Source organism: Coregonus clupeaformis, chromosome 31 (genome assembly GCF_020615455.1).
Source record: "Coregonus clupeaformis isolate EN_2021a chromosome 31, ASM2061545v1, whole genome shotgun sequence".
In the NCBI taxonomy this organism is placed as follows: Eukaryota; Metazoa; Chordata; class Actinopteri; order Salmoniformes; family Salmonidae; genus Coregonus; species Coregonus clupeaformis.
The window spans coordinates 37,548,483-38,108,325 of NC_059222.1; the positions used below are offsets into that span (position 1 = coordinate 37,548,483).

Below are 559,843 nucleotides of genomic sequence, written 5' to 3' on the forward strand. Positions count from 1 at the left end.
TGTTAGTCCAATGAACTAAAGCATAGGCTATTAGACTGTGTTAGTCCACTGAACTAAAGCATAGGCTATTAGACTGTGTTAGTCCACTGAAATAAAGCATAGGCTATTAGACTGTGTTGGTCCACTGAACTAAAGCACAGGCTATTAGACTGTGTTAGTCCACTGATCTAAAGCATAGGCTATTATACTGTGTTACCACACTGAACTAAATCACAGGCTATTAGACCGTGTTAGTCCAATGAACTAAAGCATAGGCTATTAGACTGTGTTAGTGCACTGAACTAAAGCACAGGCTATTAGACTGTGTTAGTGCACTGAACTAAAGCATAGGCTATTAGACTGTGTTAGTCCACTGAACTAAAGCATAGGCTATTAGACTGTGTTAGTCCACTGAACTAAAGCATAGGCTATTAGACTGTGTTAGTCCAATGAACTAAAGCATAGGCTATTAGACTGTGTTAGTCCACTGAACTAAAGCATAGGCTATTAGACTGTGTTAGTCCACTGAACTAAAGCACAGGCTATTAGCCTTTGCTTTATTAGACTGTGTTACCACACTGAACTAAAGGATAGGCTATTAGACTGTGTTAGCACACTGAACTAAAGTACAGGCTATTAGACTGTGTTAGTCCAATGAATTAAAGAACAGGCTATTATACTGTGTTAGTCCACTGAACTAAACCACAGCCTATTAGACTGTGTTACCACACTGAACTAAAGCACAGGCTATTAGACTGTGTTAGTCCACTGAACTAAAGCATAGCCTATTAGACAGTGTTAGTCCACTGAAATAAAGCACAGGCTATTAGACTGTGTTAGTTCACTTAATTAAAGCATAGGCTATTAGACTATGTTAGTCCATTGAACTAAAGCATAGACTATTAGACTGTGTTACTTCCAATGAACTAAAGCATAGGCTATTAGACTGTGTTACCACACTGAACTAAAGGACAGGCAATTATACTGTGTTAGTCCACTGAACTAAAGCAAAGGCTATTAGACTTTGTAACCACACTGAACTAAAGGATATGCTATTATAATGTGTTAGTCCAATGAACTAAAGCATAGGCTATTAGACTGTGTTAGTCCACTGAACTAAAGCATAGGCTATTAGACTGTATTAGTCCACTGAACTAAAGCATAGGCTATTAGACTGTGTTACCACACTGAACTAAAGCACAGGCTATTAGACTGTGTTAGTACAATGAACTAAAGCAAAGGCTATTAGACTGTGTTACCACACTGAACAAAAGGATAGTCTTTTAGACTGTGTTACCACACTGAACTAAAACACAGGCTATTCGACTGTGTTAGTCCACTTAACTAAAGCACAGGCTATTAGACTGTGTTACCACACTGAACTAAAGCACAGGCTATTAGACTGTGTTAGTCCACTGAACTAAGGCATAGGCTACTAGACTGTGTTAGTCCACTGAACTAAATCATAGGCTATTAGACTGTGTTAGTCCACTGAACTAAAGCTTAGGCTATTAGACTGTGTTAGTCCACTGAATTAAAGCATGGGCTATTAGACTGTGTTAGTCCACTGAACTAAAGCATAGGCTATGAGACTGTGTTAGTCCACTGAACTAAAGCATAGGCTATTAGACTGTGTTAGTCCACTGAAATAAAGCACAGGCATTCAGACTGTGTTAGTCCACTGAACTAAGCATAGGCTATTAGAATGTGTTACCACACTGAACTAAAGCACAGGCTATTAGACTGTGTTAGTCCAATTAACAAAAGCATAGGCTATTAGACTGTGTTAGTCCACTGAACTAAAGCATAGGCTATTAGACTGTGTTAGTCCAATGAACTAAATCATAGGCTATTAGACTGTGTTAGTCCACTGGACTAAAGCATAGGCTATTAGACTGTGTTACCACACTGATCTAAAGCACAGGCTATTAGACTGTGTTAGTCCACTGAACTAAAGCACAGGCTATTAGACTGTGTTAGTCCACTGAACTAAAGCATAGGCTATACGACTGTGTTAGTCCAATGAACTAAATCATAGGCTATTAGACTGTGTTAGTCCACTGGACTAAAGCATAGCTATTAGACTGTGTTACCACACTGATCTAAAGCACAGGCTATTAGACTGTGTTAGTCCACTGAACTAAAGCACAGGCTATTAGACTGGTTTAGTCCACTGAACTAAAGCAAAGGCTATTAGACTGTGTTAGTCCAATGAACTAAAGCGTAGGCTATTAGACTGTGTTACCTCACTGAACTAAAGCACAGGTTATTAGACTGTGTTAGTCCACTGAACTAAAGCATAGGCTATTAGACTGTGTTAGTCCACTGAACTAAATCATAGGCTATTAGACTGTGTTAGTCCACTGAAATAAAGCATAGGCTATTAGACTCTTTTAGTCCACTGAACTAAAGCACAGGCTATTAGACTTTGTTAGTCCACTGAACTAAAGCACAGGCTATTAGACTGGTTTAGTCCTCTGAACTAAAGCAAAGGCTATTAGACTGTGTTAGTCCACTGAACTAAAGCATAGGCTATTAGACTGGTTTAGTCCACTGAACTAAAGCAAAGGCTATTAGACTGTGTTAGTCCACTGAACTAAAGCACAGGCTATTAGACTTTGTTAGTCCACTGAACTAAAGCACAGGCTATTAGACTGTGTTATCACACTGAACTAAAGCATAGGCTATTAGACTGTTTTAGTCCACTGAACTAAAGCATAGACTATTAGACTGTGTTACCATAATGAACTAAAGTTTAGGCTATTAGACTGTGTTACCACACTGAACTAAAGCACAGGCTATTAGACCGTGTTAGTCCAATGAACTAAAGCAAAGGCTATTAGACTGTGTTACCACACTGAACTAAAGGATAGGCTATTAGACTGTGTTACCACACTGAACTAAAGCACAGGGTATTAGACTGTGTTAGTCCAATGAACTAAAGCACAGGCTATTAGACTGTGTTAGTCCAATGAACTAAAGCATAGACTATTAGACTGTGTTAGTCCACTGAACTAAAGCATAGGCTATTAGACTGTGTTACCACACTGAACTAAAGGATAGGCTATTAGACTGTGTTACCACACTGAACTAAAGCACAGGCTATTAGACTGTGTTAGTCCAATGAACTAAAGCATAGGCTATTAGACTGTGTTAGTCCACTGAACTAAAGCATAGGCTATTAGACTGTGTTACCACACTGAACTAAAGCACAGGCTATTAGACTGTGTTAGTCCAATGAACTAATGCATAGGCTATTAGACTGTGTTAGTCCACTGAATTAAAGCATAGGCTATTAGACTGTGTTAGTCCACTGAACTAAAGCATAGGCTATTATACTGTGTTACCACACTGAACTAAAGGATAGGCTTTTAGACTGTGTTACATCACTGAACTAAAACATAGGCTATTAGACTGTGTTAGTCCACTGAACTAAAGCATAGGCTATTAGACTGTGTTAGTCCACTGAACTAAAGCATAGGCTATTAGACTGTGTTACCACACTGAACTAACGCATAGGCTATTAGACTGTGTTAGTCCACTGAACTAAAGCACAGGCTATTAGACTGTGTTAGTCCAATGAACTAAAGCATAGGCTATTAGACTGTGTTAGTCCACTGAACTAAAGCATAGGCTATTAGACTGTGTTAGTCCACTGAAATAAAGCATAGGCTATTAGACTGTGTTGGTCCACTGAACTAAAGCACAGGCTATTAGACTGTGTTAGTCCACTGATCTAAAGCATAGGCTATTATACTGTGTTACCACACTGAACTAAATCACAGGCTATTAGACCGTGTTAGTCCAATGAACTAAAGCATAGGCTATTAGACTGTGTTAGTGCACTGAACTAAAGCACAGGCTATTAGACTGTGTTAGTGCACTGAACTAAAGCATAGGCTATTAGACTGTGTTAGTCCACTGAACTAAAGCATAGGCTATTAGACTGTGTTAGTCCACTGAACTAAAGCATAGGCTATTAGACTGTGTTAGTCCAATGAACTAAAGCATAGGCTATTAGACTGTGTTAGTCCACTGAACTAAAGCATAGGCTATTAGACTGTGTTAGTCCACTGAACTAAAGCACAGGCTATTAGCCTATGCTTTATTAGACTGTGTTACCACACTGAACTAAAGGATAGGCTATTAGACTGTGTTACATCACTGAACTAAAGCATAGGCTATTAGACTGTGTTACCACACTGAACTAAAGCACAGGCTATTAGACTGTGTTAGTCCACTGAACTAAAGCATAGGCTATTAGATTGTGTTAGTCCACTGAACTAAAGCACATGCTATTAGACTGTGTTAGTCCAATGAACTAATGCATAGGCTATTAGACTGTGTTAGTCCACTGAACTAAAGCATAGGCTATTAGACTGTGTTAGTCCACTGAACTAAAGCATAGGCTATTAGACTGTGTTAGTCCACTGAACTAAAGCATAGGCTATTAGACTGTGTTAGTGCACTGAACTAAAGCATAGGCTATTAGACTGTGTTACCACACTGAACTAAAGCATGGGCTATTAGACTGTGTTAGTCCACTGAACTAAAGCATAGGCTATTAGACTGTGTTAGTCCACTGAACTAAAGCACAGGCTATTAGACAGTGTTAGTTCACTGACATAAAGCACAGGCTATTAGACTGTGTTATGTCACTGAATTAAAGCATTGGCTATTAGACAGTGTTAATCCACTGAACTAAAGCACAGGCTATTAGACTGTGTTAGTCCACTGAACTAAAGCATAGGCTATTCGACTCCACTCAAGTGTGGTTCACTGAACTGCCAATGCATGAATTCCTCTATGAAATATAAATGATGGCATACTTAGATCTTGCAGACTATACAGAAATATCAATGTCACTGTTAATGAGTTCTAATGTTCAGCTCAGTGAATTTAGTTATTCAAATGAATCTAGAGCAACAGAAAATGACATGTGTATGTCCCCACCCATTTGATCTCTAATTCAGTCCTTTCATTTTAATCGTCTCATCTATGGATAATAATAAATAAATACAAATCTAAAAAATCTATCTCAGCAGAACTCTTGTTTGCATAGGCCCTTTATTAATTGTTTTTAAATATACAACTATGGTGGACTTCGGCTCATTCCGTAGGCTGGTCATGTATTCATTTTCACTAGATGGCAGCAGTCACTCGTTTTAGTTTACTGTGTCGCTGTCCAATGTACGCAGTTAACAGAAAATAGCTGGACATAATACTTTCTATTTTGGCAGTAATCTTTTTTGTGGTAATGACCACGTGAAAAACCAAACACAAATTGTGATCTACCCTATTTGAACATTTGAAATTTGATACGTTTTCTTCCATTAGTTAGTTACCTGTCCAGGAAAATGTCACATTTTTGCTCCCAATACAGCAATCCGGACAGTGTAGGCTAACCTAGTCAAAAAATTGTATAGGATTCTATTGGAAAAATCACTCATCCTATAGGATTTTTTGACTAGGGTACTTTATAGTCGAATAGATCCAAGTACACATCCGCCTTGTAAAGGGAATCCCAGCTTCAGTCATCCACACCTTCTGAAACAAAAGTGCATTAGTGAAATATAACGATGTTTATGTATATCTTTGTAGGCTACCTAACCAAATGGAGGGAACATAACATTGGTGATAGTAAGCGAGTGGTGATATTATACAGTGTTACATTAGCTGACTATAAAGTGTTCCAACTCTGCTCACATACTGGGCTACACCGTCTACACTTAGGCTACGCACAACAATCATTTGCATATGAATTTGATTGGATATGGAACGGGTGTAGCAACCTACACGTGTGATCTAGTGAATTTGGTTTTATTCCTAGGGTTCGTGTATAGCAGAAACTTACAAAATATCAATATATAAACACATGTCATTTTTGTTGGTCACGGTGTCACCAGTTGGTCTAGTGACTAGTCGATATTACGGTGCTAACATGCGTTTCACTGGGTTGTCTGCATTTGTACCTGTGTCGGTGCTTCTTCAGATTGGTAGGCTACCAGTCTCAAAGTTGCAGTGCAGGCACTCAGATTGATTTACAATTCCCCTGCATCATATATGATGGTTGAGTCCAACTCCTTCCGTTGGATACAGGCTCCCTCTATTCAATCCTCTCTTGCAATCTCCTAGTAGCCTACGCATTCTGTCTTTGTACTTGCATCCAGGAAACCTATTTGGGTGTCATCTCTACAATCTCGTATCTCTGCAGTAGCCCTTCTTGATGATATGAGAGCTAATATAGGCGAATCCCTGCACCATAGGCGTCACATATTCTTGCCAAAGCTGGATCTCTATGTATTTTTGTGATCGTTGAACAAAACCCAAGAAACCGGTGGCTGCGTGGAATACCAACGAACATGACCGCGATGGGGAAATTTAAGCATACCCTGCTTATTTTTGCAGGTCTGATAACAGCAGCTAACGGTAAGTTAAAATATTTTCCATATGTGGAGTTTGCTCTCTATAGATGTGACTCTGTCATAAATCTCGTTTGATGTGTTTAACGCAAATATCAGTGATAATCTGACGTTTAATAGTTTGAGAAAACTTGAATGTAGGCAATTTATCCAGAGGCAAAATGTTTCACAATTACAGTGATTTAACGCCTGATTAATAATGGTGGTTTATTGTGTATTTTCATGGTAGTCCATGGTTAGATTATAATTTAGGTTTAATTTCAGCTCATACGTATGTTTACGACTGAAACCTGACGGTCGGTCTCATTCCTGCTTTTCCGAGCGAGACTGGCATGCCGTTGCACAAGTGGCTCTTCAATATGGCCTTGATAGGCTTTGCATTGTATTTCACCAAGGCTGACCGGTGTCTCTGTGCCCCCCAATGGGTTTAAGTGTTTTAAAACGCTACATTTGTGTGAAGGAAACAATGATGGGGGCGTACTCTTGTGTCACCTTCGCCTCCACAGAGGTTTCATAATTAGGCTATCATTACCATTAATATTCCTCTGGCCTAATTATTAATTATTCGTTATCAGCATGTTATTTATTGTGCCTTCACCATGGATTGTAAATCATTGCCATACACTTGTGCAAATAATTTCCCTGTAATATTATTGCAGTGGTTTTCTTATTCTCATGTACGTTTCATTGCCATTATTGGAATAATCATGTAGGCCTATTTGAAATGTGTGTACTTCTTATTTGAGACTACTTTGGTTCCTAGAGATTAGATATTATTAATCATATCTCTAAGTTTTGTGTAATTTAGTTTAAATACTGTATATCTTTAATGGTAAACCACAGAGGGACAGTGATGGGCAATTCATGAATATTTGTAATGGTTAAGAATATATTGCTACTAATGAAAACACATAGGCGACTTGGCAAATAGGCTATCATCATTGACGTTTTCTCTATAATACCTCTTAAAATGACAGTTTCAATCACGTACATGTAATTGAAGGGGGTAACCAGTTCAGGGGCCACTGTTGAATATTGAATATATCAGAAGCATCTGTGGTCATAGCTAGCTGGCTGCTACGCATTTCTGAACCAGATGATGTGCATTCCGATCTTGTTCTGACAATTGGCAGTTATGATTATGACATGCCTCAAATTCAGCTTCATAGGCTATTTGAGATGCTACAATCTATTCTAACATCCAATGTTTATCCATGAAAAAACCTCTGGAACACATTTGTGTTGACAAGGGAGGCTCACTGCATAGTTTGTTGTACAGTAACATCTGAATATTGGATTATTGACATAAGTGATTCAACATTGTTTCACTTGCGTCATCAAAACTAGACTGATACCATAACACCATGTAACAAAGCAACCTCAGCAGCATATGCCTATATGACTGTTTGTATTGCTGTCTGTGAGTGACAATTGTTTTGTAGCAGCCTAACCACAGAGCTTGTATATTCTCTCAATGTAGTCTCTCAATGTTAGTCTTACGTAGTAAGGCCATGGAATCATTCTGGAATTGCACATGCGGGCTACATGTTTCTAAATTGAGGAGTGTCTGAACCTCTAAACACAACACCCTCGGCATGCTTACAGGTCATAGGCCTACCTCCTGACATAGGGTGAACCCCAGACTTGTACCTTCAATTCATATTTTTACCTACAATTGATAGTGAAGTGCAGTGTCATCACAACTCCCAGCCACACCCACCCACTCCTGCAGACATATTAGGCAAGGTTACATGCTTGTTCTGATGCAAATAGTTTCTAGGTCTTTCTATATACCAGGGTACAAGTGAGGATGTGGATTCTAGGTCTTTATATAAACCAGGGTACAAGTGAGGATGTGGATTCTAGGTCTTTCTATAAACCAGGGTACAAGTGAGGATATGGATTCTAGGTCTTTCTATAAACCAGGGTACAAGTGAGGATGTGGATTCTAGGTCTTTCTATAAACCAAGGTACAAGTGAGAATTTCCTACACTTGACAACTTGTTACAGCTGTTGATAAGTCATTGATAGTAATCTGCCAATTTTTTTTCACGTCATTTCATTAAGATATAAGCTATATTCAACACAATTCACGAGTTGATTTAAAACCCTTTATCATGGTTGGTGTCTTGACGGATTTGTCAAAAATCGTGTGACATAAAACATTACTTTTCTGTCCTTGCATTTATGGCAGTGTAAGTTGTCCTTTTATCATACATTAATCATTAATCAGTTAAATTAGACATTGATCTTCAACCCTGTAAGAATCCTGGATCTAGCTGTCGGACAGTTTTTTGTATAGAGATCTCAGAAATGCAGTGTAACTACGTAACATTTTGTGTCTCCTTATGTTATGAAACAGTTTTCATGGACACACAAATCCAAAGTAATATATGCATTGCAAAATCAAATGCTTCTACCCGAAGGAGTCACCTTACCTTGATACTTAAAACATCAATCGATACTGTCATTAACGTGGTTCTTCAATAATTATGCATAATACTTGTTGGATGCACATTTGGTGTCCAGCTGATTAGTTATGCCATGATATTTTCACACATCATCATCTGATCCAGGAAGGAATTTTCCGAATGACAGTCAAGTGATGAACAGCTGTTGTGATAGCGCATGCAATGGAACAACAGCCCAAGTGCTGGAATCCGCGGTTGTGGTTGTGCCTGGATCCACGTTGGAACTAAAAATGGATGTTGATCATCTGTTTTCTGATTGATTTACAGCAGGGTCTCGTTAGATTTAACAGAGAAAGCATCAAGGTAATGAGTTCATGTTTTCATAGTATGTTTTTGTACCTCGGATTGGACAGAGTCTACTGTGTTCAATTGTGTAGGATATACTATTGCGCAACACCCAAAGCTATTACTATTCATTATTCTGGATAGAATGACAACAAATTACATAGCCTAGTGGGCTTATTCACAACATGATCTGGTAATGAAATAACATGACACATACATTTTGTTTTTCATGTTAGACCTGCAATTTGAAACAATACAAGGGCATAGCCGTGGGAAGTAGGGGTGCTGAGGGTGCACCCCCCCCAAATAATTTTTAAATAAAAAAATATATATGTTTTTGGAAAAAATATAAATCCACAAAAGTAGTTAACTGGGCCTTTACTAGTCCTGTATTAGTGGACCGATATAGATGTCTTCAGCACTGGGCCTTTACTAGTCCTGTATTAGCAGACCGATATAGATGTCTTCAGCTCTGGGCCTTTACTAGTCCTGTATTCGTGGACCGATTTAAATCTGCAGACCATTCTCCTGCTCCCTTATAATTATCTGTGGTTTCATTTTTGATCCGTTTTTGTGAGAGATGTGGCCACTTTCGTTTGTTTCCCGTCGCTTCAATTGAATGGTGTTGTGCTACTCTGTTGCGGTAAAACCACATGCGGTTATTATGAGGATGACAACATCTAATGTTGGCTTCAACTTGGCTTTCCATACAAATTCTTCCATTAAAAAAGGAACATGGTTTTTGGTCACTTTCTAAAAACAGCGATGGTGAGATTAATGCTGCCGCTATTCATAGCTTTATTATGTGTGCCTGCGTCTGCCACATAGGCTACAGAAAAATGTCCATGAATGCATCCAAGCTATTTAGTCACAATGTCCGCATTATTCTTACATATTTTTAAATGTAATAATAATTTGAATATCAATGCATTGGCAAGGCCAAACAAACAAAACAATTATTAAAGTGGTAATGGGAATGGGGGTTCTATATTACAATTGTATAACATTGAGGTCCTTGAAAATTACAATTAAGTGCTTGAAAAAGTCCCTGAAAGTCCTGCATTTGACTTGCTAATGTCTGTATGAACCCTGCTTAAAGGATGTATAGTCCTAGTTCTATGTTATTGTATAGGTGGAGTTATGGGCCAGTTTGCCTGTGTACCCTTTTATTCCTCTAACTACACATGTGGAACTGCATGAACAGCCTTTTTATCTTTGTTTCAAAACATTTAGAAATGTTAAATGTAAATGTAAATGTAAATGTAAATGTTGATCCCAATCGGCCCCATTATTTATAGAAAGACCCATATCTGGTCATAATGAGAACTTTCACTGACTCACACAATACTTGATCACATGATCTCATAATCACTCCAATTCTTCTATATATCATGTAATTAATCATTCGTCTGAACTCACCCATCACAGGCTAACTTCCTGATATGTATTTTTTTTGGATGCAGCAATTGTCATAGTAAAGGGAGGATTTGGTAGTTTGAAGTATTCAGCATCTCTCCATGTTGGTCATGTAATGTACTGCAGCTGGCATTTCCATAGAAACAGAGGACTTAGCCCAAATGGTTTGTTTATACTCATCGTAAGAATCTAGTTTGAAATGGCACAGTGACAGAGGTTAAATATTTCAGTTGGCTTCAGTAAGACTTTGTGATGTTCTCCTCTTACATATGCTAGCATCCTTAGCCCTGGGATGCTGTTAAAGGATGAGTTTAAGAGTCGCCGGTAAGGCAGTCGCCATTTTAGATTATTTATTATTTCACCTTCATTACAGCTATGGTACTCATTTATCCAGACTGATACAGTATATGCATATGAAGCTTCTACTTTCTGCACAGAGGACCTAGTGTGCATGAACCATACGTCAAACACTGGTTTTTCGACTCCTATAATATTTTTGGGGGAGTGACATGATTTCCAGGGGAATTAGCGATGCTGCAGGCATTTTCAGTGTTTCCCGGGCTTGTGAAAGAACCATTAGTTTTGTCACAGCTGTGCTATCAGAGATAATGACTGCTGCTATGCCTTGTTGAAAAGGCATGTTGGGACTTTGGACGGACAAGGCCTAATTCATCTTGTTTTATCAGGTATTACAGATTATTAGAAGAAAACGCATCGTACACATTTACAACCTATATCATTGCAATGCCATGAATATGTTTATGGTAAACAAATACATGTTTATTAACTTCTGCGTAGGATAGAAAGTAAGTTCCTTGATTCACTGAAATCTAGACTCAACTGTTTGCCTTATTCTGTAGGCTACAATGCACAGATGGAGACCGTATGATGGGGGTAGAGATGTGTAGGGAACAACTTTAGAGGGCTACAAAAATCAATTTGTTGCAATTATTTGCCAATATATGTGCAACGACCTTGTATTAAAAAGGGGAAATTACTGTAAAAACCTATTTACATTGAGGCTGTAACACAAGCAGGTTGGTAACTTAATTTACCAACAGAACTTGTGCATGTTTGATTGTCCAATGCAGATACATGGTGACAATTAGATGACAATGGTTCGTTACCAAAGACATTGTGAATCCTTCAGACCATAAGCCTTGCATGCAAATGTGACATTCTAGACATTGAGAGAGTGCAGTCATAGCAAGGCACTTGTTGACTGAAACAGGTTGACCTTGTTGATTTGTGAAACAGCCTAATTAAGCAGAAATATTGCCATGATTAGAAATGTAGCGTCAGTCCTTTACCTAATTTTTACTTCTTGAATGTGTCAACTGGATATTTTCCTGTGGCTATAGTCCTTTTGAACATGACTCTTAAAAATAGTCTTGGTTGGGCGTTGTTTGAATAGTTTTGAACAGCTGACCTATACTGAACAAAAAGATAAACGCAGCACGTAAAGTGTTGGTCCCAGAAATGTTCAATACACACAAAAAGCTTATTTCTCTAAAATGTTGTGCACAAATTTGTTTACATCCCTGTTAGTGAGCATTTCTGCTTTGCCAAGATAATCCATCCACCTGACAAGTGTGGCATATCAAGAAGCTGATTAAACAGCATGATCATTACACAGGTGCACCTTGTGCTGGGGACAATAAAAGGCCACTCTAAAATGTACAGTTTTGTCACACAACAAAATGCCACAGATGTCTCAAGTTTTGAGGGAGCATGCAATTGGCACTGCAGGAATGTCCACCAGAGCTATTGGTAGAGAATTGAATGTTCATTTCTCTACCATAAGCCACCTCCAACATCGTTGTAGAGAATTTGGCAGTACGTCCAACTGTCCTCACAACCACAGACCACGTGTAACCACGCCATCCCAGGACCTCCACATCCAGCTTCTTCAACTGCGGGATCGATTGAGATCAACCACCCGGACAGCTGATGAAACTGAGGAGTATTTCTGTCTGTAATAATTGGCTGGGCCTGGCTCCCCAGTGGATGGGCCTGGCACCCAAGTGGGTGGGCCTATGCCCTCCCAAGCCCACCCATTGCTGCGCCCCTGCCCAGTCATGTGAAATCCATAGATTAGGGCCTAATATATTTATTTCAATTAGCTGATTTCCTTATTTGAACTGTAACTCAGTAAAATCATTGAAATTGTTGCACGTTGCGTTGATATTTTATTCAATAGACATTTCAAAGAGATTTACATTTTTGTAAACATTTTAGTAATTTAGCAGATGCTCTTATCCAGCAACTTACAGGAGCAATTAGGGTTAAAGATGCACTATGCAGAAATCGCTCCGTAATTTCCTGGTTTCTAAAATTCTAATAGTTCGCTTCATTTCAGTTTATGTGACAAAACAATTAAGTATCGTGTAGAGAATCATTGTACCATCTAAACCTCTGTGAAATATATTTTTCCATAACTCAAAATATTGTATTTTCAGCTGTTTGAAGCTGGTGTACAAAAGATGCAAAAACAAATAATGGGAAGCATAGAAATAGCGCACATAGAACATATCTACTGCTTCTTAGACTTGCTTTCAATGAGAATTACATATCTATAACACACATTTCTATGTGCATTTGGTCAGGTCGCCCAGAAGTTAAATATTGCAGCTTTAAGTGCCTTGCTCAAGGGCTCGGGAATTCAAACCAGCGACCTTTCGGTTACTGACCCAACGCTCTTATCTGCTTGGCTACATGCTGACATGTCTGCCATGCAGCTAGTGAATCAGTTTTATTGTGCTCGCATCAGCATTAACACTCATGAACCTCCATTGAATCTTTACCCCTTGCTATTTTGTATTATAGTATTTATTCTACTAAGGCACTCTTCAACTTACTATAAAACAAAGAAGGCTATACATGTAGTTTATTGCTGGTGCTTTTTACATGTATACTAAATACTTGTAGTTTTGTCAGTCATTCTGGAAGATACATATAGAATACATACACTGTTTTACAAAGAAAAACATTTGAATGAATAGAAACATTTACAATTCTTAGAAGAGGCAAGAAGCATAGCTGTCCGTGCCATTTTAGACTCTAAAATGTGTAATCACTCAAATAGAATCCTATTTATAGGTATACACTTTCCATTGAAAGACATTGATTAGACAGACGGATGCAAAGTTGAGAGCCAAAAACATACATTATTTAGCAGACAGCTGGCTCTATGTGACAGCAGAATCTTTTATTTGGAGTTTGTGACAGCCACCCCATCTCCCATACAAAGTAATGGAGAGTTTTGTGACTTCAAAAATAGTTCCCTGTCTAGTTATTTCACTTGGTTGGGTACTAGGTTGGAGGCCCACTTAATATAATGCATTTAAAAGATCCCTCTCATACATATATAACCAATTAGACCATTTGCATTTAAACGCGTCCAGAGTCAACAGAAATCGTGTTGCATTTTTCATCTACTAAGGTGAATTTTATGGTTACCTTACAGAAAAACTACATGAATTTCAAGTGATCACGTGAAGTGTTCTAAAAAACACGGTTTCATGTGATCACATGTGAAGTTAATGTGATAACAGGTGACAACATTTTAAAGCAACATGTGATAACATGAAACTAAACATGTGAAAACATATGACCATGTGAAGTGTTACTAAAACACATTTTCACATTGATTTCACATGTGAAATCAATGTGATAGAAGAAAGTCTACATGGTTTGGAATTCAGAAAATATGCATTTTAATTTAGTGTCTGGTTGGTACAGTTTAGGGATGATATTGTCATTTTGAAGTGGTTCCCTACCATCCGGTATGTACTGTATATGATAATTGGAATGGTTCAGAGGAGAAATTTAGGGCATTTAAAATGACTCTGTCAATGATTTCTACAGAGTCCGTTGTGTAGGGTACTTTACATTGACATGTGAGTGCAGTGCTTTGCGGTGGATGTGTGGTGGAGGAACACTCTACTGTTGCATTCATATTTAACAGACTTTAAATGGATTGTGGTTTCTGAAATAACCACTGGGGATTGTGAAATGTCCCATGGTCAAAGTAATCTCATTGGTTGGAATGGAGGTGCTTTAGCGGAAGGCAATATTATAGCTCCTTGACCAAATAGTAAGAGATGGAACATCCTTGCACCAGGTTAGACAGGCGTTTGAGACTTCGCTAATACACTTAAGGCATATAGGTAATATGCATGATGATGCAGTCATCATGCATTCTAAGAATGGTCAGCATTCATAAGTATCAACATTGCCAAATAGAAAAACATTAACATAGGACCAGGGAGAATTTAGTGGTTGTTGTCTTCTGGTGAGTTAAGAACCAGTTTTAGCAATACACTCTTAGAAATTTTTTTTTGGGGGGCTGTCCCCATAGGAGAACCCTTTGAATAATCATTTTTGGTTTCAGGTAGAACCATTTTGGTTCCAGGTAGAACCATATTGGGTTTCATGTAGAACCCTTTCCACAGAGGGTTCTACCTGGAGCCAAAAAGAGTTCTACCTGGAACCAAAAAGGGTTCTCCTAGGGGACAGCTGAAGAACCCTTTTGGAACCCTTTTTTTTAAAGAGAGTAGGTTTACTGTTGATAGATGCAAAACCATTCCTGACAGGGAGATGAAGGCTAGGCCTACTCAATACATGTTATGGCTGTCACTCAGGCTATCTATGGTGAACCATTTATAACTATGGATAACTATGGACATGTTCAAAGGGTTATGACTTGACTTGCGGTAGATGCCATAGTTCTGTAAGAATATTGTGATTATATTTCAGTTGCTTTATTTCTCCTTTGGTCTATTTTGAGATTCAGTGTATGGTTACCCCAGGGGGGTGAAGCTCAGGGTGCATACTAAACACAATAACAATGAATTCTCATGTGACCTTGCTGGTGTGTCCACACAGCTGTTCAGGGAAATACTTCATGTATAAATCAGTTAAAAGTAGGCCTACTCCAAAATTCAGAGAAATGTGAAGTATCAGAATCCCAAGTACATTTACACATATCCAGAATTTGACTCAGTGAACAGGTCCTTCCAGCAATAGACAATGTACAGACAGAATACAGACACAAAGTCAACATAGTCAACATATAGAATACACGTACACTAGAAATACACTATAAATACATTAAACATTAAACTCTGGAGTAAATATAGATGTAGGCCTACAGTATATTTAGGAGTAAGACAAACTGTATTCTGGTTCTTTAGCCTTTAGAGTCCTCCTAACTAGTCAGATATGAAGAGGTTCTCCTGACCTCTCCTTTAGAGTTCTCATAACTAGTCAGATATGAAAAGGTTCTCCTGACCTCTCCTTTAGAGTTCTCATAACTAGTCAGATATGAAAAGGTTCTCCTGACCACTCCTTTAGAGTTCTCTTAACTAGTCAGATATGAAGAGGTTCTCCTGACCTCTCCTTTAGAGTTCTCATAACTAGTCAGATATGAAAAGGTTCTCCTGACCTCTCCTTTAGAGTTCTCCTAACTAGTCAGATATGAAGAGGTTCTCCTGACCACTCCTTTAGAGTTCTCTTAACTAGTCAGATATGAAGAGGTTCTCCTGACCTCTCCTTTATAGTTCTCCTAACTAGTCAGATATAAAGAGGTTCTCCTGACCTCTCCTTTAGAGTTCTCCTAACTAGTCAGATATGAAGAGGTTCTCCTGACCTCTCCTTTAGAGTTCTCCTAACTAGTCAGATATGAAGAGGTTCTCCTGACCTCTCCTTTATAGTTCTCCTAACAAGTCAGATATGAAGAGGTTCTCCTGACCACTCCTTTAGAGTTATCCTAACTAGTCAGATATGAAGAGGTTCTCCTGACCACTCCTTTAGAGTTCTCCTAACTAGTCAGATATGAAGAGGTTCTCCTGATCTCTCCTTTAGAGTTCTCCTAACTAGTCAGATATGAAGAGGTTCTCCTGACCTCTCCTTTAGAGTTCTCCTAACTAGTCAGATATGAAGAGGTTCTCCTGACCACTCCTTCAGAGTTCTCCTAACTAGTCAGATATGAAGAGGTTCTCCTGACCTCTCCTTTAGAGTTATCCTAACTAGTCAGATATGAAGAGGTTCTCCTGACCTCTCCTTTAGAGTTCTCCTAACTAGTCAGATATGAAGAGGTTCTCCTGACCACTCCTTCAGAGTTCCCCTAACTAGTCAGATATGAAGAGGTTCTCCTGACCACTCCTTTAGAGTTCTCTTAACTAGTCAGATATGAAGAGGTTCTCCTGACCACTCCTTCAGAGTTCTCCTAACTAGTCAGATATGAAGAGGTTCTCCTGACCTCTCCTTTAGAGTTCTCCTAACTAGTCAGATATGAAGAGGTTCTCCTGACCTCTCCTTTAGAGTTCTCCTAACTAGTCAGATATGAAGAGGTTCTCCTGACCACTCCTTCAGAGTTCTCCTAACTAGTCAGATATGAAGAGGTTCTCCTGACCACTCCTTCAGAGTTCTCCTAACTAGTCAGATATGAAGAGGTTCTCCTGACCTCTCCTTTAGAGTTCTCCTAACTAGTCAGATATGAAGAGGTTCTCCTGACCTCTCCTTTATAGTTCTCCTAACAAGTCAGATATGAAGAGGTTCTCCTGACCACTCCTTTAGAGTTATCCTAACTAGTCAGATATGAAGAGGTTCTCCTGACCACTCCTTTAGAGTTCTCCTAACTAGTCAGATATGAAGAGGTTCTCCTGACCACTCCTTCAGAGTTCCCCTAACTAGTCAGATATGAAGAGGTTCTCCTGACCACTCCTTTAGAGTTCTCTTAACTAGTCAGATATGAAGAGGTTCTCCTGACCACTCCTTCAGAGTTCTCCTAACTAGTCAGATATGAAGAGGTTCTCCTGACCTCTCCTTTAGAGTTCTCCTAACTAGTCAGATATGAAGAGGTTCTCCTGACCTCTCCTTTAGAGTTCTCCTAACTAGTCAGATATGAAGAGGTTCTCCTGACCACTCCTTCAGAGTTCTCCTAACTAGTCAGATATGAAGAGGTTCTCCTGACCTCTCCTTTAGAGTTCTCCTAACTAGTCAGATATGAAGAGGTTCTCCTGACCACTCCTTCAGAGTTCTCCTAACTAGTCAGATATGAAGAGGTTCTCCTGACCACTCCTTTAGAGTTCTCTTAACTAGTCAGATATGAAGAGGTTCTCCTGACCTCTCCTTTATAGTTCTCCTAACTAGTCAGATATGAAGAGGTTCTCCTGACCAGTCCTTTAGAGTCTTCTTCACTAGTCAGATATGAGGCGTCTGCGTTTCCTATTAAGGCAGTGTGCTAGCACTTCTTGCGTGACGTCAGAATTTGAGAAAGTAAATGAGGTTGAGAATCAAGTGTGATGAATCCAGACTCATTTCTGATAGCTATTAATAGCTATTACACAGTACTAGCTAAGCTCTTGTGCTTTGAACAGTTGATTCAATTTTACAACCTGCCTGGAACAATGTTAGAATCAGATTAGACACATAAGAGTATTATTTTGCGGAATAGCGGTTTTGTCAGTAATGTCATGGATATAAGCAACTGCATTATTGAATAGTCAGCTAAATCAAAGTTGGTTCGTTTCAGTAGCTAATTGGCTAATATCAGCACCCCCCCCAACATATGTAGAGAACCTCCTCCTCACAAGTCGTGGGCCTACATCTTTCCAAAAATGCAGCATAACAACACATATGCAGGAAATTGTCGTTTTTAACAGAAAATGTGATGATCTCACCCATTCTGATTGCACTACTGAAATAATTTATTTGGTAAAATGGGAAGAGAACGCTGCAGACATCTGATTTCAATGGAGGAAGTAATTGAGCTAAATTTAGATAGTCCATTAAAAACTCATGCACTTAACAGCTTTAGCTGTTCTGCAATACGTAGTCAGTGACAGAATCATAATCTGACATCACACCCACACAACATTCTGGTGACAAAATCTTCATCAGTTCTTACTTCAAGACTGAACAAGAAAGATATGTGAGAAGCAACAGATGAGGCCCTGAATGGTGCTCTGCCTACTGTACTTTCACATCAATGTGTTTACTCCTGCTGCATCCCTTAAGTGCAATTACAGCCATCAGCATTATACACCACTCTCTGTGTTGGGCTTACCTGTGTACGCAAATAGCAATGGAGAATTGAATTAGCTGGGAATGGAACTTTAGATCATTGGCTCTATATGAAAGAGCATTGATCTACTGTAACAATTGGTTGTCAACTGTCTCTCTCTCTCTCTCTCCCTAAAGTCTGCTAAGTATCAAAGAGTAAGAGTCATCACACGTGATAAAAATGGTGGTGCTTCTGGACGATTCTTTGACACCTTCAATAGAGAACTGAGGACAACTGCAGTGTTTCACAATAGAATAGCACATGCATTGTTAGTGTTATGTTGTACATGCAGGCAGCACAGATGCATTGACAGTAATTGGAGCCAGAGATCTGAGGGTATGAGAATCGTAAAAAGAAAAGCTTCAGGAGAGGCTTACGTAACACTTCAAGAAAATGCCAGCAACCTAATCAAAATTCTCTAAAGGGCAGAAATATTGCCAAAAATAGGAGTTGCCAGCTGCTTGGTATTTGACATTTACCTTTTGAAGGTGGATTTTACTAGCCTCGCAAGCCGCTGATCCTGCAAGCTTACATGAATGTTCGCCGCAGCGAACATTCATGTAAGCTCGCAGGATCAGCGGCTTGCGAGGCTAGGATTTTACTGGACTATTGCAACTTTCACCTCAAAACTTCGGGGATGCAAACTCAAAATTGAATACATTTCAACTCTATATCTGACATGGTACAGTTGTCTTCTGATCATAACCATGTGTGAGGTGTATACTTTTGTTTCAAAGTGGATTTGTTTAAGACTACCAAGAAACACTATGTGTGACCCTGATTTAGCCCACTGCAGTATGAGGTTAAATAAGGAAAAAGTTGGCCCATTTCCTGGGGCCAGTTCAGAAAGCTTTACTCTTACCCAATGAGAGTACTATCCTGGTCTGGTATGTATCAAAAGAATGATGAATGCCCAGATTTTGTTAGATTTTCTGTTTTTATTTCTCACAGTAATAAACGGCGATCAGGACACCCACCTATTGGCATGTTTGCAGTTAGAAATGAAAAAATGAAAATGCTATGGCCACACTTCAATGACTAAGAACCTGAGCCTGGTTTGAACCACCAGGCTATTGGATACGTCTCAATACTTCTGTTTGATATTTTTGATATGAAAAAAATAAATGCATAAATAACTTTCCTTTAGATCATGTTCTAATGTTCACCAGTGAGCAGAATAGACCTTACGGCAATTTTTGTGTCAGTCACAGTACATTTGGTCATGACATATTCCACACTTTTTGTGACTTTATTTCATGCATAAAATAACCAAACACTTTGTCGGATTACTACTCGTATCGTTTTGTTGTCATTTGTTTCATAAAAGCAACAATTGACATTAACTTTAGCTAAGAAGTCGTGGAGCATAAAAGATACATCAGATGTGGAAAGATTTGCAGACCACCTACTGTGATGCATCTAGATCTATCACAACAGTCAGAACGTGGTTTGTCTCCAGGGTATTCACTTAAAGTGTTTAAATGAACGTTTTCCTCGTGTTTGAGCATCATTATTCCCAGAGTGAGCCCGGATGTCTTGTTTCAAGCCAGCTTGTTAGTAAAAGGTGCAACTGGTATGGATTGGGTTACCGTCAAAGTCACGTTCCTCCTCTGATTTTACAGTTTATTTATGTGACAGATTTATTTTGTAATGAAATGTCATTGATATTTGTTGAGGAAAATTCTATATGCATATGTTGGAAACTTAAGGTGATTTGCACAACACTATTTCTCCGTCTGAGTCTATCAAGTTGTGAATCATCGCAACTTGCATTGCATTCATGGTCATATACTTGAAATGTATATTTTTGTAGCTACAGTATGCCTGTACAATTGTTTAACGTTGAAGGTAGCTTTATTCAGTCAGTCTCAAGCACTAGGAAAGCAGCAATCAGGAGTTGAAACAATAGCAAAGTGAGATCCCTGCCTCTGTTTTGGTAAAAAGCTGAGGGATGGGGCTTGAGAAATGTAACCACTCTCAAATTCATAGACAGAGCTACTGACCGTCCATGATATCAAAATTATAGTTTTGAGGCTATATAGGGTTTGTTTACATTTACTTTGTTTACAAACATTGGAGTACATCAAGCTTATATTTTAATTTCTGATGGGGTGCGACCGTTGAACAAAGCTCATTAGGCATTTATTTATAAGTTATATTCTTCATGAATATATGGGTACATCATTAATTTATAAGTCGAACAATGGATGTAGCGACTGCAGATTGGCCCTTTAATGGACAACATACTTTGATCAGGGAGATGGTCACAAGCTCCTTGTTGGATGCTTTTGTAACCACACATGTAGACGTGCGTCAGAGGTGCTTTGGTGGTGACAGAGACAATGTTGAATGTATTCCTGTATGATATTGAATTGATCCACACAGAATAGATGAGAAAGAGAAGGGCAGAGAATCCCCCACATGTAATAATCCTGAGGGCCAATGAGTGGCATCAAGAGGAGTGACAGGTACAAATCCTAGCTAAGCCTGGTTTATGTGTTTTCTACATGTTGTATCGAGTCTGTCACCAGCACTGCTCCCTTTCAGGCCACAAAATACTACCTGAATTCTTCTATTTTATACATGGGTGCTGTTTAGTTGGCTTTACGGTGTAGAAAAATGTCCATCATTTTCTACCTTGAATGGTTAATATTTATATAGGATAAGCAGCAATAATGCATGTTGCTGCTGCCAAAGCCACCGTTTTAGTTGGTCCTGTACGAATTAATTATCCTATACTGGAAACAGGAGATACCTTCATTGTTGTTCCCAAAAAAGTCCTGCAACATTTTTCTTAGCTACTTTTTTGCAAGTCATCTGGCAGCAGCTAATCATAATGTGACAGCAGGCAGTACTTTTTGTTAATACTTCTTGTTCCTGCTTGGTTTGAAATTCATAAAATGAGGTGGATTGTTAGTTGCACAGTATAGACGGGTTGTTCTTGAATTGTGGTGGCATTTGCGTCCCTTGCCTTTGCAACCATGAAAAACACTTAAAAATGACAAATAGATACACATATTACATATTAAAGAAAATTACGAGTTAATCACACCCTTTTAGTATGACTTACATTTGAGGATTCCATTGATAATTTGGTGTAAATACAAATTATCACTTCGTGTTACTTAATTGAAATGAAGGGAAATAACATTTTGAACAAAATGACTAATCATATCACTTTAGTGGTGGAATTTTAAAGGGTTGATGACCTTAGCTTTTAGCATTTGTGGCCTCCATTTCAGAAAATCCTCCTCATTTACCAGAAATGTCTCATTGGTGTTACCATCATTGGTGTTACCATCATTGGTGTTACCTCTCCTACTGGTAGCACAATGTTATCATAATGGTAAAAAATATGTAAAGTCATTAAGATACCATATTAACTGATTTAGAATGGGAATATTTACGCAGGAGGCACCAATATGGCTGCCAGGACATTATGGGATCTTGTCTAGGCGTATGTTTGATTGATGTCTGACTGACTTTGACACCAAGTCTGTATGACTGAGATTTGCCTGTCCCTGATACAACTTCCATGGATGTACACTGCATGCAGTCCATAGTAATTGGGCAAGAAGTTCAAGAAATCCCCTTTATATGAAGTTTATTATTGACAGATTTCTGCTGTGGTTTTCTGCTCCGTTACTGGAAGTAAAGAATATAATGACAACATAGTCAGAATGAGTAGTATGGAGCCTGTGAACCTTTGGCCCTCTTGTTTCACAGTACACAGCACTCTATTCTGGATCCGCATAAGAGCCCCCCGGCGGCCGACCCAGCCAGGGACTGTGTTCACCACAATCTAATGAGCTGTCAGGGCAGAATTTATGGTTTAACACTGGCAATTTCTAAATTAAACTCACAGCTGCATGTAAATCATCACGGCATAAAATACAAAGCGTGAGCTGGTTTATTACAAATGGCTGGAGAGAGGGTTGGCCAAAAGATTGGCTGTCATTTGTAACAACGTCATTGGATGCCAGGAGTCAGGCCGATGATAAATGTTTTTGGTGTAAAACTGTTGTCAAATATACCTACATTATAATGTTTTTAGGCCTAGTGTATATGTTTTTTATGCATTAAATGGAGACTTTAGAGCAAACTATTTTTTATATAAAATAATTCTATAAGTAGTGCAACTGCATGAGGAAATGATCCTCGATATCTCATTACTTGGTGTGGAAAAAGGGTTGTGATCATGAGAGCAAAAGTCACATTACCAGCAGTTATTTTTAACGTAGATGTACAGTATGGAGTAGTGTGGAAGAACCTTGGAGCCGCTTTACTCAGAGTAGCCGGTGCCAGCCCGTGGGACTATTTGTACATGCAGCGTTTGTGTAGAAAGTAAATAGTGATACCAATATTATACAGCCACGCAGAATCATTCCACCTTGGGAACTGACATGGCAAACTAAGGGCTCCCTCTATTTCCTCTGATAAACATTGGAGTGTTATGAAACACCTTCCCTTATGAATCAAGGCTATTTACATAATCCTGACTGAGACCCTGAAGGGCAATGTGTGTTACAGTATATGAATCAATAAAAATAACACCAAGTATAAATCACTTTGAGGTGAATCCTAATGTATGAATTTGTGTAAATCATTCAGTGGTGTAAATAGGAGATTTACATATAAAGTCTTGTTACACACTCATCTCTCATGTTCCTTTTCACACATTTTTTTCTGTAAGATGATAGATCTCAGGTTGTGTTTTAGCTGAATTGTAGGGGTTACAGGCGTAAAAGCCCAGGGCACTTGAATACAAGCAAAACCATACCTATCCATAAAATATTACTTTGAATCTCAACCATTTTGAATGCAGACAAGGATTGTTTACATTTTGTGCTGTTTGAATTTTTCAAATGTGCAGTGATTGAATTAGAGCCTTAGAACAGTATGTGGTAAAAGGCCTCAAGGCCAAAGGGGGAGATTACCTTAGCGGTTGATTTTCTACCCTTGCAGTGATCTCACTGCCAAAGGTTGTTCATTATTCCCACATTGGAGAGATAGTTGTATATGCAAGCACCATGCCTTTTATTAATGGCAGTAGTCAGTTCCCATCAACTTGTGTAGACTCAGGCAATGCTGCGTTCACTCCTGGGCTGTTGTACACCAAGCAGCTTCTGACAGCCTTGTTTCATACTTAATTGGACTCCTATCACTGCAGATTACAGGAGATGAACTGTTTCCTGTCTATCTGGATGCCACACTACGATGAGGAATAATTCTGCTTGGTGAGTGTTTCCTTTGGCCTTTCAGCTATGATTTTCGAGATGTGTGTGGATAGGTGAATGGCCCTCAAAAGGCAAATATGAAATGTCTCCACAACTCTTCCAGAAGGGAGATGGAGGACGAAAGGGCCCTCTTGCATATAGGAAGAGAGACAATAGGCTACAGTGTGCTGTTCAGCTAATCTCCTTGAACTGATTAATACCATTATGTCGAGTGAGAAGGCTGATATCTATGGGGTTGTGGATTGTGTGTGTGTGTGTGTGTGTGTGTGTGTGTAGTGTGTGTGTAGTGTGTGTGTGTGTGTGTGTTTGTGTGTGTGTGTGTTTGTGTGTGTGTGTAGCGAGGTCCGAATACAGTAGTAGTAGAGGACAGTAGGTGGTGGAGGAGGTGCACCTAATCCAATTCCCCAGAGGCGATCACAATCATTTTAATAACCTGACCTGAATGAGGTTGGAAATTGAAAGCATGTGAATAGTGCCATAAGCCACAGAAGCATACCTGAATGCTTCACATTTCATCATCTACAGTATATTCCTGTAAACAAAGGGATATGTTTTCTATTAACTGTTGATTAGAGGCCACATCAACAGAATGAGGGCTGTGTAGGGAAGGGCAAGTATACAGATGTAGGATTTTTATTTGAGCCAGTTTGCTACAGCAGGAAAATAATCCTGCAGCAACATGAAATGTGGATTATCATTCATGGACATTTTTCGCTAGTGCAAATCAAGTCTGAATTTTGAAGGTGGAAATTACACATTTTAGAAGCCTTTTTAAAACATTGAATACACGAGAAGTTAACATGTTCTGCTGTGCAGGAAATTGCTCAGCAACAAAAGAGTGATAAAATGAAGATCCTACATCTGTACTAATCATGTTGTCTGAGGACACATTCTAACAGGAATGTTAAATTGTTTCCAATGACTATCATGAATATTAACGATTAAGGTAAATGATGTACAAGCCCATCCTCGTGTTTGCAACATTGCAATTACTAGCACATTGTTCCTTAGGGTATCTCCATGTAATAACTGTCTTAGAGGGTAAATCTATCAATTTGAATGCCAGCACTTCCATTTTGTAAAAAAATGGATTAAAAAACAATCAGGTTCAAGTAGGCATGAAGGAGAGGGAAACGCATTACCCCCTCTCAAAGTGTGCTGTTTTCAACAGGGAAGGGAATTTGAAACATTTATTAACACACAGACAACTAAAATTGACTGGTGGTAAAGGCCCTGGAGCTTAATATGGCTATCTTGGACATTTTAATCAATATAAGGCTCTCTATCAAAGGTTGTGAGCTTGAGAGAAAAGGGACAGAATGATTGTGTTGCTTTCTTGTCTTCGCCAAATGCACCATACTCTCTATACAATGGTACCAAGCTGACAGAGTATTTGGAAATAAATTAGCAAGATTCAAGATAGATGCCAAGCAGACAGCCATGTTTTGTTTGACATTTCTATATTGGTTTTGAAGGAGATATTCAGCTTTGGTCAATCTTTCCAACATGGGATTTCTTTGAGGTACTTGTTAAGCTTTTGTTTTGATGTTTCTGATATACTGTCCCACAACAACACATTTAAATATATAATAATAATAATAATAATAATAATAATAATAATAATATTATATGCCATTTAGCAGACACTTTTATCCAAAGCGACTTAGTCATGCAGCCATATATTTTGTATGTGTAGCCCTGGGAATCAAACCCACAATGCCATGCTCTACCAACTAAGCCAAACAGGACCACTTTTCTTTTTTCAAATCTTCGTACTGATGGAAAAGAATAACACAACGTGAACATGATTAATAGAGTAGAGCTTTTCTTTAATAATTTTGCCATGTCCTAAAAATGGGATGAATTAAATATTTCTAAGAATAGATTTGAGGTCAATAACTTGACAATATTGCTTACCGCTGACTGAAATTGGCGATAGTAAAATCGAAATCAGTCTTGTAACCACTTTGAACCCAGACCTGTTTAAGATCCAACCCTTTCATCCAAGAGAGGTAGATTATTCAATGACATTGACAGTTAAAGTTATTTTACATTATAATTGGTCTGTTCTCTTTTCTTATAGATCTGTTTAACTTCTGCCTATGCTTAACATTGAAATCTTAATGAAAGGAGGAGACTATACGTATTGTCATTGTCCTAGGAGTACTCTCCACCCCAAGGCCTTTAGCCGACCTACAGTAAATGAATCCCTCTGGACAGACCACTGCCTTCAAAGCTTATTGCAATTTCATAATTACTTGTCTTACTCTTCAAATAAATCCTCCCCTTTTTTGAATTCCTTTCCTGTGATGAGACGTGTCAGCGAGAGCATTTGCTTTGACTATCAAAAAACACAAGCTGTGAAAGAACTTTGTCTCAGTTCCCATGGAGTAGATTTACTCTGATGATATTCCAAATGGGCTTGTGACTATTTTCAGTGCTGTCATTGCCTCTGGACTGGAAACCAAGTGAGAAAGCACAATCTCCCATGAAGTAAATTTTCTTTTGGGGCTTTCAGTCTACTGAACATTGTAATGGGAAACATCTAAATTCCTCAGTCCTGCTGTTAAGTCAATGGTTAGTAGAAACAAATGCTTTGATTCCCTTGGTAATGGCAACCAAAATACCCACCTGACAGCCCCAAGCAGTGCCATGTTCTTTTATAGGATTCAATTTTTCTTAAGAGTCACTTCCCACTGGGCACAGACGTCAATTCAATGTCTATTCCACATTGAACCATTTCAACGTTGAAATTATGTGGAAACAACGTTGATTCAACCAGTGTGTCACCAGTGGCTTGGTTCTTTGGGTGTCACTTGCAAAAGTAATGTTTAATACATGCTGTTTACATCTAAACAATGGTGGGTTGGTGATACGTAAGTGCTGGAAAATGTATACTTTGATACAGTATTTTTTATTTATTTACACTCAATAAAGGACCACTTCAAGTTTAATATCAAGTCATATTGTCTAGTCTCACTAATACTATGAAATAAACAATATAATGATATTCAGACTTGGTTCCAACTGACTTTCCAGGTGAATTTTCTGAGGTATTAAGTTAATTGGGGGTTAATCCACATTTGACAATAAAGTGTTGAGGCGAGAGTGGAGGAACGTGGTGTTAATTACAGATTTAGTTATTCTATCAAGATCAAAGAGATACTGTAATGTTTAAAAACATCTAACCAAGCTTGCAATAATGAGTAGTTTTTACACTCCTATCTGCCCTTTTGTAGAAGACAGAGAGAGGGCCCTGGTCATTCAAATTTGCACAATACAATACATTCCAATTAAGCTTAACACATTAACAGCTTAACTGTTGGAATAGAGGGGGAAAGCTGCAGAATTAGCCTCCTAAATGAGAGTTTAGTATGGGCAACCTGTCTTCTTCAGGAATCAATGGCAGTATAGAACATTGTGATACACATATAGCTACTTTTGAGGTTGGCCTACGTATACATTTGTTGTAGGACATCTATAGTAGACTTTCACAACATCATGGACACTTCATATCTCCACCCTGAATGTTACAGTAATATGTTTTTAGCATGCCATTTGTGGCACTGCTGTGGAATGTAATTTAAAGCATGTTTTGAATGGAAATGATCAACAATTCAGCAGCTCAGAATAACCCATAATCCCCCTGGCCACCCCGGAGCCAAGTCAATATTACTTTTATTCCATACCGTGAGCAATTATTGAATGATATAAACCAACACACTAATACCATGTTCAATGCGTGTCACTTGCTCTTGTGGAACCTGGTTCTCAGTCAGCGCCACTGATTGACAGGTTGTGCCACAGATCACTCTGGCACCATAGCTCACCGCTGACTACATCCTCTCTCCTGTCACGGCGAGGGATCAGTGTCACTCCGCCACCCATCTCATATTCAGTGGGAGAAAACGCTGGGGTTGCTGCGATTTTCAGCTGAACGCCTGAGTTTCTCCGAACATAAGCCTGACTTAATTGGCTGGACCACCACCTCTCCCACGTCTCCTGCTGCAGTATACAACTCCCCCTTTTCTTCGTTCTGCACTGTGTGTGAGCGCCTGCTGGTACTATAGTAAACGGACCTGCTTTGGTTCCTCTCAGACGGTTGTTTTCCAATAACGCTGCTTGATGAGACTCCTGCCGTTGAGAAGAGTTGGACGGCCCCACTCGTCCCATTGCAGCCTTGTCACCCCACATGAGCTCTTTACTTCACAGTTTCAGGGACTGCTTGTCCCCCCACAACTAATCTGCTCCTCTTGAGTTTCAGAGACTATTTGCTCAAGCCCCAGCTCAGTGTTGATGTGGGATTATTCAGGAGTTAATGTCCAAAGCTATACTTACACAATGGCAAGTTCAGAATCTGCCATTTGACACTCCAGGAAGGCTCAAAGAAAATAAATACCATTTGAACCCAGGTCTGATAAAATCTGATCCGCCACTTTGTTAATCGAATTGAATCACACTAGCTCAGAGAAGTGAGATTGATGTTGTGTGAAATGTTGAGCAATCAGGTGACATACACATTGATACAGAGCATTTCACACTGAAAAGGGACTCTGATGCTTTGTAACCTCTGTAACTAAGTGACTTAATGTGCTTGGGTAGCTACACAAAGAAAGCCACTGTGAAATATGCATTCATGAGGAGATACATGAGGCAATATTAGCAGGGAACCTGCAAATTGAATTGAGTTGCACTGATCAGCTCTGTAATCGAGAAAAATAAATGTCAGAAGGAAATCTGGGAATTGTCCAATGATTAATGATGTTCAGCTTCCTCCTGCTGTTGTGAAATCCCAGATGCTCTTCTGATGGATATCTAAGTTATAGTGTATATATTTACAAGACTTAACTTTTGTAAAACCTATACAATTCCATGCATTATAGACCATTTTCTATACCTTGTGGATGTTAGTAGAACAGTGTATATTCTCTTTCAAAGGAAGTTTCTACATTTGATTTACCGAAGCAATAGCTCCACTGTTTAGCAGAACGAATAGCGCTTTCAGGAGTTAGGCACACCTGTTCGCATAGAGAACAATTATACCTGGTGAGATTATTAGATGCTAGATATAAAAGGGGGCGGTTGCTTTGCCAACCTCACAGAGGAAGGATTTGATTTCAGTTGTTAAAAATGTTAAGGTGAAACATCAAACAGCTACTTTTTGTAAGGATTACTGTGGCTTTTTAGCGACAATATTCAAACTGAAAATGACTTAGCTATTCCTACTAAATATAGTAGAATGTCTACTTGATTATTTTTAGCAGCAGTTTAGACCCAAAACAGACACTTACGTTCGCCGCACACTACCTTCTCAGAATGTTAGCTAACGTTAGTGAACGGTCGCGGCTAACACAAAACAAGCGAACTATTTCCCTTGTTGAACGCACCTCAGGTCTTGGAATCAGAAACTGACAAGGATAGTCACATGAAAGGAGACGCAGAATGAAAGGGAATTTTAAAGTAATGATAAGCAAGCAGTTATACCAACGGGGTGGGGGTAGCTGGGTTAGATGGTTTAGATTTAATTTTCAGTTTGAGGTACAACGAAAAAATCCTACTTTTGCAGAGAGCAAGATCAAGGATTTAGAGCCACACCAGATTGTCATATGTGTTTAGAGCTAATCTGATATGTAAAGGAGATGGGGTTATTTACTTTTGATTGGAGGGTACATGATTCCATTTCTTCTTCCTCCTAATAAAGTCTGCTATTGAAGCTACATTAGTTTAAACCAGGAGATGGATGAGCAGAACTGCACTGTCCTTATTTATGAAACATTACTCCCTTTCACAGAAAAAGTGGAGGCGTACAATGATTGTGCTGGTGGTTTATCCCTAAAAACTAAAATATGTAAAATCATGACTGAGCTTACTCGGTGGTGCTGGAGAATGTGGGGCACAGACAGACAGACTTATGCAGGCCATGTGTGTGTGATTCAGGCATGACTCACTCTACTACCAGCATGCTGTGTTGTGTGGCTCTGTAGAACACTGTACAGATGTAGGACCTTAATTTGACCAGTATTGTCACAGCAAAATAATCCTGCTGCAACAGGATTTTTACGTTAGTCCATAATGTTGCTTGATCGGTGGTTAGGCTATTACAGTGCATTTGGAAAGTTTTCAGAACCTTTCACTTTTTCCACATTTTGTTACGTTACAGCCTTATTCTAAAATGGATTGTTTTTTCTCTCATTAATCTACACACAATACCCCATAATGACAAAGCAAAAACAGGTTTTTGGAAATTTGTGCAAATGTGTTAAAAATTCAAAACTGAAATATCACATTTACATAAGTATTCAGACCCTTTACTCAGTACTTTGTTCAAACACCTTTGGCAGCGATTAAAGCCTGGAGTCTTCTTGGGTATTTCGCTACAAGCCTGACACATCTGTATTTGGGGAGTTTCTCCCATTCTTCTCTGCAGATCTTCTCAAGCTCTGTCCGGGTGGATGGGGAGCGTCACTGCACAGCTATTTTCAGGTCTCTCCAGAGATGTTCAAGTCCGGGCTCTGGCTGGGCCAGTCAAGGACATTCAGAGACTTGTTTCCGAAGCCACTCCTGCGTTGTCTTGGTTGTGTGCTTAGGGTCGTTGTCCTGTTGGAAGGTGAACCTTCGCCCCAGACTGAGGTCCTGAGCGCTCTGGAGCAGGTTTTCATCAAGGATCTCTCTGTACTTTGCTCTGTTCATCTTTCCTTCGATCCTGACTGGTCTCCCAGTCCCTGCCGCTAAAAAACATTCCCACAGCGGGATGTTGCCACCACCATTCTTCACCGTAGGGATGGTATTGGCCAGGTGATGAGCGGTGCCTGATTTCCTCCAGACGTGACGCTTAGCATTCAGGCCAAAGAGTTCAATATTGATTTCATCAGACCAGAGAATCTTGTTTCTCATGGTCTGAGAGTCCTTTAGGTGCCTTTTGGCAAACTCCAAGTGGGCTGTCATGTGCATTTTACTGAGGATTGGCTTCCGTCTGGCCACTCTACCATAAGGCCTGATTTTTGGAGTGCTGCAGAGATGGTTGTCCTTCTGGAAGGTTCTCCCATCTCCACAGAGGAACTCTGGATCTCTGACAGAGTGACCATCGGGTTCTTGGCCACCTCCCTGACCAAGGCCCTTCTCCCCCGATTGCTCAGTTTGGCCGGACGGCCAGCTCTAGGAAGAGTCTTGGTGGTTCCAAACTTCTTCCATTTAAGAATGATGGAGGCCACTGTGTTCTTGGGGACCTTCAATGCTGCAGACATTTTTTGGTACCCTTCCCCAGATCTGTGCCTCGACACAATCCTTTCTCGGAGCTCTACGGACAATTCCTTTGACCTCTTGGCTTGGTTTTTGTTCTGACATGCACTGTCAACTGTGGGACCTTATATTGACAGGTGTGTGCCTTTCCAAATCATTACCAATCAATTGAATTTACTACAATCAAGTTGTACAAACATCTCAAGGATGATCAATGGAAACAGGATGCACCTGAGCTCAATTTCGAGTCTCATAGCAAAGGGTCTGAATACTTGTGTAAATAAGGTATTTCAGTTTTTTATTTGTAATATATTTGCAAACATTTCTAAAAACCTGTTTTCCCTTTGTCATTATGGGGTATTGTGTGTAGACTAATGAGGATTTTTTTTCTTTAATCCATTTTAGAATATGGCTGTAACGTAACAACATGTGGAAAAAGTGAAGGGGTCTGAATACTTTCCGAATGCACTGTAGCTGGCTAAAAGAAGGCTACATGAAAAGTGCAATACTGTTAATATAACCGTGTGTTAGTGTGGGTTTTTCAGTGAATTTATCTAAATCACAAAGCTCATCTGCATATTCTCAGCAACAAAAGAGTGATCAAATTCAGATCCTACATCTGTAGGTGACCCAACCTATTGATGTCTATCTGTATCCAAGAGATAAAGAAGCAGCACAGAAGGGGGCTATGGCCATGGATGGGTTCCCAGTCTGTTGTGAGAGCTACTTCACACACAGAAGAGGATCTTGGACGAGTGGTCTATGTTCCACATGGTTACTATGATACTGCACTCTAGCAGAGAGGACTGAGAGGACGACAGGGATGTGAGATGAAAAAAGCCTGGAGAAAAGGGACATGGAGTTGATGGATGTTCTGGCACAGACTTACAGTAGGTGACAGTCAAATGTCATTTTGAAACCGATAAGAGGGAGTTAAAGCAGGTCACACCTCCCACAGGGATCTGGGAATAATGTCATTTCTCAAACATCATAGGCTTGAAATGCGATGTGTGAATTTTTTAGATTTCTTTCACGTATAGGATACCGTTGCCATGGAAATATCCTTTACGTAGTTTCATTGTAAGGTTTTCATTCTGTAATGTTGAGTGATTCATTTCTTCATCATATGTGATGCCATAAAAATTTTTTACCATTGAATATAGACGTGCGGAGTAGAAGAGCTGAAGTAAAATAGCCACATCAGTCCCTACAGTATACAGAGTAGGTCACAGATGCAGTTTTGAATAGTAGTAAATAGATATGACATTCTACGTTTTGGGGAAAATCGAAATATCAGTGGAATTGAGATAGAGCACTGTGTAACAGTACCTGGTCTGGAAAACATGTGATGTTTAAATGGACCTTGTAGAATTCATTTCATCTTTAGAAGGGTAAATGTAAGCTGAAATAGGCCTACTTCACCAGACCTGGGGTGATTTTCAAGAAGGATTTCAGGCTAAAGTGGCACTTTAGGGCATATACTATTTGGAGAGTATACTATTGTAAAATCTGTTTCTCAAGAGTGTCTCAATTACCAACACACCCTTGAAAAATGTGTAGTCATGTAAATGCAAAACTGTTAAGAGCACATTTGGAGTGTAGATTTGGAATGTAGAGGCTCTGAAAAACAATCAAATATTGGGAATGTACATTTCCATTGATAACCCACTTAGGTTAGCATAATGAGGGACAAGAACAACTGTACATGTAAAGTATGGTGCACGAACTGTTAATCACTTCCGTAGGCAAACATGGAAAGAAACCAATAGTGACTGTCGTACTAACATGTTGTAAACATTTTGTAAATAAGCTTCCCTGTGTATGGATGGACATGCATCTTCTTTTGTTTCAACCAAACTGCAGATATTTTCAAAAATGTGCCATTCAGTCGTCTTTTCCTTTGCATTGTGCAAAGATGATGCTCAAGTCATCCGCAAAACAAAACAAACAAAAGTCCTAAAGCCTATTGGCATCTGGCATGCGTTTTAGAGGCAATGTTCCTAATGTTAATGTGAATAAGTGCAAGACTGTGTGTGTGTGTGTGTGTGTGTGTGTGTGTGTGTGTGTCTATATCAGAGAGGGGGGGGTGACTGTGCACATGAGGGTTTAACCAGCAAGTTCATCAAATTACACACAGTGAAAACTATAATGGTTTGGGGGAAAATTGCTATTTTTAGGAGCTTCTGGTGCTAACTGCCTCTGAATCTGCTGCAGATTACAGATATCTTTTCCCACTCACTGTGTGGCTGTAGATGGTTTTCTGCTGCAGATTACAGACATATGTTCCCACTCACTATGTGGCTGTAGATGGTTTTCTGCTGCAGATTACATACATCTTTTCTCACTCACTGTGTGGCTGTAGATGGTTTTCTGCTGCAGATTACAGACATCTTTTTTCCACTCACAATGTGGCTGTAGATGGTTTTCTGCTGCAGATTACAGACATCTTTTTTCCACTCACAATGTGGCTGTAGATGGTTTTCTGCTGCAGATTACAGACATCTTTTCCCACTCACTGTGTTGGTGTAGATGGTTTTCTGCTGCAGATTACAGACATCTTTTCCCACTCACTGTGTGGCTGTAGATGGTTTTCTGCTGCAGAGGAGGAGACCCATGTAGCTCAGTTGGTAGAGCATGGCACTTGCAACGCCAGGGTTGTGGGTTCGTTTCCCACGGGGGGCCAGTATGAAAATGTATGCACTCACTAACTGTACGTTGCTCTGGATAAGAGTGTCTGCTAAAATGTAAAATGAGACAGAAATTAAGGTACTGGAGATAAATCCGTGTTTATGCATGTTCCCAGATAAAGGACTGTTTTCTTCATCCATCTCTCCTCTCTCTCCACTATTCACTAGCTTCTGTAACAGATAAGAAAATATGCTTGTTCTTTCATGCTCTTTATAACCAACAAGCGTCTGAGTTAATGAGGGTACATTTTGACAAGGCGACCATAGCCTTAATGTCTCTTGCTAAGCACAACTCCTTTTAGCTCCCAGCGCTAGTTAGTTGCGAGGACTAATTTAGCTCTGGTTGTTGTGTTTCTTGGCATTTATGTTAGCTGTCCCTTTCACCCAGGGAAGCATTTGATGAATGTGTTTAGGAAATGCACTCCAAACTCTGACAAACCAGCCATCTTTTGCGTATTACGCACTGTAAATTATATGTCATAAATGGGATTGAGAAAAGCATGACTGGTTGTTTACGGAGCCGGATGTGTCCCCATCCCTCATTGAAACTCTAAGATAATACCCTCCAAAAGAGCAGCCTGGAGGAACCTAATAGTGACATGGGTATACCCTTCAGACTCTTTACATTATTATTTCATATTGATGTGCATATGCTTGTTTCGTGCGGCCATCGTTTTCCTCATCCCCAAAGCTTTCTTGCTTTGACTGAGCAGACTGTCAGGAAACACCCAGCCATAGACTTTTGGGACCATGTCCAACTTACTGGAGTGCACAAAGCATGGCTGTGCATCTCCTACTGTAGCTGGCAGCTATGCACAGACTGTAACTGCAGGGCCCATGTTTTTCTGTCTGGTCTTGTCACCGGAGGTAATTCCCGGTGCTAGTGTAGGCAACATACTGAATAACCATTGCTATAATGAGTAGAACAAGCTGCAGTAGGTGGTAACATCAGCAGCAAGCGCAGTAAAGAGACATATTGGTTAGAGTTATCATACAGCCATGTTTTCAGCTCACCGTCTTCTTCTAGTCGCTATGGATGGAATACAATGGCATCACCATGTACACTCCATCATGGTTATTATTGACCTTTTACATGCCAGAAGTGTCATGGCCTATTCCCCTTTTTGTCAACTTAGTGGTTGCCACTTTAAATAAAATGAAATAGATTTGTCACATGCTTCGTAAACAACAGGTGTAGACTAACAGTGAAATGCTTACTTACGGCTCCTTTTACAACAATGCAGAGTTAAAGATAAAGCCATATGAATTTGAACATGAGGCATCTCTCAGAGCTTCAGAGAGATGATGTCCTTGTCCTCCGCACTGACTCATTCCTCTGGTGACTCTCACTCACACTCACTAACATCGTCTTGACAAGCAGTGTCAGGGAGGAATGACTCACGTTTATCTTAAAGCTAAGCGACACTAAAATCTCATGCTTCGTGTATGAGGGAGAGTGAGTACTGAGCAGCAGTGTGAGTACTGAGCCTTACCTCACATAACGCCTCCAACGATCTGTCCTAACACATTAATCAAACTCACTGCCTGGATGTGACATGCCAACGTCTCCTCCTGGCCATAGGCCTGCTGGTATGAGTTTATGAAGTCCTACTTCTTATTCCGAACTGCACCTCGTTGGTGGAAGTGGTTAAAGTCCAGTCCGTCTTAAAAGTCAAATGGCAACCATTTGTATCTCAATAGCAAATCATTTCTGGGTAACAATTAAGTACATTATAAGTACCTTTTTTTTTTTATACAATTGTGGCTTCCACCAATGTAATTGTCTGCTTCATTTCCAATCCCCCATATATTTTTAAATATATGTTCCTTTATTATTTACCCCTAACCCTACCATCCCTCCCCTAATTGGAGTAAACTAATGCTAGCACTGTGTAAGTGCAGAGCGGAAAACTGAAAACTAGCTGTTATTGGCAGAGAGGTTTGGAACTCTCTTTGTTATTGGTCTATTAACACATGTACAACCTGGTGATGTCACCAGGCAGGCCAAAGCTCTATCCCACCAAAACAGGTGAAAATTCCAGGCGGTCTTTTCAAACAGCTCTTACACTAAAATGGCATTATCATAATTTTAACAATTGTACACCTCATAGTGTGGAAATATATATAAAACACAGGAAAATCACGTTTTTGACTGCACTGGGCCTTTAAGCTTGATTGCGTTTCAATATCAAACGGGCTGTTTTGACTCCCAGATTCTGTGTTGCTAGGACAGCACACTGTGCAGAATAGAAGCAAGCTTCTTATGACGTATGTATGGTATTAGTATGCATGTATTAGTATGCGTATTAATTCAGGCTATCGCACAGATCTTGGGAAGACCTTTGATTAGAGGCACCTTTTTATCTTTGGCGTGTGTTTATACAGACTACAGATGTAGAATACAATTAATTTGACATTTTTGTAGGGGTTGAATAATTTTTCGTAAGGGAAAATCAAGTCTGATATTTCAAAGTGGAAATTACAAACTTCGGAAGCCTTTTTAAACGTCACGTACACTACAAGTTTTAAATGTACTGCATTGCAAGAACGTTCTCCTGCAACAGGGTGATCAAACTAAGATCCTACATCTGTACAGAGTTCTCTTTCACAGACTGCTCTCTCCTGCTCAGTTCAGCACTCACCACTGTCACCAGTGGGAAGGTACTGTAAGTCAGCACTAAAGGGCTTTTCCCAGATCTGTATGGCATTAGGACTTGATTGACTTCCCACTATCTCTTCTCAGTCTTCTCCGCCTGTATTCATGTGCCATCTGTTTTATGAATTAAGCAAACCCTTACAACAATGCCACAGAGTCCCCAAAGAAAAAATTCCATATGAGCTGCGGTTGCCTTTTGAAATAATCATCATAAAGACGGCAGTAAAGACAGACAATATTACAGTCATAAAATGGACAATAACGTTTTCAACACCACTGCCACATACAGTATAAGTAAGCAGACACAGTGGTTCTCTAGCACTATACTGTATGCTAAGTGTATTTTCAACACTCCTCTACACCAGTAAATGATAGTGAAGGCTAATCAACACAAATTCCCCACCTCTTGTGATTTTGTAGCTTATTGACTAAAAACAGTCCCACAAAAGGATGGGTCTCTGTGAACTTCTTTTTGTTTTGGAGGATTCTTTTTCCTGGCACTGAGGGATTACTTGGAAGGGTTATTTTAATTTTATGTGTTGTACTCCCCTGTGTGGAGTATGCATATAGGAAAAAAGTGTCCTTAACTGTCACGTGTTGTAAAAGAGCCATGGTGATGTTAATCGAAATTGACATTCAGAGGACAGGAATGCTGAGAGAAAATACGCATGCAAATTAAGTCTTGCGCTGTAACCCTTTTCATACTGTATCCAAACGAAGAATTATACAAACCTTCACCTGCTTGTGTGTTTACTCATGTATATGGACCGCTGAGTAGCCATGCATCGGGCAAACAGAACCGTCAGAGTGACCAATCGATGCCGGAGAATTTAACATGATTTGTTTGATCAATGCATAATTCAATATTATAATGTGTCAAGCTTTCGTTCACAGTAAACATGGAACTTTAAAATGTTAAAATTTGCATTGATTTAAGTGTAATTAATTGAATGTGTACTTACTTTGAGTGTATTTCCTGTTATCACTGGACTGCACGGTTCTGTACAGATCAGTAAAAATATATATATATAACTTAACTGAAGCGGACTAACAAAACTATATTCATCCTGCCTTTAGGAGAACAATAACAGCTGTGAACTGTCATATTATGTTAGGTGTAGGCACAACAGCATGGTGGTGTAGCCTAGTTCCTAAAAAGATAGCAGACAAACACAACAGGGTGAATTAACCCCTTTTTGTGTAGTGGGCAAGCATTTTTACTGTGTACTTCCATAGTAAATGGTAAAGCTACAACTGTAAAAATATAATGTCACTCTTGATCACGGTGAGGACAGAGAAGTGGGTGAAAAAACTTCAACTTGGTGTCACCGAATCGGCTAGAGGGTAGATGTAAAAGTGTAAAAGAGAACGACAGTAAAGTGTAAAAGAGAACGACAGTAAAGTGTAAAAGAGAATGACAGTAAAGTGTAAAAGAGAATGACAGTAAAGTGTAAAAGAGAATGACAGTAAAGTGTAAAAGAGAATGACAGTAAAATGTAAAAGAGAATGACAGTAAAATGTAAAAGAGAATGACAGTACATTGTAAAAAACAATGACAGTAAAGTGTAAAAGATAATGACAGTAAAATGTAAAAAAGAATGACAGTAAAGTGTAAAAGAGAATGACAGTAAAGTGTAAAAGAGAATGACAGTAATGTGTAAAAGAGAATGACAGTAAAAGTGTAAAAGAGAATGACAGTAAAGTGTAAAAGAGAATGACAGTAAAGTGTAAAAGAGAATGACAGTAAAATGTAAAAGAGAATGACAGTACATTGTAAAAAAGAATGACAGTAAAGTGTAAAAGATAATGACAGTAAAGTGTAAAAGAGAATGACAGTAAAGTGTAAAAGAGAATGACAGTAAAGTGTAAAAGAGAATGACAGTAAAAGTGTAAAAGAGAATGACAGTAAAGTGTAAAAGAGAATGACAGTAAAATGTAAAAGAGAATGACAGTACATTGTAAAAAAGAATGACAGTAAAGTGTAAAAGAGAACGACAGTAAAGTGTAAAAGAGAATGACAGTAAAGTGTAAAAGAGAATGACAGTAAAAGTGTAAAAGAGAATGACAGTAAAGTGTAAAAGAGAATGACAGTAAAATGTAAAAGAGAATGACAGTACATTGTAAAAAAGAATGACAGTAAAGTGTAAAAGATAATGACAGTAAAGTGTAAAAGAGAATGACAGTAAAGTGTAAAAGAGAATGACAGTAAAGTGTAAAAGAGAATGACAGTAAAAGTGTAAAAGAGAATGACAGTAAAGTGTAAAAGAGAATGACAGTAAAATGTAAAAGAGAATGACAGCACATTGTAAAAAAGAATGACAGTAAAGTGTAAAAGAGAACGACAGTAAAGTGTAAAAGAGAATGACAGTAAAGTGTAAAAGAGAATGACAGTAAAATTGTAAAAGAGAATGACAGTAAAGTGTAAAAGAGAATGACAGTAAAATGTAAAAGAGAATGACAGTACATTGTAAAAAAGAATGACAGTAAAGTGTAAAAGAGAACGACAGTAAAGTGTAAAAGAGAATGACAGTAAAGTGTAAAAGAGAACGACAGTAAAGTGTAAAAGAGAACGACAGTAAAGTGTAAAAGAGAACGACAATAAAGTGTAAAAGTGAACAACAGTTGTGTTTTATGTGTTACGTTGTGATGTGTTGTTTTGTGATGAGTTTTGTTACGTTGTTTATGTGATGTGTTACGTTGTGATGTGTTACGTTGTGTTATGCTGTGATGTGTTGTGATGTTATGTGTTGTGTTGTGATGTGCTGTGTTACCTTGTGATGTGATGTGTTGTGTTGTGATGTGTTGTGTTGTATTGTGATATGATGTGTTGTGTGTTGTGATGTGTTGTGTTATGTTGTGATGTGATGTGTTGTGTGATGTGTTGTGATGTGCTGTGTTGTGATGTGATGTGTTGTGTGTTGTGATATGTTGTGTTATGTTGTGATGTGATGTGTTGTGTGATGTGTTGTGATGTGCTGTGTTGTGATGTGATGTGATGTGTTGTGATGTGTTGTGTTGTATTGTGATGTGATGTGTTGTATTGTGATGTGTTGTGTTGTGTTGTGTTGTGATGTGTTGTGTTGTGATGTGTGCTTCCACTGCTCTCTTTCATGAGCGTTATCACCCTCCAGGTACTGTATGTGATTAGCAATTGGCTGCAGCTGCCACCGTTGAGTCATCAGCTCTGTCTGTGGTGCTGAATAGTGAGGGGGAGAGTGGTGGATGCTGTCCATGGTGCTACAGCCCTCTGCTGAGCCTCACAGGCCTATTGGGATGATGAGCGCAAAGTCCCCTGAATTGAAGGCATAGAAGGACTGAGACCATGAAATGCAACATTAATCATTGAAATTACCAGCAAAGTTTGTCTAGTCTGTAGACTAGAGCCAAATGATCATTGAGCTCAGGGGGCTAGAGTGAGAATGGAGAGACTATTCATTGAATATCCAGTTCTCACTCATAATGTCTTAGCCAACATGCTATAGGCATACCCTGTTTGTGTGTTCAAATCTAAATAAATGACAGATTACGATCGCTAAGGTGTTGAGAAACAAATACAGTAATAAAATGGATAAAACTGTAATAAAACAACAACTAAAATTACTGGCCCATTTTGTGGGTGACACCATAAGGTTCCAATACATTTAAGTGTATGGATCTTTATTGGCTGGCAACTTCCTGACCCAAACTACTCTGGTCACAAAGGACTCAATGAATATATGAAATTAAAATTTAGAACCCTTAGAACAATGTTTTTTATTGGTGGACATGTTGTGTGTCACTGTTATATGACTGATCCACAATGAATATTACACCAACGAAGGGCTGGCCTTTACTATCCATTCCTTTCTGCAGCAGATAAACTCTAAGACAGTCATGGGAATTATAGGAATGTTCAAAGGTCTATGTAAACAATAACAAAAACAACAATTTGCCAATGTAGACAAATTAAATAAATAACGATTCGCACAGGCAAGCAATGTTTTAGCCCCTATGGGTAAAATGACCTCGGCTAATGTTTGCTATTTGGTAAGAGTTTATAGACAAACACAGAAATGCGCTGAATCATGCCTACTCCAATGTTCCTCACTGGCCATATCTTTCTGTCTCTTTTACATGCATGTTGAAAAGGCTCTCGACTTTCTTCTTAGATGTATTTTTTTAAATGTTTACTTGGCTACTTTACCCATGACTTCCGTAAATATGGGATTTGTATGGGTTGTTATAGTAAACATGTGTAGCCTATAATTATATCATTCCTGATCACTCTTGTCCCTGTGCAACCACTGTCTATATTATGTCATTGCAGGAATGTCTTGCACCCCCTCTGTTCCTCAAATAGAAAAATGTGCCATGAATTACTAGTGTTCTCTGGAGCTCTTTCTCTCCTGTTAGAGATAAACTGTGACATTTACTGGCTGAGAAACCCACGTACTGTATTAATACAAATACACAGCAAACATAGCACCCAGCATAGTGTAGAAAACAACAACCCCTTTCATATGCATGGTTCTGCCCAACATGAAGCATTTCAACTCTCCCTGTGACAAAATGTGCACTGCTGCTCAGATTAGCATAACTGATTAATATGTTTTCCCTTATTGTAATGACGGGGATCAAAATAGAAGAGAGATGGGGGTTTGTATGGACGAAGATTGAGAAACACATCAACAAACCACTTAGACCATGCTCACTCCATCACATCGGGTAGGGTTGAGAGAAATCCAATCTTGGTACCAGATAATGCAGGTGAACCATTTAGACACATTTTGTGAGGTGCCACATAGGCTATGTGATTTCTTTCATGTAGACTAAGATTGTTTTTTTTCGTGAATGTCGTCTGTGGATGATCTCAAATCATACTAGCAAGATTAAAAAACGGATGAAAATGATTGCCAGTGGAACTGCCCGTGGTAATCAGTGAAACACGAGTGTTTGTGCATTTAGACAATGGTCTTGCATAAGCATGCAGTGTTTGACAGATTTCTAGATATACAGTGAGTCACATTTCAAAAGACCTAGCAAGCCTTCAGACACGGACTGCTAAAGCTAAAGCTGATCCTGTTCATTTTAGGCTTGACTGAAAACCATTACATGTACTTCACATGTACAGTGCCTTGCAAAAGTATTCATCCCCCCTTGGCGTTTTTCCTATTTTGTTGCATTACAACCTGTAATTTAAATGGATTTTTATTTGGATTTCATGTCATGGACATACACAAAATAGTCCAAATTGGTGAAGTGAAATGAAAAAATAACTTGTTTCAACAAATTCGAAAAAATTAATAACGGAAAAGTGGTGCGTGCATATGTATTCACCCCCTTTGCTATAAAGCCCCTAAATAAGATTTGATGCAACCAATTACCTTCAGAAGTCACATAATTAGTTAAATAAAGTCCACCTGTGTGCAATCTAAGTGTCACATGATCTGTCACATGATCTCAGTATATATACACCTGTTGTGAAAGGCCCCAGAGTCTGCAACACCACTAAGCAAGGGGCACCACCAAGCAAGCGGCAACATGAAGACCAAGGAGCTCTCCAAACAGGTCAGGGACAAAGTTGTCGACTTACAAATAGGTGCATTCACCTTATAGCCAGTGGGATAACCACTTTACAATATATATTTTGTATTTTTGGGGGGGGGGTTGGGGTAAGGGGGGGGTAGAAGGAATAACATATCCGAAACTTTCAACATCCCACGGAGCACCATTAAATCCATTATTAAAAAATTGAAAGAATATGGCACCACAACAAACCTGCCAAGAGAGGACTGCCCACCAAAACTCACGGACCAGGCAAGGAGGGCATTAATCAGAGAGGCAACAAAGAGACCAAAGATAACCCTGAAGGAGCTGCAAAGCTCCACAGCGGAGATGGAGTATCTGCCCATAGTATCACTTTAAGCCGTACACTCCACAGAGCTGGGCTTTACGGAAGAGTGGCCAGAAAAAAGCCATTGCTTAAAGAAAGAATTAAGCAAACACGTTTGGTGTTCGCCAAAAGGCATGTGGGAGACTCCCCAAACATATGGAAGAAGGTACTCTGGTCAGATGAGACTAAAATTGAGCTTTTTGGCCATCAAGGAAAATGCTATGTCTGGCGCAAACCCAACACCTCTCATCACCCCGAGAACACCATCCCCACAGTGAAGCATGGTGGTGGCAACATCATGCTGTGGGGATGTTTTTCCATCGGCAGGGACTGGGAAACTGGTCAGAATTGAAGGAATGATGGATGGCGCTAAATACAGGGAAATTCTTGAGGGAAACCTGTTTCAGTCTTCCAGAGATTTGAGACTGGGACGGAGGTTCACCTTCCAGCAGGAAAATGACCCTAAGCATACTGCTAAAGCAACACGTGAGTGGTTTAAGGGGAAACATTTAAATGTCTTGGAATGGCCTAGTCAAAGCCCAGACCTCAATCCAATTGAGAATCTGTGGTATGACTTAAAGATTGCTGTACACCAGCGGAACCCATCCAACTTGAAGGAGCTGGAGCAGTTTTGCCTTGAAGAATGGGCAAAAATACCAGTGGCTAGATGTGCCAAGCTTGTATTGACATACCCCAAGAGACTTGCAGCTGTAATTGCTGCAAAAGGTGGCTCTACAAAGTATTGACTTTGGGGGGGTGAATAGTTATGAACGCTCAAGTTATCAGATTTTTTGGCTAATTTCTTGTTTGTATCACAAGAAAAAATATTTTGCATCTTCAAAGTGGTAGACATGTTGTGTAAATCAAATGATACAAACCCCCAAAAAATCCATTTTAATTCCAGGTTGTAAGGCAACGAAATAGGAAAAATGCCAAGGGGGGTGAATACTTTCGCAAGCCACTGTACGTTCATGTTTCAGTGCTCTTTTCATAGATTAGTTTTCTGGCAAACCCAAATTATTTTTACCTCCACAGCAGCACAGATGCAGTTACTACGGTGAGATCTATAAAGCTACACCATTGTTACCATTAATCACATTTTTTTGTGTGAACCTTTTGTTATTTGTTTTTTCTTAGTCATCTTCTTGAAAGATTACTATGTGCAGTAGGAAGGCCTGTATGGGAAGCAAAAAAATAGTTTGGAACAGATGATTGGAAAGTGTCCATTTGTAAAAAAAAAATATATACATACATATTTTTTTCTCTATATATATCTGGAAACAATCGGTCCCAGTTTAGAGGCAGTGGACACTAATGCAATTAGCCAGCCTGGCAGTTATTACACTTGGGTTCAGTCACTTCAATGACAAGGCATGTCTTTGCTGGGAGGTGAGTGATGGGGTTCTAGTTCATTACATCAGATAGAGGCTGAAGAGAATACATAAATCAGATGGACGTATGGATGGCATGCTGGGATTTATCATTACCTTGTGCAGGTTACTTAGTGTGTACGTGGCAGTACTTCAGTCAAACAGAGGGGTTTACTGCCATTGTTTTGGCAGCAGATAAGATCTCGCCTAGTGTAACATGGAGGAGGGACACACTTTGAAAACAAAAACGTGGGTCAAAATACTGTTGTGATAAGACGGCCATTGACAGCAATATCCAATAGGATTTGGAAGTTTAATTTGGCCTGGAACTTTAAGAATTGGCATGCAGGAGTCAATGTGCAAAATTAATTTTAGAAGGGGCTTGTTTCAATTCACTAATTCATATCCTCAGTAACATTTATTCCAGGGTGTTAGTTATAGGGTATTGTGATGTGGCTGGCTCTATTAGTAGTTTCACCCTTGGTGAATTTGCAGTTTGAATGTTTACAGGTATGCATGCACGCGCGCGCACTGACACACACACACACACACACACACACACACACACACACACACACACACACACACACACACACACACACACACACACACACACACACACACACACACAGTACTTGTTAGCATTGATGTCACTTTTAAGCAAGCAGGCATCTTGTGTCTGATTATGTCCCAGTCCTTGTAATTAACACGGAGCAGCGTGCTGGTCAGAGCACGCTGGTTTTTGGGGTATTAATGGCTAATAGAGTAAATAATTCAATCCGCCTGTGACTGTGGGGCAGACTGCCGTCCCGCTGCGAGATGGCTGAAATGAAAGAAACAAGTGTATGCCTGTGTAGATATTTGCCGAAAGGTTGACATGGGGGACACAAGCTATTCCCGCCCAAGGTAGGATGCTGATGACTGAAACACAATGTTTTTCAATTAAATCTAATGCCTACCTAGGGGAGTGTTGCAGTGGAATTGGAGGGAATTTGACACAATGACAGGGTCTGGTTTTCTCACTCTTATTAGAGGTATTTCATTAGCCTACTGATTAGGTAGGAAAAAGAGCCATTCAGAAGTATAACACCAGGCATACCCCCAGGACGATACTGTGACTCAAGTTACAGAGGCTTGTGAAAGTATTCACCCCCCTTGACATTTTTCCTATTTTGTTGCCTTACAACCTGGAATTTGGGGTTTGTATCACTTAATTTACACAACATGTCTACCACTTTGAAGATGCTAAATATTTTTTCTTGTGAAACAAACAAGAAATAAGACAAAAAAACAGAAAACTTGAGCGTGCATAACTATTCACCCCCCACCAAAGTCAATACTTTGTAGAGCCACCTTTTGCAGCAATTACAGCTGCAAGTCTCTTAGGGTATGTCTCTATAAGCTTGGCACATCTAGCCACTGGGATTTTTTCTCATTCTTCAAGGCAAAACTGCTCCAGCTCTTTCAAGTTGGTTGGGTTCCGCTGGTGTACAGCAATCTTTAAGTCATACCACAGATTCTTAATTGGATTGAGGTCTGGGCTTTAACTGGGCCATTCCAAGACATTTAAATGTTTCCCCTTAAACCACTTGAGTGTTGCTTTAGCAGTATGCTTAGGGTCATTGTCCTGCTGGAAGGTGAACCTCCATTCCAGTCTCAAATCTCTGGAAGACTGAAACAGGTTTCCCTCAAGAATGTCCCTATATTTAGCGCCATCCATCATTCCTTCAATTCTGACCAGTTTCCCAGTCCCTGCCGATGAAAAACATGGTGTTTTCGGGGTGATGAGAGGTGTTGGGTTTGCGCCAGACATAGCGTTTTCCTTGATGGCCAAAAAGCTCAATTTTAGTCTCATCTGACCAGAGTACCTTCTTCCATATGTTTGGGGAGTCTCCCACATGGCTTTTGGCGAACACCAAACGTGTTTGCTTCTTTTTTTCTTTAATCAATGGCTTTCTTCTGGCCACTCTTCCGTAAAGCCCAGCTCTGTGGAGTGTACTGCTTAAAGTCTTCCTATGGACAGAAACTCCAATCTCCGCTGTGGAGCTTTGCAGCTCCTTCAGGGTTATCTTTGGTCTCTTTGTTGCCTCTCTGATTAATGCCCTCCTTGCCTGGTCTGTGAGTTTTGGTGGGCGGCCCTCTCTTGGCAGGTTTGTTGTGGTGCCATATTCTTTCAGTTATTTAGTAATGGATTTAATGGTGCTCTGTGGGATGTTCAAGGTGTCAGATATTTTTTTATAACCCAACCCTGATCTGTACTTCTCCACAACTTTGTCCCTGACCTGTTTGGAGAGCTCCTTGGTCTTCATGGTGCCGCTTGCTTGGTGGTGCCCCTTGCTTAGTGGTGTTGCAGACTCTGGGGCCTTTCAGAACAGGTATATATATACTGAGGGGATTAATACTTTTGGAAGGCCAAATAGAGAACTCTTCTGTTGTGCTTCAAAACAAGTTTGTTCAGATAATTCTATTGTATTTATCGTTTTATGAGTTGGATAGTTATAGGCCTACAGTGCATTCGGAAAGTATTCAGACCCCTTGACTTTTTCCACATTCTGTTACGTTACAGCCTTATTCTAAAATGGATTATTATTTTTTTTACATCCTCATCAATCTACACACAATACCCCATAATGACGAAGCAAAAACAGGTCTTAATTTTTTTGTGCAAAAAAAATAAATGAAATACCTTATTTAAATAAGTATTCAGACTCTTTGCTATGAGACTCAAATTGAGATCAGGTGCATCCTGATCCCATTGATCATCCTTGAGATGATTCTACAACTTGATTGGAGTCCACCTGTGGTAAATTCAATTGATTGGTAATGATTTGGAAAGGCACACACTGTCTATATACAGTGAGGGAAAAAATAATTTTTGATCCCCTGCTGATTTTGTACGTTTGCCCACCGACAAAGAAATGATCAGTCTATAATTTTAATGGTAGGTTTATTTGAACAGTGAGAGAAAGAATAACAACAGAAAAATCAAGAAAAACACATGTCAAAAATGTTATAAATTGATTTGCATTTTAATGAGGGAAATAAGTATTTGACCCTCTCTCAATCAGAAGGATTTCTGGCTCCCAGGTGTCTTTTATACAGGTAACGAGCTGTGATTAGGAGCACACTCTTAAAGGGAGTGCTCCTAATCTCAGCTTGTTACCTGTATAAAAGACACCTGTCCACAGAAGCAATCAAGCAATCAGATTCCAAACTCTCCACCATGGCCAAGAACAAAGAGCTCTCCAAGGATGTCAGGGACAAGATTGTAGACCTACACAAGGCTGGAATGGGCTACAAGACCATCGCCAAGCAGCTTGGTGAGAAGGTGACAACAGTTGGTGCGATTATTCGCAAATGGAAGAAACACAAAAGCACTGTCAATCTCTCTCGGCCTGGGGCTCCATGCAAGATCTCACCTCGTGTAGTTGCAATGATCATGAGAACGGTGAGGAATCAGCCCAGAACTACACAGGAGGATCTTGTCAATGATCTCAAGGCAGCTGGGACCATAGTCACCAAGAAAACAATTGGTAACACACTACGCCGTGAAGGGCTGAAATCCTGTAGCGCCCGCAAGGTCCCCCTGCTCAAGAAAGCACATATACAGGACCGTCTGAAGTTTGCCAATGAACATCTGAATGATTCAGATGAGAACTGGGTGAATATGTTGTGGTCATATGAGACCAAAATCGAGCTCTTTGGCATCAACTCAATTTGCCGTGTTTGGAGGAGGAGGAATGCTGCCTATGACCCCAAGAACACCATCCCCACCGTCAAACATGGAGGTGGAAACATTATGCTTTGGGTGTGTTTTTCTGCTAAGGGGACAGGACAACTTCACCGCATCAAAGGGACGATGGACGGGGCCATGTACCGTCAAATCTTGGGTGAGAACCTCCTTCCCTCAGCCAGGGCATTGAAAATGGGTCGTGGATGGGTATTCCAGCATGACAATGACCCAAAACACACAGCCAAGGCAACAAAGGAGTGGCTCAAGAAGAAGCACATTAAGGTCCTGGAGTGGCCTAGCCAGAGTTGCCAAACGTCAGCCTCGAAACCTTAATGACTTGGAGAAGATCTGCAAAGAGGAGTGGGACAAAATCCCTCCTGAGATGTGTGCAAACCTGGTGGCCAACTACAAGAAACGTCTGACCTCTGTGATTGCCAACAAGGGTTTTGCCACCAAGTACTAAGTCATGTTTTGCAGAGGGGTCAAATACTTATTTCCCTCATTAAAATGCAAATCAATTTATAACATTTTTTACATGCGTTTTTCTGGATTTTTTTGTTGTTATTCTGTCTCTCACTGTTCAAATAAACCTACCATTAAAATTATAGACTGATCATGTCTTTGTCAGTGGGCAAACGTACAAAATCAGCAGGGGATCAAATACTTTTTTCCTTCACTGTAAGGTCCCACAGTTGACAGTGCATGTCAGAGGAAAAACCAAGCCATGAGGTCGAAGGAATTGTCCTTAGAGCTCAGAGACAGGATTTTGTCGAGGCACAGATCTGGGGAAGGGTACCAAAACATTTCTGCAGCATTGAAGGTCCCCAATAACACAGTGGCCTCCATCATTCTTAAATGGAAGAAGTTTGGAACCATCAAGACTCTTCCTAGAGCTGGCCGCCCGGCCAAACTGAGCAATCGGGGAGAAGGGCCTTGGTCAGGGAGGTGGCCAAGAACCCGGTGCCCACTCTGACAGAGCTCCAGAGTTCCTCTGTGGAGATGGGAGAACCTTCCAGAAGAACAACCATCTCTGCAGCACTCCACCAATCAGGCCTTTATGGTAGAGTGGCCAGGCGGAAGCCACTCCTCAGTAAAAGGCACATGACAGCTCGCTTGGAGTTTTCCAAAAGGCACCTAAAGGACTCTCAGACCATGAGAAACAAGATTCTCTGGTCTGATGAAACCAAGATTGAACTCTTTGGCCTGAATGCCAAGCGTCACGTCTGGAGGAAACCTGGCACCATCCCTACGGTGAAGCATGGTGGTGACAGCATCATGCTGTGAATATGTTTTTCAGCGGCAGGGACTGGGAGACTAGTCAGAATCGAGGGAAAGATGAACGGTGCAAAGTACAGAGAGATCCTTGATGAAAACCTGCTCCAGAGATCTCAGAACCTCAGACTGGGGCGAAGGTTCACCTTCCAACAGGACAACGACCCTAAGCACACAGCCAAGACAACGCAGGAGTCCCTGAATGTCCTTGAGTTGCCCAGCCAGAGCCCGGATTTTAACCTGATAGAACATCTCTGGAGAGACCTGAAAATAGCTGTGCAGCGACACTCCCCATCCAACCTGACAGAGCTTGAGAGGATCTGCAAAGAAGAATGGGAGAAACTCCCCAAATACAGGTGTGCCAAGCTTGTAGCATCATACCCAAGTAGACTCAAGGCTGTAATCGCTGCCAAAGGTGCTTCAACAATGGTACTGAGTAAAGGGTCTGAATACTTATGTAAAAAAAATGTATATACATTTGCAAGCAATTCTAAAAACCTATTTTTGTTTTGTCATTATGGGTTATTGTGTTTAGATTGATGAAAAAATCAATAATTTGATCCATTTTAGAATACGGCTGTAACGTAACAAAATGTGGAGAAAGTCAAGGGGTCTGAATACTTTCCGAATGCACTGTATCTATATTCTGTATGTCACAGTCAACGTTGTGTTGGGAAATCGATTTCAACTTACAGATTTGGAATCAAGACGATTTTAGTCAGGAAATGGAAAACCTTCCTACACATTTGCTTTTATGAGCTTTTAATAGTACCAAGAGAGAAAGGGATTGTATTAGCCAAAATGGTACAGGTGTAGGATCTTCATTTGATCATCCTGTTTCTACAGGATTATTTTATTGCTGTGAGAATCTGGTCAAATTAAGGTCCTCCATCTGTATGCTAAATCCTTTGATCTGGCAATTAGTTACCCCACAGCCTGACAAACATACCTGTACCTGAGTCTCAGGGTGCTCTGTAAAGCCCAACATAAGGGTCACCAGATTTCAGTTCAGACACATGGGTACTTGAATGCAACAGATGCTAACACAATTAGCCACCGCTCGCAGTCATGCCACTTTGGCAGTGCAACTCCCACAGTTTTATGAAGACCATGCTCTAAAGCGGACAACAGCTGTGGAGGCTCTGTCAGTAAATGGTGTTAGCTCTTTAATGCGTAGAAAGAGCCCTTCAACCAAACCACATTTCCGAGCCCCCATAGTCTGAGACAATATTGGTGGATGAGAGGGGCCTTCCAGAAGGGGGACATGAGAGGATACCACCAGCCAGGCAGGGAGAGCGTGCCCTTGAACAGCTATCTTCATTTCCCACTACCAGCTGCAGCCAGGGTTGTAATTAATGGTGCACAGAATTAGCTGGATTGAGGATACAATTCCATTGACTCTATTCGACAGGGAGAGAGTTCCTCTAAATCGCACAATGCACAAGATAGGTCTCAGAGAGAGAAAGTGAGAGAGAGAGGGGGTAGAGAGATAGAGAGAGAGAGAGCTGCCAGTGTAATGATGCATACCGAAATTTTGGCTAATCTGCGTATGTTTGGTTTTGTTTACCTAACATTTCATGGGCTATGCTTTCCAACAGTTATCTGACCTTTCAAAAAATCCTAATTCTGTTAACGCTGACTGTATTGATTAGGCCTAATTCGAAATTAAAGAGCTAAATTGTAAAATGGTGTGTTGAGTAATTGAGTATTTCACCCAAAGATCTATATTTAAGAGATGTTACGGAAGGTTGAAAACTACCTCATTGTTTTTTAAACATCCCGTTTTGACTCGACTTGTCAATGTATGGCTCATACATTCATAATAAATGATCTACAGTCCTCTCCCAGCGAAAAAAGGCACAGAATTACATTCTAACCTGCCATCATTTAGTGCAGGGATGGGCAACTCCAGTCCTCGGGGGCAGGAGTGATGTCACACTTCCCCCCCGTCCCTAGCAAACACAGCTGATTAAACTAATTGCATTCTAAACTGAAGATTATGATTAGTTTATTATTTGAGTCTGGTGTGTTAGCGTGAGCTGGGGCAAAAGTGTGACACCAATTAGGCCCCCGAGGACTGGAGTTGCCCATCCCTGATTTAGTGCATGAGATTACGCGCTCATTCCTGTCATGTAGTGAAGTTAGAAAACATCTGAAATTATAAGTTATATCTAGTAGACCTCGGTAGTAGTTTTCATTTATCTCTTTCAATGCATTTCTCTTTGCCAACCAGAAAATGTTGTGCGCTAAAGATGGCATTGTAGCCACACAAATACATTAGAAGATCATTGTCAATCCCATCAGAAACACTGTGCTCAGTGGAATATATTGTGCATAAGGTTTTTACAAGTCGCGCGTCCATCCATGTTGTTTTTGAATTGTGGTACAACACACACAACTTTGATGCGCTCGAAGAAATGTATACTGCAAAGTTTCACCCACTTTTTAGATACAGTACGAAAATATTGACCTTTATGTTGTGTCAACCATCCATCCAAATCAATTAATTCCATGTGTCCACCTTTTGTCTTTATAAACTTTCACACATGTATTCCATGATATGGGTTAATCCAATGTAGGCAATACTGCAGCTGTTGATCGCCAGGGATCATTCATAACGTAGGCATATGATATAATCTATACATGACTTTCAAGGAGCAGGACATCAGTATACATTTTCCGTTGTATAAAATTACATATTATCACATTCGCTTGCACGTTTGCGATACCAGTCAGATGAAGACCATACACTACAACAGGAGCCTGCAACAACCGAACTTGATGGACAATGTTGATTAGCAGGTGGAATGATGTTCAAAAGAGGTTTCAAGGTTAAAATGGGAGGCGAGATCAGGTCAGCATAGCCCAATGAGATTGCGGGGTGAGCCCAACATGCACACCACATGAAAACCACAGTGTTTTTTCTCTTCGGTCACACGCTACAGAGGCTCAAGAACAATGACGTGATGACATTGTACACAATTGTGGACAATTTCTGGGGACCCATTTTGGCTCTTTAGCGCTACTTTCAAAACTACTGGCTGAAATTATACAACACTTTTATAACGCATCTTTGATCAGTGGTTCTCATACCTCACAAGTTTCCTGACGTTGAGCGGTGTGTCCATGTTCCATGGTTATTTTATTTTCATTACTTTTCAACACTATATTCCCAAAGGTTCTCTCGTCCGGGCGCAGAGAGAGAGAGAGAGACACTTTTCACCACTCCTCATTTCCTGTAACTTGACCAGGGTTGTGGCAGACAGGCTGAGGCTCAAAGAAATCATCTCAGTCCAGCTGACGTCAGTTAACCTCCAAAACAACTGATGATTGAATGAAAAGCAGTCCCTCTGGGAGCTGTTGCCCTTTGACCCAGGGGATAATGACTAGACTGATTGGTTCTCCTGTCTTTATTCATACTAACTAGCTAGCGCTACAGAGAGGTGGACTAAGACTGACTGGAACACATTGCTTCACAGACCTTGTCTCTGTCATTCCCCTACCTACACAGATTGAGTCTTCTCTGTCATTCTCCTACCTACACAGATTGACTCTTCTCTGTCATTCTCCTACCCACACAGATTGACTCTTCTCTGTCATTCTCCTACCCACACAGATTGGATGCTTTCAATTTTCATTTTGTGTGGTTGTTTTTTTGCTAACATTTTATTTTCATTAATGTGAATATCAAAGGACTGACCTGGCGTTGTGGCAGGTCAATTGTAGGCCTTGGTTTAATTAAAACATGTCTCTGACACGTTTATTTTGATCGTTTGGCAAAGTGAATAACATTGGGCTCAGTCTTTGGGCTCTTGGTTCTAAGATGTTTTCATCCATGTGGTGGATCTAACCTGGTTGTCGTGGCTGGGGTTTTACAGTAATGGTGCCAGTGTATACTGTAGGGCAGGGGTAGGCAACCCTGGTCCTGGAGTGCCGCAAGCATTTCATGTTTTTGATTTAACCGACCTGGAAGACCAGGTGTGTTGAATTTAGGCAATCACTGAACTGATCAATTAGCTCAGTTGGTCAAGTGTGGTGCCTAGTTGGAGCCTGAGGCACTCCAGGAACAAGGCTGCCTACCCCTGGTATAGCTGATGAGAGTAAAACAAATCAAATCAAATCAAATGTTATTGGTCACATACACATATTTAGCAGATGTTATTGTGGGTGTAGAGAAATGCTTGTGTTCCTAGCTCCAACAGTGCAGTAGTATCTAACAATTCACAACAATACACACAAATCTAAAAGTAAAAGAATGGATTAAGAAATATATGAATATTAGCTGAACACTAGGAGGGACAGGACAAGGCACAACTAGGACTCACTTTGGCAGGAGTACATTTAGCTCTACACTCGTGGTGCTGTACATTTAGCTCTACACTTGTGGTGCTGTACATTTAGCTCTACACTTGTGGTGCTGTACATTTAGCTCTACACTTGTGGTGCTGTACATTTAGCTCTACACTTGTGGTGCTGTACATTTAGCTCTACATTCGTGGTGCTGTACATTTAGCTCTACACTTGTGGTGCTGTACATTTAGCTCTACACTTGTGGTGCTGTACATTTAGCTCTACACTCGTGGTGCTGTACATTTAGCTCTACACTCGTGGTGCTGTACATTTAGCTCTACGCTTGTGGTGCTGTACATTTAGCTCTACACTTGTGGTGCTGTACATTTAGCTCTACACTTGTGGTGCTGTACATTTAGCTCTACACTCGTGGTGCTGTACATTTAGCTCTACACTCGTGGTGCTGTACATTTAGCTCTACACTTGTGGTGCTGTACATTTAGCTCTACACTTGTGGTGCTGTACATTTAGCTCTACACTCATGGTGCTGTACATTTAGCTCTACACTTGTGGTGCTGTACTTTAGAATTAGACTGCTCCTAGTCAAGGACATGTCTACACCAGAGATTATTTTGGTATAGGTCATTAACACTGGGATGAAAATTGGATAGTGCATCCAGTTGTTGTGATTTTAGCAGTAGGGCAACAGGTAGCCTAGCGGTTAAGGGCAGCAGGTAGCCTAGCGGTTTAGGGCGGCAGGTAGCCTAGCGGTTAAGGGTGGCAGGTAGCCTAGCGGTTAAGGGCGGTAGGTAGCCTAGCAGTTTAGGGCGGCAGGTAGCCTAGCGGTTTAGGGTGGCAGGTAGCCTAGCGGTTAAGGGTGGCAGGTAGCCTAGCGGTTTAGGATGGCTGGTAGCCTAGAGGTTAAGGGCGGCAGGTAGCCTAGCGGTTAAGGGCGGCAGGTAGCCTAGCAGTTTAGGGCGGCAGGTAGCCTAGCGGTTAAGGGCGGCAGGTAGCCTAGCGGTTAAGGGCGGCAGGTAGCCTAGCGGTTTAGGGCGGCAGGTAGCCTAGCGGTTAAGGGTGGCAGGTAGCCTAGCGGTTAAGGGCGGTAGGTTGCCTAGCAGTTTAGGGCGGCAGGTAGCCTAGCGGTTTAGGGCGGCAGGTAGCCTAGCGGTTAAGGGTGGCAGGTAGCCTAGCGGTTTAGGACGGCAGGTAGCCTAGAGGTTAAGGGCGGCAGGTAGCCTAGCGGTTAAGGGCGGCAGGTAGCCTAGCAGTTTAGGGCGGCAGGTAGCCTAGCGGTTAAGGGCGGCAGGTAGCCTAGCGGTTAAGGGCGGCAGGTAGCCTAGCGGTTTAGGGCGGCAGGTAGCCTAGCGGTTTAGGGTGGCAGGTAGCCTAGCGGTTAAGGGCGGCAGGTAGCCTAGCGGTTAAGGGCGGCAGGTAGCCAAGCGGTTAAGGGCGGCAGGTAGCCTAGCGGTTAAGGGCGGCAGGTAGCCTAGCGGTTAAGGGCGGCAGGTAGCCTAGCGGTTAAGGGCGGCAGGTAGCCTAGCGGTTTAGGGCGGCAGGTAGCCTAGCGGTTAAGGGCGGCAGGTAGCCTAGTGGTTAAGGGCGGCAGGTAGCCTAGCGGTTAAGGGCGGCAGGTAGCCTAGCGGTTTAGGGCGGCAGGTAGCCTAGCGGTTAAGGGCGGCAGGTAGCCTAGCGGTTAAGGGCGGCAGGTAGCCTAGCGGTTTAGGGCGGCAGGTAGCCTAGCGGTTAAGGGCGGCAGGTAGCCTAGCGGTTAAGGGCGGCAGGTAGCCTAGCGGTTAAGGGCGGCAGGTAGCCTAGCGGTTAAGGGCGGCAGGTAGCCTAGCGGTTTAGGGCGGCAGGTAGCCTAGTGGTTAAGGCCGCTGGTTTGAATCCCAGAGTCAACTAGGTGAAACCCTAATTGCTCCTGTAAGTCACTCTGGATCAGAGAGTATGGTAAATGCAGTATTTTTCAATAGTATTTTGTTGATTTGTCCAAATGATAGAATTGTCTGGAAAATGCCTTGTTTATGTAGAGATGTAGAGGTTTTAACTTAGTCACAAGATGGCACTAATGTCTTTTCAACTCTCTGATGCTTTTACAGTTAATGAGAATCCATCCTGCATGGGGTGGGGGGGAACTGTAATGCCAGTTATGCTAATGAGACAATATGGTGTAAGACTCATCACAGGAAGTAAGGAGGTTGTGACAAATATCCTACTTGTCAAGTTCTACCAGTTTCTGTTCACAGCTTAACGAATTAAGCATGGAACAATCTGATAGATCTGTACTGTGAGTCACTATTTTATCTCCTCTGTCAACAGGGGAAGCTAACAGTGCAATCAAATATTCAAAAAGTAATGAATAGAAGACGCTTACTTAGCCAGGGGAGCAAAGTGCTTTAAGGAATACAGTGCCTTCAGAACGTATTTACACCCCTTGACTTTTTCCACATTTTGTTGTGCTACAAAGTGGGATTAAAATGGATTTAATTGTCATTTTGTTGTCAACGATCTACACAAAATACTCTGTAATGTCAAAGTGGAAGAAACATTCTAACATTATATAAAACAAAAACACTAGTATATCTTGATTAGATAAGTATTCAACCCCCTGAGTGAATTCATGTTAGAATCACCTTTGGCAGTGATTACAGCTGTGAATCTTTCTAATTAAGTCTCTACGAGCTTTCCACACCTGGATTGTGCAACATTTGCATCTTCAAGCTCTGTCAAATTATATGTTGACCATTGCTAGACTACCATTTTCAGGTCTTGTCATAGATTTTCAAGCAGATTTAAGTCCAAATTGTAACTCTGACACTCACTCACTCACTCACTGTATTCTTGGTAAGCAACTCCCTTTTTTTTTCTTCTTTACCTATCTACCAATAGGTGTCCTTCTTTGCGAGGCATTGGAAAACCTCCCTGGGCTTGTGGTTGAATCTGTGTTTGAAATTCACTGCTTGATTGAGGGACCTTACAGATAATTGTGTGTGTGGGGTACAGAGATGAGGTAGTCATTCAAAAATCATGTTAAGAACTATTATTGCACACAGAGTCCATGCAACTTATTATGTGACTTGTTAAACACATTTTTACTCCTGAGTTAAATACTTATTGACTCAAGACATTTCAGCTTTTCCATATTCATTAATTTGTAAACATTTTGAAAAACATAATTCCACTTTGACATTATGGGGCATTGTGTGTAGGCCAGTGACAAAACATCTCAATTTAATCCATTTTAAATTCAGGCTGTAACAACATGTGGAAAAAGTCAAGGGGTATGTATACTTTCTGAAGGCACTGTATGTTTAATCAAACCAGTAATTTTCTCAAAAAGGAATAATCGCTAATTCCAGAATGAATAGGCTTATAGGTCCCTGAGGAGAAAAGTAGTTGGCGAACGGGAGCAACCCAAAGGTTTTAAAACCATTGCCATGGGCAATGTTGTTGTTGTTGTTTCGAAAATAAGTCCCATTTAAATAATGTGGCAAACCACTCTACTGTTTCTCTTTTCATAATCATGCAGCAACTAAGACTTACTACGACTTACTAAGACTCACCTAGCTATCTTAAGATGAATGCACTAACTGTAAGTCGCTCTGGATAAGAGCGTCTGCTAAATGACTTAAATGTAAAATGTCAACTACTGTGGAGGAATCCCATGGGGGTGATGGGTAGATGCCTTCTGTTTAGGTCTTTTGTTGACGGGGTGCATGTGTCCAGACGTTGCTGCCAATGGGCTTGACTTGAACTGACTCCACACCCACTCTCTCACCCGGACAGATATAAATGGGCAATGTAGTGAGAAAAGCCTGTGTTCAGGCACCATCTGGTCAACGATGGATCCAAGTAAAGATCTCCATGCCACATGAACATTTCATGGAAGAGAAACTCTAGGGGATTAATTCACAGCCTTGGCTTCAGCTGAACCCAAATGTCCCTCTTGTATAGCCAAGCTGAAATATCACCAGAGAAGTAATCGTCTCTCAGGCCACTGAATAGCACTCATGTTCCCATTGACCCTTCTTGATCATTCTGTTTTTCCCAGTGATAAAGTTGAGTCTAGGGACCACAAAACCATAAAGGGGTGTTGTTCCATAAAATCGTTGCCGAAATGTAATTCTCTACTTGTGCCTTTGGACACTTCATATTGTTGTTAGCCAAGAGGAGGGTACAGCTAAATCATATTTAATGTTGTTTCCATTCCTCTGAGGTATAGCCTACTTGTATTTTATATGTACCCTATTAAAGACCTGTCTGTCTCACCATGCTTTCAGCTCTTAGCTACCTCAGCCCTGGTTCTCACCATGCTTTCAGCTCTTAGCTACCTCAGCCCTGGTTCTCACCATGCTTTTAGCTCTTAGCTACCTCAGCCCTGGTTCTCACCATGCTTTCAGCTCTTAGCTACCTCAGCCCTGGTTCTCACCATGCTTTCAGCTCTTAGCTACCTCAGCCCTGGTTCTCACCATGCTTTTAGCTCTTAGCTACCTCAGCCCTGGTTCTCACCATGCTTTCAGCTCTTAGCTACCTCAGCCCTGGTTCTCACCATGCTTTCAGCTCTTAGCTACCTCAGCCCTGGTTCTCACCATGCTTTTAGCTCTTAGCTACCTCAGCCCTGGTTCTCACCATGCTTTTAGCTCTTAGCTACCTCAGCCCTGGTTCTCACCATGCTTTCAGCTCTTAGCTACCTCAGCCCTGGTTCTCACCATGCTTTCAGCTCTTAGCTACCTCAGCCCTGGTTCTCACCATGCTTTCAGCTATTAGCTACCTCAGCCCTGGTTCTCACCATGCTTTTAGCTCTTAGCTACCTCAGCCCTGGTTCTCACCATGCTTTCAGCTATTAGCTACCTCAGCCCTGGTTCTCACCATGCTTTCAGCTATTAGCTACCTCAGCCCTGGTTCTTGTAGAATATGTGTATCTTCTGTTACTTAGATGGTGCACCTTGGGAAAACGTCCTGATAAATGGTAGGGCTAGAGGTCTTCCTCTTAAAACATGATTTGCGTAAGTGTTTCCAATAATGTCTTACATTTTCTTAGAAATCTGTGTTTTCTAAAGAGGACGGAGACCCACTCTCACCTTTGTTTGCAAGTGAACATCTACAAGCCTTGAAAATGTAATGTCTCTTGTTGCCATTATTTAAAATTGAGTCAGATTTTTCCATGAAATCTCAAAGAAGAAAAAGGAACCAGTACTGTAATGATGATACTGAAAGGCATTACTAGCTTACCTGTTCAGCACCTGTTCAGTGCCAATAATATCCTCTATTTTCACGGACGGCAAAAATGTGCAAGAAATAGTTGATTATTATCAGAAGTAGTCTACATTTGTGTTCATTGTGGCCTTAAAGTCAATGGGTGTCAAATTACTTCGGTAACTATCATTTGTCCTGCTGTGATATCCAGTCAACATCAATATTTCCACGTCGTCATTAAATCATATTTATTAGATACAATTAATACTGCCACTCATGAAACAATATCTTCTCTATACTGAGAAGTTACATCATTAAATAAAAGCGAGATCAATGCCTTTGATGTACTGTATGTTGACATAAATACTATCTGTTTCATTCAGTGTTTCACTTCAATGCTACAATATGCTGTGCCATTTTTGCCCCAGCGTTTATCACAATTTGGGTGTTAGTGGATATTTTGGTATTTCTGCAGATCATTTCAAATAACCATCTATTGAAACAGAGGTCAGACTAAGAGGGAGAGTTACACATTTTCCATTTTGTGAGCAATGCATACAACTGATTGAATTCTAAAGGATCAACAACAATTTATTTTCGTGCTGACCCCAGATATGAATAACACAAATCGCCACAGACAACGCTGAGGGAAATCACATTTGGACCTGCTGTTCATTCAACTTTACAGTGCTCTCTGCGACCATGGTGTCGTACCTGCCCCCATTTTACACTGCCACGATATGACTGAGTCACAATGAAAGGCGACCCCAGTCCTCTGTGTTATTGGACGACATCGCTGTAATCCTCCAGTTAATTAACCTCTGAACCCTGACACCAGACAGCTCTCATGCTGACGCTGACTGCCCCTTCATACAGCCTCATTTCTGTTTGGAATGATTTTCCCTGGAAGTGGCTCTCTAATAAGTACTCTTAATGCACAGTTTGTTTAATTAGGGGGGTGGTCAGTGAAAGAGATGTTGAGCTGTGAACATGAGTCTGTTTTTTTCTTCTCATATGTAAAGTAAAAACAGGAGTATGCGAAGGATAGCTTCGAACTGTATAGTGGGCGTCAGCATGTGTTTGTATTCCTAATTGATGATGCACACCACACACCTTTAAATGTTCTGTCTCTGTGTTAGTTGGTCTAAAAATACAGATAAAACAGAAGCTTTGCTTTGGTCTCATCATATCTGATTTGATTCTCGAAGTGTGTACTTATACTGTCTGAGTAAAAAAGGGTTTAGAAAAAGGGTTTAGAAGGTACAGTACCTTTTAGAATGATCTGTCTGTCTGGAAGTTCGTTGGCAGTGCTCTGTCATTCAATGCTGGGGCGAGGATTCACAAAATCTTGGAAAGGCCCTGTGTCACTGGCCTTCTCTGTAAGCCAACTACTTCATCTGATCACTTGCGTAAGGTGACACACACACACACACACACACACATTTGTTAAGCATGTATACTTTCTGAAGGCACTGTATGTTTAATTAAACCAGTAATTTTCTCAAAAAGCATGATATTTTTGTGCTTCAATTCCTTAAAAAGGATGTATTCAAAAGTCTCATTCCCTTTAGAATGGAAGGTTAATGAAAGCTGACTCACTGTACTGCAACAACAGACGATTTACTGCTACTTGTCTATCCGTAATGAAGGAATAATTCTAGGTGTACATGTATGTATATATTTTTAGAATGAGGTGACTGGCCTTAGCTCAAGTAAATCATTGGTATATTTGCATTAACAGTGAAAATGTAAGAAAGTGAGCGCACTGAGATCCATGGAATCAGTAGTTGCCAGGTGACAAACAAGATGTATCCTATTCACGACTCAAAAATAGACTTTCTGTACATGGAGGCAGATGTCAGCATAGCAGTATGTCCCCAGATAGTCACCCGAATGGTCCTGTATTCAAAATCCTCTGACCCTCCATGTCTTTCCTGTAGGTGCAGTTAAAACTAGGAGTCCTTACAAAGAGACACTATGTATTGTCAGCTTGTGGAGAAGAGTGAGACTTGACCTGAGACTAAAAGACTGAATATTGATTACAGGGTCTGATTGACACTCTAATCTCCTCCTGTTATCTGTCCTGGAAGTAAAGCCAGGGAGGTGAGGAAGAACTGAACCCCTGAAAATCCTCGGAGGTCTGTGTGTTGACTTATGGTGCCATGCACTCTGGCAGCTGGCCATCTACTTATCCGTCTCGGGTGACAGGTGGGCCCAGCGTGAAAGGTAACTCGAGAGCAGCGTTGGATTTCCCACTGAAACATGTAGAGGAGGGCAGACCTGACAGGGCCTTTAAAAAAAAAAATCCTAGCACATGATGCATACCAGAGGGGGTGAGACTGAATGCTCCTCTCCGCAATGAGCTCAACACACTTGCCAGAGCTGACCTAGTTCCATTTTAGAAAAACAATACGGGGAGAGCTCCAAACAGCATTTCAATTCTGCCAATCCAGGACATGGAGAAGGAGAAGATGAATATTTTAGCACTGCTAAATCCATCTCATTCTAATCCTACTCTTTTGCCTTTAGAAAACTACAGGGCAAAGACACCTGCCCTTGTTGAAATCACACCTCAAGATGTCAAAGGGAAATGTTGTAAGCTAGTGCACCACTCTGGCAGCAATTACATCAAAATGAATGAAGCTGTCAAGACTATATTTAGTAGTATGGCAGTGCCATGATTCCCATTTAATTTAGGCCATAGTCTAATTTGTTCCTTTACCTTCTCCGTCCTCATGAGCTTTCACCGTAGGAGAGCAGTGCAGACCTCCGAAGTCACAGTTAACAGTTTTAGTGACAGTGTCACTTTCCCTCTGTGAATATCTGCTTGATACGCCATGCTGTGTTGTATCAATCAAGCCCATCTGTGCATAGTTCATACCCCCTGATCACCTTCTGACTTAAGGATCAGAACAAGGGGAAAACCATACCATTGGGAGTAATTGATTGGTACTTTTGTACTCTACCATCACAAACTACCGTGGTTTTTGACAGCCAACAGACCCTGGGATCATTATAAGGGGCTCAAGGTGTATTAGAATTCCTTGCTGTCTAATCGTAGAATCAGCAAGGCACATTTAACCATCCCTCTTACGGCACCGCTGTGCATCATGTTTCTCTGTGGTGTTATACACTGTACATTGCAAGAGGGAAAATGATGAGCCCGTGATTTAATTTTCCTTACATAATTCCTTGATTTTCATCTCACGGTCCTTTAGCATTTTGACAAAGCATGACGTAGCATTTTGATGGCACTCAATTCAAGGTATGATATTTGCCTATTGGACACACATCAACAATACTGCTATATTAATGATTTGCTATCATTTTATTTTACAGTGCTGTACCCACTGGTATTTGAAAACATTCTGGTACTTATTTAACATAATTCAACACAATAGTTAACTACCTGGGATCAACCAGTGCCCAGGGGTTTTTGATTTAGTGAATACCAATGAAATAAACAAGTGATTCATAGGTTATTATTGTGTAACTGCCATTTTACCATGCAATTTCCTAATAATAATTACAAAATAATTGTAAGTAAATACAAGGTAATTTCTATACCGTAAAATGAAGTGCTACCAGTTATTTAGTATACTGTGCTATAGTCAATTAATCCAATGGTTTAATGGATGAAAGTAGATTAATTTCTTCCAGGTACAGGACCTCCTGTGTGTACCAAATTTCTTTATTGGCAATAGAGCGGCCCTGTATGTTCTGCCGCCCTAGGCAAGACAAAAAATTGCCGCCCCCCTCCTATCCCCACTAAACTAGAATATTGTGCAGCAGGGGTCGACAATAGGTTTGGCTTGGGCCACTTTTTTTCGGCAGAACAGAACATAATAGCAGCCCAATTAATAGGCCTATGCTACAAATTAAACACAATGTTTAACACATCTGATTAGTAGGCTATATAAATCAGTTCAATGTTAATAACATATCCTAATATCTGATTATATTGATAAAATCACCAATGTCTCTATTAAATTAGTTTTTTTATATTTCTTTGTGCGTTGATTGGGAAAAACAGCTTGCAATAAAGAAAAAATGGCACTGAAAATAATAATGAAAATAGAAGTTTCAGGGAAGAATGGACAGAGAAATCGGCATTCTTACCATATTTCTCCAATTTCATACCAGAGTGTCTTGTTTGCAATGAAACTGTTGCTGTTTGCAAATAATTCAATATTAGACATCCTTATGAATCTAAGCATGGCACTTTCAAAAGTTGCCTTTCCACCCAGATGCTCGAATGGCGCAGAAAATGTTAAGCTTCAACTGCTGGCTACTCGTCCGTTGTTTAACCCAACAACAGAAGTGCTTCCCTAATACACTATATATACAAAAGTATGTGGACACCCCTTCAAATGAGTAGATTCGACTATTTCACCACACCCCTTGCTGACAGGTGTATAAAATCGAGCACACAGCCATGCAATCTCCATAGACAAACATTAGCAGTAGAATTGCCTTACTGAAGAGCTCAGTGACATTCAACGTGGCACTGTCATAGGATGCCACCTTTCCAACAAGTCAGTTCGTCAAATTTCTGCCCTGCTAGAGCTGCCCCGGTCAACTGTAAGTGCTGTTATTGTGAAGTGGAAATGTCTAGGAGCAACAATGGCTCAGCCGCGAAGTGGTAGGCAACACAAGCGTCTAATAATCGTCTGTCCTCGGTTGCAACACTCACTACCGAGTGCCAAGCTGCCTCTGGAAACAAAGTCAGCAGAAGAACAGTTCGTCGGGAGCTTCATGAAATGGCTGTCCATAGCCGAGTAAGCCTAAAATCCCCATGCGCAATGCCATGTATCGTCTGGAGTGGTGTAAAGCTCGCCGCCATTGGACTGGAGCAGGGGACATGCATTCTCTGGAGTGATGAATCACGCTTCAGCATCTGGCAGTCCAACGGGCGAATCTGGGTTTTGGCGGATGCCAGGAGAACGCTACCTGCCCGAATGCATAGTGCCAACTGTAAAGTTTGGTGGAGGAATAGTGAATAATGGTCTGGGGCTGTTTTTCATGGTTCAGGCTCCTTAGTTCCAGTGAAGGGAAATCTTAATGCTACAGCATACTATGACATTCTAGACGATTCTTTGCTTCCAACTTTGTGGCAACAGTTTGGGGATGGCCCTTTCCTGTTTCAGCATAGCAATGCCCCCGTGCACAAAGCGAGGTCCATACAGAAATGGTTTGTCGAGATTGGTGTGGAAGAACTTGACTGGCCTGCACAGAGCCCTGACCTCAACCCCATTGAACACCTTTGGGATGAATTGGAACGCCGACTGCGAGCCAGGCCTAACCAACATCAGTGCCCGACCCCACTAATGCTCTTGTGGCTGAATGGAAGCAAGTCCCCGCAGCAATGTTCCAACATCTATTGGAAAACCTTTCCAGAAGAGTGAAGGCTGTTATAGCAGCAAAGATGGGACCAACTCCATATTACTGCCCATGAATTTGGAATGAGATGTTCGACGAGCAGGTGTCCACATACTTAAGATCATGTAGTGTAGCTGCCTGGGTTTAAAGATCTTCTCTTTTCAGAAAGTGACAAGCTCAATTAATAGGGACAGAATAGCAAAGTACATGTTTTGTGTCCTCGAATATTGAAGGCCGCAGCTCAGCTTCAGAATTTCATAGAGATTAATCAATAAATCCCCTTATGTATCAGAGTCAAGTCTTTTGTGGTCATTTTAAAGCTTGTTTCTAGCATAAGGCATCACAGAGTTAAGCATTGTTATAGAACGCTTTATATTATCTAACAATAGGTATCCTTTTTTTCCCTTTTCTTTAAGAAAGGATATGGCATACCCTGACTCAATTTGAGCCCTGGTTTTAACCAATCACATCAAGCCCCTCTCAGACGAGTGCATGGTGACAATATTGGAGGATTTGAGCCCTGGTTTTAACCAATCACATCAAGCCCCTCTCAGACGAGTGCATGGTGACAATATTGGAGGATTTGGCTATACCGACAAATCTATGGATAGCATAATTGCGTCTGTCAAATAGGTAGGCCTACCTCTTTTTTTTTTTTATAGGAAGAAATAGGCTCCAACAAAGCCCTCTTGTTGTTAGTGAAGTCAAATTAAAATGAAAGCAATTGTTGAAATGAATTACTTTCAGCACCATTTACTGTCCACCTCTGTTTGATTATGCCGCAGCAGCTCCAAAGTTGATGTCTGCCCGTTTGCCTTTTTAGATAACTTTCTCCTGCACTCTCTCTCTATTCTCATGAATATGTTAATGATTTAAAAAGTGTCTGTCTCATGACATTGTAATACATTTGGTCTCCAGTCTTTGGGCTACAGAAAAACCACATAGGCTACTACTCTTTCTACCGTAGGCTACATCATTTATGTTAAATGAATTTGATGGAGCGTTGGTGGAGCGCCGCAACCCTGCGTCTCTCCAACAGCACCCTGGAGAGGCGCGTTGAGTAGTGCTAAGCTAAATATTTTGCACCCCTGCCTTTGGCAAAGTGGGCACTGCTTATCATGGGGCGGCATCAGCGCTCACCTGTATAGCCCTCATGCCACTGGGTGAGAGAAGTTATCATTGTTTTGGGGCAGAATAATGTGACGCGTGTGTTGTTGGAGGTGCATCTTGGTCAGTTTAGCTGGGAAAATGCGGCCCCCTTTAAACTGCTGCTTTAGGCGGCTGCCTAATCCTGCCTAATGGGCGGGCCGGCTGTGGGGCCTAATCATAGAATTATATTTAGAATCCCTACTCATTCAATAGCATCTCTGAGGGCCTAGTCATAAACGTGTCATTTGACTTTTATTGTAGGATAAACGCAACAAGTCATGATGTTTTCATCTGATTGTCAATCCCTTCAAAGGTCTCCTTTACTAGGCGACCTGCGCACGTTCCTCCACACGGAACATATTTCCAGCCTCCAAACAAAGTGGTGAATGGAAAGAGACAACTGTTACACAAAACACCAAAAAGTGGAATGACATTTGGCGATTGAATTAACACCTGCGCTGCTGTCCGTGCGCGTCTCGGGTTCGGCCACTCATCTCTGCCTTGGCAAAATGTCCGTGTTCTCGTCGAACCACATCGCATTTTGGAGCGTAGGATACCACCCATTTTCAAGTCCATTCGCCCATTTTTCACGCCTCTGACATGCAGTAATGATAAATAATGGTGTAATAGCCTACAGCTTTCTTGACATTTTGTTTTCATTATTGTGATAGGCTCATGTTTTACCGGTACGGCGTACTCCCACTATTTATTTTTCTTGGACACCGGACCATACCGCCTTACTTTCACCTCTGGTTTTATGAGATCTTTACTGTATTAGGTTCATAGAGGTTGCATTATGTACTTTTGAACTGATGGGTTGAAAGCCAACACATATTCCACTAGAATAAATTATTTACAGCCATATTATCTTAAAACAACCTCAGTTCAGGATTACACAGGATGTCTCTCTTTTCGTCCTGGCACAAATCCCGCAGATCACCTACCAACCGCGACATCACAGGGTTACCAATTGGGCAATTAATAACCATCAATCAGAATGATCTTCGCTGTCTCCGAGGGGAGACACAGCAAGATACTAAAGCAAACATGTAGCAAATATGGCAATTCTTCTCGGGAAGCATGCCCTTTGTGGCTGTGAGACAGTAGCTATCAGCATGGTAGCAATGTCCATAGTAGATGAACATGTGTTCTCTCAGATTCATAATCAATTAAGAAGGCTCAGGACTTTTTGTCTGCCATTTCGCCATCTCAGGTGTAACGTGATATTTTAGGTCCATGCAAGTGGCACAGAAAGAAGGATCTGCAGGACTGCCGTTCTCCTTCAGTCTCTTGAAAGAAATGCTATTAGTTTCCATGGAGACAATGCTCTTGTACATATTAGCATACTACCACAATATCACAATATCACTTTTATTCTATTTCGTTACTATGGTTAAAGTAGTCTATCCCGTATGTTTCTTTTGTTTTGTTTCTTTTAATGGAAGGTCAACTTTTCCATCTTTCAGTCATGATTGTGCAACTATTTCCTTGGACTTCCCCATCTTGTACACAAACACCACAATCCCCAGTGGACTCACATCTCAAGTAACTGCGCCGCTCAAACAGAAAAAAAGGCCACTCTATTTGGAATTAGGACTGTGTTGTGAGTATGAGGCCGAAGTAGCTCATTGTCTTTTAAAAAAAATACATATCTCTGGATAGGGATGTTGCCGAAAAGAAGATGAATGGCCCAGTTAGCAGAATACAATATCCTCCACCAACTCAAGATGATATTCCTTACAACAGATGGAGGCAATATAATTATCATGATGTGACTCTTTCCAGCTTTCGCTTTTGGCAATAGGTCTGGACAAGACATATGGCCTAAAATGTCCATTGGACGCATTCGACATAACACTGTCCACAGCTGTAAAAAAACAAACACTATCAAATTGTTTTGAAGTGAATCTTGGTGTTAAAGTGAAAGCATACAGGTAACTGACAAAATAAAGGAAACACTTGAGTAAATGAGGAATACAAAGTATATTGAAAGCAGGTGCTTCACACAGATGTGGTTCCTGAGTTAATTAAGCAAAATTAACATCCCATCATGCTTATTGCCATTTATAAAAATGCCCAGTTGCCCAATATTTTGGCTACCATGGATAGAAGAAGAGATCTCAGTGAGGGGTATCAAAGGAGCATAGGGGGTTTAAAGGGTGTGTGTGTGTGTGTGTGTGTGTGTGTGTGTGTGTGTGTGTGTGTGTGTGTGTGTGTGTGTGTGTGTGTGTGTGTGTGTGTGTGTGTGTGTGTGTGTGTGTGTGTGTGTGTGTGTGTGTGTGTGTGTGTGTGTGTGTGTGTGTGTGTGTGTGTGTGTGTGTGTGTGTGTGTGTGTGTGTGTGTGTGTGTGTGTGTGTGTGTGTGTGTGTGTGTGTGTGTGTGTCGTGTGTGCGTGTGTGTGTCGTGCGTGCGTGCGTGTGCGTGCGTGCGTGCGCGTGCGTGCGTGCGTGCGTGCGTGCGTGCGTGCGTGCGTGCGTGCGTGCGTGCGTGCGTGCGTGCGTGCGTGCGTGTGTGCGTGTGTGTGCGTGCGCGTGTGTGTCTCAGTAACCAGATCTCAACCCAATTGAACACTTATGGGAGATTCTGGAGCGGTGCCTGAGACAACGTTTTCCACCGCCATCAACAAAACACCAAATGGTGATTTTTTTGTTGTTGCATTCCTCCAGTAGAGTTCCAGACTCTTGTAGAATCTATACCAAGATGCATTGAAGCTGTTCTGGTGGCTCGGGGTGGCCCAACTCCCTATTAACACACTTTATATTGTTGTTTCCTTTATTTTGGCAGTTACCCGTATATACAGGCCCTCATCGGGTCTTGTTGTTTATCAAGTATATTCTAGGAATCACTTGTGACCCCAGTGCCAGAAAAATGAGGTCAAGTTGTTAACAGCACATTATCTTCCAGACAACCACTTCTCTTAGATGATATTACCTCACCGTGACAACGCAAAGGCCAGAGTGGTTTTGGCTTGGACTCTACTCTCCAAGGACTTCACCCCACTTGATTTATCTGTGCGGCTTTCTAGTTAAGTGAGTGTAGTGTCGCAGCCTGCATTGATAATTTAATTTGAAAGTCTGTTTGTAGGCGATTGTATGACGTCAAAAGATTGGCGTTCTAGGTTGTGATGTTAGGAGATGGCTTTAAAAACGTAAGGTGTTGGAGAATCTTATGCTACTTAACCAATTATTCGTCAGATTGAGATCTGTTGGTTGATGCTTCAAGCGCTAGAGGGATCTTAATTAAGAATTCATTTTCATCTTGATTTAATTATCTTAAGTTCAACCTAATTGAGTTTCCATTTGTTCTGTATTTTTCCTTGCCTCCCCTTGTGTCATTGTCCCTGGAGTTTTGTGTAGAAAATGGATGTTACGACAGGAGCTGAAAAATTTGAAAACCATGGTGTACTGTGTATTTTGAAGATTACCTAATACACACTAGGATTACTTTGATACACAATCCCACTTTCATCATAATAGCTACCTGAGCTCAGCCCTCATTCCTGTAGTAAACAGTATCTGTCTGTATTCAGACACAACCATGGGTTCAGCAAGATCAGCAAGAGGGCCAAGTGCAGCAATTTTCTATTATAATTTCCCCCCAGGGCATTCTGAGGTTTAGCGTTCAGTCGTTGTTGGTCCCTTGAGATGTGTGTTTCATGGGGTGTGTGGCTCCTCAATGTGCAGCTTCTTGGACTAGCTCCAGGTTTATAATTAATGCTGCCTCCGAATCATCTGTGGCGAGACCACCTGAGTCAGACGTATTGAGACGAGGAGGGGGGAGAATAAACAGCCATGGTTCTTTATTAACAGTCAACGGCTTAATGAAATCGTCACAGGTTTGTTCACGGTTTCATACATCAGCGTATTGTCTAAAGCTATTTCCTGAGGAATGTGTCCCGCCGTGGTACAAAAGGCAGGTTTTTAAATACATTAGCTTTGGGAATCCAGACTATTGAAAGAACACATTCGGGTGAAAATGAGTTAAGAGAGCTAGGATGAAAACTACCCTGTGGGAATGATCTTCAAACTTCCACTCTGTGCACTGATCTTTAGAAAGAGCTATACTACACTTACCTTGCTTTAGTAGGCCACACGTCTCTCTCATAATATAGGCTGTGGCCTCTGATTCATTGAATCATGGCCCCCTGACATTTAATGTTTGCTGAAGTGCTATGGAGGTTTGTGCAGGTTGGTAGAGTTAGACTTTCCTTATGGACTTTACTTTACTTCGTAAGATCCATCTGTCTGAGCCTAAGGAGCCTTTAAATAAGGATGACTGGCGCAGAAAGAACTGCCTTGGTTTCACAATTTACTCCATGTCCTTTCAATGAAGATAGTAGTTTTACTCAACTCAGAGCATACATTCCAGATGAATAAGTCAGTATGATTAGATTTGTAGACTGCCTCTGACTGGAATTGAAATGAGGTTGACAACAAGGGCTGGCATGGCTTCACTAACAAGCTTGCTCAGGCAGTGTACACAACAGGAGACTGAGGAGCGAAACACTTTGGCACACCCCATTTTTAGCTAAATATAAGTGTGTGAAGTTTCCGTATACACCCTCTGCAGTGCCAACTAGTTCACAATACAGATCTTAAGATAGCACAGTACAATCAACACTTCATTAGGCAATGCAAATTATCATTGTTTTTAATTTTAATTTTTTGTGTGCAAATGATCATAGGTTTGGCCCTCATCACGTTGTGTATTAGGTTACTCTACATGCGACACACATGAAATACATTTGACAAATATTGACAAGATGCCGTGATTCAAAACGATGATCTCCCTGTACAGTACTGTACCAAGAGAGCGTTAAAGAATCTAAATTAAACAAATAAAAAATAATTTCAGGGGACTCAGAATCAAGCCAGCCAGGAATAATAATGTCTAATAGGCTGTTGTTGGAATAATGAACTCAGCCTGGCTGCAGCTGGGTAGTAGTTTCCAAATGATGGAGGCATAATCATAAGAAAATCCAATTGACTTTAGTGATCACACTGAATTAGACAACACTGTAGACTGAAAATGAGAGAGCGTACCACATCTAATTCCATGTTAAAGTAGAAATATATTGATTCTGTTTATGCATTTGTCAGGAACCATGCATAACATGTGTGTTGCACCACTATTAAACTCATTTGCATCTAAGGTGCTTTCAAATTGGGCCTTGTATACCGTACACGTGATCTTTCTTTAGTTTGCATGCACTCCTACGAAATACCATAAGTACATGAATTTTGAAATGGCAAGGGGATTTCTTAAGCAGGAGATACATCACATCTCCTATTCATACATTTACAGAATCACAAACATGATTTGCCGGACCGAATTTAAATACAGCATTCAGCCACATATTTCCACATTCAAAACACAGAAGTTACGTATTGAATGTGTATCATAAAGGAGGATTTTCATGTGTGTGTTCACAGACCAAGACAGTTCACAGAGACCTTGAGTTCTATTGAAGTGCGCTTCAGTCCAACTACCACTACAATGCAATTGCTAGTGAGTTTCATAAGTCCAAGCAGCCTCTCTTTGATCACTACAGAAGTGAGAAATGAAAGAGCTAGTGTTATGAAACCACATAGCTAGCCTACTGATTTAGCTACACTCGCTAAATCTAGGGGTCCTAGGCCTAGCTAAAGTGTCTGTAACCTGATTTAATCTGTGCATTTATGTAAACAATCAGAGTATGCAGACCATGTTGTATGCATGAGACAGCAAACTTATGGACCATCTCAGTCTGGACTCCTTGGACGGCCAGCCCAAGCAGATTATTATGTGTTCGGTTTCTGGTGACGAAAACAAATGTATACAAAAAAGAAAACTACAAAAAGGCATACTTAAAGAGATAACACAATACAACCACTGGTAGGCCGGGAGGCTCCTGTCTAACTCTCTCTCACTGATTGGCCACACCTGTGTGCTTATCAAGGCTTGTCACAGCACCTGGCCCAGTTGTCTATTTACGTGCTAATGCTAAACTACCCCCTCATATCATAACAACAGCTACTCCCAAAAACAGTATATTTGGTTTATTTTGTAGCATGACACACATGCACTTAAAAAATAATAATAAAACATTTAAGAGAATAAAGCACAGTATCATCATGGGTGGAGAACACTGTCAGTTTACCAGGCATGAATCTAGGGAACTTAGTCATATGATCTTGCTCCCTTGTGACTTACCGAACGTTAAATTGTACACAGCGTTAAGCGAAGAGAAAGATGCTCGTGTGATTCAGCATCAGCATCACAGTGCCGTGAGTGAGATTAATTGGACTCACGCCAGTCAGTAAGTGTGTTGCTGAGTTTGCTGCAGAGTTTGGGGAGGGAATGTGCATCATGGTTCATTGTGTACATAATGAGCCTGTTACAGTGGTGTCAACCCGTGTTAACAGCGTTCAGATCCTCAGCGCCAGGAAGCTGGTCTTCAGGCACAGAGGGTTTGTGGTGATGGATTGGAGGGGGGCTAGCATCTGCAGATGCTGTTGGAATGGCAGTTTGGATGTCTGAATGGCTCATTAGAAAACAATAGAATCCACAATGTGCCATACGTCTCCCAATCAAAGAGTGGAATTGAGAGAGAGCACATTTTCTGCCAAATAACAGAGAAACATGTTGTTGTTGCTGAGAGAATAGTATACACTGAGTGTAGAAAACATTAAGAACACCTGCTCTTTCCATGACACAGACTGACCAGGTGAATCCAGGTGAAAGCTACGACCCCTTATTGATGTCACCTGTTAAATCCACTTCAATCAGTGTAGATAAAGGGGAGGAGACTGGTTAAAGACAGATTTTTAAGCCTTGAGACAATTGAGACATGGATTGTGTATGTGTGCCATTCAGAAGGTGAATGGGCAAGACAAAATATTTAGGTGCCTTTGAACAGGTTACAGTAGTAGCTGCCAGGTGCACCAGTTTGAGTGTGTCAAGAACTGCAACAATGCTGGGTTTTTCACGTTCAATAGTTTCCTGTGTGTATCAAGAATGGTCCACCACCCAAACGACATCCAGACAACTTGACACAATTGTGGAACGCATTGGAGTCAACATGGGCCATTATCCAGCATCCCTGTGGAATGCTTTCGGCACCTTGTTGAGTCCATGCCCCAATGAATTGAGGCTGTTCTGAGAGCAAAAGGGGTGTTATGACATGATGTTATGATAATCAGATAGAAATCTCTACAGGAAGAAGCTACTAGCAAACTTTGTGACAACCGACCCCATACTGTGTGGCATCCAACCCCGCAATGGGGCTGGTTGTCACAAGTGGACAGAGTATGTTTGATGGCTTATAACTCCATGTTGGAATAAGATATGAGGTATAAAAAGAGTCCCTATTTCAACCCAAGACCTTGGTCTTTCTATTAATGTTGACAAGAGTCTTGTAAGTTATACTGGTGCTGAGAAAATACACACGAGGGTAAAAAGTGTGACAACCAACCTGGTCTCCCCTAGTCATTTGGATTTAATGTCATCTGTCCATGTTGATCATTCCACTACTTATTTGTACAAAAGGCCTACTGCTTTCTACTGTATTGCGAAACAAATACACAGATTTCTAGAAATCCATTCCCAGGTTGACGCTCACACAGCGTGCCATAAAACTAAATTATTAAAGAAATCCATGTGCTCGCAGCTCTCCAGCAACGTTGAACTTTTCAGCCATTCCCGTCAGTGAGTGACCCTGCTATGCTTTGAGGCATCAGCCGTGCTGTTCTGCTTGGAATAACTGTCTGAGAGGATCTCCTCACTGGATGAGCAGCCAGAGGCAGACAGTCCAGGTAAGTGTTTGGCAAAAGGCACTTGTCATGTGCAGTCGCACTCTATACCACGCCATTTCTAAAGGTCTTTGACACGTGTTTGCTGTTCTCTGATCGCATTACTGCTGGTGGGTTCCTACATTAAGTCACATCTTAAAGTAAATTGTCAGTGTCTCCCCGTCTGCTTTTTAAGTGAATAAACCGCTTGGCTTTAGGAATGGACTGTATTTAAGTTGCTAGATGTGTTAGATATGACTAGCAATAGGTTAATAAAAAAAAAAAAATGGATAAAGATATTTGCCCAGTTCCATCAGTATGGAAGATTATGTGGTAACACTTTATTTCTGTATCTCTGGTTCTACTTAGTCAATTTTAACATATTGTTGTTTTCAGAGCGGGAAATACAAAGCCTCACATCACTGTTTTACCCATGGCTAAGCAACAATTGCATTTGATATTTTGGCACATCGAGATAAAAAAAGCTAACGTGTAGCTCAGTTGGTAGAGCATGGTGTTTGCAACGCCAGGGTTGTCGGTTTGATTCCCACGGGGGGCCAGTATGAAAATGTATGCTCTCACTAACTGTAAGTCGCTCTGGATAAGAACGTCTGCTAAATTACTAAAACGTAATGCTGTGTCTAGTTTCTGATCACTGATATAGCCGTTTTACAGGAATGTAAATGTCCGCACTCTCTTTAGAGAAAGAAAGGCAGACTTAGGTGAAATAGTGTGGTCTGTTAAGAGTTTGGAAAAGTAACTGGCAGGTAGCTTAGTGGGTAAGAGCATTGTGCCAGTAACCGAAAGGTCGCTGGTTCTAATCCCCGAGCCGAGTAGGTGAAAAATCTGTTGATGTGCCCTGAAGCAAGGCACTTAACCCTAATTGCTCCTGTAAGTCGCTCTGGATAAGAGTGTCTGCTAAATTACTAAAATGTTAAAGGAAGGGTCAAACTGTAGCGTATTACTCCCTCTGTTTAAGCAGAGGTGCTAGAGCCTTTGGTATTAGTTCAGCTATGGAGTTTCTATTCCCTATCAGATAAATGTAAAAGATCCTGCTGCCTTGGCACACACTAGCTTGCATGACAAATCATACTCATAAGTCACTGGCGTTGGATTAATGTTCATGTCCATAAACAAACACTCCTCAATGAATGCAGAAGATCTGATAAAAGTATGTTATGCTTGAAGAAATTCCAAAAATATGGAAAGCAACAAAAAAAATAATTGCACCCTCTCATCTGTCAATGCTTTCTGACCATCAATTCCCATAGGAAAGGGTGGTGATGTGCAGTAGATGCTTAATATCAGTTCAAGTGTCACATGCTCACGCTTTCTGTTGCCAGGCAGCGAGCCGTTAATGTCTGAACAATAGAGTTGGGAGTAATGACATGATACTTTCGGATGGCTCCCAAAGGTAGACTTCACTTCGTAAGAGAAAACAAAGTGACTCAGAAGTCACACCTAAATGTCAGAGGCCGAGTCAGAACTGGTCAGGTCACAATTTAACGTCTCAAAAACAACTCCAGTGCTTAGTGCACTGTGAAGAACGGCACATCAATGGTCAAAAGGTCGCTCTCCACTATTGATTGTTATCATTACCGGTGAAGGATTGCGAACATCGCTATTGGAAAAGGCTAAGACAGTCTTTAGTGACTTCTCAAGCCTTAATAATTAGACTTCTGCTGCTGCTCTGGTCTCCAACCCTGTTATCTCAGACTGACAATGTGGGAACATTGAGCCCAAAGCGTTCAATGACCCCAGATAAGACCCAAATTAATTCTGATTACCAGACGTTAGTATTTGACATTGGCAAGAAGAGGACTCCAAGATTAACCTGTTGATCTCTGAAGAAAATATAATTTTTAACATTAGGAATTCTATGCAAGCAACCTTCAGTGGAAGAAAAAATGATATTATTTAGCCATCAATCTCCACAGATAAAAGAACACATTCAAAAACACTCGTTGTTTTGACCAAGCCGTATCTTAATTTTATGCTTTTCTGTCAGTAGAAACTGCTGAAATACCGATACAGTGCTTCTCAGGAGTACGCTAAAGATGTCTCTTTAACACATAAAGCCCCAGTAAGGATTTTCTGATGCTGGCCATTACATACAGTATAGCGAGCTAAATGTATAACATGCATGAGGTAATGGCAACTCTTAGAGCTCTGTTGAACTGTATGAACACAGAAATAATGTGGTTGAACAGTTGACAGCCCCTTCGTTAATGGTGGACAAATGCATGGCCTGCTGTTCGCAGCTCAAAACATTGTTGATTGGTGTGCGAGATGGACCACACTCTGGGCTTGTAGTTGGAGCAGATGGCTGGAAAGATGTATAGTACCTTCCCACTGGGCACAGATGTCAGTTCAACGTCTAGTTTTGATTTACATTTGGTTGAGTTGCCAACGTATGTGAATTCAACGTGCAATCAACAAAAAATGTCACTGGATTTAGGTTAAAAGTTGGGTGAAAAAAAAGACGTAATGCCCTTACATTGATGACTTTTTTTGCAAGTCCAATTAGTTTCCCACGTTGATTCACGTTGAAATTATGTGGAAACAACGTTGATTCAACATTTTTTTTGTCCAGTGGGTTATTGAAGATGTTCACTTCAAGTTGGTAATGGAGCTCCATGAGAAACTCCCTTGTGTTAAATGTGTACTAAGGCTGCTCTGAGGGTGTACCACTACGTGGCTTGCTACTTGGCTCATCTCTTTAAGATGATGTTTTCTGTCCAGGTTCGCTTTATCGTCCAGAATTCCAATAGCATATTGGTTTCTATCAGTTAGTGACATCCTTTCATTTTTCTCCTTCCTGTTGCCCTGAAAGGACAAGCAGCTTTATATTTCTGATTCACGGAGGACATTGGAATGTCTGCCTCAGCTATCTCTGATAGACCTGTGACGGAACACTTCATTTTCTAGCATTGTCAAGGTGCGGCATTTGAGTGCAATCTGTTCTGGGCTCAAGCAACCTCTCTCATTTCACCACTGAAAGCATCTCCTGAATGTCAACCCCCTTATACATATTTTTCTACCTTGAAAGGCTTAGAATTGCCATTTAATCTTTGCTTTTGTTGTCTGAATGGCACACTCTGAACAATGCCTGTGTTCCATAGCTTTTGAGTCACGACGCTCATTGGACAGTAGGGGCCTCAATTCAATCAAAAGTGCATTGGAGTACTTACATAAACATACATACTTTGGCATAGATTTTGCATGTAGGTCAGGGTTAACACAAGTAAACACTGTTTGTGCAGGTTGTTTATTCAGTGAACAGTTTTCCTGCTAGTTAAATAACAACAGCACTTGTGAATTTAATTTTATTTAACTAGGCAAGTCAGTTAAGAACAAATTCTTATTTACAATGACGGCCTACACCGGCCAAACCCGGACGACGCTGGGCCAATTGTGCGACGCCCTATCACGGCCGGTTGTGATACAGCCTGGAATCGAACCAGGGGGTCTGTAGTGACACCTCAAGCACTGAGATGCAGTGCCTTAGACCGCTGCGCCACTCGGGAGCCTAACAGCTAATGCCATAACATTAGCTGTAAGGCACTGACAATTCTCTGTTTATGGTTCCAGTAGTGGTTGTACAGTTTTCTACAGCAGGAAAATAATCCTGCAGCAACAGGAAATGTGAATATTATGTGGATTATAATTAATGGACATTTTTGTAGGGTTTGCAAAAATATCAAATCAAATCTGAAATTTCAAAGTGGAAATTATAAACTTCAGAAGGCATTTTAAACCTCAAATACACTACACGTTTTACATTTCCTGCATTGCAGGAAAGTTCTCCTGCAACAGGGTCATCAAATTAAGATCCGACACCTGTAGCTGCAAGGTAAAGACAATGATCTGTTTATGGTTCCAGTAGTAGTTGTATGACAGCTCTGCAAATCAAATCGGAACGAGCATTGATGTATGGCTTATTTTGAGCTTAGCTATGTACAATGTGAATGGCCCATATGGCCTTGCCAGATTGTGGATTATGGGAAATCAAAGACATGGAACCATATCTTTGATGTAGCCTCACAGCCCCCCTGTTAAACAGTGAGAGTGCCTTGAGGGCCTATGTGAAAGGAGGGTCCACAGCAGCCGACTGCAACCTCACAGTGGGATGACGGACAAGTAATACCAAGGCAGCGTCAGGAGACTCGAGGGTAAATGGATGCTATTGAGCGATCTTGGAGGGAGGGAGGGGTATTTGCCAAGGTTAGTAGATTTGGTGGTCTGTAAACCAATATTAGACGGGCCAGTGCTGCAGAATGATATCTCTCCAGATGTGACCTATGCAAGATGGAAGGGCAAAGGATCAGAATTGTGTTTGCGGATTGAATCCCACTCGGATTGATTTGCTTTGCCGAGGGTTAAGGGATGATGACAGTCGGTTGGCAGTCTCTTGGTAGACTGGTTTATTTAACAGGGCATCGTGGTGGATTTGACCTAGCAACTCGAGACGAGCAGCATATCACATCAGGGAAACAAAGGTGAATCCCGAAAACGCAAAATCTTAACACAAACCTAAATAGGAAATGTTTTTTTTTAATTATGAGATACTGGAATTCAAAAAATGATAGTCAACAATAAACGTACTGCTCTCTGCTAGACTCTTGCCTTAAAACTATTGTATATCATGCCAGTCTGGCAAGACACAGTGAAGACTGTAGACCAAACAGTGGAGAGCATGGTCATATGGTAGATGCCTGAAAAGGGATGACAACAAGAGATTAATTGCTGACAGAATCAGTAAATCAAGGGGGAGAAGTCCAAAGGGAAGCGGAACGGCAGCTGTACATCTCAATGGTGGGCAACCTGATGCACTTGGCAGGTGGTTAGTCTATTCTCAGTTTTCTACATCACAATGTGTGAACAATATAGCGGTCGAAACAGTACCATCAAATGAAGTGCTACCGATGTAGGATCTTAATTTGAACCAGTTTGCTACAGCAGGAAAATAATCCTGCCGCAACAAAAATATGTGGACACCTGCTCGTTGAACATCTCATTCCAAAATCTTGGGCATTAATATGGAGTTGGTCCCCCCTTTGCTGCTATAACAGCCTACACTCCTCTGGGAAGGCTTTCCACTAGATGTTGGAACGTTGCTGCGGGGACTTGCTTCCATTCAGCCACAAGAGCATTAGTGAGGTCGGGCACTGATGTTGGGCGATTAGGCCTGGCTCGCAGTCGGCGTTCCAATTCATCCCAAAGGTGTTCGATGGGGTTCAGGTCCGGGCTCTGCGCAGGCCTGTCAAGTTCTTCCACATCGATCTCGACAAACCATTTCTGTATGGACCTCGCTTTGTGCATGGGGGCATTGTCATGCTGAAACAGGAAAGGGCCTTCCCCAAACTGTTGCCACAAAGTTGGAAGTACAGAATCGTCTAGAATGTAATTGTATGCTGTAGCATCACGATTTATCTTCACTGGAACTAAGGGGCCTAGCCCGAACCATGAAAAACAACCCCAGATCATTATTCGTCCTCCACCAAACTTTACAGTTGGCACTATGCATTGGGGCAGGTAGCGTTCTCCTGGCATCCGCTAAACCCAGATTCGTCCATCAGACTGCCAGATGGTGAAGGGTGATTAATCACTCTAGAGAACGGCGTTTCCACTGCTCCAGAGTCCAATGGCGGCGAGCTTTACACCACTCCAGCTGACGCTTGGCATTGCGCATGATGATCTTAGGCTTGTGTGCGGCTGCTCTGCCATTTCATGAAGCTCCAGCCGAACAGTTCTTCTGCTGACGTTGCTTGCAGAGGCAGTTTGGAACTCGGTAGTGAGTGTTGCAACCGAGGACAGACGATTTTTACGCGCTACGCGCTTCAGCACTCGGCGGCCCCGTTCTGTGAGCTTGTGTTGCCTACCACTTCGCGGCTGAGCCATTGTTGCTCCTAGACGTTTCCACTTTACAATAACAGCACTTACAGTTGACCGGGGCAGCTCTAGCAGGGCAGATTTTTAACAAACTGACTTGTTGGAAAGGTGGTATCCTATGACGGTGCCACGTTGAAAGTAACTGAGCTCTTCAGTAAGGCCATTCTACTGCCAATGTTTGTCTATGGCGATGGAATGGCTGTGTGCTCGATTTTATACACCTGTCAGCAACGGCTGTGGCTGAAATAGCCAAATCCACTAATTTGAAGGGGTGTCCACATACTTTTGTATAGATAGTGTATTTGTAGGGTTTGACACATTTTTCGTGAGGGCAAATAAAGTCTGAAATGTCAAAGTGGAAATTACAAATTAAGATCCTACATCTGTACTGTGCTACCATAGTTATTATGGTCTGTATGTGGAAGATGCTGGAAGGTGCATTATTGTAGAGAAGGGATTCTCATCTGTTGGAAACTGTACAGTTGGTGGTTCCATGTGGCATAGTTTACAGATGTATATAGAATCATTTGTTGATGAGAATGTTCCTGCATAGCAGGAAATGCAAGCTTGTAGTGTATTCAATGTATAAAAAGGGTTCTAACGTTTGTAATTTCCACTTTAAAATGTCAGTCTTGATTTGCCCTAATGTAAAATGTATTGTATCAACCCCTATCAGTTATATTCCACATAATAATTCACATTTTCTGTTGCTGCAGGATAATTTTCCTACTGTAGCAAACTGTCTCAAATTAAAATCCTACATCTGTACGTCTTTGCTGCCTGTTGGACCTAATTTCAATGAGGCTTCCAGAGGCAACTCCTGTTACAGTATGTACTGAGCTGGTAGACAGACACAATGCTGTGATGGAGGAATAATCCAGACTGATGTTTTCACAGTAGTGATTTATAACTCTTAATTATCTCTATGTCGTCCAGATGAGATGTTCGTGACCTCCCTTAGCGATGTCTGTCGAAATGTTAGTCCCTGTTTGTTTTCCTACAGTATGACATTCAATCACCCAGATGAGAGTGGGGCTGATGGTTTTGCCACAATGGTGATGATGGATATTTACTAATGTCTAACTATTTTAGATATGTAATTGCATGTACTTTGTGCGATTAACGAGACATAATTGCATTCAGCAAAATATATAGTGACTTTTATAATCTTGAGAGTAAAATGTATCTTTTTTTTAAACACAATTTCAAATGTGCAAAAAAGTCCTTTCCACACACAATGGTCTGGAGGTTGGATGTGCTCTCAGTAGTTTCAATAGTCTGAATCAGTGGTACATGCCTTGGCTTATTCTCTGCACACTGGTTCTTATTCGTTATTCTAGCGTTAACCCAAGCATATCCAGGGTGTTATATAACCAACTCCTTCACACAGTTTCAACAGTAGTAGGCCACATGGTTTATGGGTAGAAAAACGCATTAAGATTTAAGTGGTCTCTCTCAACATGCTGTTCACTCTCTTGACGTCATTTTGGGGAGTCATTATTATTATCGTCCATACTTCCTCAAAGCTATCATATTAACATACTTTTATGACTTTATAGTATTTCATCATAACTGTAAAGTAAAACTTGAATGTTTTATTAACCTATGAACATCTTTTCGTTGGCATTGGTTACAGACGTCTCTCCGCCTAAAATTGCTTCAGTGCAAGATGTTGTGACGTCAGTGACAACCCCAACTGTTGTTAAATGTAGTCGTTTTACATCTGGCTTCATTATACCCTGATTGTATGGTCATGAGGCAGTATAATGGGAGAAGTAGAACATTCTCATCAATCTCACCTTGTCACGATACAAATGTAGGATCTTAATTTGATCACCCCTGTTGCAGGAGTAAACTTGTAGTATATTTGAGGTTTAAAAAAGCTTCTGAAGTTTGTAATTTCCACTTGCAAATTTCTGACTTTATCTTCCCTTACGAAAATGGAATCAACCCCTACAAACATTTTCATTAATTATAATCCACATAATAATTCACATTTCCTGTTGCTGTAGGAATTTTTTTTCCTGCTGTAGCAAACTGGCTCAAATTAAGATCATGCATGTGTACTGTACATCTATCTCCATGACAACTGTAAAATACAGCCTAACAGCTGTGGGGAGGAGAGAGACTGCAGGAGTGGGAGGCTTTTATTTAGAAGTTTTGCCTCCTGGCCTAGTCGGTGTCACCTCTAAATACAAGGTCTTTAGTCGCATGGTGGAAGTCCTTTTTTCAGGAAACCCCTTATTGATTTATATTATCAACCCCAGATTCTGCAATTTCGAGATAAGAGTTTATTCCAAGGCTGAATTAGTAATGCTGTTAAAGGAGCATAACGCTGCAGACACCAAAAGGCTTCCATCTCTTTTTGTCTCTGTGTGTGGTGGTCATAAATACAATGTTAAGGCAGGCCAGGGGCCGTCATGTCCAATTAGCTACAAAACAACCTTGCCTACTGATCCTTCCCTGTCTCCTTACCATTCTCAATCTATACAGTGTGTTAAAGGGATACTTTGAGATTCTGGCAGTCAAGCTGTTTTTCTAGCTAGCATATGTTACCATACCTGTAGACTTCCAGTCATTGCGCTAATGCTAGTTAGCATTGGCTCACTAAACTACGTCTAACTTCCTTCATACTGCACACAGAGACATAAAAATGGTATCCATAAGTTCATCTGACTCTGGGTAAGTAGAATAAAAAAATTGCTTAATTGCCAGAATCTCGCAGTATCCCTTTAAGCAAACTAGTGTGGGGGCAGTAGGATATGAATGCTTCCCAAGGGTACGCACCAGTCAGTTACTGGGTACTGGAGTGTGTCCATATAATACAGTTTAATGTTGAAATAATTGGCAATGTATTAGAGCAAAATGTAAGAGTATTAACTTGAGTCACCTTAAATGGCTTTTTGAAGTTCCCCTGATTGACACAATGTGAATCTGAATTACTATTGGGGGCCCACGTTAATTGAGTTGGAATATGTTGATATTCAGAGAACCGTGTCGTGCGTTAATGATTTCTTATCTGCAAAATTCTTTCAGCTGGAAATACTATGTGTCTCTTTTTGCAGTAAAGTTCAGAAAATAACAATTATTGAAGAAAAAATATTGGAGTCAAAAGATTGACATGCATTTGCGATAAAGAAACTGTGATGTGTATTTATTTATTCATTTGAATATAAAAGCTACTAGTTTCTTTTGAATTTCGCAGTGATGACATAGCCAGGATGTGGGAACTCCCACCTATTCATCAGAAAATACATAAATCGGCACAAACATTCCTTCTCCCCCCGTCGATAAATGCTCAGCAAATATACCTAATATATAGTTTATCAGTAGCCTAGGCCTAGGTTGGAACATTGAATTCCCCTCACAACTTTGCTGTTGCATCTTCCAGGTTAGTGCCATTTGAAACTTTGATGACATCTTTTTCCATTCACTGTATTTGTATTACTAGGATTGGAAAGCATATCAAATGGATGAGCAGAGTTTATAGAAATATAATTGAAAAAACACACTGGACCAGACTGCTGGTCTCACGTCATTGATGACTCATTGTAAAAATAAATAAAAAATAAACAAAAATAAACAAAATGAAAACGGACCTGTGCTTAACCTAAAGGAAAAGGATTCTGAAAGCCATGAGTTTAGATGGGTTACCAGAACCCAAGGACACCGTTTTTTTAAAAATTGTTTCCTTTTAACCTTTGTCTACTCCAACCGGGCGGGCATAGCAGAGCTTTATCTTTGAGGTTTTTCTGAGATAGGATTCCTGCATTTGTATGGAAGACGGGTTGTAGCATGACACTAAAAGCTAGACGGACGATCTTGAAAGATTCTATCCTCAGACCACAACAGGAGAGTAACTGTAAATCTAAGGCGAGAGGCTTCATCTGATGTTTTCCCAGGGTAGCTTCAAGGACACTATTTGTCATTATGTTTCCATATGAAGCCTGAGGAGAAAAAAGCGGTTATAAACATGACATTAACTGAACTAAACTCTGAGGGCTTTCAAATGATGTTTCAGACACCTCACCCAGCCTTACCCATAAATATCAGAGGTGCGTCAATAGATACAAGATTTTTAGATGACAAATAGTCATCAACTTTTTCCTGTTGGCATACCTGAAAACATAAATTCAAGTCATTCAATCCATGTTCTTTTTCCTGTTGGTATACCTGAAAACATGAATACAAGTCATTCGATCCATGTCCTTGTGATTTACTATTGACAAACCAAGATTGTACAGCATGTCATGGTTGATTTGATCTGTGAGGTACTCATACTTTGCATTTTGCATCATCATGATGATGTGGCCGGTGACACTTTGCTTCCTGAAAGTCCAATAGGTCATTATCAATAAAACTTCACAATACGGTGCAGTGTTCGGTTTGGCTGCTTGGGGGCAAGGACAACTATCTGCCGTTTTCAAGGGATTGTTAAATAAATGCATTACTAGTACTTTGAAACAAAAGTATACACCTCACACATATGGTTATGGTCTTAAAAAAAGAGGACACCTGTACCATGTCAGATGTAGATTTGAAATGTATTACATTTTGAGTTTGCATCCCAATATTACACTTTATATACATCACAGAAGACTGAAATATAACAAAACCGTTTGACATAGAAACACCGGATTTTGGGCATTTCAAAAATAATAATGTTTATTAATTATGAAATGATGAAAAATGAAAAATATGAATAACATTCCACCCATGAGGCCACTAGAGGGTGATTTGTTCATTTGACTGCAGGAAAGGGCTACAGCTGAGATCTGCATGAGGTGAAACAGCGCCACTGTTCGCCCCAGTGCATCTGTTATTGTTTTTCTGTTGATGGAATGGAGGAGAGGAGCATCCAGCATCGTGCTAAAAACATTTTGCAGTACATACTCTGCTGTTCTATCACGCGTACAATGATGTTCAATGATGTCTAAGAAAGAAAATAACTGTGTTTGTTGTTTGAAGTTGTTGTAATATTGCCAACGGACATGGCAGTTCCACCATCTCTTGATAGATGAAATACAAGGACATCAACATACATTGCACAAGATGTGAATGGGCTATTATTCATTTTTTGACTCATTTACATCACATACTGCATCCAGTCATTGCATTCTCTATGTCAATATCTGGTGTGTATTTCCTTTTAAGGTGGGGTGCAGTGACCCTATGGTATGGTACTGTATGTGAAAACAAACACAAAGTCAATGGCTGTCGGAACACAATATCACACTGTTGAAGTAGACCTTGCCTTTGTCTTTCCATTACTAACAACTGATCAATCAGATGGAGAAGAAAAAAAAAAATAAGGAAGAAAATCCCTCTAGCATCTGACAACCTGTCCCATGTGAGAGGCTAGCTGGCAGTGAATGAGGGACTAGTATGAGGATAAGCGATCACTTGCCACCCTGGGAAGAGCTCAATTGCATAATCCTCGCGTCCCCTCTCCTCGTCTCATTCTCAAAACCCATTGGATGAGAAAGCCGGAGGTCCCTCCCCTCTGACCTTCTCCTCCAATGGGTTTTTGAGAAGGAGACGAGGAGAGGGGATGCGAGGAGTATGCAATTGAGATCTTCCCCATGTGTTGCAACGAAAGGGCCCTAGCATGGTATAAAAAGGGTCCCGCAAACTTCTTTTAACCTTATCCACATTCTTCATCACTGATTTGGAAATATTGTTCATTTCTGTATAGTGAATGCCTATGCTATATGCAGTACTCTAGTTCTGTCTGCCTATAGCTTCCGGTTTGCTTAATTCCAGGAAAATTACTATTGTTTGGTAGCCTTTTGTTGTGTTGAGTTAGTAATTGTGTCTATTTTTCCTGGTTGAGGTGACTTCTGTGGTGCTAGGGTGTATCATTCTCTGTTCTGCTCCGATAACCTTTTAAGACTATACAAAACCCTCCCTTTAACTCATAAGACTTTGCTTGATGCTTTCATAATGAAAACACTGTTGTCCTGTTACACAGGGTGGTTTTTATGGGACAAGTAGCTCTTTATGTCCCTCAAGATATCACATTATGTAAAGGAGATGTCTGCATGACGTATGTCTCTATTATGTACTGGACTCCCCTTTTAACAACACCTTGAAGGGAAGTTTTTTATTTTTACCAAATAAATACCCATTGTCCCTGTACTGCAGGCTACCTGAGACAGTTTCTTAGCAGTATGTTCAGTAAATTGTCAAAAAAACTGTCTGGTGCTGATCCCACCATCAGTACTCAGCTACATAATTAATCACGAACATAGCATAATTACTCAGAGATCTGTAATGATCTGCACTTCATTTAACTAAGTATAATACACCTCCATTGATTAATTACCGCTTGTTATATAATGAATTATGATAGACATTTTGGGAGTCTGCAGTTTCTTAGCAGCAGCATGACTCACTGTGCCTTCCTGGTGTTACTTACTGCATATGACTCTTGCTACAGTATGCAGGGTTTTTTTCTGGATCAAAAAGGGGCGTGGCAGGAGGCATGTCATGGGGCGTGGCAATGGGCGCGGTCGGCCCAAATTTTAGAGGCCCCTATTTACATTTTAGTCATTTAGCAGTCACTCTTATCCAGAGCGACTTAGTGAGTGCATACATTTTTCATACTGGCCCCCTGTGGGAAACGAACCCACAACCCTGGCGTTGCAAGCGTCATGCTCCATTTTTTTTGCATTTTTAAGCCAATTTCCTGCAAATCTACACATTTCTCAATGGAGCTGAGAGACATTTTTCAGTTTTAAAGTAAATGTCCTGCAATTCTACACATTTTGCCACGGAGCTGAGCAAAATGTTTTGCAGTTTTAAAGCAACTTTCTGTAGTTTCTACGCATTTTACCATGGCTAATGCTCAAACATAATAACAAAATCAATACTGCTAAATTCATTGTTTTTGGAATTTTCAATTCTCCCTGATTGTCTAGCTTTTATTTTGGTGATTGTTAGTTGTCAAATATTATTTTTTTACAAAATATAAAGGGCCATTATATTTTCTACATACTTTATATCTGTTATATACTTTATATATTTTAGTCGTTTAAGTTGACACTGAAAGCGTTTTTCCATCCCGAAATTATATCTATATCTATATACTGTACTGTTTGGACTTAGGCGACCCGAAAAAAAGCTTAGGCGGCCCACCCAAGGATTTCAATGGCAGTGGTATTACTGCATGCGACTCTTGTTACAGTATGCAGGGTTTTTTCTGGATCAAAAAGAGGCTTAGGTGGTGATTTCAATAGCAGAAAAATCCCTGGTGTGTGAGTGGGTGTGTATCTCTTACTCAGACTGAAAAATATGTAAAAACATGATCCATCTACCATAACAGTCAAACTCTCACATATATTTCTCGCATACAGTACATGACCATGGATTTAGTCTGCGTGGAATGTTATCAATGGTCAGGGCATGGGTGGATGAATGTGTACTGTAAGAGGAGGTCATGCGAACCGTACCACCATACAACACCATGTGCATGAGAGGGTTTTTCTTTTCACGGTGACATTTCAAAGGATTTCCGATACTTCAGTTTGTGACCACTATTGTGCATTAGGGCTTGACATAGAAACTGCATAGGCTTTTATAGTGATACTGACCTTGGTTTGACTAAACATAAACATGTTATGCTCCACAGCAACCAGCAACCTCTTTTGCAAGATATAACCTTACTTACTCAGACATTAATGCTGTGAGTTTGCCAAAAGGAACAAAGAAAGAATGCATGTTCAAAGAAATCAGTGTTGAATCTCTTTTCCCCCTGTGAGGTGTTCCTTTAATCACTTAACAATTTGTCTCTTTGCCCTTTCACTCACCTCATGAACACTTATTGGTAATTCATCACTGCTTCTGCTTCGTCACACCAGCGGGTCCCCTCTCCCACTCTGTGACATTAAAGCCTTCCACTAAACCCTTTAGATAGACCCACATTCGGTTTCCCGCATCCACCACACGGGTGAAGGTCTATCTCAATCCGATCCAGCTTCTCAGCACTACCCTCATATCTCCGCTCACATTCTGTTGGCATTTATTCCCCACACAAAATCCAATCAGAATCAGTTGGCCTCGAGTCCTGGCACTGGTTCTATCATGCCAGAACTGCAACTCTCTCTCATCTCGCCATGTGTCCCTTTCACAACGGCTGTTGTTGTTGCAACTGTGTCACTTCCAATGTTCTTTGTGGAACCTACTGCCCGTCCCAGACATTTGTCCCCTCTGACCTACTGATCCAAGGCATTTGCCCAGTCTGACCTTCTGTTAACATGTAAATGAGAAATGTAGTTTGATGATACACGATAAAAATGATATTTTATTTATTTTGAAACTTGTCATTATCCCTTATGTTGTACTGTGGAGGCATGTACTGATTATGGTTGACTTCATTTCTGTCAGTGGATTTTTTTGTCAGGTCAACATCTGTGGCTCATCATGATTTTACTTAGTTGTGGTTTATCTCTACTTGGGTGAGTGAGAGTTCATTGAGCTGTGTGCAGTGACCTTTTAGTGGCTGTCTGAGTTTGAAAAGATGGTTTTGGATCTCAATTTGGCCTCTGTAAATACAGTAAACAATCATAGATCCTGAGAATGCTTAAGCAAGCTGTCATTTTCCCAGAGATAAAATTTGAGTCCTGAGAGGACATTACAAAGAAATAATGCAATCCATCTCCCTTTCTCTCTGTCGGTCGCAGAAGCTCTGAGCTCTTTTGTTTACGTCAGTCATGCATTATTGAGCAGCGCTTTAAACATTACCACTCTCCTGTCATGAGAACCAGCATCTTCTCTGTTCCAGGGTTGAAGTACAGGTGTATGATCTTAATTTGACCTATATTGTCAGAGCAAAATAATCCTGCAGCAACAGGATTTGAATGTTTAGTCCATAATGTTGTTTGATCGGTGGTTAGGCTATTAGCCGGCCAAAAGTAGGTTACATGAAAAGTGCAATACCGCTAATATAACTATTAGTGTGGGTTTTCAGTGAATGGCACAGGGAAAAATCATACATTAATGCATTGGTTCATTTCATGCAGTAGATTGATGTGTGTGAGAACTTTCATGAGAGAATGAGAAACATATTATCATTCTCAGTGGAAAGGAATCCTTTCCCTTCCATATTTTCAATTTTAAATGTGGTTTATACTAAGTTTCATAGTTCTGTATGCAATGCAAATATCATTCAATAATAAATAGATATATTATTGTGTGAGTCTTTTTAATAACATGAGAAATTGATTGAAAGGGTAGGCTAATGCCCTTGTATTAAACATTAATTTGAATTCTACCATGTTATTAATAATCCTGGTATTTTAGTCAGTGGCGTCTCACATTGCATAATTTTCAGTGCAGAACTATACAGAACTGTGGCTGATGTAACCATGGAAACATAGGATTAAAGCAGTCTGGGCTGCAACTTTATTATTGTGTGGCAGAAGCTAAGTTTAAATGCAACTCTGGAAGCTAATTCAATACAGCACATGAACACCAAGGGCTCAGTTTTGACAGCTTAAATAAGTGGTGTCAAATGAAACCATAATACACCCAACCCTTTTACTTCGAAACCTCTAATTCTGTGACATGTAGTGTGATTTTCATTTCTGCGGGTTTAGAAGGGTGTGGGTACAAGCCCTCTGATTCAGACGTGTATAACTCACATTCTTAACCGGTTTTGAAATGAATGATGTGCCAAGTGTTTAAAGTGATAAGGTGCATTTTTGTGTACCCTGTCTTTTCATCCACTTAATTAGGGGATAAATAAGCCAATAAATGACATATCACCAAGGACATTTTAGAGCCATACAACAAACGAATTAAAAATAAAAACTTGTCTATGACACTATGTACTTTGTCACTTAAAGACTGGAAGTTTGGCATTGTACTCTTACAAAGCCCAGTGCAGTCCAAAAAGTGATTTTCCTATGTTTTATATCTACACACTACCGGTCAAAAGTTGTAGAACACCTACTCATTCAAGGGTTTTTCTTTATTTTTACTATTTTCTACATTGTAGAATAATAGTGAAGGCATTAAAACTATGAAATAACACATAAGGAATCATGTAATAGCCCAAAAAATATATTTTATATTTGAGATTCTTCAAATAGCCACCCTTTGCCTTGATGACAGCTTTGAACACTCTTGGCATTCTCTCAACCAGCTTCACCTGGAATGCTTTTCCAACAGTCTTGAAGGAGTTCCCACATATGCTGAGCGCTTGTTGGCTGCTTTTCCTTCACTCTGCGGTCCGACTCATCCCAAACCATCTCAATTGGGTTGAGGTCGGGGAATTGTGGAGGCCAGGTCATCTGATGCAGCACTCCTTCACTCTCCTTCTTGGTAAAGTAGCCCTTACACAGCCTGGAAGTGTGTTGTGTCATTGTCCTGTTGAAAAACAAATGATAGTCCCACTAAGCCCAAACCAGATGGGATGGCATATCGCTGCAGAATGCTGTGGTAGCCATGCTGGTTAAGTGTGCCTTGAATTCTAAATAAATCACAGACAGTGTCACCAGCAAAGCACCACCACACCATGACACCTCCTCCTCCATGCTTTACGGTGGGAAATACACATGCGGAGATCATCCGTTCACCCACACTGCGTCTCACAAAGACACAGCAGCTGGAACCAAAAATCTCCAATTTGGACTCCAGACCCAAGGACAAATTTCCACCAGTCTAATTGCTCATGTTTCTTGGCCCAAGCAAGTCTCTTCTTCTTATTGGTGTACTTTAGTAGTGGTTTCTTTGCAGCAATTCGACCATGAAGGCCTGATTCACAAGTCTCCTCTGAACAGTTGATATTGGGATGTGTCTGTTACCTGAACTCTGTGAAGCATTTATTTGTCACAACACAACTGATTGGCTCAAATGCATTAAGAAGGAAAGAAATTCCACAAATTAACTTTTAAGAAGGCACACCTGTTAATTGAAATGCATTCCAGGTTACTACCTCATGAAGCTGGTTGAGAGAATGCCAAGAGTGTGCAAAGCTGTCATCAAGGCAAAGGGTGGCTATTTGAAGAATCTCAAATCTCAAATATATTTTGATTTGTTTAACACTTTGTTGGTTACTACATGATTCCGTATGTGTTATTTCATAGTTTTGATGTCTTCACTATTATTCTACATTCAGAAGCTAATATACAGTGGGGAAAAAAAGTATTTAGTCAGCCACCAATTGTGCAAGTTCTCCCACTTAAAAAGATGAGAGAGGCCTGTAATTTTCATCATAGGTACACGTCAACTATGACAGACAAATTGAGATTTTTTTTCTCCAGAAAATCACATTGTAGGATTATTTATGAATTTATTTGCAAATTATGGTGGAAAATAAGTATTTGGTCACCTACAAACAAGCAAGATTTCTGGCTCTCACAGACCTGTAACTTCTTCTTTAAGAGGCTCCTCTGTCCTCCACTCGTTACCTGTATTAATGGCACCTGTTTGAACTTGTTATCAGTATAAAATACACCTGTCCACAACCTCAAACAGTCACACTCCAAACTCCACTATGGCCAAGACCAAAGAGCTGTCAAAGGACACCAGAAACAAAAATGTAGACCTGCACCAGGCTGGGAAGACTGAATCTGCAATAGGTAAGCAGCTTGGTTTGAAGAAATCAGCTGTGGGAGCAATTATTAGGAAATGGAAGACATACAAGACCACTGATAATCTCCCTCGATCTGGGGCTCCACGCAAGATCTCACCCCGTGGGGTCAAAATGATCACAAGAACGGTGAGCAAAAATCCCAGAACCACACGGGGGGACCTAGTGAATGACCTGCAGAGAGCTGGGACCAAAGTAACAAAGCCTACCATCAGTAACACACTACGCCGCCAGGGACTCAAATCCTGCAGTGCCAGACGTGTCCCCCTGCTTAAGCCAGTACATGTCCAGGCCCGTCTGAAGTTTGCTAGAGTGCATTTGGATGATCCAGAAGAGGATTGGGAGAATGTCATATGGTCAGATGAAACCAAAATAGAACCTTTTGGTAAAAACTCAACTCGTCGTGTTTGGAGGACAAAGAATGCTGAGTTGCATCCAAAGAACACCATACCTACTGTGAAGCATGGGGGTGGAAACATCATGCTTTGGGGCTGTTTTTCTGCAAAGGGACCAGGACGACTGATCCGTGTAAAGGAAAGAATGAATGGGGCCATGTATCGTGAGATTTTGAGTGAAAATCTCCTTCCATCAGCAAGGGCATTGAAGATGAAACGTGGCTGGGTCTTTCAGCATGACAATGATCCCAAACACACCGCCCGGGCAACGAAGGAGCGACTTCGTAAGAAGCATTTCAAGGTCCTGGAGTGGCCTAGCCAGTCTCCAGATCTCAACCCCATAGAAAATCTTGGAGGGAGTTGAAAGTCCGTGTTGCCCAGCGACAACCCCAAAACATCACTGCTCTAGAGGAGATCTGCATGGAGGAATGGGCCAAAATACCAGCAACAGTGTGTGAAAACCTTGTGAAGACTTACAGAAAACGTTTGACCTGTGTCATTGCCAACAAAGGGTATATAACAAAGTATTGAGAAACTTTTGTTATTGACCAAATACTTATTTTCCACCATAATTTGCAAATAAATTCATTAAAAATCCTACATTGTGATTTTTACATACTATGAGGTTTGAATAATACTGTGAAATTGTGAAATGATGATAATGCCCTTTTAGTGTAAGAGCTGTTTGAAAAGACTTCCTGAAATATCTACCTGTTTTTGTGGGATCGAGTTTTGGCCTTCCATGGTGACATCACCATGCGGTTAATTAGTTAATAGATCAATAAGAAAGAGAGTCGCCCCACCCCCCAGGTACTTAATTGTTACCCAGAAATTATTTGATATTGAGATATAAACGGCTGCATTGTACCTTTAAACTTCAAAATCAATGTTGTTACATGCTACCCATATAATTTGTGATTGATCCACTATGATTGTTGTACCACTCTCTTTTTAGAGAATCAGTCAAACTCCCCCCACAACTACCATGATAACTGGTGCTAAATTACATAATACAGAAACTCATTTGCACTAAGAAATACACTTGAGTCAGTCCCATGCATTGGCAGTTCAACCAGACGTGAAAAATGGTTTAGGAACCTGAAAGGTTTAGGAACCTGAAAAATGCAGCGCTAATGTACCAGTGAATTTCTGAAGGACATGGCAATTAACAGGCTTCAAGGGGGATACAGTCGTTTATTGAGGGAGGGAGAGCCACAGTTGATGATACATGATAAAGGGCTAAATTGATTGGCGTGTCTCGCAGTGTATCACCGACAGACATTGTGCTGAAGGCCTCTTTACTCTTGACTAATATACCTTTGTTACCTAATTCAGAAGCTTATATGTCTTCCTTATACACTAGAGGCCTAGTGGGTGAAATTGAACCTATTCTAAAATGTCACAAGCCATACTGTAAAAGGTTGAAAATTCCATCCATGGCATTTTTCACCCCAAATGTCTCAATAAGAACTTTGAACATAGATGAGATGAGATTTTATTTTTAAAAATCTGCACCTTAGATTTTGAACCTCTTCTGCTTTTAACTCAAAATAAAATAGTAAAGGTAAAGGGCTATATCAATCTTGCCACTGATTTATTTCCATTAAGGATTATTATAATTTTTTTGCCTTGGGCATGCATGTTACACCTAAACACTCAGGGCCGGCTCTACTAATAAGCCACATAAGCAGGCGCTAGTGGGCCCCCGACCAAAGGAGGAACTCCGTCTGTTGAGACCCTGACTAATAGTATACTATAATACACAAGGTCTAATTTTGAAATTTGGTAGGGTTAGCAGACTTTTCTCTTATGTCAAAACATTTAGCTTAGGGCTCCCAAAAGGCTAGGGCCTTCTGGTGGCTCAGTGAGAACACAGTGGGCATAAAGAACATGTATGAAGTTGGTTTTCCTTACTGCTATGCTCTGTGGATGGCATTTCCGTTGCCTCAGAGAAAGTGTTTTGCTAGTTCCAATGTAATTCTGTTTTATTTGTATCGTATTTTCTTCAAGTTAGAGTCATAGACAACTTAACAATAGGCCTTTAAGGGCCAATCAACAGTTGTTTTGGTAAAAAGCTGAGGGATGCGGCTGGAGAAATGTAACCACTCTCAAATTCATAGACAGAGCTATGGATGCAAGGACTGACCACCCATGATATCAGTTTGAACCATGTTTTCAGGCTATACAGTGTTTGTTTACATTTACGTTGTTTACAAAACAAGCTTCTATTTTGGGTTCTGATGGGGTACGACAGTTAAACTAAGCTCATGAGACATTTAGAAGTTATATTCTTCATGAACCAATGGGTACATCATTAATTTAGAAGTCCACAAATGGATGTAGCAACTGCTGATTGCTCCTTTAAGGCATATAAAGCAAACCAAGTGTGAGTAGCAAGTGGGCCATGTAAACTGTGTGTTGAGGAAAAAAAGTACCCTCCATGGCACCCTGTGTATGTCAAGGTTTATTTGCAGGGTTTCTGTCTAAACAGGGCCTATCTAATGTTGCAGATGTAATGAGATGCACACTCTCTATGCATACTCTATGGCAAGGGCGCTCCAGTCCTCGTGATCTGCAGCCTATGTTGGTTCCAGATTTCAGAGACCTTATTTGTGACAATATCTGATAAAGTAGGTACTGTACCAAAGAGATACGAATACCAGCAGACATGTCTGCTGACCAAGAGGACTGGAATTGAGCACTGCAGCACAGTGGGCACAACAGGCACCACAACCTTTTGGTTAGACAAAACCCCCCAAATTATTGATAATATCATTCAGGTGGTTTGGCGACATTTTGCTGCTTGACAATTACATTGTGTACAGTTTTTTTTCTCCAATTGCTGGTCCTTAGCCTTGTCCTCAGACATTACTGCTTCAGCAAATTTCAGATGTTATTATCCATTCTACTTTATGCAAATGGGAAAACAGAATACTGTCAAAAAGGTATAGTAGGTTAGATTACAAGGATATTGGGTTTTTACTACACAATTTTAAAATATGACATTTCCACCTAATAAAAGAAATCCAGCAGTTTAGGCTACCTATTCTAAGTGATATCAACCACTGAAATATTTCACATTAGTGTGATCTGGTTCTACTGCAAGAAAAGTATTCAAATGCTTCAATCCAATCTCTTTGGTATTACAGTTGTGATTGAATTTGCCTTTTCATTGATGGGATATTACACAAACTACATATCATAAATGTCAAAGGTTTCCATTAGGGATCCACTGTTGCTTTCCACCTTTGTAAAATAACATGAAAAAAAGAAGCTGTAAACCGAGTGTGATGACGTGGCGAACTATTTTCCCACCAAGCAGTCTGTTCCTGCTTCCTCATTGTTTGAAGTTTTGAAGCTTCACTGTATAGCATGAACACACTCTCTTCTCATCTCTCCCATCTACTCCTTGTTGCCTGGCCACTGCACTCAGCCACTCACTTTTCGACGTACGCTGCAGTCAGCCAACAACACGCTCCCCATTCCAATGCTCCTATTGCACCTGCTTGCGCTCACCTTAGCTGTCCACATCACTCACATGTTAACTTGGTGGGCGCTCTACCTCACAGCAGCACATTGCACACCAATGATCCTATCAAACATCATGCCAGTGAGAGCACTACGGACCCCTGGGACTTTAGTGTGAGGCCTGTTCCTTCTTCTAGCCCACCACATATGGTTGGGAAAAATATATATAAAAAGTATTGTATGATAACTTGGCTCTGACATCATCAGCCTGTTAGAAAAACATTTTACAAATGTACAACTAAATATGTGGCTGGTGGTAGAGATGGCAAAAATAAAAATAGAGAGGCTCAAGTAAGACCCTTGTAAGACATCACAGTAAAATATAGGGATGTATTGCAAAAGGAAATAGGAAATAGGAAATAGTAATAGTAGCCTCCCTACTGTTATTTTACTGCTGCTCTTAAATTATTTTTATTTTTTATTTTTTTACTTAACACTTTTTTTCTTAAAACTACATTGTTGGTTAAGGGCTTGTAAGTAAGCATTTCACTGTAAGGTCTACACCTGTTGTATTCGGCGCATGTGGCAAATACAATTTGATTTGTTGGTCTAAGGCACTGCATCTAAGGCACTGGTTCGAATCCAGGCTCTGTCGTAGCCGGCCGTGACCGGGAGACCCATGGGGCGGCGCACAATTGGCCCAGCGTCGTCCAAGGTAGGGGAGGGAATGGCCGGCAGGGATGTAGCTCAGTTGGTAGAGCATGGCGTTTGCAACGCCAGGGTTGTGGGTTTGATTCCCACGGGGGGCCAGTATGATTTTTTTGTATGCACTCACTCTGGATAAGAGTGTCAGCTAAATGACTAAAATGTAAATGTAAATTTGATTTGATAGTCTGTGGGCAGGTAGCTTAGTGGTTAAGAGCATTGTGCCAGTAACCGAAAGGTCGCTGGTTCTAATCCCCGAGCTGACTAGGTGAAAAATCTGTCGATGTGCCCTTGAGCAAGGCACTTAACCCTAATTGCTCCTGTAAGTCGCTCTGGATAAGAGCGTCGGCTAAATGACAAAAATGTAAAATCTGAGGGTTGGAATTAAGATTAGAGTGTACTGTATAAGTGAGTGAAAATAGCTGTAAGTAGGAGATGTGTTGTTTTCCGTTAGTTTACTCCAACCAGGGGTGGCCTATTTCCAAGTTAGTACTATTTAATTTTTATTGAATAAACCCCCCGGATTATAAAGGGATTCTTTTGAACATTATACCAGTGGGAGAGATTTTCTTTCATGAGAGACGTCTGACAATACTGCTATTTTGTGTTTGTGCCTCTGGACTAAAATTCACCTCATGACAGGATTTTGAACTAATATTTGCGCAGTGCAACAAAGCACGGTGACTTTAAATTTAGTCTAAGATTTTGGCCACAAAGTGCTTATTAGAGGGGAAATTGTTTATTTGTCAGATCAGTGTTGATGTGTAAACGAGGCTTTTAATTAGGCTAGAGAAGGCCAGAGATCTCTCTAACATATAATAATATAATATAATATACCATTTAGCAGACGCTTTTATCCAAAGCGACTTACAGTCATGCGTGCATACATTTTTGTGTATGGGTGGTCCCGGGGATCGAACCCACTACCTTGGCGTTACAAGCGTCGTGCTCTACCAGCTGAGCTACAGAGGACCACATAGACTATACCCTCTGGCAAATACTCATTTTAAATTGCAAGCTACCACCATTTTATGACATTAAGTACCGACATGGCAAAGTATTTTAAAAGTTTTGGATAAAAAATAATATTGTGCCGTTAACTATCTAATAAAGACTATGCCAGTGCAATCCAGGGTGATACAAATAGTGTAGCTGCAAGTACAAAGAGTTCTACGCAGTAGTAACCAGATCCACTTTTTACCACCATCATGATTAAGCCACTGTAAAGGACGTCATGCTGTTTGCTCAGCGAGTTCCGCTTCCTCCTGATTCGGCTCACACAAGGCTCGAACCCAGGACCTCTGCCTTGTTAGCACACGTGACTGTCCTCCTTAAGCGTCTTACCAGTCGGCGCTACGCGAAAAGTTAGTACGTTTCACACATCCCACGTGCTACACCAGCAAAAACCAATGTAACAACGTCCTTGTGACTTCCGCTGGCTTTGTGTACCAGTGCATGGCTGGAAACCATTTTTTAACCAATCAAAATGCAAGGCCGGAACTAACCATTTTATAATGCACATTGAATTCAGGTGGGTCAGCGATCCAAACATTGATTGCAGGGGTCAATGCCTGTAGGGTAGATTTAACAGATTTGAGTACACAGCTCTGCAGAGACCATTACAAAATATGACAGAACATTCATCTCAGTTCTCATCTCAAAGCCACAGTTATAGGCGTTAACAGAATGTTCTATATTTGATTGACAGCTGACTGCTCCCCGCAGAGTGATGAATTACCCTTTACTTAGACATTGGATTAAAATGAAGAATGACAAGGTCAAAGGTGAAGACTCAAAAGAGACTATGAGAAATCATTTAGCAGAGAGAATTCTAAAGTGATCCAACATACAGGTCATTCAGCTGCAGGCAAATCCAAGCCAAATCATCTACACTACCAGTCAAACGTTTGGACACATCTACTCATTCAAGACATCAAAACTATTAAATAACACATATGGAATCATGTAGTAAACAAAAAAAGTGTTAAACAAATCAAAATATATTTGAGATTTGAGATTCTTCAAATAGCCACCCTTTGCCTTGATGACAGCTTTGCACACTCTTGGCATTCTCTCAACCAGTTTCACCTGGAATGCTTTTCCAACAGTCTTGAAGGAGTTCCCACATATGCTGAGCACTTGTTGGCTGCTTTTCCTTCACTCTGCAGTCCGACTCATCCCAAACCATCTCAATTGAGTTGAGGTCAGGGGATTGTGGAGGCCAGGTCATCTGATGCAGCACTCCATCACTCTTCTTCTTGGTAAAATAGCCCTTACACAGCCTGGAGGTGTGTTGGGTCATTGTCCTGTTGAAAGTCCCACTAAGCCCAAACCAGATGGGATGGTGTATCGCTGTAGAATGCTGTGGTAGCCATGCTGGTTAAGTGTGCCTTGAATTCTAAATAAATCCCAGACAGTGTCACCAGCAAAGCACCCCCACACCATAACACCTCCTCCTCCATGCTTTACGGTGGGAAATACACATGCGGCGATCATCCTTTCACCTTTCCACCGGTCTAATGCCCATTGCTTGTGTTTCTTGGCCCAAGCAAGTCTCTTCTTATTATTGGTGTCCTTTAGTAGTGGTTTCTTTGCAGCAATTCAACCATGAAGGCCTGATTCACACAGTCTCCACTGAACAGTTGTTGTTGAGATGTGTGTTACTTGAACTCCATGAAGCATTTATTTGGCTGCAATTTCCTCTTAACCTCTGCAGCAGAGGTAACTATGGCTCTTTCATTCCTGTGGCGGTCCTCATGAGAGCCAGTTTCATCATAACGCTTGATGGTTTTTGCGACTGCACTTGAAGAAACGTTCTTGAAAGTTTCTGTATTGACTGACCTTCATTTTACATTTTAGTAATTTAGCAGGCACTCTTATCCAGAGCGACTTACAGTTAGTGAGTGCATACATTATTTTATTTTACATACTGGCCCCCCGTGGGAATTGAACCCACAACCCTGTCGTTGAAAACGCCATGCTCTACCAACTGAGCTACATCCCTGCCGGCCATTCCCTCCCCTACCCTGGACAACGCTGGGCCAATTATGCGCCGCCCCATGGGTCTTTTACCAAATAGGGTTATCTTCTGTATACCCCCCCTACCTTGTCACAACACAACTGTTTGGCTCAAACGCATTAAGAAGGAAAGAAATTCCACAAATTAACTTTTAAGAAGGCACACCTGTTAATTGAAATGCATTCCAGGTGACTACCTCATGAAACTGGTTGAGAGAATGCCAAGAGTGTGCAAAGGTAAAGGGTGGCTATTTGAAGAATCTCAAATATAAAATATATTTGGATTTGTTTAACACTTTTTTGGTTACTACATGATTCCATATGTGTTATTTAATAGTTTTGATGTCTTCACTATTATTCTACAATGTAGAAAATAGTAAAAATAAATAAAAACCCTGGAATGAGTAGGTGTGTCCAAACTTTTGACTGGTACTGTACTTTAACAGAAACAAGGAGCATCCATGTAACGCAATACATGGGCGGGAGGAGGAGGAAGAAGAATGGAGTTTGAAAAAATGGAATGAGGATGTCATAAAATGGACACCGGACTGAGTATAAAGAGAATGTGATTGCATCACATGCATGGGGCAAGGGAATATGCCATTAATGGGATTGAATTGATATAAATACATTGATATATTAACATTATATTAACAGCCTTTCACAACAATGCTACTCTATTATCAAATGTAATAGATCACAATAGAAATGCGCCAGTTAAATAGCTAACTAGGAAGTTTATCTCAATTAAATGCATTATTAATCCAAATCAAATTTACTGGAGACTATTGTCAAACAATGTTCTTGTAATTATGGTCAGTATAATTTTTATTTATTTATTTATTTCACCTTTATTTAACCAGGTAAACCAGTTGAGAACAAGTTCTCATTTACAACTGCGACCTGGCCAAGATAAAGCAAAGCAGTGCGATAAAAACAACAACACAGAGTTACATATGGGGTAAAACAAAACAAAATAAAAAATACAACAGAAATACATATATATACAGTGTGTGCAAATGTAGCAAGTTATGGAGGTAAGGCAATAATTAGACTATAGTGCAAAATAATTACAATTAGTATTAACACTGGAATGATAGATGTGCAAGAGATGATGTGCAAATAGAGATACTGGGGTACAAATGAGCAAAATAAATAACAATATGGGGATGAGGTAGTTGGGTGGGCTAATTTCAGATGGGCTGTGTACAGGTGCAGTGATCGGTAAGGTGCTCTGACTACTGATGCTTAAAGTTAGTTATATGGAAGTTAAAGTTAGTTATATGGAAGTTAAAGTTAGTTATAATGGAATGACACTGCTCCATATATTTTTTAATGGTGTTATTCATAGCAATAAAGGGAGACATTTGTTATTTGAAGTCCATGTGTTTCTGTCAGTGGATACATCTTCTAAAGATACAGCTTTCTAAAGATCTGTACATCTATTTGTCTCAAGATGTAGACAAGGTTAATAAGTCTCTTAAAGATATAAAACACAAACTTTGAACTTGTCTGATTAAAATGCTCTTTAAATGTTTTATGCCTTTATACTGCATGGATGATTATGTAACTTATGCAAATATCTGATTATTTGTAAGATGGAGGACAACAACACGGCATAGATACAGGCAGAAGTTTGAACAATGGGAACTCACTTCTGACTAAGCAAAAGACAAAATGCACCACCCCTTCCCATAGCATTAACGGTAGCCTTATCAACAAATATTATCTCTGATTTGCTGTTTAGTTGGAAATGAAAATCTTTGTCGCCTCATGCAATAGCACTAGCATGTGGATTATGATCTTGGTGATGAGCTAAGCTATGTCATTGGACCAGCCACATAGTGCACATGATGCATACATGTATAAATGGAATGGAGCCAATTTAAATATGGTACTCATGGTACTCATGGTTTAGTGATGGTCATTTTACAGAGGATGATAGTAATCATACTGCATTGGCTCAAGCTTCGTACCACTGTTATTGTTTTTGTAGGCATCCTCAACCTGAATGTGTGGGTTGATAAATGCATCCTATTATCATACATGCATAGTTGTGGTTCAGCTTATTTAGTCATGAGGTCATGCTGATGGATTTCCCTTAAGACTGGTTGATTGTTTTGTGTCATTCTAATGGTTTGATGTTTCCGATGACCTGAAGTCATCCTAAAAGGAGGCAGCAGCCATGCCAGAATAAGCCTCTTCATTTTGTTCTCCTTTCTGCCTCACCTTTGTGATAATGTGATAATGTCATAATGTCATAATGTGATGTGATCATGTCATAATGTAATAATGTCATAATGTGATAATGTCATAATGTCATAATGTCATGATGTGATCATGTGATAAATCATAATGTCATAATGTGAAAATGCATTTCTTGATGAATTTTTGCCTTATCTAATTCTCTCAATGATAACAGAGCTAGCTATTTACGTTTGGATATTTTGGAAGTTTCAAGTGAAGATCAAAGGGGGAATCAGCAGCTGAAACTATAGCACAGTAGCTCCTGTTCCGCTAGCAAGCTGAGGGATAGGGCTGGAGACATGCAACCTCTCTCAAATTCATAGACAGAGCTATGGATGAAAGGACTGACCATCCATGATATCAGAATGATCGTTTTAACCGTGTTTTGAGGCTTTATAGTGTTTGTCTACATTTACTTTGTTTACAAACATTGGAGTAAAACAAGACAATATTTTGGGTTCTGATTGGTTGTGACAGTTGAACTAAGCTCATGAGGCGTTCATAAGTTGTATTTTTCAAGACTCAATGGGTACATATCATTAATTTATAAGTCCAAAAATGGATGTAGCAATTGCAGATTGCCTCTAATAAAAGTCTGTAGTATTACTATAACGGTTCAATACAATAGCTGATGAATGAGTAGAGCATACAAAAGTATGGACCAAAGGGCCAGGGGTGATAGCATTCTTCCTCCATTTGGTGTAATGTTTACAAAGATCCAGACCTTATAAATGCCTTCCTAGGTGTTATATAGCTGTAAATGATATTATTCTGGCCTGGTTAATGCATGACCTATTTATCTTATATGGTAGCATTACCATATGCTGGGTCCATGTCCAGTGCGACACATATCCTCTAATAAAACAAAGTCAAACGCGTCTCTCTAACAAACTTGGCCAAGAAATTATGTGTTACTCTTCAGGCAGTAGGCATTGCAGGCTTTTAACAATACATAATTATTCATCTTGCCAACAATTTGTTTATCAGCTCTCTTCCAGTTTGTGAGAAATGATGAGGGAGGGCTTGAAGTTGTGGCTGATAAGGCTGAAGACAATGGTACAAAGACAACGTGACTTATATGTCAACTTAGTAAGTGAAAATTCCTCTGTGAAATAGTGATCTAGAGCAGTAGCATTCAGTGTCAAACACAATCACTATTATGTACATTAAACATCAATATATTCACGCTTGAATCTTCTCTCCTAACATTTTGATGAGCAATAAGGCAAAGATGACTTGCTATCTATTAAATTGCATGTAATGTAAAAAGAAAATCTGTGGTTACGCCAGTTCAGTCAACCTTTTCATCTAACCTTTGTGTACAATAGAACAATGTCTTTGGAGGGATATCACTTTGGTAAAAGTGAAAAGACATGTGCCACTGGGTCATATGCCAAGGTGTGACATAATACTGTATAGCTGTCAGTGCCCTGAGCTGAGTCAGTGTGTGTTTAACCTGTTTTCAGGAGGTTCTAGCTTGTAGAACAATTTGTTATCATTGAATCGACATGGGACAGACCTGTGACCTCCGTTGTCAACTTCACATATGACGTTCTGTTCCGCTAGCATGCAACCCAGCGTGAAACAGCATTCACCTACAGCCAGTCTCGCTAGGCCAAACTTACATGCAGACTAATATGAAACTATGGAGTCTGGTGACGTAATACTAACTTCCAGCTAACAATGTGAAACAACGGCTGGTAATGTACAATGTCCCTGGCTGTGTATGTCATAAATCAGGCTCAGATGCCTCTGTACTCCAAATCAGCAAAATCAGGACTGCTTACCCCTGACATCCACATATTCGTGCTGACCAAAAAACATTGCCCCCCAAACCCCCCTCTGCACTGTTTTGAATGTTGTGAAAACAAACCTTATTTATTCATAGTCTCTTTGATTTACCTTAAGCTTGGCACCTTGGAAACCTTGAATTCATCAGTTGGAGAAGGCTGATGGTATCAGTACAAGCAGGGTTTGCAGGTAAAGCAGGGTTTGCCTGCATTTGTCTGGAAGGTGTCATCTCCTGTGATATGTGCTCTTGGTTCCTTTCAAGGTTGCCATGGTGATTATTTAAGTCCAACCTACTATCAACAAACCTTTTAAATATATGGACTGGGAGAATCCTTAATTTTAAATTTTTCCCACTCTGTAACTGAATGTAAACAATGCATCAAAAGAGAAGCTATTTTGTCTGGCTCCTGATATGCATTGTTGATGTGTTCCCTACAGATTGTGATTTTGTGCTACTGTTATTTATAGTATTTGTGTGGGTGTTTAAAAATACGACTGAAAATGCATTGCATGGAGAGAGACAGCAGACATGGTCAATGTTATTTAAATAGGAAGTGCAGTTAAATTATTACTGTGCAGCTATAACTATAACTATAACTCATAAGCTTCTTGTTATATATATATATATATATATATATATATATATATATATATATATATATTGCACTACCGTTCAAAAGTTTGGGGTCACTTAGAAATGTCCATTAAAATAACATCAAAATGATGAGAAATACATTGTACACATTGTTAATGTTGTAAATGGCTATTGTAGCTGGAAACGGCTGATTGTTAATGGAATATCTACATAGGCGTATAGAGGCTCATTATCAGCAACCATCAGTCCTGTGTTCCAATGGCACGTTGTGTTTGCTAATCCAAGTTTATCATTTTAAAAGGCTAATTGATCATTAGAAAACCCTTTTGCAATTATGTTAGCACAGCTGAAAACTGTTGTTATTAAAGAAGCAATAAAACTGGCCTTCTTGAGAATAGTTGAGTATCTGGAGCATCAGCAATTGTGGGTTCGATTACAGGCTCAAAATGGCCAGAAAAAAATAACTTTTTTCTGAAACTCATCAGTCTATTCTTGTTCTGAGAAATTAAGGCTATTCCATGCGAGAAATTGCCAAGAAACTGAAGATCTCGTACAAAGCTGTGTACAACTCCCTTTACAGAAGGGATTTCAATGTTTGTCTATATAGATATTCCATAAAAAATCAGCCGTTTCGAGCTACAATAGCCCTTTACAACATTAACAATGTCTACACTGTATTTCTGATCAATTTTATGTTATTTTAATGGACAAAAAAATTGCTTTTATTTAAAAAACAAGGACATTTCTAAGTGACCCCAAACGTATATATACACTACATTCCCAAAAGTATGTGGACACCTGCTCGTCAAACATCTCATTCCAAAATCATGGGCAATAATATGGAGTTGGTCCCCCCTTTGCTGCTATAACAGCCTCCACACTTCTTGGAAGGCTTTCCACGCAATGTTAGAACATTGCTGCGGGGACTAGCTTTCATTCAGCCACAAGAGCATTAGTGAGCTTGGGCACTGATGTTGGGCGATTAGGCCTGGCTCGCAGTCAGCGTTCCAATTCATCCCAAAGGTGTTCGATGGGGTTGAGGTCAGGGCTCTGTGCAGGCCAGTCAAGTTCTTCCACACCGATCTCTACAAAACAGTTCTGTATGGACCTCGCTTTGTGCACGGGGGCATTGTCATGCTGAAACAGGAAAGGGCCTTCCCCCAAACTGTTGCTACAATGTTGGAAGCACAGAATCGTCTAGAATGTAATTGTATGCTGTAGCGTTAAGATTTCCCTCCACTGGAACTAAGGAGCCTGAACCATGAAAAACTGCCCCAGTTCATTATTCATCCTGCACCAAACTTTACAGTATGCATTCGGGCAGGTAGCGTTCTCCTGGCATCCGCCAAACCCAGATTTGTCCGTCAGACTGCCAGATGGTTTCCACTGCTCCAGAGTCCAATTGCGGCTAGCTTTACACCACTCCAGCCAACGCTTGGCATTGCACATGGAGATCTTAGGCTTGTGTGCGGCTGCTCGGTCATAGAAACCGATTTCATGAAGCTCTCATCTAACAGTTCTTGTGCTGACATTGCTTCCAGAGGCAGTTTGGAACTCGGTAGTAAGTGTTGCAATCGAGGACAGATTATTTTTACGCGCTACGCGCTTCAGCACTCGCCGGTCCCGTTCTGTGAGCTTGTGTGGCCTACCACTTCGCGACTGAGCCGTTGCTGCTCCTAGACGTTTCTACTTCATAATAACAGAACTTACAGTTGACCAAAGCAGCTCTAGCAGGGCATACATTTGCCAAACTGACTTCTTGGAAAGGTGGCATCCTATGACAGTGCCATGTTGAACGCCACTGAGCTCTTCAGTAAGGCCATTCTATTTTCAATGTTTGTCTATGGAGATTGCATGGCTGTGTGCTCGATTTTATACACCTGTCAGCAATGGGTGTGGCTGAAATAGCTGAATCCACTAATTTGAAGGGGTGTCTACATACTTTTGGCCATGTAGTGTATATACAGTATCAGTCAAAATTTGGACACACCTACTCATTCAAGGGTTTTTCTTTATTTTTACTATTTTCTACATTGTAGAATAATAGTGAAGACATCAAAACTATGAAAGAACACATATGGAATCATGTAGTAACAAAAAAGTGTTCAACAAATCAAAATATAGGTTATATTTGAGATTCTTCAAGTAGCCACCCTTTGCCTTGATGACAGCTTTGCACACTCTTGGTATTCTCTCAACCGGCTTCATGAGGTAGTCACCTGGAATGCATTTCAATTAACAGGTGTGCCTTGTTAAAAGTGAATTTGTGGAATTTCTTTCTTAATGCGTTTGAGCCAATCAGTTGTGTTGTGACAAGGTAGGGGTGGTAAACAGAAGATAGCCCTATTTGGTAAAAGACCAAGTCCATATTATGGCACGAACAGCTCAAATAAGCAAAGAGAAACGACAGTCTATCATTACTTTAAGACATGAAGGTCAGTCAATCCGGAAAATGTCAATAACGTTTCTTCAAGTGCAGTCGCAAAAACCATCAAGCGCTATGATGAAACTGACTCTCATGAGGACCGCCACAGGAAAGGAAGACCCAGAGTTACTTCTGCTGCAGAGGATAAGTTCATTAGAGTTAACTGCACCTCAGATTGCAGCCCAAAATAAATGCTTCACAGAGCTCAAGTAACAGACACATCTCAACATCAACTGTTCAGAGGAGACTGCATGAATCAGGCCTTCATGGTCGAATTGCTGCAAAGAAACCACTACTAAATGACACCAATAAGAAGAAGAGACTTGCTTGGGCCAAGAAACATGAGCAATGGACATTAGACCGGTGGAAATCTGTCCTTTGGTCTGATGAGTCCAAATTTGAGATTTTTGGTTCCAACCGCCGTGTGTGTGGTTCCCACCATGAATCATGGAGAAGGAGTTGTGATGGTGTGGGGGTGCTTTGCTGGTGACACTGTCTCTGATTTATTTAGAATTCAAGACACACTTAACCAGCATGGCTACCACAGCATTCTGCAGCGATATGCCATCCCATCTGGTTTGGACTTAGTGGGACTATCATTTGTTTTTCAACAGGACAATGACCCAACACACCTCCAGGCTGTGTAAGGGCTATTTTACCAAGAAGGAGAGTGATGGAGTGCTGCATCAGATGACCTGGACTCCACAATCCCCCGACCTCAACCAAATTGAGATGGTTTAGGATGAGTCGGACCGCAGAGTGAAGGAAAAGCAGCCAACAAGTGCTCAGGATATGTGGGAACTCCTTCAAGACTATTGGAAAAGCATTCCAGGTGAAGCTGGTTGAGAGAATGCCAAGAGTGTGCAAAGCTGTCATCAAGGCAAAGGGTGGCTATTTGAAGAATCTCAAATCTCAAATATATTTTGATTTGTTTAACACTTTTTTGTTTACTACATGATTCCATATGTGTTATTTCATAGATTTGATGACTTCAATATTATACTACAATGTAGAAAATAGTAAAAATAAAGAAAGCCCTTGAATGAGTAGGTGTTCTAAAACTTTTGACCGATAGTGTGTACAGTGGCTTGCGAAAGTATTCACCCCACTTGGCATTTTTCCTATTTTGTTGCCTTACAACCTGGAATTAAAATGGATTTTTTGGGGGTTTGTATCATTTGATTTACACAACATGCCTACCACTTTGAAGATGCAAAATATTTTTTATTGTGAAACAAACAAGAAATAAGACACAAAAACAGAAAACTTGAGCGTGCATAACTATTCATAACTATTCAGTCAATACTTTGTAGAGCCACCTTTTGCAGCAATTACAGCTGCAAGTCTTTTGGGGTATGTCTCTATAAGCTTGGCACATCTAGCCACTGGGATTTTTGCCCATTCTTCAAGGCAAAACTGCTCCAGCTCCTTCAAGTTGGATGGGTTCCGCTGGTGTACAGCAATCTTTAAGTCATACCACAGATTCTCAATTGGATTGAGGTCTGGGCTTTGACTAGGCCATTCCAAGACATTTAAATGTTTCCCCTTAAACCACTCGAGTGTTGCTTTAGCAGTATGCTTAGGATCATTGTCCTGTTGGAAGGTGAACCTCCGTCCCAGTCTCAAATCTCTGGAAGACTGAAACAGGTTTCCCTCAAGAATGTCCCTGTATTTAGCGCCATCCATCATTCCTTCAATTCTGACCAGTTTCCCAGTCCCTGCCGATGAAAAACATACCCACAGCATGATGCTGCCACCACCATGCTTCACTGTGGGGATGGTGTTCTCGGGGCGATGAGAGGTGTTGGGTTGGCGCCAGACATAGTGTTTTCCTTGATGGAAAAAATATATACATTTTAGTCTCATCTGACCAGAGTACCTTCTTCCATATGTTTGGGGAGTCTCCCACATGGCTTTTGGCGAACACATTTACATTACATTTTACTCATTTAGCAGACGCTCTTATCCAGAGCGACTTACAGTTAGTGAATGCATACATGTTTTTTTAAATACTGGCCCCCCGTGAGAAACAAACCCCCATCCCTGCCGGCCAAACCCTCCCCTACCTTGGACGACGCTGGACCAATTGTGTGCCGCCCATGGGTCTCCCGGTCTCGGCCGGCTGCGACAGAGCCTGGACTCGAACCAGGATCTCTAGTGGCACAGCTAGCACTGTGAAGCAGTGCCTTAGACCCCTGCGCCACTCAGGAGTCCAAACGTCTTTGCTTATTTTTTTCTTTAAGCAATGGCTTTTTTCTGGCCACTCTTCCATAAAGCCCAGCTCTGTGGAGTGTACGGCTTAAAGGGGTCCTATGGACAGATACTCCAATCTCCACTGTGGAGCTTTACAGCTCCTTCAGGGTTATCTTTGGTCTCTGTTGCCTCTCTGATTAATGCCCTCCTTGCCTGGTCCGTGAGTTTTGGTGGGCGGCCATCTCTTGGCAGGTTTGTTGTGGTGCCATATTCTTTCCATTTTTTAATAATGGATTGAATGGTGCTCCGTGGGATGTTAAAAGTTTCTGATATTTTTTTATAACCCAACACTGATCTGTACTTCTCCACAACTTTGTCCCTGACCTGTTTGGAGAACTCCTTGGTCTTAATGGTGCTGCTTGCTTGGTGGTGCCCCTTGCTTAGTGGTGTTGCAGACTCTGGGGCCTTTCAGAACAGGTGTATATATACTGAGATCATGTGACACTTAGATTGCACACAGGTGGACTTTATTTAACTAATTATGTGACTTCTGAAGGTAATTGTTTGCACCAGATCTTATTTAGGGGCTTCATAGCAAAGGGGGTGAATACATATGCACGCACCACTTTTCCTTTATTTATTTTCTAGAATTTCTTGAAATAAGTAATTTTTTTCATTTCACTTCACCAATTTTGACTATTTTATGTATCCAAATAAAAATCAATTTAAATTACATGTTGTAATGCAACAAAATAGGAAAAATGCCAAGGGGGGTGAATACTTTTGCAAAGCACTGTAACTCCATGAATAAGGAAAGAGAACTGACATCTATGATGAATACCCAGTTGGTTGCGTCTCCAGGGGTGGGGGCAAATTACCTTTTTATTAATTTACAGTAAACATATATTAATGATACTCTAATGAGTGATCACAGCATGCTGTGTTAGAACAATAACATCCAATGACGTTCAGAAATACACCAATCAGTACAAGAGCACTTCTGCTGAAATAAGTTATCTACTTTACTGGCTTCATGGTCAACACTTGGTGCAGTCCATAACAATTATCAATCTACAGACTTTCAATGAAATATCTACTAACCCTAACTCTAACCTTAACCCTTATCCTAACCCTAAACTCATCTCCAGCAACACCCCCGACCTTCAACATAATATGTGGAAATTGCACGTTTTTATGTTTTGTAGTAAAAACAGAGGAGAATAGGTGTTTCCAATGACATCATCGCTGTGCATCAAGTGATTTTAACCAATTTAGATTAGGCATTGCCTACTAATTGGTTGATGATGTCATTTGAAACACTTTTTTACTACAAAACATAGAAACGCGCCATTTTCACATATGTTGATGATGGGGTGGTGCTGGAGATGATGAATATGAAGTTGATATTTTATTTTATTACCCTTTAACCAAAACCCTAGCCCTAACTCTAACCTTAACCTTAACCCTAACCCTTATTCTAAACCTGACCTTAACCCTAACTGTAACAATGTAATTATGCTAATATTCCAACCTCTCATATAAGGTCAGAACCAACTGTTTGAGGAAAGATATGTAAAAAAAAAATCAAATAAACCCACAAGTAACACGGCAAGCTACTATTATCAGCGAATCTTCTTGAATCCCTTGCCATTTTGACATTAATTCAAGCTTGAGATGAGCCTCTTTTGTAAGCAGGAGTAATTGTTAAGCTCCAAGGAGACATCAACATTTCAGCAAACATGCCTGCAAACATTTCCACACACATTTAAAGAAAATTCCATTATTGCAATTGCCATAGATTATCTGACCAACAAAGCTAACATCAAGCCAACCAAACAGAATCATATAAGGCAGAGGGTGGTTTCACATTGCAGTGTTCCAATCTAAGGTGTTGTGGGGAGAAGTGGCTTTGTGATGTCCTATAATTGCATTGACTATCACACATCAAGATTGTGACACCGTTACGATGCAGCATTGTGAGTCATTGGAAAAGCGGGCAAATTGAAAATCCATGCTTCAATTACAGTGGACTATGATTGACTGACACGAAATCATGTGAATGACATTACTCGAAATCATGTGAATGACATTTGCAAAAGGGAGAACAACAATCTCTTACATACATTTTCATGAGATGATTGTTACCATTGTTTTCCCTAAATTCTTCCGTGAATGTCAAACATGACCTTTGTTTCATTATCAAATGTGAAATGTTTCTACATTATATTTTTATTTAATTTTTAAAGGTAGACCCAGAGAAATGACGTTGCCATGAGCAGCACCACAGATATTGAGATGAGCGAGATGCAACACTTCGCTCTCACACAGTCACACACAGTATCTGCGCATGTGCAAGGGTTCGCTTCACGCTGTTAGTGTGGTAGCGACGGGCCCAAAACAGTGGAGAAGTTGAGCCTCGCGCTTCAACGATCTTAGTTGTTGCGGAAATTGATCCACTATGCTGTTTACTTTCTGCATCTACGTCATATCGCTTAGTCTACCTTTTAGGTTCTCAGCTTCTTGATCATAGGATATATATATATATATATATGTATATACAGTGGGGAGAACAAGTATTTGATACACTGCCGATTTTGCAGGTTTTCCTACTTACAAAGCATGTAGAGGTCTGTAATTTTTATCATAGGTACACGTCAACTGTGAGAGACGAAATCTAAAACAAAAATCCAGAAAATCACATTGTATGATTTTTCAGTAATTAATTTGCATTTTATTGCATGACATAAGTATTTGATACATCAGAAAAGCAGAACTTAATATTTGGTACAGAAACCTTTGTTTGCAATTACAGAGATCATAAGTTTCCTGTAGGTCTTGACCAGGTTTGCACACACTGCAGCAGGGATTTTGGCCCCCTCCTCCATACAGACCTTCTCCAGATCCTTCAGGTTTCGGGGCTGTCGCTGGGCAATATGGACTTTCAGCTCCCTCCAAAGATGTTCTATTGGGTTCAGGTCTGGAGACTGGCTAGGCCACTCCAGGACCTTGAGATGCTTCTTACGGAGTCACTCCTTAGTTGCCCTGGCTGTGTGTTTCGGGTCGTTGTCATGCTTGAAGACCCAGCCACGACCCATCTTCAATGCTCTTACTGAGGAAAGGAAGTTGTTGGCCAAGATCTCGCGATACATGGCCCCATCTATCCTCCCCTCAATACGGTGCAGTCGTCCTGTCCCCTTTGCAGAAATGCATCCCCAAAGAATGATGTTTCCACCAAAAAGCTCTATTTTTGTCTCATCAGACCACATGACCTTCTCCCATTCCTCCTCTGGATCATCCAGATGGTCATTGGCAAACTTCAGACGGGCCTGGACATGCGCTGGCTTGAGCAGGGGGACCTTGCGTGCGCTGCAGGATTTTAATCCATGACGGCGTAGTGTGTTACTAATGGTTTTCTTTGAGACTGTGGTCCCAGCTCTCTTCAGGTCATTGACCAGGTCCTGCCATGTAGTTCTGGGCTGATCCCTCACCTTCCTCATGATCATTGATGGCCCACAAGGTGAGATCTTGCATGGAGCCCCAGACCGAGGGTGATTGACCGTCATCTTGAACTTCTTCCATTTTCTAATAATTGCGCCAACAGTTGTTGCCTTCTCACCAAGCTGCTTGCCTATTGTCCTGTAGCCCATCCCAGCAGGTCTACAATTGTATCCCTGATGTCCTTACACAGCTCTCTGGTCTTGGCCATTGTGGAGAGGTTGGAGTCTGTTTGGTTGAGTATGTGGACAGGTGTCTTTTATACAGGTAACGAGTTCAAACAGGTGCAGTTAATACAGGTAATGAGTGGAGAACAGGAGGGCTTCTTAAAGAAAAACTAACAGGTCTGTGAGAGCCGGAATTATTACTGGTTGGTAGGTGATCAAATACTTATGTCATGCAATTAAATGCAAATTAATTACTTAAAAATCATACAATGTGATTTTCTGGATTTTTGTTTTAGATTCCGTCTCTCACAGTTGAAGTGTACCTATGATAAAAATGACAGACCTCTACATGCTTTGTAAGTAGGAAAACCTGCAAAATCGGCAGTGTATCAAATACTTGTTCTCCCCACTGTATATATCTACAGTGCCTTGCAAAAGTATTCATCCCCCTTGGCGTTTTTCCTATTTTGTTGCATTACAACCTGTAATTTAAATTGATTTTTATTTGGATTTCATGTAATGGACATTCACAAAATAGTCCAAATTGGTGATGTGAAATGAAAAAAATAACTAAAAAAAAAATAACGGAATAGTGGTGCGTGCATATGTATTCACCCCCTTAGCTATGAAGCCCCTAAATAAGATCTGGTGCAACCAATTACCTTCAGAAGTCACATAATTAGTTAAATAAAGTCCACCTGTGTGCAATCTAAGTGTCACATGATCTGTCACATGATCTCAGTATATATACACATGTTCTGAAAGGCCCCAGAGTCTGCAACACCACTAAGCAAAGGGCACCACCAAGCAAGCAGCACCATGAAGACCAAGGAGTTCTCCAAAACAGGTCAGGGACAAAGTTGTGGAGAAGTACAGATCAGTGTTGGGTTATAAAATAATATCAGAAACTTTGAACATCCCACGGAGCACCATTAAATCCATTATTAAAAAATGGAAAGATTATGGCACCACAACAAACCTGCCAAGAGAGGGCCGCCCACCAAAACTCTATTTCTGGCGCAAACCCAACACCTCTCATCACCCCGAGAACACCATCCCCATAGTGAAGCATGGTGGTGGCAGCATCATGCTGTGGGTATGTTTTTCATCGGCATTGGTCAGAATTGAAGGAATGATGGATGGCACTAAATACAGGGACATTCTTGAGGGAAACCTGTTTCAGTCTTCCAGAGATTTGAGACTGGGACGGAGGTTCACCTTCCAAATTGAAGGAGCTGGAGCAGTTTTGCCTTGAAGAATGGGCAAAAATCACAGTGGCTAGATGTGCCAAGCTTATAAAGACATACCGCAAGAGACTTGCAGCTGTAATTGCTGCAAAAGGTGGCTCTACAAAGTATTGACTGAATAGTTATGAATAGTTATGAAAAGTTATGCACGCTCAAGTTTTCTGTTTTTGTGTCTTATTTCTTGTTTGTTTCACAATAAAAAATATTTTGCATCTTCAAAGTGGTAGGCATGTTGTGTAAATCAAATGATACAAACCCCCCAAAAATCCATTTTAATTCCAGGTTGTAAGGCAACAAAATAGGAAAAATGCCAAGGGGGGTGAATACTTTCGCAAGCCACTGTATATGACTGTTTATTCAATGCTATCTATTTCAAAAGCTGACCCCTGCTTGGTTGTTATTGAGGCAAAGTGTGGGAATTTATTGACCATCGACCACAGGTTGGCTACTGCAGTGATAATGTTAATTAATCAATACAGAGTGCTATCAGTGGCACAATTAAGGCTGTATTTCATGTTCCACAAGCAAGTTGGTCCCTTGCAAGGGCAGCTCTACTATCTGTCAGTTCAAACTAGTGCATTAGTCTATATTATCCTGACAAAATTAATCCCTGGTTGTGGATCTCATTAATGTTGCACTGGGGGGGGGACATTTTGTGGTGAAAAACAAGGTAATTTATAGTGCCTTTGGTAATGAACTACAATGCACTTGCTTTTGACCTGCAGGTTATATTTGAGCTTATGATTATCAGTCATGCTAACAAATAAAATATGACAAAACTATGCCAACACATATGGTCCTGAACCCAAATGCCAACCTACAGTATTATAGTACAAACACAATGTGCATTGGACCAGAAAGTCCCCTACTGTTATACTGTTAGAGACAATAACAGTATACAGATGTCTGAGGGTGTCCAACATCAAACAAATCCAGCATCATCTGGTTACAGCCTGAGCATGTTTTAGGCACATTTGGTGTGCTCAATGAGTGTCAACAATTTGGAGAGATGGCATGTCCCATCTGCAGACTGTCTATTTATTTGTGTGAAATATGCTAGGGTAGAGAGACAAAATGGTTACACCATCTAAAGCTTATTGAACTACTGTAGCCCTTTCTGAGTCAAGCATTTTGTCAAGTGCATAGTTTTACAGAGAAATATGGTATACCAAGTCCATCTTCTTCTTAAAAAAAGGTACCTTCTTTAACCTTCCATGTCCTTCACGGATTACTAATGTGCTGAGTAATGGTGTTTCGGCATAAAGTGATACATTTTTTACTAAATGTGAACAGAAAGTAATGTCTTCTACCAGACAACAGTATGATTAGTCTTATTCACCCAATATAATGGCTGTGGTTGGTAGCGTTCATGCAAAATGTCAAATGTTTTGTGTTTCAGTTTTTATTGCTGCTTATGATTTCAGAGATATTTCGATTTTGTAATTTGATGGTAACATAGTTATCAAAATATTTTCTCAGAAACGTTGACAAAGCTTTGATGATTCTGCATTTTTTCATTCTCCATTTGTTTCCAAAAATAGTGTTTTTCTTACATATGAACAGACCCCCCATGCTTGTAGTTTCATCGTTATTTATCAATGTAGAGCTCTAGTCTAGACAATTGTGGACTGTTTATATTTCTGACATAACGGTTCTTAGAACAACAACATGGTTCTTAGAATAACACATTTTCTTAGAATAGCAACATGGTTCTTAGAATACATCAACATATATGAAATTGAGAGTAATGTTTTACAGTGGCAGGTAATAAAAAATACCCCTAACCTTTCAGCTACTCTCCTTGAAAACCATGTCTGTCTTCTTTCTATGAGTGGTTTTGGATTGACACAAATGTCTGCCTGGGAGTATTAGCAACAAGCACATTTAATTGAAATCATTGCTTGACATCTCCATGCAGAAGCACACTCTGTTTATTTACTTTAGCTAATGATTCTTGGCAATGAATGTCAGGATTTAACCTTGTTACTCTTTCATTGCAAAGCTTGAGAGGTTAAAAGGACAATAGCATAATCTCCTTTCATCAAAGATTCTACACCTCTTTGATGAGGTATAATGACTTGGTATAATCATGGTGTGTGCAAGCGTTGTTGTGTGTGCTGTATTTCTCACCTTGGGGAACAGTTCAGAATAGTGATTGCAAGTTGTCTCGCTGTTCCAGGTAAGCTTATGATTAAGGCCAATGGGTTTGGGTATCTTTTTAGTTTGGGTCCATCAGTTAACAATACAAAATGACTCCTCTTTCATGCATACTGCTTTTCAGTCATAAGCCAAGATATTGGAGGGCCCCCTCATGCTGCTCACCATATAAAACAGCGAGAGATGAGACGTGAAATGGAGAACCGAGGAAAATTGACCATACTTTTGCATATGTCAACACTTTAAAACATACCCAAATACATATATATATATATATATATATATATATATATATATATATATATATATATATATATATATATATATATATATTTAATGTTTGTGAAGAGAGGTTCTTGTGTTCAGGCCTGAGGCTTCTAATGGGTAATGGAAGGGAGTGATGTGTTGTGCTACAACAATGCTGTTTCAGTGGCATACTTGAGGACAGTAAATAGCTGTTTCACACCTTTTCTAAAGTATGAGTCATGCATAATATTCCTGAATTTACAGCATGTAAATTCTTACATTGGTCATCTAAAAGATCCATATTATATCTAATGTCTGTCTTTGATTTTGTCCTCAGGTCAAACTTGTGGTGGTGTTGTACAAGGACTAAATGGAACGATAGAGAGTCCTGGCTTTCCCCACGGCTACCCAAACTATGCCAACTGTACCTGGATCATCATCACAGGAGAACGAAACAGGATACAGTTATCATTTCACACCTTTGCTCTTGAAGAGGACTGTGACATCGTCTCTATTTATGACGGACAACCACAGCCAGGAAACCTGAAAATGAGGTAACAGACTTTTACTTGCCCATATGCATTTTTCTATGTAGGTCTACTGGGTGGTGATCTGAGAATATTTCTTAACAATGGCTTGGTTTTGCATTCATTGGATTTTAGTGCTACTGTATTGTTGTAACGTTAGTGGTCCTGTGTGGCGCTAGCAATGTCAAGGTTGTTAATATACAGTTAATATACACCCCTTGACTTTTTCCACATTTTGTGGTGTTACAGCCTGAATTTAAAATTGATTACATTTAGATTTTGTGTCACTGGTTTACACACAATACCCCATAAATGTCAAAGTGGAAGGACATTGTTTTATTTTTATTATTTTTATTAATAAAAAATGAAAAGCTGAAATGTCTTGAGTCAATAAGTATTCAACCACTTTGTTATGGCAAGCCTAAATAGGTTCAGGAGTAAAAATGTGCTTAACAAGTCACATAATAAGTTGCATGGACTCACTCTGTGTGCAATAATAGTGTTTAATATGATTTTTGAATGACTACCTCATCTCTGTACCCCACACATACAATTATCTGTAAGGTCCCTCAGTCGAGCAGTGAATTTCAGACACAGATTCAACCACAAACATCAGGGAGGTTTTCAAATGCTTCGCAAAGAAGGGCCCCTACTGGTAGATGGGTAAATGTAAAAACATTGAATATTCCTTTGAGCATGGTGAAGTTATTAATTAGGGACAGATTGACATTTACAGAATGGTTACCTGGAGGAAAATGGGGGAGGGTCACACTTTTTCAATTTCAGTCAAGGGGATGGTTTTGATTTTTTTTATATCTAGTCCAGAGGAGGGTCATGTAATTTGTAATTGACTAAATTAGTTGGTTTACAATTAGTTGCTTGTTAGGCTATATATGGATGTGTGCCCGATGCCGCCTCTCATCTCTGATTCTCAGCTGGGCGTGCAATGTCAATTGCACCTATAGGCTATTTAGTGTGGTCTCAATCAAACAATCCATAGCCTATAGGCTATAGGCTACGAAGTGCATGCTCAGAGAAGCACAGAGCAAAGTTATATTTCTAAGAAAGCTGCTGGGATGTTGTAAATGAAACTAGGCTACATTACACACTGCAATGGGTATTACAACCCTGAGCCCCGGCCTGCTCTGCACTTGCTGATCAAAAAATGGCTGTGCTGTGTAGGGCTACGGTGGCAGGTCAGGAGGAGAGTGAAATGTTTCTTTCAAAAAAAAAAAAAGGGATTATGCCTAGTCCAAAAAAAATGCACTATCTTGTGTGCGGACTAGCCTATGTTCTGTTCAGTTTGAGAAGGAGAGCGTGAAGATTAGAAGGAGGTCAAGTTTGATAGCTTCCTACTACTATAATTCATCCATTTTGAATTCAGGCTGTAGCACAACAAAAACTAAATGAGGAATAAGTCAAGTGGTGTGAATACTTTCTAAAGGCACTGTACATGCTGACATGACAGCTTATTTCAGCATATCGAATTTTGTGCTATTGCGCTACACATTGTTGTTTTGTTGTGTTGAACATTCCTGTGTACCCACTGAATAGTTATATTGGTGTTATAAAGGCATTCATTCATTCCCAATTGTACTTAAAGTACCACAGTGAGTCTTTATCTTGCTATAAAAGAGACAATCAACTCAAAACTTCTGAAACAAGTGAACATTTGTAACGACATGCAGGCTAAACGGCTTTCCTGTGGTTGCCAAGGTTGCACTTCCCAGGTTTGAAGTATGCCGATAGGTTGGTACGGAGGGCACCCTCTGGGTGTTGAAGTGAGTAATGGGGACCTACAATCAATAAAGGCAATCTCAAAATACCTGTGCTCCAAGTGAAAATGGAATGGCTTTAATTAGATGCAGAATGTTTTAAGTAACAGATGATTGACACAACTATTTGCATAAAGAGGGTGAAGATAAGCTTTTGCCGCTGAAAAGTATTTACCAAGTAAATATGTGAGTGGTAATTGAAAGTGTTGACCAACTTAGTGGCATTGTGGTTTGAGTGTTCACCCTGAGATTGGAATGTTGGGAGTTCGATTCCCCGGTCGAGTCACACCAAAGACTCTAAAAATGGGATCTGGTGCTTCTCTGCTTGGCAATCAGTATTAAGGAGATAGATTGGGGGTAAGGCCTTGTGATTGACTAGTGTCCTGTCCAGGGGGTGTAGTTGTACATCAAGCTGCCTCACACTACAGACACGGGAGATAGACTCCTGCACCTTTGAGCCATTCCAGCTTGTACAAGCCAAGGCTACTTACTTAATTAATTTAAATTGTGAGACAGCGCCCGCTCAATGTGATTACATGCATAGCACCTAGTATAATGACGCAGATGTAACATGCATTCTGCTGTTGCAAGCAGAAGTCTAGGGCGTAAAGAGAAGCCCATTAAGTTTTTATGTAGCATATACAGGGCCTTCAGAAAGTATTCATAGCCCTTGACCTATTCCACATATTATTACAGCCTGAATAAAAAATTGTTTAAATATATTTTTTCCTCACCCATCAACACACAATACCCGATAATGACAACATGAAAACATGTTTTTAGAAATTTTAGCAAATTTATTGAAAATGAAGTACAGAAATATATAATTTACATAAGTATTCACACGTCTGAGTCAATACTTTATAAAAGCACCTTTGGCAGCGATTACAGCTGTGAGTCTTTCTGGGTAAATCTCTAAGAGCTTTCCACACCTGGATTGTGCCCATTATTTTTTTTTAAATTCTTCAAGCTCTGTCAAATTGGTTGTTGACCATTGCGAGACAAACATTTTCAGGTCTTGCCATAGATTTTCAAGTACATTTAAGTCAAAACTGTAACTCGGCCACTCCGGAACATTCACTGTCTTCTTGGTAAGGAACTCCAGTGTAGATTTGGCCATGTGTTTTAGATTATTGTCCTGCTGAAAGGTGAATTCATCTCCCAGTGTCTGGTGGAAATCAGACTGAACCAGGTTTTCCTCTAGGATTTTGCCTGTGCTTAGCTCCATTACGTTTATTTTTTATCCTGAATAACTCCCCAGTCCTTAACGATTACAAACATACCCATAAAATGATGCAGCCACCACTATACTTGAAAATATGGAGAGTGGTACTCATTATTGTGTTGTATTAGATTTGCCCCAAACATACAGTGGGGAAAAAAAGTATTTAGTCAGCCACCAATTGTGCAAGTTCTCCCACTTAAAAAGATGAGAGAGGCCTGTAATTTTCATCATAGGTACACGTCAACTATGACAGACAAAATGAGAGAGAAAAAATCCAGAAAATCACATTGTAGTATTTTTAATGAATTTATTTGCAAATTATGGTGGAAAATAAGTATTAGGTCACCTACAAACAAGCAAGATTTCTGGCTCTCACAGACCTGTAACTTCTTCTTTAAGAGGCTCCTCTGTCCTCCACTCGTTACCTGTATTAATGGCACCTGTTTGAACTTGTTCCACACGGGGGGACCTAGTGAATGACCTGCAGAGAGCTGGGACCAAAGTAACAAAGCATACCATCAGTAACACACTACGCCTCCAGGGACTCAAAATCCTGCAGTGCCAGACGTGTCCCCCTGCTTAAGCCAGTACATGTCCAGGCCCGTCTGAAGTTTGCTAGAGTGCATTTGGATGATCCAGAAGAGGATTGGGAGAATGTCATATGGTCAGATGAAACCAAAATAGAACTTTTTGGTAAAAACTCAACTCGTCGTGTTTGGAGGACAAAGAATGCTGAGTTGCATCCAAATAACACCATACCTACTGTGAAGCATGGGGGTGGAAACATCATGCTTTGGGGCTGTTTTTCTGCAAAGGGACCAGGACGACTGATCCGTGTAAAGGAAAGAATGAATGGGGCCATGTATCGTGAGATTTTGAGTGAAAACCTCCTTCCATCAGCAAGGGCATTGAAGATGAAACGTGGCTGGGTCTTTCAGTATGACAATGATCCCAAACACACCGCCCGGGCAACGAAGGAGTGGCTTCGTAAGAAGCATTTCAAGGTCCTGGAGTGGCCTAGCCAGTCTCCAGATCTCAACCCCATAGAAAATCTTTGGAGGGAGTTGAAAGTCCGTGTTGCCCAGCGACAGCCCCAAAACATCATTGCTCTAGAGGAGATCTGCATGAAGGAATGGGCCAAAATACCAGCAACAGTGTGTGAAAACCTTGTAAAGACTTACAGAAAACATTTGACCTGTGTCATTGCCAACAAAGGGTATATAACAAAGTATTGAGAAACTTTTGTTATTGACCAAATACTTATTTTCCACCATAATTTGCAAATAAATTCATTAAAAATCCTACAATGTGATTTTCTGGATTTTTTTTCCTCATTTTGTCTGTCATAGTTGACGTGTACCTATGATGAAAATTACAGGCCTCTCTCATCTTTTTAAGTGGGAGAACTTGCACAATTGGTGGCTGACTAAATACTTTTTTTCCCCACTGTAACACTTTGTATTCAGGACAAAAGTGAACTTAATTGCTTTGCCAAATTTTTTGTAGTATTGCTTTAGTGCCTTGTTGCAAACAGGATGCATGTTTTGGAATATTTTTTATTCAGTACAGGCTTCCTTCTTTTCACTCTGCCAATTAGGTTAGTATTGTGGAGTAACTACAATGTTATTGATCCATCTTCAGTTTTCTCCTATCACAGCCATTAAACTCTGTAACTGTTAAAGTCACCATTGGCTTCATGGTGAAATCCCTGAGCGGTTTCCTTCCCCTCCAGCAACTGAGTAAAGAAGGATGCCTGTATCTTTGTAGTGACTGGGTGTATTGATACACCATCCAAAGTGTAATTAATAATTTCACCAAACTCAAGGGATATTCAATGTCTGCTTTTGACATTTTTACCCAACTACCAATAGATGCCCTTCTTTGCGAGGCATTGGAAAACCTCCCTGGTCTTTGTGGTTGAATCTGTGTTTGAAATTCACCGCTCGACTGAGGGACCTTACAGATAATTGTATGTGGGATACAGAGATCAGGTAGTCATTCAAAAATCTTGTTAAACACTATTATTGCACACAGAGTGAGTCCATGCAACTTATTATGTGACTTGTTAAGCAACATTTTACTCCTGAGTGTATGGGCTCCCGAGTGGCGCAGCGGTCTAAGACACTGCATCTCAGTGCTTGAGGCGTCACTACAGACCCCCTGGTTTGATTCCAGGCTGTATAACAACCGGCCGTGATTGGGCGGCGCACAATTGGCCCAGCGTCGTCCGGGTTTGGCAGGTTTAGGCCGTCATTGTAAATAAGAATTTGTTCTTAACTGACTTGCCTAGTTAAATAAAAATATTTTACTCCTGAACTTATTTAGGCCTGCCATAACAAAGGGGTTGAATACTTATTGACTCAAGATGTTTTAGCTTTTCATTTTTAATTAACTAGTAAAAAATATAATTGTACTTTGACATTATGGGGTATTGTGTGTAGGCCAGTGACCAAAAAAATCTCAATTTAATACACTTTAAATTCAGGCTGTAACACAACAAAATGTGGAAAATGTCAAGGGGTGTGAATACTGTCTGAATGCACTATAGCCCCTTATTGTAATGTCTATGAAGTCCAATGGACTGCATGGGCTGTACCAGTAGCAGAATGTGGAGTAGCTATAGTAAAACTACTACTACTATTATTATTGATATATGATGATGATGATGATGATGATGATGATTATCATTATTATAATTATTGTGTTTTGCCATTTTGTATGCTGAAAGAAAGTGGCCTAATGCAGATGCAAAAAGAACAACAACATACCAATGGATTTGAGGTCTCATTTATTCTGGTACTGAACTAGCTGCAGACAGACAGACGAAGGGATTCTGTGCAGATGCTTAATGTGGCCTGATCAGAGAGGGAACACATTTAGATAGAAATCCCTGACATATGCATATTGCCTGACAAAGAGTAACTCTTCCTAAATGGAGATGGTGACAATGGACGGGTGCTTACCTCATCACAGTATAGTGCAGTACATGCTTTCAGTTGTGCTTTAAGGATGCGTTCAGTTGTGTTTGAAGTATGCGTTCAGTTGTGCTTTAAGTATGCGTTCAGTTGTGCTTTAAGTATGCTTTCAAATGTCCTTTAAGTATGCCTTCAGTTGTGTTTTAAGTATGCGTTCAGTTGTGCTTTAGGTATGCTTTCAGTTCAGGTAGCTTAGTGGTTAAGAGCGTTGTGCCAGTAACTGAAAGATTGCTGGTTCTAATCCCTGAGCCGACTAGGTGAAAAATCTGTCGATGTGCCCTTGAGCAAGGCACTTAACCCTAATTGCTCCTGTAAGTCACTCTGGATAAGAGCGTCTGCTAAATGACTGAAATGTTTTCCATGGATTTGTGTACTTACCAAGGCTAAAGGTAGAAGCTGTTGTATTTCAGATCCAAAGGTGTAGGCCTTAGTTCTGCAGTTTCACTCCGGGGCTAATATGTAGGGCATGCAGTGTCGCTAAGAGAGACTGGTGTTAATTATAGCTCTGGATCTCTTACTGTTTCTAGAAATACTACATACTTTACTGTGCATCATATCCCTTTCGCTGTTTGTACATAAAATAAGCCATCCTTGGTTGGTTTTATGTGACTTCCATCTCATTCATTTTCTATTCACAGGCTGTTCACATAAGCTTAATGAACTTCTTATTGCCCTTTTTAAGTGCTCTGGGATACCCTGCTCGAGGGTGTTTTAAAAACCATGCTCCTTGATCCTCTTGTAACAAAAAAGAAAAGAAAAAAAGAGTTGATATAGTCATTAGGATTATGATACAAAATATCACAAAATGTAATCAAGTAATGAAGTCATCTTCACTTCGTCTATCAGCTTCCTTCACAGAATCATTATCTTTCATCCAGCCCCTCCCTCAGTTTTATAATTTTATGAACCTTAACGTGTGTGTGTGTGATATACAGTTCATATTAGCCTAATGGATGTCCTGACAAATTGCTTAATATTTGTTTCTTAATGATCTGAGACATTGAAAAGACAAAACCTGAAATGGTGTTAAGCTAATATTGATTGACTAGGTTTAGTTTTAAAATGGAAGTTAACAGATGGGTGTCATGATGTATCCACAAATCTGTAGAAAACCTGTCAATATGAACCTATAGCGGGGAGTCTGTGATACTGAACAGACGTGACTTGGTTGGCAATGCCTTAATGTAAATTCTTAAAGCATCTGTCCAATTCGATGTCTAAGCGCAACATGTCTTTAGAATCTGTGCTTGTTGGACATTTACTAGATTTCCTTGACTCTGGTTGCGCTTGGCTTAGCCATTGCTCAGAGCAAAATACATTCAGTGAAATGTTTCACAACAAATGGCTTGAAATCGCAGGCGAACTCCACCCACCCGAAAAAACCTGCTGGGTTGTAAGTCATGTGTGCTCTCTCTGGATTTGTATCCGTCATCCCTCTGCACAATCTGCCCAATGCAAAATGCAAACCAAGCTTTGTGGAAGTGTCGTACAGGAGGAGAATCAGGAAGTTAAGTTTAAACTTCAAGTGCATACAGTAGCTGTGCCCTGTAGCATTACTTGGGCTTTATTCAATCCGTATTCGCGGAAGTTCAGCTTTACGGTGCGATTGAAATTTAAAGGCAAAGTTCCCACCTTAGTGGAGACTGCATTCACGGTAAACACTGCATTATGTCGGCTCAATCTGAAATTACCTTTCATTTTCTATTGCGCAATCTGTAACGCTTCAGAGCCCTAGATCAATGAAAATGTCAGTCGGTTTCTTGGCCAGTGTTAAAATACCAGGCTAATGATGAATACACATTTAATTATACACTCATTATAATGCCAGTTTATTAGGTACACCCATCTAGTACCAGGTCGGACCCCCCTTTGCCTCCAGAACAGCCTGAATTCTTTGGGGCATGGATTGCTCAATTGATATTAAGGGACCTAACGCGTACCAGGAAAACATTCCCCACACCGTTACACCACCGCCACCAGCCTGTACTGTTGATACCAGGGAACATGGGGCCATGGATGCCATCAGCATGAGACAACAGGAATCGGGATTCGTCGGACCAGACAAAGTTTTTCCACTCACTTTGAGTGGAACCCGGTGTGGTCGTCTGCTGCAATAGCCCATCCGTGACAAGCACCGACAAGTTGTACGTTCCGAGATGCCGTTCTGCATACAACTGTTGTACTGTGCTGTTATTTGCTTGTTTGTGGCCCTCCTGTAAGCTTGCACGATTTTTGCCATTCTCCTTCGACCTCTCTCTTCAACAAGCTGTTTTCGCCCACAGGACTGCCGTTGACTGGATGTTTTTTGATTGTCGCACCATTCTCGGTAAACCGTAGACACTGTTGTGCGTTAAAAGCCAGGAGGCCAGCCGTTTCTGAGATACTTGAACCGGCGCGCCTGGCACCGACGTCAATACATTGCTCAAAGTCGCTTAGGTCACTTGTTTTGCCCATTCTTACGCTCAATCGAACAGTAACTGAATGCCTCGATGCCTTTCTGCCTGTTTTATTTAGCAAGCCACGGCCACGTGAGTCACTGGCAGCAGGTAGCCTAGCGGTTAGAGCATTTGGAGAGTAACTGAAAGATTGCTTTTTTAAATCCCCGAGCCGGCAAGGCAGTTTACCCCCAACAACAACCGCTCCCCGGGCACCGATGACGTCGATTAAGGCAGCCCCCCACACCTCTCTGATTCAGAGGGGTTGGGTTAAATGCGGAAGACATATTTCGGTTGAATGCATTCAGTTGTGCAACCGACTAGGTATCCCCTTCCCTGTCTGTAGGAGCGAACCATTTTCGTGAACAGGGTGGTGTACCTAATAACCTGGTGTACAGCGTTCAAGGTCAAGATAACAACGTTTAAAAGGACATGCAAATACATAAAGTTATGTGGAAAAGCAAGTGTTTAGAGAGAAATTAAAAAGTGTCCTGCAACACACAAGCAAAACCACTAGTGAAGTACATTAAACAGTAAGACATGCAAAAAAGAAATAAATATAGGCCTACTTTTAAGTTTAAAAAGACAAGTTTAACCAAAAGACAAATCTGAGAACGGTGAGCAAGTCTGAGTTACAGACAGAGGCAGAGAGAGCGCTCCCGACTGTTGAGGCCGCTCGAGAGAAAGTTCGATCTCCACTTCTATCAATTCTGTTCCAAAATGGTAAAGGCTCGAAGCACTCCATCTGGTTTTCACAGCTTCCTCATTCCATCTCATTTAAGTGTGTGTGAAGACATGAATAACTTCTCTCTTAATAGTCTGTTAACACACACCTCATGCTGTGTGCTGACGTGTTGATGTCATTAACGTGCTTCTACATCTGCATTGCTTGATCTTTGGGGTTTAAGGCTGGGTTTATATATAAGCACTTTGTGACATCTGCTGATGTAAAAAGGGCTTTATAAATAAATGTGATTGATTGATTGATTGATTACATCAGGGCAATAACTAGCCTAAGCAGGTCATTACACGGGCAAAGATCACTGGTTATCTGGTCTCCTCTCCAAAGATCACTGGCTATCTGGATATCTGGTCACCTCTCCAAAGATCATAGCTCACTCTGTAAAGGGGGCTTTCTTTACCCCGTCCCCCTTTTTCACCAATGGCTCTTTATCATTAAGGATTTAATAGTATGGTAATGGCATTCTGTGTTTATGCTAATTAAACACAAGGCACTACCAGAGGGTTTGGAGCGGTGCTCCAGTGACAAGCAGTATCCGTCTCTGGTGAACCTCTCCTGGGCTGAGACGGGACTCTACCTCTGTGTCTGTGGAGGGTGACAAATAGTATCCGTCTCTGGTGAGCCTCTCCTGGGCTGAGACGGGACTCTACCTCTGTGTCTGTGGAGTGAAAAACATTGCACACCATGACTGCAGTGTCAAACTTTATTACGCTGTGGGGCACGACCAATAAACGCTGCCTGCTACCGTCACAGATGCCCTTTCTGTCTCTCTCCTCAGCTCCTAAAACGTGCTGATTACCTCTAAGATGCTGGCTGTTGACTGTGACTTACTGCCACAAGGTGTCAGTGAAACCTAAATTCATGTGTTCTTATGATAATGGCATGCATCCTACATATTTTTACAGAATACCCTACATTCAGCAAGGAAAATAGAGCAGGCAAAGATAACCAGTTACTTGAACAAATCCAGCACAGGGGGATAGGGACTCAAGCTAGCTGAACTAAGTAAGCATGGGGAGGATGTGGAGGAAGTGGCTTTGCCCGGTTGGTCGTATTGTTGCGCTTAGATAATTCTATAAGCTGCTTTATACATGTCTCAGAATGGTATCAAAAGTTGAAGGCACATTTTTTTAAAATATAAAGATAACAAATAGTGCCACACTAGCAACACACAGCTGTACAGTACTGCAGGCCCACAACAAACCCAGTATGGAGCTGTATTGAGGACTATGAATAAACACAACAGTCTTGGGAAAGTATAGATAAACACCACTTCACTAAAGAAGAAGACTTCTTCACATTCATTGGAAGAGAGAAGTAGCACTTTGCAGTTCTGGGAGTAGCTAAAGGGCACTGAAACGGTCATCCAAAAGAGAACATGCTGACCACAGACTGGCCTTTCCGACTGATAGGAGGCATTATGCTGCACAGATTTCCTTCACATGTAGCACCTGTTATTATGTATATGCTGTCCATTGAGAATGACACTTCCCCTAACCTCTGAATAACATTCTGCTAGCTGAACATTCTGCAGACTGAATATGGATGCAGGTTGAAAGGGAGTTATCCTGTGTATTGTAAAAAGATGGAAGCCTACAGATGTACGATCTTAATTTGATCACCCTGTTGCAGGATAACTTTCTTGCAATGCAGGAAGTGTAAAACTTGTGGTGTATTTGAGGTTTAGAAAAGCTTCTGAAGTTTGTAATTTCCACTTTGAAATTAGACTTCCCTTAAGAAAAATTTATCAACCCCAACAAAAATGTCCATTAATTAGAATCCACATAATAATTCACATTTCCTGTTGCTGCAGGATTATTTTCCTGCTGTAGCAAACTGGTTCAAATTAATATCCAACATCTGTACTGTGTATTGTAGTGAAGAATTACATGTCATAATGTCTCATATGGCAGTCATGCATATCAAAGCAAAAAAAATGAACATGAACAATTGTTATTGCAATACACTTGAATGACCTCTCTAGTTTGTTACAGTTGCACAATAGTTTTCAAACCATGTCATGTTTATTATTTTTGAAAGACAAATGGTTTCTACTTTACAGTAAGTGTACCTAGCTATACACCTATATATTTACATGGTATTTACATAGGCTGTCAAATCCTCAAAAGGTTCTACAGCTGCACCATCGAGAGCATCCTGACTGGTTGCATCACTGCCTGGTATGGCAACTGCTCGGCCTCCGACCGCAAGGCACTACAGAGGGTAGTGCGTACGGCCCAGTACATCACTGGGGCCAAGCTTCCTGCCATCCAGGACCTCTATACCAGGCAGTGTCAGAGGAAGACCCCAAAAATTGTTAAAGACTCCAGCCACCCTAGTCATAGACTGTTCTCTCTGCTACCGCACGGCAAGCGGTACCGGAGCGCCAAGTCTAGGTCCAAGAGGCTTCTAAACAGCTTCTAACCCCAAGCCATAAGACTCCTGAACATCTAATCAAATGGCTACACCCACCCCCCACTCCCCTCTTTTACGCTACTGCTACTCTCTGTTTATTATCTATGCATAGTCACTTTAATAACTCTACCTACATGTACATATTTCCTCAATTACCTTGACTAACCGGTGCCCCTGCACATTGACTCTGTACTGGTACCCCCTGTATATAGCCTCGCTATTGTTATTCTTACTGCTGCTCTTTCATTATTTGTTACTTTTATTTCGTATTATTTTATATTGTATTTTTTTGTGTAATTACAGTGTAACTAATTAATTACTATGTAATAACAGTGTAGGTACCCTCTGTGGTCACTGAAGATCCCATGGCACTTATAGTAAGAGTAGGGGTGTTAACCCCGGTGTCCTGGCTAAATTCCCAATACGGCCCTCATACCATAACGGCCACCTATGACCTTGTGTTTTATGTCTGCCAACTACATGGGAGAGAAAAGTTACAGAGCACTCCTTTCAATCTGAAAGGAATATTAAAGGAATGCGCTAGATCCCTGTCAGTGCACCATCATCTTTTCTATACAAGGAAAGCGACATGATGTTCCATATTTCCCTTCTTCTGTTTTACATCTTGGCGTCTGAGTGAACAGAAACCATGTTTGGCTGAATCTAATAATGCACTGGCACAGGAGTAATTACTACTAAGTGTTAGTGATTTCTAGGGTGAGAAATAGCCTCTTTGGCACCTGAAGACAGGCAATCACCGCAGTACTGGATGGAATGAGAACATCAGAACACAACATGACAGTACTGGATGGAATGAGAACATCAGAACACAACATGACAGTACTGGATGGAATGAGAACATCAGAACACAACATGACAGTCCTGGATGGAATGAGAACATCAGAACACAACATGATGTGGACCTAGAGAACACCATGTTCTGACTTACCTATTTACTTGAAATGTAAATGTATGTTACTCTTGGAAACAAGAAAATCCAGAAAATGGAAGGAGGTAAAGAAAGAGCTTTTCACTTCCCTTTACCCTTTAAGGCTGCAACAGAAGCTGTGGGGGGGAGCAGCACTGTATGTCTACAGTAAAGATTTAAGTAGCTATTTGTACTCTGAGTTGGCCCAATAGCATGTCATCACCTTCGCAGCAGGATGCACAGTTGTTTTATTGCACAGAGGGCTTGTATTGCCCATCGCTTTTCTCTCTCCTTGTAATCTTGATTCAAAAGTGCTCAGAGTTTGCCACTAGGCTAAAGTGTCTCCAAATTGCTTGCCTCGTCACTGCTGACTTTGCGAGTGAATAAATGAATTCTCCAACACTGGATAAAACACTTGTAAGCTTGTGACAGTGTTTTAATTGCTTCTGCCACACTAATGTATACATACAATGGAAGAACAAAAATGCAAATGCCAAATACAGTTACAATGTATGACTACCGCGCATGGCCATACACTATCCTAGCCATTTACTTCACAACATATATTATGTCGATTTTTTAAAAATGTGTAAGCCCTTTTCATCTGCATGTTGTCGGTCAGGAGGTTGAAACCCACGCTGTTGGAATGTCACTGATATCATTACGGTACTCTGTCGGAGACATTCTAAAAACATAATTACATGTTTGCAACACTGTTGACTCACATGAGCAGGCTGTATGGCATGAAGACAGGAATAATGCTTTAACATAATGCTCCCCAGCGGTTCTGTTGTGACATACAATGTTGATTAATTATAAGGACGTTATAAAAGGCAGGTTGGATTAGATTTCCATGGTTCTTTATCCAATGAGAAATCGACTCCTGTGGTTATCACTTTAGGTTACATGGAATGTGTGTATGGCGTATAGTAGATTGATTTAACACTTCTCTGATCCTCTGAGGCAATCAAGTTAAGTTGTTTACATTCTTCTCTAGAATATGCCTCATTACCAAACAAGAAAAGAGCAACTGAAGGGCCAGTGGATTAGGCATTCTGTTTGGAAATGGGAGATCGTGACATGCCTTTTCTCTGTGGGGTCTGCAAAAGGTGTGTTGATGAGGCTTTCATTTCACTGTTGTTTTACACAGTGTTTATATGTACTTAGAGGTAATGAACTCCACTACTGGCAGTGGTTAGAGACAAAAAATCATAATCTTTCGCTCTATAGTGAGGTAATGTTGCTAGTATCACTACTTCATTACAAGAGCAAGCTTGGAAAGCTCTGGGATCTATAAAGAAGATCATCCTTGAAACAAATAAAGCAGCTACTCATAGTTGGATATTAACCCATTTCCAAACCGTGTTGTATTCAGTAGCATGCTTTGTAAGACTAATAAATAATTCCCTTAATGAAGTCTCAAAGATAATAAAAAAGGCTGGGGAAAAGGTATCCACCATCTCAACCTCCTCATCCCACAAAGGAAAGTCAAAATCTCAGTGTTTTCCATTTTTCTTTTTTGCACAGTAGTCTCGGTTCAGTTACATCCCACTGTGCCTTGTCTACTGCAGTTCTCTATCAACTCTGATTCGTCTTCCTTTGTTTGCTCCAACCACACCACCTACAGTAAGGCCTATATAACCCTGTCATTACACCGTCACAACTCACAGGCCCAGAGCAGAGCTTCACTTTCATCCTAGAAACTGGTACCAACGTTGGCTGTTAAGTGAGAAGCAGCCTTCATCACAGATAGCGAGTGACGTGTGAGGTTGCTGTCATGTTTTTGCTAATTTTTTTTTCTCTTCTACAGAATTATTATAATGTGAGGATAGGAGCGCTGCTGCAGGCGCCCTTCCAGAGGAAGAGTAATTGCTCTAGGGTCTGTGATAAAGAACAGAAAGAGGATGAACCCAGTTCTGCTTGTGATAAAGAATGTCAGAGGAGGCCTGAAGGAGTATCATGAAGGCTGCATGATTGTGTTATGAATATGAAAAAAAAAAGGTTTAAAAAAAAGACATTAATGCTGATGCTCAATCGTAAACCGGGAGATGACTTGGTGCCATTGCTTAACATAATATTTGCATAACAATGCTTATCCTACTTCTAAGTATTGGTCTTTCTTTAAGCAACTCTTTGTATGCATGTGTCAGTCAGAAATCACTCCATCGTCTACAGTTAGTTCAAAATGCTGCGGCTCGGCTTTTGACAGGCGCCAGAAAATGTAACCGTATCACACCTATTTTACACTGGCTACCAGTCACTTTTAGAATACATTTTAAAATGGTATTAATGGTGTTTAAGGCTTGGTTTAGCCCCATCCTATATCTCTGATCTATTATCTCCCTATGAGTCAGGACGCAGCCTGAGATCTTCTGGCAGGGCACTGATGACCATTCCAAAGTCTAGGTTGAAAACTGAAGGAGACAGGGTATTTGGCATTAGGGCCCCTAGACTTTGGAACGGTCTGCCAGAGGAGATCAGGCTTGCAGATTCAGTGCCTCTTCTAAAAAAAAAAAAAATGCTGATGACACACTTTTATAAAAATGCTTTTAATGTATGATTTCAATGCATGATTTTGATTGGCTATCTTTTTTCATTCTCCTTCCTCCTGTCTATGTTTCTTTGTTAGTACTTTTATTTTATGATGTGAAACACTTTGTTACTTGTATTGAAAAGTGCTACACAAATAAAGTTTATCATTATTATTATTTCTCCTCTGGGGGTGCTCTAATGTGAGTAATGAAATACAAAGCAACTTAACAGGCTACTGGGCTTGGACCAGACATGTCTGTGTTTTATAGCCATTCCAGCAGCCATTTAGAAAAGTGCCTTCAGAAAGTATTCATACCTCTTGAATTATTTCACATTTTGTTGTGTTACAGCCTGAATTTATTCAGCGATGTACACACAATACCCCATAATGACAAAGTGAGCACATGTTTTTAGAGTTTTTTTCTAATTTTTTGAAAATGGAATACAGAAATATCTCATTTACATAAGTATTCACACCCCTTTGCTATGACACTCCAAATTGAGCTCAGGTGTATCCAATTTTCTTTGATCATCCTTGAGATGTTTCTATAACTTAATTGGAGTCCATATGTGGCCAATTCAATTGTTTGGACATGATTTAGAAAGAAACACACCTGTCTATATAATGTCACACAGTTGACAGTGCATGTCAGAGCAGAAACTATAGCATGAAGTCCAAGGAACTGTCCGTAGATCGCCGAGATAGAATTGTGATGAGGCATATATCTGGGGAAGGGTATAAAACAATTTCTAGAGTTTTTAAAGTTTCCAAGAGCCCAGTGGTCTCCATCATTGAGAAATTGAAAAAATATGGGACTACCCAACTCTGCCTAGAGCTGGCCGTCCGACCAAACTGAGCAACCGGGCAAGAAGGATCTTGGTCAGGGAGGTGACCAAGAACCCAATGACCACTGACAGAACTACAGAGTTCCTTGGCTGAGATGGGAGAACCTGCCAGAAGGACAAGACTCTACAGCACTTCAGCAATCTGGGCTTTATGGGAGAGTGGCCAGATGGAAGCCACTCCTGAGAAAAATGCACATGACAGCACGCCTAGAGCTTGCAAAAAGGCATGTGAAAGACTCTAAGAACATAAGGCAAAAGATTTTGTGTGAGGAGACAAAAAGGTAACTCTTTGGCCTGAATGCAAAGCGCTATATCTGGAGAAAACCAGGCACAGCTCATCACCCGTCTAACACCATCCCTACCGCGAAGCATGGTGGTGGCAGCATCATGCTATGGGGATGCTTTTCAGCGGCAGGTACTGGGAGAGAGAACAATGAATGGAGCCAGATACAGGCAAATCCTTGATGAGACCAGCTTCAGAGTGCAAACGACCTTAGACTGGGGCAAAGATTTACATTCCAACAGGACAATGACCCCAAACATACAGCCAAAGCAATGGTGGAATGGCTTCAGTACAAGAATGTGAAAGTCCTTGAGAGGCCCAGAAAAAGCCCAGACTTGAATCCCATTGACAATCTGTGGAAAGACTTGAAGATTGCTGTTCACCGCCGCTCCCCATCTAACTTAACAGAGCTTAAGAAAATCTGCAAGGAAGAATGGGAGAAAATCCCCAAATCCAGATGTGCAAAGTTGATACAGACATACCCAAGACGACACAAAGCTGTAATCACCGCCAAAGGTGCTTCTACAAAGTACTGACTCAGGTGTGTGAATTCTTATGTAAATTAGATTTCTGTATTTCATTTTCAATACATTTGCTAACATTTCTAAAAACACGTTTTCACTTTGTTATTATCGGGTATTGTGCATACATAGATGGGTTAGAAATTTTTTTTTTTAATCAATTTTAAATTCAGGCTGTAACACAACAAAATGTGGAAAAAGTCAAGTGGTGTGAATACTTTCTGAAGGCACTGTAATCATGCAATGAGAAAGTTAATCATAGTCTTCTTATATTGGTATGGAGCTACAGTTATGAAGATACCACATAAACTAGTGGGCAGTACAGAGGATATAGACATACACTGTGGGTTTTTCATTCTGACTCGAGGCTGAAACAGATAGGCTTCGTTATGCTAACAGAAGTGTTTATGTATGGTGGTCATAGCCATCTATAATAAACACAAGTGTTATATGAACAGTTTGATTTGGGAACTGCAATCGGCATGTCATATTACACTGGCCTCTCATAATGACCTCCTATAATGCATATCTGATTCTACACAGATCATCTCACTTCTAGCAAGTTTTCCTTATGAGTAAAAGTTGTCTCTCCATGAATACAGTTCACCTGGTGTGTCATGTACAATCTCCCAATTAAGTACAATTTATAGCTGAACGCTTGACGTCATAGTGCTGCCATCCTGGACTCTTATGAAAAACAATCCAATTCATTTCCGCCATAAGAGGTGAACATTGAGTAACAATTTCAATATGAATTTTCTTGGCACCATTTCAAGGATCACAATCTATCAGATAAGGTTAATAACAGTGTATGTTAACACTTAAGTCACACATTTTATTCTCTATGGGAAAATGCACTCTATTCTAGAGAACCCATTGACATCTTCCCTGATGACAGACTGGCAATGAATTTCTTCCCCTTAATACAGTGGGGGGAAAAAGTATTTAGTCAGCCACCAATTGTGCAAGTTCTCCCACTTAAAAAGATGAGAGAGGCCTCTAACAGACAAAATGAGAGAAAGAAAATCCAGAAAATCACATTGTAGGATTTTTAATGAATTTATTTGCAAATTATGGTGGAAAATAAGTATTTGGTCACCTACAAACAAGCAAGATTTCTGGCTCTCACAGACCTGTAACTTCTTCTTTAAGAGGCTCCTCTGTCCTCCACTCGTTACCTGTATTAATGGCACCTGTTTTAACTTGTTATCAGTATAAAAGACACCTGTCCACAACCTCAAACAGTCACACTCCAAACTCCACTATGGCCAAGACCAAAGAGCTGTCAAAGGACACCAGAAACAAAATTGTAGACCTGCACCAGGCTGGAAAGACTGAATTTGTAATAGGTAAGCAGCTTGGTTTGAAGAAATCAACTGTGGGAGCAATTATTAGGAAATGGAAGACATACAAGACCACTGATAATCTCCCTCGATCTGGGGCTCCACGCAAGATCTCACCCCGTGGGGTCAAAATGATCACAAGAACGGTGAGCAAAAATCCCAGAACCACACGGGGGGACCTAGTGAATGACCTGCAGAGAGCTGGGACCAAAGTAACAAAGCCTACCATCAGTAACACACTACACCGCCAGAGACTCAAATCCTGCAGTGCCAGACGTGTCCCCCTGCTTAAGCCAGTACATGTCCAGGCCCGTCTGAAGTTTGCTAGAGTGCATTTGAATGATCCAGAAGAGGATTGGGAGAATGTCATATGGTCAGATGAAACCAAAATAGAACCTTTTGGTAAAAACTCAACTCGTCGTGTTTGGAGGACAAAGAATGCTGAGTTGCATCCAAAGAACACCATACCTACTGTGAAGCATGGGGGTGGAAACATCATGCTTTGGGGCTGTTTTTCTGCAAAGGGACCAGGACGACTGATCCGTGTAAAGGAAAGAATGAATGGGGCCATGTATCGTGAGATTTTGAGTGAAAACCTCCTTCCATCAGCAAGGGCATTGAAGATGAAACGTGGCTGGGTCTTTCAGCATGACAATGATCCCAAACACACCGCCCGGGCAATGAAGGAGTGGCTTCGTAAGAAGCATTTCAAGGTCCTGGATTGGCCTAGCCAGTCTCCAGATCTCAACCCCATAGAAAATATTTGGAGGGAGTTGAAAGTCTGTGTTGCCCAGCGACAGCCCCAAAACATCACTGCTCTAAAACATCACTGCTCTAGAGGAGATCTGCATGGAGGAATGTGCCAAAATACCAGCAACAGTGTGTGAAAACCTTGTGAAGACTTACAGAAAACACTTGACCTGTGTCATTGCCAACAAAGGGTATATAACAAAGTATTGAGAAACTTTTGTTATTGACCAAATACTTATTTTCCACCATAATTTGCAAATAAATAAATTAAAAATCCTACAATGTGATTTTCTGGATTTTTTCCCCTAATTTTGTCTGTCATAGTTGACGTGTACCTATGATGAAAATTACAGGCCTCTCTCATCTTTTTAAGTGGGAGAACTTGCACAATTGGTGGCTGACTAAATACTTTTTTCCCCCACTGTATACACAATATTATTGTTCACTGCAAATGGAAATAGTATTCAGATAATTCATGTATATCTATTTTTTATCGAACGTCTGCAATACATCACCCCTCATATATGTTGCTATTCCACTGAGATAGAACATACTGTAGCACAATATGATTAAAAGGATGGTGAGAGACTGAGGGCAGGGAGTAAGAGACCGAAATGGTGGAGAGAGAGGGAGAGGAAGGGTGGGAGGGAGAGAGATAGAGCATCAGGGGAAAGAACAGCAGTCTAACTTCTTTGAAGAGAGAAACGAAACCAATGTTCACTGTTGTATAACTTTTGAAAACCCCAGGGCCAGGCAAGAAATTGAACAGTGTAAAAAATAATTAGAACACCAGGTGTGGGATGAGGTGACCAATGAGATGGAGGCAGAGATTGTTGACAAAGCAGTCCAACCATCTTCTCCTCACACTGTGTTGAAAGTCAATTTAGAGTTTCCTCGGCCACTTCTCTTTGTCTCTCAGGCACAGGCACGTCACCATGCGACAGAAAAGGGTTGAGAGAAGATTCTGATTCCAACCACTGTGTCACGCCCTGGCTCTGGGGACTCTCGTATGTTGAGCCAGGGTGTTTATTTCTAGGTTTTGTATATCTATGTTAGCCAGGGTGGCTCCCAATCAGAGACGGCTGTAGCTTGTTGTCTCTGATTGGGAGCCATACTTAGGTAGCCGTTTGGCATTCATTTGGTGTGGTTTCTTGTTCCGTATTGGTTTGTGTATGTAACCAAGGATGTCACGTTATCGTTTTGTTAGTGTAATCATTAATAAATATAAATATGTTCGCATTCCACGCTGCGCCTTGGTCCTCCTCCTTCAGCGATCGTGACACACTGCTGTATAAGCGTGTCTTGATTCACGCGCCCTTGACATAATACATACTGAAAAATAGTGGTATATTATGTGGAATATACATTTTTATACTCCATTCTGTAGCTCAATAAAGAAGTTCTGGTTCTGTATATTGTAGGATCCGTCTGTGATTTTCTACCATTTTACTGGCCACAATGGCAAGACGGTGGAGGAATATTTCTGGTGGAGCAATCTAATCCTTCACCGTTAATGCTGAAGGTGGCAGTTCCCACAGGATTTTTTGGTTATTTCAGGCAGTTTTCCGAGGCATATTTCCATGGCATTCAGAGACAGAGACAAAAATTCACTCCCCATTTTTCAGTGCTGGGAGGCATCACTGCAGAGATTTTCAGCAGGTGAACAAACAATCATGTTTTAGGATGTTCAATAGAATATTTTAAATAATGGTTCAGCCTAACCCAGTTCTATCCTCAACTGGTTGCATGCAGAGAATCTAGTGTGGCGAATTATTCCGTGCTGATTTAATGCTGACTTATTCAGTTAACATCAGGACACAAGCGCTGTAATTTTATGCAATGTATTACAAGGTTACATACATAACATATAAACCAACTATTAGTTGTGCAGATGCTTGAAAATAATCCACAATTAAATGTGTTGGTACAGTCTAACAACCCTGAGGTGATATAGAATACAGCACTGAAAATAGCAGGCTGTTACCCTTTTGTTCACTTTATAAACACTACTTGATATGGAAGTAAACATGGTAAAGAATGACAAAACTGGTCTGCAGAAATGAAAATGCAAAGTATTTGCTCATCTGCTGTTAATGTGTATGGTTAGGCTATTGTTTAATAAGATATGTAGTCACACACACACCTCTTTGTATATATTTTTGAAGAACCCTTGCATTTGTATTTCTCCCCTCACAGTGATCTCAGCTGGATGCCTTGATTCTTAATTACATTCTCACATTCAAAAAACAATCCATCTGATATGCAAGATGATTCCTTTGGAGTGGAACCCCCATTGCTATAAGCCTCTTCAAATTGTCCCAGTGGATGTCATTTTGTTGCCTGATATCATTATCTGTGTGATGCATTAATTTTGTCAATATTGATGCTCATATTTTGGTCAACATCAGACTATCCAGTCACATTTTTGCATCGTCTGTGTATTGCTTGGTTATGCCTTTTCTGTATGATCACATACTATCTTTTCAGAGACAGTATTGTATGATAAATGACAGATGGATTCATCTTTATACTTTTTGGACCTTCCAGGTTGCAGTCTATGTACGATATCCTCTGAGTGACCTAAGACATCTCCTTGAGAGGAATATTTCTCAGAAACCTCATGTGGACTGCCATGCCTTTCTAATCACTGGGGCAACCATCCGTTTCAGAAGATTTTTCTGTGTCATCATGGCAATGTCCATGAAGGCCCCTCATCCTTTATCATGTGATCAAGCCCATTCAGAATGACAAGACAACAGTACTTTGAAGCAGATAGGACAGAAAACCCAAAGTTTCTGCTCTAAACAATCAGCGGTATTGAAGCAGTATACTGGAGCCCCAGGTTTATCTGGATTGCAGGTGGTGATTAAAGCTGTAAAAAGTGAAGCCTCTAACAATGTTCAGCTTCAGGTTTGCCCGACTATTAGCTAATAACATTAGAAAGGAATAGATAAGCACAGGTTTTAACACTGAATCTTAAACTATAGGTGGGAGGCCAGTGAAATAATATATTTTAAAAGTATTGAAGCTAGGTAATATCACCCACACAACATTTTCTCTGAATTGGTAGACAATCTACTGTAGCTTTTAAATCACAGTCACGTGTAAGTCATCACAACTTTTTAACATACTAATTCTGAGGTGGCTAGCTGGTCAAGGTATTAGTGGGAATAGTGAAGAATATTCTTAACTTTAATAATAGTAACTTTAATTCTCATGTGGCTTTATTCCCACCTTGTTTCCCCAGAATGCAATGTATCACTGGCTTGCAGCTAATATACTGGCTAATGTTGCAATGGCCTGAATATCAACTGTATTATTTTATTTTAAATTCAGTTTGGCATTATACAAAGCTGAATTGGTGATTCAAGATTATTTAAAGCCATATGGGAATTAAAGTTACTATTATTAAAGTACACCATTAAATAGTGGGCCACCAAGAAAAACATACATTAGTGGTAAAAGAGAGAGAGAAAAATAAAATATTGAAATATCTATTTTTATACAACCTTTGGTATGTTTGGTGGTCGTATTGGAGTGGAAGTGACTTACAACGTCAGTGTTGCTTTGACCACCGCCCTTGTCTTCCCATGTCATCTACATTCTAGACCAACACAGTGCTACCCCACACTTTACCACAGGCCAGACAGACACGTGGCAATGACTGGTCAGATCTGAATGACAATGTAAAGACATAAATCATGTCTGTTCAAATCGACCCAATCGTACACGGTGTCAGGGACAGTTTGATAGACAGCATGACTATGCCTTGAGCCAGAGCTTTATCTGTAGTAAATGAAACCTCCACCAAGTACATTTTTATTTCCCCAGGCAAATGACTTTCTTGATTCTTCAACACAAAGAACGCAGGAAGCAATGTCATTTGGTAATGACAATGAACAATGCCAAGACACCTTTTTTGGTTGGCTATTTTCTCCATGCAAGCCTAGTTTTCCCCAAAAGTGGTTTGTTCTGTTGAAACTTGATATAGAAATTGTCAGTCTGGTTGAGTACACTGGATCATTTCTCAGCCAGGTTTGCCATTAACAACAGTCCCACACCAACTCCCTCCACTCGGGACATGCTGCTGTGCAAATCAAATGTACTTATGAAAGCCCTATCTGGAAAACCACTATCTGCAGTTGATTGAATATCAGGTATATTGAACATGGGAATTACCAATGTTGTTGTTAAGGAGCAAGCACTATGTAATGCAGTGGAGGCTGCTGAGGGGAGGACGGCTCATAATAATGGCTGGAATGGAGTAAATGGAATGGCATCACACACGTGGAACCATGTGTTTAATGTATTTGATAACATTCCATCTATTCCGCCCCAGCCATTACCACGAGCCCGTCCTCCCCAATTAAGGTGCCACTAACCTCCTGTGATGTATTGTAGTGCGGCCAATAAATTAACTACGCTAAAGGAGTGATTCCCAACTCCAGTCCTCCAGTAACCCCTACAGCACACATTTTTTTTGTAGCCCCAGACAAAAACACCTGATTCAACTCGTCAAGGAATTGATTAGTTAACAAGTAGAATCAGGTGTGCTTGTCTGGGGCTACAACAAAAAGATGTACTGTCGGTACTACTGGAGGACCAGAGTTGGGAAACACTGCACTATAGGACTTATGCAAATGTATGCTCCAACTAAATACAGTTAAAATTACAGACTAATTAGCTATCCCTTGAAGAAAGGGAGTTTTCAAACGGGACCTTTCAAACGGGAGTTATTGTAATAGGTTTTTATGAGCAAACGACTATTAAACCATGAGCATGATAGATGTTAATGGTCACCATGCAAATGTGATCACGTCTTTAATCTTATATTAAAAGGCAGCTAGAATAACTGTTATGCTTGAATGAGGCTACTCCCTTTTATTTTGGGCAATAATTGCTTTTCTCTAATAATTGAAAGCGAATAGTTGCTATATAGATGCCAAGGCCCTGGGGTAAGTCAAAGACAGAGGCAGAGGACAAACCAGCAATTAATTATGAAGTACAAGACTGTAGCCATTCAATACAACGCCACGTTTCAACTGACTAATGTGCTGATTGTCAACACCTATTTCAATTCAGAAAATGAATGGATTTACTGGCACAGTGAGAACTCTTGACCATACCTTTCCAGTTAGATATCCAACACAATGTATCTGTTGGTAGTACACTGTATACAATATAAAATGGAGGCAGGCTCTGAAAGGCTCTGAAATTTCAGACATGATCTAGTGTAGCTCAATGCGTACACACAGGCTTGTTCATCCAGTATCAATACATGCCACTTGAACTCACTCTAACCTCAGTGATTAAATGGTACCATGGATTGATTTATAGGAGTTTCAGAGGAAGCAAAGTACAGCGCCTTAAATTGTGTAGCAGATGGGGATCTGTGAAACTCACTCCTCAGCTTGAAGTGTCCCCCCCTTGCGCTGCCGAATAGCTAGGTTTTTTGGTGACGCGACTGATAAGACGCTTTAGGAGTGCGGTTACGCGTGTTTGCGAGGCAGTGGTCCTGAGTTCGAGCCTTGGTATGAGCCTAATCAGGGGGAAGCAGAACTCGATACGCAAGCAGTGTGACATTCTTTTCAATGGTGCCAAGTGACTGGGATCTGCAGTTGCGCTCAGCTGTGGGGTGAGTTTGGGGGGTGAATGTAGCTGTGAAACTGTGAATCTCACTCCTCAGCCTGCACCTGTAGGGCCCTAGGAAATCTGCTATGCAGAGAACGCTGACGGAATCACGCAATCCAGACATAAACATGTCATTCAACAATACTCAAAAATGTATTGAACTTAGTAGGGAATTAACTAAATGTATCGAAAATCAATACATTTTTGCAAGTTGATCATAACACATGAACAGAATGTATCAGTGATTCGTATTTCCTGCAACTTTCTGAAGAGGCAATGAGAATTCCCCGTCTGTGTGTGTGCAGTGCGTGCATCCACCCCTTTGTGTAGCGGGTAGCGATTAAGCTAGTGAAGTCTTCTGGTAGATGGAAAGGCTTTCCCAAAAACCTTCTCAATTAAATGTTAACTTCAAAGTAGCCTATGCTTACCTCTCAGAATGATATCATGATTATTTGCATAAATCCAGTGGGTATTGGTTTTGCTCTACCATCACGTGCGCTACAAAAACATCAACACCGCTAAACAATACTTAAATATATATACAGTGAGGGAAAAAAGTATTTGATCCCCTGATGATTTTGTACGTTTGCCCACTGACAAAGAAATGATCAGTCTATAATTTTAATGGTAGGTTTATTTGAACAGTGAGAGACAGAAAACAACAAAAAAAATCCAGAAAAACCCATGTCAAAAATGTTATACATTGATTTGCATTTTACTGAGGGAAATAAGTATTTGTCCCCCTCTCAATCTGAAAGATTTCTGGCTCCCATGTGTCTTTTATACAGGTAATGAGCTGAGATTAGGAGCACACTCTTAAAGGGAGTGCTCCTAACCTCAGCTTGTTACCTGTATAAAATACACCTGTCCACAGAAGCAATCAATCAATCAGATTCCAAACTCTCCACCATGGCCAAGACCAAAGAGCTCTCCAAGGATGTCAGGGACAAGATTGTAGACCTACACAAGTCTGGAATGGGCTACAAGACCATCGCCAAGCAGCTTGGTGAGAAGGTGACAACAGTTGGTGCGATTATTCGCAAATGGAAGAAACACAAAATAAATGTCAATCTCCCTCGGCCTGGGGCTCCATGCAAGATCTCACCTCGTGGAGTTGCAATGATCATGAGAACGGTGAGGAATCAGCCCAGAACTACACGGGAGGATCTTGTCAATGATCTCAAGGCAGCTGGGACCATAGTCACCAAGAAAACAATTGGTAACACACTACGCCATGAAGGACTGAAATCCTGCAGCGCCCACAAGGTCCCCCTGCTCAAGAAAGCACATATACATGCCCGTCTGAAGTTTGCCAATGAACATCTGAATGATTCAGAGGAGAACTGGGTGAAAGTGTTGTGGTCAGATGAGACCAAAATCGAGCTCTTTGGCATCAACTCAACTCGCCGTGTATGGAGGAGGAGGAATGTTGCCTATGACCCCAAGAACACCATCCCCACCGTCAAACATGGAGGTGGAAACATTATGCTTTGGGTGTGTTTTTCTGCTAAGGGGACAGGACAACTTCACTGCATCAAAGGGACAATCAAATCTTGGGTGAGAACCTCCTTCCCTCAGCCAGGGCATTGAAAATGGGTTGTGGATGCGTATTCCAGCATGACAATGACCCAAAACACACAGCCAAGGCCACAAAGGAGTGGCTCAAGAAGAAGAACATTAAGGTCCTGGAGTGGCCTAGCCAGTCTCCAGACCTTAATCCCATAGATAATCTGTGGAGGGAGTTGAAGGTTCGAGTTGCCAAACGTAAGCCTCGAAACCTTAATGACTTGGAGAAGATTGGGACAAAATCCCTCCTGAGATGTGTGCAAACCTGGTGGCCAACTACAAGAAACATCTGACCTCTGTGATTGCCAACAAGGGTTTTGCCACCAAGTACTAAGTCATGTTTTGCAGAGGGGTCAAATACTTATTTCCCTCATTAAAATGCAAATCAATTTATAACATTTTTGACATGCATTTTTCTGGATTTTTTTGTTGTTATTCTGTCTCTCACTGTTCAAATAAACCTACCATTAAAATTATAGACTTATCATGTCTTTGTCAGTGGGCAAACGTACAAAATCAGCAGGGGATGAAATAGTTTTTTCCCTCTCTGTATATTTATATATATATTTATATATATATATATTTATATATATATATATATATATATATATATATATATATATATATATATATATATATATATATATATATTATAATAATAATAAATAAAATAAAACAATATACATTTATAAAAACCTGTTTTCACTTTGTCATTATGGGGTATTGTGTGTAGATTGATGAGGAATTTATTTTATTTTATCAATTTTAGAATAAGGCTGTAACGTAACAAAATGTGGAAAAAGTCAAGGGGTCTGAATACTTCCTGAAGGCACTGTATGTATATATATATATTTACTAAAACATATATGGGGGATTGGAAATGATGCAGACAATTACATTGATGGAAGCTACAATCTATCTGCAATATTAAAGCTGATCTAACCCCTAAATAAAAAATTAAATAAAAAATAATAGCTATGTGAGACAACCACATATCACAGTCATAGCAAGTACATTTTCCCTCAGAGTAGTTATTAGCAGTCAGTGCTAGTGGGGAAAGACAACTACCTTCTTTTCTCTCTGTTTCCCCTTTCTTTCTTTTTTTTTACATCAAATGGAATATGGGATGTTTCTCAGAACTGCTGCTGTATGCATATCAGGATTACTCGGATTAACCACCAGGTTATAACAGGCACATTTGACACATGATTGTTCATTATTGTGCTGGTTGACGTATTCTACGTGATCAAGTGACAGTGGGTCTAAATTCAATGAAAACTGGTAACTGGGTTGCCGAGATAATCCTTTACCTACTTTATTTTTGTAATTCAGACAAAAATGCAAACCACAACAATTCTGATTCATATGCTTGCGCTTAATATTCTGTTAGAATATTGCATAACACTCTATGGGATAAAGGGGGAAGCAGTCTCTCTGTTAAGGCATTTCAAAGATGGATTGGGAATGATATTATCTGTGAGGGTCATGTTGATATCATGGTTTTATGGCATCTGGCACTCAAGTATGATCACTGGAGTGATGTACGCTATATATACAAAAGTATGTGAACATTAAATGGTTATCTTTGTCACTCTGTTGCTGATGGCTGTAAAACTCGCAGTGGGATGACACCATATAATTATACACTGAGTATGTGGACAACCCTTCAAATGAGTGAATTCGGCTAATTCAGCCACACCCGTTGCTGACAGGTGTATAAAATCGAGCACACCGCCATGCAATCTCCTTAGACAAACATTGGCAGTAGAATGGCCCGTACTGAAGAGCTCAGTGACTTTCAACGTGGCACTGTCATAGGATGCCACCTTTCCAGCCAAGTCAGTTCGTCAAATTTCTGCCCTGCTATAGCTGCCGCGGTCAACTGTAAGTGCTGTTATTGTGAAGTGGAAACGTCTAGGAGGAACAACAGCTCAGCCGTGAAGTGGTAGGACACACAAGCTCATTGAACAGGACCGCCGAAGCGCATAGCGCGTAAAAATCGTCTGTCCTCGGTTGCAACACTCACTACCGAGTTCCAAACTGCCTCTGGAAGCAACGTCAGCACAATAACTGTTCGTCCAGAGCTTCATGAAATGGGTTTCCATGGCCGAGCAGCCGCACACAAACCTAAGATCACCATGCACAATTCCAAGCGTCGGCTGGAGTGGTGTAAAGCCCGTCGACATTGGACTCTGGAGCGTGGAAACGCATTCTCTGGAGTGATGAATCACGCTTCACCATCTGGCAGTTTGGTGGATGCCAGGAGAACGCTACCTGCCCCAATGCCTAGTGCCAACTGTAAAGTTTGGTGGAGGAGGAATAATGATCTGGGTCTGTTTTTCATGGTTCAGGCTAGGCCCTTTAGTTCCAATGAAGGGAAATCTTAACACTACAGCGTACAATGACATTCAAGACGATTCTGTGCTTCCAACTTTGTGGCAACAGTTTGGGGAAGTCCCTTTCCTGTTTCAGCATGACAATGCCACCGTGCACAAAGTGAGGTCCATACAGAAATGGTTTGTAGAGATCGGTGTGGAAGAACTTGACTGGCCTGCACAGAGCCCTGACCTCAATGCCATCGAACACCTTTGGGATGAATTGGAACGCCGACTGCGAGCCAGGCCAAATCGCCCAACATCAGTGCCCGTCCTCACTAATGCTGTTGTGGCTGAATGGAAGCAAGTCCCCGCAGCAATGTACCAACATCTAGTGGAAAGCCTTCCCAGAAGAGTGGAGGCTGTTATAGCAGCAAAGGGGGGACCAACTCCATATTAATGCCCATGATTTTGGAATGAGATGTTCGACGAGCAGGTGTCCACATACATTTGGCTATGTAGTGTATCGTAGGAGGACATACTCCAGGGAAATGATTATTTTTTAAAAACTATTTTGTATTTGTGTTGGATAGGGAGAGACAGGTGAAATGTAAAAGCGAGAAAGAGGATTCGAACCCATGCTGGCAGTGGCACATATTACATGTGCTCCAGAGGCAGCTTAGACTGCTAGACCACCATAGACCATGATCAGTTAAGTGTCTTTAAGCCCTGTAAGTGAAGGACATTGCTGCAATAACCACACTAATGAAAGTGTGTGCCCTTGAGAGTACACATTTGTCCCTTTATATGAAAGGAAAAGTCGATTTTGTTGAGGCAACGTGGCGAAGGGAATGCTAGGGTTGTCATAATTACATATATTGATGGTTATTTTCCAAATATTTAATTTTGCAGGCTTATAAATATTGTTACAAACTCTATTTGCATAGTGTTTCTTAACCCTATCCTATCCTTTCTATCACAGGAGGTTGGTGGCACCTTAATTGGGGAGGACGGACTCGTGGAATGGTATCAAATACATCAAACACATGGTTTCCATGTGTTTGTTGCCATTCCATTTACTCTGTTTCAGCCATTATTATGAGCCGTTCTCCCCTCAGCAGCCTCCACTGCTGTCTATCTACGGGGAACAGGGTTAACGTGTTGTGCTCGACCTACTCAGTTTTACATCAGAAAACACCAGAAAATGGCCAAAAAGAGTAGAACAAGCTCACCTGCTTTTACACTATGATTTGACTATTAGATGTTTCTAAAAATTTTAATTAAAAAAGGAATTAGTTTCACCATATTAAAATAAGAGTTCAGTTCACGTAACAGGGTGGACCTTAAAATCAGGGACAGTTCTTGTTATTTGTTTTACCTTCAAATGAATCACTAATCACATGAAATGAAAAAAAAAGTATCTTCAGAAATGACTGTCAAAGCACCAAATTAACTACGGCTTTACAATGATGGTGAGAACTAGGAGAAATGTTGTGGTTAAGTGTGCTAAAATGTTCATAGAAGTCATAGAGGATGCACAGAGGGACAAATGTCAAAATGTTGGCACTTTAGCAAGTCTTTATTCATATACAAAATCTGAGTTATTGAATTTTCCATGTGGTCTATATTAAAGGGCACTTCATTTAATATAACAGGGTTTTAAATTATTATATTTGTGCACAATGTCTAGTTAAAATATCAAAGGGACACAAAAGGCACTCATTTTGTGGAATGACAGTGTGAATGCAAAAAGCACTTACTATGTTATTTTGTTTATTTTACAAGGTCACCCTCACTTTGCACCGAAAGGCCTTTTAGTTGACTGGAGCACCTGGATTATTTGATAGACATTTTTTAGATTTGTAGATATGTATGACTAGGCAGGGCAATGATGCACTAGAAATCGAATCTCCTAGCTGACAAATATTTTATAAGAAATATTTCTCTCTCTCTCTCTTCCTCTCTCTGTCTCTCTCCTTCTCTCTTCCTCTTTCTCTCTATTTCTTTCTCACTCTTTCTATCTCCCTATGAATTAACCTGTCCATTAATCCAACTTCTTAGGGCATTTGATCTCTTTCATATACTAAATGTGTTTTACATGTTAAAATAAGAGTGCCTGTACAGTCACCTTCATAAAACCTTTCCCTGGCGTCCCTACATTAATATTTTTGAGTTTAATGCTTTTGAAAGATGAAAATTACCCCACTTTGTTTTAACAGCTCCTGTGACCAGTGGAGCATCATGCAGAGACAAATGCTGGACTTATTTTGCCTCATGCTTTAATTAATCAACTTGTCATCTTCATTAGTTTATGCAGTTTTAAAGATTTCCGTAATCTTTCCCCGCAAAAAGAGCCACAGAGACCTTGAGTTTGAAGTTGAACATTCAGGAATATCCCTTTCTGTCTTCATGTCTATGCTTTAAGGTTTAGAGTGATTAACCCTAATTTAATGGCACAGTCTAGATAATGGGTTATATTTTGACAGTGCAAGAAATGTGTGTGCGAAATGATGCACTCAGCTTGCATAATACACACCTACTGTAAGTTGCACAGACAGGGAAACCCAGTTCACAGTTGGACATGCTGCTAATCACATTTAAAATGTATTTCCAGTGCTTTACTGCCACAAGAGGTTGCTAAGAGGCTGGACAAAAGCTATTTTTGATTTAGTGTTGGTAATTCTTAAATAACATTTAGGAGATTAAATAATTATTTGTTTTCCTCCTGATCAATAATTAATCTCATGAAATACTTTGATAATTAAAAAAACTACATTTGTTTGATAGGGCAGCCATTTTTATCCTGACAACTCATACTAAATTCTTCCGCTGCTCTGTCATTCGCTACATGCTTAAGTCTGAGACTGCCGTCATTGAAGTCATTTTTGGTGACGAGGGGCACGAGGGGCGTTGTACAAAACAAAGTCATCAGCGATTGGACCGTCTCTAACCAATCAAAGTATTTTCAAACCGCCGCTTTACCCACGTGTGTTCTGGCTCTGGCCCAACCCATCGGTTTCTGGACCAATCAGACAGCCCTGAATGTGTTCGAGGATGTACTCAGATCCAGACTCATTTGCGAAGAAGAAACTAATGTTCGTGGGCGGGCCAGAGTAAGGAGTCTGGGTAACCAGGCAAAGCCATTTTACTTTCAAGGCCTTTTTATTTGCCAGACAGCCCTTAACAGTTACCATGGAGTGATTCTTTCCTGTGTATTTCTTCATCAGGTGTTTTTTTGTCCAGGGATAGTGTGAGCTTTCTACCTTTGTTTTGCATGTACATGTTTTAGGTGTACGATAGCACACTCTTTGCCTGTTCAATAAACTTGACTAGCTCCGAAAACGACTGTATTGGGATCTTTATAAGGTAACACTCGGGCTCCCGAGTGGCGCAGTGGTCGAAGGCACTGCATCTCAGTGTTAGAAGCATCGCTACAGACCCTGGTTTGATTCCAGGCTATATCACAATCCAGCTGTGATTGGGAGTCCCATAGGGCGGCGCACAAATGGCCCAGCGTCGTCCGGGGTAGGCCGTCATTGTAAGTAAGAATTTGTTCTTAACTGACTTGCCTAGTTAAATAAAGGTTAAATAAAAATAAATAAAACATGTAGGACCTGAAAGGAGTGGCCATTTTAGGTTCAGGCCCTATTTAACCCAGTTTCAATCAGGCATTCCAAACGACAGTGTCCTTTCAGTGAACTTCCTGTTCGTGTTTGACATCACAGATTATACATTATATTGACCAGATACTCTAGTGGCCGCTCTAATGATGAAAATAAATGTCTTCAAAAATGAAAGGCAGTCGGGAGGAGGCAAGATCAGGTGGGACCTTTCTAGCCAATGAGAGGGCAGATACACGGTTGAACAACAGGCACAATGGTTTTCTCTAGTTTCCACAGACACAAAGTCAAAATTGGCTATATCGTAGAAATTTATGAAAACAAAAATGTGCTTTTTGGTCTTAATTGAAGGTTAGGGTTAGGCATAAGTTTTGCAGTGTAGTTAAGGTTAGGGTTAAGTTTTGTAGAAATTGTAGAAATAGGAGGGGTTTATGATTTTGTGGCTGTGGTAACTAGTGACGACCAGGCACAACTCCGATATAAAGTGTTTTTTCTCAAAGTTGCCGGGATGTCACGTGTTCTACTTATATCAGTACACTCGTAACAACCTAATCATTACGAAACTTCCATTCGCTCAAATAAGCCACACGTAGCAAATAAGCCATAACATGTTTGTTAACCAAAATTCAACACTCTCTCATTGACCTCCATACAATAACTCCTCGCTTGGTGAGCAAAAAAAAAACAGCACCTGCTGGAGAAGACCCAGTTATCCCGCTCGTTTCGCCTCTTCCTCTCTGTTGACATGTGCCAGAGAGGAAGAAGCTAAGCGAGAGGATTAACTCCACCCAAAATCTGTTTGCGCAAGAATGCAGCGATAAACAGACCAAGTGGGTATTTTTTATATAGAGGTCTTTGAGAGAGTGTCGAATTTGGTCAACAAGAAAAAAAGGCTTATTTGATCAAATAGAAGTTTCGTAATGTTTAGGCTGTTACAAATGTACTGATATAAAGGGACGTGGCATTCCGGCAACTTTGAGAAAAACTATTTTATATCGCAGTTGTGTCTGTTGTTCACACGTGTATCTGCCCTCTCATTCCCACCTGTCTTGCCTCCTCTTGCCTCCCTTCCGACTTTGCGGTCAGTCGACTATCTTGTCAATAAAAGGTAGGCCATGAGACATCATGCCAATTTAAAGTATTTTATGTGCATTTCAGACAAATCACTAATGTGTGCATTTCGTTGTTCATGTTTACCAAGAGGCTCTGGCCAGGCCAAGTGTTTGTGAGCATGAAAAGATAGCTGGAATCCAGCGACTTCATAAAACACATTTAAACTCTTCCTATGGATATTACTATTCACCACATGTCATGGCATTAGTGGCATTTTGGACTGACAGACTACTGAAGAATATTGCTCTATTAGTACAGAATGGTTTGTCAAGTAATCCATTTCATCCCCAAAGAGACTATTTGATTCATTGTATTTTTCAGGTTTGTGCGTGAGGGGGTGAAATAATGTGAATATTCTCCTGCCCTACTTTAGATTTTTGTGAAAATTGCTTGGAGCAGTAGCTTATATAGACAGGTAGACAGGCAGGCATACAGACAGACAGCCAGGAAGGCTGCAGACAGACAGACAGACAGGCAGGCAGGCTGCAGGCAGACAGGCAGACAGACAGACACCTGTTGTGACTTTGTATTTAGTCACCTGTTGTGACTTTGCATTTAGTCACCTGTTGTGACTTTGTATTTAGTCACCTGTTGTGACTTTAATTCAATTCTGTAACAGAGAACAGATTTTGTGTTTGACTCCTATGATTGATGCACTTGTACTGTGAGTCAAGGAGAGCCAAGGCTTGCGAGCCATGTGATGGATATACTAATATATTTCAAATCAAATTGTATGTGTCACATGCGCCGAATACAGCAGGTCTAGACCTTACAGTAAAATGCTTACTTACAAGCCCTTAAACCAAAATGTAGTTTTAAGAAAAATAAGTGGTAAGTAAAAAATTAAAAATAACAAATAATTAAAGAGCAGCAGTAAAATAACAGTAGGGAGGCTATATACAGGGGGTACCGGTACAGAGTCAATGTGCGGGAGCACAGGTTAGTCGAGGTAATTGAGGTAGTATGTACATGTAGGTAGAGTTAAAGTGACGATGCAAATAGTCCGGGTAGCCATTTGATTAGCTGTTCAGGAGTCTTATGGCTTGGGTGTAGAAGCTGTTAAGAAGCCTTTTGGACCTAGACTTGGTGGTCCGGTACCGCTTGCCGTGCGGTAGCAGAGAGAACAGTCTATGACCGCCTGGTATAGAGGTCCTGGATGGCAGGAAGCTTGGCCCCAGTGATGTACTGGGCAATACGCCCTGCGGCCTTGTGAATGTTGACCTGTTTAAAGGTCTTACTCACATCGGCCACGCCCGTCTGAAGTTTGCCAATTAACATCTGAATGATGTGGTCCTCTGTAGCTCAGCTGGTAGAGCACGGCGCTTGTAACGCCAAGGTAGTGGGTTCGATCCCCGGGACCACCCATACTGGTGCTTCCTGCTTTAGGTTTTGCTTGTAAGCAGGAATCAGGAGGATAGAGTTATGGTCAGATTTGCCAAATGGAGGGCGAGGGAGAGCTTTTTACGCGTCTGTGTGTGTGGAGTAAAGGTGGTCTAGAGTTTTTTTCCCTCTGGTTGCACATTTAACATGCTTGTAGAAATTAGGTAAAATTGATTTAAGTTTCCCTGCATTAAAGTCCTCGGCCACTAGGAGCGCCACCTCTGGATGAGCGTTTTCCTCTTTGCTTATGGCCTTATACAGTTCTTTGAGTGCGGTCTTAGTGCCAGCATCGGTTTGTGGTGGTAAATAGACAGCTACGAAAAATATAGATGAAAACTCTCTTGGTAAATAGTGTGGTCTACAGCTTATCATGAGATACTCTACCTCAGGCGAGCAAAACCTTGAGACTTCCTTAATATTAGATTTTGTGCACCAGCTGTTGTTTACAAATATACACAGACCGCCACCCCTTGTCTTACCGGAGACAGCTGTTCTATCTTGCCGATGCAGTGTATATCCCGCCAGCTGTATGTTATCCATGTCGTCGTTCAGCCACGACTTGGGCCTTGTCGGGTGTCCATTTCATGGTTGACTATTCTGTATATTGGGGTGTATTTCTAAGACAGTTGCCTGAGTCCATGGTGTGGCGAAACATATATTAAAGCATTCAAACGTAGTTATTGCTTGTTTTATCTAGTGTTGTTTCCAAGCACCTTGCAGCTGCTGTAATACAGTTTGAGGGTTTCCAAACACAGAAGGAGATTACTTAGACTTCATTGTACTTTTATGTATTACTTTTGCCTGGCTCGTGATTATGTTTGATTATGTAAAAGTTGTTGAATTCCCTGTTAGATTAAGTTCTGAGTCCACAGTAGGTGTCTCTGTCAACTAAGCTTTTCCTACAGTTCATCTCAGAATCTCTGAAATTGTACAAATAATAAGAATACAAATCCTCAAACAAAACACTTGGTTGAAAATATATAATCAGCTACTGTGTCTGTGACTGAGGTGTGAACACATTGTGGACTACTGAGATACCTCTATTCACAAACCAGGCTGCAGAAAGATGAAAAGAACAGTTCTATAATACCAAGTGAATAAGAAAACAGGACTAAGAATTCCGGAAACTTTAAACTTTGCAATAGGAAATCGCAATATACTTATTTCTATGACCGTTATTGTTCATTCTAGAGCTTCACAAAGCCAGGAAACTAAACCTCTTCTAAGAAAGCCAAGGATATTCTTTGCAAGGCGAAGCTGCACTTCTGGAACACTCTTGAAGTGATACCTGGCAATATGAATAGGGCCGAGGGAACTGCACTGCTCTCCTTACCTTAGAACTGAAACAAAAGCCTTGACATTGTAGCTACTTCTCTGTGGCCCCCACAGAGGTATTACACTCGAGACAAATTGACTTTAAAGAATGCTTTGAGGAATTGAAAGAGTCGAACGGCAAAGCCTAAGCGGAACTGATTTCTCAGACACTTGATAATCAGACTATTTTTTTCATTATGTGACTTGTCTTTCTGACGGCATTAGTCTCAGTGAACTTTCTCTCTTTAATTCCCTCATGAAGGTCCTTTATGAATGGATGTGTGGGTGGCAAGAGAATTCCTGATGAATTCAAAAGGTTATTGGTCATTGTTTTTGAAATATTTAATGGTAAGTCTCTTATAAATCTACATATTGGATTCTTCATCAACACATCAATCAGAGTGATTTCATTAAAACCCTATTTTATACAGCATGATAATAACATGGCAGACACTGGAAATGAAAAAGTACATATAGTTAATTTATATCGACGAAGCAATCCTACGTATATGACATGGTAATGCTGCTCACCATTCACTTAAAAGATACCACTGAAGACTTGTAAGGCAGACATTCAGAGGTCAGCTATCCTAATCTTATAATCAGTGTTCACCAGTGCAATTATGCATGCAGCTCTCATTTCTAGGAAGCCCCATCACAGAATATAAAGGTAATTTAAGAGCTGCCTGCCTTTATTCCACACAAAGCGTTGTTATTTTGCTTGGAGTCCATTGAGATACATTGCAATCAAGCTCCAGATCAAGCCACTTTAAAAGGGAGGGAGTTCTAAGAAAGTGTGAAGTAATTGGACACAGTTGTGTATATGACTAACTGATCACTTAGTTACTTTTCCAAGTTTATTTTATTATTCAGCTCAAGAATCTGAGCCTAATGAGACAAGCGAGGATGTATGATCTTTGGACTTCTGTACCATTTTGCCTTTAACAGAAGAATCTATTGCAATACTGACAGAATAATCTATTGCAATACTTCTGAAAATACTTAAGAAATTATAATTAAAAGGGACCGATAGAAGTCTTAAAGGTGGATGAATCTTCTGTCAGTAAAGAGATAGGTCTGCGTAGTCATTCCCTGACCTCAGAGTAATTTCAAATGGAGCCAATTCCCATGTTCTCGCTCAGATAATGCACTGACTCCCTTAGAGTCACAGCTTCACATTTAAGTCATTTAGCAGAAGCGCCATGTTCTACCAACTGAGCTACACGGGACTAGCGCTCTTATAGACTCTAGTTAAAGAGCTTCACAGCACCACCACAGACTAGCTCTGTTGTGGCCTGGGAGCTCAGTGACACTATAACCTTTCAACACCAATCTGGCATTTGTTTGCAAACTGCAAGAATATGTCCACTCGAAAAGTCCTAAATGGATTACTTAGAAGCCCAAGTTCATTTTTAAATCATGAACTGACAAATCAGGCCATAAAGCTGGTTGTAATTAATAACTCAATCTATCCAACTCTAGGTACAATGGTATCGGCCAACAATGGTATACACATCAGTTGGCCATGCTGTACAGTATCCAGGCTCTAAGAACTCCATTCAGACACAAGTTTAGGTTCGTTAACCATTTGTGAATGTTAGCAATGTACAGTAATTGTTGTACTTGGTTCTTTGTACTTGATGAGGAAGTTATTTTCCCCAAGAGCAAAAAGCTGACAACATGAATCTAAGCGCTTAAACCCCATAACTGTCTCTACTTGCAGAAAGGTGCTGTTATGCCGTGATCCAACAGTCTGTTGATTCAGAGAAAACAATGTTTGCAATCTGCCACTGCTCCATTTGAAATGGAGTAATGGTGGACCACTAACCACTAACACAGTCTCTGTGACCAGACCTTGGCATTAGTCTTGCTATTATCATTACTCAGATGTTTTCACTACTCTCCTTCTCCGTTAAGACTGATTGACAAACTAAAGAGAATGTCCTGAATATGTCCTCCTAGTCCTCAGTTCCAGTGAGTTTATTCAAGGATTATCCATATAACAACAATTACCATCTAATTAATTGTGTGCTTCCAAAGTATAGTGATGTGGCCATGGCAGTGTCAATAAGAATTCTCTTTTCAGATCGGTTGTCAGTGCAGCTGTTAATCAGGAGTTTTCATCTGTGAACAAGTGCTGCATTTACTCAAGGGTCTCGCCTTTGAGGTGATGGAGAAACCACTTATTTCATGCATTTTGACTCTTAGACAACTTTTCAAGTGATTCGCCAAGAGGAACTGAAAGTTAACCCAAACAATCATTCAATGTCAAGCAAGGATAAGGAGCCTATTCTAATTGAATGAAGGGTGCATAGATGGTGTTTCAGCGAGTTGAAGCTGTTTAGGGTTTTATCCCTTCATTTGAACCAATAGTGTTGTCAATATTTAAGTAAGGACATGCGCGTATCGTTGACAGAATACACAGCCATTTTCTGTAGAGTATACATAGATCAGTTAACAATGGCCTGAAACCAATGTTATTGCCAGAGGTTTTCACAAGGACTACACAATCATCCTCAGTGTAAACCGTTTAACACCTTGTTGGTCTTCCAACCTCATTTTACAGACGCTCTGATCCAGAGCAATAAGGGTTAAATGCCTTGCTCAATCAAGAGCACATCAACAGATTTTTCACCTAGTTGGCTCTGGGATTTGAACAAGCGACCTTTCAGTTACTGGCCCAATTCTGTTAACTGCTAGGCTACCTGCCTGTCGTCCTCCACAAGCGTAGCTTGAAACATGTTTCTGACGCGGACGCCTGTGTCTGAATTAGTTAGATCGTTTGGATTAGAGACTGGGTCATGAAGACTGGGTGGCTCATGTTGCATATATTAAATAGTGTGGCATTTAAGAGATTGTGTCATATTACCTGCCAATCTATTTTACCCGGTAATACCCGGTGTGTGGACAGCCATTGGTGAGCTAACAGAAGCTAACAGCAATAATACACTGAGGCTATGTCATTTTTAGTAGCTGTGGGAAACATACAGTATGTCTCACAGGTGAGTGACTCAAACCATTAGCGGTAAACATTACAGTGTGTGGGGGGGATTCATACGCTGCTCAAGTTTGAAATGAGATAAACACAAAATGGCAGAACAAGTGTAAGAGGGAACATCACTGGACATAACAATAGGGGAAAATGAATGATTGATCAAAGACCTGCCAGGCATGACAGAGTAGATACTCTACTGGAAACAAGAACTGCATACAACATTCTGTGAACATGCTACACTACTAGTAGAGGGATGCCATTGGTAGCTAGGAAATATCTATGGTAAGTGTTTGATTTCAGTGACTAGTATGATTCATATCAGCCTTGAGAGAGGGTGTCATTGAGAAAGGATTAAAAGCCTCCTTCTGTGAAATGATTATTGGATAGACGTGATGGATTAGTGCTGTACTACCATATTTTTACAGACTTTACAACTCTTAGCTTGATGGGTTGAAAGACGATTATAGGCAAACTAGGGTGGCAGGTAGCCTAGTGGTTAAGCGGGTTGGGCCAGTAACAGATCGCTGGTTCAAATTCCCGGTGAAAAAGATGTTGAGCAAGGCACTTAATCCTAATCACTCCTGTAAGTCGCTCTGGATAAGAGCGTTTGCTAAATGACTCAAATGTAAATGTAGCTTGTTTGACCCCATACTATTGAAGTAGGTTACTAGGTGTTTGTACCTAAACCTTATTGTCACAAATCAACAATAATGTGTTATTATCGAGTAATTATGATGCGTTTGCTTGGTACTCTGTTCAGTAACACATTTTGGATAGTTAGAAGTTAGCTACATTAGCTAAATTAGCATTGTTAGCTACAATGCCTTGCAAAAGTATTCATCCCCTTGGCGTTTTTTCTATTTTGTTGCATTACAACATGTCATTTAAATAGATTTTTATTTGGATTTCATGTAATGGACATACACAAAATAGTCCAAATTGGTGAAGGGAAATGAAAAAAAATTATAACGGAAAAGTGGTGCATGCATATGTATTCACCCCCTTTGCTATGAAGACCAAGGAGCTCTCCAAACAGGTCAGGGACAAAGTTGTGGAGAAGTACAGATCAGGGTTGGGTTATTTAAAAAATATCAGAAACTTTGAACATCCAACAGAGCACCATTAAATCCATTATAAAAAAAATGGAAAGAATATTGCACCACAACAAACCTGCCAAGAGAGGGCCGCCCACCAAAACTCACAGACCAGGCAAGGAGGACATTAATCAGAGAGGCAACAAAGAGACCAAAGATAACCCTGAAGGAGCTGCAAATCTCCACAGCGGAGATTGGAGTATCTGTCCATAGGAAAACTTTAAGCCGTACACTCCACAGAGCTGGGCTTTACGGAAGACTGGCCAGAAAAAAAGCCATTGCTTAAAGAAAAAAATTAACAAACATGTTTGGTGTTCGCCAAAAGGCATGTGGGAGACTCTCCAAACATATGGAAGAAGGTACTCTGGTCAGATGAGACTAAAATTGAGCGTTTTGGCCATCAAGGAAAACACTATGTCTGGCGCAAACCCAACACCTCTCATCACCCCGAGAACACCATCCCCACAGTGAAGCATGGTGGTGGCAGCATCATGCTGTGGGAATGTTTTTCCATCGGCAGGGACTGGGAAACTGGTCAGAATTGAAGGAATAATGAATGGCGCTAAATACAGGGAAATTATTGAGGGTAACCTGTTTCAGTCTTCCAGAGATTTGAGACTGGGATGGAGGTTCACCTTCCAGCAGGACAATGACCCTAAGCATACTGCTAAAGCAACACTGGAGTGGTTTAGGGGAAAAATTTAAATGTCTTGGAATGGCCTAGTCAAAGGCCAGACCTCAATCCAATTGAGAATCTGTGGTATTTTTTTTATTTTTTATTTATTTTTTGGTATGACTTAAAGATTGCTGTACACCAGCGGAACCCATCCAACTTGAAGGAGCTGGAGCAGTTTTGCCTTGAAGAATGGGCAAAAATCCCACTGGCTAGATGTGCCAAGCTTATAGAGACATACCCCAAGAGACTTGCAGCTGTGATTGCTGCAAAAGGTGGCTCTACAAAGTATTGACTTTGGTGGGGTGAACAGGTATGCACGCTCAAGTTTTCTGTTTTTTTGTCTTATTTCTTGTTTGTCTCACAAGAAAAAAATATTTTGCATCTTCAAAGTGGTAGGCATGTTGTGTAAATCAAATGATACAAACCCCCCCAAAATATATTTTAATTCCAGGTTGTAAAGCAACAAAATAGGGAAAATGCCAAGGGGGGTGAATACTTTCACAAGCCACTGTACTTTCACTCTACTTATTTTTGGCAGCCTAATGATCTTGACTTGTGCATTAACGGGTCGGTACAACAAGTACCGGATGGCCATTTTGGAAGTAGAATCTGACCAGTCCGTACTGGGTCTAGGAAATAGAAAGTTGTGAGTGCCCCACATGCAGCTATACACATTTTGGTAAGCTTTATCTATAATTGAATGTGGACACTAGAGATGTAAGCGTCCAGGGAAAATCAGTTGGGTTTATTTCTGCACTGTTTCTGTGACATGATCTCATCAGAATGTGCTAGTGTTTGATCCCAGTGAAGGTCTTTACTCCTGGGTCCTTGAACCGGTCTAGCAATGCTATGGTCCTTCTGTTCTTGTTCCCTGTTATTGTGTGCCTGATGTCATTGCCTTTTCTGCTGAGTGTAAAGCATTTTGTTTCATTTGATGAAAACTGTCTAACTATGAAAACTGTTCACATATGCGACACGACCACAGTACCAATCTGGGACCACTAACAATAATGCAGGGTACTTAATTATTTGATAACAATTACTAAATCTAATGTAACATTTCTCTCTTTGCAGGTTATCTGGCTTCATGTTGCCGTCGCCTATTGTGAGCACAGGGTCAATAATGGCCCTTTGGTTCACAACAGATTTTGCTGTGAGTGCACAAGGATTTAAAGCAATTTATGAAGGTAAGACCTATTGTTATTGATTATTTCTCCAATTAAAAACCTGGCTGAATTGATGTAAGAGAGGGTTAACAAAAAGGGTTAAACAAATATGTGTGTTAACAAAATGGTCATTGTCTAACTATTGACTTTCTATTCTATATTGAGTTATTTCAATGGCTAAGTTGGCGGTGGATTGTGATTGCTGCACCAGAGTAGTTTGTTTGATTCCCCCATGGGCCACAGATTCTGAATATAAAATACATATACGACTATGTTATTATTGTATTATAGGGTAATTCATGAATCGGTGTCTCAAAATCAGCATATTAATATGCTTTCAGAGAGCGGGGTGCATTTCGTATGATGAACACTGCTAAGTAGTGTACACTTAACGTGCACCTCTTCAGGCCATGTCATTTGGTTACTGTTTAAGCCTTATGCAGAGAGGTGTACTGCCATAGATGTCGTCTGCTAAGCACGTTTCAGTTTACAGTTTGCGTTATTAAACCTGTGGTTGGTAGTTGTGGCATTTCATGTGAGTTCCGGTCGACTGTATCAAACTATGGTCATTACAAAGCCTGTATAGTCTTTTTCACACAGGATACAGCACAAACCACAGCATCTCATATATTTTCCATGAAGTCTAATATCACTGGAGTCTCAACTCACCCCCCTTGTAGGAAAACATCTCTCAGGCTGGCATACACTGCAGCAAACTTCATGATCTCTCATGAGACACTGGGACCTAGGCTATGAATGATGCACGAGCATGGCGCTTTGCTCGTAAACCTTTGTAAGGATAAGCTTTTTATTTATTTTTCTCCTCCTTCTGAACATTTTCATCTCTAGGGATTCAGGGTTTTGTTATTGCTACAGGGTTGTGAGTGGATACCAAAACTCAATTCCCTAAATGCAATATCAATCTCGTTTGGTAACATCACTTGTTGCTGGTTGTCTGAGGTACTATTTGGTTTATTGTGTGTAGTGTGAGATTGTTCTTGCTGTGAGTGATAATGAAATAATGAACCATGATAGGCTAATCTAATTGTATCAGAACACTATTTCCTGATAACTTAGCATAATCTACTGTTTTTGGATCCAATTTAAGTACTAGTCTAACCACTGCCTCAGAATTAGCTAGAGCTGCTGTATGTTACAGCATGAATAAGATTAGCAAGACTGCGTTCTCTTTACATTTGCTTTATTTCTCCACATAGAAGAAGAACTGTCTCTGTTGCGTTCTAGGTGAATGTCACATCTTCTTTTTATTATGCATTAGTGGCTGGCCTCACAGAACATTAATAGCCTATCCATCAGGGTGATGGAGTTTTAATATGGGTGTTTCTTCTGGTTGGCTGAATGGATTCCATTTAAGCTGACAAAGATCGATTTTCCATGTAACCATTGGAGTCGAAATCGAAATTGACTGCAGATTTTGTCTTGGATTTTGGAGAATTCTGATACAGGCCATGATTTCATTGATGAAAGTGTCACAACCATTGTTATGATGAAGGGCGTTAATGGACCCCTAGAGTGTTGATAGTATTTATGGTAACTAAAGTTATTTTGTCATTTTCATTTTATTGCAGTTGAAATTGAGATATGATGTCATCCAACTATGCAACCTGCAGGTTTTCCCAGCAGCCCTTAGTTTGTGATTTATGGGCCATTACACTTGAGTAATTGTAATCTATTTGCCTGCAGAGTCTTGATTGGTACAGCAGTGTCTGCGGGATGGATTTATAACCTAGCAGCGTATTTCCCTCCCAGGATGCTCTTAGGAATCAGAAATAGCTATGTTTGCTAATTGGTTTACTATTGTTGAAGCTAATTGAGAACACAAACCTGTTCTGACAAGACAAAAGCTGTGTTTTGGAACCATAGTACGTGTTTTGGAACCATTATTACGTTTTTTGGAACTGTATTAGTGTCCATGTTAAGCAGTTATCTGCCGTCATTGTGCTCTGAAATCATGGCAAATGAGGAGGATGAAAACCAATATTGCATCTTTGTGATCCCGTTGTAATTCAATCATTGCCGCTAATATTCAATAAAGTATATTTCTTTAGACCTTTATTGGAAAGATTCAAATAAATGACAAGGACAAAATTCTGCAGCGGTGAGCAGACTCCATGAGGGTACTGCTCCAAAGATATAAATCAATTAATTTCCCAACATAAAGTGAAAACTTCCAATGTAGTTTTTAACCAAGCTTTGAAAATTCAGAATAGTGCTTTACGCCGGGAATCAGCTTTATATGAAATAATTGGGCTACTATGTTGTTGCAATGAAAAATATATTTTAGAGGTCTACAGTAGCATACAAATATGCTATTTTACTCAGCCTTTTAGTCTTAAGGCTCTACGGGGACACGCACTTAAAGTTAGAATACAATCCAAGTAGAGTAACAACAATAATCTAAGAAGTCGCATCTCTCATATTAGACCAAGGGAAAAATAGTACCTTTCCTCAAATTATCTTTGAAAACATTACTTTGAGAAAATGCACAGGAGCCCCACTGGTTATTTGTCACACCTAGGTATGAATCAATATGTACTAGATAGTACTGAGAAAGTGGCCTCTCATGTTTTTTTTGTTTTTATTTTTTTTTAAATATATTATATAAATATATATCCTGTTTGTTAGAGATATTGTTCCCCATAGTACTAACTGCAACCAACAAGATGCCATCTTAAAATCACTAAAGTTGGCAAACTGGAAGGATTTAAATCCCTGTGCCACTTTTAATCATTCCTTTGAGTCTCTTGTCAAGGGATTTATTTACCTTTCTTGCACAGTGCAACATGAAGATGTTTTAAAATCAACTTAAGAAATATCTGAATATTATTTGCTGGAAATATTCTCTGAGACAAAATACACTGAACAAAAATATAAATGCAACATGTAAAGTGTTGGTCCCATGTTTCATGAGCTGAAATAAAAGATCCCAGAAATTCTCCATATGCACAAAAAGCTTAGGCTATTTCTCTCATATTTTGTGCGCAAATTTGTTTACATACATTTCTCCTTTCCCAAGACAATCCATCCACCTGACAGGTGTGGCATATCAAGAAGAGGATTAAACAGCATGACCATTAAACAGGTGTACCTGGTGCTGGGGACAATAAAAGGCCAATCTAAAATGTGCAGTTTTGTCACACAACACAATGCCACAGATGTCTCAAGTTTTGAGGGAGCGTTCAATTGGCATTCTGACAGTAGGATTGTCCACCAGAGCTGTTGCCAGATAATGTAATGTTCATTTCTCTACGATAAGCCGCCTCCAACGTCATTTTAGTGAATTTGGCAGTATGTCCAACCGGCCTCACAACCACAGACCATGTGTATGGCGTCATGTGGGTGAGCGGTTTGCTGATGTCAACGTTATGAACAGAGTGCCCCATGGTGGCGGTGGGGTTATGGTATTGATATAGATATTAAAATATATATACAAGTTAAAAGTAATGACTAAATGTTCCACCCTTAAATAGAGTTGTGAAATGTTCTTGTTTTAAGTATGATTAGTACTTTCTTGGTAGTGACTAATTATTACACTCCGAAACTGTGTGAGATGTGTTAGAATCTACTACCTGGTAATGTGTGAGCGTAGGGCAAGTTGAGATTACATTGTGTTGCTGTTTGGCTATGTGAGTGAGAGTTGGGCCGGACGGCGAAGAAGAAGAGGAACCGTTAGGCTTGGAAGAGAGTATGAAACATGTTGCAGAATATTGTGAGGACGGCGATAACTGAGGAATGCAGCCTGCCCGAGCAGGGAGTAGACTATGATAAGAACATGTGTGTGTGACCTGATGGTCAGGAGAGCAGAGGAAAACATGAGCTAAACCCATGTACAGTGGAAAAATACAGCCCGCCTAAAGCGGGGTGGGATTTTTGTATGACGTGTGTGTATAAAAGATGGACTCTGAAATTGTGATAACAGAATTCTCTGGGCAGAGTTCTCTGAATAAAGACCACCTGGCTATTGCAGACTGGGATCTCTGTCCGTTTCTTGATCCAAAAGCCTTACAACCTTTTGGGAGACGCACAGAGACACTGAAATAGTTAGTTAATAAATTATCTTAACAGGTATGGGCAGGCATAAGTTACGGGCAACAAACATAATTAGATTTATCGATGGCCATTTGAATGCACAGAGATGCCGTGACGAAATCCTGATGCCCATTGTCGTGCCATTCATCCTCCGCCATGTTTCAGCATGATAATGCACGGCCCCATGTCGCAAGGGATCTGTACACAATTCCTGGAAGCTGAAAATGTCCCAGTTCTTCCATGGCCTGCATACTCACCAGGCATGTCACCCATTGAGCAGGTTTGGGATGCTCTGGATCGACGCGTATGACAGTGTATCCATCAACTTTGCACAGCCATTGAAGAGGAGTGGGACAACATTCCACAGGCCACAATCAAAAGCCTGATCAACTCTATGCGAAGCAGATGTGTCGTGCTGCATGAGGTAAATGGTGGTCACACCAGATACTGACTGGTTTTCTGATCCCCATCCCTACCTATCTGTGACCAAAATATGCATATCTATATTCCCAGTCATGTGACATCCATAGATTAGGGCCTAATTTCAATTGACTGATTTCCTTATATGAACTGTAACTCAGTAAAATCTTTGAAATTGTTGCATGTTGTGTATATATATTTTTGCGTGGTGTATTGGTGCGTGGTGCGTGGTGTATTGGTGCGTGGTGTATTGGAGGTATAAAAAGCGACAAGCTACATCAGTTAAACACATCATTTACATTGGTTTCAGATCCCATAGAACAAGAGTCAAGCACTCAGCATTATTTGCCACATTGTTCAGGATTTACCATTATTTCAGTCCTGCATTTTTATTTATTTTTTACAGGGGATCATTCTCAACAGGATCCTATAAGGGAATTTCCCATGACATTAAAGGGGAATATAGGCCTGTTTACTATTTCCTTGAGGAGGATGTTTATTGCTGCATCTTGCTGATAGGCTTCTTTTTGTAATGAACCTTATAGGGAATTATATACCTCATGGGTATTTATTTTGCAACAGCTTCGTTTAGAGCCATAATGATATTTCATATTGAAAAAAGCCTGAGAGGCAATAATCAAGTGCTGCAGAGCATTCAAAGGATGATAGACTATCGCCTGTGAAATAAAATGATGGCTTGGACATATTGGAAGGCCAATAGTGTGAGGTGAGCTAATCCCATTAAATGGCCAAGCTATGAAACAGAAGTCATTTGAATGATAAAAGCACAGTGCACACAGATACTGTTGAATACCTTGAAGATGCATGTGAATATTTAACGCTCACAAGCCTTGCAGCTTGCCATATCTACAATTTAGAAACACATTAATCCACATTATGTGAATGTATTGGTATTTACAGTATAGGGGAAGATCGACATTGGTATTCAGATCAATCAGCGCTGAGTGTTTGTGGTTTTAATGACAGATCCTTATATCGACGATCAAGGACAAACTCCAAGACGGAGTGCCTTACATATCCAATAAAATTCAAGCTGCCTCTTGGAGTTCATGTTTTAAGTTGTTGCTGAAAATCTGCTCGAACCTTTACACTGATTCTGCTCATCCTTCTATCTGGACCACCAGCCTAAGGGAGCTGCTTTAGTGAACTCCACAAGTCAAAAGGATTTGTAATATCAGAAAAAAACATTTCTGTTCTGTATCAACATTTGTATATTTCTCTAAACTTTTTTGTGGATTTTTCATTTGATACCATAACTGATAATACAGTGGCTATGTTCAGATTGTCTCACTCCAAGCTGCAATAATATATAATAATATTCAAGTATATGTCAGAAAATGCCATGCCGAAATTGCAGAAATGAAAGCACTCTAGTTCTGAACTCATAGACTGACATTCTGCTCATTGTGGAAATAAACTGGGATGTTCAATGTAAATCGTGTCCTACTCCCTGGCTCACTCAACAGTGACCCTCATGGGCTCACCTATCTGTAGAACCCATGACAGATCACTATGGGTCAGAGTAAAAACCTTCAAGGCTCAGTGGCCTGGGACCATGGACTTTTCATAGGTGTAAAGAAAACTTGGCTCCGCTCTGGGAGCACAGCTCTAACACGTTGTCCACATTTTAGACTGAAAAGTTGTACAAAAAATAAAATAAAAAAAAATTGACAAAAAACTAGCTGGTCTAGATGGAAGTAGCACTTGGCATTAAAAAGAGAGGGACGCCTCCTTGAAACTGTAACTGAATGGACCAACTATTTTCTGCTGAGTCATTCAAATGGCTCCAACTTTTAACTTGAGACGTTGATGTGAATTAGAAATCAAATTACCAGATACTAAGGGCCAGAGTCACTGTCGTAGGACAGGGCGGGCCTTTGGCACAATTTGAAAATATATGGGTTTTCCTGTTGAATGTGTGTACATTTTTCTCAGCTAGTCTATACATGTCTACGGTCTCTCGCGCTGTCCAGACCCCAGGGTAGTTGGATTGAGTCCTTGAATTCATGGCCCTTTTATCGAGGTATAACAAGCATGAGCTGGCGTACACCCAGATAAAATTATTTACTGTAGAGTTGCTGACTAACGGTGAATTAACTGTATGCTATAAAAACAAGGAGTCGCACACTCTCTGTATAAACTCCCAGTAATGTATTGGGTAAACCACCAACGTTTCGGCATCACCGTGGCATCTTCAGGGAAATGTAGACAAAACAGTGCAATTAGTGCAACCAATGACAATAGTGAGGGGTGTGTCATAATTATTAGGTTGATTAGAATGAATTGAGTGAAACTGTTAAAAGACAATAGTTTACAGCATATTGAATATATTAGGCTATTGTTATCATTAGCATTAGCATAAGATTAACATCAGCATACATTATTGTTTAATTTAATTTCACATATATATTTAATTGTTTCCAATTTCATAAAATGTTTGTTACATGTAATCTTTTGGTTCAACCATAATGCATAATAAGCATCATCAACAGGGGGAACATATTGGGTGTGCACAGATAAGCTGTAGAAATAATATATTAATTTCTAAGACTTATAATTGTTCATAAGAAGGGCCTGAGATCAAAGTCAATAATCAGACCTCACTAAGCTATCCCCAATATTACGACCACGCTTATAGACCACCGATGGGGGTTCCTTGAAGAGGTGTGCAATTTTTTTGTCCGATTGCAGAATATGCCAGTGCTTTTTCAGGATTGCTTTCATTTTCTCCGAACACTTGGTGACTGTTGCATTGTTTTTCTTCTTTGGTTTAGTTTTGAGCAATTCCTCTCTTGGTTTTTGAGATATTTTCATCATTGCAGCATCAAGAGTTTTGTCCTTGTAGCCTCTCATTTTAAATGTATCTGTCATTTTCTTAGCATTGCTGTCAAAATCTGACTGGTCGCCTCAGATTCGTTTAACCCTGCGTAACTGGCAAATGGTAGACCATTCTTGAGGGGAAGGGGATGCATACTATCCGCACGTAGCAGGGTATTGCGGTCTGTGGGCTTTGTGTATAAGTCTGTATGTAATGTATCATTCTCTTTGAGGATCCATAAGTCCAGGTAGTTTATTTTTCTCTCATCAGTCTGCATGGTGAATCTGAGATATTCAGAGCTCTCGTTTAGCAGAGTTTGGAATTAATTTAGTTCCTGCTGACTTCCTTTATCAGGGAATAACAAACAGATCCCACTGGGCACAGACGTCAATTCAACGTCTATTCCATGTTAGTTCAGTGTAATTTCTTTGAAATGACGTGGAAACAACGTTGATTCAACCAGTGTGTGCCCAGTGGGATGGTACTATTATCTATTATTGAGGCATAACGCACAGATGGTACTACAGTAAATCACTACAGTGCTAACAGAGAAAATGTAGAAACATTGAATGGAATTAATCAATGTTATATGAGTGCAGATTTTTTTTGTTCTTCATGTTCAAACTGTGACCTCTATATTCCCTTTCATAATTAACAGTCCATCCATGTGTTTCCTCACAGGAAAAGCCAACCTGCAATGCCAGTCTAGTTTCCAGGTATCAGGGCTGTTGTTTCCACTCGGAATTGTGTGGAATTATGTACTGCAGTCTTTGTCAAAATAATGTCCACAGCTCATTAACACAGCCCCCCCCATTTTGTCAAGTCACCACCATAATAAGAGTTCAAAATGTCCAGTATTTCTGTGTTCATATTTCAGAACAACATATGGATTCTTTAGACATTCAAAATAGTGAAAAAATGCATGCTGAGGGAAAATAGAGCCACTCTACAAATTATTACTAACCCAAACACAGTGGGGAACAATGGACCTTCTACGCCTTCAGGGAAGGGCTAAGGATTTATAAAATAATGAAATAATAATATAATAATAATGATAATGATATTATTATTTTCAATGATGTTCTGATTTAATCTCTTCAGTTTATGTTGGAAAGGAAAAGGTTAACACTGAAGAGAAAAAAAGATCCAATCAGGATTTTTCTTTGCTGGTCTCTGGGGAGATAAATCTAGCTAGCTAAGTCAGCCATTGGCTAGGCCATCAGAAGCTAGATAAAGGCATTAGCCATTCAACTGTATTAGGGTAACATTTTGGAGTGACAGTGGAATCAACAAATCACATTTTGACTTAACGGGTGGGACCATTTTTACAGAAACGTATGGAAACTTCTGCCTTCTTGAAGGCCAATAGCGAGCAGTAGTTTTCCCACGGTCTAGCTAGCTAGCTTTGGTTGTCGGCTAGTTTGCAGTGGCTGCAGCAGGTGTTATCAAAGAGGATGTTGTTGCTAACTTGTTAGCTTCTCCCTTTTCAAGAATAACTTTCAAAAGTAAGTTAAGTTTCAAACGATCTTCATCTGGTGAGTGGAACTGTGTTTTATATTTCAGCACGCTTGCTGTTGTTAGCCATCTCTTTGAAAATAACTTTAAACATTGTTGCATTTAAAGTGGAACTGAGAGCATTTTAGCAACATTAAATATGACATCTGTTCATATACACCCCCAGCAGCAATATGACAAAAAAAAAAAAAATCTGACAATGGACTACTTAGATATGGTAATTTTCACGTTTTCATAAATTCTTAGAATGTTTGGGAATTATGTAAACTAAGGCATTTTTTAAAATGCTAAAGCGGCCATGCGTTTGGACAATTAATAGACACTGCAGTTAAAAAAACATTTTATTTTTATTTTATTTGTATCATGTGTTTGTCAATGTTGCGTGTTCTGTCATTGTAAGTCATTGATAATGCATGCTGTGATAAAACAATTAAAAATATATATGTAAACACCATGGGAGTCCTTTTACATTTGGGAACTTTACAGTCCTATTGATCAAACAACCATGAAAAGGTAGGCTCTCTTTCCCTCAGTTATGCACATCAACAATAACAAGATCAACAACTAACGCTAGCCAGAGCAAGATGAGCTAAAATCTAATGAAGGAACATTAGATAAACCGTCTCAAACTTTTTCAGCTAGTTGGCCATCAAAATTGCACTAATAAACAATGGGGAATTGTAGCTTCCTCGCCCTTCTGCAGCTTGACTGCCAATGCATGCTTGTCCCAACCAAGCAACCAAGCTAACTGGCTAAAGGTGGCTAGCTTGCTAGCTAGCTACTTCCAGACACAAATGAGAGAACACCTCACTCTAACCATTTTACTCGCCGAGCTGGTTAGGCTGTTTACATGCTATCTAGAGCGTTCTTGACTAACTATTACTTTTTTTGCCTACGTTTACTGACACCGGTCATATTCAGCGGGTGTTGCGCGTTGGTAAATTCATCAGTTGTTCTGTGCTCTGGCACACTTAGACGATGATGCTCTGAAATCGGAGTAGATAGCCAGAGTGAATTTGCGAATGCAAGCGATGTGCTAACTGATTAACAGTCTTTCAATTTCATTCTAGCTAACCAAATGACACCTGCATCTCTAGCTGTGTATAGCCACCGAAAGGCGATATGAGGGGAAAAACTCACCCACTCCTCCAATAGCATGGCATGACATGACATCCTCCTAGCAGCTAGCTATCTAGCTAACGTTAGGCTCCATGTTTTTAGCTTGCTACATAAATAGATACGCTAGCCTATTAGCCACGTTATGACTGACTTGTGATCATTGCCCTTGCTAATTTGATTGTATTGACATTCCCAGCCTTAGTTACATTTGTCTGTTTTTGTCCAGAATATTGAGTAATTGAAACTGAAACAGTGCATCCCGAATGGAGGCAGCAGACAATGTACCAGGCCAGCTGTGATTTATAACCTGATAGCAATATTTTTTGGACAACCAAGAAATGTATTGGTGAATTTTATTAATCAACACTTCGGACTAAACTTTTTCAACACCTGGTTTACAAACTCATTGTTGCCTTAGTTACCATTTACTGGTAGATATCGGAAATTGAAACGTCTTTCCTACCTTACCGGCTAACGATGTCATTCTTCTGTGAGCTGCTTCATGCCAAAAGCAGTTGAGAGCTGCACACTCTTGCTGCCTGCAGATGATATTCCGCTGAAACTAGACTATATGTGTGGCGCACATGTGAATATATTTCATGTGCTTTGCGATTGTGTAGGCAACTTTTGTGCATGATTTCTCTATTGTACTAGATAATTGATAAATCGTATACCGCCACTACACCACTATGATACACATCAATAGGGATTAAGAAGTGAGTTTACGCAATGCCCACTGAAAAAAAAGTGGGTATACGGTATATACCTGCGTATAGCCTACACTACACCACTGTCCCTTTGTGTTTTACAAAAAGTGCACTCTCATACATGAGTACGCTGGTATTACGGTTGCTGTCCTTTCAGAATCACGAAACTGTCACACACTGAAGGCCTATCGGTTCGCCACTGCGCAAACATGTCTATAATAGATATAAAGGCTGTTAACATACTGTATTAATGTTTCAAGAAAGGAGTGTATATATTTGGCCTGGCGAAGCGGTTTTATGCGCTGACTGAATGGAATGGAAGCTGATTATTAGTTTTTTACTCCACTGGTCTTTGGAAGAAATTACGAGTTCTCACTGTCCGAGACCGAGTGAAGACCGTTTACAAATGTATCCGAAACCGAGACAAGACCGAGACACTCAATATGTGGTCTCGAGTCCGGACTCACTACAACACTGCAATGCACAGTTCCTCTCCAATGTCCTATGCCAGTGCTTTCTTACTTCGCAGCCACACGCTGGCATAGGTGAAATGCATTACCTTATGTTTAATTGCAGAACCTTCTCACCCCGTCACCCTCATGAGCTAATGTATGCTAAGCAGTGTGGGATCCGTAGTCTAAACGCGTTCCTTCCTCTGTCTGCTGGGCGGCCTCTCTACATTAATGTAAATAATAATAAATGCTGAATTATTGACTTGTCATAACCTTCAGGATTAATTATGTGTTGATGACTTAATCTATATTCAAAAGACAGACATTTTGGAATGTTTCTGGGAAGGCCTCGCCCACAAAAAGGAACTCAATATTTTTTGCCATTTTATTTTGAAATTAGAATTTGTCCAAGCCTGCAGGCTACTTATCAACATTGATGATGTGGTATTACTTAATAGCCTGCCAAGCATAATCACTTATTACTATTTTCTATAATATTAGCCTAAAAAACATTGACAATTGATGTCTGAAACATATAAGATGTCCCCCATGAGGATAAAGGAATACATCTTGCAGTTGTTTAGATTTTCTTAAGTGCATTTCTGACATAATTATCTCCCAGATTTATCCTTATGGGAGATTATCTTCCATAATTTCCTCCCACAATAACAAACATTGAACTTTCTACTGCGTGATAAAACAGTATAAAATAAATAAATGGATCAGTAATGTCACACACAGTACCTCCTGCACAGTGCAGTATTGGTTAAAACAAGATTGTGCCGATTCATGTGCAGGCTCAGTGTCACTTCTAAAATACTCAAATAGATCAAATTCCTGACATCTGGTAAAACATATTTCTCTGCAATATGGCATGACTGTACAACCTCACAGTCTGAACCACTCTCCACTCTTGTTTATTCTCTCATTTAGATATCATGGGCTTATTAATAATATATTTTTTTAAATGAACAAAAAGTATTCAGCCATAAAAAGTACAGAATATATAACAGATCAATAACAGATCAATCTTGCTGTCTGGTGAGTATTACTGTAAGTTTATTATCCCTTTTAAGGTATTATTAAAGCTTCAAATAAGTCACCCATATTGTAATTCTTACGAAATCAGTTAAATGGTTTGAACACCATTGACCTGCAGCATCTTTAAAACTTGGCGAGAAATTGAATAGAAGCTAATATCTTAGACTTTTAGAATGAGTCATGCTGTTGCATTTAACTGACAGGTATAGTCAATGAGATGCAAGGAAGGTTGACACAAACTCCCTTCAATTTCAGTCTGTATAGTGTTAAGTATTCTGACTCCATATTCATACATATATTCATCACATCTCCCTCTAAACTCACCATATAATGATTACCTACTCTACCTACAGAGGATATATTTTAAATATTTCAGGAACACCTTGGTACTTTAGTGCTGTAATGTAAAAGCACTGGATTTTAAAAAGGTCTAATTACATTTAACATTCAATTAAACATAATTAAACATTAAACTTTTATAATCATTAATGCAATGTCTCATACGTCTCAGAACACTTTGAAATCCTTTACAGGGCACACTAGGTTGTCAAGTGTCAGGTCCAAATGTGGTTAGTTAAGGGTACTGTTGTTGAAAGAACTGGTTGATGGTAATATTGAAGCCAGAGGCAAAAAAGTAGGAGTCACCAATGTTTGAGCAAAGGTGACATTTGGAAAATAAGGAAGTGACCCATTATTAGGAGAGAGTGGTTGACTGGTGTTGACTCAAATCAAATCACATTTTAATTGCAACATGCGCCGAATACAACAGGTGTAGAACTTACAGTGAAATGCTTACTTACAAGCACTTACCAAACAATGCAGTTTTAAGATAAATAAGCATTAAGTAAAGAATAGATAAGTAAAAAATAATTAAAGCGCAGCAGTAAAATTAAATAACAGTAGCGAGGCTATATACAGGGGGTACTGGTACAGAGTCAATGTGCGGGGGCACTGGTTAGTCGAGGTAAGAGAGGTAATATGTACATGTGGGTAGAGTTAAAGTGACTATTATTTATTTTATTTTTCATTTTACCTTTATTTAACTAGGCAAGTCAGTTAAGAACTAATTCTTATTTACAATGACGGCCTACACCGGCCAAATGTGCGCCGCCCTATGGGACTCCCAATCACGGCCGGTTGTGATACAGCCTGGAATCGAACCAGGGGGTCTGTAGTGACGTCTCAAGCACTGAGATGTAGTGGCTTAGACCACTGCGCCACTCGGGAGCCCAAGACAATAAACAGAGAGAAGCAGCAGCGTAAAAGAGGGGGTGGGGTGGGGTGGAGGGACAATGCAAATAGTCCGGGTAGCCATGATTAGCTGTTCAGGAGTCCCTATGGCTTGGGGGTAGAAGCTGTTAAGAAGCCTTTTGTACCTAGACTTGGTGCTCCGGTACCGGTTGCCGTGCGGTAGCAGAGAGAACAGTCTATGACTAGGGTGGCTGGAGTCTTTGACAATTTTTAGGGCCTTCCTCTGACACCGCCTGGTATAGAGGTCCTGGATAGGTCCAAGTTCCTTGGTGATGTGGACACCAAGGAACTTGAAGCTCTCAACCTGTTCCACTACAGCTCTGTCGATGAGAATGGGGGCATGCTCAGTCCTCTTTTTTTTCCCTGTAGTCCACAATCATCTCCTTTGTCTTGATCATGTTGAGGGAGAGGTTGTTATCATAGACTACAGTGGTGTTTTGAAGGGATGATGGCTACACAGAGGTGAATAATGTTTGTATTCAGTAGAAATTAATAACTTAACATTTGTGTATAATTTCTCATCAAAACAGTCTGTTGACACAAAATGATGTCATTTCAGTCATTTCAGTTAATTAAATGAGCCAGTTCCAAAGAACATCATGTAAAAAAATATATATATCTTTTGAAGACACCAACATGTCAAAAGATATACAGTATAATTCAGTAAAGATCACATTCTGCCACGTCTGCGTTAATAATCCATTACTTCCAGCGACAAGTGGACTCTGGGCATTGAAATGAATTCTGAAAGCAACTCATAGAAAGTCTGTTGGTCTGAAAGAGATATCAGATGGGAAGGCCTAATGGACAGAGGTTTTAATGTATTTGTACGTAGTGACCCTTTTGGAAATGGATCAGATACAGATGGAGACCAGGGTGTGTACTCACTTGCGTTGCATTCTGAGTAAACACACAAATCCCCTGTGTAAACCCTCTCTGTAAGCTAACGTCTTCTTATCACTACCTGATTTAGCTTGTGGAGTCGTGGACTTCGTCATGGAAGAGTGGAGGAAATTAACAGTCTTATCAGCTATGCATAGACTGATCTAGATAATTAAAATAAACTTGGGCTATTTGAGCTGGGACACAACATGAAAATAATTAGAAATGAAGCACTTTAGTGGGAAAATAAATGAGATGTTGATATTTTTTTCTTCAGATTATCTGTTGTTGTAATCCTCAGAGCAACTGTGATTAGACGCGTATTGAACTAGATTTTTGTTTAAATTATTATAGTTTTTTAGTAATTTTTACCCCCCTTTTTCTCCCCAATTTCGTGATTAAGATCTTGTCTCATCGCTGCAAATCCCCAACGGGGAGAGAGAGGCAAAGGTCGAGTCATGCGTACTACGAAACATGACCCACCAAACCACGCTTTTTAACACCCGCTCGCTTAACCCGGAAGACAGCTACAACAATGTGTCAGAGGAAACCCCCAAACCTTTCAACTGACGACAGCCTGCAGGCGCCCGGCCCACCACAAGGAGTCGCTAGAGCGCGATGAGCCAAGTAAAGCCTCCCCCCCGGCCAAACCCTCCCCTAACCCGGACGATGCTGGGCCAATTGTGCGCCACACTATGGGACACCCGGTCGAACCCCAGGCTGTAGTGACGCCGCAACACTACGATGCAGTGCCTTAGACCGCTTTGCCACTCAGGAGGCCTGAACTAGATTCTGAACTGAACAAGATAAACGACACTATGGGATTGTTGCTTTACTGTGGCACTAATGTTATGCACCAGTTATACTCTACATTGCTTAACATTTTCCCTGGCAACAAAAACAAGGGCCTGGCATATTTGTCACAGAAATGGGCCCACTGGGTTTTGCAATTGCTTTATGTGGAAGAAGTTAGTTTGTTTCAATAAAAAAATCTATGCTACGAGCTGATTATTTCTGAATCTTGGCTCAGGATGAAAACCCTTTAGAGATATTCACAAACCACGCCAGACAGCAACCCCCCCACCACCCCCCACCCCATCCTATCACTTTAATATCAACTTTATCACATCTAGAGACCACATCACTTCCTTATTTGTATGCTTGCTATTCCAATTATATCAAAAGACTAAACACTTTGACAAAAGTAATAATATCTGTGTATTGCTCTGTATCTTGCTTTCCTTTGGAATAGTAGCACCCAAAGAAGAGATCATTTTGACACTTCCTCTGCAAAATAAATACATGAATAGTGAAGTGGAAGAAACACACGATGCACTCCTTAGATCAGATCAAAGCTTTTGGTGATGTTTTGAAGATTTTGTTTGTAGTAACCCATACATTAGTTAAACCACATTAAAAAAAAGGTAGAACAGCTGAAAATGAAATCAAGTAACGCAAAAGAAAAACATGTAGATATCTATAGTTTGTCTAATTGAATAGAGCCAAAACACCGGGGAAGGGGAAATGTAACCCCTCGACAGAGCGTCATTATGGATGCAAGGACTTGATAGTTAAACATATTTTGAAGATATACATTGTTTATTTCCAATGACTCACATGACAAACAAAGACATCCATAATGGAGTAGTACCATCTTGACATATTTTATCATCCAATACTTTTTAAAAAGATAATTCCCATTCAATCCCTTGACCTACATTTCTGATGATCAAAGTTGTAGCAGCATTTGATTGTAATGAATACTCAGGGAGAAAAAGGTGTAGATTCACAAGCAGAGCGTGGCAGGTGTTTATTCCGCCTTCGCAGAAGGCAGGAATCGTGGTCACAGGCAGGCAATGGTCATACACAGGTAGGCAAACAGGCAGGAGAATCAAAAACTAGGACTGAAGGCTATAACTGGTTCTCATAAACGAGCAAGGAAAAGGCTTAGTAGAGACAACAACAAACAATACCTCACAAGGCACAAACAGAATGAACTGAAATGAACAAAAATGAAAGACAGGGCTACGTTTAAGAACACAAAGAAACAGGGCTACGTTCAAGAACAAGGTGAACTAAGCAAATAAATACAGCACCTTACATTGATATAATATACTCCAGCATATCATGTAGTTGATATACTCCAATGTATCATGCAGTAGTTAATCTGGGAAGCCACCTCCATTTTCCTAAAAAGTGGAAGAGGAGTGTAACTCTGATTATTTAATATAGTGTCAGTGCCCTGCAGCTTCAGCTTTGTGGCAACATTTATGGATAGAAATAGCTTGCCTGTGGCCACATATATGGAGTAATCTGAAGTTTCCTTTCTTCTAAATGTGGAAGCTCAATCTTTTTTTATTAAACAGAAAATACCTTCCCTATTCCCTCCCTGCAGTCAGACAACAAGTGGTATGAGAAGTTAGGTCTACCTTTGACAGGAGGTAGGCCTGAGGAGACCATAGGGAAACGGTTTATTTTTAGTTCGCTTCACAGAGACAATCTTGAGTGCAGAGGGCATTGAGCTGTGGATGATTTCTTCAGTCAGCTCCAATCTGGGGTGGCTTGGTATTCTAAGGACCATCCACCCTGAGGACCTAGACAGCACCTTTGGAGTTTTCTTTGTAGACAGCAAGCTTTTAAAACATTCAAAAGCCAGTGTTATCAATGCCAGGTGATTAGGGATTCTCAGGAAGTTCTTTCACTGAGACATGAAGGGGCTACTTGTATTCTTGTCATCCCGTTCGATCCCAAGCCCTTCGTCATACTGAGTAATATATTCACCCAGAATGCTAATCACTGAACTCCCTTTTCTCTCTGAAATACCTCAATAGCCTTCTTCATCTTCAACAGTTCTACCCAAAAAGTTAATATTTCTATCATTCAGAAATTATGACAAAAAAACAATTTGGAACAACATTGTGGAGTTTATACATCCAAATGTCTGTACTGTAGTTCTCCAAGCGATATGCACCATTAGCTGACCATTCCATTAATGTGACAGGTATTTTGGGAGGTTTTGGGATCTGAATGCCTACCAACCTCTCTGCATGGCTTTTCTCCGGATCTACTAATCGTCCATTCTCGGGGCACTCCCAAACCTAATAAGCAATCAAGTGACTCCTCGTAAATGACAGCTTTCCACTAGGGACACAAGAGACTCAGACCCTACAGCCCTCCCTTGAAACCTCCACACACTAATATCCCATGTCAACACAGTGAATTAAAGCCTTTGCTTAATTAAGAAGGATAAACAGCAGCAATAATTTTCCAGAGAGCTATAACCTCTTGTGACTTTTAAAATGAGCTTTAAAATATGGCCACAGGGACTTGGGGACAGCTGAAAACGATGAGCTGTCTTTCATATATATATTTTTAATTATCCACTCACTGCTGCTAATCAGATGACATGAATGTATGTGGATGACTAAATTGGTCTGTCCATTAACTATTCTTGTCAAGATTATTTGACATGCATATCATTGCATTTTAACTCAAACTATTCAACCACACATTCAATTTAAACAAACTACCCACTGGGCACACCACATAATTTTAATGTGGATAATTGAGTAATATTTGGTTGAAATGTTGATCAATGAGATTACAACCACTAAGCTACTGTACTTCCATTCATGTTTTCAACTGGTACCGGAGGACCTTCAGACGAGTCTTGTGAGGCTTGTGGGCATCCGAGAGCAAAACAACCAACATGTACCTGTTTGTGAGAGTCTCGCCTTTGCACAGAGGGGTCATTAGTGTGTAGCCCAAACTGTTTGGACGCTACAGACAGAAGTTGGCAGATCGGCTGTAGTGACTTCAGACGAGTCCCTAGACACTTGTGGGGGTTGTAGAGCAAAACGGAGAACACCATCTTTCCATAGAGGGGTCATAATAGTTTGTAGGCCAAACTGTTCGGACGTTACAGATGATTTTGTGAGAAGACAGATTTTTAGGGATGTCTCATGGTCTGACAAACACCGCTCTACCTCTTTCACCTTTCACCACAGATGCGGAAGTGCGACATAGGTGGATGCAGTGGATTGAGACGCATCCAATGCAAAAAAACAGATATCTCTAGCTTAAACTGACGAATTCTGAAGGGGATGTTTGTATTATGCTAATTCGATTTCCAAGGGGCGCGGACATCGACCTTAGGGGTACATGCACGCTTTATATGATTACATAAGAGGACATTTATAGTTACAGTAACCACAAAATGTGGCCATGGATGTGTTACTCATTTTAAGGTTGAATATTACATTAGTTTGTAAATTAGCGTTAACTTTAGGCTATTTATTGTATTTCAAAGGGATATTGAATTGTGTTTGGTTGTCAGTGCAACCACATATCACCATTTGAAGGAGATGTATTTTCTGCTTGCATAGTTCCATCTGAGCCACTGACTTAGTCTGGCTTTAATTCCAGTTTGTCTGCAAATTAATAATTGATATATTGGATTCAAATCTCCATCTCAACCAAAAATCTAAGTTAAAGAATAGGACTAAATCAAATCAAATGAAACTTTAAATGCACTTTGAATAAAGTTTGATTTGATTTAGTCCTATTCTTTAACTTAGCTTTTTGTTTGTGAATCCAACATACAGTATAAATAGCATCATTGATGATATATGAGTGATAATGTATGGTCACATTTAATTTGCTCTGTTAAACCTACCCTTTGGAATGACTCCGATAGCATCAGTGAATCTATTTAGTTTGAAGATCTTTCAACAATCATTCTCACAATGACACATTGGTAATAGTCAGTGACAAATATCATAGCTAAGCAGGGCTTGGTCAAAACCCTGCATGGGAGACCAAAGGGTACAGTGCCTTGCAAAAGTATTCATCACCCTTGGCATTTTTCCTATTTTGTTGCATTACAACCTGTAATTTAAATGGATTTTTATTTGGATTTCATGTAATGGACATACACAAAATAGTCCAAATTGGTGAAATGGAATGAAAAAAATAACTTGTTTCAAGAAATTCAAAAAAATAAATAACGGAAAAGTGGTGCGTGCATATGTATTCAAACCCTTTGCTATGAAGCCCCTAAATAAGATCTGGTGTAACCAATTACCTTCAGAAGTCACATAATTAGTTAAATAAAGTCCACCTGTGTGCAATCTAAGTGTCACATGATCTGTCACATGATCTCAGTATATATACACCTGTTCTGAAAGGCCCCAGAGTCTGTAACACCACTAAGCAAGGGGCACCACCAAGCAAGCAGCACCATGAAGACCAAGGAGCTCTCCAAACAGGTCAGGGACAAAGTTGTGGAGAAGGACAGATCAGGGTTGGGTTCTAAAAAATATCAGAAACTTTGAACATCCCACGGAGCACCATTAAATCCATTATTAAAAAATGGAAAGAATATGGCACCACAACAAACCTGCCAAGAGAGGGCAGCCCACCAAAACTCACAGACCAGGCAAGGAGGCCATTAATCAGAGAGGCAACAAAGAGACCAAAGATAACCCTGAAGGAGCTGCAAAGCTCTACAGTGGAGATGGGAGTATCTGTCCATAGGACCACTTTAAGCCGTACACTCATCGACGAGACTCCCCAAACATATGGAAGAAGGTACTCTGGTCAGATGAGACTAAAATTGAGCTTTTTGGCCATCAAGGAAAACGCTATGTCTGGCGCAAACCCAACACCTCTCATCACCCCGAGAACACCATCCCCACAGTGAAGCATGGTGGTGGCAGCATCATGCTGTGGGGATGTTTTTCATCGGCAGGGACCTGGAAACTGGTCAGAATTGAAGGAATGATGGATGGCGCTAAATACAGGGAAATTCTTGAGGGAAACCTGTTTCAGTCTTCCAGAGATTTGAGACTGGGACGGAGGTTCCTCTTCCAGCATCAAAATGACCCTGAGCATACTGCTAAAGCAACACTTGAGTGGTTTAAGGGGAAATATTTAAATGTCTTGGAATGGCCTAGTCAAAGCCCAGACCTCAGCCCAATTGAGAATCTGTGGTATGACTTAAAGATTGCTGTACACCAGCGGAACCCATCCAACTTGAAGGAGCTGGAGCAGTTTTGCCTTGAAGAATGGGCAAAAATCCCAGTGGCTAGATGTGCCAAGCTTATAGAGACATACCCCAAGAGACTTGCAGCTGTAATTGCTGCAAAAGGTGGCTCTACAAAGTATTGACTTTGGGGGGGTGAATAGTTATGCACGCTCAAGTTTTCCGTTTTTTTTGTCCTGTTTCTTGTTTGTTTCACCCCAAAAAATATTTAGCATCTTCAAAGTGGTAGGCATGTTGTGTAAATCAAATGATACAAACCCCCCCAAAATCAATTTTAATTCCAGGTTGGAAATCAAAAAAATAGGAAAAATGCCAAGGCGGGTGAATACTTTCGTAAGCCACTGTATGTCCTCTGTGACAGTCATGAGAATGTCAAGCAAATAAAGATTTTACTTTGGTACATCAGGTGGCAGCCTAGCTATGGCTTGTCATCTGAGTTTGTAGTCAAGCAGCTGAGGATTTTTTTTTTATATCCCTCAGAGATCTCCCATCTCTCTCTGTTTTCCTTCTTTGCTCCATAGAAGGGAATCCACAGCAGCAGGTTGTTTTAATTACACGACACAGAGAGGAATAGTTCTGAGTCATAGAGAACAAACACAAACTCCTTAAAATTACCAAGGAGACACATTTTCTGAAGATGGTTACCATGGTACTGAACTTTAGATGTGTCATGACTATATTGAGAGCACACTTCAGATCTAATAAGATAAGTTAATCTTCCATCTTAAAAGGATATTATTGAGCACGTTGTTGTAATTCGTCGGAATGGTGTGCACTTAAAGTATAAAAGCTTTTAACCTATTAGAGATCAAAATAATAATAATAATATAATATATGCCATTTAGCAGACGATTTTATCCAAAGCGATTTACAGACATGTGTGCATACAATATGGAAAATGCACCAATTAAGCTACCTGTATGTATGGGTGGGCATGAAACACCTAAACTCCTAATATGTGGTTGTGTCAATACATACGGTAAACCACTTAATTAATTAAAACATCATCCAATCCCCATGATGTGTTGTAATTTAAAATGTTACATTACATGTTGGCACCAATCTTAGTTTCATTTTACTTTCTAAATTCAGTGCTTTCCTTGAGGGAATGTTGTGTGGCATTACTAAAGTGAAGGTGAAACATTTGGGGTCTTTTGGGGATTAATAGCTTGAGAAGATTAAAAGTGCAATCTGTAGTTTCATTCTGGTCAAAATATCAACCTCAGCCTCATTTATCAACCGTTCGTACTTTTCTTACAAAATTCTGGCATATGTGGAGATTCTAGGATTCAAATAAAATAAAATAAAATTGTATTGGTTACATACACATATTTAGCTGAAGTTATTGCGGGTGTTCCTAGCTCCAACAGTGCAGTAGAATCTAACAATTCACAACAATACACAAATCTAAAAGTAAAATAATGGAATAAAGAAATATATAAATATTAGGACGAGTAATGTCGGAGTGGCATTGACTAAAATACAGTAGAATAGAATACAGTATATACCTATGAGATTTGCATGCACCACAAATTATTGGGATTTATAAAACTGTCGCACGCAACATATACTGTATGCCTGTTTTCACTGATAAATCAGAGACATATTATATTTGCGCGGTCGTGAACGAGTGCTCCAACCCAACCATTTACCTTTTATGGTAAGAAAAACACCCTCATTTGCTGTATGATTTGGAGACATTGGAACAATGCCATGACCGTTTCTAAAAGAAAGCACAATGGCAAATTGATCACAATTCTGTAGAGGTGTGGGCAGAATGTTGCAGTGACTTTTCCAAACTAAAAATGAATGCCGCACTATAGTGCCAAACACATTCTGCAAGCTTGATTGTCCTTTCAAACAACTTAAAAGTAAATGCTACAGCCCATACTTATATGCGAAAGACGAATTGTTGTTCAATATTTTGTTCATCAATACATGATTGTGTTTCTCCTGCTACAATGGTATAGGCTCTGAAATTAAATAGGATATGACGTCACACTCCTAATCCTATCGCACAGCAATACTGTAGCTTACCCATACTGTCACATACTTTCAAGGCTACCAGTCTATTTACTTTCGAGCATGCTTGGCTATTGAATGAGCGATTGTATTTGTTGTGTAGCGTGAATAATTTAAACCAGTTATGGCAGAAAAGGAGATACATGGCCTGCTATATGATTATGATTCAGGCCTATATAACAAAAGTAAAATAATCATATTAGGCTACATGCTGCTATGCGATCTCCATACTAATGGCAAATGCATCTGCTTTATCATTAGACCGACATTTTAATGTTTTTATTAGCCTACCATTATTTCCTGTGCATCTAACACCTCCCATTACCCCCAAATGAACAATAAGACTGTTTGCTTGCAATACAGTTGATCAACCTTCTAGAAGTTGTGTGCATGCATGGTTGGTGATTTGCGTGGAGATATATGCACACTTTCCCGTTAAGTTCAAAATTGATAAATACCAACCTTTGTGGGAAAACAGGTGCACGCAAGGTTTAAAGTCTTTTTTTGTGCGCACACACCTTTGATGAGGCCCCTGGTGCATGGGCTTCTGTTCAAGCTATGATTGTGAAATTTGTCCTGTGGCCACAGAGAACAAATAAATGACAGAATGTGCCTTTAAAACTAGATTATTTCAGAATTCAGACAGGAATTGGATACCTGCAAACAGTTTACAGTTCCTTCATAAAGTATTCACCCCTTGACTTTTTCCACATTTTGTTGTGTTACAGCATGAATTTAAAATGGATTACATTTAGATTTTGTGTCACTGGCCTACACTCAATACCCCATAATATCAAAGTGGAATTATGTTTATAGAAATGTTTACTACTTAATTAAAAATGAAAAGCTAAAATGTCTTGAGTGAATAAGTATTCAACCCCTTTGTTATGGCAAGCCTAAATAAGTTCAGGAGTAAAAATGTGCTTAACAAGTCACATAATAAGTTGCATGGACTCCGTCTGCATATAATAATAATAATAATAATAATATGCCATTTAGCAGACACTTTTATCCAAAGCGACTTACAGTCATGCGTGCATATTTTTTTTTTTTGTGTATGGGTGGTCCCGGGTATCGAACCCACTACCTTGGCGTTACAAGCGCCATGCTCTACCAGCTGAGCTACAGAGTAGTGTTTAACATGATTTTTGAATGGCTACCTCATCTGTGTACCCCACATATACAATTATCTGTAAGGTCTCTCAGTTGAGCAGTGAATTTCACAGATTCAACCACAAAACCAGGGAGGTTTCTAATGCCTTGCAATGAAGGGCACCTATTGGTATATGGGTAAAAAACAAGCAGGCATTGAATATTCCTTTGAGCATGGTGAAGTTATTAATTAAGAAAGTGTTTATAGTTAAGGCAGGTAATACAGGTCTACTTATAAGTATTATACTCCAATAGAATCTAAACGTCTCAAACAGAATGCATACACTTATGCATTTTCGTCTCTAATATCGGATGTATGTGCAGGAAGTGTTTCTCAGTAACTCAAATCAAATTTAAAATCACATTTACTTAAAGCCCTTTTTACATCAGCAAATTTCACAAAGTGCTTATATAGAAACCCAGCCTAAAACACCAAACAGCAAGCAATGCAGATGTAGAAGGAAAACTCCCTAGAAAGGCAGGAACCTAGGAAGAAAGAGAGGAACCAGGCTCTGAGGGGTGGCCAGTCCTCTTCTGGCTGTGCTGGGTGGAGATTATAAGAGTACATGGCCATTAAGGCCAGATCGTTCTTCAAGATGTTTAAATGTTCATAGATGACCAGCAGGGTCAAATAATAATCACAGTGGTTATAGAGGGTGCAACAGGTCAGCACCTCAGGATTAAATGTCAGTTGGCGTTTCATTGCCGATCATTCAGAGGTTGAGACAGCAGGTGCGATAGAGTGGGAGGGAGAGAGAGAGAGAGAGAGGAAGGGAGATGGAGGGTCATAAACAGCAGGTCCGGGACAAGGTAGCACATCCGGTGAACAGGTCAGTAACTGTATGTTTACCTAATTCACAATGACAACTACTATAGCTCGGGTTTAAAACATGACTAAAACTGATACCTAATGCATGGCATTATCAGAAATATAATCATCAATTTAATCAAAGTTCTCTCATTCATGTCACAGCATCCCCCCTTTTTTTTTTTTGTACAACAATGAGTTATTGAATAGTCGCAGGGGGTCAAGGTACGGCCCCGAGAGCAAATGGTAATTAGCAAAGTAAGGGGTGAAATACTGCAAATAGCCTTAGGCTGCAGTGTTCTATTAGAAAGGGAATGCAATGTTAGATTAACAGCATGTACTATTTGGTGTTTCACGGACATTGGTCATTTTTATTACTTTTCCAGACTTTTAAATCACAATTCAACCAGCCGCAATTCAGAATGACTGAAATAGAGGTCAAATTGTCTACAATGTGAACAGCAAGATCGCATCCAAGTGAAAGGCATTCACCTTTTCAGTTCGATATTTGCTGTTTAGTCATTCCATAAGGTTTGTAGTTTGACTGGCTAGTCAAGCTGAGAACTGGGTCTTAATATGATTCAAAATAGGCCTGTCAGCATCACATTTCATGTAATCATCTGAAATCAATGCAGTTCTTTAACTGAGTTGTGATTATGGTTTATTTTTGGTTTATTCTCTCTGCTCTGAGATTCCCAAGATTTTGTTTATCTTTTCTTCAAAGTGATAGGCCTTTAATATTGTTTTTTAAACATTTGATCGAGCAATTTTATTTCTAGTCAAAAGTGGTTGAAATGGATATACAGTGTATGTCCCTTTTCCCTCAATTGAAATGTCAGAGGACTTTCAGGCTGCATGCATTGTTCCAAGTTACCTTATCCATTTTAGGCTTGAAAATGACTGTAATGCTGCAGGGAATACTATGTTGTGGATGTAAGACATTTTGTACTTATGCAAATAGGCTCTATGGTTTCTGTAAAGTTTGTCTTCAAGGACTGAGAACTTTATCTTCCTTTTTGTCTTGCTCCCTTTCTCTCCATGTATTTTGCAAAATTGTCATGGAAACCAGTCAGTCATACCAAAATCTGTCTCTTTCAAAGTTTTACTTAAGAGAGTATCTCGTTGGAACAGCTTACACAAATGACTTCCTATTTAGGTTGGGTTGCCATAATCTGACTTGCTCTGCTGGAGGCCTTTATGAAAACCTTTCTTGCTTGACAAGAATAGAGAAAATATGTTTTATTTTATAACTATAATTTTTGTAAAAATCCTCATAGCAATATATTTTGAGAAGCTAATGTAACAATTAACATAATTCTCAAAAACATATTTATTTGTGAGGCTTTACATAACAAGGCAGGCAACAAAGCCCACATCAACAGTAAATGCCTAAAATACACTTTTTCACACAATGATATACCTTGACATTACATTTAATCTACAATGTCATTTACTGCATATGCCATCTAGAATGGCATTGAGGCAATGGGTCTTTAGTGCTTTGACGCAGTACAGAGACACTTAGTGCTTCTTAGAAAGACATGCTAAGAGAGGGAGAGGGAACATCCAATGCACAAACAGATGATGAAGCAGTCAAGAGGAAGTGACCAACTGCAAACCAACATGACTGACATTCAGGATGACATGAAAATCCATCCGAAGTTCCCACAAACAGATGGTGAACAAAAACAGCCCTGGGCTCAAAAGACAGACCACATCAGAACCAAGCTGTCAACAGTGCTGTGATGTCAACAGCCAAGAAAGCCAGGTGTGTGATATACCAAGCAGGCATGAGATGGTCATTATTTCAATATTTCACTGCAGAAAGACAAAGCAAGGGGTTCATAGGGAAACCCATGCTTTTTAATGCTGATGTTTCGGCCACACCACTGCAATATATCAGTAAACTCATAAAAAATAAAGGGCCAAATCATTTTCACTTATAAAAAGTCATGCAATACTGTCAATTGGAAATTTGTGCAGAAATGACAGTTATAGGCACACTAATCTCAAGTCAGGACTTTTTGTATTTTAGTTTAAAGATGATTGGTCAGCCAGATACGCATACAGTATTGAAAGAAGTTTGTTGACCAAGTTTTTGTGATGTTGCATGCAACATGAAGGCTTATGAATACGAAAGCAAATAAGTGCCTCTTAAGTTTTATCAATACTGCTACAAGAGAAGACACTTGATGCATTTTGACTTATATGTGCAGGTAATTTACAGTCACGTTAAGTAAAGCAGTGGAGTTTCACCAGTGTGCAGTGACTGAATAATTATACAAAAAGGCTGAAAAGGTCAACATAGAATATCATATTCAATTTATAATTTGGATTAACCCTTTTACCCCTGTCATCACTGAACTATTTAGAATGTTTTGTCAAATTAGACATTTGAAGATGAGATCACTTTGCCTCCGTAATTGGTTTGTTCATTCAGTAAACAAATATATAATTGAAGTGAACCAAGACTGCATTTGAAGTTTGGCATTAGAGTGGAAAACTGTCAGGGTTTTTGTATATAATTAAAATAATTATTGAGGTCAGTATCTTAATTAATTGCAAACAAACCTGAATCATCATGAGGACATTTGAAAAGCAATCTTCCTCGTCTCTTGAAATTACTTCCTTAAAAACTTGTTTGGAGGTGGTTTGCAATGCATTACAAGACCATGGAGGGAGGTATGCATGGAGGTTGGTTGGGGTTCGATTGGCGGGGGTATAATTGGGCAGGACTTGTAATCTGTGAGTGACAGCTGCTCGAATACAGGCATGTTTTGGTTTTCTAACCTTACCCTAACCTTAACCACTAGCTACCATCCTAAACTGGGAGCACTTAACCCTAACCACTCGCTAGCGTGCCTATACCTAACCTGACCCGTTTGTAAATGTCAGTCATTTTGGGATTCAGAGAATGTTTACCTTTATCAAGCTAAGATATATGTCCGCATATTTACAAATTCACAAGGGTACAAGATTAACTTAATCCTGCATTAAGCCTGCGTACTATGATTCACTTAAGAAAGTGCTTAAGTGGCTATGTTGATATCCACAATGAGCCATTTGTGGCCAATATTAGGTGGGTTTGACTTTAGATGAGCCAAATGCTCAAACAATGCCATCGCTAAAGACACATTAAATATACTGGGCCCTCACATCCTCAAAAAGTTCTACACCATCGAGAGCATCTTGACTGGCTGCATCACTGCTTGGTATGGCAAAAGTACCGCCCTCAATCTCAATCCTACAGAGGATGGTGCGGACAGCCCAGTACATCGCTGGGGCCGAGCTCCCTGCCATCCAGGACCTCTATATCAGGTGGTGTGGAAGGAAGGAAATCGTTAAAGACTCCAGCAACCCAAGCCATAGATTGTTCTCTCTGCTTCCGCACGGCAAGAGGTACCGGTGCATAGAGTCTGACACCAACAGGCTCCTGAACTGCTTCTATCCCCAAGCCATAAGACTGCTAAATAGCTAACAGAATGGCTACATGGACTGTCTTGAGTTGACCATTGTATTTCATGTGTATTTTTGCACTGTCTCTATGCACACTCACAGGACTCTACACACTCACGCACACTGACACTCCAACACACACATAATAATAAAAAAATATTACATAACATGCACACACATTTATACTGACTTAACACCCGCACACACACACCCACATACAAGCATAATTTACGCTGCTGCTACTCTGTTTATCATATATCCTGATGCCTAGTCACCTTACCCCTATACATATCTACCTCTATCACTCCAGTATCCCTGCACATTGTAAATATGTTATTGGAACTGAACCTTTATATAGCTTCTTACTTTCTCATGTTCTTCTTATTTTTATTTCTTGTGCGTTTTTGTTCTACCTTATGTTATTTTTAGTACTACATTGATATTTATTGGTTTGGAGCTGGGTTTGAGTTTGGAGTTTGCAAGAATAGCATTTCAGGAGTATTTATTATTTTTGTACTTGTGCCTGTGACATTACAAACTTGAAACTTGGTTGAGGAGAAATGTCAAAAAATATCTAGTTATTTGAAGTACAATGTGTGATTGTGTTGACGGTTTTACCTAAAGAACTCTACTTCTCAATAATTCCTTCTTGACATGTTCTCAGTTGTTGTACAGTGAGGGAAAAAAGTATTCTTCTTCTTCTTCTTCTTCTTCTTCTTCTTCTTCTTCTTCTTCTTCTTCTTTTTCCAGCCTTAAAAACGGTACAACTACTCAGCAACTTTATGTTGGTACATGCACATGACAATATTAAGGATGTAGCCAGCAAACCGTTTTGAAGGGTATCGGAATCCACAAGACATGATTACTTTGTGGTTAAGCAATCCATTTCAACATATAGGCCATATAGACTAGGGGCAAGGCCCCTCTAGAGACATATTTTATTTGTTGCTGCTTATTATATATGCTTCTTATGGCATGCTAGAATCTTACTTGTTATTAGTAATGTTGAGTTTACAGCAGACCCCTTTCCTGCAGAAAGTACCCAGTGGCCTCATGGGTGGAATGTTATTAATATTTTTCATACGCTGAACAAAAATATAAATGCAACATGCAACAATTTCAAAGATTTTACTGAGTTACAGTTCATAAATGGAAGTCAATCAGTCAATTGAAATAAATTCATTAGGCCCTAATCTATGGATTTCACATGACTGGGAATAATCTGTTGGTAACAGATACCTTAAAAAAAAAAAGTAGGGGCGTGGATCAGAATCTGGTGTGACCACCATTTGCCTCATGCAGCACAGCACATCTCCTTCGCATAGAGTTGATCAGGCTGTTGATTGTGGCCTGTGGAATGTTGTTACATTCCTCTTCAATGGCTGTGAAGTTGCTGGATATTGGCGGGAACTGGAACATGCTGTCATACACATCAATCCAGCGCATCCCAAACATGCCTAATGGGTGAGATGTCTGGTGAGTATACAGGCCATGAAATAAATTTGACATTTTCAGCAACCAGGAATTGTGTACAGATCCTTGCGACACGGGGCTGTGCATTAACATGCTGAAACATGAGGTGATGGCGGAGGATGAATGGCACGACAATGGGCATCAGGATCTCATCACGGTATCTTTGTGCATTCAAATTGCCATCGATAAAATGCAATTGTGTTCATTGTCCGTAGCTTATGCCTGCCGATAACATAACCCCACCACCACCATGGGGCACTCTGTTAACAACGTTGACATGAGCAAACCGCTCACCCACATGACACCATACACGCTGTCTGCCATCTGCCCGGTACAGTTAAAACCGGGATTCATCCGTGAAGAGCACACTTCTCCAGCATGCCAGTGGCCATCGAAGGTGAGCATTTGCCCACTGAAGTCGGTTACAACGCCGAACTGCAGTCAGGTCAAGACCCTGGTGAGGATGACGAGCACGCAGATGAGTTTCCCTGAGACGGTTTCTGACAGTTTGTGCAGAAATTATTTCGGTTGTGCAAACCCAAGGTTTTATCAGCTGTCCGGGTGGCTGGTCACAGACAATCCCACAGGTGAAGAAGATGGATGTGGAGGTCCTGGGCTGGCATGGTTACGTGTGGTCTGCGGTTGTGAGACCAGTTGGACGTACTGCCAAATTCTCTATAATGACATTGGCAAAATGGATTATGGTAGAGAAATTAACATTCAATTCTCTGGCAACAGCTCTGGTGGACATTCCTGCAGTCAGCATGCCAATTGCATGCTCCCTCAAAACTTGAGACATCTGTGGCATTGTGTTGTGTGACAAAACTGCACATTTTAGAATGGCGTTTTATTGTCCCCAGCACAAGGTGCACCTGTGTAATGATCATGCTGTTTAATCAGCTTCTTGATATGCTACACCTGTCAGGTGGATGGATTATCTTGGCAAAGGAGAAATACTCACTAACAGGGATGTAAACAAATATGTGCACAACATTTGAGAGAAATAAGCTTTTTGTGCGTATGGAGCATTTCTGGGATCTTTTATTTCAGCTCATGAAACATGGGACCAACACTTTACATGGTATGTTTATATTTTTGTTCAGTGTAATTTCATAATTAATAAACATTATTTCAAAACATCTGCTGAATATCCGGTCTTTCTATGTCAAACTGTTTTGTTATATTTCATTCTTCTGTGATGTATATAAAGTGTAATATTGGGATGCAAACTCAAAATTGAATACATTTCAACTCTATATTTGACATGGTACAGGTGTCTTCTTTTGTTTAACCCCATAACCATGTGTGTGAGGTGTATACTTCTGTTTCAAAGTAGATTTGTTTAAAATTACCAAGAAACAGTTTGTGACCCTGATTTAGCGCATTTCAGTAAAAGGTTAATTAAGATCAGTTTACATCTGGGTCGGCTGTGTGGTCACATTATGGTGGCGCTGTTAGAGGCAGTGGAAATGGAACACAAACATTTCACTACACCCGCAATAACATCTGCTGATTAGAAAATATTTTTTGAAGTTTTGAATTGGCATATGCTATGGTTTGTCAATCATGGGGAATGAGAGTGCTTATAATTTTGTAAATTATAAGCAAATCTTTGTCTTTCTTTTTTCAAAGACACAGTAATTATCTTGCATCACAATGAACTAACCATATAGATTTAACATTTGTGGAAATAAAAAGTTGTACGCTAAAGAAATGTATGAGTCCAGGCTGTCAATAGCTTAGATGAAAACATTTGCTGGCCAAATGTAGTTTATCTATGATTCAGCACTTCACTTCTCTCAGTATGATAGCTAATGTGTTAAAAACACTTTAATGTCTTGCAGATTTTATAATGTATTATCTGATTATTATTTAAAGTTGAATCACTGCATTAGGTTACAAGGGGTTCATATGAGGAATCTTTAGGCTGAATAGATGGGTTAGCTGACAACGTCACGTAAACAATCCACACGCTTCAATGTGGCAGAAGTCCATGAGTTGTTGTGATTCTGGTTGGCCAGATAGCTACCAACAATGACAAGAAACTGCCATGTGGTGAATCGTAAGTGACTCATTTCAGCTAGTTTCATCATGTTCCTGATAATGGTCTTGTTTTGAGGTGTTTGACTGATTTCATGTCAATGCTAATATGGCTAAAATTCACTAACTAGCTAACCAACAACTGTAATGATGTATTTGAGAGACAACAAGTCCTCATTGTGCAAATGTATTTATTTTTTGAATAAACATTGGCGACAAAATATAGTTTACATGTTGTCAACAGTCTAACCAACCCCATCAGTTTTGCCCCATAGTTGGGCACGCGTCGGTTTTGTTGCTAAACAACCAGCCAGTCTAAAGGAGATCCTGAAGGGCTATTTTCCCCCATCATAAAGAAGTTAGAGGGCTTTTTCCCCCATCATAAAGAAGTTAGAGGGCTTTTTCCCCCATCATAAAGATATTAGAGGGCTATTTCCCCCATCATAAAGAAGTTAGAGGGCTGTTTCCCCCATCATAAAGAAGTTAGAGGGCTGTTTCCCCCATCATAAAGAAGTTAGAGGGCTGTTTTCCCCATCATAAAGATATTAGAGGGCTGTTTCCCCCATCATAAAGAAGTTAGAGGGCTATTTCCCCCATCATAAAGAAGTTAGAGGGCTGTTTTCCCCATCATAAAGATATTAGAGGGCTATTTCCCCATCATAAAGATATTAGAGGGCTATTTCCCCATCATAAAGATATTAGAGGGCTATTTCCCCCATCATAAAGAAGTTAGAGGGCTGTTTCCCCATCATAAAGAAGTTAGAGGGCTATTTCCCCCATCATAAAGAAGTTAGAGGGCTATTTCCCCCATCATAAAGAAGTTAGAGGGCTGTTTCCCCATCATAAAGAAGTTAGAGGGCTATTTCCCCCATCATAAAGAAGTTAGAGGGCTATTTCCCTCATCATAAAGAAGTTAGAGGGCTGTTTCCCCATCATAAAGAAGTTAGAGGGCTATTTCCCCCATCATAAAGAAGTTAGAGGGCTGTTTCCCCCATCATAAAGAAGTTAGAGGGCTATTTCCCCCATCATAAAGAAGTTAGAGGGCTATTTCCCCCATCATAAAGAAGTTAGAGGGCTGTTTCCCCATCATAAAGAAGTTAGAGGGCTATTTCCCCCATCATAAAGAAGTTAGAGGGCTGTTTCCCCATCATAAAGAAGTTAGAGGGCTGTTTCCCCCATCATAAAGATATTAGAGGGCTGTTTCTCCCATCATAAAGAAGTTAGAGGGCTGTTTCCCCCATCATAAAGAAGTTAGAGGGCTATTTTCCCCATCATAAAGAAGTTAGAGGGCTGTTTCCCCCATCATAAAGAAGTTAGAGGGCTATTTTCCCCATCATAAAGAAGTTAGAGGGCTGTTTCCCCCATCATAAAGATATTAGAGGGCTGTTTCCCCCATCATAAAGAAGTTAGAGGGCTATTTCCCCCATCATAAAGAAGTTAGAGGGCTGTTTCCCCCATCATAAAGAAGTTAGAGGGCTGTTTCCCCCATCATAAAGATATTAGAGGGCTGTTTCCCCCCATCATAAAGAAGTTAGAGGGCTATTTCCCCCCATCATAAAGAAGTTAGAGGGCTGTTTCCCCCATCATAAAGAAGTTAGAGGGCTGTTTCCCCCATCATAAAGAAGTTAGAGGGCTATTTTCCCCATCATAAAGAAGTTGGAGGGCTGTTTCCCCCATCATAAAGAAGTTAGAGGGCTATTTCCCCCATCATAAAGATATTAGAGGGCTGTTTCCCCCATCATAAAGAAGTTAGAGGGATATTTCCCCCATCATAAAGAAGTTGGAGGGCTATTTCCCCCATCATAAAGAAGTTAGAGGGCTATTTCCCCATCATAAAGAAGTTAGAGGGCTATTTCCCCCATCATAAAGATATTAGAGGGCTATTTTCCCCATCATAAAGAAGTTAGAGGGCTATTTCCCCATCATAAAGAAGTTAGAGGGCTGTTTCCCCCATCATAAAGAAGTTAGAGGGCTGTTTTCCCCATCATAAAGAAGTTAGAGGGCTATTTTCCCCACACATAAAAAAGTTAGAGGGCTGTTTCCCCCATCATAAAGAAGTTAGAGGGCTATTTCCCCCATCATAAAGAAGTTAGAGGGCTATTTCCCCATCATAAAGAAGTTAGAGGGCTGTTTCCCCATCATAAAGAAGTTAGAGGGCTGTTTCCCCATCATAAAGATATTAGAGGGCTGTTTCCCCCATCATAAAGAAGTTAGAGGGCTGTTTCCCCCATCATAAAGAAGTTAGAGGGCTATTTCCCCATCATAAAGAAGTTAGAGGGCTATTTCCCCATCATAAAGAAGTTAGAGGGCTATTTCCCCATCATAAAGAAGTTAGAGGGCTATTTCCCCCATCATAAAGATATTAGAGGGCTATTTCCCCATCATAAAGAAGTTAGAGGGCTGTTTCCCCCATCATAAAGAAGTTAGAGGGCTGTTTCCCCCATCATAAAGAAGTTAGAGGGCTATTTCCCCCATCATAAAGAAGTTAGAGGGCTGTTTCCCCCATCATAAAGAAGTTAGAGGGCTGTTTCCCCCATCATAAAGAAGTTAGAGGGCTATTTCCCCCATCATAAAGAAGTTAGAGGGCTGTTTCCCCCATCATAAAGAAGTTAGAGGGCTGTTTCCCCCATCATAAAGAAGTTAGAGGGCTGTTTCCCCCATCATAAAGATATTAGAGGGCTATTTCCCCCATCATAAAGAAGTTAGAGGGCTGTTCCCCCCATCATAAAGAAGTTAGAGGGCTATTTCCCCCATCATAAAGAAGTTAGAGGGCTGTTTCCCCATCATAAAGAAGTTAGAGGGCTATTTCCCCCATCATAAAGAAGTTAGAGGGCTATTTTCCCCATCATAAAGATATTAGAGGGCTATTTTCCCCATCATAAAGATATTAGATGGCTGTTTCCCCCATCATAAAGAAGTTAGAGGGCTGTTTCCCCATCATAAAGAAGTTGGAGGGCTATTTCCCCCATCATAAAGAAGTTAGAGGGCTATTTCCCCCATCATAAAGATATTAGAGGGCTATTTTCCCCATCATAAAGATATTAGAGGGCTGTTTCCCCCATCATAAAGAAGTTAGAGGGCTATTTCCCCCATCATAAAGATATTAGAGGGCTGTTTCCCCCATCATAAAGAAGTTAGAGGGCTGTTTTCCCCATCATAAAGAAGTTAGAGGGCTGTTTCCCCCATCATAAAGATATTAGAGGGCTGTTTCCCCCATCATAAAGAAGTTAGAGGGCTATTTCCCCCATCATAAAGATATTAGAGGGCTGTTTCCCCCATCATAAAGAAGTTAGAGGGCTATTTTCCCCATCATAAAGAAGTTAGAGGGCTATTTCCCCCATCATAAAGAAGTTAGAGGGCTGTTTTCCCCATCATAAAGATATTAGAGGGCTATTTCCCCCATCATAAAGAAGTTAGAGGGCTATTTTCCCCATCATAAAGATATTAGAGGGCTGTTTCCCCCATCATAAAGATATTAGAGGGCTGTTTCCCCCATCATAAAGAAGTTGGAGGGCTGTTTCCCCCATCATAAAGAAGTTAGAGGGCTATTTCCCCCATCATAAAGAAGTTAGAGGGCTATTTTCCCCATCATAAAGATATTAGAGGGCTGTTTCCCCCATCATAAAGAAGTTGGAGGGCTGTTTCCCCCATCATAAAGATATTAGAGGGCTATTTTCCCCATCATAAAGATATTAGAGGGCTATTTTCCCCATCATAAAGAAGTTGGAGGGCTGTTTCCCCCATCATAAAGATATTAGAGGGCTGTTTCCCCCATCATAAAGATATTAGAGGGCTATTTTCCCCATCATAAAGAAGTTGGAGGGCTGTTTCCCCCATCATAAAGAAGTTAGAGGGCTATTTCCCCCATCATAAAGATATTAGAGGGCTGTTTCCCCCATCATAAAGATATTAGAGGGCTGTTTCCCCCATCATAAAGAAGTTGGAGGGCTGTTTCCCCCATCATAAAGATATTAGAGGGCTATTTTCCCCATCATAAAGATATTAGAGGGCTATTTTCCCCATCATAAAGAAGTTGGAGGGCTGTTTCCCCCATCATAAAGATATTAGAGGGCTGTTTCCCCCATCATAAAGATATTAGAGGGCTGTTTCCCCCATCATAAAGATATTAGAGGGCTATTTCCCCCATCATAAAGATATTAGAGGGCTATTTCCCCCATCATAAAGAAGTTAGAGGGCTATTTCCCCCATCATAAAGATATTAGAGGGCTATTTCCCCCATCATAAAGAAGTTAGAGGGCTATTTTCCCCATCATAAAGAAGTTGGAGGGCTGTTTCCCCCATCATAAAGAAGTTAGAGGGCTATTTCCCCCATCATAAAGATATTAGAGGGCTGTTTCCCCCATCATAAAGATATTAGAGGGCTGTTTCCCCCATCATAAAGAAGTTAGAGGGCTATTTCCCCCATCATAAAGATATTAGAGGGCTATTTCCCCCATCATAAAGAAGTTAGAGGGCTATTTTCCCCATCATAAAGATATTAGAGGGCTATTTTCCCCATCATAAAGATATTAGAGGGCTATTTCCCCCATCATAAAGAAGTTAGAGGGCTGTTTTCCCCATCATAAAGATATTAGAGGGCTATTTCCCCCATCATAAAGAAGTTAGAGGGCTATTTTCCCCACACATAAAAAAGTTAGAGGGCTATTTTCCCCATCATAAAGATATTAGAGGGCTGTTTCCCCCATCATAAAGATATTAGAGGGCTGTTTCCCCCATCATAAAGAAGTTGGAGGGCTGTTTCCCCCATCATAAAGAAGTTAGAGGGCTGTTTTCCCCATCATAAAGAAGTTAGAGGGCTATTTCCCCCATCATAAAGAAGTTAGAGGGCTATTTTCCCCATCATAAAGATATTAGAGGGCTATTTCCCCCATCATAAAGAAGTTGGAGGGCTGTTTCCCCCATCATAAAGATATTAGAGGGCTATTTTCCCCATCATAAAGATATTAGAGGGCTGTTTCCCCCATCATAAAGATATTAGAGGGCTATTTCCCCCCATCATAAAGAAGTTAGAGGGCTGTTTCCCCATCATAAAGAAGTTAGAGGGCTATTTTCCCCATCATAAAGAAGTTAGAGGGCTGTTTCCCCCATCATAAAGATATTAGAGGGCTGTTTCCCCCATCATAAAGAAGTTAGAGGGCTATTTCCCCCATCATAAAGAAGTTAGAGGGCTGTTTCCCCCATCATAAAGAAGTTAGAGGGCTGTTTCCCCCATCATAAAGATATTAGAGGGCTGTTTCCCCCATCATAAAGAAGTTAGAGGGCTATTTCCCCCATCATAAAGAAGTTAGAGGGCTGTTTCCCCCATCATAAAGATATTAGAGGGCTGTTTTCCCCATCATAAAGAAGTTAGAGGGCTGTTTCCCCCATCATAAAGAAGTTAGAGGGCTATTTCCCCCATCATAAAGAAGTTAGAGGGCTGTTTCCCCCATCATAAAGAAGTTAGAGGGCTGTTTCCCCCATCATAAAGAAGTTAGAGGGCTATTTTCCCCATCATAAAGAAGTTAGAGGGCTATTTCCCCCATCATAAAGAAGTTAGAGGGCTGTTTCCCCCATCATAAAGAAGTTAGAGGGCTGTTTCCCCCATCATAAAGAAGTTAGAGGGCTATTTTCCCCATCATAAAGAAGTTGGAGGGCTGTTTCCCCCATCATAAAGAAGTTAGAGGGCTATTTCCCCCATCATAAAGATATTAGAGGGCTGTTTCCCCCATCATAAAGAAGTTAGAGGGCTATTTCCCCCATCATAAAGAAGTTGGAGGGCTATTTCCCCCATCATAAAGAAGTTAGAGGGCTATTTCCCCATCATAAAGAAGTTAGAGGGCTATTTCCCCCATCATAAAGATATTAGAGGGCTATTTTCCCCATCATAAAGAAGTTAGAGGGCTATTTCCCCCATCATAAAGAAGTTAGAGGGCTATTTCCCCATCATAAAGAAGTTAGAGGGCTGTTTCCCCATCATAAAGAAGTTAGAGGGCTGTTTCCCCCATCATAAAGAAGTTAGAGGGCTATTTCCCCATCATAAAGAAGTTAGAGGGCTGTTTCCCCCATCATAAAGAAGTTAGAGGGCTGTTTCCCCATCATAAAGAAGTTAGAGGGCTGTTTCCCCCATCATAAAGAAGTTAGAGGGCTGTTTCCCCCATCATAAAGAAGTTAGAGGGCTGTTTCCCCCATCATAAAGATATTAGAGGGCTGTTTCCCCATCATAAAGAAGTTGGAGGGCTATTTCCCCCATCATAAAGAAGTTAGAGGGCTATTTCCCCCATCATAAAGATATTAGAGGGCTATTTTCCCCATCATAAAGATATTAGAGGGCTGTTTCCCCCATCATAAAGAAGTTAGAGGGCTATTTCCCCCATCATAAAGATATTAGAGTGCTGTTTCCCCCATCATAAAGAAGTTAGAGGGCTGTTTTCCCCATCATAAAGAAGTTAGAGGGCTGTTTCCACCATCATAAAGATATTAGAGGGCTGTTTCCCCCATCATAAAGAAGTTGGAGGGCTGTTTCCCCCATCATAATGAAGTTAGAGGGCTATTTTCCCCATCATAAAGATATTAGAGGGCTATTTCCCCCATCATAAAAAAGTTAGAGGGCTATTTCCCCCATCATAAAGATATTAGAGGGCTTTTTCCCCCATCATAAAGAAGTTAGAGGGCTATTTCCCCCATCATAAAGAAGTTAGAGGGCTGTTTCCCCCATCATAAAGAAGTTAGAGGGCTATTTCCCCCATCATAAAGATATTAGAGGGCTGTTTCCCCCATCATAAAGATATTAGAGGGCTGTTTTCCCCATCATAAAGAAGTTAGAGGGCTCTTTTCCCCATCATAAAGAAGTTAGAGGGCTGTTTCCCCCATCATAAAGAAGTTAGAGGGCTATTTTCCCCATCATAAAGAAGTTAGAGGGCTATTTCCCCCATCATAAAGAAGTTAGAGGGCTGTTTCCCCCATCATAAAGAAGTTAGAGGGCTGTTTCCCCCATCATAAAGAAGTTAGAGGGCTATTTCCCCCATCATAAAGATATTAGAGGGCTGTTTCCCCCATCATAAAGAAGTTAGAGGGCTATTTTCCCCATCATAAAGAAGTTAGAGGGCTATTTCCCCCATCATAAAGAAGTTAGAGGGCTGTTTCCCCCATCATAAAGAAGTTAGAGGGCTATTTCCCCCATCATAAAGAAGTTAGAGGGCTATTTCCCCCATCATAAAGAAGTTAGAGGGCTGTTTCCCCCATCATAAAGATATTAGAGGGCTGTTTCCCCCATCATAAAGAAGTTAGAGGGCTGTTTCCCCCATCATAAAGAAGTTAGAGGGCTGTTTCCCCCATCATAAAGAAGTTAGAGGGCTATTTCCCCCATCATAAAGATATTAGAGGGCTATTTCCCCCATCATAAAGAAGTTAGAGGGCTATTTCCCCCATCATAAAGATATTAGAGGGCTATTTCCCCCATCATAAAGAAGTTAGAGGGCTGTTTTCCCCATCATAAAGATATTAGAGGGCTATTTCCCCCATCATAAAGTAGTTAGAGGGCTATTTTCCCCATCATAAAGATATTAGAGGGCTGTTTCCCCCATCATAAAGATATTAGAGGGCTGTTTCCCCCATCATAAAGAAGTTGGAGGGCTGTTTCCCCCATCATAAAGAAGTTAGAGGGCTATTTCCCCCATCATAAAGAAGTTAGAGGGCTATTTTCCCCATCATAAAGATATTAGAGGGCTGTTTCCCCCATCATAAAGAAGTTGGAGGGCTGTTTCCCCTATCATAAAGATATTAGAGGGCTATTTTCCCCATCATAAAGATATTAGAGGGCTATTTTCCCCATCATAAAGAAGTTGGAGGGCTGTTTCCCCCATCATAAAGAAGTTAGAGGGCTGTTTTCCCCATCATAAAGAAGTTAGAGGGCTGTTTTCCCCATCATAAAGAAGTTAGAGGGCTATTTCCCCCATCATAAAGAAGTTAGAGGGCTATTTTCCCCATCATAAAGATATTAGAGGGCTATTTCCCCCATCATAAAGAAGTTGGAGGGCTGTTTCCCCCATCATAAAGATATTAGAGGGCTATTTTCCCCATCATAAAGATATTAGAGGGCTGTTTCCCCCATCATAAAGATATTAGAGGGCTATTTCCCCCATCATAAAGAAGTTAGAGGGCTGTTTCCCCCATCATAAAGAAGTTAGAGGGCTATTTTCCCCATCATAAAGAAGTTAGAGGGCTGTTTCCCCCATCATAAAGATATTAGAGGGCTGTTTCCCCCATCATAAAGAAGTTAGAGGGCTATTTCCCCCATCATAAAGAAGTTAGAGGGCTGTTTCCCCCATCATAAAGAAGTTAGAGGGCTGTTTCCCCCATCATAAAGATATTAGAGGGCTGTTTCCCCATCATAAAGAAGTTAGAGGGCTATTTCCCCCATCATAAAGAAGTTAGAGGGCTGTTTCCCCCATCATAAAGATATTAGAGGGCTGTTTTCCCCATCATAAAGAAGTTAGAGGGCTGTTTCCCCCATCATAAAGAAGTTAGAGGGCTATTTCCCCCATCATAAAGAAGTTAGAGGGCTGTTTCCCCCATCATAAAGAAGTTAGAGGGCTGTTTCCCCCATCATAAAGAAGTTAGAGGGCTATTTTCCCCATCATAAAGAAGTTAGAGGGCTATTTCCCCCATCATAAAGAAGTTAGAGGGCTGTTTCCCCCATCATAAAGAAGTTAGAGGGCTGTTTCCCCCATCATAAAGAAGTTAGAGGGCTATTTTCCCCATCATAAAGAAGTTGGAGGGCTGTTTCCCCCATCATAAAGAAGTTAGAGGGCTATTTCCCCCATCATAAAGATATTAGAGGGCTGTTTCCCCCATCATAAAGAAGTTAGAGGGCTATTTCCCCCATCATAAAGAAGTTGGAGGGCTATTTCCCCCATCATAAAGAAGTTAGAGGGCTATTTCCCCATCATAAAGAAGTTAGAGGGCTATTTCCCCCATCATAAAGATATTAGAGGGCTATTTTCCCCATCATAAAGAAGTTAGAGGGCTATTTCCCCCATCATAAAGAAGTTAGAGGGCTATTTCCCCATCATAAAGAAGTTAGAGGGCTGTTTCCCCATCATAAAGAAGTTAGAGGGCTGTTTCCCCCATCATAAAGAAGTTAGAGGGCTATTTCCCCATCATAAAGAAGTTAGAGGGCTGTTTCCCCCATCATAAAGAAGTTAGAGGGCTGTTTCCCCATCATAAAGAAGTTAGAGGGCTGTTTCCCCCATCATAAAGAAGTTAGAGGGCTGTTTCCCCCATCATAAAGAAGTTAGAGGGCTGTTTCCCCCATCATAAAGATATTAGAGGGCTGTTTCCCCATCATAAAGAAGTTGGAGGGCTATTTCCCCCATCATAAAGAAGTTAGAGGGCTATTTCCCCCATCATAAAGATATTAGAGGGCTATTTTCCCCATCATAAAGATATTAGAGGGCTGTTTCCCCCATCATAAAGAAGTTAGAGGGCTATTTCCCCCATCATAAAGATATTAGAGTGCTGTTTCCCCCATCATAAAGAAGTTAGAGGGCTGTTTTCCCCATCATAAAGAAGTTAGAGGGCTGTTTCCCCCATCATAAAGATATTAGAGGGCTGTTTCCCCCATCATAAAGAAGTTGGAGGGCTGTTTCCCCCATCATAATGAAGTTAGAGGGCTATTTTCCCCATCATAAAGATATTAGAGGGCTATTTCCCCCATCATAAAAAAGTTAGAGGGCTATTTCCCCCATCATAAAGATATTAGAGGGCTTTTTCCCCCATCATAAAGAAGTTAGAGGGCTATTTCCCCCATCATAAAGAAGTTAGAGGGCTGTTTCCCCCATCATAAAGAAGTTAGAGGGCTATTTCCCCCATCATAAAGATATTAGAGGGCTGTTTCCCCCATCATAAAGATATTAGAGGGCTGTTTTCCCCATCATAAAGAAGTTAGAGGGCTATTTTCCCCATCATAAAGAAGTTAGAGGGCTGTTTCCCCCATCATAAAGAAGTTAGAGGGCTATTTTCCCCATCATAAAGAAGTTAGAGGGCTATTTCCCCCATCATAAAGAAGTTAGAGGGCTGTTTCCCCCATCATAAAGAAGTTAGAGGGCTGTTTCCCCCATCATAAAGAAGTTAGAGGGCTATTTCCCCCATCATAAAGATATTAGAGGGCTGTTTCCCCCATCATAAAGAAGTTAGAGGGCTATTTTCCCCATCATAAAGAAGTTAGAGGGCTATTTCCCCCATCATAAAGAAGTTAGAGGGCTGTTTCCCCATCATAAAGAAGTTAGAGGGCTATTTCCCCCATCATAAAGAAGTTAGAGGGCTATTTCCCCCATCATAAAGAAGTTAGAGGGCTGTTTCCCCCATCATAAAGATATTAGAGGGCTGTTTCCCCCATCATAAAGAAGTTAGAGGGCTGTTTCCCCCATCATAAAGAAGTTAGAGGGCTGTTTCCCCCATCATAAAGAAGTTAGAGGGCTATTTCCCCCATCATAAAGATATTAGAGGGCTATTTCCCCCATCATAAAGAAGTTAGAGGGCTATTTCCCCCATCATAAAGATATTAGAGGGCTATTTCCCCCATCATAAAGAAGTTAGAGGGCTGTTTTCCCCATCATAAAGATATTAGAGGGCTATTTCCCCCATCATAAAGTAGTTAGAGGGCTATTTTCCCCATCATAAAGATATTAGAGGGCTGTTTCCCCCATCATAAAGATATTAGAGGGCTGTTTCCCCCATCATAAAGAAGTTGGAGGGCTGTTTCCCCCATCATAAAGAAGTTAGAGGGCTATTTCCCCCATCATAAAGAAGTTAGAGGGCTATTTTCCCCATCATAAAGATATTAGAGGGCTGTTTCCCCCATCATAAAGAAGTTGGAGGGCTGTTTCCCCTATCATAAAGATATTAGAGGGCTATTTTCCCCATCATAAAGATATTAGAGGGCTATTTTCCCCATCATAAAGAAGTTGGAGGGCTGTTTCCCCCATCATAAAGATATTAGAGGGCTGTTTCCCCCATCATAAAGATATTAGAGGGCTATTTTCCCCATCATAAAGAAGTTGGAGGGCTGTTTCCCCCATCATAAAGATATTAGAGGGCTGTTTCCCCCATCATAAAGATATTAGAGGGCTGTTTCCCCCATCATAAAGAAGTTGGAGGGCTGTTTCCCCCATCATAAAGATATTAGAGGGCTATTTTCCCCATCATAAAGATATTAGAGGGCTATTTTCCCCATCATAAAGAAGTTGGAGGGCTGTTTCCCCCATCATAAAGATATTAGAGGGCTGTTTCCCCCATCATAAAGATATTAGAGGGCTGTTTCCCCCATCATAAAGATATTAGAGGGCTATTTCCCCCATCATAAAGATATTAGAGGGCTATTTCCCCCATCATAAAGAAGTTAGAGGGCTATTTCCCCCATCATAAAGATATTAGAGGGCTATTTCCCCCATCATAAAGATATTAGAGGGCTATTTCCCCCATCATAAAGAAGTTAGAGGGCTATTTTCCCCATCATAAAGAAGTTGGAGGGCTGTTTCCCCCATCATAAAGAAGTTAGAGGGCTATTTCCCCCATCATAAAGATATTAGAGGGCTATTTCCCCCATCATAAAGATATTAGAGGGCTATTTCCCCCATCATAAAGAAGTTAGAGGGCTATTTCCCCCATCATAAAGATATTAGAGGGCTGTTTCCCCCATCATAAAGAAGTTAGAGGGCTGTTTCCCCCATCATAAAGAAGTTAGAGGGCTGTTTCCCCCATCATAAAGAAGTTAGAGGGCTGTTTTCCCCATCATAAAGATATTAGAGGGCTATTTCCCCCATCATAAAGAAGTTAGAGGGCTATTTTCCCCACACATAAAAAAGTTAGAGGGCTATTTTCCCCATCATAAAGAAGTTAGAGGGCTATTTCCCCCATCATAAAGAAGTTAGAGGGCTATTTCCCCCATCATAAAGAAGTTAGAGGGCTGTTTCCCCCATCATAAAGAAGTTAGAGGGCTATTTCCCCCATCATAAAGAAGTTGGAGGGCTATTTTCCCCATCATAAAGATATTAGAGGGCTGTTTCCCCCATCATAAAGAAGTTAGAGGGCTGTTTCCCCCATCATAAAGAAGTTAGAGGGCTGTTTCCCCCATCATAAAGAAGTTAGAGGGCTATTTCCCCCATCATAAAGAAGTTAGAGGGCTATTTCCCCCATCATAAAGAAGTTAGAGGGCTGTTTTCCCCATCATAAAGAAGTTAGAGGGCTGTTTCCCCCATCATAAAGAAGTTAGAGGGCTGTTTTCCCCATCATAAAGAAGTTAGAGGGCTATTTCCCCCATCATAAAGAAGTTAGAGGGCTATTTCCCCCATCATAAAGAAGTTAGAGGGCTGTTTTCCCCATCATAAAGATATTAGAGGGCTATTTCCCCATCATAAAGATATTAGAGGGCTATTTTCCCCATCATAAAGATATTAGAGGGCTATTTCCCCATCATAAAGATATTAGAGGGCTATTTCCCCCATCATAAAGAAGTTAGAGGGCTATTTTCCCCATCATAAAGATATTAGAGGGCTATTTCCCCATCATAAAGATAGTAGAGGGCTATTTTCCCCATCATAAAGATATTAGAGGGCTATTTCCCCATCATAAAGATATTAGAGGGCTATTTCCCCCATCATAAAGAAGTTAGAGGGCTATTTCCCCCATCATAAAGAAGTTAGAGGGCTGTTTTCCCCATCATAAAGATATTAGAGGGCTGTTTCCCCCATCATAAAGAAGTTAGAGGGCTGTTTCCCCCATCATAAAGAAGTTAGAGGGCTGTTTTCCCCATCATAAAGATATTAGAGGGCTGTTTCCCCCATCATAAAGAAGTTAGAGGGCTGTTTTCCCCATCATAAAGAAGTTAGAGGGCTGTTTCCCCCATCATAAAGAAGTTGGAGGGCTGTTTCCCCCATCATAAAGATATTAGAGGGCTATTTTCCCCATCATAAAGATATTAGAGGGCTATTTTCCCCATCATAAAGAAGTTGGAGGGCTGTTTCCCCCATCATAAAGATATTAGAGGGCTGTTTCCCCCATCATAAAGATATTAGAGGGCTATTTTCCCCATCATAATGAAGTTGGAGGGCTGTTTCCCCCATCATAAAGAAGTTAGAGGGCTGTTTCCCCCATCATAAAGAAGTTAGAGGGCTATTTCCCCCATCATAAAGATATTAGAGGGCTGTTTCCCCCATCATAAAGATATTAGAGGGCTGTTTCCCCCATCATAAAGATATTAGAGGGCTGTTTCCCCCATCATAAAGATATTAGAGGGCTATTTCCCCCATCATAAAAAAGTTAGAGGGCTATTTTCCCCACACATAAAATAGTTAGATTGTGTAATTTTCTCAAACTGAAAAGGCTCACCACCATCCATTGGAGACCTGCGATTAATTAGAATTCTAATGATTGCCCAGCCGCCTTACTGTCAGCCAGTAATGTGGGGAGGTTGCTGTGCTAATGGAGTACTTAAATGGATAGGTTATAAAACCTAATAGTTAACCTTAAATAGACCTTTTAAAGAAGATATTGGATGGATTCTTTGTGGATATTAAAAGAGCCCACCCACTGGGCATACATTGATTGAATCAACGTTGTTTCCACGTCATTTCCAACGTGGAATAGATGTTTAATTGACGTCTGTGCCCAGTGGGCACACCATTAATATGCATTGTTAAAAAAGGAAAAATAATACATCCAAGCAAAAACCTACCTCCATTACCTAACTAACCTAAATGGCATGCATCAGTGGAGTTCTCTGTGGTCAAATGGAATTCCTTGCCTGCATTTAGAACAGTTCATAGATAAAAGAAAAAGGAAAATGCCTTTTTAGGAGATTTTTCAGCTTTTCTTGAGCATCCACTTGCCTCCCTTTTTATGATGAAAAGGGAATCCATTTGTGACAGAGGAAAGATTCTGCTGCGGCCCTCAGTGTGTTTCTAATCAATGGAAGCCTTCACACATATCGGGCCTTTCATTCCTATGCAAATGAGGACGCTCAAGCAAAAGCTGGAATGGACTTCCTGACTGCGTTTAGACAGGGAGCCCAATTCTGATATTTGTTTCTACTAATTGGTCTTTTGACCAATCACATCAGATCTTTTCACATCAGATATTTTTCAGAGCTGATCTGATTCATCAAAAGACCAAATAGTGAAACAAATCTATCAGAATTGGGCTGCCCGTCTAAATGTAGAAAATGAGACCTAAAGAATGTGTCTGGGTTTGTCACATGGGCTTGTGATGGAGTACCATCTCTCAGCATCTCAGGGAAACATGCCAGTGCTAATGATACTAAGGAGCAAAAACAGGTGTCTTATTGCTGACAGTGGAATTGTAATTCTTCACTCCCTGGTCTTTACTTTCAATCAGTGAGCAGGTAAATCCCTCCCCCCAAATTCATAAGAACCTCGAATGTACAATGTATTTTATAAAACATATATAACACATAAAAATGTGTACGTTATCTAAACCAGGCATTCTAAATGGTACAATCTGTGAGACATGGGGCCCTCAACAGGTGACTCTATGGAACTGCAACTCCAGCACAGAAATGCAAATGATGGCTGAGGATGCTAAGGCAGAGACTGAAAAGAAAGCGAGACATTTCACAGGCTCCTTTTTTTCTGGTTCATAATATACAGTCAATGAACTAAATAGACCAGACCCAGCTGCTAACGCATTGGTGGCTATGGGAGAGACACCCCTTAAGTAGACCGGAACTGTGACCATTTTCTTCAATGGTAAACGGACATAATGGGATTTCTTCATTTATCCGCCATCTTTGGCTAAGGTTCCATAGCTGGAATGTAGTAGCAAAAGAACATCGCACTCTGCTGAAGCAAAAATGGTCCTGTCTATGTCTCTATGATCAGGTGTCATCTAGAATGGCGCAGAAAACAGCACAGAAACATTTTAGATTTTCACAAGATCTTTTATAATTTTGTGTTGAATACAAATGTCAAGGTAATGAAAAATGAATGCATTGAGGTCTCACTCAGACTTCTCAACTCGCTATAATGCATTAGATGAAAATTATTATGTGTGGTTGTAAAGAAAGAAAAACACAAACAAAAGGCAATATTTGCTTCTGTCATGGATCCCTATTATATTTGGAAATGACAAGGTTTGCAAAAGCATCTGTGAAGGGGAGGTCAGACCAACCTATCAGAATTCATCTGTTGCCTAGGAATGCTCCATGACAATGTTAAAACAAAGGAAATGTTTGCTGATAGGAACATGTAGACACACTTTTATAGGCTTACTTGTACTGTTTGATGATGTCAAAGTTAATATATCGCTCCGACTAAATGGAGAGAACTTGGATTGTCTTTTAGTTGTGTTGAACCTGGATAGTCATTTAGCGGGATTGATCCTGGATCGTCATTTGGTTGTATTGATCCTGGAATATCATTTAGCGGTATTGATAAGGGCTCATCATTTAGCGGTAATGATAAGGGATCATCATTTAGCGGTATTGATAATGGATCATCATTTAGCCGTATTGATCCTGGATCGTCATTTAGCGGTATTGATCCTGGATCGTCATTAAGTTGTGTTAATCCTGGATCGTAATTAAGTTGTGTTGATACTGGATCATCATTTAGTTGTATTGATGCTGGATCGTCATTTAGTTGTGTTGATACTGGATCATCATTTAGCGTTATTGATCCTGGATCGTCATTTAGCGTTATTGATCCTGGATCGTCATTAAGTTGTGTTGATCCTGGATCGTCATTTAGTTGTGTTGATCCTGGATCGTCATTAAGTTGTATTGATCCTGGATCGTCATTTAGTTGTGTTGATCCTGGATCGTCATTTAGTTGTATTGATCCTGGATCGTCATTTAGTTGTATTGATCCTGGATCGTCATTTAGTTGTGTTGACCCAGGATCGTCATTCAGCGAAATGACAAATTGCTATAGATAGCAATTGTAAGCTAGCCAGCTTGGATTTGTGCAGGTAGTGGTGCGTCAGTGCCCTCGTGGCCTGAGAGAGGTATTGGTGCGTCAGTGCCCTCGTGGCCTGAGAGAGGTATTGGTGCGTCAGTGCCCTCGTGGCCTGAGAGAGGTATTGGTGTGTCAGTGCCCTCGTGGCCTGAGAGAGGTATTGGTGCGTCAGTGCCCTCGTGGCCTGAGAGAGGTAGTGGTGCGTCAGTGCCCTCGTGGCCTGAGAGAGGTAGTGGTGCGTCAGTGCCCTCGTGGCCTGAGAGAGGTATTGGTGCGTCAGTGCCCTCGTGGCCTGAGAGAGGTATTGGTGCGTCAGTGCCCTCGTGGCCTGAGAGAGGTAGTGGTGCGTCAGTGCCCTCGTGGCCTGAGAGAGGTAGTGGTGTGTCAGTGCCCTCGTGGCCTGAGAGAGGTATTGGTGCGTCAGTGCCCTCGTGGCCTGAGAGAGGTATTGGTGCGTCAGTGCCCTCGTGGCCTGAGCGAGGTATTGGTGCGTCAGTGCCCTCGTGGCCTGAGAGAGGTATTGGTGCGTCAGTGCCCTCGTGGCCTGAGAGAGGTATTGGTGCGTCAGTGCCCTCGTGGCCTGAGAGAGGTAGTGGTGCGTCAGTGCCCTCGTGGCCTGAGAGAGGTATTGGTGCGTCAGTGCCCTCGTGGCCTGAGAGAGGTATTGGTGCGTCAGTGCCCTCGTGGCATGAGAGAGGTATTGGTGCGTCAGTGCCCTCGTGGCCTGAGAGAGCTCATATAGCTACTACCATAACAGCATATTTCTTTAGATTAAAACAAAGTGCGTCACAAATTGTGTTGCAATCAAGTGCTTTTAGACAATAATAAACAGACATTTGTTAAGTGAGATTTAATTAGTCTGTGTAAATGTTTGTGTGTGTGTGTGTGTGTGTGTGTGTGTGTGTGTGTGTGTGTGTGTGTGTGTGTGTGTGTGTGTGTATGTGTGTGCACTGTCCTGTCCCAGTGATACAGCTGTGTAAAGTTGTCTCGCTCAAAATAAAAGCATATTTTTTTGTTGGTCAGGTTAAGACGCAAATGTATCAAATAAGGCCATCAACCATCCCATAATTTGGCCCCGAGGTAAGGTTGAGCCATGAGGTAGAGGGTTGATGCTTGACCTGGACAGGAGCGAGACTTTACTTGTGTTGGGTTGAGGGTTGACACAGACGTCAGATGATGCCCTAATATGGATGCTATAGGATAGAGACAGATCCCAAAAGGCAGTCTGTGCTGCGACAGAGAGGAAAAGGTGAAGCGAGAGGTTTTACTCCACCCAAAATCTGTCCACGAAAATAAGCCCATGAAGTGAGGAATTTTTATATGGTCAATGAGAGTGTCGAATTTGGTCAACAGAAAGTTGAATTGCTAATTTGCTTAGTGAGGCTTATTTGATCGAATAGAAGTTTTGCAATGGTTAGGTTGTTACGAATGCACTGATATAAGTGGCATTGCATACATTTACCCCATAATTGGAGTTGTGCCTGTTAGATATAACTTGTTTTAGCATGGACATTGCCATTGAGGGCTTCCACCATTTTAAAGTAGTCAACTGGGTGGGGATTCCTATGAGTTGGGAGCAAACCGTGAATGAAGAAGAAGACAATTGACTACTTTAAAATAGAGATACACTCAATGGCGCTGCCCATGCTGTCACAGACACTATAATGGCACAGATACAAAGATGAGTGCCTTATCTAGAGTGCCTTCGAAAAGTATTCAGACCCCTTGACTATTTCCACATTTTGTGAAGTTACAGCCTTATTCTAAAATTGATTAAATTGCTTTTTTCCCTCATCAATCTACACACAATACCCAATAATGACAAAGCAAAAACAGGTTTAAACATTTTTGCTAATTTATTATAAATAAACTGAAATATCACATTTACATAAGTATTCAGACCTTTTACTCAGTACTTTGTTGAAGCATCTTTGGCAGCGATTACAACCTTGAGTCTTCTTGCGTATGATGCTACAAGCTTGGCACACCTGTATTTGGGGAGTTTCTCCCATTCTTCTCTGCAGATCCTCTCAAGCTCTGTCAGGTTGGATGGGGAGCGTTGCTTCACAGCTATTTTCAGGTCTCTCCAAAGATGTTTGATCTGGTTCAAGTCTGGGCTCTCGCTGGGCCAGTCAAGGACATTCAGAGACTTGTCCCAAAGCCACTCATGTGTTGTCTTAGCTGTGTGCTTAGGGTCGTTGTCCTTTTGGAAGGGGAACCTTTGCCCCAGTCTGAGCGCTCTGGAGCAGGTTTTCATCAAGGATCTCTCTGTATTTTGCTCCGTTCGTCTTTGCCTTGATCCCTGTATATATAGCCTCCCTACTGTTATTTTATTTTACTTCTGCTCTTTTTTTCTCAACACTTTTTTGTTGTTTTATTCTACTTTTTTATTAAAAATAAATGCACTGTTTGTTAAGGGCTGTAAGTAAGCATTTCACTGTAATGTCTGCACCTGTTGTATTCGGCGCATGTGGCCAATAAAATTTGATTTGATTTGATTTGACTAGTCTCCCAGTCCCTGCCGCTGAAAAACATCCCCACAGCATGATGCTGCCACCACCATGCTTCACCGTAGGAATGGTGCCAGGTTTCCTCCAGACGTGACACTTGGCATTCAGGCCAAAGAGTTCAATCTTGGTTTCATCAGACCAGATAATCTTGTTTCTCATGGTCTTAGAGTCTTTAGGTGCCTTTTGGCAAACTCCAAGCGGGCTGTCATGTGCCTTTTACTGAGGAGTGGCTTCCGTCTGGTCACTCTACCATAAAGGCCTGATTGGTGGAGTGCTGCAGAGATGGTTGTCCTTCTGGAAGGTTCTCCCATCTCCACAGAGGAACCCTAGAGCGCTGTCAGAGTGACCATCGGTGCCTCGACACAATCCTGTCTCGAAGCTCTACGGACAATTCCTTCGACCTCATGGCTTGGTTTTTAATCTGACATGCACTGTCAACTGTGGGACCTTATATAGACAGGTGTGTGCCTTTCCAAATCATGTCCAATCAATTGAATTTACCACAGGTGGACTCCAATCAAGTTGTAGAAACATCTCAAGGATGATCAATGGAAACAGGATGCACCTGAGCTCAATTTCGAGTCTCATTGCAAAGGGTCTGAATACTTATGTAAATAAGGTATTTCTGTTTTTTTATATTTCATAAATTAGCAAACATTTCTAAAAATCTGTTTTCGATTTGTAATTATGGGGTCTTGTGTGTAGATTGCTGAGGATTTTTTATTTATTTAATCCATTTTAGATTAAAGCTGTAACGTAACAAAATTAGGAAAAAGTCAAGGGGTCTGAGTACTTTCCGAAGGCACTGTATCACTATGTCCTGTTGGTCACACATATATCTGCCCTCTCATTGGCAAGAAGGGTCCCACCTGATCTCACTTCCTCCCGCCTGCCTTCCATCTTTGAGGACATGTATTTCCATCGTTAAAGTGGTCACTCGAATATCTTGTCAATATAATAGACAATCTCTGGCTGCGACGCGCAGGATCTGGTGTGTATCTGTGTTCAATGTCAGATTGAATCCCATCAGGATCAGACAGAGGAGAGAGAGAGAGCTATTTAATTAAGATGGGAATTTCGTCTTCTTTCTACACAATGTTCCCTCTTCTCCTCTCTCTCTCTTTCTTTCACTTACTGTCCTTTTCTGACTTGTATTACTTGTTAATGGCACAGCAGTCATTGTGTTATGTCATTTGAAGAAGTCATTAAGTGTCTGGGGCACGTTGACATTTGGGAGATTTTTTAATGAGAGTTTTTCACTAAAGCACTGTACCTCTTCATGTCTGTGAGATGAATCAGCAAAGAGTGGATTATTTTACTGACTAATCCATTCATCTTTTTTAGTCAATAGCTAGTCCTGTTTCTGAGGGAAAGTTTTTGATGTTGCATCATAGCATCATGATTGTGTAGTAAAAGCTACACAAAAAACAAGATGTTACCTTTCATCAAAAACATTTACGAATCCTACTAAAGCAGTGCTTGGCTGCGGCACAAAAGTTGCCTTATGTGGAATAATGTAGATCAGTAGAAAATATCAAGGATTGTTCTTGAACCATACTTGATCAGTGATTTGAATGAACAATTTCCCAAAACATTTTCTGATCTCAACTTTGATTCCTTTTTATATGTTGTATTACTCCTTTTAGCTATTCTCCTGCGTAAATGAAATCCTGTTCCTTCTCAGGTATTGGAAACACGTTAAATCATGCCATTTGTTGAACCTCTGACAGCCATAGGTTGTTGTGTAGATAACTCTCAGAAGTGGTGAGTGGGGAGAGACTGTATAGACCTACTTATGTACTCATTTAGTGACCTGAATTTTTGTGAATTCATTGGATTTTCGTGTCTTTGGGTAAATAAATCACCCGCTTAATGGACACAACTCTGGTTCTGCTGTCATTGCTATGAGAAAAGGCACTAAACTACATTAGCAACGTGCTTGTAAGCATGCATACTCATATCTGTATGGTTGGCCTAATGGTAAGCAGGCAGGTAAGCCAACCTCTGCAAAGAGCAACAGCGGTATGTGGGTTATAGAGCAAATAACACAATTATCATAACATAGGTTGTAATATGGCTTTTTTCCTGTCTTGGCTTCCCCAGTCAGTGGCAGTGCAAGTAGTCCAGGTAGCCATGATTAGCTGTTCAGGAGTCTTATGGCTTGGGGGTAGAAGCCTTTTGGACCTAGACTTGGCGCTCAGTCTATGACTAGGGTGGCTGGAGTCTTTGACAATTTTGAGGGCCTTCCTCTGACACCGCCTGGTATAGAGCTCCTGGATGGCAGGAAGCTTGGCCCCAGTACTGGGCCGTACGCACTACCCTCTGTAGTGCCTTGCGGTCGGAGGCCGAACAGTTGCCATACCAGGCGGTGATGCAACCAGTCAGGATGCTCTCGATGGTGCAGCTGTATAACTTTTTGAGGATCTGAGGACCCATGCCAAATCTTTTCAGTCTCCTGAGGGGGAATAGGCTTTGTCGTGCCCTCTTCACGACTGTCTTGGTGTGTTTGGACCATGATAGTTCGTTGGTGATGTGGACACCAAGGAACTTGAAGCTCTCAACCTGTTCCACTACAGCCACGTCGATGAGAATGGGGGTGTACTCAGTCCTCTTTTTTTCCTGTAGTCCACAATCATCTCCTTTGTCTTGGTCACGTTGAGGGAGAGGTTGTTGTTGTCTCTGACCTCCTCCCTATAGGCTGTCTCATCGTTGTCGGTGATCAGGCCTACTACTGTTGTGTCGTCAGCAAACGTAATGATGGTGTTGGAGTCGTGCCTGGCCATGCAGTCATGGGTGAACAGGGAGTACAGGAGGGGACTGAGCACGCACCCCTGAGGGGCCCCCGTGTTGAGGATCAGCGTGGCAGATGTGTTGTTACCTACCCTTACCACCTGGGGGGCGGCCCGTCAGGAAGTCCAGGATCCAGTTGCAGAGGGAGGTGTTTAGTCCCAGGATCCTTAGCTTAGTGATGAGCTTTGAGGGCACTATGGTGTTGAACGCTGAGCTGTAGTCAATGAATAGCATTCTCACGTAGGTGTTCCTCTTGTCCAGGTGGGAAAGGGCAGTGTGGAGTGCAATAGAGATTGCATCATCTGTGGATCTGTTGGGGCGGTATGCAAATTGGAGTGGGTCTAGGGTTTCTGGGATAATGGTGTTGATGTGAGCCATGACAAGCCTTTCAAAGCACTTCATGGCTACAGATGTCAGTGCTACGGGTCGGTAGTCATTTAGGCAGGTTATCTTAGTGTCCTTGGGCACGGGGACAATGGTGGTCTGCTTGAAACATGTTGGTATTACAGACTCAGTCAGGGACATGTTGAAAATGTCAGTGAAGACACTTGCCAGTTGGTCAGCACATGCTCGGAGTACACGTCCTGGTAATCCGTCTGGCCCTGCGGCCTTGTGAATGTTGACCTGCTTAAAAGTCTTACTCACATCAGCTACGGAGAGCGTGATCACATAATCATCCAGAACAGCTGGTGCTCTCATGCATGCTTCAGTGTTGCTTGCCTCAAAGCGAGCATAGAAGTGGTTTAGCTCGTCTGGTAGGCTTGTGTCACAGGGCAGCTCGCAGCTGTGCTTCCCTTTGTAGTCTTTAATCGTTTTCAAGCCCTGCCACATCCGACGAGCATCAGAGCCGGTGTAGTACGATTCAATCTTAGTCCTGTATTGACTCTTTGCCTGTTTGATGGTTCGTCGGAGGGCATAGCAGGATTTCTTATAAGCGTCCCGGGTTAGAGTCCCGCTCCTTGAAAGCGGCAGCTCTACCCTTTAGCTCAGTGCGGGTGTTTCCTGTAATCCATGGCTTCTGGTTGGGGTATGTACGTACGGTCACTGTGGGGACGACGTCATCGATGCACTTATTGATGAAGCCAGTGACTGATGTGGTGTACTCCTCTCAGGCAGACTAACAACAGCAGCACTATCAATAACACTAGGCCTCCTGCAGCTGTGACAGCTGTATGTGGTTCTGTGCCATTGACCTCCCATTTATATAATGTACATGCATTTCAATGCACATCTGTTTAGGTTGGAGATAGGCCTTTTACATTTCAAACAGTATGGTGCCTGATACCATTTAGACTTGACAGAACAGGTAAGTGTAATGGAGGTGGTTCGGTGTACACGCTCCAGTGATAAGTAACCTTGCTTTGGCACTTTTCTGGCACTCAAGAAACATTGAGTTCAAACCTTGTTGAGTGTTGTCGATCATATCAGCACCTACATCTTTCATTAGAGAGAAAATATCACAATAGTGACTTGTCACACAATTTATTAATATGGTTAGTGATCTTGACATTTATGCTGGACAATAAGATTGAATAAAAGTAATCATGAGGACATCTGTAATTATATGGGTGGGATATAAATATAATTTGAGACAGTAATTGATGCACTGTTTGAGTCTCAATGGACTGTATTAAGCGTGTTTTCTTCAATAATAAAAAATGAAAAAATATAACAAGTGAATGTGCTTCTGACCTCAGTGCTACAGGTTCAGCCCCAGATTGGATAGTCGTACTGTAGCCTTCAGCAATAATACTTAGCCTAATGTGCTTTTGCATGAATCAGGCATTTCACATTTTGGGTGAAATGGCTGCATTTCAGCAATTCCTATTACATGGTCTAAAAATTAAGCAATAGCATGTCTCTTTCAGTCAGAATGTACATTAAGGGACAGCTTTTCTCTTCTAAGAGAACAGTTGAATTATACATTCTGACAGTTTCATGTCCTTTTTGGTATTTTATTTCTCACAAAATACAAAAGATCCAGCATAATACATCTGGCCTCTACATGTACAATACTGTACATTAAGTACACAAATGATGGTGAATACATTTGAAAAGTACAGAAGGTCCAAAGTCTGTCATAGACTATTTCTCCTCAGTCTTACATAATGTAATATTGTGAGTGATGTGACCTTCCTCATCAGAAAACACAGTCAAACAAAAAGCCTGCAGTAATTGCTTTGTATTAGTTACCATGGAGTGGAAAATTACAGTGGAGCTCCAGAAAATGAAGGTTCCCTGAGAGACTGGGAAAACCAAGGTGTCTGTCAACATCCATAGTTTTATTTAACCCTGCACCAGGTCAGTGGTGATTCACCTTAAGATGGAACTACAGGACCTGACTTTTCAAATACAGTACTATGGTAGCCTTTCACACCTACCAGTAGCAGAACGCAGGTTGACGTTTATTGTCATGAGTCTTGTCCTGGAGGAAGAACTGAGAGATTTCCCCTTAGATAGGCCAGCTGCAAAGTCAAAATGGGCTATATTGTAAAAATTCATTAACATATATTTTTTTGCTTTTTGGTCTTAATTTAAGGTTAGGGTTAGCATTGTGGTTAAAATTAGGGTTAGGTTTGTAAAGTGCTTTTCATTATACAAGAATAATCTCAAAGTGCATAAAATAAAATAGAAAATTGTTTTTTTTAAAACAATTAAATAAAACAGTAATATATATCACTGAACAAAAATATGAACGCAACATGTAAAGTGTTGGTCCAATGTTTCATGAGCTGAAATAAAATATCCCTGAAATGTATTTACATCCCTGTTAGTGAGCATTTCTCCTTTGCCAAGATAATCCAGCCACCTGTCAGGTGTGGCATATCAAGAAGCTGATTTAACAGCATTATCATTACACAGATGCACCTTGTGCTGGGGACAATAAAAGGTCACTCTAAAATGTGTAGTTTTGTCACACAACACAATGCCACAGATGTCTCAAGTTATGAGGGAGCGTGCAATTGGCATGCTGACTGCAGGAATGTCCACCAGAGCTGTTGCCAGAGAATTGAATGTTAATCTCTCTACCATAAGCTGTCTCCAACATCGTTTTAGAGAATTTGGCAGTACTTCCAAACGGCCTCACAACCGCAGACCACGTGTATGGCGTCATGTGGGCGAGTGGTTTGCTGATGTCAGTGTTGTGAGCAGAGTGCCCCATGGTGGTGGTGGGGTTATGGTATGGGCAGGCAGGCATAGGCTATGGACAACAATCACAATTGCATTTTATCGATGGCAATTTGAATCCACAGAAATACCGTGACGAGATCCTGAGGCCCATTGTGACGCCCATTTCTTTTAAGGTATCTGTGACCAACAGATGCATATATGTATTCCCAGTCGTGTGAAATCCATAGATTAGTGCCTAAAGAATTTATTTCAATTGACTGATTTCCTTATATGAACTGTAACTCAGTTAAACATCTTTGCGTTTTAAATTGTTCAGTATATATACATACCATATCGTGAAAGTAATAATCAAAATCTAGGAGGGTAGGCTAGCCGATAGAGATGAGTCTTAAGGTCATCTCTAGCTCCAACAGTCTGAACAGTACTGAGTTTATCTGGAAGGGAGTTCCAAAGGCGTGGTGTGTGGAAGGACAAGGCACGGTCCCCCATTGTGCAGAGCCTGGTCCTGGGGGCATGGAACAGTTTGGCGTGGCTTGAACGTAGGGTGGGTGGAGGTTCATACGGGGAAAGTAGGTCTGACAGGAAGCGGGTCCAATGCCATTGAGGGCTTTGTAGACAAGGAGGAAAATTCTATAGTCAATTATTTGAGGAACAGGAAGCCAATGGAGATCAGCAAGGATGGGAGTGATGTGGGCAGACCTTTTTGTTTGTGTCAGAATCCTTGGGGCATTGTTTTGGAAGAACTGTAGTTTATGAAATGAATTTGTAGTTATGCACCCAAGAATATTCTCTCTTGGCCACTGTAGTTCTTAATATATCCTTCCAGTGTACTTAGCTACATGAGAGAGAAACCCCCCTTATTGAATTCTAACTACATACTGTATATCGATGTGAAATGCTTGTGAGATGGTTGCTTTATTGTAAATGGGATATTATGTGACATAACTACCAATTCATTTGCCATAATTATATGATTCTGTTTACGGAATGGGATGTAATTGATCACCCAGCTGTGTGCAAACACAACACATGCTGAAAGCAAACAAAATGGCAGGTGCCTCATTATCATCTACTAGGGGTGTATATCAATAGCAGCTTCCTCTCCTCAGCTCCTTTGTTTCATCTGCGTTGATGTGTAAGAACTGGAGAAGAAAAAGTACAATCCCAGGCAGCCATTATGCTTACACTAGTCATGTAATGTCAAATGAATGTAAATGATGGAGAGCAGACCAGGAGAGGAAAATACTTTGGACCATTGAGATGGCCCGTTGTAGTGATAAAACAGATACATTATCTTTACAACTTCAGGTATTTCCATATTATGAAATTCCATGATTCAAGGAGCATGCAGATCAGGGACTCCTTGCGGCGTCTCATCGATAGAGGTTCTGTTACTGACGCTCCCATTGTTGTGTATGAGAGCCCTGTCATACAGTAATACATTAAGAAGAAATAGTAATTTGTTTGTTTCCTGGAATTGGAGTAAGGTCGTTTGAGACAGACTCATCATTTCTTTATTTAAGGTCACCCTCCTTACTAGTTCCCAGTGGTACCTCCCAGTAGGTTGGGAAACAGCTTGACTGAGAATACCTTGGTGACCCGAGGACCTTGTGTGTGAATCCTAGGCCTCGGGCAGGTTACTCAGTTGGGACAACAACACTGGCATTAACAGATGAAACTTTTGCAACATTTCAAACACGTATTCGGCACATTTTGTGATTTCTCTGAGAGACAAGCTCAGATATAGCCCTGCTCGATGACAGGAAACTGTAACAAAGCTTGAACTTACATCTAATTTATGACTGGACACAATGTAAATGATTTAAATTACAAGGTTATAAAACAAGGATAATGTACTATGTATAATTGAAATGGATATGGGGTGAAAGGCCTCAATGTCAGTGCTTGCTCTTGTGTATAAGTAAAATGTGAAGGTGAGCAGTTTTTGAAGCCTCACGGCAGCAGATGTTGGTGACTTCCTTACATCCTGTCTCTGATCCTCCAAATTCAAGCTACTGGTCAAACTGAAAACACATGTTCTATCTATTTATCGTCTAGACTCTAGACAGACCATATACTTGTTCATCCATTTCTATTGCATCAAAGGTAAAAAGCTTAGGATAGAGCAGGAACCGTGTGTGTCGAGACACACTATGAATGTCAAGATAAGGGAAACCATCAATCAAACCAATGTTTCCTTAGATATAATCACTGATACTTAATACGTCCAGAAATAAATAAATGCGCCAATCGGGTACATTGGTGTAGCCAGGCACTACTGGTATAGTGATTTTGAATCCAGGACCATAATCAAGTTGACTGAATTCCCTTCACACTTTTAAAACATATTTTGGATAGCAGGATTACATGCCCCGTGTAGCTCAGTTGGTAGAGCATGGCGCTTGCAATGCCAGGGTTGTGGGTTCGTTTCCCACGGGGGGCCAGTATGAAAAAATGAATGCACTCACTAACTGTAAGTCGCTCTGGATAAGAGCGTCTGCTAAATGACTAAAAAAAAAAAATGTAAAAGAAAATGCTCTACTGTCACAAAGGGACATTGTCTGGTTGGATGAAATTGTCTCTTATCAGAATGGGTGGATATAGAGTGCAATACACAGTGGGTGCAGGGTCAGATTGTGGTCTGAATTGGCTTGTAATTACTGTATCTATATCAATGTTGTAATACCATTCTATCACTAGTGTGACTAAATCAGGGTCAGAGAAGGAGTGAGTAACCATGTTTTTAATTGAGTTGCATAGTAACAGATTTGGCCTCCAGAAGCTCAGATGGCCATTATAAACAGATTTGTACATACAACTATCAGGGATGTCGTAGCACCACACAGCGTGTGAAAGAAGAAATCCTTGGCCAATAGAATAGGACCTTCCATTGCCACAAAGTGCAGGGTGAAAAATTATGTGTCCCCAAATGTGCCATTCATGTTGGCGCTCTGTGTCAAGCTGTGTCTCTTGGATTAGATTATGCAGGTGCATATCCATCTGTTGAAAAGATTGAGTAGAGAGGAATATCCAAATCACTAGTGGGAAAAATGGGTTTCTGGGCCACAAAGTAATCAAATGTAAATGTTGTAAAAATGTGAATACTGTTTTCAGTATTGCTTTGTACAGGTAACTGCCAAAATAAAAGAAACACCAACATATAGTGTCTTAATACATTCTTAGAAAAAAAGGTGCTATCTAGAACCTAAAAGGGTTCTTCGGCTTTCACCATAGGATAACCCTTTGAAGAACCCTTGTTGGTTCCAGGTAGAACCCTTTTGGTTCCTAGTAGAACCATTTTGGGTTCCATGTACAACCCTTTCCACAGAGGGTTCTACATGGAACCCAAAATGGTTTTACCTGGAACCAAAAAGGGTTCTCCTATGGAGAGAGCCGAAAGAACCCTTTTGGAACCCTTTTTTCTAAGAGTGTAGGGTGTTGGGCCACCACGAGCCACCAGAAAAGCTTCAATGCGCCGTGGCAAAGATTCTACAAGTGTCTTGAACGCTATTCGCGGGATGTGACACCATTGTTCCATGAGAAAATCCATCATTTGGTGCTTTGTGGTGGAAAACACTGTCTCAGGTGCCGCTCCAGAAACTCCCGTAAGTATTCAGTTGGGTTGAGATCTGGTAACTGAGACACACACACACACACACACACACACACACACACACACATACACAGACACCCTTTAAACCCCCTATGCTCCTTTGAGACCCCTCACTGATATCTCTTCTTCAATCTATGGTAGCCAAAATATTGGGCAACTGGGCATTTTTATACATGACCCTAAGCATGATGGGATGTTAATTGTTTAAATAACTCAGGAACCACATCTGTGTGGAAGCACCTGCTTTCAATATACTATGTATCCCTCATTTACTCAAGTGTTTCCTTTATTTTGGCAATTACCTGTATATTGCTGGCAGATATGCAGTAAATCTATACATACACTGTATAATGAGTCCCCCTCCCACGCAGTGTTCATTTCGTCAACAATAACTATGATGAAAAATAGTTGTCAACAACCTATTTATCCTGACTAAAACTATGACAATAATGAGATGAGATGCCCTGGAAAAAAAACATAACTATTACAAATTACATTTCATTTTAGTTGACAGAAATGTGACAAGGCGAGAATTCCAAGTGAGACTAATGGACATTTAATTTGACATGAAGCTCCTTTCCGTCTGTTTTGTCCAATCAGAAGCATGCATGTATACAGAAAATGTCATGCAATCCTCTCATTGGCAGAATTGACATCTTTCAGTCATGTGGTCTGATTGAGCTGATCTGCCCGGCTCTCCCACACAGCTCCCAGGCAGTCACTTCAGTCACTCATCAATCATTTGAACTGATGCGAAGCCAGGTGACTTGACTTGTAACTAACCTCAACTAGAAACAATAGTGTTTACTCGCGCTCTTACTTTCATGAAGGCTATTTTTGCTGTTATTTATTCATCTGTGTTGTCGCTCTCGCGCCACGGTCCGCAAATGCGAGTTGCAGTTGCTTTTTTCCTATGGGTCAAACTAATGCGATTTGTTGAGTACAGCAATACTTCAATGCTAGTATAGTAATACTTCAATACTAGTATAGTAATACTTCAATACTAGTACAGTAATAGTTCAATACTAGTACAGTAATACTTCAATACTAGTATAGTAATACTTCAATACTAGTATAGCAATACTTCAATACTAGTATAGTAATACTTCAATACTAGTATAGTAATACTTCAATACTAGTATAGTAATACTTCTGGCATTTTTGTAAAGCTCACTTGCCCCTTTTCAAGGAAGCCATTATTATTATTTGAGTTATTTACCTCCTTGACGTTATGATGGGGAGAAAATCAGAGCTGCAAATTGTTGAACCTCTAGCCAAGGCTATATAGCCCAGTGAGGGAAAAAAGTATTTGATCCCCTGCTGATTTTGTACGTTTGCCCACTGACAAAGAAATTATCAGTCTATAATTTTAATGGTAGGTTTATTTGAACAGTGAGAGACTGAATAACAACAAAAAAATCCAGAAAAACGCATGTCAAAAATGTTATAAATTGATTAGCATTTTAATGAGGGAAATAAGTATTTGACCCCCTCTCAATCAGAAAGATTTCTGGCTCACAGGTGTCTTTTATACAGGTAACGAGATGAGATTAGGAGCACACTCTTAAAGGGTTGTCAATCAATCAGATTCCAAACTCTCCACCAATGCCAAGACCAAAGAGCTCTCCAAGGATGTCAGGGACAAGATTGTAGACCTACACAAGGCTGGAATGGGCTACAAGACCATCGCCAAGCAGCTTGGTGAGAAGGTGACAACAGTTGGTGCGATTATTCGCAAATGGAAGAAACACAAAAGACATGTCAATCTCCCTCGGCCTGGGGCTCCATGCAAGAGCTCACCTCGTGGAGTTGCAATGATCATCAGAACGGTGAGGAATCAGCCCAGAACTACACGGGAGGATCTTGGCAATGATCTCAAGTCAGCTGGGACCATAATCACCAAGAAAACAATTGGTAACACACTACGCCGTGAAGGACTGAAATCCTGCAGAGCCCGCAAGGTCCCCCTGCTCAAGAAAGCACATATACAGGCCCGTCTGAAGTTTGCCAATGAACATCTGAATGATTCAGAGGAGAACTGGGTGAAAGTGTTGTGGTCAGATGGGACCAAAATCGAGCTCTTTGGCATCAACTCAACTCGCCGTGTTTGGAGGAGGAGGAATGCTGCCTATGACCCCAAGAACACCATCCCCACTGTCAAACATGGAGGTGGAAACATTATGCTTTGGGGGTGTTTTTCTGCTAAGGGGACAGGACAACTTCACCACATCAAAGGGTCGATGGACGGGGCCATGTACCGTCAAATCTTGGGTGAGAACCTCCTTCCCTCAGCCAGGGCATTGAAAATGGGTCGTGGATGGGTATTCCAGCATGACAATGACTCAAAACACACGCCCAAGGCAACAAAGGAGTGGCTCAAGAAGAAGCACATTAAGGTCCTGGAGTGGCCTAGCCAGTCTCCAGACCTTAATCCCATAAAACATATGTGGTGGGAGCTGAAGGTTCGAGTTGCCAAACGTCAGCCTCGAAACCTTAATGACTTGGAGAAGATCTGCAAAGAGGAGTGGGACAAAATCCCTCCTGAGATGTGTGCAAACCTGGTGGCCAACTACAAGAAATGTCTGACCTCTGTGATTGCCAACAAGGGTTTTGCCACCATGTACTAAGTCATGTTTTGCAGAGGGGTCAAATACTTATTTCCCTCATTTAAAATGCAAATCAATTTATAACATTTTTGACATGCGTTTTTCTGGATTTTTTTGTTGTTGTTCTGTCTCTCACTGTTCAAATAAACCTACCATTAAAATGATAGACTGATCATGTCTTTGTCAGTGGGCAAACGTACAAAATCAGCAGGGGATCAAATACTTTTTTCCCTCACTGTAGCCTATAAGGTTCATTATGGCTGGTTACAATCTGACACAACATCAATGATGCCAGCTAAGGTATAGGAGGGGATAGTAGGCCTAGTTGGCATGTGTCAAACTCATTCCACGGAGGGCCGAGTGTCTGCGGATTTACATACGCTCACACACATAGACACACACACAAACACACACACACACACATAGATGCGCTTTCACACTTTTTCACACTTCACATACTCTGCTGCTACTCTGTTTATCTATCCGGATTGCCTAGTCACTTTTACCCCTACCTACAGTACCAGTCAAAAGTTTGGACACACCTACTCATTCAAGGATTTTTCTTAATTTTTATTATTTTCTACATTGTAGAATAATAGTGAAGACATCAAAACTATGAAAAAAACACATATGGAATCATGTAGTAAGCAAAAAAGTGTTAAACAAAGTAGCCACCCTTTGCCTTGATGACAGCTTTGCACACTCTTGGCATTCTCTCAACCAGGATCATGAGGTAGTCCCCTGGAATGCATTTCAATTAACAGGTGTGCCTTGTTAAAAGTTAATTTGTGGAATGTATTTATTTCTTAATGCGTTTGAGCCAATCAGTTGTGACAAGGTAGGGGGGTATACAGAAGATAGCCCTATTTGGTAAATACCAAGTCCATATTATGGCAAGAACTGCTCAAATAAGCAAAGAGAAACGACAGTCCATCATTACGTCAAGACATGAAGGTCAGTCAATACGGAACATTTCAAGAACTTTGAAAGTTTCTTCAAGTGCGGTCGCAAAAACCCTCAAGCGTTATGATGAAACTGGCTCTCATGAGGACCGCCACAGGAAAGGAAGACCCATAGTTACCTCTGCTGCAGAGGATAACTTCATTAGAGTTACCAGCCTCAGAAATTGCAGCCCAAATAAATGCTTCACAGAGTTCAAGTAACAGACACATCTCAACATCAACTGTTTAGAGGAGACTGCGTGAATCAGGCCTTCATGGTCAAATTGCTGCAAAGAAACCACTACTAAAGGACACCAATAATAAGAAGAAACTTGCTTTGGCCAAGAAACACGAGCAATGGACATTAGACCAGTGGAAATCTGTCCTTTGGTCTGATGAGTCCAAATTTGACATTTTTGGTTCAAACCGCCGTGTCTTTGTGAGACGCAGAGTAGGTGAACGGATGATCTCCACATGTGTGGTTCCCATGGAGGAGGAGGTGTGATGGTGTGGGGGTGCTTTGCTGGTGACATTGTCGGTGGTTTATTTAGAATTCATGGCACACTTAACCAGCAGGGCTACCAAAGCATTTCGCAGCGATCCGCCATCCCTACTGGTTTGCGCTTAGCAGGACTATCATTTGTTTTTCAACAGGACAATGACCCAACACACCTCCAGGCTGTGTAAGGCCTATTTGACAAAAAAGGAGAGTGATGGAGTGCTGCTTCAGATGACCTGGCCTCCACAATCACCCGACCTCAACCCAATTGAGATGGTCTAAAATTTAATAATCTAAAATCTAAAATATATTTTGATTTGTTTAACACTTTTTTTGTTACTACATGATTTCATATGTGTTATTTCATAGTTTTGATGTCTTCACTATTATTCTACAATGTAGAAAATAGTAAAAATAAAGAAAAACCCTTGAATGAGTAGGTGTGTCCAAACTTGAATGAGTAGGTGTGTCACTGACAGCGCTCTAGAGTTCCTCTGTGGAGATGTGAGAACCTTCCAGAAGGACAACCATCTCTGCAGCACTCCACCAATCAGGCCTTTATGGTAGTGGCCAGACGGAAGCCACTCCTCAGTAAAAGGCACTTGACAGCCCACTTGGAGTTTGCCAAAAGGGACCTAAAGGACTCTCAGACCATGAGAAACAAGATTCTCTTGTCTGATGAAACCAAGATTGAACTCTTTGGCCTGAATGCCAAAAGTCACATCTGGAGGAAGCCTGGCACCATCCCTACATTGAAGGATGGTGGTGGCAGCATCATGCTGTGGGGTTGTTTTTCGGCGGCAGGGACTGGGAGACTAGTCAAGATCAAGGGAAAGATGAACGGAGCAAAGTACAGAGAGATCCTTGATGAAAACCTGCTCCAGAGCGAAGGTTCACCTTCCAGCAGGACAACGACCCTGAGCACACAGCCAAGACAGCGCAGGAATGGCTTCGTGACAAGTCTCTGAATGTCCTTGCGTGGCCCAGCCAGAGCTCGGACTTGAACCCGATCGAACATCTCTGGAGAGACCTGAAAATACCTGTGCAGGAACACTCCCCTTCCACCTTGACAAAGCTTGAGAGGATCTGCAGAGAAGACTTGGAGGAACTCCCCAAATACAGGTGTGCCATACCCATGAAGACTTGAGGCTGTAATCGCTGCGAAGGTGCTTCAACAAAGTACTGAGTTAAGGGTCTGAATACTATAATATAATATTTCAGTTATTATTATGTATTTTTTTTGCTAACATTTCTAAAAACCTGTTTTTGGTTGGTCATTATGGGGTATTGTGTGTAGATTGATGAGGGGTAAAAAACAATTTAATCAATTTTAGAATAAGGCTGTAACGTAACAAAATGTGGAAAAAGTCAACGGGTCTAAATTCTTTCCGAATGCAAACTGCACAGTTAATTACCATGAAGGGCTTAGCTATAAATGCTTTACGAATGGTGAAATAGATTTTACTTTACTTTGCGTAGAATTCATACATAGTCCTTTCGTGTGTGCGTTATAGACCAGTATGACCAACTTAATTTTGATCTGGAGGAGTGCTGTTAATGAGTTGTGAGTTATGATATGACCCTCAACTACATGATTTGATCTGTAAAATGTACCCTGAGGATTCAACCCTGTGGGGATTTTCACACACCATTGACCTCAGTGAGAAGAAGAAGGTAAGTCACAGGCCTATACCGGCAGATGGGGGAAATGGGGTTGGTACAGGCATATATATCAGCATAATTTTCAAAACGTGGTTGGCCTTTGGCATATTCACTGACACTGGTATGGCAGAAGCACACTTTTGAGAACAGCCATAACGATGACACTACGCTGTCATTGTAATGATGCATCTAGTAAGAGACCTAAATAAAAGCTCTTGCATAGCATGATATAAATGTGCTATAGATATACATTTTACATTTTAGTCATTTAGCAGACGCTCTTATCCAGAGCGACTTACAGTTAGTGAGTGCATACATTTTTCATACTGGCCCCCTGTGGGAAACGAAACCACAACCCTGGCGTTGCAAGCGCCATGCTCTACCAACTGAGCTACAGGGGACCCTATACTATGGATATAATTAATTAGCCTTTAATAATGCAGTTGGGACCTCTTATAACATGTTTATGAAACGCTTATAGATGTTTAATGAATCTGTTATTGATATGTTGTCAAAGTAAATCGTTACAATATATATATATCTTTGAAAGTGTTCAAGAACTACAACGCTGCTGTGTTTTTCACGCTCAACAGTTTTCAGTCTGTATCAAGTATGGTCCACCACCCAAAGGACATCCAGCCAACTTGACACAACTGTGGGAAGCATTGGCGTCAACATGGGCCAGCATCCCTGTGGAACGCTTTCGACACCTTGTAATCCATGCCTCAATGAATCCATGCCTCAGGCAGTTCTGAGGGCAAAAGGGGGTGCAACTCAATATTAGGAAGGTGTTCCTAAAGTTTTGTACACTCACTGAACAAAAATATAAACGCACCAATTTCAAAGATTTTACTGCGTTACACTTCATATAAGGAAATCAGTCAATTTAAATGAATTCATTAGGCCCTAATCTATGGAATTCACATGACTGGGAATATAGATATGCATCTGTAGGTCACAGATACCTTAAAAAAAAGGTAGGGGCATGGATCCGAAAACCAGTCAGTATCTGGTGTGACCGCCATTTGCCTCATGCAGTGTGACACATCTCCTTCGCATAGAGTTGATCAGGCTGTTGATTGTGGCCTGTGGAATGTTGTTCCTCTTCAATGGCTGTGCAAAGTTGCTGGATATTGGCGGGAACTGGAACACGCTGTCCTACAAGTCGATCCAGAGCATCCCAAACATGCTCAACGGGTGACATGTCTGGTGAGTATGCAGGCCATGGAAGAACTGGGACATTTTCAGCTTGGAGGAATTGTGTACAGATCCTTGCGACGTGGGGCAGTGCATTATCATGCTGAAACATGAAGTGATGGCGGCAGATGAATGGCACGACAATGGGCCTCAGGATCTCGTCACAGTGTATCTATGCATTCAAATTGCCATTGATAAAATGCAATTGTGTTCATTGTCCGTAGCTTATGCCTGCCCATAACATAACCCCACCGCCACCATGGGGCACTCTGTTCACAACGTTGACATCAGCAAACTGCTCGCCCACAAAACGCTATACACGCTGTCTGCCATCTGCCCGGTACAGTGGAAACCAGCATTCATCCGTGAAGAGCACACTTCTCCTGCGTGCCAGTGGCCATCGAAGGTGAGCATATGCCAACTGAAGTCGGTTACGACACCGAACTGCAGTCAGGTCAAGACCCTGGTGAGGACGACGATTCTTTGGTTGTGCAAACCCACAGTTTCATCAGCTGTCCGGATGGCTGGTCTCAGACAATACCGCAGGTGAAGAAGTCGGATGTGGAGGTCCTGGGCTGGCGTGGTTACACATGGTCTGCGGTTGTGAGGCCCGTTGGACGTACTGCCAAATTCTCTAAAACGACGTTGGAGGCAGCTTATGGTAGAGAAATTAACATTAAATTATCTGGCAACAGCTCTGGTGGACATTCCTGCCGTCAGCATGCCAATTCCACGCTTCCTCAAAACTTGAGACATCTTTGGCATTGTACTGTGTGACAAAACTGCACATTTTAGAGTGTCCTTTTATTGTACCCAGCACAAGGTGCACCTGTGTAATGATCATGCTATTTAATCAGCTTCTTGGCAAAGGAGAAATGCTCCCTAACAGGGATGTAATCAAATGTGTGCTCAAAATTTGAGAGAAATACATTTTTTGTGCGTATGGAAAATTTCTTGGATCTTTTATTTCAGCTCATGAAACATGGGACCAACACTTTACATGTTGCGTTTATATTTTGATTCAGTGTGTATATATATATATATATATATATATATATACATTTAGACTGTACTTTTTCTTTTTATGATCCCAAGCTGTTTTGAAGATTCAAAATATTCTAATTGAGATACAGCTTTGAAAGGTCATAGATAAAGGTCATTATATAAAGGTCAAGACTTGTCTACACAACACACTGTGGCTGGATAACATTCAAATTAATTGAGTTATAATGATCAACCTTTATACAATTGTGCCTATGATGAATTTGTTAATGTTGATATGCAAATTGACTGTAATCTGTGACTGGAGAGGTGACTTCTGTGAATGAGGCCGCTTGTGTTTTTATACTGTATGTTGTAGCGGTAACAGGCAATTCTTACCAATTCATCTGTATATTGTTTTACTGACCTGGTGTGTTTTCAGGATCTGTCTGAACGTGTCTGTGTGTGGGTTTTGAAGATCTGTCTGAACGTGTCTGTGTGTGGGTTTTGAAGATCTGTCTGAACGTGTCTGTGTGTGGGTTTTGAAGATCTGTCTGAACGTGTCTGTGTGTGGGTTTTGAAGATCTGTCTGAACGTGTCTGTGTGTGGGTTTTGAAGATCTGTCTGAACGTGTCTGTGTGTGGGTTTTGAAGATCTGTCTGAACGTGTCTGTGTGTGGGTTTTGAAGATCTGTCTGAACGTGTCTGTGTGTGGGTTTTGAAGATCTGTCTGAACGTGTCTGTGTGTGGGTTTTGAAGATCTGTCTGAACGTGTCTGTGTGTGGGTTTTGAAGATCTGTCTGAACGTGTCTGTGTGTGGGTTTTGAAGATCTGTCTGAACGTGTCTGTGTGTGGGTTTTGAAGATCTGTCTGAACGTGTCTGTGTGTGGGTTTTGAAGATCTGTCTGAACGTGTCTGTGTGTGGGTTTTGAAGATCTGTCTGAACGTGTCTGTATGTGGGTTTTGAAGATCTGTCTGAACGTGTCTGTGTGTGGGTTTTGAAGATCTGTCTGAACGTGTCTGTGTGTGGGTTTTGAAGATCTGTCTGAACGTGTCTGTGTGTGGGTTTGAAGATCTGTCTGAACGTGTCTGTGTGTGGGTTTTGAAGATCTGTCTGAACGTGTCTGTGTGTGGGTTTTGAAGATCTGTCTGAACGTGTCTGTGTGTGGGTTTTGAAGATCTGTCTGAACGTGTCTGTGTGTGGGTTTTGTATATGTAGAGCTGGATCCATTTTCAACTCCAAAAGAAGCTTTCACACAAGGAAATTCAAAATAACAAGGTATGACAGTATTTGGCATGTCGGTTTTCAAAGTAAACTTGGTAAGAGAGATGGCAAATAACTACCCTCATCAAATCAATATCCTTGATTGGTGGTAGTCCTTGTCTAGACGTTCCCATGTGAATGGCCATTTTCGCAGCATGGACTGAAGCAATAAAACGTGTTATGAAGAACATCAATATGAGGATAATATACCTATCAGAGCATTAGCTGCAGTGATTATTGACTGAAAATTATGATATTGCCCACATGCTTAACTTTCCAAAGCTATTGATTCAAAGTTATTGACCTGCTATTTTTGTTAGAGCACAACATGATACTCTTGTAACTTGACAGATATCAACGACATTGATACGTATAGTATGTTAATGATTATTTCCACATGTATTTTTGGAAAAGTGCTAGTCTTCGCACGATGTGCATGTTGTCCCTTTCCCAGCAGCACTTATTATATACAGACGACATGTGTCTTTATGGTTTTATCGCCATGGGCTAGATATTTGTTATTTTATATTTAATGGATTGAGCTATGTAAAGGGAAAATGAAAAGAAACACAATCCTTTCATTATTATCAAGTGAAATTACATTAAAATAATATATCATCATATGAAAAAAAGTATGTTAGCTTTGTCTGTTTTTGTGGCAGTGCTGTTTTTGTGGCAGTGCTAATTCAGTTCTAATAGGTTTTTTTTCTGGTCTCAATGTACTGCATAATACAGATCCCTCAGTTGATCCTCAGCAGGAATTCATGACAACTGAACACCATGGTTTTGGATGTGTTTAGGAATTGAAGGCTAAACTCAATAAATCATAACGTCAAGACTCAGCAAATTCTTGTCCAAAAGACACAAGTAGGTTTCCAAGCAGGGTGACAACCTGGGATAGCTATCGCTTGCTTTTTTCATACTTTGATGTGCATTTGTGGTAAAAAAAGAAATAAAAAGAAATATCATATAATTTGTTTCCACGCATGTCAATGAAGAAACCTACACTATCAGTTCCATATTAGTCACAAGGCAGTAGGTTGACTGTATTACCACTTGCCACTTGAGTCATTACAATGTAACCATGCAAACACAGTCTAAGACCAACTCACACATCATTCTGCCACCCCCTGTGCACACTGTCAGATCCCATTCTCAATAACGTGTGGGTTGACCATAAAAGAGAAAGCCCCCATAAAAGAAAAAGACAGAACACATTTCTCTCTCCCACTTTAATTTCACTGAGGGTGCAAGGATCAATATCTGCTGATGCTTTAAAAGTAAACATCCTCTTTAGGGGTCTCTGTTGTCTGGCAATGCATGGTTCCGCTTGTCCGATAAGCCCTTTCTCAAGAGCGCACTGATATTCAAAAGACAAATGTGATTCTGCTGAAGAGGCTTCCCACTGGGCACAGACGTCATACAATGTCTATTCCACGTAGGTTCAACGTAATTTTATTGAAATGACGTCGAAACATCGTTGATTCATCCAGTGTGTGCCCAGTGGGTTTAGGCTGCTGGCAGCAACACTGAGAGGTTTGTGCCCATGAAGTGATTAATTTTTTTATATGCAGATTTCTTCCTCTCCATTCGAGGACCATCTTTCTAGCTGGGTAACCAAACACAATTTTTACCATGCTGTCAGTACAGCCAGACACAAGGCTTCTAATTGGCTAAACCAGGGTTACTTTAGTTCACATGAACGTAAAGGTTGACATATATTTAAGTGGACTGTACATTAAAGAATTCGACCAACAGTGACTCTTAAATGATTGACAGGTTGTTTCTGTGAAGTTTGCACATGAAACCACACACGTGTTTGATGCAAGGCAAACCAGCAAAGGCTGTATTGAAACAGTTTTCTAATACATGGTTTTAACAGGGTATTACAAATATGTAACTCCAGATTGCATTTTGGAAGGATTGTAAAGTTCATGCATTTCAAGAATTTCCCCAACTCTCTCTGTCACACTTAATGTGTTTGTCCGGTGAGCTGATGTAGACCTATCAGCTCAGGGCAGTCAAAACAATACCAGAAATGACCCATGACTGCTAGTCCAGTCATGCCATGGGATTCGTTCGAACAAGGCAAATGAATCATGGGGCAAAACAGACGCTAAGGTTACCAACAAACCTCTGAGCTGATGGGGAATAATGAACAGCCTCCTGAGCAACAAGGTCTGTGGGAAATTGACTTATATCCTCTTCCGACTTAATGCATCTTCATTTAACAGCTTGCAGTCACATTTACAGTCACATTTACATCTGTCATCCCCCATTAAATGGGAATTGATAGTTTGTGCCTGGATGGAACCTCAGTAGGGCCACAAACTGTATGGGAACGACAATGAATCCAACCAAAGTACTGCCACAGAAAAGAGCTGTCCCATTCTGTATTTTATGTGATATTTGGTTGAATGACCACTAGTTACATACTTTTTTTCAGTGGAAATGTTTTCATAAATGCCACTGGTTGACTTACCAACATCTACACATTGCTAGTGAGTGTGAGGGACTGCAAGGTAGTGTCTCATCACATCTTTTCATCCCATCTCCAACAGTGAGAAGTTCTGGAGCAGCCCTCTTCTCTGAACCAAAACACACTGCAGGGGATGTTACAGTTAGCTGGCCAGTGATGGAATCCGTTTGGGCAGGCAGCGAGGGGAAGCAAATCCAGTCTGTTGACAGTGCATTTTCTGTAATTTCAGAGGTCGTTAAAAAGTGTAAATTTGTTGTGGAGGCTGATAGATCTTAATGGATGCCCATCATTTTCACATTATAGGTAATCATTTAAATCTAGGCCTACTTGAAAACCAACTTGTGTTACTCATTGAGCGCCCTGTAATGAGGAAGTGCATGTACTGTATATTGATTGGAATTAAAGAGGGTTTATTCTTCATCCTTGAAAACAAACAGATCTTTACATGAATAATGGCTTAAATGAATGACTGAAAGATGCACATGGTCTTGTCTTGTCATTAACCTGGCACCATCCCTACGGTGAAGCATGGTGGTGGCAGCATCATGCTGTGGGGATGTTTTTCAGCAGCAGGGACTGGGAGACTAGTCAGGACGAGGGAAAGATGAACGGAGTAAAGTACAGAGAGATCCTTGATGAAAACCTGCTTCAGAGAGCTCAGGACCTCAGACTGGGGTGATGGTTCACCTTCCAACAGGACAATGACCCTAAGCACACAGCCAAGACAACGCAGGAGAGTCTCTGAATGTCCTTGAGTGGCCCAGCCAGAGCCCGGACTTGAACCCGATCGAACATCTATGGAGAGACCTGAAAATAGCTGTGCAGCAACACTTCCCATCCAATCTGACAGAGCTTGAGAGGATCTGCAGAGAAGAATGGGAGAAACTCCCCAATACAGGTGTACCAAGCTTGTAGCGTCATACCCAAGAAGACTCGAGGCTGTAATCGCTGCCAAAGGTGCTTCAACAAAGTACTGAGTAAAGGGTTTGAATACTTATGTAAATGTAATATTTCCCTTATTTTTTTTTTTTTTTTTGCTAACATTTCTAAAAACCTGTTTTTGGTTGGTCATTATGGGGTATTGTGTGTAGATTGATGAGAGGTGAAAAAACAACTTAATCCATTTTAGAATAAGGCTGTAACGTAACAAAATGTGGAAAAAGTCAAGGGGTCTGAATACTTTCTGAATGCACTGTAGTGTGTGTCTGTGTGTGTGTGTTAGTGTCAGTGTAGTACGTGTGAGTGTGTGAGTCCAGTGAGTGTCCATAGAGCCGGTGCAGGAGAGAGTGCAAAAAAATAAGTAAATCAAAGAAAAAATATTGGCAAGTGACAATTTTCTGTTTTAAAGTTGTACAGCTTAACTTGATTGCTGACATGCAAAACATTTTGTGATTGTAATGAAAAATTGACCAAAATATATTTTTTAAGTGGATTTTCCCTTTAAGGGTGAAATATCAGTCTCTGTATATTTGGCATGGGGATTAAAGGAAAGTGAGTCATTCCTTGAGAAAATCCCAATTGTATTGGGAAGACGTGCCATAGGCCTTAATGAACACCATACATACTGTAACATGTTGTTTTCCACCAAAGGCTGTTGCTCATGATTTAATAATACAAATAATTTATTTAATTTCTATAGTGCTTTTCATGACAATTTCAAAGCACTTGATACATCATCATGAGTAGCCTAGCTATAGTAAGCTAGGTCAACCAATAGAGGCCAAGTCTTTGAGTGCATGCATCCTCCAAAGATGGAGAAGGGCAGTTTATGGCTTGATCAGAGGAAGGTGGTCAGGGAAATGGTTGATGAAGAGTCTGGTGGAGAAGGACAGTTCATGGCTTGATCAGAGGAAGGTGGTCAGGGAAATGGTTGATGAAGAGTCTGGTGGAGAAGGACAGTTCATGGCTTGATCAGAGGAAGGTGGTCAGGGAGATGGTTGATGAAGAGTCTGGTGGAGAAGGACAGTTCATGGCTTGATCAGAGGAAGGTGGTCAGGAGATGGTTGATGAAGAGTCTGGTGGAGAAGGACAGTTCATGGCTTGATCAGAGGAAGGTGGTCAGGGAGATGGTTGATGAAGAGTCTGGTGGAGAAGGACAGTTCATGGCTTGATCAGAGGAAGGTGGTCAGGAGATGGTTGATGAAGAGTCTGGTGGAGAAGGACAGTTCATGGCTTGATCAGAGGAAGGTGGTCAGGGAAATGGTTGATGAAGAGTCTGGTGGAGAAGGACAGTTCATGGCTTGATCAGAGGAAGGTGGTCAGGGAGATGGTTGATGAAGAGTCTGGTGGAGAAGGACAGTTCATGGCTTGATCAGAGGAAGGTGGTCAGGGAAATGGTTGATGAAGAGTCTGGTGGAGAAGGACAGTTCATGGCTTGATCAGAAGAAGGTGGTCAGGGAAATGGTTGATGAAGAGTCTGGTGGAGATCTTGTAGAGGGCTACTCTGGGAACCAGCCTGACAATGGGCATACTTTTCTGTCTGTAGGCCTTCTTCTTCTAATTGACATTTTCACATTGCAAATGAATTTGGCCTATATTTTTTCAATGTTGCTAATAGAATTCCAGCTATGAGATAACTATTTAATCTGAAAATCTGGAGTGTCTGAAAATCTTCATATTGTCTTTCAACTACTGCATCTTGGCTCATGTAGCCATTACAATCATGTGTTTGTAGTAATCCCTTGATTCATGAAGAAGGCTGAGAGCCTCGTTTTGACAGTGCTAAAAAGAGACTATATTACTCCCAATACCAGTTACAGCATTTATTTCAAAATCCCAAATGGTGAAGCATCCATCCGGAGGCGGGAATAATTTATGAGGGTTTTGATTACAACCATGCCGGAAAACTGCTGCATTTCAAACTCTTTTTAAAATGTCCTCTAGATCTTAACCAATCCTGATCATTTTACACATTTTGGGCAATATAGGTTATGCTAATTGTGCAGGCTTAGAGTCTTCTCTTCATTACTCATGTGTTTATATTAACATTAGTGTAGGTACGGTACCTATGCTTGTTTTGTCTAAGGCAGGACAGTACTGTGACAGAGATGGTCTGATCCAGTGGTTTAGCAGCGTGGCAGAGACGGTCTGATTCATAAGGGAAAGGCGGCAGGGGGAGGACTCAGCTACCAGACTGAATCTGGGGGCTTGTATCAGGCTTTCAGTACCCCATTGATTTTATTTCCAGTTAGGAACTGCAATTAGACATTGAGCTCATTCAAGCTTTAATCAGCACAGAAGTAGTTATTTCATAGGTCCACAGAACGCAGCACTAGGGGCGCAGCATTTGCATTCGGGGCATGCAGTTATATATTTATATTGAATGACATGTACAGTGAGGGAAAAAAGTATTTGATTCCCTGCTGATTTTGTACGTTTGCCCACTGACAAAGAAATGATCAGTCTATAATTTTAATGGTAGGTTTATTTGAACAGTCAAAGACAGAATAACAACAAATAAACCCAGAAAAACGCATGTCAAAAATTTTATAAATTGATTTGCATTTTAATGAGGGAAATAAGTATTTGACCCCCTCTCAATCAGAAAGATTTCTGGCTCCCAGGTGTCTTTTATACAGGTAACAAGCTGAGATTAGGAGCACACTCTTAAAGGGAGTGCTCCTAATCTTAGCTTGTTACCTGTATAAAAGACACCTGTCCACAGAAGCAATCAATCAATCAGATTCCAAACTCTGGAATGGGCTACAAGACCATCGCCAAGCAGCTTGGTGAGAAGGTGACAACAGTTGGTGCGATTATTCTCAAATGGAAGAAACACAAAATAACTGTCAATCTCCCTCGGCCTGGGTCTCCATGCAAGATCTCACCTACCATCCCAGAACTACACGGGAGGATCTTGTCAATGATCTCAAAACAATTGGTAACACACTACGCCGTGAAGGACTGAAATCCTGCAGCGCCCGCAAGGTCCCCCTACTCAAGAAAGCACACATACAGGCCCGTCTGAAGTTTGCCAATGAACATCTGAATGATTCAGAGGAGAACTGGGTGTAAGTGTTGTGGTCAGATGAGACCAAAATCGAGCTCTTTGGCATCAACTTAACTCGCCGTGTTTGGAGGAGGAGGAATGCTGCCTATGACCCCAAGAACACCATCCCCACCGTCAAACATGGAGGGGGAAACATTATGCTTTGGGGGGTGTTTTTCTGCTAAGGGGACAGGACAACTTCACCACATCAAAGGGACGATGGATGGGGCCATGTACCGTCAAATCTTGGGTGAGAACCTCCTTCCCTCAGCCAGGGCATTGAAAATGGGTTGTGGATGGGTATTCCAGCATGACAATGACCCAAAACACACGGCCAAGGCAACAAAGGAGTGGCTCAAGAAGAAGCACATTAAGGTCCTGGAGTGGCCAGGCCAGTCTCCAGACCTTAATCCCATAGAATATCTGTGGAGGGAGCTGAAGGTTCGAGTTGCCAAACGTCAGCCTTGAAACCTTAGTGACTTGGAGAAGATCTGCAAAGAGGAGTAGGACAAAATCCCTCCTGAGATGTGTGCAAACCCGATGGCCAACTACAAGAAACGTCTGACCTCTGTGATTGCCAACAAGGGTTTTTCCACCAAGTACTAAGTAATGTTTTGCAGAGGGGTCAAATACTTATTTCCCTCATTGAAATGCAAATCAATTTATAACATTTTTGACATGTGTTTTTCTGGATTTTTTTGTTGTTTTTGTTATTCTGTCTTTGACTGTTCAAATAAACCTACCAGTAAAATTATAGACTGATCATGTCTTTGTCAGTGGGCAAACGTACAAAATCAGCAGGGGATCAAATACTTTTTTCCCTCACTGTATTTGAATTAAGCCGGAACATCCACGATAGGTTTATTGGTGCTTAGATGAAATGAGGGAAAAAATAAACCATCTAGTAAACTCGAAGCACAGTCCATCTGTCCTTGAGATAACGCTGATAGAGATAGTATACTCTAATATATAATTTGATGATCTATTTGTGTCATAAAGTATCGATATTCTATCCGGAATTGCATCAGAAGTGTAGATTAAAGCAATGCTCAGTGTAGGGTAAAATAATGTTTCCCCCTTATTTTGTGTGGCAGACCGGTCCCAAGGCTGATTTGAGTAGTTTGACACAATTGTTTAGGAGTTGACAGGATGTAACAATGCTCTTTGACATGATCCCTGGAAGTTGAGGTTTTGGAATGTGTCTTAAAGATCAAGAAAACTGATACTTGCATAATGTACAATAAAATATTAATATAGTCCCTTATTTGTGGTATCTGTTGGGTTGTGCTAAAGTAGAGATGTTCTATTCTACAAGACAGGCAATGTTTTGTTTTAAGATTGATGATGTTTTCATTTTACCCTAGTGAGTTTTTTATTTATGTGTGAGAACATTGATGCATTCCATTCGATTTCAATTTTTCAACTAACAAAATAAATGAAGAAATTATGCATGTTTAAATACTTCAGCAATTAATTAACCTCTTTCTATTTACAACGTCGTAGTTCTCCTGTACAGAGACTTTACCACATTTAAGCTTTGTCTAATTAAAATATACTGAACAAAAATATAAACGCAACATGTAAAGTGTTGGTCCCATGTTCATACGCAAAAACATAGTATGTCTCTCAAATGTTGTGCACACATTTGTTTACATCCCTGTTAGAGAGCTTCAAATCAAATCAAATCCAATTGTATATATATTATTTTTGGGGGGGAGGGTAGATCAGCTTTAATATTGCAGATAGATTGTAACTTCCATCAATGTAATTGTCTGCATCACTTCCAATCCCCCATGTTTTATTTCTCGCAAATATATATATATATATATATACAGTCGTGGTCAAAAGTTTTGGTCTTCACAAAGTTTGCTTCTTCATAGTTTTTTGGTATTTTTGTCAGATGTTACTATAGTATGCTGAAGTATAATTACAAGCATTCCATAAGTGTCAAAGGCTTTTATTGACAATTACATTAAGTTTATGCAAAGAGTCAATACCCTTCTTTTTCAAGACCTCTGCAATCCGTTCTGGCATGCTGTGAATTAACTTCTGGGCCACATCCTGACTGATGGCAGCCCATTCTTGCATAATCAATGCTTGAAGTTTGTCAGAATTTGTTGGTTTTTGTTTGTCCACCTGCCTCTACAGGATTGACCACAAGTTCTCAATGGGATTAAGGTCTGGAGAGTTTCCTGGCCATGGACCCAAAATGTCGATGTTTTGTTCCCCGAGCCACTTAGTTATCACTTTTGCCTTGTGGCAAGGTTCTCCATCATGCTGGAAAAGGCATTGGTCGTCACCAAACTGTTCTTGTATGGTTGGGAGAAGTTGCTCTCGGAGGATGTGTTGGTACCATTCTTTATTCATAGCTGTGTTCTTAGGCAAAATTGTGAGTGAGCCCACTCCCTTGGCTGAGAAGCAATCCCACACATGAATGGTCTCAGGATGCTTTACTGTTGGCATGACACAGGACTGATGGAAGCGCTCACCTTGTCTTCTCCGGACAAGGTGTTTTCCGGATGCCCCAAACAATCGGAAAAGTGATTCATCAGAGAAAATGACTTTACCCCAGTCCTCAGCAGTCCAATCCTTGTACCTTTTGCAGAATATCAGTCTGTCCCTGATGTTTTTCCTCGAGAGAAGTGTCTTCCTCGCTGCCCTTCTTGACACCAGGCCATCCAAAAGTCTTCACCTCACTGTGCGTGCAGATGCACTCACACCTGCCTGCTGCCATTCCTGAGCAAGCTCTGCACTGGTGGTGCCCCGATCCCGCAGCTGAATCAACTTTAGGAGACGGTCCTGGCGCTTGCTGGACTTTCTTGGGCGCCCTGAAGCCTTCTTCACAACAATTGAACCTCTCTCCTTGAAGTTCTTGATGATCCGATAAATGGTTGATTTTGGTGCAATCTTACTAGCAGCAATATCCTTGCCTGTGAAGCCCTTTTTGTGCAAAGCAATGATGACGGCACGTGTTTCCTTGCAGGTAACCACGGTTAACAGAGGAAGAACAATGATTTCAAGCACCATCCTCCTTTTAAAGCTTCCAGTCTGTTATTCTAACTCAATCAGCATGACAGGGTGATCTCCAGCCTTGTCCTCGTCAACACTCTCACCTGTGTTAACGAGAGAATCACTGACATGATGTCAGCTGGTCCTTTTGTGGCAGGGCTGAAATGCAGTGGAAATGTTTTTTGGGGATTAAGTTAATTTTCATGGCAAAGAGGGACTTTGCAATTATTTGCAATTCATCTGATCACTCTTCATGACATTCTGGAGTATATGCAAATTCCCATCATAAAAACTGAAGCAGCAGACTTTGTGAAAATTAATATTTTTGTCATTCTCAAAACTTTTGACCACGACTGTATACATACATACATACAGTGAGGGAAAAAAGTATTTGATCCCCTGCTGATTTTGTACGTTTGCCCACTAACAAAGACATGATCAGTCTATAATTTTAATGGTAGGTTTATTTGAACAGTGAGAGACAGAATAACAACAAAAAAATACAGAAAAACGCATGTCAAAAATGTTATAAATTGATTTGCATTTTAATTAGGGAAATAAGTATTTGACCCCTCTGCAAAACATGACTTAGTACTTGGTGGCAAAACCCTTGTTGGCAATCACAGAGGTCAGACGTTTCTTGTAGTTGGCCATCAGGTTTGCACACATCTCAGGAGGGATTTTGTCCCACTCCTCTTTGCAGATCTTCTCCAAGTCATTAAGGTTTCGAGGCTGACGTTTGGCAACTCGAACGTTCAGCTCCCTCCACAGATTTTCTATGGGATTAAGGTCTGGAGACTGGCCTGGCCACTCCAGGACCTTAATGTGCTTCTTCTTGAGCCACTCCTTTGTTGCCTTGGCCGTATGTTTTGGGTCATTGTCATGCTGGAATACCCATCCACGACCCATTTTCAATGTCCTGGTTGAGGGAAGGAGGTTCTCACCCAAGATTTGACGGTACATGGCCCCGTCCATCGTCCATTTGATGCGGTGAAGTTGTCCTGTCCCCTTAGCAGAAAAACACCCCCAAAGCATAATGTTTCCACCTCCATGTTTGACGGTGGGGATGGTGTTCTTGGGGTCATAGGCAGCATTCCTCCTCCTCCAAACACGGCGAGTTGAGTTGATGCCATTGTGTTCATTGGCATACAAGTGGTATTAGAATCACTAAATTAGCATAACAAATACAAGGGGGAAATTAGCAAAAAAAAAGCTTATTTTGTAAAGAGGGTCCACTTAAAACGATTGAATTACTGGTTTCTACTTGTCTTTTATATCCCTTGTGCCACGCAGGGGTCAGAGCACTAAAGATAAAACAAACAGTAGTTAATATCTCCTGCTGTAAATTACGGATAGTTCAAGAAGGAGTGCCTTAAAGGAAATGGAATGCTTCAAAAGGATTAGAAATGAATAATTAGTCACTTGGCTGTAAATTGTGGTCCTCTGTAGCTCAGCTGGTAGAGCACGGCGCTTGTAACGCCAAGGTAGTGGGTTCGATCCCCGGGACCACCCATACAAAAAAAAAAATGTATGCACGCATGACTGTAAGTCGCTTTGGATAAAAGCGTCTGCTAAATGGCATATTATTATTATTATTTAATTGCTGCATCTCTGATGCATATGAATTTCTGTATGTGACCACCAGTATTTGTTATGTTGCCGTTGACACTGTCCACTCAAAACCAAAACTCCCTATGAACATAATTGATGGGACTTCACCTTCTTGGTGCAGCCACAGAACAGCACTCGGGCAAATTAAGTCAAGCTAGAAATGACTTTACAAAGTAGTTTGAGAATGCTGTTCAAAGTGTCTCACCCAGGTATTCAGCATGCCCAATTCAGAAACAAACCTGATAAGAATGGATGTATCTTGCACATACTACTGTACATGTTCATTAGAGATTTACGTTGGATTCATTAAGTGAGTTCAAATGTACCAATCTGTCTGCCGTGCAAATTGATAAGTTTGTTCCTTTCCTTAAACCTATTCTCAACTAATTTAGCAAATTGTATAGTGTAGAATTATCTTAAAGTTGTCCATGTTTTGTAATTAAATTACTGTTCTGAAATATGTTTTTACCTGTAATTATTACAAGAGGCAAGTGCCATTTTTAACTTGCTGTGGAAGTCAAGTGTTCATGGTTTCCTTATTTGTGGAATGTCATCATTGAAACATATGAACATTTATCTTGGTGGAAAACATGGGTTTTGATTTGGGTTTTAAAACATTGGAAAAGAGACTCGAAGATTGCAGAGATCCCAGAGTCTCTTGGGACAGTGAGCTGACAGTTGTTCTTTTTTCTTGCTACCTTGTTTATACTTATTGAAACACACCGGAGACGTTTTTAGAAAAGTCACCCGACACAGTACCTGTCAGGGAATATTCAATTTTGGAAATTGCACCTTAAACGATTTTGTTCATGTCTGGAGTAATTTTGGATTCATTTTGTTACCACATTCAGTGGACACAATAATTTGAATGAATGTTTTGACTCACAATTTGACTTGTTATGCTCTGACCTGAGCTGTGTATTTCAGCATCACCTCGCATTCCCTCATAGGAATAGGACGATAATCAATTCAATAATGAATTTAGTCATTAACACAATAATATACAGTGCATTCGGAAAATATTCAGACCCCTTAACTTTTTGAACATTTTGTTATGCTACAGCCTTATTCTAAAATGGGTTAAATATTTGTTTTCCCTCATCAATCTACACACAATACCCCATAATGACAAAGCAAAAACAGGTTAAAAAACCCCGGAAATATCACATTTACAGTGAGAGAAAAAAAGTATTTTGATCCCCTGCTGATTTTGTACGTTTTCTCACTAACAAAGACATGATCAGTCTATAATTTTAATGGTAGGTTTATTTGAACAGTGAGAGACAGAATAACAACAAAAAAAGGTTTCGAGGCTGACGTTTGGCAACTTGAACGTTCAGCTCCCTCCACAGATTTTCTATGGGAATAAGGTCTGGAGACTGGCCTGGCCACTCCAGGACCTTAATGTGCTTCTTCTTGAGCCACTCCTTTGTTGCCTTGGCCGTATGTTTTGGGTCATTGTCATGCTGGAATACCCATCCACGACCCATTTTCAATGTCCTGGTTGAGGGAAGGAGGTTCTCACCCAAGATTTGACGGTACATGGCCCCGTCCATCGTCCATTTGATGTGGTGAAGTTGTCCTGTCCCCTTAGCAGAAAAACCCCCCAAAGCATAATGTTTCCACCTCCATGTTTGACGGTGGGGATGGTGTTCTTGGGGTCATAGGCAGCATTCCTCCTCCTCCAAAAACAGGCGAGTTGAGTTGATGCCAAAGAGCTCGATTTTGGTCTCATCTGACCACAACACTTTCACCCAGTTCTCCTCTGAATCATTCAGATGTTCATTGGCAAACTTCAGACGGCCCTGTATATGTGCTTTCTTGAGCAGGGGGACCTTGCGGGCGCTGCAGGATTTCAGTCCTTCACGGCGTAGTATGTTACCAATTGTTTTCTTGGTGACTATTGTCCCAGCTGCCTTGAGATCATTGACAAGATCCTCCTGTGTAGTTCTGGGCTGATTCCTCACCGGTCTCTTGATCATTGCAAGTCCATGAGGTGAGATCTTGCATGGAGCCCCAGGCCGAGGGAGATTGACAGTTATTTTGTGTTTCTTCCATTTGAGAATAATCGCACCAACTGTTGTCACCTTCTCACCAAGCGGCTTGGCGATGGTCTTGTAGCCCATTCCAGCCTTGTGTAGGTCTATAATCTTGTCCCTGACATCCTTGGAGAGCTCTTTGGTCTTGGCCATGGTGGAGAATTTGGAATCGGATTGATTGATTGCTCCTAATCTCAGCTCGTTACCTGTATAAAAGACACCTGGTAGCCAGAAATCTTTCTGATTGAGAAAATCCATAAAATCACATTGTAGGATTTTTTATGAATTTATTTGCAAATTATGGTGGAAAATAAGTATTTGGTCAGTTTCTCAATACTTTGTTATATACCCTTTGTTGGCAATGACACAGGTCAAACGTTTTCTGTAAGTCTTCACAAGGTTTTCACACACTGTTGCTGGTATTTTGGCCCATACCCATTCCTCCATTCCTCTAGAGCAGTGATGTTTTGGGGCTGTCGCTAGGCAACACGGACTTTCAACTCCCTCCAAAGATTTTCTATGGGGTTGAGATCTGGAGACTGGCTAGGCCACTCCAGGACCTTGAAATGCTTCCTTCGTTGCCCGGGCGGTGTGTTTGGGATCATTGTCATGCTGAAAGACCCAGCCACGTTTCATCTTCAATGCCCTTGCTGAAGGAAGGAGGTTTTCACTCAAAATCTCACGATACATGGCCCCATTCATTCTTTCCTTTACACGGATCAGTCGTCCTGGTCCCTTTGCAGAAAAACAGCCCCAAAGTATGATGTTTCCACCCCCATGCTTCACAGTAGGTATGGTGTTCTTTGGATGCAACTCAGCATTCTTTGTCCTCCAAACACGACGAGTTGAGTTTTTACCAAAAAGTTATATTTTGGTTTCATCTGACCATATGACATTCTCCCAATCCTCTTCTGGATCATCCAAATGCACTCTAGCAAACTTCAGACGGGCCTGGACATGTACTGGCTTAAGCAGGGGGACACGTCTGGCACTGCAGGATTTGAGTCCCTGGCGGTGTAGTGTGTTACTGATGGTAGGCTTTGTTACTTTTGTCCCTGCTCTCTGCAGGTCATTCACTAGGTCCCCCCGTGTGGTTCTGGGATTTTTGCTCACCGTTCTTGTGATCATTTTGACCCCACGGGGTGAGATCTTGCGTGGAGCCCCAGATCGAGGGAGATTATCAGTGGTCTTGTATGTCTTCCATTTCCTAATAATTGCTCCCACAGTTGATTTCTTCAAACCAAGCTGCTTACCTATTGCAGATTCAGTCTTCACAGCCTGGTGCAGGTCTACAATTTTGTTTCTGGTGTCCTTTGACAGCTCTTTGGTCTTGGCCATAGTGGAGTTTGGAGTGTGACTGTTTGAGGTTGTGGACAGGTGTCTTTTATACTGATAACAAGTTCAAACAGGTGCCATTAATACAGGTAACGAGTGGAGGACAGAGGAGCCTCTTAAAGAAGAAGTTACAGGTCTGTGAGAGCCAGAAATCTTGCTTGTTTGTAGGTGACCAAATACTTATTTCCCACCATAATTTGCAAATAAATTCATTAAAAATCCTACAATGGGATTTTCTGGATTTTTTTTTCTCAATTTGTCTGTCCTAGTTGACGTGTTCCTATGATGACAATTACAGGCCTCTCTCATCTTTTTAAGTGGGAGAACTTGCACAATTGGTGGCTGACTAAATCCTTTTTTCCCCACTGTACATATACATATACATATATATATACACATACACACATACACATGCACATACACACACACATATATATATATATATATATATATATATATATATATATATATATATACATACATACATACATACATACATACATACATACATACATACATACATACATACATACACAAAATGCAAATTAATTACTTAAAAATCATATAATGTGATTTTCTGGATTTTTGTTTTTGATTCCGTCTCTCACAGTTGAAGTGTACCTATGACCTGCAAAATCAGCAGTGTATCAAATACTTGTTCTCCCCACTGTATACATATACACATACATACATACACATACATACATATAAACACATATACATACATATACATACATATCCTTAAAAATATATATATATTTCCCTTTATTACTTTCCAACCCCACCACCCCTTCCCCAATTGGAGTAAACTAGTGAACAAAAATGCTTAGGCCTCTACTTCCAGCTTATACAAACTATATAAATTTTATGGACACAGTCAATTTTACAATAATTATATTTTGCTTGTTTTTACTCCTGAACTTCCTCTACCCTCAACCTCTCCGATCATTTTCATGATGTCCATCCGGTTCGCTTCTAAACCGAATAACTTCTGCACAAACTATCAGAAACCGTCTCAGGGAAGCTCATTTGCGTGTTCGTCGTCCTCACCAAGGTCTTGACCTGGCTGCAGTTCGGCGTCGTAACCAACTTCAGTGGGCAAATGCTCACCTTCGATAGCCACTGGCACGCTGGAGAAGTGTGCTCTTCGTGAACAGAGTGCCCCATGGTGATATGATATGGGCAGGCATAAGCAATGTACAATGAAAACAGTTGCATTTTATCGATGGCAATTTGAATGCACAGAGATACCGTGATGAGATCCTGAGGCCCATTGTTGTGCCATTCATCCGCCGCCATCACCTCATGGGGCGGCAGGTGGCAGGTGGCTTAGTGGTTAAGAGCGTTGTGCCAGTAACCGAAAGGTCGCTGGTTCTAATCCCAGAGCCGACTAGGTGAAAAATCTGTCTGTGCCCTTGAGCAAGGCACTTAACCCTAATTGCTCCTGTAAGTTGCTCTGGATAAGAGCGTCTGCTAAATGACTAAAAATGTAAAATGTTTCAGCATGATAATGCACGGCCCCATGTAGCAAGGATCGGTACACAATTCCTGGAAGCTAAAAATGTCCCAGTTCTTCCATGGCCTGCATACTCACCAGACATGTCACCCATTGAACATGTTTGGGATGTTCTGGATCGACGTGTACGACAGCATGTTCCAGTTCCCGCCAATGTCCAGTAACTTTGCACATCCATTGAAGAGGAGTGGGACAACATTCCACAGGCCACAATCAACAGCCTGATCAACTCTATGCGAAGGAGATGTGTCTCGCTGCATGAGGCAAATGGTGGTCACACCAGATACTGACTGGTTTTCGGATCCATGCCCCTACCAGTCAAGTGAAATCCATAGATAGACTGATTTCATTATATGAACTGTAACTCAATAAAATCTTTGAAATTGTTGCATGTTGCGTTTATATTTTTGTTCACTGTACAAATAAAGTGGAACAGTAAATGTAACCATAAAAACTGACTAGCAGAACTACACAATAAAATGATATAATTGACCTTCATTTTCTAAAACTTTAAAACATGTGGAAAGGCATTGCTGAATAAAATGTGTTTATTTGACCTGAGGAAATTGTGTACTAAATGTCTTTGTGAAAGATGGATGTTGACTCTTCTGTTGTGACTGAGAACACTGGTGGCTGAGTATGGAACCCTTATATTATTGTGGGTGATGAGGACCTGAAATGATCTTGGTGCTAGACCAGCGTTGTGGGGTCATCTGATTTGAAAATGGAGTCGTGAGAGAAATAATCGCTCTTGGTTCATATAATTTTTTATGTCAAAATGGGGTCAAAGGCCAAAAAAGTTTGGAATCCCCTGTGCTAGACTCTTGACAACAGAATAACAATGAGGTCTGCCAAGGAATTTAACAAATTATCTGTTGTTTTGTTTTTCAGTGCTACCAAGTCACACATGTGGAAATCCAGGGTTGATACCTAAAGGAGTAATTCATGGAACAAGGTACAACATCGGAGACAAGATCCGTTACAGTTGTCTTATGGGATATATACTGGAGGGACATGCTGCACTCACTTGTATTGTGAGTCCTGGTACCGGCGCATCGTGGGACTTCCCAGCACCATTTTGTCGAGGTAAGACACAGTTTGTAGTGTATTTACATATTATGTCATATTAGTTTACAATACTGTTTGGAGCGTAAGACATTCCCATGACCATCATTTAGCTGCATTGATCCTAGATCATCATTTAGTGGTATTGATCCTAGATCATCATTTAGTTGTGTTGATCCTGGATCATCATTTAGTGGTATTGATCCTGGATCGTCATTTAGTTGTGTTGATCCTGGATTGTCATTTAGTTGTGTTGATTCTGGATCGTCATTTAGTGGTATTGATCCTGGATCGTCATTTAGTTGTGTTGATCATGGATCGTCATTTAGTGGTATTGATCCTGGATTGTCATTTAGTGGTATTGATCCTGGATCGTCATTTAGTTGTGTTGATCCTGGATCATCATTTAGTTGTGTTGATCCTGGAACATCATTTAGTGGTATTGATCCTGGATCGTCATTTAGTTGTGTTGATCCTGGATCATCATTTAGTGGTATTGATCCTGGATTGTCATTTAGTGGTATTGATCCTGGATCGTCATTTAGTTGTGTTGATCCTGGATCATCATTTAGTTGTGTTGATCCTGGATCCTCATTTAGTTGTGTTGATCCTGGATCATCATTTAGTTGTGTTGATCCTGGATTGTCATTAAGCTGTGGTGATCCTGGATTATCCTTGAACCTGAAGTATCAAATCATAGGTTTTAGAGGTCTTAGGAAGGTCACAAGACAATAGCTTTCAATGGCCACTGTTTTGGTTGTTAAACTTGCAACCTGCAACGGCAACCACATTTATTGTGTCAGGAGCAAGGCCAATCTTAGTTGCTGTCAAACCTTTATCTCTTACTAGTAAATATTTGTCCACTCAATAGGAGCTGGAACAATTGAGAGAGTCAGGACTCTTTTTTTATTTTCTAAGAGCAAGTTGTGACCCAGTCAGTAATGCAATTGTCTCTCACTTATTTTCTTCATTTTAGCCGAAGGAGCTTGTGGTGGGACATTGAGGGGAACAACAGGGACGATATCAAGTCCACACTTCCCCTCAGAGTATGAGAATAATGCAGGCTGCACATGGAGTATTCTGGCTGAACCAGGGGACACCATCGCCCTGGTCTTCAGTGATTTCCAGCTGGAAGACAGATACGACTTCCTGGAGATAAGTGGGACTGAGGCACCATCAATATGGTAAGTAATTAACTAACACAATATAATTAAAGCACCTAATTCCTTGTATTCTAATGGTGGCAACTGTCATGGCATCACTGCTCTGCTAATTGCTAGAAAAGTAATTGATGGTGATTCACTCATATATGAAAACTATGTAAGTTAAAGTGTTATTGTGTTATACGGTTGATCCTAGTATGTCAATAACAGACCTTTATTTTCAATTGAGAGAATATGAAGATGAGTCACTAAAGTTGTACAGGACCTCACAACACTTTTGGAGAATAGATAATAATGTTTAAGTTTGTCCTGTCAAAAGCTAAAGTGTGACATTTCAGGACTTGAAACACTTCAAGAACCGGTCCATTTGAGAATTCCTTGACCAAATAATATTCAAGGCCTATTGTCAACGGAATGCTACTGCAATGCAGAGCACTATAGCGTGTGTTCTGAGCAGAATGGGATGAAATATCTGTATTTAAACACATACACAGCCTGTGAAGACTTTTGAGACTGCATGTGAAGACTGTTGATTAGGCTTCCATTTCTGTTAGGGAATTACATTTAAAAACAATGTGTCCGTTTTAGGACATCCTCCTTCCAATGTCCTTCACACTAGTATGGAAAAGTCACCACCGATATGGAAAATCTGTATCGATGTCAGTTACATTTTTTCAATACAATAGCGATATCATATTAGTTTCATGATAAAATGCTGGCAGTGGCGGCAGGTAGCCTAGCGGTTAGAGTGTTGGGCCAGTAACCGAAAGGTTGCTGGTTCGAATACCTAAGGCCGACTAGGTCAAAAATCTGTCAATGTGCCCTTGAGCAAGGCACTAAACCCTAATTTGCTCCAGGGGTGCCGTACTACTATGGCTGACTCTGTAAAACAACACTTTTCACTGCACCTTTCTGGTGTATGTGACAATAAAACATATTTTTTTATGAATAACTGCATTACTGCACCATCCCATGATACAGTGGGATCTATAACTATTGGCACCTTTGATAAAGATGTGCAAAAAAGACTAGATAGAATAAATAGTATTGTATGCTCCAAAAAATTGGGAAATTCTATTATTTTATACTAATACAATTGCTCAGAGAAAGACCCACAGGTTTTCAATGGGTTTCAAGTCCGGAGACTGAGGTGGCCATTGTACTTTTCTGCATATGCTTTGAAAATTATGTTAAATGTTTCTGTATATATATTTTTTTTTAAGGAATAGTTTTGCCATATTGAAACAAGAGTTCAGCTCACAGTATAGGGTTGACTTTAAAGCTGAGGGACAAATGTAAATGTATCACTAATCACATTAATTAAGTGAAAATCTTTAGAAATTACTTTCCCAAAGCAACAAAATAGCTAGGATGATGGTGAAAACGTGGGAAAGTCTAGGGGTTAAGTGGGTTAAAATAGTCAAAATGGGGATTTTCAGAGAACTTATTTTCATGAAAACACACTGCTATTGAAATTTTTAGTTACAGCATAGATGTATTTGAGCCAACTATTAAATGTAGTGTTTTATCAAAACTTAATGTGCTTCTTCTTGAGCCACTCCTTTGTTGCCTTGGCCGTGTGTTTTGGGTCATTGTCATGCTGGAATACCCATCCACGACCCATTTTCAATGCCCTGGCTGAGGGAAGGAGGTTCTCACCCAAGATTTGACGGTACATGGCCCCGTCCATCGTCCCTTTGATGCGGTGAAGTTGTCCTGTCCCCTTAGCAGAAAAACACCCCCAAAGCATAATGTTTCCACCTCCATGTTTGACAGTGGGGATGGTGTTCTTGGGGTCATATGCAGCATTCCTCCTCCTCCAAACACGGCGAATTGAGTTGATGCCAAAGAGCTCCATTTTGGTCTCATCTGACCACAACACTTTCACCCAGTTCTCTTCTGAATCATTCAGATGTTCATTAGCAAACTTCAGACGGGCATTTATATGTGCTTTCTTGAGCAGGGGGACCTTGCGGGCGCTGCAGGATTTCAGTCCTTCACGGCGTAGTGTGTTACCAATTGTTTTCTTGGTGACTATGGTCCCAGCTGCCTTGAGATCATTGACAAGATCCTCCCGTGTAGTTATGGGCTGATTCCTCACCGTTCTGATGATCATTGCAACTCCACGAGGTGAGATCTTGCATGGAGCCCCAGGCCGGGGGAGATTGACAGTTATTTTGTGTTTCTTCCATTTGCGAATAATCGCACCAACTGTTGTCACCTTCTCACCAAGCTGCTTGGCGATGGTCTTGTAGCCCATTCCAGCCTTGTGTAGGTCCCTGACATCATTGGAGAGCTCTTTGGTCTTGGCCATGGTGGAGAGTTTTGAATCTGATTGATTGATTGCTTCTGTGGACAGGTGCCTTTTATACAGGTAACAAGCTGAGATTATGAGCACTCCCTTTAAGAGTGTGCTCCTAATCTCAGCTCATTACCTGTATAAAAGACACCTGGGAGCCAGAAATCTTTCTGATTGAGAGGGGGTCAAATACTTATTTCCCTCATTAAAATGCAAATCAATTTATAAAATTTTTGACATGCATTTTTCTGGATTTTTTTGTTGTTATTCTGTCGCTCACTGTTCAAATAAACCTACCATTAAAATTATAGACTGATCATTTCTTTGTCAGTAGGCAAACGTACAAAATCAGCAGGGGATCAAATACTTTTTTCCCTCACTGTATTTTCATGTCATCTGACCATAGCACCGCCTGGAGTCTGTTTGATAAACGGCATTGGCACTTGGATTGGAACTGGTGCTATGGTCAGATGACATGAAAATAGAGCTCTTTGGCCATGCACACCAGTGGTGGGTTGGCGTCGAAAAACAGCAGCATGTTTGCTTTCAGTATGTGTTGTGTTTGCACACAGCTGGGTGATCAATTACATCCAATGCAGTAAACAGTGTAATATAATTATGGCAAATCAATTTGTAGTTATGTCACATAATATCCCATTTACATTAAAGCAACCATCTCACAACCATTTCGCATCTGTATATATAGTTAGAATTCAATAAGGGGGGTTTCTCTCTCACATAGCTAAGTACACTGTAAGGATATATTAAGAACTACAGTGGCCAAGAGAGAATATTTTTTGGGGCCTGCCTGCAAATTCAATTAATAAACTCCAGCTCATCCAAAACAGAGAAATTGTGCACGAGTTGACAAATCATGAGGCAAATCGGTCTATAAAACAGCACTTTGCCCCTCTTTTTAACGCTTTGCGTCAATATATTTTATTAAACAAAATCAAAAGTGAAAAGTGCTGTGGCAAATGCCGCCTCGCCACACGTTTTCCAGTGGCCCTGTCTATGCTGTAACTGATCTAAACCATATTAAAAATGTAATTATGCATTACAATTAGTTATTTGTTTTCTCTGAAAATCCCCATTTTCCCCAAGTCCCCAAGTCATGTTCGTCCAACTTCTAGGACTTTTTTAAACCCACTTAACCCCAATATTTTCTCACGTTTTCATCATCATTGTAAAGCCCTAGTTATTTTGTTGCTTTGGGAAAGTAATTTCTAAAGGTTTTTTACTTATTTAATGTGATTAGTGATTAATTTACAGTTGTCCCTTAGCTTTAAGGTCAACTCTGTACCGTGAACTGAACTCTTGTTTTAAAATGTTAAAACTAACATTCAACATAATAGTCAAATCATAGTGTAAAAGCAGGTGAGATAGTTCTACTCTTTTTGGCAATTTTCTGGTGTTTTGTGGTGGACAACTGAGTGCTTCGAGCATAACACATCAACCCAGTTACCCATAGACAGATAGGCTAGAAATGCCAACCCTGTACAGTCAACCCTGTCACTTTAATTGTAACTTTTATAGTAATGTTTCTTTATTTAACCTCTTGAGATGGAAAAACATGTTTGTTATGAAGTTGAAAACATGCTCTTTATGACAGAATGTTAAAATAAGTTGAAATAAATAGTTATTTCTGACAAAATTACACTACCCAAAAGGCACTCTGTTCATGGAATGACACACATACATGGAGTTGACAGGAGCTGCTTGTGTCTGAATTAATTAAACTCAGACAAATGAATACGATTATAGAATATTATATCTTGGTCACTGATACGTTGTTGACACAAGAGGTAAGGACTTGTGATTGATATACAAACAGACATGAATGAATGAGACTTGGTGAACAAGATTGACAACTGACAGGTGATCAAATTCCTGTATTGATGCCTGATACATATCGTGCTCTTAGGGAGCTCCCTGATAGGCTTTCCTGAAGCAATTTCCACCACATGATCCTGGCAGGCAGGTGCCTGACAAGCTGTCATGCCAGATTTTGTCACACTTCATAGCACAATAAATATGTTCATTTCATCATTGAACTCTCCAGCCAATGTCAAAATTATTTATTTAATTCATAAATGTGATACAAATTAAACCAATAATATTATAATTTGGTGGGTGATTATATTTTTTTCCAATTTCACACATGTACAATTGTGTATTAATACACGTGTGAATTGGAATTATTATTATTTTTATATCCCAACTCTCCCTGAGACGCCGTCAGCACAAGGGATATTTTCGACTTGAGCTGTTAAAATCAATGTTGATGTCACCCAAATGGCATATTCGCTTCAAGAGGGTATTTTCAGAAGTTTCAAAAGCTTGCTTAAAGTGGAACTAACAGCATTTTAGCAACATTAAATCTTATAACAATCTGTTCATATACACCCCAAGGAAGAATATGACACTTTTATTTTTACATTTTCTGACTTGCGAGCACTTAGATATGGTCATTTTCACAGTTTCCTAAATTATTAGAATGTTTGGGAATTACGTATACTAAGGCATTGTCACGTCCGTCTATGAAATAGGACCAAAGCGCAGCGTTGGGAGTGAACATGATGATTTTAATTAAATGCTCACAACAACAAAAACAATAAACAACGAAAGCGTGACGTCTAGTGTACAACACGCACACACACGAACAAAATCCCACAACCCGAAAGGAAAACAGATAGATTAAATATGGCTCCCAATCAGAGACAAACAGCCGACAGCTGACACTCGTTTGCCTCTGATTGGGAGTCACACCGGCAAACATAGAAAATAAACCACCTAGAACACCCACCAGAGAAACCGAAAACATAGAATGAACACACCCTGGTTCAACATAATGAGTCCCCGAACCAGGGTGTGACAGTACCCCCCCCTAAAGGCGCGGACTGTGACCGCGCCTAAATACGAGCAAAACAGGGGAGGGCTGGGTGGGCATTCTTCCTCGGCGGCGGCTCCGGCTCGGGCTTGATCCCCACTCCCTCTCCAACCCCCAAAGTACTCCTGGTCCTGTCTAGCCCCGCTGGCCGGAGCCGGACTGACGACACGCGCCCCTGGCTTGGTGCGTGGAGCAGGAATGGACCGGAATGGGCTGGCGACGCACACCACTGACTTGGTGCGGAGAGCAGGGACGAGCCGGACAGGGCTGACGAGACGCACCACAGACTTGGTGCGGGAAGCTTGGATGGGCCGGACTGGGCTGGCGACGCGCACCGTATCCCTGGTGCGAGTGGCCGGAACAGGCCGGGTCGGGCTGGCGACGCGCACCGTATCCTTGGTGCGAGTGGCCGGAACAGGCCGGGTCGGGCTGGCGACGCGCACCGTATCCCTGGTGCGAGTGGCCGGAACAGGCCGAGTCGGGCTGGCGACGCGCACCGTATCCCTGGTGCGAGTGGCCGGAACAGGCCGGGTCGGGCTGGCGACGCGCACCGTATCCCTGGTGCGAGTGGCCGGAACAGGCCGGGTCGGGCTGGCGACGCGCACCGTATCCTTGGTGCGAGTGGCCGGAACAGGCCGGACCGGGCTGGCGACGCGCACCACCGGCACGATGCGAGGAACAGGAACAGGCCGGCCCGTACTGGAGACACACACCACTGGCCCTACGCAGAGATCAGGAACGGGCCGGACCGGACTGGACACACACCCCAGTACCTCTCGCCGTGCCTCCACACTATCCCTCTCCTCTGTGACCAGTGGCCCCCTTAACCTGGCGGCCTCCTCTTCACACCCGCTGGACCGCTCCATCGCGGCCTCCTGCTGCCCCGTCGTCCACGTCGTGAGCCCCCCTAAAAATTTTCTGGGGGTCTTCCCAGGCCTCCAACATTCTCTCCCATCTCTCGCTCCTCTGTCTCCAACCCTCTTCACTCAGCTCCTCCATGGGCTTGACCCAATCGAAGCTGCCACGGAGCTTTATTCGCGATGGCTCTTCGACACGCTGCTTGGTCTGGTCTTGGTGGGATTTTCTGTCACGTCCGTCTATGAAATAGGACCAAAGCGCAGCGTTGGGAGTGAACATGATGATTTTAATTAAATGCTCACAACAACAAAAACAATAAACAACGAAAGCGTGACGTCTAGTGTACAACACGCACACACACGAACAAAATCCCACAACCCGAAAGGAAAACAGATAGATTAAATATGGCTCCCAATCAGAGACAAACAGCCGACAGCTGACACTCGTTTGCCTCTGATTGGGAGTCACACCGGCAAACATAGAAAATAAACCACCTAGAACACCCACCAGAGAAACCGAAAACATAGAATGAACACACCCTGGTTCAACATAATGAGTCCCCGAACCAGGGTGTGACAGGCATTTGTGAAAATTCTATATAAATACAGAGTGGGAAAGTGGCAGTGCATTTGGACAATTAATAGACACTGCAGTAAATAAAACCTAATGAAAACATCTGTCTCGTCCAAGACCGGAGTTACAGTTAGCCAATCAGAGCTACATTTGGTCTTTATGCAAACAAGCCATTTGCCACACAGGCCTGTCATCATTCACTTTGAACTGGACTGTGTTTTCACAGGCAGTTGCAACAGTGAGACTTTAGATCATTAGAACGCATTCGGCAAAAGCCACAAAATGCACCTGAATGGATTTCTGCAAATATGTAAATACCACGGGAGTTCTCTTACATTTGGGAACTTTACAGTCCTATTGATCAAACAACAATAAAAAGGTAGGCTATCTTTCCCTATATGCACTTCAACAACAACAAGATCAACAACTAATGCTAGCCAGAGCATTATGAGCTAGAATCTAACGAAGGAACATTAGATAAACCCTCTCAATTTTTTTCAGCTAGTTGGCCATCAAAATTGCACTGATAAACGATGGGAAATTGTAGCCTGCTCGTCCTTCTGCAGCTTGCCTGCCAATGCATGCTTGTTCCAACCAAGCACCCAAGCTAACAGGCTAAAGTTGGCTAGCTTGTTAGCTAGCTACTTCCAAACACAAATGAGAGAACACCTCACTCTGACCATTTTACTCGCCCTAACAGAACTGGTTAGGCTGTTTACATGTTGTCTAGAGCGTTCGTAACTAACTATGACCTTTTTTGCCTACATTTACTGACACCGGTCATATTCAGCATTCATAAATTCATCAGTTATTCTGCCCTCTGGCACACTCAGATGAGAGTGCTCTGAAATCGGGGTGGATAGCCAGAGTGAATTTGCGAATGCAAGAGATATGCTAACTGGATAACAGTCGTTGAAGTTCAGCATAGCTAAGCAAAGCGATTCACATTTTTGTTGCTAGCTAACCAAATGACACCTGTATCTCTAGCTATGTAGCCACCGAAAAACGATTTGAGGGGGAAAAGTCAGTCACCCACCCACTCTTCCAATGAAATAACATCCTCCCAGCAGCTAGCTAGCTAGCTATCTAGCTAACGTTAGGCTCTGTGATTTTAGCTTGCTACCTAAATAGATACGCTAGCCTATTAGCCACGTTATGACTGACTTGTGACCATTGTCCTTGCTAGTTTGATTGTACTGACATTCCCAGCCTTAGTTACATTTGTCAGTTTTTGTCCAAAATATTGAGTAATTGAAACTTATACAGTGCATCCTGAATGGAGGCAGCAAACAATGTTTTTTAAAACCTATTTTTAAAACCTCTTATAAAGTTGGTTTTGTAGCATAAAGTGGTATTTTATATTTTTGACTGATATTATGATTGTCTGTTTGTTTCATATCTGCAAAGTAGTTCAAACACTGTCAGTTCCACTTTAAATTACACAGCACATAATACAGTATGTGTATCAATAGTGTCCATGAAGCATCATTAGTCACTTAGCAATGGATATGAAAGAGATGTGTCAAGTGCTTCCATGGCGACAAATTAGGTCACATCGCACCTTTTAACCAATTAAGTTCAGATTGGGATATGATCATCAGAAACATATTTGACAGAAGCTACAATGACCCAACTCCCTCTATGTATGGCTCTATTTGGCAGCTGTCATGCCAATCATGTTATTGTGAGAGGTTTTGAAGGTGATAGAGGTCTTATAAACTCTAAGGCAGAATAATAGATGTTGAATGCATTTGACACATCTCATGTGTGACAACGGATATTTTTGATTAATGTGTATGGACAGTAAGTTTTGCACAACCATTGTGAGGTACACTCTTAGAAAAAAAGGTCCTATCTAGAATCTAAAAGGGTTCTTCGGCTGTCCCCATAGAAGAACCCTCTGAAGAACCCTTTTTTCCAAGAGTGTAGTGTCCAACTGTTGAGAAAGTGTTGTGCCTTGAAGTGTGATCAAAACGTTATTATAGTTCATCCTAGGGGATTTTGTCATATGACGATGTGTAGAATGTGCGTGGAAGGCTCTCCATTGTCTTCACATACTAGTAAAAGTCATCAGTGCAGATATGCTTGTCCTCATGACCTTTCAGACATTCTGTTCTCAAAGCTGAACTAATTATATAATACCTACTGCATAAAATAAAAACTAATTTTCTTTGAAGTTTTGCACCCACTTTGCTACTGTATTAATGAATCACATTGGTTTTTCTGAACATCATGATCTCATAACTACCACTACTCAATTAAATCATAAGGTTATAAAGCCATTATAAACTATTGCCCAACCCCCGCCCCCTTATAATGTAAAATAGATTGACAAACAAGGATTTACTTACAAGATAAAAGACAATTTTCTATCATTTTAGAATAGATAGATCACACATTTCATTCTTACAAAACCTCCCTTGCATTGGCTAGGATTGAAGGTCCAGCCGGAATTGGCACAGGACAGTGAGCAAATAGCAATTAATGCTGAGTGTTGTTTGGGTTTTCTCCATTTCTTTTTAACAGTGTTGCTCATTGGAGTGTGAAAACTAGGCTGAGAGGAAGAGGTAGTTTGAGCAGAAATAAGGCAAAAGGTCTTCCCAATACAAGGCACAAGGAAAAGGAGCAAGAATTAAAAGGAAATGTGCTGCTGTACTTGAAATAACCACTGTGTTTTTAGTACTGTTTGTGAAGATTTAAGAGTTGGCTAATCAACAGGTATTGGTTTCAGTTGCTGGGAGGCTATTGAAATAAACAGAGATTGAACTGGACTTGTGTAACTAAAATGCCTGAGGCGTTGGTGGAACAATCATGATGTGTCCATGGTCTGAGGTACTTTACCTAAATTGCTTCCCATAAAGACTTCATTATGATCAGGAAATACAGATAGCACAGCATGTCGGTAAAGATTGATTTGAATGATAACTGTACTGTCACCTCCCAAATTATTGGCACCCTTGATAAAGATTAGCTAAAAAGACTATCAAATAAATAATACAAATACCCAGCTATATTGTATGCTCAACAAATGTGAAAATTATATTATTTTATACTAATACAATTACTCAGAGAAATTGAAAATAAAATAAAACAACTAGACCCCAGATTTATAATGCATACTCCAGGGTTCTTCATACTCCAGGGTTCTTCATACTCCAGGGTTCTTCATACTCCAGGGTTCTTCATACTCCAGGGTTCTTCATACTCCAGGGTTCTTCATCCTCCAGGGTTCTTCATACTCCAGGCTCTGTCGCAGCCGGCCGCGACCGGGAGACTCATGGGCGGCGCACAATTGGCCCAGCGTCGTCCAGGGTAGGGGAGGGAATGGCCGGCAGGGATGTAGCTCAGTTGATAGAGCATGGTGTTTGCAACGCCAGGGTTGTGGGTTCGATTCCCACGGGGGGCCAGTATAAAAAAATAAATAATATGTATTCACTAACTGTAAGTCGCTCTGGATAAGAGCGTCTGCTAAATGACTAAAATGTAAAATGTAAATGTACTCCAGGGTTCTTCATACTCCAGGGTTCTTCATCCTCCAGGGTTCTTCATCCTCCAGGGTTCTTCATCCTCCAATTTGAGCATCCATGCTTGCAAACACAAACCAGACACACAAAGTTCATGCACATGGTTGCACGCCGTGGGATATGCAATTAGCTTGTTGTTTTACCTTTCCTAAACCATTTAAACCAGCGGAATGGAGCAATATAGCCATTCTGAAAATATATCAAAATGTGTGATGATTACTCAAGGCATCTGTGAAGTAAATGGGCTAGAGCAGCAAAGTTAACCCTTCAAAATATAAAACAAACTGCTGTTGAATTGAGTATGGCATTGTATAACTCAGGCTAGAAACAATCAGGCTAGAGTAAACAATGTGTGTGATTTTACAACGAAAATGTTCTTATACAAAAAAAGAATAGTAGATTTAGATAGTCAGAAGGTGCTCTTTGGTAAAAGGGGTAAATTGGTCATCAAAAGAAAAGAGGACCAAGGCCCTCTTCATATAATTAATTAAAATGCCTTTATTTGTATTTGTTTTTAAAACTCTGTGTAATGATTCCTGAAGTCATGCAGTGCAGATGTTCCATTGTTACTAACAGCGGCCCATGTATTCCCTTTTGAGTGTCCTTTTGATGGAGGTGTTGGGTCACTTGGTTGAAATTAGAATCTTATTTTCTTCCAGGCTGACCGGTATGAATCTACCTTCCCCCGTCATCAGCAGCAAGAACTGGCTACGGCTGCATTTCACATCCGACAGCAACCATCGGCGGAAAGGATTTAGTGCCCAGTACCAAGGTAAGGGGTCAGTGTCAGAGGGCTGGGAGAGATCCCCTCCCATTGCAGGCAGTCGTCAGTGCACTTGGCAGTGAGTTCTTTTACCACATCACTTGGCATGCTCTGCCAGAGCTCAGCTAAACATGACATCTTGGCCTGGCCTGGATTCTGCCAGCACACGGTTCGCAGGTATATGCATAGCTAATTCTCTGGTTTCTTTTGACGAAGTTCAACAAGGCTTGAGGTCCTCCAGGCTTAGTCACTAAGTGTAGCCCAAGATACTTCTGACTAAAAGAGAGTTCGGAAACTAAACCCATTCTGCACATTATATTCCTATTATTTTGCATTGTGTGTATTTTCCGGTAAAATTACAAAACTCCTTTTATTAATACCTGGCGAGGCGATGAAGTCATATTGGAGAGAGGATATCTCACACTGAACCTATTTCAGCTTTCTCAGGGTTTAATTAGCTTCCCTGCATGACATAATTACCAGATTAGATTGTATCCAAATCCAAATTGGCTCCGGCAGACACAAATGCAGGCTACGCATCCAGTGCACTGCCTGCTGGGAACTGAGCCCAATGGTGCTAGGTGACTGTGTGTCCACCACTATTCAAGCTGGCCCTCCGTTGCCCTGCACAACAAAGGACTCCTGTGCCTTGGATGTACTGATCCATAAAGACTAAATAGCACAGCCTCAATAAGGCTGGTTGACGTTTATTGGGATGAATCTTGTCCTGGAGGCAGAGCTGAGCAATTTCCACTAGATGGGCCAGCTGCAAAGTCAAAAATGGCTATATATCATAAAAAATCATGAAAACAAACATTTGCTTTTTTGGTCTTCATTTAAGGTTAGGGTTAGGTATAAGGTTATCAGTGCGGTTAAGTTTAGGGTCAGGTTTAAAATCTGATTTTATAACTTTGTGGCTGTGCCAGCTAGTGACGACCCTGCAGAGCTGCCTTCAGTACATGAGTCTTCCCAATAAATGCCAAACGGCCCCAATAAGAGCACAGAAGCCTGGGCACATTGGCACCATCCTGGCCCTTTGCATTCACCTGGAGGACAGCTTGACATCTCTGCTTGTGAACCCCAGCTTCAAAGGATTTTGGGGAGGCAGGGAGGGACAGAGAGAGAGAGGGGGAAGCTGCTTGCATATCAAGGAATCTCACAGAAGTGTTTGCACGTTGTGACACAGATTTTCTTTCAGCCTTTGCTCTTAGGGTGTTTTGCTAATTAATATAATACTAATATATAATATATGCTAATTACATAAATGGATTATAATATGCAGTATATTCTCTCTCCAACAGTGAAAAAGGCCATTGAACTGAAGTCCAGAGGGGTGAAAATGCTTCCAAGCAAAGACACAAACCACAAAAATGCTGTTTGTAAGTACTGTCTTATGCTCATGAGGTGCAGTTTTTACCCACATTACGGTTGTAATCATAAAACCAAGTATATCTTAAATAGTGTTGTCTTTCCCCAGGCAGTCCAAAACAGTCCAGAAATGTACAGTTACGATAAGCATTTTAAATTACGATAAGTATTTTAGGATGTGGTATTTAGTATTTTATTCGGATCCCCATTAGCTGTAGCTGAAGCAGCAGCTACAGAGTCAAACGAAGTAGGTTTTCTTACAAAGTTAAGTCAAACTGAGTGATTTTCATCCTCCGGATCTCCACATTGGACAAGCCCACTTTGTGTAATAATTCATGCCATCTGTATGGGTCCATTGATAGTTATATGATCAATGTAAATACAGTACCAGTCAAAGGTTTGGACACAGCTACTCATTCAAGGGTTTTTCTTTATTTTTACTATTTTTTACATTGTAGAATAATAGTAAAGACATCAAAACTATGAAATAACACATATGGAATCATGTAGTAACCAAAAAAGTGTTTTATATTTGAGATTCTTCAAATAGCTACCCTTTACCTTGATGACAGCTTTGCACAATCTTGGCATTCTCTCAACCAGCTTCACCTGGAATGCTTTTCCAACCGTCTTGAAGGAGTTCCCACATATGCTGAGCACTTGTTGGCTGCTTTTCCTTTACTCTGCCGTCCGACTCATCCCAAACCATCTCAATTGGGTTGAGGTCAGTGGATTGTGGAGGCCAGGTCATCTGATGCTGCACTCTATCACTTTCCTTCTTGGTCAAATAGCCCTTACACAGCCTGGAGGTGTGTTGGGTCATTGTCCTGTTGAAAAACAAATGATAGTCCCACTAAGTCCAAACCAGATGGGATGGCGTATCGCTGCAGAATGCTGTGGTACTCATGCTGGTTAATTCTAAATATATCACTGATAGTGTCACCAGCAAAGCAACCCCACACCATAACACCTCCTCCTCCATGCTTTACGGTGGGAAATACGCATGCGGAGATCGTCCATTCACCCACACCGCGTCTCATCAAGACACAGTGATTGGAACCAAAAATCTCAAATTTGGACCATTGCTTGTGTTTCTTGGCCCAAGCAGGTCTATTCTTCTTATCGGTGTCCTTTGGTAGTGGTTTCTTTGCAGCAATTCGACCATGAAGGCCTGATTCACACAGTCCCCTCTGAACAGTTGATGTTGAGATGTGTATGTTACTTGAACTCCGTGGATCATTTATTTGGGCTGCAATTTCTGAGGCTGGTAACTCTAATGAACTTCTCCTCTGCAGAGGTAGCTCTGGGTCTTCCATTCCTGTGGCGGTCCTCATGAGAGCCAGTTTCATCAAAGCGCTTGATGGTTTTTGCGACTGCACTTGAAGAAACTCTAAAAGTTCTTGAAATTTTCCGGCTTGACTGACCTTCAAGTCTTAAAGTAATGATGGACTGTCGTTTCTCTTTGCTTATTTGAGCTGTTCTTGCCATAATATGGACTTGGTCTTTTACTAAATAGGGCTATCTTCTGTATACCCCCCCCCACCTTGTCACAACACAACTGATTGGCTCAAATGCATTAAGATGGAAATAAATTCTACAAATTAACTTTTAAGAAGGCACACCTGTTAATTGAAATGCATTTGAGGTGACTACCTCATGAAGCAGGTTGAGAGAATGCCAAGACTGTGCAAAGCTGTCATTAAGGCAAAGGGTGGCTATTTGAAGAATCTCAAACTGGTAGTGTATGTGCATAATTCTATTGCACGATTGCTATTCATTACCCATGGGGTATACTACACATGGTTATATTTAAATGCCCCCTAACAGATTTTATCTGCCAGATTTATCATATACTAAATCCACTAAATCTACCCAGTCTGACGTATGCATGGTGTTCAGGTGGTTCCAGCTGTGTTGTGGCCCTGTGTAGCTCAATTGGTGGAGCATGGCGCTTGCAACGCCATGGTTGTGGGTTCGATTCCCACGGGGGGCCAGTATGAAAAAAAAAAAATGTATGCTCTCACTAACTGTAAAGTCGCTCTGGATAAGAGCTTCTGCTAAATTACTAAATTGTAAAATGTATGGATAAAGATGTAGGATCTTCATTTGAGCCAGTTTGCTACAGCAGGAAAATAATCCTGCAGCAACAGGAAATGTGAGTTATTATTATATTATTAATTAATGGACATTTTTGTAGGGGATTTTTCACAAGGGAAAATCACATCTGAAATTTAAAAGTGGGTGATCAAATTACAATCCTACATCTGTATGTATGTGCACATACAATATCTTTGACCTGACAAATAACCACCTTTGATCGAAACGCTGTAACAAGAAATACAGTTAATTTTTTTCATTCACACTGGCTGATGGCCCAAAATGCATTTAGAACCCAGCTAGTATCCAGGGAAGAAATGTCTCTATACAATTAAGGTCATAGTATTTTTTTAAATAAATAGTTTTTTAAGTGGTAATATGTTTGATTATAAGTTAGACATGAGTAGCTATCACACATAATTCTGTGCATAATTGATTATGATGATTTTCACACATCCAAATGTACACACATACCATAATCCAACTTGCAGTGTTTGCTTAGCGTTTAATGTTTGCACAATTTCCATAATGTGTTTTCCAAGAAGATGCCCTTGATGCAATCTATAATGGTATGGGGAAAACAACCCCTCTTTAACACCACATTAAATTGTATTAATAATTTGTTCCATGCTATGCTTCATAAAGCATGTTCTATTGCACTTAGTGTTACTAAATGGCTGACTTTGCAAAAGTGAGGCACCATTCCTAATCTGGAATTAGCATTTTAGGTACATTATATGGTGATATTAGATCCTGGATGGATAAACAAATAGCAATTATAAAAACACTATTGTGTGACGCTGGTGTAACCTTGTCAACTGAGCAACATAATGCAATGTATGAAAAAAGTCCTCTTTATATACTTGAATAGCATCAATAGGCTCAGGTAATTATTAAGTTTGTAACTCTTAACTGCCATTAAAGCTTTCTAAATTCTGCAAAGGCAGAATTGATGTGGTCATTCATACACAGGAATATGCATATTATCACCATCGCCAGACACTTTTAGATGAGGGATTAAGCTCAGGTCCTGACTCACTGCGGTCATTAAAGATCCCATGGTGCTCATTTAAGGAGCAGAGGTGTAAAATCATGCACTCTGGCCAAACCCCGGATGTATAGCCAGCCTACTCGTAATGTCCTCCAAGACATCTAATTACTGCAGCTACATTTCAGTTGGACAGAATTATTCTCATCTTCATTGAAATGGCAGATTTTTTGTCAATTTTGCTGATGGCAGGAAAGATGTCTGACATCGATCACCAAGGTCGCTTCACATGTTTCACTGGATTAAAATTCCAACCACCTACACAGTGTGGAGCCTGTGTTTGCCATCAAAGGGGTTTCCCCATTGGACCAAGAATGAATTGATACTGATCCAAACTGGCTGCCCACCTCTGTCAATTGGTTGCTAGCTGTTTTAAACTAGACTAGATCCAATGTTTAGGATAACAAGATAATATAGAAGAGAAATAAAAATAAATGCTTCCACAGTTTATTGCAGCATTTCGACCAGAAGGTCTTTGTCAGGTTGAAGTTGAAGTCCTGACGAAGACCCTCTGGTCAAAACCTTGCAATTAACTGCGGGAGAATACAATAGTGTGTGTGGGCATTCATTACCCTTTCTTTTGATGGTCTGCACATCCTGATCAAAAGAAGCACCTCTACCTGCACACGTTTAGCAGATTGATTGCATGTGGGATGAAAGAGTTCTTTGTTCTATTGTGATTAACATTGGGTAGTATAAACCTTCAGGCCTGAAGGAAGAAGTTTGGTATTCAAGCTACATTGGTCACTATCTTTACCTATAACATGCTAGATACTGTAGTAGATATTGTAGATACTGTAGAATATACTGTAGAATATACTGTAGTAGATACTGTAGTAGATACTGTAGTAGACACTGTAGATACTATAGAAGATACTGTACATACTGTAGTAGATACTGTAGTAAATACTGTAGATAATGTAGTATATACTGTAGTAGATACTGTAGTAGAAACTGTAGATACTGTAGAAGATACTGTAGAATATACTGTAGTAGACAATGTAGATACTGTAGTAGATACAATAGATACTGTAGAAACTGTAGTAGACACTGTAGATACTATATAATATACTGTAGATACTGTAGTACATACTGTAGTACATACATGTAGATACTGTATACTGTAGTAGATACTGTAGATACTGTAGTAGATACTGTAGAAGATACTGTCAATTATGTATAAGATACTGTAGATAATGTAGTAGATACTGTAGTATATACTGTAAAACATACTTAAGATACTGTAGTATCTACTGTAGAAGATACTGTAGATACTGTAGTAGATACTGTAGAATATACTGTAGTATATATTGTAGTAGATACTGTAGTAGATACAGTAGAAACTGTAGATACTGTAGTAGATACTGTAGAATATACTGTAGTATATATTGTAGTAGATACTGTAGTAGATACAGTAGAAACTGTAGATACTGTAGTAGATACTGTAGTAGATACTCTAGATACTGTAGGATATACTGTAGTAGATACTGTAGATACTGTTGTAGACACTATAGATACTGTAGTATATACTGTAGATACTGTAGAATATACTGTAGAAGATACTGTAGATACTGTAGATGATACTGTAGATACTGTAGAATATACTGTAACTACTGTAGTAGATCATGTACTAGATGCTGTAGTAGATACTGTAGATACTGTAGAAGATACTGTAGATACTGTAGAATAGACTGTAGATACTGGAGAAGATACTGTAGTAGATCCTGTAGTAGATACAGTAGATACTGTAGAATATACTGTAAATACTGTAGTAGGTCCTGGAGTAGATACTGTAGTAGATATTGAAGTAGATACTGTAGAAGATACTGTAGATACTGTAGATACTGTAGAAGATACTGTAGATACTGTAGAATATACTGTAGTAGATACTGTAGATACTGTAGAAGACACTGTTGTAGATACTGTAGAAGGTACTGTAGATAATATAGTAGATACTGTAGTAGATACTGTAGAAGATACTTAAGATACTGTAGTAGATACTTTAGTAGATACTGTAGAATATACTGTAGATACTTTAGAATATACTGTAGATACTGTAGTACATACTGTAGATACTATAGTAGAGACTGTATACTATACTGTAGTAGATACTGTAGTAGATACTGTAGTAGATACAGTAAATACTGTAGATACTGTAGAATATACTGTAGTAGATACTGTAGTAGAAACAGGAAATAATGTAGATACTGTAGTATACACTGTAGATACTGTAGAAGACACTGTAGATATTGTAGTAGATACAGTAGAAACTGTAGATACTGTAGTAGATACTGTAGTAGATACTCTAGATACTGTAGTATATACTGTAGTAGATACTGTAGATACTGTTGTAGACACTATAGATACTGTAGATGACATTGTAGATACTGTAGTATATACTATAGATACTGTAGAAGATACTGTAGATACTGTAGTAGATACTGTAGATACTGTAGAAGATGCTGTGGATACTGTAGAATATAATGTAGATACTGTAGTAGATCCTGTAGTAGATACAGTAGATACTGTAGTAGACACTGTAGATACTGTAGTATATACTGTAGATAATGTAGTAGACACTGTAGATACTGTAGTAGATACTGTATAAACTGTAGAAGATAATGTATATACTGTAGATACTGTAGAATATACTGTCAATATTGTAGTAGATCCTGGAGTAGAGACTGTAGTAGATATTGTAGTAGATACTGTAGAAGATACTGTAGATAATGTGGAAGATACTGTAGATACTGTAGAATATACTGTCATAGATACTGTAGAATATACTGTAGATACTATAGTAGATACTGTAGATACTGTAGAATATACTGTCATAGATACTGTAGAAGATACTGTAGATGCTGTAGAAGATACTTTAAATACTGTAGAAGATACTGTATATACTGTAGTAGATACTGTAGAAGATACTGTAGAAGATACTGTAGAAGATACTGTAGAAGATACTGTAGATACTGTAGAAAATACTGTAGATACTGTAGTAGATACTTTAGTAGGTGAATCTTTCTGAGAGCTGTCTGTTGTATCATGATGACCTTACTGAATACCATCACAAGCATATTCAGTCTGTTCCAAGTATTGGGGTTTACTTCAAATTCCCAAACTAGGCAGCCATGGAAAAGGTTAAAACAGATGAACAAATCTATAAAATATAGTCACTGTAGTTATATTTATAATGAAATAATTCTCAGAAAATAAAATGATTTTACAAATTGGTATCTGTATGTGCAGCAAAGTTCAGTTTGTTATCGGTGACAGTACCCACATTTTTATCTTAAAGAAGTCAATCCGGGGATCTTGAATGATAGTAGTCCAGCGGCCGTTGGTGGAGTGGAAAGTTTACCTTTCGCAGCAGAAGTGAGCTATGTGGTCCTCATTATTGATTATAACAGTAGTCTAGAGAAGTCGAAGTGGGGAGGCTGTGAGAGGAGTGGATGCTTTGTTGTAGTTCTCCCTGCTATAAATTATCTGCTAAAAAACACGCTGACCAACAAAATATCTTTATTAACTTGAGAAATAAAACTAGTATGAAAGTAAAGTCATGACCCTTTGAATTTTCAAACCATAGTCCTAACACAGAAAAGTGGAGTAAGATTATCATTGGGCAGAACAGGAAACAGAAATGGTGGTGCAAAAACCACATCAGTAAGCTGGACAAAAGCTTTGATTGCATGGTGTAACTTTTTTAACTAATATCAGGATTCACAGGAGGTGACATATGAAGACAACATCAAACAGAAAGACATGACAGTTGATCAAAAGGGATAGCAATGGCTGTCCATAGCGCTCTCTCCATCAACACATTCTCTGACCTTGGCTTGAAATGAACATTTTAGCATTATTATTACACTGGGTTTCATGGAATACGGTTAATACATTCTCAAATACACTATACAGATGTAGGATCTTAATTTGACACTCTTATAGTATATTCAAGGTTTAAAAGGGCTTCTAAAGTTTGTAATTTCCACTTTAAAATGTCAGACTTGATTTGCCCTAACAGAAAATGTATCAACCCCAACAAAAAATGACCATAATAATTCACATTTCCTGTTGCTGCAGGATTATTTTCCTGCTGTGGCATACTGGTTCAAATTATAATCCTACATTTGTACGCTTCCTCCAATATACGATTTCTCACATGTAGCATGTTGATCTTTCATAGAAAGTAATGGTCACTTAAACCAATACCACACTGTACATTGAGAGTTCACTCATAAAAATGGTTTACAGTATGAAAGGATTCTGTAGTCTGTGATTACTGTGTAGTACATCAAAAGGAATGGATGGAAAAAGGGGCACTTTTCTTTTTCACAATGCCTTTTGCACCAGCTTTTTGTGACCGAGTTACAGTTATGTGTAAGTTGACCTAATGTGGTTCTGGGGCAGTAAATAAACTGAGGTTATGTGACAGAATGATGCAGAAATGAAGGTGAGAACACAGACACACACTGGCACAGGAATGGTGGAAGAGGATATGTTATGAAGCATGACCTTTTCACGGTTTGTTTTCGTTGTATTGCCACGAGCAGTGAATCATTAAAGCTCCTGTCATCACAAGGTGGAAATACATATTTCATATCTGAATGCAACCCATACAAATGTTATGATGAAACATTTACTTGTACAGGCTGTTTTAGTTCTATAGCTGTTGACCCACCTGTTCAGATATTTCTCTTTAAGCAAAGCTTATTAACAAGTTCAATATAAAAATGGATTATTCTTTTGATAAATGCACCTATCCAACTGTTGTTCTGTAAATTGTATGACCATTTTCTTACCTTCTTACGTAAATATGCTATTGTGCATATGCTAACATACACGGAGTGTACAAAACGTGAAGAACACCTTCCTAATATTGAGTTGCACCCCATTTTGCCCTCAAAAAAGCCTCAGTTCGTTGAGGGCATGGGCTCTACAAGGTGTCGAAAGCGTTCCACAGGGATGCTGGCCCATGTTGACTCCAATGCTTCCCACAGTGTGTCAAGTTGGCTGGATGTCCTTTGGGTGGTGGACCATTCTTGATACACACAGGAAACTGTTGAGCGTGAAAAACCCAGCAGCGTTGTAGTTCTTCACACTCTCAAACCGGTGCATCTGGCACCTAATACCATACCCCGTTCAAAGGCACTTAAATATTTTGTCTTGCCCATTCACCCTCTGAATGGCACACATACACAATCCATGTCTCAAGTGTCTCAAGGTTTAAAAATCATTCTTTAACATGTCTCTTCCCCTTCATCTACACTGATCGAAGTGGATTTAACAGGTGACATCAATAAGGGATCATAGCTTTCAACTGGTCAGTCTGTCATGTTCCTAATGTTTTGTACACTCAGTGTATGTTAACATTAAGCAATGTGTATTATATTGCAGGATAGAATACACTAAAAGTTGTGTCCAGGGTATTGTCCAGGACAATTAGATGCAAGATTATTTTTTTGTAATGTTTTTATTCAACCTTTATTTAACCAGGAAAAGACCCTTGAGGTTAAGAACCGCTTTTGTGAGGGGGATTAGGTGTAATGATTTGTTTCAGTCTGTGTTGTGGCCATTAGAGACTTTTAACTTCTTCCTTCACATTAATGTTTTTAGTGCAACAGCGCACAATGATCAATGCAATTTCCATTCTGAAAGCCATTATTAAACCAAATTGTCTCACAAAGTTTTCATTGATAATTTTACTGCCAATGATCTAAATATGCAGAAACTTTAAGTGGACTCATCTTTGTATTCATTCATGGCTTCTGAATTAATGGCAGCGATAGAGGAATCATTTTCTTTCATTGAGACTAATGACGCGTGAGCTTGTTAGAACATGAAAGGAGGATTAATTGCTCTAATCCCCTGATTGTGAGAGTGCTGTTTGTCACCATTGTCTCTTGCTTCTGTCCCTGTGTTTCTACTATAATACCTTTCCGATTCTTGTCAGCACTTGTTATGGCGCATCAATATGGGCCTTTGTTAAAAGTCTCAGAGCCTCTGTATAATCCCATAGCAAACTCTTAACCTTTTTTCTAACCATCAGTGTGTATATTTTGTACTGTCAATGAATCAACTAGTCATGAAAACTGTACAATCAAGCTTATCACATTACTTAGATTATTAGATAAAAATAAATAAAACATTTGACTTACACGTACTATACAGTGCACTTGAGTTGCACCACTTTCATGGTATTCCTCTATGATATCTGTCACTAGTAATTGAATAGGTTTGGTACCTCTTTTCTCACCACTCTGTATTCCACCTTTATCCTCTTTCTGTAGTGAGCCAAGGGGGCATGGCAGCAGACATTTGTCCAGATCCTGGGATTCCAGAGAATGGGAAGAGGATGGGCTCAGACTTTCAGTGGGTTCCTTTGCGTCACTCTTATCAGGTTTGGCCTCAGTGAAATGGGAACTGTGTGGAACAGCTTTAATCAAGGCGAGCCCTGCTGTGTGGAATAGGCCTTTTTAAACCCCCACTGCTATGCCATCACCAGTAGTGACTGAAATTACACCCGCACAATAGGTGATAAGACCCTCTTAGAGAAGATGCCTTAATTCAACAAGGGTCATTACTGGTTTGTTAAGGAGGCAGATGTACTTATCACCATAAAACATTTAAAACATTTGAGAAATTGAGGGAACTTGTACACAGACCAAAAAAAGTTACATTTGGTTGTTTGGAACACATCATAGCAATCTACTGGTGTAAAGAGAAAACGTTTTATCCCATGTTGCTTGTTGCAGATTTGACAGAAGGAAGTCTGTCACAGGCATAGAGGAGTTAGTAGTTGATGCCGTGCTCTGTGCGGCATGTCGGTCACTGACGGTAATTTGTTTCTCCAACTCCCACAGGGTCGGAGCCAGTATCCAGTTTTCCTGTGATGACAGCTATGTGCTTCAGGGATCAAAGAGCATCACTTGCCAGAGAGTGACAGAGACGCTGGCCGCCTGGAGTGACCACAGGCCTATCTGTCGCAGTAAGTGTGAACCCAGGCAGGCTCTTTTCCCATCCCAACACTTTCTGTAGGTACAGATATGCTCTCTTAATTTGATCACCCTGTGTGGCAGAGCATTTGGAAATCCAAACTTGTAGTGTATTCAATGTTTAATAAGGCTTCTAAAGTTTGAATTTCCACTTAAACATTTCACATAATAATTCATATTTCCTGTTGCTGCAGGATTATTTTCCTGCTTTGAGAAACCAGTCAAATTAAGATGTACAATGTCACATCTCGTTAAGGGAGATGGGACACACACACCAATGATGAGGAGGGTGTGAGGTGTTTAATGGTGAGGCACGACAGTACAGAGATTAATGCATTTTGAGGATTTAACTGTTACCTACTACCCAGGTCAATTACTTGAATGTTCTCTATTCCTCATATTACCATGGTTTTAGCTGGAATTTACAAAGGCTATTCAAGATTCAAACCCCTTGATTTAAAAGCATTGAATCGTCTTATTTATGTCTTTATTGAGACGTGTAGTTGTTAGCCATCTGTGAGAAGCAGTAACTCCAAAACTATTATGACTGCATGGTTAACTTTTGCTAGCACATACTGTGTACAAAAACAGAAACATTTGTTTACTTTTCATATTTTTGCTAAATGCACTATTTATCAATAATGCCTATCCATTTAGATTTAGGGACGCATTACATGTTTTTTAGGGAAGCATGACATGTTTTTTAGGGAAGCATGACATGTGTTTTAGGGAAGCATGCATGACATGTTTTTTATTTTGTTTCACAGGAGATTTAAAGCAATCCATATAGGTTAGGTTAAGTGCTAGCAAACTGTAAATTATACCCACACAGTTGTGGCTATACTGATGGTAACTGATGATCGCCTCACAGTTATATTATTGGTGTGTACAGGCAGCTAATGTCCACTTGAGGTGAGATCTGCAGAGGTCTAACTTTCAAAGCCATAGAGGACACAGGCCTCCAGATGACATTAATCAAAATGAAATGAGGCAGTATGTCAGCCTTCCAGAAGGAAAGAGTAACCATGTTTGACAATTTCTTAGCACCATTCCTGGGGAGTACTGATCGATCCAGACACTTTTTGTCACAGCGTCGCCCAGTAAACCCTTTAAGAATAACACTCTACTACCCCCTCGCCCCCAGACCTCTCTCCACCATCACCCCTTCCATGCGGAGCTAAGTAACAGGTAGAAGCCATTAAATGTGAAGTTAAAAAGCCTCCAGAGATCCACTGCTGCTCTTTACTCTCCCGGATGGGCATGATCCCAGGTGATTATTTAGAGTTAATTATAGAATGTTTTTCCGACCTGTAAATTAAGGATGTGCTCGTTTAGGAGTTTTTTCTACCAACTTCAGAACCCTCTGACTTTTCGATAATTAACAGGCGCACAGCGTAGTCATCAGAGATTTCATAATTAATCATTTTAAGTCATTGTCCCCTGTAGCTCAGTTGGTAGAGCATGGCGCTTGCAACGCCAGGGTTGTGGGTTCGTTTCCCACGGGGGGCCAGTATGAAAATGTATGTACTCACTAACTGTAAGTCGCTCTGGATAAGAGCGTCTGCTAAATGACTAAAATGTAAATTGTAACCAGACAAAGGGTGATGTCAGACTGCTTCTTCACCTCTTGATGATTTCACTCACCAATCTTCAGGATAAACGTTAAGTAATGAGTAAGTAAACGTTGAGTAATTAGGTGCAGTAACCCAAAGGTTGCTGGTTCGAATCCCCGAGCCGGAAACCTGGAAAAATCTTCGGTTCTGCCCCTGAGCAAGGCAGTTAACCCCCAACAACAACCACTCCCGGGCACCGATGACGTCGATTAAGGCAGCCCCCCACACCTCTCTGATTCAGAGGGGTTGGGTTAAATGCGGAAGATACATTTCGGTTGAATGCATTCAGTTGTGCAACTGACTAGGTATTCCCTTCCAATGTAGCATTCACTTATTTTATTATGATAAATGTATTTGTATTTTATTTCAACAGCGAGAACGTGTGGTTCTAATTCAAGAGGACCAAAGGGCTTCATCACCTCTCCTAATTACCCTGTTCAGTACGACAACAATGCCCACTGTGTTTGGGTCATAACAGCACTGGACAATAGGAAGGTGAGTCACATTTCTTTCTTTCTTTCTTTCTTTCTTTCTTTCTTTCTTTCTTTCTTTCTTTCTTTCTTTCTTTCTTTCTTTCTTTCTTTCTTTCTTTCTTTCTTTCTTTCTTTCTTTCTTTCTTTCTTTCTATCACATAAACACAGTGAGTTATCAACATGCATAGCCTTGCTAATGAGTCTCTCTGAAAGGTGACTGGTTCAACTTCAATCATTTAACACAGTTTGTGTTGTATTTTGCAAGTTGATTATAAAGGCTATGTCAAAATCACAATTTCGGATGTAGTCAGAGATGTTTTCGCTCCAAATGAAGGGAAATATATTGTATTGTGACAGTGAACCAATAGGACATCTAATGAAAGGGGGATCCAAGCACATAATTATCATTATGTTACGGTATTAATGCAATGCCATTGTGTTCATTGGCATACAAGTGGTATTAGAATCACTAAATTAGCATAACAAATACAAGGGGGAAATTAGCAGAAAACAAGCTTATTTTGTAAAGAGGGTCCACTTAAAACGACTGAATTACTGGATTCTACTTGTCTTTTATATCCCTTGTGCCACGTAGGGGTCAGAGCACTAAAGATAAAACAAACAGTAGTTAATATCTCCTGCTGTAAATTATGGATAGTTCAAGAAGGAGTGCCTTAAAGGAAATGGAATGCTTCAAAAGGATTAGAAATGAATAATTAGTCACTTGGCTGTAAATTGCTGCATCTCTGATGCATATGAATTTCTGTATGTGACCACCAGTATTTGTTATGTTGCCGTTGACACTGTCCACTCAAAACCAAAACTCCCTATGAACATAATTGATGGGACTTCACCTTCTTGGTGCAGCCACAGAACAGCACTCGGGCAAATTAAGTCAAGCTAGAAATGACTTTGAACAGCATTCTCAAACTACTTTGTAAAGTGTCTCACCCAGGTATTCAGCATGCCCAATTCAGAAACAAACCTGATAAGAATGGATGTATCTTGCACATACTACTGTACATGTTCATTAGAGATTTACGTTGGATTTATTAAGTGAGTTCAAATGTACCAATCTGTCTGCCGTGCAAATTGATAAGTTTGTTCCTTTCCTTAAACCTATTCTCAACTAATTTAGCAAATTGTATAGTGTAGAATTATCTGAAAGTTGTCCATGTTTTGTAATTAAATTACTGTTCTGAAATATATTTTTACCTGTAATTATTACAAGAGGCAAGTGCCATTTTTAACTTGCTGTGGAAGTCAAGTGTTCATGGTTTCCTTATTTGTGGAATGTCATCATTGAAACATATGAACATTTATCTTGGTGGAAAACATGGGTTTTGACTTGGGTTTTAAAACATTGGAAAAGAGACTCGAAGATTGCAGAGATCCCAGAGTCTCTTGGGACAGTGAGCTGACAGTTGTTCTTTTTTCTTGCTACCTTGTTTATACTTATTGAAACACACCGGAGACGTTTTTAGAAAAGTCACCCGACACAGTACCTGTCAGGGAATATTCAATTTTGGAAATTGCACCTTAAACGATTTTGTTCATGTCTGGAGTAATTTTGGATTCATTTTGTTACCACATTCAGTGGACACAATAATTTGAATGAATGTTTTGACTCACAATTTGACTTGTTATGCTCGGACCTGAGCTGTGTATTTCAGCATCACCTCGCATTCCCTCATAGGAAAAGGACGATAATCAATTCAATAATGAATTTAGTCATTAACACATTAATATACAGTGCATTCGGAAAATATTCAGACCCCTTAACTTTTTGAACATTTTGTTATGCTACAGCCTTATTCTAAAATGGGTTAAATATTTGTTTTCCCTCATCAATCTTTATACAATACCCCATAATGACAAAGCAAAAACAGGTTAAAAAACCCCGGAAATATCACATTTACAGTGAGAGAAAAAAGTATTTTGATCCCCTGCTGATTTTGTACGTTTTCTCACTGACAAAGACATGATCAGTCTATAATTTTAATGGTAGGTTTATTTGAACAGTGAGAGACAGAATAACAACAAAAAAATCCAGAAAAATGCATGTCAAAAATGTTATAAATTGATTTGCATTTTAATGAGGGAAATAAGTATTTGACCCCTCTGCAAAACATGACTTAGTACTTGGTGGCAAAACCCTTGTTGGCAATCACAGAGGTCAGACGTTTCTTGTAGTTGGCCACCAGGTTTGCACACATCTCAGGAGGGATTTTGTTCCACTCCTCTTTGCAGATCTTCTCCAAGTCATTAAGGTTTCGAGGCTGACGTTTGGCAACTCGAACCTTCACCTTCAGCTCCCTCCACAGATTTTCTATGGGATTAAGGTCTGGAGACTGGCTAGGCCACTCCAGGACCTTAATGTGCTTCTTCTTAAACCACTCCTTTGTTGCCTTGGCCATGTGTTTTGGGTCATTGTCATGCTGGAATACCCATCCACGACTCATTTTCAAGTTGTCCTGTCCTCTTAGCAGAAAAACACCACCAAAGCATAATGTTTCCACCTCCATGTTTGACGGTGGGGATGGTGTTCTTGGGGTCATAGGCAGCATTCCTCCTCCTCCAAACACGGCGAGTTGAGTTGATGGTAAAGAGCTCGATTTTGGTCTCATCTGACCACAACACTTTCACCCAGTTCTCCTCTGAATCATTCAGATGTTTATTGGCAAACTTCAGATGGCACTGTATACAGTGGGGGAAAAAAGTATTTAGTCAGCCACCAATTGTGCAAGTTTTCCTACTTAAAAAGATGAGAGGCCTGTAATTTTCATCATAGGTACACGTCAACTATGACAGACAAATTGAGAAAACAAATCTAGAAAATCACATTGCAGGATTTTTTATGAATTTATTTGCAAATTATGGTGGAAAATAAGTATTTGGTCACCTACAAACAAGCAAGATTTCTGGCTCTCACAGACCTGTAACTTCTTCTTTAAGAGGCTCCTCTGTCCTCCACTCGTTACCTGTATTAATGGCACCTGTTTGAACTTATTATCAGTATAAAAGACACCTGTCCACAACCTCAAACAGTCACACTTCAAACTCCACTATGGCCAAGACCAAAGAGCTGTCAAAGGACACCAGAAACAAAATTGTAGACCTGCACCAGGCTGGGAAGACTGAATCTGCAATAGGTAAGCAGCTTGGTTTGAATAAATCAACTGTGGGAGCAATTATTAGGAAATGGAAGACATACAAGACCACTGATAATCTCCCACGATCTGGGGCTCCACACAAGATCTCACCCCGTGGGGTCAAAATGATCACAAAAACGGTGAGCAAAAATCCCAGAACCACATGGGGGGACCTAGTGAATGACCTGCAGAGAGCTGGGACCAAAGTAACAAAGCCTACCATCAGTAACACACTACGCCGCCAGGGACTCAAATCCTGCAGTGCAACACATGTCCCCCTGCTTAAGCCAGTACATGTCCAGGCCCGTCTGAAGTTTGCTAGAGTGCATTTGGATGATACAGAAGAGGATTGGGAGAATGTCATATGGTCAGATGAAACCAAAATATAACTTTTTGGTAAAAACTAAACTCGTCGTGTTTGGAGGACAAAGAATGCTGAGTTGCATCCAAAGAACACCATACCTACTGTGAAGCATGGGGGTGGAAACATCATGCTTTGGGGCTGTTTTTCTGCAAAGGGACCAGGACGACTGATCCGTGTAAAGGAAAGAATGAATGGGGCCATGTATCGTGAGATTTTGAGTGAAAACCTCCTTCCATCAGCAAGGTCATTGAAGATGAAACGTGGCTGGGTCTTTCAGCATGACAATGATCCCAAAAGCTTCGTAAGAAGCATTTCAAGGTCCTGGAGTGGCCTAGCCAGTCTCCAGATCTCAACCCCATAGAAAATCTTTGGAGGGAGTTGAAAGTCCGTGTTGCCCAGCGACAGCCCCAAAACATCACTGCTCTAGAGGAGATCTGCATGGAGGAATGGGCCAAAATACCAGCAACAGTGTGTGAAAACCTTGTGAAGACTTACAGAAAATGTTTGACCTGTGTCATTGCCAACAAAGGGTATATAACAAAGTATTGAGAAACTTTTGTTATTGACCAAATACTTATTTTCCACCATAATTTGCAAATAAATTCATTAAAAATCCTACAATGTGATTTTCTGGATTCTTTTTTCTCATTTTGTCTGTCATAGTTGACGTGTACCTATGATGAAAATTACAGGCCTCTCTCATCTTTTTAATTGGGAGAACTTGCACAATTGGTGGCTGACTAAATACTTTTTTCCCCCACTGTATGTGCTTTCTTGAGCAGGGGGGCCTTGTGGGCGCTGCAGGATTTCAGTCCTTCACGGCGTAGTGTGTTACCAATTGTTTTCTTGGTGACTATGATCCTAGCTGCCTTGAGATCATTGACAAGATCCTCCCATGTAGTTCTGGGCTGATTCCTCACTGTTCTCATGATCATTGCAACTCCACGAGGTGAGATCTTTCATGGAGCCCCAGGCCGAGGGAGATTATTTTTGTGTTTCTTCCATTTGCGAATATCTCACCAGCTGTTGTCACCTTCTCACCAAGCTGCTTGGCGATGGTCTTGTAGCCCATTCCAGCCTTGTGTAGGTCTATAATCTTGTCCCTGACATCCTTGGAGAGCTCTTTGGTCTTGGCCATGGTGTAGAGTTTGGAATCTGATTGATTGATTGCTTCTGTGGACAGGTGTCTTTTATACAGGTAACAAACTGAGATTACGAGCACTCCCTTTAAGAGTGTGCTCCTAATCTCAGCTCGTTACCTGTATAAAAGACACCTGGGAGCCAGAAATGTTTCTGATTGAGATGGGGTCAAATACTTATTTCCCTCATTAAAATGCAAATCAATTTATAACATTTTTGACATGTGTTTTTCTGGATTTTTTTGTTGTTATTCTTTCTCTCACTGTTCAAATAAACCTACCATTAAAATTATAGACTGATAATTTATTTGTCAGTGGGCAAACGTACAAAATCAGCAGGGGATCAAATACTTTTTTCCCTCACTGTACATAAGTATTCAGATACTTTGTTGAAGCGCCTTTGGAAGCGATTACAGCCTCAAGTCCTCTTGGGTATGACAAGCTTGGCACACCTGTATTTGGGGAGTTTCTCCCATTCTTCTCTGCAGAACCTTTCAAGCTCTGTCAGGATGGATGGGGAGCATCTATTTTCAGGTCTCACCAGAGATGTTCAATCGGTTTCTAGTCCGGGCTCTTGCTGGGCCACTCAAGGACATTCAGAGACTTGTCCCGAAGCAACTCCTGCGTTGTCTTGCCTGTGTGCTTAGGACCATTGTCCTGTTGGAAGGTGAACTTTCGCTCCAGTCTGATGTCCTGAGTGCTCTGGAGCAGGTTTTCGTCAAGGATCTCTCTGTACTTTGCTCCGTTCATCTTTCCCTCAATCCTGACTAGTCGCCCAGTCCCTGCCGCTGAAAAACATTGCCACAGCATGATGCTGCCATCACCATTCTTCACCTTAGGGATGATATTAGCCAGGTGATGAGCGGTGCCTGGTTTCCTCCAGACGTGACGCTTGGCATTCAGGCCAAATAGTTTAATCTTGGTTTCATCAGGTCAGAGAATCTTGTTTCTCATGGTCTGAGAGTCCTTTAGGTGCCTTTCAGCAAACTCCAAGCGTGCTGTCATGTGCCTTTTACTGAGGAGTGGCTTCCGTCTGGCCACCCTACCATAAAGGCCTGATTGGTGGAGTGCTGCAGAGATGGTTGTCCTTCTGGAAGGTTCTCCCATATCCACAGAGGAACTCTGGAGCTCTGTCAGAGTGACCATCGGGTTCTTGGTCACCTCCCTGACCAAGGCCCTTCTCCCCCGACTGCTCAGTTTGGCAGGGCGGCCAGCTATAGGAAGAGTCTTGGTGGTTCCATACTTCTTCCACTTAGGAAAGATGGAGGCCGCTGTGTCCTTGGGGACCTTCAATGCTGCGGACATTTTTTGGTACCCTTCCTCAGATCTGTGCTTGGTTTTTGCTCTGTCAACTGTTGGAGCTTATATAGACAGGTGTGTGCCTTTCCAAATCATGTCCAATCAATTGAATTTACCACAGGTGGACTCCAATCAAGTTGTTGAAACATCTCAAGGATGATCAATGGAAACAGGATGCACCTGAGCTCAATTTCGAGTCTCATAGCAAAGGGTCTGAATACTAATGTAAATAAGGTATTTCAAAGAAAAAATATATATAAACATTTTCTAAAAACCTGTTTTTTCTTAGTCATTATGGGGTATTGTGTGTAGATTTTTTTATTTATTTAATCCATTTTAGAATAAAGCTGTAACTTAACAAAATGTGGAAAAGGTAAAGGGGTCTGAATCCTTTCCGAATGCTCTGTATTTACCTCCGATGTGTCAGTGTTTGTGTATGTAACTAGTAGACAGTATTCATAAACAAATAGTGTAATGCTTTTGACAAAACAATATCCTTGGGACACAAAACGGTAGGCAAAATGTATAGGGACAGTTGTTCCAATCAGACAGTGATTATTTTGGATGAGTTACAAAACATCAACAACCTATACAAGGTCAAATGGATGTTTTAAAAGCATTTTAGAAGTTTTATCAACAAATGAAGACAAAACAGAACCATTGAGCCAGTTGTCATGCCTTCTGGTTCTGAATAAAATGAAGAAATCAAAAGTGCCCTAAAATATTGTATATAAGCCAGTTGAAGGAACAATCACCAAGGTGCGCTGTCAGCTTGCAATTGTGTTGATATAGACCACAAGTGCAGTTTTCTCCTCTTGCTAAGTCTTCTGTAAAAACACTTTCTGTTTTTGACAGGGTAATTGAGAGGGTGGTATTGTAGACATCTCATTTAAGATTGCCTCAAACTGCTTACTACAAAGTTTGACATTCCACACAGATTGCTTGTCCAAAAACTTCAGAGGTACTTAGCAGAATCACAGTTGCGTAAAAAACAACAACATATGTTTACCTCTGTTGACGGTATGGTATCACAGAGACATAGAGAGAAGACTAGTGAAGAGTGCCAACAGTCACTTGTTTCAGGATGTATGTATGGTTATGGCACAGCTTGACATTTCATTGAATAAAATGTATCCTCCACATTGGTATTTGTTGTAAAAGATTATAATCTCCTTTGTATTAATGTATTATCTCTTTATAATCAGTGGACTTTATTGTAGACTATAGCTATGGCGTACTCTATCTAGAATGATACAATTTTGTGTTTACCATTTTAAACATCTCCCTAATCTTTTTTGCATCTTGAACTCTGTAATTCATTACGGATGGATTGATTACCTGACAAGCATAATGAGCTGTAATGCTTTCTGTTCATATTGATGCTGACCAATCGTGTTATCCATGCCTTTTGTGAGGACATTTAGGAATCTTGCTCTGTCATTCAAGATAATTCTCATTTTAGAGGTCAAGGCATGTCCTTAACCACTCCAATGAGGCTGTTGGATAGGTTATTTTTTAAATCATTACTGGCTGCCAAAAGAGAGTCGCCATGGACATGGATATTGCTCTCCATATTCTTTTATTATTGTAAATGGCAGGTCAGTGTGTAATTGCTAATTTATTCCTAGCTCTGTCTGTCTATCTGCTTGTTACAGTCACCATGACATCATCACATTGCTGTATGTATTTGTATAGTTTCTGTATTTCATTGTTATTAAAGCATAGGTTGGAATTCAATTTTAGCGCATATTGGTTTCCTTTAAAGGAAAACTCCACCCCAAAATGATATTTTGTTTCATTAGTCCATTGCTGACATAGTCCGATTTTTTTTTGCTTGTCAGCACTCAGGTTTTCAAGAGATGAAACTTTCAAAATACAGAAATCATCCCCATATGATGCATTTTGCATCATACAGGATTTATTTATGTATTTTGAAAGTTACATATTTTGAAAACTTGATTGCTGACAAGCAAAACATTTTGGGACTATGTCAGCAATGGACTAATGAAACAAATACCAAAATATAGTTTTGGGGTTGAATTTTCCTTTAATGCTATTTCTCTCAGGTGGCACATGCTGTATCGGAGGTGTCAAAGGTCAACAAAGATTGACATCTCATGGACATTGGATTGCCACAAAGCCACAATTATCCTTAGACAATTTTGAGTTTTCGTGCGCTTTGTAGTACAATGCATGACGATTGAATTAGAAACAGAGGGGGCTGCAGTCTAATTAAACAAGTTGATCAAATCTACAAATCTATTATTGTATTGTTAAGTTCCATTAAAATGACTATTATTCTTGGTTTAGCAGCCGTTGGTCATTGAGGAAAAATGTGTTAGATCTTGACATTAGTTATTATTATCATCAATCTCTGCAATGTTTAAAAACATATATACAGTAAATCAGAATAGTTGAGTTTACAATGCAGGGTGAGTGATAAGTGGCTCCTGAAAAGTAAACTGGCTACCAGTGAACTCGTACCTGTCACGAACAGAAGAGGACCCAAGAGCGCAAGTTCAAATTCAGAGTTCTTTATTCAAGGTTACAGGCGGGAAGAGGAGTCCCAGGGGTGTCAGGGGTCTTTCAGGGTCCTCCTGTGGGTACCTGTGCTCCGGGGGTCACCAAATGTCCGGGGGTGTCCAGTCCAAGTGCTTAGTGTGTGTGTTCCCCAGTGATGGAGCGGCGTATCGGGCTGAGGGTGGTGAAACGTCTGGGCACGCTCATCTGGTGGTCGGAGACCTGGGGGAACACACACACACACAGCAAAATGAATGGCAGGCAGAAGTACAGATCAGGGCTGGGCAAATATCGTGGTGAGAGACAGAAGGCAGAAACGAGTTACCGGAGGGGCTGAAGATCGGAGAGTAGTCGAGGTCCAGAAGGCAGGTTGGGATAGACGGGGCAGTAGAACAAGGAGGCAGTCAAGAAAGGATCGGTATCACAAACAGGAGTCAGAGCGCAGACAGGCAGGTTACTGGTCCGGGTTTGAAGACGATCTGACAGGGCTTGGCTGAAAAACAGGGCTTGATATACTGGGAGAGGTAGTGGGGAAATGCAGTTCAGCTGGCAGAGTAATTAGAACAGAGTGAGGCAAGGTGAGGATGGTGAGTGGGAAATGCAGTGCAGCTGGCCAGGTAACAAGAGCAGAGCAGGGCAGGTGGAGCTAGTTAGGCTGAGTAGAGAGAGGGAGGTGAGCAGAGTGGAAGATAATTGAATGCAATTAATGTTGCTACCAGGGAGAGAGAGTGCTCATGACAGGACCCCCCCTCCAAGGGACGGCCCCAGAAGTCCCAAGAACAACATCATGCCGGGAGGGTGGAGGGGAGCAGGCGGCGGGTCAGAACTCCTCCGAGCGGTCCGAGTGAATCTCCTCATCCTCAGAAGGAGCTGGAGGGTCACGGTCGGGAGACAGGACAGGCACTGAGACAGGAGCAGGGCGGGCCGGACGGCTAGGAACCCCTCTTGGGACGGCCCCTACGGATTGCAGGCTGATCAGGATGTAGTCGGTGGAAGTCAGTGATAAGGGTCCGGTCCACTATCCTCCTGGCCGGGATCCAGGTCCTCTCCTCTGGACCATATCCCTCCCAATCAACGAGGTACTGGAGACCCCTACCCCTTCGCCTAGAGCGGAGCAGCCGCCGGACGGTGAAGACAGGACCGCCATCTACGAGGCGCGGAGGAGGTGGCGCCGGAGCTGCAGGGACCAGGGGACTTTCATGGACCGGCTTGACCTTGGAGACGTGGAAGGTGGGGTGGACCCGCATGGAAGCGGGCAACTGAAGTCGGACCGCCGTTGGACTGATGACTTTCTGCACAGGAAAAGGACCAATGAAGCGAGGGGCCAGCTTTCGTGATACAACCCGCAGCGGCAGATCCCGGGCAGACAGCCAGACCTTCTGACCAACCCGGTAAGTAGGTGCTGGGGTCCTCCGTCGGTTGGCCCCGACGGCGTAGCTGGTTCCAGACTTCAGGAGCACAGTGCGAGCCTGGGCCCAAGTGCGGCGGCAGCGGCGGGCATACGCAAGAGCAGACGGACAGGTGGCATCCGCCTCCTGGCTGGCAAACAGTGGAGGTTGATACCCGTAGACACACTGAAAGGGGGAGAGCCCGGTGGAGGAACTGGTGAGTGAATTATGGGCATATTCCACCCAGAGCAGGTGTTGAGCCCAGGCCCGGGGATTTTGGGAAGCCACACACCTCAGTGCCTTCTCCAGCTCCTGGTTCATGCGTTCAGTCTGGCCGTTTGACTGCGGGTGGAATCCAGACGATAGGCTGGCGGTGGCCCCAAGGAGATGACAGAACTCCTTCCAAAAGGTTGCTGAGAATTGCGGACCCCGGTCTGACACTATATCCTGGGGTAGGCCATGGATACGAAACACATGTTCCAGGACCACCTGGGAGGTCTCTTTAGCAGAGGGTAGTTTGGGAAGGGGCACGAAGTGGGTCATCTTACTAAAGCGGTCAACAATGGTAAGGATGACTGTGTGTCCGTCAGAGGGCGGAAGGCCCGTAACAAAGTCCAGTGAAACGTGGGACCAGGGCCTCTTGGGTATGAGTAGGGGTTGCAGCAACCCAGCAGGAGGCTGGTTGGGAGTCTTGTTTCGGTTACAAGTGGGACAAGCTCGGATGAATTCTCGGACATCCCGTCTCATCCCCCGCCACCAGAACCGCTGGCGGACCAGATGAAGGGTGCGAGTGATGCCGGGATGACAGGCCAGACGGGATTCGTGCCCCCACTGAATCACAGGTGACCTGAGATTTGCTGGAACAAACAGACGGTTGGGGGCGCTGGTGCTTGGACCTGGCTGGTCCCGAAGAGCCTCCATGACCTGCTTCTCGATCTCCCAGGTGAGGGCCGCTACGACCAAGTGGCTGGGAAGAATGGGAGCTGTCATGGCGGTGGTCTCGTCCTTCTGAAACATCCGGGAAAGAGCATCAGGTTTGATGTTGCGAGATCCCGGGCGGTAGGAGAGCGTGAAATTGAAGCGCGTAAGAACAGAGACCACCGCTGTTGACGGGAGTTCAGCCTCCTGGCTGTTTGGATATACTCCAGGTTCTTGTGGTCTGTCCACACTACGAATGGTTCCTTTGACCCCTCTAACCAGTGCCGCCATTCTTCAAGGGCGAGCTTGACAGCCAACAGCTCGCGGTTCCCAATGTCGTAGTTGCATTCGGCAGGGGTTAGCCGACGGGAGTAGAAGGCACAGGGGTGCATCTTGCCATCCTCAGCTGCTCTTTGAGAAAGCACTGCACCCACTCCCACGTCCGAAGCATCTACCTCCACCACAAACTGCCTTGCTGCATCTGGCATCTGGAGGATGGGAGCAGAAGTGAAACATGTCTTGAGGATATTGAAGGCCTTATCAGCAGCTGATGTCCATTGGTACGGTTGTTTAGTGCTGGTTAGCGCCGTGAGGGGTGCAGCCACTGTGCTATAGTTTCTGATGAATCTCCTATAAAAGTTGGCAAAGCCCAGGAACTGTTGCAACTTCTTCCGAGACTCAGGAACTGGCCAGGAAGTGACAGCCGACACCTTCGTGAGATCCATCTGAATGCTGCCCTCGGTCACCACATACCCCAGGAATGAAACGGTCTTGGCATGGAACTCGCACTTCTCTGCCTTCACGAAAAGAGAGTTCTCCAGCAGGCGGCGCAGGACCAACCGGACGTGGTGCGTGTGTTCTGACAGAGTCTTTGAGAATATTAAAATATCGTCAAGGTACACAAATACGAACGTATTTAGCATGTCCCTGAGGATATCATTCACTAGGGCTTGAAAAACTGCTGGGGCATTGGTGAGGCCGAAGGGCATGACGAGATATTCATAGTGGCCGGTTGGTGTGTTGAACGCTGTCTTCCATTCGTCTCCCTCCCTCATCCGCACCAGATGGTAGGCATTGCGAAGGTCCAGCTTAGTGAATACAGTGGCTCCCTGCAGCAGTTCGAAGGCAGACGAAAGTAAGGGCAGTGGGTAGCGATTCTTAACCGTGATGTCGTTCAGACCCCGGTAATCTATGCATGGACGAAGAGAACCGTCCTTCTTGCCGACAAAGAAGAATCCCGCTCCTGCGGGGGAAGACGACGGTCTAATTATCCCGGAGGCAAGAGAGTCATTAATGTAGTCCTCCATGGCCTTTCTTTCCGGGGCTGACAGTGAATACAGACGACCCTTGGGAGGTGCTGTGCCAGGCAGGAGATCAATCGCGCAGTCATAGGGTCTGTGTGGGGGTAGAGATGTCGCCTTGGATTTGTTGAACACCTCTTTCAGGCTGTGGTAACAGGCCGGAACATTGGATATGTCGGAGGTAGCGCTAGATCCCTCCCGGTGAACGGGCAGGGTGGCCCCCTTAAACAGGTCTGGTGACAACTCCTTCCCCACTCACGGACTGTTCCTGTCTCCCAGTCGATGTGGGGGTTGTGCTGACGGAGCCACGGGTATCCAAGAATGAGTGGTTGGCCAGGTGAGTGTAGGAGGTGAAACTGGATGGACTCCTGGTGGTTTCCTGACAGCAGGATTGTCACAGGGGCGGAGATATGAGTGACAGTGCCAAGATGATGCCCATCCAGGGCTCGTGCAGGAATGGGTTGTGTCAGTTGATGATGGTTCACGCCCAGTTGCTGTGCAAGCTCAGGGTCCATGATGTTTGCTTCGGCTCCGGAATCCACAAGGGCGGCCAATGTATGAGTCTTGTCAGAAAGCTGAAGGCGGAGATGAAGCAGGGTCTTTCGGATGGAGGGAGACTGAAGGCTTGTTGAGCTCACCCGGATCTCCCCTACACCTGGTGAGCTGCGGCTTTTGCCGGACAAGTAGCGACACGGTGATTCTCGCCACCACAGTAGAGGCAAAGGTTGGAGCTTAGACGGCGCCGACGCTCCTCGGGAGTCAGAGAGGCACGGCCAATCTCCATGGGCTCAGGCTGATTGAGTTGGCTATGGGACTTGACAGGCAGGGGCTGGACAGAAGCGGTATCGACCCGAGTACGGATGGCAGGTTGACTGAGACGGCCCTTCTCCCTCCTCCGGGTCTGTATACGGCGGTCAATGCGAACGGCAAGGTCAATGGCGGCATCAAGCGTTGAGGGCGGGTCATGGGAAACAAGCTCGTCCTTGATATAGTCCGCCAGGCTATGGAGGAAGGCTTGCACCAGTGCCTCTGGGTTAAACGAGCTTTGACTGGCCAGGGTACGAAAGTCAATGGAGAAGTCTGCCACTGTCCGATTGCCCTGACGGATGGTGAGCAGAGCTTGTGACGCTTCGGCTGTTGGCGAGCCTAGGTCAAAGACCTTTAACATCTCCTCCTCGAAGGCACTGAAGGAGGCACAGGCTGGGGTTTGCCGGTCGAATTCCGCCGTTCCCCACAACCGAGCTCGACCGGTGAGATGTGTGATGACATACCCCACCTTGGCTCCCTCTGTTGAGAAAGTCCTGGGCTGTAGTGCAAACTGGATTCGGCAGCTGCTCAAGAATGGTCTTACTTGCTTCTGGTTGCCATCAAAAGCGTTCCGGGTTCCCAATCCTTGGTTCAGGAGCGTGGGGATCTGGTGGCAGCACTGCCGGGCCTGCAGCATTGGGACCTCCAGCGGAGGGATGAAGGAGTATCGGTGGTACAGGAACAAAAGGACCAGGGGGGTGCAGGTGGAGTAGCCGGGCTTGAGAGTAGTTGCAGGGCTTGGGCTAGCTGTTGTTGCTGCAGTTGGAACTGTTGTTGCTGCTGGTTGAATAGCTGGAGAAGGGAAGCGATGTCGCCAGCCATCCGATTTATGTCTCCCTCAGAGCGTTCCAGTCGCTGTAGGGCAGTCCTCTCTGGCTCTTCCTCCATCGTGGTCAGGGAGTGCGCTGGGTCCATGATGGTCAGATCGTTCTGTCACGAACAGAAGAGGACCCAAGAGCGCAAGTTCAAATTCAGAGTTCTTTATTCAAGGTTACAGGCGGGAAGAGGAGTCCCAGGGGTGTCAGGGGTCTTTCAGGGTCCTCCTGTGGGTACCTGTGCTCGGGGGTCACCAAATGTCCGGGGGTGTCCAGTCCAAGTGCTTAGTGTGTGTTCCCCAGTGATGGAGCGGCGTATCGGGCTGAGGGTGGTGAAACGTCTGGGCACGCTCATCTGGTGGTCGGAGACCTGGGGAACACACACACACAACAGCAAAATGAATGGCAGGCAGAAGTACAGATCAGGGCTGGGCAAATATCGTGGTGAGAGACAGAAGGCAGAAACGAGTTACCGGAGGGGCTGAAGATCGGAGAGTAGTCGAGGTCCAGAAGGCAGGTTGGGATAGACGGGGCAGTAGAACAAGGAGGCAGTCAAGAAAGGATCGGGTATCACAAACAGGAGTCAGAGCGCAGACAGGCAGGTTACTGGTCCGGGTTTGAAGACGATCTGACAGGGCTTGGCTGAAAAACAGGGCTTGATATACTGGGAGAGGTAGTGGGGAAATGCAGTTCAGCTGGCAGAGTAATTAGAACAGAGTGAGGCAAGGTGAGGATGGTGAGTGGGAAATGCAGTGCAGCTGGCCAGGTAACAAGAGCAGAGCAGGGCAGGTGGAGCTAGTTAGGCTGAGTAGAGAGAGGGAGGTGAGCAGAGTGGAAGATAATTGAATGCAATTAATGTTGCTACCAGGGAGAGAGAGTGCTCATGACAGTACCAAGGGTTTAGGCTCTCACATTGATCATTCACTTTGGGCTTGCTACTACACATTTCAGTGAGGATAGCCCAACCTACACAGGTAATACATTTGCGCTTGGAGTCTCAGGAGGAGAAATATGGATGGGAATAATGGTTTTTTAATGGTCCAATTGAGAGAATTTGAGGATGTTGATAATGGACTTGTCCTAATTAAGCTTCATTTCTTCCCTTCAAGCAATCTCTTCTCAAATCCAATTTTCTTTTAACTGCCTTTCTTCTTGTGCCGGCATCAAAAGTGGAGGCATCTTTTTTTCTCAAGTCTTTGTTCATGCCCAGGCATTGCAAATAATTGAACTACTCTTTTCCATTTCATCATTGCATTGCCACCACTAAATTATTTGCAAATGTATTTCATGGTTTCATTATTTCAGTCTCCCTGGTAGCTGGGACAGTGGTGCTTTTTGCAAATACTATGCAATGCTAATTATTCTGTTTATCACAGCACACACAAAACAGATGCGTTTGAAAGTATAGAGCTGCAGCAGCTGCAATGTTGATGTCTTTTGCTGCTCTAATATGAATAAGCTATGTTTGTCATACCAGAGTACTATGATGTTTTTCTACAATACATGATAAAAGACTCAATATTATTTCATGGGATCTATGGTTGGAATTCAATCATAGCGCATAACATTATTAACATTTTATTGGATTTTGATGCAAAACCACACCAATCCTGAAATATTGATTTAATTACTGCAGTAGGCTAAATCAGGGTCACACAGAGTGTTTCTTGGTAGTCTTAAACAAATCTACTTTGAAACAAAAGTATACACCTCACACACATGGTTATGGTTTAAAAAAAGAAGACACCTGTACCATGTCACATATAGAGTTGAAATGTATTACATTTTGAGTTTGCATCCCAATATTACACTTTATATACATCACAGAAGACTGAAATATAACAAAACATAGAAACACCGGATTTTCGGCTGAATTTTTTCTTCTTCTATAATGTTCATACATTATGAAATTATGAAAATATTCATAACATTCCACCCATGAGGCCACTAGTTCATTTGACTGCAGGAAAGGGCTACATCCCAAACCACGGTTGACCCAGATATGGATTGTTTACTTTTTCCATGATTTTAAAGGGAATTTGTTATGATTTAATTATTTTAATTGATACCATTTATAGGAAAACAAAGCACTTTGTATCAGAATGAATAGAATAATAAGAAAATAAGCATTATGTAAACAGTACAATTGCAAAATGGTTTATGGCCAAGATTTTTATTTTATTTATATTGTGGCTGTCCTTGAACCAATGTGGAACATGTGTCCTGTTTTGAGCAGGTTATCAAGCTTGCCTTTGAGGAGTTTGATCTTGAGAGAGGATATGACACGCTAACAGTGGGGGACGGAGGGAAGATTGGCGATGCCAGGAGAGTGCTCTATGTGTGAGTATTCTGCAGATGCCCTGAATTTATACTATCTCAAAACTTTCCCTCGAAATGTTCCCTCTAACCTTTCCCCCCAGCATTCACCGTATGATTTTTAAGTTGCACCGAACTATGTTCTAGTCTACACAGATGAAATAGGACAATGCATTGGGGCAGTTATTCAGATAATACATTGAACATAATTGTCATAAATTAATACACATTTACACCTTTACTTGAAAATAATGACCATCATTTTTGGAGCATGAAAACAATAAATAAAGGTTCTGATTTGAGTAAGAGACAATAAGTTAATGAGTCATTGAGTTCCATGTGATGTGTTTCAGGCTGACAGGGTCCAGTGTTCCTGACCTGATAGTCAGTTTGAGCAACCAGATGTGGCTCCATCTCCAGTCTGATGACACCATCGGGTCACAAGGGTTCAAGGCCACATATGAAGGTACACTTCCTTTCTTCTTTGAGAACATATTCAATGGTCTGCCAAATAATGGATTTGTCCGGATTTAAACCCTGTACATCTACCATTTAATGTTGAGGCCATGCTTATTTGAGTCTCAAAGTTGGCGCGACTTTTCAGCAATTTCATTGCGTTTTTTGGACGACCTTTACTGACACCGGTCATATTCAACAGGTGTTGCACGTTGGTAAATTAATCAGTTATTCTGCGCTCCTGCACACTCAGACGAGAGTGCTCTGAAATCGGAGTAGATAGTTAGAGCGAATTTACGAACGCACCCTTAGAGAGAATGATTCCGTAAATAACATTATACAACGGGTGGGTCTCATCCTGAATGCTGATTGGTTAAAACCGCATTCCAGCCAAGTCATCATTTCTACAGTTTCAGCGAAAGATTAAAGCAAATGGGCCAGCATGTGTTCGACATAGTCACTGATATGTTAGAGTTATCCAAATGGGCCAGCATGTGTTCGACATAGTCACTGATATGTTAGAGTTATCCAAATGGGCCAGCATGTGTTCGACATAGTCACTGATATGTTAGAGTTATCCAAATGGGCCAGCATGTGTTCGACATAGTCACTGATATGTTAGAGTTATCCAAATGGGCCAGCATGTGTTCGACATAGTCACTGATATGTTAGAGTTATCCAAATGAAATGCACTGGCTGATTTTGGATAGGCTAACATATAACAGCAACGCAAAGTTCTATGAATAGGGTTGCAAAATTCTGGTAACTTAACCAAAATTCCCTGGTTTTCCAAAAAGCCTGGTTGGAGATTTCCCGGATTTCCTGCTTATTCCGTTGTAAATACATGAATGTTCAAACCAGGCTTTCTGGAAAACCGGATAATTTTTGGAAAGTTACCAGAGTTTTGCAGCCCCATCTATAAATATATCTAAGCATCTGTTTCAATAAACACTAATGTGCAGAATTTGCCTCCACCAGCATAAACGGTTATTCATTCCCAGTATCAGATGGTTGGACTAATTCCTTCCAATTGATGAATAGCACTGAACTGGCACTAATAAGTCACTCTGGCAAAGTCAGACCCACATTAAAGTAGTGTCATGCTGTGAGAGGGAAGAGATTTGCGTTGCTGATACATACTGTAGGGACACTGTTTGCTTTGGAAGTTGTTTTCCATTCCACTCAACTGCTAGGTGGAAGTAAATTGTATTTAAGCCCCTGTTCAATCAAACCTGGTATGCCGATTTATTGCCACAGTTAGACAAATTATTGTTCTGACTGGGAGACCGTGTTTGTATTGCTTTAATAATGAATCAATGTGAAACTCTGTGAAACAAAAATGAACTCTACTGAATATTAATTCACAGATACCTTTTTACAGCTAGAACCAGGCCAGAAATGGCAGGACATCAATATGGATTAAGCAGGGCAATTAGCTTGTAAACAATATTACAACCCATAAAACAGCTATGCTATAGGCTAGTTGGTAGTTTATTGGAATAGACGCCAGAGTCTATCTTGTTTTCTAAACTGTTGAGGTTATCCATGGACCACGACCCTCTATGAACTTTTGAAAGTTATTAGTTTACATTTTTGTGTGGAAACATTGAATGGAAAGTCCATTGTCACCACCATCCACTTTCCATTTAGAGATGACTATTACCTCCTCAAGTCTCAACCCTTACGTTATAAGTTCACACTGACCATCCACTTTCCATTTAGAGATGACTATTATCTCGTCAAGTCTCAACCCTTACGTTATAAGGTCACACTGACAATCCACTTTCCATTTAGAGATGACTATTATCTCGTCAAGTCTCAACCCTTACGTTATAAGGTCACACTGACAATCCACTTTCCATTTAGAGATGACTATTACCTCCTCAAGTCTCAACCCTTACGTTATAAGGTCACACTGACAGTTTGCACAATCGACAACTTAACACGATGCATAACCCTGCACAATGACACAACCTCAATTAACTTTGTGTAAACCCAATTTCAAACCAGTGTCTACAGTCCAGGTGTCACAGTTGACAGCAAAACCACTAGAGGTGGGACTTATTTTCAGGGGTTGCATACAGTAGGTGTCCATGTCTAATGTATATACAATCTGGGGGAGTATTCAGTCAGGCTTGTTCATCTGAAGACTGTCTATAGGCACATACAATGCTTTGCAAAAGTATTCATCCCCCTTGGCGTTTTTCCTATTTTGTTGCATTACAACCTGTAATTTAAATTGATTTTTATTTGGATTTCATGTAATGGACATACACAAAATAGTCCAAATTGGTGATGTGAAATGAAAAAAATCACTTGTTTCAAAAAATTTGAATAAATAAATAACGGAAAAGTGGTGCGTGCATATGTATTCACCCCCTTTGCTATGAAGCCCCTAAATAAGATCTGGTGCAACCAATTACCTTCAGAAATCACATAATTAGTTAAATAAAGTCCACCTGTGTGCATCTAAGTGTCACATGATCTCAGTATATATACACCTGTTCTGAAAGGCCCCAGAGTCTGCAACACCACTGAGCAAGGGGCACCACCAAGCAAGTGGCACCATGAAGACCAAGGAGTTCTCCAAACAGGTCAGAGACAAGGTTTTGGAGAAGTACAGATCAGTGTTGGGTTATAAAAAATATCAGAAACTTTGAACATCCCACGGAGCACCATTCAATTCATTATTAAAAAATTGAAATAATATGGCACCACAACAAACCTGCCAAGAGAGGGCCGCCCACCAAAAGTCACGGACCAGGCAAGGAGGGCATTAATCAGAGAGGCAACAAAGAGACCAAAGATAACCAAAGCTCCACAGAGGAGATTGGAGTATCTGTCCATAGGGCCACTTTAAGCCATACACTCCACAGAGCTGGGCTTTATGGAAGACTGGCCAGAAAAAAGCCATTGCTTAAAGAAAAAAAGAAGCAAACACGTTTAGTGTTCGCCAAAAGGCATGTGGGAGACTCCCCAAACGTATGGAAGAAGGTACTCTGGTCAGATGAGACTAAAATTGAGCTTTTTGGCCATCAAGGAAAACGCTATGTCTGGCGCAAATCCAACACCTCTCATCACCCCGAGAACACCATCCCCACAGTGAAGCATGGTGGTGGCAGCATCATGCTGTGGGGATGTTTTTCATCGGCAGGGACTGGGAAACTGGTCAGAATTGAAAGAATGATGGATGGCGCTAAATACAGGGAAATTCTTGAGGGAAACCTGTTTCAATCTTCCAGAGATGTGAGACTGGGACGGAGGTTCACCTTCCAGCAGGACAATGACCCTAAGCATACTGATAAAGCAACACTCAAGTGGTTTAAGGGGAAACATTTAAATGTCTTGGAATGGCCTAGTCAAAGCCCAGTCCTCTGCAAGCCACTGTATAAATCAGTAAATTGCCACATACTATGATGAACGTTAAGGATTAAGGAAAGAATCATTGCATCATACCATCAAACTCACTTTGCTAGCAGGTAAGCAGTTCCTTTAGGCACAGGCTTCTAGTGAATATGTTGCCCCTAACTTGTATTTTATTTCCTTAATTCCTTCCTGTAGCACATTCTATGGGCCTATTTGTTATTCATTCTGTGATGATTAAGATTTTCTCTAGTACAACTAGCTAAGGTAGGCTCACTGCGAGAACATTGATTTTGAGGGATGTCTCACAAGGAGCTGAGTGAGAGGGAGGGAAAGTGTGTTTTTGTCATCATGCATTTCCAGATACATTACAATTTGGGATCAGAGTCGAGTAAACCTGTTGTTATGGAATAATGGAAACGTATTGTTGTTGTAAGTGCAGTAGTCTCACCGTCACTGAGATGTATTCTTTTGAACTGCAGTCTCTTTTATATATATACAGTGGGGAGAACAAGTATTTGATACACTGCCAATTTTGCAGGTTTTCCTACTTACAAAGCATGTAGAGATCTAAAACAAAAATCCAGAAAATCACATTGTATGATTTTTAAGTAATTAATTTGCATTTTATTGCATGACATAAGTATTTGATCACCTACCAACCAGTAAGAATTCCGGCTCTCACAGACCTGTTAGTTTTTCTTTAAGAAGCACTCCTGTTCTCCACTCATTACCTGTATTAACTGCACCTGTTTGAACTCGTTACCTGTATAAAAGACACCTGTCCACACACAATCAAACAGACTCCAACCTCTCCACAATGGCCAAGACCAGAGAGCTGTGTAAGGACATTAGGGATACAATTGTAGACCTGCACAAGGCTGGGATGGGCTACAGGACAATAGGCAAGCAGCTTGATGAGAAGGCAACAACTGTTGGCGCAATTATTAGAAAATTGAAGAAGTTCAAGATGACGGTCAATCACCCTCGGTCTGGGGCTCCATGCAAGATCTCACCTCGTGGGGCATCAATGATCATGAGGAAGGTGAGGGATCAGCCCTGAACTACACGGCAGGACCTGGTCAATGACCTGAAGAGAGCTGGGACCACAGTCTCAAAGAAAACCATTAGTAACACACTACGCCGTCATGGATTAAAATCCTGCAGTGCACGCAAGGTCCCCCTGCTCAAGCCAGCGCATGTCCAGGCCCGTCTGAAGTTTACATTTTAGTCATTTAGCAGACGCTCTTATCCAGAGCGACTTACAGGAGCAATTAGGGTTAAGTGCCTTGCTCAAGGGCACATCGACAGATTTTTCACCTAGTCGGCTTGGGGATTAGAACCAGCGACCTTTCGGTTACTGGCACAACGCTCTTAACCACTAAGCTACCTGCCGCCATGACCATCTGGATGATCCAGAGGAGGAATGGGAGAAGGTCATGTGGTCTGATGAGACAAAAATAGAGCTTTTTGGTCTAAACTCCACTCGCCGTGTTTGGAGGAAGAAGAAGGATGAGTACAACCCCAAGAACACCATCCCAACCGTGAAGCATGGAGGTGGAAACATCATTCTTTGGGGATGCTTTTCTGCAAAGGGGACAGGACGACTGCACCGTATTGAGGAGAGGATGGATGGGGCCATGTATCGCGAGATCTTGGCCAACAACCTCCTTACCTCAGTAAGAGCATTGAAGATGGGTCGTGGCTGGGTCTTCCAGCATGACAATGACCTGAAACACACAGCCAGGGCAACTAAGGAGTGGCTCTGTAAGAAGCATCTCAAGGTCCTGGAGTGGCCTAGCCAGTCTCCAGACCTGAACCCAATAGAAAATCTTTGGAGGGAGCTGAAAGTCTGTATTGCCCAGCGACAGCCTCGAAACCTGAAGGATCTGGAGAAGGTCTGTATGGAGGAGTGGGCCAAAATCCCTGCTGCAGTGTGTGCAAACCTGGTCAAGACCTACAGAAAATGTATGATCTCTGTAATTGCAAACAATGGTTTCTGTACCAAATATTAAGTTCTGCTTTTCTGATGTATCAAATACTTATGTCATGCAATAAAATGCAAATGAATTACTTAAAAATCATACAATGTGATTTTCTGGATTTTTGTTTTAGATTCCGTCTCTCACAGTTGAAGTGTACCTATGATAAAAATGACAGACCTCTACATGCTTTGTAAGTAGGAAAACCTGCAAAATCGGCAGTGTATCAAATACTTGTTCTCCCCACTGTATATACAGTACCAGTCAAAAGTTCGGACACACCTACTCATTAAAGGTTTATTTTAATTTTTACTATTTTCTACATTGTAAAATAATAGTGAAGACATCAAAACTATGAAATAACGCATTTGGAATCATGTAGTAACCCAAAAAGTGTTAAACAAATCAAAATATATTTTATATTTGAGATTCTTCAAAGTAGCCACCCTTTGCCTTGATGACAGCTTTGCACACTCTTGGCATTCTGTCAACCAGCTTCACCTGGAATGCTATTCCAACAGTGTTGAAAGAGTTCCCACATATGCTGAGCACTTGTTGGCTGCTTTTCCTTCACTCTGCGGTCCAACTCATCCCAAACCATCTCAATTGGGTTGAGGTCGGGTGATTGTGGACGCCAGGTCATCAGATGCAGCACTCAATCACTCTCCTTCTTGGTCAAATAGCCCTTACACAGCCTGGAGGTGTGTTGGGTCATTGTCCTGTTGAAAACAAATGATAGTCCCACTAAGCGCAAACCAGATGGGATGGCGTATCGCTGCAGAATGCTGTGGTAGCCATGCTGGTTAAGTGTGCCTTGAATTCTAAATAAATCACTGACAGTGTCACCAGCAACGCACACCCACACCATCACACCTCCTCCCCCATGCTTCACGGTGGGAACCGTACACGCGGAGATCATCCGTTCACCTACTCTGCGTCTCACAAAGACACGGCGGTTGGAACCAAAAATCTCAAATTTGGACTCCTCCGGTCTAATGTCCATTGCTCGTGTTTGTTGGCCCAAGCAAGTGTCATCTTATTATTGGTGTCCTTTAGGAGTGGTTTCTTTGCAGCAATTCGACCATGAAGGCCTGATTCACGCAGTCTCCACTGAACAGTTGATGTTGATATGTGTCTGTTACTTGAACTCTGTGAAGCATTTATTTGGGCTTCAATTTCTGAGGCTGGTAACTCTAATGAACTTATCCTCTGCAGCAGAGGTAACTCTGGGTCTTCCTTTCCTGTAGCGGTCCTCATGAGAGCCAGTTTCATCATAGCGCTTGATGGTTTTTGCGACTGCACTTGGAGAAACGTTCAAAGTTCTCGAAATGTTCCGTATTGACTGACCTTCATGTCTTAAAGTAATGATGGACTGTCGTTTCTCTTTGCTTATTTGAGCCGTTCTTGCCATAATATGGACTTGGTCTTTTACCAAATAGGGCTATTTTCTCTATACCCCCTCCACCTTGTCACAACACAACTGATTAGATCAAACGCATTAAGAAGGAAATAAAATCTACAAAACATAAATAAAAAATGTCTCTGTTATCTGTTATTTGTGGACATTGATATGATGCTTTGACTTGTTTATGACATCTCTGAAATATTTGCAAACAGTCCACTGTGTACCTCAAATACACATATTTTTATGTTATCTCCTGTTTACTTGTTTCAACAATGTTTGTAATTTCACCCACAATATGCATTGAAATGGGAAACATGTTCTGGACTGCTGATTTGACTCCCAGCTCATCATAATGTCGGTTATTGGACGGTAGATTCAGTGATGGCCAGCCACTTGAGGCATATTTACATATTAGTATTGAAGAGAATGGCGAAGGCTTAGTAAGACAGTTTACATCTCTATCACGGTTGCGATTGGGCTGATATGCCCTTACTGATTGTGGAGCCTCTGCATAGATCCTTCAACTAATTGCTCTTGGCAGGTCCAAAGGTATTTAACTGACACTTAACACCTCACAAAGGTTGTTGAATGTGCTGCTGGAATAAAACCCATCCCCTGTAGATTATTGCTCAGATGGGCTAGTGGAGCGGCAGCAGCTGAGCTGACAGGCTGGTTGTTAACACAAAAAATGAACTCTTCCAGAACGTCATTTTACTCCTGCTCTACCTGAACACGTAGAGGAACTAATAAACTCTCGCTGTCTTGTTTTCTCTTGGATTATACCAGGGATAGCTTGTATCATGTGACCCATCCATGGTTCTAAGACTATTTTCCTTGTGTAAGGAATGTTGTGTTAGAGGAAAGCTGTCATGTTATGTTTTCAGGATCTGATGATTGCTCAGTGGATGTCAGTTTTAGGAGATTCAACCCTAAGATCAACTTGCCGGATGTCCTTGGGAATTGAAACCACTGAATGAACTTCAACGTTGTAACACTTGTATATTTTTTTACAGAAATCGACAAAGGAGGGTGTGGGGATCCTGGCATCCCGGCCTACGGCAGAAGAACAGGGGAGCGTTTTTTACACGGCGACATGCTGACGTTCAAGTGTCAGGCGGCCTTCGAGTTGGTCGGCGAGAGAATGATATCATGCCAGCAAAACAACCAGTGGTCTGGAAACAAACCCAGCTGCGTGTGTAAGATACCATTTAAAAATGCATGACTTTAATTAACAGCGCTGTCATTGAGATTGATCCATCTGATACACCGACACCGTCCCAACAGTCCGAGGGAACCAGCCAGCTAGGGAAGGAAGGTGATATGGCTATCCCCACTGCCATCATCTCTCGGGGCTTGGTCAACACTCCCCGCTGTCTATTTTGGAAAACCATACAATTCAAAGATCATTACCACCATAACTTAGACACTGAGCTTATTCATTATAGTTTCTATACAGAGGCCTTAAGAGTTCTTTTTTGAAAAGGGAGACTTTTCAGATGTAAAGTAAGAGCCTCTGCTGCAGGTAATGCTGTATTGTTAGAGTTCAATCTTTTCAACCATCCAACAAGGGTTAAGCAGCTAATCAGCCAAGGGCAATCAGCTCTTGGTTCTATGCACTCACTACTGTAAGTCGCTCTGGATAAGAGTGTCTGCTAAATGACTCAAATGTAAAAGTTAAATATCCTCTACTGTCATGACACTGGGTTATATTCTTCCACCTAGTACAGTGAATAGAATGTGTAGCACCTGAAGCATTCAAAGGAAAGCATGTATCCGTCCCATTTCAAACAAAACGTCTTCAGTGATGTCTTATAAAATAGCTAATTTCGCTCACTGTGTGATGCATCAAAGCATGATGGCAGATCTGTGTGTGTGTGTGTGTGCCCCTATCTATTTTTACAGTCTCCTGCTTCTTCAATTTCACCACCCCATCAGGAATAATCCTCTCCCCCAACTACCCCGAGGAGTATGGGAACAACATGAACTGTGTGTGGCTCATTATCGCAGAGTCAGGGAGCAGGATTCATCTCATTTTCAGCGACTTTGAGGTAGAGCCCCAGTTTGACTACCTCATTGTGAAAGACGACGGGATGTCAGAGCCCACCACATTCGGCACGTTCTCCGGGAAGGACGTACCCTCTCAGATCGCCAGCAACGGACACATCATGCGCCTGGAGTTCCAGTCTGACCACTCCAACACTGGGAAAGGATTTAACATCACTTACACAAGTAAATATTGGAGATTTTGCAATATTTTGTAGACTCGAGGCCCCTCACAATGTCTTCTGTTATGCAATTCAGAACTGCCTGTGGCACAACTACTGAGTCAAGTTGTCTCTTTAGTGCTTCAGATGTGTGCAATCAAATGCTTAGTCAGGTATACTCTCACAAGGGAGCTAACGAATCAACATTATTAACAATCTTCAATTAGAGGATCCTTATCTGAGAATGGAGATCCATTAGCTAGAACTGTGGTACTATTGTATTTAACAATTTGTATGGCCAAAGATTTGTGTATACACATTTATCTTTTACCCATAATTAAAATCAGGAAAATCTCATTTGAATTATTACTAATTCTATTACATTTGATTAACTGGTCTAAAGATATACGTAGTGCATCACTTTTACTACTTACCCATACATTTTATTTAATTATTTCCCACTGGGCACACGCTGGTTAAATCAACATTGTTTCCATGTCATTTCAATGAAATTACATTGAACCAACGTGGAATAGACGTTGAATTGACGTCTGTGCCCAGGGTGTTCACTCTGTTTTCTATTCAACAGATGACATTTGCCCTTTTCTCTCAATACTACACCATTTAAAAGGGCCTTGGGAATGTTTGGCATTTTAATCATTTACAATATTAACATTTTAATGCATATTTTAATGCAAATGTGTCTACCAGTCGGCCCCAAACATGTTTTATCTGTAAACACGAGATAAGAAAAACAATAGTACTGCAAGACAATTCCGAACCTTGAAGGTAAACATTTAAAGCCATACATTTTAAATTTTTTGCTGATAATTTAGAGACAGTATCATGGAACAGGAAACAGCAATGGTAGAGAGAGGTCTGTTCGGGTCCTCTGCCTCGAAATAGACACACTGTGGCACAAAAATATTGAACTGATCCGGGTGTGCCCAATGTTAATGGAATTATGCTTGTGCCACACCGAGCTGAAATTAGGTCTGAATATTGCTGTCCCCAGTGCCTGTTTGCTATCTCTAGGACACATTGTCTCATTGCACTCCCCTGGCCTGGGAGACAATGCAGCGACATGTCTCTCCTCCACAGAGGAACAGAGGCAGGCTGCAGTGGTGGGGAAGGTTAATGAAATGAAGGAGGATGTTGTTACTGTTCTTATTCCACATCAGCATCCGCTGGACCCTCCTGTCAGTGACTAAGACAGGGATGGGGGGGTTCTCGTTGGGGAGGTGTCTGCCATGTGATGGGGATGGCTGGGGAGCCGGTGGTGTGGCATCTCAATAGCAGCGCCATAGAACTGGCGTGTCGCTGTGTCAGGAGGAGAGGGACATGTCTCCCAATCTGGCATGGGGAGTTACTGTCAGCAAGCAGGAGTGTAATAACAATGAGCCAGGGAAATGAGTGTTGCCTCCATGGCGTCAGTCTTCACCACTGTGCTGTGTTCATTTTGTTGGCTGATTAGCATCTATTCTCAATGACTAAATAATTAACCAGGTTCTCATCGTGTTCTCTGGGATAAGACAAATTAGTTAAATGTGACACAGAATCCAGTTTGATGTCTTCTTATTGATTAAAAAACAGCAACACTGAAAAACACTGAAACCAGTTTTATTTTCCTCTCTAGCGTTTGGTCAGAATGAATGCCACGACCCCGGCATCCCAGTCAATGGCCAGCGGTATGGGGAGCACTTCTTGTTGGGGAGCTCCGTGCTTTTCACATGTGATGAAGGCTTCATCAAAACCCATGGGTCTGAGTCCATAACCTGCATCATTCAGGATGGCAACGTTGTGTGGAATGCAGCAGTTCCTCGGTGTGAAGGTACTGTATAATGTTGAACAATAATCCATATAATCCTATAAGTAGACAGTCTGCCAATGTCATCCTGACTCCCTTGGGTTGGAGTGGGTGGGCACTGGGCATGTCATGTAGGGGGTCTGCTTTATTGTTGTCTATTGGTGTAACATTGTAGAAAGTGTGCTACAACTCAAAAATAACTAGTAAAGTTTCCCCTTGACAGTCTATATGGATAAATTCTGCATGCTGTTGCATATAGACTTGTAAGCTCTCTATGTCAGAACATTGCCACTAAGATATGTTCCCCTCTAGCACCATGTGGGGGACATTTAACAGCTCCAACCGGAGTTCTGCTGTCACCTGGCTGGCCAGGATACTACAAAGACTCTTTGAACTGTGAATGGGTCATTGAAGCCAGCAAAGACCATGCCATCAAGATATCCTTTGACAGGTTTCTATTTTGTTTCAAATGTGTCTTATCCCTGATGAAGCTATTTCAATCATTCCGTTTGAGATAATCTGCCATGATAGGCTACATAGAAATGTTTGGATGAAATAGTAGCTTCTAATTCACTTCTCTTTTCGCTCCTTTTCTGTCTGTCTGTTTCCATGTAGATTCCAGACCGAGGTTAATTATGACACACTGGAGATTCGGGATGGCCCCTCCAACTCCTCTCCTTTAATCGGAGAGTATCATGGCACTCAGGCGCCCCATTTTCTCATTAGCACCAGCAATTACATGTACCTGCTATTCACCACGGACAACAGTCGCTCCAGCGTGGGCTTCCAGATCCGCTATGACAGTGAGTTCTACTGTTTTCAATTTGAAATGTATCCACAGGGCTACCTTTGAAAAGTGGAGGACATTGTGTTGTCAATCCACACATTGTTTCATGGCTACAACGGCTGGTGCAATCTCACTTTACTGTGTGTGCTGCTGATGTCAATATTAACTCAGCTCGTGTGTGGGTGTTGTGATCATATTGAAGTGGTGTAGGAGCTGTGAAATTAGATTTACACTTCATTTGGATAACTTGTCTTCATTGGGGTTGTTGCCTGAACAGGGCTGCGATTTAAATGCCAAAAAAATGTGAGATTAGGTAGGGAAACCTAATTTAACTCATGAGATGTAACTTGATTATATCACTAATAATAGCAATAGGCTGTGGTTTGCAATACGATTATTAAGTAATCTATCAATAATTGAATAGCGTTGTAAAATAGCTAGTCTAATTCTTTCTCCAAATTCTATGATATGCCAAAATATCTTAGGAATGTTAAAAAGGAAAACATAACTGTGGAATGAAAGTGATGTCACAAAGGCTGTTTTAAATTAATGCTTTGGGGTGTGTTCGTAAATTCAATCTGGAGTGCCAGAGTGCACTCAGAGTACGCTCTGGGCATTCGTAAATTCAGAGCGTTGTCAGATTGTCCGTTCGTAAATTCAGAGCGGTTCGCTTTCTGAGCGTTCAGAGCACACACTGGACGCTCTGGCCGAGTAGTAGGGTTGATCGGAGTGTTCTGACCTCACAACGGCAGTCAAGCACCCAAGCTAACTGGCTAATGTTGGCTAGCTTTCTAGCTACTTCCAGACACAAATGAGAGAACACCTCACTCTGACCATTTTACTCGCGCTAGCAGAGCTGGTTAGGCTGTTTTCATGTTATCCAGAGCATTAGTGACTGTAACTGTGCTGCTGGCAACAATTTAATTACGCTTTTTTGCCGACGTTTACTGACACCGGCCATAATCAACGGGTGTTGCGTGTTCGTAAATCCATCAGTTATTCTGCACTCTGGAATCAGAGTAGATAACCGGAGCGAATTTACAAACGCACCCTTAGAGAGAATGATTTCGTAAATAACATTATACAACGGGTGGGTCTAATCCTGGATGCTGATGGGTTAAAACCGCATTCCAGCCGGTGTCTATTCCACAAGTTACCACCGGCTAAAGCTATGACGTTAAAATGCCTATTTACTCTGTTCCATCTCACTGCGCAATTCACTGTCTCATCAGCCCAGCCAGGCAATTTATAAACTTGATCTCCACTATAAAAAGCACCTAGACATTATCTCCCATTTCTTTTAGACTAGCATTTGGTTTTCAACAGCGGAGATTTATATAAACCTTGCTGTCTGTCTCGCCGACATTTGCAACATTGTTTCAATATTGAAATTTGATCTCCAGCTGTCCCACAGCCAGTCGAAATCATGAATCAGCATCATTTTTATGGATATATACAAAGAACTATCAATAGAAAACAGATAAAACTAAACTAAGTGCAGCTAGTTTGAAGTCTTTCCAGCTTCAGTTTGAAATGATTGTGTTAGCTGTGTTGTTGGCTAGCTCCTCTGAACTACAGTGTGCTGACGAGAGAGCACATTTTCTATGCCATGTGAAATTGCGCAACATTAGCTCATTGTTATGGATGTATCCAAATAAATGTCACTAGAAAACAGCTTTGTTGTTATTCTGGCTGCACTGTTTGACGTGACTGTAAGTTAGCCGTATTTGGCTAGCTAGCAAACAAGGGATAAGGACGTTGCCAGCCAATATGGCAATGGAACATTTAGAACGAAAAGATCAATAGATACAGAACAAAAATAAGACTGAACGACTGGGTCGCGTCTCTAGCAACCGAACCGATAGAACGAACAACCAGCCGGCTTGGGTAGCATCCCTAGATTTGTGTCGGGACTATATCTTGTGGAAAGATTAAATAGTATGAATAAATTAATCAAAATAACTTTTTTTTAAGAAAAATATGTCAGTCATTATTTGAATATGTTGGTAATCCGTTGTATAAAAGTGATAATGCCCTCGAAGACAGTGTTCGTCTCGGGCCTAACAACACCCATGCTAATATATCCTCCAAACACCGGGTTCAATGGCATTATCACTTAAATGTACAACTGCCATCCATCAGTCTACTATGATAGAGAACATATTCTCTTCCAAGAGTGGAGTACATACTTACTTTAATCAGGCTTCCATACTACATACTCACTAATTAATGCCCTAAATGGTGTTTTCTAAACATATTTGATGTATTTTATTGGGAAAAACTCCTTAATAAAATATACATTTGATTATTATTACAATATTTCTTATGAGGACAACCCTCCACCAAGGGATGAAATAGAATGAGAGGGGGAAGGAGAGAGAACTCCTTGTGGCTCCCTCTCATGATTTATACAGTAAAGAGCGATTCTGACACCATCTTCTATTCAATTTAAGGCCTGAAGGTGAAATTAAATAGCTATTTCTATCCCCACAGGCGTTATGATGGAAACAGATTCCTGCTTAGATCCTGGGATCCCAGTCAATGGAAAGCGGTATGGGAACAATTTTGCCATTGGGACCAGGGTGACATTCAGCTGTGATCAAGGATATACGCTGAGCGATGAGAAACCAATCGTGTGCGAGAGGAACCATCAGTGGAACCACGCACTGCCCAGCTGTGATGGTAGTGTACCCCGATCTAGCACCGTCCAACCCTTCTTTCCTCTCCTTTTCCATGTTCCTGTCAGGTGCACTGACATGCATGGCAGCACTTACTCGGCCATCACCCCTTCTCCTCATACTCCCCATCACATTCACAGAGCGAGATGTGGGAGACACAGCACACTGCTAACCAATCGCTCTGTCTTATCTGGTGGAAAGGGTACACCTCTTTGACAACCCTAAGGGGCTGAGTTCTTTGATTCCTGATGAGAGGAAAGGTAACTAGAATATGCACACTTAAGATAACTTTGAGCGGCAGACAACAGAGAGTCTGAGAGTTGGTAGGCAGGGTGGAGATTCTGCAAGAAGACATCATTCCAACCGCTTATCTCATTTGTTTCCCGCTACTTGGGATAAAAATAACCTTGTACAGCATTTTTTCCCCCCCAGTAAATGGAGTAGATCATCAGGTTTTGGTCGTCCAATATCATCCTCCAGACAACGAGTTTATAAGCTGTGTCTTCTATTCTAGCTGAGTCTAATTCAGACTGTTCTCATCTGAACTTGACCTTCATGATTGACAGTGGTGGCATTTCCACATCCCATTCAGATATGTAAAACGTTTGCTGCCGTTGTATCTGCCTCTTTGTCCCTCTTACTCACTCTATCATTTCACAAGGGGGCTGTAGGCATATGCAATAGACAGGTCCTGTTCCAGGCAAAGCTGCTATCTGATTTTTAAATGGGATTTATCACTCATTCATTTCAGGAATAGATACAATGTTTTATATTAGATTGAGGATTAGGGCATAATCCTTTTTGCGAATGGTGAGAAATAATGAACCACAGAACACAGAACGATCACAGAACATAACATTGATCATCCATCATTGGTTTGTTCTTGTAGTGTCGTTCTTAGAACCCTCATTCTTAGACGTCGCAGCAGGAATGCACGCTTCACTTCCTGTAGAAATGGTCCACTAGTCCTGCACCCTGAGCAACTGCCTCCTCCCTGCCCACTGCTGCGTTTATGGTGGAAGCAGGAGTTAATCTCTTAAAAGCGGGGCCAGCTTTATGATTATTTTATTTATGACAAAGACGGTACTATATGGATTGTTCACGCCCACAAATGTGTCTTGTCCATGTCCCTTTGTGATAACTATACCAGAAGTAATTTGTAATGATTTCCAAGGATCCCTCACGTTGGGGCAATCAAGTACAACAAAAATATCTTCCCCTCTTCCTTCCAACGGGATGAATCAGACCTCAGTACATATATAGATGCTTGTTGGGATACCATGCAATTATGAGATTTTTATTTGTCTCACACTCAAAAGAGCCATCCTCGCTGATTAACTTTCAGTGGTAGCCTTGGGCGAGTATGATAACACGCGACATGAGCCCCATTTAATCACCAGCATCTCCATACCCTACGGAATCGGGTATAATTGCAAGTGCCAACTCCATACTATCTTGGGAACGCCTTTTTCAGCTATTTTCACAGCATTTAACTGATACTCACACCAATTAAAAATGCTGAGTGACTCAACCTCACAGGCTAGAGGTTGTGGACCTCTGTTTGTCTATTCACATACACATTCATGCTACAAATGTCATGCTTCACAATCACAGGAAATACAATTATCCCGTGATACATACACAGAAACCATAGTAGATTAGCATATTTCCTTTAAGGGCATTCCTTTAACTTGTTTTTTATTTTCATTCATCTCGTAATTAAGGCAGTGACAAGTTGTTGTTTAGACGACTCTGCCTGACTGTCTCCACTGACAGGACCTTTCCTGTCAGAATTCTGCCTCGGTTATTAAGTTCCCTTTTGATCTTCCCAGACAGACTCACTATCAGCATACAGTATCCCAAGTCTTCATCTTACTCAGCCCTAGCTGGGTAATCTCTGAGGCTTTTCATCTGGGAACATGATGTGTCTATGTCTGTGTTTCACACTGTCATCAGATTTGTCTCTACAAATAACATGGAGGAGAAACTAAAAGTTTGTTTAGAACATTTACTAAGTGCAAAAGAGATCCTCTTACACCCAGGGATATTTTTTGCAGTCTCTGACCTAGATTCGGGTATTAAACCACCCGGATTCTTTTTATTTATGTTGCAATTTCTTTGAGCAATTTTCAGTGATATTGCCATACTGATCAAAAATCAAATGATACAAGTTCATAATCTTTTGCATCTTTATTTATTTAAATGCTGTTATAATAAATTTTTCAAACCCCCCCTGATTGTTACACAAAAAAAATTGCATGAATGAATCATTAAAGGGCAACTCCGCCACTTTTCGTTATCTCTGCAACAAACAAGTGTCTACATATGTGAAAACTGAGCATTTCTACATTTTGTAGAATAAAAACCCATTAAAAAGCTCTTCCCGATGACATCGTCAAAAGTTTAAACATTTTAAAAACAGTGATTTTCAAACATTATGAGATTCGCGGTGACATGAGGAGCAAGAAAATACCCTCCCTAGCTAGAAACACGTTGCAGGTTTGAAAACTAATATGTTTCTTAATTTTAATCCTACCCTGTGATGTCACAGAGCGCTGTTTTCACATATGCTGGTTTGGTGCTGGAGATAATGAATATGAGATTGAAAAGTAGCGGAATTACCCTTTGATATAATGGAAATGTTCAGTTCTCAAAATATGGGAGTTCAAAAAAACTAACAATGCCTCATTCAACTCATTCATGATGTGTTTCATTTTGTTTCCCTTAGCGTTGTGTGGTGGTTATATCTTTGGTAAAAAAGGAACCATTCTCTCCCCTGGGTTTCCTGATTTCTACCCAAACTCATTGAACTGCACATGGACAATAGAGGTGTCTCATGGTAAAGGTAAGACGTATTAATAGCTCTCTACCGTAAGAACCAACCAATCATTTGTTGCAGCAACTGAGTGAGTAAAAACCGCTGTGACTAGCCCTACAGCACCCCAATTTGAATGATGAATCTCTATATCGTCATTAACATTAAGCCCCAGCCCTCCCTTGGGGCTGGTGTGACGTGGAGACAGGGTTTTTGATGTGTGACTTAGGGAGGCCTAATCTTATCTGAAACTCTCCAGGAGTGCAGCTGCTCTTCCATACGTTCCACCTGGAGGACTCCCATGATTACCTGCTCATCACAGAGGATGGCAGCTTCACGGAACCCGTGGCCAGGCTCACTGGCTCCGTCCTGCCCCCCTCCATCAAGGCCGGCCTGTTTGGAAACTTTAGCGCCCAGCTCCGCTTCGTCTCCGACTTCTCCATGTCCTATGAAGGTTTCAACATGTCCTTCTCAGGTGGGTGTCACGTATTGTGTATAAAGGGTGATCAGCTGTTGAGGATACATTTTAAGAGTTCCTTTCATGTAGATTCAAAGATATGAGGTGACTTCAGTGATTAGCATTGGTGTAAAGTACTTCAGTAAAAATACCTTAAAATACTACTTAAGTCGTTTTTGGGGTATCTGTACTTGACTTTACTATTTATATTTTTGACTACTTTTACTTTTACTTCACTACATTCCTAAAAAAAATATTGTACTTTTTCTCCATACATTTTCCTTGACACCCAAAAGTACTCGTTACATTTTGAATGCTTAGCAGGACAGGAAAATGGTCCAATTCATGCACTTATCAAAAGAACATCCCTGGTCATCCCTACTGCCTCTGATCTGGCGGATTCACTAAACACACATGCTGGAATGTTGGAGTGTGCCTCTGGCTTTCCGTAAATAAATAAAATAAGAAAATGGTGCCGTCTGGTTTGCTTAATATAAGGAATTTGAAATGATTTATACTTTTACTTTTGATTCTTAAGTATATTTTAGTAATTACATTTACTTTTGATACTTAAGTATATTTTAAACCAAATACTTTTAGACTTTTACTCAAGTAGAATTTTACTGGTTGACTTTTACTTTTACTTGAGGCATTTTCTATTAAGGTATCTTTACTTTTACTCAAGTATGACAATTGGGTACTTTTTCCACCACTGCTGATTAGAACATTGTTTTTGATAAAAAATGGATTGAGGACTCGGCAGCCTATTAAGTCAATGTGAAGCAGTAACAGTTTAGACGTCAGTAGATCAAATGCTGAAATAGTTGGTATTTATTTATAGTGCAGGTGATGGAGAAGACTGGCTCCAGAGTCGTATCTACAAAGATATACATTTACATTTTAGTCATTTAGCAGATGCTCTTATCCAGAGCGACTTACAGTTAGTGAGTGCATACATTTTTCATACTGGCCCCCCGTGGGAACAGGTAAATTCTATACAAACTTCAAACATGACAAAAATACTTAAAGGCCCAGTGCAGGCACAATTCTGTTTTTCCTATGTTTTGTTTCATATGTGTACAACAGCTGATGAAACTAACACTGTAAAAGTGTGGGGAAAATGTGATCAGTGTTATTTTTTTGAGTTGCTGTTTGGAAATACAATCTACACAGGACCTTCTAATCAGCAGGTTTTGCATGGGTGGAGTTTTGGCTTGCCTGATGACATGATCGGGTGGTATAAGTGAATCAACCAATTACAATAAGATTTCCGAACCTCTTTGCCAATAACAGATAGTTTTCAGGTTAAATATCCCTCCCGCTAGGCTCCTCCACTCATGGATTGATCCACTCTGTGGTTAATGCATTGCATTGGCACCCTTCCCCTCCCCACACAGACCACTCCTAGACAGTCCTAGCAATTTTGTAGTTTTTTTGCTATCAGAGTAAGTTACCAAACTGTTACCCAGAAATGATTTGATATTGAGATAAAAATGGCTGCATTGGGTTTTTAATAAACTTGCTCTGCCAATAATATAATAACCCGACTCGAGTACAAATACAAACGCACCTCAAACACAGGGCAAAATGCCCATAAACATCTGAGTATGGCAGAGATATACAGTGGGGAAAAAAAGTATTTAGTCAGCCACCAATTGTGCAAGTTCTCCCACTTAAAAAGATGAGAGAGGCCTGTAATTTTCATCATAGGTACACGTCAACTATGACAGACAAAATGAGGGAAAATCACATTGTAGGATTTTTTATGAATTTATTTGCAAATTATGGTGGAAAATAAGTATTTGGTCACCTACAAACAAGCAAGATTTCTGGCTCTCACAGACCTGTAACTTCTTCTTTAAGAGGCTCCTCTGTCCTCCACTCGTTACCTGTATTAATGGCACCTGTTTGAACTTGTTATCAGTATAAAAGACACCTGTCCACAAACTCAAACAGTCACACTCCAAACTCCACTATGGCCAAGACCAAAGAGCTGTCAAAGGACACCAGAAACAAAAATGTAGACCTGCACCAGGCTGGGAAGACTGAATCTGCAATAGGTAAGCAGCTTGGTTTGAAGAAATCAACTGTGGGAGCAATTATTAGGAAATGGAAGACATACAAGACCACTGATAATCTCCCTCGATCTGGGGCTCCACGCAAGATCTCACCCCGTGGGGTCAAAATGATCACAAGAACGGTGAGCAAAAATCCCAGAACCACACGGGGGGACCTAGTGAATGACCTGCAGAGAGCTGGGACCAAAGTAACAAAGCCTACCATCAGTAACACACTACGCCGCCAGGGACTCAAATCCTGCAGTGCCAGACGTGTCCCCCTGCTTAAGCCAGTACATGTCCAGGCCCGTCTGAAGTTTGCTAGAGTGCATTTGGATGATCCAGAAGACGATTGGGAGAATGTCATATGGTCAGATGAAACCAAAATAGAACTTTTTGGTAAAAACTCAACTCGTCGTGTTTGGAGGACAAAGAATGCTGAGTTGCATCCAAAGAACACCATACCTACTGTGAAGCATGGGGGTGGAAACATCATGCTTTGGGGCTGTTTTTCTGCAAAGGGACCAGGACGACTTATCCGTGTAAAGGAAAGAATGAATGGGGCCATGTATCGTGAGATTTTGAGTGAAAACCTCCTTCCATCAGCAAGGGCATTGAAGATGAAACGTGGCTGGGTCTTTCAGCATGACAATGATCCCAAACACACCGCCCGGGCAACGAAGGAGTGGCTTCGTAAGAAGCATTTCAAGGTCCTGGAGTGGCCTAGCCAGTCTCCAGATCTCAACCCCATAGAAAATCTTTGGAGGGAGTTGAAAGTCCGTGTTGCCCAGCGACAGCCCCAAAACATTACTGCTCTAGAGGAGATCTGCATGGAGGAATGGGCCAAAATACCAGCAACAGTGTGTGAAAACCTTGTGAAGACTTACAGAAAACGTTTGACCTGTGTCATTGCCAACAAAGGGTATATAACAAAGTATTGAGAAACTTTTGTTATTGACCAAATACTTATTTTCCACCATAATTTGCAAATAAATTCATTAAAAATCCTACAATGTGATTTTCTGGATTCTTTTTTCTCATTTTGTCTGTCATAGTACCTATGATGAAAATTACAGGCCTCTCATCTTTTTAAGTGGGAGAACTTGCACAATTGGTGGCTGACTAAATACTTTTTTTCCCCACTGTAGTAACAGCATGTTACTTAGACAAACATCCCTGAATGAGGATTGGGGAATCCTAAATAATAACCCCATCACCTGGGATAAACCATTTACACCTTTAAACAGGTAAATTCTCACAGAACAGTGATAACACACTTTAAAGTTATTACAATTACCCAATGAACATTCTAGTGGTCAATACTTAACACGTTCATGAAAACAAATACATAATTAGCATAAACATGAACGTTTCCAATAAACAATGACAACACCTCAGAGAAACCAAATAAGGAGAGGCTTGCAACCTGTGCCTAACCTGTGGTCTTCACCGGTGAGCTCAAGTAGGAGAAACTTCACATTGGTGGTGAGTAGAGAATAGGACAGGTTGGCGTTACCAAACAGAGGAAATACAAACATTTCAAAATACATAATAATAATAACTAGTGATGGGAATCCGAGGCTTTCTGAAGGCTTCAGAGTTTTTGTCAAATTGTGCAGAAAAATTGTTCATTACGCGGATCTTCATTATCTGTTTGCAATGCACATTAGTGACGTGCTGGTCAGCAATAAATAGCAGTGTGTGATTATCAGATATGTTTATTTCTCCACTGTTTTAAATCAAAACTCCATGGCGCAGCGGTAAATCGTTAATTTCAGTAGCCTATAATCCGTTGGAGTACAAGGTTCTCATCATGCTTCCCTTTTTTGCCTTCATGTTTATTATTTTTCTAAAACTATATCCATGGCATTATTTAGGTTGCTTAAGACAGAAGCTTATACTATACTAAATAAAACAAATTATTTGAACAACAGTGCAAAGTGTGGTTTCACATAAAACAATTGTCTAAATAGTGTGCCTTCAACGGGATTCGACCTCATACCCTCATGTCCCTGAATATGTCATAGTTCCCTACTCTACCTGCGAAGCTACCTGTCAAGTGAAAATATTTATAAAATCCTAACTATATATATATTTGTAAGTATTGTGTTCAGTAGAAGTCGGTGTTTGAAAGCAGTTTGGAATCGAAGAAAGCACCGAAACCAAGGAGAAATCAGTGGGATCTCACATTTTGCAACACACAATTTGAAAAAGAACGTGTTCAAACGAAGCATTTGGAAGTAATTGATGACGTACTTCTGATAAAGTGATACACACATGGCGTTCCATACAGCACACTGCTTCGAATGCCGTGTTCACATGCTAGTTTGATGGCAATGACACTGTAGGTGAGATCGAGGCTTCAGCAATTTCAACGAATGCTTCGAAGCTCCGGAATCAAACGTAACATCATTAATGATAACAAGACCCTTTGACTGACCAGACTTTGATTACAAAACACATGTATCAGTGTTTGAAGGGACAAGGGATAGCATGGTTAGCAAGCAATGTTCATACTAGCTGAGCATTCTCAGCTCCACAATATGTAGGCTACATCACATCTCAATGGAGTTGAGTGTTGATGAGTTTTGGCGGAGTGTACCTCGGACTACATCGAGTCGGTATCAGACGATACTTGTAAAAATGTCAATTCTTTAAATCGTACCTTGTACCTATGCTTGTCCTGTGTAAAGATGTTGTTTTCTTTGGGTGTTGCAATCCGTAGTTTTGGATAAAAACGTCATTCTATGTGACCTCTGTCAAATTGCACCACGTAATCCACTGTTTTACAATATGAATATGAAGTTAGTGACTTCAAACATGCGCTACCACCCAATACCTTTATAAATAGCAATTATTTAATTACTTTGTACCTGTGCTTGTCCTGATTGTTGTCAGTGGGAGTTGGGATCCATAGTTTTTGATAAAAAATAGCCTTCTATGCATCCCCTGACAAAACTACTAAATATGCAGTGCAATGACGGGTTGCTCCTTATCCGTTAACAAACAACTGCTCCCTTGGCGGTGGCCGTGTAAAATGCTATTTTTATCAAAAAATATGGATGGCAGCACCCATAGAAAAGAACGCCTTTACACAGGACAAACATAGGTAGGCTACAAGGTATTCATTAAAGACTGATACCGACTCGATGTAGTTGGAGGTACACTCCGCCAAAACTCATCACTCAACTCCACTGTATTATACAACAGTGGAGTTGAGAATTCGTACCAAACAATTGGTCAGTTTGTGTGGGGAGAGGGAGAGGCCCCACACGTGTAGATAACTCAAAGGCATATCGTCGTCACACGTTGTACCTTTTTAACAAGGTATACAAATAACGGGCCATATATGAAAACATGTATTTAAAAACTCTAAAAGCAAAATGATACTACAATCAAATTATGGTAAATCTGCATCTTAGTACTAATGTGGATTGTACTTTGGGAAAAAATGCAACATTTTGCTAAAATAACAGTCTGTTTTGATACATTTGTTTTCCAGATAACATTTACATTTACCAGACGCTCTTATCCAGAGCGACTTACAGTTAGTGCATACATTATTCTTTTTAATTTTCATACCCCATGGGAATCGAACCCACAACCCTGGCGTTGCAAACGCCATGCTCTACCAACTGAGCTACCTCCCTGCCGGCCATCGTTATTTAAATGTCTAATTATGTTTTGATAAGAAGATGAAGTTGATATTTTACTATGATTGTTGCTTTTTTTCCAATAGTTTCTTCTTGGGGTCAAAATGACCCCAGTTAAAATATGTTGGCAGTTTGAGGGTTAAGAAACATGTTGGCGAAATCCACAGAGTACAGCCTAGAGCCTTGTGAAGACCCAGGAGTGCCAGCCTACAGCCGACGAGTTGGGTTCCAGTTTGGGGTGGGGGACTCTCTCATTTTCTCCTGCTTCCCGGGTTATCGTTTGGAGGGGGACCATAAGATCACCTGCCTAGGGGGAGGCCGGAGGGTCTGGAGTGGAGCCCTGCCAAGGTGTGTGGGTAGGTAGACACATGCTTTCATTTCATTTGGACAAACTGGGAATACTTGTACTTTGAAATAACTTGTACTGTACTTTGCCAATGGCAGGAGAAGGGGCTATACTGAACATATAGTGTAATGCAAGTGCATGAGCTTGTTTCTAATGGATTGATTGATTGAGCTACACTACCGTTGAAAAGTTGGGGGTCACTTAGAAATGTCCTTGTTTTCGAAAGAAACGTTTTTTTGTCCATTAAAATAACATCAAATTGATCAGAAATACAGTGTAGACATTGTTAATGTTGTAAATGGCTATTGTAGCTGGAAACGGCTGATTTTTTATGGAATATCTACATAGGCGTATAGAGGCCCATTATGAACAACCATCAGTCCTGTGTTCCAATGGCACGTTGTTTGCTAATCCAAGTTTATCATTTTAAAAGGCTAATTGATCATTAGAAAACCTTTTTGCAATTATGTTAGCACAGCTGAAAACTATTGTGCTGATTAAAGAAGCAATAAAACTGGCCTTCTTGAGACTAGTTGAGTATCTGGAGCATCAGCAATTGTGGGTTCGATTACAGGCTCAAAATGGCCAGAAACAAAGAACCTTCTTCTGAAACTCGTCAGTCTATTCTTGTTCTGAGAATGAAAGCTATTCCATGCGAGAAATTGCCAAGAAACTGAAGATCTCGTACAACGCTGTGTACTACTCCCTTCACAGAACAGCGCAAACTGTCTCCAACCAGAATGGAAAGAGGAGTGGGAGGCCCCGGTGCACAATTGAGCAAGAGAACAAGAGGACAAATATATTAGAGTGTCTAGTTTGAGAAACAGACGCCTCACAGGTCTTCAACTGGCAGCTTCATTAAATAGTACCCGCAAAACACCAGTCTCAACGTCAACAGTGAAAAGGCGACTCCGGGATGCTGACCTTCTAGGCAGAGTTGCAAAGAAAAAGCCATATCTCAGACTGGCCAATAAAAATAAAAGATTAAGATGGGCAGTCTGAGATATGGCTTTTTCTTTGCAACTCTGCCTAGAAGGTCAGCATCCTGGAGTCGCCTCTTCACTTTTCTTTCGAAAACAAGGACATTTCTAAGTGACCCCAAACTTTTGAACGGTAGTGTACATTTCTGAATATTGTCAAATGGTTAACAATCTCAAGAATATAACTCAACTTGTCCCTATGATCAGTTAAGTACTCTTTTATAAGCAGAGTTAGAAACCAAAGATGATTTGGCTGTCATTTTGTCATCCCCTACAAATAACCATGTGTTTTCTCATAAAAAGTTCAGTATAGAAAATTAGTCAATCACCCCACGTGAACCAAATTAGAGTTTAAGCTCACACGACTCAAGGTCTACAGGCAACATTTGCTTCTATATCTGAGGTACAACATCAGAATATTAACTACAAGGACATCTCATTCCAGCACAGCCCTGAGCCTTAGTGACGAACACACACTTAATGCAGAGAGCTGTTCATTAATTAATATTCCTCTCAAGTTTCTGTTGTGGAGATTCATAACAATTCCAGCAAGGGAAACACCTGATTGGCCCATCAGTGGATAACAGGGCAGCAGCTGCTGAAGTATTCTGGGTTCAAACTGCTGAACGTTTGTGGTGAACTCTTCACTTTGGGTTAAACTGCTCCTTCAATGCCCCTGTTCAGTTTCATAACGGACAGATATGAATTTTCTCACAGGTCTTCTCTCTCTCTCTCTCTCTCTCTGTCTCTCTCTCTCTCTTTCTCTTGTAGCTAGGAATGAGCAGCTTCTAGTGTGTAGGGAAATATGACAGTTCTCTAAAGATAATCAAGACATTTTCTGACTTTAAACGCAGATTGCCATGAATGAAATGTCTTAATATCATACTCTCTCTCTCTCTCTCTCTCTCTCTCTCTCTCTCTCTCTCGCTCTCTCTCGCACTTTCTCTCCCTCTCTTGCACTTTCTCTCTCTCTGCCTAGCTGAATGTGGAGCCACTACCGTTGGGTGTGAGGGGGTTCTGCTATCACCCAATTATCCATCCAATTATGACAATAACCATGAGTGCATTTACCGCATTGAGACGGAGGCAGGGAAGGGCATCCGTGTCACGGCCACTAACTTCCTGCTCCACGAGGGGGATTACCTGAAGGTGAGTCTCACATCACTCATACACTACACTGGATATTTACTCTGTAGATGTTACATATCAATACAGCCCCACGCATAATCTTCTCATTGCAAGGTGTGCAAATAGTTAATAAAGGGCTCAATGTGGGACTTTTTCACTGCCGCATCAACTCTTTGAATGCAGTTACGATCCAATGTAACCCGTAAGAGACCAGAGGTAGTGACTCAGTCAAATCATGAATTATTAATGCCTTCATTAAAATGACATGATGCCAGAGCTTGAGGCATAGAGAGGCCCATGAGAAAAATAAGTTGTGAACAATCCCTGAAGACCACTAATTATGCATCATGGGAGACGTAGTATGATGTAGACGAGGGCCAGACACAAGCTTCAAAATCACAAAAACTAGGAATCGTGCAGTATAACTAACAAAAACAATAAAACATCAAAATGTGTATCAAATCTTACAGTATTGCATATATACTAACAGCATAATAACTGGTTATAAATTGGTGGAATTGTCCTTTAAGATCCCATTCAATCTCTTTAAACAGAAAATCTAATAACATTGTGTTGGTCACATGCGACGAACACAACAGGTGTACACTTTACAGTGAAATGCTTGCTTACGAGCCCATTCTCAACAATGCAGAGTTAAAAAAGTAAGAAAAATATTTGCTAAATAAAAAGGAAATAGTAACACAATAACATAACAATAACGAGACTAAGTACAAGGAGTACCGGTACCGAGTCAATGTGCAGGGGAACGGGGTAGTTGAGGTAATTGAGGTAATACAGTATGTACATGTGGGTAGGTTACTAGGCAATCAGGATATATAATAAACTGAGTAGCAGCAGCATGTGTGTGTGTGTGTCTGTGTGTGTGTGTGTGTGTGTGTGTGGTGTCAATATGCATGTGTGTGTGTGTTTTGTGTGTGTGAGCGTATGTAGAGTGTGAATGTGTGTGTGTGTGTGTGTGTGTGTGTGTGTGTGTGTGTGTTGGAGTGTCAGTGTAGTACGTGTGAGTATGTGGGTAGAGTCCAGTGAGTGTGCATAGAGCCGATGCAGGAGAGTCAGTGCAAAACAATTAAGATAAATAAAGAAATAATAAAGGGGTCAATGTAAATAGTCCGGGTAGCCATTTGGTTAACTGTTCAGCAGTCTTATGGCTTGGTGGTATAAGCTGTTCAGGTGCCTTTTGGTCCCAGACTTGGCGCTCAGGTACCGCTTGCCGTGCGGTAGCAGAGAGAACAGTTTATGACTTGGTTGGCTGGAGTCTTTGACAATTTTTAGGGTCTTCCTCTGTCACCGCGTGGTATAGAGGTCCTGGATGGCAGGGAGTTCGGCCCCAGTAATGTACTGGGCTGTACGCACTACCCTCTGTAGCGCCTTGCGGTTGACTGCCAAGCAGTTGCCAGTCAAGATGCTCTCAATGGTGCAGCTGTAGAACTTTTTGAGGATCTGAGGGCCCATGCCAAATCTTTTCAGCCTCCTGAGGGGTAAGAGATGTTGTCATGCACTCTTCACGACTGTGTTGGTGTGTTTGGACCATGATAGGTCCTTAGTGATGTGGACACCGAGGAACTTGAAGCTCTCGACCCGCTCCACTACAGCCCTTTCGATGTGAATGGGGGCGTGTTCGGCTCTCCGTTTACTGTAGTCACTTACCCCACCAGACATGCCACCAGGGGTCTTTTCACAGTCCGCAAATCCAGAACAAATTCAAGAAAGCGTACAGTATTATATAGAGCCATTATTGCATGAAACTCTGTTCCATCTCATATTGCTCAAATAAACAGCAAACCTGGTTTCAAAAAACAGATAAAGCAACACCTCACGGCACAACGCCTCTCCCCTATTTGACCTAGATAGTTTGTGTGTATGTATTGATATGTAGGCTACGTGTGCCTTTAAAAAATGTTTATGTAGTTCTGTCCATGAGCAGTTCTTGTCTATTGTTCTGTATTATGTCATGTTTCATGTTTTGTGTGGACCCCAGGAAGAGTAGCTGCTGCTTTTGCAACAGCTAATGGGGATCCTAATAAAATACCAAATACCAAATAGTCCACGACAAGCTCCTTTGTCTTTCCCACGTTGAGGGAGAGGTTGTTGTTCTGGCACCACACTGACAGGTCTATGACCTCCTCCCTATAGGCTGTCTCATTGTTGTCGGTGATCAGGCCTACCACCGTTGTGTCGTCAGCAAACGTAATGATGGTGTTGGAGTCGTGCCTGGCCATGCAGTCGTGGGTGAACAGGGAGCAGGAGGGGACTAAGCACACACCCCTGAGGGGCCCCTGTGTTGAGGGTCAGTGTGGCGGATGTGTTGTTGCCTACCCTCACCGCCTGGGGGCGGCCCGTCAGGAAGTCCATGATCGAGTTGCAGAGGGAGGTGTTCAGTCCCAGGGTCCTTAGCTTAGTGATGAGCTTGGATATCACTGTGGTGTTGAATGCTGAGCTGTAGTCAATGAACAGCATTCTCACATATGTGTTACTTTTGTCCAGGTGGGAAAGGGCAGTGTGGAGTGCAATATAGATTGCGTCATAAGTGGATCTGTTGGGGCAGTATGCGAATTGGAGTAGGTCCAGGATTTCTGGAATGATGGTGTTGACGTGGTGTGAGTGCTACGGGGCGGTAGTCATTTAGACAGGTTACCTTGGCGTTCGTAGGCACAGGGACTATGGTGGTTTGCTTAAAACATGTAGGTATTACAGACTGCGTCAGAGAGAGGTTAAAAATGTCATGAAGACACTTGCCTGCTGGTCAACACATTCTCTGAGTAATCCGTCTGGCCCTGCGGCCTTGTGAATGTTAACCTGTTTAAAGGTCTTACTCACATCGGCTACGGAGAGCATGACCATACAGTTGTCTGGAACAGCTGGTGATCTCACGCATGGTTCAGTGTTGCTTGCCTCGAAGCGAGCATAGAAGACATTTAACTCGTCTGGTAGCCTCGCGTCACTGGGCTGCTCTCGGCTGGATTTCCCTTTGTAATCTGTGATAGTTTGCAAGCCATGCCACATCCGATGAGTGTCAGAGCCGGTGTAGTAGGATTCGATCTTAGTCCTGTGTTGAAGCTTTGCCTGTTTAATGGTTAGCGGGATTTTTTTATAAGCGTCCGGATTAGTGTCCTGCTCCTTGAAAGCAGCAGCTCTAGCCTCTAGCTCAGTGTGGATGTTGCTTGTAACTGTGGGGACAACGGCATCGATGCACTTATTAATTAAGCCAGTAACTGATGTGGTAAACTCCTCAATGCCATCGGATGAATCCCGGAAAATATTCCAGTCTGTGCTAGTGAAACAGTCCTGTAGCTTAGCATCCGCTTCATCGGACCACTTCTGTATTGAGTGTGTCACTGGTACTTTCTGTTTGAGTTTTTTCTTGTAAGCAGAAAGCAGGAGGATAGAGTAATGTTCTTATTTGCCATAGGGAGGGCAAGGGAGGGCCTTGTATGCGTTTCTGTGTGTGGAGTAAAGGTGATCTAGAGATTTTTTCCCGCTAGTTGCACAGGTGACATGCTGGTAGAATTGAGGTAAAATGGATTTCAGTTTTCCTGCATTAAAATCACTGGCCACTAGAAGTGCCGCTTCTGGATGTTTATTTTCTTGTTTGCTTATGGCCCTATACAGCTCATTGAGTGCGGTCTTAGTTCCAGCATCGGTTTGTGGTGATAAATAGACAGCTATGAAAAATATAGATGAAAACTCTCTTGGTAAATAGCATGGTCTACAGCTTATCATGAGGTATTCTAACTCAGGCGAGCAGGACCTTGAGACTCCCCCCTATCGGACTCTGCCGTTCTGTCCTGCCGATGCATTGAAAAACTAGCTAGATGCACATTACCAGTCAAAAGTTTGGACATACCTACTCATTCCAGGGTTTTTCTTTACTTTTACTATTTTCTAAATTGTAGAATAATAGTGAAGACATGTGAAATAACACATATGGAATCATGTAGTAACCAAAAAAGTGTTAAACAAATCAAAATATATTTTATATTTGAGGTTCTTCAACGTAGCCACCCTTTGCCTTGATGACAGCTTTGCACACTCTTGCCATTCTCTTAACCAGCTTCATGAGGTAGTCACCTGGAATGCATTTCAATTAAAAGGTGTGCCTTGTTAAAAGTTAATTTGTGGAATTTCTTTCCTTAATGTGTTTGAGCCAATCAGTTGTGTTGTGACAAGGTAGGGGTGGTATACAGAAGAGTAGCCCTATTTGGTAAAAGACCAAGTCCATATTATGGCAAGAACAGCTCAAATAAGCAAAGAGAAATCATTACTTTAAGACATGAAGGTCAGTCAATCTGGAAAATGTAAAGAACTTTGAACGTTTCTTCAAGTGCAGTCGCAAAAACCATCAAGCGCTATGATGAAACTGGCTCTCATGAGGACCGCCACAGGAAAGGAAGATCCAGAGTTACCTCTGCTGCAGAGGATAAGTTCATTAGAGTTAACTGCACCTCAGATTGCAGCCCAAATAAATGCTTCACAGAGTTCAAGTAACAGACACATCTCAACATCAACTGTTCATATGGGACTGTGTGTCGTCAGCAAACGTAATGATGGTGTTGGAGTCGTGCCTGGCCATGCAGTCGTGGGTGAACAGGGAGCAGGAGGGGACTAAGCACACACCCCTGAGGGGCCCCTGTGTTGAGGGTCAGTGTGGCGGATGTGTTGTTGCCTACCCTCACCGCCTGGGGGCGGCCCGTCAGGAAGTCCATGATCGAGTTGCAGAGGGAGGTGTTCAGTCCCAGGGTCCTTAGCTTAGTGATGAGCTTGGATATCACTGTGGTGTTGAATGCTGAGCTGTAGTCAATGAACAGCATTCTCACATATGTGTTACTTTTGTCCAGGTGGGAAAGGGCAGTGTGGAGTGCAATATAGATTGCGTCATAAGTGGATCTGTTGGGGCAGTATGCGAATTGGAGTAGGTCCAGGATTTCTGGAATGATGGTGTTGACGTGGTGTGAGTGCTACGGGCGGTAGTCATTTAGACAGGTTACCTTGGCGTTCGTAGGCACAGGGACTATGGTGGTTTGCTTAAAACATGTAGGTATTACAGACTGCGTCAGAGAGAGGTTAAAAATGTCATGAAGACACTTGCCTGCTGGTCAACACATTCTCTGAGTAATCCGTCTGGCCCTGCGGCCTTGTGAATGTTAACCTGTTTAAAGGTCTTACTCACATCGGCTACGGAGAGCATGACCATACAGTTGTCTGGAACAGCTGGTGATCTCACGCATGGTTCAGTGTTGCTTGCCTCGAAGCGAGCATAGAAGACATTTAACTCGTCTGGTAGCCTCGCGTCACTGGGCTGCTCTCGGCTGGATTTCCCTTTGTAATCTGTGATAGTTTGCAAGCCATGCCACATCCGATGAGTGTCAGAGCCGGTGTAGTAGGATTCGATCTTAGTCCTGTGTTGAAGCTTTGCCTGTTTAATGGTTAGCGGGATTTTTTTTATAAGCGTCCGGATTAGTGTCCTGCTCCTTGAAAGCAGCAGCTCTAGCCTCTAGCTCAGTGTGGATGTTGCTTGTAACTGTGGGGACAACGGCATCGATGCACTTATTAATTAAGCCAGTAACTGATGTGGTAAACTCCTCAATGCCATCGGATGAATCCCGGAAAATATTCCAGTCTGTGCTAGTGAAACAGTCCTGTAGCTTAGCATCCGCTTCATCGGACCACTTCTGTATTGAGTGTGTCACTGGTACTTTCTGTTTGAGTTTTTTCTTGTAAGCAGAAAGCAGGAGGATAGAGTAATGTTCTTATTTGCCATAGGGAGGGCAAGGGAGGGCCTTGTATGCGTTTCTGTGTGTGGAGTAAAGGTGATCTAGAGATTTTTTCCCGCTAGTTGCACAGGTGACATGCTGGTAGAATTGAGGTAAAATGGATTTCAGTTTTCCTGCATTAAAATCACTGGCCACTAGAAGTGCCGCTTCTGGATGTTTATTTTCTTGTTTGCTTATGGCCCTATACAGCTCATTGAGTGCGGTCTTAGTTCCAGCATCGGTTTGTGGTGATAAATAGACAGCTATGAAAAATATAGATGAAAACTCTCTTGGTAAATAGCATGGTCTACAGCTTATCATGAGGTATTCTAACTCAGGCGAGCAGGACCTTGAGACTCCCCCTACTCGGACTCTGCCGTTCTGTCCTGCCGATGCATTGAAAAACTAGCTAGATGCACATTACCAGTCAAAAGTTTGGACATACCTACTCATTCCAGGGTTTTTCTTTACTTTTACTATTTTCTAAATTGTAGAATAATAGTGAAGACATGTGAAATAACACATATGGAATCATGTAGTAACCAAAAAAGTGTTAAACAAATCAAAATATATTTTATATTTGAGGTTCTTCAACGTAGCCACCCTTTGCCTTGATGACAGCTTTGCACACTCTTGCCATTCTCTTAACCAGCTTCATGAGGTAGTCACCTGGAATGCATTTCAATTAAAAGGTGTGCCTTGTTAAAAGTTAATTTGTGGAATTTCTTTCCTTAATGTGTTTGAGCCAATCAGTTGTGTTGTGACAAGGTAGGGGTGGTATACAGAAGATAGCCCTATTTGGTAAAAGACCAAGTCCATATTATGGCAAGAACAGCTCAAATAAGCAAAGAGAAATCATTACTTTAAGACATGAAGGTCAGTCAATCTGGAAAATGTAAAGAACTTTGAACGTTTCTTCAAGTGCAGTCGCAAAAACCATCAAGCGCTATGATGAAACTGGCTCTCATGAGGACCGCCACAGGAAAGGAAGATCCAGAGTTACCTCTGCTGCAGAGGATAAGTTCATTAGAGTTAACTGCACCTCAGATTGCAGCCCAAATAAATGCTTCACAGAGTTCAAGTAACAGACACATCTCAACATCAACTGTTCATATGGGACTGTGTGAATCAGACCTTCATGGTCGAATTGCTGCAAAGAAACCTCTACTAAAAGACACCAATAATAAGAAGAGACTTGCTTCGGCCAAGAAACACGAGCAATGGACATTAGACCGGTGGAAATCTGCCCTTTGGTCTGATGAGTCCAAATGTTAGATTTTTGGTTCCAACCGCTGTGTCTTTGTGAGACGCAGAGTAGGTGAATGGATGATCTCCGCATGTGTGGTTCCCACCATGAAGCATGGAGGAGGAGGTGTGATGGTGTGGGGGTGCTTTGCTGGTGGCACTGTCAGTGATTTATTTAGAATTCAAGGCACACTTAACCAGCATGGCTACCACAGCATTCTGCAGCGATACTCCATCCCATCTGGTTTGCGCTTAGTGGGACTATCATTTGTTTTTCAACAGGACAATGACCCAACACACCTCCAGGCTGTGTAAAGGCTATTTGACCAAGAAGGATGATGGAGTGTTCCATCAGATGACCTGGCCTCCACAATCACCCGACCTCAACCCAATTGAGATGGTTTGGGATTAGTTGGACCACAGAGTGAAGGAAAAGCAGCCAACAAGTGCTCAGCATACAGTGGGGAAAAAAAGTATTTAGTCAGCCACCAATTGTGCAAGTTCTCCCACTTAAAAAGATGAGAGAGGCCTGTAATTTTCATCATAGGGACACGTCAACTATGACAGACAAATTGAGAATTTCTTTCCAGAAAATCACATTGTAGGATTTTTAATGAATTTTTTTGCAAATTATGGTGGAAAATAAGTATTTGGTCACCTACAAAAAATCAAGATTTCTGGCTCTCACAGACCTGTAACTTCTTCTTTAATAGGCTCCTCTGTCCTACACTCGTTACCTGTATTAATGGCACCTGTTTGAACTTGTTATCAGTATAAAAGACACCTGTCCACAACCTCAAACAGTCACACTCCAAACTCCACTATGGCCAAGACCAAAGAGCTGTCAAATGACACCAGAAACAAAATTGTAGACCTGCACCAGGCTGGGAAGACTGAATCTGCAATAGGTAAGCAGCTTGGTTTGAAGAAATCAACTGTGGGAGCAATTATTAGGAAATGGAAGACATACAAGACCACTGATAATCTCCCTCGATCTGGGGCTCCACGCAAGATCTCACCTCGTGGGGTCAAAATGATCACAAGAACGGTGAGCAAAAATCCCAGAACCACACGGGGGGACCTAGTGAATGACCTGCAGAGAGCTGGGACGAAAGTAACAAAGCCTACCATCAGTAACACACTACGACGCCAGGGACTCAAATCCTGCAGTGCCAGACGTGTCCCCCTGCTTAAGCCAGTACATGTCCAGGCCCGTCTGAAGTTTGCTAGAGTGCATTTGGATGATCCAGAAGAGGATTGGGAGAATGTCATATGGTCAGATGAAACCAAAATAGAACTTTTTGGTAAAAACTCAACTCGTCGTGTTTGGAGGACAAAGAATGCTGAGTTGCATCCAAAGAACACCATACCTACTGTGAAGCATGGGGGTGGAAACATCATGCTTTGGGGCTGTTTTTCTGCAAAGGGACCAGGACGACTGATCCGTGTAAAGGAAAGAATGAATGGGGCCATGTATCGTTAGATTTTGAGTGAAAACCTCCTTCCATCAGCAAGGGCATTGAAGATGAAACGTGGCTGGGTCTTTCAGCATGACAATGATCCCAAACACACCGCCCGGGCAACGAAGGAGTGGCTTTGTAAGAAGCATTTCAAGGTCCTGGAGTGGCCTAGCCAGTCTCCAGATCTCAACCCCATAGAAAATCTTTGGAGGGAGTTGAAAGTCCGTGTTGCCCAGCGACAGCCCCAAAACATCACTGCTTTAGAGGAGATCTGCATGGAGGAATGGGCCAAAATACCAGCAACAGTGTGTGAAAACCTTGTGAAGACTTACAGAAAACATTTGACCTGTGTCATTGCCAACAAAGGGTATATAACAAAGTATTGAGAAACTTTTGTTATTGACCAAATACTTATTTTCCACCATAATTTGCAAATAAATTCATTACAAATCCTACAATGTGATTTTCTGGTTTTTTTTCTCCTAATTTTGTCTTTCATAGTTGACGTGTACCTATGATGAAAATTACAGCCCTCTCTCATCTTTTTAATTGTGAGAACTTGCACAATTGGTGGCTGACTAAATACTTTTTTTGCCCACTGTATATGGGAACTCCTTATATAATAATATGCCATTTAGCAGACGCTTTTATCCAAAGCGACTTACAGTCATGCGTGCATACATTTTTGTGTATGGGTGGTCCCTGGGATGGAACCCACTACCATGGCGTTACAAGCGCCGTGCTCTACCAGCTGAGCTACAGAGGACCAAGTCTTCTTTCAAGACTGTTCGAAAAGCATTCCTCATGAAGCTTATTGAGAGAATGCCAAGAGTGTGCAAAGCTGTCATCAAGGCAAAGGGTGGCTACTTTGATTTGTTTAACACTTTTTTGGTTACTACATGATTCCATATGTGTTATTTCATAGTTTTGATGTCTTCACCATTATTCTACAATGTAGAAAATAGTAGAAAACAAAGAAAAGCCCTTGAGTGAGTAGGTGTGTCCAAACCTTTGACTGGTACCATATCCTTGTTCAGCCATGACTCCGAGAAGCATAGTATATTACAGTTCTTAATGTCCCGTTAATAGGATAGTCACAAACGGAGCACGTCCAGTTTATTCTCCAGTGATTGTACTTTCGCCAATAGAACAGAGGGTAGAGGCGATTTATTAATTTGCCACTGTAGTCTAATCAGACTCACTAAAGTAGAAATCAAGGTTACTGATAGCTGTTCTGATGTCCAGAAGCTCTTTTTGGTCATAGGAAACGATGGAGGAAACACTATGTGCAAAAAAAGTTAAGATGATTTGGACAGAGTCAGGCGCAGGAGGTGTAAATCCCAGAATAATGGTTTATTCGGCCAATACAGCGGTTCGCAGCAATGCGTAAAACAACTACAGTGCGACTTAACGGCGCACTGGGGAAAACAAAACACATGGGTGAATATCCCGGCGATAAAGTACATACAGTTGAAGTCGGAAGATTACATACACCTTAGCCAAATACATTTAAACTCAGATTTTCACAATTCCTGACATTTAATCCTAGTAAAAATTTCCTGTCTTATGTCAGTTAGGATCACCACTTTATTTTAAGAATGTGAAATGTCAGAATAATAGTAGAGAGAATGATTTAAGTCAGCTTTTATTTATTTCATTACATTCCCAGTGGGTCAGACGTTTACATACACTCAATTAGTATTCAGTAGCATTGCTTTTAAATTGTTTAACTTGGGTCAAACCTTTCAGGTAGCCTTCCACAAGCTTCCATAATAAGTTGGGTGAATTTTGGCCCATTCCTCCTGACAGAGCTGGTGTAACTGAGTCGGGTTTGTAGGCCTCCTTGTTCGCACATGCTTTTTCAGTTCTGCCCACAAATGTTCTATAGGATTGAGGTCAGGGCTTTGTGATGGCCACTCCAATACCTTTACTTTGTTGTCCTTAAGCCATTTTGCCACAACTTTGGAAGTATGCTTGGGGTCATTGTCCGTTTGGAAGACCCATTTGCGACCAAGCTTTAACTTCCTGACTGATGTCTTGAGATGTTGCTTCAATATATCCACATAATTTTCCTTCCTCATGATGCCATCTATTTTGTGAAGTGCACCAGTCCCTCCTGCAGCAAAGCACCCCCACAGCATGATGCTGCCACCCCCGTGCTTCATGGTTGGGATGGTGTTCTTCGGGCTTGCAAGCAACCCCCTTTTTCCTCCAAACATAACGATGGTCATTATGGCCAAACAGTTCTATTTTTGTTTAATCAGACCAGAGGATATTTCTCCAAAAAGTACGATCTTTGTTCCCATGTGCAGTTGCAAACCGTAGTCTGGCTTTTTTATGGCAGTTTTGGAGCAGTGGCTTCTTCCTTGCTGAGCGGCCTTTCAGGTTGTCGATATAGGACTTGTTTTACTGTGGATATAGATACGTTTATACCTGTTTCCTCCAGCATCTTCACAAGGTCCTTTGCTGTTGTTCTGGGATTGATTTATACTTTTCGTACCAAAGTACGTTCATCTCTAGGAGACAGAACGCGTCTCCTTCCTGAGCGGTATGATGGCTGCGTGGTCCCATGGTGTTTATACTTGCGTACTATTGTTTGTACAGATGAACATGGTACCTTCAGGCGTTTGGAAATTGCTCCCAAGGATGAACTCGACTTGTGGAGGTCTACAATTGTTTTTCTGAGGTCTTGGCTGATTTATTTTGCTTTTCCCATGTTGTCAAGCAAAGAGGCACTGAGTTTGAAGGTAGGCCTTGAAATACATCCACAGGTACACCTCCAATTGACTCAAATGATGTCAATTAGCCTATCAGAAGCTTCTGAAGCCATGACATCATTTTCTGGAATTTTCCAAGCTGTTTAAAGGCACAGTCAACTTAGTGTATGTAAACTTCTGATTCACTGAAATTGTGATACAGTGAAATAATATGTCTGTAAACAATTGTAGATGTCCTAACCGACTTGCCAAAACTATAGTTTGTTAACAAGAAATTTGTGGAGTGTTTGAAAAACGAGTTTTAATGACTCCAACCTAAGTGTATGTAAACTTCCGACTTCAACTGTAATGCTCCACCGAGCTATCGACACCTCCACATGGAAACAATCACACACAAAGACATGGGGGGGCAGAGGGAATACTTTTGCAGGGACTGATGAGGGGATATGAACCAGGTGTGTGTAAAAACAAGACAAAACAAATGGATTGATGAGAAGAGGAGTGGCAGTGGCTAGAAGGCCGGTGACGACGAACACCGAAGCCTGCCCGAACAAGGAGAGGAGGCAGCTTCGGAGGAAGTCGTGACAGATCAGCACCAAAAAATACACAAAATAGCACAATTAGTCAGGAGCCCGTAGAAAAACAGGTGCCATTCCTTCTGGCGCCATTCTCATATCTCTGTGTATGATATTTCTGTGTAGTCCACTGTAAGTCTAAAAATGTATGTTCTTTGGAATAGGCACCCTTCTGGTTGCCCGCTTTAACATGTTTCTGCCTTTGTCTTGAACACTATCCTCTGGAAGCCACACTTTAGTTATTCTCCAATTTGTGTATATATTCATAGTATTTATGTACAATATGTATCTACCTGCTCTTTATGCTTTTGTTGATGGATTGAATGCTAACTACTCACTCAAAACTCTTACGCTGCCACTCAGCAAATCATGGAATTGTACTGCAAGAGGCTGCATACTGTAGAGTGCGCTATTGAATATTCCCTTGAATATGAATAGTATTTTGACAAACCTGGTTCTTTCATCAACAGGTGTATGACGGGAAGGATACTTCACATCGTCTTCTTGGCAATTTCTCCAAAACTGACATGTACAATGTCATCATCAACAGTACCTCAAATCACCTCTGGATTGAGTTCAACAGCAACGGCAGTGAAACCAACAAGGGATTCAGACTGACCTACAGCAGTGAGTAGATTATGTCCAGAGACACAGCCTATATAGATATTCCTTGATTCATGTTTTAGTGGGCACTGGACAGATGTCCTTTTAATGTTTGAATGGGCTAAAGCGTCAAATCTGTCTTTCTAGGTTTTGACCTTGTCAAGTGTGATGAACCAGGAACTCCGAATTACGGATACAAGATTCAAGATGACGGCCATTTTGCGAACACATTTGTTTTGTACAGTTGTAACCCTGGCTATACTCTCCATGGGAGCAGCACTCTGACATGCCTAAGTGGAGACCGTAGGGTTTGGGACAAACCTTTGCCTTTCTGTCTAGGTGAGTGAGTAATTGCGGAAAATAGACAAATCTCACCATCAAATCAGAGTTTATTGGTCGCGTACACAGATCTGCAGGTGTTATAGCAGGTGCAGCTCAATGCTTGTGTTACTAGCTCCAACAGTGCAGTAGAATGTCTAACAAATACAATACAAATACACAAAAAAATATATATATATTAAACAAGAAATCAAGAAATTACAGAATGAGTCCAATTAACAACCCAGAGTAGATTACATTTACATTTTAGTCATTTAGCAGACGCTCTTATCCAGAGCGACTTACAGTTAGTGAGTGCATTCATTATAAAAAAAAATAAAAAATTCATACTGGCCCCCCGTGGGAATCGAACCCACAACCCTGGCGTTGCAAACGCCATGCTCTACCAACTGAGCTACATCCCTGATAGATATAGTAGAGTGAGCATGTGTCAGAATCCAGAATATAAATACGTGGTGTGTATAGACAGGATAGAATTTGGAAATAAGATATGATGTACAGTAGTAGGAATCATCAGGGAGCTTTCCCTGACTATGGCAATACACACCATTTCCATTCCTAAGGAAGATTCTATTGACATATCAATTATCAGAGCAATGTTCAAGATGCCCATATCAAAGGATTCATTTTCATCTGACGCATACTATTGAATATATTACATTTGCATTTTAGTCATTTAGCAGACGCTCTTATCCAGAGCGACTTACAGTTAGTGAGTGCATACATTTTTCATATTGGCCCCCCGTGGGAAACGAACCCACAACCCTGGCGTTGCAAGCGCCATGCTCTACCAACTGAGCTACAGGAGGTTGCTCTTATGAACAAGTATATGGACTCTGTTGTGTTGTCTGCGTTCTGTCCCACTGTTATTAATATCTTACTGATTCCATTATCTGACGATCTCTGCCAGTTCTACTCTCTCAGGCCAACTACGAGTCAAACCCCCTCCTGTCATACTGTTGTTATACTGTACCGAAATAGTTACACTAGTTAACAGCTATGAGCATTTATCCCCTAATGCTGGCTATATTACTACCCCTAAAGCTATGTATGTAGATACCTTGTGTGTCTCTCTCTTAATTTAAGTAGGACACTGAGCTTTCTGTGCTGGTGAGAACTGATACATTACAGTGTCATTCTTCAGTTCAGCCTCATTCCTTAATTATCCCAGCTCGGTTCAGACACATTTCTATACTGCAGAAAAGTAGCATGGAAAATGGATGACATTGCCTCAGGCCGTCATTGTATTTTTTCTTTCCTTTGAAGGAAGTGACATAATAGGGATATCCTCTCTTCTTTTTCTGTTGTCAGCAGTGAATAAAATAATACACATATGTATGTGGAGAAGCTAGAGAACATATTAGGTTCTTTCAAGTGTGGTTATGCAATGTATTATGGGATGTTTATGAATTGGGCTGGTTGATGCCAGAGAGATAAGCCAGCCTAAGGTTCATCAGGATTAAGACACCTCAAAGATCAGGTTAGCTTATTTAATTGGATTTCTATTGTGATGATATGAGCCCAAACATATTTACACTGAACACTAGGGCTTCTGATGACCATGGTAAGATACATGTTTCGGTTTCCTCATCTAGCTGAATGTGGAGGCCACATCGCAGGTGCAATATCTGGACGGATACTCTCCCCGGGTTACCCTGCGCCCTACGACAACAACCTCCACTGTACCTGGTCCATCGAAGCGGACACAGGCAAGACCATCAGGTACAGTATCTCACAATGGAAAAGGCGATTAGATACACAATAGCCCAATTTTCCTTGACTCCATTTAAATGTGAAGTGAAATCAGCTAGTTTATTGCGAGGCGTGTCCTAGTATAGCGGAGCAATTGTTCTGCTGTACTTTTGGAAAATGAGCTGTGATTAAATGTGCCATTGCTGATTGCATTTCACCCCACTGCTAGGCCTTCCTTGCCATTAGCATCTATTCCTTTAGGTCCATTACTCGCTTCTTCAAAACCAAACAATAACCTCCAAAGATAAACCAATTATGCCCGCTAGAAATGCCATAGAAATTAGATATGCCAATTCAATTCAAGCAATCTAAGGATCAAGAAGGGTGAGAGATACAATTGACATCGCTGACTAATGAACTTTTTAAAGAATTCATCCTCCATCTACTTTGCCACTGAAAATAATTAAAACATTCCTTAAATGGTTTGGTGAGCAAGACCGTTCTGATCTAGATGTTTCCTTGGTCTGAGGCATTACTTGAGGACTGGTTCGCTAGAACTCCAATGAGGATTTCGTATTACAAGTTGGTAACTACCCTTGGTCAGTTGTTGACTGTTTAGGTGTTTGTCACAGATGTGAACCAATGGTAAGGCCAGACTATAGTATGCAAGGTTCTAATTCTTGACGAGCTGCATAGTGTATAATTAATACTTCCCTCTCTTTCTATTTAGCCTCCACTTCATAGTGTTTGACACGGAAGTGGCCCATGACATCCTGAAAGTGTGGGACGGTCCAACAGAGGGGGGTATTCTCCTGAAGGAATGGAGTGGGTCAGCTCTGCCCGATGACACCCACAGCACCTTCAACATCCTAACGCTCCAGTTTGACAGTGATTACTTCATCAGCAAGTCAGGCTTCTCCATTCAGTTCTCAAGTAAGTAGCACTCCACCTGTTACAACAGACCAGAGGAATTCTGATATGACATTCATACCAGTAACTTTTCAAACAAAGGCTACAGTATGTTTCTTGATATTTCCCTCTCTCAGCCTCGATTTGAACTTGTTATTAAGTCTTTTATGTCCGCGTATAAACCACTCTTATGACGAAAATTATTTTTTGCACCATAAATATTTCATGCAAATATAAATGAAATGGAGCATTGCATTTGCATATAAATGGCAAATATTTTCTGGAAATATTATTTCAAAGACAAGTAGTCGCCACAATTCAGTTTGCTGCCAGTCCAATGATTTCACATAAAATATTATATTACCGTATATCATAATCAGCATTTGGCAGCAAAAAAATTGAGTTGTATGAATTAAATGCGTGTTGTCAAAATGTCAGCATTTGTCTCATGTTTATATTTATAAGTGATTCATTTGTGTGATTTCAGCTACTACTGCCATGACCTGTAATGACCCCGGGACACCTCAGAACGGGACGCGTTACGGGGATAGTCGGGAGCCTGGGGACACCATCACCTTCCAGTGTGACCCAGGTTACCAGGTCCAGGGCCTGGACAAGATCACCTGTGTACAGCTCAACAACAGGTTCTACTGGCAGCCAGACCCTCCTACCTGTATAGGTATGTTGTTTTGACCTCCACAGTAATGGAGAAATGACTTCACTGTTATTTCTCTTCATGGCTTGATGTCAACAAAGGCTTTGTACAATAGGTAGATGTTCCCTTTATGATTATTCCACTGCAAGAAGGCGATTTGGGATGTGTATGCTAGGCCACTGCGTTGTTTTCATTGAAGGATTTGTGGTATCTGAAAATACACGTAGACAGTGTTTTATGAACCACCACTCATTTGTGTCTGCTTAATTACTTTATGTTGAATGAGTGACATGTTTATTATTAGAAAGAATGAAACGTAACATTAGGAATGTAAACCATGTCTCAGTAGAGTGTGAATCCCCCTGTGAAGAATGATTCATCAGTAACTGAAATGTAATTGGCATTTTCAGCCATTGTCAACCAATCCTTTGTCAGACAGTGTGCTTTGTCACTTCTAGTCTCTTGGCATGTTTACCACACCACTAATAATTGTTTGATGGAAGGCCATTTATAGCCAGAATCATTTGTAATGGTGGAAGATTACTAAGATTAGAAAAATGTTGCTCTTATAAACAAGTACATGATTGACAGGATTGGAACTCAAAAGGAGTCTTATTTTGCTTAGCACACACTTGTCTCACACAACGGTAAAAATATAGAAGCAAAGATGCTAATAACCTTTCTGAATGACAGTGGCAGGTAGGAATTCCATCGCTACTGTTTGTCACTGAACGTCTATGCGTGGTGGCCTGTTTTGTCACTTCAATCAACATAAACAGTTAATGTGATGGAGACAAGTCGTATTTAAACCTGTGTGTTGCCCTCACTCTCCTTGATGTGATAGCTACCTGCGGTGGCAACGTGACAGGCCCTGCTGGGGTGATTCTATCACCCAACTATCCACAGCCATACCCACCAGGAAAGGAATGTGACTGGAGAATTAAAGTCAACCCGGACTTTGTTATAGCCCTAATTTTCAAAAGGTATGTCACTCACACTACGCTGCGAGGCACCTACGGTAATAAGTACCAAGGTCAAAGAGCAGATGGAAGGAGTGTATCCACTCTGTCTTTGTCAGTTTGGTAATTACCGTAAACAAACATCAAACACATCTGTGTTTGAGGTGAAATAGTTTGCGTTTGTTCAAATATTATCCAAATCGATGTGTGTTACTGTATTACACTATATGCCTAGATATAAATGGAATAGCTTTGATGAAATGTACTATAGTTCCTCGAATTACAAAGCACCGCAACCCACAGGAATTACATTGGTTCAAATGAGAAAAATCCAAACAAACTCTTATCAGTTGATCTTAGATTAATCTGAACAGTACTAGCTCACCATCCCTCTAATGACAGTTACAGACAGTATAGACAGGCCCCCACATGCCTGATTCTCACTGTAGGGCCAAGGCGAGCTGAACTGGCCTGGCCATAGTTGCTAGTAAGGACAATGTGAATGGAAGCATCCGAGCCAACAGAGTATGGTTCTGGTTGGCCCTACAGTGTGATTCAGGCTCAGGTTTATGTTTTTGGGGATGAATCTTGTCCTGGATTTCCACTAGATGGGCCAGTGGCAAAGTCAAAATTGGCTATATATCATAAAAATTTATGAAAACAAAAATTAGCTTAGGGTTAGGCACAAGGTTAGCAGTGTGGTTAAGGTTAGGGTTAGGTTTAAAATCAGATTTGATGACTTTGTGGCTGTGCCAGCTAGTGACCACCCTGCAGAGCTGCCTCCAGTACACGAGTCATCCCAATAAATGTAAACCTGTGATTCAGGCATCAGTCTTTAATAAACATTGTTTTCTATTGCATTCTCCCAGTTTCAACATGGAGCCCAGCTATGACTTCCTGCACGTCTATGAGGGGGATAACTCCAACGGTCCATTGATCAGCAGCCTGCAGGGAAATCAGGCCCCGGAGCGCATCGAGAGCAGTGGCAACAGCCTCTTCCTCGCCTTCAGGAGTGACGCCTCCCTCGGGATGTCTGGCTTTGCCATTGAATTCAAAGGCAAGTTGTCAACATGTTAGTTTCGCAGGAGGTGACCCTAGGTTTCTTTGAAAGTGTATAGCATTGGCCATATCGTAAGGTTGATGTCTCTATAAAAAATGTTTTCAACAGATATAGATTTCTAAGATGAAAGATTTCCAGGAACTGGAGAATATATTTTATAGACTATCTTTTTTCATAATAAGCCTTATTGCATGTTTTTCTTCCTGTCAGCTAGCTGTCCTTATTTTGTCTGTTGTCTACAGAGAGCTATGCAGTATCTGAACAACAGTATGTATTCGAACCTACTTCTTTTTATTAAATGCCTTTTGATTGAAGGCATTGATGATAGAACTAGATCAACTGGATAATTGGTTTGATTTGTTACGGCAAATCAATGAAAGTCACAAAACACATGAACACAGATGTGTATAGTATTTTGCCCTTTCAACCTCTCGTTCTTCTTGGAAGATTTATTCAAACCAATCAATAACATAATTTGTTGTTTTGTTTTGTTGGTCATGTATTTCACTGTGCTTTTGTCAATAAAAGCAGTTAATTACCTTCCATGGGAACTCGGTAAGATGTGTCATATCCCGAGGCTAAAAGCACTCAAATGTTTCTTCTCTCTAATTGAAAATATAATCTGTACTTATTTTTTCTGTAAATCAATCTCCTATATTCATAGTTTTTTCCCCCATCCATGCACCATTAACTAAGGTCATTTAAATGTTGATAAGAGCGGGTTAAAATAATGGAATTACCATTTCTGGTTTCATACTTATTACTGTAATATACTTCATATATTTTTAATGATGTTTTCTACTGCTTTATTTCTAATGTATTCATAAATCCATGTCAAAATGTAGCTTTAGGTTATGGGCATTGGCATGTATACTTTGGCCTTGTGTGTTGAGAAGCATTTTCCCTCTCTGGGTATTGGAATGCGGATAAAATTGTGATGCACTATGGCAATTTCAGTGATAAAATCTCCCACCGCTACCCTCCTACTTTCACTGCTCCCCAAAGCACAAGGCAGCAGAGAGAAGTGGGCTGTTAGCTGTCATCTTGTTTGGCAGTGTATACAAGCACCACCTCCAGAGCTTTTTCCAACTGTCGTTCTCCGAGTGTCTGTTCCCATAAGGACACTAGCTGCCCCCCTATTTCCTACAGACCCACATGCTTACCTTGTGCTGGTCTTTACTATTGAGGATTCTTTGGAGCAACTCTACCTGCTCTTTTGTACTCTCCTCTCCCTGTGTTCTGCCTCCTACATGAAGGTTCACCATAGAGACACATCAGTAGCGGCTTCTGAGAATCCCTGGAATGTTCATACAGTTATATATTTCTTAATTCCATTCTTTTACTTTTAGATTTGTGTGTATTGTTGTGAATTGTTAGATACTTCTGCACTGTTGGAGCTAGGAACACAAGCGTATCGCTACACCCGCAATAACATCTGCTAAATATGTGTATGTGACCAATAAAATTTGATTTGATTTCATTGAATGCACCCAGTAACCCAGGATACCATACCCTGCCTGTTCATGATATCTGGGCTTTTCAACTGCTGAATTTCTTTTGCATTTATGGATAAGTTGCAATGCTTTAGCAAAAATCATTTTGGTTTGACATTTTCCTCCTTGGTGTTGTATTGAAATCAAGTCTCTCTGCTCAAGGTCTATTGTCCTGCACGGTACTTTATTTTAAGCTTGTGTACGTTCTCTACTCCACAGAGAAACCCAGGGAGGCATGCTTTGACCCTGGAAATATCATGAACGGCAGTCGCGTGGGTATGGACTACAAACTGGGCTCCACGGTGACCTATCAATGTAACTCAGGTTATACTGCTGTTGGACCAGCCACAGTCACATGCGTTTTCGGTCCGGATGGAAAACCTATATGGGACAAGGTCCTACCAACGTGTAAAGGTAAGAGGTTTTCAGTTTACCTACGGTTATAAAATCTGATTCCCAACAGCTTATCACAGATAGAGTACCTTGTGTTCTTGTTGTCCTCCCTTTAAGTCTAAATCAAGTCAAATCAAATTATATTTGCCACATGCACCGAATACTACAGGTGTAAACCTTACAGTGAAATGCTTACTGACAAGCCCTTAACCAACAATGCAGTTTTAAGAAAAGAAAAAAAAAGTGTTGAGTAAAAAATATAAATAGCAAATAATTAAAGAGCAGCAGTAAAATAAAATAACAGTAGGGAGGCTATATACAGGGGGTACCGGTACAGAGTCAATGTGCGGGGGCACCGGTTAGTCAAGGTAATTGAGGTAATATGTACATGTGGGTAGAGTTAAAGTGACTATGCATAGATAATAATCAGAGAGTAGCAGCAGCGTAAAAGAGGGGGTGGGGATGGGGTGGGACACCCCAGAACGGGACACGTTACGGGGATAGTCGGGAGCCTGAGGACACCATCACCTTCCAGTGTGACCCAGGTTACCAGGTCCAGGGCCTGGACAAGATCACCTGTGTACAGCTCAACAACAGGTTCTACTGGCAGCCAGACCCTCCTACCTGTATAGGTATGTTGCTTTGACCTCCACAGTAATGGAGAAATGACTTCACTGTTATTTCTCTTCATGGCTTGATGTCAACAAAGGCTTTGTACAATAGGTAGATGTTCCCTTTATGATTATTCCACTGCAAGAAGGCGATTTGGGATGTGTATGCTAGGCCACTGCGTTGTTTTCATTGAAGGATTTGTGGTATCTGAAAATACACGTAGACAGTGTTTTATGAACCACCACTCATTTGTGTCTGCTTAATTACTTTATGTTGAATGAGTGACATGTTTATTATTAGAAAGAATGAAACGTAACATTAGGAATGTAAACCATGTCTCAGTAGAGTGTGAATCCCCCTGTGAAGAATGATTCATCAGTAACTGAAATGTAATTGGCATTTTCAGCCATTGTCAACCAATCCTTTGTCAGACAGTGTGCTTTGTCACTTCTAGTCTTTTGGCATGTTTACCACACCACTAATAATTGTTTGATGGAAGGCCATTTATAGCCAGAATCATTTGTAATGGTGGAAGATTACTAAGATTAGAAAAATGTTGCTCTTACATTTCACATTTTAGTCATTTAGCAGACGCTCTTATCCAGAGCAACTTACAGCTAGTGAGTGCATACATTTTTCATACTGCTTACAAACAAGTACGTGATTGACAGGATTGGAACTCAAACGGAGTCTTATTTTACTTAGCACACACTTGAATTGACATTCAAACAAGCCTCACACAATGGTAAAAATATAGAAGCAAAGATGCTAATAACCTTTCTGAATGACAGTGGCAGGTAGGAATTCCATCGCTACTGTTTGTCACTGAACGTCTATGCGTGGTGGCCTGTTTTGTCACTTCAATCAACATAAACAGTTAATGTGATGGAGACAAGTCGTATTAAAACCTGTGTGTTGCCCTCACTCTCCTTGATGTGATAGCTACCTGCGGTGGCAACGTGACAGGCCCTGCTGGGGTGATTCTATCACCCAACTATCCACAGCCATACCCAACAGGAAAGGAATGTGACTGGATAATTATTTGCCACATGCGCCGAATACAACAGGTGTAGGTGTTCACCTTATAGTGAAATGCTTACTTACAAGCCCTTAACCAACAATGCAGTTTTAAGAAAAAAATTGATTAGTAAAAAATAAAAATAGCAAATAATTAAAGAGCAGCAGTAACAGTAGGGAGGCTATATACAGGGGGTACCGGTACAGAGTCAATGTGTGGGGCACCGGTTAGTCGAGGTAATTGAGGTAATATGACATGTGGGTAGAGTTAAAGTGACTATGCATAGATAATAAACAGAGTAGCAGCAGCGTAAAAGAGGGGGAGGGGGTGGGGTGGGGGGGCAATGCAAATAGTCTGGGTAGCCATGATTAGCTGTTCAGGAGTCTTATGGGTTGGGGGTAGAAGCTGTTAAGAAGCCTTTTGGACCTAGACTTGGTGCTCCAGTACCGCTTGCCGTGCGGTAGCAGAGAGAACAGTCTATGACAATTTTTAGGGCCTTCCTCTGACACCGCCTGGTATAGAGGTCCTGGATGGCAGGAAGCTTGGCCCCAGTGATGTACTGGGCCGTACGCACTACCCTCTATAGTGCCTTGCGGTCGGAGGCCGAGCAGTTGCCATACCAGGCGGTGATGCAACCAGTCAGGATGCTCTCGATGGTGCAGCTGTAGAACATTTGAGGATCTGAGGACCCATGCCAAATCTTTTCAGTCTCCTGAGGGGGAAAAGGCTTTGTCGTGCCCTCTTTACGACTGTCTTGGTGTGTTTGGACCATGTTAGTTTGTTGGTGATGTGGACACCAAGGAACTTGAAGCTCTCAACCTGTTCCACTACAGCCCCGTCGATGAGAATGGGGGTGTACTCAGTCCTCTTTTTTTCCTTTAGTCCACAATCATCTCCTAATTGATTTGTCTTGGTACCCTCATCTAGCCTCTTAATTACCAGACTGATTACCGCTCTGTGGGAGAGAACCATTCATGTAAGCTTGTGAGATCAGGCGGCTTGCGAGGCTAACCATCATCGGCACTATCAATCAAGGCTAATATCAAGCCATTTTTACTGGTTTCACCGAAAGGTTTTGTGGACCCCTTTTTGTTTTTGGAGTATGGGTTTTTTAAAGACCACGGCTGAACTTTCTATCAGTTTATTGACAGTTGTGAGAGCTTGGGCGGTGACAACTGCCACTCACTCGTCCTTTCACACTCCCTCTCCCCCCCCCCCCTCTCTCTCTCTCCTTCATGTCTGTGCGTCTCTGAGGAGACACAGAAACTCAGACAGGTGGCTGTGTAGTTGCTGCCACATTGTCTCTATGCCTCCACCCTGCCACTTCACACTCTGAGCCTCTACCTTATAGCAGCATGGCCACTGGAGACATGACTTGGATATGAGAGACACACACCAAAGTGTTCTGTTCGACATGATGAACATGGAATTATGTTGTTTTCAATTCAAATTTCTAGATGTATGCATAAAGCTGATCATTTTTAGATAATAAGCTATTTTCAAGGAAACATAAGCAAGATTAGCTAGCTTCAAATTTTTAAAACCAATTTTCACCCAAGTGTCAGATCTTGTCGGGCGGGGAGTGTGAGACTCATGAGCGAAAATCCACCTGAGCTCCTTCCTTTAAGAGATTTGGGGCTTTTGTGAATCTGATTGTATGTCATTAAGTTACTCTGGCATTCAAATAAACAATAGAGAGGGTTTTGAGCACCAATAGACAGCTGAAGCAACAGGAGACTGCAGAACAAATCAGCAGAGGAACTACAAATGAAGCCATGGATCTATAGTTAGTCCCTCCAGGATTCTGCTATTCTGCGATCGCATGACTTCTTTGCAAAACCAACAATTTACCATATATTATGCGAGGGTTTGCAAATTTGACCAATCACTGCATTATTTCTGCTTAAAACAGTCAAATCATCGCAATAGTATCGCATAAAACTGACCCACCACCGCAGTATAAAAAGAGGTCTCGCAATTTCATCCAATCACTGCACATTTACTGCATAATACGATTCAATCAAGTTAAACATCAACAAACTTTTTCCCTCATCAGTGCATTTTCACGACAAATTGGACAAAATCATCACATATTGCCATGCAAAATGTCAGAATTGCCTCAGCAAAATCAAGCATTTTTGCTCGCAAATATCACAAAATATCCCTGCAAATTCCTGGAAAGACTGTATAATGATTTTACATTGCTAACACTCCTAACCCCTGTCTGTAAGTCAGTCTAAGTGGATTTGAGCTTTTAAACAACATGTGTTGATTAGTTGACCCTTTTTGATTGAGCCAAAATGCCTCTGCCCCTAGAGAGGTATAGCTTTCATTTCTTCACTCCCAGATCATTTATTTGCTCACACTGATGGTATATTTGGCTGTTTGCCTTTCCCATTTTATTATTTATTTATTTATTTTGGTTTGGCGGAGAGCTAGAGAATTATTACCATGAGCTGCATTCCCCTTGTTGACCATTGTGCATTATGGATGTGGCTTAAACATTCCATTTGTCATTCTTAATGGAATGATTCAGTAGCATTGCGTAATTAGAGTTATGGCTTGGTCATGGACACAGTTTGCTTGAACTCGTGGTACAGCTGAGGACCTCAGGATCACTGTCTGCTTCTCCATTCCATCATTAAATTGACTTTCAGGTGTTCTCTAGTCTCGCTCTTGTCTCATTGAATCTTTCATACATTTCAATGGAAAAGGGTCTTTCTGCTAAGAGCTTATTGATATATAATTTGCCATTATCAAGATTGTTTAACCGTGACAATGAACAACTATGTTCTGTGTGGTCCCATATGGATTTTCGAGCACATGCTTTTTAATCCCTAGACTCCGTAAAGGAGAAGTATGTGGATTGTAAAGGGTGAGACATGATGTTAGCGATTCACAAAGCCTCTCAACAATGCCAGAATGGCACAATGGCCTTTGTTGATCGATACCCTGGGCTTAAAAGAGAATGCTAGCCTAGCGGTTAAGCACGTTGGGCCAGTAACCAAAAGGTCGCTGGTTTGATTCCACAAGCCGACTAGGTGAAAAATCTGTCGTTGCCCTTGAGCAAGGCACTTACCCCTAATTGCTCCTGTAAGTCGCTCTGGATAAGACAAAATGTATGAAAGGAATGAGCTAAATGGCTTATTCTGGCTTATGACCTTTCTCAACAGTTGTATATAGCCTGCCATCAATGACACACAACATTTGATCGGAGATATGAATTCCACATTATTCTGTTTCTAAAATGAAAAGCACACAGCAGGCACAATTGGAAATCACTCTGAAAACTAAGGGGATGTTTCTGTTTCTGTTTCACGGGCCATTTGGTCTGTCAGTTATGTTTATGTCTAATCCTAGAAATATGTTATTTATGTCACCTTCAAGGAGGATTGTGGGTGTGCATACGCTACACTAAAGCCATGTTCTGAAGAACATCAATGAAAGGAAGGGAAATGATTTAGTTTTCATAGTTGGAATCATTAGTTCAAGGTCATAGATTTTGGCTAGATGAAACAGCATTTTGATTGAGGAAATCCATTGTAAGCTGCTAGTTCATAGTTTGATGTCTGGGAAACGTACATCAGTTGCCTAGCCTTTTTCAACATGCCTGAACATAAGCGTACAGTCTGTGAGAACGCACGTTTAACCCTCTTGTCTGTGGTTGAATTGAGCTTTTTTTGCCTGACGATGAAGAGGTGAAGAAAGCTATTTGCTGGTTGTGTTCATAAGTGAGCAAAAGAAAGAGCCATTTCTAAAGGCTGTGGCTGTGCCTGCAAGCCAAGGCCTCTTGAGTGACGGTGAAACGCCAGAGTGCCACGTGGGTTATATGCAGATCAGTCACAGTGAGACAGGGAGGACTCACTGTGAATGTTAAAACTCATTCTGCTGCCGGTTGAGGGAAATGATTACTAATGTCCCCAGTATCACCCGACTAATGAAAGGAATCGTTATGTATTTAATAAGGACTGTGGGGGAAGGGGGTGGGAATATTTGTCAGTGAAAACTTCCCTGTACCCAATGAATCCCCATTTTTAGAAGCCGTGAGTGTATACAGGTAAGTGGTACAGTATTGAAGTAAAGCAAACACTTTAAATGTATCAGATATGTGTTGTGTTGTTATTGTTGCTTCAGGGTGGTGGTTAGCCTCTGGAGGTCCAGCTTTACTGACAGTTTAAACAACTGTCATGTTCAGAAAGGAATATTAATGCAAAAACAAAACCATGATACCATCTATATTTAACACCAACAACCCTTCTCTTCACCTTTATTTAGCTACTTCATGTTCTACCCTTTTATATTTTAATCCCCTCTGAAAATAGCACCCATGAAAAACTTGCAGTATATCTACTGAATACCAAATTTTAGCCTTTTTAAATTTTTCACTGGGCTGTGATTTTCCGCTGCTTTTTGGAATACTGATTCACTCCGAGGCACTTCCTTGGGCTTTCAGACAAAACTAATTAGAAAGGGGTGAGATCCCTTTAAATAATAAAGGATTTCCCCCCCCCCTCGCTCTGTCAGCTTCTCTCATCCAAACAGGTCTTTTATTCGTTTCCATAGTAACTACAGTAAAAGACTGTCTCTTGAATGAGGAATCCTCCATGACTGTAAATAGAAGGTGTGTAATAGGGTTAAAGCACGGTGGTATGGCGCCCCTCGGAGGCGGGCATTGTTGACACACGGCCACGACGGCGCCAGATGAACTGCATAGACTATAGGCATTAGAGCTTGTTTGGATCTAGGCATGTCTGTGTGCTTCTGTGTTGAGGGCATAACAATGCAATAGCTGTATCCACACTATGGTCCTCTGTATCCACACTATGGTCCTCTGTATCCACACTATGGTCCTCTGTATCCACACTATGGTCCTCTGTATCCACACTATGGTCCTCTGTATCCACACTATGGTCCTCTGTATCCACACTATGGTCCTCTGTATCCACACTATGGTCCTCTGTATCCACACTATGGTCCTCTGTATCCACACTATGGTCCTCTGTATCCACACTATGGTCCTCTGTATCCACACACACTATGGTCCTCTGTATCCACACTATGGTCCTCTGTATCCACACTATGGAGCGCTGTATCCACGCTATGGTCCTCTGTATCCACACTATGTTCCTCTGTATCCAGACTATGGTCCTCTATCCACACTATGGTCCTCTGTATCCACACAATGGTCCTCTGTATCCAGACTATGGTCCTCTATCCACACTCTGGTCCTCTGTATCCACACTATGGTCCTCTATCCACACTCTGGTCCTATGCATCCACACTATGGTCCTCTATCCACACTATGGTTCTCTGTCCACACTATGGTCCTCTATCCACACTATGGTCCTCTGTATCCACACTATGGTCCTCTATCCACACTATGGTCCTCTATCCACACTATGGTCCTCTGTATCCACACCATGGTCCTCTGTATCCACACTATGGTCCTCTATCCACACTATGGTCCTCTATCCACACTATGGTCCTCTATCCACACTATTGTCCTCTGTATCCACACTATGGTCCTCTGTATCCACACTATGGACCTCTGTATCCACACTGTGGTCCTCTATCCACACTATGGTCCTCTGTATCCCCACTATGGTCCTCTGTATCCACACTATGGACCTCTATCCACACTATGGTCCTCTGTATCCACACTATGGTCCTCTATCCACACTATGGTCCTCAGTGGTCACGTCTGAACTCTTTCTCTTTCTCTCTCTCTTACACTTGTGCTCTCATCTCTCTCTCTCTCTCTCTCTCTCTCTCTCTCTCTCTCTCTCTCTCTCTCTCTCTCTCTCTCTCTCTTTCTCTCTCTCATACTATCTGTCTCATGCATGCACGCTTTCATTCTCCCTCTCTCTTTCTCACATTATCTCTGATGCGGTATTACATGGATGTTTTTTCACGGCTGACTCCTCTAGATGAGACGTTGAGGTCAGGTGGCAGACACATCTGTTTCCATGATACTAGTGAAGGGAAATCACACTTGCTTACATTGGTGTAGAGCTGTATTCAAATCGGGCACGTGATAGCAGCCAACATTGTACGGTCTGTTAGGTTTTAAGCGGCTTGTGGCATCTGTTACATTACTGTATGCATAAACATGATGCTATGTTTGAATGTCCTTAAATAGCTAAATTATGTACATTCCCATATAAAATTATTAGAAATAAGGTCTGACGATGACTATCTTGGCATGCTGCTATAGTGGCTGGCGTATTATCTGGTGTTGATTTGAGCATGTTGTCTAGTGTCATTTAATTTGTTTGTCTTGGGGGCCTCCCCAGTGGCACAGCGGTCTAAGAAACTGCATTGCAGTGCTAGAGGTGTCACTACAGATCCGGGTTCGATCCCAGGCTGTATCACAACCGGCCGTGATCGGGAGTCCCATAGGGCAGTGCACAATTAGCCCAGCGTCGTCCGGGTTAGGGGAGGGTTTGGCCGGGGGGCTTTACTTAGCTCATCGCGTTCTAGCGACTCCTTGTGGTGGGCCAGGCGCCTGCAAGCTGACCTCATCGCAGTTGAGTGGTGTTTCCACCGACACATTGGTGCGGCTGGCTTCCGGGTTAAGCGGGCGGATGTTAAGGAGCGAGGTTTGGCGGGTCATGTTTCGGAGGACGCATGACTCGACCTTCGCCTCCTAAGCCCGTTAGGGAGTTTCAGCGATGAGACAAAATTGAAATTGTGGATTTAAAAAAATATGTTTTTCTTTGTTTTTGTCCATATTTCTATTCACTGGGGCGGCAGGTAGCCTACCTGTTAAGAGTTTTGGGCCAGTAACTGAAAGGTCGCTATTTCCAATCCCAGAGCAGACTAGGTGAAAAATCTGTCGATGCGCCTTGGAGCAAGGTACTTAACCCTAATTGCTCCTGTAAGTCGCTCTGGAAAGAGTGTCTATTTAAATGTAGTATATTTCTATATATTGCACAGAAAATCTGGAAGCTTCTGGAAGCTTGTCATTGTCTGTCACTCTCACCTAGTCATGACAGTAACATTTTTTAACTACTATCATCATAATTCATACTGGCTGACCGATGCTCAAGTAACCAGTGATCTCAACAGCATATTTAATATTAAATTGTAATATTCAGTATCACCATGGTAACCCACAGTTAGATGTCTGCTGAGTACATTGACCCCAAGTCAAATCAAATGTTATTTGTCACATGCTTTGTAAACAACAGGTGTAGACTAACAGTGAAATGCTTATCCCTGATCTTTGAGAAGTGGGTTATGTCATTGCCCTGGTTTGTTCATGTATCATGAAGATTGTTAACCTGTCTTGACAGACTAAATAATTAAATCCAATATTGCTTATGATAAATAGTGAGTGAGTGATCCAGCATTTGATACCTAGAAGAGAAAGTACACTTTCACCTGACATGACACTGCTTACAATGCCAACAGTTCAACAATTATCAGACACCCTTTCTTTATGAATTACATTTTTACATTTTAGTCATTTAGCAGACGCTCTTATCCAGAGCGACTTACAGTTAGTGAGTGCATATATTTTCATACTGGCCCCCCGTGGGAAACAAACCCAATTTTACTGACGGGATCTGTGTTAAAGGCCCAGTGTAGTAAAAAACTCGATTTTCCTGAGTTGTATATATATTTCCACACTATGAGGTTGGAATAATACTGTGAAAATGATGATGTCGCCCTTTTAGTGTAGGAGCTGTTTGAAAAGACCGGTTGAAATTTCAGCCTGTTTTGGTGGGATGGAATTTTAGTTAATAGACCAATAAGAGAGAGTTTTTAAACCTCTCTGCCAATAACATCTAGTTTTCAGTTTTCCCTTCCCGAGACCACTCTGACATTCCTAGCAAAATTATTGCTTGAGAAATTGCTCTTTGCTAAGAAGCTATTTTTGTTTCTTTTTGACCACTTTAATTGAAGTATGGTACTCAAAGGGATACTTTGGGATTTTGGAAACGAGGCCCTTTATCTACTTCCCCAAGGTCAGATGAACTTGTGCATGTCTCTGCATGCAGTTTGAAGGAAGTTGCTAACTAGCACTAGCGCAATTCCTAACTGGCGCTAGTGCAACTAGCGTTAGCGCAATGACAGGAAGTCGCAATGACTAGCTAGCATTGGCTCACTAAACTACCTCTAACTTCCTTCTTACTGGACATAGAGACATACAAATTATATCCTGACTCTGGGGAAGTAGATAAAGGGCCTCATTGCCAAAATCCCGAAACGATCCCTTGTTACCCAGAAATGATTTGATATTGACATAAAAATGGCTGCATTGGACCTTTAACTAAATCTCTCACTCCAGGGGTGTTTAATGATTTTTTTTTACAGCAGAAACTCTGTCTTCCCATAGAAAGTATGAGGCGAGGGTGATGTGATCAAAGGTATGGGGAAGGAGTTTGATAAGCAGAGGACCATGAGCCGCAGCTGCATCCTGACACCAGGTTTATAAGCTCCACAAGGTATTGTGGGCATGAAGGAGCAGACCTGGTGGAGCAAGGTATTGTGGGCAGATGAAGGAACAGACCTGGGGGAGTGATGCCCTGGGAGCCTTAGGGTGCTGGAGATGTGACAGGAATCTCAATCGATGATCATTGTAGCAAGGACAAAGGGGGAGGAAGGAACAAGGCAGGTGCCGGAAGAACACATGAGGATATCAAGCGATTGGGGCGTTGACATTTTCTGAAGGGAGTACAGCAAGTAATAATACTATGAAAGGAAATTAGAAGAAGGGTTAACTAGTGATTTTAGGGTCAGGGAGAACAGAAGAGGACCAGAGCTCGCTGCCCCCTAATGTTGTGTTTTCAGTCATTTTTTCTCCCTTTGCCAGTATTTATTCAGAGTTTCTCAAAGTAGTTAGTAGGGGCAGTACACTACTAGTCCAGGGGCCCATGTACAGTATGATAATAGAATCTTGACATTGACAGATTTCCTCCTTTTGTGTTCTGTTTTCATTGACCTTACATTTTAAAGGTGGGGACCCTCGATTATTTTATTTTACCCTTCATGCATGGCCCTCATGCTATGTCCTTCAAGTGAAGCCACGTGTGTCCATGGAGCCATTGACATCAGTATATTTCACCTCTGGACCCATTGCAGGCCATATTAAGGACTTACTGTACACATGCTTAAGAGCCACATAAACACAGGGATTTATGGAATCTTAATCATGTTAACCTTTAATGTTGGTCTGAAACTGTGTTTGTATTTTGTACAGTGAGTTTAGATCAATATGTTTTGCCTCTGATAAACATGTTTTTTTTGTTAGTTGGGTTGCTGAAAAAGGTCCCAGCAGACATCATTTAACAGGTTGTACCGGTTCTTTTCAGAAGGGACTAAAAACAACAAAGACAAAGTTAAAAACATGGAACTGTTTTTTGTTTTGTTTCATTCAAATGCCACATTTCACCAATGTTATTGACTTAGGCCTATGTAACAAAACAAGTTGTGGGTTGAGTTATTTTGAACCTTTATTATTGAGCTGCTGTGAATGTCGAATGACGCTCCAGATGTTAAGAGAACGCACAGCACATCTTTCTTCCAACAGAACAGCTCGCAGCTAGTGCACTGACTTTTCTCCCATGCGTATACATTTACATTTTACATTTTAGTCATTTAGCAGACGCTCTTATCCAGAGCGACTTACAGTTACATGGTGCTTGTCCTTTCATGATTATTGTCTCTGGGAATTGAGTAACACAGAGGTTGTTTGGGTGTGTTTTTCAGCTCCTTGTGGTGGTCATTATGCTGCATCTGAAGGCGTGGTGCTCTCTCCTAACTTCCCCCACAACTACACCACTGGTCAAACCTGTTCCTACTACATTACTGTCTCTGGAGAATTTGGTAAGGTTAATCAACATTATTAAAGCAGCACTTAGACTTAATCTGACTCGTTTCAAACCTCTGATTTAGCTGCCTACAGTCCAATGGAGGATTTACCATCATTTTCAGATATTATCATTGTGGAAAGTGTGTACCTTAAGTTAGTCTCCCAGACTTATACAAAGCATAGTTCAGTCATGAAGTGCTGAATCATGGATCAAGGTATGCTAGAGTCATCCATGGTTCTTGTTTGACCTCATACAAGTCATGCTTTCTTGTTGGCTAGCCTGTTGTGTGGTGACATCACCCACCCTGAGACCTGGGTAGTTAGCACGCTAGCCTTGTGTCATTGTCGACAAGAGACATTTTAAACACTTGGTTAACCATTTGTGGATAGGATTGTTTTGTTGCAACGTTTTACATACTGAGGTAACGTATATGATGTCACCATTTTGTCTCCTCAGTGGTGTTTGGGCAGTTTGCCTACTTTCAGACAGCAATGAATGACTCAGTGGAACTATTTGATGGGGCCAATCAGAATGCCAGGCTGCTAAGCTCCCTCGCTGGGTCTCATTCAGGTAAGTAATAGCTTTCCATTCTTTCCACTGTTTGTAGCTTTTAAATGAACAAAACCAATGGAAAACACACACGCACATGTGGATGTTGTTGGGGAAGACAAGAGGTGTTAATACAAAAAGGTCTCAGCGTGATCCCTGTATTAATAACTGCTGTTGGCACTTGGTTACTGTCTCATTCAAAATGTTTTCATTTCAGTAATTAATATTGCGACATGACATCCATGCGAGAGCAGGAAGGACAGCCATATCCGAAATAAGCAATGCTTCAATGATTATGAAGATCTAAAGACATGGTTTCAGTCCTTAGGCCACTCTCTCAGTATTTTTTATTCTTTCAAGCCACCAAATAAAATACGGAAATTCAACAGCTGTCCTCATCTGATTTATCGCTGGTATTAACAGAGGAAGGTAATTATATTTCAGAACAGAAATCAGCCTCAACTTTACATTCTTCTGAGGATTGATGAAGGCCATTGGATATAAACTGTTTCTATGGGACCTTGTAATATTCAGATGTGTGTTATTCGGCAGAGCAACAATACATTCCCAAGGGAGATGATGATCGTTTGATTTTACTTTGTCTTTGAAAACGTTGGATTTCACCATTTGGTAATGCAGTATGTAATGTGCTATAGAAAATTAAAATGGAACGGTTATACTGAATTAGATAACACATGAATTACCTCTGACATTTGTCCAAGATGCCTATACTAATCTTTTCTGTACACTATTCCTTTGCAATGTTAATTGAGAGTTTCTGTCATCAAGTAACTTGATGTGTTTTCCCTGTCTATTCATGGTGACATTTGAATTATAATGATACATTAGATCATAATGCATTGGCTGCGTTCACCTTAATGGAGGCTGATTAGCAACCTACATTAGCCACATCCACAATAAGCTACTCGAACTAATTATAGGCTTTCAAATATCATGGCTTTCAATAGGTTCGCGCCGTCAAGAAGGCCCTCCCTACCATGCTTTCATCGTCACGGCTGATTACGTTTTACAAGACTCAGGCCTACAAATATGTAGCCTATACAAAGTTGGTTGCTTGTCCAACATTCTCATTATTGATAAGACTTTGTTGTTCTTCTCCTTATCATTAAGAGAGTCCTCTACTGCATAGACCATATTCTGCCAACAGCATGCTATTTACCCATCAAGCTTTTGAATGGGGAGCTAGTATATTTGTAAGAAGCAATTCATCATGCAGCCTAGGTATGTTCTGTATAGCACACAAGAAGGTGGGGATGTTGGCTTCAGAGGGTTAACACTGTGAGTCAGCATATTGTGTGTGTTAAAAAAAAAAGCTATTCATCCTTTTTTTGCAGGAGAGACCTTGCCCCTGGCGACATCAAACCAAATTATGGTACGATTCACTGCAAAGAATGGTCCTTCCGCCAGGGGTTTCCACTTTGTTTACCAAGGTATGTTTACATACTGTATGAACAGGTAATATGTTGGAATATATACGCACTCGGGTCACATGCATGGCCCTTCCTCACTGTTCTTACCCCTGTGGCAGTAGGTGTGTTTCTGAGGGTCCTGGAGGCCTCCTGAAGCCCTCCCTCCCCAGGCACCAGAGGGTCTTATCTATCCATGTTATGGTTGTCAGGCTGTTCAGGGGGTTGCCGGTATCTCTCTGGCCCCATGGGAGCCTAGGGTGCCAGTACTCTAATCATTATACCTGCGCAAGGCATGTCATGGTAAAAGGGATTTCTAGCTGTATTAGTAGGCAATGAGCAGAAGAGCTCATACAGAGACAGTATAGAACAGTATGTTGAAAGTGTCATATCCAATATTTAAGGACTCTCTCTCTCTCTTGCATAATCAATATAAAATGTCACACATGAATATATAAAATATAAACCCACATGTTTTATAAAACGTTTCCAGGATGGCAGAGTATGATTTGTCTTATTTCTTTCTTAACTCAATCCTTTCGGATTCCTTAAATCCAATGATGCCTTTGGCTTTTATCATCGAGGTGTCATGTCTGCTTTATTTTAGTGTCATTTAAAGGTTCTCTCTCATGTAGATAATAGCTCACCTCAGGACACATCAAGCATTTTCTCTCTCTGTCAAAATTGTTATAAATAATCTGTGTGAATTACATGAATTTTTACTGTCAGCTGCCTTGTAAAAATGGATCATCTCAAATCGTGATCTTTCATGAAGGAAGTTGAGCACACATACAGTACAGTGTTTACCAGACTGTGGGGATGGAAGGGTTTTTAAAATACTCCCTGACAGTTAGGCTAGTTTGTTTGGTACTTGGAGGTATCCAAGATTGCAGAGCATTCATCCGCTCTGGTACAGATCTAGAAATATCAGACACAATCCCTCCCAGCCCAACAGTAAAGGCCTCCATATTGCACCAAGGTATACTACAGAGATATAATAGTATTTGAACCCTTACCCACCCCCCAAAAAAACCACACATATGAAATCTGCAGTTTCACATGGGAAAAACACATTTTGTTGAGCTTAAATTTCACACGTGAAAACTATATTTTCACATGTATTACATTTAGAGTTCACATGTTAACACCACCTTTTCACATGTGAGGAGAATAACATGTTTTCACCTAACATGTGAATTGCAGTTTCACATGTGAAATTTGCGGCTTCCTGTGTTAAAAACTTTCACGTGAAAATCGGATATGTAGTTTCACATGTGAAAAAACATTCCCATGTGAAAAACATTCACGTCTGTCAGAGAACAGGGGACAAGGGCATGCATGCAGTGGTACATCATGTTTTGATGGACTGTAGTACAGGTTGTTCCCAGTCATATATATATATATGGGGTTTCATTGTCATCTTCCATGCCTTGGTGTCCTGAGAGGGTTCATGGTTGAATAACAAAGTGTTTCACTTCAGCATGCATTAGCCACTAGTATGGCTGATGATACATTGAGATCATTCTAAAGGTCTCATATGTCCATAATGACAAATCATATATTCCTACCACATTGTATTGCAATTTTCCTGTGAGCTTTAGGCGAAGTGTTAACCCATCTAGGTGTTAAAAACACTGGGTACTCTTTTCTTTGTAGCTGTTCCTCGCACCAGTGACACGCAGTGCAGCTCTGTCCCAGAGCCGCGCTACGGTAGACGGATTGGGTCCGAGTTCTCCGCTGGCTCCGTTGTTCGCTTTGAGTGCAACCCTGGGTATCTGCTACAGGGATCCAAAGCCATCAAATGCAATGTGGTCCCCAATGCGCTAGCCCAGTGGAATGATACTGTGCCCGCTTGTGCTGGTAAGCCTCCTCAAATCAGTCACATTTGTGGAGATTGATTTAAAGATGGATAAATGTTTTTGTAAAATGGAAACTCCACCACTTTTTAACCTGATATTTTCAACAGCACCATACTGGAGTCTACATATGTGAAAACAGCGCATTTCCACGATCTGCCGTTAAAATCAACGTTTTTACTTTAGATATGTTTTACGACAAAACGTAGGAATGCACCGTTTTTACATATGTAGACATTGGTATGGTGCTGAGATAATGAATATGAGGTTGAAATGTGGTGGAATTGCCCTTTAAGAACATACTGTGAGTAGAACATCTAATAGATATGTCATCCTTTTTTACATTGGTAAGTTACCATAAACACCACACACATACCACGATATTGGGAAGTGAGATGATTCTTTAGTCACAATAATGTTCTATATAGAATTATAAACTGGATGGTTCGAGCCCTGAATGCTGATTGGCTGACAGCTGTGGTATATCAGACCATATACCACGGGTATGACAAAAAAAATGTTTTACTGCTCTAATTACATTGGTAACCAGTTTATAATAGCAATAAGGCACCTCGGGCGTTTGTGGTATATGGCCAATATACCACGGCTAAGGGCTATATCCAGGCACTCCGTGTTGCGTCGTGCATAAGAACAGCCCTTATCTGTGTATATTGGCCATATACCACACCTCCTCTGGCCTTATTGCTTTAATGACTTATGTCAAATTTCCCCTCTGTGTCTTGACTCACCATGGCTACAGGAACCTGGCATGTGCCCCATTCAGTGTGACTCTAATTTCCCCTCTGTTTCACTCCCCAGTTCCATGCAGCGGTAATCTGACAGAGAGAAGAGGCACCATCCTCTCCCCCGGATTCCCAGAGCCCTATGGGAACAGCTTGAACTGCGTGTGGAAAATCATTGTCACTGAAGGCGCTGGGATTCAGGCAAGTACAAAGGGGGCAGGTCTGAACTCATCAAAAGCAATAAGCTACACCGACAGACAGAGAAGAGAGGGAAAGATGTATTTTTGAGTGACAGGCTGTAGCACATTTTAACCGACAGTCGTCCTACTGAGAAGAAAAGAAAATCAGACGGTTTAAATTAGACCCGCTGCCAGCAGAAGTAGTTTTAAAGCACATAAAAAACAGCTGCAGTCTTATTGCTGTTGATCGTGCCCTAACAACTCGTTTTTTTAAATAGTTCTTACAAAAGCACAGTATAAAACCTGTTTCTAAGTCTGTAGCAGGAAAGAAAGCTTCCCTCAATAACAAACACCAAGTATCTCATCTAACCATTAAAAATACTTGTCCTTTAAGAGAGATGGCATGTACATTATTTTTGTCACTCTATTTACTTATTTTTTTATTTTGCAGATTCAAGTAATGAGCTTCGCCACCGAGCATAATTGGGATTCCTTGGAAATCTATGATGGAGGGGACATGACAGCTCCTAAACTTGGAAGCTTTTCAGGTGGGAATTGGATTACTTAATCATGTATGGAACCACACGTTTCCCCTTGAGAGATCATATCTGTGTGCAATATAATACTTATTGCGAATTAGGTTTTGTGTGTTTTACAGAATTCTTACAGGCCTATTATTTTGAAGACTACAATAAAAATGAAACCCACTCATGTTATGTTCCGTAATTTTTCTAGGGGACTGAACATTGATCATGGGTCCAATACTTTTCTCTGCCATCTTTTACACAGCAGACCAAAGTCTCTATCGCCATGTTGGATGACTCACAGTATTAGCTCCAGAGACCTTTTGAGATCCAGTTGGCAGCCATCTTGGCCTTCGTTGCCTCCCAGTTAATCCTAGTAACAGCATTTCCGCAACTGAACAGCTGTGTCTGCTATCTAATGAAGATGTTGAATGCTATGGCTGCATTAGGCATGATCAGTGATACGTATGGGCACATTCCATCGCTTCCCCTGTATGACAAATGTGTGGGTTTATCAATCTTGAGTAGATCCATTAGGTCATAACTTCCAGTATGTGTACATCATTTTAAATTAGTCAGTAAGCAAGGTCAGTTGGAGAAGAAGGTACCGACAGACATGTACATTGGGGACATGTGGTAACTCCTCCATAGGAATTAATGGAATTCTGCAGGATTTCAATTCAATGTTTCAAGAACAAAATGACATGGATGTACAGTGGGGAGAACAAGTATTTGATACACTGCCGATTTTGCAGGTTTTCCTACTTACAAAGCATGTAGAGGTCTGTAATTTTTATCATAGGTACACTTCAACTGTGAGAGACGGAATCTAAAACAAAAATCCAGATAATCACATTGTATGATTTTTAAGTAATTAATTTGCATTTTATTGCATGACATAAGTATTTGATACATCAGAAAAGCAGAACTTAATATTTGGTACAGAAACCTTTGTTTGCAATTACAGAGATCATACGTTTCCTGTAGGTCTAGACCAGGTTTGCGCACACTGCAGCAGGGATTTTGACATGGATGTATGTATTGTTGTAGTTGTAGTGGGGACAGTAACATTAGTACTTTCTAAAAAGCATTCTTTAAGGAAAATGTTTTTTTGGTATATATTTATGTTTAGCTCACATAATATAATGTAAACGTATGCATTAAGGTGTCTGTAATAGAATAAAGCTGGCAAAAACAAATGTAGACGTTAATAAATGCATTTCTATAGCTTCCAAAATATGTTCTACAATGTTGGGGGAGTGCCAAGATGGAGGCGCGGCGACTTCAAAACAGCGCCCCTGTCAGCCATCTAATGTATATATAAATCATTGGGTGCATCAGTGGGTGGAGGGTGTCTTAACTTGCGTCTGTCCTCCTTTATATAACCTGATTATGCTAAATGCCAACTGATAGGTGTTAGCTGTGTGGGAGTGTTAAACTGTGGGGGATTTCCGTGGCAGGTTATGTTGTCAAGCCTTCCCATCTGTGGTATTTTAGGATGTCCTCCTGTGGGTCAAAACTACACATCCTTTATGTTACAAAATAAAGATGTGAGAATGGACACATCTGTTACACACACCAACACAGTCGTGAAGAGGCCATGGCAACGCCTCTTCTCCCTCAGGTGGCTGAAAAGATTTGGCATAGGCCCTCAGATCCTCAAAAAACTCTACAGCTGCACCATTGAGAGCATCTTGACTGGCTGCATCACCGCTTGGTATGGAAACTGCTCGGCATCCGACCGCAAGGCGCTACAGAGGATAGTGCGTACAGCCCAGTACATCACTTGGGCCGAGCTCCCTGCCATCCAGGACCTCTATACCAGGCGGTGTCAGAGGAAGGCCCTAAAAATTGTCAAAGAATCCAGCCACCCAAGTCACAGGCTCTTTTCTCTGCTACCACAAGGCAAGCGGTACCGATGCACCAAGGACCCTGAACAGCTTCTACCCCCAAGCCATTAGACGGATAAATAGTTAGTTAAATAGTTAACCAAATAGCTGTCCGGACTATCTGCATTGACCCTTTCTGCACTAACTTCTTTTGACTCATCACATACGCTGCTGCTACTATTTATTATCTATCCTGTTGCCTAGTCACTTTATTCCTAGTTATATGTACATATCTACCTCAATTACCTCGTACCCCTGCACACCGACTCGATACTGGTACCCCGTGTATATAGCCAAGTTATCATTACTCATTGTGTATTTATTATTACTTTTATTATTACGTGTTTTACTTTTCTATTATTTCACTGTTTTCTTTCTCTCTGCATCATTGGGAAGGGCCCGTAAGTATGTGTTTCACTGTTAGTCTACACCTGTTGTTTACGAAGCATGTGACGAATAACATTTGATTTGATTTGATTACCATGGTCTCTCCAGCAGGAGGGAATCTCCTGCAGCGGGAAAGGGGGATTAACCTTTTTTGTGCCTCCCAATGGAGATACGTGTGGCCATGCCCCGAGCAATGCCTTCTACAAGCCTGTAATGAACTCAGCTAGTGTCATAACAACAGGCTTAGAAAAGGTCAGGCAACTAGGGAGTCATGTGGCTTTAAGGCAAAATGTCTATGCTAAGATATCATTCTGAATGTATTGGTTCACCGCCGCTTCACTCCTCTAAGCCAAGGCTTTAAATGCAACAAAAAAAAGGTTGTCTAAGCCATCTAGTGAAGAAATAAATAATTATGTCAGAGAACACTAGGTGATGGTTGTGTATTACTCATTGACCCTAAAGGAAAATACAATGGTTATTTGCCTCCATTTTGAGCTGGGTTGTCCAAATGGCACAGGCACTGAGTCATCTTTAACATTGGTGAAATGTCTCCAAATCAGCAATCAGTGACATTAGGAGGGAATAAGAAAGAGGGGAGGGGTGAAGGACGTATGGTGTGCGGTGGCACGTTAAGATGCACGGTTTCCCCTTCATCGTTGTGTGGTCCGCCTTTACATCCTTGACATCCTCACCATTACAATCAGTCTTTTTATTCTTCTTTTAGTAACAAATCTATTAGGATAATTCTCTTAATTAAACTGTCGGAAATGCTTTGTGTTCTCTGTCTCCCTCCTTTTTGCATGATGTATCATACAGGATTAATCACACTTCATCAAATACCAATTAAATTACAATTGAATGAGGCTTATCTTTTTTGTTTACCACTATCCCCTATTACCACTATTAACAGTAGAGTGTGCAAATGAGGAGTATATGCTGTTGAGAAAACGGTAAATGTGATATTTGTTGAAAAAGTTAACTTACTGTAGCTGCTGTTGTTGCATAGTTTGGTATTCCTTGGCTGGAAAATTGATTTCAGATTGTGGCTTTATTTACTTTTGCCATGAATACTTACATTTGAAGCATGATTCATTTGTGATCGATGGAAATATTTCCATCGATCACAAATTAATCATACTTCAAATGTAAGTATTCACGACAAAAGTAATTAAAGCCACAATCTGAAATACATTTTATAGGACTCCAAAGATCAAATCAAGTTGTATTTGTCACTTCATAAACAACAGGTGTAGACTAATAGTGAAATACTTACTTACGGGCCCTTCCCAACAATACAGAGAGAAAAAATAGAAATAATATGAAAATAATAACACAAGGAATAAATACACAATAGCTTGGCTATATACACGGGGTACCAGTACCGAGTCGATGTGCAGGGGCACGAGGTCATTGAGGTAGACATGTACATATACTATAAGCAGGGATAAAGTGACTAGGCAACAGGACAGAGAATAAACAGTAGCATCAGCGTACTGTATGTGATGAGTTAAAAGGGTCAATGCAGATAGCCTGTGTAGTTGCTCATTTACTGTTGCCGTCGCTCGATAGCGACAGTTTATTTCTCTATACCTCTCTCAATCTGTGGCCATTGTGGCTATTGATGGGGTTTTGCTTCCTCGTGTTTAGAAATGAATGCCAAATGTAAAAAAAAACATAATGGTAAATTGTATTTCAAGATTGGTTTTCCATCATTACAAAAATCAAATTACCCTGCTTCCTGGCTGAAAGTTCACATCAAGAATTTCTTAAATCATAACAAGGTTCTAGACTCCCTAATCAAACTAAATGTGCCAGATTCAATCCCGCAAAGTGCATTTTAAGCTCATCTGTGACTTATCTGACAAGCTCTGGAAACACTGGAGTTGCCCGTCTCACTAATAGAGATGATGGACCTCTGAATAGCTGGACAATGGATGAGCTTTACAGAGCTGTCAAACTTAATCCAGAAATTATTAGTCAAGTCATTCAAGCGTAAAGGTGCATTTTACAGACCACAATCATCAGCATAATGCACTCAGACAATTTTATGCCCGCCCGTTCTTCTACTGCCATGCTGTGCTGGATCCCATAACATTACAGAAACCCATTGCAAAGTGGGTAGCTCACTGACATGATTTGCAGGTGAACATACTGTATCTTAATATCTTTCAAGTCAGTATTTTGCAGGAGAGCTTTAGTCATTTCATCAGAGTTATTCATGTGATTGATTATAAACGTGTCGTTTGTGTTAAGTCAGTCAACGTTATGTCATGAATGAGTGAAGGTTATATTGCTATATCATAGCATAGCTTTAAAACCTGTGAAGATGGCTCGGAGGATACACATTTAATAATTGTAATAATAGGGTTGCAAAATTCTGGAAACTTTCCACAGATTTTTAGAAATCCTGGTTGGAGGTTTCAGATTTCCGGTTTATTCCCTCCTGGTGCCAGGAATTTTCAAACAAGGGTTTCTGGAAAACCTAGGATTTTTGGAAACATTACCAGGTTTTTGCAACTCTATGTGTGACATCGTTGAAGAGCATAAAAATACTATGTCACAGAACTTGTGAGCTGGGGTTTGAACATAATAATATCCTGAAAAATAGAAAAGCTGGTGTCTCAACAGAATATGTTACTGTATCTTTAATCTGCCTAGGGGAGTTTCAACATTTCTTTATTAAACTGACCAATGCCCAAGACACAATAGATTTATTGCTATTATAAAGTTTGACACAAGTGATGAATGACACTGTTTCAGGTTATATAACGGCACATACACTCTTTTTCAACAGCATGTTTGCTTTACTCATAATGAAAACTGAGCCAAAGCATATCGTCCAAAAACATAGGATATCTACCACCCTGATGGCTCCCTGTGAGCTCTGTAGACTTTCCCCTCTCAGTGGTGGTATGGTTGACTGCCCCTTGGAAACCTTTGATGAGAGCTCTCTCCTGGGAGCTCAGATACTGAAGAACAGCAGAAACTTCAGTGACCATTGTCTGTTAGACATCAAAGCATGTTTTTTAATTCCCCTTCCCTCCTTTCACATCTTTTCATCTGGTTTATAAAGGATGAAACATGTCCATAGAATAGTGAACAGCTGTACACCTTATTCTGTTCTGGCCATTGATATAAACTCTAGTCACTTGACGAACCAACCCTCAAGAGAACATCCATATGTATAATCAGAATTGCAAATGGAACTTCTTTCAACAGTGAGATGAATGTAGATTTCTCCTGTGTGATGTATTTCAGGTACAACTGCTCCAGCCTTGCTGAACAGTACCTCCAACCAACTCTACCTTCACTTCCAGAGTGATATCAGCGTTGTTGCTGCTGGATTCCACCTTGAGTACAAAAGTGAGTACAGAGTGTGTCTCATCATGAAACTTTCATTATCTCCATACCCTCTGACCCTGTGAAAAAAAGGAATCTACAAGATTTTCACTCTCTCTCTTTCTCTCTTTCTGCTTCCTTGTTTATAACAAGGATGCAGTGGGTATGTAGTAGCATCACATACAGTGCAGCTAAAAATCATGATCAAAAGCACTCAACGGGGCGTTCTACTTTTGTAATGTTAAAAATGAAGCAGCTCTGGGTGAGGCATGTGCATTTTGACATTTAAAAAGCTTTAGAAAAATAACCAAAAGCTGTCATCATAGTTGACACTCAGTCCACCTGTCTTATTAACTCACTACTGTAGCCTACTGAGTAAGATCTGATCTGAATACAGTAATTTGTCTAAGGGAAAATTGCCTTTGGATGCTATCTCGCTCACCTACTTTCACTAGCACAACAAAAGACAGTAGACCAATGAATTGCCCCCTCTTGAATCAATACTGTACTGTATAAAACTATGTGCTTTAGTAGGGTCCAATAACACATAATGTACATAATTGACTAGTTTCAGGAAATTAGGCATATGTCGACTTCACTTCTTCACAGGAGAGGCATTTGAACGTAAACATAAATGTTTTATCAAAATGCGTTTTTTTGGGGCAGAAATCCCTTCTGGAACATGTGAACTTTAATGTGCCTTAATAACAGACTTGTATTCCATCTGTAAATGCGAATAAAATAGTTCAATTACAAGCCTAGTAGGTTTAGCCACGGAAAAAGACAGGAACCTTCCCGCTAGCCATGATTGGCTGAGATAATGGATGGGCTGGACATGCCGGGAGATGAGTTTGGATTGATCTGTAGCATGCTATGTGCACAAATCATTAAGATGCGTGTCATGGCTTTGATGTCAGGAAGATTTAAACAACAAACTTACAACATTAGCATAAATTGTTCAACAAGTACAGCATAATTCACTGACATGACAACAAGAATTATGTTAACCCAAAAATAAATACAAAGGAAACTGTCTGATAAAATCAAATTTCTCTACCTTTTACCACTGTCTCTTACATGGGTTGGAGCCTGATGGGAATTCCTCTTTTCAATTCTGAAATGGGCTCCCAAACTGTGCTGTGTGGACACTGATAGCATCAGAGATCATCTGTCTCTGTGGCTGCTTGCCTCATCTGGCTCTGTCTCAACAGAAGAAACAGTGCCCTTTAGCTGCCGTGGACAGTCCTGATGTAAACCATTTCACCTTATTCATTCTTAACACCTCAACGTCCTCTGCCACTATCTCCAAGGCCTCTCGGTGAGGATCCCAATTCGTCTATTTCCCCTCTCTCAGCCCACTTAGAAGTTTATCCCCCATGTGCAGCCTATGTGCTATGTGATTGTCACGGACGTTGAAGGACGGGTCAGACCAAGGCGCAGCGTGAAATGCATACATGTTTATTATATAAACTAAACACACGAACAACGTAACGTGAAGTCCTCAGGCTAAACACAATACAAGCCTCTAAACACGGAACAAGATCCCACAACTAATGATGCCAACAGGCTGCCTAAGTATGATCCCCAATCAGAGACAACGAGCGACAGCTGCCTCTGATTGGGAATCACACCTGGCCAAACATAGAAACACAATACCTAGAATGAGAACATAGAAATAACAACATAGAACACCACATCCTGACTCAACATACTAGAGTCCCATAAGTCAGGGCGTGACAGTGATACGGCAGGGCTGTTCATATGGCGGCCCGCGGGCCAGATCCGGCCCATTTATTAATCCCTTTCATCAATTCTGAACATTAATAAATGATCTGCAAAAAAATCCCTGCCAAAATCCGGCTTTCAGTGTCAAAACACTCACACATTACATACGCTCACATGCACAAAACACACACACACACACACATGCATATTGACGCCACACATAGACACACGTTCACAATCTTCACATCTGCCGCTGCTACTCTGTTTATTATATATCCGTATTGCCTAGTAACCTACCCACATGTACATATTACCTCAATTACCTCAACTACCTCATACCCCTGCACATTGACTCGGTACCCCTTGTATATAGTCGTTATTGTATTGTGTTACTATTTCCTTTTTTTCTTATTTGCTATTTTTTTACACTTTTTAACTCTGCGTTGTTGGGAAAGGGCTCGTAAGTAAGCATTTCACAGTAAAGTCTGCACCTATTGTAGTCGGTCCATGTGACAAATACAATACACTATGGTGGTTGTCTAAAGTGTGGTTTCTAGCAGTTTCTAGCAGTTTTTTTGCTGTTTCTAGCACCTATGTGGCATGTTAATCATGTGTTCTTCATATGAATTTGGCTCTAGCGTTTGAACGGTTTAAGCTACAAAATATTATGACCTCATTCCTAAAAGCTACGACTCTCAGGAACACGTACCTGCCTTCTGTTTCCCTGCTTTTTTATACAGTTCTTCCAAAGCATGTGGAAAATGTCCCCCTGCAATGAAACTTGTATACATCTGGCCACCGTAAGAATATAGTTGAATAGCCCTGTGATCCTGGGATCTAAACAGGAAACATACCAACGTTTTTTAATCAGTCTCTTATCTTGATTAGAGATAGATGATTTATCTCACCGCGGCATGAAGAGGATATATTTAACACAGGGCATGACTCCTTCTGGTCACTACACACCCCACAACACAACCATACATGCTAGATTAGGCGTGTTAACCCTGGAGTCCTGGCTCAATTGCCACCCTGGAACCTCCTTAATACAATCATGGCAACGGCAACCTAATCATCCCTAGCTTTGAATTGTCTCGTTTAACCCTTCGCCTCTCCATAGCAACACTTCCCTTTCCATGTCGCTGTTGTAAATGAGAATGTCTCCTCAATCAACCGATCTGTTCAAATAAAGCTAAAACATGGCAGAGCCGGCAGGTTCAGACCAGGGAGGCTTGAGGACATGTTGAGCAGAACATCTAAGGTGGCCCTTACTAATAGATTTTGGACAAAACTGAGACATGCTGAGAATGTCAGGACAATTTAGTATGTATTATTTGCCAATTTTCTTCAATATTAATACACATCATTGGCAGGATGTGTTCCTGGAAGCATTATGCCTGCTATAGCCATGCCATTTCTGCAGTGTTATGCAGAATAGGGGAGAGCCAGTGTTTGTAAAGGACATCAACTGTATAATTAAGCAATAAGGCATGAGGAGGTGTTATATGCAGTGTTGTAAAGTACTTAAGTAAAAATACTTTAAAGTACTACTTAAGTAGTTTTTTGGGGTATCTGTACTTTACTATTTATATTTTTGCCAACTTTTACTTTTACTTCACTACATTCCTAAAGATAATGATGTACAGTCGTGGTCAAAAGTTTTGAGAATGACACAAATACTAATTTTCACAAAGTCTGCTGCCTCAGTTTTGATGATGGCAATTTGCATATACTCCAGAATGTCATGAAGAGTGATCAAATGAATTGCAATTAATTGCAGTCCCTCTTTGCCATGAAAATGAACTTAATCCCAAAAAAACATTTCCACTGCATTTCAGCCCTGCCACAAAAGGACCAGCTGCCATCATGTCAGTGATGATTTCGTTAACACAGGTGAGAGTGTTGATGAGGACACGGCTGGAGATCACTCTGTCATGCTGATTGAGTTAGAATAACAGACTGGAAGCTTTAAAAGGAGGGTGGTGCTTGAAATGATTGTTCTACCTCTGTTAACCATGGTTACCTGCAAGGAAACACGTGCCGTCATCATTGCTTTGCACAAAAAGTGCTTCACAGGCAAGGATATTGCTGCTAATAAGATTGCACCTAAATCAACCATTTATCGGATCATCAAGAACTTCAAGGAGAGAGGTTCAATTGTTGTGAAGAAGGCGTCAGGGCGCCCAAGAAAGTCCAGCAAGCGCCAGGACCGTCTCCTAAAGTTTATTCAGCTGCGGGATCGGGGCACCACCAGTGCAGAGCTTGCTCAGGAATGGCAGCAGGCAGGTGTGAGTGCATCTGCACACAGAGTGAGGCAAAATACATTTGGAGGATGGCCTGGTGTCAAGAAGTACAGCAAAGAAGCCACTTCTCTCCAGGAAAAACATCAGGGACAGACTGATATTCTGCAAAAGGTACAGGGATTGGACTGCTGAGGAATGGGAAAGTAATTTTCTCTGATGAATCCCCTTTCCGATTGTTTGGGGCATCCGGAAAACACCTTGTCCGGAGAAGACAAGGTGAGCGCTACCATCAGTCCTGTGTTATGCCAACAGTAAAGCATCCTGAGACCATTCATGTGTGGGGTTGCTTCTCAGCCAAGGGAGTGGGCTCACTCACAATTTTGCCTAAGAACACAGCCATGAATAAAGAATGGTACCAACACATCCTCCGAGAGCAACTTCTCCCAACCATCCAAGAACAGTTTGGTGACGACCAATGCCTTTTCCAGCATGATGGAGCACCTTGCCATAAGGCAAAAGTGATAACTAAGTGGCTCGGGGAACAAAACATCGACATTTTGGGTCCATGGCCAGGAAACTCCCCAGACCTTAATCCCATTGAGAACTTGTGGTCGATCCTCAAGAGGCGGGTGGACAAACAAAACCCCACAAATTCTGACAAAACTCCAAGCATTGATTATGCAAGAATGGGCTGCCATCAGTCAGGATGTGGCCCAAAAGTTAATTGATAGCATGCCAAGGCGGATTGCAGAGGTCTTGAAAAATAAGAGTCAACACTGCAAATATTGACTCTTTGCATAAACTTAATGTAATTGCCAATAAAAGCCTTTGACACTTATGGAATGCTTGTAATTATACTTCAGTATACCATAGTAACATCTGACAAATATATCTCATAACACTGAAGCAGCGAACTTTGTGAAGACCAATACTTGTGTCATTCTCAAAACTTTTGACCACGACTGTACTTTTTACTCCATACATTTTCCCTGGCACCCAAAAGTACTCATTACATTTTGACAGGAAAATGGTTCAATTCACACACTTATCAAGAGAACATCCCTGGTCATCCCTACAGCCTCTGATCTGGCGGACTCATTAAACACAAATGCTTTGTTTGTAAATGATACAGTGGGGGAAAAAAGTATTTAGTCAGCCACCAATTGTGCAAGTTCTCCCACTTAAAAAGATGAGAGAGGCCTGTAATTTTCATCATAGGTACACGTCAACTATGACAGACAAATGAGGAAAAAAAATCCAGAAAATCACATTGTAGGATTTTTTTATGAATTTATTTGCAAATTATGGTGGAAAATAAGTATTTGGTCAATAACAAAAGTTTCTCAATACTTTGTTATATACCCTTTGTTGGCAATGACACAGGTCAAACGTTTTCTGTAAGTCTTCACAAGGTTTTCACACACTGTTGCTGGTATTTTGGCCCATTCCTCCATGCAGATCTCCTCTAGAGCAGTGATGTTTTGGGGCTGTCGCTGGGCAACACAGACTTTCAACTCCCCTCCAAAGATTTTCTATGGGGTTGAGATCTGGAGACTGGCTAGAGCCACTCCAGGACCTTGAAATGCTTCTTACGAAGCCACTCCTTCGTTGCCCGAGCGGTGTGTTTGGGATCATTGTCATGCTGAAAGACCCAGCCACGTTTCATCTTCAATGCCCTTGCTGATGGAAGGAGGTTTTCACTCAAAATCTCATGATACATGGCCCCATTCATTCTTTCCTTTACACGGATCAGTCGTCCTGGTCCCTTTGCAGAAAAACAGCCCCAAAACATGATGTTTCCACCCCCATGCTTTACAGTAGGTATGGTGTTCTTTGGATGCAACTCAGCATTCTTTGTCCTCCAAACACGACGAGTTGAGTTTTTACCAAAAAGTTCTATTTTGGTTTCATCTGACCATATGACATTCTCCCAATCCTCTTCTGGATCATCCAAATGCACTCTAGCAAACTTCAGACGGGCCTGGACATGTACTGGCTTAAGCAAGGGGACACGTCTGGCACTGCAGGATTTATGTCCCTGGCGGCGTAGTGTGTTACTGATGGTAGGCTTTGTTACTTTGGTCCCAGCTCTCTGCAGGTCATTCACTAGGTTCCCCCGTGTGATTCTGGGATTTTTGCTCACCGTTCTTGTGATAATTTTGACCCCACGGGGTGAGATCTTGCGTGGAGCCCCAGATCGAGGGAGATTATCAGTGGTCTTGTATGTCTTCCATTTCCTAATAATTGCTCCCACAGTTCATTTCTTCAAACCAAGCTGCTTACCTATTGCAGATTCAGTCTTTCCAGCCTGGTGCAGGTCTACAATTTTGTTTCTGGTGTCCTTTGACAGCTCTTTGGTCTTGGCCATAGTGGAGTTTGGAGTGTGACTGTTTGAGGTTGTGGACAGGTGTCTTTTATACTGATAACAAGTTCAAACAGGTGCCATTAATACAGGTAACGAGTGGAGGACAGAGGAGCCTCTTAAAGAAGAAGTTACAGGTCTGTGAGAGCCAGAAATCTTGCTTGTTTGTAGGTGACCAAATACTTATTTTCCACCAAAATTTGCAAATAAATTCATAAAAAATCCTACAATGTGATTTTCTGGATTTTTTTCCCTAATTTTGTCTGTCATAGTTGACGTGTACCTATGATGAAAATTACAGGCCTCTCTCATCTTTTTAAGTGGGAGAACTTGCACAATTGGTGGCTGACTAAATACTTTTTTTCCCCACTGTATCTGGGTTTTGGAGCGTGCCCCTTGCTATCCATAAAAAAAATACAATTAAAATGGTGCTGTCTGGTTTGCTTAATATAAGGAATTTGAAATTATTTATACTTTTACTTTTACTTTTGATACTTAAGTATATTTAAAACCAAATACTTTTAGACTTTTACTCAAGTAGTATTTTACTGGGTGACTTTCACTTTTACTTGAGTCATTTTCTATTAAGGTATCTTTACTTTTACTCAAGTATGACAATTTAGTACTTTTTCCACCACTGGGTATATGGCCAATATACCACGGCTAAGAACTGTTCTTAGGCACGATGCAACGCGAAGTGCCTGGATACAGCCCTTAGCCGTGGTATTTTGGCCATATACCACAAACCCCCGAGGTGCCTTATTGCTATTATAAACTGGTTACCAACGTAATTAGAGCAGTAAAAATAAATGTTTTGTCATACCTGTGGTATATGGTCTGATATACCACAGCTGTCAGCCAATCAGCATTCAGGGCTCGAACCACCCAGTTTATAATACATTTTTACCTAGAGCTACATGTACTGTAAAAGTAGATATCAATAAAGAAGAATAGCTTTGTGACTTTCTGTCAGAACGAGAGGAGCTTGTTATATTTGCATAGAGATGGTTGTCATTGACTTTTAGGTTTATCCTGAATGTTTAGCATCGGATGACTGTGGCTGCATCTTAATGATCCTAGACTGAATCTGTCTTGTGCACGGTAGTTACGAAGTGCCAAATCTATAATGAGATTCATGCCACGTGTTTTTATCACACATCAAGATGCTGAATTTGTTAGAGCTCGGGTGAGGAGACAAGTGTATCAAATGTTCGACTTTTTGGATCTGAATTCCTGCCTGGATCAGTCCGTTGTGATTGTAGAGAAAATGTCAGATTTTTTCCCTCAAGGGTTATAATTTATCCTCTGAGAGTGAGACTATGGCCATGTGGCATTTTATTGATTTATTCTGCAGAAAATCACTTCCAATGGTTGGTATGTGTATTGTGAGTTTCAGCTAGATGGAATTGGAATTAACAAGTGAAATTGATCTAAATAAATGTGTTAGTAGTTTGGTACAAGCCAGGGTTCTGATGCCTTAGCATTTAAAGAAATGCCCAGTGTTCCTTTTGTGGTTCATCGGTTTTTTACCAGCTGCATACTGTACATCTCGCCTCACTCCCTCCTGAACAGGAGTACATGCTCCTTAGAATCTATTGAAAGTACCTTGCTCCGAATTCTGCTGTGAATTCTCCTTGAACCAAAGCCAATGTTTAATCTCCCTAGTCTCGCCCTAGCTGCCCACAGCCATTTGGGCTTCCCTGTTTGAAACAGTCACCTACACATTAGCAGTGTGTCAGTGTCTGTTGGCTTTTGTTGTGTTGGGTAATGTAGGCATCGCAGGTGAAAGTCCTTTGCTATTGATGGGTAGAAAAATGAGAGAGTTTTACACACACTCACAACTGCACAGTGCTACCTGCTGAGTGGTGCAATCCAAATAAGACAAATTTATACAGGATCTCCTTTCATTGGCTTGACGAAGGTGGTTGTCATGGCAACATTCGCTCTCACTGTCTCCTCCTGCAGTGTGTACAGTTTTAACCCACTGGAAGATGTTTCCAAGAAATGAGCAAAATCACAATGCATATTTAAATAACACGGATCAGTGGGTATGCTATTTTCAGATTTTTTTTACAATACTGTTTTAGCGTTCTAAATAAAAAAGCATAGAGCCAATGGTTACACACTACAGCACAAAATACACTTATAGCTTCATGACGTTGTCAGTATCCTGTGCCCCTGGGTACCCAACTGTAGTTATGTATCTGCATGACCTTCCTACGACCGGGTTTATAACCATCCAAATGACAAATTATGTAACTATACAAAACTTAACAAACGTACAAAAATTCTATGTCATCATGACAAAATCAATAATCATCTTATCTATTTTAATAGCTATAGGCTATACCAGAGCCTGTTGACAGCATACAATAATCATATCCAATTGGCTTTGCAATACTCTCTGATGTGTTTGCCTCTTGTTGCTCCAGCTTTGATAAATACTGTACTCTGAAACATCAAAACAGGATCACCATACTGAGTATTGAAGACCAATCATTCCTGTGATGTGCAACATCAAGTATTTATCTAAGCAGGCATGATGACACCTTTTTTCTCTTTATGCTTCATCCAGCCGTTGGTCTCACCACTTGTCCGGAGCCAATGGTGCCTGCCAACGGGATCAAAACAGCAGACAGGTACATGGTCAATGAGGTGGTGTCATTCAGCTGTGAACCGGGATACATGCTGCAGGTGAGAGCCTTTTAGAGAATCATGTGTGCTATATTCCCACTGCTATGTCAACGTGTTGCTAAGCTTTTGCCCTAAGTAAATTTGTAAAGATGTGTCCTGTGTCGCATGTCTTGTATGCAAGGTCAACTCAGCAACAGAGGCAAACTGTGATTTGTCTTTGAGTTCAGTGTGCTGAGAGAGAAACCCCCTACCTTTACATTATAGAGAGAAACCACCTAACTATACATTATAGAGAGAAACCATCTACCTTTACAGTACATTATAGAGAGAAACATCCTACCTTTACATTATCGAGAGAAACCACCTACCTTTACATTCTAGAGAGAAACCACCTAACTATACATTATAGAGAGAAACCCCCCACCTTTACAGTGCATTATAGAGAGAAACCTCCTACCTTTACATCTGAGAGAGAAACCCCCTACCTTTACATTATAGAGAGAAACCCCCTACCTTTACATTATAGAGAGAAACCCCCTACCTTTACACTATAGAGAGAAACCACCTACCTATACATTATAGAGAGAAACATCCTACCTTTACATCTGAGCGAGAAACCCCCTACCTTTACATTATAGAGAGAAACCCCTACCTTTACATTATAGAGTGAAACCCCCTACCTTTACATTATAGAGTTATAGAGAGAAAACCCCTACCTTTACACTATAGGGAGAAACCCCCTACCTTTACATCTGAGAGAGAAACCCCCTACCTTTACATTATAGAGAGAAACCACCTACTTTTACATTATAGAGAGAAAACCCTTACCTTTACATTATAGAGAGAAACCCCCTACTTTTACATTATAGAGAGAAAACCCTTACCTTTACATTATAGAGAGAAACCCCCTACGTTTACATTATAGAGAGAAAACCCCTACTTTTACATTATAGAGAGAAAACCCTTACCTTTACATTTTAGAGAGAAAACCCCTACCTTTACATACTAGAGAGAAAACCCTTACCTTTACATTCTAGAGAGAAAACCCCTACTTTTACATTATAGAGAGAAACCCCCTACCTTTACATTAGAGAGAGAAACCCCCTACCTTTACATTATAGAGAGAAACACCCTACCTTTACATTATGGAGAGAAACCCCCTACCTTTACACTATAGAGAGAAACCCCCTACCTTTACATTATAGAGAGAAACCCCTTACCTTTACATTATAGAGAGAAAACCCCTACCTTTACACTATAGAGAGAAACCCCCTACCTTTACATTATAGAGAGAAACCCATTACATTTACACTATAGAGTTATAGGGAGAAACCCCTACCTTTACACTATAGGGAGAAACCCCCTACCTTTACATCTGAGAGAGAAACCCCCTACCTTTACATTATAGAGAGAAACCACCTACTTTTACATTATAGAGAGAAAACCCTTACCTTTACATTATAGAGAGAAACCCCCTACTTTTACATTATAGAGAGAAACCCCTACCTTTACATTATAGAAAGAAACCCCCTACCTTTACATCTGAGAGATAAACCCCATACCTTTACATTATAGAGAGAAACCACCTACTTTTACATTATAGAGAGAAAACCCCTACCTTTACATACTAGAGAAAAAACCTTACCTTTACATTCTAGAGAGAAAACCCCTACTTTTACATTATAGAGAGAAACCCCCTACCTTTACATTAGAGAGAGAAACCCCCTTCCTTAACATTATAGAGAGAAACCCCCTACCTTTACATTATAGAGAGAAACCACATACTTTTACATTATAGAGAGAAAACCCCCACCTTTACATTATAGAGAGAAAACCCCTACTTTTACATTATAGAGAGAAAACCCTTACCTTTACATTATAGAGAGAAACCCCCTACCTTTACATACTAGAGAGAAAACCCTTACCTTTACATTCTAGAGAGAAAACCCCTACCTTTACATACTAGAGAGAAAACCCTTACCTTTACATTCTAGAGAGAAAACCCCTACTTTTACATTATAGAGAGAAACCCCCTACCTTTACATTATAGAGAGAAACCCCCTACCTTTACATCTGAGAGAGAAACCCCCTACTTTTACATTATAGAGAGAAACCCCCTACCTTTACATTATAGAGAGAAACCCCCTACCTTTACATCTGAGAGAGAAACCCCCTACCTTTACATTATAGAGTGAAACCCCCTACTTTTACATTATAGAGAGAAAATCCTTACCTTTACATTATAGAGAGAAACCCCCTACGTTTACATTATAGAGAGAAAAACCCTACTTTTACATTATAGAGAGAAAACCCTTACCTTTACATTTTAGAGAGAAAACTCCTACCTTTACATACTAGAAAGAAAACCCTTACCTTTACATTTTTAGAGAGAAAACCCCTACCTTTACATACTAGAGAGAAAACCCTTACCTTTACATTCTAGAGAGAAAACCCCTACTTTTACATTATAGAGAGAAACCCCCTACCATTACATTAGAGAGAGAAACCCCCTACCTTTACATTATAGAGAGAAACACCCTACCTTTACATTATAGAGAGAAACCCCCTACCTTTACACTATAGAGAGAAACCCCCTACCTTTACATTATAGAGAGAAACCCCTTACCTTTACACTATAGAGTTATAGAGAGAAAACCCCTACCTTTACACTATAGGGAGAAACCCCCTACCTTTACATCTGAGAGAGAAACCCCCTACTTTTACATTATAGAGAGAAACCCCTACCTTTACATTATATAAGGAAACCCCCTACCTTTACATCGGAGAGAGAAACCCCCTACCTTTACATTATAGAGAGAAACCACCTACCTTTACATACTAGAGAAAAAACCTTACCTTTACATTCTAGAGAGAAAACCCCTACTTTTACATTATAGAGAGAAACCCCCTACCTTTACATTAGAGAGAGAAACCCCCTTCCTTAACATTATAGAGAGAAACCCCCTACCTTTACATTATAGAGAGAAACCCCCTACCTTTACATTATAGAGAGAAACCACATACTTTTACATTATAGAGAGAAAACCCCTACCTTTACATTATAGAGAGAAAACCCCCTACTTTTACATTATAGAGAGAAAACCCCTTACCTTTACATTATAGAGAGAAACCCCCCTACCTTTACATACTAGAGAGAAAACCCTTACCTTTACATTCTAGAGAGAAAACCCCTACCTTTACATACAAGAGAGAAAACCCACCTTTACATTCTAGAGAGAAAACCCCTACTTTTACATTATAGAGAGAAACCCCTACCTTTACATTATAGAGAGAAACCCCCTACCTTTACATCTGAGAGAGAAACCCCCTACTTTTACATTATAGAGAGAAACCCCTACCTTTATATTATAGAGAGAAACCCCCTACCTTTACATCTGAGAGAGAGAACCCCCTACCTTTACATTATGCAGAGTGAAACCCCCTACTTTTACATTATAGAGAGAAAATCCTTACCTTTACATTATAGAGAGAAACCCCTACGTTTACATTATAGAGAGAAAAACCCTACTTTACATTATAGAGAGAAAACCCTTACCTTTACATTTTAGAGAGAGAACTCCTACCTTTACATACTAGAAAGAAAACCCTTACCTTTACATTTTAGAGAGAAAACCCCTACCTTTACATACTAGAGAGAAAACCCCTTACCTTTACATTCTAGAGAGAAAACCCTACTTTTACATTATAGAGAGAAACCCCCTACCATTACATTAGAGAGAGAAACCCCCTACCTTTACATTATAGAGAGAAACACCCTACCTTTACATTATAGAGAGAAACCCCTACCTTTACACTATAGAGAGAAACCCCTACCTTTACATTATAGAGAGAAACCCCTTACCTTTACACTATAGAGTTATAGAGAGAAACCCCTACCTTTACACTATAGGAGAAACCCCCTACCTTTACATCTGAGAGAGAAACCCCCCTACTTTTACATTATAGAGAGAAACCCCTACCTTTACATTATAGAAGGAAACCCCCTACCTTTACATCGGAGAGAAACCCCCTACCTTTACATTATAGAGAGAAACCACCTACTTTTAAATTATAGAGAGAAACCCCTACCTTTACATTATAGAGAGAAACCCCTACTTACATTATAGAGAGAAACCCACTACCATTACATTAGAGAGAGAAACCCCTACCTTTACATTATAGAGAGAAACACCCTACCTTTTACATTATAGAGAGAAACACCCTACCTTTGCACTATAGAGCGAAACACCCTACCTTTACATTATAGAGAGAAACACCCTACATTTACACTATAGAGCGAAACCCCCTACCTTTACATTAGAGAGTGAAACCATTTACCTTTACACTATAGAGTTATAGAGAGAAAACCCCTACCTTTACACTATAGGGAGAAACCCCTACCTTTACATCTGAGAGAGAAACCCCTACTTTTACATTATAGAGAGAACCCCCCTACCTTTACATTATAGAAGGAAACCCCCTACATTTACATCTGAGAGAGAAACCCCTACCTTTACATTATAGAGAGAAACCACCTACTGTTACATTATAGAGAGAAAACCCTTACCTTTACATTATAGAGAGAAACCCCCTACGTTTACATTATAGAGAGAAAAACCCTACTTTTAAATTATAGAGAGAAAACCCTTACCTTTACATTTTAGAGAGAAAACCCTACCCTTACATACTAGAGAGAGAAAACCCTTACCTTTACATTCTAGAGAGAAACCCCCTAATTTTACATTATAGAGAGAAACCCCCTACCTTTACAGTAGAGAGAGAAACCCACTACCTTTACATTATAGAGAGAAACCCCCTACCTTTACATTATAGAGAGAAACCCCCTACCTTTACATTATAGAGAGAAAACCCCTACTTTTACATTATAGAGAGAAAACCCTTACCTTTACATTTTAGAGAGAAAACCCCTACCTTTACATACTAGAGAGAAACCCCTTACCTTTACATTATAGAGAGAAAACACCTACCTTTACACTATAGGGAGAAACCCCCAACCTTTATACTAAAGGGAGAAACCCCCTACCTTTACATCTGAGAGAGAAACCCCCTACCTTTACATTATGAGAGAAAACCACCTACTTTTACATTATAGAGAGAAAACCCTTACCTTTACATTATAGAGAGAAACCCCCTACTTTTACATTATAGAGAGAAACCCCTACCTTTACATTATAGAAAGAAACCCCCTACCTTTACATCTGAGAGATAAACCCCATACCTTTACATTATAGAGAGAAACCACCTACTTTTACATTATAGAGAGAAAACCCTTACCTTTACATTATAGAGAGAAAACCCTTACCTTTACATTATAGAGAGAAAACCCTTACCTTTACATTTTAGAGAGAAAACCCCTACCTTTACATACATACGAGAGAAAACCTTACCTTTACATTCTAGAGAGAAAACCCCTACTTTTACATTATAGAGAGAAACCCCCTAACTTTACATTAGAGAGAGAAACCCCCTTCCTTAACATTATAGAGAGAAACCCCCTACCTTTACATTATAGAGAGAAACCCCTACCTTTGCATTATAGAGAGAAACCACATACTTTTACATTATAGAGAGAAAACCCCAACCTTTACATTATAGAGAGAAAACCCCTACTTTTACATTATAGAGAGAAAACCCTTACCTTTACATTATAGAGAGAAACCCCCTACCTTTACATACTAGAGAGAAACCCCCTACCTTTACATCTGAGAGAGAAACCCCCTACGTTTACATTATAGAGAGAAAAACCCTACTTTTACATTATAGAGAGAAAACCCTTACCTTTACATTTTAGAGAGAAAACCCCTACTTTTACATTATAGAGAGAAACCCCCTACCTTTACATTATAGAGAGAAACCCCCTACCTTTACATTATAGAGAGAAACCCCCTACCTTTACATCTGAGAGAGAAACCCCCTACGTTTACATTATAGAGAGAAAAACCCTACTTTTACATTATAGAGATAAAACCCTTACCTTTACATTTTAGAGAGAAAACTCATACCTTTACATACTAGAGAGAAAACCCGTACCTTGACATTTTAGAGAGAAAACCCCTACCTTTACATACTAGAGAGAAAACCCTTACCTTTACATTCTAGAGAGAAACCCCCTACTTTTACATTATAGAGAGAAACCCCCTACCATTACATTAGAGAGAGAAACCCCCTACCTTTACAGTATAGAGAGAAACACCCTACCTTTACATTATAGAGAGAAACCCCCTACATTTACACTATAGAGAGAAACCCCCTACCTTTACATTATAGAGAGAAACCCCTTACCTTTACACTATAGAGTTATAGAGAGAAAACCCCTACCTTTACACTATAGGGAGAAACCCCCTACCTTTACATCTGAGAGAGAAAATAATATAATAATATAGAGAAAACCCCTACTTTTACATTATAGAGAGAAACCCCCACCTTTACATTATAGAAGGAAACCCCCTACCTTTACATCGGAGAGAGAAACCCCCTACCTTTACATTATAGAGAGAAACCACCTACTTTTACATTATAGAGAGAAAACCCTTACCTTTACATTATAGAGAGAAACCCCCTACTTTTACATTATAGAGAGAAACCCCCTACCATTACATTATAGAGAGAAACCCCCCTACCTTTACATCTGAGAGAGAAACCCCCTACCATTACATTAGAGAGAGAAACCCCCTACCTTTACATTATAGAGAGAAACACCCTACCTTTACATTATAGAGAGAAGCACCCTACCTTTACACTATAGAGCGAAACCCCCTACCTTTACATTAGAGAGTGAAACCATTTACCTTTACACTATAGAGTTATAGAGAGAAAACCCCTACCTTTACACTATAGGGAGAAACCCCCTACCTTTACATCTGAGAGAGAAACCCCCTACTTTTACATTATAGAGAGAACCCCCTACCTTTACATTATAGAAGGAAACCCCCTACATTTACATCTGAGAGAGAAACCCCCTACCTTTACATTATAGAGAGAAACCACCTACTGTTACATTATAGAGAGAAAACCCTTACCTTTACATTATAGAGAGAAACCCCCTACGTTTACATTATAGAGAGAAACCCCCTACCTTTACATTATAGAGAGGAACCACATACTTTTACATTATAGAGAGAAAACCCCTACCTTCACATTATAGAGAGAAAACCCCTACTTTTACATTATAGAGAGAAAACCCTTACCTTTACATTATAGAGAGAAACCCCCTACCTTTACATACTAGAGAGAAACCCCTTACCTTTACATTCTAGAGAGAAAACCCCTACTTTTACATTATAGAGAGAAACCCCCTACCTTTACATTATAGAGAGAAACCCCCTACCTTTACATTATAGAGAGAAACCCCCTACCTTTACATCTGAGAGAGAAACCCCCTACCTTTACATTATAGAGTGAAACCCCCTACTTTTACATTATAGAGAGAAAATCCTTACCTTTACATTATAGAGAGAAACCCCCTACCTTTACATACTAGAGAGAAAACCCTTACCTTTACATTCTAGAGAGAAAAACCCTACTTTTACATTATAGAGAGAAACCCCCTACCTTTACATTATAGAGAAAAACCCCCTACCTTTACATTATAGAGAGAAACCCCCTACCTTTACATCTGAGAGAGAAACCCCCTACCTTTACATTATAGAGTGGAAACCCCCCTACTTTTACATTATAGAGAGAAAACCCCTACTTTACATTATAGAGAGAAACCCCCTACCATTACATTAGAGAGAGAAACCCCTACCTTTACATTATAGAGAGAAACACCCTACCTTTACATTATAGAGAGAAACCCCCTACCTTTACACTATAGAGAGAAACCCCCTACCTTTACATTATAGAGAGAAACCCCTTACCTTTACACTATAGAGAAACTTATAGAGAGAAAACCCCTACCTTTACACTATAGGGAGAAACCCCCTACCTTTACATCTGAGAGAGAAACCCCCTACTTTTACATTATAGAGAGAAACCCCTACCTTTACATTATAGAAGGAAACCCCCTACCTTTACATCGGAGAGAGAAACCCCCTACCTTTACATTATAGAGAGAAACCACCTACCTTTACATACTAGAGAAAAAACCTTACCTTTACATTCTAGAGAGAAAACCCCTACTTACATTATAGAGAGAAACCCCCTACCTTTACATTAGAGAGAGAAACCCCCTTCCTTAACATCATAGAGAGAAACCCCCTACCTTTACATTATAGAGAGAAACCCCCTACCTTTACATTATAGAGAGAAACCACATACTTTTACATTATAGAGAGAAAACCCCTACCTTTACATTATAGAGAGAAAACCCCTACCTTTACATTATAGAGAGAAAACCCTTACCTTTACATTATAGAGAGAAACCCCCTACCTTTACATACTAGAGAGAAAACCCTTACCTTTACATTCTAGAGAGAAAACCCCTACCTTTACATACAAGAGAGAAAACCCTTACCTTTACATTCTAGAGAGAAAACCCCTACTTTTACATTATAGAGAGAAACCCCCCTACCTTTACATTATAGAGAGAAACCCCTACCTTTTACATCTGAGAGAGAAACCCCCTACTTTTACATTATAGAGAGAAACCCCCACCTTTACATTATAGAGAGAAACCCTCTACCTTTACATCTGAGAGAGAAACCCCCTACCTTTACATTATAGAGTGAAACCCCTACTTTACATTATAGAGAGAAAATCCTTACCTTTACATTATAGAGAGAAACCCCCTACGTTTACATTATAGAGAGAAAAACCCTACTTTTACATTATAGAGAGAAAACCCTTACCTTTACATTTTAGAGAGAAAACTCCTACCTTTACATACTAGAAAGAAAACCCTTACCTTTACATTTTAGAGAGAAAACCCCTACCTTTACATACTAGAGAGAAAACCCTTACCTTTACATTCTAGAGAGAAAACCCCTACTTTTACATTATAGAGAGAAACCCCCTACCATTACATTAGAGAGAGAAACCTCTACCTTACATTATAGAGAGAAACACCCTACCTTTACATTATAGAGAGAAACCCCTACCTTTACACTATAGAGAGAAACCCCTACCTTTACATTATAGAGAGAAACCCCTTACCTTTACACTATAGAGTTATAGAGAGAAACCCCCTACTTTACACTATAGGGAGAAACCCCTACCTTTACATCTGAGAGAGAAACCCCCTACTTTTACATTATAGAGAGAAACCCCTACCTTTACATTAGAGAAGGAAACCCCTACCTTTACATCGGAGAGAGAAACCCCCTACCTTTACATTATAGAGAGAAACCACCTACTTTTAAATTATAGAGAGAAACCCCCTACCTTTACATTATAGAGAGAAACCCCCTACTTTTACATTATAGAGAGAAACCCACTACCATTACATTAGAGAGAGAAACCCCCTACCTTTACATTATAGAGAGAAACACCCTACCTTTACATTATAGAGAGAAACACCCTACCTTTACACTATAGAGCGAAACACCCTACCTTTACATTATAGAGAGAAACACCCTACCTTTACACTATAGAGCGAAACCCCCTACCTTTACATTAGAGAGTGAAACCATTTACCTTTACACTATAGAGTTATAGAGAGAAAACCCCTACCTTTACACTATAGGGAGAAACCCCCTACCTTTACATCTGAGAGAGAAACCCCCTACTTTTACATTATAGAGAGAACCCCCTACCTTTACATTATAGAAGGAAACCCCCTACATTTACATCTGAGAGAGAAACCCCCTACCTTTACATTATAGAGAGAAACCACCTACTGTTACATTATAGAGAGAAAACCCTTACCTTTACATTATAGAGAGAAACCCCCTACGTTTACATTATAGAGAGAAAAACCCTACTTTTAAATTATAGAGAGAAAACCCTTACCTTTACATTTTAGAGAGAAAACCCCTACCCTTACATACTAGAGAGAAAACCCTTACCTTTACATTCTAGAGAGAAACCCCCTAATTTTACATTATAGAGAGAAACCCCCTACCTTTACATTAGAGAGAGAAACCCACTACCTTTACATTATAGAGAGAAACCCCCTACCTTTACATTATAGAGAGAAACCCCCTACCTTTACATTAGAGAGAGAAACCCCTTCCTTAACATCATAGAGAGAAACCCCTACCTTTTTACATTATAGAGAGAAAACCCCTACCTTTACATTATAGAGAGAAACCACATACTTTTACATTATAGAGAGAAAACCCCTACCTTTACATTATAGAGAGAAACCCCCTACTTTTACATTATAGAGAGAAAACCCTTACCTTTACATTATAGAGAGAAACCCCCTACCTTTACATACTAGAGAGAAAACCCTTACCTTTACATTCTAGAGAGAAAACCCCTACCTTTACATACAAGAGAGAAAACCCTTACCTTTACATTCTAGAGAGAAAACCCCTACTTTTACATTATAGAGAGAAACCCCCTACCTTTACATTATAGAGAGAAACCCCCTACCTTTACATCTGAGAGAGAAACCCCCTACTTTTACATTATAGAGAGAAACCCCCTACCTTTACATTATAGAGAGAAACCCCCTACCTTTACATCTGAGAGAGAAACCCCCTACCTTTACATTATAGAGTGAAACCCCCTACTTTTACATTATAGAGAGAAAATCCTTACCTTTACATTATAGAGAGAAACCCCCTACGTTTACATTATAGAGAGAAAAACCCTACTTTTACATTATAGAGAGAAAACCCTTACCTTTACATTTTAGAGAGAAAACTCCTACCTTTACATACTAGAAAGAAAACCCTTACCTTTACATTTTAGAGAGAAAACCCCTACCTTTACATACTAGAGAGAAAACCCTTACCTTTACATTCTAGAGAGAAAACCCCTACTTTTACATTATAGAGAGAAACCCCCTACCATTACATTAGAGAGAGAAACCCCCTACCTTTACATTATAGAGAGAAACACCCTACCTTTACATTATAGAGAGAAACCCCTACCTTTACACTATAGAGAGAAACCCCCTACCTTTACATTATAGAGAGAAACCCCTTACCTTTACACTATAGAGTTATAGAGAGAAACCCCCTACCTTTACACTATAGGGAGAAACCCCCTACCTTTACATCTGAGAGAGAAACCCCCTACTTTTACATTATAGAGAGAAACCCCTACCTTTACATTATAGAAGGAAACCCCCTACCTTTACATCGGAGAGAGAAACCCCCTACCTTTACATTATAGAGAGAAACCACCTACTTTTAAATTATAGAGAGAAACCCCCTACCTTTACATTATAGAGAGAAACCCCCTACTTTTACATTATAGAGAGAAACCCACTACCATTACATTAGAGAGAGAAACCCCCTACCTTTACATTATAGAGAGAAACACCCTACCTTTACATTATAGAGAGAAACACCCTACCTTTACACTATAGAGCGAAACACCCTACCTTTACATTATAGAGAGAAACACCCTACCTTTACACTATAGAGCGAAACCCCTACCTTTACATTAGAGAGTGAAACCATTTACCTTTACACTATAGAGTTATAGAGAGAAAACCCCTACCTTTACACTATAGGGAGAAACCCCCTACCTTTACATCTGAGAGAGAAACCCCCTACTTTTACATTATAGAGAACCCCCTACCTTTACATTATAGAAGGAAACCCCCTACATTTACATCTGAGAGAGAAACCCCCTACCTTTACATTATAGAGAGAAACCACCTACTGTTACATTATAGAGAGAAAACCCTTACCTTTACATTATAGAGAGAAACCCCCTACGTTTACATTATAGAGAGAAAAACCCTACTTTTAAATTATAGAGAGAAAACCCTTACCTTACATTTTAGAGAGAAAACCCTACCCTTACATACTAGAGAGAAAACCCTACCTTTACATTCTAGAGAGAAACCCCCTAATTTTACATTATAGAGAGAAACCCCCTACCTTTACATTAGAGAGAGAAACCCACTACCTTTACATTATAGAGAGAAACCCCCTACCTTTACATTATAGAGAGAAACCCCCTACCTTTACATTATAGAGAGAAAACCCCTACTTTTACATTATAGAGAGAAAACCCTTACCTTTACATTTTAGAGAGAAAACCCCTACCTTTACATACTAGAGAGAAAACCCTTACCTTTACATTAGAGAGAGAAACCCCCTACCTTTACATTATAGAGAGAAACCCCCTACCTTTACACTATAGAGAGAAACCACCTACCTATACATTATAGAGAGAAACATCCTACCTGTACATCTGAGCGAGAAACCCCCTACCTTTACATTATAGTGAGAAACCCCTACCTTTACATTAGAGAGAGAAACCCCCTACCTTTACATTATAGAGTTATAGAGAGAAAACCCCTACCTTTACACTATAGGGAGAAACCCCCTACCTTTACATCTGAGAGAGAAACCCCCTACCTTTACATTATAGAGAGAAACCACCTACTTTTACATTATAGAGAGAAAATCCTTACCTTTACATTATAGAGAGAAACCCCTACTTTTACATTATAGAGAGAAAACCCCTTACCTTTACATTATGGAGAGAAACCCCTACGTTTACATTATAGAGAGAAAACCCTACTTTTACATTATAGAGAGAAAACCATTACCTTTACATTTTAGAGAGAAAACCTCTAATTTTACATACTAGAGAGAAAACCCTTACCTTTACATTCTAGAGAGAAAACCCCTACTTTTACATTATAGAGAGAAACCCCCTACCTTTACATTAGAGAGAGAAACCCCCTACCTTTACATTATAGAGAGAAACACCCTACCTTTACATTATGGAGAGAAACCCCCTACCTTTACACTATAGAGAGAAACCCCCTACCTTTACATTATAGAGAGAAACCCCTTACCTTTACATTATAGAGAGAAAACCCCTACCTTTACACTATAGAGAGAAACCCCTACCTTTACATTATAGAGAGAAACCCCCTTACCTTTACATTATAGAGAGAAAACACCTACCTTTACACTATAGGGAGAAACCCCCTACCTTTACACTAAAGGGAGAAACCCCCTACCTTTACATCTGAGAGAGAAACCCCCTACCTTTACATTATAGAGAGAAACCACCTACTTTTACATTATAGAGAGAAAACCCTTACCTTTACATTATAGAGAGAAACCCCCTACTTTTACATTATAGAGAGAAACCCCTACCTTACGTTATAGAAAGAAACCCCCTACCTTTACATCTGAGAGATAAACCCCATACCTTTACATTATAGAGAGAAACCACCTACTTTTACATTATAGAGAGAAAACCCTTACCTTTACATTATAGAGAGAAAACCCTTACCTTTACATTATAGAGAGAAAACCCCTTACCTTTACATTTTAGAGAGAAAACCCCCTACCTTTACATACATACGAGAGAAAACCTACCTTTACATTCTAGAGAGAAAACCCTACTTTTACATTATAGAGAGAAACCCCCTAACTTTACATTAGAGAGAGAAACCCCCTTCCTTAACATTATAGAGAGAAACCCCCTACCTTAACATTATAGAGAGAAACCCCCTACCTTTACATTATAGAGAGAAACCACATACTTTTACATTATAGAGAGAAAACCCCAACCTTTACATTATAGAGAGAAAACCCCTACTTTTACATTATAGAGAGAAAACCCTTACCTTTACATTATAGAGAGAAACCCCCTACCTTTACATACCAGAGAGAAACCCTCACCTTTACATCTGAGAGAGAAACCCCTACGTTTACATTATAGAGAGAAAACCCCTACTTTTACATTATAGAGAGAAAACCCTTACCTTTACATTTTAGAGAGAAAACCCCTACTTTTACATTATAGAGAGAAACCCCCTACCTTTACATTATAGAGAGAAACCCCCTACCTTTACATTATAGAGAGAAACCCCCTACCTTTACATCTGAGAGAGAAACCCCCTACGTTTACATTATAGAGAGAAAAACCCTACTTTTACATTATAGAGATAAAACCCTTACCTTTACATTTTAGAGAGAAAACTCATACCTTTACATACTAGAGAGAAAACCTGACCTTTGACATTTTAGAGAGAAAACCCCTACCTTTACATACTAGAGAGAAAACCCTTACCTTTACATTCTAGAGAGAAACCCCCACTTTTTACATTATAGAGAGAAACCCCCTACCATTACATTAGAGAGAGAAACCCCCTACCTTTACAGTATAGAGAGAAACACCCTACCTTTACATTATAGAGAGAAACCCCCTACATTTACACTATAGAGAGAAACCCCCTACCTTTACATTATAGAGAGAAACCCCTTACCTTTACACTATAGAGTTATAGAGAGAAAACCCCTACCTTTACACTATAGGGAGAAACCCCCTACCTTTACATCTGAGAGAGAAAATAATATAATAATATAGAGAAAACCCCTACTTTTACATTATAGAGAGAAACCCCCACCTTTACATTATAGAAGGAAACCCCCTACCTTTACATCGGAGAGAGAAACCCCCTACCTTTACATTATAGAGAGAAACCACCTACTTTTACATTATAGAGAGAAAACCCTTACCTTTACATTATAGAGAGAAACCCCTACTTTTACATTATAGAGAGAAACCCCCTACCATTACATTATAGAGAGAAACCCCCACTTTTACATCTGAGAGAGAAACCCCTACCATTACATTAGAGAGAGAAACCCCCTACCTTTACATTATAGAGAGAAACACCCTACCTTTACATTATAGAGAGAAGCACCCTACCTTTACACTATAGAGCGAAACCCCTACCTTTACATTAGAGAGTGAAACCATTTACCTTTACACTATAGAGTTATAGAGAGAAAACCCCTACCTTTACACTATAGGGAGAAACCCCCTACCTTTACATCTGAGAGAGAAACCCCCTACTTTTACATTATAGAGAGAACCCCTACCTTTACATTATAGAAGGAAACCCCCTACATTTACATCTGAGAGAGAAACCCCCTACCTTTTACATTATAGAGAGAAACCACCTACTGTTACATTATAGAGAGAAAACCCTTACCTTTACATTATAGAGAGAAACCCCTTACGTTTACATTATAGAGAGAAACCCCTACCTTTACATTATAGAGAGGAACCACATACTTTTACATTATAGAGAGAAAACCCCTACCTTCACATTATAGAGAGAAAACCCCTACTTTTACATTATAGAGAGAAAACCCTTACCTTTACATTATAGAGAGAAACCCCTACCTTTACATACTAGAGAGAAACCCCTACCTTTACATTCTAGAGAGAAAACCCCTACTTTTACATTATAGAGAGAAACCCCCTACCTTTACATTATAGAGAGAAACCCCTACCTTTACATTATAGAGAGAAACCCCCTACCTTTACATCTGAGAGAGAAACCCCCTACCTTTACATTATAGAGTGAAACCCCCTACTTTTACATTATAGAGAGAAAATCCTTACCTTTACATTATAGAGAGAAACCCCCTACCTTTACATACTAGAGAGAAAACCCTTACCTTTACATTCTAGAGAGAAAAACCCTACTTTTACATTATAGAGAGAAACCCCCTACCTTTACATTATAGAGAGAAACCCCCTACCTTTACATTATAGAGAGAAACCCCCTACCTTTACATCTGAGAGAGAAACCCCCTACCTTTACATTATAGAGTGAAACCCCCTACTTTTACATTATAGAGAGAAAAACCCTACTTTTACATTATAGAGAGAAAACCCTTACCTTTACATTTTAGAGAGAAAACTCCCACCTTTACATACTAGAGAGAAAACCCTTACCTTTACATTTTAGAGAGAAAAACCCTACCTTTACATACTAGAGAGAAAACCCTTACCTTTACATTCTAGAGAGAAAACCCCTACTTTTACATTATAGAGAGAAACCCCCTACCATTACATTAGAGAGAGAAACCCCCTACCTTTACAGTATAGAGAGAAACACCCTACCTTTACATTATAGAGAGAAACCCCCTACCTTTACACTATAGAGAGAAACCCCCTACCTTTACATTATAGAGAGAAACCCCTTACCTTTACACTATAGAGTTATAGAGAGAAAACCCCTACCTTTACACTATAGGGAGAAACCCCCTACCTTTACATCTGAGAGAGAAACCCCCTACTTTTACATTATAGAGAGAAACCCCTACCTTTACATTATAGAAGGAAACCCCCTACCTTTACATCGGAGAGAGAAACCCCCTACCTTTACATTATAGAGAGAAACCACCTACTTTTACATTATAGAGAGAAAACCCTTACCTTTACACTATAGAGTTATAGAGAGAAAACCCCTACCTTTACACTATAGGGAGAAACCCCCTACCTTTACATCTGAGAGAGAAACCCCCTACTTTTACATTATAGAGAGAAACCCCTACCTTTACATTATAGAAGGAAACCCCCTACCTTTACATCGGAGAGAGAAACCCCTTACCTTTACATTATAGAGAGAAACCCCCTACGTTTACATTATAGAGAGAAAACCCCTACTTTTACATTATAGAGAGAAAACCATTACCTTTACATTTTAGAGAGAAAACCTCTAATTTTACATACTAGAGAGAAAACCCTTACCTTTACATTCTAGAGAGAAAACCCCTACTTTTACATTATAGAGAGAAACCCCCTACCTTTACATTAGAGAGAGAAACCCCCTACCTTTACATTATAGAGAGAAACACCCTACCTTTACATTATGGAGAGAAACCCCCTACCTTTACACTATGAGAGAAACCCCCTACCTTTACATTATAGAGAGAAACCCTTACCTTTACATTATAGAGAGAAAACCCCTACCTTTACACTATAGAGAGAAACCCCCTACCTTTACATTATAGAGAGAAACCCCTTACCTTTACATTATAGAGAGAAAACACCTACCTTTACACTATAGGGAGAAACCCCCTACCTTTACATTATAGAGAGAAACCCCTTACCTTTACATTATAGAGAGAAAACCCCTACCTTTACACTATAGAGAGAAACCCCCTACCTTTACATTATAGAGAGAAACCCCTTACCTTTACATTATTGAGAGAAAACACCTACCTTTACACTATAGGGAGAAACCCCCTACCTTTACACTAAAGGGAGAAACCCCCTACCTTTACATCTGAGAGAGAAACCCCCTACCTTTACATTATAGAGAGAAACCACCTACTTTTACATTATAGAGAGAAAACCCTTACCTTTACATTATAGAGAGAAACCCCCTACCTTTACATTATAGAGAGAAACACCCTACCTTTACATTATGGAGAGAAACCCCCTACCTTTACACTATAGAGAGAAACCCCCTACCTTTACATTATAGAGAGAAACCCCTTACCTTTACATTATAGAGAGAAAACCCCTACCTTTACACTATAGAGAGAAACCCCCTACCTTTACATTATAGAGAGAAACCCCTTACCTTTACATTATAGAGAGAAAACACATACCTTTACACTATAGGGAGAAACCCCCTACCTTTACACTAAAGGGAGAAACCCCCTACCTTTACATCTGAGAGAGAAACCCCCTACCTTTACATTATAGAGAGAAACCACCTACTTTTACATTATAGAGAGAAAACCCTACCTTTACATTATAGAGAGAAACCCCCTACTTTTTACATTATAGAGAGAAACCCCTACCTTTTACATTATAGAAAGAAACCCCCTACCTTTACATCTGAGAGATAAACCCCATACCTTTACATTATAGAGAGAAACCACCTACTTTTACATTATAGAGAGAAAACCCTTACCTTTACATTATAGAGAGAAAACCCTTACCTTTACATTATAGAGAGAAAACCCTTACCTTTACATTTTAGAGAGAAAACCCCTACCTTTACATACATACGAGAGAAAACCTTACCTTTACATTCTAGAGAGAAAACCCCTACTTTTACATTATAGAGAGAAACCCCCTAACTTTACATTAGAGAGAGAAACCCCCTTCCTTAACATTATAGAGAGAAACCCCCTACCTTTACATTATAGAGAGAAACCCCCTACCTTTACATTATAGAGAGAAACCACATACTTTTACATTATAGAGAGAAAACCCCTACCTTTACATTATAGAGAGAAAACCCCTACTTTTACATTATAGAGAGAAAACCCTTACCTTTACATTATAGAGAGAAACCCCCTACCTTTACATACTAGAGAGAAACCCCCTACCTTTACATCTGAGAGAGAAACCCCCTACGTTTACATTATAGAGAGAAACCACCTACTGTTACATTATAGAGAGAAAACCCTTACCTTTACATTATAGAGAGAAACCCCCTACGTTTACATTATAGAGAGAAACCCCCTACCTTTACATTATAGAGAGGAACCACATACTTTTACATTATAGAGAGAAAACCCCTACCTTCACATTATAGAGAGAAAACCCCTACTTTTACATTATAGAGAGAAAACCCTTACCTTTACATTATAGAGAGAAACCCCCTACCTTTACATACTAGAGAGAAACCCCTTACCTTTACATTCTAGAGAGAAAACCCCTACTTTTACATTATAGAGAGAAACCCCCTACCTTTACATTATAGAGAGAAACCCCCTACCTTTACATTGTAGAGAGAAACCCCCTACCTTTACATCTGAGAGAGAAACCCCCTACCTTTACATTATAGAGTGAAACCCCTACTTTTACATTATAGAGAGAAAATCCTAACCTTTACATTATAGAGAGAAACCCCTACCTTTACATACTAGAGAGAAAACCCCTACCTTTACATTCTAGAGAGAAAACCCCTACTTTTACATTATAGAGAGAAACCCCCTACCTTTACATTATAGAGAGAAACCCCCCTACCTTTACATTATAGAGAGAAACCCCTACCTTTACATCTGAGAGAGAAACCCCCTACCTTTACATTATAGAGTGAAACCCCTACTTTTACATTATAGAGAGAAAACCCTACTTTTACATTATAGAGAGAAAACCCTTACCTTTACATTTTAGAGAGAAACTCCCACCTTTACATACTAGAGAGAAAACCCTTACCTTTACATTTTAGAGAGAAAACCCTACCTTTACATACTAGAGAGAAAACCCTTACCTTTACATTCTAGAGAGAAAACCCCCACTTTTACATTATAGAGAGAAACCCCCTACCATTACATTAGAGAGAGAAACCCCTACCTTTACAGTATAGAGAGAAACACCCTACCTTTTACATTATAGAGAGAAACCCCCTACCTTTACACTATAGAGAGAAACCCCCCTACCTTTACATTATAGAGAGAAACCCCTTACCTTTACACTATAGAGTTATAGAGAGAAAACCCCCTACCTTTACACTATAGGAGAAACCCCCTACCTTTACATCTGAGAGAGAAACCCTACTTTTACATTATAGAGAGAAACCCCTACCTTTACATTATAGAAGGAAACCCCCTACCTTTACATCGGAGAGAGAAACCCCCTACCTTTACATTATAGAGAGAAACCACCTACTTTTACATTATAGAGAGAAAACCCCTTACCTTTACACTAGAGTTATAGAGAGAAAACCCCTACCTTTACACTATAGGAGAAACCCCTACCTTTACATCTGAGAGAGAAACCCCCTACTTTTACATTATAGAGAGAAACCCCTACCTTTACATTATAGAAGGAAACCCCCTACCTTTTACATCGGAGAGAGAACCCCTTACCTTTACATTATAGAGAGAAACCCCCTACTGTTTACATTATAGAGAGAAAACCCCTACTTTACATTATAGAGAGAAAACCATTACCTTTACATTTTTAGAGAGAAAACCTCTAATTTTACATACTAGAGAGAAAACCCTTACCTTTTACGTTCTAGAGAGAAAACCCCTACTTTTACATTATAGAGAGAAACCCCCTACCTTTACATTAGAGAGAGAAACCCCCTACCTTTACATTATAGAGAGAAACACCCTACCTTTACATTATGGAGAGAAACCCCCTACCTTTACACTATAGAGAGAAACCCCCTACCTTTACATTATAGAGAGAAACCCCTTACCTTTACATTATAGAGAGAAAACCCCTACCTTTACACTATAGAGAGAAACCCCCTACCTTTACATTATAGAGAGAAACCCCTTACCTTTACATTATAGAGAGAAAACACCTACCTTTACACTATAGGGAGAAACCCCCTACCTTTACATTATAGAGAGAAACCCTTACCTTTACATTATAGAGAGAAAACCCCTACCTTTACACTATAGAGAGAAACCCCTACCTTTACATTATAGAGAGAAACCCCCTTACCTTTACATTATTGAGAGAAAACACCTACCTTTACACTATAGAGAGAAACCCCTACCTTTACACTAAAGGGAGAAACCCCTACCTTTACATCTGAGAGAGAAACCCCCTACCTTTACATTATAGAGAGAAACCACCTACTTTTACATTATAGAGAGAAACCCCTACCTTTACATTATAGAGAGAAACCCCCTACCTTTACATTATAGAGAGAAACACCCTACCTTTACATTATGGAGAGAAACCCCTAACTTTACACTATAGAGAGAAACCCCTACCTTTACATTATAGAGAGAAACCCTTACCTTTACATTATAGAGAGAAAACCCCTACCTTTACACTATAGAGAGAAACCCCCTACCTTTACATTATAGAGAGAAACCCCTTACCTTTACATTATAGAGAGAAAACACATACCTTTACACTATAGGGAGAAACCCCCTACCTTTACACTAAAGGGAGAAACCCCCTACCTTTACATCTGAGAGAGAAACCCCCTACCTTTACATTATAGAGAGAAACCACCTACTTTTACATTATAGAGAGAAAACCCTTACCTTTACATTATAGAGAGAAACCCCCTACTTTTACATTATAGAGAGAAACCCCTACCTTTACATTATAGAAAGAAACCCCCTACCTTTACATCTGAGAGATAAACCCCATACCTTTACATTATAGAGAGAAACCACCTACTTTTACATTATAGAGAGAAAACCCTTACCTTTACATTATAGAGAGAAAACCCTTACCTTTACATTATAGAGAGAAAACCCCCTACCTTTACATTTTAGAGAGAAACCCCACACTTTACATATACGAGAGAAAACCCTTACCTTTACATTCTAGAGAGAAAACCCCTACTTTTACATTATAGAGAGAAACCCCCTACCTTTACATTAGAGAGAGAAACCCCCTTACCTTAACATTATAGAGAGAAACCCTACTTTACATTATAGAGAGAAACCCCCTACCTTTACATTATAGAGAGAAACCACATACTTTTACATTATAGAGAGAAAACCCCTACCTTTACATTATAGAGAGAAAACCCTACTTTTACATTATAGAGAGAAAACCCTACCTTTACATTATGGAGAGAAACCCCCTACCTTTACATACTAGAGAGAAACCCCTACCTTTACATCTAGAGAGAAACCCCCTACGTTTACATTATAGAGAGAAACCCTACTTTTACATTATAGAGAGAAAACCCCTACCTTTACATTTTAGAGAGAAAACCCCTACCTTTTACAGTTATAGAGAGAAACCCCCTACCTTTACACTATAGGGAGAAACCCCCTACCTTTACACTATAGGGAGAAACCCCTACCTTTACATCTGAGAGAGAAACCCCCTACGTTTACATTATAGAGAGAAAACCCCTACTTTTACATTATAGAGATAAAACCCTACCTTTACATTTTAGAGAGAAACTCCCTACTACATACTAGAGAGAAACCCCTACCTTGACATTTTAGAAAGAAACCCCTACCTTTACATACTGAGAGATAAAACCCCATACCTTTACATTATAGAGAGAAACCACCTACTTTTACATTATAGAGAGAAACCCCTTACCTTTACATTATAGAGAGAAACCCCCTACTTTTACATTATCAATCAATCAATCAATTTTATTTTATATAGCCCTTCTTACATCAGCTAATATCTCGAAGTGCTTTACAGAAACCCAGCCTAAAACCCCAAACAGCTAGTAATGCAGGTGTAGAAGCACGGTGGCTAGGAAAAACTCCCTAGAAAGGCCAAAACCTAGGAAGAAACCTAGAGAGGAACCAGGCTATGAGGGGTGGCCAGTCCTCTCTGGCTGTGCCGGTGGAGATTATAACAGAACCATGCCAAGATGTTCAAAAATGTTCATAAGTGACAAGCATGGTCAAATAATAATCAGGAATAAATCTCAGTTGGCTTTTCATAGCCGATCATTAAGAGTTGAAAACAGCAGGTCTGGGACAGGTAGGGGTTTCGTAACCGCAGGCAGAACAGTTGAAACTGGAATAGCAGCAAGGCCAGGCGGACTGGGGACAGCAAGGAGTCACCACGGCCGGTAGTCCCGACGTATGGTCCTAGGGCTCAGGTCTCTCAGTTGGCTTTTCATAGCGATCATTAAGAGTTGAAAACAGCAGGTCTGGGACAGGTAGGGGTTTCGGAATCAGCAGGCAGAACAGTTGAAACTGGAATAGCAGCAAGGCCAGGCGGACTGGGGACAGCAAGGTGTCAGCATGCCCGGTAGTCCTGACGTATGGTCCTAGGGCTCAGGTTCTCAGAGAGAAAGAGAGAACGAGAGAATTAGAGAGAGCATACTTAAATTCACACAGGACACTGGATAAGACAGGAGAAGTACTCCAGGTATAACCAACTAACCCCAGCCCCCGACACATAAACTACTGCAGCATAAATACTGGAGGCTGAGACAGGAGCGGTCCGGGAGACACTGTGGCCCCATCCGAAGAAACCCCAGACAGGGCCAAACAGGAAGGATATAACCCCACCCACTCTGCCAAAGCACAGCCCCCGCACCACCAGAGGGGATATCCTCAACCACCAACTTACAATCCTGAGACAAGGCCGAGTATAGCCCACAGAGGTCTCCACCACAGCACAAACCAAGGGGGGGCGCCAACCCAGACAGGAAGATCACGTCAGTAACTCAACCCACTCAAGTGACGCACTCCCTCCTAGGGACGGCATGAAAGAGCACCAGCAAGCCAGTGACTCAGCCCCTGTAACAGGGTTAGAGGCAGAGAACCCCAGTGGAGAGAGGGGAACCGCCTGGCAGAGACAGCAAGGGCTGTTCGTTGCTCCAGAGCCTTTCCGTTCACCTTCACACTCCTGGGCCAGACTACACTCAATCATATGACCTACTGAAGAGATAAGTCTTCAGTAAAGACTTAAAGGTTGAGACCGAGTCTGCTCTCTCACATGGGTAGGCAAACTGTTCCATAAAAATGGAGATCTATAGGAGAAAGCCCTGCCTCCCGCTGTTTGCTTAGAAATTCTAGGGACAATTAGGAGGCCTCGTCTTGTGACCGTAGCGCACGTATTGGTATGTACGGCAGGACCAACTCGGAAAGATAGGTAGGAGCAAGCCCATGTAACGCTTTTTATAGGTTAACAGTAAAACCTTGAAATCAGCCCTTGCCTTAACAGGAAGCCAGTGTAGGGAAGCTAGCACTGAGTAATATGATCAAATTTCTTGGTTCTAGTCAGGATTCTAGCAGCCGTATTTAGCACTAACTGAAGTTTATTTAGTGCTTTATCCGGGTAGCCGGAAAGTAGAGCATTGCAGTAGTCTAACCTAGAAGTAACAAATGCATGGATTAATTTTTTCTGCATCATTTTTGGACAGAAAATTTCTGATTTTTGCAATGTTACGTAGATGGAAAAAAGCTGTCCTTGAAACAGTCTTGATATGTTCGCAAAAGAGAGATCAGGGTCAAGAGTAACTCCGAGGTCCTTCACAGTTTTATTTGAGACGACTTTACAACCATCAAGATGAATTGTCAGATTTAACAGAAGATCTCTTTGTTTCTTGGGACCTAGAACAAGCATCTCTGTTTTGTCCGAGTTTAAAAAGAACGTTTTCAGCCATCCACTTCCTTATGTCTGAAACACAGGCTTAGCGAGGGCAATTTTGGGGCTTCACCATGTTTCATTGAAATGTACAGCTGTGTGTCATCCGCATAGCAGTGAAAGTTAACATTATGTTTTCGAATAACATCCCCAAGAGGTAAAATATATAGTGAAAACAATAGTGGTCCTAAAACGGAACCTTGAGGAACACCGAAATGTACAGTTGATTTGTCGGAGGACAGACCATTCACAGAGACAAACTGATATCTTTCCGACAGGTAAGATCTAAACCAGGCCAGAACTTGTCCGTGTAGACCAATTTGGGTTTCCAGTCTCTCCAAAAGAGAGAAAACCCTTACCTTTACATTTTAGAGAGAAAACCCCTACCTTTACATACTAGAGAAAAAACCTTACCTTTACATTCTAGAGAGAAAACCCCTACTTTTACATTATAGAGAGAAACCCCCTAACTTTACATTAGAGAGAGAAACCCCCTTCCTTAACATTATAGAGAGAAACCCCCTACCTTTACATTATAGAGAGAAACCCCCTACCTTTACATAATAGAGAGAAACCACATACTTTTACATTATAGAGAGAAAACCTCTACCTTTACATTATAGAGAGAAAACCCCTACTTTTACATTATATAGAGAAACCCTTACCTTTACATTATAGAGAGAAACCCCCTACCTTTACATACTAGAGAGAAACCCCTACCTTTACATCTGAGAGAGAAACTCTACGTTTACATTATAGAGAGAAAAACCCTACTTTTACATTAAGAGAGAAAACCCTTACCTTTACATTTTAGATAGAAAACCCCTACTTTTACATTATAGAGAGAAACCCCCTACCTTTACATTATAGAGAGAAACCCCCTACCTTTACATTATAGAGAGAAACCCCCTACCTTTACATCTGAGAGAGAAACCCCCTACGTTTACATTATAGAGAGAAAAACCCTACTTTTACATTATAGAGATAAAATTACCTTTACATTTAAGAGAGAAAACTCATACCTTTACATACTAGAGAGAAAACCCTTACCTTTACATTTTAGAGAGAAAACCCCTACCTTTACATACTAGAGAGAAAACCCTTACCTTTACATTCTAGAGAGAAAACCCCTACTTTTACATTATAGAGAGAAACCCCCTACCATTACATTAGAGAGAGAACCCCCCTACCTTTACAGTATAGAGAGAAACACCCTACCTTTACATTATAGAGAGAAACCACCTACTTTTACATTATAGAGAGAAAACCCTTACCTTTACATTATAGAGAGAAACCCCCTACGTTTACATTATAGAGAGAAAACCCCTACTTTTAAATTATAGAGAGAAAACCCTTACCTTTACATTTTAGAGAGAAAACCCCTACCCTTACATACTAGAGAGAAAACCCTTACCTTTACAGTCTAGAGAGAAAACCCCTAATTTTACATTATAGAGAGAAACCCCCTACCTTTACATTAGAGAGAGAAACCCACTACCTTTACATCTGAGAGAGAAAATAATATAATAATATAGAGAAAACCCCTACTTTTACATTATAGAGAGAAACCCCTACCTTTACATTATAGAAGGAAACCCCCTACCTTTACATCGGAGAGAGAAACCCCCTACCTCTACATTATAGAGAGAAACCACCTACTTTTACATTATAAAGAGAAAACCCTTACCTTTACATTATAGAGAGAAACCCCCTACTTTTACATTATAGAGAGAAACCCCCTACCATTACATTAGAGAGAGAAACCCCCTACCTTTACATTATAGAGAGAAACACCCTACCTTTACATTATAGAGAGAAGCACCCTACCTTTACACTATAGAGCGAAACCCCCTACCTTTACATTAGAGAGTGAAACCATTTACCTTTACACTATAGAGTTATAGAGAGAAAACCCCTACCTTTACACTATAGGAGAAACCCCCTACCTTTACATCTGAGAGAGAAACCCCTACTTTTACATTATAGAGAGAACCCCCTACCTTTACATTATAGAAGGAAACCCCCCTACATTTACATCTGAGAGAGAAACCCCCTACCTTTACATTATAGAGAGAAACCATACTGTTACATTATAGAGAGAAAACCCCTACCTTTACATTATAGAGAGAAACCCCCTACGTTTACATTATAGAGAGAAACCCCCCTACCTTTACATTATAGAGAGGAACCACATACTTTTACATTATAGAGAGAAAACCCCTACCTTCACATTATAGAGAGAAAACCCCTACTTTTACATTATAGAGAGAAAACCCTTACCTTTACATTATAGAGAGAAACCCCCTACCTTTTACATACTAGAGAGAAAACCCTTACCTACATTCTAGAGAGAAAACCCCTACTTTTACATTATAGAGAGAAACCCCTACCTTTACATTATAGAGAGAAACCCCCTACCTTTACATTATAGAGAGAAACCCCCCTACCTTTACATCTGAGAGAGAAACCCCTACCTTTACATTATAGAGTGAAACCCCCTACTTTTACATTATAGAGAGAAAATCCTTACCTTTACATTATAGAGAGAAACCCCCTACCTTTACATACTAGAGAGAAAACCCTTACCTTTACATTCTAGAGAGAAAACCCCTACTTTTACATTATAGAGAGAAACCCCCTACCTTTACATTATAGAGAGAAACCCCCTACCTTTACATTATAGAGAGAAACCCCCTACCTTTACATCTGAGAGAGAAACCCCCTACCTTTACATTATAGAGTGAAACCCCCTACTTTTACATTATAGAGAGAAAAACCCTACTTTTACATTATAGAGAGAAAACCCTTACCTTTACATTTTAGAGAGAACACTCCCACCTTTACATACTAGAGAGAAAACCCTTACCTTTACATTTTAGAGAGAAAAACCCTACCTTTACATACTAGAGAGAAAACCCTTACCTTTACATTCTAGAGAGAAAACCCCTACTTTTACATTATAGAGAGAAACCCCCTACCATTACATTAGAGAGAGAAACCCCCTACCTTTACAGTATAGAGAGAAACACCCTACCTTTACATTATAGAGAGAAACCCCCTACCTTTACACTATAGAGAGAAACCCCCTACCTTTACATTATAGAGAGAAACCCCTTACCTTTACACTATAGAGTTATAGAGAGAAAACCCCTACCTTTACACTATAGGGAGAAACCCCCTACCTTTACATCTGAGAGAGAAACCCCCTACTTTTACATTATAGAGAGAAACCCCTACCTTTACATTATAGAAGGAAACCCCCTACCTTTACATCGGAGAGAGAAACCCCCTACCTTTACATTATAGAGAGAAACCACCTACTTTTACATTATAGAGAGAAAACCCTTACCTTTACATTATAGAGAGAAACCCCCTACTTTTACATTATAGAGAGAAACCCCCTACCATTACATTATAGAGAGAAACCCCTACCTTTACATTATAGAGAGAAACACCCTACCTTTACATTATAGAGAGAAACACCCTACCTTTACACTATAGAGCGAAACCCCCTACCTTTACATTAGAGAGTGAAAACATTTACCTTTACACTATAGAGTTATAGAGAGAAAACCCTACCTTTACACTATAGGGAGAAACCCCACCTTTACATCTGAGAGAGAAACCCCCTACTTTTACATTATAGAGAGAACCCCCTACCTTTACATTATAGAAGGAAACCCCCTACATTTACATCTGAGAGAGAAACCCCCTACCTTTACATTATAGAGAGAAACCACCTACTTTTACATTATAGAGAGAAAACCCTTACCTTTACATTATAGAGAGAAACCCCCTACGTTTACATTATAGAGAGAAAACCCCTACTTTTAAATTATAGAGAGAAAACCCTTACCTTTACATTTTAGAGAGAAAACCCCTACCCTTACATACTAGAGAGAAAATCCTTACCTTTACAGTCTAGAGAGAAAACCCCTAATTTTACATTATAGAGAGAAACCCCCTACCTTTACATTAGAGAGAGAAACCCACTACCTTTACATTATAGAGAGAAACCCCCTACCTTTACATTATAGAGAGAAACCCCCTACCTTTACATTATAGAGAGAAAAACCCTACTTTTACATTATAGAGAGAAAACCCTTACCTTTACATTTTAGAGAGAAAACCCCTACCTTTACATACTAGAGAGAAAACCCTTACCTTTACTTTCTAGAGAGAAAACCCCTACTTTTACATTATAGAGAGAAACCCCCTACCTTTACATTATAGAGAGAAACCCCCTACCTTTACATTATAGAGAGAAACCCCCCACCTTTACATTATAGAGAGAATCCACATACTTTTCCATTATAGAGAGAAAACCCTTACCTTTACATTAGAGAGAGAAACCCCCTACCTTTACATTATAGAGAGAAACCCCTACCTTTACACTATAGAGAGAAACCCCCTACCTTTACATACTAGAGAGAAAACCCTTACCTTTACATTCTAGAGAGAAAACCCTTACTTTTACATTATAGAGAGAAACCCCCTACCTTTACATTAGAGAGAGAAACCCCCTACCTTTACATTATAGAGAGAAACCTCCTACCTTTACATTAGAGAGAGAAACCCCCTACCTTTACATTATAGAGAGAAAACCCTTACCTTTACATTATAGAGAGAAACCCCCTACGTTTACATTATAGAGAGAAAACCCCTACTTTTACATTATAGAGAGAAAACCCTTACCTTTACATTTTAGAGAGAAAACCCCTACTTTTACATTATAGAGAGAAACCCCTACCTTTACATTATAGAGAGAAACCCCCTACCTTTACATTAGAGAGATAAACCCCCTACCTTTACGTTATAGAGAGAAACCTCCTACCTTTACATTATAGAGAGAAACCCCCTACCTTTACATTAGAGAGAGAAAACCCCTACCTTTACATTATAGAGAGAAACACCCTACCTTTACATTATGGAGAGAAACCCCCTACCTTTACACTATAGAGAGAAACCCCCTACCTTTACATTATAGAGAGAAACCCCTTACCTTTACATTATAGAGAGAAAACCCCTACCTTTACACTATAGAGAGAAACCCCCTACCTTTACATTATAGAGAGAAACCCATTACCTTTACACTATAGAGTTATAGAGAGAAAACCCCTACCTTTACACTATAGGGAGAAACCCCCTACCTTTACACTAAAGGGAGAAACCCCCTACCTTTACATCTGAGAGAGAAACCCCCTACCTTTACATTATAGAGAGAAACCACCTACTTTTACATTATAGAGAGAAAACCCTTACCTTTACATTGTAGAGAGAAACCCCCTACTTTTACATTATAGAGAGAAACCCCTACCTTTACATTATAGAAAGAAACCCCCTACCTTTACACCTGAGAGATAAACCCCATACCTTTACATTATAGAGAGAAACCACCTACTTTTACATTATAGAGAGAAACCCCTTACCTTAACATTATAGAGAGAAACCCCCTACCTTTACATACTAGAGAAAAAACATTACCTTTACATTCTAGAGAGAAAACCCCTACTTTTACATTATAGAGAGAAACCCCCTAACTTTACATTAGAGAGAAACCCCCTTCCTTAACATTATAGAGAGAAACCCCCTACCTTTACATCTGAGAGATAAACCCCATACCTTTACATTATAGAGAGAAACCACCTACTTTTACATTATAGAGAGAAAACCCTTACCTTTACATTTTAGAGAGAAAACCCCTACCTTTACATACTAGAGAAAAAACCTTATCTTTACATTCTAGAGAGAAAACCCCTACTTTTACATTATAGAGAGAAACCCCCTAACTTTACATTAGAGAGAGAAACCCCCTTCCTTAACATTATAGAGAGAAACCCCCTACCTTTACATTATAGAGAGAAACCCCCTACCTTTACATTATAGAGAGAAACCACATACTTTTACATTATAGAGAGAAAACCCCTACCTTTACATTATAGAGAGAAAACCCCTACTTTTACATTATAGAGAGAAAACCCTTACCTTTACATTATAGAGAGAAACCCCCTACCTTTACATACTAGAGAGAAACCCCCTACCTTTACATCTGAGAGAGAAACCCCCTACGTTTACATTATAGAGAGAAAAACCCTACTTTTACATTATAGAGAGAAAACCCTTACCTTTACATTTTAGATAGAAAACCCCTACTTTTACATTATAGAGAGAAACCCCCTACCTTTACATTATAGAGAGAAACCCCTACCTTTACATTATAGAGAGAAACCCCTACCTTTACATCTGAGAGAGAAACCCCCTACGTTTACATTATAGAGAGAAAAACCCTACTTTTACATTATAGAGATAAAACCCTTACCTTTACATTTTAGAGAGAAAACTCATACACTTTACATACTAGAGAGAAAACCCTTACCTTTACATTTTAGAGAGAAAACCCCTACCTTTACATACTAGAGAGAAAACCCTTACCTTTACATTCTAGAGAGAAAACCCCTACTTTTACATTATAGAGAGAAACCCCCTACCATTACATTAGAGAGAGAACCCCCCTACCTTTACAGTATAGAGAGAAACACCCTACCTTTACATTATAGAGAGAAACCACCTACTTTTACATTATAGAGAGAAAACCCCTTACCTTTACATTATAGAGAGAAACCCCCTACGTTTACATTATAGAGAGAAAACCCCTACTTTTAAATTATAGAGAGAAAACCCTTACCTTTACATTTTAGAGAGAAAACCCCTACCCTTACATACTAGAGAGAAAACCCTTACCTTTACAGTCTAGAGAGAAAACCCCTAATTTTACATTATAGAGAGAAACCCCCTACCTTTACATTAGAGAGAGAAACCCACTACCTTTACATTATAGAGAGAAACCCCCTACCTTTACATTATAGAGAGAAACCCCCTACCTTTACATTATAAAGAGAAAACACCTACTTTTACATTATAGAGAGAAAACCCTTACCTTTACATTTTAGAGAGAAAACCCCTACCTTTACATACTAGAGAGAAAACCCTTACCTTTACTTTCTAGAGAGAAAACCCCTACTTTTACATTATAGAGAGAAACCCCCTACCTTTACATTATAGAGAGAAACCCCCTACCTTTACATTATAGAGAGAAACCCCCCACCTTTACATTATAGAGAGAAACCACATACTTTTACATTATAGAGAGAAAACCCTTACCTTTACATTAGAGAGAGAAACCCCCTACCTTTACATTATAGAGAGAAACCCCTACCTTTACACTATAGAGAGAAACCCCCTACCTTTACATACTAGAGAGAAAACCCTTACCTTTACATTCTAGAGAGAAAACCCTTACTTTTACATTATAGAGAGAAACGTCCTACCTTTACATTAGAGAGATAAACCCCCTACCTTTACGTTATAGAGAGAAACCCCCTACCTTTACATATGAGAGAGAAAACCCCTACCCTTACATTATAGAGAGAAACCCCCTACTTTTACATTATAGAGAGAAAACCCTTACTTTTACATTATAGAGAGAAACCCCCTACGTTTACATTATAGAGAAAAAACCCATACTTTTACATTATAGAGAGAAAACCCCTACTTTTACATTATAGAGAGAAACCCCTACCTTTACATCTGAGAGAGAAAACCCCTACCTTTACATTATAGAGAGAAACCCCATACCTTTACATACTAGAGTGAAAACCCTTACCTTTACATTCTAGAGAGAAACCCCTACTTTTACAATATAGAGAGAAACCCCCTACCTTTACATTATAGAGAGAAACCCCCTACCTTTACATTATAGAGATAACCCCCTTACCTTTACACTATAGAGTTATAGAGAGAAAACCCCTACCTTTACACTATAGGGAGAAACCCCCTACTTTTACATTATAGAGAGAACCCACTACCTTTACATTATAGAAGGAAACCCCCTACATTTACATCTGAGAGAGAAACCCCCTACCTTTACATTATAGAGAGAAACCACCTACTGTTACATTATAGAGAGAAAACCCTTACCTTTACATTATAGAGATAAACCCCCTACGTTTACATTATAGAGAGAAAACCCCTACTTTTACATTAGAGAGAGAAACCCCCTACCTTTACATTATAGAGAGAAACCCCCTACCTTTACATTATAGAGAGAAAACCCCTACTTTTACATTTTAGATAGAAAACCCTTACCTTTACATTTTAGAGAGAAAACCCCTACCTTTACATACTAGAGAGAAAACCCTTACCTTTACATTCTAGAGAGAAAACCCCTACTTTTACATTATAGAGAGAAACCCCCTACCTTTACATTAGAGAGAGAAACCCCCTACCTTTACATTATAGAGATAAACCCCCTACCTTTACATTATATAGAGAAACACCCTACCTTTACATTATAGAGAGAAACCACATACTTTTACATTATAGAGAGAAAACCCCTACCTTTACATTATAGAGAGAAAACCCCTACTTTTACATTATAGAGAGAAAACCCTTACCTTTACATTATAGAGAGAAACCCCCTACCTTTACATACTAGAGAGAAAACCCTTACCTTTACATTATAGAGAGAAAACCCCTACTTTTACATTATAGAGAGAAACCCCCTACCTTTACATTAGAGAGAGAAACTACCTACCTTTACATTATAGAGAGAAACCACATACTTTTACATTATAGAGAGAAACCCCCTACCTTTACATTAGAGAGAGAAACCCCCTACCTTTACATTATAGAGAGAAACACCCTACCTTTACATTATGGAGAGAAACCCCCTACCTTTACACTATAGAGAGAAAAACCCTACCTTTGCATTATAGAGAGAAACCCCTTACCTTTACATTATAGAGAGAAAACCCCTACCTTTACACTATAGAGATAAACCCCCTACCTTTACATTATAGAGAGAAACCCATTACCTTTACACTATAGAGTTATAGAGAGAAAACCCCTACCTTTACACTATAGGGAGAAACCCCCTACCTTTACACTAAAGGGAGAAACCCCCTACCTTTACATCTGAGAGAGAAACCCCCTACCTTTACAGTATAGAGAGAAACCACCTACTTTTACATTATAGAGAGAAAACCCTTACCTTTACATTATAGAGAGAAACCCCCTACTTTTACATTATAGAGAGAAACCCCTACCTTTACATTATAGAAAGAAACCCCATACCTTTACATACTAGAGTGAAAACCCTTACCTTTACATTCTAGAGAGAAACCCCCTACCTTTACATCTGAGAGAGAAACCCCCTACGTTTACATTATAGAGAGAAAAACCCTACTTTTACATTATAGAGAGAAAACCCTTACCTTTACATTTTAGAGAGAAAACCCCTACTTTTACATTATAGAGAGAAACCCCCTACCTTTACATTATAGAGAGAAACCCCCTACCTTTACATTATAGAGAGAAACCCCCTACCTTTACATCTGAGAGAGAAACCCCCTACGTTTACATTATAGAGAGAAAAACCCTACTTTTACATTATAGAGATAAAACCCTTACCTTTACATTTTAGAGAGAAAACTCATACCTTTACATACTAGAGAGAAAACCCTTACCTTTACATTTTAGAGAGAAAACCCCTACCTTTACATACTAGAGAGAAAACCCTTACCTTTACATTCTAGAGAGAAAACCCCTACTTTTACATTATAGAGAGAAACCCCCTACCATTACATTAGAGAGAGAACCCACCTACCTTTACAGTATAGAGAGAAACACCCTACCTTTACATTATAGAGAGAAACCCCCTACCTTTACACTATAGAGAGAAACCCCCTACCTTTACATTATAGAGAGAAACCCCTTACCTTTACACTATAGAGTTATAGAGAGAAAACCCATACCTTTACACTATAGGGAGAAACCCCCTACCTTTACATCTGAGAGAGAAAATAATATAATAATATAGAGAAAACCCCTACTTTTACATTATAGAGAGAAACCCCTACCTTTACATTATAGAAGGAAACCCCCTACCTTTACATCGGAGAGAGAAACCCCCTACCTTTACATTATAGAGAGAAACCACCTACTTTTACATTATAGAGAGAAAACCCTTACCTTTACATTATAGAGAGAAACCCCCTACTTTTACATTATAGAGAGAAACCCCCTACCATTACATTAGAGAGAGAAACCCCCTACCTTTACATTATAGAGAGCAACACCCTACCTTTACATTATAGAGAGAAGCACCCTACCTTTACACTATAGAGCGAAACCCCCTACCTTTACATTAGAGAGTGAAACCATTTACCTTTACACTATAGAGTTATAGAGAGAAAACCCCTACCTTTACACTATAGGGAGAAACCCCCTACCTTTACATCTGAGAGAGAAACCCCCTACTTTTACATTATAGAGAGAACCCCCTACCTTTACATTATAGAAGGAAACCCCCTACATTTACATCTGAGAGAGAAACCCCCTACCTTTACATTAGAGAGAGAAACCCCCTACCTTTACATTATAGAGAGAAACACCCTACCTTTACATTATAGAGAGAAGCTCCCTACCTTTACACTATAGAGCGAAACCCCCTACCTTTACATTAGAGAGTGAAACCATTTACCTTTACACTATAGAGTTATAGAGAGAAAACCCCTACCTTTACACTATAGGGAGAAACCCCCTACCTTTACATCTGAGAGAGAAACCCCCTACTTTTACATTATAGAGAGAAACCACCTACTGTTACATTATAGAGAGAAAACCCTTACCTTTACATTATAGAGAGAAACCCCCTACGTTTACATTATAGAGAGAAACCCCCTACCTTTACATTATAGAGAGAAACCACATACTTTTACATTATAGAGAGAAAACCCCTACCTTTACATTATAGAGAGAAAACCCCTACTTTTACATTATAGAGAGAAAACCCTTACCGTTACATTATAGAGAGAAACCCCCTACCTTTACATACTAGAGAGAAAACCCTTACCTTTACATTCTAGAGAGAAAACCCCTACTTTTACATTATAGAGAGAAACCCCCTACCTTTACATTATAGAGAGAAACCCCCTACCTTTACATCTGAGAGAGAAACCCCCTACCTTTACATTATAGAGTGAAACCCCCTACTTTTACATTATAGAGAGAAAATCCTTACCTTTACATTATAGAGAGAAACCCCCTACGTTTACATTATAGAGAGAAAAACCCTACTTTTACATTATAGAGAGAAAACCCTTACCTTTACATTTTAGAGAGAAAACTCCCACCTTTACATACTAGAGAGAAAACCCTTACCTTTACATTTTAGAGAGAAAAACCCTACCTTTACATACTAGAGAGAAAACCCTTACCTTTACATTCTAGAGAGAAAACCCCTACTTTTACATTATAGAGAGAAACCCCCTACCATTACATTAGAGAGAGAAACCCCCTACCTTTACAGTATAGAGAGAAACACCCTACCTTTACATTATAGAGAGAAACCCCCTACCTTTATACTATAGAGAGAAACCCCCTACCTTTACATTATAGAGAGAAACCCCTTACCTTTACACTATAGAGTTATAGAGAGAAAACCCCTACCTTTACACTATAGGGAGAAACCCCCTACCTTTACATCTGAGAGAGAAACCCCCTACTTTTACATTATAGAGAGAAACCCCCTACTTTTACATTATAGAGAGAAAACCCTTACCTTTACATTATAGAGAGAAACCCCCTACCTTTACATCGGAGAGAGAAACCCCCTACCTTTACATTATAGAGAGAAACCACCTACTTTTACATTATAGAGAGAAAACCCTTACCTTTACATTATAGAGAGAAACCCCCCACGTTTACATTATAGAGAGAAAACCCCTACTTTTAAATTATAGAGAGAAAACCCTTACCTTTACATTTTAGAGAGAAAACCCCTACCCTTACATACTAGAGAGAAAACCCTTACCTTTACAGTCTAGAGAGAAAACCCCTAATTTTACATTATAGAGAGAAACCCCCTACCTTTACATTAGAGAGAGAAACCCACTACCTTTACATTATAGAGAGAAACCCCCTACCTTTACATTATAGAGAGAAACCCCCTACCTTTACATTATAGAGAGAAAACCCCTACTTTTACATTATAGAGAGAAAACCCTTACCTTTACATTTTAGAGAGAAAACCCCTACCTTTACATACTAGAGAGAAAACCCTTACCTTTACTTTCTAGAGAGAAAACCCCTACTTTTACATTATAGAGAGAAACCCCCTACCTTTACATTATAGAGAGAAACCCCCTACCTTTACATTATAGAGAGAAACCCCCCACCTTTACATTATAGAGAGAAACCACATAATTTTACATTATAGAGAGAAAACCCTTACCTTTACATTAGAGAGAGAAACCCCCTACCTTTACATTATAGAGAGAAACCCCTACCTTTACACTATAGAGAGAAACCACCTACCTTTACATACTAGAGGGAAAACCCTTACCTTTACATTCTAGAGAGAAAACCCTTACTTTTACATTATAGAGAGAAAACCCCTACCTTTACATTAGAGAGAGAAACCCCCTACCTTTACATTATAGAGAGAAACCTCCTACCTTTACATTAGAGAGAGAAACCCCCTACCTTTACATTATAGAGAGAAAACCCCTACTTTTACATTATAGAGAGAAAACCCTTACCTTTACATTATAGAGAGAAACCCCCTACGTTTACATTATAGAGAAAAAACCCATACTTTTACATTATAGAGAGAAAACCCCTACTTTTACATTATAGAGAGAAACCCCTACCTTTACATCTGAGAGAGAAAACCCCTACCTTTACATTATAGAGAGAAACCCCATACCTTTACATACTAGAGTGAAAACCCTTACCTTTACATTCTAGAGAGAAAACCCCTACTTTTACAATATAGAGAAAAACCCCCTACCTTTACATTATAGAGAGAAACCCCCTACCTTTACATTATAGAGATAACCCCCTTACCTTTACACTATAGAGTTATAGAAAGAAAACCCCTACCTTTACACTATAGGGAGAAACCCCCTACTTTTACATTATAGAGAGAACCCACTACCTTTACATTATAGAAGGAAACCCCCTACATTTACATCTGAGAGAGAAACCCCCTACCTTTACATTATAGAGAGAAACCACCTACTGTTACATTATAGAGAGAAAACCCTTACCTTTACATTATAGAGAGAAACCCCCTACGTTTACATTATAGAGAGAAAACCCCTACTTTTACATTATAGAGAGAAAACCCTTACCTTTACATTTTAGAGAGAAAACCCCTACCTTTACATACTAGAGAGAAACCCCCTACCTTTACATTAGAGAGAGAAACCCCCTACCTTTACATTAGAGAGAGAAACCCCCTACCTTTACATTATAGAGAGAAAACCCCTACTTTTACATTTTAGATAGAAAACCCTTACCTTTACATTTTAGAGAGAAAACCCCTACCTTTACATACTAGAGAGAAAACCCTTACCTTTACATTCTAGAGAGAAAACCCCTACTTTTACATTATAGAGAGAAACCCCCTACCTTTACATTAGAGAGAGAAACCCCCTACCTTTACATTATAGAGATAAACCCCCTACCTTTACATTATATAGAGAAACCCCCTACCTTTACATTATAGAGAGAAACGACATACTTTTACATTATAGAGAGAAAACCCCTACGTTTACATTATAGAGAGAAAACCCCTACTTTTACATTATAGAGAGAAAACCCTTACCTTTACATTTTAGAGAGAAAAACCCTACTTTTACATTATAGAGAGAAACCCCCTACCTTTACATTATAGAGAGAAACCCCCTACTTTTACATTATAGAGAGAAAACCCTTACCTTTACATTATAGAGAGAAACCCCTACCTTTACATTATAGAGAGAAACCCCCTACCTTTACATTATAGAGAGAAACCCCTACCTTTACATTATAGAGAGAAACCCCTACCTTTACACCTGAGAGAGAAAACCCCTACCTTTACATTAGAGAGAGAAACCCCTACCTTTACATTATAGAGAGAAACCCCTACCTTTACATTTTCCAGGGCCACTCTCATATATCCTGTATGCCAGGGACCGTGCGGCGCTGGAACTACCCTCCCCCACTCTGCATCGGTAAGAACTTTTACTTAGAGGTGGTCACATTCAAGGCAATTGTGTTACAGTTTCAGTGCTATTCATTGTCTGCAGTATTTTTTCAAGGTGTGCCACAAGTTATGTGCATTTTTATTTTCCAGCAAAGTGCGGTGGAACAGCAGTTGACTTGGCCGATGTTATTTTAAGTCCTGGATTCCCTGGCAACTACCCTGGTAACATGGACTGTACATGGAGGATTCTGTTACCAGTTGGATATGGTGAGGAACCTGCTATGATAATGATAAGGAGAAGCCATGTTAGGAAGTTCAGAGATAATAGCTTTATTTTTATATATACAGTGGGGGAAAAAAAGTATTTAGTCAGCCACCAATTGTGCAAGTTCTCCCACTTAAAAAGATGAGAGAGGCCTGTAATTTTCATCATAGGTACACGTCAACTATGACATACAAAATGAGAAAAAAAAATCCAGAAAATCACATTGTAGGATTTTTAATGAATATATTTGCAAATTATGGTGGAAAATAAGTATTTGGTCAATAACAAAAGTTTCTTAATACTTTGTTATATACCCTTTGTTGGCAATGACACAGGTGAAACGTTTTCTGTAAGTCTTCACAAGGTTTTCACACACTGTTGCTGGTATTTTGGCCCATTCCTCCATGCAGATCTCCTCTAGAGCGGTGATGTTTTGGGGCTGTCGCTGGGCAACACGGACTTTCAACTCCCTCCAAATATTTTCTATGGGGTTGAGATCTGGAGACTGGCTAGGCCACTCCAGGACCTTGAAATGCTTCTTACGAAGCCACTCCTTCGTTGCCCGGGCGGTGTGTTTGGGATCATTGTCATACTGAAAGACCCAGCCACGTTTCATCTTCAATGCCCTTGCTGATGGAAGGAGGTTTTCACTCAAAATCTCACGATACATGGCCCCATTCATTCTTTCCTTTACACGGATCAGTCGTCCTGGTCCCTTTGCAGAAAAACAGCCCCAAAGCATGATGTTTCCACCCCCATGCTTCACAGTAGGTATGGTGTTCTTTGGATGCAACTCAGCATTCTTTGTCCTCCAAACACGACGAGTTGAGTTTTTACCAAAAATATCTATTTTGGTTTCATCTGACCATATGACATTCTCCCAATCCTCTTCTGGATCATCCAAATGCACTCTAGCAAACTTCAGACGGGCCTGGACATGTACTGGCTTAAGCAGGGGGACACGTCTCGCACTGCAGGATTTGAGTCCCTGGCGGCATAGTGTGTTACTGATGGTAGGCTTTGTTACTTTGGTCCCAGCTCTCTGCAGGTCATTCACTAGGTCCCCCCGTGTGGTTCTGGGATTTTTGCTCACCGTTCTTGTGATCATTTTGACTCCCACGGGGTGAGATCTTGCGTGGAGCCCCAGATCGAGGGGAGATTATCAGTGGTCTTGTATGTCTTCCATTTCCTAATAATTGCTCCCACAGTTGATTTCTTCAAACCAAGCTGCTTACCTATTGCAGAATCAGTCTTCCCAGCCTGGTGCAGGTCTACAATTTTGTTTCTGGTGTCCTTTGACAGCTCTTTGGTCTTGGCCATAGTGGAGTTTGGAGTGTGACTGTTTGAGGTTGTGGACAGGTGTCTTTTATACTGATAACAAGTTCCAACAGGTGCCATTAATACAGGTAACGAGTGGAGGACAGAGGAGCCTCTTAAAGAAGAAGTTACAGGTCTGTGAGAGCCAGAAATCTTGCTTGTTTGTAGGTGACCAAATACTTATTTTCCACCATAATTTGCAAATAAATTCATTAAAAATCCTACAATGTGATTTTCTGAATATTTTTTTCTCATTTTGTCTGTTCAAGTTGACGTGTACCTATGATGTAAATTACAGGCCTCTCTCATCTTTTTAAGTGGGAGAACTTGCACAATTGGTGGCTGACTAAATACTTTTTTTTCCCACTGTATATATTTTCTTTATTTAATATATTTGCTATTTGCTATTTTATTAGGATCCCCATTAGCTGTTGAAAAAGCAGCAGCTACTCTTCCTGGGGTCCACACAAAACATCAAACATGACATAATACAGAACATTAATAGACAATATATTAGTGATTTACATCTCTGCCTGGAACTAACAAAAGGTAGTTGTGGTTCTGTGACATCTTCCTTATGAAAATGGATCCCCTTTAGCTATCCTCTTGCTTTATCTCCATTTTGAGACCTTTGCAGTCTGTTTAGCAATTTACAAGAGAGCTGTGGGTTGCAGCCCACATATTTGTGGTGCTTCACAGTTCAAATGAGTCCAGAACAAAGTAACCACTCCAGATGTTAACAAGGTAATTGTGTGTGATTTAAAAAGCTATTTAGGCTTGCCTCTGAGCACAAATAATTCTCTCTACCTAACATAAGAAAAATATTGTAACACATCGAGATATCCAAAAGCAATTTTCTGCCTTATCAAGCAAGAACTCCACAAGTAAAAACAAGAATGATCATTTTGGGCTGTGTGTGTACCAAAAATGCATTAGCTTGTGTTGTTTACAGGGCCCAATATTTTTTTAAAGACACAAGAGGCTTTGCAGACGCTGATTACAGCTTTTAGGACAGACAGAATGGGTAGGATAAAGCATTGTGAGAAAGTGGTACATGGCTGCATAACAACAAGATTATCCTTCAAAGGATTCTCCTAAGCATCACCAAGTGGCAAATGCTTTCCTCCAGCATCAGGCCTTTTGCTACCCTTGGAAGAACTGAACGTAAGAGAACAGAAAAACACACTTAAATTGATTGTATTCATTTCCCATTTCTGTGTCTCCCCTGGAAAAACATGAGCTGATCTCAGTATTAGATTGCTGAATCATTTCTACCATCATAACATATTAGTGAGTTGAAGAGTTTTTCTCAACATGCAGACATGATGTACCTTGACAAAAATAGGCTAGTACAATTAGGTCAAAAGCACATGAAATGAGCCAAGGTAATGGCTAAATGCATTACATGATTACAACACATGTACACACGCCGCAATTTCACAACATCACTGTTAATCACTGTGGTCCTCTGTAGCTCAATTGGTAGAGCATGTGCTTGTAACGCCAGGGTAGTGGGTTCGATCCCCGGACCACCCATACGTAAAAATGTATGCACACATGACTGTAAGTCGCTTTGGATAAAAGTGTCTGCTAAATGGCATATTATTATTAATAGTTAACACTTTAGGTAATCTCTGGTGGACAGATCTACCTAAACATCCAGTAACTGGTACCGTAGAATCTGTCAGGAAGGAAACGGATGCGTGGGCTAACGAGCAGCAGTAGTTTCAGTGTTTGTGTTTTTCGTCACTGGTTATTTGAACAAATCATGATTTCGCAGGTTTTAGCATCTTTTGAATTTCAGAAGGGGAGGGGACATTTGGCCCATAGACTTGCCCGTAACTTTCAAAGAGAGAGGGCAGGTTTTGATGCATGTTTTGATTATGAAATAAACATAGCTCCAACAGCCGAAGACGTTGTCCATACAGTATATCTCATATAATGTTTCTGTGTTTTACAGGGGCTCATATTCAGTTCCTCAACTTCTCCTCTGAAGACAACCATGATTTTTTAGAGGTGCGAAATGGGCCACAGCACAGCAGCTCTCTGATTGGACAGTTCAGCGGAAGTCAGCTGCCGCCCAACTTGCTGAGTACAACACATGAGACTGTGATTCACTTCTACAGTGACCACTCCGAAAACAGGCAGGGATTCAAACTGGCCTACCAAGGTGAGGTGTACTCTGGTTTCATCGACCAAATGGTTTCCCCTCACCTAAAAGAGCTTGGTCTCTATTGGTTTCAATTGACAATTGTGGTGCAACAAGGCTTGGATGTTGTTTTGGGGGCGTTTGTGCCAAATCTGGGAAATAATCTATGGGAATGTCTGATGTGAAATCCTTATTGATACCGTTTTTATCTATCTTCTGTTGATATGCTCTAGCTTTCTTTTTAGGACGTAAATCAGGGTGATTAAAGGTTAAATGCAAAATAGATGGAATGTCAGCTTCAAGGACTTAAGTATCTGTCAGTTAAATTATCGGAGAATCTGCCCTCTCAGGATCATTGAGAGGTTACTCCGTTATGTGGCTGCTCCCGCCTGGACAAAGCATTCAGAATCAATGGAGAGCGGCATTTAGATGTTGAGTGCACTTTGATGTTATGGGGCTATTTTGCTTCCACTGGTCCTGTGGTCCTTGTTAAGGTCTATGGCAACTGTAGATGTTGAGTTCATGGCTTCCACTTTTCAAGAGATAACCCTGTGTGTCGTCTTCCCCCACATCGAGGCCAGAGGGTTCAGATCCTGGCTTTTCCTCTTCTCCTTTCACCAAACAAAACACCACATCTCATTTAACAATTGCTCGCTCATAGTATGCAAAAAGAAATGTGAACTTGATCGTCAATTACCAGCGCTGTCAAGCTTCAATATCTTTTGGCGTGACGTTGCTGTATTTTTAGGTTGAAATAGAAACGTTTCTTGGTGTTCCTGGCATTCATTCTTTGTTGTTGGCATATGCTTGAAATAGACATGTCACAGTGACATTTCGTGGAAATGTGTCTGACAGGTGGCATGTGTGTTCCGGTACTGTCTCTAAAGGTTAAGTGGGATGGGTCACCTGTGGGCTGTGGACGAGAGTCCACAGAATTCGTTTGAACATTTCTTGTTGAAATATGTTTTATTTTGTTATGATGTATGTGCATTCCTGTTACAAGAAATATGTATTTTTATTGCATAAGCTTGTCATAAATGTGACATTTTCTAGGTGTAATCCCACGTTTTTTTCTGTCTTGCTCTCTTGTGTTTTAGCATATGAATTGCAGAATTGCCAAGACCCTACTCCATTCCCTAATGGATATATTATTAATAATGACTACAATGCTGGCCAGTCAATAACTTTTGAGTGCTTTCCTGGATACGTTCTGATTGGACATCCTGTGCTCACATGCCAACATGGAATCAACAGAAAATGGAATCATCCCTTTCCCCGTTGTGAGGGTGAGCATGGGTTAATATGATACATAACAGATATTTACCAAAAGCATCAATGGCTTCTTTGCTTTATTTATCAAACTATTTTAGAATGTATTTGTTAGGACATTTGTATCAGCCCTATACTAGATGTTATTATATAACCCTCGTAATGCTGTTGAAGTTCTGTTCTGTTCTGTTAGAAAAAATACTGTATGAAAAAAGGCAGTGTTTCCAGAAACTGCCTCTCAGATTACTGCCTTTGAAAACTGCTCCAGTTGAGACCCACACTACTGGGACACGTTCTACATTTCTTCTGCATTGAGCAGTGTACGAGCTGGCAAAGGCTTATTCAATCAATACCTGCAAAGATTTCTAAGAGGTGGCCCTCATTCAACGACACCTTTCAGCGTCATGGTATTGTGTTTTGGAGGTGTATTTGGTAAACTGGGTTCTTGTTGAAGCAGCTGAAGTCATCACTGCATCCCTTTTGGGTTCAAAGTTCAATGTGCAGGGTTGACTAATCCTAGAAAACAGGGAAAGTGACACTTACCATGATAATATAACACAATGTGGGATTTACTCTGTTGTCAAAACTGCTCTCGTGATTGCTGCTCATATTTAATCTACAAGTAGTACAGATATTTGAAATGAAGGTTCAATTGGTGAAGAAAATGCTCTTAAGTTGTTAGCAGACAAATAAGCCAAGCAAATGAGACCGACCAATCCACTTAACATCAATTCCTACTAAATGCTCTACATTTAGCAGACACTCTTATCCAGAGCAACTTGAGTGGATACATTTAATACTTTTTTTCCTCGTACTGGTCCCCCCCCCCCCCGTGGGAATCAAACCCTCAACCCTGGCGTTGCAAGCGCCACACTCTACCAACTGAGCCACACCCTCTGTGATGAAACCGCTCCATCTTCTCTTCTACTGCAGCTCCATGTGGCTACAATATGACAGCTCAGAATGGCACCATATTCTCGCCCCAGTACCCAAATGAGTACCCTAACTCACAGGACTGCACCTGGCTTATCACCGTACCACATGGACATGGCATTTACATCAACTTCACCCTGCTTCAGACGGAGCCTGTCACAGATTACATTGCTGTATGGTAAGGGTTTCATGGTTTCTCACAAGCCCCATCAGTTCATCATTGGCTGATATGTCTTTTACTGTGAAGAACTACCATTTACTTCACAGCACAGGACGAGCAGGTTGACATGTATTGGGATGAGTCTTGTCCTTGAGGCAAACCTGAGTGATTTCCACTAGATGGGCCAGCTGCAAAGTAAAAATTGGCAATATTGGAAAAATTCTAGAAAAATAGCTTTTTGGTCTTAATTTAAGGTTAGAGTTAGCACGCAGTGTGGTTAAGGTTAGGGTTCCAATTTTATGACTTTGTGGATATGCCAGCTAGTGACGACCCACTGGGCACAGACGTCAGTTCAACGTCTAGTTTTGATTTACATTTGGTTGAATTGTCAACTAACGTGAATTCAACGTGCAAATCCAATTAGTTTTCCACATTGATTCATCGTCGTCAAATGATTTTGGGGGTTAAAATGACATGGAAACAATGTTGATTCAGCCAGTTTTTGCCCAGTGGGCACTCTGCAGTGCTAACCTGCACAGGAAAACCCAGAGTTATACTGTAAATACAGCAAGAAAGGAAACAAATCAACATAGTGCTTTTATTCCTTTGACTAGTGAAGATGCACTTGATAGTCACAATAGAATAAGTGCATGAACTGGTTTAATCTGCAGCACCCGAGAGTGGATTAAAACGATGTATTTCAACGGGTAAAATACACACTTTCTGCCACAATACAGCCCTCTGTGAGTTATATAGGTTATTCATCTTCAGTAGCCATTAACAGAGGCCAGTAGTCTGTAAAGTCATCATTCATTTGCTGTTTTCATTCAACACAGTCTGTAATGTAATGGTTTTTATATGAACGTCAGCACAAATCTTGCTATAGATTTGAGAGCAAATCAATTCAACCGAGCCACACTGAAATTCTGGACATCATTGCACTGTTTAATGTGTGCGTTATAAATGTAATGCACTTTCAATGTCTTCTGGCCTCTTCCAGGGATGGCCCTGAGCACAGCTACCCACAGCTTGGGATTTTCAGTGGTAATACAGCACTAGAGTCAGCCTACAGTTCTTTCAATCAGGTCCTTATCAAGTTTCACAGCGACTTCTCCACGAGTGGATTCTTTGTCCTCAATTTCCATGGTTAGTTTCTCTTCCAAATAAAAAAAATGTTGTAGCTAAAAATGCAATGCATACTGTTACTGCTAAAGCTTGCTGATTCCCTGTTTTGAAAATATATCAGAAATAAAGTATTCTCATGTTTTTACTTTGTGACCGGGTGAATGTGGTCAACCGGGTGAATGTGATTGTATTTATATGTATATACCCATCCCTTTATTTTCTTTTATAACCACCTGTGGGTGATTTCTTAGTTTTTTATGTTTGTCAAATAGATGAAAGGATAGAATACGTATCCATAAGTCTAATATACTGTGGAATATGTGATTTTGGTCAACTACTTATTCATTATTTCTCCCCTCCAGCCTATCGTCTGAAGAAATGTCCACCTCCCCCAACAGTGGAAGAAGCTGAAATAGTATATGAAGATCAAGATTATGAAATAGGTAAGTGTGTACCAGAGAGATGGTCAGCACTGGGTTATTATGAAATAGGTAAGTGTGTACCAGAGAGATGGTCAGCACTGGGGGTTATAATTCAGAGTTGCGGTGGGAAATCAGACAGTGGCCCGCTACTTGATTCAGTTTAAACATGTTCCTATGTGACTTTGAGTCAAAGAGGTACACCATGGTGGTGTGAACCTTTATTTGAAATGACCTTGGACAACCATGTTAGGGTTATAACGCAAGCTGTTATGTAATATAGTTGTTGGTATTGTCTCGAGAGACATAAACTTGATATCTAATGTAGGTTTCCATCAGTCGTTGATAATGTCACATCTGCTATAAGACGTATGAAATAATTATTTTGTCCAGGAGACGTTGTGAAGTATCGCTGCTTCCCTGGATTTACCCTGGTAGGCAACAGTGAGCTTACCTGTAAGCTCAACTCTCATCTCCAGTTTGAGAGTCCTCCGCCTACTTGTGAAGGTAAGAGAATGTTCTGACCTTTTCTGATAATTTTTCCATTTATAACAGGAGGTAAACTTTCAGCTCAGATAGTTCCAAGAAATGATCTATGTTATCTGCTTTTACAAGCGTGTCAGTTTGCCTGCCCTGCTTTTTCAATCTGACGTTCTATCCTAATTTCTTTGTATCCTTGTGATGACTCCTTTATACAACACTATTACTAGGCATTGTACCAAGGTGTGCATCAGCCTGTTAAAAAACTAAGTGCAGCTAGAGTATAGCCAGAGTCTCTGTGACTCTTTGAAATCAGAGCACTGACAGAAAGTGAGTCACAGATTGAATTGCTTATGAATGTCATACATATCACTTCTAATTATAGTGCCAATGTGATGACACAGATGGAAGGTAGCAGTATGGTTCCATTAGCACAGCACAAAGCACATTTTCTGGGGAGATATGGAGATAAGCGCAGCGGAGTTTCCTTAAATTTTGTAATTCCGTAATGCAGCGAGGCAGCTATGGTCCATTTGGTTTGTTTTCATTATCATTTGCCCACAGGGTAGAATAGAACAGGAAAATGGAAAATGCCTTCACATTATTTTCTTGCCATAGATCACTAACCCCTGAGCTCATTTGGATTTAGCAACCTGGAGAAGTTCAAGAGAAGGACAGTTGGGGTGATAAAGATGTGTACCGTAGCAGTAATGACCTATTTCTCATTTGTCTACTTGTGTTTGTTGTGCGTTTAGCCCAGTGTCCTGCAAATGAGGAACGCTCCTCCTCATCCGGAGTTATCCTTAGTCCAGGTTTCCCTAAAAACTACCCCAACTCTCAGACCTGCTCCTGGGTCATCAGAGTTCAACCTGCATACACCATCTCCATCTTTGTGGAGATGTTTCAGAGTGAGAAGCAGTTCGACGAACTTGAGATCTTTGACGGTAATTTCCTCTTCCAACAGCCAAATAAGTCATATGCATGTTTTATTTTGTTTGTTCTAAAATGTTTATGCCATGTCAGAGATGCTTTAATGTTCAAATGCCTTACGACGAGCACTGTCATTTGTGAGTGTTTCTTTTGATCTGTTAGGACCATCTGGCCAGAGCCCTTTGCTTGTGGCCCTTAGTGGAAATCACTCCACACAGTTAAACTTTACAAGCAAGACCAACCACCTTTACCTGAGATGGTCCACTGATCATGCAACCAGCAAAAGAGGATTCAGAATCCGCTACACAGGTTTGTAGTGCATAACAATATGTTTCATTTTGCGATAAGGCTTTAACGCCCATGTGCTGTGGGGATGACTATTTCTGCTAATGCATCACAATTCTTATTAGGGGAGACTGTTATGTTTCATAACAGACACCAAATGAAACATTTGAATTACAGGACATTCAAAAAGGGGGACAGCGCCATAGCCTTTTTCCTCAGGAATGGGTGTCAGAGAAGCTTAGGCACCAGTCTCTTTCCTCTGAGGCTGTTGCTTTGAATCCAATGTAGGTCAAAGAGTGTGAGGCAGTCAGACTTTTCCAAGTTAGCCCTCATTAGACTGTATACCTGCAGGGATCCTTTTGCAAGTCCTCCATAATAGAGGTCAAAGATCCGATGATGAATTTGTATGAATAACCGCCATGTCCGGTGCCTCAAACCGACATTTCCACCAATGACCAAACATGATTTATAGCTCACAAAGCCTGGTGGCAATGATTACTCTCCATTTCTCCGCCTTTTCTGTCACTTTTCTTCTCTCTATTCATTTTAGTCGATCCTTTTGCCATTCCAGCCCCTGTGCTAGTTATTATTCCAGTTTGTTTCCACGTTTCCCCATTTATTCAATTTGCCATCCCTTGTGCATGAATGAAAAATTTGACATTGCATTGAGGCCTGACGTGTCAGAATAAGTGATGGTTTCTGAAGGCTTCAGAGTGGCTACCTCGGTGCTGTCAAACTATGTAAAAGTATTTTTAAATAATGAAGGGATGTTGAACACAGACAGGGTAATACACTTCCGCTTGATCTTTACAAAACTGCTTTGGGAGTGAAGAAGTCTTTACCCAGCCAGGGGACTTTTCCCTTCGTCTTTAACAGTCCATTGGTCTTTCATCAAAGTAAATTAGACTGATGCTTGGAGTTTTAACATGAGGTCTAATCACCCAGAACCTAGACTTAACCATTTAGTACTATTCACTGGTTGGATGGATTTAATGTAATGTTATACTAATGTAATGTAATATAAAATACTAATGTATATCTAGTGTATATCGTTCATCATTTAGAAGGAGGAATGATATAGAAAACACTTAAATTGCTCCTTTCTTTTCAATTTAGCTCCTTATTGTAGCATTAACGACCCACCTGCAAATGGAGGGGTGCTTAACCGAACAAGAGAGATCCCAGGAAGCAATCTGGCGTACTATTGTTATGCTGGCTACAGACTAGTGGGGCCCAGAAATTCCACCTGCCGGTTACATCTGAATGGACTGTATCATTGGGATGCCCCAGCTCCACTATGTCAAGGTAATGCAGAACGGCGAATGGCATTTACTGACTCGAGGGGGATTCACTTTAATCTTATGTCTGGTGAAAGTCTTGCAAATGTGATTGGGCTCCCTCTTGTCACAATGTTGAGATGTGTTTGTGTCTGCATAAATCTGGAGGAATTGTGATTCATTTACTGTTTCTTTTTCTATTTGGTCTTCAACATAGCAGGCTACAATTCATGAATATTTCCTAATATCATAGAAAATATCTTAATGAGTAGATTCTGAGAAGTCTTTTAACAAACTTTGTTCAGAAATATATAATCATCGACAGTTATGTAACTGAGCCTTTCTGCATTGTGTTCACTAGTGTGACAGCCCATTGCTGTAACAAGATTTATTTTTGCATAAAGGAATAGAGGATAAGGTGGAGCTAATTACTTTATCTTTAACGCCTGTTTGCGATAGAGCATGCAAGACAATTATCTATTTAAAGGTACAAAGGAAAGGGAATAATTATTTGGAAATTGTGTCCACTCAATTGTGGTCAACTATAGGTGGGTAACAAGCGAACAAAACAAGATAGCTATTTGTTATCCTCACTAAACCTGATAGGAAATTATAATTTTATATGATGAGATCGTCTGTTCCATTTGCACGGTATTCTAAACATGGTATTTCGAACAGTAAGCGTGGGTTTAAGCAAGTGAATGCCACAATCTTCAAGGGTAAAGTTCTGGTTTCCAATGTACTCTAATAGTTGGTACATACTAACAGTACTGGTACATACTAACAGTACTGGTACATACTAACAGTACTGGTACATACTAACAGTACTGGTACATACTAACAGTACTGGTACATACTAACAGTACTGGTACATACTTAGCTTACTTCCTTTTAATCCCTGCCCTTTGAGACACACGGCCACTATAGTCAGAACACAGAACACTCGTGATGAGAAGTGGCCATAGTGTCCACTAATTATGTGGCATAATTTCTGTAAGTGCTGAGAGTAATTCATTCAGCTGTTCTTAAGGTCATGGGGAGGCAGAGGAGGATTCTGGCTTCTCTGTTTAATCCAATTTAAACGTAAGGTTGTGATCAAATTTGACAAGAAAACAGCCTAATTGGTCCCACTGCTTTTACTGGAACTATGAAAACATCTACTAGCTTGAACTGTTCTCAAAATATGTTGCTTTGTTGCTTTGGTAGATGTTCCTGTTGCTTAGGTAGATGAAATTCTGATTTGAATAAACAGTTGCAGGGTGAGAAATTATCGTTTGATGAGAGTATAATTTTTATATTTTCATATCTTTCCATTGGCAGCTATATCTTGTGGAATCCCTCAGTCTCCTGCCAATGGTTCATTCCATGGTTTCCAGTACACAGTGGGAAGCAAAGTGAACTACCAGTGCAATGAAGGGTACAGGATGGAGACAAGTCTCTCCACGAGCGCCGTCTGTCTGGAGGACGGGACATGGAGCAACACTGCACACCCACCTCTTTGTTTACGTGAGAAAAATAACCCTTTGTTTCTATGCCAACAGTACGCTAAAATCGCTTGCCTCATTGAGCCACTGCAGTCAATGCAGGTCTCATTAACATCCTCCTTAGAGAGTAATGTGGAGCAGGTAACGGGTGAGCAATAATGACTAGATCTTTGCGGCTAAGCACTCACACAAAATAAATGGTAGGATGCAACCCCGCCCCCTCAGGCCTGCATTACCAGAAACACTCTAAGCAATCATGTTTAAGTCATTTTGGGACATGACTGTTTAAATTACATGTTCATACTACAATGAGTGTGATTTATGTGAATACAATATATATAACAAAAACATTTGGTCTCAGAAAGTGCTTTGGCGGTTTTATTAATAGAATATAATACTCTGTATAGACTCTAGGACAAAGACCGATAATACACACATCACAAGGCTTTTAGAATATCAAATCACTGAAGTTGGAGAAAGTAAAGGAAATTGAGATTTCTCTGTCATGTCTGGACTTTTGAGTGTGTTCAGAATGAAGGCCAGGGTCGCGGTATTCCATTAACTCTGGCCTGTTCTGTCTCCCCCCACAGCGATCCAATGTCCTAACATTGAGAGCGTGCTCTCAGAACACATGGTGTGGCGGCTGATCTCGGGGTCACTGAATGAATTTGGAGCTCAGATAATGCTGAGCTGCACTCCTGGCTTCTACCTGGGAGGACAGAGGACCGTCAAGTGCTTAGCTAATGGAACCTGGGCTGGAATCGAGGAGAGGTCTACCTGCAAGAGTAAGATACATACTGTGCATGTACCACCAGTCTGCACTGCTTAGAGTTACAGAAAATAACATTTACGTCATTTAGCAGATGCTCTTATCCAGATCAACTTACAATAGTGAGTGCATACATTTTCATATATATATGTTTTTAACTGGTCCCCAGTGGGAATCGAACCCACAACCCTGATGTTGTAAGCACCATGATCTACCAACTGAGCTACACGGGATGATGATCAGTCATGAGAGTGGAGTGCAAAATACTTGACATTTCGAGTATGAATAGTACCTTTTTCTAATTACTGAGAGCAATTTCATTGTCTGACAAGGGCTGTAATTCAGACTGGCAGTTAATAAGTCTGAAATCCTCCCTGCCTCATTGTGGCTCCCAGTGTATTTCTGGACCGTAACATGCATAATCCCCAGGATTTGGTGTGGGAGCTGGGAAGTCACAAGGCAGTATCCAAACATGCAATTTGTTTTGATCACAGCTCTACCTATTTCCTCTACTTAGACATGTTGTGTAAACAACTGTAGTGGTGATGAAGTAATCAGGGAAAATAGGCTCTGCCTAATTAGAGGTCAGAGGGAGAATGTAAACATTCTGATTAGCGGGGACTTCATATTTAATGTGTTTACATGCCATTGTGGACAGGCAAAGGCACATTGGCCTTGGGTTTGATTAGGTGCATCCAGGAGTCCCTGGTGTGTTTTCTGATCATTCCCGGGGTGCCTCCTTACGGGGAAGACATACAGCTCAGGGATGGAATTAAAGTATTTTGAGCACTGGCCAGCTGGGCTAATAGAATACAGCATTATTGTAACTAGCCTGGGTCCAAACTCTGTAATGCGAAACTTTAAAAAAAACATTAGTGGGTTAGTTGGGAAAATGTTCTACTAGCCCGGTCAGAAAAGTACTAGCCTCGAGCTAGCGGGATAGCTTCATTTCCATCCCTGATATGCTGCATGAGTACTCATTTTCATCTATAGCCAATGTCCTTACATACTGTAATTTTTACTGACTCCTTTCTATTCATGTGGTGAACCAGACCGTAGGTGAATTTAAAGAAGGTGAATGCACAATGACAAACAAACAAGCATACTGTTGCATACATTAGAATGGTCTGACAAAACAAAAACAAGGACAATATATAATGAATGTTAGTATAACGGCCAGCAAAATGTGTTTACATAAGGTAGTTGCATATTGTAGCTCAGCTGGTAGAGCACGGCGCTTGTAACGCCAAGGTAGTTGGTTCGATACCCGGGACCACCCATACACAAACATGTATGCACGCATGACTGTAAGTCGCTTTGGATAAAAGCGTCTGCTAAATGGCATATTATTTACATTTATTGTAACATTTACAGGTAACTTGTGAGGGCTGAATCATTCAGCTGCTGTAAGACATGATGTGCCACTTCCCCATTTAGTGTTCTAGTACAAATACACCAGTGGAGGCTGGTGGGAGGAGCTATAGGAGGACGGGCTCATTGTAATGTCTGAAATGGAATCAATGGAATGGAGTCAAACGTGGTTTCCAAATGTTTGATGGTTTTGATAGCGTTCCATTGATTCCATTCCAGCCATTACAATGAGCCCATCCTCTTATAGCTCCTCCCAACAGCCTCCACTGAAATACACAATTCTCTGCATGCCTTTCATTCAGGGATATCTAGTCACTGTAGATCAAAATGCTCCACTAATCAGTCCTCATTGTAGAATTTGTTTCCACTCAGACACAGTGGCGTGCAACCAAGTATAACTCAGTCTCTGATTGTCTGTGTCACTTCCAGTTATCTCGTGTGGGGACCTCCCCTCTCCTCCCTATGGCAACAAGATAGGAACCCTGACTACATTTGGTGCCACAGCGATCTTCATGTGTAATACGGGATACACACTGGTGGGGTCACATGTGAGGGAATGTGGGGTCAACGGGCTCTGGAGCGGAGTGGAAACCAAGTGTCTTGGTACAGTATAAATGTTTATTTCTGTATTTTCTTATCCTGGACGAGCCCCAAAATTGTGTCATCCTGGACGTCCCCCAATGTTATGATCTTGGACGAACACCAAATGGGGTAGAGCACCTTATTGGTTTTCAAATCATTATGCCAGAAACACATTAAGATTCCTCAGGTTACAGTTGATCCGCTTCAAACTCTTGAAGGTCAACCTCTTTTAAGGTAATTTATCTTCAATTACCAGTGTCCAAATTTGATTTAGGGTAGGCAACTTCTTATACTGATCATTCTATCCATTAGATTTAATCCGACCACAGCAGTCAACTACAAAATGTCAGTTAAAAATGAAGATATATTGTACCACCAACATTATTATAGATTAGATTATCGATCAGATAAAATTATTGAGGCAGTTCTCAGCACAAAGACATTCATTATTGGGGGAGGAAAGGATAAAACATTTTTTTAAATGTTTTCATATGTCAAAGTGCCAAATGGTTATTACAGTCTTGAGACCATTTCTAAGAAGAACGTTTGTATTTTTTAATGCCAATCCATACTAATGTGTCAACTATTTCAAGTATCATCTAAGAACTGAAAATATGATGCAGGTATTTGGTTTATTCTCACTTCTAGCTGGCCACTGTGACTCCCCTGATCCTATCATCAATGGTCACATAAGTGGAGGTGGCTCCAGTTATCGTGACACTGTTGTATATCAGTGCAACCTTGGCTTTCGCCTTATTGGCACATCGGTTAGGATCTGTCAACAAGACCACAGATGGTCCGGACAAGCTCCTGTTTGTGTTTGTAAGTGGAGAAACTTAAGTTTTGTTATTGCCTTCATCGATTCTCCCTTAACGATCAGAGATTTACAGGAATTCTCGACCTTTGAATCACCATCACTAATAATTGTGTAAAACTATTTTTGCTCTCTCTTGGCTACCTCTACTTTTTACAAAGCCATTACCTGTGGTCACCCTGGAAACCCAGCAAATGGTCGAACTAATGGCAGCGAGTTCAACCTGAACGATGTGGTCAACTTCACCTGCGGCACAGGATATATGTTGCATGGTGCCTCAAGAGCTCAGTGCAGGATGACTGGACAGTGGAGCAACCCTCTTCCAGTATGTAGAGGTAAGACACGGTCAAAAATAAATTCAAAGCTTTTCAGATATATCCATTTCATTTGTGGGTAAAGTGCATACTTTATTTTGTATTGATAGTTTGTGCATGTCGATGGCTCACAAACCAAACATTAATCTTACTCATTGTGTATTAAAGTGGAACTGACAGCGTTTTGACTACTTTGCAGATATGAAACAAACACACAATCGCAATATCAGTAAAAAATATTAAATTCCCAGTTTATGCTACAAAACCAACTTTATAAGAGGTTTTAAAAATAGGTTATATTTGACTCAATATTCCATGAAGTACACTAAGGTATTTTTGCCAGAATAGATGGATGCAGTTCAATTTATGATTAATATAATTCACCAATACATTTCTTGGTAGGTAAAAAAATATTGCTATCAGGTTATAAATCACAGCTGGCCTGGTACATTGTTTGCTGCCTCCATTTGGGATGCACTGTCAGTTTCAATGACTCAATATTTTGGACAAAAATGGACGAATGTAACTAAGGCTTGGAATGTCAATACAATCAAACTAGCAACGGCAATGATCACAAGTCAGTCATAACGTGGCTAATAGGCTAGCGTATCTATTTATGTAGCAAGCTAAAAACATGGAGCCTAACGTTAGCTAGCTGCTAGGAGGATGTCATGCCATGCTATTGGAGGAGTGGGTGAGTGACTGACTTTTTCCCCCTCATATCGTTTTTCGCTGGCTATACACAGCTAGAGATGCAGGTGGCATTTGGTTAGCTAGCAAGAACTTGAACGACTGTTATGCAGTTAACATATCTCTTGCATTCGCAAATTCACTCTGGCTACCTACTCCGATTTCAGAGCACACTTGTCTGAGTGTGCAAGAGTTCAGAATAACTGATTAATTTATGAATGCGCAACACCTGCTGAATATGACCGGGGTCAGTAAATGTAGGCAAAAAAGTAATAGTTAGTCAAGAACGCTCTAGATAGCATGTAAACAGCCTAACCAGCTCTGCTATGGCGAGCAAAATGGTCAGAGTGAGGTGTTCTCTCATTTGTGTCTGGAAGTAGCTAGCTAGCAAGCTAGCCAATTTTAGCCAGTTAGCTTGGGTGCTTGGTTGGGACAATAATTTATGCATTGGCAGGCAAGCTGCAGAAGGATGAGGAAGCTACAATTCCCCATCGTTTATCAGTGCAATTTTGATGGGCAACTAGCTGAAAAAGTTTGAGAGAGTTTATCTAATGTTCCTTCATTACATTTGAGCTCATCTTGCTCTGGCTAGCATTAGTTGTTGATCTTGTTGATGTGCATAACTGAGGGAGAGAAAGCCTACCTTTTCATGGTTGCTTGATCAATAGGACTGTAAAGTTCCCAAATGTAATAGGATTCCTGTGGTATTTACATATTTGCAGAAATTCATTGAGGTTGCTTTTGTGGCTTTTGGCAAATGCATTCGAATGATCTAAAGTCGTGCTGTTGCAACTGCCTGTAAACGTGGTTCTCTGTAGCTCAGCTGGTAGAGCACGGCACTTGTAACGCCAAGGTAGTGGGTTCGATCCCCGGGACCACCCATACACAAAAAAAAATGTATGCACGCATGACTGTAAGTCGCTTTGGATAAAAGCGTCTGCTAAATGGCATATTATTATTATTATTATTATTATTATAAACACACAGTCCATTTCAAAGTGAATGATGGCAGGCCTGTGTGGCAAATGGCTTGTTTGCATAAAGGCTTACTGTAGCTCTAATTGGCTATGGCGCACCGGTCTGCGTAGACTCCGGTCTTGGATGAGACAGATGTTTTCATTAGGTTTTATTTACTGCAGTGTCTATTAATTGTCCAAACGCACGGCCGCTTTCCCACTCTTTATTGCTATAGAATTTTCACAAATACCTTAGTATACGTAATTCCCAAATATTCTAAGAATTTACGAAAACTTGAAAATGACCATATCTAAGTGCTCGCTTGTCAGATTTTTTTTTTGGAAGTGTCATATTCTTCCTGGGGGTGTATATGAACAGATTTGAATAAGATTTAATGTTGCTAAAATGTTGTCAGTTCCATTTTAAGGAATTTCCTGTTCTAGCCAGGTGATTTTAGAAATTCCAATGGAATGCAACAGACCATGTTACATTACAGCACATCTTCTGACACAAAGGACTGTGTAGGTCTTTGCGGATCAATAATTCATCTTAGTGGTTATTTTCTTGAGGAAGCCTGGTGAAATTGACATGAACATGTTAACAGTATCCGGGACATCTTGTGCTGTGCCTCTGACCTGGTCTCAAACTATCTCCAGTTTACAGGCCAAATAATAATGGATGTCTATTTCTATCCCCTCTTCAGGATCAATGAAGAATAAAAATTGCCCAATTTGTGTACAAAACATTAGGAACACCTGCTCTTTCCATGACATAGACTGACCAGGTGAATCTCTTGTTGATGTCACTTGTTAAATCCACTTCAAGAACTGCTGGGTTTTTCATGCTCAGCAGTTTCACGTGTGTATCAAGAATGGTCCACCATCCAAAGGACATCCAGCCAACTTGACACAACTGTGGGAAGCATTGGAATCAAGATCAAGGCCAGCATCCCTGTGGAACACTTTTAACACATTGTAGTCCATGCCCCAACAAGTTGAGGCTGTTCTGAGGGCAAAAGGGGGTGCAACTCAATACTAGGAATATGTTCCTAATGTTTTGTACACTCAGTGTGTATCTCACCATCAGATTAACCGTTCTCTAAAGACTAGGGCTGTCGCGGTGACTGTATTACCGCCACACCGGCGGTCACGAGTCATGAAGGCAGTCAAATTCCACGTGACCATTTATTCACGGTAATTAGGCTTCTCCAAGCTCTGATGCTGCTGATGGTCATTAGTAGCCTACCAAACTTACTAACTGCCTGGTAATCAGCACTCTATTGTCCCTCTAATCACTCTGACATCAATGCAAATGTATTCGAAAATCTAATCAAACACTTCATGAGAGCCCATGAGCTCATGTTGCGCAACTTCAGTAAAGACCCATGTTAAAAATCAATAATGACATGTATTTGTATGAATAGAATAGTCCTCCATGCTGAAAAAGCAAGGGATAACATGGTTAAAAAAATGTATATAAAAAATATGAAATAGCCTCCTTCACCTGCCACAACAATCTCAGCCTGTTCAGTATTCCTACAGTATGTCAGTGTGCTCCATGCTACCTCAGCCTGTTCAGTATTCCTACAGTATGTCAGTGTGCTCCATGCTACCTCAGCCTGTTCAGTATTCCTACAGTATGTCAGTGTGCTCCATGCTACCTCAGCCTGTTCAGTATTCCTACAGTATGTCAGTGTGCTCCATGCTACCTCAGCCTGTTCAGTATTCCTACAGTATGTCAGTGTGCTCCATGCTACCTCAGCCTGTTCAGTATTCCTACAGTATGTCAGTGTGCTCCCTGCTACTGACACACTCTGTTCAATGTAATTTTGTAAGCCACTCTGCACTCCCACACCCTCACCCAGGGTTCCTTTAGTAATAGTCTTCCAACAATCACCTTTTTTCAAGAGGGTAACCCGAATAATGGTGTCTATTAAAGGTAAGGAACACGCCAATAGCATGTGCCAATTATCAATTTTGGAGGAGTTTTTCCTACCTCTCTGTCCCTAGGGGTTTCATTGACTGCCAAGGCATTGGCAGCTGTCACTGAGGGAAAGCGATCTGTTTAGTTTGCCCTGGACATTACTTTACTTTAACTTTAGGCATTTTTTTGTTGAAGGGCAATAGCTGAAAACAATGTTCAGCCAACTCTGAGGCAAGAGGTACAGCTTGTTATTGTTACTGGGGCTTCATGCCCTGCTGGTTTTAAGTGCAACTGGAGTAAATAAGGAATCTACATTTTGTTCCAAGTAAAACAAAACTAAACAGAAACTGCATATCAACCCACATGTATGACATTGCTACACAGTTATTAGAGAAACTTTATGTCAAATGCTATTGACTGTAGAAAATCTGTAGTTACAGTACATGAGAGAAGCTGTATATCTTAAAAAGCATGGATGGGTTGTTTTGAAATGAATCGGAATCCTGCTATTCAAGCTTTCTCGTTGATTTCCCTTCTCTTCTCACTCTTGGGTTCACTGTCAGACTTTAAGCATGCGGCCGGTTTTATCTTGCAGTGGTAAACTGCTCCGATCCAGGCTTTGTGGAGAATGCCATTCGTCACCCGCAGCAGCGCTTCCCCGAGAGCTTCAACTACAGAACCAGTGTGATGTATCACTGCAAGAAGGCCTTCTATCTGCTCGGCTCATCGCTTCTCACCTGTCAGTCAAACGGCCTCTGGGACAGATCACTTCCCCAGTGCCTTTGTAAGTAATATGCTGGGATTGTCTTGCTCAGGGTACAAGAAGTGGTTGAGGTGGAATCTGGGTCCCAAGTGGTGTGGTTAGTTGCTGTTGGAGAATTATAAAAAGAGTAAATGTACCGTTCTTATAGTGGGGGAAATATGTGGTGAGAAAGAAAGAGTATAGAATCATTATGGCTGTGCTGACAATTTTGTATATAGTGTTAATGTTAGTGATTAAAAGGGGTTGTGGGAGTAGTGCGAGTAGTAGTGGTAGTAACACAGAAGGCATAGAATAAGCAATTGGTTCAACTCAAAAGTTTATAGTAATAACAAGTATTTAGGTGCTGGGTTCAAAAGACATATACTTGATAACAATAACAGACAGTAACAGTAACACTGAAGGCACAAGAAAAAATGAAGGATATCCTGGGTGGCAGGTAGCCTAACGGTTAGAGCGTTGGGCCAGTAACCAAAAGATTGCTGTTTCGAATACCCGAGCCGACAAGGTGAAAAATCTGTCGATGTGTCCTAATTTGCTCCAGGGGCTCCGTACTACTATGGCTGACCCTGTAAAACAACACATTTCACTACAGCTATCTGGTGTATGTGACAATACATTTAAAAATATATATATATATTGTTTAGACCCATGATGGATATAAAGAAGTATTTCTATCAACTGTCCTCTCTGAACATTTTCTCTCCGTTTCACCTGCAGCTATTTCCTGTGGGGATCCTGGCACACCGCCCCAAGCTATTATGTCAGGTAGGAAGTTCACCAACGGAGCCGTGGTCCATTACACCTGCAGCCGCGGCCGAGCACTGATTGGGAACGCCACGCGCTACTGTCAGGAGGACGGGCGCTGGAGCGGCCCACAACCCTACTGCTCAGGTATATCCATCAGCAGGGTCCTACACTCTTAGAAAAAAGGGTTCCAAAAGGGTTCTGCGGCTGTCCCCATAGGAGAACCCTTTTTGGTTCGAGATAGCACTTTGTTTTCTAAGAGTGTACCACACTGCCGGGCAGGGGAGACCTGAAGGCTCTCTAATGGACAGAAATAACAGAGATCGACAGGTTTCAGGGAAGTCAACCCCAGCTGAAAAAACAATGGGTTTCTGTGGGTTTTCCAAGTTTGGTAGCTAGAGCTGTAGGATGCAAGCACTCTGGGTAGAGCCTTGGTAGCATTTCATGGAGGTTAAAAGGAAGGGGGGGGGAAATACTATTTCCATCTCAGAAAACAAGGCTAGAATGACTGATATGCGCTGCCTATGGACCTGCTGCGGTGAGTGATGGGAGGTCGTTTGAGTGTTGTATATTTTCTCTCCCTCATGAGGCGGTAGTTCTGGGGAGTGCGGTGACCCTGGAATCCCACCTCATGGCTCCAGGCTGGGGGACGAGTTCCAGCTGAAGAGCCTGCTGAGGTTCACCTGTGAAGCCGGCTTCACCCTGAGTGGCTCGGCTGAGAGGACCTGCCTCCTCAACGGCTCCTGGAGTGGCACCCAGCCAGTCTGTGAAGGTGAGTCCCCTGCCATATACAGTGCATTCGGAAAGGATTCAGACCCCTTGACTTTTTCCACATTTTGTTACATTACAGCCTTATTCTAAAATGGATTAAATAGTTTTTTTCCCGTCATCAATCTACGCACAATACCCCATAATGACAAAGCAAAAACAGGTTTTTAGAAATGTTTGCAAATGTATAAAAAAAAACTGAAATAAGACATTTACATAAGTATTCAGACCCTTTACTCAGTAGTTTGTTGAAGCACCTTTGGCAGCGATTACAGCCTCAAGTCTTCTTGGGTATGACGCTACAAGCTTGGCACACCTGTATTTGGGGAGTTTCTCCCATTCTTCTTTGCAGATCCTCTCAAGCTCTGTAAGGTTGGATGGGGAGCGTAGCTGCACAGCTATTTTCAGGTCTCTCCAGAGATGTTCGATGGGGTTCAAGTCCGAGCTCTGGCTCGGTTACTAAAGGACATTCAGAGACTTGTCCCGAAGCCACTCCTGCGTTGTCTTGGCTGTGTGCTTAGGGTCGTTGTCCTGTTGGAAGGTGAACTTTTGCTCCAGTCTGAGGTCCTGAGCGCTCTGGAACAGGTTTTCATCAAGGATCTCTCTGTACTTTGCTCTGTTCATCTTTTCCTTGATCCTGACTAGTCTCCCAGTCCATGCCGTTGAAAAACATCCCCACAGCATGATGCTGCCACCACCATGCTTCACCATAGGGATGGTGCCAGTTTTCCTCCAGACATGATGCTTGGCATTCAGGCCAAAGAGTTCAATCTTGGTTTCATCAGACCAGATAATCTTGTTTCTCATGGTCTGAGAGTCTTTTAGGTGCCTTATGGCAAACTCCAAGCGGGCTGTCATGTGCCTTTTACTGAGGAGTGGCTTCCGTTTGGCCACTCTACCATAAAGGCCTGATTGGTGGAGTGCTGCAGAAATGGTGATCCTTCTGGAAGGTTCTCCCATCTCCACAGAGGAACTCTGGAGCTCTGTCAGAGTGACCATCGGGTTCTTGGTCACCTCCCTGACCAAGGCACTTCTCCCCCGATTGCTCAGTTTGGCCGGGCGGCCAGCTCTCGGAAGAGTTTTGGTGGTTCTAAACTTCTTCTATTTAAGAATGATGAAGGCTGGGCCTCCCGAGTGGCGCAGCAGTCTAAGGCACTGTATCGCATTGGTGCAGCTGGCTTCCGGGTTAAGCGGCAGGTGTTAAGAAGCGCAGTTTGGCGGGTCATGTTTCGGAGGACGTATGACTCGACCTTCGCCTCTCCCGAGCTCATTGTGGAGTTGCAACGATGAGACAAGGTCATAATTTAAATTGGGAGAAAAGGGGGTAAAATATAACAAAAGAATGATGGAGAGCACTGTGTTCTTGGGGACCTTCAATCCTGCAGACATCTCTTTGTACCCTTCCCCAGATCTGTGCCTCGACACAATCCTGTCTCGGAGCTCTACGGACAATTCCTTCAACCTCATGGCTTGGTTTTTGCTCTGACATGCACTGTCAACTGTTGGACCTTATATAGACAGGTGTGTGCCTTTCCAAATCATGTCCAATCAATTGAATTTACCACAGGTGGACTCCAATCAAGTTGTAGAAACATCTCAAGGATGTTCAATGGAAATAGGATGAACCTGAGCTCAATTTCGAGTCTCATAGCAAAGGCTCTGAATACTTATGTAAATAAGGTATTTCTGATTTGTATTTGTAATACATTTGCTAAAATTTCGAAAAACCTGTTTTCGCTTTGTCATTATGGGGTATTGTGTGTAGATTGATGAGGAAAATAATTAATTTAATCCATTTCAGAATCAGGCTGTAACGTAACAAAATGTGGAAAAAGTCAAGGGGTCTGAATACTTTCCGAATGCACTGTATACTTTCAGGTCCATTATTATTTGCACCCTTGATAAAGATGAACAAAAAATAAAGTATAAAATAAATAATACAAATATAACAAGCTACTGTATATTGAATTAAAACAAAGGAAATTATTTTATACTAATTAGGGTGTCCACCCACTCTGCCCAGAGTGTGTGAAAACAGACTTTGCTGATGAAATTTCACTTTGTGTTATAAAATACATTTTACCAAGACAAATATGATTATTCATGTTATGAATCATTCAGTGGGGTCTTTCTCTAACATATCATTAACATTATATCAAAAAAGTTGGATTTCGTAACCTAATACATCCGTTAATAAGCACCGAGCTATGTTGACAAATCGGCGCAGGTTTCTCGTAAAAACTTTAGAGGATTTAACATTTTATGGTCGTCATCTTCAAAGTTGTTTCAGCGGGTCATAAAAAGCTACATTTGCATGACACAAGCTGAATTAAATGTAAACGGCTTTGAAAATAAAAAGTTTGGTATACGCTTAGTGCTCCCTTGACATGCTTGTTTTTGTGAGAAATCTTAGAAAAAGAACAGGAAATTTGAATGAATATGAAAAGCATATACTAATATATGAAAATACTACATGTCATGTCCCAAAATTGATATCCATCTTACCTCTATATTGTTTTATGTCCTGTGGATTTGAGAAGAAAGGTGATGAGTTCAGTGGGAAAGTGAGCCTGTCAGGTGGCCAGTAGCCCAGGATTATCTACACAATTAACATATTATTTTACCCATTGGTCAAAAGATGCGTTTTTGATTGGACACCCTATACTAATACAATTGCTCAGAGAAAGAGATTTTGTTTAACCTAAAAACAGTCTAAGCCGTTGGGGGGGAGGATGTTTTACTAAGCAGGAATTGTTTTAGATTAATTTTTTATTTTTTCATTTTAGGACCCTTTATGTACCCCCAAGAAATGTATCATAAGGAATACGGTTTTGAAGTGTCTGCTCAGGAAATAATAATTATTTTTTGAACACATATCCCCTTATTTTCTTGGGCACAAAACTACCTCCATTCATTTTTATGGGTTACCTTTAGACGAGTCCTGTGACACATGTGGGGGTCGTAGAGCAAAACAGAGAACACCATTGTGTTCTTTCCACAGAGTGGTCTTCGTTAGAAGACCGATTTTCGGGATGTCTCATGGTCTGACAAACACCTCTGTATCTCGGCCACCTTCCACCACAGATGCAGAAGGTTGACATACAGTTGAAATTGGAAGTTTACATACACTTAGGTTGGAGTCATTAAAACTTGTTTTTCAACCACTCCACACATTTCTTGTTAACAAACTATAGTTTTGGCAAGTCTGTTAGGACATCTACTTTGTGCACGACACAAGTAATTTTTCCAACAATTGTTTACAGACAGATTATTTCACTTATAATTCACTGTATCACAATTCCAGTGGGTCAGAAGTTTACATACACTAAGTTGACTGTGCCTTTAAACAGCTTTGAAAATTCCAGAAAATGATGTCATGGCTTCAGAAGCTTCTGATAGGCTAATTGACATCATTTGAGTCAATTGGAGGTGTACCTGTGGATGTATTTCAAGGACTACCTTCAAACTCAGTACCTCTTTGCTTGACATCATGGGAAAAGCAAAATAAATCAGCCAAGACCTCAGAAAAAAATGTGTAGACCTCCACAAGTCTGGTTCATCCTTGGGAGCAATTTCCAAATGCCTGAAGGTACCACGTTCATCTGTACAAACAATAGTATGCAAGTATAAACACCAGCCATTATACCGCTCAGGAAGGAGACGCATTCTGTCTCCTAGAGATTAACGTACTTTGGTGTGAAAAGTGCAAATCAATCCCAGAACAACAGCGAAGGACCTTGTGAAGATGCTGGAGGAAACAGGTACAAAAGTATCTATATCCACAGTAAAACTACGGTTTGCAACTGCACATGGGGACAAATATCGTACATTTTGGAGAAATGTCCTCTGGTCTGATGAAACAAAAATAGAACTGGTTGGCCATAACGACCATGTTATGTTTGGAGGAAAAAGGGGAATGCTTGCAAGCCGAAGAACACCATCCCAACCGTGAAGCACGGGGGTGGCAGCATCATGCTGTGGGGGTGCTTTGCTGCAGGAGGGACTGGTGCACTTCACAAAATACATGGCATCATGAGGAAGGAAAATGATGTGGATATATTGAAGCAACATCTCAAGACATCAGTCAGGAAGTTAAAGCTTGGTCGCAAATGGGTCTACCAAATGGACAATGACCCCAAGCATACTTCCAAAGTTGTGGCAAAATGGCCATCACAAAGCCCTGACCTCAATCCTATAGAACATTTGTGGGAAGAACTTAAAAAGCATGTGCGAGCAACGAGGACTACAAACCTGAGTCAGTTACACCAGCTCTGGCTGGAGGAATGTGCCAAAATTCACCCAACTTATTGTGGGAAGCTTGTGGAAGGCTACCCGAAACGTTTGACCCAAGTTAAACAATTTAAAGGCAATGCTACCAAATACTAATTGAGTGTATTTAAACTTCTGACTCACTGGGAATGTGATGAAAGAGATAAAAGTCATTCTCTCTACTATTATTCTGACATTTCACATTCTTAAAATAAAGTGGTGATCCTAACTGACCTAAGACAGGGAATTTTTACTAGAATTAAATGTCAGGAATTGTGAAAAACTGAGTTTAAATGTATTTGGCTAAGGTGTACAGTATGTCATCTTCCGGCTTCAACTGTAGGCGTATGCGATATCTCTAGCTTAAACTGACAGATTTTTATGGGGATTTTTTTATTATGCTACTTAGATTGATGCATGGGTGCGTCAATATCCAGCACCCTCCCCCTGTGAGTATAATGACACAAGTTTTCAATGGGATTCAAGTACGGAGACTGAGATGCCATTGCAAAATGTTGGTTTAGTGGTCAATTAACATTTCTTTCAATTACAAAAATCTCCTGCTACTTGGTAAAGTTCACGATGCCATTGACCTTAACTAAGGCCCTCTGGACTAGTGGAAGCAAAATAGCCCCATAACATCGAAGATCCTCCACCATATTTTACAGTTGGGATGAGGTATTTAATGCATATGCGTTGTTCTTTCGAAGGCCAAACCTACAATTGGTGTGTGTGGCCAAAGAGCTCTGTGTTTCATGTCATCTGACCATAGCACCGCCTGGAGTTTGCTAAATGGCATTGGCACCTGGATTGGAACCAGTGCTATGGTCAGATGACAGGAAATAGAGGTCTTTGGCCACACACACCAGCGGTAGGTTTGGCCTTCGAAAGAGCAATGCATATTATCCAGTAATTTTGACTCCTATTTATTTATTTTATTTTTTTTGTATTACTTGTTAAACAAAATCTTTCTCTAAACAATTGTATTAGTAATTTCCCCATTTTATTTGAGCATATAATATTGTATTTGTATTTATTTTATACAGTCTTTTTTGCTCATCTTTATCTAGTGTGCCAATTGGTTTAACGGTTGCTATAAGGGAGTTGAGACGGATCACTGCTTGGGAGATTCAAAGTGGAAGGCTGCGCACTATTTCTGTTATACAAATAATGCTGTGCCCAAGTACTAAATACACATTGTCATGCACAGGGAGACCACAAGACGGCTGTCACTTGGGAAATAATGACTTTGAGTCGGGAAATACATATGGTCTCAGTGGTCTCACTGAGGGACTTCATTAACTCTTTAATGGACCAGTTGTTCTCTATTTCTAAGTGGTTACATTGTTAAGGGAAGCTGTACAGGGGGATTTGCTTCCTTTAATCTACAGAGTATCCTGTTGCAGCTTTGGAGTGATATTATGTCTACACAGCGATAATGCTAGTCATTCTTATCAAGATGAATGAATAATGGAGTTTACTGCTCTTAAGGTGATGCTACAGAGGTTTTGTATAATTTCAGCTAGTAGTTTTGAAAGTAGTGGTCACAATCCAAAACAGGTACCTGAAAATTGTGCACAATTGTTTACAACGTCATCCATTTCGTATTTTTACGTCCTGCAGATCGTATGATATGTTACGAATTCCAATTCGTACAATATGTTGCGAATGTATTAGTGCTTAAGATCCCATTCAATCTCTTTAAATGTTCAGCTATTTAGCTATTCTATGACTTGAGCTAATGAGTATGTGCTCAATCAACCCTAATTGAGACATAAACACTCAAAGCTAGCACTAGCTAATGCCCCGGAGATTCCCACTGTAATCAAAGCAACTGTAAAGTTTGCATACAAACACACGATAACATACGCACTATACACACATGTACACATGGATTTTGTGTTATAGATATGTGGTAGTAGAGGCCTGTATTGTAATGTTTTTTAAATGTATAACTGCCTTAATTTTGCTGGACCCCAGGTAGAGCAGCTGGTGCCTTGGCTGCAGCTAATGGGGATCCATAATAAATACAAATACAAAAGCGTTCATTACTTTTTGAGATCAGCATTTGTGTACATTTGTCATTCATTTTCACATGGAGGAAAGCGGAGAGCATATTTCCTCACAACTGATGTCATGCTTTGCCAGATCCCTCTTTGATTAATGCCCTCTGAAGATTCCCATGCTGCTAGTTCTCCCCTTCTGTAAACAAAGATGAAAATGCTTAAGCCCAATTGAGAGTATTTAAAGACATCCTCTGGAACTTTGGTGAAGTTTTTTTTAAACTTCCCGCATTGGGCTGGATGTGTCAATGTGTAGTTCATACATGCATAATCTATGAGAATAATTACTGTCTTACCTAAATTAGCCATGAAATCCCTAGTTTTTAAAAACAACTGTTTTTTCTGGAAGCTGTTTTCCCTACATTTTCCCCCACGTGGGCTAGCCCCCTAGCAATTCGAGTTCAACCAATGAGCTTCAGCCCCTCGCCATTTGAGTGACAGCTAGCAAGATGCACACACAGCAGAGCAAGAGAAAGAGCAATGACGTGGTGCACATATGTGATGTAGTATGCCATTTTTTGGGGACCACTTTTTTAGCTTGTGAGCGCTACTTTCAGAACTACTGGCTAAAAGGTATACAAAAGCACCGGACAATCTCTTTCAGCAGGTAGTGTGAGTGAAAGCTCTCAAAGATCTATTCATGTGAGTCATGTGGTTATGTTTGTGAATATGTCCCTGATGACTCATTATTTATGGAATAGCCTTGTTGTTCCCAATTAACCAAATTGGTTTTTAAAGCCGATATCTATGAGAGTGAGATCCCATTTCATTTATCACCGTCTTCTAAAATGCCACTTCAAATCACTGACAAAAGGCATTTTCCTTAAAAAGCTTTAACTAATTGGATCAAATCAATAGGTCTTTTATTTTAATGTCTTGTTTCGGTTAGATTACAATTAAGTTGATCTGCTTGGCCAGCACCTGTAAAATATATTGTACTGTACAGTTGTGGTCAAAAGTTTTGAGAATGACACAAGTATTGGTCTTCACAAAGTTCGCTGCTTCAGTGTTATGAGATATTTTAGTCAGATGTTACTATGGTATACTGAAGTATAATTACAAGCATTCAATAAGTGTTAAAGGCTTTTATTGACAATTACATTACATTTATGCAAAGAGTCAATATTTGCAGTGTTGACCCTTCTTTTTCAAGACCTCTGCAATCCGCCCTGGCATGCTGTCAATTAACTTCTGGGCCACATCCTCATTCTTGCATAATTCTATTCAGATTTTGTGTGTTTTTGTTTGTCCACCCACCTCTTGAGGATCGACCACAAGTTCTAAATGGGATTAAGGTCTGGGTGTTTCCTGGCCATGGACCCAAAATGTCGATGTTTTGTTCCCCGAGCCACTTAGTTATCACTTTTGCCTTATGGCAAGGTGCTCCATCATGCTGGAAAAGGCATTGTTCGTCACCAAACTGTTCTTGTATGGTTGGGAGAAGTTGCTTTCAGAGGATGTGTTGGTACCATTCTTTATTCATGGCTGTGTTCTTAGGCAAAATTGTGAGTGAGCCCACTCCCTTGGCTGAGAAGCAACCCCACACATGAATGGTCTCGGGATGCTTTACTGTTGGCATTACACAGGACTGATGGTAGCGCTCACCTTGTCTTCTCCGGACAAGGTGTTTTCCGGATGCCCCAAACAATTGGAAAGGGGATTCATCAGAGAAAATGACTTTACCCCAGTCCTCGGCAGTCCAATCCCTGTACCTTTTGCAGAATATCAGTCTGTCCCTGATGTTTTTCCTGGAGAGAAGTGGCTTCTTTGCTGCCCTTCTTGACACCAGGCCATCCTCCAAAAGTATTCGCCTCACTGTGCGTGCAGATGCACTCACATCTGCCTGCTGCCATTCCTGAGCAAGCTCTGCACTGGTGGTGCCACGATTCCGCAGCTGAATCAACTTTAGGAGACGGTCCTGGCGCTTGCTGGTCTTTCTTGGGCGCCCTGATGCCTTCTTCACAACAATTGAACCTCTCTCCTTGAAGTTCTTGATGATCCGATAAATGGTTGATTTAGGTGCAATCTTACTAGCAGCAATATCCTTGCCTGTGAAGCCCTTTTTGTGTAAAGCAATGATGATGGCACGTGTTTCCTTGCAGGTAACAATTGTTAACAGAGGAAGAACAATGATTTCAAGCACCACCCTCCTTTTAAAGCTTCCAGTCTGTTATTCTAACTCAATCAGCATGACAGAGTGATCTCCAGCCTTGTCCTCGTCAACACACCTGTGTTAACGAAAGAATCACTGACATGATGGCAGCTGGTCCTTTTGTGGCAGGGCTGAAATGCAGTGGAAATGTTTTTGGGGGATTAAGTTCATTTTCATGGCAAAGAGGGACTTTGCAATTAATTGCAATTCATCTGATCACTTTTCATGACATTCTGGAGTATTTGCAAATTACCATCATCAAAACTGAGGCAGCAGACTTTGTGAAAATTAGTATTTGTGTCATTCTCAAAACGTTTGACCACGACTGTAGAAAGATTGGATTTATTATAGAGTAGATTCCTTTTATCCACACCATAGCCAAGAGTAGTACTTTAATGATTGCAAGTGACAATTAATATATGGTTTATTTACCTTAAATTTACCTTGACGAATGTTCTAGTTATTTTTTTATGTTTATCTATTTATGTTTTTTTCAGCGATTTCGTGTGGAAATCCAGGTACTCCTGCCTATGGGAAGATTGTCTTCAGTGATGGAATAGTGTTTTCAAGCTCCGTGGCATATGCCTGCTGGGAAGGATATGAGACCTCAGGTCTCACCACTCGCCACTGCACCACCAATGGCACCTGGACCGGCTCAGCCCTAGACTGCACAGGTATACTGTACTGTGCACTGTAGGAGCTCTACAGTGGGCTGGTCTAACACACATCTTGTATTCATTCAACCTAGACCATGAGACGTGGCCACAATACACCTAATCCTACATGCCACTCTATGCTTTTGATTATGCTTATACAGTACTGCATGTACAAATGTTTGACCGATTCAACAGTGATCAGCTGTGGAGATCCAGGTCCTGTTGCCAATGGGATTTACATAGGAAATGAGTTCACCTTCAACAAGACTGTTCAGTATCACTGTAACCCAGGCCACGTCATGGACACTGTCGGTTCATCCGTGCTCCTCTGCACCAAGAACGGGTCTTGGAACCAAACCAAGCCTAACTGTAAAGGTAATTCAACTTTGGTTATGACTCAATAATACTTGTTGTTGGCTTACAAAGAAACAAACATTTCTACTTTCATTTCTTTACTGAGGGCTGAGATGAGAAGGCGCAACCAGAGAAATATACTACAGATATCACCACACTCCAGAATTTCAAGCACTCAGAGATCAAAAGAACTCAAAAGTGTTTTGATCCTGTTTGGAGTAGTTTCTCTACCTTTTTGGCACAGCGAGCACAAATTATTCACTTACACAGACCGAAGGGATGTTATCCATGAAATGTGTAGGATCTGTGCTATCAGATGTCAGACTTGAAACGTGTGGAGAAAACGATGCATCCAGTTAGTGGTGCAATGCAGACAAGCATAGAGCAGGGAAGTCTCCTCCCGAGCAGATTGACAGGCAGAGAGTGAATGTGTGCACTTACATAGAATTTCCCACAGTAGCACTTTACCAGACATGTGGTTATAGACCAATTGCAGTCCTGTGTGTGAATACTGTTTTAATATGCCAGAAATTCCTGCTTTTACAGAATAGACATCCAATACCACAGCATTTGCAATGATTTCTTTCAGAGTTAGAATATTTTATCGTCTCAACGGGAAATAACAGTTCATGCAATACCCTGCATATAATCGAAAACAGATACACAGTCCATATCGGATATGTATTGTGATTAATGGGACGTCTACTTCCGAATTAACTATATTACTTGCCATTAATAGGCAAATGAAAACACTTTCTCCCTGTGGAAGACAGAATATGATCATCAAAGAGGATATGAACCGCGATAAATCATCCATTCCCTTCTAGCACATTAAAATATATGTTTTGAGTTAACATGCAGTACTTACTCACTGAAAATCATTACATCCATCCTGATGATATTGTTTTGTCCCCACATCAGTGATCATGTGTGACCGGCCTCCTGCTGTTCGCAATGGGAAGGTTGAGGGGTCAGACTTGCAGTGGGGCTCCAGTGTCACCTACAGCTGTTTCGATGGGTACCAGCTATCCAGCCCTGGAATCGTCTCATGTGAGGGGAACGGCACATGGCGAGGGGAGATCCCTCAATGTCTTCGTAAGTTGAAAATCAAGTACCTTTAAGACTGAAAATCTGAGCACTTGATCTAAGCTTTAGTGCAATGGCAGTGTTATCAAAGCTTAGCAGTGTTTACCTATTGCTCTGTTTGTGTTAAAATATATTTTATAGTAGACGCATCAAATTTATGAAAGCAGTGCCTATCAGTTTAAAGCAAATTAAATGTGCACACCTGGCCTACTTATCCTTCCTATAGCCCTGTTAAAGTTGTGCCGCTGGGGGGTGCATGACCCGGCTAAACCCTCTGTGAAATGCCAGATTTGACAGGTTGGGAAACTGTTGTGACAGATGCAAAAAGAATGTCAACATTTCCTAAATTGATCCCTCAAGTATCCGCAGCTAGGGCTGCCCATAACATGAGCATTACAAGATACATGGACGGAGTCTGCTGCTGCAGCCTGCAGGCCTTGATCATAAACCTCCTGACACGGTGCCAGAAGTAGTGCCAGAATGTTCCGAAATTCCATGCACAGAGTGGGTTGTCATGGAAAGTGGGTTGTCATGGAAAGCCTGCAGGAGAGCCCACTCTGTGATGAGTGTGATAGAAGGAGTCAGGCGCAGGAGGGTAAATCACCGAATACAGAGTTTATTCCTTTCCGTCACAGTTGCGCTGGATAGCGACATACAAACATAGGCACAGGGGAAACTCTCTACCCTGGCAATCACGGTACGGAAATACTCCAAACGATATACAAGCATAGGGGAATAAATCTACCCCGGCAATACAATAAGAGAGTAGCTCAACCGAGCTACTCTACTCTCACATGGAACAATCACCCACACAGACAAGGGAGCAGAGGGGACACTTATACACAGACTAATGAGGGGATGAGAACCAGGTGTGTGTGATAACAAGACAAGACAAGTGGAGTGATGATAATGGGAGCAGCAGTGGTTAGTAAGCCAGTGACGACGAACGCCGAAGCCTGCCCGAAGAAGGAGGGGAGGCAGCCTCCGTGGAAGTTGTGACACACTCTGTAATAACAACTTCTCATACTGTGGATCTGAAATGGGTCTGAGTGACTTCCGCTGCTAAACTCTTTGTGGAACATGTATGTGGGGCATTTCACAAACATGAAAGACCTATTATGAAAAAGCAACTTGAAACCATTGTACAGTAGGGGAGAACAGGTCTAGTTTAGCTACGGTGCTTTCTGTCTCTCACAACAAGATTATCTTTTTTTCACCTCGTAATGTTGTAATTCCAAGAGCCATGTTATGAATGACTAGCTGGTCAGTTGTGCAATTGAAAAATTATGAATTAAGATTCCGAAACCCACGTAACCCGGGGGATGTGTGTGATGTGAAGTGTGTGTGATTTGATTAATGGTCTCTGTGCTTTGTTGTGCCTAGCTGTGCTGTGTGGAGACCCAGGCACCCCAGCAGAGGGTTATGCTGAGGGGAAACAGTTCACCTACAGGTCAGAGGTCACCTTCTACTGCAGGGACCCCAACATCCTGGTCGGGTCCTCCAGGAGAGTGTGTCAGGTGGATGGGAGTTGGAGTGGAATGCAGCCCTCATGTATAGGTGGGTCGTCCTGCCCATTCATACCATAATAATAATGCACATCTGCTGCCAGTGGTGGAAAAAGTACCTTCATAGAAAATAACTCAAATAAAAGTAAAAGTCACCCAGTAAAATTCTACTTGAGTCTAAAAGTATTTGGTTTAAAATATACTTAAGTATCAAAAGTAAATGTAATTACAAAAATATACTTAAGTATCAAAAGTAAAAGTATAAATCATTTCAAATTCCTTATATTAAGCAAACCAGACGGCACCATTTTCTTATTTTATTTATTTACGGATAGCCAGAGGCACACTCCAACATTCCAACATAATTTACAAACGAAGCATGTGTGTTTAGTGAGTCCGCCAGATCAGAGGCAGTAGGGATGACCAGGGATGTTCTCTTGATAAGTGCGTGAATTTGACAATTTTCCTGTCCTGCTAAGCATTCAAAATATAACGAGCACTTTTGGGTGTCAAGGAAAATGTATGGATTAAAAGGTACAATATTTTTTAAAGGAATGTAGTGAAGTATGTGGTCCTATGTAGCTCAATTGGTAGAGCATGGCGCTTGTAACGGCAGGGTAGTGGGTTCGATCCCCGGGACCACCCATACGTAAAAATGTATGCACGCATGACTGTAAGTCGCTTTGGATAAAAGCGTCTGCTAAATGGCATATTATTATAAGTAAAAGTAGTCAAAAATATAAACCGTAAAGTACAGATACAGATTTTAAAGTATTTTACTAAAGTACTTTACACCACTGTCTGCTTCCTTAGTTGTGGTGTGGTCTGATGTGGTGTGGTGTAGTGTGGTCTAGTGTGGTGTAGTGTAGTGTGGTGTGGTGTAGTGTGGTCTAGTGTGGTGTAGTGTAGTGTGTTGTGTAGTGTGGTGTGGTGTGCTGTGGTCTAGTGTGGTGTGGTGTGGTGTAGGATAGTGTTTTGTAGTGTGGTGTAGGATAGTGTTTTGTGGTGTAGTGTGGTGTAGTGTAGTGTGGTGTGGTGTGGTGTAGTGTAGTGTGGTGTGGTGTAGTGTAGTGTGTTGTGTAGTGTGGTGTGCTGTGGTCTAGTGTGGTGTGGTGTAGGATAGTGTTTTGTAGTGTGGTGTAGGATAGTGTTTTGTGGTGTAGTGTGGTGTAGTGTGGTGTAGTGTAGTGTGGTGAGGTGTGGTGTGGTGTAGTGTGGTCTAGTGTAGTGTAGTGTAGTGTGTTGTGTAGTGTGGTGTGCTGTGGTCTAGTGTGGTGTGGTGTAGGATAGTGTTTTGTAGTGTGGTGTAGGATAGTGTTTTGTGGTGTAGTGTAGTGTAGTGTAGTGTGGTGTGTAGTGTGGTGTGCTGTGGTCTAGTGTGGTGTGGTGTAGGATAGTGTTTTGTAGTGTGGTGTAGGATAGTGTTTTGTGGTGTAGTGTAGTGTGGTGTAGTGTAGTGTGGTGTAGTGTGGTGAGGTGTAGGATAGTGTTTTGTGGTGTAGTGTGGTGTGGTGTAGGATAGTGTTTTGTGGTGTAGTGTAGTGTGGTGAGGTGTAGTGGGGTGTAGTGTGGTGTAGTGTAGTGTGCTGAGGTGTAGTGTGGTGTAGGATAGTGTTTTGTGGTGTAGTGTAGTGTAGTGTAGTGTAGTGTAGTGTGGTGTAGTGTAGTGTGGTGAGGTGTAGTGGGGTGTAGTGTGGTGTGGTGTAGTGTGGTGTCATGTTGTTGAGTGTTTGCATCTTTTCTTCAGTGATGATGATGTTGGTAGTCAGTGAGCTAAACATTTCATTTTCTTTAGATCCTGCATATAGCACATGCAGAGACCCTGGAACACCATCTAATGGGATACCAGTCACATCCCAAGGATTTGAGGTAAGGTCCTTACTTTTAGCGATGTCAAATTGTGGGTAAACATACAGTAGATCTTTGTATTGTCATTTGTGCTCAGATCATTTGCTAAAATAGTCCAAAATAGTATTCTGGTCAGTCAAAGCAATTCTCTGGTTGTTTTTAGACCATTTATAGTAATGAGTCTTCTTCCGTTTTAGGTTGGAAGCAAAATCTCCTTCAAATGCCGTAAAAACTACCACATACTGGGATCTACAACAAGAACCTGTCTGGAAAATTTGACATGGAGTGGTGTGCAACCAGAATGTATCGGTAAGACTTTCTGAAATATTTGTTTTTGTGTGACAAGACATTGTCAAGAAAACTGGAAAAAGTTATTTATTAATCTGCCAGGTATACATTTTCTTAGCGTTGACTTGTTAATGACTAAAGGGAGAGACACAGGCGGTATAGAGGGGGGTATGACAGCCAAAGGGAGTAGAGCATTGGTTTAGAAAATGTAACCCTTTCATTTACTGCATTCCAGATCATGGTAGTGTCATGTTCTCCAGCTCTCTCCTTAATAACTCTGCCCAGGATTATAGGTCTTGAGCTGTATGTATGGTTAATAGAAAGATCACAACGTAGAAACCATTGAGGGATGGTCAAAAGGGAATTGACATTTGAGAAAGGGCTGTGTGATTCATGGAGGGAAGTTAAGTAGGGATTGCTGCCCTCAGCAAAGAAGAGATAAAGTTAGCCAAGTTTAAGCTGTTCGTATGTGAGTGGTAAATCAGTGGGCGATTTTGACAGCATACCCCACGAAATTCTTCAGGCGTCTCCTCCACATAAAGCGGCTTCACTGTCAGAGGCTTGGGAGTGGGGAGGCTTAAATTGACAACAGGAAAGTGTGAAGACTGAGTTCATATATTATGTTACAGATGGATAGCACCACTCTGGCCTTGTTTTATATGTTTGCTCCTGATAGGATTGCTTGATCTCTACATAACTCCATGATACTGGTGTGGGTGTGGGGCTGCTGTATTCTGACCGGTAATGCTGGTCAGTGGTAGAGTGAATGTATTGTGTTTTACCATGTTTTTTTCTTCTTCGTGCTTTCTTTTTTGTAGCCCATGCCTGCAGACAGCCCGAGACACTGTCTAACATTGACGTGAAGGCTATTGATCTACCAACTCTGGGCTATACTTTGATTTATACATGTCAGGACGGATTCTTCCTGGCCGGGGGATCAGAGCACAGGACATGTAAACCTGATGGAAAGTGGTCCGGAAAGCCACCTGTCTGCAAAGGTATACTTATGCACTGGAATGTGCCTGTTATTGAAATGTCACTATTTCCTGTGAACCATTCACAACCTGAGGACAATAAATTATACCATGGGCCATATACTTAGATTAGCAGTTCATCTGCTACTTGTATGTGTCAATCCTATTTTCCCCGTACATTGGTATTCAACACAGTAGTTAATTTGCTGTGTGCTCTGTGCTAGCTGAGAAGATCTAGGTAATTTAGTATACAACATTTCAGCAATCATCAAGTCTGAATCGCTCTGGTAAAATGTAGCCCAAAAAAAATGTTGTCATTACACGGCTACAAGCAGCAACTGGCAGTGAGTAGGTCACGTCCATAAATGTCATGTAGTCAATTATTTCTTCCATCTTTCAGTTGGGCCAAAAATAAATGGTAAAAAAGAAGTGGAGTCAGATGTTCAGAAAAACAAGATTGGTGGTACGTTATCTTCTCTGAGTAATTGGTTCATGTTCAAATGCTTGTCCATTCAATGTAACATGTACTGTCCTTACTGTACATCTGAGGTTTCTCTTAATAATGGCTGTACAGACGATGGATGACGCAAAAGCAAGAAAGAAAAATCTTGATGAATTATGGTACCTTATCTTGTTCTGGTCATACAGTATAACATGAGTCTTTCTTTCCTTCAGTTCCTGTAGATGTGTTTTCTTTAAACTTTGTCTGGACCGGGTTCTATGAGTATCTTGGGGCAAGAGAAGTTGCCACTATTACTGTAAATGGATTCAATGAAACAACCAGTAGAGTCAATGCCACACTTCTGGATCAGAGCAGAGTGCAGCTTAAACTTGCTGGTAAAGCACCATACACATGTTAACCCTGACGTTATTTGATTAGGCAAATATTACAGTGGAAGTCAACATTACAACAGTAAACACCAACCGATAACCCAATTTCCGTTGTTTTCAGGAACGTACAAGAAGGAGGAAAACCATTTGCTACTAAAGGTTTACCAGATACGCGGTCCAACAGAGCATCATTTCAGTAAATTCAAGAACGACAACTGGGCAATGGATGGCTACGTAAGTATTTTATTTGAATTAAATGATCAATAAAGGGCCTAATGATGGACTTCAAAGCTAATCAGGAAACATAACAATATTTTGTCATCAATACGCAGCTCTGGCACTAGGTTTTGTCTTCCATACCCAACACAAGACACTGCAACTTAACATTGTATGGCCTAATGCCCTAAAATGATTTGAATGTAAATGTGTCAGTAGAAGTTCTTGCTTGACTGTAGTTTTGTAAAGTTCAAAGAGATATCTTAATGTGAACACTATAGCAGTTAGTCACTTCAAAGGTGATAGAGACACCGATAAGCTGCATGAGGACAAAGGAGGGATATGAGGTGAATGGGTAATAGCGAGAGCCGTGTAATGGTTCTGCATTTCAACTACTGTATGCCCTGACAAATCTGCAAAAATCGAATTTTGTTCCCCCTCTCTTTTGTGTTGGTTTAGGTGACCGCAGAGTCTGACAAGAAAACCTTTGTTTACCAGGGTCACATTCAAAGCAAGGACTTTGGAAGATTTGTACTAACAAGAGGAGGTACAATCATTGTGTGATCTTAATAATAAACAAAAACGACATGCACGGTTACATTTTACTGATGATACCATAGCTTTTACATAAGTTACTCCAAGAAGTTTGACAACAATGATTGTACTGTTATGTTTCTTTATTAGGTCTCTTTACAACAGACCTGGAGCCATCAAATCCCCCATACTATGGTACCAACAGCAGTTCAGTAGCAGCTGCCATACTAGTGCCATTCTTTGTCCTTATTCTGTCAGGGTTTGCATTTTACCTCTACAAACACAGGTAAGGAGTGCCGGCTATTGGATGTCTTGGTAACCTGCATTGGTGATGTTTGTCCATATATGCTTGGACGTTAAGCGTCGTAGTCTCTTATAAGTTATGGGAAACTCCTGTGCCAATTCACCAACGATGAGTGATCCTTAAAAGTTTCAGTTGATAGATCGTTACATAACAAAATCAAATGTTAGATGAGTGCGAAACAAAAGGTTTACTATAAATTAGCATTGGCGTTTTCCAAAGCTAACTGAACAAGCAAAAGAAAGAAAGTATGTGACATTATTGTCAGATAAAATGGAAATTACGCAATATTAAAGTACATGAAAAATTGACAGGGTACTTTCACAAGACACTGATGACAATGAGAGACCCAAAGACGTAATCAGGGCGGGCGGCAGGTAAGATATAAGAAACTAAATCACTATAAGCAACAATTCCTACTTCCACATCGTCATTATCCTCTTTTACTTTTTTCATTTTGTGAAAAAAAATAAAAATACAATGTTTTAAAATGTGTTAGGCACAAATGAATATGTTGTGTTCTTTGATCTCATATTGTCATCTCGCTGTCAGCATATTTCTACCAACTGAATGTTGTTCTATTCGTTTTTTGTGTACATTTGCCTATAAGATATCATGAGAATCCATTTGTTTTGTACTATTATATTTACTGAAGTATTGTGTTTTAACATGAATACAGAATCATGCTTAGAAAGTATCTTCATATTCACATAGATAAAGAAAATGTATACTGTAAGTTTTATTAACATTTCACTCATTTTGTATGCCAAATGCTACAAACCCATAAATGTCAGCTTTTGAATACTGTCTTTTGACAATGTTATAATTACATCATGTAGGATCAGTCTGTTTTGATAGTTAGAATTTTTCTTCTGTGATGAGGTGTGAATGACGGAGTCAGGCGCACGAGGTAAACACCGAAAACAAGAGTTTATTCAGTGTACAATAATGTAGCGAATATAGCGACAGAATGAAACTAGCACAAGGGAAAATCAACCTTGGCTGCATACAAGTAAAGAGCTCAACCGAGCTACTCACTCTCACAACGAACAATCACTCACAAAGGACAAGGGGGCAGAGGGAACACTTATACACAGACTAATGAGGGAATGAGTACCAGGTGTGTGTGATTGACAAGACAAGACAAATGGAGTGATGATAAATGGAGCGGTAGTGGCTAGTAAGCCGGTGATGCCGAACGCCGAAACCTGCCCGAGCAAGGAGGAGGGGCAACCTCCCCTTGACGCGCAGCTCCAGCAGCGCGCCGACACTGGCCTCAGGGATGGCCAGGAGGACGCGGAGCAGGGCGAGTCGGATGGCGACGATGGAAGTCTCTCAGCAGAGAGAGATCGAGGATATCCCTCACCGGGACCCAGCACCGTTCCTCCGGACCGTACCCTTCCCATTCCACGAGGTACTGAAGGCCCCCCACCCGGTGCCTCGAATCCAGGATGGACCGGACAGAGTACGCCAGCGCCCCCTCGATGTCCAAAGGAGGTGGAGGGACCTCCCGCACCTCAGACTCCTGGAGCGGACCAGCCACCACCGGCCTGAGGAGAGACACATGAAACGAGGGGTTAATACGGTAATCAGGGTGGAGTAATAACCTATATGTGACCTCGTTGATTCTCCTCTGGACTTTTAACGACCCTACAAACCGCGGGCTCAGCTTCTGGCAGGGCAGGCGGAGGGGCAGATTCCGGGTCGAGAGCAAAGACGGGGGCCTCACTGAGGTGACGGTCAGCGATGGCCTTCTGACCGTCCATGTCTCCTCCGCGCGCCGAAACCAGTCATCCACCGCAGGAGCTTCGTCTGGCTCTGGTGCCACGGTGCCAGAACCGGTTGATAACCAAAAACACACTGAAATGGCGTTAGGTTCGTAGAGGAGTGGCGGAGAGAGTTCTGGGCATATTCTGCCCATGGCAGGAACACCGACCACTCCCCCGGCCGGTCCTGGCAATAGGACCTCAGGAACCTACCGACATCCTGATTAACCTGTTCCACCTGCCCATTACTCTCAGGGTGGAACCCAGAGGTCAGGCTGACCGAGACTCCCAGACATTCCATGAACGCCTTCCAGACTTTTTACGTGAACTGGGGACCTCGGTCAGACACTATATCCTCTGGTACCCCATAGTGCCGGAAGACGTGTGTAAACAGGGCCTCCACAGTTTGCAGAGCCGTGGGGAGACCGGGCAGAGGAAGGAGGCGGCAGGCCTTCAAAAAGCGGTCCACAATGACCAGGATGGTGGTGTTCCCTTGAGAGAGAGGCAGATCAGTTAAAAAATCAACACTCAAATGAGACCATGGTCGTTGTGGAACTAGTAAAGGTTTTAACTTACCCGCTGGGAGGTGCCTAGGTGCCTTACTATGGGCGCACACTGAGCAGGAGGAAACATACACCCTCACGTCTTTAGCCAAGGTAGGCCACCAGTACTTTTCGGTCAGGCAGCGCACTGTATGACCGATACCTGGGTGACCAGAGGAGGGTGACGTGTGCCCAGTAGATCAGACAATCACGGATAAGCGCAGGCACGTACTGCAGCCCAGCTGGATACTGCGGTGAAGATGGATCTGTGCGTAATGCCTGCGCTATATCCGCGTCCATCGCCCATACTACCGGCGCCACCATGCAGGAGTCTGGCAGTATGGGGGTATTGTCTCTGGGCCTCTCCTCTGTATCATACAGCCGGGACAGTGCGTCTGCCTTCACGTTCTTTGTACCCGGAATGTATGACAGTGTGAAATCAAACCGGGTGAAGAATAGGGCCCACCTGGCCTGGCGAGGGTTCAGCCTCCTCGCTGCCCAGATGTACTCCAGGTTACGGCGGTCCGTCCAGATGAGGAATGGGTGTTTTGCCCCCTCGAGCCAATGTCTCCAAACTGTCAGAGCTCGGACAACAGCCAACAGCTCCCGATCACCAACGCCGTAGTTCTGCTCCACCGGGCTGAGCTTCTTTGAAAAGAACGCATAGGGGCGGAGCTTGGGTGGCGTGCCTGAGCGTTGAGACAGGACTGCTCCCATCCCAACCTCGGATGCATCCACCTCCACTGGATCGGGGTGGGCCAGTACCGGGGCCGAGGTGAACAGTTCCCTCAGGTTACTGAAGGCCAGGTCAGCCTCAGCAGACCAGCGGAGCCGGGACGGCCCACCCTTCAACAGAGATGTAATGGGAGCTGCGACCGTGCCAAAGCCCTGGATAAACCTCTGATAATAGTTGGCGAAGCCAAGGAAGTGCTGCACCTCCTTTACCGTGGTTGGAGTCGGCCAATTACGCATGGCTGTAATGTGGTCGCTCTCCATCTCCACACCTGTGGTAGAAATGCGATATCCAAGGAAAGAGACGGACTGCTGGAAAAACGTACACTTTTCTGCCTTAGCATAAAGGTCATTTTCCAACAGTCAGGCCAGTACTTTTGCGAACCAGGGACACATGCTCGGCACGCGTAGCGGAATACACCAAGATGTCGTCGATGTAGACCACTACACCGCGACCAAGCATGTCCCGAAACACCTCATTCACAAAGGACTGGAAGACTGAGGGAGCATTCATCAAACCATAGGGCATCACCAGGTATTCATAATGCCCCGTGGTTGTGCTGAATGCTGTCTTCCATTCATCTCCCTCTCGGATACGCACCAGGTTGTACGCACTCCTGAGATCTAATTTAGTGAAGAAGCGCGCTCCATGCAATGACTCAACCACTGACGGAATGAGGGGGAGAGGATAACTAAATCTAATCGTCTCCTTGTTCAGTGGTCGATAGTCAATGCACGGGCGCAGACCGCCGTCTTTCTTCTTCACAAAAAAAAAACTTGAGGCAGGTGAAGTGGAGGGATGTATGTACCCCTGGCACAGGGACTCGGTGACATATGTCTCCATAGCCTCCGTCTCCGCTTGCGACAGGGGTTACACATGACTCCTGGGAGGTACAGCATCTACCCGAAGGTTTATTGTGCAATCCCCTGCAATCCCCCTTTATTTTTAGAGAAGACTTGGTTGCACCAATGGAAACACCCATACACCTACCCTGACACTCTCGCGACCACCCCGTGAGAACCCTCTCCAGCCATGAGAAAGTGGGGTTGTGGAGCGCTAGCCATGGAATACCTAACACCACAGGGAAAGCAAGAGACTCAATGATGGAAAAAGTGACCTGCTCACAATGCGTCTCCTGTGTGATCATGGTGACTGGTACCGTGACTTCCTTTATCAACCCGGACCCTAATGGTCGACTATCAAGTGCTCTAATGGGGTGTGGAATGGATAGGGGAACTAATGAAATGCCCTGGGGGCGTGCACAAGGTTTGTCCATAACGTTCCCAGCTGCGCCTGAATCGACTAGCGCCTTACACTGAGGAACTCTCATGTGATCAGGGAAGTATATGGGTATAGTACAGTGCTCAGCAGGCTCTGAACAAGAGTGGGTGCTCAATACCTGGGGTGATGCGAGAGTGCCCTGCCGGCCGCCTCCTGAGCCAAAAGAGCTGACGACAACGTGTGGTGGAATGTCCCTTCGTGCCATCCGAGTGGCACTGGCGCTGTTGTCCTCCGCTCTCTCGGTGCGCGGTACCACCCAGCTCCATGAGCTCTGGATCTGCGTCGGTCGGGGTGGGAACGGGCAGACCTCCTCCAGGACGTCCTCTGGTTGCCAGCAGGTTATCCAGACGAATGGCCATGTCCACCAGTTCGGTAAAAGACAAACTGGTGTCACGGCAGGCTAGCTCCCGTTGGACGTCCTCCCGTAGATGGCACCGGAACTGGTTGATCAGGGCCCGCTCGTTCCACCCGGACCCTGCTGTCAGGATCCGAAACTCCAGCGCGAACTCCTGTACTGTCCTTGTCCCCTGCCTCAAGTGGACCAGCTGCTCACCCGCCCCTCGACCCTCGGGCAGGTGATCGAAAACCGCCCGAAATAGGCGGGCGAACTCCCTGTAGTCCTCCAACGTGGCTCCTCCTTCTCTCCAAACCGCGTTGGCCCACTCCAGGGCTTTCCCCGAGAGGCAGGAAATGAGGACGGACACCTGCTCTCGATCTGATGGCGCCGGCCTGACACTGGAGCAGGACAGCTCCAGTTGGAGAAGGAATCCCTGACATAGAGCCGGCGTCCCATCGAACAGCCGAGGTCGGGATATCTGATACCTCCGGGTGCTGTGATGTAGGTCGCTGGATCCGGTTGGACAGCTGGTCTCGACAGATCGGTTCCTCTCCTCTCCAGGCGTTGGACGACCTGAAGAACCCGATCCATCGCTTCCCCCAAGCTGGCCAGCATCGTGGAATGCTCCTGGACCCTTGCCACGATTCCAGGTGTGCGCTCTTCTCCCGCTGACTCCATAGCGGGTGAGTGATTCTGTGATGAGGTGTGAATGACGGAGTCAGGCGCAGGAGGTAAAACACCGAAATCAAGAGTTTATTCAGTGTACAATAATGTAGCGTATATAGCGACAGAACGAAACTAGCACAAGGGAAAATCAACCTTGGCTGCATACAAGTAAAGAGCTCAACCGAGCTACTCACTCTCACAACGAACAATCACTCACAAAGGACAAGGGGGCAGAGGGAATACTTATACACAGACTAATGAGGGAATGAGTACCAGGTGTGTGTGATTGACAAGACAAGACAAGACAAATGGAGTGATGATAAATGGAGCGGTAGTGGCTAGTAAGCCGGTGATGCCGAACGCCGAAACCTGCCCGAGCAAGGAGGAGGGGCAACCTCGGCTGAATTTGTGACATCTTCTTTCTTTCTGTATAGAATTTTGCATACCCATATTATACATGTTTAGCCACTAGGCTTTATTCCACTTACATATGTAGGATCTTAATTTGATCACCGTTTTGCAGTATAACTTGTAGTGTATTTCAGGTTTAAAATGGCTTCTGAAGTTTGAAATGTCCACTTTGAAATTTCTTACTTCATTTTCCCTTACAGAAAAAGTATCAACCCCTATAAAAATGTCAATGAATTATAATCCACATAATAATTCACGTTTCCAGTTGCTGCAGGATTATTTTCCTGCTGTATAAAACTGGCTCAAATTAAGATCCTACATCTGTACTCTACCGCGTTCATACTCCCACAGACACTTTGCAAGGCTTTGGAAACGTGTTGGTGAAAATGCAGAGGTATTCTCCACACATGCAGATAGATCCTGCTTTAACCATGCCTTGATGTGGGATCAGTTGATGGACTTTTTATAGCCACACAAAGTTCATGTAGAAGACACTAAACCCTCCAGGTAGTCACTTAACCTGCATTTGTCTTACTTAGTGAGATTTGTAAGGTAATGGAAGGAACATTACGTTTACTGCACTGTTGGAGCTAGGAACACAAGCATTTCGCTACACTCGCGATAACATCTGTGTACGCGACCAATACAATTTGATTTGATTCAAAGTAAAGATTTACAAAATGCTCCTGGGAATCAAGGTCTTTACATTGATCTTATATTGAAGTTTAAAAACAGGTCAGTGAGAGCTGAAACATATTTTCCTTAGCTATGGGTTTTATTACTTCTTATTTGGTATATTTGAAGATGCAGTTACAATAATGTACAGAGATTCCTCAAGTGGGAAAGAGTTTTTGCTTCGTCATTGCACTTTTTGCTATTCATTAACATCCCTTCATGAAACAAAGTCACATTTGTCTGATAAGTTAAAAAAAACAGTCATAGCTAGTAGAGTTACAGTGGGGGAAAAAGTATTTAGTCAGCCACCAATTGTTCAAGTTCTCCCACTTAAAAAGATGAGAGAGGCTTGTAATTTTCATCATAGGTACATGTCAACTATGACAGACAAAATTAGAAAAAAAATTCCAGAAAATCACATTGTAGGATTTTTAATGAATTTATTTGCAAATTATGGTGGAAAATAAGTATTTGCTTCACAGTAGGTATGGTGTTCTTTGGATGCAACTCAGCATTCTTTGTCCTCCAAACACGACGAGTTGAGTTTTTACCAAAAAGTTATATTTTGGTTTCATCTGACCATATGACATTCTCCCAATCCTCTTCTGGATCATCCAAATGCACTCTGGCAAACATCAGACGGGCCTGGACATGTACTGGCTTAAGCAGGGGGACACGTCTGGCACTGCAGGATTTGAGCCCCTGGCGGCATTTTTTTTACATTTACATTTTAGTCATTTAGCAGACGCTCTTATCCAGAGCGACTTACAGGAGCAATTAGGGTTAAGTGCCTTGCTCAAGGGCACATTTACGTCATTTAGCAGACGCTCTAGTCCAGAGCGACTCACAAATTGATGCATTCACCCTATAGCCAGTGGGATAACCACTTTACAATTTTTTTTTGGGGGGTAGAAGGATTACTTTATCCTATCCCAGGTATTCCTTAAAGAGGTGGGGTTTCAAATGTCTCCGGAAGGTGGTGAGCGACTCCGCTGTGTGTGGGGGGGGGGTAGAAGGATTACTTTATCCTATCCCAGGTATTCCTTAAAGAGGTGGGGTTTCAATATTGTGTTACTGATGGTAGGCTTTGTTACTTTCGTCCCAGCTCTCTGCAGGTCATTCACTAGGTCCCCCCGTGTGGTTCTGGGATTTTTGCTCACCGTTCTTGTGATCATTTTGACCCCATGGGGTGAGATCTTGCGTGGAGCCCCAGATCGAGGGAGATTATCAGTGGTCTTGTATGTCTTCCATTTCCTAATAATTGCTCCCACAGTTGATTTCTTCAAACCAAGCTGCTTACCTATTGCAGATTCAGTCTTCCCAGCCTGGTGCAGGTCTACAATTTTGTTTCTGGTGTCCTTTGACAGCTCTTTGGTCTTGGCCATAGTGGAGTTTGGAGTGTGACTGTTTGAGGTTGTGGACAGGTGTCTTTTATACTGATAACAAGTTCAAACAGGTGCCATTAATACAGGTAACGAGTGGAGGACAGAGGAGCCTCTTAAAGAAGAAGTTACAGGTCTGTGAGAGCCAGAAATCTTGCTTGTTTGTAGGTGACCAAATACTTATTTTCCACCATAATTTGCAAATAAATTCATAAAAAATCCTACAGTGTGATTTTCTGGAATTTTTTTTCTCAATTTGTCTGTCATAGTTGACGTGTACCTATGATGAAAATTACAGGCCTCTCTCATCTTTTTAAGTGGGAGAACTTGCACAATTGGTGGCTGACTAAATACTTTTTTTCCCCACTGTATATAACGTAAATGTATTAACACTTTTTATTAGTTATATAACGTAAATGTATTAACACTTTTTATTTGTTTACCTTTCAGAACAAGACCAAAAGTACAATATAATGGCTACACCGGTCATGAAAACACAAATGGACAAGCGTCGTTTGAAAACCCTATGTATGACACAAACATGAAACCCACTGAGGCGAAAGCTGTGAGGTTTGATACAACTCTGAACACAGTCTGCACAGTGGTATAGCCCTCTTATCGCCAACATTGTACTGGCTTTTACAGCCATACCTCGTGGTAAGCAGTATCTTCTTTTTCGCCAGATGCCAATATTTCTTTGACTCATCACGTTATAACCTCTCTGTGGAGATGATAAAATACACAATTTAAAATCAATGACAATTTTATATGGACTTGCCACGAAAAATAAAACGACAACTATTGGTGTTCTATGGAGCAGAGATCATGTATGTGGCCAGGAAAATAAAGCAGAGAAGATTCTCTCTAGGATCAAGGAGTTCTGCATTTTATTTTTCTTTGAAAGTTGTTTTCATTCTCCTTCCTTTTTACTTTTTGTTCTGTCTTTTGGCCCCCAAAGGCCCTGCTTGGGGAAATACTAAAGTGTCTTGAAAAGCCACATAATTGTTGATAAAAAAAGTGTTTTCTTCAGTGAAGATGTACAACAAAGGAGGAAGCAACTTTGAACATGTTGCTGCTCATTCCTTGCCAGACTTCTCCAATAAAGGGAACATATGCTATAACTACAACTGTCTCGCAGGAGAACATGGCTATCTAATCTAGGAACTCGCTCACCTGTTGTGTTGAAAAACTTTATCGCACAAATTTTGCACTAGTGTGTTATGAATGGGTATGAAATGAGTCAAAATAGGAATTTTCAAACTAACTGAAAAATGACGTACAGGGTTTTTGACCATTTGTAGATAAAAAAATACAGTATATTTCCATATCCACGGGGAGCATGATGTCATGCTACTGTTTATCAATAGAGATGCTTATTTTATTTTCAATATTAGTTTTGCAAATAAATGTATGGAACACCCTCCTTACTTTTTTACATGGTTATATAAATGCATTTTAACTCTGGAGTCACAAACACCATGCAGCTTATCAAGCAACATTTAAATCCACAAATATAAATTAAGGAGCAACTGGTGTACATGCAAATGTGCAGCAATCGTGAATGATTTTTCATTTTATTCCCAGATTAATATTACCGCAGAGCAAACTGATCTGGCTCCTGTGCTCTGAAAAAAAAAAAACAATGCTCAATATTGTTGTATACTGTAAATTGCATCAAATACTTACAGTATTTATCATGCATGTTAGTCATTAATGTTTGTTTATATTTTCGATCATCAGTTTGCTGTTCATATTGTAGTTTATTTGACATTACCCAGGCATTGAACATTGTTAACATTCGGAACCCTACACAACAGTTTGCAGTCCTATCTTGTGGTCTTGCTGCAAATTCGCTTACGTTTCAAATATAGCTCATATTCATATCCGCGCAGACGGACTTCATTTTTCTACTCTACAATACTGGGACTAATCAAATGTTTGTTTTTCATAATTGCTGCCGTTGCTTTAAATCACAGTTTTAATGCATAAATGTATTTTAGTTTATATGTGCCATAAGATTATGCCATGTTTAACTCTGATACACAACCTTGTTTTGGTAGGCCTACTAAAGGCAAGGTGGGGAATCAAGTTGGATAGCAATCCTCCTTTAGCAGTGGCATGAGCAGGTCGTTTAGAAGCTAGTCTTAATAATCTGTTTCCCCCCTTTATGATATGTCCCTCCTATCCTTAAGGGTATTGAGTCAATTATGATGAATTGAACACAGACTACTTACTTACACTCCAAGAAACACTGCCTTATTCAATTCAAAAGCTGTCACAGTTACAAATGACCTATTACAACACTAACGCTTGAGAGTGTAAGGCTACTTGAATGCTTACAGTACACTGTGATTCCAAAGTCATAGATTAGCTTGTTGTTTTTCCTAAGAATTTTGGTTATGCATGTATTCACGAATAATGTTCAAAACTTACAGTAAAGGAACTATCTTAGCTTGGCTTTTCGAAATCTGTTTTCATATGCACTTGCTTAGAGATCAATGCACCAGTGACAAAATGTGTATTATAATCTTGTGAGATATCAGATTCCATTTCATACCTGTTGTATTTGTGGCCATAGTAGCACAACTTAGATTCCCCTGAGTATGATGCATTTAATGTGTGAAGTATGTTTGGAAAATCAGAAGCATTTTAATTTCCTTAATTTTTCTACAAACGATTTTAGCATTTTACATTTCAAATGATATCTAGTGTTCATTACACACCTACACACTGTACAGCAGTGTTGTTAATAAATAGGGTTAAGACGGAAATGAATCAAATCATCCCCTTTCTTTGTAAACATTTTGATGTAAGACCCACTGCTTTTAATCCACATTTTGCCTTCCTTTGGGCTTGCTGCAATAACGTTTTTCTTTCAACATCTGTAAAATGGTTTCCCAACTAAAGAGGTGTATAACTGCATTCAGTTTAATATCATTCCATTTTACAACATAGAGATATCACGTGCTGCTGACTGGAAGTAGGTGCAAAAGAAAATGTTTTTGTACAGAAATATATTTTTTATGAAGAATTTGTAAAATTATTAAATATGCTGTACTTTTTTGATTAATGTAGGTACAAAACTTGTTAAAATAAATGTTTTTACTATACAAAATGTACATTTATCGTCTATCTGAGTATGAATATAAAATGTATATTATCTATTGTTTAAACTTTTCTTGCAAATGTCGATATATACAAGCTGTTATTTTAAAACACTGCTCGTATATATTTGTTTATGTGAGAGAAAACAAACCTACACAAGGTTCTATGACACATGTTCTATGACTTATTTTGAAAACATTATTTCATATTAAACTTTTTTATATAATTATGGTCATATCTATGTGGAACTGTTTTCTTTTCCATTCGTGTCATGACATATTTTACTAGGCTATAGTCAGATCTATATAACAATAAAACAAAATCTGAATGTTTGCACTTAGGCTGCGCCTTTAAAGGCAATGTTCCCGCCTTGGCAGAGACCGTATTCATAGTAAACGCTGCATATGTCTGCTCAAAGTAGGAACGGATTGAATCCTGGCCTTACTCTAACTATGAAAATAGATTTACAATCATGATGATAATAAGATATACAGTGCCTTGCAAAAGTATTCATCATTTTGTTGCATTACAACCTGTAATTTAAATGGATTTTTATTTGGATTTCATGTAATGGACATACACAAAATAGTCCAAATTGGTGAAGTGAAATGAAAAAAATAACTTGTTTCAAATCATTCAAAAAAATAAATAACGGAAAAGTGGTGCGTGCATATGTATTCACCCCCTTTGCTATGAAGCCCCTAAATAAGATCTGGTGCAACCAATTACCTTCAGAAGTAACATAATTAGTTCAATAAAGTCCACCTGTGTGCAATCTAAGTGTCACATGATCTCAGTATATATAAACCTGTTCTGAAAGGCCCCAGAGTCTGCAACACCACTAAGCAAGGGGCACCACCAAGCAAGCGGCACCATGAAGACCAAGGAGCTCTCCAAACAGGTCAGGGACAAAGTTGTGGAGAAGTACAGATCAGGGTTGGGTTATAAAAAAATATCTGATACTTTGAACATCCCACGGAGCACCATTAAATCCATTATTAAAAAATGGAATGAATATGGCACCACAACAAACCTGCCAAGAGAGGGCCGCCCACCAAAACTCACGGACCAGGCAAGGAGGTCATTAATCAGAGAGGCAACAAAGACACCAAAGATAACCCTAAAGGAGCTGCAAAGCTCCACAGCAGAGATTGGAGTATCTGTCCATAGGACCACTTTAATTCGTACACTCCACAGAGCTGGGCTTTACAGAAGAGTGGCCAGAAAAAAGCCATTGCTTAAAGAAAAGAATAAGCAAACACATTTGGTGCTCGCCAAAAGGCATGTGGGAGACTCCCCAAACATGTGGAAGAAGGTACTCTGGTCAGATGAGACAAAAATTGAGCTTTTTGGCCATCAAGGAAAACGCTATGTCTGGCGCAAACCCAACACCTCTCATAATCCCGAGAATAATTATGCACGCTCAATTTTTCTGTTTTCTTTTACTTATTTCTTGTTTGTTTCACAAAAAAATATATTTTGCATCTTCAAAGTGGTAGGCATGTTGTGTAAATCAAATGATACAACCCCCCCAAAAATCCAATTTTATTCCAGGTTTTAAGGCAACAAAATAGGAAAAATGCCAAGGGGAGTGAGTACTTTCTCAAGCCACTGTAGATATAATAGATATATACATTATGAAATGTAATATGATAGAATGAACACTGTTATTTATGCTATAAATCAAATCAAATGTTATTTGTCACATACACGTGTTTAGCAGATGTTATTGCGGGTGTAGCGAAATGCTTGTGCTTCTAGCTCCGACAGTGCAGTAATATCTAACAATTTCACAACAATACACACACATCTAAAAATCTAAATAAGGAATGGAATTAAGAATATATACATATATGGACAAGCAATTACAGAGCGGCATGGACTAAGATACTGTAGAATATTATAGAATACAGTAATACATATGAGATGAGTAATGCAAGATATGTAAACATTATTAGAGTGACTAGTGTTCCATTTCTTAAAGTGGCCAGTGATTTCAATAGGCAGCAGCAGCCTCTAATGTGCTAGTGATGGCTATTTAACAGTCTGATGGCCTTGAGATAGAAGCTTTTCATTCCCTCGGTCCCAGCTTTGATGCACCTGTACTGACCTCGCCTTCTGGATGATAGCGGGGTGAACAGGCAGTGGCTCGGGTGGTTGATGTCCTTGATGATATTTTTTGCCTTCCTGTGACATCGGGTGCTGTAGGTGTCCTGGAGGGTGGGTAGTTTGACCCCGGTAATGCGTTCGGCAGACCGCATCACCCTCTGGAGAGCCCTGCAGTTGCGGGCGGTGCAGTTGCCGTACCAGGTGGTGATACAGCCCAACAGGATGCTCTCAATTGTGCATCTGTAAAAGTTTGTGAGGGTTTTAGGTTCCAAGCCAAATTTCTTCAGCCTCCTGAGGTTGAAGAGGCTCTGTTGCGCCTTCTTCACCACAACAACTGTGTCTTAAAATATCTCTCTGCATGACAATGTTACTAATGTAGAACACAGCATGTTCCTGATCGAGAACCCATGAAGATGCCCTTCACTGCCGTAGCTGACCAATACAGATACCTCAAGGTAAGCAACTGTTACAACATCTCTTTATCCAGTTAAAGCAATAGTAACCCACATTTCATGATCTGGGATTTTCGTCCCTTTTTAAAAATTTCGTTTTGTGGGATGTGACCTGCAAGCCCTCTAAACCAGTGAGACTTGATTAATTCAGCAGCAATTTCCCTCAAGCAGAAAAGGCCCTGAGCTTTGCTGGTTATCATTCCACTTCGCCTTATAGATAATGCCAGAATAATACTGTAGTTATCATATTATAACTGTATTATCAACCATTTGCTGACACGTGCTTTCTTGCATTGCCTGGAAATGTGCTGGCCATCTCTTTGCTCTAATATATCGATTTCATGTACCCTTTGCTATGCCAGGCATCATTGTTTCTGATGGGATTCCATTGATTCCTTTTGTTTCCCTAAGATAGTCTTAAAGGGGAATGGAAACACTAGGCTTTAGGCTTCCCCTTTAATCACTTAAAGATTGAAAGAGCAGTGTTAAATCAATACATTGTCATCCACTCCTGTGTGCTGCAGTCCAAACAAATGAATCAGTAGGGGCTCTTGTGCATCAACATAACCATCCCTTTGTTAGATTACAAAAATATCATAAAACCACACACCAAATAATAAAAACTGAAACGCAACGATGGTATTGAAAAGTAAACTTAGGGAAATATGTCCTGTTAGTACTGCTGTAGACATGACAGATCTAGTGAAGCATTATCTTATTTTATACAAATGTTTTTCCCTATTTTATGTTCATGGGATTAAAATAAATGTAGCTTTAATCGTACAGGATTGGAAGTGAAAACAGATTTAAGCAGAAAGGGAGTCATCAATCGGCTCAATATTTAATGGCAAGCGACACATTTGTTCTCTGTGTGTCTCCCATGATTGCATTGGCTCATTGAAAGAATGAGAAAAATCTACAATCCGTGGCGTATGTTCAATTTATCTTCCTTAGTTCCCTGTTTGCTGTTCAGAGGCCCAATCCAATGTCTTCCCAATCAGAAACCATGGATTACAGGCAACATCCGCACTGAGCTAAAGGCTAGAGCTGCCGCTTTCAAGGAGCGGGACACTAATCCGGACGCTTATAAAAAATCCCGATATGACCTCCGACGAGCCATCAAACAGTCAAAACGTCAATACAAGACTAAGATCGAATCCTACTACGCCAGCTCTGATGCTTGTCGGATTTGGCAGGGCTTGCAAACTATCACAGATTACGAAGGGAAACCCAGCCGCAAACTGCCCAGTGACGCATGCCTACCAGATGAGCTAAATTCCTTCTATGCTCGCTTCGAGGCAAGCAATACTGAACCATGCATGAGAGCACCAGCTGATCTGGACTGCTGTGGGATCTCGCTCTCCGTAGCCGATGTGAGTAAGACCTTTAAACAGGTTAACATTCACAAGGCCGCGGGGCCGGACGGATTACCAGGACACGTACTCAGAGCATGCGCTGACCAGCTGGCAAGTGTCTTCACTGACATTTTTAACCTCTCCCTGACCCAGTCTGTAATACCTACATCTTTCAAGCAGACCACCATAGTCCCTGTGCTCAAGAATGGCAAAGGTAACCTGTCTAAATGACTATCGCCCTGTAGCACTCACATCTATAGCCATGAAATGTTTTGAAAGGCTGGTCATGGCTCACATCAACATCATCATCCCAGACACCCTGGACCTACTTAAATTCACATACCGCCCCAACAGATCCACAGATGACGCAATCTCTATTGCACTCCACACTGCCCTCTTGCACCTGGACAAGAAGAACACCTACATGAGAACGCTGTTCATTGACTATAGCGCAGCGTTCAACATCATAGTGCCCTCCAAGCTCATCACTAAGCTCAGGACCCTGGAACTGAACACCTCCCTCTCCAACTGGATCCTGGACTTCCTGACGGGCTGCCCCCACATGGTGACATACGCCAAGCTGACCCTCAACACAGGGGCCCCTCAGGAGTGTGCGCTTAGTCCCCTCCTGTACTCCCTGTTCACCCATCACTAAGGAATTACCATGGTCCACACACACACCAACACAGTCGTGAAGTAGGCCCGATAACGCCTCTTCCCCCTCAGGAGGCTGAAAAGATCAGTCATGGGCCCTCAGGTCCTCAAAAGGTTCTAAAGCTGCACCATTGACAGCATCTTGACTGGCTGCATCACCGCTTGTTATGGCAACTGCTTCACATCCGACTGCAAAGCGCAACAGAGAATAGTATTTCTATTATAAGTAAGTATTTCACTGTTAGTCTACACCTGTTATTTACGAAGCATGTGACAAATGCTATTTTATTTGTCCCCTCAGCCCTGTCATTAGCTGTGGTCAAGGGCCTCACATTTGGACCTCATTAGACTTAAACACTAAACACTCATTTAAATATAATTATGTGCAAACAGAACATGCCCTGTGAGTTGCATCAGTCATGTTTACACCAGTAATCATTAGAATTTATTCAGGCTTTATTTTATATTTTATTTTGTGATTAACACAGTGACACGATGGCTCACATCAAATCAAATCAAATTTTATCTGTCACATACACGTGTTTAGCAGATGTTATAGCGGGTGTAGCGAAATGCTTGTGCTTCTAGCTCCGACAGTGCAGTAATATCTAACAATTTCACAACATATACACACAAAAAAGTAAGGAATGGGATTTAAGTATATATACGTAAATGGACGAGCATCTGGCACCAAGGCAGCAAATAATAAAACCGTACTGTTAGCCTGGATTATAGTTGATAGGCAGGTTTGCCACCGCAGTTTGCAGATAAGACAATAAGAAAAGTAATCTATAAGAGATTCTGAGGTGGGTATAATTTCAAAATACATTACAACATGCCTTTTAAACCTTAATAGTCTCTCTCTCTCTCTCTCTCTCTCTCTCTGTGTCTCTCTCTCTCTGTCTCTCTCTCTCTCTCTCTCTCACACACATACACACTCACACTCACTCACACACACACACACTCTTAGAATTCAAGCATATTCACAAGAACATTACTGGCTATGAAATAATAGAGAGACCTCAAGTGTGGATGGCTCCAAGCAACCACAGCTCCAAAAATAGTAATAGCAGCATTTGAAGACACATTTCACAGTTAACCTTTAATGGGGCACCAAATCACTGCTCCAGTCAGCAAGAATGACTCATGTTCAGTCCATCTGTGCAGCACCAACCTTTTAGATATGTTTTCCTCATCCACAACAAGTCTGTAGCACTTTCATGTGTCCATCAATATCTTAGGAACTTAACGTGTGTGTAAATATGGAAGATATTATGTACACAGTAACTTTTAGAGCTGAACTGCCAGCAATACTGCCACAATATTTAATTTAATGAGAAAGACTTTGTAGTTTATATCAAAATAAAGATGCTTCAGTTCCTTATGAATGCTCTTTAAGATAGTTTAATGGCAACGCTTATGTGGTTGTAGCTTCAATAGTTGAACACAAGGGTCCATAAAAAGATAGATAGTAAAAACAGTTTGGAATATAAAAATTGGATCCCAAAGTTAATTATGTATGATACATAGTCTGGACACAGTATCCAAATGGGAGTACATTTTCCAGTAGGAATAAAACTCCCATTTGCAGAAAAAAAATAACTTTAGTGAGTCAGCGAAAGGCAAGGGACAGCTTCATGTGATATCAGTTCAGTACAAGTCCAATATCTCCCTAACGCATTAGTATGAACCGGACACTTAGGCACAAGAGAAAGCTGACCTGCAGAATTCTGTATTACTATTCAATCCTAAAGAACATCTATGCCTGGAGCAGGAGCTTCCACAGACTCTGTGTCTCATCTTTAAAGAGCCTTACAAACAGCTTTCCGCTCTAGCCCTCAGCACACCCTTTCCGCCTGCTGCAAGCTAAGACTGCACAGTATACTTCTCATGGGAAATAATCTCTTCCTTGAAGGATTGCATTATCAAAACATATCGTACCCATGCCATCTTCAGTGCATATACCCTGCTTGTTTTTTTTTTGTTCTTTCTCAACCTCCTACATTAGGTTCCTATTGGAACATAGGTCTGTACCAGGGACGTAGTGATAAACAAAAGTAGCTGGGTAAAAGCTGAACACCAGCCAAGATGACGAGCGGTGAAGAGTAAACACGAATGCTCTAACTTGGCAAAATAGGTGTGGAAATGCCACTTACAAAGTGAAAGAGTGCCAAACCACTTTTAAGTGTGTTTTACCTGCCACTAGAGTGAAGGTAATAATGTATACATCCCTGGTCTGTACATTTTGTTGGGAAAGAAAAAGTAAAACAGATTAAGCCTACTGGCAAAAGAAACATGTCCAGGTGTTTCCCCATACTGTAATTCAACCCCCAGCTGTTGCTGGGAAAATGTCAATATTTGGCTACATGTCTACTCTTATCCAGAAGGATTAGTTCTACAGCAGTACTATTGGGAGAAGCATACTCTTAGGTGTCAAGCATCAAGTGACAACTTGACACGCCAAAAGCTTCTCTTGAGCTCTGTGTTTGTGAATAATGAACTGAGTGGTAAATAATTGACTGCGCTGTGGCCTTTTACCATAATGACAGTGTAAACAGTGTAGTTACACAGAGTTCTGGTATTCCGTTGAATGGCCTGTTCGTGCCCTCAGTCTCCATTAAAAACTGTAATAGTGCCCACTTTCTGCTTAGATGTCTGTAAGGACCCCCCCCCCCAAATAATAATAAAAGGTTTTCATTTAAGGTTAGGATACACTCTAGTCAACCCTGTGTCAACTGGTAACGTCAATTAGGTTATACTATTACAATGATGGATAAAGTATCCCAAGCTGCCAGTTTTTTTGTGTTGACCACCTCTGCTAGCTGTTGCAGTACCAATACTATTGTATTAGCCTGTTCCCCTCCAGATGTAGTTTGTCATTGACATCTATACAAATGGTGATATAAAAGGTAATTTAATCTAGTGCTTTATCTCTTATGCCTTTCTTTATATAACATGTCATTAATTTCCTTATACTTTAATTCATGATTTAACCAAGCCTTGAAAGTTGTGGTTTGTGAAGTGGGAGCATGCCACCCAATGTAAAGGTGTTACCTAACACCTTTTCTGTTTAGTCATGCTTGCCATATGTTTGAATGGGGCAGTATACATTCTAGAATGGTGTTCAAAGGTGCCAGATGGAGGGGCATCCAGTCACGCATGACTAATGGTTCTGAACCTCTAGCAGATTGTTTTTTCTCTATTCCAGGCTAGAGTGATTACCAATTTAATCTGGAAATTGTGCCAGAGAGGCACAAACATGGAATATATGTAACTCTCTTCCACAGATTGACAGAGGACCATACAGCCAACAGATTGGACCTGACAAGTGACATGGAGCACAATTCTGAAACTCAGTCACTGATACGGAGTGCAATCCTGGTGAAGTATTTTACAATTTCTCCCCTCAACAACAATCTGAAATAAATCTTACAAGTCTCCTGCTAGCAACCAAGTGATTGCATAGTGATAAATATGGAATTTAAGGGCAAGAAGGAATTTCTACCAGCTACCCTGCAGAGACATCATTGATGCGTTGAGTTTTATCATCATTCAATGGAAAACTCTGATCAATCAAGAATGAAAGTCATGCTGACTGGTCTCCACCATGGATTTCAATGAAAAATAAGAAATGGGAGCCAAGTTTCATCTTGGAGTTCGTTCAACTCCTGACTCACTTTTGTGGAAAATGTTGTCAAACTGATACTGGACAGTACCATACTGACATACTGGACAGTACCATACTGACATACTGGACAGTACCATACTGACATACTGGACAGTACCATACTGACATACTGGACAGTACCATGCTACAGTACCATACTGACATACTGGACAGTACCATGCTACAGTACCATACTGACATACTGGACAGTACCATACTGACATACTGGACAGTACCATGCTACAGTACCATACTGACATACTGGACAGTACCATGCTGACATACTGGACAGTACCATGCTACAGTACCATACTGACATACTGGACAGTACCATACTGACATACTGGACAGTACCATGCTGACATACTGGACAGTACCATGCTACAGTACCATACTGACATACTGGACAGTACCATACTGACATACTGGACAGTACCATGCTACAGTACCATACTGACATACTGGACAGTACCATACTGACATACTGGACAGTACCATACTGACATACTGGACAGTACCATGCTACAGTACCATGCTGACATACTGGACAGTACCATGCTACAGTACCATACTGACATACTGGACAGTACCATGCTGACATACTGGACAGTACCATGCTGACATACTGGACAGTACCATACTGACATACTGGACAGTACCATGCTGACATACTGGACAGTACCATACTGACATACTGGACAGTACCATACTGACATACTGGGCAGTACCATACTGACATACTGGATAGTACCATGCTGACATACTGGACAGTACCATACTGACATACTGGACAGTACCATACTGACATACTGGACAGTACCATGCTACAGTACCATACTGACATACTGGACAGTACCATACTGACATACTGGACAGTACCATACTGACATACTGGACAGTACCATGCTACAGTACCATACTGACATACTGGACAGTACCATACTGACATACTGGACAGTACCATACTGACATACTGAACAGTACCATGCTACAGTACCATACTGACATACTGGACAGTACCATACTGACATACTGGACAGTACCATGCTACAGTACCATACTGACATACTGGACAGTACCATGCTACAGTACCATACTGACATACTGGACAGTACCATGCTGACATACTGGACAGTACCATACTGACATACTGGGCAGTACCATACTGACATACTGGATAGTACCATGCTGACATACTGGACAGTACCATACTGACATACTGGACAGTACCATACTGACATACTGGACAGTACCATGCTACAGTACCATACTGACATACTGGACAGTACCATACTGACATACTGGACAGTACCATACTGACATACTGGACAGTACCATGCTACAGTACCATACTGACATACTGGACAGTACCATACTGACATACTGGACAGTACCATACTGACATACTGGACAGTACCATACTGACATACTGGACAGTACCATGCTGACATACTGGACAGTACCATACTGACATACTGGACAGTACCATGCTACAATACCATACTGACATACTGGACAGTACCATACTGACATACTGGACAGTACCATGCTGACATACTGGACAGTACCATGCTACAGTACCATGCTGACACACACTGGACAGTACCATACTGACATACTGGACAGTACCATGCTTCAGTACCATGCTGACATACTGGACAGTACCATACTGACATACTGGACAGTACCATACTGACATACTGGACAGTACCATGCTGACATACTGGACAGTACCATACTGACATACTGGACAGTACCATGCTGACATACTGGACAGTACCATACTGACATACTGGACAGTACCATGCTGACATACTGGACAGTACCATACTGACATACTGGACAGTACCATGCTGACATACTGGACAGTACCATACTGACATACTGGACAGTACCATGCTACAGTACCATACTGACATACTGGACAGTACCATGCTACAGTACCATACTGACATACTGGACAGTACCATGCTACAGTATCATACTGACATACTGGACAGTACCATACTGACATACTGGACAGTACCATACTGACATACTGGACAGTACCATACTGACATACTGGACAGTACCATGCTGACATACTGGACAGTACCATACTGACATACTGGACAGTACCATGCTACAGTACCATGCTGACATACTGGACAGTACCATACTGACATACTGGACAGTACCATACTGACATACTGGACAGTACCATACTGACATACTGGACAGTACCATGCTACAGTACCATGCTGACACACTGGACAGTACCATACTGACATACTGGACAGTACCATGCTACAGTACCATACTGACATACTGGACAGTACCATACTGACATACTGGACAGTACCATGCTACAGTACCATACTGACATACTGGACAGTACCATGCTACAGTACCATACTGACATACTGGACAGTACCATGCTGACATACTGGACAGTACCATACTGACATACTGGGCAGTACCATACTGACATACTGGATAGTACCATGCTGACATACTGGACAGTACCATACTGACATACTGGACAGTACCATACTGACATACTGGACAGTACCATGCTACAGTACCATACTGACATACTGGACAGTACCATACTGACATACTGGACAGTACCATACTGACATACTGGACAGTACCATGCTACAGTACCATACTGACATACTGGACAGTACCATACTGACATACTGGACAGTACCATACTGACATACTGGACAGTACCATACTGACATACTGGACAGTACCATGCTGACATACTGGACAGTACCATACTGACATACTGGACAGTACCATGCTACAGTACCATACTGACATACTGGACAGTACCATACTGACATACTGGACAGTACCATACTGACATACTGGACAGTACCATGCTACAGTACCATGCTGACACACTGGACAGTACCATACTGACATACTGGACAGTACCATGCTTCAGTACCATGCTGACATACTGGACAGTACCATACTGACATACTGGACAGTACCATACTGACATACTGGACAGTACCATGCTGACATACTGGACAGTACCATACTGACATACTGGACAGTACCATGCTGACATACTGGACAGTACCATACTGACATACTGGACAGTACCATGCTGACATACTGGACAGTACCATACTGACATACTGGACAGTACCATGCTGACATACTGGACAGTACCATACTGACATACTGGACAGTACCATGCTACAGTACCATACTGACATACTGGACAGTACCATGCTACAGTACCATACTGACATACTGGACAGTACCATGCTACAGTATCATACTGACATACTGGACAGTACCATACTGACATACTGGACAGTACCATACTGACATACTGGACAGTACCATACTGACATACTGGACAGTACCATGCTGACATACTGGACAGTACCATACTGACATACTGGACAGTACCATGCTACAGTACCATGCTGACATACTGGACAGTACCATACTGACATACTGGACAGTACCATACTGACATACTGGACAGTACCATACTGACATACTGGACAGTACCATGCTACAGTACCATGCTGACACACTGGACAGTACCATACTGACATACTGGACAGTACCATGCTTCAGTACCATGCTGACATACTGGACAGTACCATACTGACATACTGGACAGTACCATACTGACATACTGGACAGTACCATGCTGACATACTGGACAGTACCATACTGACATACTGGACAGTGCCATACTGACATACTGGACAGTACCATACTGGCATACTGGACAGTACCATACTGACATACTGGACAGTACCATACTGACATACTGGACAGTACCATACTGACATACTGGACAGTACCATACTGACATACTGGACAGTACCATACTGACATACTGGACAGTACCATGCTACAGTACCATGCTGACACACTGGACAGTACCATACTGACATACTGGACAGTACCATGCTTCAGTACCATACTGACATACTGGACAGTACCATACTGACATACTGGACAGTACCATGCTGACATACTGGACAGTACCATACTGACATACTGGACAGTGCCATACTGACATACTGGACAGTACCATACTGACATACTGGACAGTACCATACTGACATACTGGACAGTACCATACTGACATACTGGACAGTACCATGCTGACATACTGGACAGTACCATACTGACATACTGGACAGTACCATGCTACAGTACCATACTGACATACTGGACAGTACCATACTGACATACTGGACAGTACCATACTGACATACTGGACAGTACCATACTGACATACTGGACAGTACCATGCTACAGTACCATGCTGACACACTGGACAGTACCATACTGACATACTGGACAGTACCATGCTTCAGTACCATGCTGACATACTGGACAGTACCATACTGACATACTGGACAGTACCATACTGACATACTGGACAGTACCATGCTGACATACTGGACAGTACCATACTGACATACTGGACAGTACCATGCTGACATACTGGACAGTACCATACTGACATACTGGACAGTACCATGCTGACATACTGGACAGTACCATACTGACATACTGGACAGTACCATGCTGACATACTGGACAGTACCATACTGACATACTGGACAGTACCATGCTACAGTACCATACTGACATACTGGACAGTACCATGCTACAGTACCATACTGACATACTGGACAGTACCATGCTACAGTATCATACTGACATACTGGACAGTACCATACTGACATACTGGACAGTACCATACTGACATACTGGACAGTACCATACTGACATACTGGACAGTACCATGCTACAGTACCATGCTGACACACTGGACAGTACCATACTGACATACTGGACAGTACCATGCTTCAGTACCATGCTGACATACTGGACAGTACCATACTGACATACTGGACAGTACCATACTGACATACTGGACAGTACCATGCTGACATACTGGACAGTACCATACTGACATACTGGACAGTACCATGCTACAGTACCATGCTGACACACTGGACAGTACCATACTGACATACTGGACAGTACCATGCTTCAGTACCATGCTGACATACTGGACAGTACCATACTGACATACTGGACAGTACCATACTGACATACTGGACAGTACCATGCTGACATACTGGACAGTACCATACTGACATACTGGACAGTGCCATACTGACATACTGGACAGTACCATACTGGCATACTGGACAGTACCATACCGACATACTGGACAGTACCATACTGACATACTGGACAGTACCATACTGACATACTGGACAGTACCATACTGACATACTGGACAGTACCATACTGACATACTGGACAGTACCATGCTACAGTACCATGCTGACACACTGGACAGTACCATACTGACATACTGGACAGTACCATGCTTCAGTACCATACTGACATACTGGACAGTACCATACTGACATACTGGACAGTACCATGCTGACATACTGGACAGTACCATACTGACATACTGGACAGTGCCATACTGACATACTGGACAGTACCATACTGACATACTGGACAGTACCATACTGACATACTGGACAGTACCATACTGACATACTGGACAGTACCATACTGACATACTGGACAGTACCATACTGACATACTGGACAGTACCATACTGACATACTGGACAGTACCATGCTACAGTACCATGCTGACCCATAATGGTAAGAGCCTCAAGCATAATTGTCCATCTGTCTATGCATTATGTTTCTTATCTCTAAGACGTGTTGGAATGTTTCAACCATGACTGGCAGAATTGTTCTGTTCTGTTCTCATATGGTGTTCTCTTAGACATGAAATAGTTCATATGTGTTGTTAAGTGCATGTATCACATTTTGAGATACAGTTCCTCAAATATGTTTGACACTGAAGACTACAGGCTGTTCTTATCCCTTACAGAAAAACCCAATGATTTCACATGTGGAAAATGACATGATTTCACGTGAAATTTTACACGTAAAATCATGTTTTCACGTTTTTTTGGAACACTTCACGTGATCACATTATCACATGTGTAGTTTCATGTTATAATGTGTTCCTTTACATGTTGTCACATTGCATTAACTTCACATAAGATCACGTGATCACATGAAAACGTGTAGTTTTTTTACACGTGATACCATGTAAAATTCATGTGGTTTTTCCATAAGGGAAATCAGACTATTTGAATGTACTGGTAATAAACATTTTTGTAAAGGTGTATGCGCATGCATGTGTGTGTGTCGTACGTGTGTGCTTGCACACAGTGCACACATGCATATATGTAACATCCTGGCGGTATCATGTGTCCTGTTTCTCCAACAGAGCCCCCCAAATGACTTCAGTGGTTAAATTAAAATGAGGCAAGGGCGACGACAACGTCACTGGGATTGGATTTAAACGGCATCCAGTTTATGGTAGCCTCTGAACATCTTTCACGAGGCATTGGAGGGACTTTACGTCCACAGGAATGTCACAGCGGTAGCAACACTGAGTCTCCTCTCCACTAAGTTCACACATCCCTGCTCTCCAAGTCATTTTACTACCATCAATAATTAGGCAGAAGGCTGAAATATTCACAGCATTCTACAGTATATTCCTGTGAAGAAAACTCTCTTTGGTTGAGTAAGATTAGGGCCTACAGTTCAGCATAAGTCTATACTGTCAATTATTCTGCTGCGGTAAGAAAAATCACAAAGAAGTAAGTAAGCGTTATTGATGTTTGATGGTAGGTAAAATATGTCACAAATAAAAGCATAGCCATTCAGAAATTGACATGCTATTGAGTAAAACTTAACATTAGAAATTACAAATTGTATTTCTTCTGAAAGTGACAGCATGCAAATAATAATTGTTACATTTCCAGAAAATATCCTCCATGAGGTCGAAGGAATTGTCCGTAGAGCTCTGAGACAGGATTGTGTCGAGGCACAGATCTGGGGAAGGGTACCAAAACATTTCTGCAGCATTGAAGGTCCCCAAGAACACAGTGGCCTCCATCATTCTTAAATGGAAGAAGTTTGGAACCACCAAGACTCTTCCTAGAGCTGGCCGCCCGGCCAAACTGAGCAATCGGGGGGAGAAGGGCCTTGGTCAGGGAGGTGACCAAGAACCCAATGGTCACTCTGACAGAGCTCCAGAGTTCTGTGGAGATGGGAGAACCTTCCAGAAGGACAACCATCACTGCAGCACTCCACCAATCAGGCCTTTATGGTAGAATGGCCAGACGGAAGCAACTCCTCAGTAAAAGGCACATGACAGCCCGCTTGGAGTTTCCTAAAAGGCACCTAAAGGACTCTCAGACCATGAGAAACAAGATTCTCTGGTCTAATGAAACCAAGATTGAACTCTTTGGCCTGAATGCCAAGCGTCACGTCTGGAGGAAACCTGGCACCATTTCTAAGGGGAAGCATGGTGGTGGCAGCATCATGCTTTGAGGATGTTTTTCAGCGGCAGTAACTGTGAGACTAGTCAGGATCGAGGGAAAGTTGAACGGAGCAAAGTACAGAGAGATTCTTGATGAAAACCTGCTCCAGAGCACTCAGGACCTCAGACTGGGGGCGAAGGTTCACCTTCCAACAGGACAACGACCTTAAGCACACAGCCAAGACAACGCAGGAGTGGCTTTGGGACAAGTCTCTGAATGTCCTTGAGTGGCCCAGCCAGAGCCCGGACTTGAACCCGATCGAATATATCTCTGGAGAGACCTGAAAATAACTGTGTAGCGACACTCCCTATCCAACCTCACAAAGCTTGAGAGGATCTACATAGAAGAATTGGAGAAACTCCCCAAATACAGGTGTGCCAAGCTTGTAGCGTCATACCCAAGAAGACTCAAGGCTGTAATCGCTGAATACTTATGTAAATGTGGAATTTCAGTATTTTTTTATTTTATAAATTTGCAGAAAATCTTTTAAAAAATCCTAAAAACCTGTTTTTGCTTTGTCATTATGGGGTATTGTGTGTATATTGATGGGGGGGGGGGACAATTTAATACATTTTAGAATAAGGTTGTAACGTAATGTGGAAAACGTAAAGGGGTCTGAATACTTTCCGAATGCACTGTACAGTACATGGGAGGATGGCTGTGTCTGAGCCACCACTCCATTGGCTGGGGGTTCAGCCTGGAGTTTATGGGACATTAGGTGATACCCTAGCAGGTGAGTAAATATGTAGTTGGCAATTAGTCTACTGTGTGAGGACTATACCGCAGGGCTGTCCTGGGCAAGATGTACCCATTGCACCCAGACTGGCTTGTTTGGACATGGCTCTCTACAAGGCTGTAAACACAACAGGGGTCACTGGAGCAAAGCATCTAGCTGTTCGACAAAATAGTCCATTATTGTGAGGTTCAGAGCTTAGATATGCTGCCACTGACTGCTGTCAAGGGAGGGAAACACTGACTGCTGTCCAGGAAGGGAAACACACTGGCAGCCAGCAGCAAGCACCGAATGCTTCCCAGGAAAACAACAAGGCAATAGGTGAGTTCCCTGTTATGTGTCCTCATTACATGTGACAACATGGAAAGTCATAAGACAAGGGCAGTGGAAATCGGATGAATTGTCCCGTGTGTACAGTACCGGTCAAAAGTTTTAGAACACCAACTCATTCAAGGGTTTTTCTTTATTTTTAAAATTTTCTACATTGTAGAATAATAGTGAAGACATCAAAACTATGAAATAACACTTATGGAATCATGTAGTAACCAATTTTTTTTTTAACAAATCACTATATATTTTATATTTGAGATTCTTCAAATAGCCACCCTTTGCCTTGATGACAGCTTTGCACACTCTTGGCATTCTCTCAACCAGCTTCATGAGGTAGTTGCCTGGAATGCATTTCAATTAACAGATGTGCCTTGTTAAAAGTTAATTTGTGGAATTTCTTTCCTTCCAATCAGTTGTGTTGTGACAACGTAGGGTGAAACTGGCTCTCATTAGGACCGCCACAGGAATGGAAGATCCAGAGTTACCTCTGCTGCAGAGGTTAAGTTCATTAGAGTTACCAGCCTCAGAAATTGCAGCCCAAAATAATTATTCACAGAGTTCAAGTAACAGACACATCTCAACATCAACTGTTCAGAGGAGACTATGTGAATCAGGCCTTCATGGTCGAATTGCTGCAAAGAAACCACTACTAAAGGACACCAATGAGAAGAAGAGACTTGCTTGGGCCAAGAAACACGAGCAACGGAAATTAGACCGGTGGAAATGTGTCCTTTGGTCTGGAGACCAAATTTGAGATTTTTGGTTCCAACCGCTGTGTCTTTGTGAGACGCGGTGTGGGTGAACGGATGATCTCCGTATGTTTATATCCCACCGTAAAGCATGGAGGAGGAGGTGTTATGGTGTGGGGGTGCTTTGCTGGTGACACTGTCTGTGATTTATTTAGAATTCAAGGCACACTTAACCAGCATGGCTACCACAGCATTCTGCAGAAATACGCCATCCCATCTGGTTTGGGCTTAGTGGGACTTCCAGGCTGTGTAAGGGTTATTTTACCAAGAAGGAGTGTGATGGATTGCTGCATCAGATCACCTGGCCTCCACAATCCCCCGACCTCAACCAAATTGAGATGGCTTCGGATGAGTCGGACCGCAGAGTGAAGGAAAAGCAGCCAACAAGTGCTCAGCATATGTGGGAACTCCTTCAAGACTGTTGGAAAGGCATTCCAGGTGAAGCTGGTTGAGAGAATGCCAAGAGTGTGCAAAGCTGTCATCAAGGCAAAATATGGCTATTTGATGAATCTCAAATAAAAATAGTTTTTTATTTGTTTAACACTTTTTTGGTTACTACATGATTCCATATGTGTTATTTCATAGTTTTGATGTCTTCACTATTATTTTACAATGTAGAAAATAGTAAAAATAAAGAAAAACCCTGGAATGAGTAGGTGTTCTAAAACGTTTGACTAGTAGTGTATGTATAGCTGTTGATAAGTCATTGATAATAATATGCCAATTTTGGTCATGTCATTACACTAAGATGTAAGGGGGGAGCATAGCTATATTCAATAAAATTCACGAGTTGATTTAACCTTTTACTGCAGTGCGTTAAATCAGGGTCACAGTGTTTCTTGATAGTCTTCTACTTTTAAACAAAAGTATACACCTCATACACATGGTTATGGGCTTTAAAAAAAGAAGACTTATGTCATATATAGAGTTAAAATGTATTCAATTTTGAGATTGCATCCCAATGTTAAACTTTATATACATCACAGAAGACTGAAATATAACAAAACCGTATGAAATAGAAACACCTGATTTTCTAAGTAACATTTTTTATTAATAACATTCCACCTATGAGGGCAATTTGGTCATTTGACTGCCGTAAAGGGGTCTACAACCTACAGTGCCTTAATTAAGAAAGTATTCCAGATTTTGTTGTGTTATAGCCTGAATTTAAATGGATTAAATTGAGATTTTGTGTCACTGGCATATACACAATACCCCATAGAGTCAAAGTGAAATTATTTTATTAGAAAATTTTACAAATTAATTAAAAATGTTAAACTGAAATGTCTTCAGTTAATAAGTACTGTATTCAACCCCTTTGTTAATGCAAGCCTAAATATAGGTTCAGGAATAAAAAAGTGCTTAACAAGTCACATAATACGTTTCATGGACTCACTCTGTGTGCAATAATAGTGTTTAACATATTTTTTTAATGACTACCTCATCTCTGTAATCCACACATGCAATTATCTGTAAGGTCCCTCAGTCGAGCATTGGAATTCAAACACAGATTGCAACCACAAAGACCAGGGAGGTTTTCCAATGCCTCACAAAGAAGGGCACCTATAGGTAGATGGATAATAAAAAAAAGCGTGGTGAAGTTATTAATTATCCTACACTTTGGATGGTGTATCAATACACCCAGTCACTAAAAAGATACAGGCATCCTTCCTAACTCAGTTCCTGGAGGAAACCGCTCAGGGATTTCACCATGAGGCCAATAGTGACTTTAAAACAGTTACAGAGTTTAATGGCTGTGATAGGAGAAATTTGTTCTTCTACCCCCCCCCCAAAAAAAAAAAAAAAAAAAACATTGTAATGTGGTTATCCCACTGGCTATAAGGTGAATGCACCAATTTGTAAGTCGCTCTGGATAAGAGCGTCTGCTAAATGACGTACATTTAAAATGTAAATGAGAACTGAGGATGGATCAACAACATTGTAGTTACTCCACAATACTAACCTAAATGACAGAGTGAAAAGAAGGAAGCCTGTACAGAATAAAAAATATTCTAAAACATACATACTGTTTGCAATAAGGCACTAAAACTGCAAAGAATTTGGCAAAGAAATGAATACAAAACATTATGTTTGGAGCAAATCCAACACATTACTGAATACCACTCTTCATATTTTCAAGCATGGTGGTGGCCGCATCATGTTATCGGTATGCTTGTCATCGGCAAGGACTAGGGAGTTTTTTAGGACAAAAAATAAGCGGAATGGAGCTAAGCACAGGCAAAATCCTAGAGGAAAACCTGGTTCAGTCTGCTTTCCAACATACACTGGGAGATAAATTCACCTTTCAGCAGAACAATAACCTAAAACACAATGCCAAATACACACTGGAGTTGCTTACCAAGACGACATTGAATGTTCCTGAGTTGCCTATTTACAGTTTTGACTTAAATCTGCTTGAAAATCTATGGTAAGACTTGAAAATAGCTGTCTAGCAATGATCAACTACCAACTTGACAGAGCTTAAAGAATTTGTAAAAGAATAGTGTGCAAATATTGTACAATCCAGGTGTGCAAAGCTCTTAGAGACTTACCCAGAAAGACTCACAGCTGTAATCGCTGCCAAAGCTGATTCTAACACGCATTGACTCAGGCTTGTGAATACTTATGTAAATGAGATATTTCTGTATTTAATTTTCAATAAATGTGTTAACATTTCTAGAAACATGTTTTCACTTTGTCATTATGGGGTGTGTGTAGATGGGTGAGAGAAAAAAATCCCATTTAATCCATTTAAAATTCAGGCTGTAACACAGCAAATTGTGGACTAAGTCAAGGGGTATGAATACTTTCTGAAGGCACTGTATGAAACCCTTTCTCGTGGTTGGTATCTTGATGGATTTGTACAAAATCGTGTGAGGTAAAACATTACTTTTTCTGTCCTTGCATTTATGGCAGTGTAATTTGTTGTTATATCATATATTAAGCATTAATCAGGTAATGTAGACATTGAACTTGAACCCTGTAAGAATCCTGGATCTAGCTGTCTGACAGTTTTTTGTATAGAGATCTCCGAAATGGAGTGTAACTATGAAACATTTTGTGTCTCCTTATGTTATGGGGTGAAAACAGTTTTCATAGGCACACAAATCCCCAAAAATGTATGCCATTGCAAAATCGAATGCTTCTAACCGAAACAGTCACCTTACCTTGATACTTAAAACATAAATCGATACTGTTATTAATGTGGTTCTTCAATAATTATGCATAATACTTGTTGGATGCGCATTTTGTGTCGAGCTGTTTAATTATGCTGTGATATTTTCACACATCATCATCTGATCCAGGAAGGAATTTCAGAATGATAGTCAAGTGGCGAACAGCTGTTGTGATAGTGAATGTGATGCAACAACAGCCCAAATGCTGGAAAAATAGGTGTTCGTGAGGAATGGCCAGAATATTTTTGTGTCTCATTCGTTTTGCCTGTGAAGACAGTTATGCCTGGATCCACGTTGGATCTAATATCCAGTGGCAACCCGTCATTCAGTGGTGCCCCACCTGTTTTGAGCTCCACCTGTTTAGCAAAAAAAACGTATATACAGTATATATTTTTTTGTTGTTGCCTGTTTTGCATGTTATTTTGACATTCATTCATGTCACATATCAGTTTGCAAACAATGTAAAAAAATATATATATACACTACCGTTCAAAAGTTTGGGGTCACTTAGACATTTCCTTGTTTTCGAAAGAAAAGCCATTTTTCTGTCCATTAAAATAACATAAAATTGATCAGAAATACAGTGTAGACATTGTTAATGTTGTAAATGGCTATTGTAGCTGGAAACAGCTGATTTTTAATGGAACATCTATATTGGCTTACAGAGGCCCATTATCAGCAACCATCAGTCTGTCACGATCGTCTGAGGAAGCGGACCAATGCGCAGCGTTGCGAGTGAACATGATGACTTTATTAACTTAAAGCAACCACGAAGAAAACAACAAATGACGATCCGTGAAGTTCTATACTGAATACTACTAACAGCAACAAAGAAACAATAACCCACAACACAAAGGAGAAAACACACAGAATATATATGGCTCCCAATCAGAGATAACGAGCCGACAGCTGACACTCGTTACCTCCGATTGGGAGTCATCGACCAATCACCACATGACACAAACAAAATGAAACTCACCCATCCCCAACACCACCAAATGAAATACACCCAAACACATGAAAATGAACAACCCTAGCTCAATATAAACGTCCATAGAGCCAGAGTGTCACAGTACCCCCCCCTAAAGGTGCGAACTCCGGGCGCACCAACATCAGGACTAGGGAGGGTCTGGGTGGGCGTCTGTCCATGGTGGCGGCTCTGGCCCCGGTCGTGATCCCCACCCCACCACAGTCACAACCTGCTTCGGTAGCCTCCCAATGACCACCCTCCACCTAACCCCACCTGGACTAAGGGGGCAACCCCGGACTAAGGGGCAGCATCGGCCTAAGGGGCAGCACCGGGATAAGGGGCAGCACCGGGCTAAGGGACAGCACCGGACTACGGGGCAGCACCGGACTACGGGGCAGTACCGGACTAAAGGGCAGTACAGGACTAAGGGGCAGCACCGGGCTAAGGGGCAGTACCGGACTCAGGGGCGGCACCGGACTCAGGGGCAGCACCGGACTCAGGGGCAGCACCGGACTCAGGGGCAGCACCGGGCTAAAGGGCAGCACCGGACTAAGGGGCAGCACCGGGCTAAGGGGCAGTACCTGACTAGATGGCGGATCCTGGCTGGCTGGCTCTGGCGGATCCTGGCGGGACGGCTCTGGCTGATCCTGGCGGGACGGCTCTGGCGGATCCTGGCGGGACGGCTCTGGCGGATCCAGGCTGGACGGCTCTGGCGGATCCTGGCTGGACGGCTCTGGCGGATCCTGGCTGGCTGACGGATCTGGCGGATCCTGGCTGGCTGACGGATCTGGCGGATCCTGGCGGGCTGACGGATCTGGCTGCTCATGGCTGGCTGACGGATCTGGCTGCTCATGGCTGGCTGACGGATCTGGCTGCTCATGGCTGGCTGACGGATCTGGCTGCTCATGGCTGGCTGACGGGTCTGGCTGCTCATGGCTGGCTGACGGATCTGGCTGCTCATGGCTGGCTGACGGATCTGGCTGCTCGTGCGGCTGGCTGACGGATCTGGCTGCTCATGGCTGGCTGACGGATCTGGCTGCTCGCGGCTGGCTGACGGATCTGGCTGCTCGTGGCTGGCTGACGGATCTGGCTGCTCGTGGCTGGCTGACGGATCTGGCTGCTCATGGCTGGCTGACGGGTCCTGGCTGCTCATGGCTGGCTGACGGGTCTGGCTGCTCATGGCTGGCTGACGGATCTGGCTGCTCATGGCTGGCTGACGGATCTGGCTGCTCATGGCTGGCTGACGGGTCTGGCTGCTCATGGCTGGCTGACGGGTCTGGCTGCTCATGGCTGGCTGACGGATCTGGTTGCTCATGGCTGGCTGACGGATCTGGCTGCTCATGGCTGGCTGACGGATCTGGCTGCTCATGGCTGGCTGACGGATCTGGCTGCTCATGGCTGGCTGACGGATCTGGCCACTCATGGCTGGCGGAAGGCTCTGGCTGATCCCGTCTGGCGGAAGGCTCTGGCTGCTCCTGTCTGGCGGAAGGCTCTGGCTGATCCGATCTGACGGAAGGCTCTGGCTGCTCCTGTCTGGCGGAAGGCTCTGGCTGATCCTGTCTGGCGGAAGGCTCTGGCTGATCCTGTCTGGCGGAAGGCTCTGGCTGATCCTGTCTGGCGGAGAGCTCTAGCGGCTCCCGGTCTGGCGGACGGCTCTGAAGGCTCATGGCAGACGGGCGGCTTTGTAGGCTCAGTACAGACGGGCAGTTCAGACGGCGTTGGGCAGACGGACAGTTCAGACGGCGTTGGGCAGACGGGCAGTTCAGACGGCGTTGGGCAGACGGGCAGTTCAGGCGCCGTTGGGCAGACGGGCAGTTCAGGCGCCGTTGGGCAGACGGGCAGTTCAGACGGCGTTGGGCAGACGGGCAGTTCAGACGGCGTTGGGCAGACGGGCAGTTCAGGCCGGCTGGCGACGCACATCGTGGACCTGGTGCGTGGAGTAGGAACAGGCCGGACCGTGCCGGGAACACCCACCACTGGCCTTAACTGGGGATCAAGAACGGACCGGACCAGACTGGGAACACACTTCAGTCTCTCATGCCGTGCCACAACAACTTCCCTCCCTCTACTCGCCAATGGCTCCCGTAATCCGATAGCCTTCTCTCCTTTTCTCCCTGTGGCAGCCTCCTGCTGCCCAGGCGCCCAAACCATGTGCCCCCCCAAAAAAATTTTTGGGGAGTAACCACGGGCTTCCAGCCTCGACTCCGCGCTTCCTCTTCATACCACCTCCTCTCGGCTGCAGCTGCCTCAGCTCTTCACGAGGGCGGTGATATTCCTCCTCATACCACCTCCTCTCGGCTGCAGCTGCCTCCAGCTCTTCACGAGGGCGGTGATGTTCCTCCGGTTGTGCCCAAGGACCCTTTCCAGCCCGAATCTCCTCCCATGTCCAAAAATCCTTAGGAGGCGTCCATAAATCCTGCGTAGGTAGGTCTTGTTGCCGCTTGTTACGCCGCTTGGTCCTCTTGGGGTGGGTTATTCTGTCACGATCGTCTGAGGAAGCGGACCAATGCGCAGCGTTGCGAGTGAACATGATGACTTTATTAACTTAAAGCAACCACGAAGAAAACAACAAATGACGATCCGTGAAGTTCTATACTGAATACTACTAACAGCAACAAAGAAACAATAACCCACAACACAAAGGAGAAAACACACAGAATATATATGGCTCCCAATCAGAGATAACGAGCCGACAGCTGACACTCGTTACCTCCGATTGGGAGTCATCGACCAATCACCACATGACACAAACAAAATGAAACTCACCCATCCCCAACACCACCAAATGAAATACACCCAAACACATGAAAATGAACAACCCTGGCTCAATATAAACGTCCATAGAGCCAGAGTGTCACACAGTCCTGTGTTCCAATGACATGTTGTGTTTGCTAATCCAAGTTTATCATTTTAAAAGGCTAATTGATCATTAGAAAACCCTTTTGCAATTATGTTAGCACAGCTGAAAACTTTTGTGCTGATTAAAGAAGCAATAAAACTGGCCTTCTTGAGACTAGTTGAGTATCTGGAGCATCAGCAATTGTGGGTTCGATTACAGGCTCAAAATGGCCAGAAACAAAACAAAACTTTATTCTGAAACTCGTCAGTCTATTCTTGTTCTGAGAAATGAAGGATATTCCATGCGAGAAATTGCCAAGAAACTGAAGATTTCGTACAACGCTGTGTACTACTCCCTTCACAGAACAGCGCAAACTGGCTCTAACCAGAATAGAAAGAGGAGTGGGAGGCCCCAGTGCACAACTGAGCAATAGGACAAATACATTAGAGTGTCTAGTTTGAGAAACAGGCGCCTCACAGGTCCTCAACTGGCACCTTCATTAAATAGTACCCACAAAACACCAGTCTCAACGTCAACAGTGAAGAGGCGACTCCAGGATGCTAACCTTCTAGGCAGTTGCAAAGAAAAAACCATATCTCAAGACTGCCCATCTTAATATTTTCTTTTTATTGGCCAGTCTGAGATATGGCTTTTTCTTTGCAACTCTGCCTAGAAGGTCAGCCTTCAACACCATAGTACCCTCCAAGCTCATCATTAAGCTCAGGGCACTGGGTCCTGGACTTCCTGGCGGGCCGCCTCCAGGTGGTGAAAGTAGGAAACAACACCTCCACTTCGCTGATCCTCAACAAAGGGGCCCCACAAGGGTGCGTGCTCAGCCCCCTCCTGTACTCCCTGTTCACCCATGACTGCATTGCCACGCACGCCTCCAACTCAATCATCAAGTTTGCAGACGACACAACAGTAGTAGGCCTGATTACCAACAACGACGAGACAGCCTACAGGGAGGAGGTGAGGGCCCTGGCAGAGTGGTGCCAGGAAAATAACCTCTCCTTCAACATCAACAAAACGAAGGAGCTGATCGTGGACTTCAGGAAACAGCAGAGGGAGCACGCCCCTATCCACATCGACAGGACCGCAGTGGAGAAGGTGAAAAGCTTCAAGTTCCTCGGTGTACACATCACTGACAATCTGAAATGGTCCACCCACACAGACAGTGTGGTGAAGAAGGCGCATCAGCGCCTCTTCAAACTCAGGAGGCTGAAGAAATTCAGCTTGGCCCCTAAGACCCTCACAAACTTTTACAGATGCACAATTGAGAGCATCCTGTCGGGCTGAATCACCGCCTGGTACGGCAACTGCAACGCTCGCAAACACAGGGCTCTCCAAGAGGGTGGTGCGGTCTGCCCAACGTATCACCGGGGGCACACTGCCTGCCCTCCAGGACACCTACAGCACCCAATGTCACAGGAAGACCAAAAAGATCATCAAGGTTATTAACCACCCGAGCCACGGCCTGTTCACCCCGCTATCATCCAGAAGGCGAGGTCAGTACAGGTGCAACAACGCTGGGACAGAGAGACTGAAAAACAGCATCTATCTCAAGGCCATCAGACTGTTAAATAGCCACCACTAGCCGGCTACCACCCGGTTACTCAACCCTGCACCTTAGAGGCTGCTGCCCTGTATACATAGACATGGAATCACTGGCCACTTTAATAGTGGAGCACTAGTCACTTTAATAATGTTTACATACTGTTTTACTCATCTCATATAAATAGGGCGGCAGGTAGCTTAGTGGTTAAGAGCGTTGGGCCAGTAATAGAAAGGTCGCTGGTTCGAATCCCGGAGCCGATAAGGTGAAAAATCTGTCTGTGCCCTTGAGCAAGGCACTTAACCCTAATTGCTCCTGTAAGTCGCTCTGGATAAGAGCGTCTGCTAAATGACAAAAATTTAAATATATACTCTATTTGTATTTGAGTCAATGCCACTCCGACATTGCTCGTCCTAATATTTATATACAGTGCCTTCGGAAAGTATTCCGACCCCTTGTGACTTTTTCCACATTTTGTTACGTTACAGCCTTATTCTAAAATGGATTAAACATTTTTTCTTCTTCTCAGCAATCTACACACAATACCCAATAATGACAAAGCAAAAACAGGTTTTTAAACAGTAATACCTTATTTACATAAGTATTCAGATCCTTTGCCATGAGACTTTTGAGCTCAATTGCATGCTGTTTCCGTTGATCATGGGCCCCGTGTAGCTCCTGTAGCTCAGTTGGTAGAGCATGGCTTGCAACGCCAGGGATGTGGCTTCGATTCCCATGGGGGGCCAGTATAAAAAATATATATATATATGTATGCACTCACTAACTGTAAGTCGCTCTGGATAAGAGCGTCTGCTAAATGACTAAGATGTAAATGTAATCATCCTTGAGATGATTCTACAACTTGATTGGAGTCCACCTGTGTTAATTAAATTGATTGGACATGATTTGGAAAGACACACACCTGTCTACACTACCGGTCAAAAGTTTTAGAACACCTACTCATTCAAGGGTTTTTCTTTATTTGTACTATTTTCTACATTGTAGAATAATAATGAAGACATCAAAACTATGAAATAACACATATGGAATCATGTAGTAACCAAAAAAGTTTAAAACATTATCTCAACCAGCTTCATGAGGTAGTCACCTGGAATGCATTTCAATTAACAGGTGTGCCTTCTTAAAATTAATTTGTGGAATTTCTTTCCTTCTTAATGCGTTTGAGCCAATCAGTTGGGTTGTGACAAGGTAGGTAGGTAAACAGAAGATAGCCCTATTTGGTAAAAGACCAAGTCCATATTATGGCAAGAACAGCTCAAATAAGCAAAGAGAAACGACAGTCCATCGTTACTTTAAGACATGAAGGTCAGTCAATACGGAACATTTCAAGAACTTTGAATGTTTCATCAAGTGCAGTCGCAAAAACCATCAAGCGCTATGATGAAACTGGCTCTTATGAGGACTGCCACAGGAATGGAAGACCCAGAGTTACCTCTGATGCAGAGGATAAGTTCATTAGAGTTACCAGCCTCAGAAATTGCAGCCCAAATAAATGCTTCACAGAGTTCAAGTAACAGACACATCTCAACATCAACTGTTCAGAGGAGACTGCGTGAATCAGGCCTTCATGGTTGAATTGCTGCAAAGAAACCACTACTAAAGGACACCAATAAGAAGAAAATATTTTCTTGGGCCAAGAAACACGAGCAATGGACATTAGACCGGTGGAAATGTGTCCTTTGGTCTGGAGTCCAAATTTGAGATTTTTGGTTCCAACCGCCGTGTCTTTGTGAGGCGCGGTGTGGGTGAACGGATGATCTCTGCGTGTGTATTTCCCACCGTAAAGCATGGAGGAGGAGGTGTTATGGTGTGTGGGTGCTTTGCTGGTGACTCTGTCTGTGATTTATTTAGAATTCAAGGCACACTTAACCAGCATGGCTACCACAGCATTCTGCAGCGATATGCCATCCCATCTGGTTTGGGCTTAGTGGGACTATCATTTGTTTTTCAACAGAACAATGACCCAACACACCTCCAGGCTGTAAAATGGCTATATTTTACCAAGAAGGAGAGTGATGGAGTGCTGCATCAGATGACCTGGCCTCCACAATCCCCCGACCTCAACCAAATTGAGGTGGTTTGGGATGAGTCGGACCGCAGAGTGAATGAAAAGCAGCCAACAAGTGCTCAGCATATGTGGGAACTCCTTCAAGACTGTTGGAAAAGCATTCCAGGTAAAGCTGGTTGAGAGATTGCCAAGAGTGTGCAAAGCTGTCATTAAGGCGAAGGGTGGCTATTTGAGATTTGAAGAATCTCAAATATAAAATATATTTTAATTTGTTTAACACTTTTTTGGGTTACTACATGATTCCATATGTGTTATTTCTTAGTTTTGATATCTTCACTATTATTCTACAACGTAGAAAATAGTAAAAATAAAGAAAAACCCTTGAATGAGTAGGTGTTCAGAGCAAAAACCAAGCCATGAGGTCGAAGGTGTTGTCCGTAGAGCTCCGAGACAGCATTGTGTCGAGGCACAGATCTGAGCATTGAAGGTCCCCAAGAACCCAGTGACCTCCATCATTCTTAAATGGAAGAAGTTTGGAACCACCAACTCTTCCTAGAGCTGGCCGCCCGGCCAAACTGAGCAAATGGGGGAGAAGGGCCTTGGTCAGGGAGGTGACCAAGAACTCGATGGTCACTCTGACAAAGCTCCAGAGTTCCTCTGTGGAGATGGGAGAACCTTCCAGAAGGACAATCATCTCTGCAGCACTCCACCAATCAGGCCTTTATGGTAGAGTGGCCAGATGGAAGCCACTCCTCAGTAAAAGGCACATGACAGCCCGCTTGGAGTTTGCCAAATGGCGCCTAAAGGACTCTCAGACCATGAGAAACAAGATTCTGTGGTCTGATGAAACAAAGATTGAACTCTTTGGCCTGAATGCCAAGCATCACGTCTGGAGGAAACCTGGCACCATCCCTATGGTGAAGCATGGTGGTGGCAGCATTATGCTGTGGGGATGTTTTGCAGCGGCAGGGACTAGGAGACTAGTCAAGATCGAGGGAAAGATTAACGGAGCAAAGTACAGAGAGATCCTTGATGAAAACCTGCTCCAGAGCGCTCAGGACCTCAGACTGGGGCGAAGGTTCACCTTCCAATAGGACAACTTTTCTAAAAACCTGTTTTTGCTTTGTCATTAGGGGGTATTGTGTTTAGATTGATGAGGGAAAAAAACAATTTAATCAATTTTAGAATAACCCTGTAATCTTACAAAATGTTGAAAAAAGGGGTCTGAATACTTTCCGAATGCACTGTAAATGTAATAATGTATGGTTCAAAAGTAAAAACTCATGTCGGTGTTATTATTGAAGGAGAATGAAGTTCTTATCAACTTACACAAATCCACAATGAGTCAGTAGATACCGTATTTGTTTAAGCAAGTCAGCCATATCAGCTATGTTTTTAAAAAAGGCAGTAAAGGAGGCTGAATGAACTGTTTCGCTGCCAGGCGAGGCTCCGCTGATAGCCAGGTGTAGTGATGTTAAGGATTTACTCCATTGTGCTGAAAGGAAAGCTCTGCTGTCGGGACAGCTTTATGTAGGCCCTAACAGTTTGTGGGCACCGTTTGTCACCATTAGAGTGCAATGAATGTAGGCCTATTGTTCAGTGTTGTGTAGTGGCTTTGCTGGCATGCATCTAAAAAAAAAATTGGTTGAGTATACCACACCGCGATTTACACGCTTAAGTCGCCACTGCTAATATCCTTACCGAATTGATGTTGATCATCTGTTGTTGTCTGCTTGATTTACAGCAGGGTCTCCTTAGATTAATAGAGAACGCATCAGGGTAATGAGTTTATGTTTTTGTGCCTCGGATTGGACACAGAATCTACTGTGCCCAACACTATTCCTATTTATTATTCTGGAAATAATTACAACAAATTACATAGCCTAGTGGGCTTCTTCACACTGTGATCTGGTAATGAAATAACATGACAAATACATTTTGGTTTGCATTTTACACCTGCAATTTTGAACAATACAAGAGCTTCAAGTAGCCTACTTGAACTTGAATTTAGAGCTCAGAAATTCAAGTAGGCTCCTTGAAAATACCTTGTATCTATTATAGCCAATTTATAAGTTATCCTGCTCCCTTATACTTATGCTTGATTTCATTTTTGATGCGTTTTGTGAGAGATGTGGAGGCTTTCGTTTGTTTCCCGCTGCTTCAATTGAATGGTGTTGCGCTACTCTGTTGAGGTAAAACCATGTGCGCTTATTATGAGGACGACAACTTCTAATGTTGGCTGCAACTTGGCTTTCCATTCACATCCTTCCATTACAAAAGGAACCTGGTTTTTGGTTGCTTTCTCATTATAAGAATAGTGATGGTGAGATTCATGCTACCACTATTCATGGCTTTATTATGTGTGCCTGCGTCGGCCACAGAAAAATCATCATGCATGTATCCAATTTATTTACATTTTAGTCATTTATCAGACACTCTTATCCAGAGCGACTTACAGTAGTGAGTGCATACATTTTCATATATACAGTACCAGTCAAAAGTTTAGACACACCTACTCATTCCAGGTTTATTTTTTATTTGTACTATTTTCTACATTGTAGAATAATAGTGAAGACATCAAAACTATGAAATAACACATATGGAATCATATAGTAACCAAAAAAGGGTTAAATGATTCAAAATATATTTGAGATTTGTCAAATAGCCACCCTTTGAATTGATGACAACTTTGCACACTCTTGGCATTCTCTCAACCAGCTTCACCTGGAATGCTTTTCCAACAGTCTTGAAGAAGTTCCCACATATGCTGAGCACTTGTTGGCTGCTTTCCTTCACTCTGCGGTCCGACTCATCCCAAACCATCTCAATTGGGTTGAGGTTGGGGGATTCTGGAGGCCAGGTCATCTGATGCAGCACTCCATCACTCTCCTTCTTGGTCAAATAGCCCTTACACAGCCTAGAGGTGTGTTGGGTCATTGTCCTGTTGAAAAACGAATGATAGTCCCACTAAGCCCAAACCAGATGTGATGGTATATCGCTGCAGAATGCTGGGGTAGCCATGATGGTTCAGTGTGCCTTGAATTCTGAATAAATTCTAAATAAATGTCACCAGCAAAGCACCCCCACACCATAACACCTCCTCTTCCATGCTTTATGCTGGGAAATACACATGTGGAGATCATCCGTTCACCCACACTGTGTCTCACAAAGACACAGCGGTTGGAACCAAAAATCTCCAGTTTGGACTCCAGACCAAAGGACACATTTCCACCGGTCTAATGTCCATTGCTCATGTTTCTTGGCCCAAGCAAGTCTCTTCTTTTTATTGGTGTCCTTAAGTAATGGTTTCTTTGCAGCAATTCGACCATGAAGGCCTGATTCACACGGTCTCCTCTGAACAGTTGATGTTGAGATGTGTCTGTTACTTGAACTCTGTGAAGCATTTATTTGGGCTGCAATTTCTGAGGCTGGTAACTCTAATGAACTTATCCTCTGCAGCAGAGGTAACTCTGGGTCTTCCATTCCTGTGGCAGTCCTCATAAGAGCCAGTTTCATCATAGCGCTTGATGGTTTTTGCGACTGCACTTGATGAAACATTCAAAGTTCTTGAAATGTTCCGTATTGACTGACCTTCATGTCTTAAAGTAACGATGGACTGTCGTTTCTCTTTGCTTATTTTAGCTGTTCTTGCCATAATATGGACTTGGTCTTTTACCAAATAGGGCTATCTTCTGTATACCCTCCCTACCTTGTCACAACACAACTGATTGGCTCAAACGCATTAAGAAGGAAAGAAATTCCACAAATTAACTTTTAATAAGGCACACCTGTTAATTGAAAAGCAATCCAGGTGACTACCTCATGAAGCTGGTTGAGAGAATGCCAAGAGTGTGCAAAGCTGTCATCAAGGCAAAGGGTGGCTATTTGAAGAATCTGAAATATAAAATATATTTTGATTTGTTTAACACTTTCTTGGTTACTACATGATTCCATATGTGTTATTTAATAGTTTTGATGTCTTCACTATTATTCTACAATATAAAACAAATTTTAAATCAAGAAAAACCCTTGAATGAGTAGGTGTGTCCAAACTTTTGACTGGTAGTGTATATCTTTTTTCGTACTGGTCCCCCTTGAGAATGGGGAGTGGGGGGGTGGGGGTTCTATATTAGGCCCTATATCTACAATTATTTAAATGATCCAATTGTATAACATTGAGGTCCTTGAAAATTACAATTAAATGTTTTACAAAGTCCCTGAAAGTCCTTTATTTTTTTATATTTTTTTTATTTCACCTTTATTTAACCAGGTAAGCCAGTTGAGAACAAGTTCTCATTTACAACTGCGACCTGGCCAAGATAAAGCAAAGCAGTGCGATAAAAACAACAACACAGTTACATATGGGGTAAAACAAAACAAAGTCAAAAATACAACAGAAATAAATATATATACAGTGTGTGCAAATGTAGCAAGTTATGGAGGTAAGGCAATAAATAGGCTATAGTGCAAAATAATTACAATTAGTATTAACACTGGAATGATAGATGTGCAAGAGATGATGTGCAAATAGAGATACTGGGGTACAAATGAGCAAAATAAATAAATATATAGGGATGAGGTAGTTGGGCGGGCTAATTTCAGATGGGCTGTGTACAGGTGCAGTGATCGGTAAGGTGCTCTGACAACTGATGCTTAAAGTTAGTGAGGGAGATAAGTGTCTCCAGCTTCAGAGATTTTTGCTATTTGTTCCAGTCATTGGCAGCAGAGAACTGGAAGGAATGGCGGCCAAAGGAGGTGTTGGCTTTGGGGATGACCAGTGAGATATACCTGCTGGAGCGCATACTACGGGTGGGTGTTGCTATGGTGACCAATGAGCTAAGATAAGGCGGGGATTTGCCTAGCAGTGATTTATAGATGGCCTGGAGCCAGTGGGTTTGGCGACAAATATGTAGTGAGGACCAGCCAACAAGAGCGTACAGGTCACAGTGGTGGGTAGTATATGGGGCTTTGGAGACAAAACGGATGGCACTGTGATAGACTACATCCAATTTGCTGAGTAGAGTGTTGGAGGCTATTTTGTAAATGACATCGCCGAAGTCAAGGATCGGTAGGATAGTCAGTTTTACGAGGGCATGTTTGGCAGCATGAGTGAAGGAGGCTTTGTTGCGAAATAGGAAACCGATTCTAGATTTAACTTTGGATTGGAGATTCTTAATGTGAGTCTGGAAGGAGAGTTTACAGTCTAACCAGACACCTAGGTATTTGTAGTTGTCCACATACTCTAGGTCAGACCCGTCGAGAGTAGTGATTCTAGTCGGGTGGGCGGGTGCAAGCAGCGTTCGGTTGAAGAGCATGCATTTAGTTTTACTAGTGTTTAAGAGCAGTTGGAGGCTACTGAAGGAGTGTTGTATGGCATTGAAGCTCGTTTGGAGGTTTGTTAACACAGTGTCCAATGAAGGGCCAGATGTATACAAAATGGTGTCGTCTGCGTAGAGGTGGATCTGAGAGTCACCAGCAGCAAGAGCGACGTCATTGATATACACAGAGAAAAGAGTCGGCCCAAGAATTGAACCCTGTGGCACCCCCATAGAGACTGCCATAGGACCAGACAACAGGCCCTCCGATTTGACACATTGAACTCTATCAGAGAAGTAGTTGGTGAACCAGGCGAGGCAGTCATTTGAGAAACCAAGGCTATTTAGTCTGCCAATAAGAATGCGGTGGTTGATAGGGTCGAAAGCCTTGGCCAGGTCAATGAAAACGTGCACTCATGACCAGCTCGGAAACCGGATTGCATAGCGGAGAAGGTACGGTGGGATTCGAAATGGTCGGTGATCTGTTTGTTAACTTGGCTTTCAAAAACTTTTGAAAGGCAGGGCAGGATGGATATGGGTCTGTAACAGTTTGGATCTAGAGTGTCACCCCCTTTGAAGAGGGGGATGACCGCGGCAGCTTTCCAATCTCTGGGGATCTCAGACGTTACGAAAGAGAGGTTGAACAGGCTAGTAATAGGGCTTGCGACAATTTCGGCGGCTAGTTTTAGAAAGAAAGGGTCCAGATTGTCTAGCCCAGATGATTTGTAGGGGTTCAGATTTTGCAGCTCTTTCAGAACATCAGCTGTCTGGATTTGTGTGAAGGAGAAGCGGGGGGGGGCATGGGCAAGTTGCAGCGGAGGGTGCAGAGCTGGTGGCCGGGGTAGTGGTAGCCAGGTGGAAAGCATGGCCAGCCGTAGCAAAATGCTTGTTGAAATTCTCGATTATTGTAGATTTATCAGTGGTGATAGTGTTTCCTAGCCTCAGTGCAGTGGGCAGCTGGGAGGAAGTGCTCTTATTTTCCATGGACTTTACAGTGTCCCAAAACTTTTTGGAGTTAGTGCTACAGGATGCAAATTTCTGTTTGAAAAAGTTAGCCTTTGCTTTCCTAACTGCTTGTGTATATTGGTTCCTAACTTCCCTGAAAAGTTGCATATCGCGGGGGCTATTTGATGCTAATGCAGTACGCCACAGGATGTTTTTGTGCTGGTCAAGGGCAGTCAAGTCTGAGGAGAACCAGGGGCTATATCTGTTCTTAGTTCTGTATTTTTTGAATGGGGCATGTTTATTTAAGATTGAGAGGAAATTACTTTTAAAGAACAACCAGGCATCCTCTACTGACGGAATGAGATCTATATCCATCCAGGATACCTGGGCCAGGTCAATTAGGAGGCCTGCTCGCTGAAGTGTTTTTGGGAGCGTTTGACAGTGATGAGGGTGGTCGTTTGACCGCGGACCCGATTACGGACGCAGGCAATAAGGCAGTGATCGCTGAGATCCTGGTTGAAGACAGCGGAGGTGTATTTAGAGGGTAAGTTAGTCAGGATGATATCTATGAGGGTACCCATGTTTACGGATTTAGGGTTGTACCTGGTAGGTTCGTTGATAATTTGTGTGAGATTGAAGGCATCTAGTTTAGATTGTAGGATGGCGAGGGTGTTAAGCATATCCCAATTTAGGTCACCAAGCAGTACGAACTCTGAGGATAGATGGGGGGCAATCAATTCACATATGGTGTCCAGGGCACAGCTGGGGGCTGAGGGGGGTCTGTAGCAAGCGGCAACAGTGAGATATTTATTTCTGGAAAGGTGGATTTTTAGAAGTAGAAGCTCAAACTGTTTGGGCACAGACCTGGATAGTATGATAGAGCTCTGCAGGCTATCTCTACAGTAGATTGCAACTCCACCCCCTTTGGCAGTTCTATCTAGACGGAAAATGTTATAGTTTGGGATGGACATTTCAGAATTTTTGGTGGCCTTCCTAAGCCAGGATTCAGACACTGCTAGAACATCAGGGTTGGCGGAGTGTGCTAACGCAGTGAATAACTCAAACTTAAGAAGGAGGCTTCTGATATTTACGTGCAGAAAACCAAGGCTTTTACGGTTACAGAAGTCAACAAATGATAGCTCCTGGGGAGTAGGAGTGATACTGGGGGCTGCAGGGCCTGGGTTAGCCTCTACATCACCAGAGGAACAGAGGAGGACTAGAATAAGGATACGACTAAAGGCTTTAAGAACTGGTCTTCTAGTGCGTTGGGTACATAGAATAAAGGGGGCAGTTCTCCGGGCGTTGTAGAAAAGATTCAGGGCATTATGTACAGAGAAGGATATGAGTACAGTTGAGGTAAACCTAAGCGTTGGGTAACAATGAAAGAGATAGCATCACTGGAGGCACCGATTGAGCCGGTCTCGGCGTGTATGGGGGGTGGAACAAAGGAACTATTTGAGGCAGTTTGAGAGGGACTAGGGGTTCTACAGTGAAATTGTATAATAAGAACTAACCCAAACAGCAATAGGCAAGGCATATTGACAAGGGAGAGAGGCATAAAGCAATCACATGTGTTATTAGAGAGAGCTAAGACAACAACTGGTAATAGCGATAAAGTTTGGGCTGAGGCTAAACAGAATAAACAGGACAGGGTACCGTGTAAAGGAACAGTCCAGCAGGCATCAGCTGTGCAGCTGAGTGATCATAAGGTCCAGTGAACAGCAATATGTGAGTCCGAGAGCAGTTCAAATTGGTGCTTCAGCACAGCTAGCAGGGAGCACAGTTGTAGTTTGCGTGTGCTAGCGGGCCGGGGCTAGCAGATGGATCTTCGTGTTTGTCGCAATGGGAAGCCTGTTGAAACCACATCAGACGATTTCGTCGGCAAACCAGTCGTGTTGGATCGGCGGGGCTCAGTGTCAACACTAGGAGGTCCCGTCCGGTTGACAGAGAGGTAGATAGCCGGGAGATGGGCCTGAGGCTAGCTCAAGGCTAACTGGTGCTTGCTATAGGGCAATGGTAATTAGCCAACAACAGGTTGCAGCTAGCTAGCTGGTTGCGATGATCCGGCGCTAGGGTCCAGTGATTCCGGCAGAAAGTCCGATAAGCTCTGGGTCGATAGCATGCTGTGCAGACTGGCCGACGAATTGTCCAGGCTAGAGCTAGAGCTGGCTGGTGGATAGTGTAGGCCACGGACAATGGTGAAGACGCTAACGGTGACTAATAGCAAGTAGCCATTCAGTTGCAGGTACACTAGTTTCAGCTTAAGGTTCTTGATGAAAGTTATAAAGAAAATAATAGAATCCTTTCCACGTTGGGTGAGGCGGGTTGCAGGAAAGTATATTTAGTTAAAGAATGAAAAGTAAAAATTGAGAAATATATACAAAATAGACAAAAAAAAACAAGAAACAGGATATTTACACTAGGACAATGAATAAAACCGCGACCGCACTGCTACGCCATCTTGGAGTTTTTGACTTGCCAATGTCTATATGAACCCTGCTTAAAGGATGTATAGTCCTAGACCTATGTTGTTGTATACTGTAGGTGGAGTTATGGGACAATTTGCGTATATTCATCTAAGTAAGCCTACACATGTGGAACTGCATAAAAATCATTTTTGTTTCAAACCATTTTGAAATGTTGATCCCAAAATCACACATTGGCCCCGTTATTTATAGAAAGAGGAGTTTGGCACCAGCGCTGTACCATCAGTAAAATGCATGAACACTTCAGTGGTCCGTGGAAGACGGTGTGGTGTGAGTTATCCCTGTTGGCACTCCAACAGGCACTCAGGGGGCACAGTTACCGTTGATATAGATGAATTTCCAGGACATTCCCACAGAGACAAGGTGAGAAGAGGCGGAACAGAGACATGACTCTAATCAGCCTTACCTGTGCTCTATAGCGTAGTCAGATGTACAGCAAAAGCTCCATTTAGCTTATTTTTTTTCTTCTCCGCAATACCAGATAACATGTCAAATGTGAGAATTTATATCAGTGGTATACACTTTACAGTGGTGAATGTTTATCAATATACATTTATTCAGATATTTAATTGACTAATAGCAGCATGTGTAAAGGGCCCAAGCCTTCATTTGGTCCATCCAACCATATAATAACCATTCCCACTGTTTAAAAAAAGGCTGGTGATCTATCTTGGTTTTTCTCCAGTATTCGATTGTATAGAGATCTAGCTAGAAATGAACAAACCAATTACGATACTGAGTCAGTGAGGCCTTAAAACTACATTATGAGATTTGTTTAATGACTATCATGGATGGCAAACTCTGAAAAGTCACTTGCTGCCTAAGCTAGAGTACATTCTCCGACATGGTTGCACTGGTCGCAGAACCCTTTTGATAGAGTTGAACGCAAACTGCTCTTGACAGTAGATGTTAGTTCAAAAGTAGCAAAGGCATAAGTGTTCAGAATACCAATGTGAAAGTATCAGATCATCTTATTGAAAGGTAATGTCATTAGCAATACATCTGATTGAATAACCCAAAATATGTAACATTACTATTTATTAATATTATTTATTAAAATATTTTTTTGTATTTTAGGCTTTAAAAGTGATAGAGAGAGGTTTTTTTCATGTAATCCCAGTCAGTAGAGTTTCTCTAAAATAGTACTTTTGCAGTTTCATGTTATTAAATGAGAGAATCAGGGAATCAATGATTTCATGCACTGAAATACAGTGGACATCTTTGCCTCAAGGTCATGAATTATGGAAATGAGCGAGGCAATAATGTCTGCTTCAAGACTGATTGCTTTTATTATATGCATGTATTCATTTAACTGAATAGAGAGCATACCCACTGGGCTCAGACGTCAGTTCAACATCTAGTTTTGATTTACATTTGGTTGAGTTGTCAACTAACATGAATTCAACGTGAAATCAACAAAACATTTCACCCTGTCATTGGATTTAAGTTAATATGAAATTCCCTTACGTTGATGACTTTTTGCAAATCCAATCAGTTTTCGACGTCATCACACTGAATTTTTTTGTTGAAATGAAGTGGAAACAACGTTGATTCAAACAGTTTTTGCCCAGCGGGTATGTGCAACAACACAAATCTACCATTACAGCGTTCAAATCTAATTTATTAATTTCACATGGGTCTCCCACACTGAAGAAAAGGGCAAAAAGAAAAGAGATTGTAATTTAATGATAGCATATCTGACGCTCAATAGTATTTGGAAAGTTGACAACCTGAGAAATGACTGAGGTTCTGGAGGTTTCATGTACAGATGTAGGATCTTAATTTGACCAGTTTCTCACAGCATGAGAAATGTACATTATTTCGACATTTCTGTAGGGGTTGATACATTTTTTGTTAGAGCAAATCAAGTCTGACATTTTTAAGTGGAAATTCCTAACTTTGGAAGCATTTTTAAACCTCGAATACACTATAAGTTTGCATTTCCTGCAACAACAGTATGATCATATTAAGATCCTACATCTGTATGTTAATGGAGGAATCTCCCTGTCCCATGAATAACTAACACAGCCTCTCAATCTATAGATATTTGTGTTCTTTGTGCGAAAAGGGTGTCACGAGAAGTTTACAGCGCTTTTATGATATACATTTGATATGCCTGCATCACAGATTTCCTCCTGCTTTTAACGTGGGATGAAGATGAAGTGTGTTTGCTTTCATCACAGATGGCTACAGCCTCACAGCCTTCCCTTCTCAATGATGCATTAGCATCTGGCTCCTCCAACACAGACATGATTTAAGCTCCCCTTTATAGCCTCATCCTTCAATAGGATCCATACCCCCCCCCCCCAATTTTAGTCCATCATCCGAAATGATTGTCAGGTTCAAAACTGACGTGCGTTTTCCAATCTTTAAAATTGGTCTGCATGTGGCTGTCAGGGCTGCCGTGTGACACGGATGGGAGCTGGCATGTGCGCTTTAATGTGGGAACAGCTGATGGGGGTGGTCGCTCATGCGTCTCCTCAACAGACGTGAGCAGATGAGGGACAGATTGATGTGGAACACAGAGATGGGCAGGCAGTGTGTGTTGTGTTCGGGTGCTCACAGCTCGTTGGAGAACTCATCCAGTAAGAATCCTGTACAGGCTTACTAAGTGAAGGATACAGCATATCAAAGGATGCAATGTCTCCCAAAGGCATAGCAATCCACTTTGATTGGGATATCTTGAACGTGCTTTACACCAGTGATAAATCTTAATCTGTTTAAGGAAAGGAGGAAATCATAACCCTAGAACTGAAATAAGTACATTGAAGGGATGTATCACGGTAGACTGAAAAGCTGTTCAATTGTAATTAAGAGGTGTCCATCTGACGAGAATGCAATGCAAAGCAACAGATCCAATTCAATTGCAGTCAGCATACTGGGTACATATTGGGGTACCGTATAACACTGTTTTCTCTCAGTTTCTTTTCTAAGATCTTGGTTGCACATATTAAATAGTGTGCCAAGGTGTTGATGCAGCACTTTATTTATTTACTATTCTAGCTACTTCCTCTACCATAGATAGTTAAGGTCTCTCTCTCTCTCTCTCTCTCTCTCTCTCTCTCTCTCTCTCTCTCTCTCATCGTCTATGTTACATGATTGTGTTGTAAATGATCAGTTAAATACATGGAGAGTAATATGCTACAGGCTATATCATGACAGAGGCAATATGTACATCAGAGCAAAAATGATTTAAGCAATGAGGCATGAAATCCCGGGGGTTATTGTGTGAGTAACTCCCGTCTAAGGGCTGTTCTTAGGCCTGACGCGAAGCGAAGGGTCAGTGAAACAGCCCTTAAGAGGGTGTTAATCACATTAATTCCCATGTTCGAGGGCCTATTGCTTTTATAAAATGGTTGCCAACATATTTTAAAAAATATGAATGACATATTTTAATTAAGCGTTCAATTAGTTTTATTTCATCCTTCCACCATATGATATAGACTGGGGAAAAGCCAGTTGTTATTTCTGAGATTCTGAAATTGCTAGCCAAACGGGCTGGTCGTCCATTCTATTGGCAAGGTTGCTATCCAAATGACCTGGTTATCCGTTCTAAGCAAAAAAGGTTGTTATGCAGGCTAGCTACTTCTCCTAAATCTAAATCTAACACACAGTTACTCCTTTGCTAGCTAGCCAACTAAATCTAACAGAAAATCACATCAAGCAGCTGAAATTACAGCCATTTATTTGGATCTATGCATTATAATTATCCTGATTGTCACGGTTTCGGCCGAGGCTGCTCCTCCTCCTGGTTCGGGCAGGCTTCGGCGTTCGCCGTCCCCGGAATACTAGCTGCCACCGTTGTATGTTTCGTGTGTTGATTGCTTTGGTCTGTCTGGTACACCTGTGTCTGTTTGTGTCCTAATTACGTGTCCTATAAGTTCCCTGTTTTGTGTTAGTTATATTGTGTGTTGTTGTCCGCGTGTCTTTTGAGCTGCGTGTTTTGCGCTCTTCATGGTATTTGTTTTACGCATGTTGCGTACTGTTTCTCGCCTCTGTATTTTCGAGGTCGTGTATGGATTATTGTACACTTTACTAATAGTAAAGTTTGTTGGACTAAACCTCTGTGTCCTGCGTCTGACTCCTCATCACATCCACATCGGTACCATACTGACAGAACAACACACCACTTATGGAGTCAGCAGGATCAGCGACGACAGCCTGGCCATGATCCGGCAACTGGAGGCCGTTCTAGGCGAGGTGTCCAACACTCTGCACCGGTTGGCTAGTGGAGAGGTGCCCACGTCCACATACACCATCCCATCGCCACCGGTCAATCCTCCTCTCTCAGCGCCGGAACCCAGTGGTATTCGGCTCTCGCTCCCGAGGGCATATGACGGTTCTGCAGCCGGGTGTCAGGGGTTCCTCCTGCAGATAGAACTATACCTGGCTACTATACACCCAGCGCCCTCGGGATACGAGCGTCTCCCGCCCTCATCTCCTGTCTATCCGGTAAGGCGTTGGAATGGGCCAACGCCGAATGGAGGAGAATAGACGCAGCTACCATCACCTACGCTGAGTTCTCCCGCCGCTTCCGGGCAGTCTTCGATCACCCACCTGAGGGGAAGGCGGCGGGGGAGCGTCTGTTCTACCTCCGACAGGGGAAGAGGAGCGCACAGGAGTTCGCACTGGAGTTCCGGACGTTAGCTGCGGATGCGGGATGGAATGAGAGGGCCCTCATCGACCAGTACCGGTGTAGCCTGCGAGAGGACGTTCGTCGTGAGCTGGCCTGCAGGGACACCAACCTATGCTTCGACCAGCTGGTGAACATCTCCATCCGGCTTGACACCCTGCTGGCCACCCGCGGACGTCCCGAGTGGGGGTCGTCCATTCCATCCTCCAGCACCTCCGAGCCAATTCCTATGGAGCTCGGGGGTGCTGGCGCTAGAGAGAGGAGGAGGGAGAACCCGAGAGGGCCACCCCCTGCACCAACTGTGGCCGTGGAGGACACACCGCGGCCAGGTGCTGGGAGGGTCTTCTGAGAGAGGGGACAACAGGTCACGCACTGGGGAGTCATTTCAGGTGAGTAGGCGCCCCACTTACCCAGAGCTCTCTGTTGGTCACATGAGTATTCCTGTGCGTTTTCCACAGGTGGCACCTCATTCCCAGCATAAGGCGCTAGTAGATTCAGGCGCAGCTGGGAACTTTATTGATCGGGCATTTTGTGCTAGGTTAGGAATTCCCCTTCGGCCGGTAGAAGTTCCATTCCCTGTCCATGCATTAGACAGCCGGCCGTTGGGGTCGGGTCTGATCAGGGATGTCACAGCACCGCTGACGATGACTACGCAGGGGGGTCATGAGGAAATCATTCAGTTCTATCTGATTGACTCTCCTGCGTACCCAGTGGTGTTGGGGCTTCCCTGGTTAAGCACCCACGATCCTACCATAGCGTGGCAACAGAGGGCTCTTATGGAGTGGTCTGCCCAGTGTGTAGGGAGATGTCTAGGTGTTTCCATAGGGGCGACCTCGGTAGAGAGTCCGAACCAAGTGCCCACACTGCGCATTCCCCCCGAGTATGAGGATTTAGCACTAGCGTTTAGCAAATCGAGGTTCGGGATCGGCTTATTTCTTGGGCTCATACATCACCCTCCTCTGGACATCCTGGTATTGGTCGGACGGTGCACTGCCTTAGCGTGAAATACTGGTGGCCAACGTTAGCCAGGGATGTGAGGGTTTATGTCTCCTCCTGCTCGGTGTGTGCCCAGTGTAAGGCACCTAGACATTTGCCCAGGGGTAAGTTACATCCTCTGCCCGTTCCACAACGACCATGGTCCCACCTCTCGGTAGATTTTGTGACCGATCTACCCCCTTCCCAGGGTAATACCACCATTTTGGTCGTTGTGGATCGGTTTTCTAAGGCCCTGTCGTCTCCTCCCACTGCCGGGTCTCCCTACTGCCCTACAGACCGCCGAGGCCCTCTTTACCCACGTGTTCCGGCACTATGGGGTCCCCGAGGATATTGTGTCCGACCGAGGTCCCCAGTTCACCTCCAGAGTCTGGGGGGCTTTCATGGAACGCCTGGGGGTCTCGGTTAGCCTTACCTCGGGGTACCACCCAGAGAGCAATGGGCAGGTTGAACGTGTGAACCAGGATGTGGGTAGGTTTTTGAGGTCCTATTGCCGGGACCGGCCGGAGGAGTGGTCGAGGTATATCCCCTGGGCAGAGATGGCCCAGAACTCTCTCCGCCACTCCTCCACCGGATTAACACCTTTCCAGTGTATTTTAGGGTATCAGCCGGTCCTGGCACCGTGGCACGAGAGCCAGACCGAGGCCCCCTGCGGTGGACGAGTGGATTCGGCGCTTCCGGAAGAGACGTGGGGACGCTGCCCATGTCCATCTGCAGCGTGCCATCCGTCAACAGAAGGCGGCGCCCGATCGCCACCGCAGTGAGGGGCCGGTGTACGCACCGGGAGATCGAGTCTGGCTCTCGACTCGAAACCTGCCCCTCCGCCTGCCCTGCCGGAAGCTGGGTCGGCGGTTTGTGGGGCCCTTCAAAGTCCTGAGAAGATTGAACGAGGTGTGTTACAGATTACAACTGCCTATTGAGTACAAAAATATTAACCCCTTGTTCCATGTGTCTCTTCTCAGGCCGGTGGTAGCTGGTCCACTCCAAGAGGAGGAGATAGGAGAGACCCCTCCACCCCCTTTGGACATCGAGGGGGCACCGGCGTACAGGGTCCGGACTATATTGGACTCGAGGCGCCGGAGGAGTGGTCTCAGTATCTCGTGGGTGGGAGGGTACGGTCCGGAGGAAAGGTGCTGGGTGCCTAGGGAGGGACATCCTCGACCCATCCCTCCTGACAGAGTTCCACCGTGGGCATCCCACGCGCCCGGGTCTGCGTCCTCCTGGCCGTCCCGAGACCGGGTCGGCGCACGGCTGGAGCCGCGCGTCAAGGGGGGTACTGTCATGGTTTCGGCCGAGGCTGCTCCTCCTCCTGGTTCGGGCAGGCTTCGGCGTTCGCCGTCCCCGAATACTAGCTGCCACCGTTGTATGTTTCGTGTGTTGATTGCTTTGGTCTGTCTGGTACACCTGTGTCTGTTTGTGTCCTAATTACGTGTCCTATAAGTTCCTGTTTTGTGTTAGTTATATTGTGTGTTGTTGTCCGCGTGTCTTTTGAGCTGCGTGTTTTGCGCTCTTCATGGTATTTGTTTTACGCATGTTGCGTACTGTTTCTCGCCTCTGTATTTTCGAGGTCGTGTATGGATTATTGTACACTTTACTAATAGTAAAGTTTGTTGGACTAAACCTCTGTGTCCTGCGCCTGACTCCTCATCACATCCACATCGGTACCATACTGACACTGATAAATGAATTTGCCTGACTCAGAGAAGCTGTCAGTCTCATCATCACATTCATTCTCTATGGCACGGTGGAGATCGCAAAAACCAAAATGCTAGGCTAGTAGCATGGGGAAATAATGTTGCTTTTTCTCAGGGGAGTTTAAGTTTATGAATTGCCTGGCTGGGCTGTGGGACAGTGGATGCGCATTGATAATTCAAATGGAACTGTTAACAGGCATTATCCGGGGATTGTAGTGAATAACTCCCAGCTATCAATCAATCAGCATCCAGAATCCAAACAACCCGTTTTATAATGGTTAATACCTTTGTTATGGCACCCTTAAACCACTTTTATTCAACATAAATATTTTCTCTGTCTTATTTTCTCCACAATATGCATAATTGCATGAATGTGGCAAGCATTGCTAACTGAGACTGATGACTGGTGGGAATGATGACTGATGGCAGATATTAATAACTCCATATCCCTAACTCTCTCAGCTCCATGTCACCATGGTAACCCTCAATTAGAGCATAGTCATATGCTCTTCACAATATTTAGTACTTCATATAATATTACTCTCTTGGCCATCCCTGTGCCTCTGCTGAAATGTATTTGCAACACAGGATCTGGCCTTCTACCATGGTGAAGTTAAGGAAATACTGTAGTTTCCTCACTGTCTTGGGGGTAAAAGCAGAAATATTATGACGTTATCGCGGCTCTCAAACCCGCCTCACAATAGAACCTATGATACATATAGAACAGACTTTATGAAGGAGACCATGCTTTTATCTTGCGTTTATCATAGTAGATTGGTCTTCCCACCCCATGTGGATCTACAGCTAGCTAGTAGATATAATGCTCCAAAACAGACCTTAATAGACAGGAATATCTGTACACTTAACCCATTGTTCCCCACCTTGGTGTCAAACACAAACCCTCATAAATCATCATAATTGTCCTGTATTTGCACTTAATTTTCATTACATTACCATTAGTCTCCATTCGAACGAGGCATTCATCACTGTCATGTCATATCAAGCTGTGCTAGGATGAGAATGCAAATATTTCAGGGAGGGAACGGCAACTTACAAGGAACCGCATGACATCTTTATCAGACTCCGTGAATACAAGTCAGAGCCTTAGCAGATGGCATTTCTCTTCCTCATTACTTATACTGTAGAAAGGAATGCAGTAGGTACAGGTGCAGGTATCAGCAAAACCTAAAGTTTTACATTAAGCTAAAAGGCCATGGTATTATATGGCACTCTCAAAAGAAAGATGGCACTCTCAAAATAAAGATGGCACTCTCGAAAGAAAGATGGCACTCTCGAAAGAAAGATGTCACTCTCGAAAGAAAGATGTCACTCTCAAAAAAAAGATGGCACTCTCGAAAGAAAGATGGCACTCTCGAAAGAAAGATGGCACTCTCGAAAGAAAGATGGCACTCTCGAAAGAAAGATGACACTCTCGAAAGAAAGATGGCACTCTCGAAAGAAAGATGGCACTCTCGAAAGAAAAATGGCACTCTTGAAAGAAAGGGAAAAGGGGAAATGAGTAGTGATGAATCTCTCATGGACAGATGCACGTAACGTAACTGGTATCGTAGCGACTGTCAACAGACTGTGGGATGGATGCGACGACTAACGAGGAACTTTGTTCCGGTACTCAAATTATTTGTCACTGATCATTTGTACCAATCACGATTTCGTAGGTGTTTGCATCTAATTTCAGAAGGGGGGCATTTGGCCCATAGACTTGCCTGTAACTTGCAAAGAGACCCCCAATTTTTTTCTCTCCCTGACCACTGGTCTAAGCAGACACACTCACTCTCTGGCTGACTCACTACACGGTTAACGTCTGACTCAAGAGTGATGTGTTCTTGCAGTCATGTTTCTTAACTTAAAAATTAACAACATTTCACAAGATATTTTGGATGTTTAGCTACACAACTCAGATCTGAAATAATGATCTTCAAAAACAAACCCACAGACCATGTTGCTCTTCATTTATCTTTGACAAATTGCAATCTCTCTCTCTCTCTTTCTCACTCACTCTCTCTTTCTCTCTCTCTCCTCTCTCTCTTTCTCTCTCTTTTATTTAGCTCTGTCTGTCTGTCTGTCTCTGTCTCTGTCTCTGTCTCTGTCTCTGTCTCTGTCTCTGTCTCTCTCTCTCTCTCTCTATGTCTCTGTCTCTGTCTCTGTCTCTGTCTCTGTCTCTGTCTCTGTCTCTGTCTCTGTCTCTGTCTCTGTCTCTCTCTCTCTCTCTCTCTCTCTCTCTCTCTCTCTCTCTCTCTCTCTCTCTCTCTCTCTCTCTCTCTCTCTCTCTCTCTCTCTCTCTCTCTTTCTCTCTTTCTCTCTCTTTCTCTCTCTTTCTCTCTCTCTCTCTCTCTCTCTCTCTCTCTCTCTCTCTCTCTCAGTCCTAGGAAACTGTAATGGCAGACAATATAGACTTCACTCAGTAAAGGTCTTCTGGGTTGTTTTATGGTCATGTTTATAGGACACATGTCACAAACTGTTTGCACTGTGTGTGCTCAACTATCAGAATTACCCTAGACATGTATGAGCACAGCTAGCTGCCTGTACCACTGACCTACCCAGGGGTCTCTATGCTTGTCATGCCACCACCGCCACATGCCTGAGGATGCCACCACACCTCACCAAGGATCAGTCACATATTCAGTGGATGGCCTCGGGCGACAAGCTGTCATAGACCCAACACTTACACATGCTGAACACACTCCGCTTGGAGAAGAAAAAAACAGCATGGGATTGTGTGGAATGAGAGGAAGGCAAACAGGAAGAGAGGATACATTTGACAAATTAAATGTGATTGGTGCATATGCTATTTGAGGATCTGTGAGGGGACAAACACTAGCGGGGCAAATGTCTTGAAGGCAATTAAAAGAGAGAGGCATGAGACAGAGAAAGATATTTTGGTCTTTGATTGACACGGCCCTATACAGCAGTTGAAGCCAACTGGCTCACATTGAAGGATTATTATTGAGGGTTGAAGGCATACTTAGAATAATACTAAGATATGCCTAATCTTTAATATAAAAGAAGAAAGAGGAATGTTCATCCGAGCACAGGCCAGTTCCACCTGGCTTCAAGGAGCCTGTGGGTTATTGGGACATTGGGATGCAGCAGTAACACCTGGTTTTACCATCACGGTCATTAAAATTCCCTCCTACAGGCCGAGAGAGTCTCATTGCACCTGCCAGACATAGGGTCATGTCATCCCTGTCATAAACTTGCAGTCAGAAATGTACAGGGAGTTATATACAGTGGGGAGAACAAGTCTTTGATACACTGCCGATTTTGCAGGTTTTCCTACTTACAAAGCATGTAGAGGTCTGTAATTTTTATCATAGGTACACTTCAACTGTGAGAGACGGAATCTAAAACAAAAATCCAGAAAATCACATTGTATGATTTTTAAGTAATTAATTTGCATTTTATTGCATGACATAAGTATTTGATACACCAGAAAAGCAGAACTTAATATTTGGTACAGAAACCTTTGTTTGCAATTACAGAGATCATACGTTTCCTGTAGGTCTTGACCAGGTCTGCACACACTGCAGCAAAATTCAGACCCTTTACTATGAGACTTGAAATTGAGCTCAGGTGCATCCTGTTTCCATTGATCATCCTTGAGATGTTTCTACAACTTGATTGAAGTCCACCGGTGGTAAATTCAATTGATTAGACATGATTTGGAAAGGCACACACCTGTCTATATAAGGTCCCACAGTTGACAGTGCATGTCAGAGCAGAAACCAAGCCATGAGGTCGAAAGAATTGTCCGTAGAGCTCCGAGCTGTGTTGAGGCACAGATCTGGGGAAGGGTACCAAAAAATGTCTGCAGCATTGAAGGTCCCCAAGAACCCCATCATTCTTAAATGGAAGAAGTTTGGAACCACAAAGACTCTTCCTAGAACTAGCCACCTGGTCAAACTGAGCAATCAGGGGAGAAGGGCCTTGGTCAGGGAGGTGACTAAGAACCCGATGGTCACTCTGACAGAGCTCCAGAGTTCCTCTGTGGAGATGGGAGAACCTTCCAGAAGGACAACCATCTCTGCAGCACTCCACCAATCAGGCCTTTATGATAGAGTGGCCAGATGAAAGCCACTCCTCAGTAAAAGGCACATGACAGCCCGCTTGGAGTTTGCCAAGAGGCACCTAAAGGACTCTCAGACCATGAGAAACAAGATTCTCTGGTCTGATGAAACCAAGATTAAACTCTTTGGCCTGAATGCCAAGCGTCACGTCTGGAGGAAACCTGGCACCATCCCTACGGTGAAGCATGGTAGTGGTAGCATCATGCTGTGGGGATGTTTTTCAGCAGCAGGGACTGGGAGACTAGTCAGGATCGAGGGAAAGCTGAACAGAGCAAAGTACAGAGAGATCCTTGATGTAAACCTGCTCCAGAGCGCTCAGGACCTCAGACTGGGGCGAAGGTTCACCTTCCAATTGGACAACGACCCTAAGCACACAGCCAAGACAACGCAGGAATGGCTTCGGGACAAGTCTCTGAATGTCCTTGATGGGCCCCAGCCAGAGCCCGGACATGAAACCGATCAAACATCTCTGGAGAGACCTGAAAATAGCTGTGCAGCGACGCTCCCCACCCAACCTGACAGAGCTTGAGAGGATCTGCAGAGAAGAATGGGAGAAACTCCCCAAATACAGGTGTGCGAAGCTTGTAGCGTCATACCCAATAAGACACAAGGCTGTAATCGCTGCCAAAGGTGCTTCAACAAAGTACTGAGTAAAAGGTCTGAATGCTTATGTAAATAGGATATAGCAACAAACAAACAAAAAAACTATTTTTGCTTTGTCATTATGGGGTATTATGTGTAGATTGCCTAATCAATTTTAGAATAAGTCTGTAACGTAAACAAAATCTGGAAAAAGTCAAGGGGTCTGAATACTTTCCAGAATACACTATATATATTTTTGCCACAGTTATTTATTCTGCCAGACCCACAATTGAAGTCACCTCAATTGAAGAAAGATGGGCCAATATAAGTGAACCCCAAAGGCAAAGTTCTTTTTTTTCTTCTCCAAAGTGTTGAGCAGGACCTGTCGTAAAACCTCTAATCTTAAAAATGCCCTCTCTTATCAGTCCCATGCCAGCCTTTTTCAATAGATCTATCTTTTTCAGGATAATTGAATGACAGGCACATCAGATAGACCCTGGGCTTATTTTGGTTTTGTTTGACATTTTATTAAAGGTGATAACTTGTCCTATTTTATTTAAGTGAAAAATGTATGTCTTCCTCTAAATCAAAAGGACACATTGCAAAAAGAAAATGAATTAAGTCTGCCATACAATTAAATGCTCAGGTGTGTTTTATTTTCTTATGTTTTTCCTGGTGGATGGGAAAATGTAAGTAAATCCAGGAAATGAAGGTAGCACCAAGACGCAGAAGTGGACCTCCATATAAGTCTGTCTGGTAGATGGTACCAGATAACCTCCTGATGCTTCTGGGAGACGTATAGAAATAATGGAACGGCCATGTAGGTCTCCAGAGGAGTGAAGCAACAAAAGATCCCACAGATTAGCTGTGATGAATATTTTAAATTGAAATTGATCAACTACAGCAGCTATAAATCTAAAAAATCAGGATGAAACACTAGATGGAATTACAGCATGACCAGGGTTCCTGAAGTCATTGTATACATATTGTATACTGAACTTCAATATTTGATCAGGGGGAGAAGGAAAATGTCTAAGTATAATCGATTTCATTGACAAATATGAAAAAGGAGAGAATGGAAATGCTGGTCATCTATGAACGTTTGAACATCTTGAAGAACAATCTGGCCTTATTGGCCATGTACTATCTCCACCCTGCACAGCCAGAAGAGGACTGGCCACCCCTCAGAGCCTGGTTCCTCTCTAGGTTTCTTCCTAGGTTCCTGCCTTTCTAGGGAGTTTTTCCTAGCCACCATGCTTCTACATCTGCATTGCTTGCTGTTTCGGGTTTTAGACTGAGTTTCTGTATAGCACTTTGTGACATCTGCTGATGTAAAAAGGGCTTTATAAATACATTTGATTGATTTGATTGTTTAGATATACTGTATAGGATAGGTAATACAATAAGGTATAATGCATACTGCGTTTTCCTATGAAACATACAGTTGAAGTCGGAAGTTTACATACACTTAGGTTGAAGTCATTAAAACTTGTTTTTCAACCACTCCACAAATTTCTTGTTAGCAAACTATAGTTTTGGCAAGTCAGTTAGGACATCTACTTTGTGCATGACACAAGTAATTTTTCCATCAATTGTTTACAGACAGATGATTTCACTTATAATTCACTGTATCACAATTCCAGTGGGTCAGAAGATTACATACACTAAGTTGACTGTGCCTTTAAACAGCTTGGAAAATTCCAGAAAATGATGTCATGGCTTTAGAAGCTTCTGATAGAATAATTGACATCATTTGAGTCAATTGGAGGTATACCTGTGGATGTATTTCAAGGCCTACCTTCAAACCCAGTGCCTCTTTGCTTGACATCATGGGAAAATCAAAAGAAATCAGCCAAGACCTCAGAAAAAAAATTGTAGACCTCCACAAGTCTGGTTCATCCTTGGGAGCAATTTCCAAACGCCTGAAGGTACCACGTTCATCTGTACAAACAATAGTACGCAAGTATAAACACCATGGGACCATGCAGCCGTCATACCGCTCAGGAAGGAGACGCGTTCTGTCTCCAAGAGATTAACGTACTTTGGTGCGAAAAGTGCAAATCAATCCCAGAACAACAGCAAAGGACCTTGTGAAGATGCAGGAGGAAACAGGTACAAAAGTATCTATATCCACAGTAAAACAAGTCCTATATCGACAACCTGAAAGGCCGCTCAGCAAGGAAGAAGCCACTGCTCCAAAACTGCCAAAAAATAGCCAGACTACGGTTTGCAACTGCACATGGGGACAAAGATCGTACTTTTTGGAGACATGTCCTCTGATCTGATGAAACAAAAATATAACTGTTTGGCCATAACGACCATGTTATGTTTGGAGGAAAAAGGGGGACGCTTGCAAGCTGAAGAACACCATCCCAACCGTGAAGCACAGGGGTGGCAGCATCATGCTGTGGGGGTGCTTTGCTGCAGGAGGGACTGGTGCACTTCACAAAATAGATGGCATCATGAGGAAGGAAAATGATGTGGATATATTGAAGCAACATCTCAAGACATCAGTCAGGAAGTTAAAGCTTGGTCACAAATGGGTCTTCCAAATGGACAATGACCCCAAGCATACTTCCAAAGTTGTGGCAAAATGACTTAAGGACAACAAAGTCAAGGTATTTGAGTGGCCATCACAAAGCCCTAACCTCAATCCTATACAAAATGTGTGGGCAGAACTGAAAAAGCATATGCGAGCAAGGAGGCCTACAAACTTGACGTAGTTACACCAGCTCTGTCAGGAGGAATGGCCCAAAATTCACCCAACTTATTGTGGGAAGCTTGTGGAAGGCTAACCGAAACGTTTGACCCAAGTTAAACAATTTAAAGGCAATGCTACCAAATACTAATTGAGTGTATGTAAACTGCTGACCCACTGGGAATGTGATGACAGAAAGAAAAGCTGAAATAAATCATTCTCTTTACTATTATTCTGACATTTCACATTCTTAAAATAAAGTGGTGATCCTAACTGACCTAAAACAGGGAATTTTTACTAGAATTAAATGTCAGGAATTGTGAAAAAATGAGTTTAAATGTATTTGGCTAAGGTGTATGTAAACTTCCGACTTCAACTGTATACACTACCGCTCAAAAGCTTTAGAACACCTATTCATTCAAGGGTTTTTCTTTATTTGTACTATTTTCTACATTGTAGAATAATAGTGAAGACATCAAAACTATTAAATAACACATATGGAATCATGTAGTAACCAAAAAAGTGTTAAACAAATCAAAATATATTTTATATTTGAGATTCTTCAAATAGCCACCCTTTGCCATGTTGACAGCTTTGCACACTCTTGGCATTCTCTCAACCAGCTTCATGAAGTAGTCACCTGGAATGCATTTCAATTAACAGGAGTGCCTTCTTAAAAGTTAATTTGTGGAATTTCTTTCCTTCTTAATGCGTTTGACCCAATCAGTTGTGTTGTGACAAGATAGGGTGGGTATACAGAAGATAGCCCTATTTGGTAAAAGACCAAGTCCATATTTAGGCAAGAACAGCTAAAATAAGCAAAGAGAAACGACAGTCCATCGTTACTTTAGGACATGAAGGTCAGTCAATATGGAGAATTTCAAGAACGTTGCAAGTTTCTTCAAGTGCAGTCGCAAAAACCATCAATCGCTATGATGAAACTGGCTCTAACGAGGACCGAGAGTTACCTCTGCTGCAGAGGATAAGTTCATTAGAGTTACCAGCCTCAGAAATTGCAGCCCAAATAAATGCTTCACAGAGTTCAAGTAACAGACACATCTCAACATCAACTGTTCAGAGGAGACTGTGTGAATCAGGCCTTCATGGTCAAATTGCTGCAAAGAAACCACTACTAAAGGACACCAATAATAAGAAGAGACTTGCTTGGGCCAAGAAACACGAGCAATGGACATTAGACCGGTGGAAATGTGTCCTTTGGTCTGGAGTCCAAATTGGAGATTTCTGGTTCCAACCGCCGTGTCTTTGTGAGATGCGGTGTGGGTGAACGGATGATCTCTGCATGTGTATTTCTCACCGTAAAGCATGGAGGAGGAGGTGTTATGGTGTGGGGATGCTTTGCTGGTGACACTGTCTGTGATTTAATTAGAATTCAAGGCACACTTAACCAGCATGACTACCAAAGCATTCTGCAGCGATACGCCATCCCATCTGGTTTGGGCTTAGTGGGACTATCATTTGTTTTTTAACAGAACAATGACCCAACAAACCTCCAGGCTGTGTAAGGGCTATTTGACCAAGAAGGACAGTGATGGAGTGCTGCATCAGATGACCTGGCCTCCAGAATCCCCCAACCTCAACCAAATTGAGGTGGTTTGGGATGAGTCGGACCGCAGAGTGAAGGAAAATCAGCCAACAAGTGCTCAGCATATGTGGGAACTCCTTCAAGACTGTTGGAAAAGCATTCCAGGTGAAGCTGATTGAGAGAATGCCAAGTGCGTGCAAAGCTTTCATCAAGGCAAAGGGTGGCTATTTGAAGAATCTCAAATCTCAAATATATTTTGATTTGTTTAACAATGTTTTGATTACTGCATGATTCCATATGGGTTATTTCATCGTTTTGATGTCTTCACTATTATTCTACAATGTAGAAAATAGTAAAAATAAAGAAAAACCCTTGAATGAGTAGATGTTCTAAAACTTTTGACCGGTTGTGTGTAATTCACGATTTACCATGTCAACAAATTATACATCACACCTATTATAACTGTGAGGAATTGTGCTATAAATTCTTTAAAGGGAAGGAAAAAATGATTGCATAAAATAGTCCCTTAGCACTGTGTCTGCGTGCACCTCCATGAGCCCTGATGAGGCCTATTTGAACAAGGTAAATGGGTCGTTCCATGAAATGAATGCCTTTTGCGTCCTATTGATGTTTTATGTAGAAATTGTGCACCAATATTGCATTTTAAAAGCCTGTTATATTAAATGAAGTGCCCTTTAATGTAGACCACATGGAAAATTCAATTAATCTTTTTAATATGAATAATGGCTTGCTAAATTGCCAAAATTCAGCATTTTGACGTGTCCCTCCATCAACGCTGTATCACTTCTAGGAAGATTTCAACCCACTTAATCCAAAAATGTCTTAAGTTTCACCATCATTGTAAAGCCTTAGTTATTTTGTTGCTTTGAAAAAGTAATTTCTGAAAATTATTATTTGTTTCATGTGATTAGTGATTAATTTACGTCTGTCCCCTCATTTTAAGGTCAACCCTTTTACGTGAACTGAACTCTCGTTTTTAATATGGTGAAACTATTCCTTTAAAAAAAAAAAATTGTAAGAAACATTCAACGTCTAATAGTCAAATCATAGTGTAAAAGCAGGTGAGCTGAGTGGGCCGAGCATGACACATCAACCCTGTTACCCATAGATGGACAAGCTAGAAATGTTTTAGCAATTTCATTTTGTTTTGTGAAGCTTGCATTCAATTGCCACTCCCTGTTGCATACAACAAGCTTCCATTCCCCCTGTCAAGAGGGGTTTTATGGCTGATTTAAGATGAAATCGTCTGTCAACTCTGTTAATTTATTTGGCACTTAATAAGCACTTCCTACAGTATTTTTCTTTATTTAACCTCTGAGATGGGAAAAATTGTTTTTTATGAAGTTGAACATGTGGTCTTTATGACAGAATGTTAAAATGAGGTGAAATCAAATGTTTTTTTGTTGTTGTTTTTTTACCAAGTTCCACTTCTAAAAAGGCACTGAATTGGTGGAGCGACCTAAATGTGATTTAGCTAACTTATATTTAATATTCTAAGTCTTGCCCTCGAGATGACTAGGCCTAATGCATGATGGAAGAAGTCAGAGGTCAGGAGCAGAAGCCAGAGTATTGTTATGGTCGTAAAATGAAAATTCAAATTAAATATGGCATATGATTTCTTTACCACAGAGTACTTCCGATTGAATTTGTCATGACATAAGAGTCACCAGAATGAATCATGAAATAGAAGCTATTAGGAAGAGAGGTTAGCTTACATCATGTTTGACTCTGCTTGTGTTTATGTCAACTCGAGACTACAGCTTCATTTGCTCAGGCGTTTCTTTTGTCTAAGTGACTGGCACAATTACTCATCGGTTGTTGACAGCCTCAAGCAAAATATTTCAGAGTCAAGAGAGCTGTGAAATTTAAACAACTCTTTAACCTGTGACGCACCAACTTGGTTGCATTGTCAACATCCAATGCTATAAATGACTCTGCACAGAAGGCATAGCAAATGGATTGCAACCTCTCAAGCTCTTTTAGTCCATTTAAGGACAATTCGCATTTTCCATTTCAACCATAACATAGAGCAATCATCTTTATTTATGGCCTAGTTGTGTTCTGCCTCCAAAGAGCAGCAGCGGATTTCACAGCTTTTGGAGGGGGTATTATCAGCTCCCTTGTGAAATATGACCTTGTTTATTTTAGTATCTGTATAAAATCAATTTCAGATCCCTCTGTCATTTTGTCCTGGGCAAACTGTCAAGGAAGATATGTTGTATTATTCCCAGAGCAGACACAGTGATTCAGGGACAATAAAAAGACAATGATGTCCCTTTTTTGGCACAGCATTTTTATTGAGATCCCTTGTCCTTAAGATATTGCCAATAACACCAAGAAGACATTCACTGTTGTTCCATTAATCCATTCATAAGTGTATAACCCTTATATATAGAAAAGGGAATGGTGTAATTTGAAAGTCTGTTTCTAGGGGGTGCTTCAGTAGCTCCTAAGACATCCATTCTTACATTTTACATTACATTTTAGTCATTTACCAGACACTCTTATCCAGAGCGACTTACAGTTAGTGAGTGCATACATTTTTTTCATACTGGCCCCCCGTGGGGGTGGAAGCTGTTAAGGAGCCTTTTGGACCTAGATGAGGTCTTATCCCCACATGAGCCATGGGCAATAGCACCGTGACAATAGTAAACTAAAGTATGAATGATTTCTTTGCTGTTGTTGCTTTAAAAAAAATACTTAGCCTCTTGGTTTGGGGGGGCGTAACGCACAACACTCGTAATGCGTGAGTGGCAGTGGGTTGAATCCAGGCATGTTATTATTTTATAACCTTTATAACCTCTCTTTCTTATTGGTCTATTAACTCATTTACCCAAAACTGTATCCCACCACAGGCTGAAATGTCAGGCGGCCTTTTCAAACAGCTCACACTAAAGGGCATTATCATTTCACAGTATTATTCCAACCTCATAGTGTGGAAATATATATAAAACACAGGAAAATCACGTTTTGACTGCACCGGGCCTTTAACCACTCACCAGTATACCCATATTTAACCTTACCCTAACACCAGGCCCTTACCCAAACCCCGGGCCCTTACATCTCACCAGCATGCCTATATTAAACATTTCCCTAAGAGCTCATACATTTCAAAACATTTTCAAGTTCAGTTCAGAACTGTAGAAACATTATCATCAATGCTTGCAGCTGTACAGTACAGTATATTCTAAAACGTTACTTTGACGGTCCCTTGAATGTGTATGAAAACGGAATATAAATGTGGGTGGTGAGATACTCTGAGGGGCATAATGCAGATGTCATCCTGCAGATCCTAATGGGAGTAGCAGTGACACCCTTTGTGCTCAGCTGAATTGTTGTCTTGCCAATCCTGCAATCTGAAAACTGTCATACGAGGGACAGAGCATTCCTGGCGGGCTAGCTGCCAGGGTTAATCTGCCCAACTCTGCCATGTCAAACCCTTAGGAGCCGCACACAAGATTGTCCCTATTGTCCAGGGTTCAGTACCATGGCGAATTCAGTCTAATGGAATCATTGGGTAAAAAATTGGATCTGACTAGAAGATGGGTTTGGAGGAAATATTGATAATCACTTTTGTTTTCTCACCTAGCAAGGGTAGGACCCAGTGAATCACATTTCCTATTATGGTTTCCACATGGCTCCATTATCAGTGGACAGCTTGTGATAGGATATGCTTCTGCGCTTTAAATCACTACTGCTCTTTTTTTCATTCTGTCAGACCAGGCGTCTGATCTAGCAGCATGACATCCGAGCTGTAAGGCTTGGCGACACCTGTTCACTTCCTTGGTTACGGGTGCATGACGTAAACATCTCAGGAGTGGCTGCTAAGAAGCAGTGATACCCCCCTCATTCTGCTGCAGACTGTGTGCCTGTGCTCATCTGACTATGGTTTCCAATGCCATATTTCTCACAGGGTTATTTCTGAATACAAAATGTGGTCATTTTGAAAAGACAGATTGCGACAAATAATCGTTTTCAGCTATTCATTTTCAAACTGATTTGGAAATTACATTGATGTAGTATAAATGTGCTAATGTAATGCACTCTGCATAATACTTGTGGTCAGAGGAGGTGGTCAGGAAAGGCAGCTGTATTATAACCATCATCCTTCATTAGGATGAGTGTAAATATCACAATATATTAATGTCACTGCATCTAGAAATTACGACAGAGCTAAATGTAAACCCCGTTGTCAAAGTTATTCAAATCAAATCAAATCAAATTGTATTGGCCACATGCGCCGAATTCAACAGGTGCAGACATTACAGTGAAATGCTTACTTACAGCCCTTAACCAACAGTGCATTTATTTTTAATAAAAAAGTAAAATAAAACAACAACAAAAAAGTGTTGAGAAAAAAAGAGCAGAAGTAAAATAAAATAACAGTAGGGAGGCTATATATACAGGGGGGTACCGGTGCAGAGTCAATGTGAGGGGGCACCGGCTAGTTGAGGATCTGTATTCTGATTGCTCATCTACCATTAATTTCTACCAGTGGTATTGATTTGCAATCAACAGCTAAGGTTGCCTGTGAGACAAAATACTTTCACTTCTATAATTAAATCAGATGAATATATGCAATTAAACAAAGCTAGCAAGCTAGAACCACAGATGAAAAGGAGTTAGATAGAACCACTACTGGGGTGGGCTATATGAGCTGATCATCTCTAATGTAGGCTAGATGAGTCAGATAGTTAGCTAGGATATGCTGTCTAAACAAGCTAACTGGTCTTTACTTGATTCGAATTTGTTCTGCTACTGACAGAGGCAAACTGCAGTTGCCCCTTCCCCTTTTCCTGACTGTGAGACAACACATGCTAGCAATTCCAAAGTAACCCACTGGCAGTATTCATTTCAAACTCACTGGCCAGCGCAGATGGGAAGCTCGTGCATGCGACGAGGAAAAGCGCAGCAATGCACTGCAGCGCTCGCACTGGCAGAAGGGTGGGGTGGGGACTTTTTCAAGATGAATGAGTTCATGAGAAATTATCTAGTTTGATAGGCAATTCGTTGTATTTAAAGTTGCGAGAGAAAAAAATAGCTTAAAAATAAATAAAAATTAATTTGTGTTTTTAAAAAAACCCGCCATTAATCAAAAGGGCACTTTTTTCATAGGAGGGCAAAAGTGCAGGTGCTCCAGCACCCTTAGGGCTATATCTGTGTGCGTGCCTGGTATGCTCTACCACCAGATCATCAAAACAGTCTGCATCTGTATGTGAATATTAGCATATCTGTTTGAGGGGTTTCTGCAAGGATGGACCTCCTTTTAGAATTACCAGTGCTGCTCTAAATCTCACTTAAAAAATGATGGTCAAATACAATGATTTACTCAAGGTGCTTTTTAATAAATCATGCTAGTGCACATGTAATGCCTATTTCATCAAACAAAGCTTTTGTCTAGGATTCTAAAGAGTCAAAAGAGTAGATGATCTAAAAATAAAGTTTAATGGAGTACCCCCTCTGTAGGGGAGTCATATAGATTTTAACCAGGGCTTAGTGTGCTATTTCCCTGAACTATTGCTCGCTTCTGCATAACACCGATAGGAACGTTTGAAGGGGTAAAAGTCCTTCCCCCCAGATCCGTTCAAGGTAACCTGAGCCAAGATGTCAATGGAGTCTCTTTGAATGATGTGCATTGAAATGTTTATACTTCTGACAGTGGTATCTTAACCGTTCAGAGCCAAACTCATCTTGGATTTAAAATAAAAACATATTTTATTGGTAAATCATCGGAAGTAAGAAAAATAATGGAATGTTCTGTGGAGAGAGATATTGTGCTTCGGTGGATATATAATATTGTTTCTTATTTAAATTCATATTCATAGCCAAGCTGTAATAAATCAAAAATAATGGGATTTTCTCTAAATCAGTGCAGTGCTTCTAGTTCTCCCTCATAACTTTATGAAATACATTCTGTCCCCATCAGTTTACAAAGAGTGCTAATGCTGCAGAGTCATGAAAGTACGACTGATTTTTTTTCGACTACAGACCCACAAACAACGAGCAAGGGCATACTGGCCAAGGAATCATAAAGTAATCACAGGAAATTATACAAAGGGAACAAGTCATGGAAATGTAATTTACAGTTTGGCCCAGTATATCACACAGGAATGGAGACTCCAGCATATCACACAGGAATGGAGACTCTAGTATATCACACACACAGGAATGGATACTCCAGTATATCACACAGGAATGGAGACTCCAGTATATCACACAAGAATGGATACTCCAGTATATCACACAGGAATGGACACTCCAGTATATCACACAGGAATGGAGACTCCAGTATATCACACAGGAATGGATACTCCAGTATATCACACAGGAATGGAGACTCCAGTATATCACACAGGAATGGAGACTCCAGTATATCACACAGGAATGGAGACTCCAGTATATCATACAGGAATGGAGACTCCAGTATATCACACAGGAATGGAGACTCCAGTATATCACACAGGAATGGATACTCCAGTATATCGCACAGGAATGGAGACTCCAGTATATCACACAGGAATGGAGACTCCAGTATATCACACAGGAATGGAGACTCCAGTATATCACACAGGAATGGAGACTCCAGTATATCACACAGGAATGGAGACTCCAGTATATCACACAGGAATGGAGACTCCAGTATATCACACAGGAATGGAGACTCCAGTATATCACACAGGAATGGATACTCCAGTATATCACACAGGAATGGATACTCCAGTATATCACACAGGAATGGAGACTCCAGTATATCACACAGGAATGGAGACTCCAGTATATCACACAGGAATGGAGACTCCAGTATATCACACAGGAATGGAGACTCCAGTATATCACACAGGAATGGAGACTCCAGTATATCACACAGGAATGGAGACTCCAGTATATCACACAGGAATGGAGACTCCAGGGCACGACAAGTTTTTCCAGTAAAGAATGGAGGCCTTCCATCACTTGTCTCTGACATGCTGCCCACACAGCTTGCCATTGTCTTCCATTTGGCCTCCTGGAAGCTGGCAAAACACAATTAAGTCCAACTGCATACTCCCGTGTATTTCAACTGTTCCCCTTCCTGCATATCGATGCCACAGCATTTCCACATGACTTCTCCGCTTGATTAGGAGTCGATGAAAAGCAATGAACTCTGGGAATTCCAATCCCTGCCTTTCCCACCAAACAGCCCCACAATTTACATGCTGGCATAATTTCAAAAATATTTCACCAATTACTTTTGTATTAAAATGTTGATCTTTCTCCGCTTTGGTTTTATACTTGGAGAGTGGGCCTTTTATAGCATCCTCATTCAACACCACTGACCTCAGTAACAGGTTTGGATGTCGGTTGGTTATGGATTAGGTGGTTCATAAAACGCCTCAGGGTAGCAAAACTCATCAGCACTCCTACTCTGAGACGTTTTATGAACACTGGACTTACTCGGGCAGCCTTACTACTTTGGTGTCAGACCATGTTGCTTGCTTGGGGTATACAAACACAGATCTTAAAGCACTTCTCTGAGTAAACAATTACTTAATTGCCAAACAAAGTATTTCCTCATTGGTCAAGTTTGTTTGTTTTTTTGTTCTTCCTTCAGAACCAAAAACACTGGGCAACATTTTAGAGCAAACATTGAGTTTTTGCTAACACAAATGGCAATCATTACAGAGCTGTTTTTCTACTTGTACCCTGCAGCTACTAAGCCCTACTTTGTAAATGTCACTGTAAACGTGCTTACAGATCTGTGCTTCTGGTGTAGGAAGGGATTTGGTACTTACTGATCATCTAATGTATCTGAAAACCTCTCTAGGTTGGAGTAAAGGCCAGACTGGGAAGTGGGGTTCTCTGTATAACACACCAGACACCTTCAATTGCCTCAGGGCTTGACCCTTTTAGTTTGTGTGAACTCCTGCATTTTTGGCATGTTTCAGGGCTCCCCTGGTGTGTTGGTTGGCCCCTCTCTCTCAGCTCTCTTGCCTCCAGGTTCTCCTAGTTTCAGTTTCAAGTTTTATTAGTCATACAATGCATTCGGAAAGTATTCAAACCCCTTCACTTTTTCAACATTTGTTACGTTACAGCCTTATTCAGAAATGGACCAAAGAAGGAGAGTGATGGAGTGCTGCATCAGATGACCTGGCCTCCACAATCCCCCGACCTCAACCAAATTGAGATGGTTTGGGATGAGTCGGACCGCAGAGTGAAGGAAAAGCAGCCAACAAGTGCTCAGCATATGTGGGAACTCCTTCAAGACTGTTGGAAAAGCATTCCAGTTGAAGCTGGTTGAGAGAATGCCAAGAGCGTGCAAAGCTGTCATCAAGGCAAAGGGTGGCCCCTTTCTCTCAGCTCTCTTGCCTCCAGGTTCTCCTAGTTTCAGTTTCAAGTTTTATTAGTCGTACTGTGCATTCGGAAACTATTCAGACCCCTTCACTTTTTCCACTTATTGCTACGTTACAGCCTTATTCAAAAATGTATCACATTTAATTTAATGGAGAGAAAATACAGTGGCTTGCAAAAGTATTGACCCCCCTTGGCTTTGACTAGGGCATTCCAAGACATTTAAATGTTTCCCCTTAAACCACTCAAGTGTTGCTTTAGCAGTATGTTTAGGGTCATTGTCCTGCTGGATGGTGAACCTCCGTCCCAGTCTCAAATCTCTGGAAGACTGAAACAGGTTTCTCTCAAGAATTTCCCTGTATTTTGCGCCATCCATCATTCCTTCAATTCTGACCAGTTTCCCAGTCCCTGTCGATGAAAAACATACCCACAGCATGATGCTGCCACCACCATGCTTCACTGTGGGGATGGTGTTCTCAGGATGATTAGAGGTGTTGGGTTTGCGCCAGACATAGCGTTTTCCTTGATGGCCAAAAAGCTCAATTTTAGTCTCATCTGACCAGAGTACTTTCTTCCATATGTTTGGGGAGTCTCCCACATGGCTTTTGGCGAACACCAAACGTGTTTGCTTATTTTTTTCTTTAAGCAATGGCTTTTTTCTGGCCACTCTTCCGTAAAGCCCAGCTCTGTGGCGTGTACGGCTTAAAGTGGTCCTATGGACAGATACTCCAATCTCCGCTGTGGAGCTTTGCAGCTCCTTCAGGGTTATCTTTGGTCTCTTTGTTGCCTCTGATTAATGCCCTCCTTAACTGGTCCGTGAGTTTTGGTGGGCGGCCCTCTCTTGTCAGGTTTGTTGTGGTGCCATATTCTTTCAATTTTTTAATAATGGATTTAATGGTACTCCATGTTCAAAGTTTCTGATATTTTTTTATAACCCAACCCTGATCTGTACTTCTCCACAACTTTGTCCCTGACCTGTTTGGAGAGCTCCTTGATCTTCATGGTGCCGCTTGCTTGGTGGTGCCCCTTGCTTAGTGGTGTTGCAGACTTTGGGGCCTTTCAGAGCATGTGTATATATACTGAGATCATGTGACACTTAGATTGCACACAGGTGGACTTTATTAACTAATTATGTGACTTCTGAAGTTAATTGGTTGCACCATATCTTATTTAGGGGCTTCATAGCAAAGGGGGTGAATACATATGCACGCACCACTTTTCCATTATTTATGTTTTAGAATTTTTTGAAACAAGTTCTTTTTTTAATTTCACTTCACCAATTTGGACTATTTTGTTTATGTCCATTACAAGAAATCCAAATAAAAATATATTTAAATTACAGGTTGTAATGCAACAAAATATGAAAAACGCCAAGTGGGATGAATACTTTTGCAAGGCACTGTACATTTGAACTGAATAGGATTTAAAACAGGATGTCTGAGATTCACTACCACCATCCAGCCTGCATGAAAACAAAATATCATTTTGAGCACCAGGGAAGAAGCGAGAGAGGGAGGCCACTTTGCTTTAACTCTCTGCAATGAACAACTTTGTGGTGCATCAACTCTCCCCTTACGGAAAAACCACATGGATTTCACGTGGTCGCGTGAGGTGTTACAAAAACACGTTTTCATGTGATCAAGTGATATTATGTGAAGTTAATGTGATAACAGGTGACAACATGTAAAGCAACATGTGAAAACATGATCAAGTGAAGTGTTCCAAAAACACGTTTTCACATGATTTCACATGTGAAATTTTATGTGAAATTATGTGATGTTCCACATGTGAAATCATGGGTTTTTTCTGTAAGGGTCCAGCCACTCAGGGGTAATTATACAGTGAAGTATGTACTGTTAAGTTCATGGCTCCAAACAGGCCAGACTTTCTCTGACCTTTCATCCAACACCAGCCATGATTTCATTTAGAGTGATTAAGTGTTATTCAATGCATTTCTATGGGCTATTAGCAGTAAGACCAAATTCAATGTTTATACTTAAAGGGGTCCTACAATTCAAAATCAAATAGCTAAATGATCCTTGGTATGACCATCTTAAAATAATTCCATATGTTTGCTTAGTGGAAACCCAGCTCGGGGCCCTTAGACCTTAGAGGGTTAAGACCACTTAATTACCCTAATCGAATTAATGAAAGACCTGTAATTAGAATAGCTAATTGACATGGCCAGCACAATGGAAGATTTCTGAACCTGACTGTAACTTGGCTTTCCCACCTCTTTTCCACAGCCTTTTAGGTCTACCTCAAAGACAGGCCAAAATATCAGTGTTGGCATCTGTAGTTTGTCTGCTATTGTATAATGGAAGTGATAAAAGCCTAATGCAACCAATTAACACATGTGATTCTTAGATTTTGCTAAAGGTAATTTATTTAATGACAGGACTTAACAAATAACACTATTAACAGCAAATATCATATTAGATAAATACAAATATTTATGTATGTTAAATTATGTAATTAAAACGCAGTACATGCTGTTTACAAATTTATTTTGTTCTAGTTCTTTCTTACAGTTTTTCTCAATTGCTAAAACACTAAAATCCATTGGCTGAACAAAGTTCTCAGTTGCCTGGACTCATTTAGCTAATTATGCAGTATGTTGTCAATACCTTAAACCATTTCACATGGTAAAACACAATATGCAGATCTCACTTAGACTTTTCAGCAAAACTCTAAACACATTCTCATTCTCAAAACACATTCTGCACTCTAATGCACATCTCATCCATACTGGTAAACACAAGTGGCAACAATGAAATACAAATAGAGAACACATGTCATTGATTGAACACAACCACTCAAAATTGATTTAACCTGTTTCAAATGATGCGACACAACCATTATAAGCCAGTTCAGAGAGCAAACTGGTTGTTGAAGGTGGGAAAGAGAAAGTCTGAGAATGGATAGAAGAAACAATGTGAGAGGACGAGGACGAGTGCGTATGCGAGGTGGGCGACGAGGAGGAAGAGGAGGAGGAGGGCAAGAACAAGGAAGAGGAGGACGAAGAGGAAGACAAAGAGTGGAAATATCTGATGAAATTCGAGCAACAGTCATAGACCATGTTCTTGTCCATGGACTGACAATGAGGGAAGCAGGACTTAGAGTGCAACCCAATTTGAGACGATTTTCTGTGTCCACCAAAGTAAGGACATTCAGAGAAGAGAACAGGTACAGTATACTACTGTATTTTTGTCCCTTTTAGTATTGTATACTGTAGTACAGTGCATTGTAGGCTGTATACTGTACAATGGACAAATTGTATGGCCCTGAACATTGTGCTTTCCATTTGTTAACAGTACTGACTGCTCAATAGATTTTGACTGGTTGCAGGTTCATATCAACAAAGAACAAGAATTACAGTATCACAGAGACAAAGGACAAGTTTGTGAGATGCAGGGTACAGTACTGTAAAAATAGGGGTACAAGGAGGAGGAAGAACAAAAACAAAATTGCAAAGAGCAAAGCAGAGTAGTAATTTCTGATCAATTTTGAGCTACTATGATAGAACACGTTTTCCTTCATCAAAAGACAATGACGGAAAATATGAAATTTGTTTTACACAGAGAGAGAGAGAGAGAGAGAGAGAGAGAGAGAGAGAGAGAGAGAGAGAGAGAGAGAGAGAGAGAGAGAGAGAGACAGAGAGAGAGACAGAGACAGAGACAGAGAGAGAGAAAACTATTCCGTACTTCATACGGTACGACACACCCTGTATATCAACATCCAATTGACAGCTATTTTAAGGTATTGACCTTTGTTGATGTTTTTTCTGCCAAGTGCTCCAGGGCGGTTGGTTGTGTTTTGGAGAGGAAACAGGCTCTTGGGCATGAGTGTCTCTAGTAGTCTTCTTGGTCCCCCCTGTCCCCAACAGGGCCAAGCTGCAGCTCCAGCTAGCGATCATGCATAAACATCGGCACACAGTAGCCCAGAGATGTTTGCATGCTCGGAAAGAAGAGGCTGTAACAAAAACAAACCGTTTTTACACTGCATGTCCTACCTTTCAAAGCCAAGTTGAACTACCAGTGGGTCAATTTGACGTGATCATAAATGTGTCTTAACAACTGCTTAACTGTCTGCAGCTTTGAAAATGAGCCAAGAACAAGACCAGTGTTCAACAGTTGTATTGTTATGCCTTTCACGCAACCAAGATGTGCATAAACTTACCTTCAGAAGATGAGAATCTAGAGGGATTGGGAATGGGACTCTAAAGGCGTTTACACAGGCAGCCCAGTTCTGATCTTTTTTTCGCTAATTGACCAATCAGATCAGCTCTGAAAATGATCTGATGTTAATATATCTGATATGATTGGTCAAAAGACCCATTAGTGGAAAAAATATCAGAATTGGGCTTCCTGTGTAAAAAGTTTGTAGTGACGTTTATGTGGAGGTGATGGTGGTGGCATGTACATGTATTGCCCTGGAAAGGCACAGCGCCCGGTGGAGAATATTCCTGGACATGTCACTTTTTAGACAAAAGCCCTGAATGGTTTTCAGGAATTTAGAGATAAAGCACTCAACCGTAAGATGGAGGTTAATGAGTATGTTGGTGAGGAAGCCTGTATATTAGAAAGCGCCTGTGAAAGTGGATGATGCCGCTTTTAACCTGTCGACATGAGGCAATAATAACAACATTTAACGGACTAAATTAGAAATGCCCAGTTGTGCCTGCCCTGCAGTGAATTACTGACAAAAATTACACCCAATTTTTGTACCTTCCTGGGTTGATGATAAAGGACAAACTACAGAATATATGCTCCCAGGAATTTCAACGAGACCTCGCAGTGATTCTCTGTCACATTCATCTCCAGCATGCTGGCTCAAAAAACCTTGGTGATCTGGAGGTTAATGCATTTTCACTGTGTTTGTTTTCACCTCCTTGTTGAGACACAACAGGGACACGGCCAATGAAAGCAAGAATAATGATGTGTACAAACAAAATTAGACCCTACACTGAATGCCACCCTTATTGATAATATTTGTACAAATTCTTTGAATAATGTGGTTAATACAGCTATACTCTATGCTGACATTTCTGACCACATTCCAATTTTCCACTTCTCTTTGGTAGCTGAAAATGAACCAATGGGAATGATTAGTAGCATTAAATGTAGAATATTTAACAAAAGTAATTGTGAGTGCTTTAAGACGTTGATTGATAATATTTCAAATTTTTTATAATCAGGCTGATGTGGAGTCTGCTTACCAGATTTTTCTCACATCTTTCAATTCTGTATTTCACCACTGCTTTCCCTTAGTTAAACCACATAAGAGAGCAACAGAAGGGTTTCTCAAACCTTGGTTTACAACCGGTCACAAAAAATCCTCAGTCAAAAAAAATAACTTAAATAATATAAAGTCAACTTGGAAAATCATCAATCAACTGTTGAATAAGAAAAGGGCATCTACAACTATCCCATCTCAATTTATTGTTGGAAATAAGACCTATAGTGATCCTGATGTTATTTAATGTGAATTTAATAACTTTTTTTGTGAAATGTGGTTTCCTCTGTCAAAGAAAATTGAGAAAACTGATTGAAATCCCTTGGATTACATTAAGGGAGATTTCCCTTCTCTGCTTCAGTTTGATCCTCCTGATGTAATGGAGGTGATGGAGGTAATTGGTAACTTAAAGATATCATCAGCAGGTCATGATGAGATTTGTTCCTCTTTGGTGAAATCAGTGTCTCCCTAGATCACTGAGCCTCTAACGTACAGTATATCTTCACCAAATCTATGTTTATGTATAGTACCAGTCAAAGGTTTGGACACACATACTCATTCAAGGGTTTTTCTTTATTTTTACTATTTTCTACATTGTAGAATAATAGTGAAGACATCAAAACTATGAAATAACACATATGGAATCATGTAGTAACCAAAAAAGTGTTAAACAAATCAAAATATATTTTATATTTGAGATTCTTCAAATAGCCACCCTTGATGACAGCTTTTCACACTCTTGGCATTCTCTCAACCAGCTTCACATGGAATGCTTTTCCAACAGTCTTGAAGGAGTTCTCACATATGCTGAGCACTTTTTGGCTGCTTTTCCTTTACTCTGCCGTCTGACTCATCCCAAAACCATCTCAATTCATGTTGAGGTCGGGGGATTGTGGAGGCCAGGTCATCTGATGCAGCACTCCATCACTCTCCTTCTTGGTCAAATAGCCCTTACACAGCCTGGAGGTGTGTTGTGTCATTGTCCTGTTGAAAAACAAATGATAGTCCCACTAAGCCCAAACCAGATTGGATGGCGTATCGCTGCAGAATGCTGTGGTAGCCATGCTGGTTAAGTTTGCCTTGAATTCTAAATAAATCACAGACAGTGTCACCAGCAAAGCACCCCCACACCATAACACCTCCTCCTCCATGCTTTATGGTGGGAAATACACATGCAGAGATTGTCCGTTCACCCACACCGCGTTTCACAAAGACAAGGCGGTTGGAACCAAAAGTGTCAAATTTGGACTCCAGACCAAAGGACAAATTTCCATCGGTCTAATGTCCATTGCTCGTGTTTCTTGGCCCAAGCAGGTCTCTTCTTCTTATTGGTGTCCTTTAGTAGTGGTTTCTTTGCAGCAATTCGACCATGAAGGCCTGATTCACGCAGTCCCCTCTAAACAGTTGATGTTGAGATGTGTCTGTGACTTGAACTCTGTGAAGCATTTATTTGGGCTGCAATTTCTGAGGCTGGTAACTCTAATGAACTTATCCTCTGCAGCAGAGGTAACTCTGGGTCTTCCATTCCTGTGGCGGTCCTCATTAGAGCCAGTTTCATCATAGCGCTTGATGGTTTTTGCAACTGCACTTGAAGAAACTTTCAAAGTTCTTATTGACTGACCTTCATGTCTTAAAGTAATGATGAACTGTCGTTTCTCTTTGCTTATTTGAGCTGTTCTTGCCATAATGTGGACTTGGTATTTTACCAAATAGGGCTATCTTCTGCATACCCCCCTACCTTGTCACAACACAACTGATTGGCACAAATGCATTAAGAAATAAAGAAATTCCACAAATTAACTTTTAAGAAGGCACGCCTCATGAAGCTGGTTGAGAGAATGCCAAGTGTGCAAAACTGTCATCAAGGCAAAGGGTGGCTATTTGAAAAATCTCAAATCTCAAATTTGTTTAACACTTTTTTGGTTACTACATGATTCCATATGTGTTATTTCATAGTTTTGATGTCTTCAATATTATTCTACAATGTAGAAAATAGTAAAGAATAAAGAAAAACCCTTGAATGAGTAGGTGTGTCCAAACTTCTGACTGGTACTGTATATCTTCACCAAATCTATGCAAACTGGTATTGTTCCTAAAGATTTGAAAATTGCCAAAGTTATCCCCCTCTATAAATCTGGGGATCCAAGATCTTTACAAATGATCGCCCAATATCTGTACTACCATGTTTTATATCTGTACTACTACTGTGTTTCTAAAATATTAGAAAAATTGGTGTATAAGAGAATGTTGAAACATTTAAATCAACACTGTATTCTATATGAGCACCAATATGGTTTCAACACTGTATTCTATATGAGCACCAATATGGTTTCAACACTGTATTCTACATGAGCATCAATATGGTTTCAACACTGTATTCTATATGAGCACCAATATGGTTTCAACACTGTATTCTATATGAGCACCAATATGGTTTCAACACTGTATTCTATATGAGCACCAATATGGTTTCAACACTGTATTCTATATGAGCACCAATATGGTTTCAACACTGTATTCTATATGAGCACCAATAGGGTTTCAACAATGTATTCTATATGAGCACCAATATGGTTTCAACACTGTATTCTATATGAGCACCAATATGGTTTCAACACTGTATTCTATATGAGCACCAATAGGGTTTCAACAATGTATTCTATATGAGCACCAATATGGTTTCAACAATGTATTCTATATGAGCACCAATAGGGTTTCAACAATGTATTCTATATGATCATCAATATGGTTTCAACACTGTATTCTATATGAGCACCAATATGGTTTCAACAATGTATTCTATATGAGCACCAATATGGTTTCAACAATGTATTCTATATGAGCACCAATATGGTTTCAACAATGTATTCTATATGAGCACCAATATGGTTTCAACAATGTATTCTATATGAGCACCAATAGGGTTTCAACAATGTATTCTATATGATCATCAATATGGTTTCAACACTGTATTCTATATGATCATCAATATGGTTTCAACACTGTATTCTATATGAGCACCAATATGGTTTCAACAATGTATTCTATATGAGCACCAATATGGTTTCAACAATGTATTCTATATGAGCACCAATATGGTTTCAACAATGTATTCTATATGAGCACCAATATGGTTTCAACAATGTATTCTATATGAGCACCAATATGGTTTCAACAATGTATTCTATATGAGCACCAATAGGGTTTCAACAATGTATTCTATATGAGCACCAATATGGTTTCAACACTGTATTCTATATGAGCACCAATAGGGTTTCAACACTGTATTCTATATGAGCACCAATATGGTTTCAACACTGTATTCTATATGAACACCAATATGGTTTCAACACTGTATTCTATATGAGCACCAATATGGTTTCAACAATGTATTCTATATGATCATCAATATGGTTTTCGTAAAAACTACTACACAGATATGGCTCTTTTGCAACTTATGGATGAAATACTTACAGCCGTTAACAACAATGAATACGCTCTTGGCATCTTTATAGATTTATCCAAAGCGTTTGACACGGTTGATCACAAATTATTACTTTCTAAAATGCATTTTTACGGTTTTCATGATTATACATATCATTGGTTATATAGTTATGTTTATGATAGAGAACAATTTGTTTATGCAAATAGCTGTGCATCTACCATGGCAAGATATCTTGTGGTGTGCCACAGGGTTCGATAATTGGACCTTTGTTAATCCTAATCTATATCAATGCCCTTGCTGCTGTGTCTTCTACCATACTTCCCATTCTCTTTGCTGATGATACTAATTTGATTTATCACACAATAATTTTAATTCACTAATTAATGAAGCCAACTCAGGCATGGACACATTTTCTGAATGTTCCAGATAAACAAATGATCTTTAAATGTTTAAAAAATCAAACTTTATTGTATTCAATAGAGAATTGTATTCAAACTTCAACAAAGAAAAAAAAGAATGAAAAAAAAGAGCTAGAATATTCCTGACACAAATCTCGGGTTGCTACCCAAGCCGGCTGGTCGTTCGTTCTATCTGTTCGGTTGCCAGAGAAGCAACCCAGTCATTCAGTCTTTTTGTTCTGTATCTATGGACGCGACCCAGTCATTCGTTCTAAATGTTCCATTGCCATACTGGCTGGTAACGTTCTTATCCCTTGCTTGCTAGCTAGCCAACTATGGCTAACTTACAGTCACGTCAAACAGTGCAGCCAGAATAACAGCAAAGTAGCTGCATTTGTGTTTGTTTAAGCTGTTTGTGACATTTATTTGGGTACATCCATAACAATGAGCTAATGAGGCGCGATTTTGCCTGGCAGAGAAAATGTGCTCTCTCGTCAGGACGCTGTTGTTCAGAGGAGCTAGCCAACAACATAGCTAACACAATAACTTCAAACTGAAGCTGGAAACTAGCTGCAATTCGTTTCGTTTAACCTTTTTTCAATGTACATTTACTTGTATATATCCATAAAAATGATGCCAGCTGATTCATGATTTCAACTGGTTGAGAAACGCTGCCTGCCTGTTTATCTTGTCCAGACTCCCGACTCCCGAGTCCCGACACCTTCATTAGCTGGAGATCGAATTTGAATATTGAAACAATGTTGCAAATATCGGAGAGACAGACAGCAAGGTTTATACAAATCTCTGCTGTTGAAAATTAAATGTTAGTCTAAAAGAAATGTGAGATAATGTCAAGATAGTTTTTATAGTGGAGATCAAGTTTATAAATTGCCTGGCTGGTCTGATGAGACAGCGGATTGTCCAGTCAGATGGAACAGAGTAAATAGGCATTTTAACATCATAGATTTAGCCGTTGGTTACTTGTGGAATAGACACCGGCTGGAATGCGCTTTTAACCAATCAGCATTCAGGATTAGACCCACTCATTGTATAAATGTAAATATTCAATGTTTTGAATCTACTATGTTACTTAAAGATGATGGCTCCTTGAATCTCTCAATTAATCAGAGGCGATTAGTGCTGCAAAAATTGGGCTCTTAGATGGCTTCTTTTTGTTTCTTTTCCTTTGCATACTGGGTTTATTGATACTTTTTTATTCTGTAATATGATCATAATGATCAATACTTTAAATGCGAACTGAGTTCATTATATGAGTTTGTGTAGTCTACCTTTAGCCGTCATGTTTTCATGTGTATCTGCTCTATTGCCATTCAAGCAGGCAGAAATTCATAGCATTGCAATAACACCCTTTCACTACACTGGAAGTTAATAGGAATACTTAGGAACGACTTTTAGATTGTGAAAACATCTATCATACATGTCAATACTGGCCAATGTCATAATGCAGGAGGTTGTCTTCTCTCGAATTAGCCATTGATCATATTTTTGCGATATTCCTACCTCAAGAAATTTTTTATTTAACACAGGATCAGTGGTGTAAAGTACTTAAGTAAACTTAAGTCGTTTTTTGGGGTATCTGTACTTTACTATACTATTTATATTTTTGACAACTTTTACTTTTAGTTCACTACATCCCTAAATAAAAGTATGTACTTTTTACTCCATACATTTTCCCTGGTCATCCCTACTGCCTCTGATCTGGTGGACTCACTAAACACATGCTTCATTTATAAATGATGTCTGAGTGTTGGAGCGTGCCCCTGGCTATCCGTAAATTAAAAAAAGAAAAGAAAATGGTGCCGTCTGGTTGACTTAATATAAAGAATTGAAAATGATTCATACTTTTACTTTTGATACTTAAGTATATTTTAGCAATTACATTAACTTTTGATAGTTAAGTATATTTAAAACCAAATACTTTTAGACCATTACTCAAGTAGGATTTTACTGGGTAACTTTCACTTTTACTTGAGTCATTTTCTATTAAGGTAACTTTACTTTTGCTCAAGTATGACAATTGGGTACTTTTTCCACCACTGCAGAGGGTCCACCACATTTCTCCTATTTGTCTGCCTCTTCAGTCCAGACTTCATTGCATGGTGCCGTTGGATGGACGTTGCGAATGTCAGACTCCACTCTGCGAGGTACATCGAACATGGTGAAATTGTAGACTCCTAAATTGATAGTGCAGTTTGTTTAGCCGATTTTACAGCTAACTAGCTACTTCACATGCTGATTTGAGTTTGGTATTATTGTGTGTAGCTACATTTGATAGCTAAGTACCTAGCTAGCTCTCTAGCTAGCCAGCCCTTAGATAGAGCATTGCATTGTAGGTTTTGTAGTCAACTTGAGCTACAACAGATTTCCACACTGATTTTCACATGTTACTACCAACCTTATTATAATGGAAAAATGAAAAATGTGTTAACCAAAAAAAACACTGTTCTCACATAGTGTTATTTAACACTGTAGATTACAGGAATCAGTGGTTTTGGGTGGATTTTCATTTAAGGCATGTAACAAACTTCAGCTAAACTCAAATGAATCATTGATTTTAAGGCTACAGTATTTGCATGTAGAATGAAGAGCTGCAGCATGTTTGTATAGAGGAGGGAAAGAGGGAATAAATACGTAAATAAACAGCCAAACAGTGTGCCTGCCTGTCTCCTGATAAAGCCATTGTCTGTTTATCTTTTGGAATTAGTTCCAAAATGGGCCTGGCTGAGGTGACCAATACGCAGTCACAATTCAAAACTTAACTCCGTGCCCGAGGGCTGCTGGGACAGGAATTCCTCCAGCTGCCACCACACAAGAGTTTCCACTGAGTGTGTGCCAGCCATTAAATGGATCCTAATGCTGGGCGTGCTCAGGGGGGATGAAGATAACAGTAGCATGCTAACAACAACAACAACTACATAGGCAATGGCTTTGTGAGAGCTAAACTGGGTGTGTGTATATTTCCCCTCATAATTGTGCACATTTTCTCCCTCCCTCCATTTTTTGTTTTTCAATACTTCCTGGTGTACATCTGTAATAGGCAGCACCATATTTAAACCAATGGTGTGTTTGTGGATAAATATTACAGTTGAACGAGGAAAAGGTTTTAGTGAATCAAATCATTTTAATGCATCATGAAAACAATGCATTTAAATATGTTGTATATAATCAAATACAGTGAACATTTTTCTGTCATTTTTTTTCATTCCTGTCCATGCCAAATCATGATCATTTTCTGGGACACTCCACTACTAAGGGTGAGTATACCTAGTGGCAAACCTTTCTGTCCAACCTGTGAGTGATCATTATCATTCATCTGTCAGTAATCCAATGTCAGAAGTCTTTCATCACCACGACAGACTGTCTATCGAATTCCAGTGGATAATGGGAAACCACCTCACACATTGTAAATAACTTGCTAACATTGGATAACATTAAAACTGTATATTGGCCATCTCTGAAACTCACTTTGATGATACAGTAGCAGCAATACAAGGATATAACATCTAAAGAACAGACAAGAATGCCTATGGGGGCCTCCCGAGTGGCGCAGCGGTCTAAGTTACTGCATCGCAGTGCTAGAGGCGGCACTACAGACCAAGGTTCGATCCCGGGCTGTGTCGCAGCTGGCTGCGTCCGGGCGACCCATGAGGCGGCGCACAATTGGCCCAGCATCGTCCGGGTTAGGGGAGGGTTTGGCCAGCCGGGATGTCCTTGTCCCATCGCGCTCTAGCGACTCCTTGTGGCGGGCCGGGCGCATGCACGCTGACTTCAGTCGCCAGCTGTACGGTGTTTCTTCTGACACTGTAAAGTCCCCTGTAGCTCAGTTGGTAGAGTATGGCGCTTGCAACGCCAGGGTTGTGGGTTCGTTTCCCACGGGGGGCCAGTATGAAAATGTATGCACTCACTAACTGTACGTCGCTCTGGATAAGAGAGTCTGCATTTTTCCTATTTTGTTGCCTTACAACCTGGAATTAAAAGGGATTTTTGGGGGGTTTGTATCGTTTGATTTACACAACATGCCTACCACTTTGAAGATGAAAAAAAAATGACTATTCACCCCCCCAAAGTCAATACATTGTAGAGCCACCTTTTGCAGCAATTACAGCTGCAAGTCTCTTGGGGTATGTCTCTACAAGCTTGGCACATCTAGCCACTGGGATTTTTGCCCATTCTTCAAGGCAAAACTGCTCCAGCTCCTTCAAGTTGGATGGGTTCCGCTGGTGTACAGCAATATTTAGGTCATACCACATATTCTCAATTGGATTGAGGTCTGTGCTTTGACTAGGCCATTCCAAGACATTTAAATGTTTCCCCTTAAACCACTCAAGTGTTGCTTTAGCAGTATGCTTAGGGTCATTGTCCTGCTGGAAGGTGAACCTCCGTCCCAGTCTCAAATTTCTGGAAGACTGAAACAGGTTTCCCTCAAGAATTTCCCTGGATTTAGCGCCATCCATCATTCCTTCAATTCTGACCAGTTTCCCAGTCCCTGCCGATGAAAAACATCCCCACAGCATGATGCTGCCACCACCATGCTTCACTGTGGCGATGGTGTTCTCGGGGTGATGAGAGGTGTTGGGTTTGCGCCAGACATAGCGTTTTCCTTGATGGCAAAAAAGCTCAATTTTAGTCTCATCTGACCATAGTACCTTCTTCCATATGTTTGGGGAGTCTCCCACATGGCTTTTGGCGAACACCAAACGTGTTTGCTTATTTTTTTCTTTAAGCAATGGCTTTTTTTCTGGCAACTCTTCCGTAAAGCCTAGCTCTGTGGAGTGGATGGCTTAAAGTGGTCCTATGGACAGATTCTCCAATCTCCGCTGTGGAGCTTTGCAGCTCCTTCAGGGTTATCTTTGGTCTCTTTGTTGCCTCTCTGATTAATGCCCTCCTAGCCTGGTCTGTGAGTTTTGGTGGGCAGCCCTCTCTTGGCAGATTTGTTGTGGTGCCATATTCTTAACATTTTTAAATAATGGATTTAATGGTGCTCCGTGGGATGTTCAAAGTTTCTGATATTTTTTTATAACCCAACCCTGATCTGTACTTCTCCACAACTTTGTCCCTGACCTGTTTGGAGAGCTCCTTGGTCTTCATGGTGCCGCTTGCTTGGTGGTGCCCCTTGCTTAGTGGTGTTGCAGACTCTGGCACCTTTCAGAACAGGTGTATACAGTGGGGGAAAAAAGTATTTAGTCAGCCACCAATTGTGCAAGTTCTCCCACTTAAAAAGATGAGAGAGGCATGTAATTTTATCAAAGGTACACGTCAACTATGACAGACAAAATGAGAAAAAAAAATCCAGAAAATCACATTGTAGGATTTTTTATGAATTTATTTGCAAATTATGGTGGAAAATAAGTATTTGGTCAATAACAAAAGTTTCTCAATACTTTGTTATAAACCCTTTGCTGGCAATGACACAGGTCAAACGTTTTCTGTAAGTCTTCACAAGGTTTTCACACACTGTTGCTGGTATTTTGGCCCATTCCTCCATGCAGATCTCCTCTAGAGCAGTGATGTTTTGGGGCTGTCGCTGGGCAACACGGACTTCAACTCCCTCCAAAGATGTTCTATGGGGTTGAGATCTGGAGACTGGCTAGGCCACTCCAGGACCTTGAAATGCTTCTTACGAAGCCACTCCTTCATTGCCCGGGCGGTGTGTTTGGGATCATTGTCATGCTGAAAGACCCAGCCACGTTTCATCTTCAATGCCCTTGCTGATGGAAGGAGGTTTTCACTCAAAATCTCACGATACATGGCCCCATTCATTCTTTCCTTTACACGGATCAGTCGTCCTGGTCCCTTTGCAGAAAAACAGCCCCAAAGCATGATGTTTCCACCCCCATGCTTCACAGTAGGTATGGTGTTCTTTGGATGCAACTCAGCATTCTTTGTCCTCCAAACACGACGAGTTGAGTTTTTACCAAAAAGTTCTATTTTGGTTTCATCTGACCATATGACATTCTCCCAATCCTCTTCTGGATCATCCAAATGCACTCTAGCAAACTTCAGACGGGCCTGGACATGTACTGGCTTAAGCAGGGGGACACGTCTGGCACTGCAGGATTTGAGTCCCTGGCGGCGTAGTGTGTTACTGATGGTAGGCTTTGTTACTTTGGTCCCAGCTCTCTGCAGGTCATTCACTAGGTCCCCCTGTGTGGTTCTGGGATTTTTGCTCACCGTTCTTGTGATCATTTTGACCCCACGGGGTGAGATCTTGCGTGGAGCCCCAGATCGAGGGAGATTATCAGTGGTCTTGTATGTCTTCCATTTCCTAATAATTGCTCCCACAGTTGATTTCTTCAAACCAAGCTGCTTACCTATTGCAGATTCAGTCTTCCCAGCCTGGTGCAGGTATATAATTTTGTTTCTGGTGTCCTTTGACAGCTCTTTGGTCTTGGCCATAGTGGAGTTTGGAGTGTGACTGTTTGAGGTTGTGGACAGGTGTCTTTTATACTCTTAACAAGTTCAAACAGGTGCCATTAATACAGGTAACGAGTGGAGGACAGAGGAGCCTCTTAAAGAAGAAGTTACAGGTCTGTGAGAGCCAGAAATCTTGCTTGTTTGTAGGTGACCAAATACTTATTTTCCACCATAATTTGCAAATAAATTCATTAAAAATCCTATAATGTGATTTTCTGGAAAAAAAAATCTCAATTTGTCTGTCATAGTTGACGTGTACCTATGATGAAAATTACAGGCCTCTCTCATCTTTTTATCTTTTTAAGTGGGAGAACATGCACAATTGGTGGCTGACTAAATACTTTTTTCCCCACTGTATATACTGAGATCATGTGACAGATCATGTGACACTTAGATTGCACACATGTGGACTTTATTTAACTAATTATGTGACTTCTGAAGGTAATTGGTTACACCAGATCTTATTTAGGGGCTTCATAGCAAAGGGGGTGAATACATATGCACGCACCACATTTCCCGTTATTTCATTTTTTTCATTTCACTTCACCAATTTGGACTATTTTGTGTATGTCCAGTACATGAAATCCAAATAAAATCAATTTAAATTACAGGTTGTAATGCAACAAAATAGGAAAAACGCCAAGGGGGATGAATACTTTTGCAAGGCACTGTAGACTGGTTTTCATCAAGCTGTCCGCTCAAGAGGAAGCTTCTTACTGTAACCAGTTCCTGTAATTTGGCTCAGGTTATGTATGAACTTACCAGAGTGTTTACAAATAGTACAGGAACTACATCATTCATGTGTATTGGTCACATTTTTACAAATGCTGCAGAACTACTAAGCTAACATATGGAATTGTTTTAAGATGGTCATACCACGGATCATTTAGCTATTTGATTTAGAATTTTAGGACCCCTGTAGGTTTAAAAATAAAAGTATTGAATTTGGCCTTTACTACTATAGCCCATAGGAACAAAATGAATAACACATTCATAAATGGCAAAAAAAAATCATAAGGAATACGTTTTTGAAGTGTCTGTCCTATATCTAGAAGATATAAGAAAGCTCAGGAAATATTTGTGTTTTTTTGGACACAAATTTAACCCCTTATTTTTGTTGGCACAAAACTACCTCCACACTTCCATTCATTTCTATGGGTTACCTTCAGACGAGTCCCGTGACACTTTGTTTGTAGGCCAAACCATTCAGACGCTACAGATGTTTTTGTGAGAAGACCAATTTTCGGAATGCCTCATGGTCTGACAAACATCGCTGTAGCTCGGCCACCTTTGATTGATGCCAAAAAACGGATAACTCTAGCTTAAACTGATGGATTTTGATGGGAACTTTTTTATTATGACTCTTAAGGATTTATTAAGAAACTGGCTTGCAGAACAGTTGAGGAATTTAAGCATGTTATGGTTGAGAGAGATTAAGCAAAAGGAGTGGCTAATAAGTAAATTGAGAAATTATGTGACTACAGTGAGGGAAAAAAGTATTTGATCCCCTGCTGATTCTGTACGTTTGCCCACTGACAAAAAAATTATCAGTCTATAATTTTAATGGTAGGTTTATTTGAACAGTGAGAGACAGAATAACAACAAAACAATTCAGAAAAACGCATGTCAAAAATATTATAAATTGATTTGGATTTTAATGAGGGAAATAAGTATTTGACCCCCTCTCAATCAGAAAGATTTCTGGCTCCCAGGTGTCTTTAATATAGGTAACGAGCTGAGATTAGGAGCACAGTCTTAAAGGGAGTGCTCCTAATCTTACCCGTATAAAAGATACCTGTCCACAGAAGCAATCAATCAATCAGATTCCAAACTCTCCACCATGGCCAAGACCAAAGAGCTCTCCAAGGATGTCAGGGACAAGATTGTAGACCTACACAAGGCTGGAATGGGCTATAAGACCATCGCCAAGCAGCTTGGTGAGAAGGTGACAACAGTTGGTGCGATTATTCGCAAATGGAAGAAACACAAAATAACTGTCAATCTCCCTCGGCCTGGGGCTCCATGCAAGATCTCACCTCATGGAGTTGCAATGATCATGAGAACGGTGAGGAATCAGCCCAGAACTACATGGGAGGATCTTGTCAATGATCTCAAGGCAGCTGGGACCATAGTCACCAAGAAAACAATTGGTAACACACTACGCCGTGAAGGACTGAAATCCTGCAGTGCCTGCGAGGTCCCCCTGCTCAAAAAAGCACATATACATGCCCGTCTGAAGTTTGCCAATGAACATCTGAATGATTCAGAGGAGAACTGGGTGAAAGTGTTGTGGTCAGATGAGACCAAAATCGAGCTCTTTGGCATCAACTCAAATCGCCGTGTTTGGAGGAGAAGGAATGCTGCCTATGACCCCAAGAACACCATCCCCACCGTCAAACATGGAGAAGGAAACATTATGCTTTGGGGGTGTTTTTCTGCTAAGGGGACAGGACAACTTCACCGCATCAAAGGGACGATGGACGGGCCATGTACCGTCAAATCTTGGGTGAGAACCTCCTTCCCTCAGCCAGGGCATTGAAAATGGGTCGTGGATGGGTATTCCAGCATGACAATGACGCAAAACACACGGCCAAGGCAACAAAGGAGTGGCTCAAGAAGAAGCACATTAAGGTCCTGGAGTGGCCTAGCCAGTCTCCAGACCTTAATCCCATAGAAAATCTGTGGCGGGAGCTGAAGGTTCGAGTTGCCAAACGTCAGCCTCGAAACCTTAATGACTTGGAGAAGATCTGCAAAGAGGAGTGGGACAAAATCCCTCCTGAGATGTGTGCAAACCTGGTGGCCAACTACAAGAAATGTCTGACCTCTGTGGTGGTCCTCAGCTGGTAGAGCACGGCGCTTGTAACGCCAAGGTAGTGGGTTCGATCCCCGGGACCACCCATACACAAAAATTTATGCACGCATGACTGTAAGTCGCTTTGGATAAAAGCGTCTGCTAAATTGCATATTATTATTATTATTGCCAACAAGGGTTTTGCCACCAAGTACTAAGTAATGTTTTGCAGAGGGGTCAAATACTTATTTCCCTCATTAAAATGAAAATCAATTCATAACAATTTTGACATGCGTTTTTTTCTGGATGTTTTTGTTGTTATTCTGTCTCTCACTGTTCAAATAAACCTACCATTAAAATTATAGACTGTTCATTTCTTTGTCAGTGGGCAAACATACAAAATCAGCAGGGGATCAAATACTTTTTCCCTCACTGTATATATATATATATATATATATATATATATATATATATATATATATATATATATATATATATATATATATATCATACAGTGCTATGAAAAAGTTTTAGCAATTTCCCCAAACCATCACACCACCACCACCATGCTTGACCTTTGGTATGATGTTCTTACTGTGGAATGCAGTGTTTGGTTTTCGCCAGCCATAATGGGACCCATCTCGTCCAAAAAGTTTGCCAAAAAGCACCTGGATGATCATCAAGACTCTTGGAAGAACGTTCTATGGACAGATGATTCAAAAGTATAACTTTTTGGACGACATGGTTCCAGTAATGCCTGGCAAAAACCAAACTCTGCATTCCACAGTAAGAACATCATACCAAAGTCAAGCATGGTGGTGTGTGTGATGGTTTGGGATGCTTTGCTGCCTCAGGACCTGGACAACTTGCCTTAATAGAAGGAACCATGAATTCTGCTCTGTATCAGAGAATTCTACAGGAGAATGTCAGACCATCCGTCTGTGAGCTGTTGCTGAAGCGCAGCTGGGTCATGCAGCAAGACAATGATCCAAAACACACAATCAAGTCTACATGAAAATTGCTAAAAAGCAACAAATTGGAAGTTTTGGAATGGCCTAGTCAAAGTCCAGACCTAATCCCAATTGAGATGTTGTGGCATGCTTGAAAACCCACACGTCACTGAGTTAAAGCAGTTCTGCGTAGAAGAGTGGGCCAAAATTCCTCCACAGCGACGTGAGAGACTGATCAACAACTACAGGAATCATTTGGTTGGAGTCATTGCAGCTAAAGGTGGCACAACCAGTTATTGAGTGTAAGGGGGGAATTACTTTTTCACACAGGGGAATTGGGTGTTGCATAACTTTGTTTATGAAATAAATGAAATAAATATGTAATTGTTGTGTTATTTGTTCACTCATGTTCCCTTTATCTAATATTAGGTTTTGGTTGAAGATCTGATAACATTCAGTATCACAAATATGCAAAAGTAGAGAAAATTAGAAAGGGGGCAAATACTTTTTCATGGCACTGTACACATACATACAAACACACACATATATATACATACATACATCCATACACACACACATATCCATGTAAAACCTTCAGTGGAAAGGGTTTTACATGGAACCCAAAAGATGGTGCATGAGGCAAGATGGCGCCGACAGACACGGTCGCCCTGTTTCTAGCTCCTGGCCAACTTTGCAGTATATTTTGTTGTTGTTATTTCTTACATTATTTACACAGAACGTTTCTTGAATTATTACCTACAGATTAAAATAACTTTTGGATATTAGATTGGGGTTCACTCACCAGAAATTCTAGCAGAAATGAGACTTCCCTGACCTGGATCCTTTGTTTGAACATCCCGAGGCAGCTCCATTCATCCCCGGGGCAGCTCCATTCATCCCCGAGGCAGCTCCATTCATCCCCGGGGCTGCACCAAAACGCTGACGCCGGAGAAGAGGAACATAATAAGTTGCATGGACTCACTCTTTGTGCAATAATAGTGTTTAGAATGATTTTTGAATGACTAGCTCATCTCTGTACCCCACACATACTATTATCTGTAAGGTCCCTCAGTCGAGCAGTGCATTTCAAACTCAACCACAAAGACCAGGGAGGTTTTCCAATGCCTCTAAAAGAAGGGCACCTTTTGGTAGATGGGTAAAAATAAGAAAAGCAGACAGTGAATATCCCTTCGAGCATAGTGAAGTTGTTAATTACACTTCGGATGGTGTATCAATACACCCAGTCAAACACAGGCCCAGTGGCATGAACATCTTAAGTGAATCCCTTATTAAGGGTTTACCTTAAGGAATGAGCCCCACAAACATTTCTTTAGCTAAGGGTATAATTTAAGGGTTTTACAGTAGTTTGAAGGCATTTGCAAAGATGATTTGATTCACTGAATGAATGTCTCCTCAAAGAGTTTGCATTTATTTTGGGAGATCGCAAAATAGACTTCTAAATTGAAGACAGGAGAAACAAATTGATTTAGAAGATAATAAAACTTGTTTATTTTAGTTACTTTTTTCTCATCTTGATTCTATCACTTTCTAGAAGTTCAAGCTAACTTACAGAGTAGCTAGCTAGCTAGCCAGCTAGCTTTGTAGCCATGGATTGTGCACCTTCCATTGTTTAACTACCTAGCTAGCTGGTGGATGTTTTCATTTTGAAACCAGGACAGAGGAAAGCAACATTCACCTCCACAAATGATGTTTACATTGATATCCATACTGAATGAAGCACTTAAGGGACCTCATGGGCACCCTTAACTTTTTCACTTAATTTAAGGGGGAAATTCGGCTTAAAATATTTTGTGCAACTGACTTAGTTAAGGAACTTAAGGACACTTTAAGGGAAAAGATAAGGGGAACATATATATAAGATGTAGGGAGGTTTTCCAATTAAAAAAGCAAACATTGAATATCCCTTTGAGCATGGTGAAGTTATTAATTACACTTTGGATGGTGTATCAATACACCCAGTCACTACAAAGATACAGGCGTCCTTCCTAACCCAGTTGCCGGAGAGGAAGGAAACTGTTCAGGGATTTCACCATGAGGCCAATGGTGACTTTAAAACAGTTACAGACTTTAAGGGTTGTGATAGGAGAGAACTAAATGACTACTAACTAACCTAAATGACAGAGTGAAAAGAAGGAAGCCTGTACAGAATAAAATTATTCCAAACATGCATCCTGTTTGCAATAAGGCACTAAAGTAAAACTGGAACAACAACATAAAAAAATAAAATTAACATTATGTCCTGAATACAAAATGCTATGTTTGGGGCAAATCCAACACAACACTGAGTACCACTCTTCATATGTTCAAGCATGGTGGTGACTGCATCATGTTATGGGTATGCTTGTCATTGTTAAGGACTGGGGAGTTTTTCAGGATAAAAAAATAAACGGAATGAAGCTAAGCACAGGCTAAATCCTAGAGGAAAACCTGGTTCAGTCTGCATTCCAACAGACACTGGGAGACAAATTCACCTTTCAGGACAATAACCTAAAACTCAAGGCCAAATATACACTGGAGTTGCTTACAAAGACGACATTGAATGTTCTTCAGTGGCCTAATTACAGTTTGACTTAAATCGGCTTGAAAATCTATGTCAAGACTTGAAAATGGCTGTCTAGCACTGATCAACAACCAACTTGACAGAGCTTGAAGAATTAAAAAAATGATAATGTACACATTTTGTACAATCCAGGTGTGCAAAGCTCTTAGAGCTAGTAAAATCTAAACAAAGAGTTGCAGTCCGTTTTGGAATGGGTGGCTAGTAATAAACTAGTCCCAAACATATCTAAAACGAAAAGCATTGTATTTGGAACAAATCATTCCATGTTCTAGAACTCAGCTGAATGTGGTAATGAAAGATGTGGCTGTTGAGCAAGTTGAAGAAACTTGGTGTCACCTTAGACTGTAAATTGTCATGGTCAAGGCATATTGATTCAATTGATGTAAAGATGGGGAGAGGTCTGTCTGTGATAAAGTGATGCTCAGCAGTTTTACCACCAGAGTTGACCAAACAAGTCCTGCAAGCTCTAGTTTTATTTAATCTTGACTATTGCCCGGTGATATGGTCACGTGTTGCAAAGAAGGACCTAGACAAGCTGCAGCTGGCTCAGAACAGAGCAGCACGTCTTGCCCTTCAATGTACACAGAGGGCTAATGTCAGCAGTATAGATGGGTTAGCTAACATCACAAAAATGATGTGCATGCTTCAATGGGGCAGAATGTGTGCCCTTAAGCAAGGCACTTAACTCTAATTTGCTCCAGGGGCGCCTACTATGGCTGACCGTGTAAAACAACACATTTCACTGCACCTATCCGGTGTATGTGACAATAAAACATATATATTAAATAATAATACAAATAAAATAAAAACTGCCATGTGGGGAATCGTAAGTGGCTCGTTTCAGCTAGTTTCATCTTGTTATTGATACCTGTAATGAATACTCAGGGAGAAAAATGTGTAGATTCACGCGCAGAGCATGGCAGGTGTTTATTTAGCTTCGCAAAAGGCAAGGAATCGTGGTCACAGGCAGGCAATGGTCATACACAGGCAGGCAAACAGGCAGGAGAATGAAAAACTAGGACTGAAGGCTATAACTGGTTCTCACAAACAACCTAGGAAAAGGCTAGTAGAGTCAAAACGACCAATACCTCACAAGGCACAAACAGAATGAACTGAACTAAATAAGGAGCTAATGAGACCAGGTGAGTAACAAACACAGGTGAAATCAATTAACAAAAATGAAAGACAGGGCTACGTTCAAAAGCACAAAGAAACTAAAGAACTAAGAAAATATATACAGAACCATATCTTGTTTTTATGTGTTTTGACTCATGTCAATGCTAATCTGGCAAACATTTGCTAGCTAGCTAACCAACAACTGTAATGATGTATTTGAGAGACAACAAGTGCTCATTGTGCAAATGTATTTATGTTTTCAATAAACCTTGGAGGAGAAATATAGTTTACATGTCAACAATCTAAGCCAACCCTGTCTGTTTTGCCCCATAGTTGTGCACACATCGGTTTTGTTGCTAAACATCCAACCCGACTCTTGGCTCAAATTAGAGGAGAGATTGACTGCATCAACACTTTGTGAGAAGTATGAATGTGTTGAAAATTCCAAATTGTCTATATAATCAACTTACATATACAGTAGCTCTGACAGACTTACTTACCCCACCAGACATGCCACCAGGGGTGTTTTCACAGTCCCCAGGTACAGAACCAATTCAAGAAAACGTTCAGTTTAATATAGAGCCATGATTGCATGGAACTCCCTTCCATCTCATAGAGCACAAGTGAACAGCAAACCTGGTTTTAAAAACAACAAATACAACAACACCTCACGGCACAACGCCTCTCCCCCATGTGACCATATTTTTGTGTGGATGTACTGACATGTACAGTGGGGGAAAAAAGTATTTAGTCAGCCACCAATTGTGCAAGTTCTCCCACTTAAAAAGATGAGAGAGGCCTGTAATTTTCATCATAGGTACACGTCAACTATGACAGACAAATTGAGGAAAAAAATTCCAGAAAATCACATTGTAGGATTTTTTATAAATTTATTTGCAAATTATGGTGGAAAATAAGTATTTGGTCACCTACAAACAAGCAAGATTTCTGGCTCTCACAGACCCGGGGGGGGGTAGAAGGATTACTTTATCCTATCCCAGGTATTCCTTAAAGAGGTGGGGTTTCAAATGTCTCCGGAAGGTGGTGAGTGACTCCGCTGTCCTGGCGTCGTGAGGGAGCTTGTTCCACCATTGGGGTGCCAGAGCAGCGAACAGTTTTGACTGGGCTGAGCGGGAACTGTGCTTCCGCAGAGGTAGGGGAGCCAGCAGGCCAGAGGTGGATGAACGCAATGCCCTCGTTTGGGTGTAGGGACTGATCAGAGCCTGAAGGTACGGAGGTGCCGTTCCCCTCACAGATCCGTAGGCAAGCACCATGGTCTTGTAGCAGATGCGAGCTTCAAATGGAAGCCAGTGGAGTGTGCGGAGGAGCGGGGTGACGTGAGAGAACTTGGGAAGGTTGAACACCAGATGGGCTGTAGCATTCTGGATGAGTTGTAGGGGTTTAATGGCACAGGCAGGGAGCCCAGCCAACAGCGAGTTGCAGTAATCCAGACGGGAGATGACAAGTTTCTGGATTAGGACCTGTGCCGCTTCCTGTGTAAGGCAGGGTTGTACTCTCCGAAAGTTGTAGAGCATAAACCTACAGGATCGGGTCACCGCCTTGATGTTAGCGGAGAACGACAGGGTGTTGTCCAGGGTCATGCCAAGGCTCTTCGCACTCTGGAAGGAGGACACAACGGAGTTGTCAACCGTGATGGCGAGATCATGGAACGGGCAGTCCTTCCCTGGGAGGAAGAGCAGCTCCGTCTTGCCAAGGTTCAGCTTGAGGTGGTGATCCGTCATCCATACTGATATGTCTGCCAGACATGCAGAGATGCGATTCGCCACCTGGTTATCAGAAGGGGGAAAGGAGAAGATTAGTTGTATGTCGTCTGCGTAGCAATGATAGGAGAGGCCATGTGAGGATATGACAGAGCCAAGTGACTTGGTGTATAGCGAGAATAGGAGAGGGCCTAGAACTGAGCCCTGGGGGACACCAGTGGTGAGAGCACGTGGTGCGGAGACAGCTTCTCGCCACGCTACTTGGTAGGAGCGACCGGTCAGGTAGGACGCAATCCAAGAGTGAGCCGTGCCGGAGATGCCCAGCTCGGAGAGGGTGGAGAGGAGGATCTGATGGTTCACAGTATCAAAGGCAGCAGACAGGTCTAGAAGGACAAGAGCAGAGGAGAGAGAGTTAGCTTTAGCAGTGCAGAGAGCCTCCATGACACAGAGAAGAGCAGTCTCAGTTGAATGACCAGTCTTGAAACCTGACTGGTTTGGATCAAGAAGGTCATTCTGAGAGAGATAGCAAGAGAGTTGGCTAAAGACGGCACACTCAATAGTTTTGGAGAGAAAAGAAAGAAGGGATACTGGTCTGTAGTTGTTGACATCAGAGGGATCGAGTGTTGGTTTTTTGAGAAGGGGTGCAACTCTCGCTCTCTTGAAGACGGAAGGGACATAGCCAGCGGTCAAGGATGAGTTGATCAGCGAGGTGAGGTAAGGGAGAAGGTCACCGGAGATGGTCTGGAGAAGAGAGGAGGGGATAGGGTCAAGCGGGCAGGTTGTTGGGCGGCCGGCCGTCACAAGTCGCAAGATTTTATCTAGAGAGGGAAGAAAGAAGTCAAAGCATAGGGTAGGGCAGTGTGAGCAGGACCAGCAGTGTCATTTGACTTAACAAACGAGGATCGGATGTCGTCAACCTTCTTTTCAAAATGGTTGACGAAGTCATCCACAGAGAGGGAGGAGGGGGGGGGGGGAGGAGGATTCAGCAGGGAGGAGAAGGTGGCAAAGAGCTTCCTAGGGTTAGAGGCAGATGCTTGGAATTTAGAGTGGTAGAAAGTGGCCTTAGCAGCAGAAACAGATTAAGAAAATGTAGAGAGGAGGGAGTGAAAAGATGCCAGGTCCGCAGGGAGTCTAGTTTTCCTCCATTTCAGCTCGGCTGCCCGGGGCCCTGTTCTGTGAGCTCGCAATGAGTCATCAAGCCACGGAGCTGGAGGGGAGGACCGAGCCGGCCGGGAGGATAGGGGACATAGAGAGTCAAAGGATGCAGAAAGGGAGGAGAGGAGGTTTGAGGAGAAAGAATCAGGAGATTGGAGGGAGAAGGATTGAGCAGAGGGAAGAGATGATAGGATGGAAGAGGAGAGAGTAGCGGGAGAGAGAGAGCGAAGGTTGCGACGGCGCATTACCATCTGAGTAGGGGCAGAGTGAGTAGTGTTGGAGGAGAGCGAGAGAGAAAAGGATACAAAGTAGTGGTCGGAGACATGGAGGGGAGTTGCAGTGAGATTAGTAGAAGAACAGCATCTAGTAAAGATGAGGTCAAGCGTATTGCCTGCCTTGTGAGTAGGGGGGGACGGTGAGAGGGTGAGGTCAAAAGAGGAGAGGAGTGGAAAGAAGGAGGCAGAGAGAAATGAGTCAAATGTAGACGTAGGGAGGTTGAAATCCCTCAGAACTGTGAGGGGTGAGCCATCCTGATAGATGTAACTGATAGATGTGCACACACACACACACACACACACACACATTATTAATCTTTAGTTGTATTGTTTATATACAGTTGAAGTCGGAAGTTGACGTACACTTAGGTTGGAGTCATTAAAACCCGTTTTTCAACAACTCCACAAATTTCTTGTTAACAAACTATAGTTTTGGCAAGTCGGTTAGGACATCTACTTTGTACATGACACAAGTAATTTTTCCAACAATTGTTTACAGACAGATAATTTCACTTATAATTCACTGTATCACAATTCCAGTGGGTCAGAAGTTGACTGTGCCTTTAAAAAGCTGGAAAATTCCAGAAAATGATGTCATCAGAAGCTTCTGACAGGCTAGTTGACATGATTTGAGTCAATTGGAGGTGTACCTGTGGATGTATTTCAAGGCCTACCTTCAAACTCAGTGCCTCTTTGCTTGACATCATGGTAAAATCAAAAGAAATCAGACAAGACCTCAGAATAAACATTGTAGACCTCCACAAGTCTGGTTCATCCTTGGGAGCAATTTCCAAACGCCTGAAGGTACCACATTCATCTGTACAAACAATAGTACGCAAGTATAAACACCATGGGACCACGCAGCCGTCATACCGCTCAGGAAGGAGACGCGTTCTGCCTCCTAGAGATGAACGTACTTGGGTGCGAAAAGTGCAAATCAATCCCAGAACAACAGCAAAGGACTTTGTGAAGATGCTGGAGGAAACAGGTACAAAAGTATCTATATCCACAGTAAAAGTCCTATATCGACATAACCTGAAAGGCTGCTCAGCAAGGAAGAAGCCATTGCTCCAAAACTGCCATAAAAAAGCCAGACTACGGTTTGCAACTGCACATGGGGACAAAGATCGTACTTTTTGGAGAAATATCCTCTGGTCTGATGAAACACAAATGTAACTGTTTGGCCATAACGACCATTGTTATGTTTGGAGGAAAAAGGGGAAGGCTTGCAAGCCGAAGAACACCATCCCAACCGTGAAGCACAGGGGTGGCAGCATCATGCTGTGGGGGTGCTTTGATGCAGGAGGGACTTTTGCACTTCACAAAATAGATGGCATCATGAGGAAGGAAAATGATGTGGATATATTGAAGCAACATCTCAAGACATCAGTCAGGAAGTTAAAGCTTGGACGCAAATGGATCTTCCAAATGGACAATGACCCCAAGCATACTTCCAAAGTTGTGGCAAAATGGCTTAAGGACAAAAAAGTCAAGGTATTGGAGTGGCCATCACAAAGCCCTGACCTCAATCCTATAGAAAATGTGTGGGCAGAACTGAAAAAGCATGTGCGAGCAAGGAGGCCTACAAACCTGACACAGTTACACCAGCTCTGTCAGGAGGAATGGGCCAAAATTCACCCAACTTATTGTGGGAAGCTTGTGGAAGGCTACCCGAAACGTTTGACCCAAGTTAAACAATTTAAAGGCAATGCTACCAAATACTAATTGAGTGTATGTAAAATTCTGACCCACTGGGAATGTGATGAAAGAAATAAAAGCTGAAATAAATCATTCTCTCTCCTATTATTCTGACATTTCACATTCTTAAAATAAAGTGGTGATCCTAACTGACCTAAGACAGGGAATTTTTACTAGGATTAAATGTCAGGAATTGTGAAAAACTGAGTTTAAATGTATTTGGCTAAGGTGTATTTACATTGGGGGGGAAAAGTATTTAGTCAGCCACCTTTTGTGCATGTTCTCCCACTTAAAAAGATGAGAGAGGCCTGTAATTTTCATCATAGGTACACGTCAACTATGACAGACAAATTGAGAGAAAAAGAATCCAGAAAATCACATTGTAGGATTTTTTATGAATTTATTTGCAAATTATGGTGGAAAATAAGTATTTGGTCACCTACAAACAAGCAAGATTTCTGGCTCTCACAGACCTGTAACTTCTTCTTTAAGAGGCTCCTCTGTCCTCCACTCGTTACCTGTATTAATGGCACCTGTTTGAACTTGTTATCAGTATAAAAGACACCTGTCCACAACCTCAAACAGTCACACTCCAAACTCCACTATGGCCATGACCAAAGAGCTGTCAAAGGACACCAGAAACAAAACTGTAGACCTGCACCAGGCTGGGAAGACTGAATCTGCAATAGGTAAGCAGCTTGGTTTGAAGAAATCAACTGTGGGAGCAATTATTAGGAAATGGAAGACATACAAGACCACTGATAATCTCCCTCGATCTGGGGCTCCACGCAAGATCTCACCCCGTGGGGTCAAAATGATCACAAGAGCGGTGAGCAAAAATCCCAGAACCACACGGGGGGACCTAGTGAATGACCTGCAGAGAGCTGGGACCAAAGTAACAAAGCCTACCATCAGTAACACACTACGCCGCCAGGGACTCAAATCCTGCAGTGCCAGACGTGTCCCCCTGCTTAAGCCAGTACACGTCCAGGCCCGTCTGAAGTTTGCTAGAGTGCATTTGGATGATCCAGAAGAGGATTGGGAGAATGTCATATGGTCAGATGGAACCAAAATAGAACTTTTTGGTAAAAACTCAACTCGTCGTGTTTGGAGGACAAAGAATGCTGAGTTGCATCCAAAGAACACCATACCTACTGTGAAGCATGGGGTTGGAAACATCATGCTTTGGGGCTGTTTTTCTGCAAAGGGACCAGGACGACTGATCCGTGTAAAGGAAAGAATGAATGGGGCCATGTATCGTGAGATTTTGAGTGAAAACCTCCTTCCATCAGCAAGGGCATTGAAGATGAAACGTGGCTGGGTCTTTCAGCATGACAATGATCCCAAACACACCGCCCGGGCAACGAAGGAGTGGCTTCGTAAGAAGCATTTCAAGGTCCTGGAGTGGCCTAGCCAGTCTCCAGATCTCAACCCCATAGAAAATCTTTGGAGGGAGTTGAAAGTCCGTGTTGCCCAGCGACAGCCCCAAAACATCACTGCTCTAGAGGAGATCTGCATGGAGGAATGGGCCAAAATACCAGCAACAGTGTGTAAAAACCTTGTGAAGACTTACAGAAAACGTTTGACCTGTGTCATTGCCAACAAAGGGTATATAACAAAGTATTGAGAAACTTTTGTTATTGACCAAATACTTATTTTCCACCATAATTTGCAAATAAATTCATAAAAAATCCTACAATGTGATTTTCTGGATTTTATTTTCTCATTTTGTCTGTCATAGTTGACGTGTACCTATGATGAAAATTACAGGCCTCTCTCATCTTTTTAAGTGGGAGAACTTGCACAATTGGTGGCTGACTAAATAATTTTTTTCCCCACTGTAAACTTCCGACTTCAACTGTAGTCTGTAATGTTTATGTTAATGTTCTAAATGTATGTAAATTGTAAAGTATTTTTGTCTGGAATTTGTTTTTTGTTATGTGTTGGACCCCAGGAAGACTAGCTGTCCCCATTGGCGTCGGCTAATGGTGATCCTAATAAAAATAATAAGTGTAGTCATTCACAAACCTCACACAAACTCTTATCCCTCTGTTAGACCTCTGAGCAAATCCAAAAGCATTAGCATGGAAAGCCACCTCTCACATGACGGCTAAGCGTAACCACTCACAAACCTAACACCTACTCATTATATCACATTGGCCCATTACTCTTTGATCTCTGTAATGCCGTTTTACTTGAATCCTATAGAGACTACTGTCTCCAACAATTATTTTGCGTGAAAAGCCTGCTAATAAACGCATCTGCTTAGTGTCTCCAGGTACATCCACAGCTGTTCTGCTCAGCTGAAGCGCAAGTATACACCACCCAACCAAACGTTATGCAACCAGAAGCACAGACATACATGCCTGTGCATCCTGCCATGGTGGAGGGAGGCTTTTGTTTCGGATGTGTAAGTAGGACAACTGTGAACGGCTCATTTCAACACAGGTTTTACTGCCTCCCCATCCCCCCCGTGCTCCTGGCGTATGAAAGGCTGCCTAGCTGATAGAGACGACAATCCCCTTTTTTAATCCCTGTATTCTGTAGCAGTGCTGGGAGGATTCGGATAGTGGCAAAGCAGGGGAGACAATGGTGCAGGACATTCTCCATTTCTACACTCTTAGAAAAAAAGGTTATATCTAGAACCTAAAAGGGTTCTTCGGCTATCCCCATAGGAGAACCCTTTGAAGAATCCTTTTTGGTTCCAGGTAGAATCCTTTTGGTTCCAGGTAGAATAATTTTCAAATCAACGTTTATTGGTCGCTAACACAGATTTGTAGATGTTATCGCAGGTGCAGCAAAATGCTTGTGTTTCTAGCTCCAACAGTGCAGTAATAATACCTAGAAATACAAAACAATACGCACATAATCCCAAAAAGTTAAAAGAAAGAAATTAAGAAATATCAGAATGAGCAATGTCAGTGTCCAGAATATAAATATACACTGAGTGTGCAAAACAATGGGAACATGACTGACCAGGTGAATGCAGGTGAAAGCTATGATGCTTATTGATGTCACTTGTTAAAATGAGACAATTAAGACATGGATTACAGTATGTATGTATGTTTGCCATTCAGAGGGTGAATGGGCAAGACAAAAGATGTAAGTGCCTTTGAACAGACTATGGAAGTAGGTGCCAGGCGCACTGGTTTGAGTATGTCAAGAACTGCAACGCTGCTGGGTTGGTTGAGTGTGTCAAGTACTGCAACTGTGCTGGGTTTTTCACATCCAACAGTGTCCTGTGTGTATAAAAAAAAAAAGTCCCCCACCCAAAGGACATCCAGCCAACTTGATACAACTGTGGAAAGCATTGGAGTCAACATGGGCCAGCATCACTGTTGAATGCTTTCAACACCTTGTAGAGTCCATGCCCCGACGAATTGAGGCTGTTCTGAGGGCAAAAGGGGGTGCGACTCAATATTAGGAAGGTGTTCCTAATGTTTTGTACACTCAGTGCATATATAATGGTGTGAATAGACAGTATTAACTTTTTGTCCTGAATACAAAGTGTTATGTTTGGGGCAAATCCAATACAACACATTACTGAGTACCATGCTCCATATTTTCAAGCATAGTGTTGGCTGCATCATGTTATGGGTGTGCTCGTACTCGTTAAGGACTGGGGAGTTTTTCAGGATAAAAAATATACAGAATTAAGCTAAGCACAGACTAAATCCTAGAGGAAAACTCTGGTTCAGTCTGCTTTCCAACAGACACTGGGAGACAAATGTACCTTTCAGGACAATAAACTAAAACACAAAAAAAGCCAAAAATACACTGGAGTTGCTTACCAAGATGACATTGAATGTTCTTGAGTCGCCTAGTTACAATCTTGACTTAAATCGCCTTGAAAATCTATGGCAATATTGAAAATGGCTGTCTAGCAATGATCAACAACCAACTTGACAGAGCTTGAATAATTTTTTAAAGAATAATGTACAAATAAATATTGTACAATCCTGGTGTGCTAAGCTCTTAGAGACTTACACAGAAAGACTTATAGCTGTAATCGCTGCCAAAGGTTATTCTAACATGTATTGACTCAAGGGTGTGAATACTTATGTAACTGAGATATAACTATATATAATTGTCAATACATTTGCAAACATTTCTAAATACATGTTTTTCACTTTGTCAGTATGGGGTATTGTGTGCAGATGGGTGAGAAAACAAAATATATTTAATCCATTTTAAATTCAGGCTGTAACACAACAAAATGTGGAATAAGTGAAGGGGTATGAATACTTTCTGAAGGCATAATTGGTCTAGCCTACTCCAAAATTAAACACATTTTAGTAATCACCTTTGAGTGTGGACTGTATTATTATGCATACTGGATGTTACCTTATGCTACGTTCCAGACTTTATATCCATGAGTCTGGGAGATAATGTATAGGTCTAGGTGATGCTGTTGGTTCATTGATTGTGCAGGGTGGCTTACAGAGTTAGCCTACAATTATAGTGAATTTGTATTTTATTTAGAATAACCTAGAAATAGGGAATTTGGTATATTTTCATAATTAATACTACTAATAGTACTATACTAGTAATAGTGACACATTACCTTTTAGATACAGAATCTCACCATCATGCATTTCCATCTCCTCTCTCTCCTTCATTCCTGTCTCAAGCGTGCAGCGAGAGGGGCTGCCAACATTTTAATTAAATATGTTTAGTTGTGGAAACATGTTACTATCGATGTCCATGACAGATCTCACTTGGTTTCCCAAATTAAGCACTGGGTAGCTGCAGGAACAGGGTTGGAGAGCCCATGGCATACAGAGTTTGGGCGGAATATCACCTGTTGCGTAGCGAGAGGCTGCATGCTCCTCAAACAGTGGTTGATGCATGGAGTGAAATAACCGGAGTAGCCGACCCAGCATGATTGAAAAACAAACAAGCCGGAAAGCGGCCTTCATTCGCTATTCCAGTGAATATGGCTGACGTCTTTTTCCCTCTGCCACTGTTCCTGCCCATTTGATAACGGACCATTCTAAATCTAAACTAATTTTACATATTAGTAAAGGCAAGATTCAATTGAGAATAGTTTGATGGGTAAAAATATGATCACTTGATGAGAGAACAGAATGTGCAGCCTGAGGCAAGGAACAGAGCGCAAGCTTTTTTTGCGATCAGTAGCCTATAGTCGCATCATGCAGCCCATATATGTTTTTATTTCTAAGACATTCTAAGGTTTGTATCATTCACAACTAAAGTTGACAAATAACTCAAAATCTAGGGTATAGGACCTATTTCAAAGATAACTCTATTGCTCAACATATCCGTTTCATATGCGCACTCACTCCGGAATGGGAAAAATATCCTTATTATTTTATTCAGCTAAGTTCAATTATATTATTCTTACTATAAAATCATATAATATTAATTAATTGCACAGGACTTATAAGCATATCTTGTCTGCCTCAATGAACAAGCCTACAGCCTAGGGCATGGTGAATAGCCATACAGTAGGCCAACTCATATTCTGTTCTTCTGAAGTATATTTTCTTCATATCGTAATGGTTCTTTAGACCTGCCTAAAATAAATAATGGATTTATTGTGATGGTGTATATTAAATTAATTTATTAGACTTTTTAAATATAGATGTTCCAAAGGCTCGCATCAGTGGCTTGTATGCGTGGAGATGCTAAATGTGTTTATGTTAATTAACTGTCGTTTACATTTAAGTCATATAGCAGACACTCTTATCCACTAGTGAGTGCATACATTTTCATTCGTACTGGTCCCCCGTGGGAATCAAACACACAACCCTGGCATTGCAAGTGCCATGCTCTACCAACTGAGCCACACAGGACCAATTACTGTGAGACCGGCAGTCTTTTGTATGACAATAACCGGCTAACCAAATTTCATGACTGCCACAGCCGTAGGGGTGAACAGGCCGTGGCTCAGGAGGCTGAGGTCCTTGATGATCTACTTGGCCTTTCTGTGACACCGGGTGCTGTAGATGTCCTGGACGGCAGGCAGTGTGCCCCCAGTGATGCGTTGGGCTGACCGTACCACCATCTGGAGAGCCCTGCGGTTGTAGGCAGTGCAATTGCCATACCAGGTGGTGATACAGCCTGACAGGATGCTCTCAATGGTGCATCTGTAGAAGTTTGTGAGCCAAGACTAATTTCTTCAGCCTCCTGAGTGAAGGGACCATTTCAGGTCGTCAGCGACGTGCACGCAAGGAACTTTAAGCTTTTGACCCTCTCCACTGCGGCCTCTTCAATGTGGATGGTGCGTGCTCGCTCTGTTGTCTCCTGTAGTCCATGATCAGCTCCTTAGTTTTCCTGGCACAACTCCGCAAGGGCTCTCACTTCCTCCCTGTAGGCTGTCTGGTTGTTGTTGTTAGTCAGGCCTACTACTGTTGTGTCGTCAGCAAACTTGATGATTGAGTTGGAGGCGTTCGTGGCCACGCAGTCATGGGTGAACAGGGAGTACAGGAGGGGGCTGAGCACGCTCCCCTGTGGGTCCCCCATGTTGAGGATCAGCTACTTTCACCACTTGGGGTTGGCCGGTCAGGAAGTCCAGGACCCAGTTGCACAGGGAGGAGTTCCGTCAGTGCCGGCAGCCCTGAGAGGGTTAACACACTTAAGTGGTTTATTCACATCGGCCATGGAGATGAGAGCACACAGTCCTCGTGAGCGGCGAAGGCCCGTGTTGGCGGCACAATGTTGTTTTCCTCAAAGCGGGCGGATAAGGTGTTTAGCTTGTCCGGGAGTGAGGCGTCGGTGTCCACAACGTGGCTGGCTTTCCCTTTATAATCTGTGACTATCTGGACTCCCTGCCACATGCGTCTCATGTCTGAGCCGTTGAATTGCGGCTCCACTTTGTCCCTGTACTGTCATTTTGCCTCTTTGATTGCCTTACAGAGGTTGTAGCTGGTCTGTTTGTACACGGCCATGTTCCCAGTCACCTTGCCATGGTCAAATGGGTGGTTCGTGCTTCTCAGTTTTGCGCCAATACTGCCATCTATCCATGGTTTTTGGTTTGAATAAGTTCTAATCGTCACAGTGGGAACAACATCCTCTATGCACTTCCTGATGAACCCAGTCTCCAGGTCAGTGTATACGTCAATACTATCCTCAGAGGCGACCCGGAACATTTCCCAGTCTGCGTGAACAAAACAATCTTGAAGCATAGATTCCGATTGGTCAGACCAACGTTGATCAGTCCTTACCACAGGTGCTTCCTGTGTAAGTTTTAAGGTGGGGATGAGCAGAATGGAGGCATGATCTTATTTGCGATCCCTGAAGGTAGAGTAGCAATGATCCAGAGTTTATTAATGCAGGTGTAGCACAGGAGATGTGTTGATAGAATTTTGGTAGCATTTTCCTCAGATTTCCTTTATTAAAGTCCAGAGCTATAATAAATGCGATATGAGGTTTCCAGTTTGCACATAGTCCAGTGTAGTTCCTTGACAGCCGTCGAGGTGTCAGCTTGGGGGGCAATATACACGGCAGTGACGATGACCAAAGAAAATTCTCTCAGGAGTAGGGCTGTTGCGGTGACCGTATTACCTCCACACCGTGGTCGGGAGGTAATGTGGTCAGCATTTGATGGTGAGGTAACTTTCTAGGGAGTTTTTCCTAGCCACCGTGCTTCTACACCTGCATTACTAGCTGTTTGGGGTTTTAGGCTGGGTTTCTGTACAGCACTTCGAGATATTAGCTGATGTACGAAGGGCTATATAAAATAAAATTGATTGATTGATTGAAAAGGACTTGAGTTCCTGCACATCAAATCAAATCAAATCAAAATGTATTTGCCACATGCGCCGAATACAATAGGTGTGGACATTACAGTGAAATGCTTACTTACAAGCCCTTAACCAACAATGCAGTTTAAGATTTTTTTTTAAATAGCAAATAATTAAAGAGCAGCAGTAAGATAAAATAACAGTAGGGAGGTTATATACGGGGGTTATCCGGTACAGAGTCAATGTGCGGGGCACCGGTTAGTCGAGGTAATTGAGGTAATATGTACATGTGGGTAGAGTTAAAGTGACTATGCAAAAGTAATAAACAGAGTAGCAGCAGCGTAAATGAGGGGGTTGGGGTGGGGCAATGCAAATAGTCTGGGTAGCCATGATTAGCTGTTCAGGAGTCTTATGGCTTGAGGGTAGAAGCTGTTAAGAAGCCTTTTGGACCTAGGCTTGGCGCTCCGGTACCGCTTGCAGTGTGGTGGCAGAGAGAACAGTCTATGACTAGGGTGGCTGGAATCTACTATGGTGGCTGCAATCTACTAGGGTGGCTGGAATATACTAGGGTGGCTGGAGTCTACTAGGGTGGCTGGAGTCTAATTAGAGGGCTGTAAAATGGCTGCTATCTTCTTCGACGCCATTCTGGTGGTTACCACAATCACAACATGAGTTGTTAATCACAAAACCCCTCCGCCTTTCTTTTTCCCGGATAATTATTTCTTACTGTCCGTGCGATGGACGGAGAACCCCGCTGGCTGAATGGACGGGGACAATATATCCGGATAGAGCCATGATTCTGTAAAACAGAGTATGTTACAGTCCCTGATGTCTCTCTGGAAGGAGATCCTCGCCTTGAGCTCATCTACTTTATTGTCCAAGGACTGAACGTTAGTGAGTAATATACTCTGAAGCGGTGGATGGTATACACACTGCCTGAATCTGACTAGGGCCCCACTTCTTCTTCCTCTTCTCCGGCGTCTGCGTTTTGGTGCAGCCCCGGGGATGAATGGAGCTGCCTCGGGATGTTCAAACAAAGGATCCAGGTCAGGGAAGTCTAATTTCTGCTAGAATTTCTGGTGAGTGAACCCCGATATAATATCCAAAAGTTATTTTAATCTGTAGGTAATAATTCAAGAAACGTTCTGTGTAAATAATGTAAGAAATAACAACAACAACAACAACAAAATATACTGCAAAGTTGGCCAGGAGCTAGAAACAGGGCGACCGTGTCTGTCGGCGCCATCTTGCCTCATGCACCATCTTTTGGGTTCCATATAAAACCCTTTCCACTGAAGGTTTTACATGGATATGTGTGTGTGTATGGATGTATGTATGTATATATATGTGTGTGTTTGTATGTATGTGTATATGTGTATGTGTGTATATATATATATATATATATATATATATATATATATATATATATTGTGTGTGTGTATGTATGTGTACAGTGCTATGAAAAAGTATTTGCCCCCTTTCTAATTTTCTCTACTTTTGCATATTTGTGATACTGAATGTTATCAGATCTTCAACCAAAACCTAATATTAGATAAAGGGAACATGAGTGAACAAATAACACAACAATTACATATTTATTTCATAAACAAAGTTATGCAACACCCAATTCCCCTGTGTGAAAAAGTAATTGCCCCCTTACACTCAATAACTGGTTGTGCCACCTTTAGCTGCAATGACTCCAACCAAATGCTTCCTGTAGTTGTTGATCAGTCTCTCACATCGCTGTGGAGGAATTTTGTCCCACTCTTCTACGCAGAACTACTTTAACTCAGTGACGTGTGGGTTTTCAAGCATGCCACAACATCTCAATTGGGATTAGGTCTGGGCTTTGACTAGGCCATTCCAAAACTTCCAATTTGTTGCTTTTTAGCAATTTTCATGTAGACTTGATTGTGTGTTTTGGATCATTGTCTTGCTGCATGACCCAGCTGCGCTTCAGCAACAGCTCACAGACGGATGGTCTGACATTCTCCTGTAGAATTCTCTAAACAGAGCAGAATTCATGGTTCCTTCTATTAAGGCAAGTTGTCCAGGTCCTGAGGCAGCAAAGCATCCCCAAATCATCACACCACCACCACCATGCTTGACCTTTGGTATGATGTTCTTACTGTGGAATGCAGAGTTTGGTTTTTGCCAGGCATTACTGGAACCATGTCGTCCAAAAAGTTATACTTTTGAATCATCTGTCCATAGAATGTTCTTCCAAGAGTCTTGATGATCATCCAGGTGCTTTTTGGCAAACTTTTTGGACGAGATGGGTCCCATTATGGCTGGCGAAAACCAAACACTGCATTCCACAGTAAGAACATCATACCAAAGGTCAAGCATGGTGGTGGTGGTGTGATGGTTTGGGGAAATTGCTAAAACTTTTTCATAGCACTGTATGTGGTTTCTATGTGTTTTGTGTGCTAGGGTGATTGTCTAGTTCGTTTGTTTCTATGTTGGCCGGTGTGGTTCTCAATCAGAGGCAACGTGAATCAGCTGTTGCTTGTTGTCTCTGATTGGGAACCATATTTAGGTAGCCTGTTTTTCCACAGTGTTTGTGGGATCTTGTTCCGTATGGTTTGTGTTGTAACCAAGGACTTCACGTTTCGTATCGTTTGTTGCTTTGTTCGTGTGGTGAATAATAAATAAAGTATGTTCACATTCCACGCTGCGCATTGGTCCTCTCTTCCCGACTATCGTGACAGAAGATCCCACCATAACTGGACCAATCAGCGTGTCTAGGAGCCAACGCCAGAGGTGACTCTGAAGGATATCAACCTCGACTGGGTCAAGCCGCGGGAGGAGGAGAGAGGCTGGACTTTGGAGCAGTGGAGCAAGAGTCTGGCGAGAGCCATGGAGGCCTGGCCCACGGGGAGGAGAGACGGCCAGAACATTTTTAGGGGGGGCTCACGCCGTGGACGACGGGGCAGCAGGAGGCCGGGATAGAGTGGTTCAGCGGGTTGGCAAAGGAGGCCACTAGGTTACAGGAGTCACTGGTCACCAGGGGGAGGGAGAATGTAGAGGCACGGCGAGAGGTACTGGGGTGTGTTGCCAGTCCGGTCTGGCATGTTCCTGCCCCTCGCACCGAGCCTGTGGTGCGCGTCGCCAGCCCGGTTCGGCCCGTCCCTGCTCCCCGCACCAAGCCTGTGGTGCGCGTCGTCAGCCCGGTCCGGCCTGTTCCTGCTCCCCGCACCAAGCCAGTGGTGCGCTTCGTCAGCCCGGTTCGGCCCGTCCCTGCTCCCCACACCAAGCCAATGGTGCGCGTCGTCAGCCCGGTCCGGCCTGTTCCTGCTCCCCGCACCAAGCCAGTGGTGCGCTTCGTCAGCCCGGTTCGGCCCGTCCCTGCTCCCCGCACCAAGCCAATGGTGTGCGTCGTCAGCCAGGTCCGGCCTGTTCCTGCTCCCCGCAACAAGCCAGTGGTGCGCTTCGTCAGCCCGGTCCGGCCCGTCCCTGCTCCCCGCACCGAGCCTGTGGTGCGCGTCGTCAGTCCGGCACAGCCCGTGCCTGTTTCACCGGTGCCTGGTCCGGCACCGGTCAGCTGCTCCACTCCGGAGCTAGAGCAATCCGCTCCACCAGTGTGAAATTGCTAAAACTTTTTCATAGCACTGTATGTATATATATATATATATTGTGATGTCACGAGAGGCTGTGTCCTGGAGGGACGTTACATCCCCCTGAGGTGGCTGCAAACCCAGACAGCTATGGCTCCATCTGCTGGTATGGTCGGGAACTCCACCCCTCTATGGCCAATCTTCCCACGCAGCTGAAACAAATGAGGAGCTGATGAGCTGAAGGTTTGGGAAGGGAAGAGACACACTGAGGGAGTGTGTGGGGGGTGAAGAGACACAGTCTCCAACCTGGGCTCTCTGGAGGACAAGAGTGCTGCACGTCCACTTCCATGAGGAATATAAGGATTTGGAGATACTTACCTTTGGGAAATACTCACCTTTGGATATATGCACCTGTGGAAATACGTGAGAGACATTTGGAAGGACTTTTTGCTGGGTTGGCCACTAGCTGCAACGTGGACTACAGTAAGGCTGGGGGAAAAAGTTATCTGAGCGAGTGAGAATTATGATTTTGGATGTGGAAGAGACATCCCTGAACTGTTAACCCTTAAAGAGCCACAAGAGAACAGAATTTTGTTATATTTTCGTTAATTTCCCAAGACCTATAATAAAATCCTTGTTTTGTTTGAACCTTGTCTCCTTGCACTACTTGAGCAATCCCGCTGAAAGCTGTGTAGCCTCTCGTGACGTCACAGATGGTGGAGAATACGGGCACGCTCAAGCGTTAATAGTGCATGTCAGAGGAGGATACCGAAGGTTTGATCACCCAGTTTTCCAAGTTGGCCGTAGGCTCCCCGCCGACTGAAATGGAGGACATATTGAAAGCCCTTGTTGCTGGCCAGCAAGCCCAGATGCAAGCAAACGTGGCTCTCTTGGAGGAGCAAAAGAAAGCCAACCTTCTGAAGGCAGAGGAATTGCAGTTGCAGAGACAGAGGGTGGTCCAAAATACCCGCCCAATAAAGGCAAGTGACTTTATATCTAAGATGGGAGCTACCGATGACATTGAGGCATACCTGCATGCATTTGAGGCCACGGCCACTAGGGAAGCCTGGCCCAAGCAACAGTGGGTTGGTCTGTTAGCCCCCTTTCTAACCGGGGAATCGCTGAATGCTGTCCGGGACCTGGGCCCTGACCAGGTTACTGACTATGATGCCCTGAAGTCTGAGATCCTCAGCAGATATGGACTCACAAAGTTTGGTATGGCCCAGCGCTTTCACGGCTGGACCTTCCAACCAGACCAACCTCCTCGGGCGCAGATGCATGAACTTGTCCGAATCGCAAGGAAATGGCTGGATCCGCAGAGGAATACAGCAGCGGCGGTGGTGGAGGCCGTTGTGGTGGATCGTTACCTACGCGCCCTGCCTTATGAGGCAAAAACGGTTCATCAGTCAACAGGCCTTGACCACGGCTGATCTGACCGTGGAAGCTGTGGAAAAGTACCAGGCCACAGCGGAGATGCTGAATGCTTCCCGAAAAGACCCCAGGAGTGCGGCCCCACCACAAATGGGAAGAACCCGTCCAAAGGACCCCAAGGTCTCGAACCCAGCCACGTCAGGACTTATCCCGGCTCCAGGGGGAGCCAGAAACCAGGCGGGTCCAAGAAGAGTACACCAGGAGGGGGAAACTCGACAGTGTTACCGGTGTGGGGAGATGGGACATATCTCCTGGCAGTGTGGGAAACCAGCCGATGAACCTATGCCCACTGCGGAGTCCTCCAGCTCAGCACCCACACACCGTTTTGCCTCGCTCTTGGGAGTCGTAGATGGCGGCCCAGATCGACCCCCCACCTGCCCGGTAACTGTGAATCACCATGATGTGGAGGCCTTACTGGATTCTGGTAGCCGGGCCACCCTGGTGCGTAAGGATTTGGTGGGCCCAACGTGTCTGACCCCGGGGAAAGTCCTCCCAGTTTCCTGTGTCCATGGGGACACCAGAGAATACCCCATTACTGAACTTACAATGACCAGCACACGGGGAACCATACACACGACGGCGGGGGTGGTTGATTCCCTCCCCGTCCCTGTCCTAATTGGACGAGACTGCCCAGCCTTTTACCCACTCTGGAGAGAGTCTCAGGAGAGGATAACCCGAGTACCTCGGAAACGGAGAGGCAAGACTCATCCTGGGAAGGCTCCGGTGCAATCCTCCGAGTTACTCACTCCCGCCCGGGCTCGGATAGGGATGGCAGGTGCCCAGACCGACACCGAGACTGGTCCGGATACGGGAGAAGAGAACGCAGCCCAGGAAAGTGCTCCGTTCTCCAGTGAAGAAGACGTCCCAGGCACCCAAGAGCTTCCCCTCTCACAGGCCAGTATGGTACGGCTCAATTACAAGATCCTACTCTTGCAAATGCCTTAAGAAATGTGCAGGTATTAGAAGGTGTAGTGTTAGGTGATAAGACAAACCCTACTTACCCCCATTTCGCAGTAAACCGGGGGTTAGTATATCAGATAGTCAAGAAAAATGATGAAGTGCATGAACAGCTCCTCGTGCCACAGCCCTATCGGGCCACAGTACTCAACCTAGCACACACACACCCGCTAGGGGCCCACTTGGGGGTAGAGAAGACGAAGGAAAGAATCATGCAACGTTTCTTTTGGCCAGGAGTACACAAAGAGATAGAGAACTACTGCCGTAGTTGCCCTGAGTGTCAGCAGGTTGCGCCAAAGCCCACATATAGAAACCCGCTCATTCCCTTGCCCATTATCGAAACTCCTTTTGAGAGGATTGGATTAGACATAGTCGGGCCCTTACCGAAAAGTTCCAGGGGACATCAATACATTCTGGTCATTCTGGACTATGCATCCCGGTACCCGGAGGCCATTCCGCTGAGGAAGGCTACATCCAGACAAATCGCCAAGGAGCTGTTCCGTCTCTCAACTAGTCTGGGAATCCCAAAAGAGATATTGACGGACCAAGGGACTCCATTCATGTCCAGGGTGATGAAAGAACTCTGTGCTTTACTGAAAATCAAACAGCTGAGAACCTCGGTCTACCACCCCCAGACAGATGGCCTAGTCGAACGTTTTAACAAAACACTAAAATCCATGCTGCGGAAAGCGGTAGGGGAAGATGGGCGCAACTGGGATCAGCTGTTACCCTACATATTATTTGCGGTGAGAGAGGTACCTCAGTCTTCTACTGGTTTTTCACCCTTTGAGCTCTTGCTTTCCTACAGACCCAGAGGACTGCTCGACATCGCCAAGGAGGCCTGGGAGGAGCAGCCTTGCCAACAGCGGACACTGATCGACCATGTCGGGGCGATGAGGGAGAGAATGAAGGCCATCTATCCCATGATGCGGGAACACCTGGAGGCCAGTCAGCGGCAACAGCAAGCCTCCTACAACAGATCTGCTCAACCCAGGGAGTTTAAGCCGGGGACAGAGTGCTGGTCCTGGTGCCAACCGTTGAGTGTAAATTCCTGGCAACCTGGCAAGGACCATATGAGGTCATTGAACGCATGGGAGAAGTAAACTACAAGGTGAGGCAACCAGATAAAAGAAAAACTGAGCAGATTTATCATGTTAACCTTTTAAAGAAGTGGCACGCCAGAGAGGCGCTGTTCAGCTGTCTACCCCCCACAGAGACCAAGGAACCGGCGCGAGAAGAGGTTCAGCTGGGTCCAAATCTGTCCCCACATCAACGACAGATGGCCCTGGAACTCGTGGAGCAGAACCAGGATGTCTTCTCCTCCCTTCCCGGTCACACAGAGGTGGTCCAACATGAGATCCGCACCATGCCTGGCCGAACGGTAAACCAGCGCCCGTACCGCGTGCCAGAGGCTCGTAAAGTGGTTATACAGAAGGAGGTAAGGAAGATGCGGGAGTTGGGAGTAATCGAAGAGTCCCACAGTGCCTGGGCAAGTCCCATCGTACTAGTTCCCAAGCCAGACGGTTCAGTACGATTTTGTAATGACTATCGAAAGTTGAATGAAGTGTCTGAATTTGATGCATACCCAATGCCTCGTGTCGATGATTTAATAGACTCCTTGGGGCATGCTCGTTTCCTAACCACTCTTGATCTCACAAAAGGCTACTGGCAGGTGCCCCTGACCCCGGCGTCTAAGGAGAAGACAGCCTTTGCCACCCCGGAGGGGCTCTACCAGTATACCCGACTTCCGTTTGGTCTCCACTGGGCACCTGCCACGTTCCAACGCCTGATGGATCGAGTCCTTGCGCCCCCACAAGAGTGCACGCAGCGGCTTATTTGGATGATGTTGTTATACAAAGTCCGGATTGGGCCAGCCACATACCCCGGGTACAAGCGGTGCTGGATTCGCTCAGGGAAGCAGGGCTCACGGCAAACCCGAAGAAGTGCAAGCTGGCCTTCAGTGAGACAAACTACCTGGGGTACACCATTGGGCGGGGGGTTGGTCAAACCACAGGAAGCCAAACTGCGGGCCATACAGGACTGGCCGCAGCCCATCACCAAGAAGCAAGTAAGGTCATTTTTGGGCCTCGCTGGCTACTATAGACGCTTTATTGCAGATTTTGCTACCATAGCTGCACCGTTGACGGAGCTGACGACCAAACGCCACTCACGAATGGTGAAGTGGAACCCTGCGGCGGAGGCGGCTTTCCTCAACCTGAAGCGAGCACTCTGCTCCAGTCCGATCCTGGTGGCACCAGACTTCAAGAAGGAATTCATTGTCCAAGCGGATGCTTCGGAGGTGGGTCTGGGTGCTGTCCTCACCCAGGCACATGATGGTGAAGAACATCCCATTCTCTACCTAAGCAGAAAGTTACTTCCAAGAGAGAAGAACTATTCAACGGTGGAGAAAGAATGTCTGGCTGTAGTCTGGGCCCTGGAGTCCCTTCGGTTCTATCTCCTGGGCCGACGTTTCATGGTGGTATCTGATCACGCCCCTCTGCAGTGGATGGCCAAGAACAAGGAATCAAACAGTAGAGTAACCAGATGGTTTTTGAGCTTGCAACCGTTTAACTTTTCTGTTGTCCACAGGGCTGGCAAGCACCACGGCAATGCGGACGCCCTCTCCCGGCGTGATGCCTTCTTCGCTGCCTTTACCCCGACGAGGACGTCGGTCCCGAGGGGGGGATGTGTGATGTCACGAGAGGCTGTGTCCTGGAGGGACGTTACATCCCCCTGAGGTGGCTGCAAACCCAGACAGCTATGGCTCCATCTGCTGGTATGGTCGGGAACTCCACCCCTCTATGGCCAATCTTCCCACGCAGCTGAAACAAATGAGGAGCTGATGAGCTGAAGGTTTGGGAAGGGAAGAGACACACTGAGGGAGTGTGTGGGGGTGAAGAGACACAGTCTCCAACCTGGGCTCTCTGGAGGACAAGAGTGCTGCACGTCCACTTCCATGAGGAATATAAGGATTTGGAGATACTTACCTTTGGGAAATACTCACCTTTGGATATATGCACCTGTGGAAATACGTGAGAGACATTTGGAAGGACTTTTTTGCTGGGTTGGCCACTAGCTGCAACGTGGACTACAGTAAGGCTGGGGAAAAGTTATCTGAGCGAGTGAGAATTATGATTTTGGATGTGGAAGAGACATCCCTGAACTGTTAACCCTTAAAGAGCCACAAGAGAACAGAATTTTGTTATATTTTCGTTAATTTCCCAAGACCTATAATAAAATCCTTGTTTTGTTTGAACCTTGTCTCCTTGCACTACTTGAGCAATCCCGCTGAAAGCTGTGTAGCCTCTCGTGACGTCACAATATATATATATATATATATATATATATATATATATATATATATATATATATATATATACTGTATGTATGTGTCACGCCCTGGCTCTAGGACTCTGTTATGTTGAGCCAGGGTGTGTGGTTTCTATGTGTTTTGTGTGCTAGGGTGATTGTCTAGTTCGTTTGTTTCTATGTTGGCCGGTGTGGTTCTCAATCAGAGGCAACGTGAATCAGCTGTTGCTTGTTGTCTCTGATTGGGAACCATATTTAGGTAGCCTGTTTTTCCACAGTGTTTGTGGGATCTTGTTCCGTATGGTTTGTGTTGTAACCAAGGACTTCACGTTTCGTATCGTTTGTTGTTTTGTTCGTGTGGTGAATAATAAATAAAGTATGTTCACATTCCACGCTGCGCATTGGTCCTCTCTTCCCGACGATCGTGACAGTATGTATATATATATATATATTTGCGAGAGAAAAAAACATACAGGGATTGGAAATTATGCAGACAATTACATTGATGGAAGTTACAATCTATCTGAAATATTAAAGCTACCCCCTAAAAAAAAAAAAAAAAGATCCTATGGGAAAAAAGATCCTATGGGAACAGCCGAAGAACCCTTTTGGAACCCTTTTTGTGTAGACTTGTCTTCTCTCCTGCTTTAGATTGTCTCCTCTCTCACTGCTGCAATGTCTGTTCCACATGATGTTATGTTATTTGCTGGAGAGCAAAATCTGCTTTTTCTCATACTGTATAAAGGAGCATAAACATGTGCAAAGGCTGAGACTGAAGAACTTTATGATTCTCAACTTACATTTTAGTGAAACATAAGTACACATTAATTGATTACATTGGTACTACAAAGTTATTTTTCTTCATGATCCCTCAACTGGAGGAGGATTTCCAGATGAATAGCAATGAATTATCCTATCCAAAGCCTGTGGATTAACACCACGAAGGAAATAGACCCGTACTCTAATAGAGGAAATCCAATTTGGTGGTATGATATTGTTTAATGCAATTACCATCATACTTGAAAACAAAGCATAATTGGTTTCTTTCATCAATCTATTGAACTGCAACAGTTTAATCAGTTGGCCTTAAAAAGTGCTGCCGTTGCTTATTCTTGAATTATGCGTCTGAAATATGCACGCTCCCAAAAGCCTAAAACACTCTCTGAACATAGGCTTCATCAAATCCTGTAAGGTTCTTTAATACAGGGTCAATATGATGGGCAGAGTGAATGAGCTGATGATAACAAAGAACAGAAGAAAGAAAATGTTTTAATATCTTTCAGTATGACGACGACTCGTTTATATCCCACAGGGGATTCATTAGATATCAGATTTAAATAACTACAGGGATATTAACGTCTTCAGATGTAGCTATTGACCATCCAGGCATATTGTCTCACAGAGGATTCATTTTGTTCGTGTCTTAAAATGTCAATTTGTAGAATACATTTGTCACTGACTCATGAATTGTTGATTGATTTTTCTCCAGAGTGAATTAACCCTGCTGTGTCTAACACTTTTTAATCTGTTGCTTTCGCTTCTCAAGTCTCACCTCTGGAGAACTTGGGTAACCTACACATGGGTCTATTACAATAAGGCTTTAAAGAATTACAAGAAAAACATAAGCGTTTAGCAAATTTGTAAAGTCAAAAAATTTCATTGTTTTTTGTTCTTCTCATCTTTGGACCAGAGAAGTAGTTGTACTGACTTAGCTAGAGAGGATGAGTGTTACCTACCCTTTGACACTGATTGAGCATGTCAGCAAAGTGCACTGGCCCATCCCTGTAGGCGCTATGGTGCTGCCAAAGCTTGTTTGCAGTATGCTGTTCAAACCATATTTGAACATTGTTTGAGCAAACCTCATAAGTCTCTATAAAAAAAAGTCTGTGTGCATTCCCTTTAACTGTAGTTTAGTTTATCCCTATTTTTGACTAGATGTAAAGGTTCAGGCCAAGAAAATACTTTTGAATCTGGCACTTTTTTAAAGTATTTTCTCACCAGCCAAGATAACAACCCAATGAAGCTCACAGCAGGGACTGGCAGATGACTGTTAAAGGAATAAATGGGCTTACTGTGGCGCCCCTTCTGTTCAGTGGCAGGAGAGAGAGGTTAATGGGGAGGATGGGGCGACTGAACATCTCTGAGCAACAAAATAACAGCTGAGATAACTGCTCTCACTCTTACCTTTAAGGATACTGAACTCCCATGTCACCAGTAAGGAGGTGCACTTCTTTGACCACTTACTGTAGTTTCGGTATCATTTTGTCTTGTCTGCCGATTGATCCCATCTGTGGGCGAAGATTAGATCTCCGGAATTTGGATTAACTTGCAGTGGTTGTTCTGTCGATACTTCATCATCATCACCATCATAACATACCCCAACTACTGGAAGATCAACTTTCTGGACAAACTCTCTACAGTAAGTGAAACGCAGAGAGTTTGATGGTGCCCCTGCCCCACTGTGGAGCATCTCATTTCTTCTCAAAGCCACTGGAACTGTCTCTGTACTTTTCAGCTGGTGCTGATATTGGTATCCCTGGTTGCTCAAGTCCTTGTTACTGCTGATGCTAAAAGAATGTCAACATTCTGCTGTATTCAACAATGGTATTGCACAATGGCTGGGCACACCATAAATAGTGCTTTTCCCTCTTATAAACTCCCTCAAACTATCCTTTACTTGGAGGTGAAATCAAATGGATGCTGGGGTTGCTGTCATCGATACACTGCAGATAGACCTGCACATTAAATGATCAACAGGACAAAAAAACCTGGCCATTAGGCGTGTTTGCAGATGATAAATCCTGGTCACCTGGTGTGGAGGCCTTTGTTCCTGGAGAGGAGGCACAGCGAGATTAAAAGTGCAGTAACCGCAGGAGACCGCTCTTTGCCAGGCCAGACAGGAGGTCAGCACGTCGCTGGCTGAGAGCACTGTTAAAAATCCCTAGAGGAGGCCGCTCGGAGCACAGGACTGGAGGCTGTGTCTGGTTTGATTGGCTCTCCCCTGAAGGCGATGGTCGCATGTTACTTCAGCAGGTGCCGTTTGCACATTGAAGGGGAGTGTTCTGTTTGCCCTCAGCACAACACCACCCACCAATAAAGATGAATTAAAGCTTAATTTAGTGTTTATCTGTGCAGGAATCTTTACCTTTTCACTCCTATAGGGCTGGGGAGATGTTTCTCTTTGTTGTTTAACTTTTGAGTAACATTTAAAGTGCAGAAAAAACGTCTACTGAATTAAGAGAGTAATTTATAGAATTATTTACTGCGGACAATTAGAATCAGTATTTCTCCCAAGGTAAAAACAGAATAGGATCAATAGCTGCTAGCCGTAAAGGTAAAAACAGAATAGGATCAATAGCTGCTAGCCGTAAAGGTATTGTACTCATGGTGGTTAAATGCCTCAGACTGGTTAAATGCAGTAACATCGGCTACTATAGGTTTGGGGAACTCATCCTCCTGAGACAGTCACTACAACACCACATCTTTCCGAACAGGAGTGTCCTAGAGTTACCACACCACAGAGGAACAGTATAAAGCATTCCCATATAATATTATTGGTCAACCCAGAATCTGAGCACAAGTAAATCATCTAAATAATCTCGCAGAGAGGAATCGTTATTGTCACGGTGACCATATGGCCAATTAATTATGAGATGCAGAGCATGTCTTACTGAGCTAAAACGTGGGCATTTCCTTGGGATATTCAAAAGCTCTAGTACTTCAGATGTAACATCTCAATAGCGTTCGTTTTATAATGTCACCTTCTCTTGAACATGTTGATTCTAGTTTCCCTGAAGGATATCTATCAATTGTCTCAACTCTTCTCCTGTCATTGTGTGTGTGTGTGTGTGTGTTGTGTGTGTTGTGTGTGTTGTGTGTTGTGTGTGCGTGACCATCCCTAACCTGAAAGGGTTTAGATTATACAGAAAAATATTTATCATCAAGATTTGCTACTCAACTTGTCAGTATGGTTCCAGGCCTGATCCTGCAGAATGGACCTGCATGGGTGTTTTAAGGTCCCAGTCTATTCTCAACAATCCCAGACACTAAATTGGAAGCCCCAAAGCTCGATCCATTATTCATGTGTCCTGAACTATTGGGAATTTTTGTATTTTGGCCTTTTATTCTTTAAATGTTATCACTTTTAAAAACATTAATTGATACCGAGGAAGAAGCTTCAATCTATTTTGCAGTAGCTCGAAGAGCAATGGTACTGCTTGCTGGCATATTTCCAATAGCATGCAAGGATCAAATCCATTTGAATGGGTGAGGGGTGTGCACCATTGAAGCGCTGTTGAATCATTTAAATTGGTTTGAAATGCAACAGGGAACTCGCCAGTGATTCACCTCATAGAAAACTTTGGTGAGTTGAACTACGATGACCTTGACTCATGGAGAGGTAACAGCATGTCCAGGTATGCAAAGCACAGCTCAATTTCAGCTTTGGAAATAAGGAACCAAAGAAAATATTCCAATGAAGTAGGTCTCTATAAACAACATGAAACATGATGTAATTTGTGGGCATCACCACCAAACACCAAGCGGCCCTGACCACTTGAAATTCCTTACGTTGTTGACAAAAATCTAATTATAAAAGCATTTTGGTGATCCCTCACTTGAAGTAGTCTGTATGAGGGCATTTATAGCAACCTGACACGATCCTCTTACGTTAATTCAAAGCATCAAACATTTACGGTTTCCAATGAGCTTTCACAATGGTTGATGTCATGTTCTGGCATGTTACAGTACATTACCTCTATCAAAACAGTGAGGCAATGCGCCACCTCAAGACTGAACAGAATCGATGTACCTTCTTCTGCATCCCTGCATCAGTCAACTCTGCTTCGGTCAATATATTGTCTTGAACAGCAACGTTCAGCAAAGACAACAAACTGACTGTATGATGAACTGATGAGAAAACATCCCATTTTTAAGTAGTGTGCCCGTGTCCATTGGTATGAAGGAAAGTGCAGAGGTGTTACTCTGAACACTCATTGAAACTGGTCATAAGTCCCTCAACTTGATACATTTTAAGATACAAATATACAAGATTTACAAAGAATAAACGCAAAGATACTGACTTTGGCCATCAACATGTTTACATTTACATTTTAGTCATTTAGCAGATGCTCTTATCCAGAGCAACTTACAGTTAGTGAGTGCATACATACTTTTTTTTTTTTTCATACTGGCCCCCCATGGGAATCGAACCCACAACCCTGGCGTTGCAAACGCCATGCTCTACCAACTGAGCTACATCCCTGCCGGCCATTCCCTCCCCTGCCCTGGACGACGCTGGGCCAATTGTGCGCCGCCCCATGGGTCTCCCGGTCGCGGCCGGCTA

At 41.4% G+C, this 559,843-nt stretch overlaps 1 protein-coding gene across 1 annotated transcript; it reads left to right on the plus strand.

The window, feature by feature from the left end:
• Positions 1–5,960: 5,960 nt before the first annotated feature.
• Positions 5,961–448,611, plus strand: LOC121548096 (CUB and sushi domain-containing protein 1-like). The gene is made up of 70 exons (XM_045209890.1): positions 5,961–6,408; positions 114,465–114,681; positions 156,203–156,315; positions 241,595–241,789; positions 242,745–242,952; positions 253,735–253,847; positions 255,140–255,217; positions 264,639–264,720; positions 265,212–265,336; positions 267,330–267,451; positions 283,369–283,472; positions 283,802–283,914; positions 291,668–291,850; positions 292,557–292,883; positions 294,495–294,689; positions 294,978–295,116; positions 295,281–295,468; positions 297,946–298,134; positions 300,859–300,975; positions 301,205–301,420; positions 307,280–307,468; positions 309,418–309,587; positions 321,805–321,961; positions 322,085–322,276; positions 323,872–323,998; positions 324,699–324,901; positions 325,365–325,556; positions 326,377–326,515; positions 327,361–327,548; positions 329,264–329,458; positions 340,782–340,898; positions 341,342–341,455; positions 342,790–342,885; positions 344,518–344,721; positions 345,537–345,661; positions 346,091–346,187; positions 351,698–351,802; positions 360,684–360,802; positions 398,589–398,658; positions 398,781–398,897; positions 402,173–402,382; positions 403,459–403,647; positions 404,564–404,741; positions 405,724–405,869; positions 406,211–406,291; positions 406,661–406,774; positions 407,503–407,691; positions 407,840–407,986; positions 409,079–409,267; positions 410,560–410,745; positions 411,314–411,508; positions 413,293–413,466; positions 414,094–414,267; positions 414,421–414,594; positions 418,739–418,927; positions 419,624–419,797; positions 420,240–420,422; positions 429,400–429,576; positions 429,754–429,933; positions 430,834–431,007; positions 432,382–432,555; positions 434,299–434,372; positions 434,549–434,660; positions 435,458–435,637; positions 436,014–436,076; positions 436,289–436,450; positions 436,566–436,678; positions 437,120–437,207; positions 437,345–437,480; positions 445,739–448,611. Exons 1-70 carry the CDS (start codon positions 6,342–6,344, stop codon positions 445,896–445,898), a joined length of 10,692 nt encoding a protein of 3,563 aa, XP_045065825.1. The 5' UTR covers positions 5,961–6,341; the 3' UTR covers positions 445,899–448,611.
• Positions 448,612–559,843: the final 111,232 nt, after the last annotated feature.

Coding starts and splice junctions, on each gene's coding strand:
- LOC121548096 (XM_045209890.1), top strand. CDS start 6,342: ATGACCGCGATGGGGAAATTTAAGCATACCCTGCTTATTTTTGCAGGT. Junction 253,848..255,139: donor ATTTAGTGCCCAGTACCAAG/GTAAGGGGTCAG, acceptor TCTCTCCAACAG/TGAAAAAGGCCATTGAACTG. Junction 341,456..342,789: donor CCTCGCTGGGTCTCATTCAG/GTAAGTAATAGC, acceptor CTTTTTTTGCAG/GAGAGACCTTGCCCCTGGCG.